The 576716-nt window shown below is 36.7% G+C and overlaps 3 protein-coding genes and 2 long non-coding RNA genes across 6 annotated transcripts; 2 read left to right on the top strand and 3 right to left on the bottom strand.

Moving 5' to 3' along the window:
• Positions 1-210: 210 nt before the first annotated feature.
• Positions 211-75790, bottom strand: NUP155 (nucleoporin 155). Of its 2 annotated transcripts, none has more exons than XM_001372459.5 (35): positions 75056-75790; positions 71695-71832; positions 68869-68965; positions 65604-65674; positions 64486-64578; positions 63706-63872; positions 49922-50027; positions 49198-49271; positions 48792-48883; positions 47225-47322; positions 46189-46341; positions 43364-43464; positions 41434-41604; positions 40561-40671; positions 39196-39290; positions 37797-37885; positions 37294-37356; positions 36609-36759; positions 35467-35533; positions 34408-34523; positions 31229-31329; positions 22827-22957; positions 21610-21801; positions 20718-20856; positions 17225-17360; positions 16411-16564; positions 16017-16121; positions 15075-15229; positions 10851-10980; positions 10067-10180; positions 9215-9335; positions 8675-8785; positions 5135-5271; positions 2754-2860; positions 211-1019 (listed from the first exon to the last, which is right to left on the bottom strand). In XM_001372459.5, the coding sequence occupies exons 1-35, from the start codon at positions 75216-75218 to the stop codon at positions 881-883; spliced, it is 4188 nt and encodes a 1395-aa protein (XP_001372496.2). In that variant the 5' UTR covers positions 75219-75790; the 3' UTR covers positions 211-880. The 2 variants fall into 2 exon arrangements, with proteins under 2 accessions (XP_001372496.2, XP_007487502.1); XM_007487440.3 differs by having other exon boundaries at positions 22827-22960; positions 75056-75734.
• Positions 75791-122559: 46769 nt separating this feature from the next.
• LOC130458499 (uncharacterized) lies at positions 122560-125521 on the bottom strand. Its single transcript, XR_008917860.1, has 2 exons — positions 125236-125521; positions 122560-124294 (listed from the first exon to the last, which is right to left on the bottom strand). It is a non-coding gene; the product is annotated as an uncharacterized LOC130458499 (long non-coding RNA).
• Positions 125522-125534: 13 nt separating this feature from the next.
• Positions 125535-482545, top strand: WDR70 (WD repeat domain 70). The gene is made up of 18 exons (XM_056824559.1): positions 125535-125686; positions 125780-125839; positions 127909-127992; positions 134093-134213; positions 153825-154029; positions 191538-191597; positions 196516-196649; positions 206779-206932; positions 227693-227769; positions 323410-323584; positions 412308-412407; positions 420166-420250; positions 421997-422135; positions 463356-463456; positions 465220-465299; positions 467177-467293; positions 474765-474927; positions 482262-482545. Exons 1-18 carry the CDS (start codon positions 125662-125664, stop codon positions 482347-482349), a joined length of 1968 nt encoding a protein of 655 aa, XP_056680537.1. The 5' UTR covers positions 125535-125661; the 3' UTR covers positions 482350-482545.
• Positions 482546-517672: 35127 nt separating this feature from the next.
• LOC130458020 (uncharacterized) lies at positions 517673-518925 on the top strand. Its single transcript, XR_008917221.1, has 2 exons — positions 517673-517856; positions 518456-518925. It is a non-coding gene; the product is annotated as an uncharacterized LOC130458020 (long non-coding RNA).
• Positions 518926-529410: 10485 nt separating this feature from the next.
• On the bottom strand, positions 529411-568299 carry GDNF (glial cell derived neurotrophic factor). Its single transcript, XM_001364807.5, has 3 exons — positions 568163-568299; positions 561492-561665; positions 529411-532643 (listed from the first exon to the last, which is right to left on the bottom strand). The coding sequence occupies exons 2-3, from the start codon at positions 561637-561639 to the stop codon at positions 532165-532167; spliced, it is 627 nt and encodes a 208-aa protein (XP_001364844.3). The 5' UTR covers positions 561640-561665; positions 568163-568299; the 3' UTR covers positions 529411-532164.
• Positions 568300-576716: the final 8417 nt, after the last annotated feature.

Genomic DNA, 576716 nt, shown 5'->3' on the forward strand with positions numbered 1-576716 from the left:
TCTCTTTTTAATTCCTTTTCTCTATATTAATTAAAATCTCCATAATTCCCAGCTGACTTGGGTATTTTATTATTTGGGAATTTTCCCTGGTGACCAATCATTTAGATTTAAGTCAAAACACTAAAATTATCCTTACATTATAATTTTCCAAAATATCTCACTTTCTCTGACATCTCACAGGACTTGGCCCAGCTGCATGCTCTACTAATATTTTTGAAACAATTTTTGTTTTTATTGATGTCTTGTTTTTTATTACATTTGTTTCCAAATATACCCCCCTCCCCCCGTAAGCCATCTGTTGTGACAAAGATTATAAAAAAAGAGAAAAAAAGCAGTTCAGCACCACTAACCAACACATTAACCACATCTTATACTAAATGTAATCCATAGCACAGTCTGTTCCCTGAAACAAAGGGAAGAAAGTCTGCAAATATCTCTTAAACATAAATATTCTTAGGATAACTCTGAATATTTAAACCATAATAATCACAAAGAAGGTCCATATATTTATATGTAAAATATATACAAATGCATATGTCCATCTTTAATTTGTGTATAATAGGATGTGAAAATAGAGGTTTCCAAACACGTTTTGGTTTGGCAAAACATGTTACTTCAACTACATAAAAATGATTTGTTTTAAAGCACCAGCAAAACATACTAGTAGTAAAAAAGAAATCAGTCTTTTGGCATATTTTCTACTACTCACAGATATCAGAAAGTTAAGAACACAGAAACCATATAATCCAACTCATTGTACAATACGCTTAATTTCCTAGGTCTCCTGGGCATTTATTCTTCTGGATTAGGGTACATATATCAGAACCTTTATTTTACAGTTAAAAGAACACATATTTAAAGTCCACTTCCATTATGTTAATCAGTGAAGTCGTTCTAATTTAGCCTGAAGAGATTTAAAATTCCCCGTACTGGCTTGTAATGCTAGTGTTGAACTCATAGATTGGAGTTCAACAAGATAACCACAAACAGCATCCATGCAGAGATTTGTGAATCGTCGTCTGTAAAAGAAATAAAACAAAATACAGTTTATATATTTTATATATAATTTTTATTATATATTTTTATTTTTAAATATAATTATATATTTTATATAATTTTATATAATTATATGTTTATATTTATAGAATTTATATATATTTATATAATTTTATATATAATTTAGTTTATATAATTATATAATTAAGAAATACATAATTTTATATACAAATATATATTTTATATATGTTTATATTTTATATATAATTATATATTTATATATATGTAAAATATATTTACATTATATATATTTATATAATTATTTTTTTAATATAAGTTTATATAATTAAGAAATATATGGGCCTTCTTTCTCTATAAGGGGGAGAGGAGAAAGGGACAGAAGGATTTGGGATTCAACATTTGAAAAGATGGTAAAAATTATTTTCATATGTAATTGGGGAAAAATATTTAAAGAAAAGAAAAGGAAACATTTCTCACATGCCCTTGTATTCTGGTACTTTATTTCTTAAACCAAAGGTAAGTGGAAATGGAACAAACACATGACAATCAGTAAAATTAGGGACATAATTAGTAAAATTGGGAAAATGTAAGTAAGTGCTGCTTTCTAGTTTTCAGGAATTGTTAGGTATATAATAATCATCATTTGGTGAAAAGGGAACCAGGATGAATGGCATATTAGATACTTTAATGCTTGCCTCTAACCCTAGGAACAAAAATGGGGAAAGAATGAGGAAAAACAAGTCAAGGGAATGAGGGGAAATGAATTTTAGAGATAACATCCGTGGCAACTTATATTAATAAATTTATCTATGATTTTTAAAATGGCAATTTGAGAATGAGAATAATGATTAGATGCCTAAAATCAGATGAAATCAGGTATATTACAGCAGTAAAAATGAAAAAGGAGCTTATTTTTAGAGTAGCAGGCCCTAATATGACTTTGCTGAGGGCCACTGTGATGATCTTCAGAAAACCAGATTTTTTCTTAAGCAGCTTTCAAAATTAAAATAGAATTGGATTACTTCATGTTTTTTTCTTTCTCTAGCTCTGCTTAGCATACAGTAAAATTAGAGACATAAATAAAAAAAAAAAACCAGGAGCAAATGAGAACTATAAAAACCTTTGCTATGCCAATCTGAAAGAATGAGAATGTCTAGAATTCATTATTAACCCCTGCTGACAGTTTTGTTAATCAGGGAATACATGGCCATAGCTCAAATATCTTAGGAGCTATATGAATAGAGGAATTTAATAAAGACTATGATATTAGGAAAAGACTAAGGGTCAGTTAGGAGGTTCAGTGGATAGGGAGCCAGACTGGAAGTCCTACATTCCAATTTGACCTTAAATACTTCCCAGCTGTGTGACCCTGGGCAAGTCACTTAACTCCAACTGCCTACCACTCACTGCTCTTCTGCCTTGGAACAGAGAGATACACAGTATCAATTCTAGGACAGAAGGTAAGAATAAAGAAGAAAAGGCTGAAAATGCAAAGATAAAAAAGTATTCCTTGTAAATTTTTAGGAACTGAAGAATATTAATAGCAAAGCATGAGGTCAACTACAACAACAGAAAGTAATTTTCAGTTGTTAGTTTGTATTGTGTCAAATTGATTAACTCAGTCAAAAGGCAAAAGATTTATAACTTTTCCCATTTCAAATTCTTACTGCAAGAGCTTTATCCTAAGTGTTTTCAGAACTTTTGGCACACCGCAACATTCAATCATTTCTGATTACCTCTCATAATGAGGTACTTGATTGGGATTCTCAACATATCTGGACAATAATACATGTATGCAATCCAAAAGGTGTAAGGGCTTCTTTATCCTAGTCCAGAATGGATCCTATAAAGAAAAGAGACATACCAAGAAATATGAACTAGATGCATTTTTATCATCTAAATCTGCTAAAGCAGTCATTTACCACTATTGCTAACAAACCCTCTGACTGTTTTGAGATGCTGTGGTCCTCTGGAGTATTGATTTGGGAGTTATGGCTCACATCGTAGCTCCACTTACTGTCTGTGTAACCTTGGGAAAACTGCAACTTCTTGGTTTCATTTTCCCTTACATAAAATGGCAGATATTCATGCAAAAATTTGCTAATATACATCATAGGGAAACTGAAGAAAAAATCTTTGAAAACAAGTTGCTGGGGGCCACTGGGTAGCTCAGTGGATTGAGAGCCAGGCCTAGAGATGGGAGGTTCTGGGTTCAAATCTGGCCTCAAACACTTCCCAGCTGTGTGACCCTGGGCAAGTCCCTTAACCCCCATTGCCTAGCCCTTACCACTCTTCTGCCTTGGAGCCAATACACAGTATTGACTCCAAGATGGAAGGTAAGGGTTTAAAAAAAAAATAGAGAATGTGTTTTATTTTAATGTGTTTTTTTTTTGCTTCTTATAGATTGTTCTTCACTTTTCTGTATTTTGTACATCCAATTAGTCATCCTCTCTTGAACTGTTAGGTAAGGGCTAAAAAATAAAGAAAATAAAGAAAACAAGTTGCTACTTATATATGTGCTAGCTATTATTACTACTCATGTGTGAGCACTGGCACTTTATGTGGCAATGATACAATGAATTATCATTTATGGATGCTTCTCTAATTTGTAGATTTTGTAATCCACATGCTCCTAGACATTTGCTTAAGATTTTTACATTCATGTTTTTTATGGAAGTTGTAGATCTAGCCTTTAACACTGGGTAGGCCACATCTTCTCTCCAGACAGTAATTTATTAATCTATAAAAAGAAGAGTCGTATTTGTCTTCCCTGTGTCACAATGTTATGAAGAACAAATGAGAATATATGTATCAATATGCTTTTAAAAAGTTAAATACCAATAGAAATTTAAGATATTCTGAAACCACTGCCTTTGATCATCAAGAAAATATGTATATTTATAGTGCTTATTCTCAGGAGTAAAGTTATGCAAAAACTGAGCAACAAAATACTCAAATGTAGTATTACACAATGAAAATAATTTAAAAGAATGAATAGCTATGAGGCAGGTAGCTGCATAGTGGATAGAGCACCAGGTTTGGGGTAGGGAGGATGTGAATTCAAATTAGGCCTGAGACAGTTGTTAGCCATGTGATCCTGGGCTAGTCACTTAACCCTGAGAAGATCCTTTACCACTCTTCTGTCTTAGAACTGATATTAAGACAGAAGGTAAGGGGTTTAAAAAAAAAAAGAACAGATTAAGTGACTAAACAGTGTAAATCTGACTCGAATTTTGTAGGGAGATAGATGTGTTGTGCTTTTTAGTCTATAATTTGTTCCAAAGATTTACTCTATTTGAATTAGAATGCATTTAATTTTTAAAAGATTATTAAACTGGGACCTGGCCATACCACTGCTGGGTTTGTACCCCAAAGAGATAATAAGGAAAAAGACTTGTACAAGAATATTCATGGCTGTGCTCTTTGTGGTGGCAAAAAAAAAATTGGAAAATGAGAGGATGCCCTTCAATTGGGGAATGGCTGAACAAATTGTGGTATATGTTGGTGATGGAACACTATTGTGCCGAAAGGAACGATGAACTGGAGGGATTCCATGTGACCTGGAACAACCTCCAGAAAGTGATGCAGAGTGAGAGGAGCAGAACTAGGAGAACAATGTACACAGAGACGGATACACTGTGGTACAATCTATTGTGGACTTCTCTATTAGCAGCAATGCAATGACCCAGGACAATTCAGAGGAACTTGTGAGAAAGAATGCTCTCCACATCCAGAGAAAGAACTGTGGGAGCAGAAATGCATTAGAAAAATATATGATCGATCATGTGGTATGTTAGGGATGTGATTAGAGTTTTGATGTTAAAAGATCACTCTACTGCAAATATGAATATGGAAATAGTTTTGAACAATGATACACATATAAACCAGTGGAATGGCTTGTCAGAAAAGAGTCGGGGAAAAGGGGAAAGGGAGCGGGCAAAGGGATCACGATATTCTAAATAAAAAAAGGAAAAAAATAATCAAACTGAGGGGACAGTGTTAATTCTGCCATTAAGTAAATCGTCTATGAAATGATTCTCTTCTCACATTTCTAATAGCACTTTGTACTAGAACTTGCTAAACAAAAGGCAATATATTCCAATTGTATTTTCCTTACCCTTGATTTGAACAAGTGATCATATACATCTAATAGTCTAGGCAGTGGCACTCCTATTTCATTCATTGTCTGTATCACAAATCCTACATCCCAGTTCAAGTTACATACTTGCTGTTCTAAGAACTGTACGATAAAATCTGAAATAGGAAAAAGAGAAACACAGTAAAAAATTAGGAAGAGCTTTGTTCATTTTGGAATAGATTTTAAAGGGAAATTTTTAGATTGGATTATACATTGCTTCAAAAATTGGTGTCATCTTATTAGAATTAGCAGGTATTTTCTTTATACCAGTAAATTAAAAAGCTTCAAATGGGGGGCAGCTGGGTGGCTCAGTGGTTTGAGAGCCAGACCTAGAGACGGGAGGTCCTAGGTTCAAATGTGACCTCAAGACATTTCCCAGCTGTGTGACCCTGGGCAAGTCACTTAATCCCCATTGCCTAGCCCTTACCATTCTTCTCCCTTGGAACCAATACACAGTACTGATTCCAAGACAGAAGGTAAGGGTTTAAAAAAAAAAAGGTTCAAATGATATTGGTTGCTTTTCAAAATTTCAAATTCAATTATTTGTTTCACTTCTGTTATTTTCTCCCTTTTCCCTCCCTGATTCACTGAAAAGGTAAGAAAAATAAAATCTATTACAAATATGTAGTTACACAGAACAAATTCCTGTGTTAGTCACATCTGGGGAAAAAAAGAGAGAAGAAAATACCCCTCATTCTGCACTCTGAGTCTATTTGGAGATAGAGAGTGTGTTTCATTATGAGTCCTTTGGAATTGTGGTTGGTCACTATATTGATTAGCAATTAATTGTTTCAAAATTGGTTTAAAAGATTACCTAATTGTTTTTTTCTCAAAAAACAAAACAAAACAAACAACCCACCTTCCCCAAAAAACACCAAACCTCAATTTGACCAAATGATTGAGAATTTAGCACACAAAAAGTAGATCAATTATTATCTGTATTAAGACAGGGCAATAGCACTCCCAAAAGATGGATAAGTACTGTGAATTAATCTTGTGGATTTGTTACTCTGAGTTATGAAATAACATTAAGACTTCTATGAACAAACACTTTCAAATACTTCTGTGCCTGGTTCTTTCAATTTGTTTGGGCACTGTGCTCCTAAAGTCAGGATAAAAATTTTATCTTTCTCCTTTGGTTAATCTGTTCCTCTGCTCCTAATACCTGGCAAGTTTTTTAAGTCACTGGTCATTCAGCCAAGAGACTTGGCAGAACATAAATCAGTGTAAATGGGTCACTCCTTGGAAAATAAAGAACTCAGACTTAGGCCAACAGTATTGTTTCTTTATATTCCTGTAGCCAAATTGAAATGAAAAGTGTTAAATGATTCCTCTCCAGAGAATGAGTTAAAAATGAGAATAAAAGAGGTATAGCTGCAGTTGGACTGGCACTTCACTTTAATGTAAGACCTTTCACTTTCTGTTCCTAAAATATATAGAGAAAATGAGAGTGAGAAAAAGAGTGTGACTGAATAAGAGTAAGAGAGTGAGTGAGAGAGAGAGAGAGAGAAAATAACTCTTTAGCTTCTCCAGAGTAAGTTTTTTATGGTATTGTAGAAAGAACCCCGGCCTTGAGAGTCATGACACAGGTCCAATATTTACTATCTGTAGGATCATGATCAAGCCGTTCCATCTCCCTGAAACTTAATTTCCTCACATGTAAACTATGAATAGTACTTATTTTACAGATGTTATAGGGGTTTAAGGAAGAAATTCCTCTATAAACTTTAAAAGTTATATTGAAGGGACATCTAGGTCACTCAATAGATTATATACTTTAAAAGCTTCTTCTAGGTCACATCTTAGCCCAGATTCAGCCTAACCTCTATACCTCCTGTGTTTACAGTTTAGTGTAATAATTATCTTCATTAAAATGTGCAAGTTCCTAATACAGCTCTGAATTCTCAATTAAACACTAGATTTTGTTCAGTAGTTTCTAGTTAAGTTTCTCATTATATTCCAATTCTCTGAAAATTAAAAAGCAAATCTATAAAATCTGTTTAAATTTGTTAGCCAAAAAAGAATAATAACAAACAAAACTCAATTCCTCTATTTCCTATGTAAACAGCTTGGTTTATTGACTTTTAACATCAAGAAGACCAAGCATGCAACTGACACAAATATCCTTTGGGCACTTGAAAAAATTTAATTATTTCTACTTTATAACTTTTTCTATAACTTCATTAAGAATGTTTTTTTAGGGGGCAGTTGGGTGGCTCGGTGGATCTAGAGACAGGAGGTCCTAGGTTCAACTCTGGACTCAGACACTTCCCAGCTGTGTGACCCTGGGCAAGTCCCTTAAACCCCCATTGCCTAGCCCTTACTGTTCTTTTGCCTTGGAACCAATACACAATATTGACTCCAAGACAGAAGGTGAGGGTTTAAAAAAAAAAAATAATTTCTTAGCATTCTAAAGACTTTTCAGGTCATTAAAGAAATAAAATATGTGGTTCTAGCTATAAGGACCTAAGTTTATTTCTACCAGGTTATTTCTTTACCCATATTATTAGTCTTTTCCTCTTGAAGCAATAGTTGAATTTGTCAAATATTTATAAAATCTTGTGAATGTATTTAAAGAGTAAAAAACTTTTTTTTATCATTCCATAAAGCTTCCACCTGTTTAATACTAATGTTTTATTTTTCAGGTTTTTTTTAAAAAGATTTTCAGTATTTATATTTTGTTATGCGATTTGCATGCATCCTTACTAATAAAATGCACCAGAAACTTTCTCATGAACAGATTTTAGAACTAATAAGAAATATTCCATCTGACTCATCTGAAGGTAAGCCATCAGATGGTTAGGACAAACGCAACTCCAGCCCGATGTTCAGTCCAACAGAGTACAACCCAAAAGCCAGATGTTCTATTTTTACACCACCATGGCAGACAAGTGAGAGATGGCCTAAGCACCTTTTCTACAACTTCTATAACATTTTAGAATATTTATGGTCCTTATAAACAGTTGGAAAATATATAAAAAGCTTGTAATTCAAACATTCACCATTGGAAATACATCTAAAAGGTGACTTTCCAAGTAGCAAACTGGAAGTTACAGCAATAATGCACCTCTAGCCTAAAGATGTCACATGTGCAACACTACAAAATATGAGAAGACCTTATTTGTGCAAATGTATGACAAGTGTACAAAATCCAATTTGTAAATATATGGTTAAAAGGAAATATATTTGTTAATATTTTTATTTCTCCTATCTAGGCAAATGCATTTTAAAAACAAATACTCATAAGTAGATATTGTGATTTTAGTTTGAAGTAAACATTTTTCTCCTGTTATCTCTATTTTCTTTAATTTACAGATAAAAAAAAATCACTGCAGAACAACTGATGCAGCACGGTCCTTTGAGTTTTCTGAAATCCCAGTCCTCAGAGCTATAACATTGATCACATCATAGATGTAGCAATTATAAGTCGAGTTCCCATGGAAGTAAAAAAAGAAAAAAAAATTCTTGTAGTAGTTGTATGCCAATTACATATAGATATTTCCAGTGTTCGCTGCTTACCTAAAGGAAAAAATCGAGGTGTGCCAGCATAAATTTTGCCAAGCAGGACAATTTTAAGACTCAGAGCATGCATTCTATCTGAGGGGCTCATTGCCACACTGTCATTCAACTCTGCAAGAAAGAAAGAAGCATGTATCATATTTACATTTCTTTCAAAAGCTAAATTTATAAAACTATCCTAAAAGAAGTCTACCACTGAAATTCTAACAAACATTAGTATATTCTGGTCTATTAATATTGCCATTCTTGCTATGCCTGCCCTTCCAGGGGTAGCAAACAAGAGTGAGGCTTAGGACAGGCACATGTTTCTCTCACCTGATGATTTTCAAAGATAAGATCTTTCACATAATAGAAATTCTTTGTGGTGAGAATACAGCAATTTTGAGGGTGGTAAATTACATTTGAAATTTTATCAAAGGATATGAACACAGTCATTCACTTAACATGATTTTTACTTGACCTTTCTGTTTGGGCAACTAGAAAATTTCTCATTTCTTCCAATTCATTTACAAATCTGTATCACCATTTGTAAGCACTTACCCTTCTCTATTATATCTTGCCAAAGTGTCTGTACCAAGATAGGATCTGAATAACCAGCACAATGAATGATTGCAAGTTTACATTCTGCAAGTTTGAATGGGTCAGCAAATTCTCCATAAAGCTGCAGGAAAAAAAAAATCACAAAACATAAATTAATTTGCAAGAGTTAAAAAAAAGTGAATAACAGTTTTACCAAAGAAAATTATACATGCAGTGAACCAATCCAATAAAACTAGATAATTCTATTTAAGTTCAATATAATGTATTAATTAGGTTTTTTCTACAAATTGGATCTGAAATGTGGGGTAAAAACCCCTTTAAAAAAACGGAAAGCTAGGGTAGGAAAGGAAACACCTTTAAAAAGTCATATAAAAAAAATGCTAGGGGTATATTTATTTCTTGTAGAATAAGGCACTTTTCCAGATGGGAGTCTGAGAAACCATGTTACAAAATATTACATAACAGAAATCCTCTAATCTAGAAAAAAGAATAATTCAAATTAGAAAGAATGTTCAGTCAAAAGTCTGAAAAAAATTTGAAAGTACATAAAAAAAGTGAATACTTCCAAAGGAAGGGGTAATTTTGTTTTAAGAGATCTTTATTTGGGGGTAGAGGGGGTGGAGACAACAAAATAAAACCTTTTCAGGATTAGTCTGTTTCTAAGAGTTATGAAGGCATTTTCCCATAAGGTTGGGAGAGCCATTAAAACTTTCCTGGACTTTATACTTTAGGGAATCTTTTTTTAACTGGATTCCCTGAAACTATGAAATATAAACCAAACCTATAACCTTATCTTGCATCTCAGGTAAAAAATTCTAAAAGCTCTAACAGTTTGGTTTTTCTTTTTATTACCTTAGTTATGTCCATTAGCTCAGAATCTAGCTGTGAAATTGCATCTTGTACAGAAGGATGATGGGAATACTGCCTTTGTAATGTATCTTGTATCTGAAGTTGGATCCTAGCAACCTAATTAAAAAAAATACATTTTTTAGTAAAATAATGAGGACTTAAAAGTTCTGAAAGGAAAATAATTAACAAAATCCTATAGTAAACCAATAACCCTTTATCATAAGACCTATTAAAATTTCCTGAAACCATAGTAAACAAATAAAAACCCTGCTGGATGCCTCATCATATAATTCGTATAGCCCCTTATAAAGGAAATATGTAAAATTACTAAACAGCAACATCTCTTTTGATGATTGTGATGTTATTTCATTAGTGTAGAGATTAACTGGTTTAGACTGAGGCAGCTAGGTGGTGCTGCTGGGTCCAGTCAGGAAGATTATAGAATTCAAATCCAGCTGTGGATACTTAATAGTTGTGAGATCCTGAAAAAAGTCACTTACCTTTTTTGCTTCCACAAAAAGCTTTCAATAAGGAGCTCTATTTATACAAGTCATCATCTTTCCAGAAATTTAGTCTTGAGACAGATATCTAGAGTGCTTAGAAATTAAGTCACTTGCCCAACATCATGCAGCCAGTATTTGTCAAAACTGGAACCCAGGACTTCCTGACAGGATGGCCAAATCATACCCATTATGCCACCTCATACATGTTCCAGGCTGGTCATATCTAAGCAACCCAAGTACGCAAGATAATGAACAGAGTGGTTTTTATGACTCATTTTCCTTACTTCCATCTTTTCTTCAAGTTCATGAAGGAATTCACCATCTGCAGCTATTGATGAAATGGCCGTGGAACTTTTAGCACTAAGAATGGCACGAGCAATATATTCCAGACGCTGCTGAAGTGAAATTTCAGTGCTGAAGGGGGGAAAAAAACCCAGATGCTTTTAATGAAGTAAAGTAATTTGCCTAAAATGGACATAAACCACATTTATTTGTAGAATCTATCTCTATGAATTTATTGGGTATTTACTGTGGCAAAGCAACAAGCTGGGTTCCATGGGGAATCTAAGAGATGCACCAAATATGACATACACTAGTCAGAAAGAGTATCAAGTATCAGTGGTAGACTGTGGTAAAAACCTCTATAAACTTTTCTTGAATTAATCACCATGGCTAATTTTAAATCCTTTATACGCATGTTTCCTCCTATTCTTTCAAAACATTATTATATTAATAGAACAGTTTTATTGCTGTTTTTTTTAATGGCACTTTAAGATTGCGGGGAAGATGCTTTAGACCTCACGCCTCGTGGCAGTACAAACCATGGGCTTGGGGGCCGACCATGAAGAAACATTATCAGATAGAAGATGAGCGATGTGCTGAAGTAATCCAGGAATCAAGAAACAAGCAGCTAGGATGAGTAAGAGACTATTATAGTAGTACAACAAACCACACTGGCACTGATCACATGTAGATTAAAAAAACAAAAAGCAAGTATGGCATACTAAGAAAATGAAACAATAAATACCAGATTTAAATGTTTTCTACTTCCTAATTTCACTTCAAACGTTTATTCATTTTTTGTTTCAGAACATACACCCCATGATTTCAGGTACCTTTCCATACATAAAAATCAATATCTAATGTGACACTAAGACAAAACAATTGTTGATAATGTCTGTTTCTCAGACTCTCTAACGAGAGTAGTCATTTTGGGAGGGAATGGAATTTCATGACCAACAAAACAATCGTCAGCTCTAATTTTTTACAGAAGTAGCACTTCTGGACTCAGTGAAGTTTATACTGTATACTCTCTAAGGAAGTACACTGGGTAGATGCTAGTCCTAAAGTCAGGAAGACTCAAATCCAAATCCTGTCTCAGACTAGTAAGTTGTTTTTTTTTTTACTGTCTGCTCATTTTATTTATTTTTAACTTTAAACATTATTTTATTTGGTAATTTTCAAACATTATTCATTGGGAAAAAAAAAGATCATTTCATTTTCCTCCCATAGCCGACGGGCGCGATTCCACTGGGTATCACATGTGTCCTTGATCCGAACCCATTTCCATGTTGTTGGTATTTGCATTAGGGTGTTCATTTAGAGTCTACATCCCCAGCCATATCTCCTCGACCCATGTAGTTAAGCAGTTGCCTTTTCTTGGTGTACTAGTAAGTTTGATGACCTTGGCCACTTAACTTTTCTCGGTCTCAATTTTTTCATCTGGATGATGGGGCTAATCATAGCACCAACCTCACAGGATTGTTGTGAAGATCAAATGAGGTAATAAATGTAATACTTAGCAAACATTAAAGCACGCTTTTCCCCATGCAGTGAATATCAATAATGTTTGCTCTTGAAGTCCATGTGTTAACCAGGTCCTTTGATTTATCTGTCTTAAGAGACTTTGAAGGTCATTTAATCCCCTCTGCATCCCATTTCCTTTTCTCCTTTCTCCTCAGTTCTGAAAATACCCAGAACACCAAGTGCAGGCTGCCCTCTGCACTCCTGGGAGGCTGGTTTTTGAGTTTCCACAAGGACCTGAGCTTCTGTGCATGTAGGAGGGAGGAAGGATAGACTCAAGTTTGAGGTTCCAAGTGCTCTTAAAAAAGTAAAGGGTGCAGCTGGGTAGCCCAGTGGATTGAGAGCCAGGCCTCAAACACTTCCTAGCTGTTGTAAAAATTAGACTCAAACACAGGACTACAATTCCCATGAGCCTTTGCTCCACTTCCCCAGAATGCCTTGTAATCTCACCTGGGCCAAGATTGAGAAGGTTTTTATGCTGATTGAAAGGCTTTTGAGGGGTCTTGACTCTTGGACTTCCGTTTTGGGGCAGACGTGGCCTTTTTTTCATGATGTAGGTGAGGTTGTGTCTAGGCCTCTCTATGGCCTGGACACGTGTCTCTTATCCTGTATTTTCTTTAATCCTTAATCTTCAATAAACCTCTAAAAAAATATAATACTCCTTGCAGAGAGAAACTAATTTCTACCTGCCTCAGTCTCCCCGTCTCCCCTAAATTTTAATCTTTACACTGTGTGACCCTGGGCAAGTCACTTGACCCCCATTGCCTAGCCCTTACCACTCTTCTGCCTTGGAGCCAATACAAAGCATTGACTCCAAGACAGAAGGTAAGGGTTTAAAAAAAAAAAGTAAAAACAAGATAACATGGAATTTCTTAAGGAAAGCGAATAAACTGAAGAAAATAGAGAGGAGATGCTCCTGTTACTTTTAGTAATGTCCTGAAGATCTTCCTTCAGTTTTCTAAAAGCCCTGGTCCTTAGGAAGCTTCTCTTCACTGACTCTCCTCAGTTTTAGCTCAGCTCTGCCATAAAGAAAAAAGATGCAGCTGCATTTCAAGGAAGTAAGCCCCAAAAGGAAAGTGTGCTGTTTCTTTCTCTTTTTGCATACTGGGTCTTCATACCTACTACACTATCATTTGCTATTCTTTCAGATGCCATGGTTAAGGATAATATCAAAATAGAAAAACAGATACCATAAGAATTCCAAACTACAAAATTTTAAAGTATAAAACTGTCTTGAAAAAAATTACATTATGTGCACAAAATGAAAGTTTGGTTTGGCAGGTTTCATCAGAAATAGGAGAAATCTTGAATAGGCAGCCCTAAGGGTCTTCCTAATGCTTTGTATATAAAAATTGCTTAATTGTTGAACTGAATTCCTTCCTCAAGAATCTATGGGATTCTGATTGCCTGTGATTTTATACAAGTCATTCATTTAACAATGAGGCATGGATTCATGCATGATTTGCCCAAGTCTCATTGACATCAACATAAGAAAAGCCTAGTTAACATGGCCCAAATTTATTTCAACATATCTTGCTATTATATTGCTCATTACATAGCCTAATTGAACCATATGAAATGGTCAGTTTGAATTACTAAACATTAAAATTACAGAATTAAAAGGAAATACAATTACTTTTAAACAAAGCCAGAACTTCTATTTAATAGCTACCAGCAAATCCTCAGATATAATCCTAAAAATAGGATGTTATCAACAGAATCGCAGATTCCCAAGGTTAGAAGGAGGCTCCAAAGGCTGGCTAGGGTGTCCTCTACCTGACCCAAAAGGCAGCAGCCCTGCACCTGCCTTAAGTGGAGCTCACTGCCTACAGAAGCAAAACTTAAAACTTGTCTTTAAATAACTACCACCTATTGCTCCTAGCTTGTTCTTCTGGGGCCAAGCAGAATAAATCTCAATCAATCCCTCCCACTTCCACAGGAAAATCTTTCAAATGCTTCAAGCCTCCCTGCCCCAAGTCTTCACACTTTTCAACATTACTATGCAACATTACTAATTCATTTCAGACAATCCTCATGATGGTATATTCATTCTCAAGCCCTCACAATCTCTCAGTGTTTCTCTTTTAGAAAGGTTCCAGATAAGGCCTGGGCTGGAAAGAGTAGAGTAAAACTTGTCTGTGGACCCAACACTAAGTTTAGACCCCATTAAAAATTCCAGATCTTTTCCAAAGACCTGTTGTCTAACTATGACTCTAACCAACAAGTCTGTGAAGTGGATATTTTGATTCAAGTATGAAACTTTACATTTGTACATATTAAGTTGTATCTAATTCAATTTAGTCCACTGTTCTGGCAAGCCAAAAAAATTTTGAATTGATTCTATCATTGAATATACAGGATTAGAAAGGAACATCTGTAAAGAGCACACAGCTTTACACGCTGATGGATACTGACAAAATCCTAAAATAGGCTATTCATTTAGGTACTATGTCAAACATTTCCCCTACAGTACTGTTTTCATTATTCATTGCAATATAATCCATATGTTGATAGGCATGTAGGAAAAAAGCAAATTTCAGTCCAAGCTACTCCAAGCAATCATGAATCCTAAAAGTAAGTAGTATTTGAATGACTAAAGTTTTAGTGTTTTATAAAACTTTAGTGTCATTTCAGATTTAACTATGTTTTCAAATATTTCTCAAACTGAAAAAAAAAAAACCCAAAAAACATGACCTTTTTCATACCTATGCATATCAGCTAGTTTAGCCAATACTCGAGCAGCATTACTAAAACTCCTATTCTTCTCAAAGTATCTCCAGAGTAAATCCATATAACGGACTTTGTTTTGATCAATCTTGGCCATACGGACCAGATGTGGCTCCAGAAATGGGGAAGCAATCTGGAAGATTTGAAAAGTCAGTTAAAAGCATTTACCAACAGCTGAATGTGTACACATCATTGAAATCACGCTGCAAAACACACATCTTTTGGGGGCAGCTACGTGGCTCAGAGGAATGAGAGTCAGGCCCAGAGATGGGAGGTCCTGGGTTAAATCTGACCTCAGACACTTCCTAGTTGTGTGACCCTGGGCAAGTCATTTAATCCCCTTTGCCTGGCCCTTACCACTCTTCTGCCTTAGAACCAATACACAGTATTGACTCCAAGATAGAAGGTAAGAGTTTAAAAACAAAACAAAACAAAAAAACATCTTTTCAAGTGCAATCGTATTTCATTAGGGAAATTGGGAGCATAAAAATAAAATCTTAAAGAACAAGTCAAAAAAGGAGGTAATCTTCATTAAAGAGCCATTTAAAAATTTTAAGTAAGTTTTGTGGCAGTTATTTTTAACAGGTTGCTCCCTAAAGTATTTAAAACAATGTTGGCTACAGGAGGGGGAAAGGAGGCGGGGAGGGAAAGAAAAATGAATTATGTAACCATGGAAAAATATTCTAAATTAATTAAATAAAAATTTTCAGATTAAAAAAAGATATTTAAAGCAAGTCAAACCACAACACTTTGACACAGTCAATGAATACATACACATATTATATATTTCTATCAACAATGAAGATGAGAACACTAATCTATGTTTCAGACTGAGAAAAGACACAAATTTGTTCATTCTTAGGTAGGCGTCATCCTAACACTAAGAAATGAAATAATATATGAAGAAAAACAACTCTTACTTGCAGCAGCTTGTCTGCGAGGTCTGCTTGTATTAACCAGTTGTAAAGAGCAATGCTAAAGAGTTCATCTTTAGACCGCTGAGCCAATTTTAGCATCTGTTCAAACTAAAGGATAGAAAATAAGCAGTATAAATATTGTGAAAATGTATTCATGATTCATATTATTTATATCTGTGTATCTATACAATAATTTGATTACAAAAATTATTTAGAAACAGAATGCAGTTTCTTCAGAGCCTGGAATGTACAGCAGTATAAAAAATTAATGGCTCTGATATAGTGCCCATCCATCATATGTTAGGAGCAGTTGAAGGGCAATTTCTAAGAGACATGAACTTTCCCCAAAGCTTCCTATACACCTCTACAAACTTCGTGTCAAAAACTGACTTCTTACATGATGTCCTGCTTCTTCATTACTCAACATATTGGGGTCAGATGACAAAACTGGAGGCCCTGGCTTTTTAGGCACACTTGGAGACTGAGGAGCAGCTTTACTCTGATTGACAAGTTCCTGAAGTGTATCTGTGATGCACTTATAGCTAGTCAACCTGCAAAAATTTACAAGATATAATGGACATTTAAACATAAGCCTAAATTTTACTCATATAGTTTTAAGTAAACATTTCAATTTGAGCAAAATTAATAGGGATATATGTATCAATTAAAATTATAGTTTACCTGAAAATTCCTTTTCAAACATTAAACACAATGATACAATAAAAACAAATAGCCGAAATGACTCAAGTTTTTAGCACAGCTTATAAAACCTCTAATGTGCTTCTCTTCAATAGCTATCCAGCCCTGTGGAGCTCTTTGGAAGCTCTTTTCTAAATATACAAAATAATGAGCTTTAGCAAGAACAGAAACTAATTGTTCAATTATCATTTAAATACAATTCATGATGAAATTAAAATTTTTTTCAATAAACACATCACAGAGAGTTAAAACCAAAACTGTTTCAAATGGAAAAAGAACAGGGGGCAGCTGGGTGGCTCAGTGGATTAAGAGTCAGATTCAGAGAGAGGAGGTTCTGGGTTTAAATATGACCTCAGACATGTCCTAGCTGTGTGACCCTGAGCAAGTCACTTGACCCCCATTGCCTACCCCTTACCAATACATAGTATTAATTCTAAGACAGAAGGTAAGGGCTAAAACAACAACAAAAGTGGAATGTCCAACCTTGATATACCATTAGGTTGCCAACTTGCCTTTCTTGGAAAGCCTGCAGTCCCACAGTATCATCTTCAGGCTCTCCATGTTTGTAGAAATGGAGACCAAGACCTTGAGGATCTTTTTTCTCAGCAGCCGTGAGAGAGAGTTCCACAATACCCTCATAAAAACGTACTAATGGAAAGGAAAAATGACAGTTTGAGGATTATATTTAGCAACAGGCTATGAATCATGGAAAACTACATCTAGAGAATCCAAATTCTTTGCCATCCAAAGGAAAATGGAGAGATGCACGGTAGGTGCAAATAGGTGGCAGCATAATGTCAAATGCTGGAGTTGAAAGCACACAAAAAGCAGAAGAGATATCATCAAAGAGATATTTAACTAGACAAAGGAGAAGGATAGCATAGTGGAAAGTGCTGGTAGGAATCAGGAAAACCCGAGCTGAAATCCTTTATCAGACATTTTACTAGATATGCAAACCTAGATAGCATCAATTTCCTCATCTACAAAACGGGGGAAACAGTATTTACTTTATAGGATTGGCATAACGATCAAATATGAAAACAGATATAAAGCACTTTGTACATCTTTAAACACTTAAATAAGTTATCTACCGCTAAAAAGAACAGGGTCATGACACAATGACCAACCATGATTTGAGAGAACCAATGATAAAGAATGCTACCCACTTCATGACAGAGAAGAGACGGACTAATATGCAGAAAATGAGATATTTTTTGGACGTAGTCAATAAAAGAATCTGCTTTGCTCCGACATTATTGTTTTAAGTGGGGAGAAGGGAGAAAGATGACAAAAGAAGATTGTTAATATATCCATCAAAATGCAATTAAAAGATTATCAAAATACATAAAATGTGTGTGTGTGTGTATAAAGTGGTAGATCATGAAGTGGAAGGCAAGATGGCCTGTGTATTGCATTGTATCACACAGGTTGGGAAAGTGAGGATTGTTTGTGAAGATAGCACCACTGAATGAGGCAACCAGATCCACTGCTAGTTAATACATCTCTCTTTTGGTTTTTAGTTTTAGTTTTGTTTCGTTTCTACAAGTAAATGTATAGCAAAATCATTAAGTGCAAAGATAATGCTCCAAACCAGTAGTTGTCAAAATGTGTTCCAGAGACCCCTTGATGGGGATCATGATATTAAAACAATTTTCATGATAATATTAAGACTTTAAAACTTCTAATAATTTAAAATTCTAATAATAATTATTGTTTTTTGCTTAATATTTTATTTCCCCTTATTACATGTAAAAAACAACTTTTTAACATTCGTTTGTAAAGTTTTGAGTTCAAAATTCTCTCCCTTCTTTTGGCCCTCCCTACTTTGTGAGTGTGAAATCCCCTACCCTCTTTTATGATTATAATAGTATTAGCCTTTATGATTATGACACAAATAATATAGCTTGCTTTATATGAATTATCAACATCAGCTAAGAAAAAATGCAGTTCAAGGGTAGTATCAAATCTTGCTGACAAATATTTTGACTTTAAGCCCATAACCCAAAAGTTCAAGCCAAGCCTGCCACACACTGTTGTAAAATCATGAGACAGGAGGTAGAGAGCAACTCTCAGGGACAGATGTATTTTGGGTGCAAATGTCAGTCATAAATGTCATCCACCTAATTGTTGTCAGCAGAAAAAAAAATTAGATCTTAGCCCATTACTGAAAAGGTTTTGGGAAGGTCAGTGATAATAATAGATATAAAGTTACCACCCATGGAAATTATTTTTTCATATACTTTCCTGGCTTATTTAAAACTTACGCTATTTGTCCATATGAAAATTCTGTATTCAGTCTGTGTCTTATGACAGGATGCCATTGGATATTTATTTAAAAAGGCTATCTCCTGAGGCTCGGGGTCTCTGATTATGATCTTGACCAGAGTCTAGCTTTATTATGAGACTGGTCTTCTCTCAATAAACCTATTTAGGTTGGAGTTTTGTACTGGTGTGATAAATTTCCATCACATCTTCATTCCTTCCCTGTCCGCCCCCCTCCTTGAGACAGAAAGCAATCCGATATAAATTTTACATGTGTAATCATGTAAAACATTTTTCCATATTAATCATTTTGTGGAAGTTTTCAATTGGAAAGAAAGATGACTGAAGAAAATGAAATACAGTATGTTCCGATCTGCATTCAAAGAAACACATCGCTTTCTCAGGAAGCACACAAGAGTAATTTATTATCTTCAAGTTTCACATCTAAGTATCTTGGTGTTATCACCATCATCAAATCTCAGTTCTTTTGTGTTTCACAGATGGCTTGGTTCAAGGTACCATAGCCAAGAAGGTTACATTTTAAAAATCTTTTCTTATTCCTTGGTGTCTTAAAATTTTAGTATACCTGTGGTTTTTATATCCATGTTGGGGTTGAAGAAATTAAAAAACACTCTCTACTCAACATTCTTCCTCCTAAATTGGTACGTACTTCTGATTTTGTTAGGAACACCATCAATTCTATTTTATCTTCCATGTGGTCTTTCACTCTTTCACTTACATTCCTCATATCTAGTAACTGATCAAATGCTACAAGTTTTGCTCTCTCAAAATCCACATTTGTTCTCTATTCTTTATTATTAATGTCAGCACCTTAGTATAGGTTCTCATTACCACTTACCTTTACTACTGATTAACCATTTTAAGATGGATTATTATTTATTCCCATATGTTGTCTGCATTGTCTGCACATTTCTGGGTCTCTGTTGAAGCTGGTTCCCAAGATAGAGAGGTCTGCTCTTTTCTTCTAACCTCACTAAATTCCTTTGTTTTTATATGAACTTCCCCCCTATTCTTCAACTGGTAATTATCCTCCCTCTTGAATTGCACATATCGACTTTGTGCTGCTCTTCTGTAAAGGGCTTATTGTGCATTATTTTACATTTAGCTATCTGCCTGCCTTTCCTACCCTCCTCTAGAAGCTGTCCAAGATTGTAAGTACCAGAAAAGAAAGGGCTTGTCTAATGTTTCCCCGTCTCTGTCAAACAACAGACACATTAATAAATGTTGGCTGAACGCAAGATAGACCTTACTAACTTTATTCCAAGTAAAATAAGGATGACTTTGAAGGAATTTTAAAATAATGTCACCTAATGTATAAAATTAATTTAAAAATGTTTTTAAAACCCAAGAAAATACATACATATAGAAAAAAGTATTTGTTTAGGTCAAGATAGAAAAAGGCTAAAGTACAGAGCATAAAGTTTCAAATGTCAAAACAGAAAAAGCACTGGACTGTGTGTAGAAAACATTGCTGATGTCACACAATCACTAGAATAGAGGGTGTACTTTGCTATCCCCATATTTAGTTCATTAACATGGGAGGGATTGATATAATATACCCATTATTAATAATTTAAAGGTACAATACCCCAAAATTAGGAAAGATTTAACTTTGTGAAGATACTATCCAGTTCTAACTTCCCTTACTTGCTATCTCTATTCTATTATCCAACCTTGATCCTGTATGTTAAAAAGACATTAAAAAACCACTCTATTTCTTACCTTGTCTATACTGAGCACAAACATTGCAAAGGTCCACTTGATTACTAATTTTCTGATACTCCTTCAATGATTCCCTTAACATTCTTTCCTTTTCAGGTTTGCTTTGAACTTGCCGGGAGCGCTGAAGAAGCTCATTTGCCTGAAAATAAATAATCACAGCATACAAAAATGTTAATGAAATCTTCGAATACATTCAATCTAAGTCAATTACCATTAGATTTTTACAATTTTCTTTTTTTGTAGTTGTAAGTCATTTGAGAAATGATCTTTAATAAAAGTTAAGAAATTAAGCTTTTGTTTGGTATTCCTAGTATACAAGTTTCAATGACAACTTTATAATGTTTTTCATCTAGAAGACAGAATATTGCTTTAATTTATTTAATTTTAATTAATTTTTATATAGTCTTATATTTTGAAAATGGAATTATTTTATTTGAATCGTATAGTAACCATTCAAGGTAGGCACCACGTATATTATTAATCTCAGTGTTTCATAGGAAAGCACTTTGTAAACCTTAAAGGACTATATAACTGTGAAATATTAATAAATATAATTTCATTATTATTAAGTAAACTTTCCCAATATTTAGTTAAACTAAATTTGTGTTACAACTCTACTTTGTACTTTTAAGAAATGTTTTATAATTTCATTTCAGGCACTCGTATATACAGAATTTTTTGTATAACACTAGATTTTAAAGATAAATCCATAAGTCCTCTTTATAATCTTGAGATCATCTAGTCTAATAAATTCATTATACAGTTAAGAAAAATGAAGCCCCAAGAAGTAATGCATATAGAATAATTAAGGTTACATAACTGAACTTGTGAGTAGTGGCCTATGAATCAGTAACACCTTTCTTAATTGGGGACCCTTTTTAGTAACACATACCTTGGAACAAATTGCATCATCTGTGCTGTATAGAAGAGGGCAAATGTCTTGTAAATGTGAACTGATACCATCAACTGCAGCATTATCTCTGATATAACAGTTGATAAGAGAGGCAATCAATGCTCCAGTCAGTTCTTTGTCTCTAATGACCAGGTCTTTGAAAGTAGTGATCTTCAATTGCTCTTGAAGTTCCTAATGGGAAGAAAAAAAAGAAACCCAACAACAAACCCCTCAGTATTGGAAAAGTCTAGAAACCACATTTCCACGCAAATGCACAAATTTCTCTCTGGTAGATAAAAAGCCCCAAACATAAACAAAAATCATGAGACAAAGAAAATGCTATCATTCTTAAATAAATAATGAAATCATAGCATTTCAACTAGAAGGAACGTTAGAGAATCAAGACACACCTCCCCCACTTCATGGATGAGAAAACAAAGGCTTGAAGAAAGTAACTTGTCCAAGCTTGTTTGCTAGGACTTTAGTCTAGGGTCCTAGGTGATAGTCAACAATCTTGAACACATTATAGCAGCTTGGTGGTTTTCTATCCTAATTAAATAACAGTGACCATGGGGGTCTAAAGCACAGAACAATTAAAATATTATTCACATTTATCTTTGTAATTCATTATGTGACTCCAGCGGTGGTAGGGAGCAACAAATTCATTATGTTCTATTTATATGCTACTATTTACTTTGAATTTTCAAAGCACATAACAGATGATGGTGGAGGAAGGAAACAAAGAAGATTGGGGACAGAGAAAGTGAGTGAGATAACCCTTGGACAAATCACAAAAATGAGTTGCTATGCTCAAATTACAGTATATAGTAAATAAAAGTAAAAACTGTTATTTAGGTTAGCACAAAGCATTTAATTGTTTTCATTAATAATCAGAGTATCTTTGATAAAACTCTACCCAAAATTTTCTAAATTTTAAAAAGAGTAAGAATTTATCCAGGAAAAGTTTTTTCCGATATAAATAATATCAATTATTCTTTCTAAAAACTCTTAGAAATCAGTCAATTTTTATAACCAGTAATCATGCTTCATGTTGTTTTTGGATGATCATTCTAAACATCATTTTAAAAAGTTATTGATTATAATTTTAATCAAATTCTATCCAAAACAACTGATTCCTCTGAACTGTAAATGAATGTCAAGCATATTTGAATAAATAATCTGAACTTTACTGTTAATGTTCCAAGAAAAAAAAATACCTTCTGAAGCTCTCCCACAATGACAGTGAATTGATGTTCACAGAGGAGTTTCCATAAAGCCAAAGCTTGGTAGGATTTGCGAACCAACTGTTGGATCCCCTGAAGTGAAATTTTTTCACTCACTTGAGCCTCTGCTAGAAAAAATAAAACAAAACTTAGGGAATTCCATAATAAAGGTCAATTTATTTTATTTTATTTTTTTGCTGTTTAAAGAACTTTGATTTCAAGTGCATTAATATAACAAACCTAGTTCATAATATTTTCTTTAGAAAAAAAATTTAGACCACTTAGGTTTTTTGTGGTTTATCTTTATTTTAATATTAAATTTATACTTAAGTTTTCAAAAGAAATAGAATTCATGTTGTTGTCCTTTCTTCTTCCCTCCCCGTTCCTGGAGTTAAAGAGCAATTAAATCCTGGTTATATATGTATTATAACACAAAACATATCCACATTATTCATTTTTGTAAGTGAATAAGCTAATAAAACCAAAATTCCAAGTTATATACCCACTAAACAGGTGATAAATAATATGTTTTCATCTGCATTTATACTCCAATGGTTCTATCTTGAGAGATGGGCAGCATTCTTTTTCAAAGGCCCTCAGAATTGTTCTGGATCATTGTAATGCTGTTAGTAGTAAAGTCTATCATATTTGACTATTCTACAATATTCATTAGTTTCGTATGTACAAACCTTTTTTAATTTAATATAATCAAAACTATTTTACATGTCCATAGATCAGACAGGTTAAGTATTACAAGTTCCCCTAATTTACTTATAATAATATTCATTATGTTTAAATCATATACCCATTTTGACTGTATCTTGGTATATGGTGTGAGATACTGATCTAAACCTAATTTTCCCCATACTGTTTTCCAATTTTCCCAGCAGTTTTTATCAAATATTGAGTTCTTATCCCAAAAGTTCATACCTTTGGGTTTATCAAACACTAGCTTGCTGAGGTGATTTACCCCTAGTCTATTCCATTGATCCACCCTTCTATCTCTTAGTACCAGATTGTTTTTGTTTTGCTTTGAATTTATTTAATTTAGAATATTTTTCCATGGTTACATGATTCATGTTCTTCCCTCCCCCTTCCTGTAGCCAATGAGTAATTCCACTAGTACCAGATTGTATTGATGATCACAGCTCTATAGTACAGTTTAAGATCAGGTACTACTAGGCCACCATGCTTCACATTTTTTTATTAGTTCCCTTGATATTCTTGACCTTTTGCTCTTCAAGATGAATTGCTATTATTTTTTCTAGTTCTACAATATAGTTTTTTGGTAGTTTCGTAGGTATGGCACTGAATAAGTAAATTAATTTAGGTAAGATTGTAATTTTTATTATATTAGCTTGGCCTACCCATGAGCAATTAATGTTTTTCCACTTATTTAGATCTAACTTTGTGTAAAAAGTGTTTTATAGTTATGTTCATATAATTCCTACATTTGTCTTGGCAAATAGATTCCCAAATATTTTATACTGTCTAGAATGATTTTATTTTATTTTATTTTAAAACCTTTACTTTTCACCTTAGAATCAATACTGTGTATTGGTTCCAAGGTAGAAAAAGGTAAGGGCTAGGCAATCGGGGTTAAATGACGTGCCCAGGGTCACACAACTAGGAAGTGTCTGAGGTTAGATTTGAACCTAGGAACTCTAATCTCTAGGCCTGGCTCTCAATCTGCTGAGCCACCCAGCTGTCCCCTCTAGAGTTACTGTATTTTTTTTTTAATTTCTAAAATTTATTTATTTAGAATATTTTTCCACTGTTACATGATACACATTCTTTCCCTCCCCTCTTCCCATCTCTCTCCTGTAGACAGTGAGCCATTCAACTGGGTTTTATATGTATCAAGACCTATTTCTATATTATTATTATTTGCAGTAGAGTGATAATTTGGCTTCCACATCTCCAGGCAGGTCCCCATCAAACCATGAGATCAAGGAAATATTTTCTTCTGTGTTTATACTCTCACAGTGCTTTCTCTGGATGTAGATAGTGTTCTTTCTCATAAGTCCTTCAGGGTCATTGAACTGCTGCTAGTAGAGAAGTTCATTACGTTTGATTGTACCACAGTGTTTCAGTCTCTGTGTGGAATGTTCTCCTCGTTCTGCTCCTTTCACTCTGCATCAATTCCTGGAGGTCATTCCAGTTCACATGGAATTCCTCTAGTTCATTACTAGTTTTAGCACAATAGTATTCCATCACCAACATATACCACAATTTGTTCAGCCATTCCCCAACCGATGGACATCCCCCTCATTTTCCAATTTTTTTGCCACCACAAGGAGCGCAATTATAAATATTTTTGTATAAGTCTTTTTTCTTATTATCTCTTTGTGGTACAAACCCAGCAGTGCTATGGCTGGATCAAAGGGCAGGGAGTCTTTTAAAGCCCTTTGGGCATAGTTCCAAAATACCTTCCACAATGGTTGGACCAATTCACAACTGTACCAGCAATGCATTAGTATCCCCATTTTGCCAAACCCTCTCCAACATTTATTACTTTCCTTTGCATTCATATTAGCTAATCTGCTAGGTGTGAGGTACATCACAGATGTTTTGATTTGCATTTCTCTAATTATGAGAGATTTAGAACACTTTTTCATGTGCTTATTGATAGTTTTGATTTCTTTATCTGAAAACTGCCTATTCAAATCCCTTGCCCATTTATCAATTGGGGAATGGCTTGATTTTTAATACAATTGATTTAGTTCCTTATATATTTGAGGAATTAGATCTTTGTCAGAGGTTTGGGTTATAAAGATTATTTCCCAATTTATTGCTTCCCTTCTAATTTTGTTTGTACTAGTTTTGTTTGTATAAAACCTTTTTAATTTCATGTAATCAAAATTATTCATTTTATATTTTGTGATATTCTCTATTTCTTGATTGGCTTTAAATTCTTTTCTATCCCATAGACCTGACAGGTATACTATTCTATGTTTACTTAATTTACTTATAGTTTTATTCTTTATATTTAGGTCATTTACCCATTCTGAATTTATCTTGGTGTGAGATGTTGATCTAGATCTAATCTCTCCCATACAGTTTTCCAATTTTCCCAGCAGTTTTTGTCAAAAAGTGGGTTCTTGTGCCAAAAGCTGGGATTTTTGGGTTTATCATAGACTATCTTCCTGAGGTCACTTACCTCAAATCTATTCCACTGATCCTCCCTTCTGTCTCTTAGCCAGTACCATATTGTTTTGATGACCACTGCTTTATAGTACAGATTAAGATCTGGTACTGCTAGAGTCCCATCCTTCACACTTTTTTCCCCTATCATTTCCCTTGATATTCTTACTTTTTTTCTTCCAAATGAACTTTAAAATAATTTTTTATAATTCTATAAAAAAAGTTTTTTGGTAGTTTGATAGGTGTGGCATTGAATAAGCAGATTAATTTGGGTAGGATTGTCATTTTTTTTTTAAAGATTATCTCATTCTACCCATTTTGTTTAGATCTAGTTTTACTTGTGTGAAAAGAGTTTTGTAGTTGTGTTCATATAATTCCTAAGTTTGTCTTGGCAGATAGATTCCCAAATATTTTATATGGTCTAGAGTGATTTTAAATGGAATTTGTAATTCAAACTCTTGCTGCTGAATTTTGTTGGAAACACATGGAAATGCTGATGATTTTTCTGGGTTATTTTGTATCCTGCAACTTTGCTAAAGTTATTATTTTGATTAGTTTTTTAGTTTATTTTCTAGAATTCTCTAAGTATATCATCACATCATCCGCAAAATGATAGTTTAGTGTCCTTATTGGCTACTTTAATTCCTTCAATTTCTTTTTCTTCTCTAATTGCTATAGCTAGCATTTCTAGTACAATCATTGCAGATGATTCTTGCTGATGTTTTAAAAATGAATATTACTTATTATTTTTTAAAAAGGTCCTTTTATTGCTGTTTTCAGTAGGAATGGGTATTGTATTTTGTAAAAGGCTTTTTCTTCATCTTTTGTGAGAATCATGTGATTTCTGTTAGATTACTGAATCGGTTAATTATGATGATGGTTTTCTTAATATAAAACCATTCCACCTCGTCAGAGTGAAAAATCCTGATGATTTATTGCAAGTCTCTTATTAGTATTTTATTTAAGATTTTTGCATCAATGTTCATTAACAAAATTGGTTGGTAATTTTCTTTTTCTGTTCTTGGTCTTTCTGGCTTACATATCAGCACCATATTTGTGTCATGAAAAGCGTCTGTTAAGACTTCTTCTTTGTCTCTCTATAAGGTAAGATAGGATTACCTATGCCAAAGAATCTGGAGGTCTTCCCTCTCTGAGCCAATTCCAATGAGAGTATAGATTATGTATTACCTGTCAGCACCCTTATCTACCTCACCTGTAATAGTTCCCTTTCCCATGTCTCTTCATGTGATATAATTTACCCCATTTTACTTTACTTCCTTTTTTTCTTAGTACAATCCTTTTTTTAGCCCTAGTTTTTTTTTTAAACATTCTGAATAACTTACTACCATACTCTCTTGTCTATATATACACCTCTTCTAACTACTATGATAATGATGACAATTTTTAAGAGTTACAGATACCATCTTTCCATATAGGAATATAAACAAGTTGACTTTATTGAAGCCCTTAAACTTATTCTTTTTCTTATTTACCTTTCTATACTATACTTTTATTTTGTATGTGGACAGCCTGTTTAAGTATGGTCTCTTCTCCAGGAATGCCTGGAAATATTCCATTTTATTAAATAGCCACATTTTCCCCTGAAAAAATATAGTCAGTTTTGATGGGTAGGTAAGCTCCCTTGAATTCCAGAGTATCATATTCCAAGCATTCAGGTCCTTCAATGTGAAAGCTGGCAGATTCTATGTAATCCTGAGTCTCCATGATATTTGAATTGTTTCTTCCTGGCTGCTTATATAGTATTTTCTCCTTGGCCTGTGAGCTCTTGAACTGGACTATGACATTCCTGGGAGTTGTCATTTGGGGATTTAATGCAGAGGTGACCTATGGGTTCTTTAAATTTCTATTTGACCCTCTTGTTCAGGAATATCAGGTCAGTTTTCTTGGCTTCTAATATGATGTCTAGCATTTTTTTTTTCTGATCATGACTTTCGAGTAGTTCAATAATTCTTAAATTGTCTCTCCTGGATCTAGTTGCCAGGCCAGTTTTTTTAAATGAGATATTTCATATTTTCTTTTGTTTTTAATTTTTAAAATTTTGTTTCACCATTTCTTGATATTGTGTGAAGACACTAGCTTCTATTTGCCCAGTTCTAATTTTTAAAGACTAAATTTCCCCCATGATCTTTTGATCCTCCTTTTCCATTTGGTTCATTCTTTTTTCATGGCACTCTGTTCTTCACTGGATTTTTTTTTCTTCCAATAGGTCAATTCTGTTTTTTTAAGAACTCTTTTCTTTATTGAATTTTTGTGCCTTTTTCCACTTGACTAATTTTGTTTTTTAAAATTTTCTTTTTCTGTATAACTTTCATTTCTTTTTCCCATCTTTCTTCAACCTGTCTTATTTGACTTTTGAATTCCTTTTTAAGTTCCTATGTCTTTTGAGGGAAAGTTTTACATGTGGTTACTTATATCTCACCATCCCGTTGGTTCCATGCTTTGCTGTTTGTCCCCTTAGAAATTTTTGAAGGTTAAATATTTCTTATGTTTGCTCATTTCCCCAGCCATTCTTTTCATTGTGGTCTGGAAATTCTGAAAGCTGCTTGCAGAATCTATCTTCTATGCTGCTGGCTGGCTGGGTAAAGCAGTGTGAATTATTTTGCCCAGGGTAGCAGCAGGGCAGACTTGAAAAGGCCCAGTGCTATGGCTTCCTAGGCCTCACTGTGGGTTGATGCCAGGACCTGGGACTTCAAGGGGTGGATCTGGGGTACTCTTTTGCTAGTATAGCCAGGGTCCCCGGATTCAGAAGTTATCCCAAATCACAGAACTTAATGCAATAGGTGTGGGATGGTCAGCCAGAACTCCTATGTGTGCCATTTTGATTTCAGTTCCTGTTATCCCGTGAAAATCAACTCTTTCTGACTACCTTTCAAGCTATGGTCAACAGGAGAATCTGCTCACATTTTATTGCTGTTCATTGTTGATTCTTATCGTTTTGAGGCACTTTCAATTTTTTCCCCCACTTTTTAATTAATTAATTAAGAATGTTTTCCCCATAGTTACATGACTCATGTTCTTTCCATCCCATCCTCCTCCCTCCCCCCTCCTGGAGCCAATGAACAATTCCACTAGATTTTACATGTATCATTGTTCAAAATCTATTTCCCTATTATTAATATTTGCAATAGAGTAATCATTTGAAGTCAACAACCCCAATCATATCCCCATCAAACCATGGGATCAATCATATGATTTTCTTCTGCGTTTTTTTTTTCCCCACAGTTCTTTCTCATATATCCCTCTGGATTGTCTTGGATCATTGCACTGCTGCTAGTAGAGAAGTCTACTATGTTTGATTGTGCCAAAATATATCAGTCTCTGTGTACAACATTATTCTGGTTCTGTTCCTTTTGCACTGCATCAATTCCCAGAGGTTGTTCCAGTTCACATGGAATTCCTCCAATTCATCATTCCTTTCAGCACAATAGTATTCCACCACCATCAGATACCACAATTTGTTCAGTTGTTCTCCAAATGAAGGGCATCCCCTCATTTTTTTTTGCCACCACAAAGAGTTTGGCTATAAATAATTTTGTACATGTCTTTTTCCTTATTATCTGTTTGGGTACAAACCCAGCAGTGGTATGGCTGGATCAAAGGGCAGGGAGTCTTTTAGCACCCTTTGGGCATAGTTCCAAATTGCCTTCCAGAATGGTTGGATCAATTCACAATTCTAGTAGCAATGAATTAATGTCCTGACTTTGCCACATCCCCTCCAGCATTCATTACTTTCCATAGCTGTCATGTTAGCCAATCTGCTAGGTGTGAAGTGGTACCTCAGAGTTGTTTTGATTTGCATTTCTTTCTAATTATAAGAGATTTAGAATACTTTCTAGGTGCTTTTTAAAGATTGGTTGTAAAGAAGTGTCAGTATGGTTTAGCCTTTTGCTGCTACTAAATTACTTTCCAGGCTCCAACCCTTCAATAAAGATTAATTTAAAAGTATAATGACAGAATGACATGGTTAGCACATGGGCAAGGAATTTCAATGAAGAACATTGTTGAGAAACAGCTCTTCATCTTTTCTGTGTCATGGATTTCTCTGTCAGTCTGTTGAAGTTCTTCTCAGAATGTTTCATTTTCATTTTGTTTTGTTCTTAATTATTACCTTGTCTTGGAAGAAATACTAATTATCAAATCCAAGGCAAAAGAGCAGTAAGGGCTAGGCAATGGGAGGGGAGGGGGGGAAGAAGACTTGCCCAAGTCACATAGCTAAGGAAGTGTCTGAGACCAAATTTGAACCCAGGACTTCCCATCTCCATCTTCCCATCTCCCTAACTCTTTATTGAATGAAGCATCTAACTGCCCCTCACACTATTTTTTAAAATGTACAAAATCAAATTAAAAAAATTACAAAAGGAAGCAATTATATCGAAACACATTTACTAAAATATTTTAAAAATTAGTTCAAGGACCCCAGTTTAAGAATGCTTATATTTTATAGTTGCTGACATTAGATTTCAAAAATATTTAATGAGTCACTATTAGAGCCTATGACAGGAACTAAGACAAAGTGAAAATTATGAGAGGAGAGACCATGTTCCTCCCCATGAAAACTCTTGAAATAAGATTATCTAACTAAAATGCATAGGATGTAGTGGCTGGTAAATGAGCTTTTAAGAAATCAAAGTACATTGTTACTCTTCAGAAGACATCATATATCCATCCTATGGTTGTCAGCATAAAGAAATTATCTTTGGTAGTTTTGTATTGCTCTTCTTTTGAATATTGCTTGTTAGAGCTATATTAGTGTTGGTTAAGTACTTCCACTAGCAAAGGAAAAGCAAAGAAATAGGATAAAAGGTGGAATTCAAAAACATATATTTTGTACTGACAAAAAGAGCCTGAGTATGATAAAAATTTTACTCAAAAAAAAAAAACCCTTTACTGTCAAAAAAATTATGATTTACATAAAAAAAAGGTTTCAGCTGAAAAGAATGCAAAAGCACATTGAAAAACACTTTATAGACATTGGATTATCATTAACTGAAGTTTATCCCAGTAACATGGGTAGTTTGATGATGTCACATGAACTAGTATGACTTAAATTCTCTCATTCCAATCTGTTAGATCATAAACTTTTATTAGAGACAATCAGGCCCTATTTTTTTCTTCCTATCCCTTAAAAGCAAGCACAGAACTTTGTATGCAACAGGGAATTAATATTTGATCAGCAAAACTAAGACCTTAGACTGAAAATATACATGTTTAATTTTGCAAGAATGACATACCATGGAACTTTCTCTGTAATTCCTGTTGCATTTGTTGAGAACTTCCATTTTCAGGACGCATGAATCCAATCAGCCTTTGTTGCACTCTGGCAGCAGTAGTACTGAAAAACCAATTCAAAAAATTAGGCCACTAAAATGAATGAGGAAATTTCATTTGAATGACATTAATTTTTTCTTTAATTATTTTCTTCACACCATGAAGAATAGTAGTAAAAAAGAAGGCATAAAAGACCATACTTTTGGGGTCATACACCATCTTTATCTAAAACAGAAATTATGAGAAAATGAGAAAAATATTAAGCATGCCAAACATTTGGGCATTAGTCCAAATTAAAAATATTTTTTTAAAAAAGACCATGTGACGATTGCATGACAATTTTGGTAAAATGTATAAATGAAGGAATATTCCTCCTTAATCTTTAGATGAAGTAAATAGAATAGGCCCTCTTTATCTGAGAATATATGGCACTGGAAAAAGATCATTTGATGTGAATTTGTTTAAGACATGGACCAATATCATATAATAACTACTGAAACTATATTTTAAAATGAAAGCTACTAAAATGTTAGCTTTTTTTAAACATTATTTAAGTTATAATTTTGATTATGATCTAATTCTTAAATCAAGTGTTGGTTTTTTTTGGGGGGGGGGGGATTTTTCTGACCAAACTGTGTAACAGTCATATGACAGTCATCCTTTCTTAGGACTTTTACAGTTTAATTATAAAGAAGCTTGACTACTATAAAAATATTCAGGCACTTCATTAATTTTCCAAAGGCCTCTCTTAATTCTTTGACATTCAAATCAGTCACTTTTGAATCATGCTAGAGATGATTGTATGAGCAGGAATGGGATAAAATGAATAGTTCAGGGATGAATAACTTTATATTATCACATTTTTTAAAAAAAATCTCTTCTTTTGCAGGCAGTTAGTGTTCGGAAAACATCTGTCTTCAGGGTCAGGAAGACCTGTATTCAAATTCAACCTCTGACACATACTGGGATATGACTGCACAAATAATTTAGCCTCTTGTTTCTTCAAGAAGCTCTAAAACTATAAATTGCAGAAGAGTAGATGATCTGTCTAGTATAGGGCATTTCTTAAAACAATGAAATCAGAGGTCTAGACCAAAATTGCTGGGAAATATTCCTCAGAATATTTCTCTTCTCCAATAAAAATGTCAGTATTTTCCAAATTAGTTCACAGGTTTGTAGCAGTAAGAATTAAGTTACTTCATAGAACTGAAATGAAAACCTAAGACACATGGAAAACCAGAGATGTAAGAATATAAAAAATTATATTTAAAAAATGGTGAGAAGGAAGAGTGTCACAGGGGAAGGAACATGGCTCTATGGCAGACAACCAGGTTTAAAATCCCAGTTGGATGAATACTACCTTTGTAAACTCATGCAAATCATTCAATCTCCAAGGGCCTCATTTTCCTCATATGTAAAACAGGTCTGGGGACCCTTCTAGCTCTAGATTTATGATTCTATAACTCTAAGGAGAACTCACTCAACCACCTTTCAAAATAAAACAGTAATAAAAGCCGAATGGTATTAGACAAGAACACAAAGATACATAAAAATGTGGAAACTATCTATTAATGTTTGATAAGTCCAATGCTAAAACAAATAAAACACTATAATCCTTATTCAATAAAAACTGTTGTCAAAGTTTGAAATCTATATGGCCAAAAAGGGTTTTAGACTGAGGTGTCATACCACATAAAACAAGAAAATACCCAGAACAGTTATCAGATAAGAGTTTAAATAAAGGATTTATTTAAATATAAATATACAAAAAATACAAATATAAAAGGATTTTTCATCCACAAATTTAATATCCTTCTAGCTCTAAAATAATGAAAGAAGCACATTTGAATATTTGTAGTAAACATATCAGATAAAAGCTTGATATTCACAGAAAAGCTACAAACCTATAAGAATTAATAGTGTATTAGCCAGTGAAGATTTCTAAAGAATTTTTCAAGTTTTTAAAATGAAAAATACAAATTGTTAATAATAACAATAAGATCTTTGAATTCCCTGATAATCAGAGAGATACCTTTAATATTTCAATAAATTGGCAACAGAAGCAAAAGGCAAAACTCAAATGTTTGACAAAATTGTAGAGGCAGCTAACTGATTACATTGTTGTTGAAACTATTGACTTAAGAAAATTTTAAGAACAATGTGGTAATATATAATAAGAATGACAAAAATGTCTATATACCAAAAAAAAGGAAAATGGCTGAATAATTAAGGATACATTAATGTAACTGAAGAACATAGAAACAAAAAAATTCTGAAGCCTGATATAAAGATTTATCAGGAAAATGTCATAAAGACTGCAAATATGGTTTTTAAAAAAGAAAACAAAGCTAAAAGTCATGGAGTTCAAGGATAAATAATTATGTTCCATGATAAATAATAAACTACAACTGAATATTACATAAGTACAATGACATATGAAAACAAGAATAAATGTACGTTCCTATTAAATGTTAAGGGATGGTAGGTTCTGGGTTTGGAATATGAACATGCTATCAAATACAGTTACAAATGAATACAATTTTGTTTGGTTTGGATCAACTGTGTTTTCTTTTTACACATCTTTATTATAGGGAAAGATTTGCCAGGAGTGGGGAAGGCAGAGGTATAGTTAGAAATAGATGCAATGTGAAAAAAAATGCAAAAATAAAACTGTTTTCAAATTTGATCATGCATCTTCTATTTGAGCAAATTGTAAGATGGCTCTAATTTTGTGGCTTAAGTTACAGACTAAGATTCCATAGTTTTTAAAATTCTGATTTATTGAGTTTTGTTATAAATGTAATTTAAATAGTGCTAATTTTTTTTTTAATCCCAATGCAATTTCAATAATATAAGAAAAAGAATAATGAACATCAACAGGAAACTTTAAGATAGATACTGTTAACTGATAAGGAAATATGAGAGATCATAATTTTAAGATATATGTAAAGTTGAAGTTATACACAAATAATAAATAATGAAAGCAAATTTAGCTTTTGTAAGTTTTTTAGCTACTGGGAATATTTAAGAAGATAAGCAATTATTATATTAACCTCCATGGTAAAGATGGCTTAATAAATCTCAAGTGATTAATTTAAAATAAAAAAATTATTCAAGAAATAAAGAAAAGTTTTGTTCTTACTGTGGATTCCCAATGGGTCCTCCTGCAAACTGTGAATTTCTGTCCAGAAATTCTTGTAAACCTTTTAGTTCCTGTATCACTGACTCTAACAGCTGAGGTGGTACGCTACTTTCAATCTACAAATAAGAGAAACATTTTTAAAAGCTGGAAAATTTTACATTGCAGAATAAAACATGTAGTATTAACTTTAACATTCAGCATAGAATAAAAATATCTTGATGGGTTCACTGTGATAAAGAGGATTTTTGGGAACAATGAAGGGACCTATTTACCAATTCATATATTGAGACAAGAACAGAGGAGTAACTAGGTAAATGAATACAAAAATAAAGTTCTTTGAGAGCTAAAATGTTGGCAGATAACTTTTGTGTTTAAAAAAAAGGCAATCAGAAGAGAAATATGACAGGTTTATATTTGTAATCAATCAATGAATAAACATGTATTAAGCATCCACAGTGTCAGGTACTGTGCTAATGTTAGAGAAACAAAAAGAAAATTCCAGGGCACATTAGCTGTTTGTCATTGTCTATAAAATATTTTGGCTTTGGTGACCTATAAGATCTCTGAGAATTTGATTCTAGTCTAAGTGCATAGATAAATAAGACCATTCATTCCAATTCTATAATCTTTAACTATAGATAAAATAGAATTTCTGAATGACCTGAAAATTATGCTTCCGTTATATATGATATATATGTATATGTGTATAAAATGCATACATTTTCTCAAAAAATTTAATCTTTTGCATTTAAATTATTTTATTTAAATTACTTGATAGAAATCACCAGGTACAAACACTCTCAAAAATGTTTCTTATTAAAAAGTCTAACATACATTTAAACATAGCTAGTGTATAGATTTAGTTTCCTTGATTATATTTATTACTTTGGGAGAATTTAAACAATCATTACAAGTCCCTTAATGTGATGATAATATTTAAAAAGAAAGCCCTAACAAAACATATAAATAAAAAGCCTAATAAGTACAAAGCAAAAAAGTCCCACAAAAAACCCCTAAAAACTGGCTCAGTTGAAGTTGGCACACCCGCCCAACACTTACTGTAATAATCTCCCTGCTGCCACTCCTGAATACCCTCTCTACAACTAGACTTGCATCCCAAATATTTCTGAAAAACAAAAGAACATTTTAATTAACTATTACGTTGACTCAATGAAAACAAGTGTAAACACTGTTAATGCCCTTCCTGTAGCTCAGCAATGTAAAATACACAATACAGAAGAATTTAGCATGTTTTTTTAAGTTTACATTATATCAAAATGTTGAATTTACTTCACATATTAAACTTCTCTTGAGAGGAAAATAATATAAAGTATAGTGTAAGTTTGGTTGCTAAAATTATCCTGATAAAATATATGAATAATCCAGAGATGCAGTTATATAAGCTGATGTCAGTTGAGATGAGGAGAACCAGGAAAAACAGATACAACTATGACAATTTTTACATAGGGGGTGGGCAGCTAGGTGGCTCACTGGATTGAGAGCCAGACCTAGAGATGGGAGGTCCTAGGTTCAAATCTGGCCTCAAACAATTCCCAGCTCTGTGACCCTGGGCAAGTCACAACCCCATTGCCTAGCCCTTACCAACTCTTCTGCCTTGGAACCAATACATAGTAATGATTCTAAAATGGAAAGTAAGGGTTTAAAATAAATAAATAAAATAAAATGAACCATGACAGAGCATAATTATAATAATCACATCTGGCCCTGAAAAAGAATTGCAAAAATGTATCTCATTCCTTTTTGCACTCTCTAGGTGCATACTGCATGTGGTGCCAGATTTAATTTATATATTGGAGGAGCTGACTTGTTTTTCCTATTTCTTTATTCTCTCTTTAAGGGATAGCTTGCTGAATATGTGGAAACAGATTATTTTATAGAAACAACATAAAAATATGTATCAGTAAGTACGTAAAAAAAAATAAAATGGATGGCAATGCTATCTTGTAGCACAAAATCTCCCTTTACTTGAACAATTAAAAAAAAAACCAAGAAAGCATGACAATGTATAAAATCACTTACAATTCCCACTTTTATTGTTGTTTTGCTTAACTATTTCTGTTTTAATTCAATGAGATTTATTAACAGCTAAAAAAGGAAAAAAATTATTTTGTATAAGTTATAACAAAAAGAAAATGTCACTCAGCTAGTTGAAAAAAATGTGTTTTCCTTACGTAACTCACCCCATGATTCGAGAGAAATAGATGCAGATACCATTGTGTTTGCCAGAATACACCATCTCTGGCCCAGTCATACAAGTAATATTTGCGGCAGACTGCGGCAACTGGCTTCCAGTAAGATACATTGGTGTTGACATGGCAGGAGATTGCAATCCTAGGACACACATAAATCTTTTAAAAAGTTTCCAAACCTTTAATGACAAATGCTTTTTCTCACATGCATTACACTATAAATAGATATGTGCTTTCATTTTCCTTAATACCTAATTCAAGTCCATATGTGGAACCCTAGGATATCTATGTTTTAAGAGAGGAACATTAGGTACAGTAAAGAAGTCTGACAATATCACTGTTTCTCTTGAAGGTGGAAGATGACTAGAAATTATTTCAGAATGTGTTTGCTCTAGATCCCAAGTAAGGTATTTCTAATGAATAGCACCAAGGGCATTCTATCAAACTGAGCACCATCTTTGCCCCATAGTAATGGCAATTATGATGTCCCTTTTGCTAACTAGTCTATTTTCACTCATTTCTTGATTGTCTCCAAATTAAGTTGAAGTAAAAAGAATTTTAAGGATAAGAACTTTCACTGCCAATTCTTACCACAGATAAAAATGTAAAATATTTACAAAAGAATCTTTATGATAGGTTTCAGCTTCTCAATGTTTTTAGGTCAAAAACAAAGTACCTGGAGGTGGTGTTCCCAAGAAGGATGGATTAGGATATGGACTACCAACAGGCACAGGGGAGCCTAAAAATAAAATCAGACCATATTTGTAAAGAAATACAAAAGCCTTTTGAAATAGATTCTATAGAGAAGAAAGTCTGAAGAGCCTGTGAGTCCCACATTGCCATAGAAAGGAAGGGTAGAGCCAAAGGAGGCTGAATACTCCCCATTTTGGGGTCAATTCAATAATCCTCACGGATTTCTCTGAATTCTCACTTGGAATATTGGCACAAAGTTTTAGTTGTCACAGAATCATGTTTCTGGAAATGTTGTCAGTATGTGATGAGAATTTTAAGATATAAGGTGATAAGACATGTATATTCTTTCTAAAAAACAGAAGTAATAAATCAAGACAGAATGAAATGCTTTCAACATTTTAAAAAAATGCATTATGGAAAAGAATACAGAATTAATAAAATTGAAAGAGAAACTGACATAGTTTTATTTCAATGTTTTGTACTCACTAGGATAGACGGGAGACCCCAAAATGGGTCCAACATTACTTGGAGGAGGAATTGCTGTTGGAAATCGCATTTGTGCCTCTCCACCATATCTATTTTAACAGAAAAAATCTGAATTACTTCAGAAATCATGTTAGTGGTGTTCAAAATATTTAAGAGGCAAAAGTTCTATACTGAAATACACTTCTTAAAATTTTAACAATCATATGCCCATTACAGATATCTTTCTATACAAAATGCACTTATGTTTACATAGTATTTATTATATTCACAAAGGCTATTCCTTCCTATTATTTCTAAAATCATAATGCACTTTCTAAAAATATTTTTTCATACAAAACATTTATAGGAAAGAACACATTTCTTTTGAACTATTCAAAATCCCTCAAATTCAAAAATTTTATATTCACTGTATAAATAGTACAAAACAGTAGACGCTTAAGAATTGAAAGGGAAGTCATTCATTCAAACTTCTACCTTAAGTATGGATCCACTCTATAATATAACTGAAAAGTGGTCTTAAGCATCCAATTAATGACTTTAGGGTAGATTCAAGAAACTTACTAACCTCCCTATTTCCAAAGCACCTTTTTATACTTTGGGATAGCTCTAATTTTTATATATACATTTTCTAATACTGAACTGAAATACATTTCTTTGTAATTTCAAGTTGCTGTTCTAGGTCCCACCTTCAGAAACCAAACAGAATCAATTGAATTCTTTCTCATCAATATTTCACTGAGGGCTTATATCTAGAGGCTAATTCCCCAAAAGAAATGTAGTAGGAATATCATTAGTCAGTCTAGCCTAGTGCTATTACAAATGAGGAAACCATGGCCCAGAGAAGTTAAATAATTAGTACACAGTCATTCTAGTGGCAAATGGAAGGGTATGGTTTCAAACTGGGTCCATTGGTTGTGAAGCTTATGAAGTTATTTATTGTAATAGAACCTGTATTTTGTAACAGATTTGTCAATGGACTCACAAAATGTTAAGTGAGAGTCAAGAAATGAAAGAGAGAAGGAAATAATGGAGAAATGAGGAAGAAGAAAGGCGAAAATACAGTTGCACTTGAGGTTTATGTAAGGAGCATATGAGAAAGGAGGTACACCTTACCATTTTTTGGTTTCAAAAGGGCTATGTTAATGTGATTTGTTCAATTTCAATGGTCCCTGATCAAAGACAATTTTATTCTCTTATCCCCTTAGCATCTCTGCAGAAGATAAATGGCTGACATTTCTTTCTGGATCAAGAGGTACTCATCATTAACAGACAATTTGAACCTGGGTCTAATCTTACTCTTTCCCCCAAAATACATTAATTTAAAAAGTTATAATTCTAGGATTTAGAGATGTAACTTAAACAAAAAAAGTACAGATGAAATCAACATTTATCTATATACCTGAAGAACGCACGAGTTGCCCAAGCAGATACCTCTCTATCACAGGCAGCAGTGGAGCAAGCCAGGATAAGGCAAGTTGCACAAGCCTGGTCCTCCTATAGGAAATACTACCATCCATTAATATTTCAAATATTAAAGTATTTAAATATATTTTAATGATGCAAAGTGAGAGGAGCAGAACAAGGAGAATATTATACACAGAGACTGATACACTGTGGTACAATTGAATGTAATGAACTTCTCCATTAGTAGCAACGAACAGCTCAGAGGGATTTACAAGAAAAACCACTATTCACATTCAGAGGAAAAACTGTGGGAATAGAAACATGGAAGAAAAACAACTGCTTGAATACATGGGTCAAGGGGGATATGGTTGGGGATGTAGACTCTAAATGATCATCCTAGTGCAAACATCAACAACATAGAAATAGATTCTGATCAAGGACACCTGTAAAACCCAGTGGAATTGCACATCGGCTGCGGGAAGGGGGCAGGGAGGGGAGGGAGGGAAAGAATATGATTCTTGTAACAAAGGAATAATGATTTAAATTGACTAAATAATATAAAAAAATAGTTATTTTAATGTGCCAACACACACACACAACACAAACCCTCTGCTAATACTGCCTTGTTTTAAAAACAGATATAACATTATAGCATGTAAATCTTACTTTATTCATATTACTACTTCTAATTTGCTCCCTGATTTAACCCCAATTTCTTAATTTCTGGGCATTTTTCACTTACTACCCTACTAAGAAAACAGTAATGTTTTGTGTTGTGAAAGCTTCTCTAGTATTTAACCTTAATGGTTATCTTGGTTTATTCTGAATTATAGTCTTTTTATTAAAGTAATCAATACCTCTGATTATGGGTTTTTTTCTCCATCAGTGATAGGAAAAAGTACATTTTGTGTTTTGTAAAGAAAAGTCAAATGAATAAAACAGAAAAAGTTGTATTTAAAACTTTAAACTAGGACTCTGGTTTGTAATAACATGAATTAAAGTATGTTCTAAATGTACATATAGGAAAAATCAGAACAGATCACAACAGATGAAAATACAGTTCTATTCTCAAGCATCAGTAAAGACAGACAAAATTGGAGCTACTAAACAAATAAAAATATAAAAAGAATAGGAGATCAAATTGGCTAACTGTATTATTCTTCAATACTATATTAATTTTCAATTTTTAAAAGACCAGCTTAAGCCAAAGTAACTCACCTGGGCCAACTTTAATCTAAAATTTTATGGCATATAATAAACACAAAACTTTTTTAAATTACCTATTGGCTACTTGGATTATATGAAAAAAATTAAACATTCTACTACAATTGGACAAGAACAAAGAGTTGCAAATATTCACCTGATGCAGTTTGAAGAATCTTTCAATCTCTTCTCCATCTCCCCCCAAATTACTAACTAGGAGATGTCTCAGTTGGTCCACAGGTCTAAGTTTGTGAAACATAAGACTTCCCTAAGGAAAAAACCAAGAAATTGATGAGCACAAATACTGCAATTACATAGTAACAAGAGACAAATCAGATACTGCATCCTCACCAAGAATATTCAAATGATGAACTCAATGCCTTTGTAAAAAATTAAAGAAAACAAACTTAAAAAACCCCAAACATTCCCAGAAGTCACTGAAATGTCAACATCAAGTATAATACTTGATCCATAGAACCACACAATACATTTCAAAAGAAAATACTAATAAAATGCTAATGCTAAAAGGAATAATTATTTTTTACTAACTTCTTAGAAACTGAGTACAAGTTGGTATGGGATCTTATTTTAAAATACTGAATAGCAAATGAAGGATATTATTTAGAAATTATTATTTATTCTTCTTCTATAATCTACAGTTATCAGATTATCTGATCTTCTGTTTTGTTTTTTTTTCCAGTAGTTGCCATCATGTCTGACTCTTCTTGAACCCATTTGGGGGTTTCTTAGCAAAGTTACTGGAATAGTGTGCCATTTCCTTCTCCACTGAGGCCAGATTTTAATTCATGAAGATGAATCTTCCTGACCTAACTATCCAGATATTTGATCTACATATAAATTATAATTCCATTAAGATATATAAAAATTACCATACTCCACTAAGACTTCACTAGAGAAAATATTTATGTACATAAGCCAAGATAGTGTTATTATGCTAAATATAGTATATTAAAATCTATTGTTTAACTTTTTTCCTTTTTTCTTTGTCTCCATTTTAATATATGCTTACCTGAGCAGAAAGCAAGACAAATTTCTTTGGGGGTAACATATGTTGTTGCACAACAACTGGTGAATCTGTTATTGGAATATGGTCCTTATTTAAAGGTGTTATGATCTTATCCATTTTCAACTCATCTATTGCAGAGAGAGCCCAAGAATGACCATCAACACGTGTTGTCATCTATTTGTTAAGAAAAAAAATCATTTTAAGTCATTAACTGAAGGTAAGAATTCTAAGAAAATCATTTTATTATTCAATGAAAGGAAAGATAATTTAATAAACACAATATGACTTAACCATATGATGGACTTTAATACACAATTCTTGATTTTTATGATCTTCAGCATTTCCCCCAACTCACACATATTCCTTGTGATCAATAAGGCAAAGGTATTAGTATTTTCAGAATTTAGAAATCACTTATAGTTTGTGACATAACTTATGATATGCTATGAAGAGTTAAGTTCTTACTGATATAATTTCTTAATTTCTTCTCTTTTCCTCCAAAAAATAGCCATAAAATAATATGGGATGCAATTGCATCTTTCTACTGCTAAAGCCTCCAGCTTAGATGGGGCCCTTATCACCTTTTCGCTAGATTATTACAATGGTTTCCCTGCCTTGGATCCTGCCCTCCTCTAGGCAATTCTTCACAGAATGACCAAAGTGATTTTCCTAACATGTAAATCTGACCATGTCACTTCTCTGTTCAATCAACTCCAAGAGGTTCATAGGATCAAATAGAAATTCTCTTAACTTTCAGAGTTCTTCACAGCCTTTGCCCACCCCACACACATGCACACACCCCAGAGTATGCTCTCTCCCCACCCTGGCCTCTTTCTTTGATGATGCTCAAGCATCATCTTTTCTAATGGCTAGTGCATTTCCTCTCTATCTATCCTATATTTACTTGTACTTCTTTTTAATTTATGTACACTTGAACTTGCTGTTTCCTTTAATACAATGTAAAGGGGAAAGAAGGAAATGTTTCATTCTTTGACTTAGTATTATCATTGTCCAGCTGCTTAACCAATGCTTGCTGACTAACAGGATCATAGAAGTAGGACTGGAAGAAGATTCTGTACATCATCTAGTATGAAACCCTAATGTCATAGATAAGGAAACTAAGATCTAGAGAGGTTACACAGGTAAGTCTATGCCCAAATTAAGTGGTATTTTCTTTTTGTCCAGAACTGTAATAACTGTAGTTATTCTTTTTCTTTTCTTTTTTAAATCCCTACCTTCTGTCTTAGAATCAATACTGTGTATTGGCTCTAAGGCAGAAGAGCAGTAAGGGCTAGGCAATGGGGATCAAGTAACTTGCCCAGGGTCACACAGCTGGGAAGTGTGAGCCCAGATTTGAACCTAGGACCTCCCGTCTCTGGGCCTGGTTCTCAATCCACTGAGTCACCCAGCTGCCCCCTATAGTTTTTCTAAATCAAGATGCTCTGTCCTTCAACTCTTCAATCACTATTCCCTGAACTCCAAAATTTTGGTAAAAAATTCTAGGTAATCCCAAAACAATCTAAAATGTAGGAACTGCCTAACGAAGGAAAGAAAGACCAGAAAGCAGTAAGTTTCCATAGAATTGAAAAAGAATATTCATTATGAAAGAAATGTATTTTGAGGAAATAGTAAGAGTAAGAGTAAATATAGATTATTCTGATAGTTTCCTGCAGATCAAATGAAACTTTCAAAAATTCTAATTATATGAAATCCACTGCAAACACAGTATTGATAATGATTTGCAATGAACAAACTACAACACAGTAAGTAATCATTGTTCTATTTCACTTAATTTTCTAATACAATTTCATATTACTAGATAATTAGAAGCACATACCCAAACTAAATCATAGTTCTCCCTTTTCTTTTCAGGAAGTTATTTACATTTTAAAATTATTTGTATCTAAAATCCAGAGTACTCAGGATGATTTACCTGTGTTTCCATCATTGGCTTTTGGAATGGAAAAGTGTCATGATTAACACACCACAAAATATCATTATCTTCATTTTCTGATGCTGCCATGAGTAGAACACCTAAAATGAATAAAAGTGACATAAATATGGCACACACACTAAGCCAAATTATATAGACAACCAATGTTATTTCATTAGTCTAAAAATTAATTAATCTAAAATTTGTTATTTGACAAGTGACTACTGTAATATTAATACAATAATTACTTCAATTTTAATTCATATTGTCCTAAAGGAAAAATGTTTAAAATTAGAGTTATTGCATTTTTTGTTCATTATTCAGTATTAAAATGTTAGCCAATCCCAAGACACAAAGTAATGGTAAACATAGCAAATTTTACATTATCTGTGTTGTGAATTTTAGATTTATTCCACCATGCTTAGTCTAACAAAACAGGAATGTCTACACCTCTACTTAAGGATTAAGTATTGAGAAGGACGGCCTATGACAGACATGTGCTAGCAAATACAAATCAGAAACAACTGACAGACCCTTGGGCTGTCTAAAGTCAAGCTTAAGCTACCATTGGTACACGTGATACACTGGAAAGTGGTGTAACAACGGTCTATATATTTGGCATCACTTCCTCTCTCCAGCCTCTTTTCGTGGAGAGGTGGCTGTGGCGGCAGCATGCTGAGTGTCTTGGCATGGTGGCAGCTATTGTCCGGGTTTGGCGGTGAGTGTCCTTGATACACTTCTGGGGGAAGCTTAGTAACCTAGTTCAGGTGAGGCATCTTCTCTGAGCTCTCTCGAAATTTAGGCTGATTCCTTTTGCCTTTATCTTCCAAACACTATCCTCTTAGGAAGCCTCTAATCTTCTGAAAAGACCTTATGGCGGAGGTCTTTGAAACTCCCCCTGGCACAGGCTAGGCTGAGAGAAATCCTATACCCTTTCCCTCTCTTTTCTTCTTAATTCTTTCCCTCTATATTAATTAAACCACCATAAAATTTCCAAACTGAGTTGGGTATTATTTGGGATTTCCCCTGGTGACCAATTAAATTTAGATTAAGTCATAATCCTAAAATTTCCCCTTACAGTGTGCAAAGGTGCAAAAGTTTTTAAAACCAGGTAAATGGAAAAAAAAAACAAAACAAAAAAACAACCAAACCCCCCCCCCCCCCCAACAATTTATCTTTAGAAAATCTTCAAAGACATACATGCAGTCAAATACATCTTTGTCCTCAATTCCCTTTCCTTCTTAACTAACTGTACTGCTGGTGGCTTAGTGCTCTCTTCCCACCCTGGCTGTTGGTATTAGTGGATGAGTTCATTATTATCCCCGAAAGCAAATGATTTCACATATGTACTACTGATGTGGTTAAGAAATTTTATCAAGGAAAAAAATTAGAACACCAACTGACAGTGGAAAGACAATGTAAATAATACTTATTCACAAAGTAGCTCTCATATTATATTAAAAAAAATCAAATGAATCTGGAGTTTAAACAAATTGAGATCTTAATTTTTTCATCTTTTAATTGTAAAAGTTGCTAAAGAAATGCTAAATATTTTTGTCAAACATATTAGAGTACACTGAACTTTATATGTCTAACAATAAGCAAAACTAATTTCAGCAACATTCATGCTATGACATCATAAGCAAAATTAAATTTTCATTTTTAATAATGTTTAAACTTGGAGAATAGTTAACATCAAAAATAAAATGTAAATTAGAAAAGCATAACTGAATTCTCATAGAGAAAATATTAAAATGATTGTAGCATTAAATAACAATATTGTAAATGTCTATAATGTGGAACAACTGAAATAACTCGGCTTAAGATCCACTTTTCTGTCTCAAAAGTTATACTGTGAATAGATATAACAAAAAGCATTAAATTAATAGAGAATGAAAGAAAAAACACTCAGGGAACATTTTGTGGCCTAAGTCTTAAACTAATGGGACAATAGAAAAATCTTATCAAGTTTGGACAGAGTTTGATAATTCACCTAAGGACTTCTGAGAAGCTATGCTGACTGTTTTTCCATTTCCTTCCTAGTCTTTAATTAGTAAAGGATTTGGCTACATTCTAAGGGCTGATGGTTGATAATGGTGACTAGTTGCCTGAGAGATCTGATGTACTAGAAAGGAGAGGGTAAAAAGAAAAAAACTGAAGAATCATAGCAATTTCTTTGAGGTAAAGAGCAATAGAAGTTAGATGTGTACCCAATAATGAACAGTATATGAATTGAAACAAAAAACTATTCATATCACAAGGCCTATACTGAGGCATAGTATTGATTTAAGATGGGTCCTCCATTAGGGCAAATAATGAATGCCATGAAATGGCTAAACTACAAATTCACATGGGAACCAATGACTACATTTTAAATATTGTAATTTCAAATTGCACAGATTCAAATACATATGCTCAGTTGAAGAGATTTGTGATTCACAATAATTGGGACATGGCTGCATATAACTAAGGAAAGATAGCAAGGACTGATTGAGGGGAGAGAAAGGGTGGTGGGAACAGTGTATATAGTCCTTAAGGAGAGTTGAGAAAACTTCTATTAACATCTAGCCAGATCAGTTCTAAAATGTCAATTCAAAATATTATCAATGTAGAATAATTAAAACTAAAAATACCATTTAAAAATATATAAGAACAATAAATTAAGGCTGTAACTCAAAATAATCAGTTATGAGTAAAAATATAAATATTCAAGAAACCATTTTCCTAAATGCTTAAATATGATTTGTCTTTGCTCTCATGTAGATACAGTACCTTATTCATTATTCCTGATTTTGTTAATTCTTTATTTTTCAAACTTTACTTACCTTTGCTATAAAGAGCTCTATGCACCTTTGATGGCTTTTCCACAGTTGAAGAAGCTGAAAATCCAGGAGGTAACCGGACATGAACTAGTATCAGAGAATTGGGCCTTGCAAATGGCTGTCTAAATGGGCATGAGCTGAAATATAATCTTACACCTAGGGATATGGGAAAATTAAAAAATCAGTAACTTAAAATGGAAAAACTAAAATGCTTGCTAGTGGCAAACATTCATGATCAATATTTTTATTCAGAAAGGAAGAACTCTGTTAAACTCATAAATGTTTAATTCACTTAAATTGTTCCATAGGAATACTGACTTGAGTTCAATAAACTATAGCTAACACAATCAACTAAAAATATTTTTTTTGTTTTTAATTGATAGTGAAGCAGTTATTCAACTTGTGGTAAGCACAGGGTTTCCAAAGTCATAACAGGGTTGGAGGATATAACCTCTAGCTCCAGCTCTGCTTCTAATACATCTTTAAACCTTATTTAATATTTATGACCTCTTGGCCTCCCCTGACTCTTTCCCAATGCTCAAATCAAGTACCACTTCCTAAAAGAAGGTTTTCCACCATTCTGCCCTTGCCTCCTTATTTATATCACCTTCCCCAAACCCCCGATAACCTTGTATGTTTTATATGAGTTTTGTATATAATTTTATACATATATGCTCTCATCCCTGACAGAAGTTCCTTGAGGGCAATTTGATTTTTGTCTTTGTATTCCCAGTGCTTAGCAGAATGCCTGGCACATAGCAGGAATTTAACAATTCTGTTGGTTAATTTCCTTATCCATTCAAAATAAGACTTAAAAAAAATTCTATAATGGAAATATGTGCATGTGCATATGCACACATCTGTGCATGCTCTATGTCTTCTTTTATTTTCTTTATCCAAATAAGAAGTTTGGACTAGAAGTCTTCAAGGTCTTTGCTGGCTTTACATTGGACTGTGGTATGATGTTTCATATAGTGAGTGACTGATACAAGAGAGAAACAAAAAATGTTTATTACTTTATTTGATGACTTAAACATACCTGCATGTGTGATAGCCAGTAACTGACAGTCTATGGATTCTGAGTTTTCAATTACTGCTATTTGGACAATTGGCTTAAAAACAGAACGGTCTATGGTCCTAAAAAGCAACAGAAAAGCATCTAAGTTCTTCAAACAAAATTTCATGATGTCAAAAAATGTGCAGTAAAACACAATTGGGGAGATTTTTACAAAAAATATTTTTACAATGATGAACATATTTTAATCAAATGTAAGATTAACTTTTTTTTTAAACCCTTACATTCTGTACAAGGAATCAATATTAAGTATTGGTTCCAAGGTAGAAGAGAGATAAGGGCTAGGCAAAGGGGGGGTTAAGTGACTTGCCCAGGGTCACACAGCTAGGAAGTGTCAGAGGCCAGATTTGAACCCAGAAACTTCCATTTCTAGGCTTGGCTCTCAATCCATTGAGCCACCTAGTTGCCCCAGATTAACTTCTTAAAAACTCAATAACCAGTATTATACACAGCAGAGAAACACTAGGAATATTCCCATTTGAAAAGAAAAATTATAGGAAAAATATATATGGGAATATATGGGGAAAATATTCATTGCAAGTTATTAGATAAGAACAACATATCAAGAACTTGATATGAAGGAATAGTCAAATATGGGCAAAATTAATTCCTAGTCTACAAAGGAAGTCAAAGAATATGAAAGGATTTTCCAAAGAGGAATCACAAATTGTTAATAATAATTTTGAAAAAAAAAATGACTATGTGACCTATCAGGGAGATACAAATTAAAACAATACTGAGGTGTAACTCATATGAACCTGGCAAAAATAAGTAAAAGCAATAAAATGCAATGCTGGCTGGGTTGCCTAGAAAAAGCTATACACATTACAAACTAGTAAAAATCTTTTTAGAAAGCAATCTGGAGGGAAAAATAGGTGGCTCGGTGGATAGGGAACCAGGCTTGGAGACAGGAAGTACTCTTTGGCCTTACATACTTCCTAGCTGTGTGCCCCTGGGCAAGTAACTGAACCTGCTGATTGGAACTGGTACTTATTATCAATTCTAAGATAGAAGGTAAGGGTTTTCTGAAAAGAAAAGAATCTGGGAAAAAGTTATACTAGATCAACTCTTTGACCTAAAAATGTCATTGGATATATCCTGAGAGTGGTATCAAGAACAAAATAAAATTCATCGGTATAGATTAACTTCCTTAAAAAAAAAAGGTAAAAGCAAGAAAGAACAAGTAACAAATTCATAAAATACAATCGTGGTCTGTCATGGTCAAGGGTCATTATTTGTATTACAATTTTTATTGCTGATTGAAGAATAAACAAAAATTTGCGTTTGGGGAGCAGGCCTAAATTTTACCAATCTTATATTTTAGAGCAGGGCCTCAGGCTTAGTTGATTCTTTTAAGAGATAAAATGTGTAGTCAAAATTCTTTTCAGAAATGAAAGTGTAATCCCCATTTTAATTCATAAAATTTTTAATTATAGAGACATGGTCAACCTCATTTATTGGTCTTAATAAATGAATGAGAAATATAGATGTATCTGGAATGGAAGTACTTAATATTCCTTTTTACATTTACCTTGCAATGTTTCCAGCAGCAGAAACAATAGCATTCTGTGAAACGGAAGCAACTCTGCTTATTCCTTTTCCATCTTGGCCCAAATCATAAACCTATAATTAAATAATGATGTTCAAATAGTACTCTCCTTTTAAAAAAATGAAAAAAAAAGGTACACAAAATGCATGTACACATTTCTTCAAATAAAACTTTTCCCAAGCTTATTTTATATATCTTCAATGCAACAATGAAAAAAGAAAGGTCAATGTTGGTAGTTACATTAAAGGACTTCTAATAAATACTTTGAGAATGGTTTTTTAAAGGATAAATAGCTCTAGAAATCCATCAATATCTTAATGAGGATCCAATCTTTTCCACTAATAAAGAGAATATTTCTTTTATTTTCATGTTAGATATTATTAGTTACCTGTATCACTCCTTTCTCTGAGCGGGTGTATAAGATGTTCCTGGAATTGTCGATTGCAATCTGTACAATGGGATCTAAGATTGAGGGGAGAAAAAAACACAGACCAAAATTGAACATAAGTCATTTAAAACAAGATAAGTTTGCTACCCAAACCACTATGCCTTAAGACATTCTTCCCAATTACTAGGTGTAAAGAGATGAAATAACTGGTGGAAAGTGTCTAGGAAAAAAAATTGCTCCCCCCCCCCCCATAAAACTGTGTATACTAAATTTTAAATCATTTGTATTTTTATTTTTTATACATTTCTTATTCATGAAGACAGCAAAAAATTTCCATGAATGTACATGATTTACTTCATAGAAGTGTTTCATTTAATTAACAGGTAGATACCTTATATTTCATGAAAATCCCATATCTAAACTAATAGTTCCCCCTAACAAGTCTTTGTAGACAAATAGGACCCCAAATTTTCAAGTTTATTTATAAGTATTTACTTAAGATGGCATATATTTTACTCTTTTTGCAATTTCTTCTGGTCTGCCTACATAGTTTTCAGTATCCCACAACATCTCTGTGTAAAGAATGTTAATAGCAGCAGCCATATGTTAATAATATCAATGCAAAATAAGTCTTTCATAAAAGGATGAAGACTTACCAATAAAACATTATCAATTTACTACAATAAGTATAGATATGATATCTGTGACTTTGATAGTTTCTTACCATCTTCTGAGAACGTGAATTGAAGCAATGATGGAACAAGGAAAGAAAGTGAACTCTTTGAGTGGTTTATCTTTCTGCACCTCTGGCTAAACCAGCCGGATTCTGCCTGGAGGAATATAAAAGATTGTAATGCTATGTTAATTCCTCCACAGTAATTATTCAATTTTCATTGTATATCTGTTGCATAAAATGTCAATGGCTTACAAAGGACTGTTAAAATCTAAAATTGTGGAATGTCATTAAACAGCTTCAAACCAGCTATTTGCTCATACATTTATCTTTATTTTTCCCCAAGAAATGTTGTGGAAATGCTATATACTGGTAAACCAATTTTTACATTTTCCTGAAAATTCTTAACCAAGCAGTAGGAATAAGAATACACATATTCTAAGCAGTTTATAAAAGACTCAATCATAGCAGTAACAGCAAACTTCTCCAGAGGACTATGCCTTGAAAATGAAGGTGGAGACATTTAGTATTATAATAAAAGTGTAGAACAAGGCATATGTTCATTATTGGTGATTTCAGGGAGATAAAAGCAGGGATGGAAGGAAAAAAACATGTACATATAAAAGAATAAACAGAATTAAATACAAGGTTGTTTTGAAGGGAAAACATTAACAAATGGAGTGGGAATCAGAAAGGCCTTAGATATTCAACTATTTTGGAAAATAATTTAGAATTATGGAAAAAACTTATAAAATTCTTTTTAGCATTTCGATTTTCTGATTTAGTAATTCTGTTGTTGGCTTTATACCCCGAAAGAAGTTATTATGACTTCTGGAAAATAAGCCAACAACAATAAAAAGTTAACATGAATAAGACACTTTAGGCAAGGCACAGTTCTTTCAAAGGGAGGGAGTATTGTGGGAAAAGTCACATATATGTTCTATAGTTTAAAAAAAATTTACTCAACCTAATTTATTAAGGATCAATATGCTGACTATCATAAAAAAAGATGTTACAATTCTAAGTAATTATATTCTGGGGTGTATGGGGTGCTCAGGGAGGAGTAATATCTTTGGTATGGAGGACTTGTCTTGCCCTCCTAGGACAGCTCTCCAGCCTCTGACCCCCACCTGACACCCAGCTCTCACTTGTGGTTCCCAGTATCTGCTAGCATGTGGCAGCGGCCACACCCTGGGCAACGGCTTCGACAGGCCGGCTAAACCTTGTGAGGGTAGCCATTGGGTCGTCAACCCCTGGTGAACCAGGGCTTTGCTCACCCAGCATGTGAAGACTGCTTCGGTGGAACAGGAGGAAGAAAGAATAAGAAGGTTCAAAGGCTGAGATGGCGACGCAGCAAAGCACTGTGGAGTGCTTAGGACATGTTGGAGCACAAAAGACAACACGGCCATCCAATGCAGCTGAGGAAGTCTCCAGGTGTAACAACTTTTCGTGCCACTGGACCTAGGCTTCCAATGCCAAGAGAGTGGGACTGTCTCTGTGCATTGACTTTTCCACTTAAATCTCCTTCACGCACAAGTATCTTTGTGCACACTCATCTATTCTAACCCCGTCCACCCTCTTCAAGACCTGCAGCAATGGGGGAGTGGCGACACAACAGGTGGAGGTGACCACTGGCAGTTGTAGTCACGATCCTGCACGTAGGCGGCCCATGGACCAGTGGTCGCTCGGCCCCGTAGGGCAGCAGGGACGTTCGGCAGCATCCTGGGCGACTGAGCAGCCCTCTCTAGGACAGCACTGCTCACCCTAATCAAGGGAGGGGACTAGAAAAGGTGTCCCAAACATTGCCTGCCCTACAAACACCCAGTCAGCACACCGCGGCTGGCGGGTCATCCCCTTTAAGCGGTCAAAATCAAAGAAAAAATACAAAGAAACTCCTACTAGGAGCATGGAACAGCAGAACATTACTTGATAGAGAGAATACCCCAAGACCTGAGAGAAGAACAGCTCTAATCGGTAAAGAACTGGTGCGATATAACATTGACATCGCAGCCTTACGTGAAACACGCTTACCAGAAGAGGGATCACTCAGCGAACCCACCACAGGATACACCTTCTTCTGGAAAGGTAGAGCCACAAATGAAGACAAAATCTACGGCGTTGGCCTGGCCATCAAGACCAGCTTGCTTAAACAGCTGCCAGACTTGCCTGTGGGCATCAGCGAGAGGCTCATAAAGATCCGTTTGCCTCTCAGCAAAGACCGGTATGCCACAATCATCAGCGCATATGCCCCAACACTGACCAGCACAGAGGAGACCATCGAACAGTTCTACTCTGACCTGAGTGCCATCCTGCACTCAGTGCCCACAAATGACAAGCTGATACTACTGGGAGAATTCAACGCCCGCGTTGGCCAGGACCATGAAAGATGGCTGTGTCCTTGCTCTAGGACTATTCAACCTATTCTTCACCCAAGTATTACGACATGCTGTGATGGATCTAGACCTGGGCGTCTACATCAAATACCGACTGGATGCCTCACTATTCGACCTTTGCCGCCTGACTGCAAAAACAAAGACAACAGAGAGACTCATCCTGGAAGCTCTCTTCACAGATGACTGTGCTCTCATGGCCCACAAAGAAAATCATCTCCAAACCATTGTGGACAGGTTCTCCACCACAACAAAACTGTTTGGCCTGACTATCAGCCTCAGCAAAACAGAGGAGCTGTTCCAACCTGCACCAGGGAGGCCAACGAACCAGCTGTGCATTACAATCGACAGCACACAGCTTTCTAACGTCAACATTTTCAAGTACCTGGGCAGCACCATCGCCAACGACGGGTCCCTAGACCATGAGATCAATGCCAGGATCCAAAAGGCCAGCCAGGCACTCGGGCGGCTGCGCTGCAAAGTCCTCCAACACAGCGGTGTAAGCACTGCAACAAAGCTCAAAGTGTATAACACAGTGGTCCTCAGCTCGCTCCTGTACGGTTGCGAGACATGGACACTGTACCGGAAGCACATGAAACAATTGGAGCAATTCCGGTCAATCATGAGGATCTGATGGCAGGACCGAATCACCAATCAGGAAGTCCTCGACAGAGCCAACTCCACCAGCATCGAAGTCATGGTCCTCAAAACCCAGCTACGATGGTCTGACACGTCATCCGCGTGGACCCACAGCGAATACCAAGACAGGTGTTCTATGGTGAACTGTCAGCTGGACTCAGGAAACAAGGCCGATCAAAGAAAAGATTCAAGGATCAGCTAAAGTCAAACTTGAAGTGGGCTGGCATTACACCAAAGCAACTAGAACTCGCTGCCTCTGACAGAAGCAGCTGGCGAACCCACATTCACTATGCCGCCGCCACCTTTGAAGATGAGCGACGTCAACGTCTTGCTGCTGCGCATGAACGCCGACACCAGGCCACAACCACACCTCCCGTAACAACTGGAGTCCCATGCCCCATGTGCCACAAACTTTGCACCTCAGTCTTTGGACTTCAAAGCCACATGAGGGTATATCAATAGATGATAATGCACAAAGACAATAGTCATTCTCGGACACCGAGAGACTACCACTACTACTACTATTTTCTGTAACTTCTCAGTGTGATTTTCTATGGGAAAATAATGCAATTTAGTAAGAAAAGCACTAGACAGAATTCTACTTTATTCTACCATCTTTTGGTGGTATTTTCTTCTCTGTAAAATGAAGTACTGGGGGCAGCTGGGTAGCTCAGTGGATTGAGAGCCAGGCCTAGAGATGGGAAGTCCTAGGTTCAAATCTGGCCTCAGGCACTTCCTAGCTGTGTGACTTTGGGAAAGTCACTTAACCCCCATTGCCTAGCCCTTACCACTCTTCTGCCTTGGAGCCACGGTACTGGCTCCAAGATGGAAGGGCTTAAAAAAAAAAAAAACACTTTTTCAGATATATGATTGGAGGAAGAATTCTTAAGAGAAGGGATCACAAAAGATGTAAGAGATAATTTAAATGACAAAACAAAAAAATTTTGATAAAACAAGATAAATTCAGTGAGTATGAGAAGCTGTCAAATGAGTAAAAATATGACATCAAAAATCTTTAATAAAAATTTGATACCCAAGATATATAGCAAGTTGATACAACTATACAAGGCTAAGATCTTTCCTTCAATAAGTAGTAAAGACAAGTAGTAAAAGGACATAAACCTCTAGTTTTAGAAGAAAGCTATGGAAAGATCAGCACTCTAATTCACTGTTGATGGAGTTGTGAATTAGCACACCCATTATGGAAAGCAATTTTTTTTTAAAAAAGTGGCTAAATTGTCCATTTACTCTGACCTAGAAATTCCACCAATAGGCATATATTCCAAGAAGGTCACTAATAAAAAGTTCCATATACAACTAGTTATAGCAATATTTTTTGTGATAGCAAAGACTTGCAAACAAAGTAGATGTCTATTCATTGAGGTATGACTGAACAAATTACAGTACATGAATGTAATAGAATTATTGTGTCATAAGAAATGACAAATATGAGACTTCTGGGTAAACCTGGCGGTAGATTAGATGTGGGTTGCTTCCCCTCCTCAGACCCAACGATACAGATGACCTAAAAAGACCCCCCAAAAACCATCCTCATTAGAATGGAGGGAATCTACAGCAGGGAGCAGCACTGAAGGTATGTGGGATATGGGCATTTCCACACTAAAAGGGAATGAAAAAACTCCCACCCAAACCTGAGTGGACCTACTCTCCCCCACCACACCTACGGAGCCAGAGTTAAAGTCAGTGCATGCCAGAACCAACAAGTGATGGAGGGGTTCACCATGAGTGAACAACGAGCACCTCCAGGTCTGGGAAGCTACTAAGACCACCAAGGACTTACCCCTGAGAAAAGTAACACCGGAAACCCCGGCAGGCGGGCAAAGGGAACTCAGACTTCGGGTGCTCAGAACCAATGCACCATAATCAACGAGTGTGCGAAGTGAGCAAGGGGCACCAATAGGTCTTGGGAGTTAAATAAGACCACCAAGGACTCACCCCTGAGAGTAGTAACACCCAAAACGCTGGCAGGCAGGGGAGGGCTGACCTTGGGTTCCCTGGGGAAGATAGCCAAGCTGCAGAGAATTGAGAGTTGGCCCGAGGCAAAAAGCCTTGAGCATTAGATTCATACACAGAGAGCTAGCCCTCCTCACTCAGATTCCTGACTGGAAAGGGAAGGGAAAACCATAGATATGGCAAACGGTGCCCAGGAACAACTTCCAAACACCAAGAAAAGCAATAAGAAGGTGTTTACTTTGGATGGTTTTTACGGAGGAAAAATATAGAAAACAGAGGAAATAGCAGAAGAGGATACCCAAGTAAATGTTCCAAAACCTTCCAAAAGAAATGGAAATTGTCCACAAGCTCTTGAAGAATTTAAATTGGAGGTTATCAAAAAGATGGAAGCCTTCTGGCAGGAAAAATGGGAAATAATGCAATGAGAATTTAACAATTGTAGGGACAAGAACTCTCAATTGGATAAACAGCTGGAAGCACCAAACGGAAAAGGAAAACCAGCCTTTAAAGACCAGAATTAGGCAACTGGAAGACAATGATCTTGCAAAACAGCAAGAATTAATAAAGCAAAGTCAAAAAAATTAACAGATTAGAAGACAAAATAAAATATCTCACTGACAAGTTAACAGATCAGGAAGTCAGCAGAAGGAGAAACAATCTGAGAATCATTGGTATACCTGAAAAGCCAGAAATAAACAGGAATCTTGACATCATAATACAAGATATTATCCAAGAAAACTGCCCTGAGATTCTAGAACAAGGGGACAAAATAGAAATCGAAAATGTTCAAAGAACACCCTCTATACTAAATCTCCAAAAGACAACTCCAAGGAATGTAATTGCCAAATTCCAAAGCTTTCAAGCTAAGGAGAGAATCTTACAAGAAGCCAGAAAGAAACAATTCAGATACCAAGGAGCTCCAATCAGGATCACACAAGACCTGGCAACTTCCACACTGAACGACCACAAGGCCTGGAACACGATATTCAGAAAGGCAAGAGTGCTGGGTCTTCAACCAAGAATCACCTATCCATCAAAACTGACTATATACTTTCAGGGGAAAGTATGGGCATTCAACAAAATAGAAGATTTCCAAATATTTGTAAAGAAAAGACTAGAACTCAGTGGAAAGTTTGATATCCAAACACAAAGAGCAAGAGAAACATGAAAAGGTAAATATGAAAGAAAGGGAAAAGGAGAAAAATGTTTTTTTTCCCCTTTTATTCAAACTCTTTTCTATAAGGTCTACATTTAAATCAAATTATATATATTAATATGTGGGGAAAATGTTATACGTAATTCTCAAAAACTGTATGCATTATTAGAGTAATTAGAAGACTCACTCATAGGGAAAGATCGGGGCATAAAGATGATATGGAGAAAGGGGGGAAAATAAAAAGAGAGGGGGGAATCCATGATGGTATCAAGACATACTTGAAGAAATAGAAATAAATTAAATAGAATAATCCTTGTCACACAAAGATACACATGGGAAGGGGAGGGGAAGAATTCTCTTATAAGAAGGAGAGGAAGATAATGATAATTGGTACTACTTAAACCTTACTCTCAGTGAAATCAAAGAGAGGGAAGAGCATCTAGATCCATTGGGATCTTGAATTCTATCTTATCCAACAGGGTAAGGGAGAAGGGAAAATTAAGGGGGGGTAGGAGGAAGGGAGTACAAAAAGGAAGGGAAGGAGAGGGGGGAGGGAAATTAACAGACCCTAAAAAAATAAATAAAATTAAATAAAAATTAATAAATAAAAGAAGGGAACAAAAAGGAAGGGGCTTAAAAGGGAAGCATATCAAGAGAGGAGACTAGGGGGACTGATTTAAAGTAAACCACCGGTTTAAAAGGTTATAGCAAAAGAAGAAAGGTCAGAATTAGGGGAAGAGACCAAAATGCCAGGGAAGTCACAAGTGACAATCATAACTTTGAATGTGAATGGAATGAACTCACCTATAAAACATAGACTAATAGCAGAGTGGATTAGAATCCAAAACCCTACCATATGTTGTCTTCAAGAAACACACATGAGGCGAGTGGATACTCACAAGGCCAGAATTAAAGATTGGAGTAAGATCTATTGGGCCTCAACTGATAGAAAGAAGGCAGGATTTACAATCATGCTATATGACAGAGCCAAAGTACAAATAGACCCGATTAAAAGGGATAGAGAAGGTAAATACATCCTGATAAAAGGGAGTATTGTGACAAGGAAATCACTTTAAAAGACTGATATATATTAATTTAAGGTCGCCAAGGAATTCAGCTATGTAATTCCTAAATGAAAACTCAAGTCAGCCGTCAGCCTTTTATAGAGTTTAATTACAAACAGGAGGAAGAAAGGAATTAGAGATAGAGATAGAGAGAGAGAGAGAGAGAGAGAGAAAGGGGAGAGAAGGGAATAGGGCTTAAATACCCCCTCTATCTTTAAGGAAACCATCCAAGTTCCCTCCCCTCAGTTCTCACATCTACCAATCACTGTCCATCATTTTCCCTGTGCCAATGGTGGCTCTAGCTTAACCCAGGACCGCCCAGAGGTCTGTGGCTTTGCACATGTCTGTTGAAGGTCATATTCTCAAATAATTAAATCTTGATCTTTTGCTACAGCCCTTCCTAAATCCTGTTACCCTGAGTAGAGTAGAGATTGGAATAATTAAATTTTGATCTATGCTGCAGCCCTTCCTAAATCCTGTTAGGACTGAGTAGGGTGGAAATTTTATTTTCCAAGACCTGGTTCTGTCATTCCAAGTATCTCTATTGTATCAATTCTAAAATCAATCATGACTCAAAGAAATTCCTGTTCTGTGCTTAAGCATAGGTCAAAGCCCTTTCCATTGTTCAGCAAAAGGTTTCTGTCCTAAAGTAATCTTAAGAAGGGAGGAGGAACCTCCCATGCCAATGGGGTTCACATTCCAATAGACTATCACTAAGAAATTTTCCAAGTATTAAATTTCCCAATGGTGAAATTTCCAACATTTATAAGTCTAAGAAATTTTAAGGTTTACAGTATAGACAATGAGGAAATATCACCAATCAACATGTATGCGCCAAATGGTATAGAACCCAAATTTCTAATGGAGAAACTAGGAGAATTGAAAGAGGAAATAGATGGCAAAATTATATAAGGGGGAGACCTGAACCAAACCACTATCAAATATAGATGAATCAAATCAAAAAATAAATAAGAAAAAGGTAAAAAATGTGAATGAAATATTAGAAAAATTAGAGTTAATAGATATATGGAGAAAAATAAATAGGGACAAAAATGAATATACCTTCTTTTCAGCAGAACATGGCACATTCACAAAGATTGATCATGTCATAAAAACATGGCAAACAAATGCAGAAAAGCAGAAATAATAAATGCAACCTTTTCAGATCATAAGGCAATAAAAATAATGATCAGTAAGGGTACATGGAGAGCCAAATTAAAAATCAACTGGAAATTAAATAATATGATACGCCAAAATCAGTTAGTTAGAGAACAAATCATAGAAACAATTAACAATTTCATTGAAGAAAATGACAATGGTGAGACATCCTTTCAAACCTTATGGGATGCAGCCAAAGCAGTACTCAGAGGAAAATTCATATCCCTGAGTGCATATATTAACAAATTAGGGAGGGCCGAGATCAATGAATTGGACATGCAAATCAAAAAACTTGAAAGCGAACAAATGAAAAACCCTCAGAAGAAAACCAAATTAGAGATCCTAAAAATGAAGGGAGAAATTAATAAAATTGAAAGCAATAGAACTATTGAACTAATAAATAAGACTAGAAGCTGGTACTTTGAAAAAACAAACAAAATAGACAAAGTATTGGTCAATCTAATTAAAAAAAGGAAAGAAGAAAAATCAAATTAACAGTATCATAGATGAAAAGGAGGACCTTACCTCCAATGAAGGCAATAAATTAAGGCAATCAATAAAAACTTCTTTGCCCAATTATATGGCAATAAATATGCCAATCTAGGAGATATGGACGAATAATTTTACAAAAATATAAATTGCCTAGACTAACAAAAGAAGAAATATAATTCTTAAATAATCCCATATCAGAAATAAAAATCCAACAGGCCATCAAAGAACTCCCTAAGAAAAAATCCCCAGGGCCAGATGGATTCATAAGTGAATTCTATCAAACATTCAAAGAACAACTAATCCCAATATTATACAAACTATTTGACATAATAAGCAAAGAGGGTGTGTTACCAAATTCCTTCTATAACACAAATATGGTACTGATTCCAAAGTCAGGCAGGTCAAAAATGGAGAAAGAAAACTACAGACCAATCTCCCTAATGAACATAGATGCAAAAATCTTAAATAGGATACTAGCAAAAAGACTCCAGCAAGTGATCAGGAGGGTCATTCACTATGATCAAGTAGGATTCATACTGTTAGATTTAAAATAGTTTTGAGTGTTAAATAGTTGTAGATAAGAGAGTGGGAGCCATAAACTGTGATAATTAAAATGTTTTGGGAGCAAGGGAAATATATAACAATTATGACCACTGAAATATGTTTTCTACTGTGTCTTGGTTTTATATAAATATAAGATGGTCGCCAGGGAATATATTCCCAATTTATGAATATGCCCAAGCCAACTGGGTTTTATAGAGAAATTTAATTTATAATACACTGATTAATCAATAGAAAAAGAGAGAAAGTAAGAAAGGAATAAGAATGAATAAATCAGTCAGTTGGTGCCAACCTCAGGCTCCACCTTCAAGAGAGCCTCCTTTCAAGAAATGTTTCCAGAGAATTCTCCTCCTGACTCCTCCTGAGTTCTCCTTGCACAGCCTCCTTCAAGACCTCTCCAGGAGCTCTCCTCCCAGGACCTCTCTCCTCTCAGACTCCTTCAGAGCATCCACCCCTCCTCAGTCCTCCTTCAGAGCAACCTCCTGAGTTCTCCTTCAGAGCAACCTCCTCAGAGCAAAACCTCTTCCCTCTTTCCTCAGACCCCGCTATCTTTAAGGAAACCATCTAAGTTCCCTCCCCTCAGTTCTCAGATCTACCAATCACTGTCGATGTCTCCCCTGTGCCAATGGTGGCTCTAGTTTAACCCAGGACCGCCCAGAGGTCTGTGGCTTTGCACATGTCTGTTGAAGGTCATATTCTCAAATAATTAAATCTTGATCTTACTGCAGTCCTTCCTAAATCCTGTTACTCTAAGTAGGGTACAGATTGTATTTTCCAAGACCTGGTTCTATCATTCCAAGTATCTCTATTGTATCAATTCTAAAATCAATCATGACTCAAAGAACTTCCTGTTCTATGCTTAAGCATAGGTCAAAGCCCTTTCCATTGTTTAGCAAAAGGTTTCTGTCCTAAAATAGTCTTAAGTAGGGAGGAGAAGAATCCTCCCATGCCAAGGGGGTTCACATTCCAATAGAGTTCTTACTATCAGTAGGAAATTTTTTCCAAGTATGAAATTTTCCAATGGTGAAATTTCCAACATTCATAAGTCTAAGAAATTTTAAGGTTTACAATACCAGGAATGCAAGGATGGTTCAATATTAGGAAAACCATCCACATAATTGAACATATCAACAAGCATTCCAACAAAAACCACATGATTATCTCAATAGATGCAGAAAAAGCCTTTGATAAAATACAACACCCATTTCTATTAAAATCACTAGAAAGCATAAGAATAGAAGGGTTTTTCCTAAAAATAATAAACAGTATGTATCTAAAACCATCAGCAAACATCATCTGCAAAGGAGATAAACTAGGTGCATTCCCAATAAGATTAGGAGTGAAACAAGGATGTCCATTATCACCTCTATTATTTAACATTGTACTAAAAACACTGGGAGTAGCAATTAGAGAAGAAAAAAAAATTGAAGGTATTAAAATTGGCAATGAAGACACCAAGCTGTCACTCTTTGCAGATGACATGATTATCTACTTAAAGAATCCTAGAGAATCAACCAAAAAGCTAGTGGAAATAATCAAAAACTTTAACAAAGTTGCAGGATACAAAATAAACCCACATAAGTCATCAGCATTACTATATATCTCCAACACATCTCAGCAGCAAGAATTAGAAAGAGAAATTCCATTCAAAATTACCTTAGACAATATAAAATACTTAGGAATCTATCTCCTGAGACAAACACAGGAACTATATGAACACAACTACAAAACACTCTCCACACAACTAAAACTTTACTTGAGTAATTGGAAAAATATTAACTGCTCATGGGTAGGATGAGCTAATATAATAAAAATGATCATCCTACCCAAACTTATCTATCTATTATCTACTTATCTATCTATTTAGTGCCATACCCATTGAACTTCCAAAAAACTTTTTTACTGAATTAGAAAAAACCATAACAAAGTTCATTTGGAAGAACAAAGGATCAAGGATATCCAGGGAAATAATGAAAAAAACAAACAAACAAAAAAACACAAAGGAAAGTGGCCTTGCAGTCTCAGATCTCAAACTATATTATAAAGCAGTGGTCATCAAAACAATTTGGTACTGGCTAAGACACAAAAGGGAGGATCAGTGGAATGGACTTGGGGTAAATGACCTCAGCAAGACAGTCTATGACAAACCCAAAGACCCCAGCTTCTGGGACAAAAACCTACTATTTGATAAAAACTGCTGGGAAAATTGGAAGACAGTGTGGAAGAGATTAGGTCTGGATCAACACCCTGCACACCCTACGCCAATATAAACTCAGAATGGGTGAATGACTTGAATATATAGAAAGAAACTATAAGTAAATTAGGGGAACACAGAATAGTATACATGTCAGACCTTTGGGAAGGGAAAGGTTTTAAAACCAAGCAAGACTTAGAAAGAGTCACAAAATGTAAAATAAATAATTTTGATTACATCAAATTAAAAAGTTTTTGTACCAACAAAACGAATGTAACCAAAATGAGAAGGGAAGCAACAAACTGGGAAACAATCTTCATAACAAAAACCTCTGACAAAGGTCTAATTACTCAAATTTACACAGAGCTAAATCAATTGTACAAAAAATCAAGCCATTCTCCAATTGATAAATGGGCAAGGGACATAAATAGGTAATTTTCAGATAAAGAAATAAAAAATTATTAATAAACACATGAAAAAGTGTTCTAAATCTCTTATAATCAGAGAAATGCAAATCAAAACAACTCTGAGGTATCACCTCACACCTAGCAGATTGGCTAACATGACAGCAAAGGAAAGTAATGAATGCTGGCGGGGATGTGGCAAAGTTGGGACATTAATGCATTGCTGGTGGAGCATTGTGAATTGATCCAACCATTCTGGAAGGCAATCTGGAACTATGCCCAAAGGGCGATAAAAGACTGTCTGCACTTTGATACAGCCATAGCACTGCTGGGTTTGTACCCCAAAGAGATTAAAAGGAAAAAGACTTGTACAACAATATTCATAGCTGTGCTCTTTGTGGTAGCAAAAAATTGGAAAATGAGGGGATGTCCTTCAATTGGAGAATGGCTGAACAAATTGTGGTATCTTTTGGTGATGGAATACTATTGTGCTCAAAGGAATAATAAAGTGGAGGAATTTCATAGAGACTGGAACAACCTCTAGGAGGTGATGCAGAACAAAAGGAGCAGAATCAGGAGAGCATTGTACACAGAGACTGATACACTGTGGTTCAATCGAACGTAATGGATTTCTCCATGTGTCAATGCAATATCCCTGAACAATTTGTAGGGATCTAGGAGAAAAAACACTACCCACAAGCAGAGGACAAAACGTGGGAGTAAAAACAAGGAGGAAAGGCAACTGCTTGACTATAGGGGTTGAGGGGATATGATTGAGGAGAGACTCTAAATGAACACCCTAATTCATATACCAACAACATGGAAATGGATTCAGATCAAGGACACATGTGATACCCAGAAGAATCATGAGCTGGCTATGGGAGGGGTGGCGGGAGGAAAAAAAAAAGATCTTTGTTTCCAATGAATAATGTTTGAAAATGACCGAATAAAATAATATTTAAAAGAAAAAAAAGAAATGAAAAATATACTGAATACAGAGAAACACACTTACATGAAATGAAACTAAGTGAAGGCAGAGCCAAGAAAAAAAAAGTACAAAAAGATATCAATGATTAAATGCAATGAACCACCACTAATTTTGTTAAAAATCCAAAATGAATGTTGCAAAATTAAAAAATTTAAACTTGGCTCCAAAGAAGAGATATGAAAAAATATTACATGTTTCTTTGGTAAAAAGGGAGGGAGGGAAGTAGTGAGAAGTGGATAAGTATGGAACACTACAAATAACATCTTATAGATTTTTTCAATATACTAACTAGTTTTCCTTTTTGTTTTTCTTCTTCATTAAAAAAAATTATTTGTTACAAGGGATTGTCCTCTGAGAGAAGGTAATGGGAAAGGAAACTTATAAAAACAACAGATGTAAGCTTAATAAATGTTTATGAATTGACTAAAAGAACAATTCAAATATCTGTTAAAAAAAAAACCAATTCTCCTGATATGTGTCTTAATTAGAGAGAATCATTTAAGATTCAAGAGAGCTAGAACTATGGAATTTGAAGAAAGTGGGGGAAATATGCAAGGGGGGGTAGATTTCTTTTGTTTAAAGATTTAATTTTTAAAAGTTTTTCTCTGTCCTCTTACGATTTTTTTTATCTTTTACTCTAGAAAAGAAAATTGAAACCCTCCAAAGCTCACCTTGTGTTATTTCTGTAATATAGATTCTCCTTTTCACATGACTACTACAATCTTCAAAATAAAACATCTCAAAAAATCCAACCATCTCCATTTTCATGAAGAGACTGATAGTCAAAATTAATTTCCTACAAATTGTATACTTACTTGGTATGCTACTTCATATAAACAGCCATCCTTTCCAGCCAAGAAAATTCTACCATTATCCGTGGAAGTTATTGTCAAAAGATAAGTATTGTCAGTGGGTAGTGAATACAGAGGATCTGGAAGTAACTGCATTCCACCAGACATGCTGTCATTAAGGACTCCAACACCTGGTTTAAGTCAAGAAACAATGAAATATTCTTTAATTCTAAGAGAAATACCCAATTTGCCTTTTTTTTTTAATATTTTAAATCATAAATTGCCATGAATAATGGATTTCCATAGAGACAGACTTAAAAGTTTTGTAATTCATCATATTTAAAATGTGCTAGGCAAGATAATATTTTCACAGTTTTGATTAAGAAATTCTTAAGTGAATTATCTGATACTCAAGTAAAGTAGCCTTTAAGATAAAAGGGCTAAGTTGATGGGAACATAGAAATACAATTCTGCTTTAAGTATAAACTATAGTAATTCAAAGAATTAGGCCGAAATTATCTAAAATATGCTTATAAAATTTTTTCTTTCAAAGAAGTGTCTGTATTTAGTTCATGAAATATTGCCTCTAATACAAGCATCAGGACCAGACCTCACCACTAAATTCCAAACAAATCGGCATGTTTACATATCAGGCGGCAAAGACAAGGATCAACCCAAACTTATGGAAAAAATGCTATACTCTTACCAATTAAATAGTTAATGAAATTAATACTGTCAAATAGATTAGTTTCAAACTAAAAAATGAAACCATTTACTTAAGAAACAATAAATCTATATACATACCTGGCTGAAAATTAGCATAGCTGAGTCCTAGAATCACTATATCTACAGGGGTAGCCAGAACCAGGAGGTGTCTTACATGAGGCTGAAAAATACCTTTCAAAAGGACAAATTCAGATAAAGAGATCTTTCTTAAGGAAGAACACCATGAGTTTATTAAAATAAAAAAATATTCCATACATAGTAAATCTTATAATATCTGTCTACATCTAGACCAATTAATCTTTATTATAAATATGCATTACTTCTAGCATGTTACTTAGATCACAAATAATCTTTCTTAGTTGAAAAGCAAACATTAAGAGAGAATCTTTGCAATGACATTCAGAATGGGAGTTGCACAGCAGTTTAAAGCTCACAGAAATATGGTATTTCCTGATAATTTTTAAACAATCTATTTTTTAAACCAAATTCACTTGGCAGGTATCTGTAGGGAAAACAGTTATTATAGAATAAACATACAGCATGATTTATCTTTAAAGATGACTTTCATTCCTAAAATACTGAATTCAGTTTTTGTTCTAATTCCTTTTAGGTTGTAATATGGTTATTTCAATGCTAATTCACAACTTGGACAGATGGAGGATATGAGATAAAATTCTCATTAATTTATTATTGTTATTTGTTTCCAACCTTAAAGGTCTTTGAGGAGACAGGTTGAAAATTTTCAGATAAAATGACTGGGGCTTTCTGAATTTCATTTAATAATCTCAAGACAAGGGACCACAACCCAAAACAACAATGTAAAACACTGGAAACAATGGTGTATTTAACAATTATTTTTTTTTAAATATCCTGGAGTACCATATCAAACAGAAATCTAAAATTGTTCTCCCTCCAATCAACATCAAATGTTAAATTTTTAGGTACCATAAAGAAGAAATTTAAAATATTTCACATAAAAATTTAAGAATTAATGTTTAAAATTAAAAATTCATTTTCACACTTATAATGAAGTCATCTCAAGTCTAAATTATTTTAATTTCAACTGGCATAATCTAAGAACAAGGATGTAAAAGAAAATTCAGTTCATTAAAAGTATCTACATAGGGTTTCTAAATATTTGGTGTCTTAATACAAATATTCCTTTTCTATCTGATCACTATATTATAATTTCTTACCAGCCTTTGGCTTCACAAGACCCACAGCAAGAATAGTTTCACTAAGTCCATCAAAGTAGGCAAGGTCCCCACTGGCAATAATTGAAAGAAAAGTTATATAAGCCTGAATAAGAGAATTCTTTTAATATTCAATTATTTACCGAGTAAATCTTACTATTACTTTCACTAACAAAAAAAAATAGAGTAATTACTATATAGCAACAGGACAATTATGTGGTACAGGTGGATAGAATTCCACCTCTGGAGTCAGTGAGATTCATTTTCCTGAGTTCAAAGATAGCCTCAGACTTTTACTAGCTGTGTGATCCTGGGCAAGACACAATCCTGTTTGCCACAATTTGCTCATCTATAAAATATATTGGAGAAGGAAATGGTAAAACTCTCCAGTATCTCTGCCAAGAAAACCCCAAATGGATTCAAGAAGAGTTGGACAGGATTGAAAAACAAACAAAAGTGGTACAAGTCTGATGAGGCTGTGCGGTAGTCAGCAGAATACAAGGTGAGCCCATGTCAATATTCATCCCAAAAATTAGCACTAGAGTGAAAAAGAAGACTAACATATTCATCTGACTCCATAGCTAAACATTAAGGACTAAAATGGATTGTGCTCAATCTACCAACAATGAAAGTGTGACAATCCAAGAAATCACTAATATATTACATAATATATTACATTCAATACACTAAACAGAAACTATTTCCTATGTGTTATACTTTACAACAATTCTGTATTTTACTTATATTTATTGTGTTTTGCTTGAAAGTAATGGGTCTTTTCCATTTCTTCAAGGTGGAACTATATTCAAATTATGCTTTCTCAATGCAGTGTAGCAAAGCATTGGACTGGAAGTTAGGAACCAAATATTCTAGTCACAGTCAAGCCACTAACAAAGTTGTATGATTCTGCTTCAATTTCCTTCGTTTTAATGAAGGAATTGAAATATAACATCATTAAGTCCTTGGAAGACATTTATTCTATCACCATACCAGAATTAACTAAAGGTAATCTCTATTTTTTAGTTACAATGTAATGTGATGTTATAACTGTATACTACATTCTTGAGCCAAGATTTTGCTTTTTGTGCCTAAGAATGACACGAAAGCAAGGATACAGTTAGGAAAGGTTATAGTAACTTTAAATTGTAAAGGTTTTCAGATTCTAAGGTGGGCAAAAAGCTACTGTTCACATATTGACTAAGCGAAAAGTTGTATTGTATGAGAAAATTTCATATAACACATAAAAAGTAAAATTCTAGGTTACCAGAAATTTTACATAATAATAAACATAATCTTGTTTGTCTTAGAATTTAAGAGCTTCAAGGAGGAAACCAAGTTATTGCTCTTTACGGATCATATGATGGTCTACTTAAAGAATCCTAGAGAATTAACCAAAAAGCTAGTAGAAATAATCAACAACTTTAGCAAAGATGCAGGATACAAAATAAACCCGCATAAGTCATCAGCATTTCTGTATATTTCCAACACAACTCAGAAGCAAGAATTAGAAAGAGAAATCCCATTCAAAATCACCTTACACAAAATAAAATACTTAGGAATCTATCTCCCAAGACAAACACAGGAACTATATGAACACAATTACAAAACACTCTCCACACAACTAAAACTAGACCTGAGCAATTAGAAAAACATTAACTACTCATGGGTAGGATGAGCTAACATAATAAAAATGACCATCCCACCCAAACTTATTTACTTATTTAGTGCCAGACCTATCAAACTACCAAAAAACTTTTTTACTGAATTAGAAAAAAACATAACAAAGTTCAGTTAGAAGAACAAAAGATCAAGGATATCCAGGGAAATCATGAAAAAAAAATGCAAAGGAAGGAGGACTTGCAGTCCCAGATCTCAAACTATATTAAAAAGCAGTGGTTATCAAAACAATTTGGTACTGACTAAGAGACAGAAAGGAGGATCAGTGCAATAGACTTGGGGTAAGTGACCTCAGCAAGACAGTCTATGACAAACCCAAAGATCCCAGCTTCTGTGACAAAAACCCACTATTTGACAAAAACTGCTGGGAAAACTGGAAGACAGTGTGGAAGAGATTAGCTTTGGATCAACACCTAACACCCTACACCAAGATAAACTCAGAATGGGTGAATGACTTGAACATAAAGAAGGAAACGATAAGTAAATTAGGTGAACACAGAATAGTATACATGTCAGACCTGTGGGAAGGGAAAGACTTTAAAACCAAGCAAGACATAGAGTCACAAAATGTGAAATAAATAATTCTGATTGCATCAAATTAAAAAGTTTTTGTACAAACAAAACAAATGTAACCAAAATGAGAAGGGAAGCAACAAATTGGGAAACAATCTTCATAACAAAAACCTCTGACAAAGGTCTAATTACTCAAATTTACAAAGAGCTAAATCAATTGTACAAAAAAATCAAGCCATTCTCCAATTGATAAATGGGCAAGGGACATGAATAGGCAGTTCTCAGCCAAAGAAATCAAAACTATTAATAAGCAGATGAAAAAGTGCTCTAAATCTCTTTTTTATATATATAAAGGATAATATATAATTCCTTTATAACATAAAGGAATATAAACCATAAAGTGGAGGAATTCCATGGAGACTGGAACAACCTCCAGGAAGTGATGCAGAGCAAAAGGAGCAGAACCAGGAAAACATTGTACAGAGACTGAAACACTGTGGTACAATCAAACGTAATGAACTTCTCCATTAGTGTCAATACAATGTCCCTGAACATTCTGCAGGGATCTAGAAGAAAAAAACACTATTCACAAGCAGAGGACAAATTGTGGGAGTAAAAACACTGAGGAAAAGCAACTGCTTGACTACAGGGTTGAGGGGACATGACTGAGGAGAGATTCTAAATGAACACCCTAATGCAAATACCAACAACATGGAAATGGGTTTGAATCAAGGACACACGTGATACCCAGTGGAATTGTGCGGCAGCTATGGGGGGTGGGAAGAAAATGATCTTTGTTTCCAAGGAATAATGTTTGAAAATGACCAAATAAAATAAAATAAAAAAACAATTTAAGAGCTTTTGGGGAAAGATCTGAGGAAGTATGAACTGATGACTGCCTGGAAAACCAAACCAACTTTTTCAAAAAGAGCTTTAAAATTTCTCTCACAGATTAGGACAAGTATAGCAAAAACTTCAATTAACAGACAGCAGAACTACTATCTTGTAGGTGTTGGGATTCTTTGTGGTTAAGGTCAGAAGATCCTCATTTTTTCTTACATAATAAAAAAATACATACCCATCTTCATAGTTCCACATAAATATGTCACTATCAATAGTAAGCCATGCCCTCCCAATTTCAGGGAAGACCCCCATCATGCAGTTACACTGCATATCTGAAGTATTATAGATGTAAGGTTTTAGCATTTTGATCTCATCCCATCCCTAAATCTGTTTCAGAAGTCTTAAAAAATTATTTAAATACAATGTATGCACAGTAAATAACCTACGAAACATTAGAAAATTCTATCTTCAATTAAGAGTCATAATTTTTAAAGCAGAAAAATTCTTGGTAATTCTTTTCAATAAGCAATAAATGGAACATGTAATTTGTGATACTCAATCTCTTTAACTATCTAATCAAAAATGTCAATTAAAAATGTATCATACACATGGGGCAGCTAGGAGGCTCAGGGGATTGAGAGCCAGGCCTAGAGATGGGAGGTCTTGGGTTCAAATGTGAACTGAAACACTTCCTAGCTGTGGGACACTAAGCAAGTTGCTTTAAATCCTACCGCCTAAGCCTGACTAATCTGCCCCAGAAACAATACACAGTATTGATACTAAGACAGAAAGTAAGGATTGTTTAAAAAATGTACCATACAGAATTTTAACATCAAAGCTTAATATAAGAAAAATTATTCAAGAAAAAAGACAAAATGACATATAACTAAGTCCTGATGAATGCAAATAATAAACCTCCTCACAGCTGTTATATTATTTAATTTGTACTGTTTATTTCCATTGGGCTATAACAAATTATCATATTTTAAATAACAGCTTTTAAAAATTAAAATACCTGTTATCGCTTCAAGAGGATTCATATTTTATTGGGATAAAACTGTGTATGGCACTTCTAACTCATGCATAGGAGTCAAATTCAGAGAGGTGGAACAGTTGAATAGACAAGATAAAACTTGTAGTCAGAAAGGACTATAAGTTCAAACTATGTTATTAGCTGTGTAAAGTTCAAGTTCTGAATTTTAGGATTCTTCTCTATAAAATGAGGAAAGTAATAAAAATGCTAAATGTTTTAATTCTTTATTAGTATGAACAAAATAAACTTTTTTTTGTTCTCTACTAAAAGGATCACTTATACAAATGAATAGGACTAAGAAATGTGAAAACGAGATATACTCGTTTTCACAAGTATTATAATTATGTCAAAGCAAATTTAAAGAATCTATATGGGCTGAAACACAAGATACAGAAAACTCTAATAAAATGTTATTTTTAAGCATTTCAGGAAGAACTGAGACTGGAGATTTTAGAAGAAATTACCCCCCCCCCCCAATTTTTTTTTAAACCCTTACCTTCCGTCTTGGAGTCAATACTGTGTATTGGCTACAAGGCAGAAGAGTGGTAAGGGTAGGCAATGGGGGTCAAGTGACTTGCCCAGAGTCACACAGCTGGGAAGTGTCTGAGGGCAGATTTGAACCTAGGACCTCCCATCTCTAGGCCTGGCTCTCAATCCACTGAGCTACCCAGCTGCCCACCCCCCCACATTTTTATATGTATGCTCTATTCTTAGTTCATTTATATTTTCTTTCCCATTATTTGACTGATACTGTCAATATTTCAAAAAACTAATTCATTTCTCTATAAATATCCAATTAAGTTTTAAGTTAAATTCATTTGTATAATGCCTTGAGCTCTTTATCAAGGACTATTATATGTCTATGTTAATGACTATTATAAGTCATTAAAATATTCAATCATCTTATAAGAAATAACTGCAAGCCAAATGGCGAATATACTTGCATTATAAGAAAAACAATACAAGTATACTCCACTACAGAAAATTTAAATTTAGGAGATCCTCTAAACATGTTCTTCATCATCCTACCTAAGATATAGTTATCCTTCAGAAATCAAATAGATACCCCTACTCTGGTATTTCCTGACAGGAAAGGTAGCCAGTCACTTTTTTTTTTTAAACCCTTACCTTCTGTCTTATAATCAATACTGTGTATTGGTACCAAGGCAGAAGAGAGGTAAGGGCTAGGCAATGGAGGTTAAGTGACTTGCTCAGGGTCACACAGCTGGGAAGTGTATGAGGCCAGATTTAAACCCTAGGACCTCCCATCTCTAGGCCTGGCTCTCAATTCACTGAGGTACTCAGCTGCCCCCCAGAGTCACTTTTTAAGAGATGAATCCATGAATGGGAGGGAAAAAAAAGACTACTTGAAGAGGAGCATAATACCTTTAAGAACAACTAAATTAGGGGGAAAATGCTTGTTATAATGCATTTTACAATAAATGATTCATGAAAGAATTCGTTTTTTTTTTAAATCTTCCATCTTAGAATTAATACTAGGTATTGGTTCCAACGCAGAACAATGGTTAAAGGCTAGACAATTGTGGTTAAGTGACTTGTTCAGGATCATACAACTAGGAAGTTTCTTGAGGCCAAATTTGAACCCAGGACCTCCAGGTCTGACACTTTATCTACTGAGCTACATAGCTGTCCCCTAGAGATTTCTTTAAATAGTGATCTATCACAAATGTCATTTACACATTTTAAATTCTATAATATACATTGTTATATGTTATATAATAATTTGCAACATTTTAATTTACACAAAATTTTTCAGGAATACATCTTCTGCACATGGCACAAGACACTGACTTTTGAGCATAACCAACACATTTCTACACCAACTAAACAGAAAAATAATTAATATAATCAAAATAACAAAGTTTTCAATTTAGTCTCTCTCTCTCTCTCTCCCTCTCCCCATCTCTCTCTCCCTCTCCCCATCTCTCTCTCTCTCTCTCTCTCACACACACACACACACACACACACACACACACACACACACACACACACACACACAGAGGATACGGCCAAACTGTTCAACAAGCTCAGGAGGAAGAGGAACTCGTCGAATGGAGCTGATCTCTGGAAGACTGGGTACTGAGAGTAAACCAGGTCCCTGTAGTGGATAATCCATGTCTGATATGCCAGAAACTGTAGGGTTATCTACAAAACAGAAAATAATTTTTTTCAAAATGAGCAATAAAAAGACTGTGGGGCATTAAAGATCTTTTTTTTTTTAAATGATAGTCCCCAGTGGATTTTGGCACTTGGTTAGAAGAGTTAGTGACTTAGAAGATTCTCCTCACTCTCCAAAAGATCAGATTTTCAACCTCCTAAAGATTAATGAATTCAAATAATTTTCCTAAAGCCCTGCTTGCTTTGTATCATAAGCCAATGATAGCAAATAAGACACCTGTATCTAAAATTAGGTAGATAAAAACATAAGAAGCCTTTAATGACAACACTCATTTACTTCCCTATGTTTATATTCTATAACTATTTTTGAAGTATCAAGTTTGGTTATATTTTCTAGCTATTATTATGTTTTTATTATCTCCCAAAGTTAATGATAAACTTTTCAATGGAAAGAACCATATGGTTTTGGGTGCTTTGGGATTTTCAAACAAAATATATTACATAAGTACATCTTCCTACTTTTTTTTAATTAACTTTATTTTTTCTCATGGAACATGCCATTCTTTTGCTATGGAGATATCTCAATAAAGCACATAAGCAAAAAAGATTAGAAGACAGAAGGAGAACGTCTATAAGCACAAAAACACAAATAATAGAATACTACTGTGCTGTAAGAAATGATGAAAATATGGTTTCTGAGCAAACTGGGAACACTTGTGTGAAATGATGCAGAGTGAAGTGAGCAGAACCAAGAGAACAATTATACAATAATAACGATATCATAAAGAAATCAACTGTAAAAGACTTCAACAGAAGAAGATTTTAGGGGACTGGTGATAAAGAATGCTACCGGATCCCTTGAGAGGTGATGGCCTAAGAGTATAGACTAAGACATATATTTTTTGGACATAGCTAAAGGGTTTTACTTGACTTTACTAATTTGATACAAAGTAGTTTTTTGGTTGTTTTCATTGGTTGTTTTTTTGAGAGGGAGAGAATTAGGAGTGTGGGATAATTACACTAATGTCAAAAAATGAGAAAAAAGCATCAATTAAGCATTTAAAAACCCAGAACAGAAGGTTATTCAGAAGGGGGTAAAGAAGGAGAGCAGTGCTGAAAGTATATTAAATAAAAAGTACATACACTTTGTATGTACACTTTTTTTTTTAGCCCTTACCTTCAGACAGAATCAATACTAAGTAACAGTTCTAAGGCAGAAGATGGGTACAGGCAAGAAAATGGAGTTAAATTACTTGCCCAGGGTTACATAGCTAGAAAGTATCCAAAGCCGGATCTGAACCCAGGACTTCCTATCTCCAGGTCTGGCTCTCTCTCATTATGTCACTTATCTACTCCTTAACATACACTTTAAAAAATGTACTGTGTAATTGATTTGTGGCATCACATAAAATCCTTTTTTTATGTTCTTTTTTTTTAATTCTCATATTTGGCCAATTGGTAATAATATTTTTAAAAATAAAAAATGTTGGAAATGATACCCCTACAAAACATTTTTACTACCACCTGTTAACTTAATGATAATTCCCATACAAGCTACTTGGTAAATGCTGAATAATAGGGTATAAACTGCTTTATAGTTCTGGAACCCAAAATAATGGAAGAGAATCTACAAAGGGGGTAATTTTTTTGTGGAAAAAATAGTACTAATTGTGGCACTCATCAAGTCTAATAGTTTAAATTTAAAATTCCCCAAAAAGGAAAGAATAGGAATGGCACACCAGAATTAAAAGGAGTAAAGATTTTAAATTCTTTTGCCATCTGACTTACAAAATGAATTAGCGCTCTCCTATAAGGTTGGTGCTGACCAGGAGAACAAAGGTGGAGATGAGAGGAAAGAGAAGTAATACTACCCAGGTAGCCAATGAATTACATATGGTCTACAAATACCATTCTGAATTCTTGACTGGAAATACTCATATTGATCAGTTCAGATCTTCAATACCTATCACCTAAACTACCTTAATAGGCTCTTAATTAGTTTCCTCCCTTCCAGTTTCTACCTCCAGCACCAATCTATCCTCTACAAAACTGCCAAGATAATCTTCTAAAGCACAGATCTAATTAAGACACTTCCCTGTTAACTTTCAGCTAGGATAAAACATCAACCTTATTCCCCATTTTACACTGTTCCCCCCCTACCCCCAGTCAAATTGGACTTGCCATTTCTCCCCTCTGTGAACTCCCACAAGTCATCATTCATGGGGGAATACAGTCCCTTACCATTTATTTTACCATCCTTCAGTGCTTGGGTCCTATCAGTTCCTTGAAGCTTTCCCCCAACTGTTCAGTTTCTACTGGTCTACTCCTCAAATTACTTATATATTTTTTTACTTTTCTGGGTATACAGTTACAGTTTCTCAGTAGAATATAATCTGATCCAAAGACTCTCATTTCTGTCTAGTATAGTACCCTGTATTTAGTAGATACCTTATAAGCATTTGCTGGATTTGATGATCAGATTTATGCTTTAGAAAAATAATTCTGGCAGAAATATAAGGGGCTAGCTTGTGAAATTTAAATGGAAGACTTTTTTTTTTTAAACCTGTACCTTCCAGTTTAGGACCAATACTGTATTTTGGTTCCAAGGCTTCTGTAGGAGCTAAACAATGTGGATTAAGTGACTTGCATAGGGTCATACTGCTAGGAGGCAAAACTTGAACCCAGGACCTACATATGTAGAACATAAGTAAGGCCTGGCTCTTTATCCTTTGAGTCACATAGCTACTCCCTAAATAAGAAGCCAGAACATTAAAATTGAGAAGAACTTCTGAGGTCATCTCTTGCAAACTGGGCCAGTTCAAGAATCTTCCCTCCAATGTAAAAACAGCAAAGACTACTAGCTCTTCCCCCAAGTCATGTCAACTCGATATGTGCAAAAGGTCAGATTATGCCTTTATTAACCTTTCTCTCCTCTCAAGGCTTAGCTAAGATGCTACTTCTTCAGTGTTGCCTTCTTTGATTGTCTTCTTTAGATGAAATGTCCTCCCTCTGCTCGAATTTCCTTATAGTAGGCAGCATTCCCTACACTGAATTTGCTCACCACAAGCAAGTTCCCTGAGGGTTAGGCTACGTCTTCGAGGCAGCAGCCCAGCCCAGCCAAGTGCCTGACACCCATAAAGGGCTTAATATTGAAAAGAATGTGCATCCTAAGCTTGTAGAGGTAGGAGCTGGAAGCGAGAGAGGCCTAGGACTAGGAGTCACGAAAGGAAGACGAGCGAAAGGATCTCACTTGGGGCTGGCACCATGAGGAGCTCCGACAGGTCGGGATAAAGGCGGTCGTCCTGCACTTGGCGGTCGATGAGCCTCCCAGCGTTCTCCAGAGCCTCCTGCATGGCCGCGACTGCAGCAGGCGTGATCGCTGCGGGCGCCGGGGACACATGCGAGGATGGCATCGTCTGCAACCTGTTCGGGATAAGCGTGGCCGCCGTCGCCACTGGAGAATGCCTGAAAAGAAAGAAAGCGGGGGAAAAGAGAGAGACACACACAGAGAGAGAAAGACAGGGACAGACAGAGAGACAAACCTAGAAGAAAAATACGCCCCAAAGGCGCCGGGCAAAAGCGCGCCCGGGCGCCAGGTAGTGATAATTTCCGGTTACGTAGTCCCGCTTCTTAGAGCTTCCGTTACGGAAGAAGGACTATTGGAAGAGATGGAAGCAGGAGAGGCCTAGGCCTGGGAGTTACGAGAGGAAGGCGAGCAAATGGATCTTACTTGAGCCTAGCGGGGAATGGGAGAGAGGCTCGACCCTGTATAAGTCAGGAAGAGGAAAGGAAGAGGGGGGAGGAGGACAAAAGAGAGGAAGGAGGAGGAAGTTAGGAAAGGGAAAAGGGAAGGGGAGGGGGAGAGGGAAATGAAAGAAGTAGGGGAAAGGGAGCGGATTTAGGGTCGGACCTCCGTAAACGTAGAGTCGATTGCAAAGTGAGCCTTGTTCCGGGTTACGCGCAGAGCCTGAACCAAGGTTCGAGTGTGAACTTGGCAGAGATCTCGGCTCCGCTAGAGGGCGCCTTATTGCTCAGAGCGCCGGCCTAGAGTCAGGAAGACCTGAGTGATTCTGGGTTTATCCTCTCTACCTGCTTCAGTTTCCTCACTGTAGAACAGAGATCATTAAATAATAGCTCCTCTTCCTCAGGGTAGTTGTAAAGATAAAATGAAATATTTGTAAGCACTTTGCAAATTTTAAAATTCATAATAAAATGCATTAAATGTGTTTTATATATAATTTTCATAAGTATAAAAATACAAGATATTTTTTCAAATAAAATTTATGTAAAAAATAAAATTTTATAATAAGGAAATTATAATCCCAGGCGAGTCAAGCTTTAGAGCGCTTCACTTACAAATAATATCAATCAACATTGTGGGAACGTACCAGCAGTTTTAAGGAAGGGCCTGTTGACTATAAGCTTAGGTAGGTCCTGTTGCTTGGAACCCAGGATACCAAAACACAAAGCTAGAAGTGGTGGACCCTGCCCTCATGATCTTTGTCCGTGGGGAAATGATAGGAGTACAGATCAATCAACTGTCTTTCCTAAAACTTCTTTTGTGCCCAGGCTAAGAAGAATGGAACAATTCCTGACCTCATGTTGCTTACGATATTATGGGGGAGTTTATATTCTATTGAATGAGAAAAGTATACAAAATAAGTGGTGTAAGTTGGTGTGTGTGTGTGTTGAAGAACTAGGGTGAATTTTCCTGTAGGAAACACCATCTGAGCTTTGAGGTAAACTAGGGAGCCTGAAGGGAGGGAGGAGTTCAAAGGAATAGAGATAGAAGATGGAATGTCATGTACAGGAAACAGCAACACTGAGTTATAGGATATAGTGAAAGGGAATAATGTGAAATAAGCATAGAAGGGTAGGCTAAAGTAAAGTGGTAAAGGACTTTATATCTTAAACATAGTTACTGGTACCTTTCTTTTCATTGTTCATTGACCCAGTTATTAGTTATGTAGTTCCATTCATTTTTATTCTTTGCTTTAAAGGCCCTTTATTGAATGTAATATTTATTGCATTATGGTAAAGGGTGCATTTAATATTTCTACTTTTCTGCATTTGTGAGGTTTGTATATCTTAATACATTTTTTGCCAATTTACAGCAGAGAAATAGACAAACTCCTTTCTAATTCTATTTAATATTCTTCAGAAGTCTAGCATATATAACTTTTCAAAAATTCTACTTAATTCTTTAACTTCTTCATTTTCTTTTAATCCTTACCTTCTATTTTAGAAGAAATATTGAGTATTGGTTCCAAGGCAGAAGAGTGGTAAGGACTGAGCACTTGGGGTTAAGTGATTTGCCTAGGGCCACACAACTAGGAAATATCTGAGACCAGATTTGAACCCAGAACTTCCCATTTCTAGGCCTGGCTCTCTATCCACTGAACCACCTAGCTGCCTGTTGCTTATTTTTTGTTTGATCTAGACCTGAGAAGAGTGAACTTTGAGATTCTCCATTATTATAATTTTATCATTTATTTCTTATAACTCATTTTCATTTTCCTTTAAGAATTTAGATGCTATGCCATTTGGTACATGTATATTTAATACTGATTTTCATTATCTATGGTATCTTTTGGCAAATATAGTTTCCTAGCCTTGAAACGCCCTACTTACCCACCCACAACAGCTAAGAAAGAGATTCAATCTTTCTTTTAACTTTTTGGCTACCAAAAGGAGTACATCTCACAGAGTTCATTACGAGACTCCTCTACATGTGATTTGCCATGTGACACAATCTGAATGGAGACTACAGTAATGTTATATTGGAATCTGCCATGCTAGAAGAACTAAAAGCTCTTTTACTTATACCCTTGTCATACACTGATGCCATTGAATGCCAAGAATCAACTATTCTAGTTGCAAGAGACTAGAGCCATCATGTGAACCTATGGTATGGGTGCTAAAAGGAGTATGCAGAGCCCTTTCTGTAGGGATGCCTGCAGTTTCCCACTAGAGTTCATTACTAGAAAGCCAAAGGGACTCAGGGTGGGAGCTGTTCCCCTCCCCCTCTCCATGTACCTGAGGACATTCCTCACTTCTCCAGTCTCTCAGCCCAGCAGCCCAATGGGAAGGAGCACTTCCTCTCTCACCTGTTTGGGATAAGAGGGGGAGGGGAGAAGCTGGAGACATAGGGGGCAGGACTGGACGCTTAGTCATGGGGTGTGGGTGGGGCACAGCACTGCCATCTCTAAAAGGTTTGCCATCATTGGACTAGAGAATGGGGCAGAAAAACTCCTTGGATATTGGATATAGATATCTAAGTGGACAGTGATTGATTATGCCTTCTTTAAGAAGTAATTATTAGTCTGCTACTGAGCCCTAACTGATATAGAGAGATTGAGAGAACATTTCAGTTACATTGAGACTCAAAATCCCCAATCTTCAATGGGTCTTGCCCAATACCAAATTGCTTAAGCTTAGGAGGGCTCAAGGGGTATCAATTATCATATGGAAATGGTACATTCAAAGAAAGCTCAAAGCCAGAAGAGTGAATAAGCTTCATGAGTTAGCAACTGATCAACTTATTATAGGAGATGTGCCTGAAATAATCTGTTGCCCACATCCCTAGCTACCAGGGGATCTCATCAGTCTTAGAGCTTATAGAGGCCTGCTTTGCTGATAGAACATCTTGCATCAAAAATGGAGCATAATAGTATCAAGATATCTGAAGTTAAGGTTCATATCACTCTTGCCAACATTCCAATGGGCAGAGCTATGAGTAGTGCTCATTTAGGTCAAGGCTATATAAACTCTAGGGCCTTTAAGAAAGGGGCTCATTATAGTCTCTTCCCCACCAGTTGATGAGGTTATAAAGAATTGGACATGACTGAACAATAAAAACTCATCAGTACCCTCTGTTCCTCATATTATACCCTCTGGCTAGACAGCAGGGCCATAAGCCCCAGGGCTTCTATTTAAGAAAGGCACAGTATTCTTCCCATTTCCCAAGAGCTATGCTACTGTTGAACTTCACTATTATATCCTTGCACTGGGTACTTCCACTCCCTTCATCCTTCCTACCCATATCAGCTTCCTTTTGTGTGTTATTCCATTAGATTGTAAAACTCCTTGAGGAATTACTTGTTTTTTAAATTTGTATGCCCAGTGCAGAGTATAGTGCCTGGCACTTAAGTAAGTACTGAATAAATATTTATTGACTGAATAATGATTGACTCTTCACTTTTAAACTGAATACACAAAATGAAATATTTATCTATACTGATTCATGGAATATGGCTGGCTCTGATCTGGTAAAGGGCAGCAAAGTAAGTGGAAGATCAAGTTCAACCCAGTATGGGGAAGGGGAAGGGGTAATCACTTTGAGTCCATATAGTAACTGAACTGAAGAATTGACTGCTATGTCTATCACTCATGTATCTGTCTACACAAGGAGATGCTTCCCATAGGAATCCAAATGGAGTGATGTGACTCATCAAAATTGTATGCAACAAACTGCTTCAGTAGCACAGTGGAGGTGTACCTGAACCAGCCATGGAAATGAAAACACTGCAGAACTATACTCCCAAATAAAATCTCTACCTTGCTTAGAAAGAACCTGAGGAGAAGAGGGCTGGTTGCATTTTCTGCCTACTCCATTGCCTCATAAAAAAGAGAATCCTAAGGAAGATCCTCTAAGGAGTACATCTGGCCAGATATTAGTAAATGGACTTGTAGGGCCTTTCCATGATACTGGGACCTGTGGTGTGTCTTGACAAGGCATGAGGTGGCTACACCTATGGCTGACTCTAATGGAAGGCTATAATGGCCCTTGAAAAAGTTGTTGGCTATCCTGATAATATTTCTAGTGCAATGAATGCTACTGTATCCTGGAACCAGCAATGGACCCCAAATAAGAACTTTAGATTGAAGATCTCCTACTACCCATCCCAAACTCAAGCAGTAAGCATTATGGAATGATGGTACACTTGAAAGAAGCCCTCTTCTCTAAAGTCCCTTTCTGACTAGATTTGCCACCTGGGTCAGACAGTCTACTCTTTGAATACCTCCATTCCCCAACAAGAGTAAGATGTTGGTTGATCCATTATCAGGGGTGAAGGGAAGGGGAACAGTAGGTCATGATTTGTGACCTATAATCCAATGGCTACGTATCCAGACTGACACTTTTTCCACTCAAGCCACATCCAGTAGTTAGTTGGATGATCGACTCCATAGGCCCTACCTGTCAGTGCCAGGCTGGTATCAGTTTGGATGATTTGATCCCTGCTGGCCATGGACTGATAGACAGGGCAGTGAATCAACCATCTATTATATTTACCTTCCCCAAGGTTCTACTTATCTTTCTTAGGACTGCAAATTTACATTCTATGAATTTTTACAATAAGCAAACCTTGAGCCCAATGGTATCTTGCATTTTCTGCATTGTTTTGTCAATTAAGTGATTAATCAATCAAATATTTATTAAGCTTCTATTAAATGCACCTAATCTATGTGCACCTAATCTATGTGCATAGTCTGAAAAATTCTCAGACCCTACTTCATAAGGTTGGATTGTGAACCTTAAAAATTCTCAGATCCTACTTCATAAGGTTTGGTTAAGACCATTCCCCATTTTAAACAATGAAGGAACTTAGATCAGGAATGTGAGACCTCTACTTAGATCAGGAATGTGAGATCTCTACTCCACCCCTACTTAAGCCTGCTTTTGGGGAAGAAACTCCTTGCTGAACAATGAAAAATACTTAAACCCATACTTATAGTAAGACAAAAGTTCTTAAGCTGTGCCTATTTTTAGATCTAATACAAAAGGGTGCTAAGTACCTATAAAGGTCAAGCAACTTGTGAATTTACGAGGAGCAAAGAGGTGAGAACTTACTCAGAGGTTTTCTGGTGTGAACTTAGTCAAAAATTTAAGCCTTCTTAGGTGTGAATTAAGAATGGTCTGTCCTTTGAAAAACTACTGTGATTGGTAGATGTGAGAACTTAGGGGAGGTGACTTAGGAGAAAATTCTCTTTAAAAGAAGATGAGAAACTGAGTCTGGGGATAGTCTCAGAAGGGCTCTCTCGCTGGAGCTCCCTCTGAGGAGACTCTATCCCTCTGGACTCTCTCTCTCTCTCTCTCTCTCTCTCTCTCTCTCTCTCTCTCTCTCTCTCTCTCGGGACTCTCTTGGGGACAGTCAGAAGAATCTCTCTCTGGAGATGGATAGCTAGCTGAACTGAACACTAGAATCCTTGCTTGGACAAATCGTGTGGTGAGTGATTAAAGACTGACTGATCTCTCTCTTAAGACTCAGGTCTAGGCCATGTTGGCTAAGGCCCTTCATACTTATTCCTCTCTTATTCTCTCTCACTTTCTTTAATTCCTCATTTGTATTAATTGGTAGTAGTCTCTCTGTAACCAAGGATGACGATTGTCTTTGTGCGTTTTTGTGCACAAAGACACTTGTGCATGAAGATTTAAGTGGAAAAGTCGATACACAGAGACAGTCCCACTCTCTCGGCATTGGAAGCCTGGGTCCAATGGCACGAAAAGTCGTTACACCTGGAGACTTCCTCAGCTGCATTGGATGGCCGTGTTGTCTTTTGTGCTCCAACACGCCCTGAGCACTCCACAGTGCTTTGCTGCATCGCCATCTCAGCCGTTGAATCTTCTTGTTGGTTTCTTCTGCCTGTTCTGCCAAAACAGTCTTCACATGCTGGGTGAGCAAAGCCCTGGTTCACCAGGGGTCTACGATGACCCGATGGCTACCCTCACAAGGTTTAGCCGGCCTGTCGAAGCCATTGCCCAGGGTGTGGCCGCTGCCGCATGCTAGCAGGTACTGGGAGCCACAAGTGAGAGCTGGGTGTCAGGTGAGGGTCAGAGGCTGGAGAGCTGCCCTAGGAGGGCACGACAAGCCCTCCATACCAAAGATATTACTCCTCCCTGAGCACCCCATACACCCCATTTGTATTAATTAAAATCTCTATAAAAACCCAGCTGACTTGGGTATATTTAATATTTGGGAATTTTTCCCTGGCGACCACCTTATATTTGATTTAAAATAAGACACTGTCTTGAAACCATAATTTCTGTGGTCACATATTTACTCATCCACTCTTTTATATGCCATCAATTTAAGATCTTTCACTATTTTAATTATCGCATCTATTAATAATAGCATTGTACTCAGTGCCTAGAATATAAATATAATGACTAAAACAGCTCTTATTCATTAAGAATTTACATTCTAATCAGGTGAGACAAGTACATATATAAGTATATACAGAATAAATATAAAGAAAATAAATAAACAATTAAATATAAGTGTTTTGGAAGGAGAATGCTAACTGTTTTGGAAGGAGGATACTAGCTGTTTTGGAGATCAATTAGGCCAAGCCAGGAAGCATTTATAAAACACCTATTGTGTATCAGACATTTTGCTAAATGCTAGATATAAAGAAAGCAAAAATAGTTCCTACTCTCAAGGAACTCACTCTAATGAAGGAGAGACAGCATACAAACAGTATTCATAAATGATATATAAACATGTTATATACAAATCATATATATGTATAGATATGTTAAATTGCAGATAACTTAAAGGGAAGGCACTAAGATTAAGGAGAAACAGAAAAGAGATCTTGTAGAAGTTAAGAATTTAACTGATATTTGAAGGAAGACAATGAAATGAGTTCCAGGTATGGGGGACAGTCAATGAAAATTCATGGAGCTAGAAAATGGAATGCCATTGGAAGAATAGTAATGAAGCAATGGATTAATTAATTGGAATGGGAATAAGGTGTGAGAATACTAGAAAAGAAGGAAAGGGCTCTGTTATAAAAGACTTTAAAAGCCAAATGGAAGAATTTGCATTTGACCTTATAGGTGATAGGGAACCTGGTCAGACCTGTCTTTTAGGAAGATCATTTTGACAGATAAATGGAGCCTAGATTGGGGTGGGGAGAAACTTGAAGTTTGGGAGAGGAACAGAAAGTTATTGCAATAGTCCAATTGTGAAAAGGTAAGGTCCTGTAGCAGGGTACTGGCAGTCAGAGAAGAGATCATAAAAAACAGGGGTTAAATAACTTGTGGAAGGGTGAGGGGGCAGGTGTCACACAGCTAGTAAGTATCTGAGATCTGAATTTGAACTCTGTTCTTCCTGATTCCAGGACCTGAGCTTTATCCAGTGTACCATCTAGCAGTTCTTATCTTTTTTGCTATCCCTGTTGTTACCTGTTCCAGGATGCTTTTATTTGCTAGACTTATTACATATAACTTAAGTCATTATTTTTTATCCACCAAAGGTTTCCAAAGATTATATTTTTCATTAAGTTTATCTTCATATCAACAAATTTGTTTTATTTGTGTTTTAAAAATTGTAAATGTCTTAATTATCCACACTGCTAAAAGTCATAAGCTTCATATTGCTTCAGTAGTACAATGGAGGTGTACCTGAACCAACCATGGTTTCAGAAGTCATAAGCATATACCATGCATATACATTATGGCAGCAAGCCAGGGAAGCTTTCAAGAAGCACAGCAAACACTTGGAGAAGACAGCCCAACAATTCACTTTCAATTCATCATCTCAGATGAATTAATCTATTTTTAAATGTGTGATTTCTTATTCTGTACAGCATTCAGAGCTCAGCAGATTGAGTAGTGGTGAAATTGTTGATCTGATTTGGAGGAAACCTGAAATAGTCAAGAAAAAGAGAACTTAATCTTTCTCTGCTCAATATCTTCTTCTCCAGGGGCATGGTCTTCTTTCTTCTCTTTGTCTTCAGATTCCTCACCTTCCTCTCCAGCTTCACTACCTTCTTCCTCACATTTCTTATCTTCTGACTCTTTTCCCCTCTTCTGCCTCCTCTTTCTCTTCCTCTTTCTCTCCTCCTTCAGAATGGATTCACCTTTGGCTTCTTCTGCCTTGGTTGCCTCAATGGTTTCTTCCAACTCAATTTGTTTCTCCTGGATGTGAGAGACCACTGTAGACAGAGCAGCCAAAGACCTGGGAGCTCTGGGAGTAAGCACTGCTTAGTGTAAAGATAATTTTAGTGTTGTGACTTAAATCTAAATTGAAATGGTCGCCAGAGAAAATCCCAAATAATAAAATACCCAAGTCAGCTGGAAATTAATAAGGAAGAAGGAAAAGGAGGAAGATTTTTTCTTCCACCTGGTTAGTACTGGGCGGGAAGATTAGAAGATCTAGAAAGTAAAGTTTTGGAGTGTGAAGGAGGAAGGAGTCAGCCTGAACTCCAAAAGGGGCTCAGTTAAGATGCCCAAACCTGAATCAGCTCAAGGCCAAACTCACCGCCAAACCCAGACAAATAACTGCCACCACTCCAAGATGTTGGAATGCCTAGCATGCTGCCAGCCAGAGTCGCCTCTCCAGGAAAAGAGGGTTAAGAGAGCCAGTGATGTGCCTTATATAGACAGTTTTACGTCACTTTCCTGCATCTCATCTGTACCAAGCTTAGCTTGACTTAGGACAGCTCAGGGGTCTGTCTACTTTTTCTGCACATGTCTGTTGAAGGCCATTTTTCTCAGATACTTAATCCTTGATTTTGGTGCAGACCTTCCTAATCTTGTTAAACTAAGGAGAGTGGAGAAATGTAGAGTTCCCAAGACCTGATTCTGTTAGTCCAAGTATCTCTATTGTTATTGATCAGGAAATAGCTAAATAAGATCTTCTAAAGTATGGTCTGATGAGAGTGGAATAGTTTTAAAATTCACATTAGGCTTTTAACACTGGTCTCTTTATCTTCCAATAATATCCTGTAGGCTGTAGTTTCAATATTCAGAGCCACCTTCCTGTTGAGAAGATCTCGGTATTCTTTCAAATATCAAGCCATCTGGTTCTTGGTGTTTCTCAATTCATTTTCTTATTTGTTAATTGGCTTACACAGGTGCTGATGATCATGCTCTGCTAGTCTTCTAGCTCCCACAGCTGCTTCTCCCAGATTTCTTTCTTCTGCTCACCTCCGTCTCCCTCCAAAGTTTTGCTTGGCATTGAGTAGGCAGAGGCTCTTGGAAACAACTTCAACAACATCTCTTCTTCCTCTACCGACTCCTCCTCCCTCACTCCCCCCACTTCTGTCTTAGAATAAATCCTGTGTATTGATTCCAAGGCAGAAGACTGGCTAGGGCAAATGGCCTAGGGGTTGTTGCTGAAGGCTGCTACTTGGCTCCCTCCCAGGCTCTCCAGGCTGGGCAGCAGTGATGTGGACCTGGAGGAGTAACTGCAGCAAACAGAAGAGCACCTGGGACAAGCGAGCAGGGCAATGGAATGTCTAGATTAGGCAGAGTATGTGGTGCTATTGTAGCCCCTGCTCCCACAGGTGTGTACCCACCGGGTCTCAGGGGCCATGCCAGCCTAACTCCCCAGGTACACTGTGGTGCAGTAAAGCTAGTTGTGGAAGAAGTTCTTGGCTATGGAAGTTGAGTCACCAGGAGGTCTCAGTGAGTGCAAGATGGAAGAAACAAAAAAGGGTTTAACTAGAAAGTCAATTTAGGTATTTTTAGAGCATTAGGCATTCTGTGTATAGTTGGAAAGCAGGAAAGAGAAGAGGAGATATCAACTAGAAAAGGCTTAAGCTTGTAATTGGTGGAAGGAATACCAGAATTTTGTGTTTTTTCCTCAGCAGGCCAAAGTAAGAGTCTGGTGCTTTGGTATGTCTCTCCTTTCTTGGGTAGCAGACTGGTGGAGGAAGCCCAGTACCATGGTGTGTTGCTCCTGCTTCTCAAACCCTCCTTTCTCCCAGGCCCAGGAATGATTTGGCAAATAATTAGATATATGGAGTATGGGAAAGTGAATAATGAAGGATAACATCAGCTTATGAACTTGAGAAACTGGAAGAATGGTGGTGCTTTTTAGCAGTGATAGAGAATTTCAGAAGAGGAATGGGTGTTGAGGGAAATATAAGGAATTCTGTTTTGAACATGTTGAGTTGGAGATGTCTCTGGGACATCCAGTCTGCAATGCTCAATCAGCAGCTGAAACTGAAGTTTAGTGGAAAGGGTGAGGATAGATATATACAAATGAGCCATTTATATAGAGATTATCAAACCCTAGGAGCTGAGGAGGTTGGTGAGGAAAAGTTAAGGGAAAGAGAAAAGGCCCAAAACAGAGCCTTGTGGCATATTCATAGTTAAGAGGTATCATATGGATGATGAACCAGAAAAGAAGACTGAGAAGGAGCCAGCAAACTTGTGAAAGAATCAGAATAATATATCAGAAAAGTGAATGAAAATGCATTTATTAAGCAAAGCACTGTGCTAAGTGTGGGGTATACAAATAAAAAACTTAAGACATCTTTGTTCTCAAGGTGCTCATATTCAGATGGAGGCCATAAGAATGACAGGAAGTTTCAGCTGCAAGACTGATGGGAAGGTCCTGGTGGTGTTTAGGATGAGGTAGCAAAGCAGATGGTAACAAATCATCTTTAATGTTACATCCATTAATAAAACCATTATCTGTTTCTGATGCCAAACTATTCAGTCATGCAAATGATTCTTATGATGAGTACTTCCTTCTCCAAGTTTTCAGGAGCTGTGGCTGCTGAGGTGGTGGTGATGGTTGGGGTGGGGATGTGTTTGTAGCACTTGCAGTAGCAGTTATCAACATGAATCTTTACAGGACTTAGGTCCTTAGGTGATGGTCTTGAAGTCTGGTCTGGAAGCAGGAAAAGTGGAGGACAAGATGGCATGGCTGAGGCTTTTGGGCTTATTTCTCAGTTGGTAGCAGTCATTGGTTGGTGAGGATATTGGGCCTTTGTCTGCAATAATTGATGGTTACTGTGAAAAGTGGGCTAGAAGACAGTATTTATTCTCGAGAAAAAAGAAAGTATGTAGGAGGAAGAGTGGTCAATAGTATTTAAGGCAATGGATAGGGCAAGCAGAGTTCTTGTTCATCCTTCATTTTTGAAAAGGACCAATGACATCACTGGATGTTATCTTGAATTACTCATGAATTGGATTTGAGTGAGACAAAATTGCACAGTCATCAACCTTATTCTCTCTTCCAGCCTCTTTGAGGTCTAGGAGTAAGGCAAGTCAGGATGACTTTTCTTTTTATTTTTTAGGTCAGTTTTTACATTTTAATTTAAAGTCAGCATTTTTAAATATTAATTTCTTGTGGAAGGGTAAAGGGGCCACACAAAGGGAAAGGGAGCCAGGAGGAAAAATGACCACTGGCTGCTCCAAGTTCAGACAAGCAGAGCAGCACCATGGGAAAGTAGGAACTACACACTTACCACCACCCCTGCATCCTGAAGCATTACCTCACTGTCCAGGGACAAGCACCATCCATGCTACTTGGGGGAGAAGGGGCCTTTTAAGGAAAACAGGGAAAGCACAAGGAGCAAAAGCCCCAGCTAGCTTTCAGTGGGGAAATGGGGTGTAATGATGACCTTGGTATCTTTTGATGTTTGATCAAGCTCTAAGTGCTCCATAGTACCTGCTTTAGCTGCCTAAAATGCCTTTGAAACAAATTGTTCTCACCTTCCCCTTCTAGGGGATTTATTCATAGGCTGGGGATGGATATTCCCTTAACTCATGGTTTGATGGTTTTGAGACCTGTGGATTACATTCAGTCTGTTTTAGCCCTTCTAGGGAGATGGTTTTACTGTAGTATGGCTATTTACACATGCAACAGTTCCATGGAGCCACAGGTGAGAGTTAGGTGGAAGGTGGACACCAACGGTGGATGAGCAGCCCTGAAAAGAAATCAGCAAGCCCTCATCCTGAAGTTTCTAGTCCTCCCTGACTCTAGTGAGAACTAAGAAAAGATAATAACAGTTGGCAAAGAAGACATCATTTATAGCTTTGGAAATTAGCAATTCAAGTTGAATGATGAGGTCATATTGCAAAGGACTGAGAAAAGTAGATGTGAGTATTGATAACTTTTTTCTAAGGGTTTGGCTGAGGAAAGAATGAGAATTATAGGATGATAGTTTGAAGGAATGTGAGTCCAGTGAAGGACATGTTGAAAGGGAAGGAATTAAGATTGTGAGCTTTTTTTTTTGCCTCTTTTGGTATCCATAGTACTTAGCACTTGTCTAGTATATAATACTTAATGAATTTCTGATTAATTGGGTAGATAGGAAATGTTCAGTTGTTTTGGGCCAGACTCTTAGTTTTCTTGTAAAAGATACTTACTGAAGTAGTTTGTTATTTCCTTTTCTAGTCCATTTTATAGATGCAAACAGGGACTTGCCCAGGGTCTTAGACCTCATGGATATTTTTATTTTTAGTTATCATATGATACTGCGCAGTTGTCCAAAAGAGGCCAGATTTGAACTCAGGAAGACAAGTCTTAACTGACTTTAGGCCAGATATTTGATCCACTATGCCACCTAGCTATCCCATGTTCTCCTGAGGAGTAGCATTTGTGAAAACTTGCCTATTCCCTAATGTATTATTAAGAAAGATGTTCTCAGTATAAATGTAGTATACTCACATAAGGAAATAAAGATGGGAAGGGGAGGCATATAGGTTAGTAGTAATTGATAGTCTCTGATTTCATTGTATTATTTCATTGGATACTCTGTGGATCAGTTGTGACAATTTTATCGTTTCTATTTTAGGTGTCGTGTGTGTCCACTTTGAATTGGAGTTCCCTTTTTTTTTCAATCTCTTTTCCCATGTTCTTTGTGTCTGTATCTGTGATATCAGAGCCCTAGTGTCATATTCCATTGTAAATGATGGTGAAAAAAAGTTATAAAAATCTTTGCATATTTTTCCCATTTTTTCTTTTTGTTTCTCTTCCATTTTGATCCTTAAATATTCTTGGAATGACTTTACTCGATTCCATTTGTGGGTATGTCTTTAAAACTGATTTTACATTTTGTTGTTCCTCTATTTTATGAGCTGATATTGCTTAAAATATTCTGCCATTCCCCATATGATTTTATAAGAGTTTATAACCTAAACTTGTGTTGGCGTTGGCTATCACATCTCTCTGGTTGGTAAGTAAGTTATGTTTGCTAACAAAGGTGCTTTTAAATCTCTTTTGGTTTTTCTTTTATTGCAATTGCCATACTAGTTTAACTTGGTATAGTATCATTGTAATCTGTGGACATGCCCTTTCTTTTGTACATTTTTTTGTACTATTTTTATTATCAGTAATAATCCTAGACAAAACTGTCTATGTATGATGCTTCCACTTCCTTTATCCTGACTTGCTTCTCAGTGTTTACATGCTGGTTAATTCCAAGTGTTATCACATGTAAAGATTGAAATTTAGGAATATGGGGAGACTGAGGCAGGTAGAAATTAGTTTCTCTCTGCAAGGAGTATTATATTTTTTAGAGGTTTATTAAGGATTAAGGATTAAAGAATATACAAGTAAGAAACATGTGCCTAGGCCAGAGGCCTAGACAAGACCTCACCTACATTATGGAAAGAGCCACGTCTGCCCCAAAACAGAAGTCCAAAAAAGAGAGACTCAAAAGTCTTTGCAATCAGCTTAAGTACCTTCTCGATCTCGCCCACCTCAGAATTCCGTGAGATTACAAAGCATTTTGGGGAAGTGGAGCAAGGACTTGTGGGAATTGAAGTCCAGAGTTCAAATCTCAATTTTACATTTCCCCATTTGATCCTCTGGGAGGAAGTCCTTCCCCAAAGGATCATAAAAACATAATCAATTTAAAGATTACAATAATTTGAGGATAAGAAAAAAAAACCAATAATTGCTGAACACATTGACAAAAAGCCAGTTGGGGGAAGTCCCCTTTGGCATGAAAGTATACATACAAATAAATGTTCAATCAACGACACTCAAAGTTCAATTTTGTGCAATTTGTGGTCTGGAGGCTTCTTCATGGTGGCTTCTCCAACAGTTCAGTTCTGGATTCAGAGAGGTAGCATCTTCTTTACCTAAAATTCTTCTCAAAAGGAATTTAAACTTTGCAATTTAAATAATGATATTTTTACATTCCCCCCGTTAAGAGGGTGATTGACAAATACAGGATCACTTAGGGATGCATGGCTGAGGTATGAGGTATATGAATCAATTGGTAAGAGATATTAAAAAGACATCAGAAAAATCCAAATAAAAAAGAAAAAACTCTGGATGAAAATATAGACTATCAAAGTCTTATGTGAAAAAATTCTAAGTAAAAAGAAAAATAAATCTACAACAGGTCCTTCAATCAGGGCCCAATTAAATGATCTAAGCAATGATGCATTTACCCAGTCAGTAGCAAGGACTACAGAAAGTTGCCACACTATGAGAGGCAGAAAAGGGACCAGATTATGAGCCAAGTAGGAGCCAAGTTTGAGGATACTCCTCTGTGAGTATCTTCAGAGTGAGTGTGGACACAAGGAAAGCCTATGTCTAGCAATGATAAACACAGTAACCTTGAGTCTTCACACTAGGTTCAAGACCTTTGTATTGGCCTAGAAGTACATCAATTCATCCTGGATTGGCTTTTCTTTGGCTCTGTGCAATGGCTCTTGTGTGTATATCTTGTCCTGGAATCAGATAGAATCATTAAGCAAAGTCCCAAAGTTTTTTAAATAATTAGTGGCATCATTTTTATAGTCACAAGCCATTTGGGCATTCTCTGATAAATGAATTTCAAACTTATAGTACTGCAAAGTCAAAAAGTTAAAGAAAATCTTAATACTGGTGACATGTGCTTCAAATATAAAAAAGAGAGAGAAAAAAACAAATAGAATATTGTACATGAAAGAAAAATATAATAATAAAAGAGCTTTAAAAAATTTAAAAATATAGTTTATAATCATTGACACTCTGTGTCAGCTAAGAAAATATAAAATGCAAGGCTTTCTCACCAAAAATGAGATCCATTTCCTCTTTGTATCTGGCCATGATCACTGTGAGTAGAAGGCAAATGAATTGAACAAGGTTAACAATTTTTTCATCTTTAAAAATACAGTAGTACAAATATGTAGTTATCAAAATCCCCAAAATTCTCAATAGCCCAATTAATTACAATAGCAAACAAACACACTTTCATATTTCATATAAGTTGCTGTATGACATTTTTTAAAGCCTATGAATTGATGGATATTTGTCACAATTTTTACAATCATAGCAAATCTTTCAACCTTGGTATTTAAACATATTTTTAAACAAAGTAAAACTCATCTTGGGTTAAGAACATAATCAAGAAATCTATATATCATTCTGGTGCAAGTAAAATAGTGAGCTGAAGAGTATAAATAAAGGAGTGCTCCTTTTTTTGGAGGCTTTTAGGGGTACAAATGCCCTGAGATTAACTGCCCAACTTCCATTCACATATTTAGAAATGCGGGAAGGTTGGGGGTTATAAAATAAATTTCACTTCAGCTGCTGTAATAAGCCTTACACCTCATGGTAGGGGCAGGCAAAAATAACCAGAGATTGTTAAAAAAAATTCCAAAAATCATATTTAAAAAACCCTTAAAATCATTTGAGATATTTAGCACATTAAATTTTCCAAAGGTTGTTATACAATTATAACCAGTTCTGATGAAGTCCAACTATCTCTATGACAATTTTACAAAGGCAAAAATAGAAAGGCTGTTTTTTCATATATGGGCTTAATCACTAATATTTTTTCAGCACAGTTATAGGGGAAAAACAACAGAATTTCAAAACTCAGTACATTCAAAATAAATTCAATCAACCTTCAGTGTAACATAATAATATTCAATCCAGTAATATATGAATTTAACATCACAAAGTTACATATTAAAACAATCAGGAAAAATGCAATAGAGTACAGAGATTTGTATAAACCATTGGAGTTTGAAATGCCTCAAAATTTCCAGTCTTTAAGTTCCTTGGGTTCTTATCTATTTAAATGTCTATTGTCTGAAGGCAGAGTGGTAAGGGCTAGGCAATGGGGTCTGAACAATCTTCTCGGGGCCCCACAGCTGGGAAGTATATGAGGCCAGATTTTAACCTAGGACCGCATGTCTGTAGGCCTAGCTCTTAGTTTGCTGAGCCACCCATTTGCCCCTTCAAAGTTAGTTGAATCTTCTCCCTGACACGCAGGTGAAGTCAATGTTATTACCAGAACAGTCAAAAGGTATCCTTTTAAATAGCCCATTGCTATTAAGGTTCCTGCTTGAAAAATCTGTTTCTTCTCCTCTCCCTTTTTTTCTCTCTCCCCTGCTACCATCCACCCACGTGGCCAAAAGTTACCAGCTGGTAGAAATGAGTCCTGAGCAATCTGCTCCAAGGATTTGGGTGATGAGCCGGCTGGGGTCATGATTGTGAGTCTGGGGTGCAGAAACAGGAAGGCAGGGCCTGGAGATGGGGTACCAGGTGATTGTGATCTTGGTTGAATCAGGTCTAGATCAGGGCTGAATTCCCGCAGGCAAAAGCGACTGAGCCGGGTGGGGTGGGTGGCAAATGCAACAGGTATTATGGAAAGAGCAGCAGCTTTGCGAGGGTAAAAAAATCACCTTGACCAGAGAGATGTGGCTCAAAAAAAATTTTTTCTAGGTACTAGATATTAAAGATTAAATCAGAAGATTGAGAGTTTTTTTTCCCCATTATTTTGCCAACTGTAAAGATTGAAATTTAGGAATATGGGGAGACTGAGGCGTAGAAATTAGTTTCTCTCTGCAAGGAGTGTTATATTTTTTAGAGGTTTATTAAGGATTAAGGATTAAAGAATATACGAGTAAGAAACATGTGCCTAGGCCAGAGGCCTAGACAAGACCTCACCTACATTATGGAAAGAGCCACGTCTTCCCCAAAACAGAAGTCCAAGAAAGAGAGACTCAAAAGCCTTTGCAATCAGCTTAAGTACCTTCTCGATCTCGCCCACCTTAGAATTCCGTGAGATTACGAAACATTTTGGGGAAGTGGATCAAGGACTTGTGGGGATTGAAGTCCAGAGTTCAAATCTCAATTTTACACACAAAAGATACTGATTTCTTTATTGCCAAGTCTGAAGGCTTTTTCCTCATTCTTCACTCTTCTTGTTCTCTATGAAGCATTTGACATTGTTGAAACCTCTCTCCCCCGGACTCTGAGTTTTTGTGATATTGCTCTCTTTTGGCTCTCCCTGTACCATTCTGACCAATCCTGTCTCCTTCACTGGATCTTTACTCATATCATGCCACAAAAATGTGTGAGTCCTAAGGTTTTATGTTGTGTTTTCTTCTCTTTTCTCTATATATTTTGACTTGATGATCTCAACAGTTCCCATGGGTTTAATGATCATCTTAATGCCTTTTATGTCTTAGTTTTATGCTTTGTAATTGGAATCTAAGGCAGGTAGGTGGGACAATGGCTAGAGTATTGGACTTGGGAGTTAGGAAGACCTGATTTCAAATCTTGCTTCAGATACTAATCAGTTGTGAATTGTTAGCAAGTGTGATCGATTTTTATTAACTGAGACACAAAAAAGTGAAACAAATTCTCCAAGCCAAAATGAAATAAGTTTATTGAGAGAGGGCTGGTTTCACAATACAGCTGGACTCCAGTTGGCAACCAAAGATCCCAAGCTTTGTGAGCAGCCTCCTTATATAGATCAAAAACTTGTTGCTAAAAATACACTTTCTCAGGTTGCTCCCAAGCATCAAGTATTCCTGTTATACGTAATTAGAGATTCTTTTTTTAAAACTTATTTAGTCAATTTAGAACATTATTCCTTGGTTACAAGAATCATATTCTTTCCCTCCCTCCCCTCCTCCCACCCTTACTGAAGCTGACACACAATTCCACTCTGTTTTACATGTGTCCTTGATCAAAACCTATTTCCATGTTGTTGGAGTTTGCATTAGGATGTTCATTTAGAGTCTACATCCACAACCATATCTCCCTTGACCCACGTATTCAAGCAGTTGTTTTTGTGCTCCCACAGTTTTTCCTCTGAATGTGGATAGTGTTTTTTTTCTCATAGATCCCTCCAGGTTGTTCAGGATCACTAATGGAAAAGTCTATTACATTTGATTGTACCACAGTGTATCAGTTTCTGTGTACAATGTTCTCCTGTTTCTGCTCCTTTTGCTCTGCATGAATTCCTGGAGGTTGTTCCAGTTCACATGGAATTCCTCCACTTTATTATTAATTTGAGTACAATAGTATTCCATCACCAACATATATCACATTTTGTTCAGCCATTCCCCAATTGAAGGGCATCCCCTCATTTTCCAATTTTTTGCCACCACAAAGAGCACAGCTATGAATATTCTTGTACAAGTCTATTTCCTTATTATCTCTTTGGGGTACAAACCCAGCAGTGCTATGGCTGGATCAAAGGGCAAGCAGTCTTTTAGCACCCTTTGGGCATAGTTCCAAATTGCCCTCCAGAATGGTTAGATCAATTCACAACTCCACCAGCAATGAATTAATGTCCCAACTTTGCCACATCCCCTCCAGCATTCATATTTTCCTTTCCTGTCATGTAGGCTAATTTTCTAGGTGTGAGGTGATACCTCAGAGTTGTTTTGATTTGCATTTCTCTGATTTCTTTAACTGAAAATTGCCTATTCATGTCCCTTGCCCATTTATCAATTGGAGAATGACTTGATTTTTTGTACAATTGACTTAGCTCTTTGTAAATTTGAGTAATTAGATATTTTGTCAGAGGTTTTTGTTATGAAGATTGTTTCCCAATTTGTTACTTCCCTTCTAATTTTGGTTGCATTGGTTTTGTTTATACAAACCCTTTTTAATTTGATGTAATAAAAATAATTGATTTTACATTTTGTGATTTTTTTCTAACTCTTGCTTGGTCTTAAAATCTTTCCTTTCCCAAAGATCTAACATGTATACTATTCTGCGTCCACCTAATTTACTTATAGTTTCCTTCTTTATATTCAGGTCAATCACCCATTCTGAATTTATCTTGGTGTAGGGAATGAGATGTTGATCCAAACCTAATCTCTCCCATACTGTCTTCCAATTTTCCCAGCAATTTTTGTCAAATAGTGGATTTTGGTCCCCAAAACTGGGATATTTGGGCTTATCATAGACAGTCTTGCTGAGGACACTTACTGCAAGTCTATTCCACTGATCCTCCTTTCTGTCTCTTAGCCAGTACCATATTGTTTTGATGACCACTGCTTTATAGTGTAGTTTGAGAACTGGGACTGCAAGGCCACTTTCCTTCTTTTTTTTTTCATGATTTCCCTGGATATTCTTGATCTTTTGTTCTTCCAAATGAACTTTCTTATGGTTTTTTCTAATTCAGTAAAAAAGTTTTTTGGTAGTTCAATGGTATGGCACTAAGTAAGTAAATTAATTTGGGTAGGATTATCATTTTTATTATGTTAGTTTGTCCTATCCAGGAGCAATTGATGCTTTTCCAATTGTTTAGATCTAGTTTTAAATGTGTGGAGAGTGTTTTGTAGTTGTGTTTATATAGTTCCTGTGTTTGTCTCAACAGATAGATTCCTAAGTATTTTATATTGTCTAGGGTGATTTTAAATGGAATTTCTCTTTCTAATTCTTGCTGCTGAGATGTGTTGGAAATATATAGAAAGCTGATGACTTATGTGTGTTTATTTTGTAATCTGCAACTTTACTAAAGTTGTTGATTATTTCCACTAACTTTTTGGTCGATTCTCTAGGATTCTTTAAGTAGACTATCATATCATCTGCAAAGTGATACCTTGGTCTCCTTGTTGCCTATTTTAATACCTTCAATTTCTTTTCCTTCTCTAATTGCTACTGCTAGTGTTTCTAGTACAGTGTTAAATAATAGAGGTGATAATGGGCATCCTTGTTTCACTCCTGATCTTATTGGGAAGGCTTCTAGTTTGTCCCCATTACAGATGATGTTTGCTGATGATTTTAGATATATACTCTTTGTATTTTAGGTAAGATCCTTCTATTCCTATGCTTTCTAGTGTTTTCAATAAGAATGAGTATTGTATTTTCTCAAAGGCTTTTTCTGCATCTAGTGAGATAATCATGTTATTTTTGTTAGATTGATTGTTAATATTGTCAGTTATTGGGAGGGGGCAGCTGGGTAGCTCAGTGGATTGAGAGCCAGGCCTAGAGATGGGAGGTCCTAGGCTCAAATCTGGCCTCAGTCACTTCCTAGCTGTGTGTTCCTGGGCAAGTCACTTGACCTCCATTGCCTAGCCCTTACCCACTCTTCAGCCTTGGAACCAATACACAGTATTGATTTCAAGATAGAAGGTAAGCATTTAAAAAATATGGTCAATTATTTGGATGGTTTTCCTATTATTGAACCATCCTTGCATTCCCGGTATAAATCCTACCTGGTCATAATGAATAACTCTCATGATCACTTGCTGGAATCTTTTTGCTAGTATTCTATTTAAAATTTTTGCATCTGTGTTCATTAAGGAGATTGGTCTGTAGTTTTCCTTCTCTGTTGTTGACCTGCCTGGCTATGGAATCAGTACCATATTTGTGTCACAAAAGGAATTTGGTAAGAGTACTTCTTTGCTTATTCTGTCAAATAGTTTATATAATATTGGGGTTAGTTGTTCTTTGAATGTTTGATAGAATTCATTTGTGAATCCATCTTGTCCTGGAGATTTTTTCTTAGGAGTTCTTTGATGGCTTGTTCAATTTGTTTTTCTGATATGGAGTTTTTTACGTAGTCAATTTCTTCCTCTGTTTGTCTAGGCAATTTATGTTTGTGTAAATATTTATCCATTTCCCCTAGATTGCCATATTTATTGCCATATAATTGGGCATAATAATTTTTAATGATTGCCTGTGACAAGGAAATCACTTTAAAAGACTGATATATATTAATTTAAGGTCGCCAAGGAATTCAGCTATGTAATTCCTAAATGAAAACTCAAGTCAGCAGTCAATCTTTTATGGAGTTTAATTACAACAGGAGGAAGAAAGGAATTAGAGATAGAGAGAGAGAAAAGGGAGAGAAGGGAATAGGGCTTAAATACCCCTTCTGTTTAGGCTGGGCCAAAAGGCCCAAGCCCTTAGATAGCTGGGGCAAAGAAAAGAGATCAGTCCCTATTACTCACGTGACCAAAATGGAGAAACAGTCTCAGAGGCCCCCACCTTCAGCTTCCTTCAGAGCAAGCTTCTCAGAGCACACTCCAACCACTCAGACAAACTCCTCAACCACCCCCCTGAGTCTTCAGAGCCCTCTATCTTTAAGGAAACCATCCAAGTTCCCTCCCCTCAGTTCTCACATCTACCAATCACTGTCCATCAATTTCCCTGTGCCAATGGAGGCTCTAGCTTAACCCAGGACCGCCCAGAGGTCTCTGGCTTTGCACATGTCTGTTGAAGGTCATATTTTCAAATAATTAAATCTTTGATCCTTTGATACAGCCCTTCCTAAATCCTGTTAACCTGAGTAGGGTAGAGATTGGAATAATTAAATTTTGATCTATGCTGCAGCCCTTACTCAATCCTGTTAGGACTGAGTAGGGTGGAGACTGATTCCAAGTATCTCCATTGTATCAATTCTAAAATCAATCATGACTCAAAGAAATTCCTCTTCTATGCTTAAGCACAGGTCAAAGTCCTTTCCATTGTTCAGCAAAAGGTTTCTGTCCTAAAGTAATCTTAAGAAGGGAGGAGGAGGAAACTCTCATGCCAATGGGGTTCACATTCCAATAGCCAAAATCCACTATCAATAGGAAATTTTTCAAGTATGAAATTTCCCAATGGTGAAATTTCCAACATTTATAAGTCTAAGAAATTTTGAGGTTTACATGCCTTAATATCGTCTTCATTAGAGGTGATGTCTCCCTTTTCATCTTGGATACTGTCAATTTGGTTTTCTTCTTTCATTTTTTTTAATTAGACTGACCAGTACTTTGTATATTTTATTTGTTTTTTCAAAGTATAAGCTTCTAGTCTTATTTATTAAATCAATAGTTCTTTGACTTTAAATTTTATTAATTTCTCCTTTGATTTTTAGGATCTTTAATTTAGTTGTCATCTGAGGGGTTTTAATTTGTTCACTTTCTATTTTTTTAATTTGCAAGCCGAATTCATTGACCTCTGCTCTCCCTAATTTGTTAATATATGAACTCAAGGATAAAAATTTCCCCCTGAGTACTGCTTTGGCTGTATCTCATAGATTTTGCAAGGATGTCTCATCATTGTCATTTTCTTCAATGAAATTATTAATTGCTTCTGTGATTTGTTCTTTAACTATTTAATTTTGGAGAATCATATTGTTTAATTTCCTATTAATTTTTCATTTGCCTCTCCATATACTCTCACTAATTATTATTTTTATTGCATTGTGATCTGAGAAGGTTCTATTTATTTCTGCTCCTCTGTACTTGTTTGCAATGTTTTTATGCCCTATTACATAGTCAATCTTTGTGAATGTACCATGTGCTGCTGAAAAGAAGGTGTATTCCTTTTTGCACTATTTCTTTTTCTCCACATATCTACTAACTCTAATTTTTCTAAGATTTCATTCACTTCTCTAATCTCTTTCTTATTTATTTTTTAGTTTGATTTATCTAGTTCAAACAGAGGAAGGTTCAGGTTTCCCACTAGTATATTTTTTCTATTTCATCCTTGAGCTTCACTAGTTTCTCCTTTAGAAATCTGGATGCTATGTCATTTGGTGCATACATGTTGAGTATTGATATTTCCTCATTGTCTATACTGCCTTTTATCAGGATGTAATTACTTTCCCTGTCTCTTTTTACTAGATCTCTTTTTACTTTGGCTTTGTCAGATATCATGACTGGGACTCCTGCCTTCTTTTTATCAGTTGATGCCCAATAGATTTGGCTCCATCCTCTTACTTTCACTCTATGCGTATCTACCTTCCTTATGTGTGTTTCTTGTAGACAGCATATGGTAGACTTTGGTTTCTAATCCACTCTGATATTTGCTTGCGTTTTATGGGTGAGTTCATTCCATTCACATTCATAGGTATGATTGCCAGCTGTGTATTTCCCAACATATTGATTCCCACTCCTAGTCCTGCCCTTTCTTCTTTCACTATTTCCTTCTACATCAGTGTTTTGTTTTTATTCAGTCCCCCTAATTTCCACCCTTATTTTACTTCCCTTTCTATCCCCCTCCCTTCTTATTCCCCTCTTATTTTCTTTATAGTCTTTTAAAATTACCCCACACCCACACCCTCCCTTGTATTGCTTCCCTCTCTACCAGTCATAATTAGAGATTCTAAAGATTAGAAATAGATGGTTGGCTGGGGAAATGGTCTTGAGGGGGTGCTGTGCCCCTTAACTCAGGGGAAGGAATGTTCAGGAGATGATGGGTATAAAATTCCTAGTGATCCTAAAGAGAGGAGAGTGGGAATAATTGCAACTCTCTCTGGTTACTGCCTTTCTGGAAAGGTGGTTGGTGTCTTTCTCTGGAGAAGATCAGATAGGAGTTTGGCTAAACTTAACTGGGAATCCTCACAGGAAGATCTTTGAAGGTAGAAAGAGAATTCTCCATCTCTCCAGCCAAACATCTATTTCTAATCTTAAGAATCTCTAATTACTTATAACAATTCCTAAGCATCAAATATGCCTAAGAATCAGCAAAAATCAACCAAAGAGGAGAAGTGCAGTAAATACATGGGTGTGTTTGAACATCAATTTCACATAATACAGCATGAGGAGGAGAAGATTTATACTAGCTGTATGATTTACTTAAAAAAAAGGATTATTTTCACATTACAGTTTAAGATTTATGCTATTAATGATTAAATCATAAAAGAGTATAGGGTATTTCACATTCACACAAGTCACTTGACCTCTCTATGCCTAAATTTCTTCTATAAATCTGTAAAATAGTTACTGCCTCCCAGGGTTGTTGTGAAAATCAAATGAGATAATATATGTAAAAGTACTAGATAAATGGCACTATATAATTGCTTAAGGTACCATATAAATGCTGTTATTATGGCTTATAGGGCCGCTAGGTAGAATAGTAGCTGTATATATAAGGAATATATATACATATAGAATATAAAGCACTGGGCTTAGATTCTGAAAGACTCATCTTCAAATCTGGATTTAGACACTTAATAACTGTGTGACCCTAGTCAAGTCACTTAAACCTGCTTGTTTCAGTTCCTTATCCATAAAATGATTTGGAAAAGGAATGGCAAACCACTCCAGGATCTTTACTATGAAAACTCCAAATAGTCATGAAGAGTTTGATGTGACTGAATAACAACATTATGGTTTACATGGTCCTTGTTGGGATTTCAACTGTGATTTGCATAAGTGATGATAAAACAACATCATGATCCTCGAAGTAGCAGAGCAGGTTGAGATTTCAGGGGATTCTTGTAATACCCATTCCTGAAAAACTCATTTCTCTCTTCACCTAATGAATTCCCAAACACTCTCAAATGTCATCCTCCATGATGTTTTCCTTGAATTTCCTTCCTTTTTAGACCTCATGGATACCTTTATTTTTAGGTATCATGTGATATTGTGCACTTCCAAAAGTAATCCAGCCTGCTCTCTTCTTTCTTTTTAATATGGTTTCCAATTCATTGTCCAACTGAAACATATATTCAAAATAAAATACACTGCTGCAAACATTTGTTCATCCACTTGCCTAGTGTAGTTTGGGCAACAGATGTTCTTGTTTTTTTCTTGATTATAACTTTTCTGAGGCACTATAAACTGTGGAACAAAAAACTGAATCAAGCTCTGGACTTTCTGCCACTGAGGTGGAGCAAACAGCAGTTGGAAGGTTAGAGTGAAATTGATGAACAGTAATGACAGTTGGTGGGGAGACAGGGGGACTTAGAGTGACAGTTGCTCTCAAAGACTGCCGCAGTCAGGGTCCAGCCTCACTCGCAACTTTAGTGTTCCTGCCTGGTGGGAAACAATCAGTCAAAATAAATAACAAACGAGAGACAGCTTATTCATTATGTCCATGGGACTGCTTTGCTTCTGACAGCTGCTCCTCCATTTCCAGGCTTGATTTTTAGTTTTATATCCATTTTCTTGGCATGCAGATTGCACTACCTAACACACATGTTCAAAGAGAGATAATTGGAAAAGTGATACGTTAACTTGTAACAAATCACTTGATTAACATTATTTATTCTTATATTGTGATTACAGACAGCATACAAGATAAATGATTTTCTCACAGGTGGCTTAATTTTCTCATTACCCTGTAAGAAGTTTTAACCTTACAAACAATCAAGGAAAATTACTTATTGCTTTTAATAAAATGGAATAATCAACAGTTGTTAAAAGACAATTGAACAATCATATCACAATTCAAATTTAGACTGGTCATTTCTCAGGGTTTTTACTAGGGAATTCCTGAGTTACTGATTTGTGTAATCAAGTCACTGAGGCATACTGAAGCTTGATGTACTTGTACTTATTGTATGGGCCTCTATAATTGATTTGTGTGCTGGCTTCATGAGAATAGGCTTCTGTGAGTGGGAAAGTTTTGGGCTTGGCCTGTAGCTGCAGTTTTGCTGGGAATTATGTACCTGAGTAAAAGTTAATCCATGATAGTCTTTTTGGGTTAGGGTTTGAGGGTCTAATCTTTTGGTGATGTTTTGGGGAATTAGGGTACAGGTATTTTGCTCTTGCATTATTTCTTTTGAGACTAGGGGGAATAATAATCATGTCAATTCATAGGTAAGGGTCATTTCCACATATGCTGGAGCATTATTCTCCTTAATCCAATTATACTATGCCATGAAAAAAAAAAGATGTGTAGATAATTTATGGGGAAAAAAGCAAAATACAATGAAATGGTAGTGATGATTTTAGGCATGAGAGAGGAGATGACACAACTAAAGCAAGTGATTAATCAACTAACTGAGGAGAAACAAAGCTGCAAAGATAATGACATACAACAAGATATACCTAAAAATAACAATGTAGCTGAGCAAGAAAAGACAGATGGGGCTGAAGAGGGAATACCAATATTGCCACTAAAAGATAAAACAAGCTTACAACCATACAGCAGCATAATTTAATTAAAATACATAAACCATTTACAGTAGCAGACCTTGAAAATCTGAAAAAAGGATGTCTTCCTGGTTTTCAGAGCCTGTGTGATGTCTGAAAGAATTAAAAAGAGAAATTAGGCTTTATGATCCAAATTTACAGGATGTTGAAATTCTTCTCTCAGAATTATTTTCAAAAAGAGAAAAGCAACAATTAATTGATGAAACTAGAAACAACGCAAATTTAACATCATGACCAGAAGGAGAAACAGACATAGAGTTATCTAATAATGCAAATCTGTGTTATTTTAAAAAGGCCAGAGAATATCTATTAGAGGCAATGAAAAGTTTTTCGAAAAGAGCAGATACCTGGGGACAATTTGAGAAATTGAGACAGGAGTGTGGGCAACTTCCATCAAACTGGGGTGATTGAAGTAGCAGAGGATGTGCTTGGATTTGAAAATTTAAATGAACAAAATCTCTAACACATAAGGAGACAATTTGTGAAAGGCAGCAACACACCTATTAGATCATATTTTAAACTGTGAAACACTAAGTCTGGAAGATTTAAGGAAAACTGCAACTTACATATTCACAGGTCATAAAGAAATCCTAAATGAAAAAGATGAGGAGGCAAATAGCACAATTAAGCAAAAATAAGTTGAGGAAATAAAAAATCTAGCCACTCTGCAATCATACAGAACCACAAGAAATTATACACAAAACAATCAAAGGAGATTTGTACTCAAATGTTTCCTATGTGGGAAATTGGGACACATGGTTCAAGACTGCTATTTAAAGCCACAATTAGTACAAGCTAACAATAAAAAGAGATCCTTGAAAAGCAAGGATCTTATAAAGTATAGCAGCAACAATATACAGAGAAATACAAAATGTTGCAATTGTAATTGCAAGAATTCATTGCAACACCAAATTTAGAAACCATGGAGAGATACATCCAACCAGAAGCAAAACCACCTTATTTACAAGTAGGTTCAGGAACTGCCAAACAGTGTCAGTTATGAAGCCAGGTGCATGGGATAACAATCAAAAAGGAAAAATTGGAAAGGAAATGGGGAAAATGAAAAGGAAGGAGATTGCATGCAAATAGGATTTGAGGGTCCAAATAGAAAAAGAAATCCAATTAGATAATGATGTAATAGATATTAGAGAGAAAATTTTTGGAACAGTGGAACAAGATACAAAGAAAAGGGAAGGAACAGATCTGGTAACAATCTGTAATACACAAACCTTATACCTATTAGGACATTATAACTTAAAAAGCAAAGTACACGAAAGATTAAATCCAAGCAACAGTGAATTGCAACATGTGTCAGCACAAGACAAAAGTAACTTAGCAGGAAGGAAAGAATATACTTTAGAAACAGAAAGTATAGAACAAATAGCAAAACTAAAAACAGAACCAGATGAGACACAAATAGTAATGGGTTCTAAAGATTCTAAACAAACTGAAAAGGAATTAATTGAATCACATGAGCAAACAACAGAACGGTCCAAGGGGGAAGAAAATGCAATAACAGAGAACATTCAAATTAGCAGATGTCTTGGAGGAAACGACACCAAAAGCAGTGATGATATTACAAAAGAACAATGTAGCATTTGTGATCAAAATCCTATTAAAAGAAATCATACCTAGATTTGGGATTCCCACAAAATTGGACTCAGACTGTGGGAGTCACTTTACTCAATCAACATTAAATGAAATTTATAAAAATCTAGGAATACAGCATACCACACACCGTATCATCCCCAAAGTTCAGTGCAAGTGGAGAGATTAAATAAAGACATCAAAACATTGATAGGAAAATTTTGTGAAGAAACATACCAAAAATGGACAGACATTCTACCATTAGTTCTGTTCCATCTTAGAACAAGACCCAGTGCACATCTCTCCATTTGAGATGCTAAATGGAAATGCAATTTGGCAAGTAAGGACTTGTCAACCAGTTTACATTGTGTAAGAATTAAATAATATTTCTACCCAGATATATATTTTATAAAGTTTATTGGAAGGGTAGACAAATGTTCCTAAGTAATATGACCATAATATTTATAAATAAATGGCAGGTTTCCATAGTTGAAAGTATTTGGTGTATGCATATTATTAGGGCCAATAGATACTATAAAATTATACTGTAAACTTTATCCTTCAAGTAAAAAAAAACATTAATACTGATTTCAGGTACTTCAAATATCACCAAGGTTAGGAAAAAAAGAACAGAAAAAAATCAAATATCATATTGGAAGCATAAAGAGAAAAAAATAATAAAAAAATCATAATTTCATAGATCACATTCCATGTGACAATGTGTTAGCCAAGGAGAGACACAACACAAAAGATGCTCACTCAAAAATGAAATTTATATCACTCTTTACTTAGCCAGGATCCACAGTGTAAGTGTACATAATTTTTTCACCAGGTAAAAACTTTATAAAAACAGTAGTACAACAACTAATACATATTCTTAGAAGAACCCAAATCCCCAAAATTATAAAAGTCCATTTAATGACAATAGCAAACAAACCAACTATAATTGGGATTCACATGAGTTGCTGTGTGACATCCAAAAAACCTATGAACACATGAATATTTGTCAGAAATTCTACAGATTTATCCAATCTTTCAACTTTGGCAAAGATATTTTTAACAAAGTCTAATATTACCATCATTCTGAAATTTGGTAGGAGAGAAACCCAGAAAAACCTCTGTACAGTTGATGAAGAATTACAAATATAAGAAATCCATTTCGAAGCTACAAGGCTTCATAGGAAAAAATCATTCCCACTTCCCAGATGAGATTATAACACATCATAGGTTAACTAAGCCACTTGGGCACCTTCCTCACTCTTGGTATGAGATTGTAACAGTGTAACAGAACTGTCTCCAATCTGTCCCAACAATTTTCACATAGAGCCAAGGACTAAAAAGTGAAAACCACTGCAGATATTTACAATAAATGCAGAGATGGGAAAATACAATAAATACCATTGCACTCTACTTTAACTACAAATAGATCCTTACCTCTTGTTACAAACAACTCAGAGGCAGGCAAATAAATGATCAGTCAGAGGTAGGGATGCTCCCAGATATCTAAAAATCACATCTGAATACCCATTAAAATAAAATTAAGTTATTATACAATTAAATTCCCCAAACTTGTATGCAGGTTGAAACCAGTGTGATGAAGTTCATCCATCAGTTCTGTGTGACAATTAACAAAGGCAAAAATAGAACAAAATGCTGTTCATGGATTTTCACAATGATATTCTTCAGTACAAGCACAGGAGAGGTACAAATAAAGACAATGCAACAGAAAATTTCAATTTTGATAACTCATGAAGTAGTTAACAGTAAATTACATACATTTTGTATTCAGAATTGAGTTACAGAGACTTTTTCATTCTGGGGAGGTGAACAAAGTAAAACAGTTAACATCAATAAAGCAATTTGGTCTGAAGAGGCTTAAAAAATCACCTTTAGACTCCTTGAGATTCCTTCCCCTCCCAAGTACCATCATTCATCACAATTTTTTTGTCCACATCTCTGGGGTCCCCCATACTGAAGGGAGTTCCCACATTGAGTACAGGTGTTTGGGTGTGAGCTTTGATTTTCTTCATTTGAATAACTATTCCTCCTATCAATATTACTATTCCTGAAACTTCTATTCCTATTTTCCTGATTTCTTTTCTTACAATTCAAATTACAATTCATAATAAGACCAACCTTTCCACAAAAATAACATGTTAGTGGTTGTTTTGTGTATTCTTGTAAGGGAACTATGATCTCTCCTTGCTTTACCTTTACAACTGTTTCAGTTAATTCCTTCATTTCCTTCCTCAATGTCTCTTCTAAAGTAGCATTCTCCTTATCCTTCTCACCCTATTTAGAAGTAAATGTCTTTATTTCTTTCCTTGATGCTACCACTAAATCAGGGTTCTCCTTCTCCTTTTCCTTATGATCCTCAAAAGCATAAACTGCCACTCTTTTCAATTCTTCAAGGTCCATAGTAGGCCAATTTGGAAAACTAGTCATAAAATAATTCCTAACTACCTTACAACTATTTTTGATAAATTGTATTCTGATTTGTCTAAGGTCCCATTCCCTATCAAGATCAAACTTAATATATCTTCCTCCCAGCTTTATAAGTCTCTCCATTAACTGGGTGGGATTTTCGCTATCTTCTTGCTTAAGCTTTTCAAATTTAGTCCATGTACCAGGTCTATCAAAATTGGCTCTCATAGATTTAGCAATGCATTTCTAGCCTGGCATAGTTGTAAGTAATCTTGCTCTGAATTTGAGTCCCATTTGAGATCTTCAGTTGGCCAATGAGCTGTTCCCTCTCCTTGGGCCTGATGAATAAGAGAAAGAATCTTATTCTTTCCCTTTCTGTTAGCAAGGCCTGGAGCAAATCTTCTACATTAAGCCATGAGGGATTATATGTGCAAAAAATGCTTTCAAACTTATTTATCACCACCACAGACTCAGCTTCATATGAAGGTGTTTTTTCTTTGAATCTCTCAGTGTCCTGTGGAGAAAAAGGTATACGATGTCTAATGTTTACTAAATCTCCACATCTGTTATATGTAGAGACAACTCTTAGAGGGAAAAGACCTTCATTTGAATCATCTGTGTCAACTGCTGCTTGACTTGTGTTCTGGAATTCAGTGGAGTGGGTTGTAGTGAGGCTGGTAGGGGAAGGGGGTGGGTTGGTGGAATGGAGCTGTTCAGCAGGTGGGGAGGCAGAGCAAAAGGATCAGGGACAGGGTTGGGGTGGGATGTAGAGGAATGGGGAAGGGGTTGTGGGTGGAGTGGAGAGGAGTAGGATGGGTGAGGTCTAGAGAAGTCATAGTAAGGTGGGTAGGAAGGAGGAAATGGATTGAAGTAGGGATGGATGGGTAGGGATAGGGGAGATGGGTGGGCACTGGATAGTTAGGGTAGAGAGGAGTTAAGGGTTTCAAGTCCTGGTTTGGGTTAGCATGAGGAGAAACCTCTTCACAGGCCAGGTGGAATGATAGAGTTTGTTTCTTGCTAGATTTTACTGAAGGAGTTAAGCTACAATGGTTTGGTTCCAAAGAAAGAAATGTTTCTTCACTGGAGGGAATGATTGATTTAACAACATGATATGCCCATAATTACCAGTATTTATAATCTTTGGAATCTTAGTTTTTAATGGCTAACTTCAAACCTTTTTAAGATCTTGTAGTCAAAAGAGCCATATTTTTACCAGGTAAAGGATATGTCCATCCATGCCTTACAAAGCTTTCTAGCTTCTTTCTTTGTCATCCGATTCTCCCTAAGCAAATTGGAATCACTCCAGGAATTTAGAAATTTATTCTGGGCTGAATCAGGAGGAATGGTTTCTGATTTCCCTTGACATGTTGCAGTATTTCCCATATTTTCTAGTCTGCATGTCCTATTGAAGCTAGTTTGAGTATTGCTAAATGGTCATCTTAAACAATGAAAAGTTCCTAAAACATAAAAAAATGGAGACATAATGTTCAACAATGTTATTGTGGAAGGCAATAAGAGGAGGTTTAAAACAAAAGGCTAATGTAAGTAAACAGTAATTTTAGCACAGCAATAGGATCAATAATGAATGTGTATTCAGTGTAATAATTGTTATTATCAAGAATTAATAATATGTATCATCATAATTGTTGGTGTTATTAATAATTAATAAGTATTTATTATAATTAGTGATGGTGTTATCAATAATTAATATAATGCATTTTTATAAATATCAATAATATTATGAATAATTAACAGCCATAAACAACTATCAATCATCAATAATAACCATTAGTAATTAACAAAAGTGACTAATAATCTTTATTGAAAGTTAATAATTATTGTTACTGTTATTGATAGTGTTATTAATACTAATGTGTTCTAAAATTATTTCTTAATATTGCATGTAATTTGATTTAATGTTGGCTTTGTTCAATTTTAGAAATTTGGAATAATATTTAAATTTAATATTATTAATATTTCTTATTAAAAATCCTTTTATTTAAATGTATTCAATTTAATAGCATTATTTTTTATCACTAGTAGCAATAGCAAAGGAATTCTTTTCATTTTCTTGGAGTCTTAATTCTCGACAGTAGGTTTTGCTATAAATGTATGATGAGTGGAAGGCATCTGTGGGAAGACCTATCTAAGAAAGCAGTCAGATAAAGGAAAGAAAAAAAATTGACTTTTAATATGGTAAAGAAAGAAGGCAATCTTTCAGGAAAGCTTTGAGAGGCTTTCAATATGCTAAAGAAGGCAAGCACTCTGCAAGGGAAGTTTGAAGGTGGGAGAGGGAGAGAAAAATTTAAAGAGAACTTCCATGTAAAATGCAATTTCCTATCCCTCTGGCAGTGGCCAGGTTTTTTCAAAGTTGGGGGAGAGGGGCAGGGAGCTCCCAACCCTAGCACAGCCTGGAAGGACCCCCAGGATTAATTTAATGTCCCTGCTGTTAAGCAGGTCCCTGCTGCAGCAGCCACACAGCAGGTGTGGCATGTGGGGAAAGTCAGGCAGACACTGGGATGGGAAAGATCTGTTGGGTTCTAGTGCACCCTGGTTTAAAAAAAGCAAAAAACTCGGTCCTATTTGGAATGGGGGGTGGTCCTATGTGCAGGGCTGTGCTAATCACAAGCCTGGGGAGAGTGAAGAGGCTGCGAAGAGACAGGAGTCTGTATTTTTTACACCTGGGAAAGTCAAACTGTCAGGGGGCACATGGGATCCTGCCCTGTCCTCTGCTGCCCCATTCTCATCCAAAATAGGTCTGGTCAGGTCAGGTGTGTGTGTGGGAAGCATGTGGGGAGTCCTTTACCCTACTCTACTGCCCCAGGGAGCCCCTAACAGCCTAGAAGGACCCCCAGGGTCTGTTCAAGGGATTCCCCCTGCCCTGCACTGTACTAGGTTGAAAGAAGGAACACTAGGACTTTGCATGCTGTGGAAAGTAAAAGAGCAGGAGTTCCTGTTGGGTTCTAAAACCCATCCGATTACATATAGGCAAAAAGGCCCCTTCACCCCATTCAATCCAAAAGAAAAAAAAAAGTTGGGTGAGGAGTGGGGGGGCAGATTCCAACAGGGAAGGAGCTTTTCTCACAAATCCAATGTGATATGATCTGGGAAAAACAGCAGCCTGTTCCATCTCTCTGCCAAGGTTCCTTTATGCATATGAAGGCAGGCCAGCAAATTGAAACCCCTTCTATCTTACCTAAGCTCTACCTACTCAAAACTTCTCTCAGAAGAAAATTAAGGTCCTAAAAAAAAGTCCCTGTCTGATGGTCGTCATCTGTAAGAATTAAATGATATTTCTACCCAGATATATATTTTATAAAGTTTATTGGAAGGGTAGACAAATGTTCCTAAGTAAACTGACCATGTGGCCCCTAGCCTGCATGTCTCTTCTTCATTCCTTCCCTCCTTATATGCCTGCTTTGTTCTCTGCTTGGTTCTCCCCCATTCTCTCTCGATTCTTCCGCTTGTTAAGAGTAAAAATTAGGGGTTATTGACTGAATATATTATACTAGTGGTTGCCAGGGATTAACTCAATCCCAATAAAATTCTCAAATCAGTTTGGGATTTTTTTTTATGGTAGTTTAATTTCAATAGTAGGAAGAAATTAACAAGAAAGAGGAAAAGGAATTGGACTGCTCTGACAAGCCAGATAGGAGTTCAGAGGCCTAGGTCAAGGGACCTTCTCAATCTAACTTGGCTTCCAGCCATGAGGCCTCCTCCAAGATGAGGGGCCTCCTAGGAGGATAGAATTTTAGGAGGTAAAGGAAAAAAGGAATCAGCCTAAACCACTCACCAAGCATGCTAAGTATGCTGCCACGAGCTCCCAAGGCTGAAAGAGCCCAACATCTCTGCAAGAGAGAGTAGAGGGGAAGTGATGTAAAATATATAGGCTCTTTTTTACATCACTTCCTATGTCTCACATGTACCAATGGTAGCTTAAGCTTGACTTAGGACACTTCAGGAGGTCTGTCAGTTGTACCTGATTTATCATGTGCTAGCACATGTCAGTCAGTCACAGACCATCCTCCTCAACACTTTATCCTTAAGTAGGAGTGTATAGATTCCTGGTTGCTAGAATTTCCAAAGACTAAGCAGGTTTAAGTAAAACTAAAATTCATACCTCAGAAGCCCCAAACCTTGACCTTTATTGACACACAAAATGTAAAGGCATGCAACCATGGATCAACTCTGCTGTGTCAGGAATGTTTGATAGACAGGTATAGCTACCCAGGAGCAGGAGGGGTAAACTTCCTTGACACAATTGCAATGATTGGAGGAGATTGTCAGCAAAATATATACAAGCTTTACAAACAAGAATAGCAGAGTTGCATGAAATGGGTTTGATACAACAATCAATACCCCTGGATTACAATTTGCACAACATCAAACCAGGAGACAAAGTATACTTAAAAAATTTCAATAGAAAATTGGCTACAGACATAAAATGGACTGGACCACATGAAGTATTGTTTACTACCCTGACAGCTATAAAAATTGCAGGGAAAGACTCATGGCTCATCTCTTCTCACAGAAAACCAGAAAAATACAACATCACTGTAATAGACATAGAAGAAGAGAGTTAAAAAAAGATAGTGCTGAGAAATGAAAACAAAAACTGATTAACATCAAAAAGTACACCACAAAGAAACAATAGTGACACATAATGTTCAAGATGAGATCCCAGCAGTCAAGCATACCACAGCGACAAGGAGAAGACAATTTTCCAACCCAGAGGAAAAGATTTTAAAGCATCCCAGTAGAAAAGCATTAAGAAAATCAGTTAGAGAGAAGAAACAAAGAGAAAAAGCTGAAATGGACAGCTAAAACTTTGAACTTCGTAAATTTGTTTATAAAAGAAGAGGGCAGATGGAAACCAGGAGTTATATGTAAGACAGTGTGGCAAAATCATAAACAAAATTAATTTCACGTATTAGGGAACTAACATGCAATACTATATAACTTGGAAGAAAGAAGAGATCCATCAGTCAACATGAAAAGTAGAAATCTGAAGAAACTTGATAAGTATTCATTCAACATAGCTATTAGACACAAAACACAAAATCACAAACTGACATATATTGGGAGACCTCATGTAAATAAATGAATGACTGAAATTGCATTTATGCAAAATGTAAATATGTATATAGTTAATTCCATAAGGTTTTAGCCAAATAGAAAGATCAATAGATATTTCTATTTGACTGACAGGATAAGAGAACAATGTATATTATCGTATCATGTGTGAATAATCTCTATAAGTAATGTATATGCTATAATTAGGTTAGTAAAATAGTGATATGGTCTGTAAATATGTAGCATAGCATGTATATATGTTGTACATGAGATTAGGTTATAGATTAGACTAAGGACTTAGAAAATAGTTATAAGTAGGGAATAGATTAGGAGTAAGTTAAGTATAGCATAGCCAGTTAGTTATACTTAGGAATAGACTTAAGCTACATTTTCTTATACTAAACTTTTAACTGTTTATTGTAAAGCTGATGCTGAAATTGTGTTTAATGGAAATATGTAGATAAAAATAGTTTACAAATGATTATAGATATATAAAATAGAAAAAAATGTTTGTATTAGTTTAACTTAGCAAGAGTAAGTAGTATTAGCATTAGGATTAAAATTTCTTTGTAATGCTTTTGTTCAAACATTTATTGTACTGAATTTATTGTAAACCCCTAAAACTACCATTACCCAAATTTCCTGCATAGAATTCCTTAGAGTAGATGAAGTTAGCATAGAATAGTGATAGAGTAATTGAGGGAAGTTTATTATTTTGGGGGGAATAGTTAGAAATTAGGTTTAGTAGCTTGGTAAGCATAATAAATATAAGTGACCTTGGGAAGGTCATAAAAAAGGGAACAATTGTGGAAAGGAAAAGTGAATCAAGCTCTAAGTATAAGTAAAAGTATTCTGCCACTGAGGTGGAACAAACAGCAGTTGGAAGGTTAGAGTGAAACTGATGAACAATGATGACAGTTGGTGGGAGGGAAAGGGAGACTTGGAGTAACTGGCCTTTGGACTGGAAGGAGCGCTCTCTCTCTGTCTCTGGATAGAAGTACCTCTATTCCTGGATCTTTCCCAACTGTGTGCTCTACCTGGATTCCTATGATTGTGTCATCAACCAAAAACATTTTCGGGGAGCGGTTTGAACTGTAAGGCTGGTCTTTAGGGGAATCAGCCTGAAGAGATAGACTCAACCAGCTCTGAAGATCAGAACTTTTTCTTCCTCTTGCTGTCTATTGCTAAAGGCTTTGAACTTAAGAAAATTAGCATAGATTAGCATAGACAGTAATAAAAGAAACCTTCCACCAGCCTGTGAGGCCTGGCCTCAGCTCAAAAACTGAGAGAGATTCAAACCCAATCTAGGGAAATCCTGATTCCCTCTTCCCTGATATCTTCCCAATCCAAACTTGTTATTAAATTCATGTTGAGTTAAATAACCTGCGGTCATATAAGAGGACTGTCATTTCAAGAGGACATAGAGGAAGCTGAACCTAAGGACAGTCATTGAACCATAAATAGTCCTTATTGGACCCCTGCTGGGTGACCTTGGTCTGGAGGGAGGCTTGTCCCTCGGGGGTTCTGTGCTTACTGGACCTGGGGTATCTTCAACATCAATCAATAGAGAAGACCTCTCCTCAGGCTATCATAGTTGGCCCATCTCTCAGGAACCCCAATTTTCAAAGAGAGCCTCTCAGCAGGGATATCTCTCTCCTTTTACCTCACTAGCATCCATTTTCCCTCTATCTCTTCAATTCTTTCATTCCCTGTTACAAAACCTTCCTTATCCCCTATACCTCTTCTGCCCTCTACAATCCCTTTAACTATTACAAAAGTAAACTGAGGACTTCAGCACTGTTTCAAAGCCTTGATGCAAAACAGGATTTGTGAAGGAAGTCATCATTTATAGGGCATCCACCATTGATTTGGACTCTGCACTAGGTACGCTTTATGATAATAATAAATACCTTTCATGAGCATATATCTCTTTCATATCTTGCTTCATATTAATAACCATATCAGTGAAAATTATCTCTGTTGTATCTTTTCAGAAATACTATATAATTTAAACATAATCATGAGAGTTCTCTTATTTGAAGGAAGGCTTTTGCAAATGCTTTTTCTGTAGTCAACAAACAGTGGGATCTCATAGTTTTTTTTAATCAGTTTAATTCTTGTAATGAAATGATATGATATAGAATGATTTATGAAAGCTTGTTTATTCTCGTTTCAAATTATTTTCACTTCATCAAATTTTTTTTTGTCAGTGTACCTAGTATGGATGTGCTTTGCTTCTCAAAGCTGATTAATAAATGATGAACATGGCAGTGACATCTCTCCCCTTCCCACTTTTAGATTTAATCAGCAGAAGTGTATACACCCCACTCACACTTGAGTGGGGGAGGTCTGTGACCCATGTGTGCCATAGTTGGTGACAAAACAGAATCGACTGACTGCCCTCTGGGCAGTCCTAAGCAAAGCTTTAGCTATAATTGGTACACATAAGTGGAAGGAAGTCACAAGAAGTGACAAAAATAAGTGATCTTTAAAAATGCTAAGCTCTTCCTGTGAGGGGACTCTTTGGTCTTCTACATGACTTTGGAGGAGCTTGGGCTTGAGATATCAGACTGCTTCCCTTTTGAACTAACACATGGTGAGAGAAAGGCTGACTCCCTTTCCTTAGATTTTCTGAAGGTACTAGCCTCAGAGAGACCTACCTTCTTGAGACAGGCTCCCTGCATCCCCAGGCTCTTGGCTCAAGGCCGAGGCCCCTCCAGCTAAGGACTAACTAGTCCTGCCTGGGTTGAACCAGGGCAGGAGCAAAATACTTAGTGTGTAGCCTAGATATCTTACCATATTCTCTCTCTGATTTTCTTACTTTCACTCTTTCTATATTTTATAAATAAATTATTAAAATTATTAAAATAAATCTCTTTGGAATGATAAATTCCTGAAGACCCTATTCTTTTTTTTATTTTTTTATTTTTATATATTCTTGATTTATTCCACTTCTGTTAAAAATCCCATTGTATTTTTGTTTTAATGCATGGTCCAGAAATTCAAAGCTTTTCTCTGACATCATCTTATGAACTGGCAGTTCACTTTTAAAATCTCCCTCTCAACCTAAAGGCCTTCTGTTCAATCGACTAGGATGATGAAAACATCACTTGTGCCCTTAGAGTCTTCAGTTTCATGCCCAAGACATCATAATCTTTATCAATGTTTTCTAGATTACTGCTAGATAGTATAATTTGTTCTGGCATGAATCATTAAGAATGGGTCTTATTTTCAGCTTTGACAAATCTCTGGAGGCTTTTCCCTTCACATTCCAGGCATATGTGCTTCGAAGATGGCAAACTTTTAAATTTTTTGTGTTAGTAGTGAATATATGTCAGAGTCCCTGTTCCCTGAAAGAAATCACGAGCTACCATATTAATCTCTTATTCCTCTGACCTAAAGACCTACCTCCTGGTGTCACTTGTGAATTCACACAATTTATTTTTGGAGTACAAGAAGCTGCTTCCTTCTTACAGAAACTAGGATACCCCTTTCTGGGTGAAGACACATTCCTATTAGCTTCAAATGTTCAATAGTCCTTCTTCTCTTCTTTTTTATTGCTTTTTAAAAAAAAATCTTTTAAGAGACACTTATTCTTTGAAGGATCACTTTGTTCTCCTTGATGACCTTTAATGAGAATGATAATCTGTTAAAAATAAAGATGTTACTTGTCACTGGCAGAAACACAAATAGAATATGTTCTTAGCCACTACCAAATATCCTATGTCCTCTATTTTTTGCTAGTCAAGATCTTCAGTTCTTTATCATTCTTATTTATAGCTCTTATAGTTAAATCTCATGGTAACATAACATGAAATTGTCTGTATGTCTTTTGATTTTTTCCTTTTTTCATTGATAGAATTTATGTTCAGGTATCTCAGTCCCTCTCTCCCCCCATACCATAGAAGGCATCATCCAGCTAACAGGTATGTATTTAAAGATTATGTCTTTTTTTTTCTTTCCACTTCCCAGTTCAGTCTCTGGAGGTGAAAAATCACAAGTTATTCTTGAAACATTAAATCTGTAGCTGTGTAAGTCTCTTGACTGAAGGTTTATTTATATCACTCTCCTTGCCCTTTGTCACAATATAATGCTAGTTTGTTCAACTACCTTTGATCAGTAATTGGTGGATTAATAACGCCTGTGTCTTAATGCAAACAGAAAAATGTCCTTAGCGATTGTCTGTAAGGAAGTCTCAAACAGAAATGCAACTAGCAACCACTGGCTGCTTCATACTATTTCTTCTCTTCTTGGTGAAGTTTTCAGAAACTTCGTTCCATCTTGCTATTCCATGACCACAAGTGAAAGGATAAAATCAATAATGATGATGATTCTACACATAATTTCTACAGATGAGGAAACTGAGGCTGGAAAAAGTTAAATGGTCACACAATGTGTCTAAGGTAGTATTAGAATTCAGGACTTCATAATTTCCATTTCAAAGTAGGGGTTAACAATATTGGTAATTGGGTAGATGGAAAGTAAGGGTTCAAGTTTGGGTAAAAAGTTTGTATCAATTTGTTATGCTGAGTGAGCCATGAGTAACTGGGCATTTTAAGATTGGATTCATGGAACTACCTCTACCTATATGATGTTTCTAATGTGTCAGCAATGTGGGAGACTCTAGCTTACTATCAAATCCTCCTAAATGGGAGCTGGTTATGTTAGTAATGTTTGCAGAGAGATGACAGGAGATATAAAACTGATGATTTAAGTGAGTGGTCCATGAAGTGAAATTTGATCAGTTTAATCCAATTGATTCTACCTTTTTAGGAATCATGTATTGCTGAGTTGAGTTTTTTCAGTACCCAGAAAGCCAATTGATTGCCCTAAGCAGGCAAGTTAGCAAGGAATAGCTCTTTTCTTAGTAGTACAAGACTCTTGAAGTATATATAGTTTTTTTTAATATTAAGTAATCACAAGAGGTAAACACATTTTCTTTTCCTTTCTGAATTAAAAGTTGTTCCATGTTATGATTCCTTAATTGATGGGTTTATATAAAGTACATTTGACTTGATAGTTGCTTTCTTTCTCAATGCCCCTATTGCCTTGCTATAATTATGTTTTTCTCTTTTAGTTCACTTTGCTATTCTTGAAATATTTTCAAAGTGGATATGTTCAGATAAACATTTAAAACATCATTCGTAAAAATGCAAAAAAAAAAAAGATCTGAGTAGTCAGTAGAGATTGAATGACCGAACTAGTTCATAGTTAGAATTTTTGTAGCATTGCCAAAATAATACATGTTTTCTTTATTTTTTCAATGGTGTTGGTAAAGAACTTGATTCATCAAGGAAATTAATCCTCAGTTACAATATAATACTCATATCCTTCTTTTGTATTAGGCAATTTATTGATATCAAAGAAGATTTCAGTTTAAATTTCACTTCTGAATTTATTAGTTGTATGACCATGGGCAATTATTTCTCTGAGCCTTGGTTTCCTCAGTCACAAAATCAGGATAATAAATAATAATATTAATGACAACAACTAGTGTTTATAGTGTTTCCGTAAGGTAGATGCTATTATTATTCCCATTTTGCAGAGGAAACTTGGGGTCAGAGAAGTTAAATGACTTGCCCAGGGTCACTCAGGTAGCTAATCATCAACTTACTCAGTGTCAGAGGTAAGAATCTAACTAGAGCTTCCTGACTCTGACTCTAGCACTCTGTCCACTAGTTAGTGGTAGTCTCTCGGTGACTGAGAATGACTATTGTCTTTGTGCATTATCAACTATTGATGTACCCTCATGTGGCTTTGAAGTCCAAAGGCTGAGGCGCAAAGTTTGTGGCACATGGGGCATGGGACTCCAGTTGTTACAGGAGGTACAGTTGTGGCCTGGGTGTCGGCGTTCACGCGCAGCGGCAAGACATTGACGTCGTTCATTTTCAAAGGTGGTGGCGGCATGGTTAATGTGGGTTTGCCAGCTGCTTCTGTCAGAGGCAGCAAGTTCTAGTTGCTTTGGTGCAATGCCAGCCCACTTCAAGTTTGACTTTAGCTGATCCTTGAATCTTTTCTTTGGTCGGCCTTGTTTCCTGAGTCCAGCTGACAGTTCACCATAGAATACCTGTCTTGGTATTCGCTGTGGGTCCATGCAGATGATGTGTCCAGACCATCGTAGCTGGGTTTTGAGGACCATGACTTTGATGCTGGTGGAGTTGGCTCTGTCGAGGACTTTCTGATTGGTGATTCGGTCCTGCCATCGGATCCTCATGATTGACCCGAGGGAGCATTGGTGGAATTGCTCCTGACGACCCTATTCTTTTTTTTTTTTTAATTTATTTTGGTCATTTCCAAACATTATTCATTAGAAACAAAGATCATTTTCTTTTCTTCCCTCCCCTCCTCCCACCACTTCTCCCACAGCCGATGCGCAATTCCACTGGGTATCACATGTGTTCTTGATTCAAACCCATTTCCATGTTGTTGGTATTTGCATTAGAGTGTTCATTTAGAGTCTCTCCTCAGTCATATCCCCTCCACCCCTGTAGTCAAACAGTTGCTTTTCATCGGTATTTTTACTCCCACAGTTTATCTTCTGCTTATGGATAGTGTTTTTTAGATCACTGCAGATTGTTCAGGGACACTGCATTGCCACTAATGGACAAATCCATTACCTTTGATTGTACCACAATGTATCAGTCTCTGTGTACAATGTTTTCCTGGTTCTGCTCCTTTTGCTCTGCATCACTTCCTGGAGATTGTTCCAGTCTCCATGAAATTCCTCCACTTTATTATTCCTTTGAGCACAATAGAATTCAATCACCAACATATACCACAATTTGTTCAGCTACTCCCCAATTGAAGGGCATCCCCTCATTTTCCAGTTTTTGGCCACCACAAAGAGTGTAGAAAAAATTAATAACTTCATTGAAGAAAATGACAATGGTGAGACATCCTTTCAAAACCTATGGGATGCAGCCAAAGCAGTACTCAGGGGGAAATTTATATCCTTGAGTTCATATATTAACAAATTAAGCAGGGCAGAGGACAATGAATTGGGCATGCAAATTAAAAAACTAGAAAGTGAACAAATAAAAAATCCTCAGATGAAGACTAAATTAGAGATCCTAAAAATCAAAGGAGAAATTAATAAAATTGAAAGTCAAAGAACTATTGATTTAATAAATAAGACTAGAAGCTGGTACTTTGAAAAAACAAATAAAATTGACAAAGTACTAGTCAGTCTAATTAAAAAAAGGAAAGAAAAAACCAAATGGACAGTATCCAAGATGACAAGGGAGACCTCATCTCTAATGAAGAGGAAATCAAGGCAATCATTAAAAACTACTATGCCCAATCATATGGCAAAAAATATGGCAATCTAAGTGATATGAATGAATACTTACAAAAATATAAATTTCCTAGACTAAAAGAAGAAGAAATAAATTACCTAAACAACCCCATATCAGAAAAAGAAATTGAACAAGCCATCAAAGAACTCCCTAAGAAAAAATCCCCGGGTCCAGATAGATTCACAAATGAATTCTATCAAACATTCAAAGAACAGCTAACCCCAATACTATACAAACTATTTGACAGAATAAGCCAAGAAGGGGTTCTACCAAATTCTTTTTACGACACAAACATGGTATTGATCCCAAAGCCAGGCAGGTTAAAAACAGAGAACACCCATTCCTATTGAAAACACTAGAAAGTATAGGAATAGAAGGGCCTTTCTTAAAAATAATAAACAGTATATACCTAAAACCATCAGCAAACATCATCTGCAATGGGGAAAAACTCAAAGCCTTCCCAATAAGATCAGGAGTCAAACAAGGAGGCCCATTATCACCTTTATCATTTAATATTGTATTAGAAACACTAGCAGTAGCAATTAGAGAAGAAAAAGAAATTGAAGGTATTAAAATTGGCAATGAGGAGACCAAGCTGTCACTCTTTGGGGATGATATGATGATTTACTTAAAGAATCCCAGGGAATCAAACAAAAAGCTAATCGAAATAATCAACAACTTTAGCAAAGTTGCAGGATATGAAATAAACCCACATAAGTCATCAGCATTTCTATATATCTCCAACCCAGTTCAGCAGCAAGAATTAGAAAGAGAAATTCCATTTAAAGTCACCCGAGACAATATAAAATACTTAGGAATCTATCTGCCAAGACAAACACAGGAACTATATGAACACAACTACAAAACACTCTCCACACAATTAAAACTAGATCTAAACAATTGGAAAAACATTGATTGCTTATGGGTGGGATGAGCTAACATAATAAAAATGACCATCCTACCCAAACTTATCTATCTATTTAGTGCCATACCCATTGAACTACCAAAAAAACTATTTTATTGAATTAGAGAAAACCATAACAAAGTTCATTTGGAAGAATAAAGGATCAAGGATATCCAGGGAAATAATGAAAAAAAATACAAAGGAAGGTGGCCTTGCAGTCCCAGATCTCAAACTATATTACAAAGCAGTGGTCATCAAAACAATTTGGTACTGGCTAAGAGACAGAAAGGAGGATCAGTGGAATAGACTTAGGGTAAATGACCTCAGTAAGACAGTCTTTGACAAACCCAAAGACCCCAGCTTTTGGGATAAAAACCCAGTATTTGATAAAAACTGCTGGGAAAATTGGAAGACAGTGTGGGAGAGATTATGTTTGGATCAACACCTCACACCCTACACCAAGATAAACTCAGAATGGGCGAATGACTTGAATATAAAGAAGGAAACTATAAGTAAATTAGGTGAACACAGAATAGTATACATGTCAGAACTTTGGGAAGGGAAAGATTTTAAAACCAAACAAGACTTAGAAAGAGTCACAAAATGTAAAATAAATAATTTTGACTAAATAAAATTAAAATGTTTTTGTACAAACAAAACCAATGTAACTAAAATTAGAAGGGTAGCAACAAATTGGGAAACAATCTTCATAACAAAAACCTCTGACAAAGGTCTAATTACTCAAATCTCTAAAGAGCTAAACCAGTTGTACAAAAAATTAAGCCATTCTCCAATTGAAAAAGTGTTCTAGATCTTTTATAATCAGAGAGATGCAAATCAAAACAACTTTGAAGTATCACCTCACACCTAGCAGATTGTTCAACATGACAGCAAAGGAAAGTAATGAATGCTGGAGGGGATGTGGCAAAGTAGGGACATTAATGCATTGCTGGTGGAGTTGTGAATTGATACAACCATTCTGGAGGGCAATTTGGAACTATGCCCAAAGGGCGATAAAAGACTATCTGCCCTTTGATCCAGCCATAGTACTGCTGGGTTTGTTCCCCAAAGAGATAATAAGGAAAAAGACTTGTACAAGAATATTCATAGCTGCGCTCTTTGTGGTAGCCAAAAATTGGAAAATGAGGGGATGCCCTTCAATTGGAGAATGGCTGAACAAATTGTGGTATCTGTTTGTGATGGAATACTATTGTGCTCAAAGGAATAATAAAGTGGAGGAATTCCATGGAGACTGGAACAACCTCCAGGAAATGATGCAGAGTGAGAGGATCAGAACCAGGAGAACATTGTACACAGAGACTGACACATTGTGGTACAAGAGAACGTAATGGATTTCTCCAGTAATGGCTTTAAAATGTCCCTGAACAACCTGCAACGAAAAAAAAAAACAAAAACTATCCTCAAGCAGAGGACAAACTGAGGGAGTAAAAACAATGAGGAAAAGCAACTGCTTGACTACAGAGGTTGAGGGGACATGATCGAGGAGAGACGCTAAATGAGCACCCTAATGCAAATACCAATAACAAGGAAATGGGTTCAGAGCAAGGACACATGTGATACGCAGACAAATCGTGCGTTGGCTAGGGAAGGGGTGGGGGTGGGGTTGGGGGAGGAGGAAAAGAAAATGATCTTTTCCAATGAACAATGTATGAAAATGACCAAATAAAATAATGTTTAAAAAATATATTTGCCAAATGATCCTGTAAGAAGCATTTTAAATCATCCAATTGGCTTTGCATGTTCTCCTATATTTTAGCTTCAAAATTTTTTATGTTTTCCTGTATTTTAGTTTCAGATTTTTTTATGTTTTTCTTTATTTTAGCTTAATTTTTGCATAATTTCCTGTATTTTGGTTTCAGATTTTTGCACAATTTCCTGTATTTCAGCTTCAGATTTTTGTATGGTTCCTTGCATTTTAGGTTCGGGTTTTTGCATGTTTTTCTGCATTTTAGCTTCAAATTTTTTTAAGTTAGCATTTCTTATCACAGTATTTAGGAGTATAAAAATGAAATGACCTAATAACAAAAGAAATTAGAGGTATTCTGAAATCTTTAATGTCCCTAATTGTTCAACCGCCCTATAAATGTCAGAGAATGTAGTATTCATTTATATATGTTTATATATATATATGTAATAACTACTATATATATATAGTAGCTATTTTCCTAGCGACCACCCAAGACATGTGGCAAGCAGGACAAGGCCAAAACTTTTTCCAGGTTCCTCTCAGTGCTATTTAAGAGTAATCTAGGCAGTATTGTCAGTGAGAGTTCCCTATTTGGATTGTTTTTTCCCTAAGGGAAAGGGGATTAGTCCATAAACAGCTTCCCCAGTCCTGCCACTTTTAGGTTAAAAAACAAACAAACAAAAAACAGCTATGTTCAATTCAAATTAAGGAGAAAAGAGAAAAAAAAATGTTTTATACTCACCTGATCTTACAGCTGTGTTTCAAACTGCTTAAAAAAACTGATTTGAAGAAGTAATAAAGAGAGAAAAGAGATTTCACAGAAATTTGAGGGTTCTGGTCACATCCCTTTTTGGTTGCCTGACTGTAAGGATAATTTTAGGTTTGTGACCTAATCTAAATTATTTTTGATTGCCAGGGAATATCCCAAATAATAATACCCAAGTTAGTTTTTTAATTCATGGTGGTTTAATTAATGTAGTGGGAAAGAATTAAGGAGAAGAAAGAGGGAAAAGGTGTAGGATTTCTCCTCCCTGGCCTGTTCCAGGGGGAGTTTAAAGTCCTCCACCAAGAGGTCCCTGAAGATTAGTGGCTTTTTTTTCTTTCTTTCTTTTTTTTTTCAAAAACCCTTACCTTCCGTATTGGAGTCAATGCTGTGTATTGGCTCCAAGGCAGAAGAGTGGTAAGGGCTAGGCAATGGGGGTCAAGTGACTTGCCCATGGTCACACAGCTGGGAAGTGTCTGAGGGCAGATTTGAACCTAGGACCTCCCATCTCTAGGCCTGACTCTCAATCCACTGAGACACCCAGCTGCCCCCTAGTGGCTTTTTATGAGGATAGTGTTTGGAAGGTAAAGGAGAAAGAATCAGGCTAAACTCCTATAGAGCTCAGTAAAGATGACTCACCTGAACTAGGCTACTCAGCTTCCTCCAGTATGGTATCAAGGAAACTTACCGCACTAAACAATAGTAGCCGCCACCCAAGATGCGAAACGTTTAACATGCTCCGGCAGCCACCTCTCCACTGCCAAAGAAGCCGGAGAGAGGAAGTGACATGAAATATATGGACGGTTTTTACATCACTTTCCTGCATCTTACACGTACCAATGGTAGCTTAAGCTTGACTTAGGACAGCCCAGGGGTCTGTCAGTTGTTTCAGATTTGTCATTTGCTAGCACATATCTGTCATAGGCCATCCTCCTAAATATTTAATCCTTAAGTATGTGTGTAGACATTCCTGTTTTTGTTAGACTAAGTAGGGTGGAGTAATCTAACGTTCACAAAAGCAGGAAGTTTTATTTGGGTGGAGTTATAACCCCTTAGAGTTAGAAATTCTTTTTAATCCTTATATTCTCAATAAATAATTTATTTTTATATAACAAGAGTCTCTTTAGCATTCTTGCACCTGGCCCTGAAGAGAAGTTTACTGATGAGCTTCACTTCACTGATATAAACTGAATATAATTTGTAAACACAGCAAGAGAGTATTTAATCAGTTTATAATCAATAATCAATTCATTGCCTATTATTTTTACAATACAACCAATCAGTTGTCAGATCTTGCCATTTATACCTTTTACAATATTTCCCAATCTGACCTCTTCTCACTATTCACAGTCATCATTTTCACTCATGTCCTTTTGACTTCTCCCTGGGCTATTGCAATGATGTCCTAATTCTTCTAGCTATAAATCTTCTCTCACTCCAATCCAGCCTCCATATAACTGAGAATGTCTGGTCAACTTCACTTCCTTACTTAAATAAGAGCATGGCTCCCTATTGTCTTTGGGATAATTGGCAATAAATATGAATTAAACACCTACTTTTCTCTAAGCATTGAGGCAGAGAACAAGAGATACAAATAAGAAATAGGAGCCTTGTGTAAAAATTAAATTTATATCTCTAATAATAAAATATTACATTTTATGAGGTTTATTAAGGATCATTAGAAATTAAGGAATAAAGAGAATTCAAAATAAAACCACGTGCCCATGGCTGATTAGCCCATTTAAAATCCCAGCACTTAGCTTACCACCATACTTGCTGCATCATGCAAGAAGAGAGGACTTGGGAGGTGTTACTCCCAGTTAAATACCAATAACATGATCTTGCCAAAGCAGATGCAGGACAGATTATAGGGAATTCTGGGAAATACCGAGGACTTCTGGGGAATGAAGTCAAAGGTTCAAAACCTCCATTTATACATATCCCCCTGAGACCCACAGAAGACTAGTCTCTATTAGGTCTTGTAAATATGCCAGCTAAGAAATTATAATAATTTGAGAATAAGAGGAAAAGAGAACAAAACCAGTAATTCGCTAGGCACATTGACAAAAAGCCAGTTAGGGGGCAGTCTCCTTCAGCATAAGAGTATACATACAAAACAAATGCATTTAAACCCCACACAGTTCAAATCACCACATCCCAAAGTTCATTCTGGAACTTCTGGTGCAGCTTGTGGTCTGTGCAGGCATCTTAATAGTGTCTTCTCCAAACAGTTCATTTTCTGGATTCAGAGAGGTTGCATGTTTCTTAACCTAAAATTACTCTCAAAAGGAACTTACCCTTTGCAATTTAAAATAATAATAATTATACATAACCCCCTGAAAAGGGTGATTGAAAAACACAGGGATCACTTAAGGATGCATGGCTGAGTTTTGAGGTGTATGAATCAATTGGCAAGAGAAATAAAAAAAATCCAAATTAAAAAAATAATTTTTGGATGAAATATATACTATCAAAGTCTTATGTGTAAAAATTCCAAGTAAAGGAAAAAAAATCTATAACAGGTCCTTGAATAACAGGTCCAATTAAAATGATTTAAACAATTAAGCATTTACCCAATCAGTAGCCAGGACTACAGAAAGTTGCCACATTATGAAAGACAGAATAGGGACTAGATTTTTATGTGATAGGGAAGTGTCATGCCCTGGTATGATTTTTCCTTCATTCTCAGGGAAAGGGGGAACTAGGATGATAGCCAAACTTCAGTACTTCTCTGGGAGTGATTCACAAAGAGTGTGGATACAAGGGAGTCCTCCATCTTAACATATGTCAAACGCAGCAATCTTGAGTCTCACAATAAATTCAAAGTCCTCTTGTATTGGCTTAGAAGTTCATCAATTCCACATGGATTGGTATGGTTCTTGTTGACCTTGTGCTCCTTGGCATTGTATAGTGGCTCTTTTCTTCCCTTCTCCTGGAATCAGACACGATCATTAATCACAGTCCCATAACATTTATCAATAACTGGCAGGTTTTCATAGTCTAAAGCTGTTTGGGTATGCATTAATATTATAGCAAGTATATATTTTAACTAAAATCACTGCAAAATAAAAAAAAATATTGATTGTATGTACCTTAAGTATAAGAAATGAGAAAAGGGGAAAAATTGAATATTCTAATGAAAATAAAAAAAGAGTAATAATAAAAGTTAGAAAAAAATTCAGGAATTCCATGTGTTCCCAAAGTGGACAAGCATCCACTTGTCAATGGATTATCTCCAATGCATGTGATACATGTCAATCAGTTTCAATAGAAGATGCTCTCTTTACATGTGAGCAATGAATCCAAGAGTCCTCTCCAATTTTTATAGATGTTGGAATAGTTAGCAATATTTGGAATGGCTCTTCCCAGGAAGACTGAGTTCCTCCAGTACGCTGGAAGTTCTTTATATATACCTTGTCTCCTGGATTCAGGTCATGAGGTGAAAAGTCTAGTGGTCCTACTTGTACTGCAGCTCCGGATTCATGGAGTTCATGCAGTTTGTGCTGTAATTCCTGTATATAGGAAGCAAAAGAAGCATCTCCCCCTAATAGTTATATATATGCAGGGGAGAAAGACTTAGACTTCATTTATACCCTTGTCCTTAAGGGGCTTACAATCTAATGGGGGTAGACAATATACAAAAGAAAGCTGAAAAAGCAGGGATTGCAAGTTTAATTGGTGGAATAATGTTGCTGGCGTAAAATACAAACACAAAGTTTTCTCTGGCTTTTAAAACCCTTAAAAATCTGATCCAAACCCATTTTTTTCCAGTCTCAATGTACCTGACTTTCTTTCTACCACACATCCCACCAAGTAGTCCTTCTTGCTATTCCTGAAGCCTCACGCAAGTCTCAGCATGATGGAGGATCTTACCGTCTTTCCCAATCCACTTCTATTTCTCACTCCCAGTACTATTTAAAATGTATTCTGTATATACGTGTACATGCAAGAACACATTGCCTCCAAGGAAAGAATGTCAGCTCCTCGAGCACAGGCGATGTTGCATTGCAGCTTCCTCAAAGACAGCGGCCAGCACACCACCCTGAAACCCTGTGTACGTTTTAGTATTCGAGGTTCTAGGCAGGGAAGTTCAGTGGCTAGAGTCGCGAGTCCCCACCTTCAGCCAGGCGAGCCTCTCGCTGTCAGTTGCGTCATTTCCTGGTCAGTGACTACGCTTCCGCCCGGTTGCGAAGAAGCTTCCGGTCGACTTCGCGGACGCTTCCGCCCGGCTGCACTGAGTGAAGGAACGTGTGGGGGTTTGGGTTGGTGCTGGTGCTGGTGCTGGTCCCTGGAGCTGGCATGGAAACCTCCGGAGGCAGTGATGGTGGGTGCATACTCCGGGCGGGCGCAGGGGTGGCCCAGGAAAGAATGACCGGCCCTAATGAGGCTCCCTTCTCTCTTCTTTCCCGTCTCACAGGCATCGACGCGCCGGCTGCAGATCCAGAGCTGGCCTCCACCATGGGCTTCACTGGCTTTGGTGAGTTCAGGGGCACCGAGGCCGGGGCGGAGCTGCAGGAGGTCTAGATCCACCTGGGGGACTTTGTCAACTAGATCTCCGGGTGTAGCCTAGGAGACTCCTACTCTTTGGGGTTCCCTTTAACCTGGCGCTGCTTAATTCCTCCCTCCCCCTTGTCGCCCAGTCCTACTGCCTCTCGGTCCACTCACCTTGTCACCCACTCACAGGGGTGCGGGGGGAGGAAAGAAGGGGAGGAAGAAAAGGAGATGAGGAAAATGGGGGAGGATTGGGAAGTGAAAGGCAGGAAGAGGGGGATGGAAGAAGAGGCATTTGGGAGAGAAGGAAGAAGAGGAGGAGGACCAAGAAGCCGGCGGTGGAAGGGGGCGGATCCGGGTATGGGGAACTACTCTGGAAGAGGAGGTAGTTTAAATTTTTTAGGTCTGAAAAGTTTCTGCAGATCGTGGTGATTTGAAAACCGTGTTGCTGACACTAGGGGAGACCCGTGCTAGAGGGTAAAGGAAAATCCTTTTGAATAGTTCTGTGAAAGTTTAGACACATGGCCAAAGCATCCCTGTGAGGAAAACCCCAACAAACACTAAACATGATGGATTGCTGCTATGGTCTCATCTCTTAATGGTCATAAAAGGAAATGCTTAATTACAGTGAGTGTATGTTTGACATAAATCAACAAATATTTATTATATCAAAAATTTTAAATTTATTTTTAATATTCATTTTTAAAACTTTGAGTTCCAATTTTTCTGCTTCCCTCTAGTCCACCTAGAAGGCAAGCAAAAAAAATATTTCTATGATAACCATCAACAAACATTTATAAAGTACCTATTTTATTCTAGGCACTTTGCTAGCTGTTGGGGATATATTTGATTCTAACAATATTGAAGACCTTGAGGTTCCATTTTCCATCTATCTTTTCTCTCTTTTTTTCCCCAATGCAACAGACATGGACTCTGCTTCAAGTTCTCATGAATATATGTACATTTTTATGCATGTATGCATGCTGTTGTTCATAAAGGTGACTAAAAGAAAAACTGAAAAAGCAAAACTCCTTTATGGTTTTGGTATTGTGTTTGGAGTAATATATTGGGTAAGAGGTTGTACTTGATGACTTAATGTCTGTGCAGTGTTAGTGGATCAATATTGACTACTTCAGTACAAAAGCATCATTTATTATTTATATTGGACTTGTGATTTCATTGGTATGAGGAACTAATAGTGAAGAAAATCCCTCCACCAGTAGAAATTAACACCTGCTCTACAAATTTACCTTCTTAGATATTGGCTCTAGGTACTGAGAGGTTAAGTGATCATGTTGCCTTGATTGTGTATTTCACAGGTGGGACTTGAATTTACTTCTTCCTGACTGTTTCATGCTACCTCTCGTTTACTTTTGGTACTTCTGCTACTGCCATCCTCATCAGTACTACATCTGTGTTTTCTGTCTTCTGAAAGTTGCAAAAATAATATTTACTAGCCCCTACACAAACCTGCAAAACAGAAATGGATATCCATAATATATCTTGCCCAAAGATTTTTTTTTCTTTTTAACTTGCCTCCTTTTCTCCCAATTTTTATTTATCTGTATGGATTATAAAACCTCTGAAGATATATATGTGCACAAAATATTAATAACTAACATAGAGTCCCTTAAAGTTGGCAGAATATTTTACCTATTTATCTTATTTGAGCCGTATAACTACTGTTTGAGGTTTGGTAATTATCCTCATTTTATATGTACTAAGGTTATTTTTTGACCTGGTCCATTGGAAGTGGTACATAGAAGAGTGGCTCTTAAGTTCTTTAATTCAGATGATTGCTCCTTTCCCTCATTACCCTCATTACTTAAAACTGACATAGTTATTTGCTTCTAGCTCCCTTCTCCCCTTTCAACAGTATGACCAAGATTTCTGGGTGATAATTGGAACCTAGATGGATATCTCTTGTACATTGATCACTTTCTTGTGATATGTTGTGGTGATCCTGTAGTATACTATAAATTAAACTAATAATCCAAAAATTTTGTTTATTGTGTAGTATCAGCCAGCTCTATCATTCATTTCTTTCTATTTTAGGAAAGAAAGCCAGGACATTTGACTTGGAAGCTATGTTTGAACAAACCCGAAGAACAGCTGTGGAAAGAAGTAGAAAAGTTTTGGGTAAGTTTAGATAACTTCATTTTCATTTATGTTAAATGCTATAGATTGCATAATAGTGCAAAGTTATAATTAAATACTTTAAAAAGTTTTGTAGTTTTAAAGTTGCATGTAATACCTTCTTTCTTGAACTAGTATTTATGATTTTTAAACTTCTATAATATTTCAATTGAATGGATGTGAACACTACTACCAACTCAGAGGACAAGCCAACTATAATTTCTCATCTTCTGTAATTCCCATCTATATCTTATCATAAGTCCTTTCTAGAGTACCCATTGTGCATATTAGAGACATTATTATTCTAGTTCTTTTGATATTTCCTGGTAATAGTTTTAAGCCTTGTGTCCTATCCCTCACTATTTATAGAGCGCAAGCTCAATTACAAACTATTGAGGAGATGCAGTGGATAGAGTGCTGGGCCTGGAGTAGGAAGGCTCTACTTTCTGAGTTCAAATCTAGCCTCAGACTCTTATTAACTGTGACTCTGAGTATGTCACTTAATTCTATTAGTTTCAATTTCCTCATCTGTAAAATGAGCTAGAGAAGAAAATGTCAAATTGTTTCAGTATCTTTGACAAAGAAACCTCTAAAAGGTCATGAAGAGTTGGATATGACTGAAAGAACTAAACAGCAACAAAGATGACAGAAAATTATTGGAACTCTCACCTGCAAAAAATGGTAAAAGATTATGGAAGCAACATGAACTTGAAAAAAGTTTGGCTTATGGTAAACTATTCCACTGTAATTGTTTTTGAATATGTTAAGAATTGCAACTAAATAAACAATGGTCTGACCAAATTTTCCATTATTGAATGCTCATAACTTACTGGCATTTTCAACTGTACTTTTATAGATTCTCCAGGACTTTTAATTTTTTTGATGAATTAATGGATCAGTTTCAGTGGGAAATATAAATCAATCATAGGGTATTAGTTTTATTCTTCCCTAAGATACAACTCTTTATGGACTCACCAAAAATGTAGTGCAAGTATTTATTTATTTGAAGCCCAAGCAACAATGAATTTTATTGTTTTATTTTTTGTTTGCCCATTTGCATGAATGTTAGTAACTTAACCTCTTCTTTTTTTTTTTAAACCTATACTTTCTGTCTTAGCAACAACTTTAAGACAGAGGGGGTAAAGGTTAGGCAAATAAGGTTAAGTGACTTGCATCTTTTATCATGAGTCCTCTGGAACCCTGGTTGGTCATTACACTCATCACAGCTTCTGAGTTGTTATTGTTTTTTAAATAAATCTTTATCTTCTTTCTTAGAATTAATAGACTCAACTATGAATTGTGATGAAGGGTAGGCAGTTGAGGTTAAGTGACTTGCCCAAGGTCACACAGCGAAGAAGTGTCTGCTTTGAACCCAGGACCTCCTGTTTCCAGGCCTGGTGCTCTATCCACCAAGTCACCTATATGCCCCCACAGTTCCTAAATTTTTCAGAATTGTTTTTCTTTACTATCACGTATAACCAATATCAAATTGTTTACTATCTCAGAGAGGGGAAAAGGGAGGGAGAGTGAGAATTTGGACCTCAAAATTTTCAGAAGTGAGTGTTAATTGTGTTTACATGTAATTGGGAAAAAATAAAATATTAAAAAATATATTGCCATCATTATATAAATTATTCTGATTTTGTTCATTTCACTTTATAACAGCTCATATAAGTCTCTTTTGGTTTTTCTAAAACCATTCCTTCCATCATTTCTTTTAGCACAGAATATCTCATCATATTTATATATCATAGCTTCTTTACTCTTTCCTTAATTGATGAGTCCCTCCTTACTTGGCAGTTTTTTGATACCACCAAAAAAGTAAAATATTTTTGTACATTCTTTTTTTTTTAAGAGTCTTGTTTAGGATTAATTGCTTCCTTAATCAAGCTTTCTAATTTCCCCTTTCAAATGAAATATGTATTACTGTATTCAACTCTTTGTGCATATATAATATACATATAGTATACTTCCCTTCTTTGACCAGTTCAGATAACAATGAGTTTCAATTGTCAACTACTCCTCTAACCTTTTCTCCTTGTTTATATTGACTTCTACTTGAGCACCCCAATCATATAAGATAATTTTTCCTAAATTTTTTCTCCCCCCTCCTCAATGTATTCCTCTTTCCCTCCTTTTCCATTTTTCTTTTAAGATTAAGAAGACATAATAGAACCTCTTCTATATCTTCTGTCTAATTAGGTTCCTATGATTCCTCATGATGATATGGTTCAGAGAAAACATATGTATCATTTTCCCATATTAGAATGTAAGCAGGTTTTCCTTGTTTATTGTTCAGTTGTATTCACCTTTTTATGTTTCTCTTAATTCTGCTCTCACTTCAACTTTTACAGAGCTCTCACCTTTCATCATGAATGCTTGAAGTCTTTTATTTCATTAAAGGTTCATTTTACTCCAGTAGAATTATGCTTAGTTTTGTTGGATATAACCTTCTTTTCTGTGATTCCTCCATCTGTTTTTGCCATGGTATTTTATTTACAATTTCTTCTATTTTTTTCTGATCTGACTTCATTTCTACGTTGCTTGCCTCATGGAGCTGTTACCTTCTATTTTTTCCTTTTTAGTTTTCAGGGAGCTGTTTGCTTGAGCAGTGTTTTGTATCTCTTGTGCAAATCTATGAATCCCTTTTCTGTTGTAATTGCATTGGCAGAATTTAGAGACTTGTAATCAAATTATGAGATTCCAGTCAAGGTTTAAGAAATTTTAATCTCTATATTCTTCCCTTTATTTTGATTCATCTGAAATTATAGTTGGCATTAAAAACCCAACTTAGCCAGGTATGCCTTTCTCATCATTTGCTGGTGTTCAGATAGTCCAGAGATCATGGGGCATCTCAGCAATAACAGTTCATGTAAAACCCCTGATGTCACCTCTTCCAGCTCCTCCAGTCCCTGTGACAACTTTAACTAGCCCCTCTTCCAGCCCTTTACTCACCTGAAGACTCACCTGCAGAGCTTCCATCAACTGAATGATGAAGATGAAGACTGGTATTCAAATTCCTATTTGAGATTATTGCAGAAAGCAACCCCAGTTGTTAAAGAGAATTGTTGAGTGCGTACTCACCACAAGGGAGGAACCCTTAGGATTGCCCTATCCTTGAATAGAGGGGCTGGCAAATCATAATCCCAGGCTCTGGAATTTGATCATTTACAATTATGCTTCCTATATTGCCATCATAGGAGAAGTAAAGAACCCTTTTGTAGACTCTTCTGGAAATTTGACTTCACTAGTGTACAGTGAGTGTCAAAATTAGTTAAGTATAGACCTGACTAATCAAGAGTGATACCTATATGAGGAAACCTTAGCCAGTGGAACCCTGGAAATGTTATGGGAAAATGTACTGAATAGATAGCCAGCCTTCTCACCTGATAGAAATTCTAGACAGGCTCTTTGACTCTTGGTCTGGCCTGGGTATGTAGGCATATGGCAGTGATTTACATTATTTCCCTTGAAGGGTAGACTCTGCTATTTGGGGAATAATTAATTATATCTGGCATTCACACATATCCTACACTTCTAAAGGAATAAATCTGGAACCTGAAGTTTCCTTGACACTTAGTTAAACTTAGTGATACCCAAGCGATGGGAGAATCTTTTTTTTTTTAAATAAAAACTCTTACCTTTTGTCTTAAAATTGATACCAAGTATCAGTTCCTGGTCAGAAGAGCTGTAAGGGCTAGGCAGTTGGGGTTTAGTGATTTGTCCAGGCTCATATAGCTAGGAAATGTCTGAGGCTAGATTTGCACCCAAGACCTTACACTTCCAGGTCTTGCCTGGCATGACTACTTAGCAGCACTGCTTATGGAGAATCATATCTCACAGAGGTTCATCCTGCATCATGAGATAGCAGTTAATCTCCTTGCCATTCTTAGATTTACTAATCCTTTGTTAAGATTCATAAATAAATACATCAGTAAAGCCCAATCATTACTAATGTAACTAAAGTTAGTATTGCTGAATTGAATAGCCCTTCATTATGCATTAGCTAGCCAAGAAGTAGTTTAGTGGGAGCCAAATAATACCTTAAATTAAGTCTGTATCTGATCAGACTTAACATTATTTGTCATCTGAACCGAATTGGAAATTTTGGATCAAAATTAGAACACATTAAAAGAGAAGCTCTATCTTAGTGGGACATTTGGGATTGCTTGCTAGGTTCAGGCTGAATTAATATAGCATTGAAAACCCTGTGCCTTATGATACTAGTAATAGTTATTGTATTAATTTTGCTTTGATATTTTATATAATGTTACCTAATGATTCTATCTGGCTTTGGAAATTCCTGCCAACAAACTCATAAGAATGTGTCTCAAGAGGAAATTGAAATATTGGATAGGAATATGATTTTAGATTAACTATGAGTGCCAGCGAGGACTAAATGTGGGGACTGGGAAAACAGAAAGACACTGATGGGAAAGAAACTTTGGTTTAGGGTTCTTTTTGTTACTGTGATAAGAAAACAATTGTGATGGGAAAGATACTGGCTTAGACACCTTGTAGCCACTACAAGAAGAAGAGGACCACTTGTCTCAGTGTGTGTTTTGAACTTCTGGACTTTATTACAGGAAGGTAGATCACACCACCTGCAGAAATCAAGTTTGGGATATAAGACAGTACTATTTTTGACCAGCTGTTTACTGAGGCTGTTGTCTTTATCTTCCTGTTCCATTACTTGTTTCAGATGTGTATGCCTGTATCTTTCCCTCCTGTTTTCTGTTATCTCTATTTTACTATTCTTTTTCTATATTCACATTCTACATAAGGCTTGGCTCATTGAGTCCTGTATACTGTTAGCATAGCCTGTGTTCTGAACAAACCAAAAAGTATAGTTGTTGCTATCTTTGTGTTGTTGATTTGATGACTTACTACAGAACCTAACTAATTCAACCCTTAGATAGTTTTATCTCATCTTTCATACAAATTATCAAAAAAGGATAAAATCCAGTTTTACCTGCCCCTAAGGTACATTAGTAAATTTGTGAAACTAGATACTGTTATAAATTTTACTGAGAATGGCATGCAATAACCATTACCTAACTGATCATACTATTTCATCTGGTAATCATGTTGCTTGGACTATATACTAAAGATGCCTTCTCCTCAAAATATTCATATGTATTTTACTTAGGAGAGGCAGTATTGCATTAGTTTTGTTAGCTGGTTGTGGATTAGCTGAATTAATTATTGTATATGCCAGGCAGCATAGTGGATAGAGTGCCAGATCTAGAGTCAGAAAGACTCATCTTTCTGAGTTCATGTCTGGCCTCAGACATTTGTTATTGAGGTGACCCTGGGCAAAGCACAACACTATTTGCTTCCATTTGATCATTTTTCTTAAATGAATTGAAGAAGGAAATAGCAAACCATTCCATTAGCTTTGCCAAGAAAACCCCAAATAAGAGTCACTAAGAGTTGGACACACCTGAAAATGACTGAATAGCAATAATGAAACAAAGGAAAGACAAGACAGTATTACTTCTATATTCCCTTTTAGAATTTAGAAAATCTCATGTGTGTAAAAGTTAAAATTAAATCTCAATGATGATATTATATTTTAAGAGATTTATTAATGATCATTAGAAATCAAGGAATAAAGAAGATACAAAATAAAGACCATGTGCCCATGGCTGGTTAGCCGTTTTTAGCCATCCTTACCACCATCGCTGCTGATTCTATATCAGAGAGGAAGTGTCTGGCCTCTTGGGATATGTAGTTCTTTTTTAGGGTAACAGATTTTCAATCATACATGTGATATGATAGCAAAGCAAGATCTGTAGAATCAGAATAACCTCAGAGTGACTACAAGTATACATGTGTATATTCAGAACTTTTATAATTGCACAATGGCCTTGGAGCAGGATGTATTGTTTTTCATTTTGTTAAAATACATGGTATGGATTTTTCTTTGTCATTATAATGTCAGAGCTTAATTGTTAGAACTTTTTTGGAAATTTACCTTATTTGTTTATTAGTATTTGGGATGCTTGCTAATTTCAATAAAAATACTGCATTTTCAGTTTTATTTTTCTTAAAATACTGAAATCTTTGAAGTATGAATCCTTTTTTTCCCTCCAATTTTCAGAAGCCAGAGAGAAAGAGGAAGAAATGCAGAAAGAGAAAGAATTAAGAAGGCAACATGAAGATAATGAATCAATCCCTTCAGGCTCAAGTTTGACCAAACATCCTTCTACATCAGTTTCCAGGTGCCTAGTTTTTTTTTTTAACCATTACTTTTCATCTTGGAATCAATACTATGTATTGGTTCCAAAGCAGAAGAATGGTAAGGGCTACACAATGGGGGTCAAGTGACTTGCCTAGGGTCACATAGCTGGGAAGTGTCTGAGGTCAAATTTGAACCTAGGACCTCCCATCAATTCAATGAGCCACCCAGCTGCCCCCTGGGTGCCTAGTTTTTTAAGAAGGAATTAAGAAGGAATTTTTAAGAAGGAGTAAAATAACATTAATTATCTGATTAATTAATTGTCATAATATTACCATTATTGTTTGGTGACCAAATGTCAGATTTAAACCTGCTTATGTATAAGAACAAAACCTTGAACATTTTTCTTTCTTTTAGACAAATTCAGAGTTTTTTTCTCTTAAATCTAAGGCTATGAGAAATTATGTCTTAACATTTTAAATCCATTGAATTTTCCTAATGTAGGCCAAATTTAGTATAATATGTTTATGCATTTTGACTACAGAGTACATGCTTACAAACTTAGCAAGATATTGTTTCACATTTTTTGTCTAGTTAAATTTTCTCAGCATATTTAAACTTTCAGAAAATTTACATTTATGGTAAACTTTTTGCTAGTTTGAAATGGGCAATGGAAAATAATCCAAAAATCTTAAAATCTATTGATTTAAGGAATAAAGAAGTTAGGAGGGAATCGCTGATAAGGCTGTGTATGTATAATTTAAGGATATGTAGCTGTAAAGAATAAAAATGCCTTTTTCAGTAGTTTAGTAAAGATTTAGATAAATTCTCTCTGATTGGATTATAATATTAAAAGGAAGATAAGAATGCTATTACATTCTAAATCACTGCATATAATTATCTTTTAAAGTAGCTACAATGCTCCTCCAGAAAATGGCCCTTTGATACCCAGAATATTGGATTAGGAGTAACATTAGGTTAGCATTTCTTTTGTTCTCTTTGATGGAATTTACTGTTGTGCATTAAATAAGACTGAATATATAAAATGCATGCATGCAAACATGCAGTTATTTTGAAGTAATATCCCTTTGTATGTATTAATTTGTATCTGTCTATAAACCACCTCCTTAGTAAGTCATTCTCCAGTTTGCATCATTCTGCTTTATCTGGCTCTTTTCTGTTTATGATCTCTGACCCATTTTCTTTCCATTCTTTCATTTCTCTGATTTTTATTGTGAACTTTTCTCCTCATTCATGTTGTATCTTTTTAATCCTTTGACTGCATTTGTCTTTAAGTCCTGTGTCAAATTCCCAGATTTGGCATCTGGGAAAGTGTGTGTGTTACACATATGTAAAGGTTTTAGGGAATTTATTAACTTATCAAAGGATGTGGCAAGATGTGAAACCAAGAGCATCAGGTACTAGAGGGAAGACTTACGGATCCACAGTGTGTCAAGGCAGGGTAGTCAATATCAGGAATATGCTAATAGGGACTTAGCAGGTATAGTAATTGAGAAGCCCTTGAAGTGCCTCTTCCTTTGGCTTAGGTTTGTAGTTTAGGGGCAGGTGTCAAGGAAACTGAATCGTAAACAACATTATTCATGGCATGTATATATGTGTCTGTATAAATGTGTGTGTATTAAACTGTGTGATGTTAGGCCATCAGGATTGTGTTTATTATGTTTTTTTCTTTGTACCACTTGTAAGGAGAATATATAAATTGAAACATTGATCTTATTTTATCCATCTTTTACTTTTTCGTCCTAGGACTTCTAGTGTTGGTGAGTTTTAAAATGGAAAAAAAGAGGGACTCTTTCTTCTGCCTTTTCTTCTACTGTCTCTCTTTTCCCATAGTTATATATTAGAAATGACATTTAAAAAAGATAGACAATAGAAAGAAAAAGCATTTTAAATTTGTAGTTGATTTGAACTTAATTGTTCAAGAGGTTTAATGGAGAAGAAATGAAAAAAAAAACACTCCCAAATTAGGTATTTTTAGTAAGTATTTTATTTCAGTCATTTATATTAGTAATTAGAGTTGGTGTTTATTAGCCTTAGAGTTTCCCTTTAGTGTTCGTGACTGCATATATTGATTCATTCCCTTGTTAACTTTTCTTATTTCCATAATTCATGCATATAGCCAGAAATCTAGCAAAAACTTGCAAAAAAAGATTCTTAACCTTTTTTTGTGTCATAGACTCTGGATCTTTTCTCAGAATAATGTTTGTTGTTCTCATTTATAATTGAAAGAATGCTAAATTTCATTTAGAGTTAAAGTAAAAATATAAATGAATCCCTTGTGGGTCTATGGAGTCCAATTTTAGAATCCTTGTATTAAAAGAAAAATTTATTCAAAGATATAAGTTGCTGCCCTGAAAAGGCCGTTAATTACTTCTTCTCTTCTTTTCCTCAATCTTCATCCATCTTTTTCCATAAAATATGTGCTGTAAAAATTAAAATTTAATCTCAAATGTAAAAATATTATATTTTAAGAGATTTATTAAAGATAATTAGAAATAAAGGAATAAAAGGGATACAAAATAAAACCATGTGCCCATGATAATTAGCCTGTTAAAACCCCTGATTTTACCACCACCATGCTTGGGACAGGAAGGAAAAAGAGGCCAGGACCCTCCATGTTACTTCCTAATATCCCCTGTCTACAAGAAGTATCTAACAACAGGGCTCCCGGGAAATGTCTTTTTTTAGGGTAACAGATTTTCAATTACACATTTCCCCTGATGATCATTTGGGTGGGCTAGTCTCCCCAATTTGATCATTTAACATAATTAACTTTTAAATTACAGTAATTTGGAGATTAAAGGGAAAAAGAACAAAACCAGAGATTGCTAGGTGCATTGACAAAAAGCCAGTTAGGGGGCAGTCCCCTTCGCCATAAGAATATACATAAAAACAAATTCATACAACCCCACACAGTACAAATCACCACATCCCAAAGTTCACTCTGGATTTTCTGGTGCAGCGTGTTCTCTGTGTAGCCATCTTCGTGGTGCCTTCTCCAAACAGTTCACTTTCTGGATTCAGAGAGGTAGCAAGTTTCTTATCCTAAAATTACTCTCAAAAAAAATTTAAACTTTGCCTTTTAAAATACTTATACATTTCTCCCTGAAGAGGGTGTTGAAAAACACAGGGATAACTTTGGGATGCATAGCTGAGTTATGAGGTATATAAATCAATTGGCAAGATAAATAAAAAACAAAAAAATTCAAATAAAAAAGAAAAGATAACTTCTGAATGAAATATAGACTATCAAAGTCTTATGTGCAAAAGTTTTAAGTAAAGGAAAAATAAACATATAACAGGTCCTTGAATCAGGGCCCAATTAAAGTGATTTAAGCAATTATGCACTTTCCCAATCAGTAGCCAGGACTCTAAAAAGTTTGCCTCACTATGAAAGACAGAAAAGGAACTAAATTTATGGCAGTCAATGGAAGCCGGAATAATTTATGTTATGTATTTGATATAGAGTGTGTAGTACAAGGAAGACCTGCATTTAACACATGTTAAACAGCTGCAACCTCGAGTCTCACGCATGATCAAGTCCTTGCACTCTTTGTGCAGAATGTCATCAATCCATGTAAGATTGGTTTGGTCTCTTTGACCTTGTGCTCGATTGGCACTATGCAAGTAGCTTTCTGCTTCTTTGGCACTGTGCAATGTCTTTTTCTGTATTTCCTTCTCCTGTGTAAAGATGAATTTAGAGTTGTGACTTAAAATCTAGATTTAATTGGTTGCCAAGGGAAATCCCAAATAAAATACCCAAGTCAGTTTGGAATTTTATGGTAATTTAAATAATATAGAGGGAAGGAATTAAGGAGAGGGAAGGAAGGGGACATAGGTTTTCTCCCACCTGGCCTGTGCCAGGGGGAATTAAAAAAATCCCTGCCTCTAGGTCTCTGAAGAAGATTAGAAGCTTCTAAGAGGATAAAGTTGGAAAGTAAAGGAGGAAAACTCAGCCAGAAACTCACCACCGAACCAGACAATAGCTTGTAGCCATGCTAAGATGCTGAAAGGCTCAACACGCTCTTCTCAGCTAACTCTCCACTGCCAATAAGGGAAAGAGAGTCCCTCCAATCAAGATCCTCTCGGAGACAGCAAGGGAGCCAAATATATAAACCTTTAACCCTTGTGTCTCCTCTAAATACCCATTCCTAGTTCTCATCTTCTTTTGATTAGATTATATCTTTAGAGTTGCTTCACACTTCTTTGTTAAGTTCACCTTTTGTTAGTTACTTGACCTTTTATGATTAATTTAACCTTTATAATTATCTCACACCTTTTTGTATTAGGATACTAAAAATAGACTTAGCTTAAAGTTCTAGCTTCATTATAAGGTGAGAACTAAGTACCTTCATTGTTCAATCAGGAGATTACAACTTTATATTCCCCTAAAGTAAGGTTTAAGTAGGGTGGAGTAATTTAAAGTTTACACCTGGAATCAGACAAAATCATTAAGCAAAGTCCCATAATTTTTTTTTAAACAATCAATGGCATTTTTATAGTCTAAAGCTTTTTGGGTATGCATTGACATTAGGGCAAATGTATTTTATGCAAAATCAAAAAAGTTAAAGGAAATCTTCTCAATATGTTGACATGTGCTTCAAATACAAAAAGTAGAGAAAAAATGGAACTGATATAGTATATTGCACATGCAAGCAAAAACAATAATAAAGAAGTTTTAAAAATCAAAAATATATAGGTTACGATCACTGACACACTGTGTCAGCTAAGGAAAGGTAGAATACAAAGGTTTCTCACCAAAAATGAGATCCATTTCCTTTTCAAACTTGGCCATGATCTACTATGGAGTACATTTTCACAATGTAACAGTTTTTTATAAAGAACAATAGTACAATAGGTAATGCACATTAAAAAAGTATTAAAATCCCCACAGTTATAATAGCCCATTTAATGACAGTAGCAAACAAACCCAGTATCATTACAATTCACATAAGTCTGCTGTATGTCATTTAAAGCTAATGGATACTTGTCACAAGTTTTTTAGGTGTAGTAATCTTTTAACCTTTACTGAGATATTAAAATATATATATATATCTATTACTGCCATCATTACAAAAATGTGGCAGAGGAATCTAAAAAAATCCAAAACTCTGTACTGTTGATGTTGGGTCTAAAAACATCACCAAGAATCAAGATCATTCTGGTGGAAGGGTAGAATAAGCAGAAGAGCTTCAAATGGGAGATGCCCTCTTGGGAGCCATCCAAGGGTATCACACACTGGGAACAACTTCCTAGCTCCTCTGGTATGAGGCTGTTATGTCTCACCCATTACATTTTACAAGTGTGGAGGTGGGGATATAATTGCACTTCATTTCAGCTACTAAAATGGACCCTTTAACTCAGAGGCAGGCAAAATGATCAGTCAGAGCTATTGAAAAAAAAAATAAAAAAATCATGTCTAAAATCTTAAGCCTTAAATCTTAAAATCGTTTTGAGATATTTAGCTCATTAAATTCTCCAAAGGTTGTTAACCAGGTTGATGGAGTCCATCCATCACCTATGTGGCAATTTAACAAAGCCAAAATGGAACCAAAACGCCTTTTTTTTAAGGGCTTATACAATAATATTTGTTCAGTAGTCATGGAGAAAGGTAACAGAATATATCTAATAATTAAAACACAGTAGATTAAATGATTCAGTGTAACAGAATAGTATTTAATACATTAATATATGAACTTAAAACAACGAAATTAAATCTTAAAGCAGACAATTAGCAAAATACAACAAAATACAGAGACTTTCATAAAACAATGGTTTCTGAAAAGGCTTAAAGATTTCACCTCCAGACTCTTAAGTTCCTTCTCTGGAATCTCCCATAATGAGGGAGAATTCCTTGCTGAACATGGTTTGGAGGAATTCCAAATTGGATGTATCTTAGAAACTCAGTAGGCTCAAATGGCAAGGGATTGTAGGGAGATGAATTTCTCTCCTAAATTTTAGTTAAGATAATTGAACGCACCAGTGCACCCAGGAATGGCAGAAAGAAAAAATATCCTAAAACTGGAAGCTGTTTGAAATAGGCACGATACTGCTCTTTCTTAGAGTGAACCATGCTTATAATTTTACTTCTTGTTTCTAAGAGTAACCTTCCTTCCCCTCACCCCATTAGGATAAAATGTGAGGGAGCAGTTTGTTTCCCCTGCCACATGGACAGGGAGTTAGGAGGCTAATTGTTGCTTAAGGAAAATGCACCCTTTTTTTTACTAGCTGCTTGGAGAGCGGCTCCAAAGACTCCTTGCTTCTCTGTGGCAACAATCAGCAGCCCAGCAGAATCAGCAACAGTGGTTGGAGTTGGGGTCGGAGTCAGGGGCCGGGGGCCAGAAGATCAGGAGATTAGGAGGAGGTTCAGGAGAAGGGACAGGCAGTATCAGGAACAGGCAGGATCGGCAGCAGCTCCAAAGAGAGGCAGTAGCAAGTAACACTGGCTCAAGTAGATGGGTGAGAGAAGTGGTTTATCCTTTCTCCACCAAGTCCCTCAAACTAAAATAGCTGGGCTGGTAGGGAGGGCAACTGGCAAAAGGTAGGGACCTCAGAAAGAAGGCAATAGCTCCAAAGAGAGTTTGAAGTTCTCTCTCGGAGTTTGTGAGGGTGGATGGGTGAGCGAAAAACCTTGGCTGGAGAAACATGGCTTAAAAAAATTTATCTAGGCTATCTTAAAAAAAATTGAGAAGTCATTCTCCAACTAGTGGTTGCCATCAAAGTAAAAATTAAAATTAATGTGCAATAATAAAAATATTATATGTTAAAAGATTTATTAAAGATCATTAGAAATAAAGGAATAAAAGGGATGCAAAATAAAACCCATGAGTAAACAGTCTGTTAAAACCCTCGTGCATATCACCACCAAGCTCAGGACAGGAAGGATAGAGAGTCTGGGACCCTCCATGTCACTGCCTAATATCCCCTGTTTATAGGAAGTACATAACAACAGGAAGTCAGTGGGCTCCTGGGAAATGTAGTTTTTTAGGGTAACAGATTTTCAATTACACAGTGCCTAACATCTGTAATAAGGTATATTGAACCTTATTATTTATTGGTATTTGTATCTACCAATGGTTGTTAGTGATATGGGATGACTCTTGAGTTTATGTAATACTGGGTTTGGCAGTTGGAAAAAGATGGTTGTTCTAAGCAGTTGAAAAAAAAAATCCTTCTCAGACTAGTTATATAAACTCTATTTATTATAACTTAAAAAAACTTTTTAAGGAAAAGGAAAAGGAAACAGGAAGATAATTATAGTAAAATATTCCCTAACACTAATAAAATCCAATCTATATTCCCCAAATCTGTCTCATGAGAGATGACTTTTTGATTACCAAAATGCAGTCCTCTTTATTCTACACTAAACTCCCCAGTTACCTATTCTTTCAATTCTAAATCTAAATATAATTTTATAAACAGTAATAGATTAAAACCGGATTTCTTCCTTCAGCTCAGATGTAACTCAGGCTGTCAGAATTTTCAGATACCACCACTCAACTGCTGTGCTCTCCTGCCATCTACTGGTGAAACAGAGGAACTTCAGCCACTCTCCTCTTGTCTGCTAGGATGTTTTCAAGAAATAATTTCTCCAGATTTTCTCTAACCCACAGAGCAAGCTCCTTGAACAGCCTTTCTTATTCAAGACAGTTCAAAGAGTGATCGTTGGTTCAACTGTCTTTCCCAAGACTCCTTGGGACAGTTCTTTTCCCATTATCCTTTTAAGATTTGTTAAAATTAATTGTGGTTGGACTCTGAATATATAACAGTTGGTCACCAGGGATTTAATTTCTAAATCCCAAAATGAATTGCTAAAGTAAATGGAATTTTTGGTGGTTTATTTACAATATTTACAATAGAAGGAAGATATTAAGAAATGAGAGAGAGAGAGAGGGAGACAGAGAGAGAGAGAGAGAGACAGAGAGACAGAGAGAGAGAGAGAGTGCAGTTAGAGGCTTCATGCCTCCAGGAAGATGGGGTCACTAAGTCAGCTTTTCACTCACCAAGGACGACAGTCTAAAAGAAGTATGGGTGTCTGCCTTCCTGTTACTCCTTAAGGTTCTGTCTTCCAGTCGCTCCTCCAAGTCAGTACCTGAAATAATGAATCCCCTTCTGCCTTTTGGTCCTCTTTTTAAAGATCTTTTTCTCTTGTGTCAACTCCCCTAAATTTTCATGTCTACCAATCACAGCAGATGCTTTTTCTCCAGGACTGTCCATTTTATAGTTCTCAACTTCTTTGGTTAGGTTTTCTCCAGGACTGCCCATTCTTTAGTTCTCACCTTCTCTGGTTAGGTTATATCTTTTTGGGTTACTTAACACCTCTTCTGGTAAGTTCACCTTTTGTAGTTACTTAACACCTTTTTGTGCTTAATTCGCCTTTTGTAAGTACTTAACACTTTTTTGTAGTTGAAATCAAAAAATAGATTGTAGCTTAGAATTCTAGCTTCACTATGAAGGAAGAGCTAAGTACCTTCATTGTTATAATCAGGAGATTATAATTTTATCATCACAATAAAGAAAGAGCTAAGTATCTTCATTGTTACAATCAGGAGATAGCTAAATCCAATCTTCACAATCTCCTCTGATGATCATTGGGAGACTAGTCTCCCCATTGATCATTTAACATAATCATCTTGTAGTCCTAAAGCACTTCTAACTACAGATATATACAATATTTCACCTTTTAAGAGGAAATTACAATAGTTAGGGAGAAATAGAAAAGAGAGAAGGTGCATTGACAAAAAGCCAAATTAGGGAGAAATCCCCTTTGGCATAAAAGTATGCATTTATAATAAATGTCCAGTCCCCTTTTGTTCAATCAATTGTACCCAAAAGTTCATTCTGGATCTTCTTGATGCAGGGTAGATTTCTACAAGCATCTTTTTTTCAAAGAGTTCATTCTTCTGGGTTCAAGAAGTTAGCAAACTTCTTTTCCTGAAATTCTTCTTAAACAAAATTTTAAATATTGGATTTTTAAAAAAATAAAAATACAATACAGATTCCACTCTGCCTTAAAGAAATCCAGCTCACTCAAACTCAGCTCTCCATATACCCATACCTAATCTTTCATTGCTTACTTAATTAACAAATACTGTTAACAAATAAAAAGCTGTTGCTTTTTTTTCTTCCCTTCGGGCAGGGGAACTAAGGGGAGGTGAGAAGAAGCAGGAGGTAGGGAGGCAGGTTAACTTTGAAACTCCTTTCAAGCATAGTGCCATTATTTTGTTGGAAGTATCATGAATTTCCAGAATATAAGGCTTGCCAATATACAAATTACCTAAAAAACTTATTCTAGGTGAATAAGTGAATAGTGATAACTATCTATTAGTGTTTATTTTTAGAGTTGCTTTGCTTATACCTTAGCATTGATAATCAAGACTTTATTTTGTTCTGAAAACTAAGTGAATTCCATAGAAATACATACATCTAAAAGCAGGAGATGTGTGACATGGCTTTTTGGAGGGAGATCTAGGCTTTAACTGGAGAGTGGGCAAGAGGAAGAAATCGTTGGTAGGAGAAAGACAGGCATTTTAAATTGGGATGCTGGTGGTGTCAGCCAGTACACTGACTTGGATCTTTGTATTACAAGCTCCAAGTTTTTAGCATTAAAGCCCTTTATTTTTAATAAACATTTTGATAACTATTTCAACATAATTAGTTTCCTTGATAATCTTTTCTTTTCATTTAATGCATTTCAAAATATTATTTAGAGGGGCAGCTAGTTGTCTCAGTGGTTAGAGAGCCAGGCCTGGAGATGAGAGATCCTTGTTCAAATCTGGCCTCAAATACTTACTAGCTATATGACCCTGGACAAGTCACTTAACCCCAATTACCTCAGCCTTGTATCTGCAGGCCTGGCTTTCTATCCTCTCAGCCACCTAGTTGCCTCAGCTCATGTGATTTTTGTAACATTTAATTTTGATCTTTTTTAGTCTTTCCATTTATGCTACTGTAGTCAATTGTTTATTCTTTTCTTTGGGTTGCTTGTTTTACTTTGCATTACTTCATGCAGGTGTTCTGTGCTTTTCCCTTTAACTTTTACTGACTGATCATGAATATATTTTTGGTGTTCTGGGCAGCTCTTTAAGAGTACAGATGAGTTAAGAATCTGCCTCATCAGAAAATTATTTCCACTATGGGAATTAACCTCCAGAACTCCAACTCTGACAAACCTCCCTACATTCGATAGAAAGGGTCAGAATATAGGATCTGTAACTGATGTACAAACTGTAGTTTTGACCTTTTGAATACTTTCTTTTTACTTCTTTGAAATGACAAAAAATATTAATGTTGGTTTTTCTGTTGGTCTTCCTATCTCCATTTGTCTGTATCTTTGGACATTTAAACAGTTTAGTTTAATGGATATGACACTGGATTCAGATAGAGATTTGAATTTTGAATGCTATTTTTTTCTTTGCTGAACCTGGGTTTCTTCTACAGCCTGTAGATACTGATAAATGACTATTTAAAAAAAAGTTTTTAAAATTTCTTCTCTAACCCAGTTATTTAAAAGTCATTTCTTTAACTTCTGTATGTTTTGTTGTGGTATTGTTATGTGTTTCTGACAATTACATTGCAATATAAAAATATAGTATGCATAATTTCAGCTATTTTGAGTTTACTCAGTGTTTCTTAATACCCAAGTATGTGAACAGTTTTTGTAGGAATTTTGCTATATTTGGGAAAAAAATGTATATCTTTTGCCTATTCTGTTTTGTTCTCTCATTCTAACTGGTACTTCCATCATATTCCTCTCTTTGGATTTCTGTATTGTTAATCCTTTTTATTAGAAGCAATACGAGATTGGATAGATAGAAAGTTGGCCTTCGAGTTAATAAAGCCTCAGTTCAAGGACTGCTTCTGCTGTTTACTGCTAGTGTGATTGTAGGAAAGTCATTTCATTTCTCACTGCCCCATTGAACTCTCAAGGTTATAAATGAGTTGCTTTGGAGTTAAGAGGTTGTTGCTATTGTTGTTCATTTGTTTCAGTTGTGTCCAACTCTTTGAGATCGCATTTAGGGTTTTCTTGACAAAGTTACAGGAATGGTTTGCTGTTTCCTTCTCTAGCTCTTTTACTGATGAGGAAACTAAAGCAAAAAGGGTTAAATGACTTTTCCAGGGTCACATAGCTAATAAGTGTCTGAGGTCAAATTGAACTCAGGTCCAGGTTCCTTACTCTGGATTCAGTATTCTTTCTACAGTGTTCAAATCTTGCCTCTGGTCCTTACTAACTAGGCATATCATTAAATCTCTTTGTGCCTTAGATTACTCCCTAGAATTTATCTACTAAATCTTAGATAAAGTTGTAGTCTGCCTTGGTGGAGAGTTCTCAGTGCTTATATAGTCTTTCTTCATCTGCACAATATTTTTACTAGAATTATCATATTCTGATAATTGTTCTTACAGCGTGTGTGTATATATGTATGTATATACCTTTATTCATGTTTCTTTTATGAATTTAGCTGTAAATAATTTTGTCAGTCAGCCAGCAAGCATTTTGTTAAGTGCTTGATTAGTGACAAGTGGCCTGGTAGCCTGCTAGGAACTATGGGACACAGCAAAGTGAGACATTTGAAACAATTTCAACTCTTAGGAACTTTTATTTTCTAAGGGAAATAGGTTTGAACTAATGTAGTAGAACATGTGCCAGGTAAGTTTATACAAAATAAGAAATAATTGCAAGGTATATTAGGAAGGGAGAGGATTAATGCTTAGGGAGTTCAGGAAAACCCTTATGTAGATGGCAGTACTTAAGCTGAGTCTTGGAATAACAGAGAAATTCAGTGAGGTTAGGAGGAGCATTCCAATTGTGGGGCTCTTTTGGATAGTGTGTTTGTTACATACAGATTAAATGTTATTCATTTTAAAATTCTTTTAATATTATATAAAACTATGAACTATCTTTCTTGATGTTTTCTGCTTTGTTAGATAATACTGATAGTGCTGTGCTTTTTGAGATTATAGTTGTGAGATATATTTTAGATCAATATGCTAGTTTCAGTTTGTGTATATCTTTTGAAACATTAAATGTTTCCTCCAAGTAGCATGTTAATGAATTTTGTTTTACAATTTTCAATTAATTCCTTAACTTATGTCTTTTAAATAGGAGAATTCTGCTATTCACATTTAATATGTATTAAATTTGACTTTTTCTACCTTTTCAATTTTTTCATTGTTATACATGTTCAGAAGCAGTGAAATACCTTGTTTTTCTAAAGTTTCTACTAAAAATTTGTTTAACTAAAATGTTTTGCCTTATAAATGAGTAACTGTCATTGTTCCTTTTGAAAATTAAATAAAGAATATTTGTTTTCAGAATAGCTGATTCCTTTATTTGGCCTCTTTTTTGTTGTCAAATTGAAATGCTTTTAACTTTATTAGTCCAAATATATGTAACTTATTTCTCTTTTTAAAATTATAATTCACATTTAAAAACAAACCTCAAGTCCTAATTTCCTTGTTTCTTTTACAGTCTTTTACATGCTTTAATTTGTAGAATTAGCTTCAGGTTTAAATTATCTAATTGTTTTCATTGAGTACTTTCACTGATAAGAAAATTTCCTGAGTGTAGGTATCCTTGAGTTGTGAATTTTCCCAACTATATTCCTTCAAAACTTTTTGTTTGGGAGGCAGCTGGGTGGCTCAGTAGATTGAGAGCCAGGCCTAGAGATGGGATGTCCTAGGTTCAAATCTGCCTCAGACACTTTCTAGCTGTGTGACCCTGGGCAAGTCACTTAACTCCCATTGCCTAACCCTTACCGCTCTTCTGTCTTAGTACCAATATATAATAGTGATTCTAAGACAGAAGATAAGGGTTTGAAAAAAAAAAAGAACTTTTATTTTTAAATTTTTTTTGTCTTAAAAAATGTTCAGTATTGCATGAAATGTAGTTTTTTGATACATTCCAATATTTTAATATACGTACTTTTTGACCAGTTTTGCTTTCTTCTGAAATTTATAGGAAAATTCTAATGAGCATTTTAGAATATGTGGTTTATTTTTTCTTTTCATATGTTCTAATAATTTTTTCATTATTTTGAAATTTAATAATTATTGATCTGGGAGGCTTGCATTATTTCTCCTGACTGTGTGCAAGTGAATTATTTCCATTTGGGAGGATGATGTGATGTCTATTCTGCAATATTTACTCAAGTTGTTTAGTTGTACTGTAATAGGGAACTGTCCTAGAGAGAAGTTAGATGGTACAACCCACCTAGGAACTCCCTAAGGCCAGTTAAGCCCAAAACCTTTGGCTTATGGGAAGTAAAGTTTATTTTATAAAGGGAATAAGGGAAACTGGTAGGTAAGACCCAAACACTCTTAATACTAACTCCACCCAACTTCTAAGGAGAGCCTTCTGTTTCCTCTTTGGTCCCCTCCTACAACTTCTTGTTCTACCTACTCCCTCCCTCCCCCATCTGACTTTATCCTAATCTTCCCAGTAGTGATTAGTAAAAGAAAGGGGGAAAAGCCTGAGTTTGACTGCACTAAGTAACCCAAAGTTACAGATGAAAATCTTTGGATTATCTTAGCCCAAGAGGAATTCTGGCAGATAATCTTTGGACTCAAGGAAATTGGTTTCCTCCAAATAAATTCTCTACCTAGAAGTCAAAGATTTCTCCATGAAATCTTGACTATCCAGGGAAAATCTCTCAGAGCAAAATCCTCTTTCAGCTTGATGGAAAAGCAAGGCAGAGAGTAAAACCATTCCAGCTTGGTGGAAATCCAAGAAGTTCAGTTATTTTGAGTTCAACCTCCCACAATTCCTTTTCCTCTTCCCAGAATCCTCTCCTAGGACTTATTTCAGAATTCCCTTCTTTCAACTAATCCTAGAAATCAGTCTATCCCTAACTATATTCCTACAGTATCATAGAGTATTAGGCCTTTTCCAGTTTAATAATATCTAGGATCTCAAATAATCTAAATTAATCATTTTGGTTTTTCCTTTTCCACCATTAGAATCTTACTTGAAGTCCCTTATTGTGCTTATTATCCACTAATTTTGAATTTTTAGATGCCTTCTGTTATTTCTGGTGCTTTACTTGCTTATTTTAATAGTTTTTTTCTTTTAAAAAATACCTTGAGAAGCAAATGACTGAATTTAAGAGGGAACATCTTTCATCCCTCCCCCCCTCCCCCTTCTGCGTTGGATAAGGTGGTGGAAGGGGAGTTTTCCTGCCTGTATTCTCTAGCCCCAATTAAGGGTATAGATAGGTGTAAGGGGGTAAATTAGTGTTTGTGACTGCATGCTTAATAAGCTGCTCTTTATTTCATTGCCTAGGACTACTGTTGCATTCTTTTTCTTGCTCTCTTAGCTTCTCTTTTCAGCTCTTTTTGCTCATCCTTTTGAAATGTAGAACATAGAGTTGCAGCTTTCTGGTTGAGTTGGCTCCAAGGTTTCCTTTTCTTCATCCTTAGTTGGGAATCGGAGGGATGCAGATGCAAAGAACACAGCAGTTACAGAGAAATCCCAGATACTTTCCCTAACTATCTTTCTACAGCCAAATCCTGGGCAAAATATGCTCAGTAGCTCATCATTCTCTTTCTGTTCCTCCCCACTTCCTTTCCAGGCACTTTATTACACTTCATCCTTGCCACATTACATCTGTTGGTAGTAGAGGGGGATTTTTTTTTTAAGGAGCTATTTTTCTCTTCCTTCCCAGTTTTTGTTAAGTGGAACTAGTATCTTGACATTGATCTACTTTTCTTTCATGTTGGGAGGCCCATCATAAATTAAAAAAAAAACAAAAAACCTTATTATTTGTTTTAATCAGCTAAGATCTACTTTCTCACCTTCCCACACTCTTCCCTAGTTGAGAATACAAGAAAAACAAAAACTTATGAATACGTAGTTAGTCAAAACAAACTTCCCCATTATCCATACCCGCCCTCCCCCCCCCCCCCCCCAGCAATTTGTCTCATTTTACATTAAGTGCTTCATCTCTCAATCAGGAACCAAGTGGCATGTTTCATCATTTGTCCTTTAGAATCCTGGTTGGTTATTTAAGAAAAAAATGTATATATATTTTTTCAGATTACTTGTTGCTTTAATTAAAAAAAAAACTTTTTTAAAATCTTATCTTCCATCTTAGAATCAATACTGTGTATTGGTTCCAAGGCAGAAGAGCCATAAAGTCTAGGCAATGGGGGTCAAGTGACTTGTCCAGGGTCACGCAGCTAGGAAGTGTCTGAGGTCAGATTTGAACCCAGTATCTCCTGACTCGGGGCCTGACTCTCAATCCAATGAGCCACTCACTTACCCCCTACCTTTAATTTTAATAATAATTTTCTGCCATTTTGGGATCTTTGTTCTCTCTTTCCTTTCCACTCCTGCTCCCTCCTCAAGAAGGCAGGAAATATGATAAAGGTTGTATATGTGTTATCATACAGTACAGTATTTCCGGGTTCATCATGTTGTAAAAGAAGACACATATCACTTATATTAGCAAAAGGAAATTAAAGTGAAGAATGACATGCTTCAATTTGCATTCAGACTCTTATCAGTTCTTTCTATGGCAGTGTATAGCCTTTTTTTTGTCATAAGTCCCTTGGAGTTGCTTTGGATCCTTGCAATCTCGATTGGTTAGAGTTCAATGCAGTAGTATTCCATCACATTTATATATTATAATTTGTTCATCCATTCTCCAAATTATGGATACCCTCTCTCCTATTATTTGCCACCTCAAAAAAAAAAAACCCAACCTAAATATTTTTGTACATCCTTAAAGTTTGTTTCCCTTAGGACTAATTCCTCCCTTAATCTTCCCTCCCATTTTTTTCTCTCTCCCATTTTCCTGTTATTTCCCTGTATATATGTGTGTATATTGTAAACCTCAAAATTTCTTAGACTTATAAATGTTGGAAATTTCACCATTGGGAAATTTCATACTTGAAAAATTTCCTATTGATAGTGGGGCTTGACTATTGGAATGTGAATCCCATTGGCATGGGAGGTTCCTTCTCCTTCCCTTCTTAAGATTACTTTAGGACAGAAACCCTTTGCTGAACAATGGAAAGGACTTTGACCTATGCTTAAGCATAGAACAGGAATTTCTTTGAGTCATGATTGATTTTAGAATTGATACAATGGAGATACTTGGAATCAATCTCCACCCTATTCAGTCCTAACAGGATTGAGTAAGGGCTGCAGCATAGATCAAAATTTAATTATTTCAATCTCTACCCTACTCAGGTTAACAGGATTTAGAAAGGGCTGTAGCAAAGGATCAAAGATTTAATTATTTGAAAATATGACCTTCAACAGACATGTGCAAAGCCAGAAGACCTCTGGGTGGTCCTGGGTTAAGCTAGAGCCTCCATTGGCACAGGGAAATTGATGGACAGTGATTGGTAGCTGTGAGAACTGAGGGAGGCAACTTGGATGGTTTCCTTAAGGATAGGGGGGTCTGAAGACTCGAGGTGGTGGTGGTTGAGGAGTTTGTCTGAGTGGTGGGAGTGTGCTCTGAGAAGCTTGCTCTGAAGGAAGCTGAAGGTGGGGGCTCTGAGACTGTTTCTCCATTTTGGTCACGTAATAGGGACTGATCTCCTTTCTTTGCCCCAGCTATCTAAGGGCTTGGGCCTTTTGGCCCAGCCTAAACAGAAGGGGTATTTAAGCCCTATTCCCTTCTCTCCCCTTTCTCTCTCCCTCTCCCTCTCTCTCTCTCTAATTCCTTTCTTCCTCCTATTGTAATTAAACTCCATAAAAGATTGACTGCTGTCTTAAGTTTTCATTTAGGAATTACATAGCTGAATTCCTTGGCGACCTTAAATTAATATATATCAGTCTTTTAAAAGTGATTTCCTTGTCACATTATATATATATATATATATTTATCTATACATATATATATATATATATATATATTTCTGTATCCTACTGTATATATGCATGTGTGTATTTTCTTCTTTTGTCCAGTTCAGATGAGAGTGAGTTCATATATCCACTGCTTTCTCCTCCCTATTTTATATAAAGGCCTATTTTTTAGCCTTATGAGAAGTCTTTACTAACCTTCCTTTCTGTCCTATTCCCTCCTTACCCCTTGTAGTAATATCAATTGTTAAAAGCTGTTGAATTAAAAACACCAGATAAGACAGCAAAAGGAATATGTATGGCATGAAATCTAGCACTCAACTGACAGAACTGACTAGGGAAAAAAAAGTGGGGAAAAAAAGCACAATTCTTTTTATCTGGACAAAGTCAGCCATTCTGTTAGTCTTTTCAGTAGAAGCTGGTACTCATATCTATTACTGCAGTCAGAAAATGAAACTAGATCAGCATTATGACTTTCCCTAAGTAATTTACCCACAACTTTATTTTATGTATATATGTTAAAATGAGCTATTTTCAGATTCATATGTATATTTTCTCATTCTTAGAACCAGCAGAGCATTTAAAGATTAAATGGATCTGATAAGCTATTTTAAAGTAGGAATTTTCAAATTGGATATTAAAAAGGTAATAGTAGAAAGGAATGACCTTTTCTTCTTTTAGGTCATCATTTTATATTTCTATTTTCCATTTGATATTTGTTGAAATCCTTAATGGTAGCAGTCTGGGGAAAAATGCATTTGAGAGTTAACTGTTTTCTAATCCAATCAAAATGTTTCCTGTTTCATGTCCTGGCATATTGAATCAAACATATTTGAAAACTGGAATACAACTCTTTTTGCAACAAAGAACAGTTTTGGATATTTTTTTTTCTCCTGAATACCAAAGACTTGAGCACAGTTTTAATTTTTGGTCTAAATATTCAATAGGCAGAAATGGAGCTACAAGTTAAGGAAATTTGCAACTACTTTTTTTTCTTGAAGAGTAGTTCCCATTTATCAGCCATGGAATCAGCTCTGATCATTTCAGTGGCTTGTGGATATTTAAGCAATAATAATCCCTATATCTGAGCAGAGCAGAATATTTCGGTTTGATTTCTTCATGGGCTAGTTAACTTTAAAAAAAATTTATTTTTTTTTTAGAATTTTTTTTTCATGTTTACATGACTCATTTTCTTTCCCTCCCCTTTCCCCTATACACTCCCAGAGCTGACAAGCAATTCCACTGGGTTGTACAAATGTTGTCACCTGAGAACTATTTCCACATTATTCATTTTTGCTATAGAGAGATTTTTTAAAAGCCTAGTCTCCAAATCACATAATGGACTAATTAACTTTGTTTAAGGAAAAAAAAAACAACCTGTTTTCTAACTACAGATTATCCCTCTAAATAACAGTCCTAGTAAAAATGAATGCAGTTTATAAAAGGTTCATTTAAGAAAGGGTATGAATTAAACCCTTATTTCACACTATGAGAAGAAAAAGCAAAGTAGAGTATTTATTAATGTTTTGTATAAGACCACACTGAGTTTATTCCTTAAAACATTGAATTGTCAGGAACCAAAAAAAATAAAATCCAAAATGATTCACACAAATGAAAGCAAGAACCTTAAAGTATTTTTGGACAAAAACATGACAATAGTTTAAAATATTAGATTGTAAATATACCAATTAACCAGCAAGCATTAATTAAACATCTGGTTGATGCCTGGCAATATGGTCAATACTGGGCTTATAAAGCCCAGAATGCAGGAGTTCTTGCTCTTACCTCATAACCAACTGGTAGAAATTTTAAGTATGAATATGTAAGATAAATATAGTCATTTTAGAGGTGTTGGGGGGGGGGTTAGGAAATTGGGAAACTGTTCTTATAGGAGGCATTGAACTCAGTTTTGAAGGAGACAAGTGATTCTAAGAGGCTGAGGTCAGAAGGTGGTTCATTTTAGGAATAAGGAGAGCCAACACTGCAGCCCAGAGATAGCAAGTGGAGTGGAGTGGGTGAGGAACAGCAACTATGAAATTCATATGTGGTCAAAGATGTTTAAAACATTTTGGGGATAATATTGAGTTTTCTTGCTACTGTTTAATGTACTCTGTTTTCAAAAAGGATTTGGCTCATTTTACAATGATATAGTGAAAATAAGGTGAAAAAACCTGAAGGTTATCCACATAAACAGTATGAGGGTTCTTTAGTCTAACATGTTCTGTTTTTATTTTCTAGTGTTAGAGTGGTGATGATATTTTTAGTACTCTTTCCCTAGCCTGTACCAATGCCTCTGATTTAAATCTGTCATTCTGTATCTAGTTTGAGTGAGAAAATTAGAAAATCCTAATTATTTGGATAGTTGAGATAAAATTTAAAAAAAAAGCAACCTCATAGGCATAATAACAGAACTATATATTTAACCATAAAGTAAAATAATTCCCATTTTTTATTGTTGTGTTAGAAGAGAGATTTTGCATGTCTTGTGAGTACTCTGTTAAATAATTGAATTGTTAAATAATAACTAAATAAATAGTCAATCAGTGAACATTTTGTAAGTTTTTATTATGTTTCAAGAACTAGGCTAAGCATTTGGAATGCAAATAAAGAAAAAAAAAACCATAGTCCCTGCTTTAAAGTGGCTCATATTTTAATGGGGTAGACAACATCCAAAAAACTAAGTGCATAAACGATACTTCAACTATCTGCGGGGTGGGGGGAATAGGAAAGAGGATTATAAAGTTAAATGTAGAAGAGTCAAGGATAAGAAGACTGAAAAGAGACAGGAATGAGTGTAAAAATAATCTTTTTCTCTATTTTTAGTGATACAGACAGCAGTGGAAGTGAAGATAGTTCTGATGAAGAATTAATTGGACCCCCTTTGCCACCCCAGACCACCCAAAGACAGTCTGAAGATACAGATGAACTCATAGGTCCCCCACTCCCGCCTGGATACCTGGATAGTGATGATGATGATGATGATGATGATGATGATGATGATGATGATGATGAAATACAAGATGAAGTTGTAAGTGTTACTATCTTTATATTATACATATACTATAAACTGTTTATATCACCTATTGGATCATTCCTATATGTGTTATGTACTTAGGGTGCTGTTCTAAAAACCTGGAATGAAAATGAAACCAAAACATAAAAAACAAACAAAAACTATTTCTGATTACTACATTACAGATTGCTATTTGTGATATTTCGACTTGGTTAGGCATTTTTGAAGATAAAAGGAATTTTTTTTTTAAATCCTTATCTTCCGTCTTGGAGTCAATACTGTGTATTGGCTCTAAGGCAGAAGAGTGGTAAGGGCTAGGCAATGGGGGTCAAGTGACTTGCCCAGGGTCACATAGCTGGGAAGTGTCTGAGGCCAGATTTGAACCCAGAACCTCCCATCTCTAGGCCTGGCTCTCAATTCACTGAGCTACCCAGCTGCCCCCTAAAAGGAATTTCTATACAACTTCCCACCTAAAACTAAAAGGACATAGTATAAGGCAGAGCTAGACAAATCTGTTTTAGATATAGAGTCCAGCCGCTAAATCTAGTCATTAAGTCTTCAAACATTTATTCTGTGTGCCAGTGGGACTATAGGACCAGTTCTATATCTACTATGGTACCAACTACCTAGTATGGCGATGGCTAAGGAATTACCAGCTACCTACACCAAGTGATACTGTACACTGTTATTATTTCTTTTTGAATGAATGTTCAAATAAGAATAAAGTGTTTTTCTGTGGTGTGGGGTAAAATTTCAATGAAAATGATAGACACTGTGATAAAATGAATGAGTACTTTGGGGACCTGGTTTGAAACATTTAAAAAAAAGTTTATATTGATAATTTCTGTTTCTTTTTTTTTTTAAACAATATTTTATTTGGTCATTTCTGAGCATTATTCATTGGAGACAAAGATCATTCCCCCTCCTCCATCCCCCCCACCTATCCCACAGCCGACTTGCAATTCCACTGAGTATCACAAGTGTCCTTCTTCCAAACCCATTTCCATGTTGTTGGTATTTGCATTAGAGTGTTCATTTAGAGTCTCTCCTCAGTCATTTCCCCTCCACCCCTGTAATCAAGCAGTTGCTTTTCCTTGGTGTTTTTACTCCCTTAGTTTGTCCTCTGCTTGAGGATAGTTTAGTTTTTTTTCTCGTAGATCGTTGCAGGTTGTTCAGGGACATTGTAAAGCCATTACTGGAGAAGTCCATTATGTTCTCTTGTACCACAATGTGTCAGTCTCTGTGTACAATGTTCTCCTGGTTCTGCTCCTCTCACTCTGCATCACTTCCTGGAGGTTGTTCCAGTCTCCATGGAATTCCTCCACTTTATTATTCCTTTGAGCACAATAGTATTCCATCACCAACATAGACCACAATTTGTTCAGCCATTCCCCAATTGAAGGGCATCCCCTCATTTTCCAATTTTTGGCCACCACAAAGAGCGCAGCTATGAATATTTTTGTACAAGTCTTTTTGTCCATTATCTCTTTGGGGTACAAGCCCAGCAGTGCTATGGCTGGATCAAAGGGTAGACATTCTTTTATCGCCCTTTGGGCATAGTTCCAAATTGCCCTCCAGAATGGTTGGATCAATTCACAACTCCACCAGCAATGAATTAGTGTCCCAACTTTGCCATATTCCCTCCAGCATTCATTACTTTCCATAGCTGTCATGTTAGCCAATCTGCTAGGTGTGAGGGGATACCTCAGGGTTGTTTTGATTTGCATCTCTCTGATGATAAGAAATCTAGAACACTTTTTCATGTGCTTATTAATAGTTTTGATTTCTTTATCTGAGAACTGCCTATCCATGTCCCTTGCCCATTTATCAATTGGTGAATGGCTTGATTTTTTGTACAATTGATTTAGCTCTTTGTAAATTTGAGTAATTAAACCTTTGTCTGAGGTTTTTATGAGGATTGTTTCCCAATTTGTTGCTTTCCTTCTGATTTTAGTTACATTGGTTTTATTTGTACAAAAGCTTTTTAATTTGATGTAGTCCAAATTATTTATTTTGCATTTTGTGACTCTTTCCAAGTCTTGCTTGGTTTTAAAATATTTCCCTTCCCAAAGGTCTATTCTGTGTTCGCCTGTTTCTCTTATCATTATTATTATTCCAAGTATTTCTCCTTTCTTTTCTGGAGAGCCATCCCACTAAATAATAGTATTTTTTAGAGAGAAAAAAAATTTACAGCACCTTTTATCTGAAAAATCTGAAAAAAATGTGCAATGTGTAACCCCTGTGAACCTCTTGCTTCCATGATGTGGTGAGTTGGGAGTGACCTCATATCTTTTCATTTGAGCCCTTATTGATGTTTATAATTTTATTACATTTAGTTTTGATTTTTGTGGTATATAGTTCTTTCCCTTTACATTGACATAGTTACTGTGTATATTTTTTTCTTGGCTCTAGTTACTTCCCTCTGCATTAGGGCATATAGATCTTCCCATGTGTTTGTGTATTTATCGTGCACATCATTTATTATAGCATAGTAACATTTTAAATCACATTCATATACCTCATTTTGTTTTAACTGTTCTTCAGTCTATGGGCATATGCTTTGTTTCCAATTCTTAGCTGTCACAAAAAAGACCATAATAAATATTTTGTATTATATGGGGACTCTCTTTTCATTGAATGACTTCCTTAGGGTATAAGTCTAGTAATAGACTCACTGACTCAGTCTGGACATTTTATTAACTCGATTTGCATCCTTCTAAATTGCTTTCTGAAATAATTGTACCATTTCACAATTCCACCAATTTTTACACACACACACACACACACACACACACACACACACAAATCCTTACTTTCTGTTTTAGTCACAACTCTAAGACAGAAAGATAAGGGCTAGGCAGGTGCCATTAAGTGACTTGTCTAGAGTCACACAGCCAGAAATTGTCTGAGGTCAGATTTGAACCCAGGTCTTCCTGACTCCAGTCCTGGGGTTCTATCCACTTTGTCACCAACTGCCCCTCAACAATAATTGAGATCATGAATTGATGTGCTTGGCTTTCCACAGCTTCTTCAACATTAATTATTGCCAATTTGCAGGGTATGAAGTTCAATTAAAGAGTTGTTTTAACTTAAATTTTTCTTGTTTTTAGTGGCCAAAAATAGATCTTCTACCCCTCTTCCCAAATCTGAGAAGTATATAATCTGATTCTTTTAATTGTCTGATTAATAATAAGGTTGTATATCCACTTAGAATGTATTGTGGAGTATGGCATAAGATATTCATCTAAGCCTAATTTTTGTCAGACTGTTTTCCAGTTTCCTTAGCAATTTTTATCAAATAAAGAGGTTTTTTTTAGGTGATTTATAGTCTTAATTTGATTAAACATTGGGTTACTGAGTTCTTTTTGTTTATGATTTTCCCTTGTCTAGTCTGTTCCATTTAACCAAATCTATATGGTTTTCCAGAAATTTATTCATTTCCATATTTTTCACTCCTATCTTTTTGTTAGACTTATCAAAAACGGATAGAGGGGATATTAAAGTCTCTTGTCACTTGTGTAGTTGTGTATGTCTTTTTGAAGCTCAGATAATGTTTCTATTCTGAATCTGGATGCTATGGCATTTGGAGCATTTCAGTTCATCATCAATATTGGTTTGTTGTCTATTAGTCCTTCCAGGATAGTATATAATTTCCTTTTTAATCCTTTTTTTTTGGTTGTTGTTGGTTTTTACTTTGTTTGATAGCTAGATGGATTCATTTGATATACAGTAAACATTTTCCCAGGGGCAGCTATGTGGCTCAGTGGATTGAGAGCCAGGTCTAGAGATGTGTAAAAATTAATATTAATGTGCAATAATAAAAATATTATATTTTAGGAGATTTACTAATGATCATTAGAAGTAAAGGAATAAACGTGTAACAAAATAAAAATCACATGCCCATGGCTAATCAGCATGTTTGAAATCCCTGAACTTACCACCACCATGCTTGAGACAGGAAGCCAAAAAGCAAAAAGAACACAAGGCCCAGAACTCCCACTGCCTAATATCTCCTATCTATAGGAAGTACATAATGATAGGAAGTCAGTAGGTTCTTGGGGAATGTGTGTTTTTTTTTTTTTAGGGTAACAGATTTTCAATTACACAGATGGGAGGCCCTAGGTTCACATCTGGCCTCAGATACTTCCTAGCTGTGTGACCCTGGGCAAGTCATTTAACCCCCATTACCTAGCCCTTACCCCTCTTCTGCACTCCAAGACAGAAGGTAAGGGTTTTAAAAAAACTTTTTTTCATCCTTTCTTTCAATTTTAATTTGTGTAAGTCTTTGTTTTTTCAAATGTGTTTTGTAAGCAACAGATTGCAGAGTTGTTGTTTTTTTTATCTAGTCTTTCAATCAAAATGATTATTTAATCTTTTCCCATTTAAAGTGATGTTAGGTTTATATTTTCCTCCATCTGTCTCTAAAATTGTTTTAAAAAAAATGATTATGATTTTTTCCCCTTCTACTTTTAACACAGTATTATATTCATTTATACTTTAATCTTTTTCTAATGTGGCCCTTTTCTCATTGGCTCTCTTCTCCTCCCTCAGATTCCCATTTCTCAGTGGTTACCCCTTTTAAATTAGGGTTTATTAGTTCCTCTCCTCTGCTTTTATCTACTTTTTTTTTCAGCCAAGAATATTCTCCTTCAATCTCTTCCCCTTCAGTTGTCTTATTCATTATTTTTTATTTCATTTTTTGCATCCATTTTTGAAAAGATTTTTCTCATTCTTTTCATTATCCATCTTCCGTTTGTGTTTACTCTAGACCCTCATTCTCTGACTCATGGTCCTTTTAATCATTTGGCTTCTATCTTTGAATTCTTCATGAAGTCAAAGCTTCCACAGTATCTATTCTAGGCTCTGCTTTCCAGGCACTTTCTGCCACTGCTTTGTAGGGTTTACCCAATAGATTCCTCTTTTCCATTGGACTTCATTCTCATTATATTGCCTGTATTGTAAGAGTCAGAGAGGACCCTAGCTCAGGGTAGGGGACTTCTCACTGCTGATCTGTCTCTCTTGTTTACTTTTCTTTTCCTACTTCCACCTGGAAATTTCCTTCCTGCATCCATGTTTTCCCAGACCTTCAAGTGCCAGTTGTCCCCAGGGATTCCTACTCCACACCCCTTTCTGGATAAATAGATTTTTCAGGCTCCTAATTCCCCAGGCATCATCCAGTATAAATCCTCATCAGCGTTAATCCCTAAGAGCATTCATCAGGCCCCCACATCAAGTAAGGCTTTCTTCCTTCCTCACATTTTCAATCTTTTCCCCATCCTCCTTACCTTGTAGACTTCACCTTCAACTTTTCCTTTTCCTCTGTAATTTCTTTGATTTTGGAGACTGCAAAGGACACCTTCCTCTCATTACTAGCTCTTGATTTGACCCTGCTACAACACTCTTTTCTGTCCCTCAGTTGTCCTCTCTTCTTTTTATATACAAAAGAAGCATTTACTTATATATACTTTTATATTACCAAGTTCTCTTCATAATGCCTCCTAATATAACTGTTTGTTCACTGATATAACTATCTGAGATAACTGGGTTAACCCTTTGGTTCAGTAATCTATTTTTGGAAGGCTAGCCAAGCCCAGGGCAGGCAGAGCCAATAAACACAGACCACTATATTAACACAGGACAGATTTGGATTTAATAATAAGGGAAAGTGAAAAGGGGATTTGGGATTATCTAAACTAATGTTAATCTATCTATATCACCAGATCTAATAATTCCTTCACAGGGATTTCTTCTTAGTGAACTTCCTACTCTAATTTTCCCTAACCCAAATCTCTAGCCCCTAATCTTAACTAAAACCCTCAACTAAATCCCCCCTTTGTTGAATTTAAGAAAAGGGTCTGTGTAAGGCTTTGCTAGGGCCAGGGAAGGTCTTAGATCCATAAAGGATTCAGACTTGATCTCACAGTTTCTGTAAATGGCTTAGATTCACCAGGAACTGCCTTGATGAAATACAGCAATCAGGAAATCAAGAAAGGATAGGATTTGCCACCAAGAAATCTGCAGTTAACCCCTCCAGAGATTCTCCAGAGAGACCCAACTAACCATCTTGGTCTCAGCCTAACTCCCTTCAAAGTTCCAGAATCTTCCATGCCACTTGTCTCTGCAAATGTCAACACTTTCTTTACAACACTCCTGGTTACCTCTTCACTGTTTCCTCTACTAGATTTCTGCCTTTGCTACTGTCTCCTTCTGTACATTTAGAAAGAAGTCTCTTACTGGTCTTTCTTTTACTCTTTCATTCTTTTGCTGTTGATATCCCCACTTATTCACTCTTGCATTTTTATTGGTTAGGGTGTTTGAAAAGCAATTAATCTCTTCAGTTTTGGTTTTCCCTCTAAATTTTTTTTCAAATTCTTTTTTATTACTGAATTTGCATATTTTGTCCTGTATGGTTAAACTATGATTTGCAAGATAGTCCATCTTGGGCTGCATTCTTGAGCTCCAGTGCTCTTTGAAACACATTATTCCATTCCTATGGGATTGTGGTCCTTGGCAGGCTTTTGCTCTTGAAGGGCTTTGACCATGTTGGCTGTCTTCCTTGGCCCAGGCAAACTTCTACATCTAGAGCCAGAGTCTCTAAGATCCTGAAAACATAGAAGGAGGACAGGCTTCTATTGTTTATTTATCAGTCTGTGTTGTGTCCTTCAGTCTACTAGTGTACTTGCTGCTGTAGGATGTAGATAATATTGATTTTTCATTTTTTTTTTAATTTTGGTCAATCCATTAATCAGAGTTAAGATTTTCAATGTGGTTTGTCATTAGTGTTGTTACTGAATAAATAGTTCTTCTGCTTCTGCTCACCTTACTCAGCTTCAGTTCATATAAGTCTTCCCAGGTTTCTCTGAATCCATCCTTTTTCATCATTTTTTATTTCATAGTATTATTCCTTTGTGTTCATATACAATACTTTGTTCAGCTGTTCCCAATTGAGGGCACTCTTATAGTTTCTAGTTCTTTTACTACTATAAAAAAGAACTATATGTATTTTGGTATACATTGGTCCTTTTTCTTTTTTCTTTGTTGACCCTGGTGAATAGTCCTCATCGTGGTTTTTCTCAGTCATAGGATAAGCCCAGTTTAATAGCTTTTTGAGCATAATTCCAAATTGTTTTCCAGAATGGATAGATCAGTTCACAGCTCCACCAATAGTGCATCATTGTGTCTCTTTTTCCAGAACCCCCTTCAACATTTATCATTTTTTTCAGCTTTACCAATCTGATGGATGTAAAGTGGAATCTCTTAAATTACTTTAAATTTATTTTATTTATTTTAAATTTATTTAAATTTATATTTCCCTAATTATTAGTGATTAGCATTTTTTATTTGGTTGTTAATAGCTTAGATTTCTTCCTTTGAAAATTGCCTTTCATATCTTTTGATAATTTATCTCATGGGTAATAGCTTTTAATCTTATAAATTAAAATAAATTAAATATATAGAAATGAGACCTTTATCAGAGAAACTTACTGCAAATATTTTTCCTAGTTAACTTTTGCCCTTCTAAGTTTGGGTACATTGGTTTTGTGCATTTTATGTAGTCAGAATTATCCATTTTTCTCTACGTACTTCATGTGATTGTGAACTCTCTTATCTGTGTCTTTTGTAAGAGGGAAAGGAGTTATTTTTTAAATTTTTAAAATTTAAAAATTTTTAATTTTTAAAAGGTTTGGACTGGGCTATTTAAGAGTGTGGTCGCCAGGAATTTATATTTTTTCCAAAGAGATTTATTTACAATTTATTTATAAAATGTAGAAAGAGTAAAATAAGAAAATCAGAGAGAGGATAGGGTAAGATATCTAGATTAAGTAGATTTACTCAGGCCTGGTTCAACCCGGACTGGGAGAGTTAGTCTTTAGACCTTGGCAAAGCTGAGGACCTGGGGAAGTCTTTCTCAAGAGGTAAGTCTCTCCTGAGGTTAGTTTTTTCAGAAAATCCAGCAGTTAAGAGTCAGCTTTTCATTTACCATATGTCAGTTCAAAGGAAGAGATTTTAGAACAGCCTCACCAGGAACAGGATCTTGGGTCCAGCCTCCACTCTGAAGATGAAGAATTGTCTCCAGTCTCCACTTCCAAAGAATGAATAACTGCCTTTCACTGGAAGTGACAGCTCCTTTTAAAGATGCTTCTTTTGTGTACCTTCCTGTGTCTTCCCCTAATTTTATGTCTAGCAATCACAGTTGAAGGTTTGTTTTAAGACTGCCCAGGGGAAGTTAATTTAATTCTGATTTGTCACACACTATTGCACATGTAGGTCACAGACCTCCCCCTTAATCCTTAAGTGGGATGTTTACACTTTTGGTGATTAGATCTAAAAATGGGCAGATCTCCATACTCAACTTTTAAGTAGGGTATTTACACTTTTGGTGATTAAATCTAAAAATAGTCAGGGGGTCACAATTTTAATCTTCACAATCATGGGAGAGTTAATTTTAATCTTCACATTTTGAAAGGCAATTTCTTCTATGCTGTTGTAAAACATGACCTTTCATAGGTAAGTCATATATCCATTTTGAACTTTTCTTGGTAAAAGGTGAGAAATGTTGGTCTATTTTTAGTTAGTTAAATTTAGAGAAGGTCAGAATTGAAAGGTTCACTATTCTATAAATATTATGGCTGTAGTATGCATGACATGTTTCTTGAGGTGTGGAAGAGTTGGGACTTGCATTGATAACAGCAAACATTTATTAAATCTTCACTGTTTTTGAGGAACTATGGAAGGCTCTGGGGTCCAAAATACAATTAATGAAACAGTATGAATTGGGCAAGGTAGTCGTAATATTCAAGCTCTTAAATGTAAGAACTATAGCACTACCTAAGACTTTTAAAATTTCTGTAATTTCCTGTATCTTGATTTTTGTGCATTCCTCCCAAATTTAAGAGAGATAAGTTAGTGGTTTTAGGAGCAGAAAAAATTCCTGGCGAGTGGCCATAGGTGTTCATAGGCCCTTACCTTTGTTCTCATAGCTTCAATGGAAAACCACATCTATGACCTAATAGTCAACATGATAAAAAACTAAATGGATAAAGATGTCCCATTGTCCATATAGTGACAAATAGTTGTGTAGGATTTAAATTAATGTTGAATATTTCAAGTATTATTTTTATAAAGTTTATTATCTGACTAAATAGAACCACATGACTAAGTTTTCTAATTGCTCAAAAATCCCCTCTCGACCAAAGCCGCCCCTGGAAGGAAAAAGAGCCCGAGAGATGGAACTCCACCAAATTTATGTCCTGTCTATGTTAGCACATATGGACAGGAAGTGTGCTGGGAATTGTAGTTTTGCTGGGGATCATAGTTTTTAGGGTAACATTCAAATTATACAATTGAATGAAGAATTTATTGAGCAGTCTTTTCTCTGTTGCTTTGTCAAGGATAAAGAGTGGGAAATGATGATGATTATATTTGGTCAGAAATGGAGGATAATCATTTTCTATTTTTCATTATGTCCTTATTTATAGTTCTTAGAAACATTTGCAAAGAATGTACAATTGGCATCTGTAGGTTTTCATTTTTGAGGCTGCTTGGTGGCGACTGCAGAAAGTGCAGGACTTGGAGTTGAGAAGACCAGAGTTCAAATCTAATCTCAGGAATTCCTTAACTGTAATGCTGGGCAAGTCACTTCACCTCTGCTAATGTTTTCTCAAGTGTAAAGGGCACAATAACAGCACATATCTCACAGGGCTGTTGGGAGAACTAAATGAAATATTATTTGTATCATCGTAGTACAGTGCCTGACAGGTAGTAGGCAATATATAAATTCTTAATCCCTTTCTCTTTATTGTAATTATTCTCAGCATAATTGAAATTAGAGTTTAAATATATAAATGAAGTTGCAAGTACATTTTTTTTAAAAACAAAAGTTTAGCTCCTAAGTTTGTGGTTTTCAGGTCTATTTGTCTACCTTGAAACTCTAGTTTGTATCATGCAGTATATCTTTACTAAATGTTGAATGGAGATTTTCCTTCTAAAATCTGTGTTATAAAGGAATTTGAAGAGAGGTGTCTCTAAAAAGTTTTATCCATGTTCTTGGGATTGAAGTGTAAATATTCTTAAATACCTAGAAGAACAATGCTGAAATTCTCAACCACTATGGAGAGTTGGGGAAATTTTGTAGTCATTTTCTTCATGTGTGCTGTTTGTCTTTTGCTACAGTTGAATACTCTTACCTGTTTTCTAATGTTTAGTTTTCCTTGTTCTTGGATGAAGTGAAAAGATTTCAAGAACATTTGAAGTCTTAGGTTAGTAGAGAAAATAAAAGGTTCATGTAGGAAGCAGAAATAAAGCTTTAATGGGGAGTGAGGGAAAGGAATCTGAGATGATGGAGAAGTAGAAAAATAGGTGACTTTTGTTAGGATAATGGAGAATGGAAGCATATTATAGTGTGGTGGAGAGAAGGGAGAGGGCAGTTGTATGATTATCATTTAAAAACAGATTTGTAGTTCTTTCTGAGGAGGAGAGAATTGAATGTTCCAAGGAGAAAGGAGCTGCTTGACCTCCCAGGAATTGTAAAGTTGAGTCAGAGAAAATTATAAGATGAGAAATCATCAGTTAAGGGGCAGAGGAAGAAGAATAGTGGCATTTGTTGATTTCTTGTTCAGATTTGTTACTGAGACAGCTCTTGATTGACCTGATAACAACTCTTTTCTTCCAGCACTGTGGATTTAAGATATAACATGTGAATGCCATATTAAAAGGAAACATACTCAGATCATAATTATTTGATATGCTAAGAGGGGAAAAATCCTCTTTGAGAGTTAATCCATATTTACTAGGACTCAGATATCACCTGGTGTCATTTCCTGTAGAGCATTAGCTAATATTATAAATGATTCACACTATGGTGGTGTCTAGTTTCCAGGAAGTTTCTTTTCCTCTGCTTAACTACTGATTTATTATAATTAAAATGTCTTTGAAATATTTGCTGTATTTTATGAGAATGTATCATTTTCTCAATGTAACCTCTAAGGAAGATAGATATTTTTAGCTGAATATTACAGTACCAGGACAATATCACAATTTTTTTTAAGGAAGCAAAAGACAGGTGTTGGATTATCAACTTTAGAGACAGTTCCTTATGTTTTGACATTTATTTTTTTAAGTTTTTATATATATGGAAGGAGGAAATTTTAATATTAAGTAACACTTTTAATTTGATCCAGATGTTTTCAGGGAGGTGTGACTCCTTAACAATGGTAGCACCATACCCTGAAGCAAGAGAAAACCACTATTCTTTGCTAAGTATTTAGAAGATTTATCTTAGATTTTTTTTCTTTTTAAAAATTTACAATGTTTTTCCATTACATGATTCATAATTCCTCCCTCCTCCTTCCCCCCTCCCAGACCTGACAAACAATTCCACTGGATTAAACATGTATCATTGTTCAAAAACCTATTTCCATGTTATTCATATCTGCAGTAGGACGATCCTTTGATGCCAAAACCGTAATCATATCCCTATCGAACCATGTGAATCATATGTTTTTCTTCTGTGTTTCTACTCCCATAGTTCTTTCTGTGGATGTGGATAGCATTCTTTCTCATAAATTCCTCTGGATTATTCTGGGTCATTACATTGCTGCTAGTAGAGAAGTCCATTACATTTAATTGTGCCACAGTGTATAATCAGTCTCTGTGTATAATATTCTCCTGGTTGTGCTCCTTTCACTCTGCATCAGTTCTTGGATGTCATTCGAGTTCACATTCCAGACATTTTAATTCCTCCAATTCATTAGTCCTTTGAGCACAATAGTATTCTATCACCAACATATACCACAATTTGTTCAGCCATTTCCCCAATCGATGGGCACCCCCTCATTTTCCAGTTTTTTTGCCACCACAAAGAGCCTGGCTAGAAATATTTTTGTACGTGTCTTTTTCCTTATTATCTCTCTTCAGGGTACAAACCCAGGAGTGGTATGGCTAGATCAAAGGATAAGCATTCTTTTAAAGTCCTTTGGGCACACCAACATTTCACACTGCTAGGTGTGAGGTGGTGATATCTCAGAGTTGTTTTAATTTGCATTTCTCTAATCAAGAGGGATTTAGAACACATTTTCATGTGCTTATTGATTGTTTTGATTTCATCATGTGAAAACTGCCTATTCATGTCCCTTGACCATTTGTCGATTGGGGAATTGCTTGATTTTTTGTAAATTTGACTTAGTTCCTTATATATTTGGGAAATCAAACCTTTGTCAGAGTTTTGTTATAAAAATATTCTCCCAGTTTTATTTTAGAGGTTTTTTTTTTACTTCAGAATCTGAGAACACCTCTGGTCAGGGGTCTATGACTTGTTACTTGAAACATTTGTAACATTATTTATTAAAAATATATATTTCTTTTGCAAGCTTGGGAAGTTTCTTTTGAATAAATTTTAATATTATTTTTGGTGATTTGGTTTTTTACATCATTAATATTTTTTCCATTAGAATCTCTCCCTTTTCCCACCTCCCAGAGAATCATCCTCTATATAACAAAACAATATTTTAAAAAGGGAGAAAAAAATGGACACAAATGATCAACATATAGTAAAAATATGACTATATTCAGTGTTACACACCCATGCAAAAGAGTGGGATGGAGGTGTCTTTTCATGTCATTTCTTTGGAGCTGTGCTTATTATTTGTAATTTCACAACATTCACTTTTGATTATTTTGTAGTTTTTTCTCTTTATGTTGTAATAGTCATTGTGTATATTGTTTTCTTGGCAGTTTACTTAATCCTCTATCACATTGTATATATTTTTCCATGCTTCTCTGTATTCATCACATTCATCATTTCTTCTAACACTAATATTCCATTACATTTATTATGTACCACAATTTGTTTAGCCATTCCTCAATCAGTAGGCACCTATTTTGTGTCCAATTCTTTAATGTCACAAAAAGTATACAAATGTGATGGTGTGTATGGGAACTTTCTTCTCAATGATCTCTTTGTGGTCCCCAGTATTGGAGTCTGTTTCAGAAGGCAAGGAATCAGAGTTAAAGAGTATAGACTTTTTAGTTGCTTTATTTGCATAATTTTAAATTGAAAAGGTTAGGAAATTTCAAACCATAATTACCAAAAAAAAGGGGAGGATAGTTGCAATCAGTTTGAGGTCAGTGCTTTTCTTAGAGTTAAAAATTGATTGATAATAAGCAGACAAATAAAAGATCTTTGAATCTCTATATCACCACTGAGAAAAACTTTTGCCAAAATATGTTAGAGAACTTGAAGGACTCCATGCTTCTTGAATCAGAAGTCAAAAATTAGTAATTTACCCTCTCTATCACTCCCTCAAAGTTATGTAACCATGAAAATGTGGGTTTCAAGACTGTGAATTGCCAAAACTGTAAAGATAATTTTTAGTGTCTTGATTTAAATAAAAAAATAAGTGGTTGCTATGGGAAAAATTCCCAAATATGAAAACACCCAAGTCAGTTGGGTTTTATGGAGATTTTAATTAATACAAATGAAGGAATTAAGGAAAGGAAGAGAGAGAATAAGAGAAAATAGTATGAAGGGCCTAGGCCAAATAGCCTAAGCCTGAGCCTTAAGAGAGACTAGTCAGTCTTTTATACCTCACCACAAAATTTGTCCCAAGTAAAACTCCAGTCCTTCACTGAAATCCTCAACTCCTGAACTGAGTTCAGAGACCCAGTTCCTCCAACTAACTCCAAACTCTCCTAAGTTCAGAGAGCTAGCTCCTCCAAACTAACTCCAAACTCCCCAACCTCCACAGTGAACTCCCAAACTGAACTCCAACTAGTCTGAACTCCAACTAACTCAATTTCGAACTCTCCTTCCTTTTAAAGAAATTTTCTCTTGTGTCACCTCCCCTAAATTTTCACATCTACCAATCACAGTAGACGTTTTCCCCAGGACTGACCATTCTTAGTTCACATCTTCTTTTGTTATCACCTTCTCTGAGTAGACTAAAACTTCACACCTCTTGCCTTTTGTAAGTTGCTTGACGTTTTTTTAGTGATTAATTTAACCTTTATAGGTACTTAGCACCCTTTTGTATTAGATCTAAAAGTAGACCTAGCTTAGGGTTTCTGCTTTACTATAAGTATGAGTTGGGGACTTTTCCTTGTTCAGTAAGGAGTTTACAACTTTATCTTCCCCTAAGGCACTGTCTAAGCAGGGTGGAGTAATTTTAAAGTTCTCAATACATTCTTGACTAAGTACCTCCATTGTTTAAAATGGGCAATAGCTTAACCAAATCTTCTAAGGTACAGTCTGAGGAATTTTAAGATTCACAGTTATGAGACTGGAAGCATGGATGGATCCTTATATTGAAAAATTGTTAGATTCCTAATGAGTTTTCATTGAGAATTCCTTGATATGGTATTTTCCTTGTTAAACACAGTTTAAGTTATGTTTCATATGTAAAGAAGTATTTTATATAAAATTTAAAAAAATTTTATATATAGTATGTGTGTGAATATATAGGTATATGTAAAAGATATGAGAATGCTTTATAATGTGTTCAAGCATATATGAAATTATACAAACTGAGAATGAGATTAGGGATTGTGGATTTTTTGTGGATTTTGTGGATTGTGGAATTAAGGATATGAGGGATTCACTACTGACATTGACTTATTGTGTGATCATGAGACATCCATATCTGTATCTCTTTTATTAAATGGGTGAGATTATTTCTGGAAGTTGTGGTTATATATAGAAACCACCACTTTTGCTCTTTCTTGGAATTCTCTAACAGAGAATTCTGTGGCCTACATTTCAGGTAATGACTTCTTCAAATTGCTTCTAAATTTCATGAGAGGAGGGGGCAGCTGGGTAGCTCAGTGGATTGAGAGCCAGGCCTAGAGATGGGAGGTCCTAGGATCAAATCTGGCCTCAGACACTTCCCAGCTGTGTGACCCTGGGCAAGTCACTTGACCCCCATTGCCTAGCCCTTACCACTCTTCTGCCTTGAGACAGAAGGTAAGGATTTAAAAAAAAATTCATGAGAGGAAAATAAGAGTGTGGCTAGGTAAAGGTGTGGAGACTGTGCTGAAGTTTAATGGTATTGAAGATTTTAAATTAATTACTTTTGTGATGAAGTAGAGCTAAAGCTCATTAAATTTGAGGCCAATGCTTAGCTTGAAGAGATAGCTATTCTTGCAACAGACTTCCAGATTAAGGAGTTTTTGGGGTCTCTGAAGGTAATTCATGTATATAAAAAGCACCGATGGAGGTTAACTTCAGTATTTTAACATCTAAAAGTGCCAAGTGCTTTTTTTTTTTAACTTGAAAAAAGCATATACTGTAGGCACCTCAATATTTTTCAGATTTTTAAAATTGAATTGCTGATACTGCAAACAGACCAGTTTTACTTTTGGGATATCATTTTGCAGATGGAAGAGAATGCTAATATCTTACAACTGTAGAATATTTCCAGGTGAGCATTTAGTGGTATATAGGGATTATAAATATAGGGATTATAAATCTTGATAGTCAACAGATCCTAGAATTATTATTCCTTGAATTTCTTTTTCATATTTCCTAGTTGTTGGGATTTAAAAAAAAATCTCAGAGTTTGTCTGTGCTACCATAACTTATTAAGAACTTTTATGTTAGAGTGTAGTATTATTCTGTATAGTATACATAAATCATTCTTTTACTTGCCTTTATTTCAAAATGGGAAGTATTTTTTCTTTTGTTTAATATAATTAAAGTTTTTGAAAAAAATATGATAGGGCACACACACATATATATATATATATATGTATATATATCTGTATATGTATACAGATATATATACATATATATATATATATATATAACTGCTTTTATTCCTTGAATTAATTGTGAGAATTAGCTGCTTTTTTCCTGAGCAACAAAGTACTCATAAAAGTCTTACAGCTTTTGAAATATGGCTAATCTATTAGAATGCACAGATTTCATTCAAATCCCCTAGTGTCCTTTTTAGTACAAGGTATAAAATTTCTATTCAATCATTCTCCTTTTTTGATCTCATCAAAAAAGAGGTGTAGCAATATCCTGATTTCTCTAAGTTTTGACAAGGGAAGATTTCAGAATTTAGACTTAAGTTCAAATTTTATTATTCCTGAAATATTTTCCTAATGCTGCTTGAAGAAAAAAGAACCTGCCTTTAAGTTCCATGTAATGAGAATGGTGGGAAAAATAAAATCTGAATGTATATAATCATTTACTTGAATTAAAAAAAAAGCTACTACAAACCTTATGTAAAGAAAAAAAACATTTTATGATTTTTCTGTTCAAATTCAGATTGTCACATCACAGTTGCTTAAACTATGTTTTGAAATCTGTCATCAGTGTTTACATTTTTTCTTTATTCTATTTATATCACTTTCCATCACTTTTTAAAAGTCTTTTTATGCTTCTCTATATTGATCAGGGTTATCATTCTCTATGTGATATTCTATCTTCTGCCTTTGTGCTTTTTTTGAGTTGCCTTCCATGTCTGGAATGTTTTCCCTCCACATATCCACCTCTTGGAACCCCTAGTTTCCATCAAAGCCCAGGTGTGATATTTATTGGGAAAGGAAATGGGATGATTGGAAAACAGGGGGATAATGGGAGGTTTGTATGGGGTAATGAGGAGTTAAGGGAAGAGAGGGTATATAGCTTGGTGAGGCAAAGGAGGGAGATGCCCCCTGCTGAGAGGAAACAGCAGGGGTCCAAATAAGGTCTGTCTTGATGACTGAACTGAAGTTCAGCTCCCTCTATGACCAGAAATGATAGTCCACTTATCTGACTGCGAATTCAAATAATATAAAGTTTAATAACTAGTTGGGATTGGAGTTTTTTCTCAGCTTCAGACCTGAGGCCAGGCCCCAGAGGCTGGCGGAGAGTTTGTCCCACTCCCGTCTTCTCTCATTGTTCTAATTCAGAATCTTAGCAGTACACAGAAAGCAACAAGGTCTGACCTTCAGAGATGAATGGGCCTGAATCTTCGGGCTGAACCAAGAAGAGATGCCACTCCAGACAGGCTGAACAAGCTCCTCTCTCCACCAACACCAGTCAGCAAGACCCCCATGGCAGGAAGGAAATGCTAGTCACAAGACCCAACTGCCACACCCAGCAGGAAGGAAGTGCTAGTCACAAGACCCAACTGCCACTCCCAATTGGCCCCTTCCCCCACAAACTGTCAGTCTTGTTTCCTTTCCACACAGATCAAATATATATTTATGTATACCTCTGAGGTTTACAAAGTGCTTTATATAAAATAACTCTTAGTTCTTAATAACCCTGTAAGGGAAGTAAATGTATTATGTATGGTTGTATGTATGATTCATTTGAAGCCATCAAGTGGATTATTTTTCCATATTTAGGAAGAGAGAGTTTGAAGGGTAATATTCAGGTTTGTGTCAGTGCTAGGTCAACATATATAGAAACACATTATATCTTCAGTATTTTTTTGAAAGGAGTTAAGTTTTCATTGATCTGAAGCTTTGAACTGTTGTTTGTACTCAGTTGGCAGGCAAAGCAACAATGAAAGCCAGAGAAAGGTGGGAAGAAGAGCTCATGAAAGGATCAACTCCGGAAAAACTATGTCAAAGAGGAGTCTGAGAAGAAGAGAGGATGTTGCTAAACAATAGTTCTGGGCTGTAAGAAATGAGGAGCAGGGTACTTTAAGAGAAACTTTGAAAGATTCTTGTAAACTAATGCAGTGAAGTAAGCAGGAGAACAAAGTTAATATCATCATAAAGGGGAAAGAATCCTAATCAAGGACTTTGTCCAGCATTCTTTTTTATTTTTTTTATTTCGGCAATTTCAAACATTATTCCTTGGTTACAAAAATCATATTCTATTCCCCGCCCCCCCCTTTCCGACACACAATTCCACTGGGTATTACATGTGTCCTTGATCAGAACCTATTTCCATGTTGTTGGTGTTTGCACTAGGATGATCATTTAGAGTCTACATCCCCAGCCATATCCCCTCGACCCATGTGATCAAGCAGTTGTTTTTCTTCTGTGTTTCTACTCCCACAGTTATTCCTCTGAATGTGGATAGTGTTCTTTCTCATAGATCCCTCTAGGTTGTTTATGATCACTGCATTGCCACTAATGGAGAAGTCTATTCCATTCCATTGTAGCACAGTGTATCAGTCTCTGTTTACAATGTTCTCCTGGTTCTGCTCCTCTCACTCTGCATCACTTCCTGGAGGTTGTTCCAGTTCACATGGAATTCCTCCACTTATTATTCCTTTGAGCACAATAGTATTCCATCACCAACATATACCACAATTTGTTCAGCCATTTCCCAATTGAAGGACATCCCCTCATTTTCTAATTTTTTGCCATCACAAATAGCGCAGGTATGAATATTGTTATACAAGTCTTTTTCCTTATTATCTCTTTGGGGTACAAACCCAGCAGTGCTATAGCTGGATCAAAGGGCAGACAGTCTTTTATTGCCCTTTGGGCATAGTTCCAAATTGCCCTCCAGAATAGTTGGATCAATTCACAACTCCACCAGCAATTCATTAATGTCTAATGACTTTGCCACACCCCCTCCAGCATTCATTACTTTCCTTTGCTATCTCATTAGCCAATCTGCTAGGTGTAAGGTGATACCTCAGAGGTGTTTTGATTTGCATTTCTCTGATTATAAGAGATTTAGAACACTTTTTCATTATTAATAGTTTTGATTTCTTTAACTGAAAATTGCCTATTCATGTCCCTTGCCCATTTGTCAATTGGAGAATGGCACGATTTTTTGTACAATTGGTTTAGCTCTTTATAAATTTGAGTAATTAGACCTTTGTCAGAGGTTTTTGTAATGAAGATTGTTTCCTAATTTGTTGCTTCCCTTCTAATTTTGGTTGTATTGGTTTTGTTTGTACAAGAACTTTTTAATTTGATGTAATCAAAATTATTGATTTTACATTTTGTGATTTTTTTTCCTAGCTCTTGCTTGGTTTTAAAGTCTTTCCTTTCCCAAAGATCTGACATGTATACTATTCTGGGTTCACCTAATTTGCTTATAGTTTCCTTCTTTATATTCAGGTCATTCACCCATTCTGAGTTTATCTTGGTGTAGGGTGTGAGTAAGAAGTTGATCCAGACCTAATCTCTCCCATACTGTCTTCCAATTTTCCCAGCAGTTTTTATTAATTAAAATCTCCATAAAACCCAGCTGACTTGGGTATTTTCATATTTGGGAATTTTTCCCATGGCGACCACTTATTTTTTATTTAAATCAAGACACTAAAAATTATCTTTATGGTTCTGGCAATTCACAATCTTGAAACCCACATTTTCGCGGTTACAGAGGCCAGATATGAACCAAGGAACTCCCATCTCTAGGCCTGCCTCTCAATCCACTGAGTCATCTAGGTGCCCAATTCTTCCCAATTCTTATTAAAAATTACTATATGGGGGGCAGCTGGGTAGCTCAATGGATTGAGAGGCAGGCCTAGGAATGGGAGGTGCTAGGTTCAAATCTGGCCTCAGAGACTTCCTAGCCATGTGAACCTGGGCAAATTACTTAACCCCCATTGCCTAGTCCTTACCACTCTTCTGCCTTGGAGCCAATACACAATATTGATTTTAAGATGGAAGGTAAGGATTTAAAAAAAAAAAGAATTGGGAATGGAAGAAGACAATGTTCTTGTTTAAGCTTAAGATGAAGTGATCATTCAACTAGCTGTTTATAAGGATGTAAAATCATGTAAGCCTTTTTTGGCTCCAGATCTTAGAGCCATATTTGTTTTTTATTTTTATTTTATTTTTCCTCCAATTATATGTAAAAATAGCTTTCAACATTTTTCAAAGAATTTTGAGTCTTGAATTCTCTCCCTCCCTTCCTTCCCCCAATTCCCTTTGCCCCTTTAGATGGTAAGCAATCTCATATAGATTTTACATGTGCCGTCATGTAAACCATTTTTCCAAATTAATCCTTTTTTGGAAAGAAACTCAGATAGAGAAACAATTTTTTTAAAGTGAAAAAAGTTTCATTTGGTCTGGATACAGTTTCAGTTCTTTTTCTCTGGAAGTAAATAACATTTTTTAAAATGTAAAAATGTAAGATGTAAAATGTAAAAAGGAGTCCTTTTGGGATAGTTTTGGATCATTGTATTGCTGAGAATAGCTCTTATTCATAGTTTGTTCATTGTAGATTATTCCTGCCATAGTATAATGTTTTTGTGGTTCTGCTTATTTCATTCTGCTTTAGTTTGTATAAGTCTTTCTAGGCTTTTCTGAGCTCCTCCTCTTTGTCATTTATTAAAACAATAATATTCCATACAATTATATATCCATATACAATTATACAATTACAATTAATCAGGCATTCCCCAGTTGATGGGTATCCCCTCAGTTTCCAAATCTTTGTCCCACTAAAAAGAGCTGCTTTATATATTTTTGTACATATAGATCCTTCCCCTTTTCATTCATTCATTCATTCATTCATTCATTCATTCATTCATCCATTTATTTATTTGTTTATTATCTCTTCAGAATATAATTCTAGTAGTGGTATTATTGGGTCAAAATGTATATTCTGTTTTATAGCCCTTTGGGCATAGTTCCAAATTGCTGCCCATAATGATTTAATCAGTTCACAACTTGGGCATCCATTTCCCAGCTTTCCGACATTCCTTCCAAGTTTTGTCATTTTCCTTTTCGGTCATAGTAGCCACTTTGCTAAGCATGGGGTGATACCTCAGAGTTGTTTTAATGTGCATTTCCATAATTAATAGTGATTTAGATTATTTTTTGCATGGCTATAAAGCTTTAAGTACGTTGAGAACTGCCTTTTCATATCCTTTGACCATTTATTTATCAGTTGGGGAATGGTTTGTATTCTTATATACTCAACTAATTTTTCCATGTCTTTAAGAAATGAGTCCTTTAAATATGGCAGCAAAAGAAAGTGATAAATGTTGGAGGGGAATGTGGGAAAATTGGGACACTAATACACTACTGGTGGAATTGTGAATTGGTTCAACCATTCTGGAGGGCAATTTGGAACTATGCGCAAAGGGCTTTAAAAGACTATCTACCCTTTGACTCAGCCATAAGTTTGTATCAGGAAAAAGATGTGTACAAAAATATTTATAGCCATGCTCTTTGTGGTAGCAAAAAACTGGAAAACGAGGGGATGTCCATCAATTGGGGAATGGTTGAATAAATTATGTTATCTGTTGGAAATGGAATACTATTGTGCTAAAAGGAATAAATGAACTGGAGGAATTCCATGCCAACTGGAATGACCTCTAGGAATTGATGCAGAGCAAAAGGAGCAGAACCAGGAGAAGATTGTACACAGAGACTGATATATTATGGCACAATCAAATGTAATGGACTTTTCCTCTAGTAGCAATGCAATGACACAGGACAATTCAGAGAAACTTGTGAGGAAGAATGTTGTCTACATCCAGAGAAAGAACTGTGGAAATGGAAATTCATTAGAAAAATATGTAATTAACCGTGTAATGTGATAGGGATATGATTGGGATTTTGATGTTAAAGGATCATGATACTGCAGAAATGAATAACACGGAAATAGATTTTAAACAATGATATAACCAGTGAACTGCTTGTTGGATTTGGGAGGGGAGAAGAAAGAATGAAGGGGCAATCATGAAACATGTAACCATGGAAAAATATTTCTAAAGAAAAAAAAGAAGAAAAATGAGGATTTTAAAAAAACTTGTAATTTCTTTTTGCACCATTATGATTACTATGCATTACTTTCCCTCCTATTTATCTCTGTTTAGTTTCTGACCCCCACCTCCCCCAATTTGCCTTCTTTTCTAACAGTCCCACTCCCTTCTCCTTATCCTCTTATCCCTCCTATTTTTTAGTAGGGCAAGATAACTTTCTATTCTGAATTGACTGTGTATGTTTTTCCTCATTGAGTCAATTCTGATCAATTCTGATGAGAGTAAGGTTCACACGTTCTTCCCACCTTTCCCTTCTCTCCTTCCACTGTGAATGCCCTTTTATGCCTCTTTTATTGAAATAATTTAGCCCATTTTATTTACCCCTTCCATCTTCTTTTAATGCATTCCTTTTTCTCATGCCTTAATTTTATTTTAATTTTTTTATCCTCCCATTATATTCAACCCATACCCTCACCCTCTGTCTATGTATACTCCTCTAACTGCCCTAATAATGGTAGAGCTCTTGGCATTATAAAAATCAGCTCCACATGTAGGGATGTACATAGTTTTACCTTACTGAATTTGTAAACTTTGCTTTCCTGTTTGCCTTTTTTTATCATTTTCTTGAGTCTTGTATTTGAGAGTCATATTTTCCATTCATCTCTCATCTTTTCATCCCTCTTTCATTAAATATGCATCCCCCCCCCCCAATGGATTATGCTTGGTTTTGTTGTGTTAGTGATTTTTGGTTCAAGTACTAGCATCTTTGCCCTTTAGAATATCATATTCCAGGCCCTCAGACCCTTTAATGTAGAAGCTGCTAAGACTTCTTATCCTGACTGTGGCATCGCAATATTTGAATCATTTCTTTTTGGCTGCTTGCAATATTTTCTCCTTGTCCTGGGAGTTTGGGAATTTGGCTATAATATATCTAGGAGTTATCCTTTTGGAATCTCTTCTAGGAGATGATTGGTGGATTCTTTCAACATCTTTTTTGTCTTCTGCTTACAGAATATCAGGAAGTTTTCCTTGATGATTTCTTGAAAGATGATGTTGAAGCCATTTTTTTTTTTGATCAAGACTTTTAGGTAGTCCAAGAATTATTAAATTATCTTTCCTGGATTTCTTTTCCAAATGAGTTTTTCCCCCTGAGATATTTCACATAGTCTATTTTTTCATCCTTTTTACTTTGATTGTTTCTTGATGTCTCCTGGAGTCATTGGCTTCTACTTGCCCAATTCTAATTTTTAAGACATGATTTTCTTTAGTGAGTTTTTGTACCTCCTTTTCAATTTGACCTATTCTATGTTGTGAAAAGTTCTTTTCTTCAGTGAATTTTCATACCTCTTTTTCCAAAGGGCCCATTTTGTTTTTCAAGAAAATTTTCTCTTTGGTATATTTTTGTATATCTTTTTCCATTTGGCCAATTCTACTTTTTATGGAATTCTTCTCTTCTTTGGATTTTTCTGCCTCTTTTACTAATTGACCTATTCTGGTTTTTTTTTTTTAAGATATTAATTTCTTCAGTATTTTCTTGTACCTCCTTTACCAAGCTATTGACTTTTTTCTGTGATTCTGTATCATTCTCATTTTTTCCCCTAGTTTTTCTTCTACCTCTCTTATCTTATTTTTAAACTCCTTTTTGAGATCCTCCATTAATTCTTTTTGGATTTGAGAGCAATTAATATTTTTCTTGGAGGATTTGGATTCATCAGTATTAACTTTGTTGCCTAATTCTGAATTTGAGTCTACCCTGTCACCAAAATAACTTTCTTTTTTGACTGCCTTTTTTTGTTGTTATTTGATCATTTTCCTGCCTTTTAATTTTCTTTTAGTTTATAAAACTGTTAAAGTTGGTGTCTTTAATTGTGGTGAAGGAAACACTCTTCGGTGCCTCAGGGTCTTTGTGCAGCTGCCTTTAGAGCTGGTTCTGGGGAATCTATATGCTTTCAGTTCTTCCAAGATGGTATGATATAAAGAGAAGTGTGTTTAATACTGAAAGCTTATGTGCTGCTCTGTGAGTAACTCCAAGCACTTTTACTCCTTGGAACTGTGACCAAGGTCCCCTGCTCCCTGTGACTGCAAGTACTGGTGTATACTCATACTTCTCATCTTTTGACTGCTCCCCAGGACTATTTCCTGATTCTTTGTACAGTCAATGTGACAAGAGGCTTCCAGAACCAGCAGATGGACCCCTGTAAATCTCCTGAGCAGTTGTCTTATCCCCCTTACCATCTGTGGCTGTGAGTCCTGAAGGCTTGGCTATTGCTTCAGTTATGCCAAAGGCCTATTGCCTTGGTGGCACCTGTCCTGGCCTGCTGTGCTTAGAGCCTTATTTGAATTATTCCTCTTCTTTATCATTTTAGCCATACAGTTACCCAAATCTTCTTTTGTGAAATATCTTTCATTTATCCCTCTCTCCATACACATAAAGTCATATCAATAAAACTTTATCAAAGATATTGTGTTCAGTAAAGGTCCTGTATTCAAAAGGTCTATATTCTCTTTCCTTCTGTAATAGTTCAAGCCCCCAAACCTCCTGACTGGTCTTCTTTGACACTAGGTTCTGCCTGATCTTGTAGCCTGAATACTCATAACAACTGTTCCTTCTTAGTAGTGCTCCTGTTGTTTTGTATTTGGCATCTACATTTCAGTGGTTCCTAATTTTCCAATATTACCATGTCAGTATTTCAAGGTCCCTCTTAATCTATTTCTATCTAACATTTCTTCCTACAAATTTTAAGCATAATTCTTTTTTCTTTTCAGGAGAATCTCCTTATCCCATAAACAGAAGAATCTCATTTGAATAAATGAATTAATGAAAAAAAATTTCTTAATTATTTATTATGTGAAAAATACTGTGCTAAGGGCTGGGAATGCAAATAAAAAATCAAGACAGTTTCTGCTAGGTGACAGTAGACAGAGCATTGGCCTTGAGTTAGAATGACCCAAAGTCCTATCCAGCCTTAGAACCAGACTAGCTGAGTGTCCCTGGATAAAGCACTTATATTTCTTTTTTTGTCTCAGTTTTCTTATATGTGTACCCCTCCCCCAAACACCCCCCCCCCCAACAATATAGTAGAACCTACCTCACAGGGTTGTCACAAGGATCAATTAAGATAGTAATTGTAAAGCACTTAGCATAGTGCTTGTCATATAGTTGGCCCTCAGTAAGTAGTGTTACCCCCTCCATTCTTCCCCCCACCCCCATAAACGACTAAAAGTTATATTTTTCAGTATCTAATAATGTCATGTGCTTCTCTAAGGGTACTCTTGTAATTGAGATCCATCTCTTAATAAATTCTCACTGAATGAAAGATATTATATAGATATGTTTGCCTCCTATTTACCAGGAAAATGAAAGTGTGTGTTTTAAGAGATTAAACTATTTGTCTGTCAGGTGCTAAAGAGCTGTAGGAGAACAGTAAGTTTCTTGGTGTTATGACCCATGTGTTTACTGGTTATATTGTCTGTGTTGAAATGGGGTAAGGTGTGGAACTGTTTCTCTCTTTCCTAGAGAGACTTTGGTAGGTAGCCTAGATGGTATGATGTTTAGATTTTATAAGATGAATGATAGGGTTTGGACTTAGCCAAAAAATTAGGGAGACTTTCTTTAGAGAGAGAGCATTTTTTTTTGTTAACCAACTCCTTTCAGGACCTCTCACAAGTCCAGGGATTCACAAGTAGTTGTTTGAGGGGCTGTTTTATTGAATAAAAATAGTAGGCTGAAGAAAAAGGCAAATTTGGTATTTCTAATCAAATTATTGAAGCTCAGCCAGCTTACTGTTGTTGAAACCTTTAGCTCATATTTATAAATCACTTAGCATAGTGGCTAGTACATAGTAAGCCCTTCCTTCCTCTCTTCCTCCCTTCCTCCTATTTCATAGTCTAATAGAGAGGGAAATGTTCAATGGCTCTTAAGAAGTCTGATAACATAACAGATGATAATTCATCATTAATGATGCTATTTCCAAGAGTAAAACTTCTATATCTTTTATTTCCCCTTTTAAACTCTTCATTTCTTCCATATATGAATGTAATTCTTGTAGAAAATAAGTTTTTTCTTTAGAGTGTCTGCTTGCAGTTGTTGTGATGTCATTCTTTCCTAGATTAGATTTTTGGATATCTCTGGTTTTACAGTAATTTTTATATTGTTTTCTGGTTTCTTCAGTTTCTTTATCTTAGCTTTAGTTCTGGAACTGGGACTTCATGCTATTGTTAGACTATGGCTTTTGCTGTACTTTTTGGTGGAAGAATAGGCCTTGCTTGTTCTTTACAAAATTTTTAAAAATGATTTTTTTTTCAAATGTGCATTCTGTTTCCCTCATCTTCTCTTGCCCCCTTTCCTCTTGAGAAGCTAAGAAAAAGAAAACTCCCTTTATAGATATTTAAAGTAAAAAACCCCAAATTTTCCCGTTGGCCATGGCTAAAAAAACTGAGCATACTTATACTCCATTATGAGTCTTCCAGAACTGTGGTTTGTTAATTGTGTTGATAAGAGTTCTTAACTCTTTCAAAGTTGTATATGTTTATGATGATGTTGTTATAGAAATTGTTTGCCAGCTTCTACCCATCTCACTTTTCATCAGCTCATGCAAGCCTTTCTGGTTTCCATTAAACCATTCCCTCATTATTTCTTACAGCACAATTAATATTATATCACATCCATAATACTACAACTTGTTCAACTGTTTCCCCAAATATAAAAATATATGTGTGTGTGTGTGTGTATATATATATATATATGTATATATATATACCTATGTGTTCTTTTCCTTTTTTTCTCTGATCTGTTTAGGAGATGATATAGTTCTTTTAGTGGTATTACTCTATCAAAGGATATACATAGTTATATACTTTTTTGACATAGCTCCAAATCACTTTTCAGAATGACTGGACCATTTCATAGTTATACCAATAATGCACCAATGTATGTACTTGTTTTCTCATAGCCCTTCCAACATTTGTCATTTTTTGAGTCACCTTTGCCAAAATGATAGATGTGAGGTCATATTTAAGAATTATTTTAATTTGCATTTCACTATTTATTAGTGACATAGAGCATTTTTTCATATGACTAGCAATAGCTTGGATTTCTTCCTTTGAAAACTGCCTCTTCATATCCTTTGATCATTTATCATTTTGGTGAATGTTTTTAATTCTTATAAATTTTTTTTTTTTTAATATATTTTATTTGATCATTTCCAAGCATTATTCGTTAAAGACATAGATCATTTTCTTTTCCTCCCCCCCCACCCCCCATAGCCGACGCGTAAGTCCACTGGGCATTAGATGTTTTCTTGATTTGAACCCATTGCTTTGTTGATAGTATTTGCACTAGAGTGTTCATTTAAAGTCTATCCTCTGTCATGTCCCCTCAACCTCTGTCTTCAGGCAGTTGCTTTTTCTCGGTGTTTCCACTCCCATAGTTTATCCTTTGCTTATGAATGGTGTTTTTTTTCTCCTGGATCCCTGAAAGTTGTTCAGGGACATTACACCGCCCCTAATGGAGAAGTCCATTACGTTCGATTATACCACAGTGTATTAGTCTCTGTGTACAATGTTCTCCTGGTTCTGCTCCTCTCGCTCTGCATCACTTCCTGGAGGTTGTTCCAGTCTCCATGGAACTTCTCCACTTTATTATTCCTTTGAGCACAATAGTATTCCATCACCAACATATACCACAGTTTGTTCAGCCATTCCCCAATTGATGGGCATCCCCTCGTTTTCCAGTTTTGGGCCACCACAAAGAGCGCAGCTACGAATATTTTTGTACAAGTCTTTGTGTCCATTATCTCTTTGGGGTACAGACCCAGCAGTGCTATGGCTGGGTCAAAGGGTAGATATTCTTTTGTCGCCCTTTGGGCATAGTTCCAAATTGCCCTCCAGAATGGTTGGATCAGTTCACAGCTCCACCAGCAATGAATTAATGTCCCTACTTTGCCACATCCCCTCCAGCATTCATTACTTTCCTTTGCTGTTATGTTAGCCATTCTGCTAGGTGTGAGGTGATACCTCAGAGTTGTTTTGATTTGCATCTCTCTGATTATAAGAGATGTAGAACACTTCTTCATGTGCTTGTTAATAGTTTTGATTTCTTTATCTGAGAACTGCCTATCCATTTCCCTTGCCCATTTATCAATTGGAGAATGGCTTGATTTTTTGTACAATTGATTTAGCTCATTATAAATATGAGTAATTAAACCTTTGTCAGAGGTTTCTATGAAGATTTTTTCCCAATTTGTTGTTTCCCTTCTGATTTTAGTTATATTGGTTTTGTTTGTACAAAAGCTTTTTAGTTTGATGTAGTCAAAATTATTTATTTTACATTTTGTGATTCTTTCTATATCTTGCTTGGTTTTAAAGCCTTTCCCCTCCCAAAGGTCTGACATGTATACTATTCTGTGTTTACCCAATTTACTTATGGTTTCCTTCTTTATGTTTAAGTCACTCACCCATTTTGAATTTATCTTGGTGTAGGGTGTGAGGTGTTGATCTATTCCTAGTCTCTCCCACACTGTCTTCCAATTTTCCCAGCAGTTTTTATCGAATAGTGGATTTTTGTCCCAAAAGCTGGGATCTTTGGGTTTATCGTATACTGTCTTGCTAAGGTCGTTTTCCCCCAGTCTATTCCACTGATCTTCCTTTCTGTTTCTTAGCCAGTACCAAATTGTTTTGATGACTGCTGCTTTGTAATATAGTTTGAGGTCTGGGACTGCAAGGCCCCCATCATATGTGTTTTTTTTCATTATTTCCCTGGATATCCTTGATCTTTTGTTCTTCCAAATGAACTTTGTTATGGTTTTTTCTAAATCAGTGAAGAAGTATTTTGGTAGTTCAATGGGTATGGCACTAAATAGATAAATAAGTTTGGGTAGGATGGTCATTTTTATTATATTGGCTCGTCCTATCCATGAGCAGTTAATGTTTTTCCAATTGTTCAAGTCTAGTTTTAGTTGTGTGGCGAGTGTTTTGTAGTTGTGTTCATATAGTTCCTGTGTTTGTCTTGGGAGATAGATTCCTAGGTATTTTATTTTGTCTAAGGTGATTTTGAATGGGATTTCTCTTTCTAGTTCTTGCTGCTGAGCTGTGTTGGAGATATATAGAAAAGCTGATGATTTATGTGGGTTTATTTTGTATCCTGCAACTTTGCTAAAGTTGTTGATTATTTCAATTAGCTTTTTGGTTGAATCTCTAGGATTCTTTAAGTAGACCATCATGTCATCCGCAAAGAGTGATAACTTGGTCTCCTCCTTGCCTATTCTGATACCTTCAATTTCTTTATCTTCTCTAATTGCTACTGCTAGTGTTTCTAGTACAATGTCAAATAGTAGAGGTGATAATGGGCATCCTTGTTTCACTCCTGATCTTATTGGGAATGCATCTAGTTTATCCCCATTGCAGATGATATTAGCTGTTGGTTTTAGATATATACTGTTTATTATTTTTAGGAATGACCCTTCTATTCCTATGCTTTCTAGTGTTTTTAATAGGAATGGGTGTTGTATTTTATCAAAGGCTTTTTCTGCATCTATTGAGATAATCATGTGGTTCTTGCTAGTTTGCTTGTTGATGTGGTCAATTATGTGGATGGTTTTCCTAATGTTGAACCAGCCCTGCATCCCTGGTATGAATCCTACTTGATCATGGTGAATGATCCTTCTGATCACTTGCTGGAGTCTTTTTGCTAGTATCCTATTTAAAATTTTTGCATCTATATTCATTAGGGAGATTGGTCTATAGTTTTCTTTCTCTGTTTTTGACCTGCCTGGTTTTGGAATCAGTACCATGTTTGTGTCGTAAAAGGAGTTTGGTAGAACTCCCTCTTTGCTTATTATGTCAAATAGTTTGTATAGTATTGGGGTTAACTGTTCTCTGAATGTTTGATAGAATTCACAGGTGAATCCATCAGGCCCTGGGGATTTTTTCTTAGGAAGTTCTTTGATGGCTTGATGGATTTCAATTTCTGATATGGGATTATTTAAGAATTCTATTTCCTCTTCTGTTAGTCTAGGCAGTTTGTATTTTTGTATATGTTCATCCATTTCTCCTAAATTGGTGTATTTATTGCCATATAATTGGGCAAAGTAATTTCTAATGATTGCCTTAATTTCCTCCTCATTGGAGGTGCTGTCCCCCTTTTCATCTTTAATGCTGTGAATTTGCTTTTCTTCCTTCCTTTTTTTAATTAGATTGACCAGTACTTTGTCTATTTTGTTTGTTTTTTCAAAGTACCAGCTTCTTGTCTTATTTATTAAATCAATAGTTCTATCACTTTCGATTTTATTAATTTCTCCCTTAATTTTTAGGATTTCTAATTTGGTTTTCTGCTGGGGGTTTTTAATAATTCTTATAAATTTTAATCAATTCCCCATATACACTGAATTTGAGACCTTTATCAGAGAAACTTGCTACATTTTCCCTTGGGGTTTTTTTTTTTGCTTCTTCTCTAATTTTAGTTGAGTTTAGTTGAATTAGTTTTGTGAGTGGAAATAAATATATGCATAAAAGATATATACAGAATAGGTAGAAAGTAATGAGAGAGAAAAGTATTTGCAGCTAGAGTTGTAGGTGGTGTGGGTGGCAAAATTGGGAAAGATCTTTTCCAGAGGGTGAGACTTTAGCTGAGTTTTGAAGGATGGCAGGAAAACAGAAGTGATTAATCAAGGATGCAGAGGGTACTAGGCATGGGAAGCAGTGCAAAGGCATGGCAATGGGAAATGACTTGCTTTATTTGAAACACTGTAAGGAGGCCAGTGTAGCTACAGGTTATAGAGTGAGTGGAGGAGAGTACAGTGAAAGAATCTTGGCAGGGTTTGGAAGGCTCCTGTTATAAAGAGCTTTAAATGCCCAAAAGAGGAGTTCATATTTGATTCTGATGGTATGAGGGAGCTACTGCAACTCAGCAGAGGATTGACATGTTTAGATCTGCACTGGGAAAATGGCCATTATTGCCAAGTGGAAGATGGATTGGAGAGGAGAGAGAGACATGAGGCAAAGTAACTAATTATTGGAACCATCCAGAAAAACAGTGATGATGTCCTGAACTTGGGTTATGGCTATGTGAATGGAGAGAACATGATGTAGACAGGAAATGTTATGAGGATAGATGTTACAAAATTTGACAATGCAATAGAAATGTGAGTTGAATTCTAACTGGGAGTTGAGGATGACACTGAAGTTGCAAGATTAGTTTACTGGGAGGATGGTGGAACCCTTGATGGTAATAGGAAAGGTTGGGAGAAAAGATTTTGGGAAAAGATGAATTCTGTTTAGACATGTTGAGTATAAGATGTCTAAATGATATCCAGTTTGAAATGTTCAGTAAATAGTTGGAGATGTGAGATTGGACTTTGAGAAAGAGTTTAGGGCTGGACAAAAAAATATGAAAATAATTTGCATAGAGATAGTAATTGAATCCATGCGGATGCTCATTAGATCATAAAGTAAGATATTGTATGGAAGAAAAATTAAGGGACCTAGGACAATGTATTGACTGATAGCTAATAGTTAGTGGGTATGAAATGAAGAGCCAGCAAAAGAGAGTAAGAAGTGACCAGGAAGATTGAGGAGAACCAGAACCACAGAAAGGAGAGAAAAAGAGTATTCACATCAAGAATAAGATTAGCAGTGCTAAATTGTTATTGTTATAATTGTATACCTGTTAGATAGGCCTATTCTTTTTTCAGATTTAAGATATTTTGGTTCATTTTGCAATTTAAAAAGTTTATTAAAATTACCAAAATAGAACAAGTTAACACTTATTTTCATAAATATTTGGTTGCTAACATACATCCTCTGCCAAAATATGCCCTTAAATAAGGTTGTTTAGTGGCTTTCTTTTGAGTAAACCAAGCGGTTAGCTTAGCACTAGGACCTTTGGAAACAATGCAATTAAAAATCTTTATCAGCATTCACGTTTACATTTTTATTGCTGAAAATCTTAAGATTTATCAATAAATTTGACTTTATTCATTTTATTATATGTGTTATTTGGCATTCTGAGGCATTTTCATATTTTCAAAGCTATGCGAGAAAAAGGAGGATGTGTTTCTGACAGTAACATCACAAAGATAATCATTAAGGCTTTTAGTACATTTGTTTTGGGATGTGATGATGTTTGTAACAAATACAAAATTTGGTTTGTACTAAATTTTTTTGGATCTGAAAGGAGAAAAATACTTAAGGAAATATAGTAAATATAAAAGCTTCTAATGTTTTTTACCTTCTAATTCTTTTTGAACATTGTAGCAATATCAGTTTTTTTCTAAATTGAGATAATTTTAAATGAAAAATTACCTTAGTCCTAAGTTTAGCTTTACAAGTGAAGGCATTAACATTTTCTAATAGGTTCTGTTTTAGGATGATAGAAGCAAACACTTAATTTTTTTTATGAGAGTATCTTTGCCTCTCTGATTATGTCATTCTGAAGTACTCTTAAGAAATTGTCTTTTTTTGCAGTTTGCAGTTCTTGGAATTATACAAATAACACAAAATAATATTTAATATATTTATAAAAGCTCCTATACTTGTCTTTTTCTACAATTCAGAAGTACTTGTTGAAGCACTGTGACATGATATGATAGAAAATTAAAAATTACAGTGAAGCCAACAGCAAGAAAAGTAGTTATATTTGAATTGACTTCCTGCATTGGTAATATTCTTAGATCTCTTTAGAATTGTAATTGTTTTGTTTCCAGTTTGTTTCCAGTACAAAATTGTTTCCAGTACAAAGATTAAAATGCCCAAGATTAAATTTATCGATTCCTTTGCAACAAAATAATTTATTTGCTAAGGAAATGTCTGACTGGGTCTGCTTTATTCCTTTTTTAAAAGTGATGATTTCTACCCAGTTTGTTTTTAAGGTGGTAAAAGGTTTTGGTGATTTGTTTGTATTTTGAATGACATGAAACAAATTTCTTGATGTGTATTTCAAAGAGAAAATAATACTTCATGGAAATAGGTCTGTTGAAGGAATGGATTTCTCTTATTTAGCATCAGATTAGATTGAAGAGTTTAAGAAAAGCAGATTTATGTCAAGTAGGACATTTCCTCAGTTTAATAACAAAACAGTGTGTATTCTCTTGTCAGATTGATATGATTAGTCAAACTCTTTGGTTCATTTAGTTGGGCTGACTGAGCAAACAGTGAGCTTATAGGTATGATGGTTTTGAAACTTTATAATCCTGACAAAACTTAGCTCTGTTTCTTTCCTTTTCTCCTACCATCCTTCTCCTAATTTAGTCTCTCATCACTGAATATGTAGATCAGTCATAATAATTTTCTACTAACTTGGTTCTCTGGTTCTTATCTTCCCCTGTTATCAGGTTAACACAAAATTTCTTCATTGCTTCTCTCTCAGCTCATGTAGTCCAAGTTCTTAATTTTGGCATTTGAGACTAGCTACTTATAATTATTTAATCATATCTTATACTACTTTTAAATATCAATCAATCAGACCTCTCCTTTTTTCTTAGTGGTTAGGTATGGCCAGTCTTCTGGTTTTGATCATGGAAAGGGTGGCTTTGATGGTCTCGAGTGAATAAAAAGGCTTCACCCCAGCCAACCTCTAACCTGAGTTTCTTAACCTAGGATCTATGATCCCAAAGATTTCAGGGGATCTGTGAACTTTAACAGGAAAAAAAGCACATCCTTATTTTGTACTCATCTCTAACTGAATTTTAGCATGTCCATTTATGAACACAGGCAATAAACATTATGCTGAGAACAGATTTCCAAGACTGCTAAAGAGGTCTTTCGTATAAAAAGCATTAGGAACTCTCAGTTTAACAGATTTGTTATTAGTGAGAATATGTGATAAAATCTGCATAAAATTTTTACCACTGCTAGAACATTACATACTGCATGTAGGGAATAGTTTAAGGTAAAGGATAGCAATTCAATGTTAAAGAATAAAATTTAATATTTTTAAGGTTGTTTGGCATAAAAAGAAGTAGGCAGATGGGATTTTTTTTCCAAATGGTAATTCTTAAAGCTTTATGCTTCAAATAATTTAACTATTAGTACAGTTTTAGTCTTTTAAGACTAGTGTGTAGTCATTGTGGAAGTTAAACAAATGTAAATTTCTCTTATTGTGTTAACTTTGTGCTGAGCAAACCATAGTGCAACAACATGTAACCAATGGGATTTTAAATTTAAGACCATCCATTCTGATGCTGAATTACCAGCTCTTGGCTATGGGAATTAGTCAGGCTAGTCACATCTTGGACCTGGGGTCTTTCTATATGCCATGTTTACCAAGGGCAATATAACATTCAGGTCACAGACAACAAGGGTTCTATTTTCATCTGTGGTGGATTTGGGTTAATTTCATTGTTTTTGCTTCAGAGTACTTGATTTAAGTACTGTCTAAATTTCCCATAACCCTTATGGGGCCAAATTGATGCTGGATGCCACTGTATTTCCCAAAGTTACTCTTTTAACCTGGTCCATTCTGCTACTCTATGTATGAAGACTAGATTATCAGCATGTAACTTCTCAGGAAGGGGAAGCAGCCCCTTTTAATATTTTTAGGCTTCTGGTTGATATGAGCATTCTTCTAGACATTTCCTTGGCAGAATTCTTACTGGGAACTCTTTCTGTCACAGTGCATATTTACTTTTCAATTTTTTTAGCTTTTGACCTTTATCCCAGAAAACAAGTTTCTGATTTTAAAATCTGAATTCCTTGGGAAGATTGACGTCAGATGATATCTTTCACAGGATTCCCAATATGATTGCTTTTTTTTTTGTTGTTGTTAGGGGCTGAGTTGAACCTGAGAAATGATCCTTTATTGACCCAGGAAACAGATACTTTCCCCCCCTTTTTCACTTTAAAGTTTCATATGCTTGTTATGAATTCTGGTAATAAAAAGATTCATTGAAGTCCTGTACTTTATGAAGTTATTGTGCCTGTTGGAATAGTTTATAAATTTCACAGCAAGGCATATTTCAAGAAGTCCTAAGTGAAAGTTCTAGAAAAAGAATAGTCACCACCAATTGAATGTGCAAATATAAAAAAAGATAGATTGCTACTATTTTAGGTAATTTAGTTATGCCAATTATATGTGCTTTTTATAAGTGTGCCTTACATTCTTTCCAATAAAACTGATGTCTAAACATAAACATTTATTTAAGCATTAACCCTTTTTAAACATAAATACTAACCTGATTTGTGTTATTCTATGGTTTTTTATTATAAAATGTTGAATTAAATATTTATACATAAACATGTTTAAGTACATATATATGCATGTTCTATATTTAAATGAAATATTCTTCAGTCGGACTTTTTGATGACAGTGTTTATATTATTTGTAGAGTTTTGAAAGAACAGTTGGCAGAGAAATAAATAAAATATAATAGTTCTAAGTAATGCTTTCACATATTGCTTACCAATTAACTACCTTAGTGAATGGCCCAGATAATTTAGAGTAGAGGATTTATATTTAGCTTGTGAAAGTATTCTTGAACTTGAAGATGAATATGGTTGTCTCTGATTTGGCTTTTATGATTCCAACAAAGCAATAAAAGGACATTGTAAATGTAAACATTTCTCCTGAGTAAATGGAAAAATGTCTAGTTTTCCATCTTTCCATTCTGTTTTGTTCTTACTCTGTTGCTCAAGTCCTTTTGTCTCTAGTTCTAAGGCCTGTGTTAGAAATAGACTGAATCATTTCTTAGATAGTAAATGCTCAGCAGTCTTTTCTCTCTAAACTTGTTGTTTCTTACCTCTCTTTAGGTAAAGGAATAATCATTTTCAATTCTTGTTACACTAAAACAAAAATCCACTACATCAGTAAAGCATAGCCAAAATTTACTAATTCAGTATCTTGTTACCTAAGTTCAACAATAGCAGAGACCAAAGTCTATCCTTCCAGTTTTAACTATACGCAGTGAAATAAGAACTGATATTCTCATATATACATATAAACCTCATAAAATCCATCTATAACAAGAGTCTTCATCAACGTGATCGTAAAGTCTTATCTAATCTATCAAGGGGTGATGCTTTTGTGCTCTAGCTCTTGAGACCCATGGATATTTTTAGGTATAGAGTGGTTGATAGAAACAAAAGACTACAATGTGTTGAATTGAATTTATTGAATCCTTATTATAAAGTTAAGGAAAGTCAGACTAACGGGAGACTGCTAGTAATAGTGGAGCCAGGAGTCTTCTAACTTATGCTGTTGTTTCACTATATAAATCTGCCTCTACCATCATATCAATCTTTATTCCATCAGCAGTTTATATTGAAAAAATAATTAATTTAAAACTATTATTGCTGATTTTCCTGTTCATCTTTGTGGTAGCATTAGTCATTTTGTGCAGTCATGGCACCAAGTTGATTTTGCCTCGGTTGTGTAGAAATAGAAAGACAATGAAAAGCTTTTTGTAGGGGTTTGTGACTGACATTGCATAGACGGGTGGCTCATGGGTGGAACCAGGCAGAGGAAAAGGATTCCAGGGAGTATGGGAAAAGGATTTAAGGGAGACTGAGAACAACAGTTAGAAGGGAGTGTTCCTTTTCTCTCTCAGAGTTTGGAGAGAGTACTTCCTGTTGTGGAGGACCTGTGGTAACTGGGAAAAAAGCCATTTTACCAGATCCTGAGATTCCTCCATCATCCAGCTCATCCCTGAGATATTTGTCCTACTCACTTAGATTTTCCTGTGCCTATCAACCTTTACATATCAATCCAGTTCCTGTGTTCCAGTTGATTTAGAGATTTCATATTGCTAAGGAAAGCCAACCAGAGCCAAGAGACCTGCTTGCCTGGAGGTGTGGTTGAAGCCATATTTGGCTGAAGCCTTCCATTTTTTCATTTTTTTTTATCAAATTTTATCAATTACTTCACCCATATCTATTCCTACCAGACTATTCCTCATCCACCATAAATATTTGGAGGGTCAGAAGGTTAGGAAGATAGATAGGGAATTTTGGGTAACAGACAGACAGAGAGTGTTTTTGTAAGTTAGCAGGAAGAACAGAAGGCAGATCTGTGAGTATCTCTTAGGTTTGGAGGGAGGAGATTTAGAGATCTAGAAGTAGGGAAATCTATTCCTTGGCTCTCCTTCCTTTCCCTGTTTGAAAGACTTTAATAAACCCAAAATGCTTTTCATAAAACACAGTCAGATCATGTTTCCTGTCAGTTGGGTGACTAGGCCTGACAGACCAGCCTGCAGCCTGATAGTTCCAGAGAAGAACCCTTGACCAATATACCATCAATAAAGTCAAGTAACTCACTTATTTCAGTTGAAAATAATCCAGAAAATGTGCTATTTTTTATATTTGATATTTCTTCATATTTTTGACTGGGGTTTATGAGTTTTTCTTCCTATTCTTTGTTATTCACTGGCCCTATCGATGATTTTTTTTCATATAAAATGTCATAAGAAGTTATTGATTAATTTTTCCTTTGGCAAATATTCCTGAAAATCATTGCCCCCTCGTTCTATGTTTGAAACTACTTTAACTTTGGTATAGTACAGTTAAGTCACAGTGATTTTATGTATTAAAAAAAGTTATTCTCAAATCTCTTTTGATTTCTCCTAAAAATAGGAAGATAATTAAATTTTATATGGAATTACTTAGATTAATTATAAAGAGAAACCTCTCCACAAATAATGAGTTTTTGAAGGGAGTTAAAGTCTTTAGAGACTGAAAAAAAGTATTCTTATCTGCCTATGATAAAGAAGCATCATTCAGCTTTATAGATAGGGAAGATCAGTCTTACAAATTTCTTGTATTTCCAAATCTACGAAGGTACTAAAAAAAATTCTTTGGGATTAAAGTTTTTGTTTTATTTTATTTGATACTATTGCTTTTAATAACATGCTTGGATTGAATGAAGTTATACTGTGTTTGGTTAGTGGTATTTCAATTCACTCATAGATTATAATTTTCTCATTTCAGAACCCTGTCAAAAAAATTCCTGATTCCCATGAAATCACTCTGCAGCATGGCAGTAAAACAGTAAGTGTTATACTGTAGGACTTTTCTTTCAAAGGTAGAAATATGATAAAATAATTCTAAAATTTAGTAAAGATGAATTGTTTGATGTTGCCAAAATGATGGATGTTAAAGGAGTTAGCTACTGTACTATAGTTCCATGTCATTCTGTCTAAATAATACAGTTATTACTTATTATTTAAAAACAGTAACACTTTCTAGTGTCATTGCTATTGCTGTCTTCAAAGCCTAGTTTGTATTTAGCAGTATTAAACACCAAGAATGGAAATTTAAAAATATATTCATTTTTAATGGGAAAATATCTTGATATTCTTGACTTTTAACTAATATCAAAAGATAACTGATTTCATATTTTTACAGAATTAGTATTTACGGTAAAGGACAAATCTTATTTCTGTCACTTTGATGGCACTATATATGAGGTCTATTTTTATTTTGTTAATGTATTGACATTAAATTTCATATAGTTATATGAAGCTAATTTTTAAAATTTATGATTATTTTATTGAAAAAATTAAATGTAAAAGAATAGTCAGAATAATGCATAAGGAAAAAATAAGCAATACATTTTTTCCTTATTTTTTCTGCATACCTATTAATTTTATTTGTTGATTTTCTTTTATGTTCTCATATTTTAAAAAGATACATGGGCATAATCAGTGTGCATAATTATTCTGTGTCTTCTTTCTTTCCTTTACACTACTCCTGGTATGTGTTTCAATATTTCTCTGTATGAAATATAAGGAGATACCTCACTGTATTGTTCAAGTGATCTGGGCTCTCAAATGCTATGTGAGTAGTGCACAAGTTGAATTTTTCAGTATGATTCCAGATCAGGTGATCTTTGTGGAAAAAAGGAGGCTAATCTCTAGAAAGTTTTCTATTGGTTGATGAAATGTTTTGGCCATTACAATCCATGAAACAGATACCTGAATGCAAAGGCCCTTAGCCTATGTGCTTTCTCCCTCCACTACCTTTGACTTCTGCTATGGTGTAAGAACATTTATAGAAAAGAGAGAATAGGTTGCTATTTAGACTTCCTAAAAACACTGATTCAAATGCCAATTTTAAATGTGCTATCTTTGTATGATAACACTAAAGGAGCACCTGAACTATATCCATATTGAGAGTCTTGCTACCAATAAAATTTGAGTATAGAAGTGAATTATAGCTAAATTGAAAGGGACAACACACCTTTAAAAATTTTTCTTTGAGATGTGAGTAAAGATGTGGTGCAGTTAGTTGTGAGAGAGTGTCTAGTGATGAGAAATAGCATTTCCTATAATATTTGCTTCTCTCCCATTGGTGTACTCACTATGAATAGAAGCAAAAAGATACTTTTTACTACTTGAAGGTATTTGCAATTTATCTACCAGTACAAAAATTTTGAACTTGATCAGGGCTTTTAAATTATGTGGTGTATAGTGTGCAATTTAGGATTAGTTATTGTTCCTCATTCAAAAAGGTTAAAATGAATAAGTTAAAGGAAAGAGAAAGACATGAAGAAGACACTGTTGATTAGAGCAGTTCCAATCTGATATTTTCATTAAGATCAGCTCAATAAATATCTGAATTTGGAAAGTAGGAGAGTAAAGTAGACATTGCTTCTATTGTTATTCCTTATTGAAATTACAAACTGATGAAAAATCATCATCACAACAAAGAGACAGCCTTTGCCCCAGAAACTTCCTTAGTCAACATATATTTGATCTCTTTGCCAAGTAAAGAGTCATAGAAAGCTAGAGGTATCAGCTAATTTGAAGGATTGTTTAGAAAAATCATGAGTCTCTCAAAAAAATGAAAAACAATAGAAGGAAAAATGAATTTGTAAAGGTTTTATCTGAAGCTTAACTGAGCAAAATGATTCATCGAACTGGTATCTATGTGAAATTAAAAGGAGTGCATGAAAATGACTTAGTGGATCAGCTTTACCATTGTTCTAAGGATCTGATATGTAGCTTCCTTAGGTGCTGTATTGGAACCACTTCATTCAGACACCAGCTTAGTTTCAGAATTCTGAAATCCCCTTACCCAACCATAACCTATTGGTTTTTCACCTTTCTCTCTACCTTCCTTTATAAAACCCTTCTCTTCATCTGTGACCTTTAGTCTATTTATCCCCCTCAATTCTTTTGATTCTCTACACCTCTTATGATATTGTTGATTGCTCCAAGACAAACTTCAGCTTTGGATCACTCCTACCTTTCATTGCCTTCATGTGCTGCTAAAAGAAGTTAGAGAAAATCATGCAAATGGATTCAGTTCAAATTTATGTTACATAATTTTAAATTGAACCCTCATTGCTGCTAGGCAGTACTACTATTATAGGTATTGCTCAAAAGCCAGCCTTCTCTTACTTCAGGTTCAATGTTGGGATGAAAGGAGTCATTTGTGAGGCCCTGCACATGTAAAGATGGGGAAGTTTACTTTGACCTAACAGCAAACATGTACAACAATGATACATAGCAAAGATACAGTGACATTTGTCTTTTCTGGCTGTAGCCTCCCTCACGTCCACTTGGAAACGTATCTGGTCAGTTAGACATTAGGGTATAGTGACTTGAATGTTATCAAGTACCCACCAAGTCTGAGAAGCATGGAGCCCATAAGACTTGGGCTTTTTTTTTTTTTAATAAGAAAGTATTTAAAAATATTTTTCCATGTTTCCATGATTCATTTTCTTTCCCTCCCCTCTTCCTTCCCCTCTCCTAGAGCTGACAATCAATTTCACAGGGTTGTACAAATTTGTCACTTATTACCTATTTCCATATTATTCATTTTTGCTATAGAGCGATTTTTTAAAGCCTGAACCCCAAATCACATACCCATATGTACACGCGTTAAGTGATGTCATATGTTTTGCTTTTGCATTTCTACTCCCATAGTTCTTTCTCTCAGTGTGGTTAATATTCTTTTCCATAAGTCCTTCAGGAGTGTCCTGGCTTGTTGCATTGCTACTAGTATCAAAGTCGATTACATTGGATTGTTCCACAGTGTTTTATTTTCTGTGTACAATGTTCCTCTGGTGCTGCTCATTTCACTATGCATCAGTTCCATTGAGGTTCTCCCAAGAACTTGAGCTTTTTAGTGTCTGAGAAAGGTATGTCAGAAAAGCTGGGGCCAATCTGGTTTTGATAGGGGAGGAAGAAAAGCCACTAGGGAAGCTAGGGCCAAAGGAAATTGTGTGTAGGATGTTTATGAATCGAATGTTGTGTCAGGATAAGGGGAATTGCATCAGGCGATTGTTATTCTACAAGGTGTCAAGGTTAGGATCACTCATGTTTTAGCAGCTACTATTATAAGGATTGGTGAGCTTGGAATATGATATTCCAAAAGGCAAAAGAATTAGGCTTAAAATGCAAGAAAAACTTATCTAGCAAAACTGAGTATAATCCTATAGGAAAAAAATGGAAATGATGAAAAGACTAGAGCTGAGAAGAAAATTAATAGACTGATATAGGTGTTAAGACAAAAATAAAAAGTTAAACATGAGCTTAAAAAATCTTTTATTTTATTTTAAAATTTATTTAGTTTAAAAATTTTATTTAATTGATTAATTAAGAAAAATGTTCTATGATTACATGATTCATGTTCTTTTCCTTCCTCCTCCTACTCCCCTGAGCCAATGCTCAACTCCACTGGGTTTTTCATGTGTCGTTGATCAAGACCTATTTCCATATTATTGATATTTGCACTAGGGTGATCATTTAGAGTCTATAACCCCAATCATATCTCCATTGACTCATGTGATCAACAGTTGTTTTTCTTCTCTCTTTCTACTCCCACAGTTCTTTCTCTGGATATGAGCAATAAATCTTAAGGAATGAAACAAAGATGAATTGTTTACATTCTAGTATGGGGAGAAGATACATGTATCTCTTTAGAATTCTATCATCATCTGTGGTCAGAGAGTCTCAATAATACATACAGTGGACCTAAAAGGATTGTTTTGATGATCTTAGAAGAGAAATGAGGGCAGCTAGATTGCTCAGTAGTTAGAGAAACAGGTCTGGAGATTGGAAGTCCTGGGATCAAATGTGACCTCAGACACTTTCTAGTTATATGATTTTAGATAAGTAATTTAAGCCCAATTTCTTCTGCCTTGAAAACAGTTCTTAGTATTGATTCTAAGATAAAAGATAAAGGTTAAAAAAAAAGAATGGAAAAGGAAGGGAAGAGAAATCTCACATTACGGGGTTGTGCTAGTAGAAGTCTGTGCAGCAAAAAAGTGGTTTTTGGATGAATAAAGGTACAGTTTCAGTCATCTGAATTAGTCAAAAGAGAGAACACACACACATATATACATATAGTGTTGTATACAGAAAAAATAAGAGGGAAAGGATTGGGGAAAACAGAGGAGATAAGAAGGAAGGTAGATTAAGGTAAGTATTAGTCAAAAGCAATATAAACTTAAAAAAAATTTTTTTTAAACCTTTACCGTCTGTCTTAGAACCAATAACTGTGTATTGGTTCCAAAGCAGAAGGGCAGTAAGGGATAGGCAATGGGGGTTAAGTGACTTGCCCAGGGTCACACAGCTAGGAAGTAACTGAAGCCAGATTTGAACCTAGGACCTCTTGTCTCTAGGCCTGGCTCTCAATCCACTGAGCTAGTTGCCCCTAATATAAACGTTTAAAGGGGGAATATTATTTCTTCTGGTTAAATTGTATTCACCTCTGTTTTTGGACATTTTTTTTCATCTTTGCTAATTTTCATATTGAGAACTCAATCAGCAGGTGTTTATAAAGTACCTATTATGTGCCAGGTGCTGGGAATATAGATGCAAAGATTGAAACGGCCTTTATTAGCAATGAATGAATATAGAACAAAGAAATTATTTTTATAAGAAACATACTACAATTTGTGAAGATAGACCATGAGCAACTTTTCTCTAATTATTTTTTGTGACTTTTTTCTCTCTAGGTTTCTGCCTTAGGTCTGGACCCTTCAGGTGCCCGTTTGGTAACAGGAGGATTTGATTATGATGTTAAATTTTGGGATTTTGCAGGGATGGATGCATCCCTTCAAGCTTTCCGATCTCTTCAACCCTGTGATTGGTATGTTATCAAATGACCACTTTTTCTTTAGATCTGCAGTCATAGTCTCTGATAACTCAAATTTCAATAATTCTAAATTGCTTACCAAGACTATATTTATTGCACAGTAACAGAACATAGTAAGTTGGCAGAACTCAAAATGCAAATTCTCAGTAGTTCCTATGGTTTTATGACTAAAGCAGTTAAAACATTTTTTAGTCACTATTCATTTCTGTCCAATTTTTAAAAATCCACTTTTCTAGTGAATCTTTTCTCTGTTCCTCAGAATTTTCATCTAGAATCTTTCAAACATGCCATCTTCTCTCTTCTGATATCGTCACCACCCTGATATTGTCCTCTGTACCTCATGCTTGAACTATTGCTGGTTGGTCTCCCTAACTCAGATTTCTCTCATTTGCTATCTATCTTCTACTCAACTGTTAACTGACCGTGTCACTTCCCCTATTCAGTAAACTCCAGTGGCTCCAAGATCAGATATAAAATTCCAATAGGCTTTTAAAGCTTCTCATAAGCTAGCTCTTTTCTAGTCTTCTTATATTTTATTCTAAATCTAAGAAGGGCTAAGTTTAGGGCCTACCCCTGATACATATTGACTGTGTGACCCTGGGCAAGTCACTTTATATCTGAGATGTTCTGGGGATCCTTTCAAAGACCATACATTGCAGAGAATGTGATGATCTTCACTGAGTGAATTTTTTCACCTATGAGTTCTTTGTACTCATGAAAGTACAAATCTGTACCTTCTCCCTTTCTCCAGGGGAGAAGAAAGTGCTTAAACTTGACTGAGATAGGTTGTTTATAGGGAAGGAAAATGAAATGATTACAAGAGTTTGGAGAATCTTGCTATAGGTGAGACATTCGCAAAAACTTAAAAATTCGGGCTATTATTACATATAATGAATGAGATTATTTTCTTCTTTTAAATTGATTCTTTGTTAGGCTGCTAATACAGAGTGATAAAAAGCTTTGACCTATGAAAATATTTCATTATCCAGGGACATATCATTATATTAAAATTATTTTGATTTTTCTGAAATTTGGCTATTTGTTACAGGTAATAATAAACTCTTCTTTTTAAGAGAACATGACAATTGCCTTAATCCACAGAGGGATGTTTAGTTTTAACTTTACAGTAGGTGTGCCTATTTTCTAGGCTGATGACTTTTATTAGTTTACACAGGACACAAATTTGTCATCAGGCTCATTTTCTAATTAACAGAAACTCTTGCTTTTTGAATCAAACAAAATATTTTTTCTCTCTTTACCACTATTGCCACTAATATGAGTGACTGAGAATAGAAAGTTTGGGAGTTTTGATCAGTAATGATGGAAACAAAGCTTTATATGTATAACTTCCTTTACAATGTTTTATAATTGGTAGTATTGGTTTTCTCCCACTATTGATTAATTCCTATGGTGAGGTCATAGTGACTGGAGTAAGATTCTGTGGCTCTTGAGCCTCAAGTGACATCCCTGAACAGCTGTATTTATCTCGAATGCATGTCCCAACTTGTTCTGCTAGCTGGGCAACACATGCTTTAAAAATGACTCCTCACTCTCCACCTTCCTCCTCCCCAGGAATAACTTAATAGAAAGAATTATGCAATGTCACTAATCCTTTGGATTGATATCAGTGTTACTGTCTGGGAGTACATTAATTTACTTCGATATGATATTTTCTGTCAGATTGGTGTTCTGTTTCTTCTCTTTGATCACAATATTAGTTGTTTAGTCAGGAATTTGAGAAGCTAATGTGATAGCTTTTAAGCAGGCTCTTTACTTCTCCTTAGCCTTGAGTTTAATGACTTCTGATCTCATCCTTTTCACTTTGTGGTCTGTGCAATTAAGGAGGTGGCAAAGGGATCCTTGTTGCCAACCCATTTTTTCTGTCGGCTTGAAGACCTTACAGAGAAAATGGGAAGTAACAAAATAGAGGGATAAGGTAAAATATATTCTAGTGTAATCATAATAATGATAATGATAATAACTACATTTACATAGTTCTTTAAGGTTTGCAGAGTGCATTAGAAGTGTTTTTTGATCCTCACAACAGTCCTAGGAGGCAGGCACTATTATATACTCATATTACAAATTTTTGAGACAGAGGTTAATTGACTTGCCTAGAGTCACACATCTAGTAAGTTTCTGAGGCTGGATTTGAACTCATTTTCTTGACCTGAAGAAAAAAAAATTAAGATATCTTGGATAGAATCTGTTTATATGCTTTGTAATCAATATATGATCAATAATCTCATGTGAGTTCTGTTACGTAGAATGCTCTGTAATCCGACTTGTCATTCCATTTTTTAGTTTTATCATTTCACATAATACATTTGATTCTGTGTGTTCATTTTTTTAACTCAGGGTCATAATGTTTGGGAACTTCAAATGAAATGTATTTATTTTGTTCAACTTTTTCAAGTGGTATTGATTAAAATTAGGGAACAAGATAAAAACTTTATCAAATAATATTCTTCCTACATCTCCTGGAGAAGTCTCTGTTGCATTTGGTAACTCCTAGCACTCATTCTAGACTCTGAGGTTAGCTCTGCCTTTGCTTTTCTGGGCTTCTCTTCCAAATGAAACAAATATTTAGGATCTTAGCTCTCTGAGCTGCTTTGATCTTTTACACCTTGATGACACCACTTTTTTCCATAATGTCTAATTACTGAGGGCACTAAGATCTTCCTTTGAGTTGTCATTGCCTTTGGAATTGGTGCAGTGAATCTTAACACTTTTGAAGAAGCTTTTTGAAGTGCCGATAATTTGAGAAGAGCCATCTAAAATTTCAGAATTTCACAAGTAATGGACAGTATATAATTCTTGAGTAGCATGTGTCTGGGTAATGAATGTTTAGGGATAAGCAGTGTGATAAGTATATATGAACATATATACTTTTGCATATATCATGTAAATTTACATACAGAAAGAGGTTGTCATAATGTGTAGAATGAGGAAAACTTCAGTTCATGCCTTTTTTTGACCATCTACTAGTTGTATGACCATGGGCAAGGCACTTAACTTTTAAGTGCCTTAGATGAGTCTTTAAGACTTACATTTTTGCAGGGGGCAGCTGAATAGCTCAGTGGATTGATAGCCAGGCCTAGAGATGAGAGGTCCTGAGTGGTTCAAATCTGGCCTCAGACACTTCCCAGCTGTGTGACCCTGGGCAAGTCACTTGACCCCCATTGCCTAGCCCTTACCACTCTTCTGCCTTAGAACTAATACATAGTATTGATTCTAAGGTGGAAGTAAGGGTTAAAAAACAACAACTTAAAGTTACAGACTAGTTGCTGCTCTATGTATGTGGAGAAAATTTCCACTTTGGAAGTTATTTACATTAAATTCTTTTGTCAGAGATCTGGACACCTCAAAAATATTTGGGGAGAGATACCCTAATCTGACTCAGGAACTGATAAGAATGCTAAATATAACTGGTTTTTAAAAATAATTGCTTTTCTACTTAAAAGTTTTATGATGACTAATGTTCCTTTGATCTCATCATTTGGCAATTTTGATTTATCATTGATTTAAAATAAAATATCTTTTTGGACATTTTCTATATCTCTAATATCTTATATATAATATATATGGATATTTATATATATTTGTTTTGTTTCTGGTGGCCATGTGATATTGGTATTTAATTATCAAGGACATCTCTAAAATAGAGGATCACTTTTGGAGCAGCTTTGTAATTAAAATTTAAGAAGTTCAATTGACTAAGGAATCTATTATTTGGGCAGAACGAGGCATCTATGATGTTTATATCATTTTGAGACCAATAAAGTTGGTCTGTTTGGATAAATTTTTTGTTAATTGGTTCACCTTTTGCCCACAGAGTTGCACACATGCTTGTATTTGGGAAAAAAATCCATATAGGCAAGTGATTTTAAAAATAATCACCATGTTTGGTGGTATACACCCACTTGGTGGTATTCTTTCTGCACCCAGGGAGTCTGAGGTTGCTTTGTTGATTAAGAGTTCTAAGTTCTAAAGAGTTCTAAGACTAAAATCTATTGGGTGTCTAAACTAAGTCTGGCACTAGTATGGTGAGCCTCTGGGAGCAAAGGGCCATTGGTCTGCCTAAGGAAGTGTGAACTAACTCAGGTTGGAAAAACAAGATTAACAAAACTTCTGTACCAGTATTGGGATTGTGCCCATTAGCAGTTAGAATACTTCCAATTTGGGTGACAAAGGGAGATTCAAAAGAATCAAAATTCAAAAGATTCAAAAGAATCAATTTTTAATTTGAGTAGGGAATGATCCCTTATGGCGTTTTGTTTGTTAGGTTCTCAAATTAGATTTTGATAATTTTTACCTTTAAATGGCTATCTGCTTTGGTACCATTTTCTTGCTTTTAAGTTATTAGAGAACTATATTTTGGTCTAGTGATTCTATGTTTTTATACACTTCTTGGGGAATTCTTTCTCACTTCCCTTACTATAAGGAAACATTCATCTATGGCTGTATTCCTGTAGAATTAGGTAGAGATGATAAGTATCTGGAAAGTAAGACTTTAATCTTTGAATAATTTAGAGATCAGACCAGGCATTTTTTACTTGATATGATTGCTTCTAGAATCCTTTCTGCTTTGTATTCATAGGTATAGAATTGCCAGTTCATTTTGTTTCTTGACTATTTACTTTTTTCTATCAAACTTTTTTAATGCTTGTTACACTTTTGTAGCTTTTATTGGAAATGTATTCCTTTTAAATTATTTTAGTTTTCTGGTGATGGTGTATAACTTTAAGTAGCAGAATAATCTTTGAAGATTTGGAGTTAGGAACTACCCCAGTGAATATAGGGGAAGCCCATAAAGGGGGCAAAAAAGCATATTACAAATATTTTGTGGGAAAAGTTGTGTAAAGAATAAAGAATATTATCAGGAAAATGCATGACTTCAGCCAGTAACAGTGAACGAGAGTGAGAACTAACTGATGGAAAGTTATATATTCTTTTGGTATCCATGAAATGTGAAATGGAAGAAGGTCATTAAAGCATATTCAGTGGACCCTTTGTGGCAAGTTTATGGACTGATGTGTCTGAAAGTCTTAGAAGATTGGCAGAGATGAATAGATTATGCTCTTCATTATGGGAGAGAATTCAAATCTTAGGAAATTAAGTTGAATAATCTGTTATTTGGGAAGAACTAGGCATCTGTAATGTTTTTATTGTGGTAGATAAAAATGATCTGTTAGGTTAAACTTTGTCATGTGGTTAAACTTTTACCTAAAGAGTTGTACCCATAAAAGGAGCTTCTATTTAGATAGAAATCTATAAAGCCATTGAGAGTCTTAAGAGTTTTATGAGAGGTTAATTAGATACATAGAATCTATTTTTTATACTAGATTATATTATACATCCTGATGATGATTGCTGTCTTATTTTTCTTATATATACATAATATAAAGTGGTAAGCATACTATAGTACAGGCTTAATGAATACTTGATTCTTGATAGTTTCCTTTGATCTATAGTTATTTATAATTAGAATCTGTTTCCAATTGCAGGAACAGTTCACTAGTAAGAGTTTTATAGTCTGTTATACTGACTTAAATACTTGTGGAGTGAAAACTAGATATTGCAAGCGCTAAGTAGAAACAAATTAAGATATAAAATACTTTGGTGAATCTCTGACTTTATTGATGTATGTACCCCTCTACTCATAAAATTCTAATCCCATCTACACTCTTTCATCCTGGGTGATGCTTCTCCATGTCTTTCCTCAAATTCTCCATAGAGGATCTATTCAACCCTCTGGAGCACTTCCTATGAATCTTTTAAAATTCCATGCATTCCAGTGCAGCATTTGGACAATCCATCTTTTATATCCTATTCTTATCATGTAGTAGTGACTGGCCCACCTCCTTTTTCAGTCTTACAAGTCCTTAAGATTGTCTTTTATGCTATTCCTTATATGCGGGCCATCACTGGTAACATGTTAATTGTATTTATAGTCACCATGCATCATTCTATTTACCTTTGGTTCAGTTATAAGTACTTTAACAATTTCCTAGAGATACACACACAGTGTCATGTGTCAGTCCAAAACACTGCCAGCACCTTCTTTTCAGACTTCAGTAGAGGTATCCCAAGACCCTGTACCCAAGAACCCTGGGAATAGCTTCTCTTAGTATGGTGTGTAAATGCTTACTATATGATTTAAAATTTGTTCATCATGGGCATTTCAGGATTTATCTTCATAAAATATCTATAGTAGAGTATAAAAAAGAATTGTTTGCATTAGCAAATGGCTTGGAACCATTGAAAAGAATGCAGTTTCTCAAATGTGATTCAATTGATTCTATTACCGAGTATTGTACCTTCTGTCAGGGCCTGACTGCCTTTCTAAAGGAGACACAACCCCTAGTCCAAGTGTTGTGCTATGCTATGACTACAGAATCCTTTTATTGAACTCCTATGCTGGGTCAAACAGTGCCCTTCTTTTTAGGGAGTGAGTGCTTTGGCAGAGGCTATGCCATAGATTCCTTCTCTCCTCCAAGGAGGAGTTGTGCTGTTCCCTGAGACACCCACCCTCCAACTGGTCTATATCTATGTTCTGGTAGCTGTTTGTCTGTAATCCTCCAAGACATTCCTGGGGTGCAATTTTTCTCTTCTTCCCAACTCCTACCTTCATTGTAGAGAATTCAGCATTCATATTGATATTCTTTCAAGCACCCTAACCTTCCCATTCCTCACCTTACTAATTTCCTATGACCTGCCCCTTTACCCTACTCCCACCACACCCAAAGATGATCATGGTATTATCCACAAGATGCTGTAACCACTCTCATATTAATGAGCTCTGAAATTCCCTTAGCTGACCAGTCCATTGATACAGCATCTCTTCCTCTGCCTCCAGGTGCCAAACCCTGTTCTTTGTTCACGCTGTATTATCCAGTACTTTTCTCCCTTGCTATCACTCCAGCATTAACTACACTCTCCTCCTTTTTTCCATCTTGACCACTTGGTGACCCAGTTTGATGCTGTCCCATCCTGTGTTCTTTTCATATCACCACTTGTATTGAATCAAGCCTTAATTTTGACTCACTCCCAGAATTGACCATTTTTCATTCCTATGCATGTATTGCTAATTGAAAGTAGAGAATCATGTAACTGTCCTGAGTCCACTCTAGATTCATATTATATAACTACAATGGCCCGCACTTCTGCCAGGCAATTCTTTTTCACCTTCCTCATGAACTCAACACAGAGGCTCTTCCAAATCTTTTCATCCTTCTTCAAACCTTCTGTGGTTCTCCCTTTCCCCACCTGAACCTTGCGTATTTTTTACTAAAATAATGGAGGCATTTGCTGAGAGTTTCCTCTTTTCCTTTGCTTTTCATCTAATATTTTTCAGACATCCCTTCTATCACTATCTCCCTCACCACTGTTTCACATGAAGAGGTGGCCCTTTCCTTTAGGTAACTCCTGTTGATGGGAAAATGGAGGGGGAAAGGAAGGGAAGGTAGCCTGGGGTCCATTTCTAATCCTGGTAGCCCAATAGTGAAATTGATCAGGCTTTTTCTTTTAGCCTATAATTATACTACGGATTTAAATTAAAATTGAGTCAGACTTTATGGCTCTTTAGATAGGTTTACTTTTGCTCTGAAAATGGTCTGGAAAGTTAAGGAAAATTAAGTCTCCCTCAGGTATGCGGGGACCAAAGGCTCTTACCTGGGGCAAGGCTCTTTTCTAGAAAAGGTGCCCAAACTCCTGCTTCTCCCTTCTTTTTATATCTTCTCAGACATAAAGGAAGTGGGATGTATCAGAGGAAGTTGGGGTAGAGGGTCCTGGGAGATAGTCTCCCAGGGTTCAGAGCCATTTAAAAATGCACACTCCTTTACCTGAATAAGCATTCCCATTCCATCTCCTCTCCTCCAACAGATTGCCCTCCTTGTTGTCCCCACTATCACTTATATTCAGTCTCTCCTTCTCTACTGGATTCTTCCTTAATGCCTATAAATGTGCCCATGCCTTCTTCATCCTCACAAAACTCTCACTTGATTTATCCATTCCCTCTAACTCTTGTCGTATATCTTTTCTGTCTGTCATGGCTAAATTTCATGAAAAGGTTGTTGTCTCCATTCACTCTCCTCTTTCTCTTTTCTTAACTCTACAGTCTGGCACCTGACTTTATCATTCAGATAAAATTATTCTCTCTAAAGTTACCAATGATATTTTATTTGCTTAATCCAGTGGCCTTTTCTTAATCCTCATCTTTCTCAACTGCTTTGAAGCCTTTGACACTGCCAGTCACTTTTTTTCTTGATACTGTGTACTCTAGATTTTCATGACAGTGTTCTTTTCTTGTTCCATTAGCTATCTAACTACTCCTTCTTAGTTCCATTTCCTGGATCTTTACCTTGGTTCTGCCCACTAACAGGATGTCCCACAGGACTCCTTCTAGGGCCCTCTTTTCCCTTGATACTATTTCATTTGGTGCTCCCATCAGCTCATGTAATTTGCAGATCTACTTATCTAGTCCTAACCTGTCTGTTGACCCCTTGCCTCAAATCTCCAACTATGTTTCAGACCTCTCAAACTGGCTGTCCTGTACTCATCTTATACTCAACATATCAAAAACTGGAATAATGATTTTAACCCCGAATTCTTCTTCCAAATTTTTATATTATAATTGAGGATACCACCTTCCTTCTGATTCCTCAGATTCCTCATTCTTTTAACTTTCATGTCTGTAATGTTGCCAAGGCCTAGCTATTTTAATTTTGTAAAATCCTTTGAATCCCTTCTCTCCTTTTTTTTTTAAACATCCTTCTCTCCTTTTTTTATTGTCATTGCACTAGTTCAGGGCCTCTTCTCCTCATGCTTAGACTATTGCAATAGTCCACTAGTTGGCCTCTTTGCCACAAATCTCTTTCCATTCCACTCCAAAGCCTTCATAATCTTTTATGTAACCTAATCCCCCTCCATCCTTTTAGTCTTTTGATGCTTTACAAATCTCTTCCCATGTAATAAGGGACTATTTTGATTGATAACTAAAGAACAGGCTGTTATCTTCTTTCTTCTTTCTCTCCTCCCTCTCTTCCTCCCTTCCTCCTTCTTCCTCTCTCTTGCCTCCCCCCTTCCTTGTGATTCTCCTTCTGGTTTCTCTAAATCAACTTGAGGGTGAGTTTATGATGTTTCAAATGAAATACTTTTTCTCTTCTCTATCTTAAATAAAGGGTTTATTGGGAAAGACAGGGAAGGATAAGGAAATGGAAGGAAAGAGGATTTTGGGGTTTCCCTATCACTAGGTTGAGTATTAGATTGGAGGATGGTGGAATATAGTTCAGTTGGAGAAATGGCTGATAGGTCTGGAAGTTCAGTCACTATCACAACAGAGCAAGTTAGAGAGAGAGATATCTGGACTTTTGACCTTCTTTCTTCTGCCTTCAAAGACCACCTTCCTTTCTTCAGTCTCCAAAACCAAAAGAGAAAAACATCCTTCTTCCGTCTTTCAAGCCAAAAAGGTCCAGCCAACAGTTGGTCTGGCTTCCAACTGTCTTTCCCGGTAACATTCCAAATAGAACACTCATTTGACTGACAGATCATCACTCAACTGCTCCAGACTCCTACTACAAAATCATTCTCAGTTTCTCTCTTCCACACCCACAGATATAAGCCACAGAGCTACTATTCAAACCGAGGACTTCTGGTTCCAGATTCACTGCCATTCATTGATTGGTAGGAGTTTCCTCATCAGGAATTGCCTTCATGAATGAAAGCTATATATCTAGACCCCTCTCCTCCCTCAGTTAGTTGATGTATATAGAAAAAAATTCTATATGTAAACAGAAAATTTACTTGCTTAACTGTAAAAATACCAAAAAAAAAAAGGTATCCCCATTGTGACCAAAGAAGCATTTATTTATCTTTTTTGTCTTCATTGAGGATATTTTCTGCTCATATATTTCATTTGAAGTTTTTTATCCTGAAAAGTTTCTCACAGTGACTGTGATTTTTGGTGTGTGATCATTTCCTCCTTCTCTTAAAGGCTTTAAAAAAATCTTCCTGGTGTGTTTTTTTTTTTTTTGGTGAATATTCTCCCCATTCCCAAGCACTGAAGAAGCTTAAGGTCTCTAGAAATAAATGGCTTCATCTGAGTGTTCTCTTTTCCTTACAGCCACCAAATTAAGTCACTACAGTACAGCAGCACAGGAGATGTGATTCTTGTTGTGTCTGGAAACTCTCAGGCCAAAGTGCTTGACAGAGATGGCTTCCTAGTGATGGAATGTGTGAAAGGCGACCAGTATATTGTGGACATGGCCAACACCAAGGTAAGCACCAACATATAATGAACTCTAAAATAGACTCATCACTCTATTAATTTATTTTTTCCCCTCCATTTCATATTTCATTTTTTGACAACAACTATGTGTAAAAACAATATTCAGCATTTAAGAAAAAATTTGAGTCTTGGATTTTCTCTCCCACACCTAAGAGATATTAAGCAATCTTATATAAATTTTGCATGTACAGTCATATAAAACATTTTTCCATATTGATCCTTCTGTGGAACTAAACTCAAACAAACAACAAAAAATTTTAAAGCACAAAAATTTTTCTCTGGTCTGGATTCAGAGAAAGAACATTAGTTCTTTCTCTGGAAACAGAGAAGATGTTTTATTATGAGTCCTTTGGGATTGTTTTGCATCATTGTTGAGAATAACTCAATTCACAGTTGTTCTGCATACAGTATTTCTGTCACAATGTTCAGTGGTTCTCTTGGTCTATTAATTTCTTAAAAAGTAAATCATGGCTGTATATACTTATTTGGCTTGTGTTCTTAATATTAAAGACCAAATAGTATCTTTACTTTCTTATTGCAATTGGAAGTGGTAGAATAATTAATAAAATCTTTTACTGCTCGTTCCTTTAATTTTCCAGAAGAGTAAAATCTTATTTAAAGTATTTTGTTGTAGGAAGATTTTATTAAAATGCAATGATAGAAATTCCTAGAACTTAGTCATTTAAGTGTGGATGCCCATTCTCTCTGTAGTGGACAAGCCAGTGATATTAGATTTTGAAAAAATCTACTAATATTTTTTCACACTCAACTGGGTTTTTTCTTCCAGGATGGTTTTTCTTCCAGAATAGATGTGGAGATGTGGAGAGGTTACGAAGCTGTTTTAGAGGTTTAAGTAGGTTTTCTCTGTTATGGTGGTTGATGTTTTGGAATGAAAGATGCTGGAATATGAGATATTCTCATGTATGGAAATGATAGAGGCTGCTTAGTAGAACAATAACAAAAAAGATCTTGATCCACAATGCTAATAGAAATATAAAAACAGAAACATCAAGATGATTCCTGCTCTCAAGGAGTTCATTCTCATTGAGGAAGAATAGTGGCAGGGATTCTGGTAAGTGCTAAGGTCTTTAGGTTACATCAGTAGGTCAGATGACAGCTGGAAATCTTGAGGCTATAGAAATGGGGCATATGGTAAGGATGATCCTCTATCTCACTCGAAGAAATAGAGATGGTGATTAGTATGGTGCAATAGATAGAGTACTGGGCCTCCAGTTGGGAAGACTTCTGAATTCAAATCTGGCCTCAGACCCTTACTAGATGCATGGCCCTGGTCAAGTCACTTAACCCTGTTTACCTCAGATTTCTTTTTTGTAAAATGAACTGGAGAAGGAAACAGCAAGACACTAGCATCTTTACCATGAAAATCCCAAATAGGGTCATGAAAAGTCATACATGTTTGAAAATTATTGGACACCAAAAATCTCATTCAAGTCGTGTGACCAAACTGCCTCTGTGTATTCTGGATACTCCAGACAAGAGGGAGTGGGAGAGGGGGATAAAGAAAGGGGGGGGGAATAAGGGTTTCTAGAGTTGGTAGAAAGAATTTCTGCTGCCCAGCCATTCTAGATGGGAAATATCTATCTATCTATCTATCTATCTATCTATCTATCTATCTATCTATCTATCTATCTATCTATCTATCCACACACATCATCTCTGTCTCTGCCTCTTTCTTTTTTTGCTCTTTTTCTCCTTCTTCCCTGCTCTCATATATATTTAAACCCTTACCTTCCACCTCAAAATTAATACTGTGTATTGGCTCCAAGGCAGAAGAGTGGTCTCTTGTCCACTCCAAAGAAGGATCTCCTGCCTTTAAGGCCTGGCTCTCAATCCACTGAGCCACGCATCTGCCCCCTCCTATTCCCATATATATATATATATATATTTTTTTTTTTTTTTTTTGTAAAACCCTTACCTTCCATCTTGGAGTCAATACTATGTATTGGCTCCAAGGCAGAAGAGTGGTAAGGGCTAGGCAATGGGGGTCAAGTGACTTGCCCAGGGTCACACAGCTGGGAAGTGTCTGAGACCAGATTTGAACCTAGGACCTCCCATCTCTAGACCTGGTTCTCAATTCACTGAGCTACCCAGATGTCCCCAAGGCTTGTGGATCTTAAAACCCACTTAAAGGACAACTGATATCTAAGAGGATACAATCCATCCACAGTACATTGCCCTCTACTAAAGAGTTGGACTGGAAGTACCATAAGTATCTATCCTTCATATAGTGGCCCAGAGTGAAAGGTATATGTCTAAAACCACCTCCCAAAGTCCAACTGTACAGCTTCTATATTATCTAAATACAGGTTTTCTAAATGAAAAAGAAAATTAATTACAACATTTTATCAGAAACTTTAGAATGAGGGTTGGAAATAATTCAGAAAGCACAGAAATGCATTATAGGGTGCTGGCTATTAAGAAAATGGAGGGGCTCTGTTGTGAGTTAGAAAATTTTTTGTCAGCTTGTTTGGCTCAGGATATTTTGCACAATTTAACAATTCTCATTTGCCAGATTGTAAGATTTATTATTATTGTTTTTTAAACATAGTGTAGAATTTTCTCTCCTGACAGTTCACTGCCCTGATATTTGATGGCATTTTATTTAGTATCATTGTGAGGTTAATTGATATCTTGTATACATTTCAGATATAATATTCCATGAACAAATATTATAAGAGAAGGGAATGTCATGAGGCATATGAAGTACAGGAATCCAAGGTTCTGTCTTGGAATGAATATTAAACTCATTTTAAGTCTTATAATTAATTCTCTTGAATATGAATACTACATTGAGAAACTGTGTGGCATTGTAGAGAGAGGGATGAGGCTTGGTGTCAGGAACACTAGGATTGTAATTTTGCCTTTGACATTGTTGCCTTTGTGGCTATGAATCAGATAAACTCCGAGTAACTGTCAGACCATAGTTGTAAATGAGATGCTGATGATTAGAGGAAGATGTTTACATAGTTCAAATTAAAAAAAATTATACTGAACATCAAATATCATGAACTTCCTATAGTAGTCCCATAGAGGATTTACACATGAAGGAACTGAAGTTGAAGGGTAACTTCACAAAATTCCCATAGTTTGTTTGCTGCAGTGCTGCTAGGGCTTCTATGTCTAGGCCGTTGGCTTTTGGTCACAGTCTTGGTGAGATTAGAAGAAATGAATTGTGATGGAGGACAAAACGAATTTAAAGGAAGTGCTAGGGTAATTATCAGGTTACAAAGTAATTATGATTATACTATAATTTTCTCTAGAATGTTATTTCTGTACTGATAGGAACCTTTTAACAGAAACAAAGGTTCCTGTTTTTCTTCTGTTTTGCCCGGAGGGAAATATAGTTAATAGGCCATTTTTATGGCTGAGAAATGTTACTCATATTTTGGTTGCAGTTCCTGGTTTGAGAGATTAGATTTGATAAGTAAAGAGTAATTTTTTTCAGGAGTAACTGCCTGAATGAGGCAAATCTTTACTTGTAATTTCTATTCTGAGTCCAAGAATCATTAACAACTTTTGGATTTACTGTAAAATTTAGGAAATAGAGCATTAAAAAAATGTATCCTATTATGATCTAAATAGCATATGTTTTGAGTAATTAGCTTCTAATTTTGCATTGATGAAATTGTTTATATTTCTCATGGTTTGCCTATTTGATTTGAAATGTTTGTGTGTGTATATATTATATATATTGTATATATAAATATATGTATACATATGTTGTGTATAATTGTATATTGTATGCCTGTGCATGTGTATGTATATATGTGTGTATTAGTATGGTACAGTTGGCCTTATGCCAACCCATTGTTCTAAATAAGAAATCATCCATTTACTAGAACCACAGGGTCAAAGAGTAAGAGATCTTCTTGTCCAGTCCTTTATGTACTGGAGGACAAAGCTGAGGCTAGACCAAGTTCACAAGGAATGAGTGGCTGAGCTTGATCTCAAGCCTGTGTTTTCAGACCTGGGCCCAGAGCTCTTTTTAATGCACCTCTAGATAATCTGTTGAGATTTTGGTAGGAAAGTCCATTGATTTATGACCCTCTCATGGGGTTCCTCACCTGACTGGTGCTTTATATTTTCAAGTTTGGAATCAGAAGTCTTTAAATAAAGCAAATTGCACTTGGGCCTTTTTATTCCTCAGTTGCACACTTGTGGTTTTGGGATGTTGCCACTAGGGGGCGGAGATGCATCAGTCAAATGGTCTCAACCAGTGGTCTCTTAAGATTGCATTTTTGTTTTAAGTTTCTTTCACTTACATTATAGTGTCGATATTGATTAAATCTTTGTGCTCACAAAACTTTATACATATGAACAAAGTCACAGATGACAAAAAGGATGTGTGTGTATATTCACATTTCTTGTAAATTTTAAGGTGATGTTTCTTCCTTGAGATTTAGATTGGTTTAGCTTTTCCTGCCTACACAGATTTGTAACCTTCATCTTCTTATATTGGTTGGTCTTAAAAGTATCTATTTGTTAAAACCAGTAAACTAATATTAACCAATATTATTATTTACATCTTCCAAAAATGACAAATTTGATAATAATTAACATAAAGCAATTATAAAGAACAAAATTCTGCATTAAAATATGTGCTTTTAGTTTATTTCTATTTTTAAAAGTTTTGTTGATGCATTTTACTATTACATAACATTTTTAGATCTTCCACTTAATGAGAAGTCTTTTGTAATAAAATAAAACCATTAAGTAATAAAACTGGTACATGTAATGAAGTATGAAAGTACATGTAACACTCTACCTTTGTAGCAGTCCCCACCACTCTAAAAAAAAATAAATGAACAAGAGGAAGCTGGGTGACTCAATAGATTGAGATGGAAGATCCTGGGTTCATCTTTGGCTTCAGACACTTCATAGCTGCATGACCCTGGGCAAGTCACTTAACCCTTATTGCCTAACCCTTATTTCCCTTCTGTCTGTTGGAACTGATACACGGTATTGATTCTAAGGTGGAAGGTAAGGGTTTTAAAAATAAGCAAATAAACAGAAATCTATTTTTTTCTCCCTATACTCCTTCTAATTGGGGGAAAAAAGAGAAAAAAAATTTCATTGTAATAAATATAGTGAAGCAAAACACATTTCTTCATTGGCTATGTTAAAAGAGGTATGTTTTGTACCATAAATCCATCATCTGTCAAGGATAGCATATTTCATCATCCATATTCATGAATATTCAATATATTGATAATAATTCTTCCATCTTTAAAAGCATTTTTTACTATTGAATGAATTGTTTTTCTTCTGCTCATTTCATTTTTTATAAGTTTACAAATGATATAAAAGCCCTTAACATTGTTCATTTTTATAATGTTAAAATATATGTTTTTTGGCGGGTTTATTTATTGTATTTTCCCACATCTTTTTGAAATCATCTATTCTTCATTTCTTACACTATAGTAAGTATTCTACATTCATATATCATACCTTATTTAACCATTCCTTAATTGATGGACATTCTGTTTCCTAGGGTTGAAGGAAAGATAAAATGAGATTATATTTGTAAAGTGAATTGCAAGTGTTAAAGTGCTTAATGTATACTAGTTGTTATTATCCCCTTTAATGTCTGTTTTAAGTTTTACTAATCTTTGTTTCCTTTAAAATTTTAGTAATTGTGATCAGGTTGTATATAATTTTAGTTCTACTGATCTTACTTTTGTTTATATATAGATTTTTCTGTTTTTTATTGTATTCCTTATAATAATAATTTTTGTGGTCCTCTAGTATTTCAGTGTATGATGTTAAATACCATCATGTATTTAGCCATTTTCTATTCATTGGATATATGGTTATATCCTTTTTTGGGGGGGACATTTCAAATAAAATAGCAGGGAATGTTTTTGTACAGATCAATCCTTTTTCTCCTTCTTATGATTTTATTTAGGATAAAATACTAATATTGGTACCTTAGCTTTAAAGGTATGATTGCTTTTTTGATTCATTTTACATGACCATATTACTCTCCAAAATGTTTATACCAGTCCCCATCTTTGCCAGTCACTCTAAGTTCAGTAATGTCATATTCTTATAAAAACGATGTTAAAATCTCCCATTATTATTGATATTTTGGCTGTTTATTTTGGTAAGATTCTGGGATTTTCATTAAAGCATATTAATTTAGGATAAGTAAATGCATATTTAAAATTTTTATCATTTTGTATAGATCTTTTTAATATAGTATAATAGTTTTGTTTCTCTCTAGTAGTATTTTTTGATTGTAGTTAAATTTTTTCTGATGTCTTTAGTCACACTATTTTTTGTGATTTGGTGATAGTATGGCAAATATAGGATCACCTTTGGATTTATAAATCTAAGTCTTTCTGGATTAAATGTTTCTTGTTAGCAGCATATTGTTTGATTTTGATTTTAATACAACCTGTGACTTGACCATTTATGTTTAGGTTTATATGAATATTAGGGTTGTCATTAATTCTGTCATTCTAATCATAAAGAAATGCTGTCTCATTCTTAATATTTTAAATGTTTTTGTTATTGCACTAAAACAAAACTCCTCTTTTAAAAACTGTGGAGTTTTTTTTAAACCTGGAACTCCTTTTTATTCATGACCAGTGGTAGGCTTTTCACTTTTCTTTATTTCTCTTGATTCTCTACCCCTTTATTTTTCTCTCATTCTCTGAAATAGCATTCTGAGACTTTTAGTGATTAAATGAATACATTACTTTGAGAGTTCTCACATCATCTCAGAAACTTGTTTATCTTGATTTCAGAAATGAAAATTTTTATATTTTCTGAATTTTTATATATTTTCTCTCTAGGTAGATAATTCTTGAGTCCCCATTCCCAATGAAATTACATAAGCCCCTTGAGGACCAGAACTTTTCTTATTTTTGTGCCCTTGGTGCCTAGCATAATACCCTGCATACTGTAGTTGCTTAATAAATGCTTGTTGAGATAAATTCAATTTATATGCCATGCTTCTTAATTTCTGTGCTTCAGCTTCTTTAATCCTCATTCATTTTCCTTGAATAATCTAACTGTGATCTTGGCTAAGGAATTTCTCTATTTCTTTGGACAGCTTTAAGTATTTTCCCCTCATTAAATTTTAAAGTTGAAGTTTAACCATACAATGTCCTACGGAGCTCACAAAGAATTTGGAGTAGAGAGTTGATATAATCAGATGTTCACATAAAGAAAATTAAATCTTAAGTTGTTCCTTTTCAAAGTCCTGTTACGTTTTGTTGTCTGTTTTTTTCTTTCTTGGAAATTTTCTTTGACAATTTCTTGGAATATAATGCTAAGTTTATTTTTTCCTTCTAAGTCTCCTGAGATGTCAGAAATCCTGAGATTGCTATTTCATGATCTCTCTTCCAGATCTGAATCTTTGTGTTTTCTAATTTTAAAGGTAATTCTGTGATTTGTAGAGCCTGTGTTTCCAATTGTTCTGTATTAAGTGCAGTTAATTTTTTGCTTAGTCAGTTGTTTGTTGTTTCTGTGCATTTTTGCAGTTCCTATTATATTGTCCAGAGTGGTAATTTAAAAAAATATTTCCCATAAACCTTCTCCTCTCTATTTCCTGCTTTTAATATCTTTAATATCAAATAAACCTAGATGAATAGATTGGTGGTAAAGGGAACTTACTCAGTTTGGAGTTCATTCAGAAGGCATCAGTGAGCTAACACAAGAATTTATAGGAAAAAGACTAATCTGTGCACAAAGAGAATCAAAAAGGTTAGAGACTGGAAATAGGGAGATTAATAAAGAAACAGTTGCTTTGGTCTAGGGAAATGGTCAAGAGCAGTTCAGAGGCATAATTAGGTTCATAGCCTTACAGAGAAAGCAAGGAGGTAGGGCTTTAATTAATTTTTTTTCCCATTTGAATTAGTTTATTTAGTCAATTTAGAACATTATTCCTTGGTTACAGTAATCACATTCTTTTCCTCCCTCCCCTCCACCCACCCTTCCCACAGCCCACGCCGCAATTTCATTGGGTATTACTTGTGTCCTTAATCAGAACGTATTTCCATATAGTTGTTTGCACTAGGATGTTCATTTAGAGTCTACATCCCCAACCATATCTCTTTGATCCATGTATTCAAGCAGTTGTTTTTCTTCGGTGCTTTTACTCCCATAGTGTTTTCTTTGGATGTGAGTACTGGTTTTTCTCATAGGTTCCTCCAAGTTGTTCAGGGTCATTGCATTGCCACTAATGGAGAAGTCCATTACATTCGATTGTACTACACTGTATTAGTCTCTGTGTACAGTGTTTTCCTGGTTCTGCTCCTCTCACTCTGCATCAATTCCTGGAGGTCTTTCCAGTTTCCATGGAATTCCTCCAGTTCATCATTCCTTTGAGCACAATAGTATTCCATCACCAGCATATATCACAATTTGTTCAGCCATCTCCCAATTGAAGAACATCCCCTCATTTTCCAATTTTTTGCCACCACAAAGTGAGCAGCTATGAATATTTTTGTACATGTCTTTTCCCTTATTATCTCTTTGGGATACAAAGCCAGCAGTACTATGGCTGGATCAAAGGGCAGATAGTCTTTTAGCGCCCTTTGGGCATAGTTCCAAATTGCCCTCCAGAATGGTTGGATCAATTCACAACTCCACCAGCAATGCATTAATGTCCTGACTTTGCCACATCCCCTCCAGCTTTCATTACTTTCCTTTGCTGTCATGCTAGCCAAAATGCTAGATATGAGGTGATACCTCAGAGTTGTTTTGATTTGCATTTCTCTGATTATAAGAGATTTAGAATACTTTTTCATGTGCTTATTAATAGTTTTGATTTCTTTAATTGAAAATTTCCTATTCATGTCCCTTGCCCATTTATCAATTGTAGAATGACTTGATTTTTTGTACATTTGGTTTAGCTCTTTATAAATTTGAGTAATTAGACCTTTGTCAGAGGTTTTTGTAATGAAGATTGTTTCCCAATTTGTTGCTTCCCTTCTAATTTTGGTTGTATTGGTTTTGTTTGTACAAGAACTTTTTAACTTGATGTAATCAAAATTATTGATTTTACATTTTGTGATTTTTTTTTCCCTAGCTCTTGCTTGGTTTTAAAGTCTTTCCTTTCCCAAAGATCTGACATGTATACTATTCTGTGTTCACCTAATTTGCTTATAGATTGCTTCTTTATATTCAGGTCATTCACCCATTCTGAGTTTATCTTGGTGTAGGGTGTGAGTAAGATGTTGGTCCAAACCTAATCTCTCCCATACTGTCTCCCAATTTTCCCAGCAGTTTTTATCAAATAGTGGATTTTGGTCCCCAAAGCTGGGATATTTGGGCTTATCATAGACTGTCTTGCTGAGGTCATTTACCCCAAGTCTATTCCACTGGTGCTCCTCTCTGTTTCTTAGCCAGGACCAAATTGTTTTGATGACCACTGCTTTGTAGTATAGTTTGAGATCTAGAACTGCAAGTCCTCCTTCCTTTGCATTTTTTTTCCATGATTTCCCTGGATATCGTTGATCTTTTGCTCTTCCAAATGAACTTTGTTATTTTTTTTCCTAATTCAATAAAAATGTTTTTTGGTAGTTCAATGGGTATGGCACTAAATAAGTAAATTAATTTGAGTAGGGTTGTCATTTTTATTATGTTAGCTTGTCCCACCCATGAGCAATCAATGTTTTTCTAATTGTTTAGATCTAGTTTTAATTGTGTGGAGAGTGTTTTGTAGTTGTGTTCATATAGTTCCTGTGTTTATCTCGGCAGATAGATTCCTAAGTATTTTATATTGTCTAGGGTGATTTTAAATGGAATTTCTCTTTCTAATTCTTGCTGCTGAAATGGGTTGGAGATATATAGAAATGCTGATGACTTATGCGGGTTTATTTTGTATCTTTCAACTTTGCTAAAATTGTTGATTGTTTTGACTAGCTTTTTAGTTGATTCTCTAGAATTCTTTAAGTAAACCATCATATCATCTGCAAAGAGTGATAACTTGGTCTCCTCATTGCCAATTTTAATATCTTCAAGTTCTTATTCTTCTCTAATTGCTATTGTTAGTGGTTCTAGTACAATGTTAAATAATAGAGGTGATAAGAGCATCCTTGTTTCACTTCTGATCTTATTTGGAATGCTTCTAGTTTATCCCCATTGTAGATGATGTTTGCTGATGGTTTTAGATATATACTGTTTTTATTTTTAGGAAAGACCCTTCAATTCCTATACTTTCTAGTGTTTTCAATAGGAATGGGTGTTGTATTTTATCAAAGGCTTTTTCTGCATCTTTTGAGATAATCATGTGATTTTTGTTGGTTTGCTTGTTAATATGGTCAATTATGTGAATAGTTTTCCTAATATTGAATCATCCTTGCTTTCCTGGTATGAATCCTACCTGGTCATAGTGAATAACCCTTGTGTTGACTTGCTAGAGTCTTTTTGCTAGTATCCTATTTAAGATTTTTGAATCTGTATTCATTAAGGAGATTGGTCTATAATTTTCTTTTCCTGTTTTTGACCTGCTTGGCTTTCAGATCAGTACCATGTTTGTGTTGTAAAATGAATTAGTAGAACTCCTTCTTTGCTTATTCTGTCAAATAGTTTGTATAATATTGGGATTAGTTGTTTTTTGAATGTTTGATAGAATTCATTTGTGAATCCATCTGGACCTGGGGATTTTTTCTTAGATAGTTCTTTGATGGTTTGTTCAATTTCTTTTTCTGATATGGGGTTTCTTAGGTAATTTATTTCTTCCTCTGTTAGTCTAGGCAATTTATATTTTTGTAAGTATTCATCCATATCACCTAGATTGCCATATTTGTTGCCATATAATTGGGCATTGTAGTTTTTAATGATTGCCTTAATTTCCTCTTCATTAGAGGTGAGGTCTCCCTTTTCATCTTGGATAATGTCAATTTGATTTTTGTCTTTCCTTTTATAAATTAGAATGACCAGTATTTTGTCTATTTTGCTTTTTCAAAGTTCTAGCTTCTAGTCTTATTTATTAAATCGATAGTTCTTTGACTTTCAATTTCATTAATTTCTCCTTTGATTTTTAGGATCTCTAATTTAGTCTTTATCTGAGGATTTTTAATTTGTTCACTTTCTAGTTTTTTAATTTGCATGCCCAATTCATTGACCTCTGCCCTCCTTAATTTGTTAATATATGAACTCAAGGATATAAATTTCCCCCTGAGTACTGCTTTGGCTGCATCCCATAGGTTTTGATAGGATGTCTCACCATTGTCATTTTCTTCAATGAAATTATTAATTGTTTCCATGATTTGTTCTTTAACTAACTGGTTTGGAGAATCGTATTGTGTAATTCCCAATTAATTTTTAATTTACCTCTCCATGTACCCTTACTAATTATTATTTTCATTGCATTGTGATCTGAGAAGGTTGCATTTATTATTTCTGTTCTTTTGCACTTGTTTGCAATGTTTTTATGCCCAAATACATGGTCAATTTTTGTGAATGTCCCATGTACTGCTGCAAAGAAGGTATATTCCTTTTTGGCCCTATTTATTTTTCTGCACATGTGTACTAACTGTAATTTTTCTAAGATTTCATTCACTTCTCTTACCTCTTTCTTATTTATTTTTTGGTTTGATTTATCTAGTTCTGATAAAGGAAGGTCCAGGTCTCCCACTAGTATAGTTTTTCTATCTATTTCATCCTTGAGCTCCACTTGTTTCTCCTTTAGAAATTTGGATGCTATGCCATTTGATGCATACATGTTGAGTACAGATATTTCCTCATTGTCTATACTGCCTTTTATCAGGATGTAATTACCTTCCCTATCTCTTTTAAGTAGATTTATTTTTACTTTGGCTTTGTCAGGTATCACGATTGCGACTCCTGCCTTCTTTTTATCATTTGATGCCCAATAGATTTGGCTCCATCCTCTTACTTTCACTTTATGCGTATCCACCTTCCTCATTTGTGTTTCTGGTAGACAGCATATGGTAGGGTTTTGGACTCTAATCTACTCTGTTATTCGCTTGCGTTTTATGGGTGAGTTCATTCTATTCACATTCAGAGTTATGATTACTAGCTGTGTATTTCCCAACATTTTGATTTCTACTCCTGGTCCTGCCTTTTCTTCTTTCAGTATTTCCTTTTATACCAATTTTTGTTTTTAATCAGTCCCCCTAGTTCTCACCCTTATTTTACTTCCCTTTCCATCCCCCTCCATTCTAATCCCCCCCCCACTTATTTTCCCAGTAGTCTTTCTAAAACTACTCTTCCCCCTCCCTTGTCCTGCTTCCCTCCCCACCAGTCCATTTGTTACCCTTCTATTCCCCTATAGGGAGCAAATCTATTCTCTGCCCCAATAGATTGGATTGTTCTTCCCTCTTTGGGTCAATTTCAAAGCACATAAGAGTTGAGTATTTCCTATCTCCAGCCTCATTACCCTTCCAGTGTATTGATGTTCTCCCTCCCTCCCACCATGAGCTTCTTTGTGACATATAAATTTACACCCTTTTGTTTCTTTTTCCATTTATTTTAGTATTAACTTCTTCTTTTAGCTCTAGTTGTGTATATATATATACACACACATGTATATGTATTTATGTATGTATATATCTGTATACCTATTTATGTCTCGTCCTTTCATCCTATACAGTTTATCACTGTTCCCTCTAAGAGTAATTCTTCTAGCTACCCAGGTGATAGCAACAGTTTGTAAGAGTTACCAATGACCTCTTTTCTTATACATAACATTTTAACTTATTGAGTCTCTTAAAAAAAAAAAAAAGGTTTTTTTGTTTGTTGGTTTTGTTTTGTTTTTCTTTTTTCCCCTGTTTTTTAATTACCTTTTGATTATTCTCTTGAGTTCTGTACTTGGGCATCGAATTTGGTCTTTTCTTTACAAATTCTTGGAATTCTTCTATTTTGTTGAATGATCATACTTTCCTCTGTAAGAATATAGTCAGTGTTGCTGGGTAGTTGATTCTTGGTTGTAGACCTAGTTCGCTTGCTTTTCAGAATATCATATTCCATGCCTTTCGGTCCTTCAGTGTGGATGCAGCCAGATCCTGCCTTATCCTCACTGTGGTTCCGTGGTATCTGAATAACTTCTTGGCAGCTTGTATTATCTTTTCTTTGGTCTGATAGTTCTTGAATTTGGCTATCACATTCCTGGGTGTTGTCAGTTGGGGATTAAGTACAGGATGTGATCTGTGGATTCTTTCAATCTCCACTTTTCCTCTTGTTCTAGAATATCAGGGCAGTTTTCTTGAATAATTTCCTGTAGTGTTATGTCCAGGCTTTTTCTTTTGTCATGGTCTTCTGGTAGACCAATGATTCTTAAATTGTCTCTACTCGAATGATTTTCTAAATTCTCTGTTTTGTGAATGAGATGCTTCATGTTTTCCTCAATTTTTTCATTCTTTTGGTTTTGTTTTATTGTGTCCTACTGCCTTATGAGGTCACTTAATTCTAGTTGTTGTATTGTGGTTCTTAAAAACTGGATTTCATGCCTGGCTTTTTGGTCATCCTTCTGCTTCTTGTCTGATTTTCTTTGGAGGCCATCTTTCATCCTCTTTACCTCATCTTTCATCTCCTTTGCCTCATTTTCCAGCTGGTTGATTTTGGCTTTCAAGACACTATTTTCTCATTTTAATTCAAGTGTCTCTGTTTTCAGATGACTTCTCTTAGTTTTTCAGTTCTTTTCCCAATTTTCTTCAGCCTCTCTGAATTGTATTTTGAATTGCATTTTGAGTTCTTCCAAAGTCTGTATCCAATTTGCTGGGATTTATGATTTTTCTTTTGTTGATCCCTCCCCCTCTGTTCTGTTTGCTCAATAGTAGCTGTGTATTATAATTTCTTTCTTCTTTTTCTGTTGTTTGCTCATATTTACCCCTTTTGTGCTCCCCATATTTGTCTGTGCTCTTGTTCCATTCATTTTTTTGGTTTTGGGGTCTTCCATCAGTCTCCCCTCTTGGAGCTTTGACAGAAGATCTCTCAGTGCAGTCTGTGGGGGAGGAGTATTAGAGTTTGAGCTTACCTGTCCTCTAAAGGTTTTTCATTGGAGTAAATCCCAGCAGTCCCTGAGGGAGGGGTGTTGGAGCCTGGAGGTCCCTGAGTTCTGAAGTCTTTTAATGGGATTAAGTTCAGCTGCATTGGGCTGGGTGTGCTCTGAGGCCAAAACCTCCTGGAATGCTGGAGCAATATGGAGGATCTCCACAGCTTTGACCAGGCTGCCAGCTCTATGCTCCCTCTCCAGCTCCTTCCCAGCCATCTGTGTTGGATGCTCTGAACTTGGCACAACCCTACCCACAAGGTACACCCTCCAGATCAGCCCCTTTGCCTGCCCAGAGGTTTCCATTGCCGCTGGGGGCTTATCGATCTAGGGGCTGGGGGTCCTGGGACTTTTCTTCTGCCTTCCCCTTAAACCCGAGTGTTCTTGGATTCTGGATTTTGGGGGAGGGGCATACCTTTTGAATTGAGTCCAGCAAGAGGGTTTCTTGGCTCTGTCTTATTGTTAGGTTTGATTTTCAGTCCCCTAGGATCATTCAGCTTGCGATCGGTAAAGAAGGGTATTCAGAGGTCTGACCTTCTGCTCTTTCTAGGCTGCCATCTTGACTCCTGCTTTAATTTAGTTTTTGAATAACTGAACAAATATTTGAATTAGGAGGTGGTTAGATAACATTTTTAAGGGGAGATAAAAGCCATCAATTCAATAACTACATATCCCGGTTGGTTTCAAAGAGGAATAAAAATTTTCTACAACTACTTATTTTCTTGCCAACTTAGTCTTGCAATCTTGAGAATCCATTCCATTTGCTGCAGTATAAAATGGTTTCATATAGAAATGATCTGCCCCTTCTGCTCAGAAAACAACTGAACACATGTCTTGTAGTGTATGTCTTTATTACCTGTTGCGTTTTTGTGTGACAGAACTTTCTTCCTCTAGTTCTTTTAAAGTGAGATTTTAATGGCTCAGATTAATCAACTTCCAGAACACAACTTTTAACATGTTTTGTTTGACCATTCTCAAGAGTGAATTTAGTGTGGATAACATATACAACTATTATGTACAGCTAGGTGGTGCAGTAGTTACTGTGCTAGACCTGGAGTCAGGAAGACTTCCTGAGTTCAAATATGGCCATAGGCACATAACTAGCTATATTACCCTGGTTAAGTCACTTATCCCTGTTTGCCTCAGTTTCTTAATCTATAAAATGAGATGGAAAAGGAAATAACAAGCCACTTTGTTGTCTTTGCCAATAAAACTCCAAATGTGATCTCATGGAGTCAGACAACAACTAAAGCAACTGAACAACAACAGATATGTACAACTATCCTGAAGACTAGACTGTTCATGGCTCTTGGTAGCATTGATGCAAGAATTGCTTTGGGAATAAAAAAAAAAATTCAGAGATGGACTGGTAAGATTAAATATCTTAAAATTATGTACTGACTGTTGCTTAACTCTTTTTATATTTTGCAAAAAAGAGTTCACTGGGTTGGTGGGGAAGGATTGATAGTATTGGGATTTTGAAAGCAAAAAGTTAAAGGGAAATGAATTGGTCTCAAAACAAATAAACAACATTAGGGGCTTAAAAAATTATGCATTGAGCTTCCATGAAGTGATTCTTTTTGAAATTGAGTACATTACTTTGAACATATTACTATTACTTTGAAGATAGAACATTTAATTTCTTATAAAATAAGATAAATGTTATGGAATACATATCTCACCAATGCTCTCTCACTGAGTAGGTACTTGGTTTCTGCAAAAAACTTTTAATTGAAGTCTTACTTTGGCTGCCTTAATTGTTTAAAGAAAAATTTTGAGATATATTTTTGACCACTTCTGATACTTTAAGATAGATTTAGTAGATTAAAAAAGTAGGAACAGAGCTTTATCTTTTTACCCACAGTTTCTTCTTATATTTAGTTATGAGAAAATCATGATTCTGGTTTCTGTAAACCTCAAATTTCCTTAGACTTATAATTGTTGAAAATTTCACCATTGGGATATTTCATACTTGGAAAATTTCTTACTGATAGTCTATTGGAATGGGAACTCCATTGGCATGGGAGGTTCCTTCTCTTCCCTTCTTAAGATTACTTTAGGACAGAAACCCTTTTGCTGAACAATGGAAAGGACTTTGACCTATGCTTGAGCATAGAACAGGAATTTCTTTGAGTCTTGATTGATTTTAGAATTGATACAATGGAGATACTCCACCCTATTCAGTCCTAATAGGATTGAGTAAGGGCTGCAGCCTAGATCAAAATTTAATTATTCCAATCTCTACCATACTCAAGTTAACAGGATTTAGAAAGGGCTGTAGCAAAGGAGTATAGATTTAATCATTTGAAAAATATGACCTTCAACAGACATGTGCAAAAGCAAGAAACCTCTGGGTGGTCCTGGGTTAAGCGAGAGCCTCCATTGACAGGGAAATTGATGAAGAGTGATTGGTAGATGTGAGGACTGAGGGGAGGCAACTTGGATGGTTTCCTTAAAGATAGGAGGGTCTGGAGACTCGTGGAGGAGGGTTGAGTTTTTGAGCGGTGTGGTTGCTGGGCTCTGAGGAAGCTTGCTCTGAAGGAAGCTGAAAGTGGGGGCCTCTGAGACTGTTTCTCCATTTTGGACACGTGAGTGAAAGGGACTGATCTCTTTTCTTTGCCCCAGCTATCTAAGGGCTTGGGCCTTTTGGCCCAGCCTAAACAGAGGGGGTATTTAAGCCCTATTCCCTTCTCTCCCCTTTCTCTCTCTCTATATATCTCTAATTCCTTTCTTGCTCCTATTGTAATTAAACTCCAAAAAGGCTGACGGCTGACTTGAGTTTTTCATTTAGGAATTACATAGCTGATTCCTTGGCGACCTTAAATTAATATATATCAGTCTTTTAAAGTGATTCCCTTGTAACATTTCAAAGGCTTCTGGAGCACAGCAAGATAATGCTCTTGTTGGTGTTGATTCAACTTGCCACCATCATCTCTAGCCTTGTCCAATCTACTGATTAGTATTACTTTTTGACTCTATCCAGGATCTGACTAGCTTTCTCAGAACATATTCTTTGCCTATGTGTAGGCTTTGCCTCCTGCTATTTTTGTTTGATTTATTTTTTTTGGAACTGGCAATGATTTTAAAACAAATTTTGTTCTCATTTGTTATTCCAAATAATAGAGAACTATATGTGGGTGAGCTTTTAACATTAGAATAGCAAACTGATGAGGCATAGTTGTGGATTCATTTCTTAGTTGTACCAGATAGCCTCATCCTGTTCAGTGGCTCTAGATAGCAGCCTGCTAAGTCAATTGTATTTTCCAAAAGTGACTCTAGTTGGATCAGCGCTAACCCATAATTACTTTTTGAGCAAAAACTAAAATCTCCTATCTTGGGAGTGAAAAAAGCCAGAATTGTATAGAAATAAAGTATTAGTCCCTTAGTGAGATGACTGTCAGATTAAGTCCTTGATACTGTGATATGGAAATCACTTTAAAAGTGATTTATTAAAATAATAATATATTATTTATATTATATTATATTTTTATTATGTAATATTATATAATATAAAATAATAATAAAAAATAAAAATATATTAATTTAAGGTCGCCAAGGAATTCAGTTATGTAATTCCTAAATGAAAACTCAAGTCAGCTGTCAACCTTTTTATGGTGTTTTAATTACAAACAGGAGGAAGAAAAGTATTAGAGGGAAAGAGAGAGAGGGGGAAAAGGGAGAGAAGGAAATAGGACTTAAATACCCACTCTGCTTAAGCTGAGCCAAAGGCCCAAGGCCCTGGATAGCTGAGGCAAAGAAAAGAGGTCAGTCCCTATCACTCACGTGACCAAAATGGAGAAACAGTCTCAGGGCTCCTCCACACCAAGCACCAGGCTCCAACCACCACCTTCTTCCCTCCACCCAGGAAGTCCCCAGACTTCTGAGCTGTCCTCTACCTCACTTCCTGTGTCTCCCTGTACCAATGGTGGCTCTAGCTTAACCTAGGACTCCCCAGAGGTCTGACCTTTTTGCACATGTCTGTTGAAGGCCATATTCTCAAATAATTAAATCTTGAGTTTTGCTGCAGCCCTTCCTAAATCTTGTTACCCTGAGTAGGGTGGAGATTGTAGTTTCCAAGACCTGATTCTGTCATTCCAAGTATCTCTATTGTTATTGATCAGGAAATAGCCAAATCCCATCCTCTAAAGAATGGCTTGAACAGGGTTGAGTAGTTTTGAAATTCACAATACTAAGAGGATATTTAGTAAGGAGAGAATCTTCCACTAGGACATCTATTAAGATTAAATGCAAAGATAGACAAGCCAATTAATTTGATCAATGAATGGATTTAGTTACTAAGTGTTCACCTTAAATTTTTTTTCACTAATGTGAACCATGCCTCTGTTTAGATCTTGTCTAGAATCTTTGAACTTGCTTTTCTTCATGACTCATTTTTAGTCACTGTTTTAACAAAAAGACACTTAATATTCCCATGTCCTAGTATCATTCTAGCTCCTACCTTTACAAACTGTAGTGGCATCATTCATAGCAGAAAGATTTCAGATTTCTCTTTCATAAGCACCTTGAGTACTGTATGGTTAGTTACAGTCAGTGACTAGGTGTATTTTTTTCTTAAAATATTTTCTTGTATTTTTCTTAAAATTTTGCTTTATTCTGCAATTAAATACCTAATAAGATAGGTTTTTCCATATATACAAAATAGAACAGAAAAAAAAGATTGTATATAAAGCTGTAAATCTGCATTATATATAGCTTGCTTTACTTTTTAAGTATATAATAAACTTATTATTTTCATAGCTGTCTTGCTCTGTGCTTGCTACTCACTTTCTTTCAGTTCCTTTCTGTGCATAAAAGAAAAATGCCTCAGTGACCTTCTCTTCTTACTTATCTTCTTTGTTTTTCAACATTATTGCTATTGGAAAAAAAAGGAAAGAAAAATCTTTGTAATAAATAGTTCACATGTTAACCATGTCTGAAAATGTTTTAGTGTGCCTGTTTCCTTGTAGTTTCCTTTAATGACTGTCATTTTTAAATTTGCCTAATTTTTGCTAATCTGATGTCTGTGAGGTAGTCATTTTAATGTATATTTCTCCATTTATTAATGTTTTGGTGACATTTTTCACGTTTGTTGATGTTTTAGATTTCTTTCTTTTTGAATTATCTGTTCATGTCCTTTGTCAATCCATCATTATATATTTAATTTTGCTTTTTAGGTAGCTTGGCTATTAAACCTTTATTGGTAAAGCTTGCTTCAAGATATTAATAATTATTTTCCTCTAATTTGAATAACTTTGAATTTTATTTTTGTGAATATTTTTCAGTTTTATGTATTTAAAATCATCCATTTAAAATTTTTTTAAATTTCATGACTCTTCTCATGTCCATAGTTTATTGTAGATATTTCCTTCCTTTTTTTGAAATTATGTTGTGAACTTTTATATCTAAGTCATTTATACATTTCGAGTGTATCCTGGTATATTTGTTTTAAGTTAGATTTTTTTCAAATCAAAGGTGCAAATATTCAGTTCCTTGTTATGAGCAAAGTTAAGTGTATGGTAGACATTATTCATTATTTCATTTTCTTAAATGTGGTGACTGAAATGAAAAGTATCTCTCTCTTTATTAGGCTGCTACATGAAATTTCTGATTTCACATTAATAAATAGTTTTGGAGTTTCAAGAATATGTAAACTATTTTCCTGAATAAATAGGACAGACTGATGGAGCGAGACTAAACTAAATTTCCCTGGGCCAAGCCTCATCTTTCCTCATTAATCTTAGAAGTTGGTAAAAGACTCCAGTTTTAATGTTGCTAATTTTAACCTGACTTTTCATATTCCTCTCAGTCCAATCAGCTATAAACATTGAATAGAAAGCAAAAAAAAAAATGCATTTCTTTTTAAGAACCTTAAACTTTTTTTTTGTTTGTTTCCTGTAGTGTCTGTGTTTGTTCAACTTTTTATTTTTTAGAATACCTAGTAAGAGTGTGGCACATATTTTTACTTGGGTATATATTTACGCATATTATTTTTCACCATTTATTTGAGTGTTGGAATGATGAGCATTTTTGAAGATTTGCTTTAAATTTTAATAGTCTATCTGACTGTTGTGACAAGTCTTTTTGAGACAATGTGGCATGGCAAATACAGAGAGGGCCTTAGTTGGGAAGTCTGGTTTTTTATGTACTGTATATGGGATCATGGGCCAATCTCAGGGGCCTGGACAACTCTCTTATGATTTTTAAGTTGAAAAACAGTGACTGCTTTTCATTGGTGGAGAGAATTAGTTCAATGGGAGTTCCTTCACCAATGAAATCAAGTCTGTTCCCCTTTTCTGCTTACTTGACTAGATGAGCTCATTTAGATCTTTCCATGCTTCACTATTTTCATAATGTCATTTCTTAAAACACAGTAATATTCTATTCATTCATGTACCACAGATCATTTAGCTGTTCTCCAAATGATGAGTATTTACCTTGTTTTCAATTCTTTGCTATTTCAAGAAGTGCTGCTTTTAATAATTTGGTGTATATGGGGACTTCTTTCTTGTCAGTGGTCTCTTTGTTGTATAAGCTTAGTAGTGAAATTAGAATGAAAGTGTATATAGATGTTTAAATCACTTTATATGTATAATTCCAAATTGTTTTCTGAAATTATTATATTAATTAACAGTGCCACAAATAGTATACAAATGTACCTATTATTTTACAACTCCTCCAACACTGACTATTCCTCTCTCCCTTGATATCTTTGTCATTTGGCTAATTTATATTTTTAACACAGATTTCCTTTCATGTGTTTAGGGTCACACAGCAATGCTTAACACTGGCTGCTGGCATCCCAAAATTAAGGAAGAATTTTTAACTTGTTCAAATGATGGGTGAGTATTCTTAGCATGAGGCATGCACCTTAATATTTGCAAGATTTTCTTTAACTTTTGTTTTTAGGTTAATATTTACCTTTTAAAAACCATGATAAATATAATTTATAGTTTTTGTATATAATAATTTATTTTTTATGTTTTTATTTATATTTATTATTATAATGTTTATGTTAAGTTTATGTTTATAATTGTTAATGCTAAAGCTCAAAATTTAAAAAATGCTTGGGTTTTTAATGTTAATATTTTAGTAGAGAGGACTGGAAACATTGGTAGCAATCAAGAAATCAGCCAAGCAAGCATTTTGTATGTGTGTAGACTCTGCTAAATACTATGCTAAAGGTGGAAGGTGCACAAGCAAAAGTGAAATAATCACTCCCTTCATGGAGCTTACATTAGCCATTGTGTTCTTTTGCTTTTTAGAATTTTGACAAATAAAAATAGGTGATTGTCCTTTGAATCATTTGGACTGATTAATTGAGTAAACTAATGAATGAAATAATAAGCATTTTATTGAGTGCTCACTATGAGCTGAGAACTAATCATGAAGATTAGAAATAGAATAGAAAAATAGAAAAGCAAACATAAGCCTTGCTTTCAAAGAGCTTACATTTTAGGAGTAGGGAATAGCCCCTATAGGGGAGTGGTAGCTAGGGAGGAATATTTTGGTTTAGAAAGTTTCAGGGATGAGGCAGAGGTATTGGGGAGTGCACTGACACATCCTTTCTAGCAGTAATGGCCAGCATCATTATGGTTTCAGAACTAGAAAGCAGGGATGAGAATAGGGTTGGTTTGTAGTTTATGTGATGCATAGGACATAAAGTGAAAAACATACCTGTAGGTAATTTAAACTTTGTGGACTGTAAGGCATTTACCCATCAGTGCAGCAGACCCCAGGGTAGGAGTTCCTAAGCTAAAAAGTCAGTTCTGGTTTGGGGGAGATGATGACAGGGGAGTAAATGCTTAGGGAACAATTGAAGATATTTTTTTATTAGAGTCACATCATCCAAGATTCACACTAGGACATTAATTTGACAGCATTGTTTAGGCAAGAGAAGAGACTGGCTAGTTGACTATTGCAATGATTTAAGGAAGAAATAATATGAATATTAATTACTTGGAGTGATGGCAATAGGAATTGACATAAGGATAGCAGAGTTAAAATTCACATTCGTTGTGACAAGATTAGATTCACATATCCAATAGTGTTGGAATTATAGTCCTGAAGCTCCAGAGAATTGTTGAGATTGGAGATAAGAGATTTGAGAGTCATTTAAGTAGCAGAGATATTTAATATGGGAATTGGAGAGATTACAGAGGGAGTGTAGAGGTTAAGAAAGAGCAGAAGAGGGTCAGTGATAGCATGGAGAAATGACTATGTTAAGGTGTCTGTGGAGAGGAGTAGGAATCAGAAAAGATACTGTCAGAGAACTATGATAATGAAAGTAAAGGGAGAATATCTTGAAGAGAGGTGAATGATCACCATTGTCATATGTTTCAGAGATGTCAAGGAGTATTAGAACTAAGAGCTATTGGATGTGTAGATTTTTTGGGTGATTGAAGTATTCATGTTCTTCAAGGCAGTATTTTCCTAGGTTTTTATTTAGAGTGTCTAACTTCTCAGAAGATATCTTTTTAACTGAGAGCTACATGAAAGCAGGCCATAAATGAATCTAAAGCAAAGGGTTTAGGAGATAATATTAATAGAAAAATGCTTTCAAAATCTAGTATTCCAGACACTTTTTCTTCTTTCTTTTCCTTAAAAGACCATAGGAAATAATCATAATAGTAATTCCTGTAGTAAAATGGTTATTGCAGTTTCCTGATTTGTATTTTGTGAAATTACTAGACAACCTTGTATGTTTAGATGGCAGATGAGAGCTGGATCATAAACTTTGAGCCCCGGTGGGTTGTATGCAGATAGCTATTTAATTTAGCCAACATTTATATAACGTCTACTATGTGCTAGGCACTGTGCCAAGTGCTTTATAATTATTGTCTATTTGAACCTCACAACACGTATGAAAAGTAGGTGGTATTATTCTAATTTTGCAGATGAGGAAACTGAGGAAAACAGAGTTTAAGTGCCTTGCCAGGTTATTCAACTTTCTGAGGCTGGATCTGAGCTCAGGTATCCCCCATTCCAGGCCAGGTTCTGTCTCCACTAGATGTCATATTTATTTATTTAGAACCCCAGGTAAAGGCTAAGTTCCTTCTAGTTTTTGTATTAGAAAAACAGATGATTTATCTTTCTTGTTATAAGTGATTAAGGTTTGATTCCAGGAATTGTGTAATAGAACTAGCTTATGACATGGCTAGTAAGCAGTTGGTTACTGTCTTGTATTTTGTTATAAATAAAAAAATAATATTTGAAGGAATAAAATTAAAATGGAAAAACTTTATAAATAAATGAGAAATTATTAGTAATTTTATTTCTGATCTGCTTTGCAGGTGGTCCTTGGATGGCACTTTGAAAACATAGAATCCCATCCTATTTATATAAATAATAGACATTTAAATGAAGTTTTCTGACAATTCCACTATATAGTGACTAATAGGAATGTAATGAATCTTTAAGTTATTTTTGGATGTCTGTATTTGGGAAGAATTATAATTTATTTTAAGCCCTTTTGTGTATGACTGCAAGGGCAGTATAACAAAAAGGAATGATAATATTATGCCAATTTTGCACACCAATTAAACATTTCTGTATATTTCTGTGCTGTAATTTTTTTCATCAACTACTGACAAACGAATTAGATATAGTAGTACTCACTAAACTTGGAAGAAGATAGGTTAGGCAGTGTGTTAGGCAAATATAGAAGAAAGTCCAGAGAAAAGATAAAGTACAAGCCAGCAGATAATTGTAGTAACCACCTACTTATTGGGAGACTGATGTTAACTTCAGCCCCTAACCTGAAACAAAGAGAGGAAAACTTCTTAGCACTGAAAATAGCAGCTACACAATTCCAGCACCAAAATAGTATATACATATGTATTTTTTTTTGCCTTTTTTTTTTAGGTCCTTTGGTGCTTTTAAAGAGTCCTGTTTATTCTAATCCCATATAAGTCTTGATCCCTCATCATAGACTGATTGCTACATAACTAATTAGGAAGATGGTGGGAGCAGTTTAAGCACAACTATTTAGCAGCAAGAAGTGACAACTAATAGTGCAATATCAAATGAGATAGACAAACTAAGAAGTTGATAAATTGATATTCAAGATCAATAGCATGTGAATTCCTCCAGGTAGGGGCACTTTTTATTTTTGTCCTTATATCCCCAGTTCTTAAGGACAGGGTATGAAGAACAAATTGAACACTTATCAAATAATTATTTAACTGAATAGAATTTTTATAAGTTTTAGGAAAATCTATTAAAAGGCAAAAATAAAAATTTGGCATTTAAAAGTGAGGTAAGCTTCATTTGCATGGAAAATCTCTTCATAGAATATACATTGACCTTTCTCTGATGATGCTAGACAAATGAAGTGTAAATAAATGGCCTTGCAGTTGTAATTAAGTTTGACCTTTTGAACTATAAAAGATTGAGGGTAGACTTGAAATAATTTTTTTAGAATGATTTTAGGGGATAAGTAGAAATTATCTTGATAAAGATTGTTTTGTACTTTGAGGGGTTAAAGGAAGAATGCTCAGAGTAAAAAAAAAGGAAACAATATTGAGAAAAAAGGCTTCTTCTGACTGTGAGGTCAGGAATAACAAGATAGCCTAGAAAGATGGACAAATGGTAGGTTCTCTTGAAGGTAAGAAAAAGTAGAGAAGTCAAGTGAAAAATGTAGTTCAGTATTGGGAAATATAGTCTTTATTTAATTGGAGCCTACTATGATGTAAGTTTGAATGAATAAAGCAGTTGAAACTCCTCAGGGCAACTGAGTTTCTCCATTTGTACTGCACATGGTTAAGATTAGCTTTTTATTTTTTGAATATCTGACCTATATAATAGATGTTTAACAATTTCTTGTTGAACAAATGAAGACATGATCAGTCTTTGGTAGTTTAAAATTAAGGTCCACTTAATATTTCATTGTTATTTTCACATTTGTTAAATTCTTGTTATCATGTTACCATTTTTTATTGTTTGTAATATATAGTGATATTTATTGTTAGTATTGCTACAAAAGGTTGATTGATCCTTATAAATTCAGAATATAAAAGGAATTATTCTAACCATCCATTATCTGGAAATTTTCTTACCACACCTAATGGTGGGTATTTCCATCTGAGAAAACAGAAGGTCTGAGTGATATTAAATTCTTCAGCAGCAGGTGTTCTATGTCCCTTGTCTCATTTTTTCTCTTTCTTAAACAGAATTACAGCCAGCCTTGAAATTTAGCAGTCCTTCACTTTGTGATTTGTCATTATGGCCAGGACCAACATTACTTTTTACATCTGGTTTACTGTTAAAAAAATTCCTTTCCTAATTCATACTTCTGACCCTTCCTCCAATAGCCTTCCTTTCCCAGTTCAACTTTAAAATGTATCTTGAGTCTAGTAACTACTCTCTACTGGGAATACCATAATAAATCATTTAGCATACACTTTGGTCCTGCTGGTGGTCAAATTATATTTGTGGTTCTTTTATTAGGTAATGGATCTGTGTTGGTTTTTCCAGTGTCAGGTTTATTTATTTACTTTTGAAGTTGCAGTTTCCAGTATTTTAGTAAGTCATTGTTTGCTTGAAGTGGAATAGTAACAAAATTGTATCTTACAAGTAACAATAACATGTGAGTTGTATTCAATTTAGATTTTTCATATGTCATTTATTTATAAATGTAAGGAAATGGGAGTAATAACAATACAAGTTAACTTCATTTACTACAGGTTTGATTTGCATGAATTTGTTTTAATGCACCAAATTAATTAAATACTATATGTAAAGTGTTTTGAAATGAATGGTTTTCAGTAGTCCTATTTTAATATTCATGATTTTCTGATGATCTTTCATCGCTGCTTTATTAGTATCATACAATTCTGTTCTCTTTGTGTTTTGCTTAATTTTTGTTACCTTTCCTATTGTTGAGTGTAAATAAATCTTTAAGCCGAAAAACACTACTAATCTTAAAATATAAATAATTAAAAATAAAAAGTATAAATAAAATTTTAAGCTAAAAAAATCACTCCTAATTTTTAAAAAGATAGTAAACCTTTCACTTAAGAATATTAGAAATGTAATGCAGTCATTTCACCTTTCCTTCTAAAATTTTCTATGAAAAGAGGTCAGTAGCTACAAAGCGAAGAATTGTTCACCCATGCATCTTTTAGTATATATTTTATTTCAAGAGGAGAAATAAAGACTTTTTTTCAAATGAGATAAAACTTCTCTTATATTGTATTGCAGTGGTAATAATTAGTTTATACACATGAATTAAGCATGTAGTATGTGTCAGGCAATGTGCTCAATGCCGAGAATACAAAGACAAAATGAAATAGCCTGTGACTTCAAGGTGCTTAAGTAATATAAGAATTTGATACAATTAAATGCCAACTATGTGCAGGATACTATGCTAGCTAGGTTAGAGAGAGAGAACAGTTAAGAAGCTCTTTGGTCTCAAGGACTTTATACTAGTAGGGGGTACAAGATAGCTATTTTATACAGTATTACATGATCAGTTGATCAGTGTTTCAGAGAGCTAGAAAACAAAGTACTATATAAGGCTTGAGGAAATAAAGTTCTTGTGGCCTAGAAGAGTAGTGGTGGGTCCAGGAAGGCTTTTTGGCTCTGGCATTTGAGTTGTTCTAAAAAAAGATGAGTAGGAATTTAATCGATAAAGGAGGCTGTTCAAGGGTTGGGAAGCATCTTGGTCAAAGATATAAGAACAGGGGTATATCTTGCAGCTCAAAGAGCCTTCTATAGAATATGTAGAGACAAGTAATTAATGTGAGGTTAGACTGGAAATGGCCAGTAATTAATGAACTAAATCTGGAGATACAGAATGGTGACAACTTGTGGATAGCCTGGAATTCCAAACAAAAAATTCTGAATTTTATTTGGTGAGCAGTAGAGTACCACTGCATAACCAGATAGATATAAAGAAAATGACATGCCTGGATGAGAAATTCATAGTTTTAGGATTAAAATTATCTTAGAAGTCATAAGTTATATGACCTCATTTTACAGCAGAGGAAATGGGTCCAGAGAATTTAAATGATTTGCCCAAAGTTGTACTGGTATTAATGGGATTCAAGCCTAGTCTTTTCTTTTTTTTTTTTTACTTCAAAGACATTGCTCTTTGTACTATGATTTCTTTAGAACTTTGAATTAAGAAAAATTATTCAGGAACTGGTATAAAGATATATACAAAGGGGAAGTCAGTAAAGTATAAGATTAAAATTAATATCCAATAACTCCAAGTATATTTTATAAGGTTTATTAATAATCACTTAAAGTAGAAGAATTAAAAAGAACAAAAGTAAAAACCTGAGTAAAGAGAAGTTTTCCCCAACTGTGTTAGTAGGAGAAGAGAACGAGAGGAAGGGTACAGAAACTTTATCTCTAAAACATAAGGACGAAAGTGGGATTCTGGAAAATGGAGTACTGGGGTAAAGAATTCTAATTACAAAAATCAGGAAGACTGTAAGGAAAGTATTGCAGAAATTGAATGCATGATAATGTGGGTCTCTATTAGGGCAGTAGCAGTATAAATATAAAGGAGAGGGGTTGTAGGGTCCTGAACTAGAACCAGTTTTCACTGGTGTGATGATATATTGACCCAGGAGACACATTGGCAATCCTTATTAAACTGAAGAGTGACCATCGTGTACTCTACATGCCACTTTACTAAATTCACATTCATTGTTATATTAAATTTATATTGTCTTTGTTTAGTGTTTTAAAAAATAAGTTTTTATTGAGATTTTCTTTCTTACATCATCATAGTTACCCCTAATATTGCTCCATCTCCCTGAATAGAAAGTTATTACTTTGAATGAATGATATATTTATAAAAGAGAAAAAAATCAACTCAATTAATCAATGTATTGAAAAAAATCCAAAAAAATGGGCAATGTTTAACATCTTTGAGTGACCTTTCTCCACAAAAGGGATATGTTGGGAATGTCTTCTCATATCTCTTTCTTTGAGTGATAGTTGGTCTTTATAATTTTGCTACATTTACTTTTGCTTTTTTGAGTATGTTGTTCATAGTCTGTTGGTTCCTTTAAAATCGGAATTAATGTCTTTTGATTTCTTTGTTGAAAAATAAAAAAAATAACCATCTTATAGCTTGAGGAATTCTGTGGCCAGATTGCCACAAAATTGTTATTAATATTTTCATACATTAATATTATTTTTAAAATGTGTATCATTGGCATTTAGTGTAGAATGTCATTGATGCTTTCTAGAAATTCTTCTCCTAAATGTGTGGGTTTTTTTATTTTAAAAATTTTTTTACTTTCTGTCTTAGAATAGATTCTGTGTAATGGTTCCAAGGCAAAGGAGTGGTAAGGGCTAGGCAATGGGTTTTAAGTAATTTGCTGGAGGTCACATAGGTATGAAGTTTCTGAGTCAGCTTTGAATCTAGGACATCTTATCTCTAGACTGAGCTAAATGTGGTTTTAAAAGTCTTTTGGGGGCCATGTAGGTGGCTCAGTGGGTAAGAGAGTGAGGCCTATAGATGGGAGGTTCTGGGTTCAAATTTGACCTCAGACACTAGTTGTGTGATGCTAGGACAGTCATAGTGAACCTTTTAGAAACAGAGTGCTGGACCCCATCCCCACCCCACCCCCCAGACCAAGTCCCTTGCCCATCTGTCCCCAGAGACTGTGTACCATACCCTTCCCCCCCCCCCCCGAGTGCCAGGTGTATCCTGCCCCACCCCTTATCCCATACAGGGAAGGGATAAAGTGTTCCCATTGGGTTGCTGGGCAGAGGGGCAGGTGATTTGAAAAAAAAAATGTCCTCAGGCATGGTGGAAAGGGGGAGAGGAGTAGCTCCATCTGAGTTCCTCTGCCTTTCTAGGAACAAACTGGGGGTGTGGGGTGTGGTTGCAAGCTCACAGAGAGTGCTGTGCATGCCATCTTTGGAACCTGTGCCATAGATTTGCCATCACTGCCCTAGAAAGTCACTTAGCCTCATCCTTACTGTTCTATTTTGGAACTAATACACAGTATTGATTCTAAGACAGGAGGTAATTGTTAAAAAAAATTATTCTTTTGCCTGAGAAATAGAATTTATTTGTATAAAATTAGCAAAATAAGCAGGAGGAGTTTTGGTTTGCTGCCCTTTGGACTTGATCCACACTTTCAGGTTCTTGGGTAATGGGCATCTCTTCTTCCATCAGCTTTTTTGCTCCTAAATAATATCCTCTGCTTTTTCTGGTTTTTCACTGCCTTCCTCTTTAGTGAATATGTATATTTTTATATATGTTCTCAAGAGAAACTTCATTACCCAGTTTCTTGAGCCTTTCATATCAATGAGGACCTCACAAAGATTGTCTGCAAACTGGAGAAGGCCTTTCTCCTTTGACTTGGTTCTTAGTTTCTTGGGAGGTTACTGATTCCAAAGTTCTTGAACAAGCTGGCCATTAATCGTTTTATAGGAACTCAGGGGAAACTAGTTATTATTTCCTTATTCTTAAGTGTAATTTCTTTAGAAATATAATTTCTGAAGTAGTGTCAGTAGTAAAATAGGATTAATTTTTACAACAATCTGATTTATATACATCTTTTTCATTAACATATTGATTGTATATACATGTATAAGTACACCAGAAATAGACAATTTCAACATATAGAAAGAGTGTGTGAAAGTTGGGAAGAGAGTAGTAGATAGAACAAAAAGAATATGATTTAACCAGGAATATGTAAATTGACTTCCTAATTGATTTTGAATAAAAAGTACTTAGAAATGTTTGAAAAAGAGAGAGAAAATCACTTGAATGAATAAATTGTTTAAGTGCTTTGTTATTGTTGTTCATTTGTGTCTTTGTGACCCTATGGACCATAGCATATCAGGCCCTTCTATTCTCCACAATCTCCAAAAGTCTGTCCAAGCTCACTTATTGTTTCCATGACACTATCTCATCCTCTTCTTTCCCCTTCTCTTTTTGCTTTCAGTCTTTCCCACCATCAGGGAAAGATAGAAAAGTAAGCTGAATACCTGCTCCTCAAGAGCTCACATTGTAATGGGGGAGACAACATATGCAGGAAGTTTCAATTCCAAGTCAGATGGAAGAGTCTTACAGTCTTTAGGCTGTAGGGCAAAGCAGATGGTGATGCCTCTTCTTTAATACCATTTTCCCTGATAAAATGATATTCTCTGATGCTGTGAGCCTTTTGACAAGCTGAGGACTTTGGTGAAAAGAACTTTCTTTTCTGAATTTTCTGTAACTGTGGCTACAGTACATGTAGGAGCAATTATTGGGCTGCCTCCCCATAGGATTTGCTTTCCAGGATAATGGCTGATGAGAATAGGTTGGACTAATTGCTATTATATAAGGCCTGGTGGGTTCCATCATTTTTTTTAAACCCTTACCTTCTGTCTTGGAATCAATACAGTGTATTGGTTCCAAGGCAGAAGAGTGGTAAGGACTAGGCAATGGGGGTTAAGTGACTTGCCCAGGGTCACACAACTGGGAAGTGTCTGAGGCCAGATTTGAGCCTAGGACCTCCCATCTCTAGGCCTGACTCTCAATCCACTGAGCTACCCAGCTGCCCTGGGTTCCAGCTTTCTGATGGAGATAGATCTGAGAGGAGATAATGGTCAAGATAGTGATGGTGGTTTGACTTGCTTGGCACATACTGCCTCCTGTCTCTTCCTTAAGGTATCTTAATGCTTCAACTAGTCCACATTATTACATTGAATGTGGCAGTTAATTGGCTGAAGGTAAGATGGTTGGCTCTTTCACAGGTTGTAAGAGCTGATCTGGAAGCAGGGCTGGTGTTCTCTCCCAGAGATCTTTTGCTTATTTGCCTATTGAGCAAATAAGCAAATATGATCTCAGACACTTCCTAGTTTTGTGACTCTGGTAAGTCATTTAACCCCAGGTGCTTAGCCCTTACTGCTCTTCTGCTTTGGAACCAATACTCAGCATTGATTCCAAGATAGAAGGTAAGGGTTAAAAAAAAAGTATGAGCAGGAGAAGAAAATGAAAAATCATCTTGTGGTAGTAAAATGTTAAGTTCAAAGATCTGGATAAAAAAATAATTCTAGCTGTGCCAAAATAGCCTTATTATTCTATATATAATGAGTAAAATAGAGTTAGATATCCTTCTTTTGATGAATAACTCTTGCACTTTTTTGGTATCATTCTGTGACAAGAGACTTAGAGGAAGAGCTGAGGTCTTTTTTTTCTTTTAAACCCTTACCTTTCATCTTAGAATCAATACTATGTATTGGTTCCAAGGCAGAAGAGTGGTAAGGGCTAGGCAATGGAAGTTAAGTGACTTGCCCAGGGCTGCATAGCTAGGAAGTGTCTGAATCAATCCACTAAGCGACACAGCTTACCCTTCCCCCCCCCCCCCCCCCCCCCCTGATGGAGTATATGGAGAGAAATCACAGAAGATGAAAAAGTAGATGGGTTTCAATCTTCTCCTTTTGAGTTAGTGTTCACATTAATGAGATTACTAATTCATCCAAGTTTGTCTTGTTTGACAGGTTAGTGATGAGATTTTTTTTTCTACTTAGGGATCCAGGACTTAAAATTTGCGTGTTTGGGAATAGGGCTTAAATACATGTAGGAGAGGATAAGGATCAAGAAATCAGGCTACTTTTGGCTTTCCTAGGTAATTATAAAGTTTATTCTGATGATTAGGTGAGATAATAAGGTGAGAATTAGAACTAAATTTATATTTCATTCTTTAAATAGGAATTTATTGAAATTACTCAGGATTTGCTAAACTTTTTCTTTTTAAATAATAGATTTTATTTTATTGATATCTTTTGTTTTAAATTCCTAGTATTTCCTTCCTCACCCATGGTCCATTATATTAATTATTAAGGTGAAAGTTGTGAAATTGATAATGGTGAAAATAAACTCATATTTAAATAAAATTATAGTCTGATGAGTATATTATGAGAAGTATAGAGTTTCTGGGAAGGAAAGTGAAGTGTGAAATATAATGTTTCACTTATGAAGAATGTTATATGCATATTTAGACATTACTGGCATTTTTTTTTCCTTGTCTGGACCTGTGATTTTAGCATTTAGTGGAAAGAAAATCAATGGTATACTCAGAGATACTGCTGATTTTTTCTGTCTGCATTTAGGAAATATGCTTCTGATTGAGCAAATTTCCTCCAGACCGAAGTTGGGGAAGGTTTGTAAGGAAGATTTGGCCTTGGTCTAATGATCCCTCACATTTTCTTGACTTTTTTTTTTCATCCTGCTCTCTTCTGCTCCTATACTTGTCTAAGAATTTAACATGTACTTTGAAGCCACCTCTGGAAATTTCTCTGTGATTCTGGTAGAATTTAGAGCAAGGATACTTCAGTAAGCTTTAGTTGTTTGCATCAAAACAAAAGTACCCATTCTTTGCACACATGGACAAACACATTTTTTTGCATAATATGATTGTATTGTAGAAAATCTGTGCATAAATGTTATTCTTCTGAACACCTCCTGCGCCATCACAATATTATGAATACACTTTTTGCTTAATAGAGTTAATTTTGCTAGGCTTTAGCTTTCACCACTATTAGGAGTATTGGGGATAGCCATGTCAAGGAAAATACCAGACTGTAATATAAACAGCACTTTTAGCTGGAAGATCTTTTTTTAATATTTGAGAATCAAAGTGTCAGAATACTTTGAAAAAAATGTTATCATTTGAGAAGTAAGATTTGGAAGCTTCTTAATTCAATTACTCATCCAACATTTACTGAGGACCTACTATGTGCCAGGCACTATTGTAAACACTGAGGATACATACATACAAATGTAAAAGACAGTCCTTTCTCTCAGGGAACACAGTCTAGTGAGGGAGACAATATGCAAATAGCTATGTACAACCAAGTTGTTTAAAAGATGAATTGGAGATAATTAACAAAGGGAAGTAACTAGCCTTAAGTTAGATTAGGAAAGACTTCTTACAGAAAGGCAGATTTTAGCTGAGACTTGAAGAAACCTAGGGAAGTGAGGAGGCAAAATGAGGAGGTAAAGAATTATAGACGTGGAGGGCAGCAAGTAAAAATGCTCAGGCACGACCCTGGAATATGCATTGAGAGGAACAGCAAGGAGGCTGGTGTCAGTGTGTGTGTGTGTGTGTATCTGTCTGATTTGAGTCAGACAGACAGACATGTGCTCAAACTTGCAGTTCAGGAAGATAAATTAGATAGCTGAGAGAGGATAATTTGGAGTGGAGAGACTTTAGACAGGAAAGTAATTAGCATGATATTGCAATGTTAGAGGAAAGAAGAGAACATATATGAGAAATATGGCAAAAGTAGAAAAGATGGTACATGGTAGGTATCTGATTGGATATTGCGAGTAAGAGCACCTACCTGCCAAAATTCTTGTGAGGATCAAAGGAGATAGTAGTTGAAAAGTGCTTACCACAGTGGCTGGCACATAAGTAAGCTGTGTAAATATTTGTTATTATTAGTGTTTATTATTATTATTATTAGTGACAGCCTTAGGGCTTGGCTTTAAAGGAAATTTGTTAAGGGTAAATTTTTAGTGTTGAGACTGAATAAAATTTTAGTGGTTGCCAGGGATTAAATTCTAAATCCCAATGAAATACTCAAGTCAGAATGGAATTTTATGGTGGTTTATTTACAAAAGAAGGAAGAAATTAAGAATGAGGGAGAGATTGAGGGAAAAGGGAAGAAAGGCTCCGGCCTGGTCTGAACCAGGGGGAGTTCAGAGGCCTCAGCCAACTGGTCTTCCCAGAACATTAAATCTAGCTTGGCTTCCAGCCATGAGGCCTCCTCCAAGATGAGGGACCTCCTTGGAGGCTGGTGCCTTCAGAAAGGTTGAGGGAAAAAGGAGTCAGCCTTAATACTCATGATGTGGTCCTCTAATGGAAGCAGTCGGAGGTCCCATGCACCACCAAGTCAAGTTCTACCGCCAAAGTGCGCAAAAAGTCCTCACAGGAAGTGATGCAAAATATAAAGGCAGTTCTTTACATCACTTCCTGTGTCTTACATGTACCAATGGTGGCTTAAACTTGGCTTAGTACAGCCCAGGAGGTCAGTTAGTTGTTTCTGATTTGTCACTTGCTAGCATGTGCAGGTCATAGACCATCCTGCCCAGTTAATCCTTAAGTGGGGTGTATACATTAATAGTTGCTAGAATTATAAAGACTAAGCAGGAGTAAATCTAAAATTCACAAATTCTAAGTTAGAAAGATGAAGAAATGTAGTTTAGGCATATGGAATAGCCTTTGCTAAAGTATGGAGTTGAGGTAGTGAAATGTCATGTGTAAAGATCAACAAGAATATTGGAGAGGTAGGTTGGAGTCAGCTTCTACCCAAGAATTCTGATTTGATCCTATAAGTCCTTAAGGAATCACTGAAATTTACTGTGAGTTACATAGTTAGTTCTGTTTCACTTTTAGAAATATCACTTGGGTGCCTGTATGTAGAGTGGATTGGAAAGGGAAAGACTTGAAGTAGGAAGACCATTTTAACCTTTCTCATGACCATTCTCCAGTCCTTTTTTACCAGTGTATTATTAAAAATGTGTTCCCAGTACCCTGTGGTTATGGAATCATCCTCTATCTCCCATTTTCTACCCCCATGTTTGATTAACCTTTAATTCTGTTTTGATTGCAGAATTTATATTTTATTTACCTCCCAACCCTTTTCTTTCTGTCCTCTGGATCAGAAATGTTAGGAGATGTCAAACTTGCTGCTTTATTTAGCCTGCAAGGCAAAACTCCCGAGTGTAGTCCAGCCAGATTAAAATGTAATTGGGAAATGCTTAAGAAAATAAATTAATATACAGTACAATATAGATAATGCTAGTTTGTGGTTTTCTAAGTGAATATTTGGCTCACAGGAATCCTTTCTATTTGAGTTGAGCTCCACTGCTTCAGATGATTTAGTTCTGTTTCTTTTTTTCAAGGAATTCTATCCCTAAATTATTATCCACTGTTTTTTTTAAACATTATTTTATTTGGTCATTTTCATACATTGTTCATTGGAAACAGATCATTTTCTTTTCCTCCTCCCCAAGCAACCCCCCCCAACGCCCCCCCCCCCCCAACCCTTCCCTAGTCGATGCGCGATTCGTCTGGATATCACATGTGTCCTTGCTCTGAACCCATTTCCTTCTTATTGGTATTTGCATTAGGGTGCTCATTTAGCGTCTCTCCTCGATCATGTCCCCTCAACCTCTGTAGTCAAGCAGTTGCTTTTCCTCAGTGTTTTTACTCCCTCAGTTTGACCTCTGCTTGAGGATAGTTTTTTTTTTTCCCTCGTAGATCGCTGCAGGTTGTTCAGGGACATTGTAAAGCCATTACTAGAGAAGTCCATTACGTTCTCTTGTACCACAGTGTATCTGTCTCTGTGTACAATGTTCTCCTGGTTCTGCTCCTCTCACTCTGCATCACTTCCTGGAGGTTATTCCAGTTTCCATGGAATTCCTCCACTTTATTATTCCTTTTATCACAATAGTATTCCATCACCAACATATACCACAGTTTGTTCAGCCATTCTCCAATTGAAGGGCATCCCCTCATTTTCCAATTTTTGGCTACCACAGAGAGCACAGCTATGAATATTCCTGCACAAGTCTTTTTCCTTATTATCTCTTTGGGGTACAAACACAGCAGTGCTATGGCTGGATCAAAGGGCAGACAGCCTTTTATCACCCTTTGGGCATAGTTCCAAATTGCCCTCCAGAATGGTTGTATCAATTCACAACTCCACCAGCAATGCATTAATGTCCCTACTTTGCCACATCTCCTACAGCTTTCATTACTTTCCTTTGCTGTCATGTTGAACAATCTGCTAGGTGTGAGGTGATACCTCAAAGTTGTTTTGATTTGCATCTCTCTGATGATAAGAGATCTAGAACACTTTTTCATGTGCTTATTAATAGTCTTGATTTCTTTAACTGAAAATTGCCTATTCATGTCCCTTGCCCATTTTTCAAGTAGAGAATGGCTTGATTTTTTTGTACAGCTGGTTTAGCTCTTTAGAGATTTGAGTAATTAGACCTTTGTCAGAGGTTTTTGTTATGAAGATTGTTTCCCAATTTGTTGCTTTCCTTCTAATTTTAGTTACATTGGTTTTGTTTGTACAAAAACTTTTTAATTTGATGTAGTCAAAATTATTTATTTTGCATTTTGTGACTCTTTCTAAGTCTTGCTTGGTTTTAAAATCTTTCCCTTCCCAAAGTTCTGATATGTATACTATTCTGTGTTCACCTAATTTGCTTATAGTTTCCTTTTTTATATTCAAGTCATTCGTCCATTCTGAGTTTATCTTGGTGTAGGGTGTGAGGTGTTGATCCAAACCTAATCTCTCCCACACTGTCTTCCAATTTTCCCAGCAGTTTTTATCAAATACTGGATTTTTCTCCAAAAAGCTGGGGTCTTTGGGTTTGTCAAAGACTGTCAAAGACTGAGGTCATTTACCCTAAGTATATTCCACTGATCCTCCTTTCTGTCTCTTAGTCAGTTCCAAATTGTTTTGATGACTGCTGCTTTGTAATATAGTTTGAGATCTGGGACTGCAAGGCCACCTTCCTTTGTATTTTTTTTTTCATTATTTCCCTGGATATCCTTGATCCTTTATTCTTCCAAATGAACTTTGTTATGGTTTTCTCTAATTCAGTAAAATAGTTTTTTGGTAGTTCAATGGGTATGGCACTAAATAGATAGATAAGTTTGGGTAGGATGGTCATTTTTATTATGTTAGCTCATCCCACCCATGAGCAATCAAATGTTTTTCCAATTGTTTAGATCTAGTTTTAATTGTGTGGAGAGTGTTTTGTAGTTGTGTTCATATAGTTCCTGTGTTTGTCTCGGCAGATAGATTCCTAAGTATTTTATATTGTCTCGGGTGACTTTAAATGGAATTTCTCTTTCTAATTCTTGCTGCTGAACTGGGTTGGAGATTTATAGAAATGCTGATGACTTATGTGGGTTTATTTTGTATCCTGCAACTTTGCTAAAGTTGTTGATTATTTCGATTAGTTTTTTGTTTGATTCCCTGGGATTCTTTAAGTAAATCATCATATCATCCGCAAAAAGTGGCAGCTTGGTCTCCTCATTGCCAATTTTAATACCTTCAATTTCTTTTTCTTCTCTAATTGCTACTGCTAGTGTTTCTAGTACAATATTAAATAATAAAGGTGATAATGGGCATCCTTGTTTGACTCCTGATCTTATTGGGAAGGCTTTGAGTTTTTCCCCATTGCAGATGATGTTTGCTGAAGGTTTTAGGTATATACTGTTTATTATTTTTAGGAAAGACCCCTCTATTCCTATATTTTCTAGTGTTTTTAATAGGTATGGGTGTTGTATTTTGTCAAAGGCTTTTTCTGCATCTATTGAAATAATCATGTGATTTTTGTCGGTTTGCTTGTTTATATGGTCAATTATGTGGATGATTTTCCTAATATTGAACCATTCTTGCATTCCTGGAATGAATGCTACCTGATCGTAGTGGATAACCCTTGTGATGACTTGCTAGAGTCTTTTTGCTAGTATCCTATTTAAGATTTTTGCATCTATATTCATTAGGGCGATTGGCCTATAGTTTTCTTTCTCTGTTTTTAACCTCCCTGGCTTTGGGATCAGTACCATGTTTGTGTCGTAAAAAGAATTTGGTAGAACCTCTTCTTGGCTTATTATGTCAAATAGTTTGTATAGTATTGGGGTTAGCTGTTCTTTGAATGTTTGATAGAATTCACTAGTGAATCCATCAGGCCCTGGGGATTTTTTCTTATGGAGTTCTTTGATGGCTTGTTGGATTTCATTTTCTGATATGGGATTATTTAAGAATTCTATTTCTTCTTCTATTAGTCTAGGCAGTTTGTATTTTTGTATATATTCATCAATATCACCTAAATTGGTGTATTTATTGCCATATCATTGGGCATAGTAGTTTTTAATGATTGCCTTGATTTCCTCTTCATTTGAGGTGAGGTCTACTTTTTCATCTTGGATATGTCAATTTGGTTTTTTTCTTTCCTTTTTTTAATTATACTGACTAGTACTTTGTCAATTTTATTTGTTTTTTCAAAGTACCAGCTTCTAGTCTTATTTATTAAATCAATAGCTCTTTGACTTTCAGTTTTATTAATTTCTCCTTTTAGGATCTCTAATTTAGTCTTCATCCGAGGATTTTTAATTTGTTCACTTTTTAGTTTTTTAATTTGCATGCCCAATTCATTGACCTCTGCCCTGCTTAATTTGTTAATATATGAACTCAAGGATATAAATTTCCCCCTGAGTACTTCTTTGGCTGCATCCCATAGGTTTTGAAAGGATGTCTCACCATTGTAATTTTCTTCACTGAAGTTATTAATTGTTTCTATGATTTGTTCTTTAACTAGCTAGTTTTGGAGAATCATATTGCTTAATTTCCAATTAATTTTTGATTTATCTCTCCATGTACCCTTACTAATTATTATTTTTATTGCATTGTGATCTGAGAAGGTTGCATTTATTATTTCTGCCTTTTTGCACTTGTTTGCAATGATTTTGTTCCCTAGTACATGGTCGATTTTTGTGAATGTGCCATGTACTGCTGAAAAGAAGGTGTATTCCTTTTTGTCCCTATTTATTTTTCTCTATATGTCTACGAACTCTAATTTTTCTAAGATTTCATTCACTTCTCTTACCTCTTTTTTATTTATTTTTTGATTTGATTTATCTAGTTTGGATAGGGGAAGGTTCAGATCCCCCACTAGTATAGTTTTTCTGTCTATTTCATTCTTGAGCTCCTCTAGTTTCTCCTTTAAAAATTTGGATGCTCTGCCATTTGGTGCATACATATTGAGTACAGATATTTCCTCGTTGTCTATACTGCCTTTTATCAGGATGTAATTACCTTCCCTATCTCTTTTAACTAGATTTATTTTTACTTTGGCTTTGTCTGATATCATGATTGCTACTCCTGCCTTCTTTTTATCATTTGATGCCCAATAGGTTTGGCTCCTTCCTCTTACTTTCACCCTATGCGTATCTACCTTCCTCATGTGTGTTTCTTGCAGACAGCATATGGTAGGGTTTTGGACTCTAATCCACTCTGCTATTTGCTTGCGTTTTATGGGAGAGTTCATTCCATTCACATTCAGAGTTGTGATTACTAGCTGTGTATTTCTCAGCATTTTGATTTCTACTCCTGGTCCTGCCTTTTCTTCTTTCACTATTTCCTTCTATACCAATGTTTGTTTATAGTCATCCCCCCCCCCCACTCCCTCCCTTATTTTACTTCCCTTTCTACCCTCCTCCCTTCTTATTCCCTCCCTTATTTTCCCCTGTAGTCTTTTTAACCCTCCCCCCCCTCTTGTACTGCTTCCCTCCCCACCAGTCTGTTTTTTACCCTTCTACTCCCCTATAGGGCGCAAATCTATTCTCTTCCCCAATGGATTGGGTTGTTCTTCCCTCTTTGGGTCAGTTTCAAAGTAGGAGTTGAGTATTTCCTGTCTCCAATCTCTTTACCCTTCCAGTGTATTGATGTTCTCACCCCTCCCGCCATGAGATACTTTGTGACATATAAATTTAACCCCATTTGTTTCTTTTCCCATTTCTTTTAGTCATAACCTCTTTTCATTTTTAGCTCTAGTCATGTATATCTATCTATCTATCTATATATATACATACACATGTATATGTATTTATGTATGCATATATCTATATACCTATTTATGTCTTGTCCTTTCATCCTATACAGTTTGTCACTGTTCCCTCTGAGTGTAATTCTTCTAGCTGCTCAGGTGATAGCAACAGTTTTTAAGAGTTACCAATGACCTCTTTTCTTATAGGGATACATATCATTTTTAACTTATTGAGTCTCTTATAAAATTTTTGTTGTTGTTTTGTTTGTTTTTTTCCCCTCTTTTTAAATTACCTTTTGATGATTCTCTTGAGTTCTGTGGTTGGACATCAAATTTTCTGTTCAGGTCTGGTCTTTTATTTATGAATGCTTGGATCTCTTCTGTTGTGTTGAATGACCATACTTTCCCCTGTAAGAATATAGTCAGTTTTGATGGGTATTTTATTCTTGGGTTTAGACTTAGTTCCCTTGCTTTCAGGAATATCGTATTCTATGCCTTTCAGTCCTTCAGTGTGGATGTAGCCAGATCCTGTGTTAACCTCACCTTGTTTCCATGGTATCTGAATGTCTTCTTCTTGGCAGCTTGTAATATCTTTTCTTTCATTTGATTGAATTTGGCTATAACGTTTCTTGGTGTTGTCAGTTGGGGATTAAATATAGGGGGTGATCTGTGGATTCTTTCAATCTCCACTTTCCCCTCTTGTTCTAGGATCTGGGGACAGTTTTCCTGGATAATTTCCTCTAGTATTATGTCCAGGCTTTTTCTTTTGTCATGGTCCTCTGGTAGTCCAATTATTCTTAAATTGTCTCTTCTTGAACGATTTTCTATATCGTCTGTTTTGTGAATGAGATGCTTCACATTTTCCTCAATTTTTTCATTCTTTTTGTTTTGTTTTATAGTGTCCTGCTGCCTTGTGAGGTCACTTGATTCTACTTGTTGTATTCTGGTTCTTAAAGATTGGATTTCATCTCTGGCTTTTTGGTCGTCTTTTTCCTTCTGGTCTGATTTTCTTTGAAGATCGTCTTTCATCCTCTTTACCTCATCTTTCATCTACTTTGCCTCATCTGTCATCTCCTTTGCCTCATTTTCCAGTTGGTTGATTTTGTCTTTCAAGACACTATTTTCTTGTTTTAGTTCAAGTGCCTCTGTTAACAGATGACTTATCTTAATTTTTAAGTTCTTTTCCCAATTGTCTTCAGCCTCTCTTAGTTGTGTTTTGAGTTCTTCCACAGCCTGTATCCAATTTGCTGGGATTTCTGGTTGATCGTTTGCTGATCTTTCCCCCTCTGTTCCATTTGCTGAGTAGTAGCTGTCTATTGTAGTTTCTTTCTTCTTTTTCTGTTGTTTGCTCAAATTCACCCCTTCTTTCCTCCCTGTATTTGTCTGTGCTCTTGTTCCTCTCATTTTTTTGTTTTTTGGGGACTTCTATCAGTCTCCCCTCTTGGAGCTTTAACAGAAGATCTCTTGGTGTAGTCCCTGGGGGAGGGTTGTTGGGGGTTTGAGCTTTCCTGTCCTCTGGAGGCTTTTGATTGGCTTAAAGTCCAGCAGTCAATGAGGATGGGTGGGGAGCCTGGGCTTCCCTGTGTTCTGGAGACTTTTGATGGGATTAGATTCAGCTGGTTCTTTCAGAAGACTCTGTTCTCTAAGGGGGGAGGGGTTGTGACCTCCCTGGGCTCTGAGGGCTCCTGATGGGATTAGGTTCAGCTTGTTTGTACTGAATGAGCTCTAAAGCAAAAAATCTCCTCCTCCTCCACAATCTGTGTTGAATGCCTGGAGACTGGCCCAGGTTACTTTCAAGGTAAGCTCTTTGGAGCAACCCCTTTCTGGTCCTAAGATTTCTCTCCTTTCAGTAGCTCTGAGGGCTCCTGATGGGATTGGGTTCAGCTGGTGCTCTAAAGCTGGGACCTCCCTTGAGACTCAGTTGCAAGGACCCAGCCAGGGGTCTACAGGCTTCCCCCTTTTCTGTATGTTTCCCTTACGTCTGTGTTGGGCATCTTGAAACTGGCTCAGGTTGCTTTCAAGGTGAGTCCTTCAAAATAGCCAGCCCTGGGGCCCTTTTTCTGACCCTGAAGTTCCCGCTGCTTAGCACTCTGGGTTTGGGGGGATGGGTCCTGGGACCATCCTTCTGCCTGCCCCTTAGATCCGAGTGATCTAGGGTTTTGGCTTTTGGGGGCCGTACCTTTTGATCCAGGTCCAGGAGGAGGGTTCCCCGGGTCTGTCCTGTTGTTCAGCTTGAATTTCGGTGTCCTAGGAGCTCTCAGTTTGTGATCAGTAAGGAAGGGTTTCTGAGCCTGAACTTTCGCAGCTTCTAAGCCGCCATCTTGACCGGAAGTCTCCTTTCTCCACTGTTTTTTCAATGACCTACTTGAGATGATTTGAAAATTACAGTAGATTTATCACTGTAAAAGCATGTTAGCACCAACTCATTTTTTTAAATGCTTCCCATCAATCTTAATTTTTTATTGTTTATGTTTCAGTTGATTGGTCAGTTTGCACTTCAAAGACCCTTTTCAGGTCTGAGTCAAGAAAAAAATTAAATTTTTGGGTCTGAATTAAGAACCATCTTTTCTCAGTGGAATATTACTAGTTTTTCAAGATAGGCAGGCCAACCTCCTTTACTTTTTAATATATTGCATTCTAGCTGCCTTTCATTTCTTTTCCTTTTTCAGTATTATGGCACAATTTGATTTGGTCTTTGTTGATCTAGAAAATATTTCCTCTTTGACTCTTTGAAAGATTTTGTCCAAAGTTTGGGATTTTAACAGCTGTATTTCTGGGTGAGTTTCTTTTCCGTTAGCATCTCAGAGCACTGATGGTGAACTTTTTAGAGACTGAGTGCCCAAACTACAACCGTCATGCTGCATACTAGCCCCCTGCACTTAGACAAAGGAGGGAAGAAGAGCTCCCATTGAACTGCTGGGAAGAGTGGGCAGGTGATGGGAGAAATGCCTTTAGGTGTGTGTGGAGAGGGTGAAGGGAGTGGCCCCCTCCATCATGCATGCCATAAGTTCACCTGCACAGCTATAGATTATCAATTGCCCTTTTCCTTGTTTGTAATACTTCTTGTAATTTTCTTGGGTGATTTACTGGATTGTGGTATTCAGATTTCTTATGGTAGGGACCATTGTATTTTTTTTCTGAGAGACCATGAATTCTCAGATTTTTTTATTTAACTCTGAAAACTTTGTATTGGGAGAGATCAACTGATTGATCCTTTTTATTTGGTTTGGCTATTTTGATTTGTAGAATAATCAGTCTCCTATAGGTTTCTTGTTGTATGCTTCCTCCTATCTAACTCTTGATATAATTTTTCCTTATACTAAGTATTTGTATTAAATTATATTACAATATGTGGTAGAGGCATGGAGAGAGAGAGAGGACATGTAAGCCAAGATGCAAGAAACAAGCTGGGGACCTAACATGCCTGTCAATCAAGAGGAAGGTTCCAAACGGAATGTTCCCAGTAGTGGTAGTTGGGGGTTTCTGGCCACAGAGAGGAGAAGAAGGAAAAACTTGGCTTTGACTTGGTCTCAGTCTCTCAGGCTCTGGATAATTGAAGCCGACCAGGGGAGAAACTTTGGACTTTGTTTCCTTCTCTGGCAATTGAGGCTGGCTGAGGACCCTTGTAGGGCTGACTTAGTTTTTGGGGGGCTCTCTGACCAAGGGAGAAACCTCTGAGATTTGACTGACCAACAGTTGGAGGAAAGCCAAGTTGAAGGAGAGATTTTGAACTTTGTTTCTCTCTGGGGTTAAGCTGAGAGACCTTGCTGACTTTGTGAAGAAGAAAGATTTTAAACAGCTGTTGTCCTCCATCTCCCTAACTGTCTTAGAGTCACAGTTTGTGACTGGACTACTTCCTCCAACCCTCAAATTCTCTCTCATTTTTGATTAGGGACATCCTCATCCCTCTTACCTCAGTTTCCTATCCTGTTATCTCAATAAACCCCTTGACTTGAAAAAAGGAAAAGAAAAGAGTATCTTTATAGTTTACTCAAGGGGGGAGGGAAGAAGCCAAAGGCTTCAAGAAGAACTGGGAGGTGAGGGAGGCAGAAAGGAGAGGGTTGGAGAAGGGAGGGAGTGAAGGGGGAGGAGGTTAGAAAGATAAATTGATCCATCAACCTCAGTAGGGATCAGTAGACAAACCCCAAAGCATCCCCCAGTGTGGCAGCATCCCTGTACTAGCATCCCTCAACATTTCTCATTCCTACTTCCATTACAAATAAGCAGTTTCAGGTTCCTGTAGCAGATCTCTCTAGTCACAGCCAGCCGGAGCATAGTCATTTACAGCAAGAATAAACAGTTTCCTCAGTTTACCTTTTCTATTTCAAATATCTTCCCTTAAATATGTCTTAAAGGGTACATAGCATGCTTAAATGAGGTTGGACCTAAAGTCTGACAACAGATACTCAATAATAATTGATATTTATTTCATTTTTTAAGGTTTTTTATGTGTTTTTCATGTGAGATTTCATTTAACAGCCATTGTAATCCTTTGTAGTAGGTATTTCAGCCTTAGGGCTGTTATTTCCATGTTTGTACAGCTATTTAGTACTAGAGTCTGGATTCAGATTTTTCTTTTTAGATTCTAAGGCAACAGTGTACTGCCTTATTTCAGGTTTAGAATGGATAGCAATTTGAAAATAAGATTTAAGATGCATTTTTCAAATGTTCAGAAATGTCATTCTAAAATACCATAGTTTTTTATGAATAGTTTTGCTATCTTTTAGAAATGACTGGAAAGATAGTATATCATTAGTTCTTCCTACTGTGAAGATAAATATATTTTACTTACTGTTTTGTATCTTAGTTGTTCTCTACAGGATCTTTCCTTCCCTTATTAACAATTTCTCATCTAAGTCACTACTTAGTGCCATCTAAAATGATAATTTTTTAATGTTTGCTATCATACTGATTCTTATCATTCTGATTTGTATATGGCTCTTCTTTTTTCCTATTTACATGTAATAAGGGTATTTAATATCTTCTTCAGTAGCTTTTTTTTTTGTCTGTGTGTACATATCCTTTCTAGTGAAATCAAATTGAAACATGCATAATATCTGTCCCGATGGATTAGTTGTATTTCAAGATCTCATTGCCATTTATTTTGCCTTTCAGGTGATGCTAATCCATAGAGCAGCTAGGTGGCTCAGTGAATAGGAGTGTTGGGCTTAGAGTCAGAAAGACTCATACTCCTGTGTTCAAATGTGATCTCAGATACTAACCGGCCATATGACTTTGGGCAAGTCATGTAACTGTTTGCCTCAGTTTCTTCATCTGTAAAATGAACTGGGGAAGGAAATGACAAACCACTTCAGGATCTTTGCAAAGAAAGCCCCAAATAGGGTCATAAAAAGTTGGATATGACTGAACTAGTTTGTTAATCCATGCAGAACATTTTTTTGATCTCTGCAATATTTTCTAGTATCAAATAAAACATTATAAAACACTTCACACAGGCCTAACATGTAATAGATAATGCTCATACACTTCCTTTCCCCCTCTTTTTTTGCACTTTAACTTGATGCTACTTTGTTATATTGTTCGTAAAAACATGAAGTTCACTATATGGTTCATAAGCTGGGTACAACTCTTACAATTTGATTGTTGATCTGAAAAGACTGCAAGCCTCACTGTCAAACAGCCATATCAGCAATTTGGAAGCTCTTGTTTATATGGAATGGCTTTCTTTTTCTTGGTTTGAGCTTTAGAAATGAACTGCCATGATATGTGAACAGGAAAAAAAGAATAGGGCCACACACATTTTCTTTCAATCACTCAACAACATATATATTTATTTTGTGTTGCAAGTCACTAAAACACTATGATGTTTTATTCCAAGACTGTTCTTTATAACCAAACATCAATTATTTGCTGAATGTAAAGCTCAGGGATTTCTTGTAGACTTGTGTCTAAATTTAAATGGCCAAGAGAAAATAGAATAATTTTGAGCTGTTGTGATCTACTTAATCTGCCAACACCTTCACATAAACCAGTCAAGAAAGCAAAGGATTAACAGCTCTTATTGTCTGAATTTTCACAGTAACACACTGATTAGATCAAGGGTCCCAAACTTAGTAACAAATCTTTTGAACTAATGTCTAAAAAAACCAACATCATTTGAAATACCTCATTGGATTATCTTTTTCTTTATATGCCTTGTACATGAGAATTTGGATCTTAGAAGAGGGGTGAATGATTTTGTAAAGATAGATATCTTCTATATTCTGATATTTGGCCATGTTTGGAAAGAGATTAAGTATTTATGAAGAATGTGCTAGTTTCAGTGGCTGTTGAATTGTCTAGTGAGATGACTTAAGGGAAAAAAAAATCCATGTTTTGTAATGTATGACCAGAAAGAGGTCACACACACTAGGGAATTGAAGAGAGGGGGTGAAAGAACTGAAGAAATGGAGAGAGGAAAGAGATTGAACTTCCCCTCTGTTCCCATTGGGGAAGATAGCAAAATTTGTCTTCCAGAGGGACAGAATTTGTCCCCTCAGAGATTGGGTTTAGGAGGTGGAGGTTAAGGACTGGAGGAGAAGGTTTTAGAGAAATGACCTGTGGCCTCCCATCTTGATATTAGCTGTTGTTGAGAGGCAGGGTAAATTTCTTGTCTCTGGATGCTCCCAATATCCGAACTGCCACTTTTCCCCTTTGAGACCTGAGTTTAGTCCTCAGCCCTGGCCTTGAGCTAGTTCTCCTCTTTGGGGAAAGGTATGGTTCTCCCCAAATCTTCAGTCCCCTTCTTTGGTGTTAGAAAGCAGGCAGACCTGATCTAAATGGTAACACTCTATTTTTTAGGACACCCAAGGCAGGGAAAGTGAGGGTTTTGGGTGAGGAAAGTGGGAAACAAGAATCCCTATAGATTTTCAACTGACCTTCTCCACCCCCCCCCCCCCCAAATCCTGAGGGTTCAGGCTATCAGCCTGACTTTCCTTTTGATCAGTTGCTGGGTGTCCTTCCTCTTAAGCTAATCTGGCTATAAATTGAAGTTCAGGACAATTTGCAGAAAGAGAGATCTTCTCAGTAGATGACTTCTTATAAAGTCCCAGTCTACTTTTGTCTTCAGCTGGAACCAGAGATATTTAGGAATTCACTAGAAGGTAGTCAGTGTCCAGAGGGATCAGAGGTCCTTCTCTCAGACCATCCACTCCAGCAGAGAGCTGATCAGAAGTAAGTTGGCAGTTTTGAATTCTCTCAGCTCCTTCCTAGAATCTTGAATCTTCCTTGCCCTTCCCCTGCTTGGGCTGTTCCTTTGCATTGCTGGATATGATTTTTTTTCCTCTCCTTTATAACTTCTCTCTTGTAGGAATAATTTTCTTAAATGTGGTAGGTGTTTTATAATTTTTTAAATTGTAAAATGTTAAATGACATATTTTTGGAATTTTATCTTTCTACATTGCTGTTTCTTTAGCCTCAACCTTTCATTCCCCCTCCCCCCCACCCCTTTTGTAAATTCAGATGTTTAAGTGGGAAAAAAAAATCCTGAAAGAATCCTTGAATGAAAGATTCTGATTTCTTATTTTACAGTTGAAGACTACTAATGTTATAGTTATTCTTGAATTAATCCTAGTTTCTCTGAAATAGATTTCTCAGAAATTGGCATGTCTTCACGAATATAGTTGCCTCCTGTATATATTCAGTTTATCCTTGTACTGCCTGGACTTTAACATGCTAGAACTGATATTCCTCTCTCTCTTTGAAATCTTTTCCTTCTTCTGACTCTTATTTGTTTTCTAATAGTTTTATTAATTCTTTTTGTAGTAATACATTTGTCATTCGTGATAGCCTTTTTCATATTCTTATATTAACCTTTCTTTTGTCTTCATCTTTCTTGTATTCCATGCATGAGCATTGATAACCCTCTCTCTTTGAATCACTTCTATTCTCTGCATTTTCATGATATTTCTCTTTTTCCCTTCCCAGTCAGAGTGTCCCATCTCAATCTCTTTTGTTGAATTGTCATTCATACCACATTTCAGATGATGTTTCTTAAGGCTCTGTTTTTTTTTTAAATTCTAAAATTTATTTATTTATTTAAAACATTATTTTATTTGGTCATTTTCAAACATTATTCATTAGAAACAAAGATCACCTTTTTTTCCACCCCCCTTTCCCCACCCGTCCCATTGGCGATGTGTGATTCCTCTGGGTATCACATGCGTCCTCAACCCAAGCCAATTTCCATGCACTTGGTTTCCATATTAGGGTGTTCATTCAGAGTCTCTTCTCGATCATATCCCCTCCACCCTGTAGTCAAGCTGTTGTCCTTCCTCGGTGTTTTTACTCTCACCTTTTGTCCTCTGCTTGTGGTAGTGTTTTTTTTCTCCTTGATACTTGCAGGTTATTCAGGGACATTGCATTGAGACTAATGGAGAAGTCCATTACTTTCAATTGTTCGATACTGTATCAGTCTCTGTGCACAATGTTCTCCTGGCTCTGCTCCTTTCACTCTGTATCACTTCCTAGAGGTCGTTCCAGTTTCCATGGAATTCCTCCACTTTATTATTCCTTTTAGCACAATAGTATTCCATTACCAACACATACCAAATTTGTTCAGCCATTCCCCAATTGAAGGACATCCCCTCATTTCCCAGTTTTTTGCCACCACAAAGAGGGCAGCTATGAATATTCTTGTACAAGTCTTTTTTCTTATTGTCTCTTTGGGGTACAAAGCCAGCAGTACTCTGGCTGGATCAAAGAGCAGGCAGTCTTTTAGCATTGGGCACAGTTCCAAATTGTCCTCCAGAATATTTGGATCAATTCACAACTCCACCAGCAATGAATTAATGTCCCCTCTTTGCCACATCCCCTCCAACGTTCATTACTTTCCTTTGCTGTCATGTTAGCCAATCTGCTAGGTGTGAGGTGATACCTCAGAGTTGTTTTACTTTGCATCTTTTTGATTATCAGAGATTTAGAACACTTTTTCTTGTGCTTATTAATAGTTTTGATTTCTTTGACTGAAAACTGCCTATTCATGTCCCTTGCCCATTTATCAATTGGAGAATGGCTTGATTTTTTGTACAATTGATTTAGCTAAATATGAGTAATTAGACCTTTGTCAGAGGTTTTTCTTATGAAGATTGTTTCCCAATTTGTTGCATTCCATCTCATTTTGGTTACATTGGTTTTGTTTGTACAAAAACTTTTTAATTTGATGTGATAAAAATTATTGATTTTACATTTACATGACTCTTTCTATGTCTTGCTTGGTTTTAAAGTCTTTCCCTTCCCAAAGGTCTAACATGTATATTATTCTGTGTTTACCTAATTTACTTATAGTTTCCTTCTTTATGTTCAAGTCATTCACTCATTCTGAGTTTATCTTGGTGTAGGGTGTGAGGTGTTGATCCAAACCTAATCTCTCCCACACTGTCTTCCAGTTTTCCTAGCAGTTTTTGTCAATAGTGGATTTTAGTCCCCAAATCTGGGGTCTTTGGGTTTGTCATAGACTGTCTTCCTGAGGCCACTTACCCCAAGTCTATTGCACTGATCCTCCTTTCTGTCTCTTAGCCAGTACCAAATTGTTTTGATGACCACAGCTTTATATTATAGTTTGAGATCTGGGAATTCAAGGCCACCTTCCTTTGTTTTTTTTTTTTCATTATTTCCCTGGATATCCTTGATCCTTTGTCCTTCCAAATGAACTTTGTTATGTTTTTTTCTAATTCAGTAAAAAATTTTTTTTGGAAGATCAATGGGTATGGCACTAAATAGATAGATAATTTTGGGTAGGATGGTCATTTTTATTATATTGGCTCGTCCTACCCATGAGCAGTTAATGTTTTTCCAATTGCTCAAGTCCAGTTTTAATTGTGTGGAGTGTGTTTTGTAGTTGTGTTCATATAGTTCCTATGTTTGTCTCAGGAGATAGATTCCTAAGTATTTTATTTTGTCTAAGGAGATTTTGAATGGGATTTCTCTTTCTAATTCTTGCTCCTGAGATGTGTTGGAAATATATAGAAATGCTGATGACTTATGTGGGTTTATTTTGTATCCTGCTCCTTTGCTAAAGTTGATTATATTGATTAACTTTTTTGTTGATTCTCTAGGGTTCTTTAAGTAGACCATCATATCATCTGCAAAGAGTGATAACTTGGTCTCCTCATTGCCTGTTTTAATGCCTTCAATTTCTTTTTCTTCTCTAATTGCTACTGCTAGTGTTTCTAGAACAATGTTAAATAATAGAGGTGATAATGGGCATCCTTGTTTCACTCCTGATCTTATTGGGAATGCATCTAGTTTATCACCATTGCAGATGCTGTTAGCTGATGGCTTTAGTTATATACTGTTTATTATTTTTAGGAAAGACCCTTCTATTTCTATGCTTTCTAGTGTTTTTAATAGGAATGGGTGTTGTATTTTGTCAAAGGCTTTTTCTGCGTCTATTGAGATAATCATGCGATTTTTGTTGGTTTGCTTGTTGATATGGTCAGTTATGTGAATGGTTTTCCTAGTATTGAACCAGCCCTGTATTCCTAATATAAATCCTACTTGATCACAGTGAATGACCCTCCTGATCACTTGCTGAAGTCTTTTTGCTTGTATGCTGTTTAAGATTTTTGCATCTATGTTTATTAGGGAGAATTGATCTGTAGTTTTCTTTCTCTGTTTTTAATCTACCTGGCTTTGGAATCAGTACCATGTTTGTATCATAAAAGGAATTTGGTAGAACTCTCTCTTTGCTTATTATGTCAAATGGTTTGTATAGTATTGGGGTTAGCTGTTCTTTGAATGTTTGATAGAATTCACTAGTGAATCCATCAGGCCCTGGGGATTTTTTCTTATGGAGTTCTTTGATGGCCTGTTGGATTTCTTTTTCTGATATGGGATTATTTAAGAATTCTATTTCTTCTTTTGTTAGTCTAGGCAATTTATATTTTTGTATATATTTGTCCATATCGCCTAGATTGGCATATTTATTGCCATATAATTGGAAAAAGAAGTTTTTAATGATTGCCTTAATTTCCTCTTCATTGGAGGTAAGGTCTCCTTTTTCATCTATGATACTGTTAATTTGCTTTTCTTCTCTCCTTTTTTAAATTAGATGGACCAGTACTTTGTCTATTTTGTTTGTTTTTTTCAAAGTACCAGCTTCTATACTTATTTATTAGTTCAATAGTTCTATCACTTTCAATTTTATTAATTTCTCCCTTAATTTTTAGGATTTCCAATTTGGTTTTCCTTGGGGTTTTTTAATTTATTCGCTTTCAAGTTTTTTGATTTTCATGTCCAATTCATTGATCTGTGCCCTCCCTAATTTGTTAATATATGTACTCAGGGATATGAATTTTCCTCTGAGTACTGCTTTGGCTGCATCCCATAAGGTTTGAAAGGATGTCTCACCATTGTCATTTTCTTCAATGAAATTATTAATTGTTTCTAACTAACTAACTGATTTTAGAGGATCGTATTATTTAATTTCCAATAGATTTTTGATTTTGCTGTCCATGTACCCTTAGTTATCATTATTTTTATTGCCTTATGATCTGAAAAGTTTGCATTAATAATTTCTGCTTTTCTACATTTGTATACCATGTTGTTATGACCTAGTGTATGGTCAATCTTTGTGAATATGCCATGTGCTTCTGAAAAGAAGGTGTATTCCTTTTTGGCCCTATTTATTTTTCTCCATATATCTGTCAACTCTAATTTTTCTAAGATTTCATTTACCTCTTTTATCTCTTTTTATTTATTTTTTTGATTTAATTTATCTAAATTTTATAGTGGTAGTTTCAGATCTCCCACTAGTATAGTTTTATTATTTATTTCCTCCTTTAATTCTCCTAGTTTCTCCATTAGAAATTTAGGTGCTCTACCATTTGGTGCATACATGTTCATTAGTGATTTTTCCTCATTTTATATACTCCTTTTTATCAGGATGTATTTACCTTCCCTATCCCTTTTAATTCGGTCTATTTTTGCTTTGGCTTTGTCAGATATCATGATTGCTACTCCTGCCTTCTTTCTGTCAGTTGAGGCCTTATAGGTCTTACTCCAACCTTTAATTCTGACCTTGTGAGTTTCTATCTGCCTCATGTGTGTTTCCTGATGACAACATATGGTAGGGGTTTGGATTCTAATCCATTCTGCCTTTTGTCTATGTTTTATGGGTGAGTTCATCCCATTCACGTTCAGTGTTATGATTGTCATTTGTGAATTCCCCAGCATTTTGATATCCTCCCCTAATTCTGACCTTTCTTCTTTTGCTATTACCTTTTAATACAGTAATTTATTTTAAATCAGTCCCCCTAGTCCCCTCCCTTGTTATTCTTTCTTTTCTAGCCCCTCCCTTTTTGTTCCCTTCCCCTCTGCCCTCTTCTTCCCTCCCTTTTTGTGTTCCGACCCTCCCTTCCCCCCTTGGTTTTCCCTTCTCCCTTACCCTGTTGGATAAGATACAATTCACGATTCCAATGGATCTACATGCTCTTCCCTCTCAGAGTTGGTTTCACTGAGAGTGAGGTTTAAGTAATACCAATTAGCACTCTTTTCCTCCCCTTCTTATAAGAGACTTCCTCCCCTCCCCTTCCCATGGGTATCTTTGTGTGACAAAGATTGTTCTGTTTAATTTATTTATATTTCTTCAAGTATAGTTTAGTACCATCATTGATTCCTCCCTTCCTTTTGCTTTCTTTTTGTCCCCCCCATCATGTTAATGCCCCGATCTTTCCCGATGAGTGATTCTTCTGATTACTCTATTGAGTACAATTTTTGAAAGTTGCACATGACATTTCCCCCATATATTAGTATATATAATTTAATCTAATTGTGGCTCTTATAGAAGAGAGTTCTTTCATATTTACCTTTTCATGTTTCTCCTGCTCTTTGTGTTTGGATGTCAAACTTTCCACTGAGGTCTGGTCTTTTCTTTACTAATATTTGGAAATCTTCTATTTTGTTGAATGCCCATACTTTCCCCTGGAAGTTTATAGTGAGTTTTGATGGGTAGCTGATTCTTGAGTTAAGATCCAGTTCTCTTGCCTTTCTGAATATCGTGTTCCAGGTTTTACGGTCTCTTAACATGGCCACTGCTTTGTCTTGTGTGATCCTTATTGATGCTTCTCTGTATCTGACGTTTCTCTTCCTAGCTTCTTGTAATATTTTCTTCTTAGCTTGGAAGCTCTTAAATTTGGCTATTACATTCCTGGGGATTGTTTTTTTGGGGATTTAGTATAGAGGGTGTTCTATGAACTCTTGATTTGTATTTTGCTCCCTTGTTTGAGAACATCAGGGCAATTCTCTTCGATGATTTCTTGTAGTATTGTAGTATGGCATCGATGTTTTTGTTAGTATCTGGTTTTTCAGGTAGATCAGTGATTCTCAGATTGTCTCTCCTTCCTCTGTTTTCCTGGTTTGTCACCTTGTCAGTGAGATATTTTATGTTTTCTTCTAATTTATTAATTTTTTTTACTTTATTAATTCTTGCTCTTTTGCAAGTTCATCGTCTTCCAGTTGCTTAATTCTGGTCTTTAAGGACTAGTTTTGCTTTTCAGTTTGGTCTTCCCTTCTGTTTGAGGCTTCCAGCTATTTCTCAAGTTGGGAGTTTTTTTTCCTTCAGGCTGATGACCTCTTTTTGAATGTGTTCCCATTTTTCTTGCCAGAAGGTTTCCATCTTTTGCATAAGCTCCATTTTGAGTTCTTCCAGAGCTTGTGGATAATTTACATTTTTTGGGCGTGTTTTGATTTTGTTTGTATTTCATCCTCATTTTCCTCTGTAGCCTGTGTTTTCTCCCTGTAAAATTTTTCAATAGTCACTTTTTACCTTTTCTTCTTGGATGGTTGATCTTGGGCATTCTGAGCCATCCCTTTGGTGGTTTCCCCTTTCCTTTTTAGTCAGAAATCTGATTGAGATGGATGGATTTTGATGTTTTTGCCTCAGGCTGGTTCTTCCCAGCCTCTGAAGTTTCTTAGTGCACCCTCCCACGTGGTCTGTGCTTTTTTCACTCCTGTGCATGCAGGCTTCCCCTGTAAAACCACTCTGAGGGGTGGTTCTCTGGTAGACCTTGTTGGTTCCAGAGGACCCTGGCGTGCCCCCCCTTCACTACACCGAGGAGCAGAGGAGATTTTGCCTCAGACCATTTCTAGAGTTCGAAGTTTGCAAGAGCCCCCACGGTGTTCGAGCTCTCCAGTGAAACTGCTCTGAGGGGTAGTTCCCTGGGAGTCCTCGTTAGATCCCAAGAAAGCTGGAGTGCTCCCCACTCAATGCAGAGACTTTCCTCACTCACTCGCTGTCTCTGGTGAGCGCACTGGTCTCTACTCCGGTTCTGTAGGTGAGGTGGGTGAGGGCAGCTCAGCTCACACTTGACTGCAAGCTTTCTCTCCCTCTTATAGTGTGGAAATATTCGAACCCCACATACCTTCATTGCTGTGGGCTGCTGGATAGTCCCTCCCATCTTTCAAAGATGATTTTTATGCTCTTTTGAGGTAGTCTATTTTGTTTGGTTTGGGGGAGAGGAAGCAATTCGTGTCTAGATTGCCTCCATGTTTACCCATATGTCCAAGGCTCTGTTCTTAAGGCTATTTCTTTCTCTTAGTTTCTTCCCCCTTCCCTTTCCCTTTCTCCTTTTACCTCCCCTTCCCTATGGTGTTGGTATTAGAAATATTAGTATCATTCTCTTTTAAAAATAAGGTAACCTGAGAGTGGCTCAGAGATATTAAGTAGTTTTCCTATGGTCACATATCTTTTAAATGTTAGAGGTGGAATTTGAATAGAGGTTTCTCCCTATTTTTATTCCAACATTCTTTCTATTATACTATGCTACCTATGAAGGCCACATTGATATGCCATCCTTTTCATGAAGTATTCCCTAGTGCCCCTAGCCTCAGGCACTCTCACTGGTTCTTTGAACTTTTTTATTGCCTATTTATATTATTTTATTATATATATTATATTACATTTCATAATAATTTTTTTCAGAGTTATATATATGTATATCATCACCCTTTCCAGTCTGGTCAAGGAGGGAAGGGAATTTTTATCTTCTTTAGTGCATTTCAAATGTATATTCTTAGTTAATATTTGCTGCATTTCACATTTACTGATCAGTAATTTATTTCATGTCTTATTCTATTGGGTTCTATAGCATAGAACCATGTTGTTGTTTAGTTATTTATATGACTAATATGTGACAAATCTTTGTGACCCCATTTGGGGTTGTCTGGTCAAAGATACTAGAGTGGTTTTTCATTTCCTTCTCCCACTCACTTTACAGATTAAGAAACTGAAACAAACAGGATTAAGGGAATTGTAAATATGTAAAAAAGATTAACTTTCCTGACTTCAGACCCAGCACTCTATCCACTCTGCCATCATACAGGATGTATATCTTATATCTTTGATTTCTTACCATTGCCATTTACTTGATAGTCATTGTTAGTGGTGTCATTGACCTAGATGGAGTCTCATGAAGAAGATACTCATGAGAAGAGTATGATGAACAATGCTAAGGAAGAAGATCTTATTGATTGGCTGTTTGCTGCAATGTCTAAGCTACTTTACTTTAGTTACTTTTATTTTGGGGTATGGAGATTCCTTGCTTCCTTGCTTCCTTGCTTCCTTGCTTCCTTGCTTCCTTGCTTCCTTGCTTCCCTCCTTCCATCCCTCCCTCCCTCCCTCCTTCCCTTCTGTAGTAGATATTGATACTAGGGGAATTATGGTAATGGGCAAATGTTAAAAGGTAACTCCAGGAAGGAAGCCAGCGAAAAGACTGGATCTTGAGTCCCTCCCCCTACACGACTTCTGTTCCCTTTCAACTATCTTAGAAATATTCTCCTTCACTGATGGTAAGCTTGAAGATTTCCCCTAATAACCAAATCCCACACTCAAATCCTTCAACTAAGAGGTCTTTTATTATTTTGGGTAGAGGAGGTAAGGAGAGGGGAGGGGTGAGAGGAAAATAGGTCTCCCTAAATTTTCTAAGTTATCCTATTGATTGAAGATTTCAAGATATATTCCAATTCAGGAAACAAAGTTATTTTTCCCTAAGGGAAGGTATTGACAGCAATGCTGACAGGTTCCTTCTGGGCTGAAACCCAAAAGTCTTTCCAACACACAGTCTTATGGATAATACAATGGCTGAGAGAGAGAATCTATTTTCCACCTTCTGGTCCAACAGCCAGAGAAAGAATCCCTTTCAGCCAGCTCAAGCTGCTTAACTGCTTTTTCCCCAAGGTTCCATGGAACTGTCTCCCCATCTCAGTTGATTGGCTTTTCACAAAGTTCTAAGCTCCTTTTCTTTTGCAGATGCATTTGTCACTTCTCAAAATCTTTATCTACAGTTCCTCCTTCCCTTCTTCCTTGTCTCCCTCCCTCTCTCCCTCCCTTACCTTCTGGCTTAGAATCAAAACAGGGTATTGGTTCTAAGGCAGAAGAGTGGTAAGGGCCAGGCAATAGGGGTTAAGGGATTTGCCCAAGTCACACAGCTAGGAAGTTTCTGAAACCAGATATGAACCCGGGACTTCTTGTCTCTGGAAATGACTCCCAATCCACTGAGCTACTTCTCATCTCTGGAAATGACTATTGAGTCCACTGAGCTACTGAGCTGCCCCTGGTATGGAGATTTCTAGGTCAATCAAGGTAGCATTAGTACAATTAGTACAATTTCAATGTATGACTAAATAAATCTGTATGTGTGACTAATATACCAGTGCACTTGTGGTGTGTGGTCGGCCTGTTGGCCGTTTATGGAAAGTGATTGTAGGAAGAATGTCTTCCATGTGAAAATCAAGAATTGGCCTCACTTAAAGTAGAGAATAAAATAAAATGATCCATGACATAGTTTGTGTGGACTGTTAGAACTCATAATTTGAAACAGAAATCTTCCTTTTTGTTTGGCCTTTCAACTTTTACCCAAAGTATATCTTTTCAGACTTCTTTTTATTCTTTCTTTGGTGGACTTATGACATTATTGACAGAGAAATATTAATTTACCTTCTCACTCTCTTACCTTCATATGCCCTTTCTAGTAGAGAAGAATTTTTTCTCTCCTCGTTCTTTTTACTTATTGACCAAAGTAGATTAATTTTCACTTTTCACCCCCTCTTAAATGTATTATAATTATATAGGTTTTAGAAAAGCCATTTTTGTTTTATAAACTATGTCCCTGTATATGAATATTTTCTAAAGTTTCTCAATTAAATTTTGCTCTTCTTGCTGCTTGAAAAAACTACAATAAGTCACCTTTTATAAGTGTCTTTATGTATTTTTAGAATCATAAAATCACAGGTATCATAGAAAGGAACAATTACTTGGTCATTAAACCCCTGTTTCTAATTAGTGTGTATGTTGTTTTGTAATGGATTGATGTCTTCTTGGCCAGAAGAGAGCCAGTGACATTTTTTTGGAAGGCATACTAACCTAGTAGGACATATTATTATACCTAATATGCTTGGAGTGGTCATGTAAATGCTACAATGTTGGTTTAACAACATAATTCTCAATGATTCACTCAGAATTATATATTCAGTTCTACAATTGTCAAAATAAATATTATTTTTAAACTTTAAAAAATTACGTAGAAACAATTTTTAATTATTGTTATCTGACATTTAAAACAGATATTTATTAAAATTTTACTGTGTCCAAGATTCTGTACTAGTCACTAGGGATATAGAACCAAAAAATAAGTAGTCCCTGACCTTAGGGAGCTTATTTTACCATAGAGATAAGGAATAAAATTGCAGTTAGTGAGAATAACACTAATGTTTAGAAAGGTGGAAGTCGTGGGTAAGAAATCAAGGAAAAGTTCACTTAGGGAGTGATACCTGAGCTAAGTTTTTAAGGAAATAAGAATTCCCAAAGGCACAGAAGAGGAAAGAATACATTCAGGCCATAGAGATCACTTGAGTGAATGTTCAAGGCAGCTGGCCGTCTAGTTTAGATGTTATGTAGGATATGTGAGGGACAGTGATATGAAAGAAAGCTGGAAAGATTAGTTAAGACCAGATTGTGGAGTGTTTTAAAGGCTGGGTTGAGTAGCATGTATCTTTTGTTAGAGACAAAAAATGCGGGAGAGGGGAAGCCACATCAGGCTTTTCATCAGAGAGGGATGTGGTCACACATGGTCCGTAGAAATGTTATTTTGGCAGTGTGTGGAAAGCTGAATGTCTCCACTGGCTCTTCTCAAAGGGCCTCAAGGATTGGTGAGGGTATAGTCTCTAAAACTGACTTACTGAGCATCTCTGGGCACTGAAGGCCAGGGCACTGAAATAGAGTTGAGAGAGATTAGTACTGAATAAAGATTTTGGATCTTGTAAAAATAAATTTGTGAGCTAAAAAAAGAAAATATTTAGATGGCAAAACTGTTCCAATATAGGTTCAAAACTATTTAACTTGCCAATCAGGTTCAAACTGTTTGGATACTTTCGTATACTTTTGATAGAGGTAATCAAAAGTATCCTCAGTGATGAAGTGAAGCTCAAATGTGAACTTCTCTTAGGGGCCAGGTGCAAGGATGCTAACGAGACTCTTATTATAAACATAAAATATTTATTGAAATTTATAAGGATAAATAAAGGATTTCTAATTCTAAGGGATTCTAAATCCACCCAAATAAACTCCCAGGTTCCATAAGGAACTACTAAGTCTTCTATGTTTCACAGGCAACACTCCCTGATCTGACTAATCCAAATTTATACTATCTAAATAAAACTACCACTAATATCCTTATAAATCTTAACTTCACCTTCAAATTATAAAATAGCAAAGTCTAGCTGTTTGAGTCTGAAGAAGAATCAAGTTAGGTAACAGACTCAGAGTCCAAACCAAAGACCAGGTTTTTCTTTGGCCTTCTCAGATATAAACCAATGTATAAAAACCACAATAGATATTCAATAGTGTTTTCCATGTTGGGAAAGGAAGACACTGAGCTCCTTCAGGTCTTTCCCTCAGAGAGACAAAGGTGTTACCTCCTCCAGCCCTGAGTGAGACTCTGAGAGAATGTCTCTGCTCACTGCCAGAGAGCAACTCCCAACTGCCAGAGAGAGTAATTGACATAGAAAAGCGGTTATAACGGTCACAAGTTGAAATTAACGTGCTCTTTCAGCTCTGCTTCAAACTTCAGTTCTTTTCTCAAGCCAGTCACTTTACTCCTTATCTCAACTAATGAAACAATACTTCTTTTCTAATATTATCCTTACAATCTGCTTAATTTCTTTTTTTAAAAATTTTAAACATTATTTTATTTGGTCATTTCCACACATTATTCACTGGAGACAAAGATCATTTTCTTTTCCTCCCCGCCCCCCCTTCCACCACCTTTCCCTCTCCCATAGCCGACGCACGATTCCACTGGTTATCACATGTGTTCTTGACTTGAACCCATTTCCCTGTTGTTGGTATTTGCATTAGAGTGTTCATTTAGAGTCTCTCCTCAGTCATAGCCCCTCCACCCCTGTAGTCAAGCAGTTGCTTTTTCCTCAGTGTTTTTACTCCCACAGTTTATCTTCTGCTTGTGGATAGTATTTTTTTAGATCCCTGCTCAATCTGCTTAATATCTTAAAGATGACAGTGAACACAAGGGAGTTGAATGAAATTGTTAAAGGAGATAGTTTAGTGATAGAAGAGAGTCTGGGCAAGAGCCTTGAGGGACACCCCAGCTTAGGAGATAGGGAACTATTATATGAACCCTTTAAAGAGACTGAAAATGAGTGAGGGTTGGGGGGAAGATAAGTTAAAGGAAAACTGGAAGATAGTATCATAGAACCTAAGGGAGAATAATTGAATGAAACATATTTATTATTCTGTTTGTCAAGCACTGTGTTAAGTACTGGGGATACAAATTCAAAAGAGAAACATTTCCTTTTATAAAGTTGTTACTTTCTACTAAGGATAAATGACACAAAGGGAGTTGTGATTAGTGAAGGATTTTCTGGTTTGAAAAGTCACAGAGGTGGTAAGTAGAATGATTGATGATCCTTTTGGTTTGCCTCCTATTGTGTGTGACTACTCATTTTCATTCTTCTTTGATGGATTAGCATCCATTTGACACCTCCTAATGCAATAATGGGGCAACGTTTTGAGCTTGGTGTGTCAAAATTTGCCACAAAACTGAGCATAACTAAGGTGGTGTGTCACTTCGAGGAAAAAAAATAATTTTGTGATATTTATGGTTTAAGGAACAAAAATGTATAATTATAACATATAACTATTTAATAAACCAAAAACTAATTATTTAATTTACCTGCTTAGTGACTTCTTTGTACACTTTAAGCCCAAGCAAACACTACTAACTTCAATCTGTTTCTTTTGTTGGTTCTGTTATTATTTAATGCTGAGAATAAGGTCTCACAAAAGTACGTAGAGGGGAAAATTATGAGTAAAGCCATTGCTGTATTATTCAGGGTGCTAAAAGTGTGTGGTAATTGGTTCCAGGCACTCCTCCTTTGCATGTGGGCTGAAGCCCTGCCCAGTCTTCCACAGGTCAGCCCCTTCACTGCCCAGCTGGCTGGCTCAGGAGTGCTGCGAGAGCAGAGGCTGCCACCCACCAGCCTGCCTGCCCACACATGTGCTCCTTTCGTGTGTGCTCATCCTCCCAGCTACTGTGGGAGCCCCACACGCCCATGCCACCTGGTGAGGGGCGTCTGCTGCTTACCCCCCACCCCTGTGGCCAGCTCATTGAGCAGCCCTCTCTTCCAGCCTGGACCAGGGTATGGCCACAGCTGCAGGCACGTTGCTCCCTGGGTGGCTCCCCACCCTGAGGCGCACTGAGCATGCATGTCAGCATGTGTTATCAAAAATCACTGCATGTGTCACTGCTGACATGCATATCATAGGTTCGTCATCACTGTCCTAATGGCTCACATTCACCTAGGCCTAGGCTCTCGCCTCCTGCTACACTGTCTTGGTAACCTCATTTGTTCCTGTAGGTTTACTTTTCATCTTGTGCAGATGACTCCAATATTTCTTCTTCATGCCATGCATTATGTAAGTTGCCAAATCATGATTCTCAATGTTTCATATTCAACCCTTTTTTCCTACTCACTTAGATACCTAACTTTAGTTAAGGCTCTTATCATCTCTTGCTTAGTTTATTGCAATGTGTTCCTAATTACTTGGCCATCCTCAATTCTCACTTGCCTACAGTTCATTGTACATAACTATATGTTTCTGTCAAAGTAATTTACCTTAAGTATAGTTCTAATGCTATGAATCCTATACCCAACTCCAGTAGCTTCCTGTTTCATGGCCGTAAACCTCTAGACTGACTCCAGCACTTTGCAATCCAACCATACTAGCCTTCTCTATGCTCCTCACACACTATCTCCTGTCTGTGTGTCTTTGTAGTGGCCATTCTCCTATCCCTGGAATGCAGTTCTTTCCTTCTGTTTTGTGGAATCCCTCTCTTCCTTTAAGACTTAGCTCAAATTTCATCTTCTGCTTCAAGAGTAATGAAAAATTTTAAATAGCCACTGTTGTGAGAATGGTAGGAAATTAATTAGGGAAGTATAACAGGGTGATGCTGCGAATCATCACTTGAGATCATATAACATAAGTTTATACTAGACTCATTCATCCATCATGGTTTCCAGATTTTGCTAATCTTCATTCCATAGCATGAGTATAGGAAAGAAGATAGCAGAGTGACAGTAACTCAAGGTTGGATTTAGCAAGGTATAATCAACAGCAAGATAAGTTGGTAGGATACTTGAGTGCAGATGATAGTGTAGAATTGAACTATTGCACTAAGGAGTTGAGATGGCAGGGGGAGCAAAGTTCATCCACTGGAGGTAGAGAAAACTGAGAAGTGAAAGGATTGGCAGCTACAATGAGGCTTAAGAACAGGATTAATAGTGAGAAGGCAGAGGGAAAGATGGAATGTTAAAAGATTATGATGGTACTCTTCATGGCATAGAATTCTGTTTAGGTTCTTAAAGGCTATGCCAGCTGTGCACAGGGTTTGGCATGTTTTGCCAACCCAGAAAGGGCATCGTGATGAAATGTCTCTTTCCTGAAGACCAGTTTAACAGTGAACAGGTTGATCACTAGGTGATACATTTTTAGATATTAACACTTTGTGTAGGGATCAGAGGAATATAAATAAGCCTACATAGTGAGAGAGGAGTACTAAAGGTTTTTTCCATTGAAGCTAGCTCTGTTGTCATGGTTGTTTAACATCTTTCCCCACTTTCTATTCTCTCATTTGCTCCCCCCCCCCCCCACATACATTGGAAGTCAATTGAAGCCTGTGGACCCTTACTTAAAATACTTTTAAATTAATAAAATACATAGAAATGTAAAGAAAAACAGTTTTGAGATAATTATCAGAATATATGTTTAAACATTGTCTCAGGCCATGAATCCACAATTTAGACAATAGTGACCATTTTGGTGATTAGTAAATAAAGTGCAACATTTATTCAAGGTCAAGGAATTTCAATTTGGGGCAATGTTCACTACCCATTTCCATCTGGGATACCCAGAGAGGAAGGAGAGAAGATTCTTATAAGACAAAGTTATGGGAAATAGCCTGGAGGGCATACAGAACACAGAACAGCTGAGTTACTGCTGGAAGAGAGTGCTGAGGAGTTACAGAAACAAGGCTGTGGAAATATCTCTGGGTTAGCTTTGCCTTTTGTTCCAGGAATGGGGGCAGTTAGAAACTGGTGCTTTATGTGTGGGTTTTCTTTGGTGGGGGTGCAGTTAGAAACTGCTGACCAGAGCAGGGTAGGGATCCTAAGAGTTTTCCAGAGAGCTTGACACTCCACTTTTTGGTCAGGGTGGACGATGACTCTGCCCTAGATCAAGAAGGTTTTGGGTCAGTTTTAGGTGCTGCTGAACCGTGACAATATTAGTAACATGAACCCCAGTATGAGAAGTGACATGTAGGCAATATTTAATTCTAAAAAAGAGGATCAAGGCACATATAAGAACAGCTTGGAGTCCCTGAAAAAAGAGAGGGTGGACAACATCTCCAAGGCCAAAGGGGACTAAAAAGGTCAGCAATGCATGAAAAATGGGAGGGATCACACTCAGTCTTGCCATGTGAAGAAAGTAGGAATGCCTGAAGCCATAACTTTCCACTAAGGAGTAATTATAGGTTGGGAGTGACTAGTCCCTACTATTTTATCAGCACATTTCATCTTGCATCTTAGATGTCCTCTCTAGTCTAGATGTACCTCTCTAGTCTTCAAGAATTATCTCTTCTTGGACATTCTGGGATAGGTCTCAGTCTTAGGGAGACTCTTCTTTAGTAGAGTTGTTTTTCTGGTTCCATATAACTTGTAGAATTTTAGATGTTCTGTTAAAATCTTTTACAAAACAGGTCTCAATACACTTTAGTACAGCTTCTTAAATTTTACTTCTTCAATAATTAGCTAACATAGTAAAAATGAACCTAAATCTTGTGATTCTAATTTTATTAACAATATAGTTAAAAGAAGAACATTAAATTAGGAACCTATAGTTTATCTGAATTTTAAAAGAATAAAGTTCTTAAATATCCCTTGCTGTTTCTATCATCATCTAGACCTTATACCTGATATAAATACTGTCAATAACAGACTAAAGAATCTTTTAAAAAATCATTTTATTTTCCCCAATTACATGTAAAAACAATTTTTAACATTCATTAAAATATTTTTTAGTTCCAAATTCTCATCCTTTCTTAGTCCCTTTTCCCCTTCCTGAGATGGCAAGCAATCTAATATAGGTTATACATGTGCAGTCATGTAACACATTTACATATTAGTTGTTTTGTGGAAGAAAATTTGAACCAAAAAAAATAAGGAAAGTGAAAAATATTATGATTCAGTATGCATTCAGACTCTTATCAGTACTTTCTCTGGAGGCAGATGGTATTTTTCATCATGAGTCTTTGGAATTATCTTGTATCATATTGCTGAGAATACAGGTTGAAGAATCTTAAAAAAATCTTTGAAAAAAAATCTATGAGGATCTGACTTGTAAAATGAACCTTAGTTAAAAATTTAATATTTACCAAAGTAGACTTGTAAGCTAGGGTTACGAGTGCTTATCTAAGTTGGAATTGACTCTATTATCATTTAATTTCCTATGATATGTTAGCAAATTGTTGTGTTGATATATTTAAGAAATTGCAATACTAATTGAGAAATCAAAACTTTATCCTATTATACCTGTGTCGAAACATTCTGTGCCCTTCAGTTTAGGCTTTGAGGACTAGAAATGATGCTGTTATGATCATGTTCCTGCTTCTTTCTCTCATAGCAATTCTTTCTAACCCTAGAAGGTATAATGTCATTGTTTTACTATATTCTCTTTTTTTAAGTACTTTTGCCTGATCTTACTGTTTCCATCCGAGATTATAGTCATTTCTATATCTTAAACAACTGAAAAACCGAGTATTTCAGCTTGTCAGTTTACTTGTTAATAATTGTACATTCATATATAAAATATGGTTCTTGAAATATCTCACAGTGTTATGGGAACAATTGGACAATGATGTACAAGTTTGTGGGACAAAGCTATAAATATCTTAATGAGGTGGAAATCTTAAACATCTTTTTTTAGGCTGAAGAATTTTGGTTGTTCCCTTTTGCACGCAAACTTTTCTCTTTTTAATAAACCAGGGGTGAGTTAATAATAGTCAGGCAGTTCCTGAGTGCCAGATCTATTTAAAATGTAAAAGTGCAATCTTTTTTTCCTTTACTTTGAAGACTTCACTGATAATACTTTCAAACTTGCTTCTCTCTTGTCAGTAAAATTACCTTCCTTTCTTAGTTGTAAAATAATAACTCTCATTCTGAGTGGTGCTCTTAATTCCCTTAAAACAAAGTCTTAAGAATGTTAACTCTAAAATATTTGCTAGATTGTTTATCTATAGATAGAAATATTGCTAGAATATTTCAACATTTATAAAACCATTCAAATCACAACTTGGAAATTCGCAGAAGAGGACTTACCTTTATGTCCTAAACTCAATTTCTAATTAGTTTGTGATGTTATGAATTTCTTTAAATTGGGGGTGGGGGGAGGAAGAGGAATGCCACCTTACCCCACCTCTGTGTTCTTTGTTTGTCTTCTAATTTGGTTAGAGTTTTTAAAAAAAAGGGAATTTTTTTTTTGAAGAAAGAGTTTTCTCTTTATTTTTGCTCTTCAGAAAATAAAAAGCTAGTTTCACTTTTAAATATAGATGACATGACAAAAGAGACACAGAAGTCGTTACTGGTAAAGTCTTCCTCCTTATCCCTCACAAGAGATTTATTAGGGTTAAGTCCCTGCTAACAGGTTGAGCTGTTTTAAGATTCCATCCTTCTAGGCTTTTTGCCAAAGCATGTATTTGAAAGTTACACAGAAGCACATTCTAACAACCACAGGATTCTATTCCCATTTGGTTTCTGACTTAGACCATTTATGATTAACTCTAATCTGATTGACATTTTCCTGCAGGGAGGCTAATTTAGATTCAGATTCTCATTTACAGTTTTCTAGATATCAGAGATAAAATGCATTCCCTGAAAGGACCCTTCCTTGTCTAAAAGTGGTCTCATATGCAAAATTTTGTTTTGATCAAAGGAGAGCCACAGATGAGCAACTTATGTTGGAGATTATATTTTGTTATCTCTTGCAATTTCTGCAGGTATTTGCATCTTCAGGGCCCATAATTTTTCACCAAATAGCTGGCGGCTATCCTGGAGGGCAGCTGTGGCTATTGCCATGCCTAGAGACTGAATTACTCATGGGCAAACCTTAATACTTTTAACAAAAATCTTTGAATAAATCCTCAGAGAATTCAACCAAGGCAGGAGTTTAGACATCTGAACAGGGATTTGCTGAATGACAGTCTAGGTCTTGGACGTAGACTTGGACCATGGATATATTTGGTCTACATCAATACCAAACGTACAGGGCCAAGTCCAGGGGCTGTTTAGGAAATCCTCCTTCAAATCACATTTTGGATACCAAAAAAGTCAACCTGGAAAAATCCAGCCTTAATCAGTGATCAGTAAACAAAGCGAGGCATTTTTTCAGTGTTCAGAAATTGCATTTTGACACAGTGTACTCCCCTATTTAGAAAGGGATGCCTGGGGATAAAAGGGAGAAGGGAGTTCTTATAAGGCATAGTCATAGATAGGAAATAACACGGTGGTCATATAGCCTGAGTGTACAGAACAGCTAGGTGGCTGTAGGTTACAGAATCAAGGTTGCAGAAATGTCCTTGGGTTAACTTTGGCAGATGTTCCAGGAACAGAGGTAGTATGAAACTCTTTGGATATGTGAGTTTTCTTAGAGGTGTCAGAATCTGCTGGTCAAAGCAGGGTGGGGGCCCCAGAATTAATGTCAAACTCTTAATTTTACAGATTTGCAAATGATTTGCTCCTAAATATACAGGTAAAGTGGTAGAACTGACATTTTAATTCAATCCTTCTAACTTAAAAACTGGTGCTCTATTCCCTATACAACTGAATAAGAGCCAAACATTTTTGTCCCTCCCCCCTGTAACAACAGAAACATCACAAAGAAGCAAAAATGTTATTTTTTAAATGAAAATTAAAACTCACTAAAGAATCTCATAGCAAATGACATTAGAAAATATGGAAAAAGGAAGATTGTAGATAAAGCACCAAAAGAAATATTGAAAAAGAATCAGAAGCAGCAAAAACAATGTGAGAAATCCCTGGAGATACTCTCAAATGGATAACAAACATACTAAATGACTTAAAGGAAGGATTAGAGTCAAATTGAAAAATCATGAAAGGAATTTATAGAACTAGTGATGAATTCAGATTTAAATGAATAGAATGTGTCTAATGAAGTCTTGGCAAATTTCACCCACAATGAAATGAAAATAAAGAATTCAAAAATATTTAAAAAATAGAATTAGTAAATTAGAGACTGGAATGGTAGATAATGCAGTTGTAGTAGAAAATTTAAAAAAATCAGCTCTACTAGAATACACATTTGGAAGTAATAAAGGTGAAAGTTACTCATTTGTAAGAGGCAAAACCTTGGAATTATTGATATCCTTGAAAACATTGAAGCAGAAAAAAACCAATTGCTATATTTAAGGACTTTTTGGGAGAAAATTTCCCAGGATTATAGGAAAAAGGCCCCACTATCGCAGGAATCTATAAAAAATTAGCAAAGGAGAAGAAAAGAAAATTTAATTCATCCAGGTACATTGTCATACTTAAATAAAATAAAATCATAAATAGGGGGAAACAAGCAAAATAAATAAATAATAAGGGGGAAAAGTCAAAGCTGCAAAATAAAGAGATGATGTATTTCTTTAAAAGTCCATTTCTGAAAACATGTCTTTTTTTTCTTTTTCTTTTTTTAAAGTTCTTTTTATTTTTTAAATAGGCTTCTGGATGTGTTTGCCTTGGAAAATCCAAGCAGTTTTTGCCCTCCTAATAATCTTTCATGAATGTTCTAATCTATCCTTATGTGGATCCAAGTGCCACACTTAGATTGTCACAATTAGCCCATATATTTTCAGAGATTTTCTAAATCATATCTTTTATACCTTTCCTTATTTTCAAGTTATCACACTGTCTTTTATTCTAATTCTGTGACTTTCCTTTTCACTTTGGGTCATCTTCATTTGTAATTTGTCAAATTTAGGTATTCAGTGATTTATAGTCATACCATAAATGTCATCTGAGAAATTTTGATGTTAAAGATTTTTATTTCTTTAGTAGCTTTAGTAACTTTTTCTTTAGTAGTAGATCACAATTTCCCCAAATACAATATCTTTCTTTCTGATTCTCACTCATTGGCTATTTGGACTCTCTGCCCAAGCGATATATATATATATATATATATATATATATATATATATATATATAGCTTCAGTTAGCTCATACATATATATATATATATATATATATATATATATATGTATGAGCTAACTGAATATTCTCTTCATCCAATCCATATATGTTAGTAGAGTCATCAGGCAATTGTCTTTCTTTTTCCCTGCTATTGATATATCTGGTAGTGAATCAGTAGTCAGCTTCTAACAAACACCCAATAATTTGAGCCCTCTTTCCCAAGTACATTCTGAACACATAGTTAAAGCAAAATAAAAAACACTAAGGAAAAACAAAAAATAAGTTGTGTTAATTATTTCTTGTGTCACTTATTCAGCTGAATAATTTTGAGTAGCTATGGATCTTATTAAGATCACTCTATTCCATTTTGTCATTATCACAAAACTAGAGTGTCTAGAGGACATCATTGCCCAAAGGAAATTCCTTTTCTATTTATACTTTCTTCAATTTATATCATGTAATCCTCCATGGTAGTGCCAGGAACTTTTATTGGATATGTCTGTTTTCTTGATATTAGTAATTAGTGTATCATTCTACCTTATTTTAAAAACTTACTTTCTGTCTTAGAATCAATAGACAGTGTTCATTCTAAGGCAGAAGAAGGGTAAGGGTTAGGTTAATTGTAGTTAAGTGACTTGTCAAGGGTCACAGATGCAGGCAGTATTTGAAACCAGATTAGAACCTAGGACCTCCTATCTCCAGGCCTGGTGTACTTGAGCCACCTGGCTGCTCCCTTCCATTATCCAAAATTTTCTCTATATGGGAAATATTTTAGCCTTGGAGAGCCTTACAGTAATATTTTACAACATAGAGTTAAATACTTTTATAATCAATAAATACAGTGAAATATTTTATTCCTTCTACCTTTCATTTAGTTGTATGACTAAACATGTGAGCTTCTATAGAAAAATCATTTGGAAAAACGTTACCTTTTTTAAAATTTTTATTAACATGATTCTTGATTACATATGTAGACTTTTTTACTATTTCTTAGAAATGATGATATAAGATTAGGTGCCAGTAGTTTTTGATATCTTCTTTATTACCCTTTTTATACTACTGTCCACAATATTTTCGAATTTTTCAGTAATATTTCCTCATTCAGATTTCCCTTGGACTCCCTAATTTATTTGTATTTGTATTTGTATTTGTATTTGTATTTGTATTTGTATTTGTATTTGTATTTGTATTTGTATTTGTATTGCTTCTAACTTCATATATTTGGTCTGGTTTGCTTCCTTGTATAGCTAATTGAGAACCTCTTTGACTATTATTGGGCAATTTCCTTGGCTGAGTAGTCTTTTATTCCTTATCTCCAACTTTGGATGTACCAGCTAGTTTCTGTTCCATGTCCAAGTGTCTCTGCTGAATTTTATTCTATGTTCTATGTTCTCTATTTCTATATGAGATATCACCATTCTTTTAATAAAAAAGTTTCACAAATTCAGAGTTATCTTCAATTGCTGTTCCTTATTGATTCTACCTCTACAACAGCTCATGCATCCATTCCTTTCTTTGCATTCATATTCCCACCATTGTGGTTCAGATCCACTTTATATCTTTCCTGGTGTATTTATATAATAACTTTATAAATGGTCTCTCTAATTTTTTTCTCTCTTCCTCAAATATTTCTTTACACTGTGGTTAAAGTTATAAATATTTTTTTAATTAATTTGTTTGATATCTTTTTAATCTTCCTTTTCTAATGTATCTATTTTTTCTAATGTATAATGTATCCATCCATTTCTTATAACAAAGAAATAAAAAGCAGTTTAGCAAAATTAATCTATATCACAACAAAATCTGACATATGCAGTATTCCACATTCATATTTCCCCTAGTTCTACAAAGAAAGGAGGGAGATAAATTCTCATATCCTTTCTATTTTGGGATCTAACTAGATCATTATAATATTTCAGATTTCAGATTTTTATAGCCATTCTATATGTTGTTTTTCTGATTTTGCCTATTTTATTCAATATGTATCAGTCCATATAAGTCTTTTTATGCTTCTCTATAGTCATCATATCCATAGTTTTATACGATTGAGTAACATTTTGCTATATTCATGAATTACTTTTTAAACTATTCCTCAATTGATGGACCTCTACTTCATTTCCAGTTCCATTCTTTTACAATAAAGGTGGCTACAAATATTTTCTTATAAATGGGATCTTTTACTTTGCTATTTTCTTGGCATCAATGCTTCACAGTGGCTCAGGGAGTATGGACCCAGGAACTATCAACTGGAGATACTGGGAGTTGATTTTTTAAAAATATAGGAATACCATTGGAATTTTATGATTTAGATGAATGGAAATGTTTGAGTCATGGCTTTTGAAAAATAAAATTTTTAATTATCCACTTTATGTAAGACCATGTATATGCTAGGTACTTGCTAGATGTGGAATCAGAGAATTCAGAATTAGAAGAAAACTGAAAGATCATTCTTCCCAACTCCCTTTAAACAAGGTCAGTGAGACCAAGAAAGTTAAGTGAATTGCCCAAGGTCACATAGGGAGTAATTATCAATTAACCAACATTTGTTAAGTCTCTGCTTTGTGTTAGAGGCAGGGATACAAAGCAAAAACAAAACAGTCTTTGTTCTCACTTCTATTCTGTAATGTATAGATGCTATAGGTATCATTATTTTCAGTTTGTTGATAATGAAATTTAATACTAGAAATTAAATGATTGGCCTATGGAAGTGATGGTGAAACTTTTAGAGGCTGTGTTCCATGCTCCACAATACCCCAGAGACCAAGTGCAGCCCCCTTTTCCCCAACAGGAGAGTGTTCAGAAAGGGAGGGGAGTGGCCTGAGTGCTCCACTCAGCAGAGTGGGTAAGCGCTTCCACTGTGCTCCTGGACAGAGAGGCAGGTGATGAGAGTTGTGTATGGAGAGGGTGGAGGGGAGTGGCCCAGATGCTCAGCTCAAGGTGAGGGAGGAAGCAATTTCTATTGGGCTACTGGATAGATGGGCAGGTGTGCTGGAGATGGGGAAGGGAGTAGCTCTGCTCCTGTCCCTCTGCCTTTCTAGTAATTAACTACAGGGAATGGCACAGGCCCACAAGAAGTCTCTGTGTGTTCTCTTTGGCATGTGTACCATAAGTTCATCATCACAGGCCTATGGTCATATAGCCAGTAAATGGCAAAACTAGTATTTGAACCTAGGTTTCATCATTCCAGAGTCACTCCATCATTTACTAGTTGTGTCACTTTGGGCAAGTAATTTCATCCCCATGAATTTCAGGTACCTCCCATATAAGAGAGGGAGACTAGTACTTGAAAGTATCTTTTTCAGAGGATAGTTGTGAGGCTCAAGTGAGATAATGTATATATAAAGTATTTTGTTAGCCTTACAGTGCCATGCAACTTTAAGCTGTTTTTAATATGAAGTACAAAAAGTAGCATTTTTTTTTCTCTGAGGAATTTGTAAACTATTGAAAAGTCAAGACATGAATAGAAATGACTAATTAGATGCTATTTTTTAAATGAGTTGGTATGGATATTAAGTGCTATATGAGTTTGAAGAGGAAAGAAATCATTGTGAGTTGAATTGGCCATTGAAGATATGGAGAATGAAAACTGAGCTGAACCTTGGAGAATGAGTTGAAATTAGATAGACTAATCAGGGAGGAAAGGCATATAAATGTATCAAGTGAATTTGGGGAAGAGCTAGAAAGTATCTAAGCTCAGATTTAAACCCTGGACCTCCCTTCTCCAGGCCTGACTTTCTATCTACTGAGCCACCTAACTGCCTCCCTTTGCTATTACTTTATATGCAAGAGTTGGCTTACATTGCCAAAGTCTGACCAAAATCAGAATCAATTCTTCCTTTAAGTTCAGTTTATATTTTCCTGTTTAGTTCATCCAGTTTTGGTCATTGTAGGCATTCTTGATTTCTTTTTCTTTTCCATTGTTCTTTCCTAATTTGTTATTGTCTCATCATCCAGAAATAATGTAGTGCCTAGCTTTCCATCATTCCCTTAGTATGGAGGGGAAAGGAAGGAAATGGAGGGTAGCCTCACAGAGAGAAGCAGTTCTTAAACTTTTGAAGTTGTCTTCCAAACTGTCACCATTTTGTTTTCGAGGATAGTTACTCTGGCACAGTGAGAGACTATTGCCACATGTTTCTCTTCAGTGTCATTTTATTGGTCTTGTTTCTGTTTCAGATTTCTTAAAACCTCTCCCCTTCCTGAATTTGATTTAGCTTTGAGCAGTAGCTTGCCTTTCCTGCCTGTATCTCCAGGGTTTATTTATATCATTCTTTTCTTACTGGTGTCAGAGGTAGATTGGATTAAACCAGTTTCATGTCATCAAAGTATATAGTGAAGGATCATAAATATACTTTTTTTTGGTAAAATTTGTGCAAACATAGGAGAACAAGGAGAGTCTTTAATGGTTTGGATGTACAAATGAAAAGTGTAGGAGCAGATTGATTTCACTTCAGTCTTAGTCAATTTGCCTTAAGGGGAAAAAATATATGCAGTAAGATATTAGAATGATTCATTCCAGTTTGCATTGATCTTATTGGTACCATAAACTATTTCCAGGCAAATTTGTCTTAGGATTTTATTTAAATTGTCCTTTACCTTTCCCGAAGTAGTAAATTTCTTTTCTAGTTCATAATAGCTGTTATGGGACTTTGATGGGACTTCACAAAGAGTCAGGTACATAGTAGGAACTCAATAATAAATATTGATTGATTGATAAGGAAAAAAATATCTTCAGTATTTACCACTCTCCTGTCTTCTGTGATGGTTATCCTTATATCTCTTCTTCTAATAAGGTGCCTATTTATCAGCATGAAGCACTGTTGCTGTACTTAGCAACATGAATAGCTAACTGAGAGAATGGCAAAAAGATTGCTCAAGAATTTTTGCTAATGGATCTATGATTTCATTCATTCCTTCATTCAATAAACATTTGTTGCAGTGTAAGGGCAGAGTGAAAGGAGGAGGTTTGGAATATTGAGAGTGGTTTGATGGACAGAGGTGGACCATTGGAACCAGGATCAGAGGAGCCTGGGAAAGAACCCAGGAGGAGGAGGGGCTTTTTGTTCTGGGACCTGGAGGAGAGAGGTGACTCTCTTTGGACTTCTTAGGATTGACCAAAGCCAGCCTGAAAGGATTACCCTGGAAGACTTCATCTTGAACCCTGGTGTTCCCTGTCAGCCCATGTCAACCTTAAAAGAGGGAAAACTCTGATCCCTTTGGACCTGAGGGGTCAAGGACTCAGATGGCCTCTGAGCTGATCCCAACAGACCTGTACTTATACCTGCCTCTATCCAATCCCAGTCACAACTTGATACCATAGTTAGGTTAAGAATTAGGGTAAGGGGAGGTGAATCCCTGACTTGGCCTTTGGGCCATCCAGAGAGAAGGACCTTGAGCTTCCCGATTCCTAATACCTCACCAACATTAAACTACTTCATAATCCCCAGTCAGATAAAGGAAGACTATTATTTCAGGGGGACATAGAGGGAGCAGGACCAAAGGACAGCCCATCAGCCATATTCTTTCTATCAGACCCCTGCTGTGCAGTCTGATTCAGAGGGGAAGCTTGTACCTTGAGGGGATCCGTGCTTACTTATCCTGGGGTATCTTTAACATTAATCAATAGAGAAGACCTCCCCCTAAGGTACCATTGCTGGCCCATTCTCGGGAACCCCATCTTTCTTGAGAATTACCCTCTTGTTCCAGCTCTAGTGAGGTGCAGGAGGAGAGATCCTGGCAGTCATATACCGCCCAGACCTCTCACTTACATTCTCTCACTAGGGCAGAAATAGTCACTTAATGTCATTAATAGTCATTAGAAGTGAAGGAGTTAACAATAAACTTCCAAATCAACCAGTACAACAGGTTCCTGTATATGTGCCAGATGCTGTATGAGGAATAGACAAAGTCTCTACCCTCACGAGGCTTAAATTCCATTAAAGGGAAACAATATATACACAGTGAAGTAAACAAAGAGTATGATTTATTTAAAGTAAATACAAAAAAATTTTTGAAGGTCATGGTTCTAAATTGTTCTGACTCAGTTCACAGCTCCACCAACAGTGCTTTAGTGACCCAGTTTTCCAATATCTCCTCCAACATTTATCATTTTCCTTTTTTTTTGGTCATATAACCAATCTGGTAGGTATGAGGTGGTTCCTCAGAGTTGTTTTAATGTGAGTTTCTCTAATTAATAGTGTTTTAGAGCATTTTTTCATATGAATAAAGATAGTTTTAATTTCTTTTTTTGAGAATTGCCCTTTTGTATCCTTTGTCCATTTATCAATTGGGGAACAACCTGTATTGTTATAAATTTGACTCAGTTGTCTATACATTTGAAAAATGAGACCCTTGTCAGACACTTACTACAAAACTTTTTCCCCCAGTTTGTTGTTTCCCTTCTAATTTTGGTTGCATTGATTTTGTTTTAATTCATATTGTCAAAGTTACCTGTTTTACATCTTGTAATTTTCTCTGTGTCTTGTTTGGTCATAATTCTTCCTTTATTTTTAGGTATTTTGTGGTCCCCTAATTTGTTTATGATATTACCTTTTATTTCTATATCTGGTATCCATTTTGACTTTATTCTGGTAGGTGCCGTGTTAAGTTAGCTGAAAGACCAGAAGGCTGCCTCTTGCAAGGGACATCGAGGATTGTGGGAAATTACCTAGATCCCTTAGAGTTAGTGACCCCTTGTTCTGATCCTCAGTTTGTATCCCCTCTTAAAATAAAAGAGATACTGGGTTTTTTGTTTTGTTTTGTTTTGTTTTCAATTGTCTTCAAGGTGTTTGTTGCAACTGACCCAGTGAAAGAAAGCGATTCAGTTTCAATCTCACTAAGGGGAGGTTAGAAAACCTGGCTGGGTATTCAAGGGGATACCTGAGTGGATCTACCACTATCTACATCTGGTGAGTTCCTCCCCCATCCCTGCCATATTCTTTTTTTAGTTCTGAAACAATTATCCTGTTCCTAGGTAGTTTGATTCTGTTTATCATTAATGTGGCCTGATGGATGGTGCAGTGGCCCTGGGATTAGGAAGACCTGGGCTGAAGGCCTGCCTCAGACTTTTAAGAGCCATTTGATTTTAGGGCAAGTTATTTAAGTGCCTCAGTTTTCTTATTTGTAAAATGAGAGAACTTTAATCAGTGACCTTTAAAAGTCCCTTTAAGCTCTAAATATTCCTTTGTGATAATTTAAAGCATTAGAATGAAGGTACCTGATTTCATCAGCCTGAGAATTCTCTCCATTGATGCAGAGTACAACTTTTGCTATCCTTATAAAGTGATCTTCAAAATGGAAAACCTGTTTGTACAAAAATATTTATAGCTGGGCTTTTTGTGGTGACAAAGAATTGGAAATTAAAGGGATATCCCTCAATTGGAGAATGGCTAAACAAATTGTGATACATAATGGATATGGAATACTATTGTGCTGTAAGGAATGATGAACAGGATGATTTCAGAAAGAGCCGGAAAGACCTCCATGAACTGATGCAGAGTGAAATAAGCAGAACCAGGAGAAGATTATACACAGTAACAGCAAAATTGTGGGACAATTAAATGTGATAGACTTTGCTACTAACAACAATGTAATGATCTAGTACAGTTTCGAGGACTTATGAGAAAGAATGCTATCCACCTCTAGAAACAGAACTGTTGGAGTATAAAGACAGCTGAAATCATGTGATCTATCACTTGTTTATCTGAGTATATGGTTTGCGGATTTGGTTTGTTAATTATTCACTTACAAAATTGAATAAAATAGAAATATTTGCATAAATATTCATGTATAACTCAGAAAAAAATAAAGTGATTTTCATTTGGACTAATTCCCTAATTTGACATTCACATGTTTGTCAGTTAGGTGTGTGCAGAGAGATGGAGGTATCCCCGGGTTCCAGGGTGATCTGTGGTTTCATAGCCCTAAAACAAGCCTTTGTTCCTCTGGTTCAGGCTGGAGGTACAACAGGCAAGGCACTTCCTTAGAAGGCAGAGTAAGGATATATGCTACCAGGTATTTCCTCATAGCTGAAGGTGTATTCTCCACAAAATGTCACATCACTCTGAAGAGCAGGCACATTCACAGCACATGGGGGAGGGGGGAGGCACACGTGGGCAAGGCAGTCCCTCCAGGGCCTGATAGCCTTCTCTTTTGATGGTGTCCCTGTGCTGTGCCCAATGTCTCCTGGAGAATAGGGCAGCATCCTTCTCTTCCCATGGCCCAGCATCCTGCTCTATCTTGAAGCTGATTGCAGACTGACTCTTTCTCCCCAGCTCCAGAGCTGGGTCTGATATCTCCCCCTGGGCTAGCAGTTCTGCTAGAAGGGACTCCTTTCTCTGCCTTGGCCTCTGATAGAAGCATAGGGCTCATACTCCTCAAAACTTCCTCCATATTGAGCAGGTTTAGCTTTTTAAAGGCCCATGGGATATGGCTAGTCTTTATTAAATTGCCCCTGTAAATTCCATTGTACAAACTTCTTTATTTCTTATAAAGGGATAGCAGGTCATAGACATGTCATAGCCCAAGTTTAACACAATATTAACACTTCATCACCTCTGTTATCTACATTTTAGTTTCTGTAATTACATCTTTTGGGCTGGGTGGAAGGGGGGACATACATGACAAATTCTCCTGTTTTATTCATAATAGTTGTTGCTTATAGGCTCATAAGATTATAAACTTAGAGATGGGATGAACGGATAAAAAAACGCTTATTAAGCATTTACTTTGGGCAAAACTGTGCTAAATAAACACTGTTAGTTAGCAAGCATTTAATTAGCACCTGCAATGTTCCAGACACTGTGCTAAATGCTGGGGACATAAAGAAAGGTTCCTCTGTCCTTAAGGAGCTTACAGTTTAATGAAGGAGACAGCACACAAACTTTATGCAGAGAAGCTATATACTGGATAAATTGGGGATGATCCAAAAAAACAACCAAATGTATACACAGGATGAATAATAACTCATATTTTATGTAGCATTGTAAGCTAAATAAAATACTTTTACAACAACCCTATGAAAGAGATAGCATATCATACTATCTTATAGTTGAAATAACTGAAGCTCAAAAATATGAAATAACTCAAACATAAAAGTGAGACAATCCCTGCATTAAGAATCTTCTAGTAAATGGAGATTATGTATATATCGTGGCCAGGGAAAGGCCTGGTCTGGAAAGTCTTGAAGAAGGTGAATGTACTAGCACATCAGTACATTCACCTGTGTTTTACAGTGGTTTCCACAGTAAAGATGGGAGTGTGGGAGTGATGGGAGAAAAGTGGAGAATGATTCTAAAGTTGTGAAAATGGGTGACTGAAAGGTTGGTTGGTGCCCTTGACAAATATAGAGAAGTTGGGAAGTTTGGAGTTCTTTTTCAGACATGATGTTTTTGAGATATCTATAGGACAACCTGGGGCAGTAAACAGAGGATACAACCAAGTCCGTTGCCAAAACCTTACGTGTGTTGGTCTTCAGACCATAGCTGGCAGACGAAGGGGACTCAGAATGGCCTGTCAGAAAAAGAGACCTTTGGAATCAGCACACTCTGTTCCTTCAAATTCTTAGTGGACTTCTAGTCAGTTTACAGGATTCCTGAGTTGCAGTCTTTTCTACATTAGGTTCTTGTTGGTTTCCTGTTTCTAATGTCAGAGATGGGGAATGCTAGCTATTTGGCAAGAGGTGCTTTGTAAGCAAATGAATCATATAAGTAGAGAGTATGGAAATTTCCAGAAAAAGACAGGGCAGTGTCATTAGTCAAAAAATAAGGATATGTCCATTTTCCAGAGTAGAGACAAACAGGTACAAATAAACTTGAGTCTAGAGAAACCCATAGGTTCAAGGTCTTATGTACTGTTTTAATGAAATCTCAAATGAAAAACTTAACTTTGTGTGTGTATTTCTCTCTCTCTCTCTCTCCTTTCCCTTCCTCTTTTTCCCCTTCTTCCCGGTCTCCTCCCATTCCCTCTTTTTTCCCTTCCCTCCCTCTCTGTGTTATTCTTGTGCTATCAAGTATTGCCTTGTCTTTCATTAATCAGCAGAACAAGTTAGACAATCTGTGTTTTGAAATAATGGTTTTCTGTTCATCTAATTGTAGTAAATTGGCTGATAAGTGAAATTGCTAATGTCTGTGTTTACAAAAATTAATTTTTGGGAAAAACATGTCTCTTAGTACTTAAGTAAAGCCATTAAGAAAAAATACTAAGCTTTTGAGCTCGCCAAGAAAACATATTCATTATTTGCTTATTTACTGAGCTTGTTTGTATAGCATTTGGAATTGATGAAAACCAATAGATTTGAACTTTTTCAAATAGATAAAGAACTTTTGTTCTTTAAGTGATTTGTATACTTTTGTAATTTTACAGAGAATGTTAGTCAAAATACTTGATGGAGTATGATAAGGAAATTCAATAAATTTCTACAGAATCTATAATTTCATTTTAATTTTGAAAATTGAAAGTTTGTGCAAATATAAATAATACTAAATAGTTTAGAGGTAAAGTTCTAGTTAGCCAATAAAATTATAATAGATGTTTAGGTGTTAATAAGCAGTCCATTTTTATAGATTGTTTCTCTTGCAAACAATTATTACTCTGCATACTGTTATAAAAGCAAATTTTATTGATATTTGTTTTTTATCAACTACCATTATTCGGTGTATTTTCTTTCTCACTCTTTGACTTATTTAGAGAACCATTTCTTATAATAAAGAATAAAAGTTAGGAGGAGGTGGGAGGAAAACTAAGTAAAACTAATTAATTACATAAATGAAAAAAAGTTGACCCACAGACTCCACATCCCTCTTCATTAAAATAGAGGGAGGTGCTGCCTTCTTGTCTTTCTTCCTTGGAGCCAAGCTGGGTCATTATAATTTCTCAACATTCTGTTTTTATTATTTTTCCTTGTTCTTTCCATCATTTTATTGCAGAGTTTCTATATTTTTCTTGTTCTATTTGTTTCACTTTTCATCAGTTCATATGAATCTTCTCTGACTTTTCTATGTCCATCAGTATATACTGCTAAAAAAAGCACAACATTCCATTCTGTGTAATTGTATTTTTAAATATAGTGTGTGTTGGATTTCAAAATGAATTTTTTGGGAAAATAGTGTTCAGTTTACAAAATTTCACTTTTTATAAACCTTTATGGTAATAGATCTATTTTGCTAATGAAGTGCTAACTTATTTGAAAACTGGGGAAAATTTTCCAGGTGGCCAAGTTTTAATTTCATGTTCTTGAGATTATTTTTAAAGCATCATGGCCACTATGACTTTATATCCCAGAACACATTTTGTTAACTATGCATAACTTAATATGTATAGTAGTATAGCATGTCCACCTGTAGAAAGTCACCTTTTTATTGTTCTTAACTTTCATGTTTGGTTTGTAGAATTTATCTATAGTCAAGAGAGAAAGGAGGGCGGGAGTGGTGGTGCTTTTTTTGACCTTTGAAAGTGATATCCTGTTTAATTCTGGCAGCTTTCAGTGTTCTATCTTTGTCTCTGCAATCCACATCGGAAATGCTAAGAGTTCCCAAGCTGGATTTTGGATGAGTTAGATGTCAGGAGGCACTTTTTAAAAATTACAGGGTCACCCAACAGAATCAGGTCTCACAGTTCAGGAATCATGTATATCTTATAATATCATGTCAGTCTGAGAATGCTTCTCAGTGCTTTTACTTGTCTCTGATTTAGTCAGGTTTCTGTTTGACTTTTCAAATTTGACACAGTCATTACAGCTGATGAAAAGATCCATTTGGGTCATCTCTTTGGACACACAAACATGACTCTCTCCCTTAAAAGATGAAAAAAAAATCATTCTTCATGATATTTCCCTCTCGTTTTTTTTTTTTGTAGTCACTCTCTAGGTTTATATGTTACTCCTATATGTTTATATGTTACTCCTATATGCTCCTCCTTCAGCTCCCTCTGACCTTTGGACTTACCCCTTGCCATCAAACGTGCATATGTTTATACTGTTATTCAGAAGATGAGACCAAGGTACATAGCATTAAACTATTTGCTCTCATTTTAGTATCATAGAGAAAATATTTTTCTCTACAAATCTATAAGCCAATGGCTGCTGCCTATTTTTAACTTGAAAAAAACCACACTATTTATAATTTTCAATGGTGATTTTTTTTGTGTGAATATAATTTATAGTATTTCTGGAGTAGTCATTCTGGATAACTGATTTGTGTAGATAACATGGAACATTTTTACATAATGCTCATATTTTTATAATGTCATTCATTACTTTATAAAGTAATTCATTCCTTTTTTTAAAACACCCTCACCTTTTATCTTAGAATCAAAACTATGTATTGATTCCAAGGCAGAAGCATTAGGGGTTGGGCAGTGAGGGTTAAGTGATATGCTCAGGAGTTACAAGGCTAGGAAGTCTCAGGCTGGATTTGAATCTAGGATCTCCCATGTCTAGGCCTGGCTCTCAATCCACTGAACCATTCAGCTGTCCCCTAATTCCATTCATTCTTAAACAATTTATTGAACACAATTTAATCTTGTTTGTAGTGGTCCGGGATCATTTCTGTTAACATTATCTACTCTGCTTCACGAGGAGTTGGGCTAAATGGGTATTAACCATAAAAGTTGCTCTAAAACTTGAAAAAGTTTTAGCTTGGTTTTTAGTTATTTGCAGCATGACAGAGTGGAAAAGAGCACAGAATTTAGTATGAGAAGCTCTGGGATTTAATCTTGGGAGTACTAGCCTTTACAATTTGGCCAAGTCATTTCCTTGCCTTGTGTTAAAAGAGATTCTATAAAATGATCTGGCCCTAAACCCTTTAATTCTCAACTCTAGCTACATATGCTCAAATGTCTGTGTGGTATACTAGGGTTAACTTTTTGCAAAATTAATTTACATATGAAAAGCGGAAGTTAATCTTCCTCATAGTGATTTTTCTCAACTCCAGAATATGAATTTTTTCTTATGAATGTTACTTGCATTGTTGACATAGGAACAGCAGTAAATGTTACTGTTAAACTGGTATTTATACTTCCTTGTTAGCTTGCATCAATCACCTTATTTCTGTATTAAGATACTTAAATACTCTATTTGGAAATTCACTCTAGCACTGTAAATTATACCCCATAATACCTGCCAGCCCAAGCCTTTTTCAATCATGCCTTCATGCATATGATTATGAAGTCCACTGAATGTGTTAGAGACCTTTCTTATTTTCTCCTTACATTCTGTGGGTATCAGTGGATTCTGGCTATCCATGTAACTTTCCTTACCCTCCCCACATGACTAGCCCATCTTCTCTTCTTATTGAGCATTTCCTTGATAATATCTTTTGCTCTTGTTCTTTTTCTGTTTTTATAATGTTTTTTTAAATTATGAATTTGAACATTACCAACAAATACAAATACTTCAGTTTACAAAGACAGGTTTATATTTGGAACCACATACAGTCTGCTTTATAAAATTAAATGCCAACTTTATTTTTTTGAAACAACTTAAAAAAAATTAATTAATTTAGAATATTTTTCCATGGTTACATGATTCATGTTCTTTCCCTCTCCTCCTCCCTCCCCCTTCCCGGAGCTGACAAGCAATTAATTCCACAGGGTTTTACATGTACCACTGTTAAAATTTTTCCATTCCATTTATTTCCTTTTTTGATTTTACATCAATTACTATTTTATTTATTAATATCATTAATATTTCATAATTTAAACATTCTATTTTAATTATTATTGCCTTAAATTTATTTACATTATATATTAATACCTAATATTAATATATGTTCTTGTTTATTATCATGATTATTTTTATTAATTAATGCTTGCAATAGAGTGATCATTTAAAGTCAACACCCCCAATCATATCCCCATCGAACGACATGATCGATCATATGTTTTTTTCTGTGTTTCAGTTCTTTCTCTGGATGTGCATAGCATTCTTTCTCATAAGTCCCCTCAGAATTGTCCTCATTACATTGCTGCTAGTAGAGAAGTTCATTACATTTGATTGTGTCACACTGTATCAGTCTCTATGTACAATGTTCTCCTGGTTCTGGTTGGATCAATTCACAACTCCACTAGCAATGCATTCATGTTCTGACTTTGCCATATTCCCTCCAGCATTCATTACTTTCCTTTGCTGCCATGTTAGCCAATCTGCTAGGTGTGAGGTGATACCTCAGAGTTGTTTTGATTTGCATTTCTCTGATTATAAGAGATTTAGAACACTTTTTCATGTGCTTATTAATAGTTTTGATTTCTTTAACTGAAAACTGCCTATTCATGTCCCTAGCCCATTTACCAATTGGAGAATGGCTTGATTTTTTGTACAATTGGTTTAGCTCTTTATAAATTTGAGTAATCAGACTTTTGTCAGAGATTTTTGTAATGAAGATTGTTTCCCAATTTGTTGCTTCCCTTCTAATTTTGGATGCATTAGTTTTGTTTGTACAATACCTTTTTAATTTGATGTAATCAAAATGATTGATTTTACATTTTGTGATTTTTACTAAGTCTTGCTTGGTTTTAAAGCCTTTCCTTTCCCAAAGATCTGACCTGTATACTATTCTGTGTTCACATAATTTACTTATAGTTTCCTTCTTTATGTTCAAGTCATTCACCCATTCTGAGTTTATCTTGGTGTAGGGTGTGAGGTGTTAATCCAAACCTAATCGCTCCCACACTGTCTTCCAGTTTTCCCAGCAGTTTTTGTCAAATAGTGGATTTTTGTCCCAAAAGCTGGGGTCTTTGGGTTTGTCATAGACTGTCTTGCTGAGGTCTCTTACCCCAAGTCTATTCCACTGATCCTTCTTTCTGTCTCTTACCCAGTACCAAATTGTTTTGATGACTACTGCTTTATAGTATAGTTTGAGACCTGGGACTGCAAGGCCACCTTACTTTGTGTGTTTTTTTTTTTCATGATTTCCCTAGATATCCTTGATGCTTTGTTCTTCCAAAATGAACTTTGTTATGTATTTTTCTAATTCAATAAAAAAATTTTTTGGAAGTTCAATGGGTATGGCACTAAATAGATAGTTAAGTTTGGGTAAGATGGTCATTTTTATTATATTGGCTCGTCCTACCCATGAGCAGTTAATGTTTTTCCAATTGCTCACATCTAGTTTTAGTTGTGTGGAGGGTGTTTTGTAGTTGTGTTCACATAGTTCCTGTCTTTGTTGCAGGAGATAGATTCCTAAGTATTTTATTTTGTCTAAGGTGATTTTGAATGGGATTTCTCTTTCTAATTCTTGCTGCTGAGCTGTGTTGGAAATATATAGAAATGCTGATGACTTATGTGGGTTTATTTTGTATCCTGCTCCTTTGCTAAAGTTGTTGATTATTTTGACTAGCTTTTTTGTTGATTCTCTAGGGTTCTTTAAGTAGACCATCATATCATCTGCAAAGAGTGATAGCTTGGTCTCCTCATTGCCTATTTTAATGCCTTCAATTTCTTTTTCTTCTCTAATTGCTACTGCTAGTGTTTCTAGAACAATGTTAAATAATAGAGGTGATAATGGGCATCCTTGTTTCACTCCTGATCTTATTGGGAATGCATCTAGTTTATCCCCATTGCAGATGCTGTTAGCTGATGGCTTTAGATATATACTGTTTATTATTTTTAGGAAAGACCCTTCTATTCCTATGCTTTCTAGTGTTTTTAATAGGAATGGGTGTTGTTATTTTATCAAAGGCTTTTTCTGCATCTATTGAGATAATGATGTGATTTTTGTTGGTTTTCTTGTTGATATGTTCAATTATGTGGATGGTTTTCCTAATATTGAACCAGTCCTGCATTCCTGGTATGAATCCTACTTGATCATAGTGAATGACCCTCCTGATCACTTGCTGAAGTCTTTTTGCTAGTATGCTGTTTAAGATTTTTACATCTATGTTCATTAGGGAGATTGATCTGTAGTTTTCTTTCTCAGTTTTTGACCTGCCTGGCTTTGGAATCAGTACCATGTTTGTGTCATAAAAGGAATTTGCTAGAACTCTGTCTTTGCTTATTCTGTCAAATAGTTTGTATTGCATTGGGATTAGTTGTTCTTTGAATGTTTGATAGAATTCACTTGTGAATCCATCAGGCCCTGGGGATTTTTTCTTAGGGAGTTCTTTGATGGCCTGTTGGATTTCTTTTTCTGATATGGGATTATTTAAGAATTCTATTTCTTCTTTTGTTAGTCTAGGCAATTTATCTTTTTGTATATATTCGTCCATATCGCCTAGATTGGCATGTTTATTGCCATATAATTGGGCAAGAAGTTTTTAATGATTGCCTTGATTTCCTCTTCATTGGAGGTAAGATCGCCCTTTTCATCTATGATACTGTTAATTTGCTTTTCTTCTCTCCTTTTTTAAATTAGATTGACCAGTACTTTGTCTATTTTGTTTGTTTTTTCAAAGTACCAGCTTCTTGTCTTATTTATTAGTTCAATAGTTCTATCATTTTAATTTTATTAATTTCTCCCTTAATTTTTAGGAATTCTAATTTGGTTTTCTTCTGGGGATTTTTAATTTGTTCGCTTTCAAGTTTTTTGATTTTCATGTCCAATTCATTGATCTCTGCCCTCCCTAATTTGTTGATATATGCACTCAGGGATATGAATTTTCCTCTGTGTACTGCTTTGGCTGCATCCCATAAGGTTTGAAAGGATGTCTCACCATTGTCATTTTCTTCAATGAAATTATTAATTGTTTCTAACTAACTAACTGATTTTAGAGGATCGTATTATTAAATTTCCAATCGATTTTTGATTTTGCTGTCCATGTACCCTTAGTTATCATTATTTTTATTGACTTATGATCTGAAAAGGTTGCATTAATTATTTCTGCTTTTCTGCATTTGTATGCCATGTTTTTATGACCTAGTACATGGTCAGTCTTTGTGAATGTGCCATGTGCTTCTGAAAAGAGAGTGTATTCCTTTTTGGCCCTATTTATTTTACTCCATATATCTGTCAACTCTAATTTTTCTAAGATTCATTCACTTCTTTTACCTCTTTTTAAATTTATTTTTTGATTTGATTTGTCTAAATTTCATAGTGGTTGGTTGAGATCTCCCACTAGTTTGGTTTGATTATCTATTTCCTCCTTCAGTTCTCCTAGTTTCTCCATTAGAAATTTGGGTGCTCTACCATTTTCGGGCATACATGTTGATTAGTGATATTTCCTCGTCTATACTCCCTTTTATCAGGATGTATTTACCTTCCCTATCCCTTTTAATTTGGTCTATTTTTGCTTTGGCTTTGTCAGATATCATGATTGCTACTCCTGCCTTCTTTCTGTCAGTTGAGGCCCTATAGGTCTTACTCCAACCTTTAATTTTGGCCTCGTGAGTTTCTACCCTCCTCATGTGTTTTTTGATGACAACATATGGTAGGGTTTTGGATTCTAATCCATTCTGCCTTTTGTCTATGTTTTATGGGTGAGTTCATTCCATTCACGTTCAATGTTTTGATTGTCATTTGTGAATTCTCCAGCATTTTGATATTGTGACAAGGAAATCACTTTAAAAGACTGATATATATTAATTTAAGGTCGCCAAGGAATTCAGCTATGTAATTCCTAAATGAAAACTCAAGTCAGCCGTCAGCCTTTTATAGAGTTTAATTACAAACAGGAGGAAGTAAGGAATTAGAGGGAGAGAGAGAGAGAGAGAGAGAGAGAGAGAGAGAGAGAGAGAGAGAGAGAGAGAGAGAGAGAGAGAGAGAGAGAGAGAGAGAGAGAGAGAGAGAGAGAGAGAGAGAGAGAGGGGAGAGAAGGGAATAGGGCTTAAATACCCCCTCTGTTTAGGCTGGGCCAAAAGGCCCAAGCCCTTAGATAGCTGGGGCAAAGAAAGGAGATCAGTCCCCATTACTCACGTGACCAAAATGGAGAAACAGTCTCAGAGGCCCCCACCTTCAGCTTCCTTCAGAGCAAGCTTCTCAGAGCACCTCTCCAACCACTCAGAGCCAAAACTCTCCAACCAACCTCCTCAGTCCTCAGACCCCTCTATCTTTAAGGAAACCATCCAAGTTCCCTTCCCTCAGTTCTCACATCTACCAATCACTGTCCATCATTTTCCCTGTGCCAGTGGTGGCTCTAGCTTAACCCAGGACCGCCCAGAGGTCTGTGGCTTTGCACATGTCTGTTGGAGGTCATATTCTCAAATAATTAAATCTTGATCTTTTGCTACAGCCCTTCCTAAATCCTGTTACCCTGAGTAGGGTAGAGATTGGAATAATTAAATTTTGATCTATGCTGCAGCCCTTCCTAAATCCTGTTAGGACTGAGTAGGGTGGAGATTGCAATTTCCAAGACTTGGTTCTGTCATTCCAAGTATCTCCATTGTATCAATTCTAAAATCAATCATGACTCAAAGAAATTCCTGTTCTATGCTTAAGCATAGGTCAAAGTCCTTTCCATTGTTCAGCAAAAGGTTTCTGTCCTAAAGTAATCTTAAGAAGGGAGGAGGAGGAACCTCCCATGCCAATGGGGTTCACATTCCAATAGCCAAGACCCACTATCAATAGGAAATTTTTTAAGTATGAAATTTCCCAATGGTGAAATTTCCAACATTTATAAGTCTAAGAAATTTTAAGGTTTACAATATCCTCCCCTTATTCTGACCTTTATTCTTTTGCTATAAACTTTTACCCCAGTGGTTTACTTTAAATCAATTCCCCCAGTCCCCTTCCTTGTTGAGCTTCCCTTTTTGGCTCCTCCCTTTTTGTTCCCTTCCCCTCGGCCCTCTCCTTCCCTCCCTTTTTGTGTTCCCTCCTCTCCATCCCCCCTTAGTTTTCCCTTCTCCCTTACCCTGTTGGATAAGATAGAATTCACGATCCCAATGGATCTACATGCTCTTCCCTCTCAGAGTTTATTTCACTGAGAGTAAGGTTTAAGTAATACCAATTAGCACTCTTTTCCTCCCCTTCTTATAAGAGACTTCCTCCCCTCCCCTTCCCATGGATATCTTTGTGTGACAAAGATTGTTCTGTTTAATTTATTTATATTTCTTCAAGTATATTTTAGTACCATCATTGATTCCTTCCTTTTTTTCTTTCTTTTTGTTTCCTCCCCCTCTAAATTATGTTAATGCCCCGATCTTTCCCTATGAGTGATTCTTCTGATTACTCTATTACTGCACACAATTTTTGAAAGTTACACATAACATTTCCCCAATGTGTTAGTATATATAATTTAATCTAATTGTAGCCCTTATAGAAGAGAGTTTGAATAAAAGAAAAAACAAACAAACACTTTTCTCCTTTTCCCTTTCTTTCATATTTACCTTTTCATGTTTCTCTTTCTCTTTGTGTTTGGATGTCAAACTTTCCACTGAGTTCTGGTCTTTTCTTTACTAATATTTGGAAATCTTCTATTTTGTTAAATGCCTATACTTTCCCCTGGAAGTTTATAGTGAGTTTTGATGGGTAGCTGATTCTTGGGTTAAGATCCAGTTCTCTTGCCTTTCTGAATATCGTGTTGCAGGCTTTCTGGTCTCTTAGTGTGGCTGCTGCTAGGTCTTTCCTCTGTATCTGAAGTTTCTCTTCTTAGCTTCCTGTAAGATTTTCTCCTTAGCGTGGAAGCTCCTGAATTTGACAGTTACATTCCTGTGGGTTGTCTTTTGGGGATTTAGTATAGAGCGTGTTCTGTGAACTCTTTCAATTTCTGTTTTGCCCCCTTGTTTGAGAATATCAGGGCAATTTCTTCGATGATTTCTTGTAGAATGGCATCGATGTTTTTGTTAATCTCTGGTTTTTCAGGTAGACCAGTGATTCTCAGATTGTCTCTCCTTCCTCTGTTTTCCTGCTCTGTCACCTTGTCAGTGAGATATTTTATGTTTTCTAATTCATTAATTTTTTGACTTTTGCTTTATTAATTCTTGCTGTTTTGCAAGATTACTGTCTTCCAGTTGCTTAATTCTGGTCTTTAAGGACTGTTTTGCTTTTCAGTTTGGTCTGCCCTTCTGTTTGAGGCTTCCAGCTCTTTTTCCAATTGGGAGTTCTTGCCTTTCAGGCTGCTGACCTCTTTCTGAATTTTTCCCCATTTTTCTTGCCAGAATGTTTCCATCTTTTGGATAAACTCCATTTTGAGTTCTTCCAGAGCTTGTGGATAATTTCCATTTTGGGGGGCATGTTTTGATTTTGTTTGCATTTCATCGTCTTTTTTTTCTGCAGCCTGGGTTTTCCCTCTGTAAAATTTTTCAATAGTCACTTTTTTTCCCCTTTCTTCTTGTTGGGTTGATCTTGGGCAGTATGAGGCATTCCTTTGGTGGTTTTCCCTTTCCTTTTTATTCAGAGGTCTGAGTGAGATGGGCGGGTTTTCTGTTGATGTATGTGGTGTTGTTTTTTGCCTCAGGCTCTTTCCTCCCCGCCTCCCCAGTTTGTTAGTGCACCCGCCCACGTAGTCTGAGGTCTTTTCTCTCCCTTGTGAGGGCTTCTTCTGTGAAACCACTCTGAGGGGTAGTTCCCCGGTTGACCGTTTCAGTTCCCAAGGACCCTGGCATGGCCCCCTTTACTACAGCGATGAGCGGAGCTTTGGCCTCAGGCAGTTTCTTGTGTCTCTGTGTCCACAGTTTGCAGGAGAGCCCATGGTCTGCACACTCTCCAGTGTGCAGGAGTTTCCTGTGAAACCTCTCTGAGGGGTAGTTTCCTGGCAGTCCTTGTTAGATCCCAAGGACCCTGGTGTGCCACCCAACCCCCAGACAGAGATGTTTCTCGCTCACTCGCTTTCTCCAGTGAGCGAGCTGGCCCCTACCCTGGTTCCGTAGGTGGGGTGGGGGAGGGGTAACTCAGCTCACATTTGTGTGCAATCTTTGTCTCCTTGTTATCATTTGGAAATGTTCAAACCCCACGTACCTTCGTTGCTGTGGCGTACTGGAGAGTCCCTCCGTTCTTCCAGAGACGATTTTCATGCTCTTTTAAGATAGTCTATTCTGTTTGGTGCTGGTGGAGAGGAAGCAGTTCATGTCTAGATTGCAGCCATGTTTACCCAGAAGCTCTGACCAATGATTCTTAAATTGTCTCTCCTTGAACGAGTTTCTAAATGCTCTGTTTTGTGAATGAGATGCTTCATATTTTCCTCAATTTTTTCATTCTTTTGGTTTTGTTTTATAGTGTCCTGCTGCCTTGTGAGGTCACTTAATTCTAGATGTTGTATTCTGGTTCTTAAAGACTGGATTTCATTCCTGGATATTTGGTCGTCCCCCTTTTGGTCTGATTTTCTTTGGAGGTCATCTTTCATTCTCTTTCCCTCATCTCTCATCTCCTTTGCCTCGTCTTTTATCTTCTTTGCCTCATCTTTATTTTCCTTTGCCTCATTTTCAAGTTGGTTGATTTTTGCTTTCAAGACACTATTTTCTGTTTCCAGATGACTTATCTTAGTTTTAAAATTCTTTTCCCAATTGTTGTAAGCCTCTCTTAATTGTTATTTTAAATTGCATTTTGAGTTCTTCCAAGGCCTGTATCCAATTTGCTGGGATTTCTCTTTTATTGCTTGCCTCCTCCTCTGTTCCATTTGCTCTTAGATCATTGCCTGTACAGAAGCTATTTATTGTAATTCTTTCTTCTTTTTCTGTTGTTTGCTCATATTTCCCCCTTCTTTGCTCCCCGTATTTGTCTGTGCTCTTGCTCCTCTCATTTTTTTTTGTTTTGTTTTGGGGCTTTCTTTCTTTTTTGGCTCTGAGGCCAAAGCCTCCTGGAAGCCTGGAGCAATACGGAAGGTCTCCGCCACTCTGACCAGGCTGGCCACTGTATGCTTCCTCTCCAGCTCCTTCCTATCTTTCTGTGTTCTGTGCTCTGAGCCTGGCACAGCCCTGTCTGCAAGGTACACCCTCCAGACCAGTGCGTTTGCCCACCCAGAGGTTCCTGCTGCCTCTGGAGGCTTAGAGTTCTAGGTGTGTGGGAAATGGTCCTGTGACCTTCCTTCTGCCTCCCTCTAAAAATGGGGTGTTCTTGGATTTCGGTTTTTGCCGGGGGGTGGGAGGCATACCCTTTGAATTGAGTCTAGCAGGAGGGTTCTTTGGCTTTGTCTTGTTGGTAGGTTTGATTTTTAGTCCCCTAGGAGCTTTCAGTTTGTGGTTGGTAAGGAAGGGTATTCAGAGGTCTGAACTTCTGCTCCTTCCAGGCCACCATCTTGACTCTGCCTCCAAAAAGACTTATTGATAGTATATGTCTAACAAATATTCATTAAATTATATTAGTGTACAGTATATGTAGAGAGGAGTAATATGGTTTTAAATAAAGATGGATACTGTATTAGCAGGGCACTTTGAAGGAAGGAACCAAAATTCATCTAATTGGGGAATCAATATAAGGTGATACTTCCTTAGTTCCTCCCCTTTCCCCAAGTTGAGCTGTTGACCAATGGAGTCAGTCTGACTAGACTAAAAGGGTTAGTAAGATTTTCCCTCAGTATCCTTTTTTTTTTGAAATGATGTTTGAAGTTCCCCTCCCAATACATTTGAATCTGATTCAAGTTTCTATTGAAACCTAGATGTTTATTTTATTTATATATAAAGTGTTGAAGGATAAACAGAGCAGGGGACGGGGTGGGGGGAGAAGAATGGAAATGCCTAGGTATTTTCCCTATACAGATCTTGAGGGTTTGAACCAGGGAGTCTTCTTTAGAAATATGGTCTCGGGGGCGGGGGGGGGGGGGGACAGCTGGGTTGCTCAGTGGATTGAGAGCCAGGCCTAGAGATGGGAGGTCCTGGATTCAAATCTGACCTCAGACACTTCCCAGCTGTGTGACCCTGGGCAAGTCACTTAACCCCCATTGCCTAGCCCTTACCACTCTTCTGCCTTGGAGCCAATACACAGTATTGACTCCAAGACGGAAGGTAAGGGTTAAAAAAAAAAAGAAATATGGTCTGGGTTCCCCTAAGGGAAAAAGGAGTCTTTCACCTAAGGATTTGCCACCAGTTGAGTGATAAGATATGCTGCTCAGGTAAAAGAATTGGGAGATTTTGTGTATCTTCACAGCCAAAGGTAGTTTTCCTTCCCTGCTCCAAGGAGCCCAAGACAGGAAGAAATCTTATTTTTTTTCCCCAACTGCCTTTTGAGGCTAGCTGGAATTCTATCCCATCCCCGAGGTCCTCTGGGTTTCCATATGCTCTTCTTCTGAGGCATTTCTTTAAAATTCAGTTTTTCATTGCTTCTGGTCATTCCCTTATGAGTACACAGTTCCAGTTTATCTACTGCTAATCTAAGAAGTTTGAACTTTCCCCCTTGATCATAGGGAACTGAAAGGTTTTTAGGAGAAATGTGACATGGTCACATTTGTTCATTAAGAAGGTGCTTGTGTTTTTGTTGTGTTTATTGTTTTCATTTTTCTGGGGAAGTAGTTTCTAATTTGAGCTGCTGGATAATTCAGTGGATAGGCAGGAAGACTCATTTTTCTGAGTCCAAATATGATCATCGGTACTTACTAGCTGTGTGATTCTGAGCAAGTCACTTCACCCCATTTGCCTTAGTTTCTTTATCTGTAAAATGAGCTGGAGAAAGAAATGGCAAATCACTCTTAATATCTTTGCCAAGAAAACCCAAAATGGGATCATGTAGAGTCAGACACAACTGCAAAACAACTCAGGTTTCAAAATTTAGAGCCATTTTGTATGTTTAAGATTGCCATCATTGACTAGTCTCTGCATCACAGAGGCGTTATTTCTAAAGAAACTATTTTTTTCTAGAGAACCACATAGATTTCAATTTTAAACTTTTTACCATTTTTGTTATTTCTCTCTAGATATTTCCTTAGTATCATTCTATACATCAATCTTATGTCAGGAATACTGTGAAAATAATTACATCATATTTTTTAGTAAAAGAAACCCCCAGTAATTTGTTATTAGTACTAAAATAATTAATGCATCTCTATAGTAACTTATTTAAGGAGAAAGATTTTTGCCCCCACCCTCCATAATTCTGGTGTCATCTTTGACTCTCACTTTCTCACTCCCAGCTTTTCCCCCTAAAATCATCATTTGCTCAGTCCTTTCTGACATCTTTAACCCTGCTCCACCTTCTGACTTCACTAGACTTTTCAATCTAACTAAACAAGATAGGCAAGAATTATTTTTTATCTATTAAAAAAAGCACAACAACCCTTACTTTCTGTCTTAGAATCCATACTAAGTATTGACAAAGATAAGAGTAATAAGGTAAGGAAGGCATTGGGGGTTAAATGACTTGCCTACAGTCATATAGCTAGGAAGTATCTGAGAACAGATTTGAACCCAGGTCCACCTGTCTCCAGGCCTCACTTTCTATCCATTGAGTCGCCTAGACACCCCAAGAGCCTTTTTTTCCCCATGAAAAGAGTAATATTGATCATTATTTGAATTAAAACAGTTGCCATTACATTCCCTTGGATCCAGAAAATACAGATAGCACTGGATTTGCAGACCTGGTTTTGAAATCTATTCTGCCCCTTTGCGACACTTGGTATGTCACTTCACTTTCTCATCCTCAGGTTCATTCATAAAATGAGGGAGTTAAACTAGATTTCCAAATCTAAGTTTGTTAATAGTGGTGATGGACTCTTCTTCCTTGCAGAAATTAAAGAAACAATATGTTAGGTTTCATGGAACTTCTCTTCCTTTGAAAACAGAAACAGACCCAAATTTTCCTGCTCATCCTTCATAAGGACTATTCTAGAGAGAACCAGGTCTTATGTCTCTCATTACTTCTTGTTCCATAACTGCATAGATTGAAAGATTAGTACTGCCAACAAGACAAGACTATGCACTCACTTCTATATACCATGATAAACAGTGAAGAGTGATCAATGGGAAGTTTTACAGTTTCTGTACTTAACCATTCTTATACTTCTGATCCTAAATCATACATTCCAACTCATACCTTTACTACCCTGTTTCCCTAATCATATTACTCAGGCCAGCATCTGACTAATATCACTCATATAAGCATTCTCCTTCCTCGCTTATAGCTTGAGGTACTCATTATAGAATAACTTTCCCCATTCCAGTCATAGCTGACATTCATAGTGGTTGTTTGATAATGTTTCTTGTGCACAGGAGAATACTTTGTCTATTTCTAGCCCCAGTTTTCCCAATCTTCAGACACTATGGCTACTTTTCAGTAGGAGGTTTTAGGTATATTCTTACTTGAAGTAGGAGATGACTTCTGGAGGAATCATTCTGGGTAAATTCATCATGCCATGTTCTGCTTTGAAAGTAAATTAATTCCTGTCTTGAGTTTAATGAATCAGCAAATATTTAAAATTTTTTATTTTGATGTTCTATTTTAATATTATAAACATTTATAGATTATTCTCACTTCTTGAAAAGACCCTCATGACAAAGCAAAACAATTAAAGTGAATCTAATAGTATATAGTGACTTCATATGAAAGTGCATTCAAAATTTTATGTATCCCCATACATTCTTTTTTTTTAATCTACAGAAATCTAGTTTTATTTCATTTGTACTTTATTGAAGGGGAAAGAAAAAAGAAAAATTACTTGTAACAACTATGTATAGTCAAAGAAACCCCCAACAAATTCAGTAGCTGTATACAAAAATATATTCTGTATCCCAAATCTCTACCTTTCTGTAATGTAAAATCTATTTCACCAGTGGTCCTCTGGAATTATGAAAGACCATTGTATTATACTTTAAAATGTTTTTAAGATTGTTTTTTGGGTGATATTCTTGTATAAATTGTTTTGGTTCTGCTCATTCATTGTTCACTTTGTAGAAGTTCTCAGAATTGTCCCTTTTTATTATTATTATTATTATTATTATTATGTTATAGTGTAAGTTGCCCTTCTGGTTCTCTTTACTTCAGTTACATTAACTTTATATATCCATATCTACCTATCTATATCTATCTTTCCAGGAATTAAAAAAAAATCCATATCTTGTCTTAATATCAGTTCTAAGACAGAGAAGCAGTAACATAGGTCCACACTGGGGAACATTTGCTAGAGGGGACTGCTCTGCTCCCTCTCCATTGCACCTGAGGACATTTCTCACATCACCCTCCCCTCTGTCCAGGAGCCCAGTGGGACTTTTCCTCCCTCTCCTGTTTGGGGTAAGGTGGGGGGGGGGAAGGTTACATGTGGCATGAGGGTTGCAGTTTGGGCACTTAGTCTCCAAAAAGGTTTGCTAGCACTGGGCTAGGCAGTGGAGGTTAAGTGACATACCCAGAATCACACAGCTAGGAAGTGTCTGAGGTCAGATTTGTTTCCCAAGACTTTTGGAAATCATCTGTTTCCTCATTTCTTAATATCCATCTAATGCATATACCACTTTTTATTTAGTCATTTCTCAATTGATGGGCATCTCCTTAATTTTCAGGTTTTATGCCATTCCCATATAATATTGTTGCTTATTAAGGACAGTTTCCTCTTTCTTTGATCTATTTTAGATATAGGCTTAGAATTGCTGGGTCTAGGGGCCTGCACTATTTAGTAACTTTTTGTGTATAATTCCAAATTGCTTGTCACAGTAGTTTTACCCACTTATAGATTCACCCGCAATGCATCAACATGCCTTTGAACCCATAGGAATATGCCTCAACTGGACACAGAAAAGCAGAGGGAACAATTAATTTTAGATAGACCAACAGAAAAAATAGATTTAATTAAAATGGACAAAGAGGTAAACTTAATTTTTTTAAAGGTAACAGGCAATAAATTGAGTTTAATACTAAATGTATATTCAGCCTTTTGCATAGTTTCTAAATACTTAAAGGAAATAATGAATAACTTATAAGGAATGCTAGATAGTAAAATTATAATAGTTGAGATCTCTTTATCTCTGTTAGCCCTAGATAAACAATGAAAAAATAAACAAGAAATAGAAATCTAAGAAAATGGAGTATAAAATATTTCTTGCAAAAACCCAAATCACTTAGATAACTTAAAAGTCTGCATATCATATTTCAAGAAAGGAGCAAAATAGCAGACATTTAGAGCAAGAAGATCAGTGTGAAAATAGAATTCATCAGAATGCCAGCAGTGAGGTTGCAAGCATTAACTTGGTGACTGGAAGAAAATCAGTAGGAATAGGATTGCCTTAAATTAAGTTAAACAAAAATTGCTAAAGAAAATTTTTTAAAGAAGAGAAATGAAAAGCTAAAAATAAAGAAATATAACATGAATGGAGAAAAATAGAAACCTAACTCCTAATTTTAAATGTAAATAAATCAAATAAATCAAACTATAATAAAAGAAAGCAAAAGAGAGATGGATTAAGAAAACAAAATCCCATAGTGTGAGGATATACACTAAGTAAAAGCAAAGATGTACATAGAATAAAAGTGAGGGATTGAAACAAACTTTACTATGTATCAGATGAATCCAGAAAAGCAGGCATTTGTAATCATGTCATTAGACAAAACAAAAACAAAAAATCACAATCTATAGAGAGATAAACTATATTATGATGAAAGAAAGCATAGAATAATAAAATAGGCAACAAATCAACATCAATATTCAATTCATGTGTTGAAATTCCTTTGTATCTTAATTTATAAAGGAAAAATTAACTGAATCAAGAATAAGGAGACCACAATGAAATAATAGATGAAGATTTCAACAAGCCCCTTTCAGTTTTGGACAAATCTAAAGAGAAAAGAGAAAATACAGAACTGAACAAATTGTGGAGAAAAGGAATGAAAGAAGCACTTTTAAAGTGTCTCCTTAGTGCCAGATGCTTTACAAATATCTCATTTGATTCTCACAACAATGCTGTAATATAGGTTTGGCTTTTATTCCCACTTTAGATAAATGGAATTTAAATGATTTGTCCAGTTACTGAGTTTCTGAGACTGGATTTGAAATTAGATCCTCCTGACTCCAGGCCTACTGCACCATCTGCTTTCATAGATATTAAGCTAAAATCTATATAGCTGTATAGAAACTATCACTAAAAAGCATATGGTATGTTTTAAATGGAATTGCTAAATAATATACTTTTTTTTTTCAGTACCACATAGAACTTTTGAAAAAACTGGCACTGTATTAAGGCATAGAAATACAATAATGTAAAAAAAAATGTAAAGACATCTTTTATAGGCCATATAGTAATCAGTTTAGGGATCATAAACAAAAGACCAACTCAAATGGAGACTTAACAATGAAATCCTAAATAATAATGGGTTAAGGAATAATGAGTAATAATGTGAAAGAAAACAATAATGTTGAAATAACATATCAGATGCAGCTAAAACAATCCCCCAAGGGAAGAAATCATATCCTTAAAAACTATACAATAACAAAATAGAAAAAAAAATAAATTTTTAATGAATTTAATTTAATTTAATGAACTGAATATTTATTTTACAAAATTAGAAAGTCAACAAATAAGCCATCTCAAAATGAGTGAGAGATAATAGATTTTGGAAAGAAGAGGTATATTAAAAATTAGAGAAGAAATTGGGAAAAGAAACCAAAAATACTACAGAAAAGGTCATCATGAATAAAACTTTGTGAAAACCAAATTGATCAATCTTTAGCTAACCCAGTTGAAAAGACCAGAAAACAAAATCAATGAAATAGTAAATGAACAAAGTGAAAGTACAATGGCAGAATAAAAGGAATTATCAGAAATTGCAATGCATTTAAATGCTAAATAACTGATAAAACAAAAGACATAGAGGAATACTTTTAAAATATAAATATTCAAACTCACAAAGGACCAAATAGAAATATTAAACAATACCATTCTCAGTAGAGAAAAATAGAACTAAGGAATTAAAGGAATTACCAAATCAGGATAGGGGGAGGAACTGATTCTGGTTTGTAGGATTTTCTCAAATAGTTAAAGAACAATTGATAACTATACTAAATGAATCATACTCAAATCATTTTAACTACCATATTTGACAAGTGCTAATTTCTTAATTTACTTACACCTGTTGTTGGGAATATGAATCCCTTCTGTTAAAATCTTTAATGACAACATACTAATTTCTACAAAATGCGAATTTTACTATATAAAAATATTATTTTCTGTGTTGAATAAAATAGACCATTTGTATTTGAAATGCATTTTTCTGCTTTCTTCTGTGGTTCTGGGAATCTAGCTAATCAACAGACACACCCTGAAAACCTTATTAACAGATTAATGCAACCTCCTTTTTTCTCCCCTCCTTTTTGCTCATCTTCTCACTGTAATCTATTCTAAGGAAGGCATATATACAAGCCAATATATTATTTTATAAATTATAATAGTCAGACTTTATGATCTATTTAATATCTTAATGTTTACTATATGGTAATCAACTCCCATGGAATATATATTTTAATTTCTATTAGGCTTTTAAAAATCCTATGAATAAGACAAATGACTTAGACAGTTGTAAACATCGATATCTTCATATATTTTTTTCTTAGTCATGTGAAATGAATACTATGCTTCATTTATCTTTGTATCCTCCATGATGTCAAGGGCAATGTCTTATACATGATGAATAGGCAAGAAATATTTGCTGACTGAATTGTCATATCTTTTTAAAAGGCAGACATAAGGGAGAAAAAAATGAGGTAAAACTTATATCTGTTAACTTTTCAACAATTTTGGCAAGAATTTTTGGTTATTGTGAAGTGATTTTCCTTATTTTTCAATGGGCAAAAATTGTCTATTCTATTCTCTACCCTGTTGACATGAATAATTAAAATATATATTAAGACTTAAGAACATGGGCAAACCATTAGATAATTATTTTTTCTATAAATATTAACATAAAATAAAAAAGAATAAAACCACCAATCTGTCTCAACCAGAATAAAAACTAATATAAATTTATTTTGGGAAGACATGACAGAACATGTTTTTCCTACCTTAATATGTTTATTTCACTAATTCTAGCCTCATTCAATTTAGTATATTTTTTCTTTCTTCAGAACATTTTAAATTGCATTTATTTTGTAATATTTCCAATAATACATAACGTCTTCATTTCTTCTTAGAATGTGGGTTCTCAAAATTTGTGTTTGCATCAACACACTATATGAATAGAATGCATGACCTTGTTTTGTGTATGGAATTATTTCATATGAATAGAGCAGTTGTTGTAAATGTCCTGGAAACTGCTTTTCAAAACCTCTATCTACAATGGCAATTGGGTCCCCAGAGCTTGGCTGCTAATCTCTCTCCCTGTGTTCTTGAGGGATTTCTAATGTTCACAAAACTTCACAGGTAACCTTTCCTCCATGATTTTCAGTTGATATCAATTAATCTGACAGAATTATTTAGTAGGGCATTTACTAAAGAGGCATAATCAAAATAAGTGGGATAAAACAACTCTCTCCCCCAAGTCTGTGCCATATTCTCCCACAGCCACAAACATGGTTCAGGGGACAGTAGGTTCAGGTTTAAAGACCATGTGTTGAAAAAAGGTAATATCACCCTGGTTGCTTAAAGTCTTTTTGTCTGCTTTGCTCTGAGTTCTTAATGAATTATCCTTTACTTATAGTTCAGCTCTTTTCCTGAGCTCCTTTATAGAGCCTTCAATATGCCTTTTGTCACTTAAGTCCCATCTGCCCTCTAGAACACTGTTAGGTGTTATAGGGCTACTGCTTGAATGCTGGGAGAATTCCACCAATCTCTTGACCTTTGAAGTTCAGGAAGACCTTCTTTAGCTAAGATGTGTGAGGAAGGAGGAAGCCTGAACTTTATAAGACTGAACTTAAGATTTCCCCCATCCCCTGTCCCAAGAGATTCCTTCTCCTGGCCCACAACTCACTGGAACCATTTTAAATTCCCAAATGGGTCAAGAAATTCTGACCTAAAATTGGAGACAGTCACAGAGCTACACTTCAGGAAGATCAGCTTGACAAGTAACTGTAGTATAGACTGGAATAGAGAAGTTCAGGCCTGAGGTGATGAGATCCTGCACCAGAGTAGTGCCAGTTTTAGAGGAGAGAAAGGGATATATACAATAGATACTATGATAGAATCAATTGGATTTGATAACTGAGGATGAGAGAGTAAAAATCAAGAGTGAGACCTGGGTTGTGAACTTTTTTGATTGTGAGGATGGTGATGTCCTGACAGTAATTGGAAAAGGGCTTGAGAACAGGATAATGAATTTATTTCTGAATATGCCACAGGATTATAACCAAGTTTTCTCAACCAATCCAAACAACCTTCCTGGGCAACATCAGTCTCATTAATCCAGTGGCTTTCAAAGACATCTAAATTGATCAAGAATTTTTTTTTTTGCACTTACTGTAAAGCAGAGATTCTTAACCTAGAGTTTATGAATTTAAAATATTTTGAAAATTATATTTTTGTATAATTGATTTCCTTTATAATCCTAAGCATTTTATTTTGTGTATTTAAAAATATTATTTTGAGGAGTCCATAGGCTTTACCTGACTTTCAAAAGTTTCCATGATCTCAAAGCTATTGAAGAATGTCTGGCCTGAAGATTATGATTAAAATTATTTTATTTGAGAAGTATTCGAACGTGGTCGGGGTATGCTATGTTATTGGAATAGCATCTTGTCATTTACTATAAGTGGGATGTGATAATTCATTAATTCATACCCCTCCTGTTTATATAATAATAAAAAAATCACATTTATATGATGACTTAAGGATTGGAAAGTGATTTCCCCACAGTCATCCTATCTGTACTATCAGACTGATAAAGTATTTTTACCTCATTTTATAGATGAAGAATATGAGGCTAGCATAGGTTGTTAGGCTCATGATTACATATAAGGCTGCTGAAGCTTTTAGAATATCATCTTTTGATTTCAGATTTTGTGCTCATCATCTATTATATCATACTGCTGCTGCTTCTTTTTTAAAACTGTACCTTCTGTTTTAAAATCAATATTTAGTATAGGTTCCAATGCAGAAGAGTGGTAAGAGTTAGGCAAGTGAATTTAAGTGACCTGCCCAAGGTCACACAGTTAGGAAGTGTCTGAGGTCAAATTTGAACCTAGGACCTCTTGTTTCCAGACTTGTCTGTCTATTCACTGAGCCACTGAGTTGCCACATATACTGCTTATTCTTGATAACTATGTTTGTGTGATTCCCTCACTCTCCCACTCCACTAGGTACTGGTTTATGCTTTTTATTTACCTAATGAATTGGCTTAATGTTTTTTCTTAAACACATCCTGCTTTAAATTATCCACCCTTATACATGTGTATTGAATTAAGATAGTTTATTTAGAAGCTGTATTGCCAGACAACTATGGAAAGCTTCTTTGGCTTTCGTTAAATTTTTTTTTTCTTTCTGAATTTGGCAAACAGTACAACCTCTTTGGTGTCCCATGTGCTGAACACACGACAGCTACAACATATTTCCATTCAGCTAGATCTGAACATATTGTGGTCTTAAAGCTATCTTTCAGATTTTCAATGCTACCAGTGAAGGATAAATCCATTTAGAAGTAATAGATTCTTTGCATTCCTCAGGAATGATAAGAATTATCAATATAACATATTGCATTTATTTAGTATTTAAATATTTATAAGACATTGCATATGCTTTATCTCATATCTCATTTGATCTTTACAACAGTGTTTTAAGGCAAATAATGACTGTATTAATCTTATTCTACAAAGGAGGAAATGGATTCAGAATGGTTAAGGAACTTGTCCATCTCCTAGTAGCAAGTAGAAATTAACTGCCATCTATCACAATATAGCTATGATTATGAATTTGTAGTTTTGTCCTTTTTAAAATATCTATAACTGAAATCCAGAAGTTAAATTATTAAACACCCATACATGTACACATTCTTCTGAAAGACCTAAGATGCTGGGCCGTTTCCATAATGTTCTGTTTACAAGTACTTTGTTTTACAAATACTGTGTTTTAATGAACTGTGATTTTTATTGGTAGGGATATTCCTCCATAGTCTCAGATAAGAACTCTTCTCTGATTTTACAGACAATATTCCTCCCCCCCCTTTTAAATGTAGAATATTTTTCCATGGTTACATAAGTTATGATCCCCCCACCCCTTGCTTTTTTCTCCCTCCCCCCTCCCCCCCCCCAGCTGACAATTAGTTCCGCTGGGTTATGCATGTATCATTGTTCTAAACCTAGTTCCACGTTATTCATATTTGCAGTAGAGTAATCTTTTAACATCAAAACCCCAATCATATCCCTATTGCACTACATGATTGATTACATATTTTTTCATCTTTTTGAAAAAATTTATTAAATTAATTAATTTAGAATATTTTTCTATGCTTACATGATTCATGTTCTTTCCCTCTCCTCCTCCCTAGCCAATGAGCAATTCCACTGGGTTTTACATGTGCCATTGATCAAGACCTATTTCCATATTTGTATTAAGGTGATTTTTTAGATCACATATATTTCTAATGCATTTCTGCAGACAATATTCTAGAACTGCTGTGACCTCAAAACTTATTATCCTGCAGTGAACCTGCAAATAAATTCTTGAACTTAGCTAGACTGGCTCTTGGGGAGTAGCCATGATACGTCTGCTGTTTGCTCAACACACAAAGTCTTTCCAAAGAACTTCCAGAGTTTGTACTTTATTGGCATAATTACCTTCTGGCTATAATCAAACAACAAAGGAAGATGTTTAGAAGAGTTTTGAGCATCAATTTTTTTTTTAATTCTAAAACTTAAGAAATGTCTTTCTTTTGACTCAGTAAACAAATAAATTACTCAAAGACCAAAAATTTAGATCCTATCCCTTAATACTAATTCAAATTCATTATGTCTAAGTTAGCCAGTTAATAAAGTTTCTTTTGCTAAAATGATACCTTCTATAATATGGTGGCAAAAATGTATGCTACAACCTATTGTTTTCAGTTGTGTATGATTCTTCATGACAGAAATTGGAATTTTCTTGTCAAAGAGTATTGGAGCAGTTTGCCAAACCTTTCTCCAGCTCATTTTTAAAAGATGAGGAAACTGAGACCAATATGGTTAAGTGATTTGCCAAAGGTCACACAGCTAATAGGTGTTTGAGGTCAGATTTGAACTGTGATCTTCCTGACTCCAGGCTCAGCACTTTATCCACTGTTCCACCTATCTTGTAAGATTGTAAATATCATATTTCACTCAACTGCAATTATATACATCTACTACCTTGGTGAAAACATTTAAATTATATTATTTGGATGAAAATTGGCTACTTTATATGGATATTGGATATTTTAGGGAATTTATGTGATGCTTGATCATCTTTAGCAGACATAAATTTTGGTTCTTTTCGTGAATGAATTCTAAAATTTACCTATTTGTTATTCTTACTTAAATATGAAAATATTGGAAATAGGTAAAAGCTAAGCCTGTGTCCTTTTTTTTCTTAATTACTCTTTTTATACCATTGATATTTCCTGATGTCAATCTTTCTCCCTCTACCTCCAACCAATAAAACCCCCCTTTGTCAAAAAGAAAAAAAGAGTTAAAATGCAATACTCTACAGCAATGTTGTCTTATAGCTTAAGTCCCATTTGTGAAGGGAGATGTGTTTTCTTACTTATCTTTGAAAACTGATGTTGGGAAAGGGATTTATTCTCAGTTCATTTGCTTTTAAAACTGTTTCTTTTACATTATTATTCCCCCCCCCCCCCCTTTCTCTCTCTTTCTCTCTCTCTCTCTCTCTCCCTCCTTGTTCTTATTTCTTTGCCCCACATCACCACACACAGGTCTCCTATTGTTTCTCTGAATTTTTTATATTCACTGCTTCTTACTGTACAATGATATTGCACTACTTACTATTATAAGGACAGCTATAGGTGGTACACTGGATAGAGATCTGGGCCTGGAATCATGAAGCCTCCGTTTATATATAGACTCTGAAACTTACTAGTTCTTTGACCTTGGGCAGATCATTTAACTTTGCTTCAGTTTATTCATCTGCAAAATTAGAATAGTAATAGCATCTACCTCTAAGGGATTTTGTGAGAATCAACTGAGATAAAAATTATGAAGTACTTACTGCAGTGTAAGCTAAAATATTAGCTGCTATTATTATTGTTACTAAAGTTTATTAATAATAACATTAAATAGTCCTTTAAGTATTACAAAGCATTTTACAATTTTCATTTTATCCTATAAACAACCCAGAGAAGTAGGTGCTATTATTATCCTAATTTTTCAGATGAGAAAACTAAAGCAGACTTAAGTGACTTGTTCCAAGGCCATAGTGCTGGTAAGTTTCTGAACTTAGGTCTTCCTAAGTCTAGGTTCATTGAGTTATCCTCTGTTTCATTAAACTACTATTAAAACAGTCAATAATCACCCACTTTCTTTTACAAAAACTGCTACTTAGTTTATTTTTGATACATAAGAAAATTTTCTATCATTTCTATCCTTGCAGTTATTCTTCTGGGTACCTTCATATGAATTATAGGGGGCTGTAGATATATGACAGCTGCTCCCTATTAACTTGTTATCTGTGTACCTGGCAGTATAGCCAGAGATGGTTTACTCAATAATAATGTAATCTTTTTTATTGAATGGTGTAAAATATTGGACATAAATATACACAGATAGTATTATTCTAGTAGTTCTATATATTTTGACATTTGTATTGCTGATTTTCCATACCTATGGATTTTCCTCCTGGGTAATCTCTCCTCTATAGGTGTTTATCTCCTCTCTCATCTTATTTTAATGACTCCTATATCTTTAGATGAACAACCTTAGTCTTCTGCACTCTAGTCTCACATCACCAGTAACATTTCGGACATCTCAAACTGTAATAGTTACTTGTGTAACCCTGGACAAATTACTTAACTTCACTAAGTCTCAGATTCTTCATTTGTAAAAAATAAATTTAGAGGGAGAGGGTCCAACTAGATGTCCTATTAGATGCTTTTTCTAGCTCTAGATCATTGAAATTATGAAAAGTAGTTCAAGGGTAGATGTGATGTGGAATAATGATGATACAACATACTTTTAAAATGTGTTTTTCCAGAAATTTGGAATAAAATGTCCAGTCTCTTTGACTCAGAAATCTTATTGCTAGTCATATTTTCCAAAGGATCAAAGACATAATGAAAGGTCCTTTAGATGTCAAAACATTCATAATAACATTTCTTGTGGGAGCACAGACTAGGAATCAAAGTAAATGTTTTTTAAGCTAATTGACATGGTTGCAGAAATTATGGCACATGAATTTAATGGGGTATTAATATACTATTTGACATAAAAAGTATGAAGTATTTAAAGAGAACAAGGAAAACTATATAAAGAGTAATTCTAGTAGTGTTAAGTGGAAGGAACCTTTGAAGGAAGAAATTTATAGGAACATGCAAACAAAATGAAGTTGCAAAAAGCAAAGGAGAAGAGCTTTAGAATGTTGGTGAGAGAGAATTCTGAGAGCCAACTGAATCTGTCAGGAAATGATTGGAGCTGGAGGATCTTTTGGGCTTGAACTCTGGACCTTGCTTCTGAAATATATTAGCAAATCCTGAACTAAAAGTGAATACTGTGAAAGAATCCTGCATCTACCTCCTAAACCCTTGAAGATCTAACTGTGGGGACCCAATAAAATCATCCTACCCAAAGGGTTTTCACCTGAGGGTGGACAGAACTAAGTCAGCAATAAACCTCTAACCCAAATCTGTTAATATCCTAGTGACTTGATTGATTTTTTTAGCCTAGGGACTACCTTAGTTATTAAACCATTTAGATTAGCGATAATCTTCATGTTGCCTCTACTGTGGCTGAGGGCAGAAGACTGTTGGCCATTGGGATGGTAGTTAGGGACCCCTATTACCTGCTTTCCTGATCCAATTTACTCTTCATCATTTTGATAAACCAATTTTTTTTTCAGGATTTAAAAAAATTTTTTATTTGGTCATTTCCAAACATTATTCATTGGAAACAAAGATCATTTTCTTTTCTTCCCTCCCCCCTCCCTCTCCCACCACCTCTCCCATAGCCCACGCACAATTCCACTGGGTATCACATGTGTTCTTGATTCAAACCCATTTCCATGTTGTTGGTATTTGCACTAGAGTGTTCATTTAGAGTCTCTCCTCAGTCATATCCCCTCCACCCCTGTAGTCAAGCAGTTGCTTTTCATCAGTGTTTTTACTCCCACAGTTTATCTTCTGTTTGTGGATAGTGTTTTTTAGATCCCTGCAGATTGTTCAGGAACATTGCATTGCCACTAATGGAGAAGTCCATTACTTTCGATTGTACCACAATGTATCAGTCTCTGTGTACAATGTTTTCCTGGTTCTGCTCCTCTCACTCTGCATCACTTCCTGGAGGTTGTTCCAGTCTCCATGGAATTCCCCCACTTTATTATTCCTTTTAGCACAATAGTATTCCATCACCAACATATACCACAATTTGTTCAGCCATTCCCCAATTGAAAGGCATCCCCTCATTTTCCAATTTTTTGCCACCACAAAGAATGCAGCTATGGATATTCTTGTACAAGTCTTTTTCCTTATTATCTCTTTGGGGTACAAACCCAGCAGTGCTATGGCTGGATCAAAGGGCAGGCAGTCTTTTATCACCCTTTGGGCATAGTTCCAAATTGCCCTCCAGAATGGTTGGATCAATTCACAACTCCCTCCACCAGCAATGAATTAGTGTCCCTACTTTGCTGCATCCCCTCCAGCATTCACTACTTTCCATAGCTGTTATGTTAGCCAATCTACTAGGTGTGAGGTGATAACTCAGAGTTGTTTTTATTTGCATCTCTCTGATTATAAGAGATGTAGAACACTTTTTCATTTGCTTATTAATAGTTTTGATTTCTTTGGCTGAGAACTGCCTATTCATGTCCCTTGCTCATTTATCAATTGGAGAATGGCTTGATTTTTTGTACAATTGATTTAGCTCTTTGTAAATTTGAGTAATTAAACCTTTGTCAGAGGTTATGAAGATTGTTTCCCAGTTTGTTGCTACCCTTCTGATTTTAGTTACATTCGTTTTGTTTGTACAAAAACTTTTTAGTTTGATATAGTCAAAATGATTGATTTTACATTTTGTGACTCTTTCTAAGTCTTGCTTGGTTTTAAAATCTTTCCCTTCCCAAAGGTCTGACATGTATACTATTCTGTGTTCACCTAATTTACTTATAGTTTCCTTCTTTATGTTCAAGTCATTCACCCATTCTGAATTTATCTTGGTGTGGGGTGTGAGGTATTGATCCAAACCTAATCTCTCCCACACTGTCTTCCAATTTTGCCAGCAGTTTTTATCAAATAGTGGATCTTGGTCCCATAAGCTGGGACCTTTGGGCTTATCATAGACTGTCTTGCTGAGGTCACTTACCCCAAGTCTATTCCACTGATCCTCCTTTCTGTCTCTTAGCCAGTTCCAAATTGTTTTGATGACCACTGCTTTATAGTATAGTTTGAGATCTGGGACTGCAAGTCCTCCTTGCTTTGCATTTTTTTTTTCATGATTTCCCTGGATATCCTTGATCTTTTGTTCTTGCAAATGAACTTAGTTATGATTTTTTCTAATTCAGTAAAGAAGTTTTTTGGAAGTTCAATGGGTATGGCACTAAATAAGTAAATTAATTTGGGTAGGATTGTCATTTTTATTATGTTAGCTCATCCTACCCATGAGCAATCAATGTTTTTCCAATTGTTTAGATCTAGTTTTTGCTGTGCGGAAAGTGTTTTGTAGTTGAGTTCATATAGTTCCTGAGTTTGTCTCGGCAGAAAGATTCCTAAGTATTTTATATTGTCTAGGGTGATTTTGAATGGTATTTCACTTTCTAATTCTTGCTGCTGAAATGGGTTGGAGATATACAGAAACGCTGATGAGTTATGCGGGTTTATTTTGTATCCTGCAACTCTGCTAAAGTTGTTGATTATTTCGAGTAACTTTTTGGTTGATTCTCTAGGATTCCTTAAGTAAACCATCATATCATCTGCAAAGAGTGATAGCTTGGTCTCCTCATTGCCAATTTTAATACCTTCAATTTCTTTTTCTTCTCTAATTGCTACTGCTAGTGTTTCTAGTACAATGTTAAATAATAGAGGTGGTAATAATGGGCATCCTTGTTTTACTCCTGATATTATTGGAAAGGCTTCTAGTTTATCCCCATTGCAGATGATGTTTGCTGATGGTTTTAGATATATACTGTTTATTATTTTTAGGAAAGACCCTTCTATTCCTATACTTTCTAGTGTTTTCAATAGGAATGGGTGTTGTATTTTATCAAAGGCTTTTTCTGCATCTATTGAGATAATCATGTGATTTTTGTCAGTTTGCTTGTTAATATGGTCAATTATGTGGATGGTTTTCCTAATATTGAACCATCCTTGCATTCCTGGTATGAATCCTGCCTGGTCATAGTGGATGACCCTTGTGATGACTTGCTGGAGCCTTTTTGCTAGTATCCTATTTAGGATTTTTGCTTCTATATTCATTAGGGAGATTGGTCTATAGTTTTCTTTCTCTGTTTTTGACCTGCCTGGCTTTGGGATCAGTACCATGTTTGTGTCGTAGAATAAATTTGGCAGAACTCCTACTTGGCCTATTCTGTCAAATAGTTTGTTTAATATTGGGATTAGTTGTTCTTTGAATGTTTGGTAGAATTCATTTGTGAATCCATCTGGACCTGGGGATTTTTTCTTAGGGAGTTCTTTGATGGCTTGTTCAATTTCCTTTTTCTGAAATGGGGTTGTTAAGGTAATTTATTTCTTCCTCTTTTAGTCTAGGCAATTTATATTTTTGTAAGTATTCATCTATATCACCTAGATTGCCATATAATTGGGCATAGTAGTTTTTAATGATTGCCTTAATTTCCTCTTCCTTAGAGGTGAGGTCTCCTTTTTCATCTTGGATACTGTCAATTTGGTTTATTTCTTTCCTTTTTTTAATTAGACTGACTAGTACTTTGTCTATTTGTTTTTTCTGAGTACCAGCTTCTAGTCTTATTTATTAAATCAATAGTTCCTTGACTTTCAATTTTATTAATTTCTCCTTTGAATCTTAGCATCTCTAATTTAGTCTTCATCTGAGGATTTTTAATTTGTTCACTTTCTAATTTTTTAATTTGCATGCCCAATTCATTGACCTTTGCCCTTCTTAATTTGTTAACATATGAACTCAAGGATATAAATTTCCCCCTGAGTACTGCTTTGGCTGCATCCCATAGAGTTTGAAAGGATGTCTCATCATTGTCATTTTCTTCAATGAAATTATTAATTGTTTCTATGATTTGTTCTTTAACTAACTGGTTTTGGAGAATCGTATTGTTTAATTTCCAATTAATTTTTGATTTACCTCTGCATGTTCCCTTAATAATTATTATTTTCATTGCATTGTGATCTGAGAAAGTTGCATTTATCATTTCTGCTCTTTTGCACTTGTTTGCAATGTTTTTATGCCCTAATACATGGTCAATTTTTGTGAATGTACCATGTGCTGCAGAAAAGAAGGTATATTCCTTTTTGGCCCTATTTATTTTTCTCCACATGTCTACTAACTCTAATTTTTCTAAGATTTCATTCACTTCTCTTACCTCTTTCTTATTTATTTTTTGGTTTGATTTATCTAGTTCGGAAAGAGGAAGGTTCAGGTCTCCCACTAGTATAGCTTTTCTATCTATTTCGTCCTTGAGTTCCTCTAGTTTCTCCTTTAGAAATCTGGATGCTATGCCATTTGGTGCATACATGTTGAGTACAGATATTTCCTCACTGTCTATACTGCCTTTTATCAGGATGTAATTACCTTCCCTATCTCTTTTAACTAGATTTATTTTTACTTTGGCTTTGTCGGATATCATGATTGTGACTCCTGCCTTCTTTTCGTCAGTTGATGCCCAATAGATTTGGCTCCACCCTCATACTTTCACCCTATGTGTATCTACCTTTCTCATATGTGTTTCTTATAGACAGCATATGGTAGGGTTTTGGACTCTAATCTACTCTGCTATTCGCTTGCGTTTTATGGGTGAGTTCATTCTATTCACATTCAGAGTTATGATTACTAGCTGTGTATTTCCCAGCATTTTGATTTCTGCTCCTTTACCTGCCTTTTCTTCTTTCACTATTTCCTTCTACACCAATGTTTGCTTTTGAACAGTCCCCCTTGTTCCCACCCTTATTTTACTTCCCTTTCTACCCCCCTCCCTATTTATCCCCCCCTTATTTTCCCTGTAGTCTTTCTAAAATTAACCCCCCCCCCCCGCTCCCTCCCTCTCTTGTACTGCTTCCCTCCCCACCAGACCGTTTGTTACCCTTCTACTCCCCTATAAGGTGCAAATCTATTCTCTGCCCCCAATGGATTGGATTGTTTTTCCCTCTTTGAGTCATTTTCAAAGCACGTAAAAGTTGAGTATTTCCTGTCTCTGACCTCTTTACCCTTCCAGTGTACTGATGTTCTCCCCCCTCCCACCATAAGCTTCTTTATGACATATAAATTTACCCCCAATTTTTTCTTTCCCATTTCTTTTAATGATAACCTATTTTTAAGCTCTAGTTATATATATATATATATATATATATATATATATATATATATATATATATACATATATATATGCATACTCATGCGTATGTATTTTTGCATGCATATATCTATATACCTATTTATGTCTTGTCCTTTCATCCTATACAGTTTGTTGCCATTCCCTCTAAGTATACTTCTTTTTTCTGCCCAGGTAATAACAACAGTTTTTAAGAGTTACCAATGACCTCTTTTCTTATAGGGATACATATCATTTTAACTTATTGAGTCTCTCTTAAAATTTTTTTTTGTTTTTGTTTTTCTTTTTTCCCCTGTTTTTTAATTACCTTTTGATGACTCTCTTCAGTTCTGTGCTTGGACATCAAATTTTCTGTTCAGGTCTTGTCTTTTCTTTATGAATTCTTGAAATTCTTCTATTTTGTTAAATGACCATACTTTCTCCTGTAAGAATATAGTCAGTTTTGCTGGGTAGTTGATTTTTGGTTTTAGACCTAGTTCCCTTGCTTTCCGGAATATCGTATTCCATTCCTTTCTTTTTTTCAGTGTAGGTGCAGCCAGATTCTGAGTTATCCTCACTGTGGTTCCTTGGTATCTGAATGTCTTCTTCTTGGCAGCTTGTATTATCTTTTCTTTGGTCTGATAGTTCTTGAATTTGGTTATAACATTCCTGGGTGTTGTCAGTTGGGGATTAAGTACAGGAGGTGATCTGTGGATTCTATCAATCTCCACTTTTCCCTGTTGTTCAAGGATTTCAGGGCAGTTTTCTTTAATAATTTCCTGTAATATAATGTCCAGGCTTTTTCTTTTGTCATGGTATTCTGGTAGGCCAATAATTCTTAAATTGTCTCTCCTTGAACGATTTTATAGATCCTCTGTTTTGTGAATGAGATGCTTCATATTTTCCTCAATTTTTTCATTCTTTTGGTTTTGTTTTATAGTGTCCTGCTGCCTTGTGAGGTCGGTCAATTCTAGTTGTTGTATTCTGGTTCTTAAAGACTGGATTTCATCCTTAGATTTTTGGTTTTCCTTTTCCTTTTGGTCAGATTTTCTTTGTAGATCATCTTTCATCTTCTTCATCTCATCTTTCATCTGCTTTGCCTCATTTTCCAGCTGGTTGATTTTGGCTTTCAAGACACTATTTTCTGTTTCCAGATGACTTATCTTAGTTTTTAAGTTCTTTCCCCAATTGTCTTCAGCCTCTCTTAATTGTGTTTTGAATTGCATTTTGAGTTCTTCCAAAGCCTGTATCCAATTTGCTGGGATTTCTGATTTTTCCTTTGCTGGGTCCTCCCCCTCTGTTTAATTCCCTTTTTGCTCATTACCTGTGCAGAAGCTGTCTATTGTAATTTCTTTCTTCTTTTTCTGTTGTTTGCTCGAGTTTACCCCTTCTTTGCTCCCCGTATTTGGCTGTGCTATTTTTCCTCTCATTTTGTTTTGGTTTTGGGGCTGTCAGTCTCCTCTCTTGGAGCTTTGTCAGTTCTCTTGGTACAGTCTCTAGGGGAGGAATGTTAGCTTCCCTGTCCTCTGGAGGCTTTTGATTGGATTGAGTTCAGCTGGGCTGGGCTGTATGTGGTATGAAGCTCTGAGGCTCTGAAGACTCCTGGAAGGCTGGGTCACTCAGGCTCTCTCCAGTTCCCTCCAGCTGCTTCTCTGCTGTCTGCAAGTGCCTTTACGGGCCTCCCTAAACTCTGAGGAGTTCTGATGGGATTAGATTTAACTGGATTGGTCTGGATGTGCCCCGAGGCAATGGTGAGACTGGAGCCTGATGGGGGGACCCAGCTATGGCCCTTTTCTCCCTGTTTTCCTCCCCGCTTTCCAAACTGGAAGCTCTGAGCCCGTAGCCCAGCTGCTCACAAGGTAGACCCTGCAAACCAGCACCTTTGCCCGCTCAGAGGTTCCAGCTGCTGCTGGGAGCTCAGCCCTCTGGGTTGTGGGGGAGGGGTCTTGGGACCTACCCTTTGCCTTCCCCTTAGCCCTGAGTATTCTTGGATTCCGGCTTTTGGGGGGCGTAACTTTTGATGTGTGTCCAGAAGGAGGGTTCCCCGCTTCTGTCCTGTTGTTCAGATTGAATTTCGGTGCCCTAGGAGCATTCAGTCTGTATCGGTTAAGGAAGGGTCTTCCACAAGGTCTGAACTTTTGCTGCTTGCTAAGCTGCCATCTTGACTCTGCCCCTGATAAACCAATTTATAAAGAAGTGATAGCAGTAATATCTAACTTAGGGTACAAGAAGGGGGACATTTAGAAAGTTTGGGGAAAGAGGATCTATTTCCAGTTGAGCCAAGTCAAGTCTCAATCATCCTCCATGACATTCACCATGTCATTCCCAGTAAGTCTGTGTCAGAGGATATTCACCTTAAGGAGCTAAGTAAAGCCAAATTCCTAGCAAAATGCAAATCTTCTCTCCTTGAGTTGTTTCATCCTTCCTGATATAGCTGCTGTATCATATCAACCTGAATTCACTATCCTCAAACAGAGAACGTCCATCTTTAATATCTGTCCCATAGGGAGATACCCTGTAGGCCTGGTAAAGCCAAACCCAGGTCACCAGTTCCATCCATCCCCATTATCTTTTTACACATTAAAAATGAGACTGAACATTGTTTGGAACAACCAAGTTCCCCCCAAGATGAATATTGGGAAAAGATACCTCCCCCTCATTGTAGATTTGGGGAATAATGGGAATGGGATATTACATATACTTATCAGACCTATTGAGTGTATTGGTTGGTTCTGCTGAACTACTTTTTTTTCTGTTTCTTTTAAAACCTTTGTAACAAAGGTTTGTTCACCTAGGTTTGTTAGGTAGGAGGATAGTTAGGAATACATTTAGAAATGTATGTGATATAAAAATATATGTCATCTATAAAAATAAAACTGAATATTTAAAAAAATTCTTCCTTCTCTGAAATTTTAATGAGTCAGTGATGGGCAGCACTTGGGCTTAGAATAAGACTTGGGTTAAGATTCCTTCCCACCCTCCCCTCATTTATGTAAACCTTTCTTGGCTTGAGTTTCTCCATCTGTAAAGTAGGGTTCATAACATATACTACATACTTCATAACTTTAAATGAGTTATATATAATAAGACTATATAATGAAACAGGGAGACTTAGGAACAAAAATTAATTTTTGAACAATTATTACTATTTTGTTCTTTTTGTTCTACATGTTTGTAGTCTGATGCAAAATGATATATCACTAGAAAGTATTTAAAATATGAGTAATTTTTAACTTTACTTTCTATTAATTTTAAAGATAACCTATAACATAAGAATAGTCCTTTCCTAGGGAAAGTATTATTGTTGTTTTTTAATCTAGTATTTCATAGGTTTCAAAAAATTTAATTCTTTTTGTCAAAAGTTGTCTATGAGTTCAGTTTTCTGAGTTCATTCTGAAGTCAGTGGATTTCAGTATAATTTAATTTTTATGTATGATCTTTTGAATAGAGATAGCATATCATTCATTATGCATAGAATTTTGATTATCATATTGGGAGATAATTTTTTCTTGTCTTGGCCCTACTATTAATTTATTGTATGACAGTGGTTAAGCTACTTTATATTCTGGGCCTCAGTTTCCCCATCTATATATTGATGGAATTGACCTACATGATTTATGATTCATATATGTTCTAACTAGCATTCTTTAATTCTGCTTTCAATAGTTTTTAATGAGAAATATTGGAAAATGCTACTTTTCTGGTATACTTTGAATTTAATACTGACCTCATTACTTTGTTTGACTAATCACTAACTTTATAAAACCTTCACATACTTTTTTCTAAAAGAGTATCTCATTTTCAACTTGATTTTGAATCATTCTTTGGCACTTTAAAAGAAAAAAATCTGCTTTGCAGATGTGGAATGTACTGTTTAAAAGTTGTTTGAATTTTATTAGAGATTCAGTTAATATTTACATACTCTGATCCTATGATCTTTCAATATAGTAATTTTTTGGGAAACTTGATTATAACTTCCAATGTCCAGTGAGAAATTTTTCCTAAAAGGCCCAAATGAGCCCTTGTGAGATAAGACAAAGTTATCAGGTCCTGATTTATTGAAGATTTCATCATCCTTATCCTGTGCTCCCTGTCTGTAATAAACTTATTAGACAGTCTAACTCATGCATGAATTGGGTTATAAATTGGTCAAAAGAGTCATTTATGAGCAAATTGCATTTCTTTTACATTTTTATTTTCTTTCAATAGTCAAATTCCCTTGTTTCTTTTTTTTTGCTTCTGTGTGTAATAATTATATGATGGCTGTCTGCGTAGATTGTAGATTTAAGTGGTTGAATTGTAGAAACAAAGTACTTCTAGGCAGTATTTTATCATTGAAAGGAATCTTAAATGTAATCCATTTCAAATCTGTTTTGAAAGCATAAATTTCTTCTGCAGGATTATCAGTGTGTGCTTTCTTAGTCTTGGACTCTCTTGTCTTTCCCTCTGTTTGTTCTGTATTGATGATTTCATTAATTCCCATGAATTCACCTATCATCTCTTTCCACATGACTCCCTCATCTGGCCTCAGTCCCCTGATTTCAAATGATGTTACAAATTTATTGTAAATATATTATATTTATAATACAAAATTATTAAGTCAGTCTTCTGAAGAAATATAGCAAGTGACTAGTGGCTGGCGCTCTCTCTCTCTTTCTCTCTCTCTCTCTCTCTCTCTCTCTCTCTCTCTCTCTCTCTCTCTCTCTATATATATATATATATATATATATATATCACAGACTTCGACTCTAATTCTTAACAAAGAATCATATGTATTTTGATATTTTTTGGGGAAAGTCAGGATAGTAATATGCCACAGTGATTCCTTTGTTTAATTCAGATCACCAGACCTAGAGGTACTGAATCATTGGGTATGGAAGGAACTGGCAAATGTGATTACTGATAAAATGTCAGTGATTTTTGAAAAATTGTGGAGAGTCGGAAAAGTACTATAAAACTGGTGAAGGGGAGTCTTTCCCCTGTTTTCAAGAAAGGGAAGCTAGTGAAAAATCTGTAGAGTATTTGAAAATGTGCTTGCTTTTTTATTCCTAGCAATATATGAGAAGATATGATTAAAAGGAAGGTTAGTGAGAAACTAGTAAAGGAAGTATACTGAGTTATCTCATTTCCTTTTTTTATTGGTCAGGGTTACTAGATTAGCAGATTAGGGGAATACCATAGTTGTTTCTTTGTAGTATTAACTTAGACAAAGTCTTTCATGTCTTTTTTTATGGGTTTAATAATGTGGATTCAATGATATGGTTCAGAGATATGGATCATAGAAGATTCACTTTTTTACAAATAGAACTTTGATGTCCTTTCACACTCTGAGATCATGTGATTTTTGTGAGATAGGAAAATTGATAGACTTTCATGAACTCAATTTTATGTCTCTTGTGGCATAGAGGTGACCTTGGATTCTTGATAACTCTTTTGACCATTCATGAGCAACTCCACCCAGGCTGAATTAATTTTGAATACTAGCCCAGCAAAAGAATGCCATTGCCAGAATAGTTTAAGTAAATTTGGAGAGGTTTAACACCAGATTGGTTGTCAGGAGATGAATTTCTTTAATGGCAGCAACTCATGAGAAGTTTCTATGTGCCTATAGAGGACTGTTCCTATGTAGTAAAACTAGAGATCCTTGGAAAGAAAAAGGGGAAATGAGTATATAAATTTGAAACTAGATCATTTTTCATTGTAATTGACTTTTAAATCAATATCCTTTATCTATTTCTTTGATAAACTCTTTCCCAGGGTCTGTTTAAATTATTAATCTTTTAAAAGGATTTAATAGATGTCTAGATCCTTCATTAAGTTCTAATTTTTTATCATGACTCTCTTTAGATTTTTATAAGACTTGAATGATCTTGATTGAATATTTTAATATCTTTGTGCCAAAATCAGAACATAAGCAGTTTTCTAAACATTAGAATGGAATTCCCTATTATGGAGAATTGAGGCAACAGTGAGTTTAATTTTTTTTTTTTGGGGTGGTGATTGCGTATTGAACTCCTTGCCATCTTGGTGAGGTATGAGTGGCATGCAAATATAAAGGAACTTCAGAAGAGTTTGACTTTACTAGCATTTCTTTGTATGGACTATGATAGAAACTTGAATTATTTTCTCTCTTTAGAACTAGTCATATACCCTAGAGATGGAAAGGCCTTTAGATAACATCCAGTTTAACTCTCTTATTTTATAAATGAGGAAACTGGGGGAAAAAAGGGTGACTTTCTTGAGGTCTTATTAATAGTAAGTACCTACTTGATTTGAATCCAGGTCCTCTGACTCCAAATGGGGTTTTCATTTGGTCATCAGTATTTAAGTCCTTTTTGTGGGCTTTTAGTTGCATTTGTTATACTAGGGGAAGCAATGAATTTTAGTTTTTTACATCACCAAAATTATTTGTGTAGCCTTTGGAGAAAAATTAAACTCGCTAGCTTGTAAGTAATTTCCACACAAAATTAATGCTTTCCTTGACTTCTGCCAAAAACTGAGATACTTTTAGGCAATAGATGCTGCCAAAAGTTTTTTGAATTTTTTTCTGGAAAAAAGTCAAAACTTTAAGACAGAAAACATTTGTGCTTGGAGTAGTGTAATGATTCCACCTGTATCTTGTTCTTGTCTTTTCCATGTTTTCATTTTGTGGCCAGAAAGGCCTAGGCAGATCATACTTCTATTTTTAAATCTTTGTTTATGAAAGTTTTAATTTTATAAGACCAGATTTCATTCCAGCTTTCAAAATATGTGCACTTCAATGTAAAATGTTTTGACAGACACCTAATGGCCTCACACTTTACCATCCGTTTTTTGGGCACTGATTCAGGGATTCATAGCAGTAAAATCACACTGCAGTTAGTCACCAGCAAACACTACACAAATTTCTTTCACACATGGATTTGCAAGGCTAGCAGTTCATCCTTCTGTTCTCAACCTCAGTTATAATAGCCTGCCCACTTAGTGCCCACTTAATTTGTATGCCAGTAACATAGATGGGCTGTAGAGATTCTGGGGTTATTGAAGGTTGGTTCTGATATTTCAATGTTCTTTTAGCTTTTCAGGAATCCAAATAATGATACTTGTGAGGGACCATCAAGCTAAAGACTTCAAAGAAAGCATCTCATGATTGTTATTGGCCCAGTTTGTAGATAAGAAAGATTGATCTAGGTAGTTAGGTGACATGGTAGATTGAGCACTGGGCATGGAGTCAGAAAGAACTGAGTTCAAATGTGACCTCCAACATTTACTAGCTGTGTGACCTGGGGCAAACCACTTAATCTCCACTTACCTCAGTTTCCTTCTCTCTAAAATGGGGATTGTAATAACCTACCTTCCAGGGTTGTTTTAAGGATATAAGTATAAAGTGCTTCATGAGTCTTTAAGTGCTATATAAATGCAAGTGACTATTATTATTAATATTGTTATCTCCTTCCTCCTCTGCTGTATGGCCATATGAGGAAGGAAGAAAGCAGCACAGGCTACTTCAACTTTCTTTGCATGTGATACCTGTGATGGAGTTAATATACAGGAGATAAAAGACAAGTGAAAAAGATTAGAATTTCATCTTTTGTCCATCAGAAAGGCAATGAACTTTATGTTAAGGAATCAGATAAATACACTGTGAAACACTTTGGAACCACAAGGGAGTTGCAGTCATTTTCAAGCTGTTTGTCAGTGGACCGAACAACATAATGATATTCATACAGTCTTCCTTTCTAAACAGTGTAACTCTTCTCCACCTTTGCACATTTAATTTTAGTTTTTAAATAAGATGTATGATTCATTGTTTAAAAAATTTTCTGAGTAGTATATGTGAACTTTTCCTTTTTCTATGCTTCTTTTGTAAATGAAACTTTCTCTCTTTTTCAGGACTGTGCGAACATGGGATGTGGACAATGATAAAAAGCACAAAAGTGTATTTAAACCAAGAACAGTTCAGGGGAAAAAAGTAATTCCAACCACTTGTACATACAGTAGAGATGGGAAACTCATTGCAGCTGGTTGCCAGGATGGAAGCATCCAGATCTGGGACAGAAATATGACTGTAAGTTAAGGATATTTAAATCTTTTTTTTTTTAAAAGGCCACAACCTTTAAAAGACAAACACAGTATTAAATGTTATGAAGGTGAATTTCCTGAGTTTAGTTTAAATTGAAACCTGTGTTAACTTGATCAAACATTGGACTTTTTGCAGTAAACAGCATTTTTACCAACTTTCCAACCCTCTATTTATAAACAATAAACATTTAAAAATTTTTAGAAAAGCCCTTTGAAGTCCTTGGTTTCAATTAGATTTTGAAAGAGAGAAATATGGCAAAATTTAAGGCATGACTAAACAGAGCATTAGAAAGTATACTTGAAAACATTCCTGTTTTCATTGGTGGAATACCCAAAATTATTTGAGTTATTTTTCCCATTTTTAAAATTATGTGAATAATTTTGACCACCACTGCCCCCTCCTCTCACCTTTCCCCAACTTGGACTTTTAAGAGATAGAACTAAAGGTGACCGAAAGTAGGCCATCTCCCCAAGAGAACTGAGAGCCATCATTGATAGCTGTGGGTTCATGTTGGGAGCAGCATATAGCCATAAAAAGAGAAAATTCTGCAATTAGTAAATGGTTTGGGGACAATCCTTTCCCTTGTATGTAGTCAGTCAAGCTTGAGGAGGGTATTGCTAATTTCAATCCCAGAGCGACAAATTGAGGTCCATGTTCTGTCCCTTCTTTGCTATATGTGACATATCCTCTCTCAATCATAATAGTAGTAGGGCTTGAAGAGGAAGGGGCAAGTCTTTAAAAGGATAGAATTTGTATCATAGGAACTGAGTGAGCAAAGAATTAGAAGTGAAATAGGGATATAGATTTAGGAGTGACATGGCATGGATATACATGGGTCATGTAGGGAAAATGGGATGAAATAAGAAAAGATAACAAGAAATGGGAGTTAGGGTTTAGGAGTATCACAGAGAATGAGAGAATTTGGTGGAGAGCCAGAAGACAAAACGAAGAGTAGGATTATCTGTCATAGTATTAATTTTTGTTCAAGGATATTGTAAAAATGAAGTATATCACAATAAGTGAGAGACAAGAAAATGAAAAGTATTTGCAACTGATTAATTTCATTCTTAAAACATGACAAAATATTTAGTTTTTGGAGGGAGAAATCAGTGCAACTGACATGCGACATTTCAGAGGACTTTTTTTCCAATTGAATTAGTTTATTTAGTTAATTTAGAACATTATTCCTTGGTTATAATAATCACATTATTTCCCTCCCTCCCTTCCATCCACCCTTCCAAAAGCCAACGGACAATTTCATTGGGTATTACTTGTGTCCTTGATCAGAAGCCATTTCCATGTTGTTGATGTTTGCACTGGGATGTTAATTTTGAGTCTACATCCACAACCCTATTCCTTCAACCCATGTATTCAAGCAGTTGATTTCCTTCAGTGTTTTTACTCCCACAGTGTTTCCTCTGAATGTGGATAGATTTTTCTCGTAGATTCCTCCAAATTGTTCAGGATCACTGCATTGCCACTAATGGAGAAGTCCATTACCTTCGAATTGTACCACAGTGTATCAGTCTCTGTGTATAATGTTCTCCTGGTTCTACTCCTCTCACTCTGTATCACTTCCTGGAGGTTGTTCCATTTCCCATGGAATTCCTCCACTTTATTATTCCTTTGAACAAAATAATATTCCATCACCAACATTTACCACAATTTGTTCAGCCATTCCCCAATTGAAGGGCATCCCCTCATTTTCCAATTTTTTTTTGCCACCACAAAGAGCGCAGCTATGAATATTCTTGTACATGTATTTTTCCTTATTATCCGTGAACTAGAGGGTTCATTTAGAGTCTCTCCTCAGTCATATCCCCTCCACCCCTGTAGTCAAGCAGTTGCTTTTCTTCGGTGTTTTTACTCTCACAGTTTATCCTCTGCTTGTGGATAGTGTTTTTTAGATCCCTGCAGATTGTTCAGGGACATTGCATTGTCCCTAATGGAGAAGTCCATTACCTTCGAATTGTACCACAATGTATCAGTTTCTGTGTATAATGATTTCCTGATTCTGCTCCTTTCCCTCTGCATCACTTCCTGGAGGTTGTTCCAGACTCCATGGAATTCCTCCACTTTATTATTCCTCTTAGCACAATAGTATTCCATCACCAACATATACCACAATTTGTTCAGCCATTCCCCAATTAAAGGGCATCCCCTCATTTTCCAATTTTTTGCCACCACAAAGAGCGCAGCTATGAATATTCTTGTTAAATACTTTTTTTCTTATTATCTCTTTGGGGTACAAGCCCAGTAGTGCTATGGCTGGATCAAAGGGCAGACAATCTTTTATCACCCTTTGGGCATAGTTCCAAATTGCCCTCCAGAATGGTTGGATCAATTCACAACTCCACCAGCAATGAATTAGTGTCCCTACTTTGCTGCATCCCCTCCAGCATTCATTACTTTCCATAGCTGTCATGTTAGCCAATCTACTAGGTGTGAGGTGATACCTCAGTGTTGTTTTGATTTGCATCTCTCTGATTATAAGAGATGTAGAGCACTTTTTTTATGTGCTTATTAATAGTTTTGATTTCTTTGGCTGAAAACTGCCTGTTCATGTCCCTTGCCCATTTATCAATTGGAGAATGGCTTGATTTTTTGTACAATTGATTTAGCTCTTTGTAAATTTGAGTAATTAAACCTTTGTCAGAGGTTTTTATGAAGATTGTTTCCCAATTTGTTGCTACCCTTCTGATTTTAGTTACATTGGTTTTGTTTGTACAAAAACTTTTTAATTTGATGTATTCCAAATGATTGATTTTACATTTTTTTCTAAGTCTTGCTTGGTTTTAAAATCTTTCCCTTCCCAAAGGTCTGACATGTATACTATTCTGTGTTTGACTTGAACATAAAGAAGGAAACTATAAGAAAATTAGGCATTCACCCATTTTGAATTTATCTTGGTGTAGGGTGTGAGGTGTTGATCTAAACCTAATCTTTCCCACACTGTCCTCCAATTTTCCCAGCAGCTTTTATGAAATAGTGTATTTTTATCCCAAAAGCTGGATTCTCTGGGTTTGTCGTATACTGTCCTGCTGAGATCATTTATGCCAAGTCTATTCCACTGATCCCCCTTTCTGTCTCTTAGCCAGTACCAAATTGTTTTGATGACCGCTGCTTTATAATATAGTCTGAGATCTGGGACTGCAAGACCCCCTTCCTTTGTATTTTTTTCATTGTTTTCCTGGATATCCTTGATCCTTTGTTCTTCCAAATGAACTTTGGTATGGTTTTTTCTAAATCAGTAAAAAATTTTTTTGGAAGTTCAATGGGTATGGCACTAAATAGATAAATGAGTTTGGGTAGGATGGTCATTTTTATTGTATTGTATCTCCCATACTGTCTTCCAATTTTCCCAGCTGTTTTTGTCAAATAGTGGGTTTTGGTCCCCAAAACTGGTATCTTTGGGCTTATAACAGACTGTCTTGCTGAGGTCATTTACTCCAAGTCTATTCCAGTGATCCTCCTTTCTGTCTCTTAGCCAGTACCAAATTGTTTTGATGACCACAGCTTTATAGTATAGTTTGAGATCTGGGACTGCAAGTCCTCTTTACTTTGCATTTTTTTTTTTATGATCTCCCTGGATATCCTTGATCTTTTGTTCTTCCAAATGCACTTGGTTGTGCTTTTTTTTTTCTAATTCAGTAAAATAGTTTTTGGTAGTTCAATGAGTATGGCACTAAATAAGTAAATTAATTTGGGTAGGATTATCATTTTTATTATTTTAGTCCCACCCATGAGCAATCAATGTTTTCCCAATTGTTTAGATCTAGTTTTAATTGTGTGGAGAGTGTTTTGTAGTTGAGTTCATATAGTTCCTCTGTTTGTCTCAGCAGATAGATTCCCAAGTATTTTATTTTGTCTACGGTGATTTTGAATGGGATTTCTCTTTCTAGTTCTTGCTGCTGAGCTGTGTTGGAATTATATAGAAATGCTGATGACTTATGTGGGTTTATTTTGTATCCTGCAACTTTGCTAAAGTTGTTGATTATTTCAATTAGCTTTTTGGTTGAATATCTAGGATTCTTTAAGTAGACCATCATGTCATCTGCAAAGAGTGATAATTTGGTCTCCTCCTTGCCTATTTTGATGCCTTCAATTCCTTTATCTTCTCTAATTGCTACTGCTAGTGTTTCTAGTACAATGTCAAATAGTAGAGGTGATAATGGGCATACTTGTTTCACTCCTGAGATTATTGGGAAGGCTTCTAGTTTATCCCCATTTCAGATGATATGTGCTGATGGTTTTAGATATATACTGCTCATTATTTTTAGGAAAGACCCTTCTTTTTCTATACTTTCTAGTGCTTTTAATAGGAATGGGAGTTGTATTTTATCAATGGCTTTTTCAGCATCTATTGAGGTAATCATCTGATTTTTGTTGGTTTGCTTGTTAATATGGTCAATTATGTGGATGGTTTTCCTAATATTGAACCATCCTTGCATTTCTGGTATGAATGCTACCTGGTCGTAGTGAATAACCCTTGTGATGACTTGCTGGAGTCTTTTTGCTAGTATCCCATTTAAGATTTTTGCGTCTATATTCATTAAGGAGATTGGTCTATAATTTTCTTTCTCTGTTTTTGATCTGCTTGGCTTTGGGATCAGTACCATATTTGTATCAGAAAATAAATTTGGTAGAACTCCTTCTTTGCTTATTCTGTTAAATGGTTTGTATAATATTGGGATTAGTTGTTCTTTGAATGTTTGATAGAATTCATTTGTGAATCCATCTGGACCTGAGGATTTTTTCTTAGGTAGTTCTTTGATGTATTATTCAATTTCTTTTTCTGATATGGGGTTGTTTAGGTAATCTATTCCTTCTTCTGTTAGTCTAGGCAGTTTATAGATTTGTAAATATTCATGCATATCACCTAGATTGCCATATTTGTTGTCATATAATTGGGCATAATAATTTTTAATGATTGCCTTAATTTCCTCTTTCTTAGAGGTGAGGTTTCCCTTTTCATCTTAGATACTGTCAATTTGCTTTTCTTCTTTCCTGTTTTTAATTAGACTGACCAGTACTTTGTCTATTTCATTTGTTTTTTCAAAGTACCAACTTCTAGTCTTATTTATTAAATCGATAGTTCTTTGAATTTAAATTTTATTAATTTCTCTTTTGATTTTTAGGATCTCTAATTTAGTCTTCATCTGAGCATTTTTAATTTGTTCACTTTCTGGTTTTTTAATTTGCATGCCCAATTCATTGACCTCTTCCCTCCCTAATTTGTTAATATATGAACTCAGTGATATAAATTTCTCCCTGAGTACTGCTTTGGCTACATCCCATAGGTTTTGAAAGGATGTCTCATCATTGTCATTTTCTTCAATGAAGTTACTAATTGTTTCTATGATTTGTTCTTTAACTAACTGGTTTTGGGGAATCGTATTGTTTAATTTCCAATTAATTTTTAATTTATCTCTCTATGTACCCTTAGTAATTATTATTTTCATTGCATTGTGATCTGAGAAAGTTGCATTTATTATTTCTGCTCTTTTGCACTTGTTTGCAATGTTTTTATGCCCTAATACATGCTCAATTTTTGTGAATGTCCCATGTGCTGCTGCAAAGAAGGTGTATTCCTTTTTGGCCCTATTTATTTTTCTCCACATGTGTACTAACTGTAATTTTTCTAAGATATCATTCACTTCTTTTACGTCTTTTATTATTTATATTTTGGTTTGATTTATCTAGTTCAGATATGGGAAGGTTCAGGTCTCCCACTAGTATAGTTTTTCTATCTATTTCATCCTTGATCTATAATAGTTTCTCCTTTAGAAATTTGGATGCTCTGCCATTTGGTGCATACATGTTGATTACTGATATTTCCTCATTGTCTATACTGCCTTTTATCAGGATGTAATTACCTTCCCTATCTCTTTTAAATAGATTTATTTTTACTTTGGCTTTGTCGGATATCATGATTGTGACTCCTGCCTTCTTTTTATCTGTTGATGCCCAATGGATTTGGCTCCATCCTCTTACTTTCACCCTTTGTGTATCTACCTTCCTCATGTGTGTTTCTTGTAGACAGCATATTGTAGGGTTTTGCATTCTAATCTACTCTGCTATTTGCTTGTGTTTTATGGGTGAGTTCATTCCATTCACATTCAGAGTTATGATTACTAGCTGTGTATTTCCCAGCATTTTGATTTCTACTCCTGGTCCTACCTTTTCTTCTTTAACTATTTCCTTCTATAGCAATGTTTGTTTTTAATCAGTCACCCTAGTTACCACCCTTATTTTACTTCCCTTTCTATCCCCCTCCCTTCTTATTCCCTCCCTTATTTTCCCTGTAGTCTTTCTAACACCCCCCCCCCCCCCCCCCATCCCTTGTACTGCTTTTCTCCTCACCAGTCTGTTTGTTACCCTTCTACTATAGGGCTTGAATCTATTCTCTGCCCCAATGGATTGGATTGTTCTTCCCTCTTTGGGCCAATTTCAATGCATGTAAGAATTGAATATTGTGATTTTTAAATTTCCTCCATCTTGCTTGGTCAAGAATCCAAGAATGCACACACCCAGACTATAAGGGCATGTGTTAACTAATGACGAATCGGAAACAAGTATATGCCCCCCTGGGCTGTCATAAGCCAAGGTTGAGCCACCATTGGCACTTGTGAGACACAGGAAGTGAGGTAGAGAACAACCTCTGGATTTTGCTCACTTTCTGTGGACAGGCCTAGACACCAGTTCAATCTTGGAACTTGAGCTGGGAGGTGGCCCACAGACAGTTTTCCTTCAGATCGGTCCAGTGAGTGATAAGGACTCCTTCTCTGCCTTGGCTCTCTAAGGCCTTGAGCTCCCGCTTGGCTCAGCCTGAGCCACAGTGGTTGAGCTAATCTCTTTTCTTCTCTCCCTCTTTTGTTCTCTCCCTCTAATAATCTCTCCCTCCTGCTGTAATTAAATCACCATAAAACTCCATACTGACTTGAGTGTTTTATTTAGGATTTTACAAGTGAAATCCCTGGAGACCTTTAAGTAATATATTTAGTCTTGAATTCTAAAATTAATATCAATAGTATTTTCTATCTCCAACCTCTTTACCCTTCCAGTGTATTGATATTTCTCCCCCCTCCCACCCTGAGCTTCTTTGTGATATATAAATTTACCCACTTTTCCCATTTCTTTTAGTATTAACCTCTTTTTTATCTCTAGTTGTGAATATATATATATGTATATGTATTTACGAATATATCTATATACCTATTTATGTCTTGTCATTTCATGCTATACAGTTTGTCACTGTTCCCTCTAAGTGTAATTCTTCTAGCTGCCCAGGTGATAACAACAGTTTTTAAGAATTACCAATGACCTTTTTTCTTATAGGGATACATTTCATTTTAACATATTGAGTCTCTTAAAAGGTTTTTTTGTTTTTATTTTTTCTCTCTTTTCCAAATACCTTTTGATGATTCTCTTGAGTTCTGTGCCTGGGCATCAAATTTTCTGCTCAGATCTGGCCTTTTCTTTACAAATTTTTGGACTTCTTCTATTTTGTTGAATGGTCATACTTTACCCTGTGACAATATAGTCAGCTTTTCTGGGTAGTTGTTTCTTGGATGTAGACCTAGTTCCCTTGCTTTCCGGAATATCATATTCCATGCCTTTTGGTCCTTTCATGTGGATGCAGCCAGATCCTGAGTTATCCTCACTGTGGTTCCGTGGTATCTGAATGACTTCTTCTTGGCAGCTTGTATTATCTTTTCTTTGGTCTGATAGTTCTTGAATTTGGGTACAATATTCCTGTGTGTTGTCAGTTGGGGATTAAGTATCGGAGGTGATCTGTGGATTCTTTCAATTTCTGTTTTTCCCTCTTGTTATAGAATATTGGGGCAGTTTTCTTGGATGATTTCCTGTAGTTTTATGTCCAGGCTTTTTCTTTTGTCATGGTCTTCTGGTAGAGCAATGATTCTTAAATTGTCTCTTCTCGAACGATTTTTTAAATTCTCTATTTTGTGAATGAAATGCTTCATGTTTTCCTCAATTTTTTCATTCTTTTCGTTTTGTTTTATAGTGTCCTGCTGCCTTGTGAGGTCACTTAATTGTAGTTGTTGTATTGTGGTTCTTAAAGACTGGATTTCATCCCTGGCTTTTTGGTCATCCTTCTCCTTCTTGTCTGATTTTCTTTGGAGGTCATCTTTCATTCTTTTTATCTCATCTCTCATCTCCTTTGCCTCATCTTTTATCTCCTTTGCCTCATTTTCAATCTGTTTGATTTTGGGTTTCGAGACACTATTTTCTGTTTCCAAGTGACTTATATTAGTTTTTAAGTTCTTTTCCCAATTGTCTTCAGCCTCTATTAATTGTGTTTTGAATTGCATTTTTGAGTTCTTCCAAAGCCTGTATACAATTTGCTGGGATTTCTGTTTTTTTTTGCTTGTCTCCTCCTCTGTTCTGTTTGCTTTTTGTTCTTTGCCTATACAGAAGCTGTAGATTGTAATTTCTTTCTTCCTTTTCTTTTGTTTGCTCATATTTACCCCTTCTTTACTCCCTGTATTTGTCTGTACTCTTGCTCCTCTAATTTTTTTTTTTGTTTTGGGGGGTTTCTGTCAGTTTCCCTTCTTGGAGCTTTGTCAGATTTCTCAGCGTAGTCTATGAGGAAGGGGTATTGGATTTTGAGCTTCCCTGTCCTCTGGAGGCTTTTGATTGGATTAAAATCCCATAGTCTGTGAAGGAGAGGTGTTGGAGCTTGGGGTTCCCTGACCTCTGAAGACTTTTGACAAGATTAAATTCACCTTAGTTGTTCTGGGTATTCTCTGAGGCCAAAACCTCCTGGAGGGCTGGAGCAATATGGAGGGCCTCTGTCGCTCTGACCAGGCTTCCTGCTTTGCGCTCCCTATTCTGCTCCTTCTCCATCACCTGTGTTCCATGATTTGAGTCTGGCACAGCCCTACCTGTAAGGTGCACGCACCATAACAGCATCTTTTTCCAGAGGTTCCCAGTGGCACTGGAGGCTTAGCTCTCTAGGTGGGGGAGGGGTCCTAGGACCTTCCTTCTGCCTTCCCCTTAAACCAGAATGTTCTTACATTTCGTCTTGGGGTAGGGGGGAGTGTATGTTTTGAGTTGAGTCCAGCAGGAGGGTTCCTTGACTCTGTCTGGTTGTTAGGCTTGTTTTTCAGTCCCCAGGAGGATTCAGTTTGTGATCAATAAGGAACGATTTTCAGAGGTCTGATATTTTGTTCCTTCTATGCCGTCATCTTGACTCCCATACAGAGGTTTTGTCATTTAAACGTAAAACTCTGAAAGCTAACAATGTTGTCCATTGCTGAAATTTTTGTGTTATTTCCTGCACCAGATCAAATTTATTAAGATCTAAAATGCCTGTTAAGTCATAAAGAATAGAGCCATCCCTTTTGACTAAGACTTATATGAATATAATAACAACAGTATACATTAATATGGCATTTTATGGTTGCAAGACAGTTTTATATTTATTATCTTATTGTACTCTCACAGCAAGTTTGTGACTTAAACAAAATAAGCATTATTATCTCTATTTTTAAAGATGAGAAGTAAGCCTCAGAAAAGTTAAGGAATTTTCCCAGCATCACTTAGCTTATCATTGTTGAAGAATTAAAACTCCCATCATCTTTCATTGCTTTTCTAATGATACCTGCTGCCCATCTACCCTTTTACCTGCAGATGGTTACTTCAGTACAATAGATACTTATCAAAAGACTTCCATCATTTCTATAGCTATTTATGAATAGGACAAGCATCTACTTGTGTCATTTAAAAACTGCTGATATTTTATTCATCTTTTTGGTCACATATATACACAAACCTTAATTTATCTTATTTAAAGACAGCATCATCTAGGATAGAAGATATTTTATACAAGTTCACCCATGTGAAGGACAAAAGATCATGCCTTGTACATCCTTTATACAGGATTTCCGCCTTTGTTTGTTATCATTAACATGAGCTAACAATGGAATATTAGAGAAAAATGGATTATAGTTTTCTTTTGGATTCAAATATTCAGAGTGCTGATTACTGAAATTTAAAAGGTTATCATTAAAATGAGATGCCATCCATGCTAAAATCTGATGGATTAAAAGTGCTATATAGGCATTCATTTAAAAGTGATTTTAAACTTTAATTAAAAATTAGCATTACTTCTTGCTTTTACTGATCCATTAGCTACCAGTACTTTCTCCTTATTACTTTATATTTAATTATCTTCATGATACATGTATCCTATCTGGAAGCAGATGGACTAAGTGACATCAGAAGGTTCCTATTCATTCTATTATAAAGCTTGCTTCTTCTATGTGACTATATATTAGTAAAGTAAATTTGTCAGAATCATGCTGTGCACTGATTTCTATATACAGTGATGGAAGTGCTTTATTTTTGCTATATTGATAATATGTAGATGAATAATTTAATTTCATATGATATATCATAGGCTAATAAGCCTAACGTAGGAATTATGGATGACACCAACAGTATGAGGTAATGTAGACATATTTTAGGATAATTATTAATCATCTCTTTGTATTCTTATAAACACCTGTTAGTATGATAATCAGGTATATTTTCAGGTTAAGAGGGAAATGCAGATAGGTGTATCACATGTCCAAATGCATTAAATTATTCTTAAATCTAACACAAGAAAGATTAATATTTTAGTACTATGTTTGAATGAACAGTACATACAAGCGATGAAATCCAGTCACTGAAAAATTTATTGTTCTGTTAAAACAAAGTTTATACTTCATAGGAGTTCTCAAATCTCTGTGCTGTTAAGTAGTTTTATGAGGTTTATGGTAGAGAGAAAAACAGAAATAAAAATAGCTGACAAACAGAAAATACCAAACATATTTTGAACATGCTCGTTGTGCTTTCCCCCCTCTTTATGTCTTTTCTCACACTAGAAAATTTGTCTAATCTTCCTGAAGAACTTCTGGGTTGTTTGTTTTCTTTTTCCAAATTCAGAGTTTGATGAAATTCAAAGTCATTCACTTAAATACTTTTATTGAATAAAGCTATCCTAGTTTAAATGAACCAAGTTGTAGCTTTCATGTCAGGAGGGATTTACCATCTTTGCACTGGTTCTCAGAAGCTCTATACCTCTTATTATACATTCTATTTCATATGCTCTTAGGTTTACAAAAAATTTAGAGCTAGAATAGACCTTAGAGTTCATCTCATCCAAACTACTCATTTTGCAGATAAGAAAAATTCAGGCCCAGAGCAGTTAGATGTAAGGCCACATAGGCAATAAGTGGCAAATCAGAATAGCAGTCCTAATTCCAGATTGAGTGTCATTTTAGTAGTTTCATGCTGCCTCATGCCCTTAATCTTTTTTGGTGTTTACATGTATGAATTTAACTATAAAAATAGAATACCGAGTCTTATAACTGTGATAGCTAAGGTTCCTTCCAGCTATAAAATCCCATTATTCTAATATTGTGTGATTAGGAGGACTTTTCATGTCTGTCATTTCATGTCTGTCAGTTTTGTTTTCTTCAATGTTTCTATATTTAAATAAAGCACATATTAATTTCATTATTATTATTTTTTTCATTTGGCTTGCATGTATGCATGAAGAAAAAAAGTAAAACTTGGAGCAGAAATTTTTAGCAGGAAATCCAATTTGATTTAAAAACAGATTCCTGAAAAACCAAAGAACTACACCACTAGCTCACTACTCTGACAATAATAAATCTTCAGGGAAGCACTGACTAAAAATAAAACATAAAAGACTTATGGGAATTAACCTAGTAGTTTTTTTTACCCATGCATCAGCCAAGGAAACACTTTATACTGCTAGGGGATAATTCACTTTTGTGTTGATTAGATATAAGTATTTAAAACCAGTATGTAACTATAGTACTCATGTTGGATTCAGTCCTACAATATAGTTAGGCAAATAGAATACAGTTCATCTAAGAAATAGGGCTTTGGCTACTGCTGATAAACTTTTAAAAGAATTCTAAAAGAACATTTTAAAAAGGTGGTTTGCCTGATGTCATTGTGTTTTGGTGGCAAAAGTCCAACAATTAGATATAATTACTTTTTTAAAAAGTCAGATAATGTGCTTATCAAGGCTAATAATCTATGTCAAAGTTAGCATTTTGTTTTTGAGGATAAGCTTTAAAACACAATCATGCTATTAGCATTTTGACAATTGGATGTGGCCAAACGAGTAACAATCCTTCAGTATTTATTAAGTATCTGCCATATGCTACTCCCTAGGTATACAAATGTAAAAATGACACACGCTTTGCTCTCAGGGAACATTTATTTTATTATAGTATGGTATTATCTGACTTAAAAAAACTGCTTTTGTGTTTTTGATATGGAAGAGAGGGAGTCAATTTCTAAAGTATGCAAACAAAATAATTACTATAAAACTAGTAATAATAGATGTTCAGAAATAGTCATGCAGTTATTTTATAATGCATACATTTTACCAAGTAAACATTATAAAAGACCCTGTGCTACTACTGCAAACAGATACTAAGCCCATACTGTGCAAAATGTTGCTTTAAACAGTCAAGCTGTCAGTAAACATTTATTAAGCAGCCATTATGTGCTGGACAGTGTGCTAAGTGCTGGGAATACAAATAAAACAAAGACAGTTTCTTCCCTGAAGGCACTCAACTAATGGGGAGTATTATATAAAAGGAGGCTGAAAAAGGATGGGGTGGGGATTGAAGAGGAGAGGGAAGGAGAGATAGAGAAGTCCAAAGGTCTGAAGCTGAGAAGAAGAAAAAATGCTGCCTACCCTATATACCCGCCCTGAATGGAGATTTTAGAAGTTCTTTACTCCAATGTCCAATTAAAAGGAGTCTCAAGGGCAGAGAATACTGATTAAGTGTGAATACCAAAGCTAATACATTCTTTCAGAATCATGAAGTTTCTGAGACAATGTTGGAAAAGTCCAAAGAAGTACAGGCAGGTAGGAAATGAAGAAGGGGGGGGGGAAGGATAAGCATAATTTATTTTTATATATGTGTGCAACACACATGTATAATATATACATATATATACATTCATGTTATACATGCATATACATGCATTATGTGCTTATCTATATTTTTAAAATATGGCTTCAGCCTCATAAGAATAGGCATTGGAAGTGAACCTGAGAAATCACTGATAGAGAACTGCTGGAGAAGGAAGCTCCCACTGCTAATGCAGATTAGAACTTTCTCTGTAACTGAATTTGACTTTAGTTGATGTTAAATATAGTAAGGATGACATGGGAGCAGATAAATAATACAGTCAAATGTGGTAAAAAATAATTTTTGTGTTTGCTGTTGATAAGTTGTTTTGTTGGTGGGGAGGTATGTGAAACTTGCCCTCTCTACATAACATGATTACTTAAGATGAGAAAAAACAATTTATGATATAATTTTATTCCATTTTAATAATGAATGCATTGTGAGTTACTAAAAATATGCGTTGTCTTCAAATTTCGTTTATTTTACTTGCTGATTAGTAATTAGCTCTCCAAAGTTGTTTTCCCAAAATAAAATAGTGAAATTATTTTTGAAAATAAAGAACCATTTCTTTGTCTTCGTACTAGAAGCAGTGTTTACTTTTTGACATTTATTAAGTATTCTCATAATTTGTAAAGGGAGCTATTTATATTTGCGTCATAATACTTTGTTGGAGGCCAAACCTGTAGCTGACAAATTGTTTAGCCTTACTAGTTAGGCAATTTTCCCTTCCTCTAGGCTTTGACCATACTGTAGTAGGGGCTTTTGGGGTATTCTGGGGCAGAAAAGGAAAGTAAATAATTTACCAGCATATGGACACCAGCTGCTTTTGACCTAATGTGGCTTCTTGTTGTTGCTCCTCTGGCCTGCCAGTTCTGCCTAAACATAGAGGATATCTGTGTAAAAAGGTGACAAGAACAGTGCCATAACTTCAGTTGTTCACCTGACTCAATGGCAGGAAGATTTTCATCAGAGATAGGCTGGCTTCTTGGCTGCTTTGGGCCAGTGGCACCACGAACTAGTTGCTACAAATAGAGCTAATCAGATGAAAATAGCTCTGGATGAAGGATAGTTTACATTGAATAGAAGATGAAGTAGAAATAAAATTGTCCTAATTTTTTGCTTCAGTCAATTCCTGCATCATCATGGCATGGAGTTAACTTTTGTTTCTTAAAACCTGTGTCTTTGGAGCACAAATTCTTCATCTAGATGGAAAGGCTTCAAGTAGAAGCTCTTATTGGATTGCATGTATTACAAAAAAGAACCTGGCTCTCTTAGTTTGCCACGAAAACCCTAATTGGAATCATAAAGAGTCAAACATTTTTGAAACATCTGAACAACAAAAGCTAATTTATGAGATTATAAATTTTGGGGCACTAGCAATTTATGAACAAAGTCTACTAGGATGTGATGGGATTTATCAGTAAAAGTACAATTTTCATTTATGCAAAGTCTCACATACTTAAAATGTTCATATATTATTCTAACACAAAAAACTTTTGTGATCATTCTCTATATCTTCTTAACTTGATTCTTTTGTCCTCCTAATTTGGAGTTTGATTTTTACTTAACAAGTTTGATTGCAAATAGACAGCTGATTCAGCAATCACTCTCCCATCAATAATTAGCTAGTGTAACTATGCCCAAAGGGTGATAAAAGACTGTCTGCCCTTTAATCCAGCCATAGCACTGCTGGGTTTGCACCCCAAAGAGATAATAAGGAAAAAGACTTGTGCAAGAATATTCATAGCTGCACTCTTTGTGGTGGCAAAAAATTGGAAAATGAGGGGATGCCCATCAATTGGGGAATGGCTGAGCAAATTGTGGTATATGTTGGTGATGGAATACTATTGTGCTAAAAGGAATAATAATAAAGTGGAGGAATTCCATGGAGACTGGAACGACCTCCAGGAAGGAGCAGAACCAGGAAAACATTGTACACAGAGACTGACACATTGTGGTACAAGAGAACATAATGGACTTCTCCAGTAATAGCTTTACAATGTCCCTGAACAACCTGCAGCGATCTACGAGAAAAAAAAAAAAACTAAACTAAACTAAACTATCCTGAAGCAGAGGACAAACTGAGGGAGTAAAAACACCGAGGAAAAGCAACTGCTTGACTACAGAGGTTGAGGAGAGACACCAAATGAGCGCCCTAATGCAAATACCAACAATAAGGAAATGGGTTCAGAGCAAGGACACATGTGATACCCAGAGGAAACGCAAGTTGGCTAGGGAAGGGGTGGGGGTGGGGGTTGGGGGGAAGGAAAAGAAAATGATCTGTTTCCAATGAACAATGTATGAAAATGACCAAATAAAATAATGTTTAAAAAGATAATTAGCTAGTGTAATAGTTGATATTCTAGAGGGTATATTTGATGGATACTAGATAACTAATGGATCTTATTTTTACCTAGCTTCCTCCCTTTTGTACCTCCCTCTTCAGAAGCCTTTCAGCCTCCCCTCCCCCCTTCTTCAGTCTCCTTCAAGCCACTCAGTGTGATCTGTGAGGTTTCAATGAAATAGTTCTTAATCTTCTTTGTCAAGCAAGGGGTTTATTTGGGGAAGACAAGTCAAGGGTGGAGGATAGAGGTAAGAATGGTGGGATATCCCTATTCTCTACAGTGAGTCTAGGTTGGAGGATATTGAGAGAAATGGCAATTCAGTCACTAGCATGAAACAGAGTGAGCCAGAGAGAGATATATGGACTATTGTCCTTCTTCTGCCTTCCAATCAGCCAGGCCACCTCCAACTTGATTATCCCAAGTCCCAAAGATAAACCCAGCTTCTTCCTTCACATCAGCCAGAAAATCCAAAAACCTTCAAATTCAGTCATGCAGTTGGCTCTTGACTCCAACTGTTTCCCAGTCACATTCCAAATGGAATCTTCATTTGACTGACAGATAATCCATCTCCAGCTTCTTGTCTTGCTGAATTTTCTTGTAATTTCTCTCTTCTCCACACTTTTTTTAAACCATCATTTATTTCAGTTTCATATTTTGATTTGCTTGGTATTTACTATAATGTATGATTGGAATTGGAAATAGAGTTTTGTCTTAATGGAGTATTGTAGTAATGTACAGATGAAGTGTTTCAGGCTTGGTTTTGTGAACTTGTGGGACTACCATAGTCATAAAGCCTTAGTATCTGAGTGTTCAGAAACTGGCCTTCGGAGTATTTGGACTCTATTGAATTCATTGGAAGCAGTAATTTATCACATATATGACCTCAAATAATTCAAATGAATCTGTGATTACACAGATTCAGGCATCTCCTTAAAAAATTTCATGACTTGTCCTTGTATAAGCTAGAATAGTACTTTATTTTTTAAAATGTATGAGCTTCATTGATATGAAATAAAATGAGTGTTTCCGTATACAGTGTAAATAGAAGGGGAAAAGAGGATTGTACAAGAAATTGAATCTTTTATTTTGTTTCTTTTACTTTTCAGTAAAGTTCAATATATCATTTTCAAAACTATACCATTTACCTATATTTCTTTCTGATCCTCCTCCCATCTGTTGTCTCCTGTGGTATTCTTTTTAAAAAATGCTTCAATGACCCACCTTTTTTGGTTTTTATTAGAACACTAGTTTATCATTTTTTAAATGAAAGAGATGGTTTTGTCATAAAAATCATATATAGTCAGGAACATGAAATTAGAACAAAGGAAGTTAGATGTTCTTATTTCTCACCAAACAATTGTAATATGTTTAGTTGCATTTTTCTATGAAAAGGATATTACTCTCTAAGAAACTAGAGTTTGTTATCTTGAATTGGGATACCTCCTATCTACTATGCTGACAGAACTCTCACAAATTTTTTCTCTCATTCGGCTTTTTCAGTATTTTTTATGGGTTCATCAGATCTTTCTATTATTTAAATAGGATATAATATTTACCTTATATTTGTTACAAAGTTTAGGATAGCTACTTCTGATTATCTTATGGTAGGTTATTTATGGGAATGAATCATCTAGGAGACCAGTCCTATCCATTATGTATTGATTCTTATTACTAATTACTGACAATAAATATACTTTGTGCATAGGAGTGGTGCCTGCCAACATTGACCTTAGGTTTAGGGTATATAGTTCTGGGGCCTCTAGCACTCCATCTACTGATTGTGTATACTGTTTTAAATTTTTTCCCCCGGTGGATCTGGAAAATGTGATGTAGAAACTCTTTCTTAAACATTGTCCTTTCCTACTTGACAGTTTTTCTCTTTCATATACAATTATTATTTCTAAAATTTTATTACACAGAATATATCTTAGCAATACCATGATTAAATAATAAAATTGATATCTACTTTGAATCCTGTGAACTTGGTGCTATTTTTAAAATCAATAAACACTCCTCTTTTTATTGTCAGTAAGAATAATATTAATAGCTACTCTACATGATCAAAGCAATGTACTCAAATAAATTTTTCCTTTTTTTGGTAGAAAGATGATGAAGTATATTTTCCCCATTCTTCTTTGGTGGTATGATTCTGTGCCTGTTTTAATTTAGAGCAACACTACTGTACAACAGTAAACTGTGGTGAAATAAATGATATAGCATATTATCCTTTGTTTTAAAAACAAAACAAAACAAAACAAAACAATCTGCCCTTTCCACTGTTTCCTCAACTCCCAAGTAAGCAAATAAAAAAAAACAACAAATCTTAAAAATAAAGTCCCAAATATATAGCTTCATATATATGTATATATACACATACATATACATATATGCATATACATATATAATATATAGTATGGCAAAACGAACCTCTACATTGGCCATATCCACAAACCTCCATTTTAAGTTCATCATCTCTCAGGAGAAGGTGAGTGGCATGTTTCATCTTTGGACTTGTGGTTTATCAATTGTGTTGATCAAAAGTTCCAAGTTGATTTAAAAGATCATTTTTTTTCATAATGTTATTATCATTGTATATTCTATTCTAGATCTGCTCACTTTGCTTTATAGCAGTTCATAGAGCTCTTCCCAAATTTAATAATTTCTAATGGCACAGCATTCTATTATGTTCATAAGCCACAACTTATTTAAACATTCCTCAATAGGACATCTACATAAAGACTATTTAAATAGTTTTCTGTCTTCTCAATGTCACCAGAATAAGGACAAAATAAATGAGCATGCAGTAATCTAGAGTAGTGTGCAATTGTTCTTGATGTATGTGAATACATTTTTTTCATTCATTGACCTGACTGCCTTTTCACTTTCTTCATGATCTACTGCTTTTCAAACTTTATATCTTTCTTTGTTTATGATGTACTAAATGTATTCCAGCTTCACCAGATTAGCTTTTCTCACATTTTGCTCTGTGGACTCCCTTTGGACCATGGAGGATTTCCAAGTCAGAAACACAGTCAAGAAACTGATCTTATGAGCTTCTTTTTTTCTCTATGCTTCTTTTTTTCACTGTTTTGCATGGCCACCTCTATCTTCCTTCTGTAACTTTTAATTCTTTCCATTCTTTTCTCCCTCCGTGATTTCCCAAAACTGCATCATCTTCTATGAAACCTCCTTTTCTTCTTTTCTCTGAAACTTGTGCCCATTTACTACCATTTTCTGTTTTTTTATTTCCATGTTCTTTTCCATCTATTTGTTCCTTCTTATTAGGGATTCCATGGATTTGATGACAATACATTCTGATTATTCTAGTGCAAACTTGATTTAGAATATTTGTTTTTTTTACTCACAAGTAGAAAAATCACATTATGGATCCTTTGTCTTGATATGGAATTTAAAAAATGTGGTCACCATACTCATGGGTTCATCTCAGAGTGATAGAATGAATGGAAACAGAACAGTGGAAATAACTCTCACAATTACTTCAGCCAGGCTGAAAAAGAGCACCAGCCTGAGAAATGATCAAGAAATTCAAGGAAAATAATATTAAAGGGAAATTTAAAAACTTGTAGGCCAGAACAGCCTGGCCTTGGGTGGTCAGAAGCCTGAAATATTGGGAACCAGGGGCAAGTCAGGGAAGCTTGAAGCATGTTGCTGTATACCTGGGGCAGGGAGACAGGAGTGTAGACCAGGGACTAGCTAGTAACACTTGGAGCCTGTAGCTGTGACTTTGTGATCTCCAAGTGGGGCTCAGTAGCTCCTTAAGAGCTTAGACCAGTATGCAATCAGAGATTTCCCTGGATCAGGCCATCATAATACAGACCACCATTGCCTAGCTTACTGGCTGAAGCCACCCCTGAAGTCCTTGAAGAGACCAGAGACTCAGACCACAGATACTACATATCAGTACCAAACAAAATTTCTCTTCCCCTTCCCTATTCTGTCCAAAAATGCTGAGCCTGGATCAGATACAAAGGCTAAATTTAGTAAGTAAGCCTGGAAAAATTCATAAACAGAATGATAATATAAAAATACTATGGGGTCAGGGACTCTCAACATGCAAATTTACATGGAGAAAGTAACTACATTATTTACAAGCAAAGCCTCAAAGAGCCCTACTGACTTGTCACAAGCTCTACTAGAGTTACTGGAAGAAATGAAGCAAGAGTTAAGTAAAAGAAATGGGAGCTCAGGAGAAAGAATTGGAAAGAGAATAGCTACATCAGTGTAGGAGACATAAAATCATATGAAAGTAACAGAGGCTTTGAAAGTTAGATTGGACTAGATAGAGAATTTCCTAGAAAAACAATAAATACTAGAACAAAAAAGACTGAAAATATACCAGAAAACATAAAATATCTCCTAGATAACTTGAAAGCTTTTACCATAAGGACAGCCTACATATATGTGTGTGTGTGTGTGTGTGTGTGTAAATATGCATACACACATAACATATATTTAAACATGTGGAGTCATAATAATGCATAAGATTTGATAGCTATTAGTTTTCAGGAAGGGAAGACTTGGATTATAATATTCCAAAAGGCCAAAGATGTAGGCAGGTAGGTGGCTCAGTGGATAGAGTGTGAGGTTTATAGTCAGAAAGACTTGATTTCAAATCCATCCTTACACACTACCCATGTGACCTTGGGCAAGTCATTTAATCTGTTTGCCTTAGTCTATTGGGGAAGGAAATGACAAATCTATTGGGGAAGGAAATGACAAACCATTCCAGTACTCCTTGCCAAGAAAACCCCGTAGGTAATATTGGTGTGATACGGTGTAAGATTTAAATTAGGTTTGACTCAATATGAGAGTTAAAAAAATAATATTGTGGTTATCATTTATAAAATATTAGCCCTTACATCAAAAAATGACTGTTAGCAGCTTTTATTTACAAGGTAGAGAAAGTGAAAGTGGGAAATATAGGAAGGAGACAAAGCCTGGTCTAGCCTACCAGCCCTAAGCACTGCTCAGGTGAAGTCTGGCTCAGCCCCTGGCAGGGAATTCTTCAGAGCCTGATCTCCACATGGATTTCCTGGTAGTCCTCAGCCAGAAGTCCCCATGGTGTCTTTAGCCAGAGTTCCACCAATGTGGAATAACTCCAAGGAAAAGCCTATCTCTTCAGTTCTGCTCACCAACACAGAATCCAAAGGAAGAGTCTCTCCAAGAAACCAGCCTCTCCCAAACCAAGGAAGCAAATAGCCCAAACCATGTTGATCTCTTCTTTTATACCCCCTTTCCCACATCATTTCCTGTCTCTCTCCCTCTTTACAGAAACCAATTGCAGTCTTTTAATTTGCCTAGTACTGCCTAGGGCTGGGCAGTGCCCTTTGGAGGCGAGAGTTTTCTCTAGTAAGTGACTTGTGAACTCTCTTAGTGTTAAGTAGGGGTACTTTAAGTTCTTGATTGATTAACTCAAAATAGACAAAGGGAATAAAGAATTCCCTTTCACAGTGGTCTAATCAGACAGTACTGAATGACTGAACAACAAAATCAGCATACAATAAGCAATAATTTACCCAACAAAACTGCTTTTAATATATAGGACTTCTAAGCATTTATTGTTGAAGAGACCAGCGCTACTTATGTATTTCCTTTACTATAGTCTTATCTTTAATATGATTTCTTTTGCCTGGTTAAGCAAATTTTAATGTTTAATCTATAAATGATTCATTATTGTGAATGGTTGGTTACATAAAATAGCAGCCAGTTGTACAAGGAGAAGACTCATTGAATGGGGCTCAAGAGATAGAATGATTTTTTGGTGAAGAGTATTCCCCCTCAGTGGGGTAACCCTGAGGACACTGAACACATTTGACTATAATTGTGCAGTGGTGGCATGTTACTGGGAACAGATATGCTTGTATGAGAATAGGTTGGAATGAGACTTGAGAAGTTACAAAGATATATATTCATTTACATGACTGAACACCTCATGGTAGTAATGCTACACTTTTTTTTTTTTTTGGTTGCTGCTTTTCACTGACATTGGCAAAACAGGAGGAGAGAGAGAGACAAAAAAAAGGAATTCTTTTTTTCACTTAACTGCTTTTTTGTTAGTAGGCTTTCTTAAATTGTTGCTCTAGTCACAATTTTACAAAGAGTATGTAAAGTTGAGAGTAGAGCAGACAGTGCAGGGGCTTTGCTAATTGCTGTGAAGTGGTGTGCCACCAAAAACCAATCTTGAATGTAAAATTTGGGTAGTATGCATTGAATATGTCCTACAGTGTTAAATGATAATGTAGGAAAATGTGATCTATACCATTGAGTTGCTTGATAACAGAAGACATCTTTTTAGTAAAGTTCATTAGTTGAAACTCCAACTGTAGAGATTTTGCCAAATTTATTTCTGTACAGTACCAGTCACTGTTCCAAGCATGGAGGATACAACAAGAGACAAAATACAGGCCCTGCAGTCAAGGAACTAATAAACTGGTGGAGGAGACAACATGTAAACAAATATAAACAAAGCAAGCCATACACAGAATACATAGCACATAGTTAACAGAGGGAAAGCACTAGAAGTAAGAGGGGTTGGGGAGGCTTCCTGTAAAAGGTGGAATTTTATTATATTTTCATTTTTTGTTTAATTGATTAATTTAGAATATTTTTCCAAGGTTACATGATTCATGTTCTTTCACTCTCCCTTCTTGGATCCAACAAGCAATTCCATTGGCTTTTACATGTATTGTTGTTCAAAACCTATTTCCCTATTTGTGATATTTGCAATAGAATGATCATTTAAAGTCAACATCCCCAATCATATCCCCATTGAACCATATAATCAATCATGTTTTTCTTCGGTTTTTCTACTCAAAAGGTGCAATTTTAGTTGGGACTCCAAAAAGCCAGGGAATTCAGTAGTCAGTGAGGACGAACAACTTTCTGAGCATGGGGGACAGCCAGAGAAAATGCTTGAAACTGAGAAATGGAATGTTTTCTTGTGGCCAGGAAGCCGGTGTCACTGAATCCAAGAAAATGTGTCAGGGAATAGAATGTAAGAAGCTTGGGAAGGTGGGAGGGGACTAGATTTTGAATGAATTTGAATACCCCGTAGAGCATTTTGTATTTGTTCTTAGAGGCAGGAAGAAGTCAGAGGAATTTATTGTATAAAATCTCATTTTAGTGACTAGAGAGTAGATTGGAGTAGGGGAGAGACTTGGGGCAGGCAGACCCACCAGCAGACTGTTGCAGTAGTCCATGAGGTGATAAGGCCCTTGTACCAGGCTGGTGGCAATGTCAGAGGAGAGAAAGGGCTTATTTGGGAGATATTGCAGAAGTGAAATCCATAGGCCTTAGCAGTAGCTGGGATGACTCCTTGGTTGGAAGCCTGAGGGACTGAGAAGATGATGTTGCTCCCTACAATAATAGGAAAGATAGGAGTCAGAACAGGCTGGGAGGGAGACTATAGGGAAAAAGATAATTGAGTTCTGTTTTGGACATAGTTTGAATGTCCTTGAAGGAACTGCTTGGCTAGCAATGTTAATAACTTTTCTTAGATTATATTTAAATGCTTAAGAAGCTAAATTATATAAACTCCCTTGAGTTCAATTATAGTCTCTTTGGAAATGACAGGTCTATGTGTATCTAACCGTAATCTCTAAGATGATTTCCAGTCTCATATCACCAATGGCCATTTGAATATCTACAGCTATATATCTTATTGACAACTCAAACTAAATAGGTGCAAAATGGAACTCATTATCGTCTTCCCCTCCTGTCCCCAAAGCAGCTGTCAACAGCAGGGCCTAACACAGTCTAGTCCTTTGATAGTTCAGAATCGGCAGGAAATAGTTTGGAAATTGGAACAAAATGCAATATTCACCATCTTTTTAAAATTGAACAAAAAAAGATTACTTTCACTGTAACATGGAAGTGGTATTTGTCCAAGATATCTTTGATTTGACTGAATATAGATCTCCTTTCTAGCTTAGCCAAATGTCCTCAGTGGCCTAGGTGTTCTCTATGTTTTGTACCTCTAAGATAAAGGAAAACTGTGTTACTGACTCAAGCCTTTCTCTCCTGAGCCACTTATATCTCAAGTATTATTTCAATGCCTTTTAAGCAAAAACTAGCCTAACTTGAGAGGGAAAGTAATGAAATGAGGCCTTTGCTCCCACTATACCATCCTTTACCCAAACTCCTTTTTTTCTATTTATGCTGCTAAGCATTCTTCCTGTTAATCACGTTCAGTACCTCAAAAGCATTCTTGACTGTTTCCCTCATTCCTCACATCCAATAAACTGTGTGGTCTTTGTTGGATCTACCTGTATAACAACTTTCACATTTGTTCCCTCCTTTCTCATCATGGCCATCATCCTAATTTGGACCTTCACTGTCTTTTATTTGTATCATAGCAGCATTCTCTAAATTCAACTTCCAATTTCTCTAATCTCTTCTTTCTCCTGTCCTTCACAATTCTGCCAAAATAATTGTCCCAAAGACGTCACAAAGGATCGCCGAAAGGATCGTCTAACCCAGATCAGGAATCTTTAGTGACTGACTCTAAGATAAAATAACAATAGTAGTCAGTGACATTTATATAGTACATAGTGCTTTAAAATTTGCATGCATACATATACATATATGTATGCATATAGTAACTCTCTTTTGAATCTTGTAGTAATCATGTGAGGAAATAACTAAGAATAAAATTTTCCCAATTTTAGAGATCAGTAAAATTGAAGGTGAGAGGTTTTTAAACAAATTATATTTTATTTCTTTCAATTTACAAAAATCTGCTTTCTCCTTCCCCTTTTAGTATACCCTCCTCTTTCCCCTTTTGAGAAAAACATGTGTATAGTCAAGCAAAACAAATTTATATGTTGTCCATGTCCAAAAAAATATGTCTCATTCTGCACTCTGAGTCCTCTACCTCTCTGCAAGAGACAGGACATCATTAATCTTCTGGAATTTTGGTTGGTCATTACATTGATCAGAATCACTAATTTGTGTGTGTGTGTGTGTGTGTTTTTAACCATGTTGTTATTACATAAAGTTGTATTCCTGGTCCTGTGACCTTCACTTGGCTTCAGTTCATAAGAGATTTCCCAGGTTTTTCTGAAAACATTCCCTTTGTCATTTTGTATAGCACAATAGTATTCTATCACATCCATATATCATAATTTGTTCAGCCATTCCCCAGTAAATGGGCACTATTTAGATTCCTATTCTTTGTCCCTAAATCCCCGCTCCCAGCCCCAAATTATAAACATTTTTGTACATCCTTAATTAGAATTTATTCTACCTAGGACTAATTTCTCTCTTAATCTACCCCACCCCCAAATTACCCATTCTACCCTTTATCTTCTATTTTCCTATTAATCAAAATAAATCATAGTAAACATTTATATGCCTCCTATGTGCCAGACACTGTGCAAGGTGGGAGGTACAAAAAGAGGTAAAGGACAGTTCCCCGCCCTCAAGCAACTTTCAGTCTAATGGCAGAGATAGCATGCATGTATACTCAAAATAAATATATGGAAAGGATAAATAGGAAATAATTAATAGAAGGAAGATACTAGAATTAAGAGGTATTGGGAAAGACTTCTAGTAAAAGATGGGATTTTAATTGGGAAGCTTAGAGAGGTCAGTAGACAGAGCAAAGGAGGAAGAATGTTCCAGACATGGAGGACAGACAGGATGTCTGGAGCTGAGAGATGGAATGTCTTGTTTGTGGAACAGCCAAGAAAACAGTGTTACCGAATATAAGAGTAAGTTTTTGAAAGTAAGGTGTAAGAAAAGGTGTGTGTGGGGGTCTAGGTTATGAAGGACTTTAACATTTTGCATTTGCTTTACCAGAAGAGTTTTTTGGGGTGGGTAAGGGGAATGGTGACATAATTAATCCTGTGTGTGTGTGTGTGTGTGTGTGTGTGTGTTTGTGTGTGTGTGTTTCTTTTCTTCACCAGTTCAGATTAGATTTAGTATAAGTGTTGGATAATCTCATTGACCCTTGTTTATATGGATGCCTATTTGTGTTCCCTGGTTATTTGAGATAATTTCCCCTCTTGTACTTTTCTTTGACCTTTTCAGATGTAGATTATAGATACAGTTGGAATTAATATGTTTTAATTCTACCATATTCTTAGGTTAGTTTTTTTAAAAAAATTCTTAAATATATATTAGGAGAGATATATTGAGGGAGTGAGCAATTGTACCATGGTTAGACAGCTGACCAGGGAATTAGGAAGACTTGGTTTTAAGTATTATTTTGAACAGTGCCACAGGGAACTCTTTATAAGTTATAGAAATAGTGCTGATCTGCATTGGGAAAAATTTCTAACTGAGAGTTTAGTTCCCTTTATCAGTCATGTCATGGCTTCAGTTCTTCCTTCTACCTCCAACCCCCATAACATTCTTCCTGACCTACTTGGTTCTCTATTACTTCTTTTAAATATATATGATTCTGGGAAAAATTTTAAATTAACTGTTGATTTCTAGTACTTTGTTCATAGTGTACTGTGCAGTTATTAAGCACTACTATGTGTAAAGCACTATCCTAGGTCCTGGGAATAAAGAGAAAACATGGAACAGTTGGCTCATTCAGTGGAATAGCTTGCATTCTATTATACAGGTGACTTATGAGTTATTATACTGGATTATAATATACTTTTCCAGGAACACTATAAAATCACATTAGGTCAGATAACAACCAGTTTGTTCAGTTTTCTGTCTCTTGTAGTTATGTGTTGGCCTTTTTTATTCCTGTGATATTTATGAAGTTCACAGAAGCTACACACATACTCTGAAGGATCTGTGATCTCATTCACATGCATATTTCCTCCAAAAATTGTAGGTGCTGCCTACCATAGATTCCCCTTGTCCAGCCCTCCCTGCTGCCAAGCTGTGTGGTGAGGAACCTTCCCAAAGTGTGGATGCTTTCCTGCCCACCCAGCAGGCCAGCAGGTGGTGTGGCAGATGCCTTTTTCTTTCTTCACATAACCAGCAGATCTTTTTAATATGATCATCATATGTTTCTTTCAAGATTCCTTCCTTCCTTCCTTCCTTCCTTCCTTCCTTCCTTCCTTCCTTCCTTCCTTCCTTCCTTCCTTCCTTCCTTCCTTCCTTCCTTCCTTCCTTCCTTCCTTCCTTCCTTCCTTCCTTCCTTCCTTCCTTCCTTCCTTCCTTCCTTCCTTCCTTCCTTCCTTCCTTCCTTCCTTCCTTCCTTCCTTCCTTCCTTCCTTCCCTCCCTCCCTCCCTCCCTCCCTCCCTCCCTCCCTCCCTCCCTTCTTTCCTTCTTCCCTTCTTCCCTTCCTCCCTCCCTTCCTTCCAACCTCCCAACCTCCCTCCCTCCCTCCCTCCCTCCCTCCCTCCCTCCCTCCCTCCCTCCCTCCCTCCCTCCCTCCCTTTTGTTTTATGTCATCTTTTACTTCCACAGTAGCCATTAATCTCAGAGTATCCTTATTTGAGAGCTTCCTGAAATCTAAATGCTCAAGATTCTTTGAATTCCCCTTATTTGCCATGGTAGTAATTTCATCTAATAGCTTTAATTTGTTAAGCATGACCTCCAATGGCTAAAACTGTGTTTGCAATCCTTACTCTGATATGCTTTTCCAATTGTCATTTCCCTTTTCTCCTTCAACACTTACATTAATTTTCAACCTTTGACCAACAAAAAGTATTAACTTTGCTAAAATTCATGATGTGGGTGAGGAAAAGGACATTTCATAGAAGATAAATACATAAAAGTAAAAATAAATTTGCTTTGTAGAGTACAAATGTTGAAAAATTAATATTTCCCTTGTGAAAATCCCAATTTAATTGCAGAAACTATGAAGAATCTTTATTTGACACAATTATGAAACTGGTTTGAGCTTTCAAAAAATATATTGAGGACCAAGGAGCTTCCTTTTTAGAAATATTGATGAACATTTAAATTTGTTTTGTACTTTTTGATAAAGAAATGTGAAATAATGTGCCACTTGTCTTAAGTAAGACTAAAAAACAGGCATAGAAAAATGAAGCTTTTATTTGTACTATTACTGGTAGAACTATAGAATTTTGAATTTTTTTCCACCTAACCGTTGTCAGGGTTGGTAAATGATGTTTCTCTGACAGCCAAAGAAAATTCTCAAATCATGTGTCTGAATTATAAATAAATATCCTAAACTTAGTTATCTGGATACAGTTTTAAGATTTAAGATAATACTGTAACTATTTTCCATTTGGTAAATCTTTTGAAATGATTTATAGGTATACAGTAGCAATAAATATTTTACTTAGTATGTTTTGCTTCTAATTTGGGAAGAAAAGCCAACTGGTATCAAAACTCATGTAAATTAAAGAGTTGGTGTCTGACAGATACACTATTATAAGTCTTCATAAATTTTAAAAAATCTTTAAGTTTCTGAAATAATAGTAGGGTAGAGTTGAATTATATATTTGTAGGATCTAAAATTGGTTTAGATAACTGTGAATCTGAAAAAAATTAAAAAAATATTTAGCAGCATTGTCTGTTTTGGAGATATTACACCAGTTAGATGAATTTTTTAAAATAATAAAAATAGACATTTAGATTGGTATAGATCGGAGAATATCAAATTCTGAAGTCTGTCACTGAATCATTTGTGAAAAAAAAAACTTAAATATAAAATGGATTTATTATTCTGAGCAAAACACCTGGCTCAATCCTCAGTGCCAGATGGATACTTGATAAAGGTCTGACTTATGAATAAAAGATCCAGTTATTGGGCAGTGTGATGCATGACCACTGTATCTGCCCAGTATCTGTCCTTTGAAGAAATTCAGCAAATCTTTAAATGAAGGCTTGCTGTATAATTATGGTAATTATCAATTATTTTAATAAAAGCCTACACTACTAAGTACTTATTTTTGCAAAGTATAGCATATTAAAATTTTAAATATTTACTTTAAAAAAGTTGAGGTATAATTTCAAAGAGCTTTTTGTATTGTTGATTATCTGTTATTCTTATTCAATGAAGCCATATCTGTTACTTGCAGAGAATTTACTTTAGCAACAGATTGCAGTCTTCTCTCTTGCCCTGTCAAGTATTCCTTCTCAATCTCCCTTGCTTGATCTTTGTATAATGTCATGTCCACTAACTGTGAATGTCCAGATAGGCTTTATATTTTTTCTCCTCCACCCCTTTCATTTCTTATTATTTTCTATGAACTCACTTAGTGATCTCAGCACCCTTGGATTTGCTTATTATCTCTTTGCAGATGATTCCCAGGTCTGTACTGTACAGTTTTAATCTTTCTTCTGAACTCCAGGCCTATGTCACTTACTTTCTTTTGGATATCTAAAACTGATTGTCTTAGAGACATCTCAAATTCAACACATCCAAAATAGAACTCATTATATTTCTCCCTAAATCCCACCCCTATTCAAAGTTTCCTTTTCTCTCAAGTATTCCACTATCCCAGGTCCCAGACACCCAGGTGTAGAACTTTAGTATCATCTGTGATACCTCACTCATCCTTCATATACAGTTTGTTGTCAAACCTTGACATTTCTATTTTTACAATTTTTCTCTTACTTATCTCCTACTTCCTTCTTATGTAGCAACAACCATAGTTCGGATCTCAGTTGCCTCTTTGCTTATTATTGTAGTAGACTTCAAGGGAGTGTTTGTCTCCCCATTTAATTTCATCTTTTACTTTACTACCAACATTTAATAAATTTTCCTAAAACTTAGGTCTGCCTGTGTCAGCTTCCTTTTCATTAAACTCCAGTGGCTCATTGTTATCTCTTGAGATCAAATACAAGGTTCTCCATTAGTTAAAAACTTAAGCTTTACCGCACTTTTCCAGTCTTTTTATATTACTCTTTAATGCACACATATGGTTTTGCTAAACTGGCCTACTTGGTGTTCCTTAGACAGGATCCTCTATCCTCAAACTCTGTGCCTTTGTTCAGAGATATCCCTTTTGGATTAGAATGCTTTCCTTCATCGCTTCCACCTTAGTTTTCCCTGGCTTCCTTCAAGAGTTAGCTGAAATCCCATCTTTTGCAGGGGACCTTTCCAAGTCCCTCTCAGCTGCCGGTGTTGTCTTGTCTGAAATTATCTTCTCTCTGCTCTGTGTAATATCTGGTATGTAACTCATTACTTACATGTTTCTTGCATTAGAATTTGAACTTTTTGAGGGCTAGGATTGTTTCTCTTTTCTTTGTAGTTTTAGTGTTTAACAGAATGACTTGCTTTTAGTGTTTAATTAATGATGTTGATTGATGATGGCAACACTATAAACAGAAACTGAATGCTGGGTAATTATAGTGACCAGTCTTTGGAGAAGAGGCAAGAAAATGTACCTCGCTCCTTGAGAGAGGTGTACAACTTTGAATATGAAGTTTTACATATTCTTCGTGTTGGTTTATTTTGCTAAACTTAAAAAAATTGTTTTAGCCTCTAAGTGAAGACAGCCAGGTGGCTTAGTGGATAGAGGACTGGACCGGGAGTCAGGAAGACCTCTTAAATAAATAAATAAATAAACAAACAAACAAACAAACAAACAAACAAACAAATAAATAAATAAATAAACAAACAAACAAATAAATAAATAAATAAATCTAACCTCAGGTGCTTACTAGTTGTGTGACCCTGGGTGAGATACTTAATCTCTGCTTGCCTTAATCCACAAGAGAAGGAAATGGTAAATCACTCTAGTTTATTCCATAAACAGCTCATGGGTAGTCTTGGCAGGTTATGGTCCACAGGGTCCTGAAGAGTTGGACCAGACTGAACAACCACATAACAAATAAGTGAAGGCTTTCTCTTTTAATAGATGTTGTCAAAGGACATCAACAAAGATTTCTTAAGATAATTACAAACTATGATCAATGTGAAAATTATCTCCAAATCACTAATAATAAGAGAAATGTAAAAAAATTCTGAATTTTCATTTCTGACACAGCAAATTGGCAAATATGATAAAATATGGAAATAATATTGGAGACGCTGAAGAATGAAAGGCACACAAATACGATTTAGATGAAATTGTGAATTTGCATGGTCATTCTGGAAAATAGTTTTTAATAAACCCAAAGAATTGATTATAGTTTTTTTTCTTGGGGCTTTGGGGAAGGCAGAGGTTGCTGTATTTATCAACTAATATAATATAAAAGCATGGCATGAATTAAGCTAAAAAATGAGTCACAAAGATGATTCTATACATTTTCAGCTCATTCAAAAAAGAATCATAGATCTTAAACTGGATAGGGCTTTAGGGGTCTTGTGGTTCAACTCCCTCATTTTGCAAATGAAGAAACAGTGTTATAGGAGATTATATGACTTGACAAAGGTCATTTGGGGATTGAGTAGCAGAACAAATATATTTACATTTTTGTCATGTGACTCCAGCTTTAACACTTAAAAGTTAATTTCATTAAAAAACTCATTTGTGCTTCAATATATCATTTTGAATGAATAACTCTATGTTTAATTATTATTTGACACCTTAGAAAGTGCTTGTCAATATATTATTTAATTTTGTTGCCAGGGTACTTTGCACACAACCCAGAAAGATCTGTTCTCATATTGTCATCAAACTGTAGTTTTCCTTCAGTATTTTATTTGTATAGTATTGATTAAGTGTTCATTATTGTCAGGCACTGTGCTAAGCGATGAGAGTACAAAGAAGGGTAGATAGCATGTAAACAATTATATTCAGACAAGATATGCACAGAATAAATAGAGGAAAATCACTAAGATTGAGAAAGGGTTCTTGCAGAAGGTGAGACTTTGGGTGCATCTTGAAGGAAGCCAAGGAAGCAAGTAGGCAGAGCGAAGGAGGAGGAGGGAGAAGGAGGTATTGGTGAGAATGATCAGAATTGAGATGCAGTGCCATGTAGGAGGAACAGCAAGGTCTGCTATCTATCCCTCTCTGGCTGTACATGGAGGGGAGGGGAGTAAGGGTTAAGAAGTCTAGAAAGGGAAGAAGAGCTTATAAAAGGCTTTAGAGCCCAACCCAGGATTTTACACTTTATCTTGGAGGTAACAGGTGGCCACTGGAGTATCTGGGGTGGGGATATGGTGGTGGTGGTGGACAAAGGGTCAGGCCTGAACTTTAGGAAAATCAGTTTGACAGCTAAGTAGAGGATAGATTAGAGTGGCAAGAGACCTGAGGCAGAGAGACCAACCAGCAGGCCATTGTGGTAGTCCAAGAGTGAGGTGATGAGACCCATAGCTGGGAGGTGTCAGTGTCAAAGGTGAGAAATTTTATGATGGTAGAAACAATATTTGTCCCTTGATTGGATAGGGGTAAAGAGCGTGAAGGAAGAGTTAGAGATGACATCTAGGGTTTTTAGCTTGAGTGACTGAGAGGATGGTGAGACTCTGTAAGAGGGAAAGGCGTGCAATCTTAGAGTGATTTTAAGATGTCTGTAAGACATCCCATTTGAGATGTTTAATAAGGAGCTGGGGATGGGAGACTGGAGTGCATGGTTTAGATTAGGGCTGGATAGATAGTCCTGAGAATCACTTATGTGTAGAGATCATAATTGAAATGGGACCAGATGAGAAAACCAAGTGAAATAAGAAGGAAAGGAGAAATAAAGGGCTATGGAACACCCATGGTGAGTGGGACTCATTGTGGTTAATGACTCAACAGGGGAGACAGAGAAGTCAGACAAGAGGGAGAACGAGGTGAGAGAAATGTTCTGAAAACTGAGAAAGAAGAGTGTTAATCTGACTGATAGGGGTCCAGCTATGAAACAAATGAGACCAGAGCGAGGTGATATAGCAAAGATTTATTAGAGGAAAGGGGGGATCCTGGTGCCAGTAGAGGTGTCTGTGGGGTCCCAGGGTGGGGGAAGGGAAGGAGAAGCAAGGGGGAGCAAGGGGGAGATCGACACCAGTTAAGGTGGCTGCCAAATTTCCTTAGAGGAGATGAGTGGCAGAGGGGGAATCTGACACTAGTAGTGATGGCTGCTGAATCCCCACCTGAGTAGATATGGATTTAATCTTTTATAAGGTAGGAGGAATTGGGGGTTGTCAGGAATGAAGTAACCTGGATTGTCTCTATTGGCTGTCTCTGGGCAAGGGTGAGCTACTTGGGTTCATTTCATTGGATGGTCCTGAGAAGAGTGGGGAGTCTTGGTCTCTGGGGGTGGGCTGCTTCTCAGGCATAGAGTTCAGCCTGTGCAGGAGGGACAGGCTGAGGAACAGAGTCTTGGGTGTCCTGCCAGGCAGGTGTTGCTGGGTTGGCAGATGTTGGGGGCGAGGGCAGGATGAGGCCCATCAAAGAGAACATCACATGAAGAGGGTGACTGACAGTGTCTAAGAATGCAGAAAAGTTAGGAAGAATGAGGATTGAGAAGGACCATTAGAATCTTCAACCATGCATTATGTTAGTTACTTAGAAGGCAGTTTTTGTTTAATGATGAGATTAGAACTTCCATCTATGTTGTAAAATTGGGTAATTTAATGCCTTTTTTTGGTGCCTTAGTATTTTCTCCCCAACAAATAATATTTTAGGAAGAGTATTGTATGTTGTGGAAAACACTGATAAAGTCTGAACTCATCTTTTGAAGTAGTCTGTGTCTATCAACATACAGCAAAGAAAATATTAATTAATGGTATTGATTTTGGAAAAAGTTCTCAGACAGGTGACTAATGGATCCTAAACCATTGAGAAGATGCCAAGAAAAGCAAGATTGATATAGAGTGAATTTAACTCCATTTATTTGGGAAGTTAGTACAATCTGTGTCATAATAATGAAAAAAAAAGTATTCTAAAGCAAACAACATTTTTATACTTATGAAATACAGTTGGGAAATTTGAAACTTTCCCCAAAACATGGAACAAGTAAAAATATTGAATGAAGTATTCATGGTGTGTATGTTAGTGGCAATTAATAAAATGATGAAAGAAATTGACTGTGAACCTACTACAATTCAGAAAATGTCAATAAGAGCAGTTATCAAGGAGACAAGTGGGTTGTGTATATTTGACAAGGAATAGCAACTGTGTATCAATGAGTATATAAAAGGATCTTTAAAAAAAATTCTGATCTCAATCACCAAATTAAATTCTGTCATATATTAATAGAACAGAAAAAGAGGATTGGAGGACTGGGCATTTAAATGTGGATCTGTTTTTAAAAAATTATATATGTGTGTATATATATATGTATATTTATTTTCATATATGAAATTGTAAAATTTTACTTTCAAAGCTATCTTGCTTATTTGTAATTCTTACTGGCTTTTTCTACATTTCAAAAGATGCTTTAATAACCTTTATTCTTTTTTTTTCCTTAATTTTTTTTGAATAGGGAAAGGCAAAATGATAGGCATTTATTAAGCTCCTATTATGTGCCAGGCACTGTAAAAAGCACTTTATAAATATCTCATTTGCTTGTCACAACCTGTGAGGTAGGTGCTTTCTCCATTGTACAATTGAAAAAACTCATAAATGTAGGCATACATATGTTAAATGACTTGTCCAGGATCACATAGTGAGTAAGTGTCTGAAGCTGTATTTAGACTCAGGTCTTCTTGATTCCAGGCCTGGCACTCCATCCAATGAGTCACCAGCTATTTCTATAGACATACTATGTCCTGGACACATATTCTCCCTAGTTTGCCTTTCCCTTTCACTCTCTCTCACCTAATCCCCACTGAAAAAAAATAAAACAAAGCCTTTGTAGCAAAATGCAAAGTCAAGCAAAATAGGTGCTTTTTGGGCTATGTCTGAAAACATGTACTTTATTTGGTATCTTTAGTTAATTGCCTCTCAGGATATTGGTAACATATTTAATCATCATTCCTTTGGAATTATGTTTGGTTACTGGATTCTCAAGTTTTTAAAAATTCTTTTTCTTTATAATGTTGCCATTATATAAATAATCCTCTTTGTTCTGCTTACTTTATTATGTATCATTTCATCTAAATATTCCTTTTTCTCAGAACCATCTCATTTTGTCATGCAATAACATTACACTACATTCACTTACTGGGTGAAGTGAAAAATTAGTGTGTTATTCTCAAATATATTAGCAGTATTGATATCTCCAAACTGAATATATTTAGGACCCCAGTAAGAGTTATTAGTAAAGGGGGCAGCTGGGTAGCTCAGTGGATTGAAAGCCAGGCCTAGAGATGGGAGGCCCTAGGTTCAAATCTGACCTCAGAAACTTCTTAGTTGTGTGACCCTGGGCAGGTCACGTCACTTAACCTCCATTGCCTAGCCCTTACCACTCTTCTTCCTTTGAACCAATACACAGTGTTGATTCCAAGATGGAAGGTATGGGTTTAAAAAAAAAATAAAAGAGTTAGTAAAGCTGGTCTCTCTAAGACAGCATCCCTTGCAGATTGCTCCACCCCATTCAGAATACAAAGGCCCTTTAACAACTCCTTTGTGAGAAAGACAGAAACAATTTATGTCTTTACTATCAGATGCAACCAATGTCTTTACTATACAAAGTATTTTTGGGATTTGGGGATGTGCCTTTTGAGGTGGTACTTTAAAAATGTTTAAAAGTGTTTTAGGAATAAGTTTTATGAATTAGAGGCAAAGCTAATAGCCTCTTCCTTGTTCTACAGCTTCCTTCCTCAGTTCCTTTCACAAGCAACTTTGGGCTGCTTTAATTTGTATTCTTAGTCCCCTCAGCTCTTACTAGCCCAGTCTGTTTAATTTGCATTCAAAGGTGTGTCTGCCTGAGAGACCAGGTGGCTAGAAGCTCTGGAAAACTAGTGCAGTGATGGCAAACCAATGGCCATGGTGCCAAATATGGCACACAGAGCCCTCTCTGTGGGAACATGGCTGCGCCCCTGTACCCCCATTAGTTTGTTACTAGAAAGGCAGAGGGACTCTGGTGGAACTGCCCCCCTCCATCTTGCCTGACAACATTGTTTCACATCCCTTGGCCCTCTGCTAAGCAGCCCAGTGGGAGCACACAGAAGGTAAGGTAGGTAAGTCACAGATAGTAGAACTAGAGGAGAGCAGAATGCTTGGGCCATTCCCCTTCCCCCCTCTATACATGCTGAGGACATTCCATACTTCATCTGTCCCTCCACCCAGCAGCCCAGTGGGAATGCTTCTTCCCTCCCCTGTGTGGGTTAAGGGGGAAGGAGCTCAGCACATGATCTCAGGGTGAGGGTGGGGCCCGGCACTTCATCTCTAAAAGGTTCACTATCATTGCTATAGTGGCTTGTCATAGGTAGCAATCTCCCAATCAGCCCTGTACCCAAAATGTATCATAAACTGTTGAGGGTTTGTATGTAGTTCAAAACCTGATTTAGACCCTTGACCATTTTCTAAAAAGGTTAATTTGGAGGATACCCCCTTCAGGAAGGTTGGAAAGTGAGTGGAGTGAATGTGTTAGGATGATGTAATTTAACCTGAGGGTTATATTTTCCTGTAAATAAGGGATTTTTCTGTAGGCTAGAGCTTTTTTGGGCAGCTTTTTTCCTCCTTCATAAATCAGTGCATTTGAATTGATGGCTTTCTGGCTCTTTGAATCGTGGCTAAAAAAGGGTACATCTTGTTATTTCAAGATACCCTTAAACTTCCACTTCACAAGTGTACTGTAATTTACACAACCATTTCCCAGTTGATGAGCAATTTCTTACTTTTTATTTCTTTGAAATATTAAGAAGAGCTATTATAAACAGTCTTGCACATATGAATCCTTTTCCTTTTCTTTGATGTTATAAACCCAATAATGGTATGTATCACTGAGTCAAAGGATATGCAGAGTTTAGTGAGATTTGGGGCATAGTTCTGAGTGGAATAAGATGTAGGTGTTTTTCTCAACATAAACATTTTTCCTGTACCCCAATATCCCCCAAACAAAAGCTTCAGTTAAAAATACCCAAATAGATCCAATTAAGAATGTAACAGCAACTTGGTTTAAATTTCAGTGACCATTTATTGGATATTTATCTAAAGACTCCAGGACAAGCCTGGTAGTAGTAGTCTCTCGGTGACCGAGAATGACAATTGTCTTTGTGCGTTTTCATCTATGGTGTACCCTCATATGGCTTTGAAGTCCAAAGGCTGAGGCGCAGAGTTTGTGGCACATGGGGCATGGGGAGTGGCCCGGTGTCCGCGTTCATGCGCAGCAGCAAAACGTCGACATCGCTCATCTTCAAAGGTGGCGGCAGCATGGTGAATGTGGGTTCGCCAGCTGCTTCTGTCAGAGGCAGCGAGTTCTAGTTGCTTTGGTGTCATGCCAGCCCACTTCAAGTTGGACTTTAGCTGATCCTTGAATCTTTTCTTTGGTCGGCCTTGTTTCCTGAGTCCAGCTGACAGTTCACCATAGAATACCTGTCTTGGTATTCGCTGTGGGTCCATGCGGATGACGTGTCCAGACCATCGTAGCTGGGTTTTGAGGACCAGGACTTCGATGCTGGTGGAGTTGGCTCTGTTGAGGACTTCCTAGTTGGTGACATGGTCCTGCCATCGAATCCTCATGACTGACCAGAGAGAGCGTTGGTGGAATTGCTCCAGCTGTTTCATGTGCTTCCGGTACAGTGTCCATGTCTCACAACCGTACAGGAGCGAGCTCAGGACCACTGCGTTGTACACTTTGAGCTTCGTTGCAGTGCTTACACCTCTGTGTTGGAGGACTTTGGAGCATAGCCGCCCGAGTGCCTGGCTGGCCTTTTGGATCCTGGCATTGATCTCATGGTCTAGGGACCCATCGTTGGCGATGGTGCTGCCCAGATACTTGAAAGTGTTGACATTAGAAAGCTGCGTGCTGTCGATTGTAATGCACGGCTGGTTCGTTGGCCTCCCTGGTGCAGGTTGGAACAGCACCTCTGTTTTGCTGAGGCTGATAGTCAGGCCAAGCAGTTTTGTTGCAGTGGAGAACCTGTCCACAATGGTTTGGAGATGATTTTCTTTGTGGGCCATGAGAGCACAGTCATCTGCGAAGAGAGCTTCCAGGATGAGTCTCTCTGTTGTCTTTGTTTTTGCAGTCAGGCGGCGAAGGTCAAACAGTGAGCCATCCAGTCGGTATTTGATGTAGACACCCAGGTCTAGATCCATCACAGCATGTCGTAATACTTGGGTGAAAAATAGGTTGAATAGTACCGGAGTGAGGACACAGCCTTGTTTCACGCCATTGGAGATGTTGAAGCGATCAGAAGTCTCTCTACCAGATAGGACTTCCCCTGTCATGTGGACATGAAAGAGCTGGATCAGTTTGATGAATTTTGCTGGGCAGCCGAGGTTGCTAAGGATCACCCACAATGCATCCCTGTTCACTGTGTCGAACGCCTTTGTCAGGTCTATGAAGACAATGTAGAGACTCAGGTTCTGCTCAAGGCATTTTCCCTGCATTTGCCTCACTGTGAAGACCCTGTCGATGGTGCTGCGATCTGGTTGGAAGCCACATTGTGATTCAGGCAGGTTCTGCTCTGAGACAGATGATAGGAGTCTGTTGAGTATAACACGGGTGAGGATCTTTCCAGCAGTGGAGAGTAGTGAGATGCCTCTGTAGTTGTCACAGGCTGCTCGTGAGCCTTTGTTCTTGTATAGGGCTATGATGGAGGCACCTCTGAGTTCTGGGGGCATGTCTTCCTCTTCCCATATGCTGGTCAGCATTGTAGAATGCCTGGAGCGCCTTTCTATTTAAGACCATGTACACCTCGGTTGGGATCTGGTCTTGCCTGCACTCATTTGTTGAATGGCTTTTTGGACTTCCTCTATTGAAGGAGGGAAACTGATAAAAGACAAAAACCCCTGATTCTAGGGCAATAAACAAATTAGTTGCTTCTTTATCTCTTAAGAATGTTAAAGGAATATTAATATAAGTACCTCACCATACCCTGAACCCAGCCCAGGCATTTAAATTGTAAGTAAAGGCTCAAGGAGGAAACCTGAGAGCAGTGGGGGGAAGAGGGGGAGTGAGGGTCTTATGTTAGTGACCTATTTATTGCCTGTTTGTGCCTAATCAATTTGCACTTCTGTAGGCAGTGAGGTGCCCCTTTTCTGAAAGGAATAAACAACTGAAAGTTTTTACTCTTCTTTTCTGACTCTGGTTTGGTTTCATAATTGAAATAAGAGGTGGTGGTCATTTTTATTCCAGTCAGTTCCAAATTGCTTTCTAGAATGGCTGTACCAAGTCATTCATATCTCTACTAATAGTGCATTAATGTGCCTGTTTTCCCATGGACTTCCAGCAGCTGTTATTTACTGCCACTCCCCCCATTTGTTAGATTTTTCCCATTTGTTAGATATTGGCTCAATCCATCTCAGTTTTGCTTTTAAGTTGCATTTCTTTATTATTGACAGTATTGAGTTGTATCAGTTTTTCATATTGTTGTTGACAGCTTGGATTTTTTCCTTGAAAACCGCCCATTTGTATGCTTTGAATTTGATTGAATCTTAAATAATGTGGCAAATGTAACTTTTTTTGTGAGAAATTGTTATCAGTAAGGGAAAAATTAGCAAATTAAAATAAAATAATAAATAAATTTTCATAAATATTGGCATATATTTTAAAAATTAGAACTTATTTAAGAAAATAAACCATGCAATTAATTTTCCTGGAATGCCCTGTGCTACACTCAGTTAACAGGTATGCTTTCAGAATTGTTATAATCTCAAATAAAATTTCTTTTTTCTGCACTTAAATTTTAGAAAATGACAGATCCAGACAGTATGAGTGATTCATTTTTAAAAATAACCTCAAAGGACATGATACAAGGTCAATATAAATTCAATCTAGTATTCTTTATTTTCCAACATTTACATTATGAGGTGAAAAAGTAATTTTCAGAATAATGACACTGGAGACAGTGCAAATATTTGGTCAAATAGATTATGATTTTTTATACTATATTTACTAAATTAGTTTTCTAAATTAGTCCCACTTAAGAAAGGCATTTTAATAACTAAGGTAAAAACTAAATGGTGTTTGATAAGCCTATACCAAATGAGTAAATTCAGTTAGCCAGCATCAATGAACAAAAAGCCTTTTTAATGTTTGACGTTGAACTAAGCACTCTTAATAATAGTTCTCTGAGATAAGTTCATCAAAGATTTTGCCCTCTCAATTCTTGTGCCTTTTGTCTTTTAGTTATTTCCTATTTGTCTTGTTAAAATTAAGAGACTGGCCATAAATTAATAGCTTATTAGAATTATGGATAGGTAAAGGGTGAGAAATAGAGAGATTTAAAGTAGCCCAATTTAGCTCCCATGTGGGTGCTTCCAGCAGCCACCCCAGCAGCAAGTTTCTTCTTTGGAAACCAGAGTCAGAGAGAGCAAACACTTCCCTGTATGCCCCTTTTAATTTCCTCTTTTACATCCAGTTCAAACTCAAGAGTTGTGTCCAGTTCAAGTTTAGAGTCATGTAGCCTATACTTGGGAGTAGGGATGCAGAAACAGCAACATCCCATGAGAAAAATCTCTTCACACAACATATTTGCTTTCTGGTACCCCCAATTAGCTTATGAGCTCCAAGAAGGCAGGGGATGTCTTGTCTTTTTTTGTAACCCTGGTGCTTAGCACAGTGCCTTGCTCATAGCAGGTATTCAATAAATGCTTAATGTTTGACTAAACAACCAAAACACAAGCATCATATAGATATTCCTCTGATATTTACTACTGATTTGTAAGTATAGTGAACAATAGTTTAACAAGTTTTCCCATCACTCAAATTGAACTATAAATTTAAAAGTTCCACACCTTACCTAATATTTTCCAGGCAAATATGGTAATAAACTGATCAATTATATAGTTTATAATACACATTTCTGAGAATGTAAACTTTCTGCATATGGGGATTTTAATTGGAAGATGAAGGAACACAGGGAAATGGGAAAGGGGGGAGAAAGGGATAGAAGGATGGTAAAGGAGAACATTCCAGGAATGGGAAACAGTCAGAGAAAATGCCCCAAACCAAGAAACTTAGTTTTGTTTGTGAAACAGCCAATTTGTGTCATTGGAGTGAAGAATACATTTCATGTTTTTGTCTCCCATTTTCCTTAAATGATGTCATCATCTAGCTACTTATGTCTTATTCCTTTTCAGAGGAGTCGTTTTAATTTTTCTTTGGTCTTTTGTGATATTTAGAATTAGGACATTTTACTTACATTACCTCTTTTTCAGTTATTATTATAGACTTCATGCTGCTGAACCCCTAAAATACTTAACCTTATTTTTCTTAATGCTTGATTTAGTCTTCTACCTTTCTTTATAAATGACCAGACCCTTTGGGGCTACCATTAAACCCTTTAAAGTGTATATAAGCAATGTCTCAGTGTAGAAGGTGAACATCTCAATTCTGTTTTTGAATTTTAAGACAGCATAATTTATTTTCTAAGCCCACAGGGCCAAACATTAACATTTTAACCACCATAAACAAAATAGTAAATATTTAATGTTCATTAGATATAGTCACTAATAATGCTTTTATATACAGAAAGGAAAATGTGAGCCAAAAATGTGAAACATTTTGTTGTTCTGCAAGCAGACTTCTTTCTTCTTTGAATCTACTTCTAATTCATTGTAGCTAGAGAAGTAGTATTTCTAGTGATGATTTGAGATTATTTGAACCTTATGTGTATATAATATTGTTGGTAGGCTATTGAATCCTGTCAGTCTATTCTGCCATTCACTCCTCCTCTCACCTTCCATTATCTATATATCATGGCTGGATATTCTATTACGTAGTGACTTAATACTTATTAAAAGACTTCAGTGTTGTATTTTTTTTTCTTTTCATGTTTCAGGCCTAAATGAATTTAATTCAACAAATATTTGTTAATAAGAACCTCCTATGAGTAAACATTGAGCTAAAATGGAGGAAATAAAAAGAGATGGTTATAGCCTAGTAAGGAAGGAGCTTATAGCCTAGTAGGGAAAAAGATGTTTACACAAATAACTTATACTTTCATATTTAAGGTTACTGTGTGGTTTTAGAATTTTCTTCCTTCTGTAATCTAGATTATAACATTTATTTGACGTAGATAATCTTTGAGAGTGCTGTGGCCAAAAACTACACCATCCTTTGACTAATTTGTTTATTAGCCTTTCCAAACTGATCTAGATTGGTGGGTTTTGGACAAGAGATATATTATTGGATCCATATTCAAATCCTTTCCAGCTTGGTATAGTCTGGCTTCTTGCAGTTTATATCTTTTCTTAAATTTTAACAAGTCCACCTCTATTTCCCCTTCCATGTGTGAGCCCCATACCTACTAGAAGATGGCTTTTATGGGATCATATAATTCAACCTAGAAGGGACCTTAAGGGTTATCTCATTGTATTTTATCTTTGTATGAATGAGGGACCTGCTTCCCAGAGAGGTTCAATAACTTGTTCAGTCTCGGAGGTAATGAGTGGCACAGCCACAATCTTAATATAGATCTGATGTCTTCAAGTTGACCACCTTTACCCTTGTACTGTATTGTCTCCTAATTGGCTCTCTAAACTGTGTCTTTTGTAGACCAACAAATCCTAGTTTCTTCATCTGAACTTCAACTGATATATATGATTTTTTTTTAACCCTTACCTTCCATCTTGGAATCAATACTGTGTATTGGTTCAAAGGAAGAAGAGTGGTAAGGGTTAGGCAATGGGGTGACTTGCCCAGGGTCACACATCTGGGAAGTGTCTGAGGCCAGATTTGAACCTAGGACCTCCCATCTCTATGTCTGGCTCTCAATCCACTGAGCTACCCAGCTGCCTCCTGATATATAGGATCTTGAAGCCATTTAATATCCTGGTTGTCCTTATTAGAATCTTCATATACTGAACTGCAACAAGTACTCCAGTGGTCTTCTGTGTAGGGCAGAAAATAGCCAGACTATAAATTCAAATTCTAGACACTTGGTATCTCTTCATGTTTGGAGCAGAATTATCTCTCACTTTGGGAGATCCCAGAGGTGTGACAAAAGGAACCTAAATGGATAATGATCCTCAGGAGGGGAAGGAACCTTAAAGAGTCTAGAGGTGACTTTTTAAGCCTTTTCAGACCCCATTGCTTTATTGATTGCTAACTGTTCCAATTTTGTTCCCCTCCAAAATAAATAGTGAAGTCTATAATTTAGCTATTGGAATTGGAAAAAAAGGACTCTTGAATTCAGTGCCTATATCCTGTATTGTATTTGCTGATTATTTGCTTTAAGGTTTAATTTTGTTTTGTTAATCTAATCTAGTAGTAGTAGTAGTGGTAGTCTCTCGGTGATCGAGAATGACTATTGTCTTTGTGCAGTTTCATCTATGGTGTACCCTCATATGGCTTTGGAGTCCAAAGGCTGAGGCGCAGAGTCTGTGGCACATGGGACATGGGGCGCCAGTTGTTACGGGAGGTGCGGTTGTGGCCTGGTGTCGGCGTTCATGCGCAGCAGCAAGACGTCGACGTCGTTCATCTTCAAAGTTCCATTCTACTAAGTCATTTTTAAGCTACTGTGTTTTGACCATTAGCTATATGTCCTGTACTTTCCCCTATGACTGGACTGGAGAAAATACCATTGTAAAAGTCCATAAACAACTTACACAAACCCTTTGGCAAAACCATAAGCCCTTATAGATACTAGGCTTGTCACCAAGTCCATTGAGGTCACATGTGGCCAAAAGGCCTTTTGTTCCTTTTTGCATTTGTTGATTGTCACATAGATAAAGATGGATGGACTCCATCAAACTGGTTACAATTTTTGGAGAATTTAATGGCCTAATAATTTAAATTCATTTTAAGGGGTCTTCAGGCTAATAGCATCCAATACCTCTGTTTGATCATTTGCCTGCCTCTGAGTTTTTTTGTAACAAGAGGTAAGGATCCACTTAGTATTTGAAGAGAAGTGCAATAGCACTATTGTATTTCCCCATTTCCACATTTATTAAAAATGTAATGGATGAGACATCTGAAGTGATTTTCACTATTTAGTCCTTGGTTCCATAGGAAATGGGTGGGGCATATTGGAGATAGGTCTATTAAGTGTTACAGTCTCATATCAGAGGGAGCGAGGTGCCTATGTGGCTTAGTTGCCCTGTAATGGGTTATAATCTCATCAGGGAGGTGTAAAATATTTTTTCCTGTGAGGTCTAGTATATTTGCAACTCTTCAACTTACTCCGTTCCACCAGAATGATCTAAATTCTTGGTGACATTTTTAGACCCAAAAGGTTTTCATCAGTAGTATGGAGCTTTCCGTTTTTTCTGGACTCTGCCAAATTTTGGAATGATGGCAATAATACACTTTGTTAAAAATATCTTGGCCAAGGTTGAAAGATTTGCTACATCTGTAGAACTTAAGACAAGTATCCATGAGTTCATAGTTTTAAAAAACTGTTACACAGGAACTCATGTGAATCCTATATGATAGGGGCTTTGTTTGCTATTGTCATTTAAATGTGCTCTTATGATTTGGGGGATTTTTTGTACTTCTTGAATTAGCTGTTATACTACTGTTTTGCAAAGCTGTTACTTGGTAAAATTATGTACACTCACACTGTGGATCATAGCTAAGTTAAAAAAGGAAATGAATCTCATTTTTGAATGAGAAGTTTTGTATTCTGCCTCTCCTTGGGCAAATACAGTGTTGTCACTGATTGTGAACTACATATTTTTGATTAAAAATTTTTTATCATTTTTTATATGTGAGAGTATTTGAATTTTATTTTTTCTTATATCTTATACTTAAAGTACATATAATCAATGTTAATCTTTTTTTATTTTGCAGTAATATAAGTTTAAAATATATTTGTTCTAATATTAATGCACACCCAAAAGCTTTAGACTATGGAAACCTGCCATTTATTGATAAATGTTATGGGGCTGTGATTAATGTTTGGGTCTGATTCCTGGAGAAGGGAACAAAAAAGCCATTATACAATGCAAAGGAAGCACAAGGTCAAGGAAACCAGTTAATCCCAATGGGATTGATGAGAGTATGCACAGTGCCAAGAACCAAAAGGTCAAAAAAGACTAAACCAATCCTGGTAGGACTGATAAGAATCTGCGCCAAGACAGAGAACTTGTTTGAGTTTGAGTTCCGAGTTTGAGTTTGAGTTTGAGGTTGCAGTTGTTTGACATATGTCAGACACAGGCCTTCCCTGTCCCACATTCAGACAAGTACCAAAGTTTAGCTATCATCCTGGCTCCCCTATTCCTGAGAGTGAAGGTAGTAAATCAGACCAGGGAATGACACTTTCCTTTTACATGAAAAATCCAGTCCTTTTTTCTCTCTTATAGTATTGCAACTTCCTGTAGTCCTGGCTACAAATGGGTAAGTACAATATTACTGCACTTTGTCCTATACTTGTGGGACAGAAATTTATTATATTGGACCCTAATACATGGACCTGTTATGAACTTATTCTTATTTGCTCAGAAATTTTTATATACATAGATTTTTGATATTTTGATTCTGATTTTGAATTTTTTCTTTCTCCCAAAGTTTAATTTTTTCTTCTATTTGTTTTTCTTTTTAAGTTTTTGGTTTTTCCTTTGACAATTAGGTCACATACCACATAACTCATCCATGTTCCCTGAGCTGATCTGGGTGTTGCCAATACCCTCCTCCGGGAGAATTGTATATATTTTCATAAAAATCCATGATTTAAAATTTTGTTTCAGAAAAATTTCAGAAAAATGTAAGGGGTAAAGAAATTGAGGGTTTTTTTTTTTTTATAAAAGGTTGAACTGGATTATTTAAGAATAGAGTCACCAGGAATTTAATTAATTCCAAAGAGATTTATTTTAATAATTTATTTTAAAATATAGAAAGTGAAAGTAAGAAAATCAGAGAAAGGATAGGGTAAGATATCTAGTGTAAGGACTAAGTATTTTGCTCTGGTCCCCAGCTTAACCCAGGCAGGGCTAATTAGTCCTTAGCCAGAGGGGCCTCAGCCTTGAGCCTGGGGATGCAGGGAGACTCTCTCAAGAGACTATGTCTCTCCTGAGGCTAGTCCCTTCAGAAAATTCAGGAAAGGGATCAGCCTTTTACTCACCATGTGCCAATCCAAAGGGAATCACTCTGAGATCTCAAGCCTGAGCTCCTCCAAGTCTAGTCAAAGACAGAAAGAAAAATGGGCAGGAAGAGTTAATTTAATTTTCACAAAAAGAAGCTTACTGACTTCTTGAATTCAGAAAATGAACTGTTTGGAAAAAGAATCCTACAGAAACCTACACTATATCAGAAGATTCAGAATGAATTTTGGGGTGCAATTGATTGAATTGAAGGGGGTTGAACACATTTATTTTAAATGTAAAATTTTATGCTAAAGGGGACTGCCCCCTAATCAATAATAATAATAATTACTAATGGTAGTCTCTCAGTGACCGAGAATGACGATTGTCTTTGTGTAGTTTCATCTATTGATGTACCCTCATGTGGCTTTGAAGTCCAAAGACTGAGGCGCAGAGTTTGTGGCACATGGGGCCTGGGATGCCAGTTGTTATGGGAGGTGTGGTTGCAGCGGCAAGACGACGTCGCTCTTCTTCAAAGGTGGTGGCGGTGTGGTTAATGTGGGTTCGCCAGCTGCTTCTGTCAGAGGCAGCGAGTTCTAGTTGCTTTGGTGTCATGCCAGCCCACTTCAAGTTGGACTTTAGCTGATCCTTGAATCTTCTTTGGTTGGCCTTGTTTCCTGAGTCCAGCTGACAGTTCACCATAGAATACCTGTCTTGGTATTCGCTGTGGGTCATGGGCTTAGCAAAACATTGGTTCTGCTTTATCTCTTTTCTATTTCCCTCTTATCTTTATCGTAGTTTCCTTTTAGAAGGTGCAATATTGTATATACCTGTAGTTAGAAGATGTTTAGGTATATAAGAAGATTATATCAAATGATCATTTGGGGAGACTAGTCTCTCAAATGATCACAGGGGAAATTGTGAAGATGGGATTAACTCTCCACTGCCCGTTTTTAGATTTAATCACCAGAAGCATATACACCCCACTTATCCTTAAGTGGGGGAGGTCTGTGAACCCACGTGTGTGAAAATGGGTGGTGAAATCAGAACCCGCTGACTGCCCTCTGGGCAGTCCTAAGCAAAGCTTTAGCTGTAATTGGTTCATGTAAAAAAGTAGAGGAAGGCACAGGAAGTGACACAAAGAGGCATCTTTAAAAAGGAATTACAACTTCCTGTGAAGCGAGTTCTTCGTTCTTTGGAGTTCTGAGTTCGAATTGGAGGCTGGTAAAGAATCTTCTTACTGGATCTGAGACCTTGGACTTGGTGAGACTGTTCTTAAATCTCTCCCTTTGAACTACCATGTAGGTGAATGAAAAAGGCTGACTCCTTTTCTGGATTTTCTGAAGGTAGCCTCAGGAGAGGATCCCCTTCTTGAAAGAGGCTTTGTGACAAAGAGGGCTTTGCTTTTATTCATCCCAAGGATCTTGGCTCAAGACTGAGGGCCCTCCAACTGAGGACTAATTAGCCCTGCCTGGTTTGAGCCTGGGGCTTGAGCAAAATACTTAAGTATGTTAGGTTAGATATCTTACCCTAGTCTCTCTCTGATTTTCTTTCTTTCACCCTTTCTCCTTTTTAAAATAAATTACCATAAATTGCTAAAAAATCACTTGGAATTGATTAAATTCCTGGTGACCATACTCTTAAATAATCTAGTCCAACCCCTTACATTTCTGCCCCTTACACAGTCAAAAACTGTTTACCTGCCATAACCTGCTGCTGAATCATGCTGAACTTGCAGTTTGAAAGAATTCTAGCCCCCCCTTTTAAATGCAAATATAAGACTTAATTATTAAATTTCATCTTCTTATGTTTGTCTCAACATTATAACTTGTAAAGATATTTTTGAATGCTGACTATAGTGTATCAGCTTAACTCTTCCTCCTAACTTTGAGTCATCATTTACAAATTTGATAAGCATGCCTGTGCTTATCATTGGTAGAAAATGTTAAGTAGCACAAGGCCAAGGACCTTCCTCCTTCCTTGAAAGACTGACTACTTTGGGTCTAAACAGTTTAACCAGTTCTGAACTCACTTAACTGTGTCATCATCTAGCATTCATATGTATCTTTTCTACAGTAGTGGCATGGATAGTCAAATGCTTTGCTAATATCGAAGTAACTAAATGGTATAGTAGATGAAGTATTGGGTTTGGGAGTCAGGAAGGCTTGAGTTCTGATATTACCTCAGATACTTTTCTGTGTGGTCTTAGGCTAGTTACTTAGTTTTTTTGCCTCAGTTTTTTCATCTGTAAAATGGAGCTAATAATAGCATCCATCTCAAAGGATTTTTAGAATAAATTATGGTGAAATAAGTAAATTATGGTAAAATATGTAAAGTGTTTAATAAACTTTAAAGTACTGTTTATAAATACTACTATTGATGATGATGATAGTGATAGTGATGGTAATGCTGTAGAATATACCTACAACATTTCCCTGTCTACCAATTTAGTAACCTTGTCCAAAAAAGAATGAGGTTAATCTGATATATCCAGTTCTTTTTGAAGTCATGCAGTTCAGAGTTGTCCCAAACTAGTCAAAAGGTAACAGAACACTCCACATTCTTTATTGGTCAAGAATATGTTTTAATTCAGAGGTCATAGTGCTAGAGTTGGAAAGGATCTCACGGATACCATCTAGATCAGCTTCCTCATTGTACAACTAAGAAAACGAAGTTAATGGAGTCCTACTAAAATACTTATTTTCTTAGGGAAGGTCAGCCAGTTTGTTAGTTATTTTAATCAGATCTTTTCAGGGCTTGAGAAATGGAAGCTTTGTTTAAGATAAAAGAAGAGTTGCTTTAAAGAGCAGGCTTAACATGAAAAAGTGTTCTAAATGTCTTATAATTAGAGAAATGCCAATCAAAACAACTCTGAGGTACCACCTCACACTTAGCAGATTGGCTAATATGACAGCAAAAGAAAGTAATGAATGCTGGAGACGATGTGGCAAAGTTGGGACATTAATGCATTGCTATTGCAGTTGTGAATTGATCTAACCATTCTGGAGGGCAATTTGGAACTATATCCAAACGGCACTAAAAGACTGTCTGCCCTTTGATCCAGCCATACCACTGCTGGGTTTATACTCCAAAGAGATCATTAGGAAAAAGACTTGTACAAAAATATTTATAGCTATACTCTTTGTGGTGGCAAAAATATTGGAAAATGAGGGGCTGCCCTTCGATTGGGGAATGGCTGAATAAATTGTGGTATATGTTGGTGATGGAATACTATTGTGCTGAAAGGAATGATGATCTGGAGGAATTTTATGTGAACTGGAACCACCTCCAGGAATTGCTGCAGAATGAAAGGGGCAGAACCAGGAGAACATTGTACACAGAGACTGATACACTGTGATACAATCGAATATAATGGACTTCTCTACTAGCAGCAATGCAGTGATCTAGGACAATTCTGAGGGACTTGTGATAAAGATCATTATCCACATCCAGGGAAAGAACTGTGGGAGCAGAAACAAAGAAGAAAAACAACTTCTTGATCACATGTTTTGATGGGGATATGATCAAGGATGTAGACTCTAAATGATTATCATAATGCAAATATGAATAACATGGAAATAGATTTTGAACAATGACACATGTAAAACCCAGTGGATTTGCACATTGGCTTTGGGAGCGGGGTGAGAGGAGGGGAGAGAAAAGACATGAATCATGTAACCTTGGAAAAATATTCTAAATTAATTCATTAAATAAAATTTGTTTAGGACTGAAAAAAAATAAAGAGCAGGCTTAGGTTGCACAGGGAATCAGTTTTGATCAGTGTATAGTATTTGTGATGCAAAGGAAAAGAGGAAGTCATTAGGAAGAGAATTTTGAAGAGAAAGTGAAAGATGTTTCAAAATGTTGAATATCATGTGGTTTTCCCTAAGTTCTTAACTCTTTAGGGTTGTTTCATTTCCCTTTTCCTACTCTCCAGTCTTCCATTTTTATTTCGCCTTTGGGAGGTGCCAGAGTAAATAAACAAAAAAGTAATAGGAAAAAACACTATAGTAATCACCTTTTTCATTTATATATGTTTTACACATTGCATTATCTCTTTTTCTTGCCATGGTTATTCCTTTTTAGATTAAAAAAAAAAGTCATTTGTAAAACTTAAGCACAGGGGTATTTGGCCATGGTTACCTCAATAACCATTATCACAGCAAGAAGTAGAACCTAGGGCTTCTTATCCAAGATGATGTTCTTCTTACTGTGTGCATACATGGGCCTGTCCCCATCGTTCATCTTCCCCTTTTCCTTCTCTCTTTTCCTGTGTCTGGAAAACCTCATACCTTTTCGTCTCTTAGGAAGTTCTAACCATTCTTCGAAATTTAGTTATAATGTCTCCTCTTTATTGCAAAGCCTTTTCCATTCCCTTCCCCTGACCAAGAAATTAATTTAGATAATTGCATTGACATAGCATACATCTATATTTTCCTATTTTTAGTTTTAAATATTAGAGGATAGGGGGAGAACTTACACATGATCTATGTAGCAGACCAGACTTTTCAAATGTCATATGAGGTAAAATATATGGGAATAATATTGCTTTATAGATACTTTCATGGGAATTGTACATTTTCCCACACATTATATTTATACCTCAAAGAGGGAATAATATTTTAGGCCAGCTTCACTGTAACATTTGTTTCAAATAAAATTTATGATAATTATTTTAAGTTGAATTGAGAAGTATTCTGTTAGAGCAATTATGATATACCAAAGATTCTCCCTTTAACATTAAATCAACTTGCTGGTAGTCTTCCTACCTGAATTCAGAATGCATTTTTTTAAGTGCAAAGAAACAAATACCTTCTCCCTTCCTTCCCCTAAATAATCATCTTTTATTTTCTTCATGACCTCCAGTGTCATTTTGTCATTAAATCATATAGCAAAAGGAAATCTAAAAGATCAATTAAAAATTCATAATGTCCAAAAATAATTTCTTTAGCTTTCATACATACTTCATTGAGCATCTTTAGAAAAGTTTTATGGCCGTAATTCCATTTGGGTATTTAGTATAATAACATATAAATACCACAATATATATGTGTATTACTTATACTTCCTATTGCATTAAAATATAACAAACAGTTCCTTAGAGTTCCAGCTTTTGAAGGTTTTGTTATTATTAATTTTGTGAGTTATCTTGAGTGCCTCTCTCTGCTCTGTTTTTCTCTGATCCATGGTGTGTACATATATTTGCTCTTACCTTTTGGCTGAGTCACAGTTTGCATTGTGCAACAAGTTTTAGCTTTCAGAATTTTTTTGAGGAGCTCCCAGTAGTTGTCATAATTTATTTTTACCAGCTGTGCCCCATGCCAGTAAATTGTTTTTCCTTGCCTGTCTCCTAAAGATTGTTGTAAAAAGCTTCTGCTTTTTACTCTCTGCCTCAATGTATAACAATCTTTTTCTCTTGATTCCCAGTCCATCATAACTGATGTTCCCATGCGTGGTTTTTCCTGTATTTGGAGTACTTGTCTATCCCTACACTTTCCTGTTGGCTGTCTTTCCTGTTAGCTGCCATCACTGACTTATTTTATACTATTCACCTATTCTTAAGACTGTCCTAGTTCAGATCAGATTTGCAGATATCCCGAGAAGAAAAAACCCATAAACCTTAGCCACTTCTATCTCAACACGAATCAGTTATTATGAGTAGGGTCTGTTAGCCTCTGCTCTTGCATGTTATTCTTCCTGTTGACTACTCTTGGAATATCCTGACTTCATAATTCCTCGATTCTAGTAAGCTCCCATTCCAGGTTATTTTAATTGTCCACTAATGTGCAATCAAAATCTTGGATTCTATCATTTTCTGTTTTGTTCCTCATGTTATCTTAGTTCACTTATTGCAGCTTTACTGGTTGTGTGTGTGTGTGTGTGTGTGTGTGTGTGTGTGTGTGTGTGTGTGTGTGTGTGTGTAAGAAACCACCAGTTTATTGAATGAAAAATCCAACAGCAAATCCCCCCTACTCATAGCCCAACCAGTAGAACAGCTGAGCCTAGGTGAGGCACTTTGTACATCAGGACTGAGTAACAGTACCTGGGGCACAGGAAGGCTAAGAAGGGAGAATGTCTTTCTGTCTAAACCTCTGGGCTAGGGATGAGTTTGGGGGCAGGAAGGGGGTCTTAGTGGACAGAACACTGACTGGAGGACTGAAATCTATTAGCCCTAGCACCTATAGTTCAATCCCTCCCCATCTTTGGGGTGGGAGAGAAGGAAGCTAGGGCTCAGACATGCTTTTGCCATGAGAAGGAATGAAACCTATGGACACACAGCCAGGCTGGGGCAAGAACAAAGGCTGGAGGGATTCTAGCAAGGGTTTGCTGATCTGGGAGGCTGCCCACAGAGGGAGAAGAGGGAAAAGGAACAGGTGCTGGGGTGGGAGCCTGGGGGAGGCAGGACTAGGCTAGAATGTGGGTGGTGTAGCAATGGAAGGTAAAATTGAATTTATTAACAGGTAAGGGAAAGGTTTTGGGAATGGAATAGGGAAAGGGTTTAGCATCTGACTTTTACCCACTATATTTACTTATCTAATTAAGCTTACTCTGACTAACTCTCTAACTAAAGACTATCAAGACTAAATTCCCCAGCAAAACCCAATATCTCACACACAGAGACTATGGTTGGTCAGATGTCAGGAATGCTAGTTGTGATCTTCTCAGATTGTCTCAGCAAAGTAGAGGTCAGCTCTCCAGTAACAATCCACCAGAAGACTGGAGATTTTCTCTCACCCACAGCCAGTTGATCCTCAAAAGCCAGTTGCTTGATGGATGGATTATCAGAATGTCTCAGCTACACACATTTCTCCTCCTTTCAGCTCCAGAGTGTCAGTTGGCAAGCTGCTCCTTGGAACTATGACTCAACCAGCTCAGGAAAGATTCTGTGTCTCAAGACCTGTCAATCATTCTCTTGCTACTTTTTCCTTACCTTGCTACAGTGGGCAGGAGTGTTGGAAGGAGAGAAGTTGGAAGAGGCACGATGGGGCGCACAGGGGAGTCACATGAAATGAAGAGGAGAGAGCAGGCCAGAGTAGGTGGGAAGGAGCAGAAGCCAATGAGCTCTCGAGGACACATGTACAACATCGACAAGACACTTCTGAGGACACAGGAACCCCTAGAGGTGGGACCCAGGGACAGAGGTGCCCTTCCCTCTTGTTCCCAGCTAGCTAGGAGATGGGAGGCTGGGCCGCTCTGACTGCCCCTTTCATGCCAGGTGTCCAGCCAGCTCTGTCCCTTTGGCCTCAGGCCACCCCTTCTGTCCCCTTTGGGAAAGCTGAGGTGAATTGAGACAGAGATGATTTCCTGGAGTATGGGCAGGATGGGGTTGAACTAACTCCTAACCATCAGCTGGGGACCCATGGGTGCCCGTCACCGGTGCTTTGTCCTATATCCTGGTTGCTGATTGGCTCAGTGACTGTAGCATCCATCTGTTTGCTGCCTCTCTACTTCACGGATTTTCACCTATTGCAGGGGTGTCTGGAACATAATTCTTGGGATAGTTGAAGGATCACTGTACATGAGACATTCATTATGGGAATGTGTGAATTACCTGAAAATTCTGCTATGATTTATAGAATATCATAGAAATGTGGAAGAGAGTGATACCTGAGATTGTAGAGTTATTAAGCTTATCAGACAGAACCCATATGTATTAAAGTCTAGCATTCTCAGATTGCCTAGTGAGCTGAATTCCATGTAATGAACACAAGCACTTTTACTCTAGATTTAGGTAGGGGAAATTTCTAGTTCGTTAGAATCATTAAAATCTATCAAAAATAAGTTATATTGAATATAAATTTTTTAACAGTAATCCCAAATCTGTGAGACATACTAAAGAAGATCGCAGACTTTGCTGAGCCAGGGTCTGGCCCCCTGAGCTTCAAAGCAGAAGAACCAAATAGTACTGCTTGGTTGACCAGGAAAAATGAGAGAATGTGATTTTGAGAGAAAAATAGCTGAAGTCCTATATTTTTAAGTCTCACTTCATATATGATATGGTGTTTCTTAGGTAATTTATTTCTTCCTCTTTTAGTCTAGGCAATTTATATTTTTGTAAGTATTCATCCATATCACCTAGATTGCCATATTTGTTGCCATATAATTGGGCATAGTAGTTTTTAATGATTGCCTTAATTTCCTCTTCATTAGAGGTGAGGTCTCCTTTTTCATCTTGGATACTGTCAATTTGGTTTATTTCTTTACTTTTTTTAATTAGACTGACTAGTACTTTGTCTATTTTATTTGTTTTTTCAAAGTACCAGCTTCTAGTCTTATTTATTAAATCAATAGTTTTTTGACTTTCAATTTTATTAATTTCTCCTTTGAGTTTTAGGATCTCTAATTTAGTCTTCATCTGAGGATTTTTAATTTGTTCACTTTCTAATTTTTAACAGTAATCCCAAATCTGTGAGACATACTAAAGAAGATCGCAGACCTTGCTGAGCCAGGGCCTGACCCCCTGAGCTTCAAAGCAGAAGAACCAAATAGTACTGCTTGGTTGACCAGGAAAAATGAGAGAATGTGATTTTGAGAGAAAAATAGCTGAAGTCCTATATTTTTAAGTCTCACTTCATATTTTTAATTTGCATGCCCAATTCATTGACCTCTGCCCTTCTTAATTTGTTAATATATAAACTCAAGGATATAAATTTCCCCCTGAGTACTGCTTTGGCTGCATGCCATAGGTTTTGAAAGGATGTCTCATCATTGTCATTTTCTTCTATTAAGTTACTAATTGTTTCTATGATTTGTTCTTTAACTAACTGGTTTTGGAGAATCATATTGTTTAATTTCCAATTAATTTTCGATTTACCTTTCCATGTTCCCTTACTAATTATTATTTTCATTGCATTGTGATCTGAAAAAGTTGCATTTATTATTTCTGCTCTTTTGCACTTTTGCAATGTTTTTATGCCCTAATACATGCTCAATACATGTACCATGTGCTGCAGAAAAGAAGGTATATTCCTTTTTGGCCCTATTTATTTTTCTCCACATGTCTACTAACTCTAATTTTGCTAAGATTTCATTCACTTCTCTTACCTCTTTCTTATTTATTTTTTGGTTTGATTTATCTAGTTCAGATAGAGGAAGGTTCAGGTCTCCCACTAGTTTTTCTATCTATTTCGTCCTTGAGTTCCTCTAGTTTCTCCTTTAGAAATTTGGATGCTATGCCATTTGGTGCATACATGTTGAGTACAGATATTTCCTCACTGTCTATACTGCCTTTTATCAGGATATAATTACCTTCCCTATCTCTTTTAACTAGATTTATTTTTACTTTGGCTTTGTCAGATATCATGATTGTGACTCCTGCCTTCTTTTTGTCAGTTGATGCCCAATAGATTTGGCTCCACCCTCTTACTTTCACCCTATGTGTATCTACCTTTTTCATATGTGTTTCTTGTAGACAGCATATGGTAAGGTTTTGGACTCTAATCCACTCTGCTATTCACTTGCATTTTATGGGTGGGTTCATTCCATTCACATTCAGAGTTATGTGTATTTCCCAGCATTTTGATTTCTGCTCCTTTACCTGCCTTTTCTTCTTTCACTATTTCCTTCTACACCAATGTTTGCTTTTGAACAGTCCCCCTTGTTCCCACCCTTATTTTACTTCCCTTTCTACCCCCCTCCCTATTTACCCCCCTCTTATTTTCCCTGTAGTCTTTCTAAAATTAACCCCCCTGCCCCCGCCCCCGCTCCCTCCCTCTCTTGTACTGCTTCCCTCCCCACCAGACCGTTTGTTACCATTCTACTCCCCTATAGGGTGCAAATCTATTCTCTGCCCCCAATGGGTTGGATTGTTTTCCCCTCTTTGAGTCACTTTCAAAGCAGATAAAAGTTGAGTATTTCCTGTCTCTGACCTCTTTATCCTTCCAGTGTATTGATGTTCTCCCCCCTCCCACCATGAGCTTCTTTATGACATATAAATTTACCCCCATTTGTTTCTTTTCCCATTTCTTTTAATATTAACCTATTTTATAAAACCAGTTTTAAATGAAAGAGAGAAGTAGGAAACTTTCCAACTCCTACTCCCTGTACCGCTTGGCCCAAATATATATATGTTCATGTATTTGTTTTCTCCTCTCTGAATCTTTGGCCATAATTCTGTAGGCTACTTGTACTGTTCAATTAGCTTGTGTCTTTTATCAGTTATCTCTCCTAATATCATTTGTTTTAAATTTCAAGTGCCTTGAGGGCTTTGACTTTGTTTTTTAGCTTGAGCTACTTCCTGACTCTTGATTGATGATGATGATTTAAGTGCTTCAGTCCTTCAATTCCTAATTTACTCTGACTCCAATGTAGCCTAACAAAATACAAATTGGTAATTTCAATAGCAACTGTGGTCTCTTACCTTTTTGTGTAATCTAAGTGGAATACCTGTGGTTATATTGGTAATCATTATGATTATTTCCATGTGTCTAAACAGGCAGTGAAGTGGTGCAGTAGGAAGAGCACTGGGCCTGTGATCAGGAAGATCTGAATTTAAATGTGACCTTAAGACACTTCTATGTGACACTAGGCAAGTCACTTAACCTTGGTTGTTTCAGTTTCCTCATCTGTAAAAAATGCTGGAGAAGGAAATTACAAATCACTCCAGGATCTTTGCCAACAAAACACCTAAAAATGGGGTCACAAAGAGTCAGACACAATAGAAATGACTGAATAAAAACAAACATGCAAATGTAGTGAAATGTTTTTTGTGGAAGCTATTTAGAAAATGATTATGAAAAAATATTACATTTGAAAAACAAGAAAAGGAACTTCATTTACATGAACTGCTATCAAAAAAATTTAATAACTTTCAAATATTTTGTTATTTATAACATGTAAAACATGGCTTTAAAAATGATTCTATAACAGAATTTAACTTTCCCAACTACACTATTTTTATGCTAGCTTTGGCCACTGATGAGTTTCAGGTTTTAACAAGAGTGCTTCTATAGATGTTTCTTGTTCTCTCTAATACAGAATTCAACAATTCTTTTAAAATAGAAGATATTGTGTGGTTTTCTTTTTTACCAAGAGAATGATGTAGTTAAAAATAATCACAATAATTTTTTTAAATGGTGACATTTAGATCTAAAGGTTCTCCCCCTTTAGGCTATAAAGTCATACTTTGGGTTTAAACCATGAACAGATATTTGCTATCTTTATTACTTCCCCTTTTGATCTTAAAGTGGTGTTCTTGTCGACCTCAGAAAATCACAAGTTGCCTTTTAAAATTTCTAAGTTCTTTACAAAATAAAAGACCAACTGTCTTTATTGTGAAAGAAAAAAGTAAGTATAATTTTAACACTTTTTTCTTTTTGACTCTTGTCAGTGACCTGACGTACAAGTTAGGCATCTAGAACACTGAAATCTTTCATTCATTCATCAGTTCATCAAACATCAAGTGCCTATTCTGTGTACCGCACTCTAATAGGTCAGTGGCAGGGGAAACAATTATGGAGATAAATCTGGGAAAAGTTTGTTGTGTACATGAGTCAAGCTGAAAAGAGCACAGGAAGAGAAATAGGAAATGATCTTCCCTCTGTACTCTGCTCAGCTGTCTACAACCTTTAGCACAAAACTGTGAACCCTAATCTGTAAACCCTATGTATGGAGATAAGCATAAAAAAAAAAGAATATAGGAAGAGAAGTATTTTTTTTTTCTGATTGTGTGCCAAATCCTTTGTTAGGTGCTAACCATCTATTCCCCAGTTTGATTTGTTTCCTTCTTTAATATAGCATCTACTTTTCTGCCCCTTCATGTCTTAATCTCTTCCCTTTCTATTGTCAACCTAATTTAGATTGTATTTAGGATTATAGAACATAGTTTTAGCACTGGAATCCATCTCAAAAGTAATCTGTTTAACTCCTTCATATTATGGCTGAGGAAATTTAGGCAAAGAAAAATTCATTTTTCAAATGGTGACTTTAAGGGATAGAATCAGAAATTGACCCCAGGTTCTTGGTCTTGAAATCCTCAGTTCTTTTCATGATACTGTTCTTTACTTGAGTGACGATTCTATTCTATTCTTAATATAGACAAATATTCTGAAGTTTTTTGGAGGATTGGGTGAGGGTTATCACCAAGTTTGATTTAATTGGACAATTATTAGTGATATAAAGCTTCATCATCTAATGAAATTGCCTCAACATGGTGGGGCATGATGTTTCAGAACAGTATAAGATTACTGCAACCTTACACTCTTAGGTTATCTGGGATTGTTGCTTCTGGTCAGAATTTGATTTCTAGCGGTGATGTCCAAGAGTGGAGCTTGTCAGCAATAGAAATGGTAAGAATAATAATGGGGATTGACTATGATTTCACTGGCATTTGGAACTCATGAATGTGAAAAACTCCTCTACCCTTGTAGCTTGATATCTTTTCTGGAACTTGGGCCTTGAGAGAGTTGTGTTGAGGACAGAGGGTTTAAATGACTTGTCCCCAGAATCACTTAGCAAATGTGTTCCAGAGGCTGGACCTGAACCTGGTTTTCCTGTTTCTCTATTCCCTATACCAGCATTTGCAAATCTTTTCCTAGTTCCAGTGCCCAGAGGGCAAAATCAAGCTGTCTGTGAGCCTCCAACTGAGAAAGCTGAGGGAGGAAGTGCTTGCTGTAGGTGGCTGGATAGAGGGGTTAGACCTGCAAGAAATGTCCTCAGGATCTGGGGGTGGGGGGAAGGGAGCAGCTCCCCAAGTGCCAGCTCTGCACATGTGCCACGTCTTTGCCAATGCTGCCCTATATTATACTGCTTCTCAAGAATAATAATAGCTCAGGAGTGAGGCTAGGATGCTACAGAGAGGCCTCCCAAATCAGGTTCTGTGTAATAAGAACAGCAGAGATGGGGTTCTCCATACTTATCTTCCATCACATAACATCCCTAAGGAGAGAAGGATGCCGGGACAAATTCAGAACAGGACTGTAGAGGAGGAGGGGGAAACAAGTTGCAAGGCTGACAATTATATGAAGATCTTTCTGCTTATTTGCTTTCAGCCCAGGTTTGCCTCCAAACTAATGGTAAAACTAAATTGTAGATAACCTAATGATCCTTGGTAGATAGTAGATAATATTAGGCAGTAAGGCATAGGTGAGGGCCATCCTCAATCAGGATTACCTGGGTTTAAATTTCACCTCTGATCCATATTGACTGTGTTATCTCAGTCAGCTTTGGAGGACGAGATAAATTGAAGAATAGTTGCTTCCCTGCTATAGTAAATGGAATTTCTCCATTAGAAGGTTCCTATACAGATGTAATTCTTCAAATAATATTTAGAAAAAATTGTTGTCAACCCACTTTGAAAAGAACCTAATCCTCTAAGTACTTCTCATCATAGTACATTTAACTTTATAAACTGAGTTTTTCCACTTCAGTCACATATAATAGTCCCCTTCTTCTAATGATATCCAGGCTCCACACCAGCTTCTAAGAGCTCTTACCACCTCCTCTATTTGAGTTCCTCCCCACTTCTGTATGCTTTTTTTCACATCCAATGAGGGGATCTTGAAAAGGGGGAGCTGGAATTTTGAAATGAAGTGTAACCTACAAGGCCAACTTTTCTTGACTGCCCTTTCCATATCTCTATATATGTGCATACATTCAACATTTAGTTGAAAAAAAGTAATAGTTTTTTGTTTGTCTTTGGGTTTGCATGTTCATTTTTGGCCATGGATCCTTAAGATCATATCAGCAGTAGATTATTTAGCTTCCAATACACATCTCTTAATCCTGGGCTATTTGTTAGGAATTATTTGAACTAATTGTTCTCACCACTAACTACTGAAGAACTTAACCTTCAGACAGTTCTTTTATCTATCCAAATTCATAAGGTGCTTCCTTTTGTACATAAAATTCTTTGATGATGTTCTTTCTCCTCTGCCTAATTCTGATTAACTGCAGTGCTGTTCAGGGCTTGGTGCTAGTAACATTTTCTTTCATCTAGTTGCCCTCCTTTTGAAATCTGAGCTTTAAGAGATGACACTGGTAACCAGCAAAGCTTATTTTTGCAGACAGAGATTAAAGGAAACCTGATCTAAATGTCTCAGAAACTAGGAACTGAAAATCTTTACCTGTAGAATGGCTGCTAAGATGGTAGCTACTGAAATCAGTATCACTTTATTAACACAATATTATTCTTACAACTATGGTACATCAATATTAGTAATGTGTGCTGACTATATGTTCCTCATTTTGACCTTGATCTTTTTCCTTCTTGCCATTACCAGTTGTTTTACTATTCCTAAAATAGTTTAGATTATATGATCATATATTTATATATGGAAGAAATCTTAGAGTTCCTTTACAGATGAAATAACAGTTCCAGATCACCCTTCCTCAAAGTTGTAATAATAACTCAGATTGGGTAGTACTTCAGGTTTCTGATACTTTCTTCATAATAGTCATATGGGAGTATAGTACAAGTGACCAATTCCTTCTTTTTCTGGATGAAGAAATTGAGAATCAGAGACCCTAGCCAAAAATAGCAATCACAAAGTTTCTGGGCCATATGCATTTAATAATACTCCCAAGTATGGCTGAACTGGATTGAAATGTAGTTCCTATTTTATTTTAATGTGTTGATATATTAATGAAAAAGAAATATATAAATCTATGATTTTCTAAGTCAATATGCAGTCTGTAAGGATTCTTATGTTTTTTGTGGTTCTTATTTCTATTTGAATTTAACACTGCAGCTCTAAGTAACTTTCATGAAATCACAGAGATACTAAAAAACAGAGCCAAAAATTGAATGTATATTTCTCTGATCCCAAATCCAGAGCACTTTCCATAATCTTCACATTTTAAAAAAATGCTTAATATGGTAGTTAAATGGATGCCAGAGGACTTTTTAGGTTGTTATTAGGAAAGTTTGAGACTCATCATGTTAGTGTAAAGTCCTTCATTTATATGCTTTATGTGAATTTCAAAAGTTTTCTATTAAGTCTTGAAATTATTGTTATGACCATAAAAATCCGACGAAAGTGATAAACCTGTATAGCAGCTGCATAGTTGAACTAATTCAGCAGATTTGAACAAAAGTCTAATGATTGAAAACTGCTGTGGTTTAGAAATAATCACATTTCTACCAGTGGCTCCTAGAAAATAAGAAATAACTATCAGAATATACATCAAATTAATGGTCTGTTAAATATGTATACACATATATATGTATGTATATGTATGTGTGTGTGTGTGTGTGTGTGTGTGTGTGTGTGTGTGTGATTTTTTTGTCTGACTGGCAACAAGGAATTTTTCACATACTAACATAATTGCTCTTTGCAACAACTTTAAAAAATTGTGGATATTCCCCTATTGTGGATTCAAATAACCATTCCTCAGCTTTTATATTCCTTCTCTGAATTCCTTCTATTCACAAAGTGTTGACATCAATATTGATTCTATCCCCCCCCCATCTTCTCTATAATTAAAAAGAAAGAAAATAAAGTGGAACGTGACAACAGTAAACTCTCATTAAGTGCCTGCTATGCAGCACTATACTGCGCTGTTCAGTAGACAAGATGAGATTCTTGCCCTCCCAGAACTTATAGTAGAGTAGGAGGATAGAGTATAAATGCAGATAGATATGATATGTTAAAGATTTAGAGTTGGAAGAAATATTAATTGGAAGTCATTTTTTCCAACTTGATCTCTACCTCCCCCAATTTGCCCTTCCTTTAATTACCCCCTCTCCCATAAATCTCTCCCATCCTGCTTCCCTATAGAGTAAGATATTAAGTGTTTGTGTTATTCCATTTGAGCCAATTTCAATGAAAGTAAGGTCCAAGTATTGCTCACTGCTCTTCCTCTCCCCTCCGCAACTTCCTCTTCATTATAAAAGCTCTTTCTTTTGTGCATCTTTTATGTGAGATAATTTACTCCATTCTACTTCTCTCTTCCTCGTTTCTGCTTTATCACCCTTTCATTTTTTTGGAGATCATTCCAACATAATCAACATACCTGTTCCTTTTGTCTATGTATACCCCTAACTTCCCTAATGATAATAAAGTTCTTAGGTGTCATGTGTCATTTTTCCATGTAGAAATGCAAGGAATTTAATCTTGTTGAATCCCTTATGATTTATCTTTCCTGGTTGTCTTTTTAGGATTTCCTTGAGTCTTGTATTCTAAAGGCAGATTTTCTGTTTAGTTCAGGTCTTTTCATTGGGAATGCTTGAAAGTTTAATTAAATATCAATTCTTTTCCCCAGAAATATTATGCTCAGTTTTGCTGGGTAGTTTATTCTTGCTTTTTATAATATGTAAATATATGTATGTATAAATATGTAATCTTAGCTTCTTTATCCTCTCAAATTTCACATTCTAAGCCCTCTGATCCTTTAATGTAGAAGCTGCTAAACTTTGTATTACCCTGACTGAAACTTTACAATATTTGAATTGTTTCTTTCTGACTGTTTGCAAATACATTATCTCCTTGATCATGGCTTTCCGGTAGTCTAATAATTCTTAAATATTTTCTCTCCTAGATCCATTTTTTAAGTCAGTTGTTTTTCCCAATGAGATGTTCCAGATTTTCTCATATTTTAAAAATTCTTTTTATTTTTATTGTTTCTTGATGCCTCATGTAGTCATTACTCATTTAATTTCCAATTAAGTTTTGATTTTCCTCTGCATGTACCCTTACTAATTATTATTTTTATTGCATTATGATCTGAAAAGGTTGCATTTATTATTTCTGCTCTTTTGCACTTATTTGCCATGTTTTTATGCCCTAGTACATGGCCAGTCTTTGTGAATATACCATGTGCTGCTGAAACGAAAGTATTCCTTTTTGTCCCTATTTACTTTTCTCCACATATCTATTAACTAGATTTTTTTAAGATTTCATTCACATCTCTTACTTCTTTTTATTTGTTGGTTGGATTTATCTAGATCTGATAGAGGAAGGTTCAGGTCTCCCACTAGTACAGTTTTACTATCTATTTCATCCTTGAGCTCCACTAGTTTCTCCTTTAGAAATTTGGATGCTATACCATTTGGTGCATACATGTTGAGTACTGATATTTCCTCATTGTCTATTGTGGAGAAGAGAAAAATTAAAAGAAAATGCAGCAAGACAGAAGCTGGAGATGGGTCAGCTGTCAGTCAAATGAAGATTCCTTTTGGAATGTGACTGGGAAAAGCAGTTTGGGGCCAAGCCAACTGCTGGACTTTTAATGGGTCTTTGGGCTTTCTGGCTGACCTGAAGGAAGAAGCTGGTTTTATCTCTGGGACTTGGGATAATCAAGTTGGAGGTGATCTGACTGATTTGAAGGCAGAAGAAGTAGGACAATAGTCCTTATATCTCTCTCTGACTGGCTCTGTTTCATGCTAGTGACTGAATTGCCATTTCTCTCAATATCCTTCAACATAAGACTCACTGCAGATAATAGGGATATCCCACCCCTTACCTCCATCAGAGCTCCACCCTTGTCCTATCTTCACCAAATAAACCCCTTGTTTGACAAAGAAGATTAAGAACTATTTCATTGAAACCTCACAGATCACACTGAGTGACTTGAGGGAGACTGAAGAAGGGGGTAGGGGAGGCTGAAATGCTTCTGAAGAGGGAGGTACAAAAGGGAGGAGGTTAGGCAAAAAGAAGATAACTACTTGATTTATTCGTTATCATTTACCCATCTAATAACCCCCCAAATATCATCTATTACACTATACTGCCTTTTATTAGAATGTAATTGCTTTCCCTATCTCTTTTAACTAGATCTATTTTTACTTTGGCTTTGTCAGATATCATGATCGTGATTCCTGCCTTCTCTTTCTCAGTTGATGGCCAATAGAGTTTGCTCCAGCCTTTTACCTTTAACCTGTGTATGTCTACCTGCCTCATGTGTGTTTCTTGTAGACAACATATGGTAGGATTTTGGTTTCTAATCCACTCTGCTATTTGCTTGTGTTTTATGGATAAGTTCATACCATTCACATTCAGAGTTATGATTACCAGCTGTGTATTTCCCAACATTTTGATTTCCACTCCTAGACCTACCCTTTCTTCTTTCACTATTTCCTTCTATACCAGTGTTTTGTTTTTAATTAGTCCCCCTAATTCCCACCCTAATTTTGCTTCCTTGCCCTCTCCCCTTCCTTCTTATTCCCCTCTTATTTTTCTTTAGGGTCTTTTAAGACTACCACTCACACTTTCCCTCCCTTGTATTGCTTCCCTCCCCACCAATTCATTTGTCTACTTCTCTATAGGGCGAGAATCAATTTTCTGCACCAATGAATCTGATTATTCTTCATTCTTTGAGTCAATTTCAATGTGCATAAGAATTAGGTATTTCCTGTCTCCATCCTCTTTACCTTTCCAGTGTATTGGTGTTCTCCCCCACTCCCGCTATGCACTTCTTTATGAAATATAAATTTACCCCATTTTGTCTCTTTTCCTATTTTTCTTATGTTTAGCCTTTTTTTTTTACCTCTGGTTTTATATATATTTATGCATACACTTTTATGACCGTGTGTGTGTCTTGACATTTTGTCATATTCATTTTGTCACTGTTCCCTCTAAATATAATTCTTCTAGCTACCCAGGTTATAATAACAATGTTTAAGAGTTACCAATATCATTTTTTCTTATAGGAATTCAAATCATTTTAACTTATTGGGTCCCTTAAAAAAAGTTTTTTTTCCCCTCCTTTCTTAATCATTTTTTGGTGATTCTCTCGAGCTTTGTTTAGGCATCAAGTGTTCTGTTTAAGTCTGGTCTTTTCTTTGTGAATGCTTGGATGTCTTCTATTTTATTAAATGACCATACTTTCCCCTGCAATAATATAGTCAGTTTTTCTGATAGTTGATTTTTGGTTGTAGACCTAGTTCCCTAGCTTTCTGGAATATCATATTCCATGCCTTTCTGTCCCTCAGTGTAGATGCAGCCAGATCCTGAGTTATCCTCACTGTGGTTCCTTGGTATCTGAATGACTTCTTCTTAGTAGTTTGTTATATTTTTTTCCTTGGTCTGGTAGTTCTTGAATTTGGCTATAACATTTTTGGGAGTTATCAATTGAGGATTAAGTACAGGAGGTGATCTGTGTATTCTTTCAATCTCCACTTTTCCCTCTTGCTCTAGAATGTCAGGGCAGTTTTCTTGGATCATTTCCTGTAGAATGATGTCCCGACTTTTTTTTTTTTGTCATGATCTTCTGGTAGTCCAACAATTCTCTCCTTGATCTGTTTTCCAGGTCTTATGTCATTTTGTGAATGAGGTGTTTCATATTTTCCTCAATTTTTTCATTCTTTTGATTTTGTTTTATAGATTCTTGTTGCCTTTTGAAGTAATTTGCCTCTAGTTATTGGATTCTGGTTTTTAAAGACTGAATTTCATCCCTTGCTTTTTGTTCATCCTTTTCCTTCTGGCCTGATTTTCTTTGTAAGTCATCTTTCATGTCTTTTGCCTAATTTTCAAGGTGGTTAATTTTGGCTTTCAAGACACTATTTTCTCATTCATGTGCCTCTGTTTCCAGATGACTTGTTTTGCTTTTTTAGTTCTTTTCCCAGTTGTCTTCAGCCTCTCTTAATTGTTTTTTGAATATTTTGAGTTCTTCCAAAGTCTGTGTCCCATTCACTGGAGTTTCTGTGTTTTTGCTTGTTCCTTGGTCCTCCTATTTTCCATTTGCTCTCTGGTCATTACCTGGATATAAGCTGTTGATTGTAATTTCTTTTTCCTTTTTCTGTTGTTTACTCATATTTTTTCCTTCTTTCCTACCTGTGGTTGCCTGTAATCTTGCTTCTCTCATTATGTGCAGGATCTGTGGGTTTGGGCTATTCTATCCTGAAGGAGTTTCTTCTCTGCTCTACTGATTAACTAGGTTAGGCTGATGGTATTGATGAGCCCTCAGGTTAGATCTGCTGCTGGCAGCAGAAGCTGAAAAGGAGCTGAGCTTCCCATCCTGTTATCAAGGTTGTAGCCTGTAGTGGTTACAGCCTTTGTACTTGTAGCTAAGTTAGCAAGGCTCTCAGAACAGTCTGTGGGGGAGGCATATTGGAGCTTGAGCTTCCCTGCCCTCTGAAGGCTTCTTATCTGCCATTATTGATAAGGTTGAGCCAGGGTGGAGTTCATCTTCAAAGCTGGTTGTCTCTTGATGCCAAAAATCTCCCGAAAATGTGAGGGTGGAGGAGATCAGGATGGAGCGTTTTGGCTGAGACTGGATTGTGTGCTCTGCACTTCTCCTTCATCTGCCTCTACACTGCCTGTGTTCTAAGCCCTGAGCCTGGCACAGCTTTGCCAGCAAGGTTCTTCCTCCAGATTAGTAACTTTGCTTGCCCAGAGATTCCAGCCACTTCTGGAGGCTCATCACTGTAGGTGGGGAAAGGGGTCTTGGGACCTTCCTTCTTCCCTTTCCTTAAACCCAAGAGTTGAAGAATTCAGGCCTTTTGTGGGGTGTACCTTTTAAGTTGAGTCCAGCAGGAGGGTTCCCTAGCTCTGTCCCGTGTTACATTTGGTTTTCTGTCCCCTTGAAACATTGGGTTTTTGATGGGTGTGGAAGGATTTTTCAGAGGTCTGGATTTTTGTTGAGTTTAAGCAGCCATATGAGAATTATTTGTTGATATCCTTGGACCACTTGAGGAATGACTTTGGTGTTATATATTTTTGTTAGTTCCCAGTATATTCTGGTATATGGAGACAACATTTTGAAAGCAGATGATTCAAAATGATTTGCTTGTTTTTATTTTGTTGTCAAAAATGTTCCTTCACACTTAAAAAATTAGAAAAAAAATTTCTAACCAGTTTTAAAAATGTCCCAAATTGAGTTTGAATGAGTTTTGAACTCACTGGTTAAAAAAATATAAGGAATACAGTACAATGTGTTAAGAAACCTGAGTTATGCCATGGAAGATAGACATTTACTAGTTCAATTTAAACAAAATATTTGAATAATTCAATAGATTGAAACATAGATAACATGATTTAATAATTATAATCAATGATATATTTATTCCATTTGGAACTACATTTTTTAAAGGTTTCTTTTTCCATCTCCGATAGACATTAATACTAAATATCTAAATAAATTGAACTTTGAAGTGTGTGCATGCACAACTTATAAGTAAACACATTCATATACTTTGTATATATATAGGAGGTGCACAGTTTTAAGTATTTGGGGACAACTGAGTCAGAGGATCAGATTCTGATGAACTATTTCTAGGTAGCTCTGTAATTTAATTCCATCGGCAAAGACCTAGAACTGATTTAATATGAAAATCCAGGCTGCTAAGAAGAATTGTTTGCCAAAGGGATTTAGAGAACTAGGATTAAAATTCAAGAACCTTTTTAGATTAATCACAATTTTCATGTGTTATTGACTGTAAGGGGTAAATTTAGGGGTTTTTGACTGAATATATATATATATCACTAGTAAGTGATCACCATGGATTAATTCCAATCCCAATAAAAACACTCGTCAGTTGGGAATTTTATGATAGTTTAATTAACATAGAGGGAAGAAATTAAGAAGAAGAGAGAGAGAAAAGGGTATAAAATTTCTCTGGCCTAGCCTAAGCCAAGGGAAGTTCAGAGAACTCAGCCACGAGGCTTCCTCAGAAGATTAAAACTAGCTCAGCTTCCAGCCACGAGGTCTACTTCGAGATGAGGGGCCTCCTAAGAGGATAGTGCTTTTAGGAGGTAAAGGAAAAAGGAATTAGCCTAAATTACGCACCTAGGTAGCTCAGGGAAGATGCCTCACCTAACCCACGCTACAGAGCTTCTCCCAATTACCTCACCGGCAAGCCACAACCTGCCAAAACGCCAGGATACCCAGCATGCTGCCATGAGCCACACCAGCCAGAGTGAGAGCCATGTCTCCTCAAAAGAGCCAGAGCCATCTCTCTGTGAAAAGAGGCCAGAGAGAGGAAGTGATGTGAAATATATAGACCATTTTTTACATCACTTCCTGCGTCTCACATGTACCAATGGTAGTTTAGGCTTGACTTAGGACAGCCCAGGGGGTCTGTCAGTTGTTTCTTATTTGTTACTTTCCAGGGTGTAGAAAATCAAAAGTTCACATATCACTTCTTTCTTTATCACATTTTGTTTATTTTTCTGTATTACTCCAAAGTGTTTCACCTTTAAACAATGAAGATTAGTTAATAATTAAGTTTAATTAATAAGAAACAAGAGATAAATATCATGTTGTTTGAGAATGAGAAAGGGCTGAGGTTAATAAAACACTATTGACATCTTTCTACAAGGAATTGAGGACTTGGTAACCTAGTAACTTGCCAAAATGGTGGTAGTTTATTACTTCTAGGGATTCTAGTGATCTAGATCTGAGCAGACTGCTAGTTAAAAAAAAAAAGTGTGGGGGAGGATAATACTGGGTAGTATAAATCATTTGCACTTAGTTACAGTACAGCTTCCATGTCTTCCTTTATGTTTGTGAAAGTCATTCCCAAATCTAGATTCTAGACTCTAGTCTCATATTTCAAACTGCTTATATATCCCCCTTCATGTCTTGCCAGCAGCTTCTCAATTCAGGGAAAGTTTCTTAAGTGTCTTTTATGTCTAAGGCACTGTACTAGGACACTAGCTAAAAACAATGAAGTCATTACTGTCCTCGGTAAGCTTCCATTTGGGATGGAGATGGTAGTAGTAAATGTAACATATACACAGGTAACTCAATCCAAGATGATTTGGTTGGGGAGTACTGATGACTAGGAAACATTAAAGCCTTTCTAATCAATGGAATATTCCAGTTGAGCCTAGACTTAAACTAGGGATTCTGAGGGGCAGAGGGAAGGAGGAAGTGCACTGCAGTCTGGGAAACAACCTGTACAGAAGCAGAGACAGGAAGTGGAATCTTCAGGAATCAGCTAGTAGGACAGCTAGGCTGGAATTAAAGGGCATGGAAGATTATCAGGTGAAATAAATCTTGAAAGATAAGCTCAGGCCAGGTTTTGAAACACTAGGGAATTTGTATTTTGTCCTAGAGTGCAATAGGGTACTGATGAATGCTTTTGATCAGGAGAGCGGCACAAAGCTCATGAGGATATTTTGGCAGGAAGAACAATTAGAAAGTTGTTGCAACAGGGGAGGCAAGACACAAAAAGGCAGCTTGAAGGAAATCAAATGATAGCTGCATTCATAGAAAAGGGGATAGATGCAAAATATATTGTAGAAGGCAAAGGAGAAGGAACACAGAAGGATGACTCTGAAGGCTGCAATCCTGGAGGGCTAGAATATTGATATCCTCAGTTAAAAGAGAAAAATGTAGAAGAGGTACTGCTTTTGTATTTGATGATTAATGAAATGCTTATTGGACATCAGTTAAAGATGTCTAGCAGGCATTTAGTAAAATTGGGCTAGATTTCAGGTGAGGGGTCAGGCCTGGATATATAGCTTTGTTAAGTTCAAAATTGAACCCATTATCTTTTTTCCTAAACCTCTTCCTATCCTCCCTCCCACCATCTTCTAACTTTTTTTTTTTAATCTTTTACTCTGCCTTTTTTCTCCTTCATTCCTCCGCATCTAGTTGGTTGCTTACCTCTATAATATGTCTCATTTGTCACCTTTTTTTTTACATCCACTGTATCCATTTCAGTTCAAAGACTTGTCACTTCACTCCCTACACTATGTTTCCTAACTAATCTTGTTTCTAACCTGTTGTGATGGTGATATTGGTGATGATTATGATATCATTTATATATGGCTTTAAAATGAGCAAACTGCTTTACATATTTTTTACTCCCTTTTCACTCCATCCTTTGCATTGCTATACATGTGATTTAGATACTCCTTTGGTTATAGTACTTTTGTATTCAGAAATCTTCATCAGTTCAACATTGCTTATCCAACAAATTTTCAGTCATTTGGGGGCATGTTCCAGTTTGCTCTACAGAATGGTTAGACCAATTCATAGCCCCACCAAAGAAGCATTAGTGTGTGTGTTTTCACAAAATTTCTTTAATATTTGTTATTTTTGTCATCTTTGTCAGTCTGATAGGTATGAAATAGAAACCTAGAATTGGTTTAATTGCATTTCTCTGGTTCTTAATGATTTGGAACATTTTTTTTTTCATATGACAATCAGTAGCTAGTTTATTACTTTGAAAACCAACTTTTCATATCCTTTGACCATTTATCTTTTGGGAATAGAGATTTCTTAGTTCTTATAAATTTGAATTAATTTCTTTTATATCTTGGTTATGAGACCTTTTTCAAAGAAATTTGTTTTTAAAGTTGTTATTGAGGGTTGGTTTTTGGCCAATTACCTGTTTCTGCTCTAATTTTAGTTAATTTAGATTTATGCAAAATCTTTTCAAATTTACATAATCAAAATTATCCAGAACCAAAATTATTTCCTGCTTTAGAGCATTATTCACAGATCTGAAGGTACTTATATAATTCACAAATAAATATAGATTATAGGTGGAATCATTAAGTACTAACATTTTCCAGTGTTGGGCAAATATGTGTATACCTGTAGAACCATTGCATTTCCCTCAACCTGTTCTTAGAGAAGTTTTTAGAAATTTTAACTTTATTTTCATTTTGTGAAAAAAGTTGTATGTTTATTTCTCAGTGGAATATGGGTAGACTTTAATATTAGATGCTTCTATAGGAAGAAAACATGTAGTTAATACTACTTAGATCTCTGTGACATACTACATTCAGTCATGCCAAAGCACTGAAATTTTTATGCCTTGATTAATCTTTCTCTGTTTGGGTGATAATAGTCTCATTTTTGTGTGCATTTCTGCTTAATTTCATATGGAAATATTTGCCAATATGATTTATGCCAGGACAGTTTTGTAATTTGGGATTTTTAAAAAATGGAATGGCTGGTGTTAGAACCTAATTTGAAGTACCACAGGCTATTTGTGCAGTGACAGTTCTGAAAGTCTTCATTTCCTTATAGTTGTCTCTCCCCTTTTCCAAGTATTTGTATGTATCCTACCATATCCATATAGACAGTAATGCAATTGTTCAGCTGACTGAGGATATGTTACTTAGAAGAGTTAGAGAGCTTTAAATTTAGAAAGTGAAGTGTGTTAACTGCATCTGAAAATGTATTACTTAGAAATTAGACTGTCAGGATCAGAAAAGCATCATTTTGAAAAAAGATGGCCCTTGTAAATTTGAGAATAGGATTTTTAGCTTAATTCTATCATTAATTCCTATTAATTTAAATAATTTAAATATTTTGAGTTTTATCACATAAAATGAATAAGAAAGATACATTTTAGCTTGATGTGATTTTTGTTCCATGATATTTTACATAACTGTAGGAATACAAGTATTGGCATTTAGACATCACTTCAAAGTTTTTAAAGCACATTACAAACATTATTTCATTTGAGTCTCACAACGTTCCTGCTAGGTAACTACTGTGATATTTTTGTTCCCATTTTACAGTTGTAGAAACTGAACCTCAGAGAAGTGTAACTCCCCTTGGCCAGACATGGGATAAACAGCTGAGGCAGAATCAGAACTTGGAGTTTCCAAAATCTGAAGCTAGCTTGCTAGATACCACACCATGTTGCCTTTTCAGTGAACTTACACTCATTTCTTATGTTTATTCTATGCCATAAATGTAAATAGTAAAGATGAAAATAAATTGCACATTATCTAGGAATGTGACTTTTCAAAGATATTTGTCATTTTTATTGGACAAACAATATGCATGTAAGTTGCTTGTTATACATACATATAATATACATATTTAATATATAATACTATATATTATTATATAATATTAAAGATGATTAAAGTTCCTATCAAATCCAAAAAAGAACACTTTCTATTCTATTCTGTTCTATTCTTATTCTTATTCTTATTCTATTAGATATTTTGTTGAAATACATTACTTACCAAATAACTTTTTAAAAGCTCTTTGGGAGCAGCACAGTCCCATGGAAAGAACACTAGCTTTGTTGTCTTAATTGGGATTGAGTCTTGACTTGACTCAGTTTTTTTCTGCCTTTGACATTTTGGTAAGGCATTAACCTCTCACTTTCTTCATTGGCAATATGAGGGGTTGGACTAGATGATCACCATGTAAGTCCCTTCCAACTATATACCTGTGATTGTGTCATTGCTGTTAAATAGGCTGCTTTTTTTGTGTTATATTTTACCCTTCAGATAGTCCAAATTTGTTAAAGTGTAGAAAATATACAAATTATAATATGAAGAGGTAGAAAATAAATTCATAGTGCCTTTTTAGAAACTGCAAAGAATATGTTGTGAAAAAGATTTATATAATAATAATATTTATATTATAATTTAATATAGCAGTATTTATATGATAATTTACATATTAGTATAATATCTTTGGCACATATATAACTGAAGACTGGCTCCTGATCTACCCACACTGGCAGTGTAGGGCAGGGGTGTTGTCTAGTGTGGCTTTTGAACCATTTGTCAATCACTTTGGACTAGCTTCCTTACCCATACCCTAGCTTGCATTTATACTTGTGGATTCTAAAGAGGGACCTGGCTGTCACCAGTCCTAGCCACAATCAAACTTAATATAAGGTAAAATAAGGGTTAATCAGAATATCACAGCCTATCCATACATCTGGGTCACATTCACCAAATAGCATGGTGCCTTTTTGTGGGGTGGGGGAATACAGAAACCCAGTGATGAATTATATGAATAGAAAAACACATATATGTAAAGCAACTTCTAATCCTTTTCTGTGGGCCTAGATACTAGTGATATCTTTAGGAAACAGTTTACACCTCTTCTTCTCAACCTCCCTCCCCTCCTGCTAGTTGAAACTGCTCCTTTACTATTCTCGGGACACTAAAGCATATTATGCTTTTTCTTTTATCAGAGTTTCAGCATTACTCTTTTTCAGTGAAAGAGGTTGCCTCCCTTCAATGGGCACTGATGCAATATAAAGCAGTTATCTAACCCAGAAAATGGCAAAGTTCCTCAGATCTGCTTTCTGAGTACTGAAGGTAGTTGAGTGAATAGAATGTTAGACGTGTAGTCAGAAAGACATGATTTCAGATACGACTTCAGATGTTCAAACTACATGACCCTGGGCACGTCACTTAAGATCTTCTGCCTCAGTTTCCTCAGCTGGAACATGGGGATAATAATAGCACCTATATCCCTGAGTTGTTTTCAGGATCAGATGGGATAATGTTTTTAAAACACTTAGCACAGTGCTTGGCATATAACATGATAGATGCTTAATAAATGCTCATTCCAATCTTTCAGCCTGAAAGGGACAGCACAGGGCAATATAGTAAAGCCCTTGTTGGGTTTCCTCTCAGGCTAGAGATGACTCTGGAAGGCAGTAATGACAGATCCATCTAACTTCTTCAGCAAGAGGGCTCTCCTTTCTCCAGCAGCTTTGGAACTCTGAGAACAAAAGCTACCTCTGTCAGCCCAAAGCACCAGCTCTCATAGCCTGCTTCTCTTCTGCTCTGCTCAGGGGACAGTCTCTGCTGTCATCTTCTGGCAGCTGCTGTGCCTTCTCATTCTTCTGATTTGTCATTTCTCATTCATCTTCATTGGACATCTAATGCCTCAAACCAAAACCTTCTCCTGAGCAGTGACCCATCTATTACCCAGGTTTTAAAAAGCCCCAACTCTCATAGTTCTGTCAGTTATGTCACAGACAGACAACATAAGAATTTCCCCTACTTCCATAATGTGATGTAGTTTCTAGGCTATATCCTTCACAACCCTGAAAATCATCATATGTAAATGAGTTGATGGACAACAGTGCACATTATAGCCCCTTCCTCATACCTTCAGCTAGTACTTTTGTACAGTCTTTGTGTTGTGTTCAAACAGATCCTCTCACTACATTTATCTGTGCTGGAACTTTCTCAGGTGTTCAGAATAATCTCAAACTACTTTCTCCCATGGATGTTCTTTTTCTGCTTCTTTTAGTAAATAAAATATTCACATTCCAAAGAGGCAGTACTTTTAGAGAACATTTTAATTCTTGGACATTTAAATTTTGATTAAATTATTTAAAAATTTTGATCTTTGTTTTCCCATATTATATACATTACTACATTGAATATCTTATCACTTTAAACTTTCTTTACATGACTAAACACTTGCATTTTAGCTTAGAACTTGATCTAATTTATGGTAGTGTGACTTCGCAAAGATAACAAAAAGAGACTTTTAGTTACTATGGGAGATATGTTATCTAATAGCTTGTTGAGAAAATAATTGTATTATGAAGAGACAGCTTGGTGTAGTACATAGAGAGCTGGCCTCAAATCAGAATTTTTGGGTCCAAGTCCTATCTAACACATACTGGTTGTGTGACTTTAGAAAAGTCAGTGTTCTAGATAGTTTTGTAAGACTTTACATTATAGAGAAGGCATGTGCCTGAATTGATAGAGTTTTCTCAACCAGCAAATTCACTGTCAGTGATATTGCAGGATTTTATCCTATATCATGAACTACTTAACCAATTTCACTTTTGAAAATAACAAAACTCATTTGCTTTTAGATGAATTTGGTTTTTCATTTAAGATTGACTCAAAACTATAACCTATTTTAGTTGAGGCCCCTTTATGTTGATTTTATAGCATGTGGAACAACTTCATAGTTCCACCTGATTTGAACCTATATCTAACAAAGGAAAATTTTATTTCTAATTGTTATCATATACATAAAGCTATATTTTGATTATGTAAGAATAGCTGAGTTCTTTTCATTTTCTACACATTAAATTCCATACATTAAATTTCTAACTGGGGCAGACTTTTAACCATTTATTGCAATTAATAGAATTGTTCTATGTCAATTTTGCATATGGAGACAATTCCATAAACTAAATTCCATCCACAGAATATTGTCAATGAAAATGAACATAATACATTTGAAATATTTATGTGCTTCTCAAAGCATCTGTTGCACAGACTCAAAAAGCAAAGAAACCGTTTCAGTTTGAGGGGTAGGGTGAAGGGGTGGAAATGGAAAGAAGGGTTGCCACAACAGTCAGCAAATACAAACCACCAAAAGTCTCCATGAAGAATAAACTTATGCTTCTGGAAAAATACAAAAATAAATAAATAACTGTAGATCTCTTGCCTATTGTCCCTAGACTCATGACCTGGGTAGTCACCTCATTTATCCCAGGAGACTGTTACTCACTGCTTAGATGTATGCTGTTCATCCAGCCACTGAAGCAAAGTTGGTTGTCTGTTGTTTAATATTTGCATCCTAGTTTGAAAGTTGCTATAACATATAACTGATCATCATCTTCTTTCAAAGCTTATTCTTTCTAATGAACATTGGAGAATTTGTGTTTAAAGAAACCCAACATGGTTCTTCTCGTTCTGCCTTCATTGTTCCCCTCCTTTCTCCAATCTCCATCATTCTCTCCTCTTCCCCCACCCCCTCCACCTCCTGCTTGGCCCAGCTGCCAAAGTTCACAGACAGCTGGGCAGAAAGTGGGTAAATGTACCCAGCTGCTTGGGAAGCTTGGCGGCCAGGCTGAGGGAAGGAAGCAGCGGCTCTCTTTGAAGATTGGCTGCCAATCTTTCTTGGGCAGCTGGACTTCAAAGACAAACCGTCAAGTGTTTCTTCTAGCCTGGGCAGGTCATTTAGCAACAGTGCATTTCCGGTGTAATTGGGTTACTTTCAATTTAACCTTTAATTAAAAAGCTGAATTAGAGGTTACTAAAGTTAAATTTCATATTTTTATATGAGCCACAAAATTTGCATCCCCTTTTCCCTAAGCTTCTGGGATAGTTTAGAGATCCATCTAATTATATGACATCATATAAATGACATCAACAAATTGAAATGCCCTTTAGAGTCTCCTTACTACCTGTTCACTATCTGTGTCTTTAGTCCACGGTGAACAAAGTTTGAATTGCTTATAATTTCTCTTAGTCTAATATCATAGGATTAAGGGAGAGAAGCCTTTGAAATTAATTAGATTATGCCATGAACTTGGTGATTAAAGTGGAGTCATCCATGTTCAGGTTTTGGCTCAAGACCCATGGTGTATTCATAATCTTGAGCTCCTTGATACCTGAATTATTTAAACTTTTTATTTAATTTGGCTTCACAGGATATCAACTTCTGTTTCCTTTGACAATTGGTAGGAGTCAGGCTTCCTACTGAACTGGAAAAGAGGGATAAATTTGGACCTGGGATCAGGGAAAAATTGTAAACTCAGAGTTAGAACGATCATTCTTTTTTTATTGCCTCTGATTTACTAAGTGTTGATAGAGTGAGGAAGAGCTTATTTGTGAGTTTTGCTAATCTTTTGCAAAAATTTATTTATATCTGCTACATATAACATGTTTACTTTGAAAAATTTAAAAATCAGTCTATGCTGTTAAATCACACTACCATCACTACCACTATCTGAATTCTGCCAACTAAGTGTCCTTTTATACCTTGCTAACACTTGAAATCTTGATTTTTATTAAATGAGGAAAAAAAAAGTGGTAGCTCCTCCAAAAGTTGTCAGAAGGGAGTTGTGGCATGATTTCTAAAAATGCAGAATTTTAAGAATGATGGTTTAACTTACATATTTGAATGATTTTTAGATATGCTTATGATACTATTTCCATATATATATATATATATATATTTGATACTTTCCCCCCATTCATATGTTGTTCATATGCACATACATATGTCAATATATATGCATTTAAATTGGAGCTTTCTGTAGTCTTTAGGCCTTTCTCAAGGCAAAATGACATTTTGGAAAGAACACTAGATTTGAAATTTGTAACCCAGGTTCAAACCTTAATTCTATTACCACCATCATCAAATTCGACAGATCACTTTATATCTCTGGGTCTCCATTTCATCATCTACAAAAGGAAAGTGTTGGACTAGATGATCTTTAAGAAACTTTTCTCCTCAAAACTATGATCCTTAGAAATGAAGAACAATTTGGTTTCAGAAAATCCTAGGAAGATATATTCACTGATGCAAAGTGAAGTGAGTAGAACCAGGAGAACATTGTTTACAGTATCAGCAACTATGTAAGGACAGTTAGCTGTAAAGGATTTACCTACTCTGCTCAAGACAATGATCCAAGACAAGTCTGAAGGACCTATGATGACAAATGCTATCCACCTCCAAAGAGAAGACTGATGAACTCTTAATGCAGATTGAAGTATATATTAACTTTATTTTTTGCTTTTTAATCTGTGTTTGCTTTTGCAACGTAGTTAATATGGAAACATGTTTTGTACAATCAGTATCAAATTACTTTTCTTCTCAAGGAGAGGGGAAGAAAGGGAAGGAAGGAAAGAATTTGGAACTCAAATTTAAAAAATTATTGTTTCAAATATTAATATACTTGGAAAAAACTCCAGGAATTGATGCAGACTGAGAGGAGCAGAACCAGAACATTATACACAGAGACTGATACACTGTTGTACAATTGAAAGTAATGGACTTCTCCATTAGTGGCAATGCAGTCATCCTGAACAACCCTGAGGGATCTATGAGAAAGAACACTATCCACATTCAGAGGAAAAACTGTGTGAGTAAAAACACAGAAGAAAAACAATTGCTTGAATACACAGGTCGAGGGGATATGCCTGGGGAGGTAGACTCTAAATGAACATCCAAATGCAAACACCAACAACATGGAAATAGGTTCTGATCAAGGACACAAGTCCTTGAAGTCAATGAAATTGTGCATTGGCTGTGGGAAAGGAGGGTGGAGGGGAGGGAGGGGGAATAATGTAATTATTGTAACCAAGGAATAATGTTCTAAAGTGACTAAATTAATTCAGATCCTTTAAAATATTAATATACTATGAAGAAATATTTAATGCAATTTTAAAAAACCCCTATGATCTTTAGGTGGAAAAAGTGGCACAGTGGGATAGGATCCTAGGCCTGGAGAGAGGAAGACCTGAATTCAAATCTTACCTTATACACCTTATACAAGAGTTTTGTGAATCTGGATAAGTCACTGCCCTTTTCTCAGGCTGTTTCCTCATATCTAAGATGTGGGAGTAATAATAACTCCTACATTATGGGGTTGTGATGATCAAATGAGATAATATACCTAAAAGACTTTGCAAATATTGAGTTGTTATAGAAATAGAAATATTAGCCTATTAATATTATAATTTAATTTTTTCTATATTCTTTAAAATTCATGGTATAAGAATAATAAAATATGCCAGAAACAAAGATATTCTAAACAGAAATAATTACAGAAGTTACCCCAACTTCAAATGATCTTTTATAATGCTTCTATATTGCTCTATTTGGGGCTTACTTTAATGAAGGGATTGTAGGGTATCTTCATGAATTTCCAGAACCAGGAGCCCTTCACAAACCATTCCCCTTACTGCTTCCCATTTTCTAAAGCATAAACTGTTACACCAACTTAACTCTGCTAATGATTTTTATGAAGAGAGATTAATTTGAAGGAGACTGGTACCCAAGCCATAAAGAGTTTTACAGACTAAAGTAAACACCTTGAATTGCTATTGCAAGCAAAGGGAGAGCTAGTTCAGATTCCAAAGCCAGGGTGTCAGATTCTCCCTGTGATTCTTACTCATAAGGCAGCTAGCTGCCTACTGATCTCAGTCTATTCTGTATTTCCAGGTGGCCTTCAAGTGTACCAGCTAAATCAGTGCATACTGTAGAACTCAGTATAGAGATTACATAGATGTCACTATAGCTACAGTCCATATCTAACTGGATTGATCTTTTTTTTTTTTTAATAAACATGGAGAAAAGTCTCTAAAATACTATCAGCCCTCAAAAATATTACAATCCCATACCTAGAATATTCCTAGGGTGAAGAACTTCAGTCACATAAATCATTACCTCTTTGTGGGATGTCTGTAACTACAGACTTTCTGCCCTGCAACATTCTTAAACTGAACTTGGACCAGTTCATTATCATCTCGACCTCAGATTTGGCTAAGTCTAGGGACCGTAGAAAAAAGCACATTGTCAGGATAGCATAAAGCCAACATAAATCTGATATAGTTTACAACCAGGCATGGTCCTTTTCGACAAGTGAAATAATGAGATTATTCATATTCCCATGGGAAAAAAAGAGAAAAATATCTCCCAAATCATGCCTGCTCCATTATTTGGGAACATAGAAATTGTTCTAGAAGTATATTTTAAAATGAGTTGAAAGGTGGGAGGTCTCATAGTATTGCTTAATTGTTTTGAGAATGTTTAACACTTTCCCAGTGTCCTTTATATTTTATCTTCATAAATACTTGTATTCATTTTTGTCCCTGAAGTAGAAATAAGAAAATACTCCTCTTTCCATTCCTTTGAAGAGTGAGAGACTGTAGAGATGGAGTAGTGAACATACTTTCAGACTCAGTTGATGTGCTTGGTTACTTTTCCTGAATTACTTTTTTTCTCTCTTATTTTTGTTACAAGGATTAGCTGATTGAGTAGGGAAGAGGAAGGATATATTTGAAAATGACGGTGACGTAAAAACAAAATATAACAATAAAAAGTACAATATTTAATTTTTGTTTGTTCATTTATGTTGATTTGGGGATGAATTTTTAAAAGTTTTATTAATGTGTCTTATTTTGGCATTAGAAACGTTTACAAATTACAACCACTCATTGTGTGGTCTCTTGGATAAGGTAATTTTGTAATTTAAAGATCCTTATGACTTCTGGTTCTCTACTTGTCTGTTCCTGGAAGGGAGGGGCCATGCCTTCTTTAACACTTAGTACAGTGTTTTGTACATGGTGAGTGTTCAGTAAATGTTGTTGATTGGTCAGACTATTGAATATATGTATGGAACTTAATAAAGCACTCTTTCCCTCCTTGCACAACTCAAAAATCACATTGTCAGAAATTTGAAGGAAAGGAGGTGCAGACTTCTTACTGAGTCTTATGTTGACCATGCTTTCTTCCATGCCTTTGAGCAATTCTCCCTTTTATTTCAAGGGGGGGGGGTGGTTATAAAACATAAATGACAGAAAGGAAGAAAAACAACTTGGCTGAGACATGACTTTTTTAAAGCATTATAAACTTGGAAAACTGTCAGCTTACTATGAAACATACTGTTTCCTTGAAACTTGGTCAAAAGTTCAGAAGTTTCATTTGTTATATTTATTGTTAAGTGAGTTCTTCTTGAAGGTACCCAATGTCTGTGATGTATAACATATGATACATCAAACCCCAAAGAGGTGTTCCTGGGGTTCAGATGGTGTGTGTGGGAAAGGAATTGCTTGATGGAACATGACTGTTTTACTTTAAGGAAAGGATTAGAAATGTGGAAAAATTCACCTAGGGATCATAAGGAAAATCAGTTTAAATGTAATGCCTTCTGTTTCCTCTGAGGGCTAGTCCTTCTCTAGCTCTCCCTAACTATCTATTAGAGCCATAATATCTTATTCAGTATCAAAACAGAGGAAATGATTGTTAGTGGTTGAAAATATACCACAGTCTCCTAAGGAAAGTGTTCTATTCTAAACCAACAATTACAAATAGAATGGAATGAAAAAAGAGCTGGTGCTGAAAAAATATTCTTGTTCTTTCAAGTAGGTACCAAAAAAAAAAGTAAGATACTGAAATCGAATTTACTTTTATTAGGTAAAATAATATTGGTCTGTGTTTGTAGTAAAAGGTCCAATGCCCTTAAATACAAGCTTAGGTCTTAGTAGAATGCTATATTGTGTTAGGGGAAATTGGATTTTTCTTGAAAAGATGAAACTACATATTGGAATTGTTAAGTACTTGTTTTCAGAAAGGACAAGAAATATTTACATCTATCACTCTCAGGTAGGAGAAAAAGGGAAATGGGAATCAGATTAATTCTAGGCTTATGCTTTATTATATGTTTCCGTTGGGAAAAAAAAAAACCAACTACCTTGTAACTGAAACTCTGTAATAGAATTGAGTGAATCAAATTCTTTTCTTCATTTATTGGTTACTTGTTAATTGTTGGTATATACTTAATCTTACATATTGTTAGTGTGTACTGAAAGAAGATTAATATTATATTCAAATATGTTACTCATGAATCAATAACCATATTTATCAATTAATGTGACTTTTTTTCCCTGCTCTTACTGTATAGTCTGGAAAATACATTACTCTTCAGGACATATCTAGAGAGAAGACAGGCAGGAAAATGAGACAGGTCCTGTTGCATCCATTTGCCAAAGGAGTTAAAGTTATTATTATATAAAATGATTCACCTTCTCCCTTGTCTTTGCCTACATACCAGAAATGAATAGAGGGACTAGAAATATATAGCCAGTGGCCCTTACTAATAACCCTCTGAATTTGTTTTAATCCTAAAATACCTGTTAAGCTAATGTTTTTTGAGAGACAGTTGAAACAAATAGTGTTCTAAAATTTAATTTGTAAATATTTTTATTGTTTTCCATTATTATGAAGACTTGATGATATTAGAGTTGAATTAGGAGACAAATTCTTTACATATATAAGCCTAATGCTGAGGGCAGAGCATTGACCTAAGCAGATATGCAATCTAATCTCTTTAATTTACGTGGAAAAAATAACAATTTGTCATTAGATAAACTAAGATATACCCCAATCAATTCCTTAAGACCATAAATTACTTAGTCAAAGGTAATCTCCACTTCACAAATCCAGTTAAGAAAAACAAACAAGTGAAAAAGAGACAAAGGAGAAGCAAATTTCAAATTCCTTCTGTGGTGCTAGTATTTCTCAGCCTGTTTGAACTACTTAATTTTTTCTTGAAATTGATTTTAAAGCTAAAAATAATTCAATGGACACAAACTACTGAAACTTATCTGTGGTAATGGTTTACATAAGATAGAAATATGTTCTTGGAACATTTCAGACTTACATTGCCACTATTATAAGATGTAAATGAAGTTTGGGACTAGGCCTATGACTTTTACAGTTCCATGTTTCTAGATCATATTCAGAAGTTTTGCCAGAGTGGCCTCTTCAAAATCTTATCAAATTTAATTTTGAGTTCATGTCATTTTGCTACTTTATAAGGATACTGTTTTCTCTTGAGTCATAAAACTATATCATAATATGTATTACTTTTGAGAGTGGGAGTGGAAGCCAGGAGATAGGCTGTCTAGAATGTACTTTTTTGCTCATTCTCAGTAAAGAACTGGGGACTAATCCTTTTTTTAATGGAATAACCTTTTAAAATTAATTCATAGTTAATTCTGGACATTTTATGGACACATAGTTGGCATTTCACATCTTTGACATTAGGTTTTTACTAATTTTTTCTTTGCATGTATTCATATAGTTCTTTGAAAGGTATATTTTCTAACTTATGAATAATGACATTTACCATTTATCTATAATGTAGTAAGTAACTCTACCTTTAAACTCTAAATTAGTTGCTGATTTTTATTTCTTTAATTTTAATTCAGAAAATGATATTCAGATGCTAATTTTCCCCCAAAAAAATTCTTTAAAAATACGTAGAGTTAAGTTTTGAAAAAGTCTTATGCACAGATAGGACTTTACTTAAAAAATAAATTGCTATAGCTGTTTTCACTCTCTGTCAAAAGTTTTTTATAGCAGTTTAACAGTCCTTAATTTGATGAGGGTCTAAGACAAAATGATAGATTTTTCTTTCTGGTGCTGGCAGCAGGATTATATTACTCTGTAGAACAATATATTCATGAGGCACTGCCAGTTTCTTTAGTAAATGAGAGTAAAGAAAATAAACACACATTTTGCTTTTCAGTAGAGTCATAAAAACATTTAAACTTTGTTAGCTTGAACTAAATTTATAATCTGTATTTTAAGTCTCTTTTTTTCCTAAAAACATAAAAACAACATACTATGTGAAAGTGAAATTATCCACTTTGTCCTTGAATCTTTCAGGACTGTAAAAGCAAAACAAACACCTGGAGAAATGAAAAACGTTAGAGTCTCTGCTCCAGAGGGATAATAAGACAATTGCTACATTTTTATCTCCATGTCCTCTCTCATTGAGATTTTGGATAAAGAAACAAAACTACTTACATTCGTAATTCCTCTTTTTTGTAAAAAGATGAAAGTTACAATTGCAACCTGTTTATAGAATGGTAAGATTAGAGGTTAGGGACTGAGGAATAAGATTGAATAATGAATGCTAGCTACTTTTCTAGGGAAAAATGACATTATTACTATTGCTAATTGAATATTATTACTCAAATGATGGTATTTATTTTTGCCAAAATATGGGAAAATAAAAATACTAATTTTTTTTGTAATAAAAATGAATTCAGAAGAGAGGATTAATGAATTGAACAGGCTTTTAAAAATTAGAAAACAAGCAAATAAGCAAACTAAAATGAGGAGAGAAAACAATTAGAGGAAAAATGGATAAACTGGAAACCAAATGAAAACTATAGAAATGATAAAACAAAGAACTAGTGCTTTGAAAAGACTTGATAAAACTTGAGCCAATTGGATTTAAAAAAAGAGAAATCCCAACAACAAAATATCAAAAAAACAGATGCAATTACAACAAAATCAGAATAGATAAAGAGTTTAGCACAGAAAAATAAAGAACATAAAAGAAAATTAAGGATGCCTCCAAAAATAAAAAAATACTAAAACTAACAGAAGACCAAATAGACACCTTAAATAATCCAATCTCAGAAAAAAAATAGAACTGGCTAAAATGGAACTATAAGGTAGAGTGTGTGTGTGTGTGTGTGTGTGTGTGTGTGTGTGTGTGTGTGTGTGTGTGTGTGTGTGTTTTAAGCCTTCCTAGTCATGCAGAGGAGAATTCTGCCATACTTTTGAAGAATGATTATTACTAATTCTAATCAAAATATTCGCAAAAGTTGAAGGGAAAAAGAAGCACACTATCAGATTTCTTTTATGAAAGTAATAGTTTTACAGCCTAAATCCAGGAATAGAAAAACCCAAACTGCAGACATATAGTTAATGAAATAGAGTCAAATACACTACAGTGTTTCCTCCAAGAAAGAATTTATTATGACTATTAAAGTTATACCATGTATATAGGGATGGTTCAACATTAAATAAGATATGTAAAACATTAACATTCAAAAACACATGGTCATCTCAATAGATGCAGAAAAAGTCTTTGAGTAAAAACATAAGGAAATATTTTATTATCATTATAACTTTCAAAAATAGCTATCTAAAACCACCAGGAAGCAACCTATGCATAGGCTAGAAGTTTCTCCATTACAGACAGGAATAAAACAAAGGTGTCTTTTCTCACCACTTTTATTTAATATAATTCAAGGAATGTTACCAATAAGACAAGATAAAGAAATATAAGGCATAAATATAGGTAAAGAGGAGATAAGAAACTATCTTTTTGCTTACTATATGAGGTTTTCATTTTGGGGTTTCTTTCAGGAAGTGACTGTTGGATTCTTATTATTTCTACTCTGCCCTCTGGTTCTGAGATAGTTGAACAGTTTTATTTGAATATTTCTTGAAATAGGATGTGTAAGTTCTTTTTTGGTTATGATGTCTAGGTAGTCTAATGATTCTTAATTTTTTCCCCCCTTGATCTGTTTTTCAGGTCACTTATTTTTGCTGTCATATATCTTTTATTTTCTTCATTTTTTACGTCTTTGTTTTTACTATTTCTAGCTGACCCCTGGAGTTATTTGATTCTATTTTAATTTTCGTGAGTGCTTTGTACCTCTTGCACCAAGTTGTTCAATCCCTTTCCAATTCACCTATAGCTTTCATTTCTTTCCCAGGCTTTTTGTCTAGCCCTCTCATTTCATTGACAAAACCCCAGACATCATTCTCTTCTGGGTTTGCATCTTAAACTGCCTTGTCACCATTTTTATTTTTAGAATCTTCTATTTGTCATTTTTCTAGCACATTAAACCTTTTCTTATTGCCTTCCTTAATAACATTGAAGAACTTTGTGTCTCCATTTTTTTTTTTATGTTTTAGGAACTTTTCATTGTTTAAGCTGACCATTTAGCAATATTCAAACTAGCTTAAATAGGACATACAGACTAGACAATTTGGAAAATATTGCAACACATCAAGGGAAATCAGGAACTATTCCTCCTGATTCACCCCTGCATAAATTTCTAAATTCCTGGGTTGATCCTAATTTGCCTAAGGAGAATTGAATGACAAAGAAAGAAGTTAGAAAGCTTTGTAAGGCATGGATGGACATATCTTTTACCTGGCCAAAATATGGCTCTTTTGACTTCAAGATCTTAAAAGATTTGAAGTTAGCCATTAAAAACAAAGATACCAGATACTAGTACTTATGGGCATATCATGTTGATAAATCGACCATTCCATCCAGTGAGGAAACCTTTCTTTCTTTGGAACTAAACCATTCTAGCATAACTCCTTCAGTGAAATCTAGCAAGAAATATACTCTATCATCCCACCTGGCCTGTGAGGTTTCTCCTCATACTGACACTAGGACTTGAACCCTTCAACTCCTCTCCCCGTCAGATCTCACTCATCCACTACTCCTCCTATCCCCCTTTTCCTCCATTCTACCCTCCTTAACCTACCCATCTCCCCTATTCCCACCTGTACCATCCCTACTTCATTCCTTTTCCATATCCCTCTTCCCATCCACCTTACTATGACTCCTCTAGACTTCACTCATACTACTCCTCTCCACCCTATCTCCAGCCCCGCCCATGATCTTTTTGCTCTGCCTCCTCACCTGCTGACCAGCTCCAGTCCACCTCCACCACTCCACTCCCTTCCCCTACCAGCCTCATTGCAACCCACTCCATTGAACCCCAGTATTAATTATCAATTAAGTATCAATTAATCAATTGAATCAGTATTAATGTATTTTTTTTGAAGGATGAAGTTTATAGTATCTATTGGCCCTAGTAATATGCATACCCAAAAGCTTTCAACTATGGAAACCTGCCATTTATTGATAAATGTTATGGGACTTTGTTGTATGTCTGACTCCAGGAGAAGGGAACAAAGGAGCCATTATACAGTGCCAAGTAGCATGAGGTCTAAAAGGACCAAAAACCCAATCCTGGGAAGATTGTTGAACTTCTATGCCAATATGAATGGACTTGAACCTAGTGTACGAATCGAGGTTGCAGCGCTTGACATATGTTAAGATGCAGGACTTCCTTGAACCACATTCCATGGGCAATATTCTGTCAAGTACCTCAGGTTGGCTTTCATCCTGGCTCCCCCTATCTCTGACAGTGATGGTACAATCAGACAAGGGAATGATTTTTCCCATTTGCTGCTGAAACTTAGTCCTTTCTCTCTTATAGTTTGGCAATTTTCTGTAGTCTTGACTGCAAATGGGTAAAGTGCTCTATTGCTGCTATTGTCCTACAGGCTTGTGGGACATAAGTCACTTTATTTGGGCTTTGCTGTGATTGAAGGACCTGTTACAAGTTTATTTTTTTCTCAGAATTTTATACATTTAAGATTTTTATTTTATTTTTCATCTTGTCTGTACTTATTATTTTTATATAGAATTTAATTTTTACTCTTTTATTTGGGATTTTTTTTTGGGGTTGTATGTTTTGGTTTTGTTTTGACAATTATTTCATATACCTCATTACTCAGTCATGCATCCTGAGGGGGTGGTTGTGTAATTATCCTAAAATTCGTGGTTTAAAATTTTTTGGAGAAATTTCAGGAAAAGAAACTTGCCAACACCCAGAATCAAGAAAGCAGATCCTTTTGTAGAAGGTGCTTTAAAGATGCCTGAAGAAGCCACATTCTGCATCAAAAGATCCAGAATGAACTTTGGGATATAATGAACTGAATTGAAGGGGATTGAACATACTTATTCTGAATGTAAACTCTTATGCCAAAGGGGACTGCCCCTTAATTGGCATTTTGTCAATGTGTCTATCAATCAGTTTTTTTATTTTACTCTCATCTCTAACTATTGTAATTCCCTCTTAGAAAAATTCAATATTGTATGTAGTTTTAGCTAGGAGGTATTTAGAATCATAAGGTAGTTATATTTATCCATTGGGGGAGAGGGGTCTCCCAAAGGATCACAGGGAGATTTGGTCATGTACATCACCTCCCCCTCCTGAGTAGCCTGCCTATCAATCATTCCTGACACACCACAGTTGTGCCAGGTTTTGTGTAGGTCAATGTGCTATGCATCAAGAAAAGAACAGAGCAGGCATGTGAGGGGGAAAGAGGAAAGAGACTGGCAGGCTAGGGATCATGATGTTAAGTTACTTAGGAATGATTGTCTACCCTTCCTAATAACCTTTATAAAATCTATATCTGGGTAGAAATATTATTCCACTTCTTATATTACTTTCCTTCCTAGACCCATGCCCTTCCATGTGCCTTATTTAAGGCACTAGCTGCCCCTAGGAGTTTTAGCTCCATTCTCCCAAGGCAGGATATGTAATGTTTTCAAGCACTAAATCTGAACACTTAGCACATGATCTCCATCTCCTTTCACAGAATATCTCTCTTTACCCATAGGATTATTCATCAGAATAAACCTCTTTATACCACCAAAAGGAGGTTCCTCTCCCTCTTCTATCTCTCTTCCCCCCCTCCTCACTCACTATCCCATAGACTTTTTTTTCTCTTCCCGAGAGAACACAGGGATCACCTACTCAATTTGGCTCACATATATCATACCATCTCCTCTATCTTCCTTTCCCTTTCCATACCCAGTCTCATCTTGTAAAGTAGTCCCACAATATAATCGAACGTAATGGACTTCTCCATTAGTAGCGGTGTAATGTCCTTGAACAATCTGCAGGGATCTAGGAGAAAAAACACTATTCATAAGCAGAGGACAAACTGTGGGAGTAGAAACACCGAGGAAAAGCAACTGCCTGACTACAGGTGTTGAGGGGACATGACAGAGGAGAGACTAAAGGAACACTCAAATGCAAATACTAACAACATGGCAATGGGTTTGAATCAAGAACACATGTGATACCCAGTGGAATCACGTGTCGGCTATGGGGGCGGGGGGAGGAAAAGAAAATGATCTTTGTCTTTAATGAATAATGCTTGGAAATGATCAAATAAAATATTAAAAAATTAAAAAAATAAGTAGTCCCACAAAAGATATTGGCTTTGGGAGCAGCTAGGTGGGATTGAAAGCCAGATCTAGAGATGGGAGGTGCTAGGTTCAAATTTGGCCTCAGACACTTCTTCGTTGTGTGACCCTGGGCAAGTCACTTAACCCCCTTTGCCTAGCCCTTACTGCTCTTCTGCCTTGGAACCAATACATAACATTGATTCTAAGACAGAAGGTAAGGGTTTTAAAAAAAAATATTGGTTGTTTTGGTGAAGTGTCATGAAGATCCATCCAGTTGGGTGGTTCCAGACTTGTCTCCCCTTCATTACCTCCACCTATCTTCTACCTTAGGTCCTGTCTCCTTTTATATATTTAGAAAGTATTTCTTGTCTTTGATGCTCTTGCTTTCCTAGGCTGTTATTCATTTATACAGCCTGCATTTCTTTTGTTTAGGGTAGTCAAGAAGTAAATAATGTCTTTAGGTCTAATTTTCATTTTAGAATATTTTGAATACTTTTTAATTATTGAATCTTCATCTTTTTTCATTTATAGATTTGCAGGGCATGCCATCCAGGACTCCTTGCAAATTCCCATTGCTACATCATTCCATTTTATGCTATGTTTTCTGGTGTGTGCAGTATAGTCTTATGTTATTTGAATTTCCTTTCCTTTGTATTTGAAAATCTTTCTCTTGGTCATTTGCAGAATTTATTGTTTCTTGTTATAATTGTTAAATGTAACCACTGCATATCTTAGAGTTGACAGCTTTTCTTTCCTTATTTTTGTAGGCAATCTATGCATTCTTTCAATTGATATTTCTTTTTCTGTGTTCAGAAGCCCTTGGTCATTTTCTTGTATTATGCCATTCATGTTTCTTTATTTGTTTTATTCTGGTACAACTATAGTTGTTAACAGGTTTCTCTACATACTGCTATCAAAATCAGTTTATTTTGTTTTAATTAAGAGTCTGTTGTTCCTATTTAAAGTTTTTTTCTTTTTGTTTCTAGATTTTCTTTATTCTTGTGTTTTTGCATTCCCAACAGTTTTGTTTCTGTAATGAGGTTTGCCAACTCAAATTCAAATTTTATTATTCTCCCAGTTATTTCTGAGGTTCAGGCTATACATTCTGCTCTCATAATTATCATTTTTCTCTTTAATACACTCAGGAATGGTTTTATGTTCTTCTCAAATACCACAGGGCCCCTTGACTCACCAAGTCTTCGAATATTTTCCTTTGTTTTGCATTTTTGCATATGTATTTACTGCCTGAACTCATTTGCTAGATCTGTAGGCCATATTTCTCTGTACTATTTTCAAGAATCAAGAAAAGCTAGGTTTAAATTCTCCTTAAGTACTTACTACATGACCCTGGGCAGGTCAATTATTTTAGCCTTTTTTCCCCCTAAAAATGGGAATAATTATAACACTTAACTTCACAGTCTTGCTAAATGGGCAAATATAGGTAAAATATTTTGCAAACCTTTAAGTACATGTCACCAGTTGTTTATTAATGTTATTTCACGTATTTTTGTATGTCAGTGTCATTTTTTATGTTATAAAACACTTTTGAGAAATAGTTCCATTATTTAAAATGCATGAAAATTGTTTAATTATGTTGCATACCTGCCCCAGCAATGATCTTATTTGAATTAATAACCTTAATTTTTTTTCCCCACATACAGGTTCATACCAAATTCCACTGTAGGCAAGCACATGATCCGGGCACAGATACTTCCTGTGTGACATTTTCCTATGATGGCACTGTTCTTGCTTCTCGAGGAGGTAAGGTAAAAAAAATTCTTCAAAATGTATTGTTCAAGGTACTACATTCAAAACAAAATGAACATTTAAAAAAATTTTATCTTTATTTTAGTTCAATAACATAAGTTTTGTAAAGTACACGATTCGTGGCATTTCCTTCCCCTTCTCTCTCTTGGTTCTGACAAGGAATTCAACTGTGTTTTACAAAATGTTATACATCCACCCTCTCCCCCAGAGAAAGAACTGTTGGAGTTGGAATGCAAATGAAAACATTTGATTTTTTACTTGTTTATTCGGGTATAGAATTTCAGATTTTGATTTTATAAAATTACTTATTTGCAAAAATGAACAATATGAAAATGTTTCTCATGATAATACATATTTAGACCAGGAAAAAATTTTTAAGAAAAATGTAACCTCAAAGAAAAGACCAAAATTAGCAGTGTTTTTATATTTACTGTTATGTTCATCTAATTTTTCATTAAAATGACTATCATTGTGCTACCATTGGTATTAAAAAAAAACAGGAAAAATATTGTGGGTGTTAAATTGATTTACCTAAATCACAATTTTAGTTTCTTTTTTTCATAAAAGTTCTGAATTCTTCAAGGATCCAATTTAAGGATGAATTATAGTTCTGCTTTTTATTTGCTAATATTCTAATTATATTGTCCATTGATGCTACAGTATAGTCTGTTCTCGACAATATGTAGCATTGCATAATTTTCAACCAGTGGACCCATAAAATAAAGAAAATATACATAATGTAACTTTCTTTGCAGAAGTAGTATATTCTCATTTTTTCTATATCATGTCTTTGACCAGGGAGCCCTAGGTTATTCAACTATATAGTTTTACTTTGTTTTCCAGGAGACATTTATAACAATATTCATTATATTCTTATTCTGTATCTTGAGTCTATCATCTCTGTTAAGAGCAGGATAAAATAATCAATTAGTAAACCTCTGGAATTATGATCAATTAAGTCAAAATTACTTATCTTTACAATTGTTATTTTGTAAGTTGTTCTCATTCTTCTCAATTCACTCTGTATCATTTTATACAAATCTTCCCAAGTTTCTTGAACTGATCCCATGATTTGTTTAATCATTCCTTAGTTGATGGACACCCCTTAATTTATGGGTCTTTACCACTAGAAAAAGAGATGTTATAAATATTTTTATACCTATGAGTCCTTTTCTTTTACTCTTTGGGGTGTGGATGTAGTAGTTCCTGGCACATGCTAGGCACTTAATAAATGCTAGTTGACTAGGACTAGTGGTGAGTCAGAGGATATTCAAGTAAGTGACTTTTGGTGGCAGGGTTCTGAATTGCTTTCTAGAATAGTTAGGACCATTCATAAGCTATACCAGTAGTACATTAATGTTCCTGTTTTCCCACAGCCCATCAAACATTTGTCACTTTCCTTTTTTTGTCACCCTAATTTGTGTGAGGAGGAATGTCCGAATTGCTTTTTTCACTTTTAATTGGTCATTAGTGATTTGAAGCATTTCGCTTTCATATGGCTATTAATAATTGTTTTTTTTTAACTTTTGAAAACTGCCTGTTCTTATACCATTTATCAAATGTAGAATGCTCCCTTTGGCCTTTAAAGCCTTTGATCTGGCTCCTAACCCCCTTTCCAGTTGTCTACCTCTTCTAATGCTTTTTTTAAGGCTTCTTCTTTTAGCATTTGTTCTTTGACCACTGTAAACTTTGGAGACTTCTTGTCGGTATTCTCTTTCTTCAGAATAATCTGGAGTGATTTGATTGATCACATTGCCAAGCTCTTCAAGACCTTCCATTGTTTAAAAGTTGAATTTTAGATCATATTAAGATTGCTGTCTTTAGACTTTAAATCACTCAATGAGTTTGTTCCATTCTTCAGCTCTCTGTTCCTAATACACTTTGATCATTAGATTTGGAGCTATAAGAGTTTAGAGATAAATTAGTCCAAGTTCCTTATGTTGTAGAAGAGTAAACCAAGATCCAGAAAAGTGAAGTGATTGCGTCAAGTCACAGAACTGCATGTATTAGTGTACTTTTTCTAAAGCTTGAGCTAGTCCTATTTTCATTACAACATGTTGCCCTTGGGGAGTATTGGACAGGTTGGCCTGCTAAATAGGGAAGTTGCCCAACTCTTATGTACCTATTCTAGCAAGACTGTTAATTTTTGCACCAGACTGAATAATTTTCAAGAAATCCAATGAGAAACTATAGTAAAAGGCACTTATTCTTTTACAGAATTTTATAAAAGTCAGCCAAAAACCCAAAAGCATTAAGCCTTTTCCAGCAAAGTGAGTGCTAGCTTAACCAAAGATGGGACATTTGTAGCCTTTTAGGCTCTGTGCCTGGAGGCAGCATGAGCAAAATCATCTGCAGAAGAAGCAATAGGATTATCAGAACACTTTAGGGTAGGTATCCTGCCAGTGTAGGGGAAGGAGAAGCAATGTGAAAAACCCAGTATCAACCCATTCGTTGCCACAGTATTCAATAACACAGTGCTCAGAATGGGAAAGCCCAGACCTTGGGAATCTAAGGTCTTAGGGTACCAAAGAGGGCTCTACAAATCTAGCACTCTGAATCTTAACTCAGTTAGGAACTAACTCCATCAGATGAATTTCAGCAAAAGAACTTGGGGAGCCTAGTGAGAGATCTAGTAGGGCTGGCTATCCTAGCCCAAAAGCTGGTTCAGACAGGTTGTTTTTTTTTTTTCAGTTATATCAACTCTCCATGACTCCATTGGGGTTTTCTTGGCAAAAATTCTCTAGTAGTTTGGCATTTCCTTCTCCAGTTCATTTTATAAATGTGGAAACTGAGGCAAACAGGGTTGAGTAAGTTACTTGCCCAGAGTCATATAGCTAGTAAGTGTCTGAGACCATATTTGAATTCAAGAAGAGAACTGGTACTTTGTCCACTGTGACACCTATCAGTCTGGTACCACCCAACTGCTTAAAATGGAGAGATGAGTAAATCAAAGAAAAGACCAACCAGTGTCAAAAATTATTGCAAATCTAACATCTTCAAGGGAGGTTCCAAGGGAAAAAATTGATTTTTGATAAGGACTAAAATTCAAACTAGAAAAATATGAAGCAAGACATAAAAAATAAAATAAAAGCTCTGGAGAAAAGAATTGGAAGAAGAATAGTTTTAAACAGAAAATAATCCAAGAAATGTAATATCTGAAAATTAAAACTGACCAAATAGGAATCAGTGACTCTGAAGCAGCAAGAAATATTAGAACAAAAATCAAAAGATTGAGAAACTGTAAAAAATGGAAGATGAATTTCCTCTCTCTCTCCATACTTACTATGTATGCCTGTGTATTATGTGTTGTGTATCTCAGTGAATTCCCTGAAAACTATGATAAAAAATAAGTCTGAACACTATATTTCAGGAAATCATAAATGAAAATTGTCTAGGTCTATGAGAAATGGGAGATTGCTAAAGAGAGAACTTAATTCTGGAGATGGAATAATCACATGAAAAATGAACTTCCTAATGTTTGAAGGGGAGAAAGAAGAAGGAAAAAAATAACTTTAATTGAAGGGAGTTCTTGGGCAGTCTGAATGGATAGAGAATGAAGTGAGCTGATTAACAGAACAAATTAGAATAACAATTTTGGAAGACTTAAGGAACCCTGATCAACAACGGAAAGAACTGATGTAGTCTCAGTGAAGATTGAAGCAGACCATTTCACTTTATTATCTTGGGATTTTTTTTTTTAGTGATATGTACTTTCTTCTATAATATGACAAATGTTGTAATATGTATTACATGATAGCACATGTATAACCTATATCAAATAGTTTACTTTCTCAGGGAGGTGGGAGGGAAGAAAAGAACTTAGAACTCAAAATGTGAGAAAATGAATGTTTTAATATAAGAAATATGAACAGAGTGGACACATTTTAGATATTGACTACATCTAAGTACATAAACTTTTATTTGAAACTATTATGTATGCTAAATATAAAGGAAAGTAAATCACAGTGCCTGCATCAGAAAGAAAAAAAAAACGATCAAAGGAATCAATGAATAGAGGACCTAGGTTGAATCATGTTACCCATCTCCTGACAGAGAGGGAATAGATACAAAGATATATGTTTTTGATGACTGTTCTTATTTGTTACAAGGGTATTTTTTTCTTTCTTCCTTTCAGCTAATTTGGTGGACAGAATCAGTGAAGGGAGTTTAGAAATAATGATGCCCCAAAAGGGGCTATTGAAACATTTTTTCAAAAATGTTTTCAAAAAAGAACAGTAGCAATTTCAGAAGAAAGTGCAGTCAGAATTAAAATTAATATATAGGTTGTAACCATGGAAAAATATTCCAAATTAATACATTTTTTTAAAAAAGAGTAATATATAGGAGGACAACTAGATGGCTTAGTGGATTGAGAGCCAGACCCAGAGATGAGAGGTCTTGGGTTCAAATGTGACCTCAGACACTTTCTAGCTGTGTGTCCCTGAGCAAGTCACTTAGCCTCCATCACCTAGCCATCACTGGTCTGACTTAGAATATTGATTCTAAGATGAAAGTGAGGATTAAAAAAAAAAAGATTGTAACAAATTTATTATATCCTTTTTTTTTTGAAAGTTTGAGTTATGAAATGCACATTTATGGTTCCAGGTAGGATCTTTTTTTTTTCCCCTGTGGTGTGGATAGAAATGCTCTTTTTTATGGTGTATAAGAATTTTTTTAAAAGTTGCCCTAATATCTTTCTCCTGTGATTCATCTTATTCATGTCAAACCCTTAACCAAGTTTTCGTTCTTACATTGAATGGGTAAAGACAATGTAGTTCACTCCACATATCTAATTTGTGTTCTCAAATCTTGCCATTTTTCCCTTCATAGTCTTCTATGTTTTATTCTCAGACACATAACACCTCATGCTGGAGCTATTGTAATAGCCTATTGATCAGTCTTCCTGACTTGAATCTCTCTCCACCACAGTGTGTCCTCCCCATTGCTGCTGTAGTGATCTTCCTAAAGCACCTGTTTGGCCATGTCACCCACCATGCAGTAAATTCCTCTAGCTTCCATTACCTGCAGATCAAATAATGCATGTTCTCTTTGGCATTGAAAACTCTCCTAATACCTTTCCTTTCTTTTGAGTCGCCTTAATACTCCTTCCTTCCAGGCACTCCCAGGATCCAGGCACACTGATTTCCTTGTTGTTCCTCCCACAAAAGCAGTCCCTTTCTGACCTGGTGCTTTTTCCATGGCTCTCTATGCCCAGAATACTCTCCTCTTTTTCCCCTTGCCCCGTCTTTATGAGTTAGTTTTGCTTCTTACTAAACCTTCCTTTTTTTATACCTTTTCCCTTAACCCCTTTAATTTCTATTTTTATGTTGGGTAAGATAGATTTCTGTATCCAACTGTTTGTATGTGGGGTATATATTCTATCCTTGGACCAGATCATATAAGAGTGAGGTTCAAGTGTTACCTCCTTCCCACCACTCGCTCCTCTTTGATGTAGTCTTCTTAGACTTCTACTTGTACACCCCACTTATATGAGACAGTTTCCCTGTTTTTCTTCTCTCTTCTTCCTTATTCCTTTCTCTCTTCCTCTTATTCCCTACCCTTTCCATTCTGCTTCTGAGAGCATTAAAACAAGTCCTCTGTTTAATTAAGATTCCTTCTGTGACCCCTAAGTTCTACAGGGGTCTGCATATCATCTCCTCATATAAGAATGTAAATGGTTTAATCTTGTTTAGTTCCTTATGATTGCTCACTCAGGTTTACCTCTTTATGCATCTTTTGAGTCTTTGGCTTAATGACAATATTTCTGTTCACCTCTGTTCAGCTCGTAGGAATGCTTGAAAGTCCTCTGCTTTATTAAATGTCCATTTTTTCCCACTGTATGATTCCTGATCCTAATTCTGTCTGGTGCATTTCCCAGGTCCCTATGGAAGAGGTTAGATAGAGAACTGGGCTGGGCTGATGCATCAGAAATATTTTCCCTTCTCCCTTCTCCCTTCTTGTTAAGCTCAAACTCTACATTGTGGTAGAATCTTACCCTTCCCTCCCTATTGCTGGTACCCATCTTCTAAGATTCCATTCGCTTGAGCATATCTTGTGTGTTCATGGTTATTTAAGTATGTTATCTCCCTCACATTATCTTTTTGAGGAAGGGCTGTATATTTGCCTTTGTTTTCATTCCCAGAACTTAGCATAGTCTTTTTCACATTGTGGATACTTAATCACTGCTTATTGGAGATCTGAAAAAGTGATGGAGTCGAGGAACTAGAATCTAGACTTTGCCAGTTACTAGCAGGGTCATAGTGAGCAAATCACTTAATCATTCTGCACTTACTGACTTCATCTATAAAATGAGAGGGGCTAAAGCTGTTGATCTCTAAGAGTTCTAAGATTTCTTCCAAGTCTAATTCTATGATATTATGAACAGTTTGATTCTTATGTATAGCTAATCCATATCTCTTTCATCTTCCATTAAAACTGAGATCAAAATCTACTTCTACCAAAAATACTTCCTTACCCTAATTGAATGATTAAATCTTAATTCACCCAAACTATTCTTGCTTTCTTTTATTCTGCAGAATCTTGAACTTTTTATATAGAATGTCATATCGTATATTTTCTTTTCCATCCCTTCTTTCCATCAGATTGTAAGTGCCTTATGGTAAGAGACTACATTTTAACAAGTCTTTAGAAACCCCAGGGAAACTAGTATGGTGCTATGTTGATTTTTTTGGTAAAAGTTTAATGATAATTCTTAGAATGGTAACTGTAATAATAATAATGATGAACTTTATTCCTGTTGTTCATCCTAAAAATAGATATTTTGGTGGTTTGATAAGTAAACATTTGTATTACTTGCATAACATTGCAATGTAAGTCCACTCAGCCAGTAGCCTTCAGAATATTATAAATCACTCCTCTGGCTCTAGAACTTGCCTGGCCAGCTGAACTTTTTAATGCAGATTAATGTTTTGCTATAGATTGCAGATTGTGGTCTTTTGGGTAACTTTTTGTTAGTAGGTTAATATTCCATTGTGAATATTTTTTTGGATCTAGCCCAATAAAAGCAGATGGATATCCAACAAGTTGTAAATCAGCATACCTGCCAAATTTTTGAACTTCAAAGAAAAGATCACTGTTGAGGAAATGGAGATTTTTATTGAAATCTCAATTCACTTCACTTGCATCTGATGCAAATTCCATGTTGTACACGAGGGAGATGAGGCAGGTCTCAGCTGTGGGCACTAGGGAACATGACCAGCAAAGACATTGCTTGTGTAAGTTCCGGCTGTCATTCTGGTTGGGAATTAGTAGCCTGATAGAAATATAAGAAAGTGGTGCTTGGAAAATATTCATTACTCTTAAAATGCCTAGGAAAAGGTGCAGTACACAGGAGAGCAATAAGTTGAAGCTATTGTTACATTGTGGGGGAGGGATTGACAAGGATCATTCTTATTAATGTTAATGAATGGATATCTTTACCAACACATTGCTGGAGAAAAAGAGCCTACGAGGACCTGAACTGCCTTTTAGTCCTGATGGTTAGTAAATTAAGAGCTTTTGAAGAAAGCAGGATGTCCTGCAGAAATGCCCTATGGGAAAATACCATCTGCTTGAAAATCAGACTTGAGAGCATTTGCTGGAAAGTTTCTTTTTATCTTACAGATGCTATTAAAAATGGGGAAGTAATATCTGGAAGCCTTCTTAATAAAGAGATACTTGCCTCACTTTTAAAGTCTTGAAATCAACAGCATTCTTTCCTCTTCCCCAACCCCCCTCTTATTTCTTTACCAGGAGATGATACTTTAAAACTGTGGGACATCCGACAATTTAAGAAACCACTTTTTTCAGCTTCAAACCTTCCTACCTTCTTTTCAATGTAAGTGACTATTCTTTGTACTCGATATACTTAAGGTTGGCAAAGATAAAATTTCATCTAGTTAGGGATAACTTATATTATTTATCTTTTAGGTCATCCAGAAGAAGGCCTTGTGAATTTGGCTTAACCCATCCCATTCCCACTCACCCTCGACCCCTTTTTATTACCTATATTACTTTTCCTCTTTTATGTTTATCCTCCAGGCAGTAATGAAAGTCAGGATAAGAGGTTTCTGTGGTCAGGTTAGAATATGAAGTGGTTTTGAATTTTAAAAATTAGATTGTTTCTTTTAATAGGTCATATACTAAAATAAATAGGTGAATACATATGGATATATGCATATAAATATAAATGTAAGAGCCATCTTGGCACAATAAAGATCCAGCTTTGGAATGAGAAAGACTTCAATGTGGGTTCTTCCTGAGCAGACAAGGCACTAAACCTCAAAATGCATATTCAGTCATGCCCACTCTTCTTTACCCCATGGACCATACTGCCCATATTGAAGTGGTTTTCCATTTCCATATCTAGTGGATTAAGGCAAATAGAAGTTAAGTGACTTGGCCTGGGCCACAAAGCTGGTATCTAAGGCCAGATTTGAATTCAAGTCTTCTGACTTGGGCCTAGTGCTCAATATAGGCAGTCCTGGTATAGAATAATATTTAACACCTTCTTATAAACATTGTAAGGAAGTGTTTTTTATATATTTACATATGTGTGTATATATATGTATACACACATGCCGCCACCACCTTTGAAGATGAGCGACGTCGATGTCTTGCCCCTGCGCGTGAACGCCGACACCAGGCCACAACCGCACCTCCTGTAACAACTGGCGCCCCATGCCCCATGTGCCACAAACTCTGCACCTCAGCCTTTGGACTCCAAAGCCACATGAGGGCACACCGTAGATGAAACTGCACAAAGACAATAGTCATTCTTGATCACGAGAGACTACCACTGACTGACACAAATATACAGAAATGCTTACATATTTTATTATATAGGATATATTTAACCTCCTTACAATAGATTTAATTCCAATATTTATTATAGAATTTAGCATAATTTACTTATTCACATCACATGCTGTTTAATTAGTTGAATATTATATCAATTTTAATAGTTAACCAAAGAAGTTTTGTAGATTGTAACTGTGAATCGACAGCAATACTGGCATTTGAACCCCCAGCCCTGTGATTAGATCACTTGACAAATCACTCTAGAAGTAATCACATTTGATACTAACTTTAGAAAACTGAAGGATAAAAAAATCTTAGAAACTTACCATTTTTATCTTTTAAAAATACTATAATTTTTAAACATAAATGATTCATAAGTTTTACTACTAGTAACACTTTGTACAACTTTTCAGTATGCAGTGAATTACCAGAAGTCAGATTTGTGTGTGTTGAAAATTATTTAAACAATCAGACTTCTAATAACAAGGTCTATTAATAATAAGCATATATAGCAGTTCAGCTGGTACTTCATTTAATAGCAACTGACAAGACCTAATTCAAAGCTTTGCTGATGGAGGGAATAGGTCTAAAAAAATAATTCCATCATCATAGATTCTAGTCCTAAAAGTTATCTTTCTTTTTCTTTTACTCTTTTTATTTCTAGCCCAAATTCAGAAGTAAAGATGAAAAGCTTTAGGAATTAACTTCTAATATTTTGTTTTATTTAAGATAATTGTACTGTTACCTTTTCAAAAACTTGTGATAGTTGCTTGTTTCTCCACAGGACTGATTGCTGCTTCAGTCCAGATGACAAACTTTTGGTCACTGGAACATCTGTTAAGAAGGGAGGTGGCAGCGGCAGACTAGTGTTTTTTGAGCGCCAGACGTTCCATAAAGTATATGAAATTGATGTCACCAATGCAGTATGTATAATTTACTTTATTTGGGTTATGGAAATGTTTGCATTGTAGTTAGGATTGTAGACCACTGTTAGTTGTTAAACAATGGCTCTCCAGTCATTTGGGCCACTGGGCAGGGAGGGATTGCTCCAGAATTAGGGCCTTGTTGAATGTGAAATAGGTCGACCCACTCCTCATGGCTATTGCTGTCCTTTCCTCCTTTTTAGCCTGCTCTAGGAAGGAATTTCACCAGAGAGCAGAGGAGAAAGGGAATCTCCCAGGATCTGACCATATGTGCACAAATTTAGGGAAATAGTGAATCAGAACAAGGAATGAAAATTTTTTATGTATACAAGTGATAACAAAGTTTGGGACAGTTGTTCTAGATTGACAGAACTTGTCTTTCTTCCTCCTCTTCTTTTTTTTTTTTAACTCTTCCCTTCCCTCTTAGAATCAATGCTAAGTATTGGTTCCAAGGCAGAAGAGTGGTAAGAGCTAGGCAATGGAAGTTAAGTGACTTGCCCAGGGTCACACAGCTAGGAAGTGTCTGAAGCCACATTTGAACCCAGGACCTCATGGAGTCTCTGGCCTTGGATCTCAATCCACCAAGCCACCTAGCTGCCCCTGACAGAACGTTTCTGTGCATCCTTGATTGTTAGTTTTATTTTAGAATAAGGCTCTACATTGTTTTTATTTGTTTAATTGTATCCAATCCTTTGTGACCCCATGGACTATAATGCTGTGGGCTTTTCTTAGCAAAGATACTGGAATGGTTTGCCATTCCTTCTCCATTGGAGAAAGCAAGCAGGTTTTAGTAACTTGCCCAGGGTCACACCATTAGGATCTGAGGTCACATTTGAACTCAGGTCTTCCTGAGTCCAGGCCTAGTGCTTCATTCACTGAGCCACTATCTGCTTCCTAAAACTTGCTAGGGATGCACTCAACTTTTGCTTAGTTGGCAATTTACTTATATTAGAAATAATTTCAATGACTTGAAAGCTTCAGGTTTATTCTCAAGCCTTCCTATAAGAACTAGACTATATCATGAGACTAGAACTACATCAAGAATAGCTAGAATACAGTAAGAGAAGCAATTCTCAGAAATAGAAACACTCTTTATAGTTCTTTTATTGTATATTATTAGTTAGTTACCAAAACAAACCATAATACTTTTCTGAGAGAGTATAAAATGAGCCAATTAAGGGCTTTTCATGTATATTTTTTTGATATAGTATGCAGCCCTTTAGTAAATTCCTCTACCATAAATTCTGCTCATATGGATTAATCTAGCTTGTTTCAGTTCTTTGTAAATAGTTGTGACATATTACATGTCTTGGTAGTGAAGACAACTAAACAAATGTTTTTAGACTGCTGTTAATAAAACTGGTCTGCTAGTCTTATATAATTAAATATTCTTAGTATTATCTATATGTATTTGTAGCTACTGAGTTTGAAACCACATTTTTGTTTTTACCTATATAGGAAATAAACAAAAAGTAGAATAATTCTAGATGGGTACTTCAGTTTTATAAATCCTAATCTTGTGACATAATATGCAATGTTCCAACACTAATAATATTTTAGTGAAGTTGGTGTATCCAGGAGCCAACTGTAACACTGGACATCTGAGAAAAACACTTGAGTACATTAACTTAAATCTCCAAACATAAAATTATTGTAATTGGTTGAAGTTAACCGTTTTTTCCACTATGGCTTTCACTTATTTGTACATTTCAACATTGTTTAATGTTATGTTTTTCTCAAATTACAACCCAAGAGGCAATATAAACAAATTAAGGAATGTTGAAAAATAAATGGATTTTAAAAGCACTGAGATTTCAGTTTGCAGAAAACACATCCTGTTTGTGGGAATGATTTGGGCTTTATAATTGTCACAAATTTATATCCTGTTTCTTTTGTTTTTAAAAAATAAAATTTTATTGAGTGACATAATTTCTCTCAGTCTCCATTCCCCTGTTATTTCCCAAAGAGCAATCCTATGTAACAAATAATATGTTTAAAGTAGACAAAAAAGGAAAAAGAGAAAAATCCAGCAAAATTGATGAATCTATCCAATATATGAAAATATATGTCATGTATCACTTCTCTGAACCTCCTGCCATGAGTAAGATGGGGTGGAAGGAGGGTCTTTTCATATCTTTTCTTTGGAGCCATTCTTGTTCTTAATAATTTTGCAACATCCACTTTTGATTATTTTGTGGTATTTCTTTCCATTCACATTGTTGTAGTCATTTTGTATATTATTTTTTGACACTACTTAATTCGGTCATGTAAATCTTTTCTTGCTTTTCTTTATTCATCATTTGTTTTTTATTAGAGCACAGTGACATTCCTTTGCATTCATGTATTATAATTTAGCCATTCCCCAATTGAGGGGTATCTAATTACTTTTCTAATCAGGTATTTTGGGTGGCTCAGTGAATTGAGAGCCAGGCTTAGAGTCTTGAGGTCCTGGGTTCAAGTTTAGCCCCAGACACTTCCTAGCTGTATGACCCTGGGCAAGTCACTTAATAGCTCTTACTCCTCTTCTGCATTGGAACCAATACATACCTCTAAGATAGAAGGTAAGGATTTAAAAAAAAAAACAAACATTTGCCATTAAGTTGAAATTTTTGTCCTCCCCTGAAAATGCAATCACAACTATAAATTTATTTAATGACAGTAGATGCTAAGCTTCACTTAAAGTAAATAAGAAGACTAAGCCATAATTAATAAATTATTACCTGCCTTACATTTTCCTTTATGATACTTTACCTGTCTTTTTTTCCCCCATGAGTTGTGCCTCCTTGTGTTTTTTTACCTTGGCTCCTTTTTCGCTCCCATCTCTCTCTCTTTTTTTAACTTCTCTTAGGATGAGGAGTTTTTCTTATCATGGGCTAAATATTAAGATATCCAGTGATCCTATTGATAACCCAAAAGAGACAAAACAAAACATAGCCATTAGGTCTAGCTACACCTGTGCCTTGTCAAGAGGTGATTGATCTCATATGTGGAGTGTAGTAGGCCTGAAGCCTAGAGACCAGTCTCTGGCTTTTAGCCCACAGTTCATTTCCAGGAACCATAACAGAAGACATCTTGGAAACATTTTTTTTCCATTGCATCAGGCATCTTTTGATTTTTCTAAGGTCTCTAATGTTAAACATTATAATGTATTCAGTAGCTCCCCAGAAAGCTTTCCTTTGATGTAAGTTTTTTTTTTCCTTTTCTAAATAACCTGCTATTCAGGAGCGTCTATCTTCAGGATAACCTACACTATATGTAGTCTTTGTTTCTTATAGTATTGTATATGTCATGGTAAAGATTAAATATGCATATCAGAAAATGAACATGAATTCGAGGCAGAATGCTTTTAATTTATAGTGTTGAAACAAATATATGTAAACAATTTATTTCACCACCATGAAGCTACTTGCCATGAAAAGGTCGTTAAAAACCAGGCTTGTTAATAGAGTAGATAATGAATAGAGGGAAAGAAATTGTTGCACAATTCAGAATTTTTACTCAGTATTATATGTGTGAATGTTTATTTCTATATTTTTATATCTATTTAGTTTTTCAGTTATTAGGACCTTTCTAGAGTTATAGGAGTTAATGTAGAAAACTTAAAATTGCCAAGTAATTGGACAGTGCTCATAGATTTTGAATTTCTTTGGTAAAAATGTCATTTTGACATTTACAGATATTTTGCAGAAAAAAAATTACTGTATCTTGGCCTATAAATGAACCTAGTATGAAATTGAAGTAGAAACTAGACTTTCGTTTAAACTATCATATACAATGCCTTTTTTTGTATCATTTAACCTTTTTTGCCACTTGTAAAGTTACTAGAACAAAATTTGCACTGTTCTGCACTTTAGCTAATAATCTTGTTGTAGGGATTTCTTACATATCCTGCCTCTATTTAAAAATAAAATATTTCCTTAACATATTTCTCAAACACTAGGATGGTCACATAATTATCAAAGATTGTTTGACTGTATTTCTTACACAATTACTGTTTAATAACTTCTGTTTCTATTGTTTCTATCTAATGTAGTAGTAGAAAATAAGCTCAAAGATCAAAATGCACTACTAAATAATAGGGTCATAGCAATATCACAGCTTAAAAATAATCCAGAAAGTGTAATTGCCTAGATTGTCCAAAATGGAAGTGACAGAATTATGAGCAGAGCCTCAGACTGTCAGCCAGTCAATTGTATTAGATAGATAACTAATCAGAATGATTAGCAACAACTGGAAGCAGAATGGAACTTTTCATTCACCAAAATTTGATCTTCATGTAAAAACCAAATGAAGGCAGCCACTTAACTATCCCTAGACCATCTTGGGGGAATCATTTATGTGTATCAAAGGAAACAGGTCCTGTGGATTTGCATTTTTCTTAAGCATATTGCACATAACATTTTCAGAATATGCAACCTTTCCTCTAGGAATTAACACACTCTGATTTTCCATATATAAAACTGATGTGATAGACCCACCATCAATAGAGAATATGCTAGAAATATTATGGTCGTCATAGTAGATTCACTTTCCTTTGTCTATTTTGTTCTACTTGGTCTCTGTTAGGACTAAAAGTATAAATTTATGTGATAGCTGGCTAGCATGAAGTCTCTGACTAAAACTCCCATCAATTTAGATTGAACCTGTGATCCTGGCCTAATTAATATAATTATCTGTGCGAATAAGCTGCCTTTTCACACATACATGGGGAATGACATGTAAATCATACAGATATGCATCACTTTTGTTTATTAGTTTTGTATCTTGTTATGATCTTTGTTAGTAATTTTCTGGTTTAAGTGAGATAGAGTTTTGAGGACTGACTGCTAGACCCTTATGAGATTTATTCACATAAAAGAATAGATATTGTTGGGCATTTCAAGACAGTTTAAGAAGAGATTATAAGATTTTTTTTTAGCAAATGAATCAACATGTTGCTTTCATATGAGCAAAGAAAACTTACCTTAAAGCAACTTTTTTTCATCACTGATGAGGTTTTTTCTCCTCACCATCAGACAGCATCAGTTTCTGTTTATCTAGCAGAATGGTATGTGAAAGGAGCTTTAAACTGCTCCTTTGACCCATTGTCTCAAGTTTTAAATCTTCTTGGAATGTAAGAAAACAAACAGATGCATTCCTTGGAATGTAATAAGGATGGATAAATTGTTGGATGGGCCAAGAATCACCTTTTTTTTTTGTAGTATGTATTTTCATCCTCAAGAGAGTAAAATAGTCTTCATACTTTTAAGAAAAGACCACAGCCCACAGTAATAGTTTAGTATATAACATTTTGATTTATATTTTTAAAAAAAGTACTTGCTTATTTTGCTGTTGCTAAAATTTGGTGCTGTATGTGACTGTATGTGTAAACGGAATGATGGCCCTCCTAAAGCTGTCCAGCTGAATTAATACAGTATAGTTCTAGTTGTCTTCTCCACTTTGGTCCCTTTCCCAGTACAAAGCATTGTGTTCAGCACTGGAGATAAAAAGATATATACAAGACCTTGTGTTAGCCTCTGGGAATTTAAAGACAAAAACAAGGAGCATCTTAGGTGGAAGACAGCTAAACTTTGAAAATATATTTCCTATTTATATGGAATAACATCTGCATGTATAGGAGAGGGAGAGTGGTTTTAAGGAGGGACAGGATCTTCAATCTCACTGATGGAGAGAACTTCTAGTGAGGAAGCCACATTGGTGACCCAATGGGCAACTCATAATCTTAGGGAGTTGCCTGGTGCTTAGATTTAAGTGATTTACCCAGGTCACATAATCCCTGGCATTTGCATACATTATACAATTATATTAAAATTCCTTTGGATGTTTTCTACATCTTTCAAATGGGTTTCCTCAAATCAAAAAATATTGCTTCCTCTACGGCTTAATCCTCTGGAGTGTGTTAAATCAAATAGTATTGTGACGACTATAGTTTAGCTACTCCCCAACTCCCACCTTATTTATTGTTCTTGGCTTCTTTTCTAGGATGAGCTCCAAAATATAACTTCACTGCTGAATTTCCAGGCTTTCTTTCTTTTTTTTTTAAGACTATCCTCTTAGTTTTAGTTTGCTTTGTTCGACTAAGCTTCTATTACTCTGTTTTGACTACTAAGTCTTAAAATATATTTATTATAAATAATTAATAAAATAGTAAATAGTAAAATTTGTTAAATAATAAATTTAGAAATAAAGTATTTGGTTTTATAAATTATCACATTTTATAATATTTCAATTATCATTTTATATCAGTTATTTTAAAAACAATATTATGGAAATGTTCATAGAAAGCATAATCTTTTTATAACATTACAAAATATTTATGAAAGTTTCCTTTATATGCTTTTTAAACTAGAAAAATGGTTCATGTAGTTTTATCCTTATTTTGGAATTCCTAAGGAAATCTCTAGCCACATTTTAAGTACATGTGGTTCAAGTTGATTGACTTTTTAAGCTCATTTCCTTTCAATAACTATCAGGGAGATTTTTGAGGTTTCTTTGGGCTAAAAAGAGAAAGGTTGACTATTTTACACTTGTATCTACAGAATTGAGACATTTCAAAATGGCAAGATTTGAATGAGAAATGCAGAGAAAATAACTGGAGTGAAAAATATATAAGTTGCTTTTGGAAAACTTTGTTTGGGATTATGTTAGGTACCTTCTTGGTCAGTGGTCTTATATTATGAAATATCAGAATTAATATATTTCTTTGGAAGCCATAGTTAATATATTTTTTAGAGATTCAATATTCCATTTATGAATTATTAATAGAATCAAGGCTAAGTATTGATTCCAAGTCAGAAGAGCAGTAAGGGCTAGGCAATGGGAATTAAGTGATTTGCCCAAGGTCACACAGTTAAGAAGTATCTGAGGCCAGGTTTGAACCCAGGACCTTCTGAGTCTAGGCCCGGCTTTCAACTTTTTGAGCCACCTAACTGCCCCCTAAATGTAAGTTTCTTGTCTAATGATGATAATATACTCCAGGAGTAATTGAATTATTTAAACTCTGCAAACATTTATAGAGTATCTGCTATGTACAGGATATTATGTTAAATGCTGGGAATACAAAGATGTATGCGAAATAGCAAATAAGGAAAAGGAGCTTACATTCTTTTGAGAGGCAGAAGAAGTTATCAGTATTGACCATGAGATGGTGTAGTGACTAGAGTAGGCTTGACTCAGAAAGACCAAAGTTCATATACAGCCTTAGATATTTGCTAACCATATGACCCAAGGCAACTTCCACCTGCCTTACTTTTCTCAGCTGTAAAAAGAGAATAATAATAGCACCTGCCTCCCTGGGTCTTTGTGAGGATCTAATGAGATGCTAATAATAAAGTGCTTAGCACTATGAATGGCACACAGCAAGTACTTATTTCCTTCTTCTTCCTCCCTCCTATTTTACTATAAATATTCTTATCCCTCTCCTTTCAGCCCCATTAGAAATTAAGGGAGTTGATCTAAGGAAGTTGCAGTTAAATACAAGGGTGCTATCTCCTTTGGGAGACCCTGCCTTATTGCCCCAAGTACTTAGTAAGTTTCACTCTCCTAGAGTACTTTCTATTCATTCATTTATTTATTTGTTCATTCATTTATTCATTCATTTCTACATTTATTCATTTATCTACTTATTTATTTGCTTGTTTACTTGCTTCATTCCTTTGCTTGTTTGCTTGCTTATTTATTTCTTTGCTTGTTTATTTCCATATTTGCATGATTCATTTTCTTTCCCTCCCCCCTCCCTGAGCAGACAATCAATTCCACAGGGTTGTACAAATGTTATTCCTTGATACCTATTTCCATATTATTCTTCTTTAGTATAGAGTGATATTTTAAAGCCCAAACCCCAAATCACATACTGTGAATCTTAAAAATTCTCAGACCCTACTTCATTAGGTTTGGTTAAGACCATTCCCCATTTAAACAATGAAGGAACTTAGATCAGGAATGTGAGACCTCTACTCCACCCCTACTTAAGCCTGCTTTAGGGGAAGAAACTCCTTGCTGAACAATGAAAAATACTTAAACCCATACTTATAGTGAGGCAAAAGTTCTTAAGCTGTGCCTATTTTTAGATCTAATACAAAAGGGTGCTAAGTACCTATAAAGGTCAGGCAACTTGTGAACTTGCAAAAGGCAAAGAGGTGAGAACTTACTCAGGCATGAATTATTCAAAAGTTTAGCCTTCTTAGGTGTGAATTAAGAATGGTCTGTCCTTTGGAAAATGTCTACTGTGATTGGTAGATGTGAGAATTTAGGGGAGGTGACATAGGAGAAAATTCCCTTTAAAAGGAGAGGAAAAGCTGCCTTGAAGGAAAATCTCAGAGGAACTCTCTCTGGAGATGGCAGCTGGCCAATGCTGAACTGGTGTCTCTCTGAACACTAGAATCCTTGCTTGGACAAATCTTGTGGTGAGTGGATAAAAGACTGACTGATTTCTCTCTTAGGGCTTGGGTCTGGGCTGGCCAGGGCTGGCCTGGGCCGGCCTATCTTTTTCTCATTATTTCTTTTTTCTCTCTCTCTCCTTTTCTTTAATTCCTCATTTGTATTAATTAAAATCTGTATAAAACCCAGCTGACTTGGGTATATTTAATATTTGGGAATTTTCCCCTGGCGACCACCTTATATTTCATTTAAAACAAGACACTGTCTTGAAACCATATTTTCTGCGGTCACAATTTAAGCCAATCCACTCTTTTAACTGCCACAGTTTATGTCTTCCACTATTTTACTTCTTACAATACCCATATATACATGTGATAAGTGATGTCATATGTTTTTCTTTTGCATTTCTACTCCCTTAGTTCTTTTTCTCAATGTGGTTAGCATTCTTTTCCATAAGTCCTTCAGGAGTGTCCTGGCTTAGTACTTTTTGTTTGCTTATGTGTTTATGTTATTATCTACAGAATATGAACCCCCTGAGAGTAGAGGCTATTTCATTTTTGTCTCTGTATCCCCAGAATTTAGTATAAGACTTCTTATATATGTTGATTGATTGCTTTTAAAACAAAATGATCGCTCTTAATTTCTCATATTTTGACCTTATGAGTTCCTGTAAATTCAATTGTCATCATTGTGCTGATGATTATTAGATCTGTATATACAGTTCTTGTCTTTCTCCCAAGATTTACTCCCATCACCATCTAACTGTTAGATATTTCAAACTCTTATGTCCCAAAGATATCTCAAATTCAATATATTCAAAACAGAACTCTTGTCTTTCCCTCAAGCGCTCTTCCAAACTTCCCTGTTTCTGTTGGGGATACCACCACCCTTATAGCCTCTCAGGTTTGCTATCTAGCCATTATTTTAAGTCTCTCTCCCACCACATATCCAAACTTTTCCGTTTTGTCATTTCTACCTGATTAACATCTCTTGATTTTGTCCAGTTTTCACTACTCTAATCATAATCACCACTTTGATTTTGACTTAGGCCTTCATCATTTCTCACCTCAGTTACTATAAGTGCCTTTCAATTTAACTCTCCAAGTAAAATCTCTCTCCATCCTAATCCATTCTCCACACATGCCAAAATGGTTTTCTTTAAGCACAAGTTTGATCATGTCACTCTCCTACTCTGTAAACCCCAGTGACTCCTTACTGCTGTTAGAATAAAATATAAGTTCTGTTTGACATTTATTACCTTTCCCAAGCTGGCCCCCACTTACCTTTGAGCCTCATTATCCATGACTACTCTTCTTACCCTCAAAAGTCCAACCAAACTACTCTTTTTTGCTGTTCCTCCTAGATGGTTCTTTACCTCTCATCTTCATGCCTTCTCATTGACCATACACCATTTCTGGAATTCATTCTCTCATTCCCTCCATCTTCCATAAAGACACAATTCAAACACTTATCTTTGACACCAAGCTTTTCTTCATCCTTCCAAACTATTTTCCTTCTAAATTACCTCATACTTATTTTATAACTAATCTATACTTATGTCTGTAGATATTGGCTACCCCTTTAGAAGGGCAGCACCTTCAGTGTAGGGACTCTTCATTTTTGTCTTTGCATCCCCCATATGCATGTAGTTACTGGTATTTAATAACTTGCTTCCCTGATTGACTAATGGACAGCAAATTGGAAGAAACATATACATGCAAATACAACAGCTCTAGTTATTTGCAGCTGTTTTTTTTTAAACCACTGAATCTAAGAAATAAAAAATGGGTAAAAGACAGTTGATCACACCATGGATTCCCTGAAATATTGAGGTTCTGAAGAGAACTTGAATCATCATTTTTTTCCTTCCTCATGAAATAGGACTTTCAAAAGGTACATCAATGAAAAATAGCCAAAATGAATTCTTTCAAGTTGTAAGTCATTACCTTTGAGAAAACTTCTCTATATCAAAAGTGTTACATATGTCAAACCCTCCAGAATAGCTGCCCCAACCAGATTAAAGTGTAAATAAAAGGGGGTAGCTGGGTGGTTCAGTAGTTGGAGAGTGGATTGAGCTTCATTCAAATGTGACCTTCAGATACTTCCTAGCTGTGGGGTCCTGTGCAAATCAGTTAACCCCAATTGCTCAGCCCTTATTGCTCTTCTGTCTTGGAATGGATGGATATTTAACAAAATATAAATACAATAGAACATAGTCCATGTTAGTATGTATTTTTTCTAAGTCACTATGTAGCTGGCAGGGATCCTTATGTATAGATTAGTGCCTCTGTTTCCATTTGAATTTGACACCATTGTTTTCATATGATTTACTGGTATTTGTTGACTACTTTATTCTGAAATTTTCTGACTTAGAGATGGACAAGGAGAAATAAATATGGAACATTGACTAGGCACATTATTGATCTTAATTTACAAATTTGTTAAGGGTACATCTTATTAGCCATTCAGCTTTTGATTGTCTTGATGACTTTTGATATAGGAAAGCAGAAGTTTGCATAATTTAAGTCGATTTTTTCAGTCTTCAGAAATCATTGATAATTTTATTTGCATTGTATTTTTATTCTTATTTTTAAAAATAGCTTCATATTATGATCTGGAAATTGACTTGAAATAAAATAGTGAATCCACAGAGAGAAAACTTGACTCAAGAAAATCTGGGCAGCCACTACACAGTTCCTTATTCTGCCCTCTTGATTCTTCTCCTTGCAGCCCATTTTTTAGTGGAATTAGATGATGACTTTCAAATTGATGTAAAACATTAGCTTAATTAGAATGACCCAGTTTTAGAGTCCTCTTGGAAAGGGGGGAGATAATAAAGTGACAGCTTCTCTGCCAGCTTCAAGCTATCTGCAGAGTGAGGGGAAATCAAAGGAACCTGAGATGTGGGCAGAGTAAGCACTTAGGCACAGTAACTGCTGGCTTAAAATGAGACTATATTTGGCAATTTATCTGCCTTCTAGAATAGTGAAACCTTGTTAATATGGAACACAAGGCATGGAAAAATTGACTTTGAATTAACTAGATTTCAGTTATCTGATTTTTATTAAAGAGCAAGCTAGCATATGGTTGACTAGGGAATAGCAGTTGCTCTGAATTATGGACTATTTTGAATAAAATGATATCAGCTTAATGAGGTTTCCCTGTAATTCACTTTCCAGAGTAAGTTAAATATGCAAACTCCTGATGGGGCTCATTTAGCATGCTTAATTTAATAAGCTTTCAAATGTTTACCCAAAACTGGGTTGGAGATGTATAAACTGTATGGAGCATTCACAAGCTAATTTCAAATGAATAGTTAAATCTAGAGCAAATTTTTGGTGACCCTTTCAATCAAGCAGCATTTATTAAGTGTCTTTTATGTAACAGGCACTGTACTAAGCACTGGGTATATGAAAGGAAGCAGAAAATAATCCCTGCCCTCAAAGAGCTCATAATCTGATAGAGGAGACAGATATGTGCAAACAAGCTGTATAAATGAGATGAATAAGAAATAATTAAAAGAAGGAAGGCACTAGAATTGAGAGAGGTTGGGAAAGGCTTCCTGTAAAAAATGGGATTTTGATTGAGAGTTAAAGGAACATCAGATAGTGGAGTTGAGGAGGGAGAGCATTCCAGACAAGGGGGACAGCTAGAGAAAATGTCTAGATCCAAGAGATGGAGTTACTGGATTGAATAGTAATTTGTAAGAAGATTATAGAGGGCTAGGTTATGAAGGGTTTTGAATGCCAAGCAGTATTTAGTATTTGATCCTAGAGGTAGTAGGGAACTGTGGGACTTTATTAAATAGCTGAGTGATATAGTTGGACTTGTATTTTAGGAAAATCACTTTGGTAGCTGAATTGGAGTGGGAAGAAGCTTGAGGCAGGCCAGCCTGCCAACAGGCATGAGGTGACAAGGTCCTGCAGAAGAGTAGTGACAGTGTCATTGAAGGAGATAGTCTCACAAGATGTTGCAAATATGGAATGAACAGGCTTTGACAAGAATTGGTTATGGGGGTAAGTGATGGTAAGTGGAGGATATCTCCCAAATTATGAGCCTGAAAGACTGGGAGTTGTTCTCTACAATAATAAGGAAGGTAAGAGGGTTTAGAGAGAAAGATAATGAGCTGTCTTTTAGATGTGTATAGTTTATGTTGTCTACTGAACATCTAGTTAGAGATATCTGAAAGGCTGCATAAAGGTGGACTTGGATAGATGTAAGAATTGTCAGCATCATAGAGATGGATAATTAAATACATTGGAACTAATGAGATCATCAAAAGAAGAACTATAGCAGGAAAAAAGAGAAGAAGGCCTAAGAGAGGATCCTGAGGGACTTCTGGTTAGAGGTCATGATCTGGATTAAGATCTGACAGAGGAAGGGTAGGTTATATGGGCAGGATGAGAGCCTGGAGAGAATAGTGTCCTGAAAACCTAAAGGGGAAACAGTAGGATAGGATGATCCACAATTTTAAAGACTAGATATAGAACATTAAAAAATATAAAATAAATAGTTTTGATTATATTAAATTAAAAAGGTTTTGTACAAACATAACCAATGCAACCAAAATTAGAAGGGAAGAAACAAACTGGAAAAAATGTTTAAAACAAAATTCTCTGACAAAGGTCTAATTTCCTAAATATATAAGGAACTAAGTCAAATGTACAAGAAACCAAGTCATTCCCCAATTGACAAATGGTCAAGGGATATGAATAGGCAATTTTCAGATGAAGAAATCAAAACTATCAATAAGGACATGAAAAAGTGTTGTGAATCCCACCTGATTAGAGACATGCAAATCAAAACAATGCTGAAGTACCACCTCACACTTAGCAGACTGGCCAATATGACAGTAAGGGAAAATAAGAAATGTTGGAGGGGATGTGGCAAAATCAGGACACTAATGCATTGTTGGTGGAGTTGTGAATTGATCCAACCATTCTGAAAGGTAATTTGGAACTATGCCCAAAGGGCTTTAAAAAACTGCATACCCTTTGATCCAGCAATACTACTACTACTAGGTTTGTACCCTAAAGAGATAATAAGGAAAAAGACTTGTCTACAAACATTTATAGCCCCACTCTTTGTGGTGGCAAAGAATTGGAAAATGATGGGGCGTCCCTCAATTGGGGAATGGCTGAACGAATTGTGGTATCTCATGGTGATGGAATATTATTGGGTTATAAGGAATGATGAACAGGAGGATTTCTATATGAACTGGAAAAACCTCAGTGAACTGATGCAGAATGAAATGAGCAAAACCAAGAGAACATTAATCATAGAAAGTGATACATTGTAGAACTATCCAATGTAATGGACTTTGCTACTAGTAGCAATACAATTATCCAAGACATTCCTGAGGGATTTATGAGAAAGAATGCTACCATGTTGAGAGAAAGAACTGTGAGAATAGAAATGCAAAAGAAAAACATATGACTTCTCACTTGTTTATATGGGTATAGGATTTGGGGTTTTGGCTTTAAAAGATTGCTTTATTGCAAAAATGAATAATATGGAAATGAATGTTAACTGATAACATTTATACAACCCAGGGGAATTACTTGTTGGCTGGGGTGGGGGGGAGGGAAGAGGGGAGGGAAAGAAAATGAATCATGTAAACATGGAAAATATTAAAAAATAAAACATTTTCAATGGTGGGGGAGGGGAGGAAGGAAATACACAGTGAGGGGGAAAAAATTATTGAATGGGAAGAAACTAGTATCTAGGGGGAAGGTTTCACATAGAAGGTGGCGCTTGAACATCTGGGCCGTGAAGGAAACTAGAGATTCTGAGAGTCAGAGGTGGGAAGAAAGTGCATGCTAGACCTGCAGTCCAGCTGTGCAGAAGCATGAAGATGGGAAATGAAGAGCTATGTATGAACTTGGCAAAAGAGAAATAATCTGACAAACTACTACCCAAATATCCTATTTAATGAGCTTTTCTGATAGTGATACTCCTCTCCAGAGCCTCCACTGCTCACTGTGCTTATTGAATAAAGCAAAACTCCTAATGTCAGTAGTGAAGATTGTCCCCAGTATCACCCCAACCTTTTTCTAGCTCTCTCTTATACTGCTTCAATCTCCATTGTTTTACTTCTTCCATCCTCCATGTCAGATTATATGTGTGTTTCTCCATCTTATTAGATTGTAAGCTCTGTGAGAACAAACTCTGTATCCTCTTGTTTTCATCTTCCTATGATACCTTGCACAAAGTAGACTTTTAAAAAATATTTATTAGATTGCATGGATTTGAGTCTAGCTATCTAAAGACCTGATATAGCATGTCATTTATATTTTGGTCTTCATTCAAGGGAATTTAGTTTCTAGTGTAGTTCATTGAAATTCATTGTTAACTAATTTATTTGTTTATTTAAAATACCTAGGCTACTCTCTTTCTCCCTTTCCCCCTTAGAGGAGGCATCTTTTGACAAAAAAGATGTATGTGTGTGTTTATAAACTATAAATTACTTATTTTTATTTATTAGTTCTTTTTCTGATGAACATATACAAACCATTCTTCAAAGAATATTTTGTTGCTATATATAATGTTCTCTTGATTTCCTCTCATTTTACTCTATCATTTTACATAGGTCTTTCCATATTTTTTAAAAAATTAATCTTCTTATCATTTCTATGGAGTACAATAGTATGCCATCACAGTCATATGCTGCTGCTTATTTAGCCATTCCCCAATTGATGGGCATCCCTTCAATTTCCGGTTCTTTGTCACCATAAAGAGGACTGCTAAAAATATTTCAGAACATATGGGTTCTTTTCCTTTTACCCCATATCACCTTAGGAAATAAATTTTAATAATGGTATTGCTGAGTCTAAAGGTATCCACAGTTTTATAACTCTTTAGATCATTGACTTTTAAAGCTTCAGTTTTTCTTTATGTAAATGAAATTAATATTTATAGTCAAGACAACCTCACAGGGTTGTTATAAAGATAAAATTAAATATGTGAAAGTGCTTTATAGCAATAAAACTTTCTCAAAATGTGAATTATTTATATTTTTACATCCGGTGTCCCAAGTGTGCCATTTTTAGAGATTCCAGTGTAATTTTGTGGCATGGCAAGAAAGACAGTCATTTCAACACTATGTTGGTCTCTAAGAGCAGATCAAGAGTGATTGTTACACATAGTTGGATGGCAACCCACATACACATATTAACAAGGGAATATTTAGAGTACATAATGCTTTTCATATTCTATCAATGTTTAATATCTTGCCTTATCAAGTTTTATTATGTTCTAGGTAAGCAGCATAGTGAGAACTAATTTGAAACTTTTCAATAGTTAGAAAAATAATTGGTAGCTGCTATCTACCTATATGAATTGGACAAATCAAACTTCCCTGGAATTCCTGGTCTATAACAATGAGGAAGTTGGAATAGATATTCTCAAAGGCTTCTTCTAGTCCTAATTCCCTACAATATTGTATGTTGTTTTGCTACCTATTATTCCTTCCTCCCCCCCCCCCCCCCGCACTGCCCTTTTATTTCCCTTTCTTCCACACTTTAGAAATGATGGCCATCAAAGAAAGAGCTGGACACAACCAAAATGACTGAACATCAGCACTTTATGTCAATCATGTCTTGCCAAGCCCCAAACCTGGATTACTCTTACCATTCTCCCTTCTTTGTCCCGATTCACTTTATGCTGAACAGAGTTAGATGAAATCAATGAAACTATTAGACTAGTCCCACTACAAATTTATGTTATTTTAGCTGAGCCTTCACAGCTTTCCCACACACCACAGTCTTCTCATCTCTCCCCTTTGTCACCTTTTCCCTCACCATTTCAGCCAAACACTTCACCCTAGACTAAAATCCTGCCAAAAGTTGAGATCATGCACTGAGATCCCTCTTCTCCCCTCCTCCTCATATCACCTCCCTCAAACACTTTTTTTCCTTTACTGCCTTCTTTTTTTCATTCTAGCCATTTGAAATGGCCCTTCTCTTTTCTAAGGCAAATCCCTCCACATACATCCATGATTCCATCTCCTCCTGGGTTCTCCAACAAATTGTCCTCAGTCACTTATATCCTATATTACTTCTACTTTGTGGCTAAATTCCTTGAAAACTTCATTTACAATCAGTGCCTTCATTTTTTTTCACTTCCCTCTTCTAAACTTTTTGTAATCTAGCTTCCAACTTCATCATTAAGTGAAAACTTCCCTCTCAAAAAAAAAAAAGAAAGAAATGAAATGATGGCCATGGTTAAGAGGTAACACTGAACTGGAGAATCTCTGTCATTAGCCACTGCATTCAGTATACAGAAGTCAAATAATATAGGAACAGAAGTTTTTTGATAAAGATTGTTTTAGAACGGGTAAAATCATTTCTTCAAAACTCAATTTAAATGTCATTTCTGCATGAGATTCTTTTTCTAGTTTCTGTTGCCCCCAACTTCTAGTGCTTTTCCCCACAAAAATCATCTTGCATTTGTTTTGTGTTCCTTGGATCACAGTACTAAAGCTGGAAGGGACCTTACAGCTCATCTAATCCATCCCTTTCATTATATTAGAGGAGAAAATTGGGGCAAGAAAGGTTATGCAACTTGCCCAAGATCTTTTGGTCAGTGACAGGGGCATGATTTATGCCCAGGACCTCTGGTCCCAGATTTAGTGCCCATTCCATTTTACCTCTTGTTGCCTACTCCAGTAGAACACAAGCTTCATAAGGGTGGTAGGCACTTGCATTCTTAACTTTGTATCTCTAATGCCTCACACGATACCAGGTACATAGAAGGTGCTTAAGACATGGTTGTTAATTAATCTTGAATGAGGTATCTCTCTGTCTTGCTATTTCAGTGATCTAAAATATGCTACTTGCCAGAAATTGTCCTTTTCTAGACAACTAATAATTAGTGTTATAGTAGTTATCAGGCCACACACATAATGAATTTTTCATTATTATTTACTATGACTTTAGAAGTCATTTAGAATGAAGAACTGTAGAAGTGGGAGCACCTTCTGGAGCATATAAAACTCATTTCCATATTTCTCTGAATGACAATGTCTTAATCATCTAAAACAAGTAAGAATACCTCTCCTCCAACCCCCCCCCCCCTTTTTAAACTCTTTCTTGCTTACTAGCAATTCTAAGACAGAAAAACAAGGGCTAGGCAAATGAAGTTTAATGACTTGCTCAGGATCACACAGCGTGGAAGTGTCTGAGACCAGATTCGAACCCTGTTATTCTCTACTCCAAGCCTGATGCTCTATCCACTGTGCCACTTTGCTGCCCAGAATCTGTCATATTTTTAAAGAAAAGAGGCCATTCCATTATAAAAACATCATGAAGAAATTATTTTTCTTACACCTAACCTAAATATTTCATGCTTTCATGTGCTTTGGACTTAGAGTCAGGATGATTTAATTTCTCATCCATCCTTACACATTTATGAACCATGTAATTCTTGGAAAGTCTTTTCATCTCTTAGTCTTAGGTTCATCACCTGTAAAATGGGGATAATCAGTGTCTACTTAAGGATTGTTATTAGGATCAAATGACATAATACAGGGAATCTCAAAAGTTTTAAAGAGCTATATAGGAGTTATTTTATGTTATCCCTTTCTTTTGTTTCTGTCTTCCTGGAGATAGAGAAAAACTGAGCAATGAATGCCCCTTACAAAGTTATTACTCAGTCCTTTCTAGGAAAACAATAATGCTAATTATTTATGACTTTCCTTCATTTTCCACTGAGCTTTTACTAAGTTGTCTGTATCTAAATTTGAAATCAAGAAGGAAACATGGTAAGAATCTTAGAAATACTGAATGTAATCAAGGATCAAAATAGGGATTTGATTATTTCTTCATTTTCTTTAATGTCAGACTTTTTGACCAGCCACATCAAGGGTTTCTAACCTGAGTTTTAAAAATTTACTTGTAGCACAATATTTTTCCTGGTCCTTTGATTACTTGTGATTTCATGTGTTTGTTCTTTTGGAATTTCTCTTTTTATATATGTGATTGCTTATGCAGTTTACCTTATGAAGTTTCTTTTTCACTAGGTTTCTTGCTAAAGAAAAGCTAGCAACTATTTTTTCTTATTGTTTTTCAAATTACAGAAACATAATTACTTAAGATTTAACACTTGTAAGGACCTTTAATCAGTGATATTAAAGTATTAGGAACTGTAAATTTACAGTGGTAATGGTTAAAATGTTTTAATTGTGTCTATGAACAAATGTGATTTATTTTATATAGGAAAAAATTTACAGTGTAGAATATTGTTTCTTTGATATTGTAATCTCATTAATATAAATACTAATACTAGCACAAATTCCTCTATGACTTCTAAAAATTACAGTTCTCATCTTTCTCTGTTTATAAATCAACTAGAAATGAATCTACCAAATGCAGTGTGTGGAGATAATTGTAGGGTTGTGACTTAAAATCTAAATTAATTGGTCGCCAGGGAAAAAATCCCAAATAAAATACTAAAGTCAGTCTGGAAATTTATGGTAATTTTAATTAATATAGAGGGAAAGATTTTAAGGAGAAAGAGGGAAGAGGGTATAGGATTTCTCCCACCTGGCCTGTGCCAGGGGGAGTTCGAGATCTCTGCTGCTAGGTCTCTGAAGGAGATTAGAGGCTTCTAAGAGGATAAGTTTGGAAAGTAAAGGAGAAAAACTCAGCCAGAAACTCACCATGGAACCAGACAATAGCTGTAGCCACGCTGTAGCCCTCCCTCCCTCCCTCCTTCCTTCCTTCCTTCCTTCCTTCCTTCCTTCCTTCCTTCCTTCCTTCCTTCCTTCCTTCCTTCCTTCCTTCCTTCCTTCCTTCCTTCCTTCCTTCCTTCCTTCCTTCCTTCCTTCCTTCCTTCCTTCCTTCCTTCCTTCCTTCCTTCCTTCCTTCCTTCCTTCCTTCCTTCCTTCTTTCCTTCCTTCCTTATTTCCTTCCTTCCTTCCTTCCTTCCTTCCTTCCTTCCTTCCTTCCTTCCTTCCTTCCTTCCTTCCTTCCTTCCTTCCTTCCTTCCTTCCTTCCTTCCTTCCTTCCTTCCTTCCTTCCTTCCTTCCTTCCTTCCTTCCTTCCTTCCTTCCTTCCTTCCTTCCTTTCCTTCCTTCCTCCCTTCCTCCCTTCTTCTTAAAATTCCATTTTATTATTTTTCATTTTAGTTTTTTTATTATTCTAAATTTTACAAAACCATCCAAAACATGCATTTCAAAATTTCCTAATTACAAAGGAAAAGGTCATAGTCCACAAATGAATCTCAAGTCTCAGATATGTTTGGCTTATTTTTCTTCATATCTACATAATAAATCCCATCCATAAGTATCCCAGCTCCTCCCTACCTTAACTGAATCACAAAAGATTACTTCTGGGAAGCCAAAATCTACATTAAGTCTTTAATGTTTTACCTTTCTATTCACTTTCTGGAGGTAACATTCACAGTTTATCCTTCTAGCATTAATTCTGTGGCTGGGTATAATGTTCTCCTGGTTCTACTCATTTCACTGTTCATTATCATATAGTTCTTTCCAACTTTTTTTTTAAACAGTCTGTTAATTGTTTCTTATGGTGTGATAGTATTCCATTACAATCATATACCATAATTTGTTCAGCCATTCTCCAGTTGATGGGCATCCCCTCAGTTTCCATTTATTTGCCACCACAAAGGGAACTTTTATGAATATTTTTGAAATTATTAATTAGTTCTTTTCCTCTTTCACTGATATCCTTTAAGGGTATACACAGTTTTGTAATTCTCTAGGGGTAATTCCGAATTCTTCTTCAAAATGGTTGGATCAGTTCACAGTTTCATCAAAAGTACATTAGTGTCACCATTTTTCCACATCCCCTCTATCATTTGTCACTTTGCCCTTGGCAAACTGGCAGTTTGATGCCTATAAAGTGATATTTCAGAGTTGTTTTGGTTTGCAATTCTGTAACCAGTGTAAATTAGTGATTTATAGGTTTTTGTCATGTACATGGCTTTTGTCATATATATGGCTTTGATTTCTTCATCTGAAAATTGTTCATATCTTTTGCCTATCTATCATTTGGGTATTGGCTTTAATTCTTATAAATCTGACAAATTTCTATATATTATAGCTATAAAACCTTTATCTGAGAGATCGTCTATAAAATTTCCCCTCCCCAATTTTCTGCTTTCCTTTCAAATTTGGTAGCATTTATTTCAGTTGTACAAAATCATTTCAATTTAATGTATTCAAAATGATCCATTTTGCATTTCGCAATGCTTTCCAACTCTTGTTAACTCACAAATTCCTCTCTTATCCATAAATTTGATAAGTGTATGTTCCCTGTTCTAACTTACATAGGTTATCTCTTTTTATGTCGAGATTATGTATCCATTTTTATCTTATTTTAGTGAATGCTGTAAGATACTGGCCTATTCTGCCAGACTGCTTTACAGTTATCCCAGCAGTTTTTACCAAACAATGATTTCTTATCCTCAAAACTTGATCTATGATTTTTATCAAATACAAGATTGTGGTATTCTTTTACTGCTGTTTGTTGTACCTCTGTTCTGTTCCATTGATCTACCTTTGCATTTCTTAACCAGTACCTAATAGTTTTGATAATTACTGCTTTATAATATAATTTAAAATCTAATACTGCTAGACCTCTTTTATGTTTTTAAACTAATTTCTTTGATAGTCTTCATCTTTTATTCTTCCAAATGAATTTTGTTATTATTTTTTCCAACTAAATAAAATAAATTTTTTGGTAATTTAATTGGGATTGCATTGAATAAGTAGATTAATTTAGGTAGGATTGTCATTTTAATTCTTTTGGCTCTGCCCATCTATGAACAATGAATATTTCTCCAATTATTTAGGTCTGGCTCTGTAAAAAATGTTTTATAATTATATTCATGTAATTCTTGGGTTTGTTTTGTCAGGTATACTCCCAATTATTTTATTCTATCTGTGGTTATTTTAAATGGAGTGTCTCTATCTCTTCTTACAGGACTTTGTTGGTAATATATAAAATACTGATGATTTGTGTGGATTTATTTTACATATTGATACTTTGCTAAAATTAATAGTTTTAACTAGTTTTTTAATTGTATTCTAGAATTTTCCATATATACCATCATGTCATCAGCAAACAGAGATACCTTGTTACCTCTTTGCCCATTCTGATTCCTTCAATTTCTTTCTATTATTGCTATTGCTGGCATTTCTAATACCATGTTAAATAATATTGGTGTTAATGGGCATCCTTGTTTTACTCCTGATCTTATTGGGAAGACTTCTAGCTTCTCCCCATTATAGATAATGCTGCTGATGTTTTTTAGGTAGATTCTTCATATCATTTAAAGAAAAGATCCATTTATATCTATGCTTTCCTGTGATTTTAATAGGAATGAGTGTTGTATTTTGTCAAAGACTTTTTCTGCATCTTTTGGTATAATTATTTTTATTACTTTTGTTACTGACATTATCAATATGTGTTGATAGTTTTCCTTATATTAAGCCACCCCTGTATTCCTGGTGTGAATCCTGTTTGGTAACAATGCATTATCTTTGTGATATGTTGTTGCAGTCTCCCAGCTAGTATTTTGTTGAGGATTTTTGCATTCATATTCATTAATTAGATTGGTCTATAATTTTCTTTCACCACTTTTGCTCATCCTGGCTTAGGTATCAGGACTTTCTTTATTTCACAAAAGGAATTTAGTAAAACTCCTTCTTTAACTGTTATTCCAAATAATTATAATATTAGAATTAAGTTTATCCTTAAGTGTTTGGTAGAAATCACTTGGTATGTAAATCTACCTGGTCCTGATGCTTTTTTCTTAGGAAGTTCATTTATGGCTTGTTCAATTTCTTTTCCCAAAATAGGTTTATGTAGGCATTTTACTTCTTGCTCTGATAGTCTAGGCAATTTATTATTTTTTATAAGTATTCTATTTCTCTTTCATTGTTAAATTTGTTTTCATATAATATAACTCCTAATAATTGCTTTAATTTCATCTTTTTTTACCCTTTTAAATCTTTAATTCTAATTATTTGGTTTTCTTCTTTTTTAATTTGATTAACCAATGGTTTGTCAATTTTGCTGATTTTTTCATAATACCAACTCCCAGATTTATTTATTCAATGCTTTTCTTATATTCAGTTTAGTTGATCCCACCTTTAATTTTTAAGATTCCTAATTTGGTGTTTAATTGGGGATTTTAAATTTGTTCTTTTTCTAGTTTTTAAATTGCATTCCAAATTCATTGATCTTTTCTTTCTCTATAAGTATTTAGAGATATAAATGTTTCTCTACTGCTTATGTTGTTTCATTGTTATTTTAATGAAATATTTGTTTCAATAATTTATTCTTTAACCCTTTCATCCTTTAAAATTAATTTAACTTAATTTAACTTTTAGTTCTGAATGACCTATCTCAAAACCTGTTACAAATATGTATAGGCATACAAAACAAATCCCCACATCAAGTGTTCTTTCAACTTGCTCTTACTACCTCTCATTATTCTCTTTTCTTCATAATTTCAGCTCTGTTAGGAGGATTATTCTTCTAATTTTATTGAATGATTAGAACTTTAAATTATCTGAACTCTTATAGTTCAAGTTATAGTTTTGGTTTTTATATAATTATTTTTTCTATTCACAGCCAAACAGTGAACAACTGACTCAAAATCAGTAGTGTTGTGACTTTATCTCTTACTTTCATCTACTGAGAGTTATTCTTCTTTCTGAGTTGCATGAACATGTAGGGCCATCCAGAAAAGAGCTCTTAGACCCAATAAATGAACTGATTGTTTTAACTGAAAGAATGGCAAATTCTATGAATTTGTCACCCTTTTGGGTGGCATTTCTGTTTCCTTGTGTTTGTTTTACTCTATTAATAATGAATTATCCTTAAAGACATTCATTAAAACTGGAACATATAGAATTTCAGATTTATCAATTCCATTACCCATGACTTCTTTTCCTTAGAATCCGTATATAAATTACTACTTCTTCATATAACACAATAGGAAGCATACGTCTTTGTTCCCTGGCTTCAAGTTTTATCTCATCGATATATGAAGTAGTTCCTGTGTACAAACAAGGGATTTGTGAATTACAGAATTGTCTGGAGATTATGCTAGTCAGTACTGTTATGTGTGAGAATCACATTTGATTTCCCCTACAAAATTCTGAAAAAAAGTAAAACTGTTTCTGAAATGAGATCTATATAGCATGAGCATAAAGATTCTATAATATCCAGTTACTGTTCATATTGCCAAATTGTCCAAGGCCAAAATCATATCATTTTGTACTCATGGGGATCATGTTGAAATATATTATACCACTCTGTTTTTCTCTGACACCCTTTCTTACTATACCTGGATCTAATGAATAATTGTTGGGTAATAAACTTTCCAGCTGTTCTGTCAGAACTATGGCCAAAATTTCACAATCATGGTTTGTGAGACATAGACCTATAATTAGCACATAACCAAAGGTCTTTTGCCTTTCTTAGAATGATAGACATTAATATTTCAGGTACTAAGAGAGGGCGTGGGAGCCTGCAGGACTAAATAAAAGTTTTACAGGTTTTTGTCTTTACTAGAAAGATGTTAAGATTGGTAACATCTCAGATACCAATCCATTTCATCATGAAGGGCCTTGCTTTTCCTGAATTACATTCAGTTTTGCATTCTTAATGTCTTCCCACATCTCACTTAAGGAATACATTTCCATTATATCAGGTATCAATTTAGGAACAGGTAAGTGGCACAGTGAGAGCATTGGATCTGGAATCAGGAGGACCTGGGTTCAATTCTGGCCTCAGACACTTCCTAGCTGTGTGACTCTGGGCAAATCACTTAACCCCATTTGCCTAGCCCCTTGCCCTTCTGCCTTAGAATTATTACTAAAACAAAAAAGTAAGGGCTAAAAAAAATTAATAACATCTCTAAATGGCTTTCATCCTCTCAAGGGGGAAGAGGAACGATTATTTGGAGATAAAAATCTAGCTAGGGTTGAAAGAGGAGGCAGATGATGGTGATTTAGTCCAAATAGAATTGGGGCTAATGGCATGGCTGAGGAATTAGGATAATTGTATGGTAATAGATTCTGTGACTATATTTTGCTCTGTCTAGATTCAACAGTGTCATATGCTTCATGTTTATTTAAATCTACTCCTTGATTATTTCATTAGATATGAATTTTAAAGGAAAAAAACAGACAACTTTTAAAAAATTGGGAAATAAATTCTTTTGGGTCTAAATAACATTTCTCATTTTGGATGAAATGAAGAAAATAATTTGATTCTCTTACTTTTAGGGATCTTTTTTCTATTTTCAGAGGGAACTTTTTTCTACTGTAATTCCTTAGGCAAGTGATCAGACATTGATGCAATTCATTTAGTGCCCAGGACAGCTGTGAGGGTCCACATGTATTGCTGTGAAGATTACCTTAATTCTAGACCACAGAGATATAATATAAGTAGATGTCTAATGGAGGGTTTTTTTTATGCTTTGTGTGAGAACTTATTTAATAATTTTAAGTGAATCTTTTGCATTTAACCCTAGTTAAAGTTTCAGGCTACCACTTCTAACTCTGAAATATTAGACCAGGCAACTTGAAAACAGTCTAAACAAACAACTGTGCTCCACAGATGGTGAGAATCATTTGATCATTGAGATTAGATCCACAGATGTCTGGGGAAATTGCCATGTATAACTGTATTTTAGCCCATGTATCTCCAAAATCAATATTTATCTCTCATTAAAGTTAAACTCAGAAGGCTCTAAGCAAAATTATCAAGACAGCAAAGATTTCAGTTTTAATATCAACTTCTTTATGTCTTTCCTGCCTCTCCAGGGTGATGACTTTCCTCAGAAATTGGCAGGGGAATTTAAGAGGAGGAAGAAGAAAAATCTAGAGATAGTTGATAAGTCTAGAAAAAAGCATGGAGTTCTAGAAAGCTATGATGATAGTGGTGATGGCGGGGTGGGAGTGTGTGTGTGATGTATGTATGTGTATGCACATACACTGAAAGATAAAAAGGAGACTAGGGTTTTTTCCCAAACAAGGATTGCTTCATATAGCAATGTTGTATAGTAGTAGTCTCTCGGTAATCGAGGATGACGATTGTCTTTGTGCATTTTCATCTATGATAGATGAGTGTGCACAAAGACACTTGTGCGTGAAAGAGATTTAAGTGGAAAAGTCAATGCACAGAGGCAGTCCCACTCTCTTGGCGTTGGAAGCCTGGGTCCAGTGGCACGAAAAGTCGTTACACCTGGAGACTTCCTCAGCTGCATTGGATGGCCGTGTTGTCTTTTGTGCTCCATCACGCCCTAAACACTCCACAGTCCAAGACAGACGGTGGGTTTTATTTTTAAAAAAAATAAAGAAAGAAGCAACATATCACGAATCTCACTCTGAGATGATCCAGGGAGATAGGAGTGTTGGGGAATGGAAATGCATTTAATTGTACTGGGAAATCAGGAACTAGAGGAATGAAGAGAATGACAATTTAAGGAGAAAAACAATCCAAGGAGGAAATAATCCCAATTCTAATGATAAAAATAGACACTATTTGCATATGGCCCCTAGTATGTGTCATACACTTCATAAATATTATCTCATTAGATTCTCATAGGAACCCTAGAAGTCACTTGATAATATTACGTCCATGTTATAGTTTAGGAGACTGAGACCAACAGAGCTCCTATGACTCGTCCATCTCAGCTGTTGAACCTTCTTGTTGGTTTCTTCCGCTTGTTCTGCCGAAACAGTCTTCACATGCTGGGTGAGCAAAGCCCTGGTTCACCAGGGGTCGACGATGACCCGATGGCTACCTTCACAAGGTTTAGCCGGCTTGTCTAAGCCGTTGCCTGGGGTGTGGCTGCTGCCGCATGCTAGCAGCTACTGGGAGCCACAAGGGAGAGCTGGGTGTCAGGTGAGGGTCAGAGGCTGGAGAGCTGCCCTAAGAGGGCACGACAAACCCTCCATACCAGAGATACTACCCCTCCCTGAGCACCCCATACACCCCGTTAGACTAAGTACGGTGGAGTAATCCAAAGTTCACAATAAGTCTAAATACACAATAATCTAAAGTTCACAAAAGAAGATATTCCAGCAAAAGTAATTCAACAACAAGGACACTCCAAGTCCTAGCAAATTTCTGAGGTACAATGAGAATGCACCACCACTTGTATTAGTATTTTTAAGAAGAATTTCATGAAAATAGCAATATCTATATAAGGTAGGAAATAGGAAGACAATTGTACAATCTTTTTTGCCCATTTACTTATAAAAGGATCACTCAATTTACTATATGAGACATATTTTTAGACATGGGAAATGCCATGTTTTTGTTTAAATTGTATTTAGTAGAAGGGTTTTATTTTAGTGAAAAGAGTCATTTAAAGAAAAATAATGGCTGCTCTCAAGGAGTCAGGAACAGTCATGGAATCTTTTATGCCTTGGATAAATGTGGAAAGAGTGCTGAAGTCATCTGATCTCAGATATTGGAACAAAAAATAAAGTCAAAAGCAATCACAAAGGGAATTACATAATGCTTGCAGAGAAGCTAGACGATTTAATATCTAGACAATGAAAATGAAAGCAAAAAGATTTAACATGAATTGTCTTGTACTGTGGACAGAGAATGCCCAGTGACAAGATTTGTTCTCAGCTACTGGGATTTCGGGTCCAGTCAATCATCCCGCCTTTCTGTAGTCATGGTCTGAGTTAGGAATATAATAAAGCTAGCCTGTCCCAAATCCCAGATTTCTTATGAAGAGCCAATGAGATCAAATGGGAGGCTCTTTGTTTTTTAAATTGTTCTTCAGCTTTGAAGTAATGGCATTTTCTTTGTTTGTTTCTTTGTTTCTTTGTTTTTTGTTTCTTTCTTTCTTTGTTTCTTTGTTTCTTTGTTTCTTTGTTTCTTTGTTTCTTTGTTTCTTTCTTTGCTTCTTTCTTTGTTTCTTTGTTTCTTTGTTTCTTTGTTTCTTTCTTTCTTTCTTTCTTTCTTTCTTTCTTTCTTTCTTTCTCTCTCTCTCTCTCTCTCTCTCTCTCTCTCTCTCTCTCTCTCTCTCTCTCTCTCTCTCTCTCTCTCTCTCTTTCTCTCTCTCTTTCTTTCTTTCTTTCTTTCATTATTTTATTTGGTCATCTTCAAACACTATTCACTTGAAACAAAGATCATTTTCTTTTCCTCCCCCTCCTCCCATCACCCCTCCCATAGCCGATCCGTGATTCCACTGGGTATCACATGTGTCCTTGATCTGAATTCATTTCCATGTTGTTGGTATTTGCATTAGGGTGTTCATTTAGAGTCTCTCCTCAGTCATATCCCCTCAACCGCTGTAGTTGGGTAGTTGCTTTTCCTCAGCGTTTTTACTCCCACTGTTTGTCTTTTGCTTGTGGGCAATGTTTATTCTCCTAGATCCCGGCAGATTGTTCAGGGACATTGCATTGACACTAATGGAGAAGTCCATTACGTTCTATTATACCACAGTGTATTAGTCTCTGTGTACAATGTTCTGGCTCTGCTCCTCTCACTCTGCATCACTTCCCGGAGGTTGTTCCAGTCTCCATGGAATTCCTCCACTTTATTATTCCTTTGAGCACAATAGTATTCTATCACCAACATGTAGCAATGTTGAAGGTCAAGGTATACCAACCCAAAGTCATATTGTAATTGTTGGCTTCATCCTATCAAGACTCAATTGATTCTAAGACAGAAGATAGAGATTTTTATAGAGAAGGGGGAAAAAAGCCTATACAAACATACTCAAAGTATAGGTAACAAACAAGGAATTAGAAACCCAAATGCAAGATAGAAAATTTGACCTCATTCAAAAGAAACAAATGGTTAAAATAAATGAATGAATGAATAATACTTTTTTTTTATAAAGAGGGAAGAATATAGTGGCATTGTATATATTTTATAAAAAGCATTCCAAGAACCAGATGATGGGAGAATAGTGCAGAACACTTGAATTACGATAGTAATTCTACTATTCGTAAGAGGGAAAAGCAGAAGAGATTTTGCTATTAGAGCATATTACATCCCCCACCCCACCCCAAGCAGAAAGAGGAGATAAATGAGGAGTTTGGGAAGCAAATCCTAAGTGTGACATAAAAGGATGATAGAATAATGATTGTGGATTTCAGTCTTACAGAAGTCTGCTGGAGTTTTCTGTCTACCCAAAGCAAAGCAGCTAATAATTTTTTGACTGACCTCAGTGATCATTGTATCCTTCAAAAATAGTAAAACCAAAAAAGAGTAGTTCTTTTCTAGTTCTGATTTTCCCTAACATAGAGGAACTTGAATGTTAGGGTAGAAAAGATGGGAGTTCTTGAGCTAAGTGACTTCTCCAAAAAACTAGAGTTTCATGATAGAGAAGCTGAAGAAATCCAATAATAGTATGACAAGCACTCTAGATTTTGTGAGACCAGCTTTCTAAGAGTTCGGTGAAAAAGAAGATTCTAGAGATTAAAATTCTACAGGTCAGCCCAGAAGCATAGATGCTTAAAAATCAAATTGTGAAAATATGAAAGGGAAATAATTCAAGTGAGGAGAAAATAATGAGATCTGATCAAAGGAAAGGTACAGAAAGTGGGGAGCAAGGCCATGTAACAGAGGATGAATATAAGAGTATGGCAAGCATCTATAAAAATAGTGTCAAAAATGCTAGTGCTTGAGATGATTTGAGGCTGATAGGAGAAGCTAAAGACATCAAGAGAATTTTTTAAAATCTATAATGGGGAGAAAAATGAGAACCTCCCCCCCAAAACATAGGACCTTTGTTTGGAGTGGCTGGGACAGTGATAACAATAAGAAAGGAAGAACTTTGGTGTGTTTTGTTGTTTGGTTTCTTTTGTATCTTTTTACCAGTGAAAATGACCTTTGTACTGGAAGTGACAAGAGAAAAAATGACTAACAGGGAATTGATACCCAAAGTAAGTAAGGAAAGAGTAAGAAAGACCCTGCTTGCCCTTGATGAGTACAAGCCATCTGGCCCAGATGAACTATACCTTTAGGTCCTGAAAGAACTGGAAAATTGGTTTGCTGAACCACTATCAGTAATATTTGAAATATCTTTAAAAACAGGAAAAACCTGAAGAAGGGCAGTTGTCATTTTAAAAAACAAAGGCAGAATCTACAAACTATTGACCAGTGAATTTGAATTTTATTCCTAGGGAAATTCTACTGAACCTCTAGACAAAGAAGTAATGATTTGCAGAAGCAGCATTGCTTCATTAAGAGCAAGTCATTCCTTTTTTGATAAGATGATTGAACAATAGATAAAGGCATGCTCTAGACAAGGCTTGCCTAGATTTTAGCAAAGTTTTTGATAAACTATCTCATAATATTACTGTGAAAAAGATAGAGTGGTTTTGATGCCAATACAGTTAGATGGATTCAGAACTGGTTGGCTGGCTGGACTCAGCAATTTGTTATTAGTAATTCATTGTGAGTGTGGCAGGAGATTTGTATCATGATACCTTGGGGATCTGTGCTTGGCCCAGCCCTCTTTAACAGTTTTATTAATAACTTTGATAAAGGCATAGATGCAATCTTCATCATATTTTGCAGATTGCCCAAAGCTAGGAAGCATATCTAATACTAGATGATAGAATCTATCAAGAACATTTGGTCTGAATCTAGTAAGTTGAGATTCAATTGAGATGGATGTAATGTCTTTCATCTGGATACAAAAAAATAAAATAAAATTACTTATACAAGTAGAAGATGGGGGATGCCCATTTGTCTGAAAAAGGCCTGAGGGTTTTATGGACTACAAACTACAGTATTTGTCAGACAAGTGGTATGGTAGCCAAAAATGCTAATGCAGTTTTGAGCTTCATTTAAAGAGGCATAGCTTTCAGGAATAAGGAGGTGATAGTTCCTCTGTATTCTGCTGTGGTCAGATCATGTTTGAAAAATTGTGTTTTGTTTGTCACATTGGTGGGGACATTAGTAAGAGACCATCTAGAGGATAGCAGCTTATACGGTAAAAAGGCCTTGAGCTGATGTCAAATGCCGAGCTGTTGAAAGAATAGAAAATGTTATTCTGGAGGAGAGATCTGTGGCAAAGAGGAATGGGATGGTAACAGTCTTAAGGACTTAGAGAACTTTGATATGGTGGTGAGATTGGGCTTCTTTTTGACTGTAAAAGACAGAGATTAGAAGTTGCGAAGAGACACGTTTAGACTTTATTTCAGAAATAAAACTTTAGAATAATTAGAGCTATTCAAAAATGAAATGGGCTGCTTTGAGAGTTGGTGACCAGGAGAAGCTAGGTGACCAAGTGGATATAGAGTCAGGTCTGGAGTTGGGAGGACTTGGGTTCAAATTTGACCTCAGACACTTCCTAGTTGTATAACCTTGGACCAGTTACTTAATCCCAATTGCCTAGCCCTTACCTCTCTTTTGCCTTATAACTGATTTGTAGTATTGATTCTAAAATAGAAGCTAAGGGGCTTTTTTTTTTTAAGAGAGTTTTGGGCTTCAAGCAGTCTGCATGACCACTTGTTAGGTATGTTATTATAGCAATTCTTTTCTTATATGGTTTGATCTAATGATTCCTCTACATATTTATGTACTCTCCTCACTTTTCACTTACATTATTTCCTAAGCCAAAAATAATGCCCTTTTCTCCTATTTGCAAAATTCCTATATAAAACTTAACTCAAATGTGGCCTTCTGCAGGGAGCCTTCCCTGATGCTCTTGTGGCCATGACATCAGATGGCCATTGAGATCCCTTCTAGTTCTCAAAAGTGTGAGTCTGTGAAAAAGACTCCCTCCCATTTCCTTTTTCACTATTACCATATAGGAAATGATGATTTATAAATGAGGAAACTTTTGTACACAGAGAACTTGGGTAAGATTTATCCATATTTCAAAGGAAATGAAGAGTAATCTGATTACTGGGGGAGATGAAGAGTTCAGATAAGATTTAGCCTCTGGCTCATTGGAGCTTAAAGTCTCATAGGGATTGTAATAGCATACATTTATATAGGGCTTGTAGGTTTATAAAGCACTTTCTGAAATTCAAAATAATACAGGATAAGTGCACCAAAGATGTGCAAGCAAAGTACAGTGGGAAGTTTGAGAGGGAAAGATTATTTTTACAACAGAGTACAGGGAAGACATTATAGAAGGCCAAATTTGTGTTGGACTTTTAAAAAATAGGAATTCAGCAGATGGGAGGAAGAACATGCTTGGTTTAGGAAACACTTTGTTCATAAATTCATTGATCTGTCAATGGAAGCCATCTCAAAGACCAATCCTCTCATTTTACAGATGAGGAAACTAAGATCAAAGGGAGATTATGTCTTGTTTGTGGTCATATGAGTATTAAGCATCAAATTCAAGACTAAATCCCAGGTCCTCTTAGTACAGAGTGGCATGGTAGTGACAAATTATGGAATATTTTGAATTCTAAAAAGGAAGCGTGAATTTCACTTGGTAGGCAGTAGGATGCTGGTGACAAGTTCTCAGCACTGGAGTGACTGAGTGATGGGACCAAATAGATGGATAAGGAAGGTAAATCTAATAGGAGAACTGTTAAGACCTGTTGGAGGCTATTGAGGTGGTAATAAGGGCCAAAACTAGTGTATTAATAGTGAAAATAGAGATGAGAGAACAAAATTGGGAACCATTGAGGACCTGGGGAGAAAGTTTAGGAATAGATACAAATTTGGAAGTTATCATTGAGATAATAGCTAATAGCATAGGAATAGATACAAATTTGGAAGTAAGGAAATGAGATCCATGGGAGGATCCCAGAATCAGAATCACAGAAGCTCAGAGATCTCTCAGAGGTCATCAGGTCTGACCCATACCTAAGTAAGAATCCCATCAACTACTACATAATCAACAAAATGTCATCTTGCCTTTGCTTGAAAACATCTAGTAAGAGGGGACACACTACTTTGCAAAGTCTTACATTACTCTTTTCACTCATCATTTTTAGTTCCTTTGGGGTCAAGCAGAAATCTAATTCTTTTCCACTTGACAACCATGCAGAAACTTAATGATAATGCTCACATCTTCTAGGTCTTCTCTTTTTCTGAGCTAACTATGTTAGATCCTTTCAAATCATCCTCATTTGAAATGTTATTGCAGAGAGCAAAGAGAAGAGAGCCAGAAACATCACAAGATGAAATATTCACCTTACAGAGGCAAGGTAGAATGAGAATCTCGAGAGATAGGAAGAATACTAGAATATCCCTGATATAGAGACCATCAGGGAGAAATAGACTTTTTGTTTTGATTGTTATTGCTTAAAGAAAAGTAGATTTAATTGAAGTATAATGAGGAAATAAAAACTTATTTATGTTCTGAAGAGTTTTCGGAACCTTTTCTAGTAATATATTTCTTAGACTATTAGGGTTGAAAGAAACCCTCAAGATTATTTAGTTTATTTCCTGATTTCCTAATTGAGGAGACTGAGCAAAAATGAGAGATGTAGTGATTTGGTAATGGTCTTGTAGTGGTAGAAACAACATTGAAATTTGTGATTTTTCCTTAATTGCTACATCTCTAATATTTTTCATGGCTTATCAGACATATTTAGAGTTGTTTTTTGGCTCACAAATAGAAATAAAAAGCAAGTTTCACAGGATAACAGAAGAGGTGGAAAGAGATAGTAATAATAAAAATCCATACAATAAAAAGAAATGTGCATGAAGACATGCAGAAGAGGTCATCTGGGACAGAATTAATCTGAACTGTGAGATTTAGGAAAATGACCCCTGAGGGGGAAGAAAGGAGAGTGGTAGGAAGCAATCTAGGCAATTATATTCTTGGGCTCCCAGATAAGATTCAGGATAATATATGGAGTGAGCTGAGCAATGGTAGGAGGCACTGCCTGATTTGTTCCTTTATATGGGACATTCATCAGAAATGCATAACTTGTGGACTTTAAACCACCAGTCAGCTAGCTTTTAAGTCCCTATTATCTGCCAGACTCTGTGCTAGGAGGTTGGGATACAGATAAAAAAAACCAAACAGCTCCTGCCTTCAGGAAATTTAGAAAGGGGTGATAGCATGGAAAGCACATGCAAAATAGATACAAAGTAATCTAGTGAAAGAAAAGTTGGAGAGATCAGGAAAGACCTTCTATAGAATGTGGCATCAATTTGAACTCTACCTTGAAGAGCAAAGGAAAGCTGAGAAGTGACAGCGAGGAGACAATATGTTCCAGGAAAGGAGTGCAAAAGCAGTGCAAAGGCTTAGAGACTGGAGATTTGCATGAGTATTGCATGAGGCTCCACAAGATGCTTGATTGGGCTAGACTATAGAGTACTCACATGCAAAGGAAGTAATGTGTCATGAGGCAGGAAAGCTAGGATGGGGCAAGGTTATGAACAGATTTAAATAGCAAACTAGTGGTGTTTCTATTGGACATAAGGAGCCCTTGGAGTTTTTGAGTAGAGGATATGTTGTATTCAGCTCTGTGATATGAGAAAATCACTATAAGACTTTAAAATAGAACATTTTCCTTCACCTGTAGAGGTAAGGATTTGATCTGAAAACCCTGGAAAACTGTCCCAAATAATCTGTTAGTTTGAAGATATAGATTTTTATATCCCTACACAGGATAATGAAAACAAAACATATTTAAAACCAGATGGGTTTTGGTTTATAGTATGGTCTAGCAGCTGGAAAGTGTCAGGAAACAGAGTTTCAACATAGTAATGTGTAAAATAGAATATTTTGAAGGGTCTTGGGCTTCCTCTCTTTCAGTATGTATAGAAAGGTAGTGATGGTGTTTGGATGTGTGCTATACTGACTTATAAGATATTGCACAGGCATTAATTTTTTTTTTTAGTAATACTCATGAAGTGGGTACAAGTGGGCTTTTTTTTTCTTTGTGATTTTAATAGCACTACAAGTCTATAAGCAAGTTTATAAACTTACCAATTTCCACTTTAAGATTAGGCAGGTTGGTTAATCTAATTAAAAAAAGGAAAGAAGAAAGGCAAATTAACAGCATCAAGGATGAAAAGGGGGATCTCACCTCCAATGAAGAGGAAATTAAAGCAATCATTAAAAACTACTTTGCCCAACTATATGGCAATAAATATACCAACCTAGGTGATATGGATGAATATTTACAAAAATATAAATTGCCTAGACTAACAGAAGAAGAAATAGTTTTCTTAAATAATCCCATATCAGAAAAAGAAATCCAACAGGCCATCAAAGAACTTCCTAAGAAAAAATCCCCAGGGCCTGATGGATTCACCAGTGAATTCTATCAAACATTCAGAGAACAGTTAATCCCAATACTATACAAACTATTTGACATAATAAGCAAAGAGGGAGTTCTACCAAACTCCTTTTATGACACAAGCATGGTACTGATTCCAAAACCAGGCAGGCCAAAAACAGAGAAAGAAAATTATAGACCAATCTCCCTAATGAATATAGATGCAAAAATCTTAAATAGGATACTAGCAAAAAGACTCCAGCAAGTGATTAGAAGGGTCATCCACCATGATCAAGTAGGATTTATACCAGGGATGCAGGGCTGGTTCAACATTAGGAAAACTATCCACATAATTGACCACATCAACAAGCAAACCAACAAGAACCACATGATTATCTCAATAGATGCAGAAAAAGCCTTTGATAAAATACAACACCCATTCCTACTAAAAACACTAGAAAGCATAGGAATAGAAGGGTCATTCCTAAAAATAATAAACAGTATATATCTAAAACCATCAGCTAATATCATCTGCAATGGGGATAAACTAAATCCATTCCCATTAAGATCAAGAGTGAAACAAGGATGCCCATTATCACCTCTATTATTTGACATTGTATTAGAAACACTAGCAGTAGCAATTAGAGAAGAAAAAGAAATTGAAGGCATTAAAATAGGCAAGGAGGAGACCAAATTATCGCTCTTTGCAGATGACATGATGGTCTACTTAAAGAATCCTAGAGATTCAACCAAAAAGCTAATCGAAATAATCAACAACTTTAGCAAAGTTGCAGGATACAAAATAAACCCACATAAGTCATCAGCATTTCTATATAATTCCAACACAGCTCAGCAGCAAGAACTAGAAAGAGAAATCCCATTCAAAATTACCCTAGACAAAATAAAATACTTAGGAATCTATCTCCCGAGACAAACACAGGAACTATATGAACACAACTACAAAACACTTTCCACACAACTAAAACTAGACTTGAACAATTGGAAGAACATTAACTGCTCATGGGTAGGACGAGCCAATATAATAAAAATGACCATCCTACCCAAACTCATCTATCTATTTAGTGCCATACCCATGGAACTTCCAAAAAATTTTTTTACTGATTTAGAAAAAACCATAACAAAGTTCATTTGGAAGAACAAAAGATCAAGGATATCTAGGGAAATAATGAAAAAAAATACAAAGGAAGGGGGTCTTGCAGTCCCAGATCTCAGACTATATTACAAAGCAGCAGTCATCAAAACAATTTGGTACTGGCTAAGAGACAGAAAGGAGGATCAGTGGAATAGACTGGGGGCAAGCAACCTCAGCAAGACAGTATATGACAAACCCAAAGATCCCAGCTTTTGGGACAAAAATCCACTATTTCATAAAAACTGCTGGGAAAATTGGAGGACAGTGTGGGAAAGACTAGGCTTAGATCAACACCTCACACCCTACACCAAGATAAATTCAAAATGGGTGAATGACTTGAACATAAAGAAGGAAACTATAAGAAAATTAGGCTAACACAGAATAGTATACATGTCAGACCTTTGGGAAGGGAAATACTTCAAAACCAAGCAAGAATTAGAAAGAGTTACAAAATGCAAAATAAATAATCTGGATTACATCAAATTAAAAAGTTTTTGTACAAACAAAACCAATGTAACCAAAATCAGAAGGGTAGCAACAAATTGGGAAACAATCTTCATAAAAACCTCTGACAAAGGTTTAATTACTCAAATTTATAAAGAACTAAATCAATTGTACAAAAAATCAAGCCATTCTCCAATTGACAAATGGGCAAGGGACATGAACAGGCAGTTCTCAGCTAAAGAAATCAAAACTATTAATAAGCACATGAAAAAGTGCTCTACATCTCTTATAATCAGAGAGATGCAAATCAAAACAACTTTGAGATATCACCTCACACCTAGCAGATTGGCTAACATGACAGCTATGGAAAGTAATGAATGCTGGAGGGGATGTGGCAAAGTGGGGACATTAATTCATTGCTGGTGGAGTTGTGAATTGATCCAACCATTCTGGAGGGCAATTTGGAACTATGCCCAAAGGGCGATAAAAGAATGTCTGCCCTTTGATCCAGCCATAGCACTGCTGGGCTTGTACCCCAAAGAGATAATGGACAAAAACACTTGTACAAAAATATTCATAGCTGTGCTCTTTGTGGTGGCCAAAAATTGGAAAATGAGGGGATGCCCTTCAATTGGAGAATGGCTGGTATATGTTGGTGATGGTATACTATTGTGCTAGAAGGAATAATAAAGTGGAGGAATTCCATGGAGACTGGAACAACCTCCAGGAAGTGATGCAGAGCGAAAGGAGCAGAACCAGAAAAACATTGTACACAGAGACGGATACATTGTGGTACAATCGAAGGTGATGGACTTCTCCATTAGTATCAATGCAATTTCCCTGAACAATCTGCAGGGATCTAAAAAAAAATACTACCCACAAGCAGAGGATAAACTGTGGGAGTAAAAACACCGATGAAAAGCAACTGCTTGACTACAGGGTTGGAGGAGATAAGATTGAGGAGAGACTCTAAATGAACACTATAATGCAAATTCCAACAACAGGGAAATGGGTTTGAGTCAAGAACACATGTGATAACCAGTGGACTCATGTGTCGGCTATGGGAGAGGGAAAGGCTGGGGGGGGGGGGAGGAAAAGAAAATGATCTTTGTTTCCAGTGAATAATGTATGAAAACGACCAAATAAAATAATGTTTAAAAAAAATAAATAAAGAAAAAGAAAAAAAAGATATTTTTTAAAAAAAAAAAGATTAGGCAGGTTGGGAGATGACAATAAATTTACTATATATGTTAATCACTATTTATGCCATTGCTTTAACTTCTCTGTCTCTCTCTGTCTCTGTCTCTGTCTCTGTCTCTGTCTCTGTCTCTGTCTCTGTCTCTGTCTCTGTCTCCTCTGTCTCTTTCTCTCCCCCCTTCCCCCTTCTCCCCAGGGCAAACTAAAATCCAGTATATAGTCCAGTATATCTTTACAGCTACTTTCCTTTGCTCTGGTGAAGAGTTAATGCAACAAACCTAAAATATTTTAGAATTTAGAGGCAGGCTGCTGGTTGTGCTTTTTTTATCCCCGCCCTTGGTTCTGCCTTATTTTCTTCTCTGCAGGAAAGGAAAATCCTTTTGTTTAAGTGCTTTAAAATCCTCCTGGTACTTATTTTGCTGATCAGCTTCAACTCCAGTTCCTTGTGGCTGCTAGAACTGAGTATTTACTGGCTAGGTTGTGGTTCTATTGCACTGCCACATTATAATCCTAAAAGGAAAGCTGGTTTGGGTTTAAAAGACCAAAGCTAATTTTATGCTGAAATGGAATTTAACTTGGATAGCTAATGGAAGCCATGAATGGATTTGCATGTTTTGTAGGATTAACTGGATTACCATAAAGAATAAAACACCTTATTAACCAAATTTGGAAATTCAGCAGATTACAATATACAGACTAATTGCAGAAACTATTTTTAACTCTAAAATGTGATCCTTGAGACAGACAGCCTATCTCATTTAAATGTGAAGCACCTGCAATACTATATCTACAGTATCTTTGGATTAAGATATATTTTAGACTCTTCACTGGAAGTATCACTGTAAATCTGCAGTTCAGAATACCACCGTCTTAACCTGCCCACATGCACGCGCGTGTGCATACACACACACACACACACACACACACACACACACACACACACAGGCACAGACACACCCACACATAATCTCACCCCCCACCCCCCACCCCTTCCATCACTTCTTATTCAAGGAAGCAACTTCTGAAGGGAGGAGGCAGAAGGAAATATTTGTTGATTGATCAATTTAATACACCTTTTTCTAGGGATTTATGGCTTGCCTGTCTTATATAGTGCCTCCTTTAGCTTTCTGGGAGGCACGTGTGCTGTTGTTAAGTATGGTCGGGGATTCATGTTTGACAAGTTAGCAATGTGGCAGCTCTACTTGCTCGTAGCCATGCCGTCTCAGGGTTTGTTTGGGTTGGCTGATGTCCAATACCCTGCTATAAGATACATTTCCTTGACAGTACAAAGTGTGGAACCACATTAGCTGCAGAGTTTAGAAAGGTTAGCTAAACACATACAATAAACATTAACAAACGAAAAGGCCCACCCACCTTTGACCTTGAGTTCTGTTTTGCCATTCCATGTTTTGGAATCACTATAGTATTTGATTAATAACCACCTTAGAGTAATTGAGTCTTAAGTGTCCTTTCCCTCAGTCAGACCACTCACATACCTCCCATTGGCTGCTTTGCTGACTTATTATAGCAATGGTCAGGGTACTGGAGAGGTTGTTTATTTCAAGTAGCCTTCATTTGCCTTCTCCTTTTCCAGTGCTAGAGGAGAGTGAATGATATTTCCCGCCCTCATATGTCTATGTGCTAACTCATTTGTTTATCTACCCAATTGGTCTAGAAGGAAGGGTATGTGAATAGGGCTAGAGGAATACTTTACTAATGTTGGACTTTTCTGGGAGGCGATCAAGAATACAGGTAATCAAGAATTCGTGGTTGGCTTGTGTGGACATGCTGCCTCTGGAAGTTGCCTGCTAGCTTGGTTTCTTGGAATTTGTCCACCTTGATTTGTGGAGGGTGGCCAGTTCTAAAACTCCCTCACTTGAACTAATATTTGAGAACCAGCAGGTCTAGAATCTGTTTGCCCAGGCTTTAGCTCACTGAGCAAGACATCTCTTTATCCATTAGGTAGTGCGACAAAATTATCTTTAAGGTACTTTGAGTTCTAACATTCTGTAATTCTATTAAATCAATTGCTGGGTCAGAGCCCATTTGGGATACTAGCAGTGATTTCTCTTCCTTGCTTCCTTCCTTGCTTCCTTCCTTGCTTCCTTGCTTCCTTCCTTGCTTCCTTGCTTCCTTCCTTGCTTCCTTCCTTGCTTCCTTGCTTCCTTCCTTGCTTCCTTGCTTCCTTCCTTGCTTCCTTCCTTGCTTCCTTGCTTCCTTCCTTGCTTCCTTGCTTCCTTGCTTCCTTCCTTCCTTGCTTCCTTCCTTCCTTCCTTCCTTCCTTCCTTCCTTCCTTCCTTCCTTCCTTCCTTCCTTCCTTCCTTCCTTCCTTCCTTCCTTCCTTCCTTCCTTCCTTCCTTCCTTCCTTCCTTCCTTCCTTCCTTCCTTCCTTCCTTCCTTCCTTCCTTCCTTCCTTCCTTCCTTCCTTCCTTCCTTCCTTCCTTCCTTCCTTCCTTCCTTCCTTCCTTCCCTCCCCATACCAAATATTTATATTTCGTCTTTTTCTGTGTTCTATTTTTCTATCACCAGAGTAAAAACAAATACTATGAGAAAAAATCAAGACATTATTTGTGCTCTCTCACGTAGAATAACAATGAAATTTTCCCTTGAAGAGCATGTAAAGCATTGCACAACAAATGTATTGGTAGTTCCTAGCTTTTTTATCTATTTGCATGTGGCCTTTAGGAAATTCCTAGTATTCTAGTATGTCATAAAATCACAATGAGATAGGTCAGACCAATGAGCTCTTTATCACTAATCTCTCTGTCAGAGAGAGTCTGATATGAAAAGAAGAAGCTGGATTTGTGGAGAATGAGTTCCATTCCAAGTTCCATTCCAAAACTCCAGTGTTTTCTTTTTACTACTACAACTCCAAAGGGTAGATCCCTAATTTTGCTCCCCACGTTCTGTGTTTCTCTATCCAAGGGCATCTTTTCTAGCCTCACACTCCATATGGTATCTGCTGTGTCCAAGAAAATTTAAAAGAGTGGAGGAAGTAGGGCCACCAAGGAATCAATGCTTTTTCCCCCTATTGACTTTATCTTCTTTTCTTTATATTCTTTTCTTTCCTCCCCTTATCTATACCACCTACCCCTACCATTTGTCTCCTTGAAAACCAAAAATGCAAATTGTAGTTTCATCTGAGCCCTTTAGGAAATGGATTAGGAAGAGGTAATGAACAGTTTAGAACCCACTGGATCCAAAAGTGCTGTAAATTTTCCCCACTGTCAATAAAAATCATGTTGACCCACTTAAATTAAAATGTGTTAATAAGCCTTTTGATTCTACTATGCATATTTTTCTATTGCATTTTTTTTTTATCTAGGAGATGAATGAAGTATAGATGAATGACTTTAAATAGGCAGTGTTGTTCCCGAACTCATTACAAAATTATGATCTCTATGATTAAAACAATAAATAAATCAAAGAGCTGGGCCTTAATCTGTCATCCAGAGGGACATATTGTGTGTGTAGAAGCATGAAACATTGAGATCCTAGTCTGCTTCAGTGGTGAGCATAACTTACTTTTGTGGGCCCAGCATTCCAGGATGCCAGCAACATATGCCAAAGGAGCTGGAAAAGGCTAACTCTGTGGTTTCAAGGTTGTCAGGAAAGGGGGGGAAAACATCAAGAAAGGAACATCTTTTTTATTTTTTAAAGAGTGTCATTCAGACACGTGATGAGCTAAGAACTAAACAATATGAATATAATTATGATTCAAAAGAAAGTGACCTGAAAATTTATCCAATTAATCAATTTATTTATGAGGAGGAAAAAAATAAAGATGTGTGTTTCTCTTAATAAACTGGTATTCAGCTGAAATTCTAACTAATATATTAAAATATATTAACAACAAAGAGAGCAAGTTATCTAATATTCAGTCCTCTTTCAGAGTGTGGTACGCTGCTTGTGGCATCCCAAGTTAAACCAGATCATGGTTGGAACCGGAAATGGATTGGCTAAAGTTTATTATGATCCCAACAAGAGTCAGAGGTATTTTATAAATATAACTCATTGAAGATGAATAGCAACAACTGGGAGGAGATTTTTTTCTTTAACTTTACTTTCTTTTCCTTTTTATGGGGATATATGTCTTTTGGGAAGATGCAGCTGGCATGAGTAAGGTTTCTTAGCACTAAATTGCTGAGCTGATAGTACTGGCCTTCAGAGAGAGTTTTGGTATCCTCATTGATCCATACAGAATTCCAAGTGTTTGAGATTTTCCAGGGAATTTATAATTCCTTAGCTGGAATGTTGAGTGCAAAAAAAAAAGAAAAATCCTGTCTACTTTTCCACATCCACCTAGTCCATGGCATTTAGGAGGGATGAAAGCAAGGGATTCACAAAGTTGAGAATTAGAAATAGAAACAGCTTATTCTTTCTACAGATTTATAGTTCAGATGTTAGGTAAAGTTGTCCTCTGCCAGCAGATGGAGACAGCACAACTTTTATACACAAGTACACACACACGCGCGCGCACACACACACACACACACACACACACATCCATACATCCACATTGATTTTTATTTTCCCAAGCATCAGGCCCAGAACATAGGTGTTCCAAAAATACACCTCTCTAAAAGTACATCTTACTTTGATCCTTCAGCTATTTCCATTTTCCTCACCTATGGCAATTGGTAGTAGATTGCAAGTGTATCATTGCTCCAAGGTTTAAAGTTGTTCCTTTCCAAAAGATTGTTCTGTTCTCTTTTATGAAGATAACTGATTTATAACTGTGGAGAGATTGAGTTGCCATTGTTCTGGCAGTTTATCAATAAATTCTTCTCATTTTCAAAACAGGCTTCTCATTAAGCCTGTTTTGACTGGTTTGTCTTTATTTTTTAAAAGAATAGAATAAGATAGGATAGAATGACAGTTTTAATCTTGCCTAATTAGTGAGTATTCGTTGTTGGGAGTGGCTGCCAGTCCTTTCCTACAGAGTACTTTAATCTCTCATATTTAGAAAAATAAGTCTACTGTGCTACATGAAACTAGTTGGTATTTTGTTGTTTTCAAGGAGCCCAAAAGCAAGGGATATAACTGACACAAGCAGCCCATTTCTTTTGAGAAGTTTATTAACTCTGATGTAACATTCAGCAAATTCCAAATCTGATTTTTTGAAAAAAATTATTTTTCCTTGTTGATTCTAAAGAAGACATCCAAACATTCTTTGCAATAATACTTGTAGAAGAGTGGGGTTCCTTGCAGAGCCAGGCATTTCAGCTCAATCTTGGGCAGCAGACCCATAGCTCTTTCCAATATTGCCTGTCATACTGAATTCCAGACAGTTATGTGGGTTGTATTTGAGATGTGGACAGATGCCCTTTAGAATGTAGACCACCCAGCTTGCTTTTTTCTGTGTCCCAAGCTAGAATTGAACTCCATGTTCTTTGGGGCAAAAAAGGACAGATACTTAACTATTGCTACATGGTTGTCTTTATATCCTTCTTTTAAAAAAATTATTACAAAAAAGTTTTTTAAAAATAGTGTCCAAATTCTGTCCACTTGTCTTATTTTCTCACCAATCCCATCGATTGACAATAACCACTAAGTAGTATATTTCCTATTTCCTAAGTTCAATTCCGTCATCTTGGAAGTTCCATTTATCACTCTAGCTTGGCTAGTTTTCGGCTTTGGCTGGCAAGATGGCAAATATAAAGTGAACTCCTAAGCAAGAGTATCTGTTTTTTTTTCAACATATGTTTCCAGGATCAAACCAAATGGCTTATGCTTTCTTTTGGTTTTCCTCTCAGGGGAGCAAAATTGTGTGTAGTTAAAAACAAACGGAAGACTCGACAAGCTGAGACACTAACCCAGGACTACATCATAACTCGTAAGTGATTGGAATGATCTTTAAAAGTTGCATCCCTCATCTGCCTTCATGTGGTGCTGATTTCATGGATTTTGAGGAGGAAAAAATCCTCAGTTCAGGCATATATTGAAAAATTATCTCATTCATGTGGAAGGTACTACTAGTCATGCAATAGCTTACTCATTTAACTTGTGTGACTCACCGGAGAGACAGACAGGACTGTTGGATTTTTCACGTTATTATTACAACCACAAGAAAAAATCCCTGCCAGTGTAACCTGTCATCATGAGGGTTGTGAGTCTCTGAAAAACTCACAACCTAGCCTAAGAACATGGGAGGAGGATCCTGATCTCTCTATGTGAAGTGAAATTATGTACAAAAAGCTATGAAATCTCCATAAAGGCAAATTGTCTCCTCCAAGATTTATCAGATGCCTTTCTGATAGGGAATGTAATCTGACTGACTTGACAAAACCAACTTTTTACAGAGTTGTGCTGATTGTTTTCCACTAATGGATGTCCTTCAAGTGACTGAAAACAACTGTTCAGAAAGAAAATTGAGTTCCTTTTGAAGAGGCTCAGCAAGCCCTACATTGCCCATTAACCTGACCAGTGCCTTAATGCTGTGCCCAGGGGGCAGTGTGTGGCTGAGGGTTCTGCCTGGCAGATCAGACATAAAACTAACCTCCTTAGAACCTGGGATCATTAAAGATATCCCATGACATTTTTTGCAAGAGTAGAAGTGTTAAACTTGGTGTCATGACCAAATTCCAGCTCATGTAATTACATGCCGCTTGCTTAAATTCCCCCCTACCCTCACCCCACCCCTAAAGTCGTTTGAAGTAGAAAAGCTATTTTTCACTTGCCCTCCTAAAAATACTGTTGTGCACAGAGGCTGTCTTCCCCTCTGCCCCCTCCCTCCCCCCCAGGTGGCTGCATTTCATTGGTGAGTGATGTGGTCTTGGTTCCTGGGGATGAAAAAGTACTTACAGATTCTTTGCTGTGAATGACTATATAAATTTTAGGTGTTAGTATTTACTATAGCAAACATCTCTACATCCTTCAAGCCCCTGACTCCTGGGGGGACAAAAAAAAATTTTCTTCTTGAAAGAACCCATTTCTATGGGAGTTTTAAATGGAATTATGCTGACTGTTTTGCTTCAAAGACAAATATTTAACATTCCCCTGTCCTCACCCCAACCCCAAAATAAAACTGTCATCTGACCCTCAGTATGTAGAGAAGTGTTACTTTGAGTTTTTTTATTTTGTGGGGTCATTTTCATATGCAGGCCTATAGCACCAGTCACCACTTAATTGCCAGACCCAAAGGTTCAGGCACCCCACTACATCCAGGGCAACCTTTATCCTAGTTTCATTGGCATACGATGTTTCTCTCTTCCGGCCTTCTACTGTTGCTCAGTGTTGTCACACTCCTCCTTGGACTTGGTCAAAGTTCAGTGATGTGTGAAGTGATTCCAGTGGTATGAAGCATCTGGGGAAAATTGTGGGTTGGAAGGCCGGCTATATATAATATAACTGTTAGCATTATTCATATTTGATTTGTGATGGAGAATCTTAGGAAGTCTCATTGAACTTTTCTCTTCAAAACTATGGAAACTGAGCTTTAGCTTCTGACCAAGTTTTATTAGCTTACACATGGTTTTGACGTGGATTTAACCATGTTTCCTGTGTGTAGTTCCATGCCAAGAGAGGTGAACAAATGACTCTCAAAATCTCAAAACTAAATGGGCTAATTGGTTACAGTAAGACTGTCTGCTATTATAAATGGAGGCTGTCATTATGCCTTCCATTTCATGTTTTAGTTATTCATTCTTCAGCTATGTTTTTGGATGGAAGAATTATTATTAAAATGAATTTTTTTTAATGTGACTCTTCCAGCTCATGCACTGCCTATGTTCCGTGAACCACGCCAGCGAAGTACAAGGAAACAGTTGGAAAAAGATAGATTGGATCCTCTGAAGTCTCACAAACCTGAACCCCCTGTGGCAGGCCCAGGTAAGTATAGTATAGTCTATTGGTTTTAGAGGTTCATTAAACAGTAAGGGGAAAATACTGCAAATTTATCATTAAATTTTCCATTTCTATAAGATTTCCTCAGATTATTATTTTAATATGGTATAATAATAATTTTTTACCATAATTTCCATCATCTATATGTTATATTGAACTTTGGACAAGTAGGAAGGTGACTTGATTTTCTCTGTTTACAAAATAAGAGTACCTTTCCTTTTTGACTTTATAGGAATAATAAGAACTAGGCCTATAACTTCACTGGGACAAGGAAAGTCTCCATATACCAATGCAGGGTAGCATTTTTTCTGCCACATATAGTCTCAGAGAGTTATGTAGATCACTGAGGGGTTAATTCACTTGCTCAAGGTCACCCAGTTTGTCAGAGGCAGGACATGAACCCAGTAGCTGTTCCTAGGTTCAAGCCTGGTTCCCTTTCTTTATTGTGCCTTTCATTTGCTTCACAAGAAGATAGAACTCCTTGGGATATTCTGGAAATTTAATTCAACAACATATATTACTCTAGAAATGTAAAGATGAAACAAAATAGGACCTACCCTCAGGAGTTTACATTTTATTAGAGGGAAACAACATGAGTGAATGAATTTTTTTTTAATTTCAGTTACATGTAGAAACTATTTTTGACAATTGTTTTCTGATGTTTTAGAATTCAGATTTCCTCCCCTCCTCCCTTTCACCAAGGCAGTAAATAGTCTTATATAGGTTTATACACCTACTTTCATGCAACACATATTTTCATATTGCTCATGTTGTGATAGAAGACACATATCATGGGCATATAAAATTAAATATGAACTCGCTCTATGCAAAGTAATTTCCTGGGGAAAGATTCTTGTCAGGATAGACTTCTGGTAGGTGCTTTAAGAAATGGAAAGTGGATTTGAGTGAACAAGTCTAGTGTATAATCTACTGCACATTACAATCCTTTTAACTTCATCTGTCATCTCACAAGTGCCCTTTGCTCTCAGTGTATAGAGCTGACTTCTTACCTGAGTTTTAGCTCTATATCACTTTCTGACCTCAGTGATTTCTCCTTATATATCACTAAACTCAGCAAAGCAAAACTGAACTACTCATTTTTCCTCTAACCAAAGTCTTCAACTAAGGTTCTCCTTGTATCAGTGATGAATCTTAGCCTTATATTTGACTGCTCCTTTAATTTGATCACCAGACCATACCTTCGAAGCCCCTCTAATGTCTTTCTCTTTCAGTTATCACTACTACTGTCTTAGTCTAGGTTCTTAGGCCTTCTCACCTAAATTATTACAATACTATGCTTACATTTCTCACCTTATCAGTCCATCTTGAACATTATAACCAAGTTAATTTTGTTAAATTATCCCATTCATCATGTTTCCCTAGCTCAAAACTTTTAAACAATTCTCTAATGACATAAAAGTGCTGAATTTCAAGTAAAAAGACTGGTTCAAATTCTGTTTACTAACTATATCCTTGTACAGCTCACTTAAATGAAGTGTCAGTTTCCTTAGCCGCAAAGTGGGGATAACAATATTTAGACAATAAACCACATTATACCAACTAATGCTCTAGGAATAGTTTGCCCTCAAGACCATTAGCCCAGATTCCAGCTCAGGCCCCCAAACCATTCTCCAGGGAAGCACAGCCTGTTGAGAGTTTGCCTGTCATCTCCACTATCACTACCATTAACTTCTACCAGAAGGCAAGCAGGCAGGGTCCATTGAAACAGTATTTTTCCTTGAGCAACAGCATGTACCTGAAGGTCAAATCCCTGCCATCGACCCCTTGACCACCATCTCCCATCAGATGTGGGTGAAGATAAACCAAAACCCTGTATCCCAGCAACCCCCACTTACTACTAGCCCAAATTTCAGCCCAGAATTCTATAGCCATAACCAAAAGAAACCCTCCTTGTGGAGATGGGACCTCTAGAGATGCAGTATCTCTTGCCTCCTTCCAAGCAACAGCTATTGAAAAGAAAGAGAAAGCTTTACCTCTAAAGTCCAAGGAGTCCAATGGTTTGACATCAGAAAAGAATATGGTTTTATCTATGGAAATTATAGTAAAAAAGATGACTTGCCACTGATCTTGCTACTGGATCTGAGGACCAGTTACTTTTCCATCTGTGTTGCAACTGAAGCCTGTTTTACCTTAGAATGTCTTAAACCTCCTTGAGTAAAGCAGGGATGTTTCTTTCTTTTTAAAAAATGTTTTATTATTTCTCTCAATTACATGAAAGATTTTTTTTTTAATTTGAGCCAAATCTTCACCTTCTCTCCTTCTTCTCCCTCCTCCCCAAGACAGCAAACAACCAGATATAGATCCTATGTTTATAATAGTATATAAAACATCTTTCCTTATTAGTCAGTCTGTGAAAGAGAACTCGGAACAAACAAAAGAACAGTGAAGAAATAAAGTGAAATGTAGTTTGTCTCAATCTGCATTCAGACCTCATCACTTCTGTCTCTGGAGACAGTTGGCATTTTTCATCATGAGCCTTTGATTTTCTTGAATCACTGTATAAATCAAGGACTTTTCTTGCTTTTCTATTTGTATTTTTATCACTTAATACAAATGTTTTGCACATGGTAAGCATTTAATGAATCTTCTATTCTTTCATGAATTTTGATAATACAATAAGGATTCTTGGTAAAGGTTTGATATCTATGAAATTATATTTCAGTTCTAAAAGGTTCACTATAATCTGAACTTCACCTACTTAATAATCACTTTTTGCCCCCTGCTAAAAATTTTGCTTGGATCAAATTGATCTATTAATTTCTGTCTCCACAAACATTACCCTTTCCTCCCTCTATGGTTCTTCTAAAACCATTCTGTCCATTTTGTAATACTCAGAGGAGCACCAGAACTCCTTTCCATCTGCCTATGCAAGTCCTATCCTAAAACCAAGTTTTAAGACTTGGTTCATATCTCACCTTTTATGTAAAACTTGTCCAGTTCAATTCATGAAATAGTTATTAGGGTCCTCATATGTTCATGGTTCTGTGCTAGGTCCTGGGAATACAAAATGAAAAGCAACTCAGTTCTTGTGCTCCAGGAGCACATAGCCTAAAAGGAGTGTGTATATACATTCATGAAGAAGAATGAAATCGAATAAAAATGAGAGATACAAAGAAGAGCCTGGCGAAATACTATGAAAATTTTGAGGAGAGGGGCAGCTAACTAGCACAGTGGATAGAATGCCAGCCTTGGAGTTGAGAGGACCTGGCTTCAGACACTTTCCTAGCTATGTGACCCTGGGCAAGTCACTTAACCTTGATTGCCTAGCCCTTGCTACTCTTCTGCTTTAGAACTGATACTATAACAAAAGGTAAGGGTTATAGGGGAAAAAATAGTTTTTGAGGAGAGATCACTTTCATCTGGTATCATCCAGAGAAAGGTTTATGAAGAAAGGGGAACATAGAAACCTTACAAAACATTAGCAACTTCTACAGATGGAGAGGTGGATGAAGATAGGGTATGGGAAGACATCCTTTCTAAGCCCAGAAGATAATGCAACAAAGACAGAAGAATGGCCAGAGAGTAGTCTAGTTTGACCTGGTATAGAATATATTAATGGGTGTAGTACCAGATAAGACTAGACAGGTAAAATGGAGTCAAATTTTGGAGGACTTTGAGTCCTAGGATAAGGAGTTTATACCAATTTGATTATGTAACTTCTTTTTACATATTATTTAACTTCTTTTTTATGTATGTCTTGACTTTCCTGACTAGGTTTTACTTCTTAAAGTCATTTGGCCAACTTCATATACTGCCCTATGACATCGTCTCTGGAATTGCCTTAAATTATTATTTCAATGTTTATTATTTAACTTCTTTTTTATGTATGTCTTGACTTCTCTGACTAGGTTGTAAGCTAATTGAGGGCAGACACCATATCTTGTGCTTCTTTGCATCTTCCCCAGCCCCCCTCCCCCCCAAAAAAAACAAACAAACACGCTAATCCAGTCTTATAGGAAATTAGTGTCCATGGTTAAGGGAATGGTATTGCCACTAAACTCTGCCTTGGCTAAAACAAATATGTAACATTGTGTTCATTTAGGGGGCACATATTTTATTAAGAACATTAAAAAAATTCTAGAATGGCCATAGGTGGGCAATCAGAATAATGAAAGCCTCAGTGTCACACCATTAGAACATTAGTTGAAGGAAGAAGGAATATTTAGCCTAGAAAAGAGATGACTTAGGGAGGGACATGATAGATATATTCAGGTATTTGAATGTTAGTCATGTGAAAACTGGATTAGACTTGTACTTCTTAACTTTGGAGGGCACAACTAGGCACAAAGAGCGGAAATTGTAGAGAGGCAGATTTAGGCTAGATAAAAGGAAAATTTGACTGAATGGTCTGTCTTGGGAAGTATTCCATACCGTCTAACTTTTGTCTCCCAGAATCTTAAAACAAAAGCCGGATAGCCAGTTGTCTCAAGTGGTGTAGAAAGGATTCTTGTATATGTTGTATAAGTTGTTTCAGAAAGTTCCTGAAATGCTTTCCAACGCCTAGTTGTTTTGATTTTTGCCACAGCACCTTGCACATATTAATTCTCAGAAATGTAGTGATGAGTGTTGCTTTGTACTGAGGTTTTTTAATTTTAATTTAATTTGATTTTTATTAAATTTCATTTTATCAACCATCTGGAACATGCTAGGACATATACTTAGAAACCAATGTTTTCCCTAACAACATTGACCACATAATGTACATTTAATAACTGTGAAATAAAAACATTCTTATTTTTTAAACCCTTACCTTCCATCTTAGAGGCAATACTGTGTATTGGCTCCAAGGCAGAAGAGCGGTAAGGGCTAGGCAATGAGGGTTAAGTGACTTGCCCAGGGTCACACAGCTGGGAAGTGTCTGAGGCCAGATTTGAGCCTAGGACCTCCCATCTCTAGGCCTGGCTATCAATGTCCACCCAGCTGCCCCTGAAATAAAGATATTCTAACCTTGGATATATCAACTTGAAATAAAAGTTCAAATGAAAATACTATGTTTTTTAAAAAACTAGTGAATAGGGATAATTAAGGAGACTTATGGAAATTATGTCTGTCATGAGGAACTTGAAATTTTGTTGCCTTTTATTTTCATGATAACCATAAATTAAAGCTAAGAGGTACACAGTAAAATAGTATATACAACTTTTCCATATGAAACAAAACCAGTATGACTTAGTACTAATCCACATAATATTGAAACTTATAATATTTGAAAATAGTCCATGTGATAGAAACTTCATTTCAGGAGCAGCTAGATGGCTCAGTAGATAGAGTAGCAGACCTGGAGTTGAGAGAACCTGAGTTCAAATCTGATTTCAGACACTTCTTAACTGTGTGACTTCAGGCAAGTCACTTAACCCCAGTTGCCTAGCTCTTGCCACTCTTCTGTCTTAGAACTGACACTATGATAGAAGGTAAGGGCTGTTTTTTTTTTTTTTTAATTTAAGGAAGAAAAAAAGAATGTTCATTTCACTGAGTTATTTGGAAGTCAGGTTACCATGGACTTCACAGGCCAACTCAGCCTTTTTCAGCATGTCATAATTCATTCAACAGGCCACTTATGTGGTAGCAGCTGGGTGGCTTAGTGTATTGAGAGTCAGGCCTAGCAACTGGAGGTCCTGGGTTCAAATCTGGCCTCAGACACTTCCCAGCTGTGTGACTCTGCGCAAGTTACTTAACCCCCATTGCCTAGCCCTTACCACTCTTCTGCCTTGGAGCCAATACACAGTATTGACAGAAGGTAAGGGTTTTAAAAAAAACAAACAAACAAAAAAACCAGACCACTTGTGGAACCTACTCTTTATTTAGTTTTTATTTTAATAACAAATTTCCATATAAGTTTTCTGAAGTTATATGATTCATATTATCTCCATCACTTCCTCCCTCCCTGACAGCAATTCAATCTGGGTTATACATATATATTATCACATAAAACATTTTCATATTATTGATTTTTGTAAGTGAATAATCTTATGAAACCAAAACCCCAAAACATATTCCAAATAAGCAGGTGGTAAATCATATGCTTTCATCTGCATTCCTACTCCAACAGTTCTTTCTCTGGAGGTGGATAGCATTCTTTGTCCCTCAAAATTGTCCTGGATCATCATATTACTCTTAGTAGCCAAATCTATCACATTTGATTGTTCCACAATATTATTGTTACTATATACAGTGTTTTCTGGTTCTGCTTATTTCACTCTGTATCAGTTCATGGAGGTCTTTCCAGCTCTTTCTGAAATCATTCTGTTCATCATTCCTTACAGCAAAATAGTATTCTGTTACCATCATACCACAATTTATTCAGCCATTCTCCAATTGGGGAACATCCCTTTAGTTTCCAATTCTTTGCCATCACAAAAAGAGCAGCTATAAATATTTTTGTATAAACAGATCCTTTACCATTTTCTTTTTTTATCTCTTTGGGATATGACCTAGTAGTAGTATTACTGGATCAAAGGATATGCATTGTTTTTTAGCCCACTGTTCATAATTCAGAATTGCCCTCTAGAATGGTTGGATCAGTTCACAACCCTATCAGCAATGCATTTTGCCACATCCCCTCTAACATTTGTCATTTTCTTTTACTAGTCATATTGGTAAATCTGATAGTTTTGAAGTGATACCTCAGAGTTGTTATAATTTGCATTATTCAATCAAGAATGATTTAGAACATTTTTATATGATTACTGATAGCTTTGATTTATTTATCTGAAAACTGCCTATTCGTAATCCTTTTGTCCTTTATCAATTGGGGAATGACTTGGATTCTTATAAATTTGACTTAGTTCTTTAAATATTTGAGAAATGAGACCTTTATCAGAGACATTTGTTTTAGAATTTTCCCCCAGTTTGTTGTTTCCCTTCTAATCTTGGTTGCATTGGTTTTGTTTGTATAAAATATTATTAATTCAATATAATCAAGATTATTAATTTTATATATTATAATATTCTTTGTCTTTTGTTTGGTCATAAATTCTTCCCTTCTCCATAGAACTGACAGGTAAACTAGTCTATGTTCCCCTAATTTACTTATAAAATCACTCTTTATGTTTAAATCACATACCCATTTTGACCATACTTGGTTTAGAGTTTGAGATATTGATCTAAACCTAATTTTTGCCATACTGTTTTCCAATTTTCTCAGCAGTTTTTATCTCAGAGTTATTATCCCCAAAGCTGGGATTTTGGGGTTTATCAACACTAGATTACTGAGATCATCATTTACCCCATATCTATTCCATTGCTATACTCTTCTATTTCTTAGCCAGGGCCAGATTGTTGGGATGATTACTGCTTTATTGTATGGTGAAACCTACTTTTAAGCATTTTTCAGTTTTGTCAAACAATACTGGATAAATATATTGCTAAAAGCACAGAATGTACTGGGGTTGCCTGTGTGTTCTCATCTCTGATTTTGTTCTTTGTTCTGAAACAGGTCGTGGCGGTAGAGTTGGAACCCATGGAGGAACCTTGTCATCATACATAGTGAAAAATATTGCTCTGGATAAAACTGATGACAGCAACCCCCGGGAAGCCATTTTACGACATGCAAAGGAAGCTGAGGATAACCCATATTGGGTTGCTCCCGCATATTCCAAGTAAGGACTGGTTTATTGTAGTCATTTTTGTTTGTTTGTTTTTAAAAATAAGTTGGGAAGATTTGGGCATTTTGCAAATAGATTTTGGGGAACTGTTATTCCCCCTTTCTTTATCATAATGTTAGTGTGGAAAATAAGAAAGGTACCTATCCCCATGACTCATTAGCTTGACCTGTTTGATTCAGGAGATGCAAGAAGTGCTTTTTATGAATGATGGGATGAATATAAGGCATAAAAAAGCTGGGAAAGTGGGTAGGGGATGTATGGTTTTGAAGGACTTTGAACACTAAGCAAGATTTTATATTTGGTCCTGGGAATGATAGGGAGTCACAAAATTTTACTAAGTAAGGGAGATGACATGGTCAGACCTACCCTTGAAGAAGACCATGTTGACAGCTGAATTGAGGACAAAGTGGAGACTTTGAGCAGGGTGACAAGATTTCTCCAGTGACTTCTTTATGCCACTTCTAACATGTAACTCTTCATTTATAATGTGTTGCAACCTGCTCACCTCTCTTCAGTGCTTTCTGGTTCTTCTAGCCTATTTCCCCTGCTTTGATTCCACTTCCCTTTTTCAGTAATTTCCCTTATTGACCAATTCAGCCATATGTCATCATCTGTTTATTCCTGAATCACTCACCCCCATGTCCTCTTGATAGTCACACTTTGCCAGATCTCAACCATGGATTACCCACACTGCTTTATTACCCACACCTTCTTTATGCTGAATGTTTCTGGCAAAAGCTGTGCAACTATGCCAATTGAGCACAATTTAATTTAATTCGACAGACACTTATCAAGCAGCTGGGTGGAGGCTAGTTTGGACAGGAGATGGATAGGAAGAAGAGAGACTCATTAGGAGGACTTTGCAGTCAAAAAACCAGATGAGGAAGGATGAGGACCAATATCAGATGGCTATATATAACTAGAGAGAAAAGGACTGCATTGAAATATATTGTGGATGTGGAATTGAAAAGACTTGAAAACTTGAGTGTTTAGGAAGAGGGAAGAGTCAAGAACTGGAAGAATAATGATACTCTCAACAGAAATAAGACATTAAGGAAGAGGAAATGGCTGAAGAGGTGAGGTGAGGAATAGAAATAATGTCTTTGGATATATTGAGTTTGAAACATCTCTAGAAAATATAGTTGGAAATCAATAGGCAGTAGGTAATCCAGAACTGAAGAGTGGGCTAGTTGAACCAATTGGAACTGAGATTAACCAAAAGATATTTAAGAGAGAGAATAGAAGAGGTCGGATCCCTGGTTCACTACAAATTTATTATCTAATCTAAACCAAGCCCTTCCCCAGGCTGCTGCTGCTGCTGCTGCTGCTGCTGCTGCTGCTTCTTCTCTCTCTCTCTCTCTCTCTCTCTCTCTCTCTCTCTCTCTCTCTCTCTCTCTCTCTCTCTCTCTCTCTCTCTCTCTCTCTCTCTCTCTCTCTCTCTCTCTCTCCCTCTCCCTCTCTCCCTCTCTCCCTCTCTCCCTCTCCTCCCTCTCTCTCTCCCTCTCCTTCTCCCTCTCCCTCTTTCCCTCTCCCTCTCCCTCTCTCTCTCAGCAAAGGACCTCATTTTCTACTATACTGAAAAAATATTGACTATCCATCATGAATTCTCTATTTTCTCTCATTTTCTCCTTCTTTGCTTTTGTTTCTGATGAAGAGACTAGTCTGTCCTTGGCTCCAGGATAAAAAATACAAACTTTGCCTTTTGGTGTTTAAAGCCTTTCATAATCAGGCTTTAGCCTGTTGGCCTAAACTTATTTTCTCTTGTTCACTCTAAATATACTGTACATTCTAGCCAAGCTGGCCTACAGGATTCACTCTTTTCCATATATTTTTGCCTCCCACTCACAGTTTTTGCCTCTATTTCTAAGTGTCTGGTATTTGAGTTGATTTGACTCTATGGTTTTTGAGTCTAGGTGACTAGGATGGGTGGTTCCATCAAGAAAAATCAGGAACCAGGAAGAGTGGGCAGGTTTTGAAGGGAAGATGATGAGTGCCCTTTGGCCATGGAGAATTTGAAGTGTTTGCAGGATACGTGTCTGTAAATTATGCCAAAACATGTTTCTGTGTATTTCTTTTGCTTAGAGCACTTTCAGAGGCTCTAAATCTATTCCTCAATATTTATTGAGCTCTTCTTCCTAAAGGTTGTCAGTTATCCAGCCTTCCTAGGCTCTTTCTTTTCTGTTCACCTGCTAGAGTATACGGTTTACTGCCAAGTGGCAAAGTGTTTGAAGGGAAGCTAGTATTTAAAAGGATCTTTTTTAAAGGTCACTGTAATTGAGAATGTGTCCCTGGTTGTTTTTCTTCACTGCAATTGACTTTTAATGGTGATGAAATGTAGATCTAATAGGGAGTGCTTTTTCATAAAAGTGGCATAATTATGTTTTATGCAACTATACATGCCTAAATATGGCACATGCTTTGATACTTCAAGTTCGTTAATGCTGATGATAACTCAGTGTGTTTGGGCCCTTTAATTTCATTGATTGGATATTAGATTTCATTCCTGACACTGGCAATGTAATAGCCATGAAAGTTTTAAAACACAGCAGGATCACAGAAGGCTCTCATTCAACCACACGTGGGCAGATTTAGTTACAGTTTCTTGTTAAAAGATGTTGCTGGAGGGAGAAAAAAAAAAGGAGCTGGCCGAGGAGTGGGCAGGATGTAGGTCCAGAATGTGATTAGCTTACACACCAGACAGGGATAGATGTGTGTGGGAGCTTGGAAGATTGCCAGCAGCCTGCCAAGCTTGACAGCTTTGTCAGTAGATGGTGAGTCTTCTTGCCAAATACACTGCCATTATTGCTGGATCAGTAAATTTAATTTTCAATATGCGTATCATTTCTGACACAGTATCTGTAAATATGTATGCATGAAAATATCATTATTACTTTCAGGGCACCCAATGGAAAGCCACATTGGGTAAGAGCAAGATTTAAATCCATATTGTGTATGTATATATGTGTGAATAAGATAAACACAGTGGAGAAAGAATAATTGCTTTAGCTATGTTGATTTTCATTACCCAGAGCTTTCCTTTACTCTTTCTTTCTTAAAATACACTCCAAATACAGGCAACGTTTCACTGATAGTCTTAAGTATACCTCACTTTAAGAAAATATAAACTTAAAATATGTTTGCAGAAACACCTTTGATTGGACAAAATGATTCACCACAGGCTTTTTTCAAATAGTAATCCCACCTCCTCTCCCCTAGTATTTTACGTAGCAGTCATTTTTAAAAAATTCAGTCTGTGCAGAGCTTCAAAAAAATACCTATTATGTAAAAGGCATGTACACTTGATTAATAAGGCTATGCGTGTTTCCAAATGCACAATACTAGCTGTTATGAAAGTTTTATAATACATGATTGTGCCTTTCATAAATGGACATTTAATATTTCTAAAAATGTATATTGGTTACTCTTCAAATCTAATTTCATGTTTAGTTCATTTTCACTTTGATGATAAAGTGGCTGCTTATTTGGGAGCTTATTCCTGCACCTTGCTTCTTCACAGGTCTCTTGGATTCATTTTCCCTTTCCTTAGTCTCCATCTCTTCTACTTCATTTTATTCTTCTCTTACCTTGCTTTTCATTTTTCACTTGTACAGTTCTGGAGGGAAAAATCTCTTCTTTGTCTAACTAGGACTTATTTGTTTTCCACATTTTATATTTTTCCTAAAGAAAATGGAAAATTCTTTATCCAGAAAAATCTTTTTGCCTTTTTATTTTTCTCAACTCTTTCTTATATTAACAGTAGTTACCTTTGATTTAATGTTGAATGGAAAGAACAATTGAAACTACAGGTTTTTTTGTCAAGCTCTTTCATTTGAATAATTCTGTGATTGTAATGACTAGGTTAGAGTTCATCTGGGTCCTATTTAGCCTAATAGGGTTAACAAGTGTGTCAGATTATCAAGTCATGGCTATAATTGACTTTGTACTTTGAGGTTTTTCTTTATAATAAACAATGGGCCCTAGGCCAAGAAAGCTTGTGGTTTCTACTCATAGGCTTGTGAATAATACAAGAGATTCCCCCTCATATTCATGTCATTAGCCCGAAGCTAGCTTTATACTTTGTGAATGAATCATATCAAATGAGTAATGATTAAAAAGAATTTGATCTGTGAACCTTGAATGTTGAAAACATTTTGACTTTCACTGTATACTGAATGCTAAAGGAAAGTGAACATAGAAGACCCAAGTTAAAGCTCTATCACTCAATAGATAAGGGGATGTATTGATGTTTTAATTTTAAATGCCTCTACAGGAACAGTGGAGTGCTTTTTAAAAAAAGTAAGAATAGGAGGGTGGGTAGTTGGGGGTATATTTTATTGCTTGTTCCTTATAGAGTAAATATTTTGGGTAGGACATGGTAGTTGTGATTTGGTAATTTTTTTGTTAGACTTTTTTGCAAGAATGCTTGTTAGAGGGGCTCTCATTTTGTCTAAACAAGCCTGAGGAATAAGAGCAAATTGAATTTCAAAATGAATAGTAATTCAGAGCATATTAAATAATTGATAGAATTGATACATCCAAAAGTAACCTGCATATGGCAGCATCTAAGAATAATCATGACCGACATTTATGTACTAACTTAAATTTTATAAAGTGTTTTCCACATATTTAGTTCAGTTGATCCTCTCAACCCTGAGATATAGGTACTGTATATGTTATTGTATATATTTAACAGATGAGAAAACCAAGGGATTAAGCAAGTCAGTTTAAATTTATCAGGTACCAGACTCAGGATTTGAACACCGATACTCTTCTGACCAGTATTTTGTAGCTACTTCTTATAACTGTTGAGACCTGTGAAATCATATCAACTATTAATGGAAGCAAAGATTTCTATGTTAAAAACAAAACCTCTCTAGCCTTATTATAAGAATACTGAATGGTATAATTTAGCGATTAGTGACTAGCCAATAGTATAACAAGGCCAGATGTCTAACCTGCTCTTACTGTTCCTTGGTAACCGTAGTAAACAGCTTAGCATACGTAGTTGACTTCAAAATATTTACTCTTCTTTAAATCAGTTCATCAAGCAGGATTGCTTTGAGTTGATGTGAGCATTCTATCCCCCCCAGACCCCTGGGATTTCAGCTTTATATGAAGTCATAAAGAGAGGAAGATATTTAGGGGAAGGAGGTCTGTTCCTCCTTGAAGAAAAAGCAGGCCAGCTTCACAGACTAGACTCCTGCCCCAGGTCTAATGAAATAGGTCTGTCAGGGGCCCCAGATGGGACATTCTCTGAATAATCTCAACCCAGATTATATTCCAAAGAGAAAAAGAGCCATAATTTATGGATCTTTCACTTTTTATTGGTTATTTTGTGTTGTTTTTAAATAATCCAATTTGTTTTGCAAATTACAGTTTTTAAATAATACAATTTGTTTTGTGAATTAAGTGTTGCAGATTGGGGAACTTCATGTCATTATCATGGTATAGGGCTGTAACAGGGTAGCAAAGTGGCACAGTGGATAGAGAGTGCCAGGTCTGGAATCAGGAAGACTTGTCTTCCCCAGTTCAAATCTGGCCGTAGACACTTAGTAACTGTGATCCTGGGTTAGTCACTTAACTCTATTTGCCTCAGTTTCCTCATCTGTAAACTGAACTAGAGAAGGAAATGGCAAACCATTTCAATATCTCTGCCAAGAAAACTCCAAATAGGATCATGACACAACTGAGACAATAACAAGAAAGGGGTTTAATGGTTAGCTTAAGTCACCTTTTCACCTTCAGGTTTACCTTCATTTCCCTTTGCTGTTTAATTATGTTACCCACAAAAGCAACATTTCAGTTACAATATAGTTTCAATAACCTAATGTATTTAAACCTAGCCTCTAGAGACCTCCTCTGCCCCCTTTGGGAAAATTGTCATTCTCCCCCCCTCCCCCATTAGAAATTAAATAATTATTTTAAAAGTATATTTTAAACTGGACGTGACCCAGAATTTTTGGTTTGCCCAGAATTCAGTGTTCCATATCCTTGTGTACTTTGCCTGCCTCACTGTTTTGTGGAAGGAAGCTAACCTAACCAGTTATCTGGTAGTGTCCATCATATGAAATTCTGCAACTGTTTTTTGAAATTTTAGTCCTTTGATCTGCTTTCAAATGCCACATAGCAACGTCTCAAGGTATCAGCACAACCAACTGGATGTACAAGGGGGTTCCTTAGATTTTAGGCAGCTATATATGAATGGAGCCAGGAGCCAGGGCTACTGTATACCTCAGGGTATACAACTCATGCCAAGTAGCATCAGCACGAGTTGTGGGCGGATTTTGATTCTCCAGAAGTAATAAAGTAACAGTAAAGAGTCTTCTGGAATTGGAATCTTATTTTCTCCCCTCTTCTCAAACTATACATGAAAATGTGCTTATATGTATATATTTATAAAACACATTTACTTATATAAAACCAAAAGTTTTGCCATGTATGTGAGCACAAACACATGCACACACACAAGCAGGTAATTTTTTTTTTTTAGAACTCTTGAAACATCTTAAAGAAATTAAACCATGATATAATATTTTAAAAATTAAACTCTAAAAAATTATTACTTCCCTCAAAAACTGTTTCCTTCAAGTTCCAAAATGGCTTTTTAAAGAAATTAACTGTCAGAAATACCGAAGTATGTAGTATTTAATATGTAAATAGCCAGCATTTTTCCAGTTTTAATTACCATAATAATTTTTTATATCAGTTAATTTAAATCTTCTATCACACAGTAAAATTTCATATGACAGAGTCATTCAGGGCTAGAAAAGAACAGGTGTAGAGATACACAAATGATTTGGGTAGAGTTTCTTTTGCTTAGGCCTTTTTACGACTGTAGCTCTTCATTTCTATATATCTCACTATTAACTCCAGTTTCTTTCCGTCCCCAAGATGGAACTGATTTACCTGGAGTCCAAATGGTTCAGAAGTTGGGTGATTGAAGTTTTGTGCCAAGGGTCAGGGTCCAGCCCCACTTGACTAACCCTAGCCCGAACCTTAACCCTAAACCCTAAACCCTAACCCTAACCCTAAGAGTGGTGCCCAGCACCACTGTACTTAAATTATATTTTTATTTTATACCAGGAGATCACAAATTGCATGGTTTACCGTGAAGTGTGAATCCATGTCTCTGTACTTAATAGATTTTTCCTCCCATTTCTGTTGGTTAGAAACCTAAGGATTAATATTTAATCATCCAGAGGAATGATGGCTTTTAATAATAATAATAATAATAATTTCCCTACCACATAACCAAAAAAAAGTCACACCTTGTTGAAAACTCAGTAAATGCTCATTAACTAAACTACTTTTCTTCTCTTTTGTTTTAGGACTCAGCCTAAAACTGTTTTCGCAGATGTAGAATCTGATGATGAAGAAACAAAGAATGAACCAGAGTGGAAAAAACGTAAAATCTGAGAATCTATTTTGAAGTCAGAAGAGTGAAGAGAGTAACAACCAATTTTTTCTTAATTCTTTTCAAATAAACAAGTATATTGATTTCTAACACCAATAGTGACTATTTTAAAGTTGTGCTAAATATGTGTACAATATTTTGTTGTTGCATTGACGAAACCAGTTTATTTTCATTAAAGATTAAGCAACAGATTCTTAATCTATGCCTGGTACTTCTTGTTATCTAGAAGTTATATTGAACCATGATAAATGTTTCTCTAGCCTCAGAGAAAATTTTTACATATTTCACAGGTGCATCTGTTTGGGACAAATTGAAGTAAAAAAGATGTAAAATGGAAATTAAGATCAAAAGGTCTTTTTTGGTACAATTTCACAGAATATCTTTATATACCTGAGCTTAGATTGAGTTAATTAATTTGAAAGACATTTATATCCTGTCTTTTGAGTCATTTTAATTGCCCTATTTTCATTTTACTGTACCATAAAGAGTAAGAGGGCCTCTTTCTAGTCTCTCAAGTTAAAGGTCAAACTAATCTAGAGTCAATGAAAGTAATCTCCTCATTTACCAATTTATCAATGTTGGTATCATCTGAGAAGTGTGAGAGTGAAATAAGTATTCCTTTTTCCAGTGCAACTGAAATAAAAAGCCTCCTTGTCTCTAGCCTCTCCCAGGTTGGATTGATAGATACCTGGCCTGTCGTGTCTCTTTGCTTTCATTCCTTGCCTAAGTGGCTGAAGCTGTAATGCATCATTTTGTCTCGGAGACAGTCTGACAAAATTGGATACAGTGCAGAACTTGAAATCAGGAAGTTCTGAGTTCAAATCCTGCTTGGAAAACTTACTTAGCTGTTTATCCAGGGTCAAGCCATTTAACCTCTCAGAGTCTCAGTTTCCTCATTTATAAAATATGGATCTTAATTCTAGTAATATCTGCCTTTCAGGGTTGTTGTAAGGGTCAAAAGAGATAATGTATATAAAGTGTTTTGTACACCTCAAAATGCTTTATAAATGTCAGTTGTTACTTTGGATTGTTTCCGTTATTTTTATTACTTCATTATAGCCTTACAAACATTATTATATCCTTCTTTGTGACTGATCCATTCCAATTTACCACTGGGCAGCTAACTGTCTGGTGACTTGGTTTCATAGTCATTTAATAGATTTTTATTGACTGCCTGCTCTCTGTAAGAATGAAGAGGAATTCAGACAGATAAACTATGAACTCTGCCCTCAGGGAGCTTACCTTGGATCCGGGGAGATGATGAAGACATAACTAATTGCAGGTACATTATAATAGCCTCGAGGCAGGACTGGGAAACTAGTTCCTTCCTAGAGTCTTGTGGTAACATTTAGTGATAGTGATTGTATTACTTCCAGGTGGCACACGTAAAGCTGCTCCCAGATGTGGAGATTTGTCCTGGATCCAGTATTTACTCATCACAGAAAAGACTGAAAATCATTCCCCAGTTTAGTTCATTAAAAGGGGTCATTAGGTGGCCCAGTGAAGAGAGAGCCAGGCTTTGGAGGAGAGTAGTCCTCGGTTCAAATGTGGCCCCAGCCACTTCCTAGTTGTATGATCATGGGCAAGTCACTTAATCCCCATAGCCTAGACCTTGCTGCTCTTTGGCCTTAGAATCAATTGATTCTGGGGTGGAGTCAAGATGATGGTGTAGAAGTAGCAAAAGTTCAGACCTCTGAAAACCATTCCTTACCAATCACAAACTGAATGCTCCTACGGGACTGAAAATCAAACCTAACAACAAGACAGAGCCAAGGAACCCTCCTGCTGGACTCAATTCAAAAGGTATCCCCCCACCCCAGCCGGAATCCAAGAACACTCAGGTTTAAGGGGAAGGCAGAAGGATGGTCCCAGGATCCCCCCCCCCATACACCCCCAGAGCTCTAAGCCTCCAGCAGCAGCAGAAACCTCTGGGTGGGCAAAGGCAGTGGTTTGGAGGTGTATACCTTGCGGGCAGGGCTGTGCCAGTCTCAGAGCATTGAACATAAGCAGTGGGGAAGGAATTGGGCAGGGAGTGCAGAGCAGACAGCCTGGTCAGAGCAGAGGTAACCCTCCATATTGCTCCAGGAGGTTTTGGCCTCAGAGCACATCCAGCCTAAGGCAGCTGAACTTAATCCCATCAAAAGTCTTCAGAGGTCAGGGATCCCAAGGTCCAACACCCCTCCCTCACAGACTGCTGGACTTTAATCCAATCAAAAGCCTTCAGAGGACAGGAAAGCTCAAACCCCAACACCCCTCCCCCCACAGACTGCACTGAGAGATCTAACAAAGCTTCAAGAGGGGAGACAGACAGAAAGCCCCAAAACCAAAAAAATGAGAGGATCAAGAGCACAGATAAATACGGGGAGCTAAGAAGGGGTAAATATGAGCAAACAACAGAAAAAGAAGAAAGAAATTGCAATCTACAGCAACGAACAAAGAACAAATGGAACAGAGGAGGAGGCAAGCAATAAAACAAGCCCCAGAGAATTGGATACAGGCTTTGGAAGAACTAAAAATGCAATTCAAAACACAATTAAGAGAGGCCAAAGACAATTGGGAAAAGAACTTAAAAACTACAATAAGTCATCTGGAAACAGAAAATAGTGTCTTAAAAGCCCAAATCAACCAGCTTGAAAACGAGGCAAAGGAGATGAAAGATGAGGCAAAGAAGATGAAAGATGAAGCAAAGGAAATGAAAGATGAGGCAAAGGAGATGAGAGATGACCTCCAAAGAAAATCAGGCCAGAAGGAGAAGGATGACCAAAAAGCCAGGGATGAAATCCAGTCTTTAAGAACCACAATACAACAACTAGAATTAAGTGACCTTACAAGGCAGTAGGACACCATAAAACAAAACCAAAAGAATGAAAATATTGAGGTAAATATGAAGCATCTCATTCACAAAACAGAGTATTTAGAAAATCATTCGAGGAGAGACAATTTAAGAATCATTGGTCTACCAGAAGACCATGACAAAAGAAAAAGCCTGGACATAACACTACAGGAAATTATTCAAGAAAACTGCCCTGATATTCTAGAACAAGAGGAAAAGTGGAGATTGAAAGAATCCACAGATCACATCCTGTACTTAATCCCCAACTGACAACACCCAGGAATGTGATAGCCAAATTCAAGAACTATCAGACCAAAGAAAAGATAATACAAGCTGCCAAGAAATTATTTAGATACCACGGAACCACAGTGAGGATAAGGCAGGATCTGGCTGCATCCACACTGAAGGACTGAAAGGCATGGAATATGATATTCCAGAAAGCAAGGGAACTAGGTCTACAACCAAGAATCATCTACCCAGATAAACTGACTATATTCTTACTGGGGAAAGTATGGTCATTCAACAAAATAGAAGAATTCCAAGAATTTGTAAAGAAAAGACCAGACCTGAACAGAAAATGTGATGCCCAAGCACAAAACTCAAGAGAATCATCAAAAGGTAATTAAAAAAGGGGGAAAAAAGAAAAACAAAGCAAACCCCCCCCTTTTTTAAAGAGACTCAATAAGTTAAAATGATATGTATCCCTATAAGAAAAGAGGTCATTAGTAACTCTTAAAAATTGTTATTATCACCTGGGCAGCTAGAATAATTACACTTAGAGGGAACAGTGACAAACTGTATAGGATAAAAGGACAAGACATAATTAGGTATATAGATATATGTTTGCATAAATACATATACATGTGTATGTGTGTATACACACACACACACACACACACACACACATATATATATATATATGAAACTAGATCTAAAAAAAGAGGTTAATACTAAAAGAAATGGGAAAAGAAACTAAAGGGGGTGAATTTATATATCACAAAGAAGCTCATGATGGGAGGGGAGACAACATCAATACACTGGAAGGGTACAGAAGTTGGAGATAGGAAATACTTAATGCTTACATGCATTGAAATTGACACAAAGAGGGAAGAACAATCCAATCCATTGGGGCAGAGAATAGATTTGCGCCCTATAGGGGAGTAGAAGGGTAACAAATGGACTGGTGGGGAGGGAAGCAGTACAAGGGAGGGAGAGGGTGGGGGCATAATTTTAGAAAGACTACAGGGAAAATAAGGGGGGGAATAATAAGGGAGGGGGGTAGGAAGGGAAGTAAAATAAGGGTGTAAACTAGGGGGACTGATTGAAAACAAACATTGGTGTAGAAGGAAATAAAGAAGAAAAGGTAGGACTAGGAGTAGAAATCAAAATGCTGGGAAATACACAGCTGATAATCATAACTCTGAATGTGAATGGAATGAACTTGCACATAAAATGCGAGCAAATAGCAGACTGGATTAGAATCCAACCCCCTACCATATGCTGTCTACAAGAAACACACATGAAGAAGGTAGGTCCACATGGGGTGTAAGTAAGAAGATGGAGCCAAATCTATTGGGCATCAACTGATAAAAAGAAGGCAGGAGTCACAATCATGATATCTGACAAAGCCAAAGTAAGAATGAATCTAATTAAAAGTGATAGGGAAGGTAATTACATCCTGATAAAAGGCAGTATAGACAATGAGGATGTATCAGTACTCAACATGTATGCACCAAATGGCATAGCATCCAAATTTTTAAAGGAGAAACTAGTGGAGCTCAAGGATGAAATAGATAGAAAAACTATACTAATGGGAGACCTGAACCTTCCTCTATCTGAACTAGATAAATCAAACCAAAATATAAATAAGAAAGAGGTAAGAGAAGTGAATGAAATCTTAGAAAAATAAGAGTTAGTATATATGTGGAGAAAAATAAATAGGGACAAAAAGGAATATACCTTTTCAGCAGCACATGGTACATTCACAAAAATTGACCATGTATTAGGGCATAAAACATTGCAAACACGTGCAAAAAGGGCAGAAATAATAAATGCAACCTTCTCAGATCACAATGCAATGAAAATAATTAGTAAGGGTACATGGAGAGGTAAATAAAAAATTAATTGGAAATTAAACTATGATTCTCCAAAACCAGTTAGTTAAAGAACATAGAAACAATAACTTCATTGAAGAAAATGGCAATAATGAGACATCCTTTCAAAACCTATGGGATGCAGCCAAAGCAGTACTCGGGGAAATTTATATCCTTGAGTTCATATATTAACAAATTAGGGACAGCAGAGGTCAATGAATTGGGCATGCAAATTAAAAAACTAGAAAGTGAACAAATTAAAAATCCTCAGATGAAAACTAAATTAGAGATCCTAAAAATCAAAGGAGAAATTAATAAAATTGAAAGTCAAAGAACTATTGAATTGATAAATAAGACTAGAAGCTGATACTTTGAAAAAACAAATAAAATAGACAAAGTACTAGTCAGTCTAATTAAAAAAAAGGAATGAAGAAAATCAAATTTACAGTATCCAAGATGAAAAGGGAGACCTCACCTCTAAGGAAGAGGAAATTAAGGCAATCATTAAAAACTATTATGCCCAATTATATGGCAATCTAGGTGATATGGATGAATACTTACAAAAATATAAATTACCTAGACTAACAGGAAGAAGTAGATTACCTAAACAACCCCATATCAGAAAAAGAAATTAAACAAGCTATCAAAGAACTCCCTAAGGAAAAATCCCCAGTTCCAGATGGATTCACAAATGAATTCTATCAACTAACCCTAATATTATACAAACTATTTGACAGAATAAGCAAAGAAGGAGTTTTACCAAATTCATTTTACGACACAAATATGGTACTGATCCCAAAGCCAGGCAGGTCAAAAACAGAGAAAGAAAACTATAGACCAATCTCCTTAATGAATATAGATGCAAAAATCTTAACTAGGATATTAGAAAAACGACTCCAGCAAGTCATCACAAGGGTTATTCACTATGATCAGGTAGGATTCATCCCAGGAATGCAAGGATGGTTCAATATTAGGATAACCATCCACATAATTGACCATATTAACAAGAAAACCCACAAAAGTCACATGGTTATCTCAGTAGATGCAGAAAAAGCCTTTGATAAAATACAATGCTCATTCCTATTGAAAACACTAAAAAGTATAGGAAAAGAAGGGCCTTTCCTAACAATAATAAACAGTATCTATCTAAAACCATCAGTACAATGGGGATAAACTAGAATCCTTCCCAATAAGATCAGGAGTGAAACAAGGATGCCCATTATCACCTCTATTATTCAACATGGTACTAGAAACACTAGCAGTAGCAATTAGAGAAGAAAAAGAAATTGAATGTATTAAAATTGGCAGTGAGGAGACCAAGCTGTCACTCTTTGCAGATGATATGATGGTCTATTTAAAGAATCCTAGAAAATCAACCAAAAAGCTAGTCGAAGTAATCAACACCTTTAGCAAAGTTGCAAGATACAAAATAAACCCACCTAAGTCATCAGCATTTCTATATATCTCCAACCCATTTCAGCAGATTCTAATTCAGAATTAGAAAGAGAAATTACATTTAAAATCACCCTAGACAATGTAAAATACTTAGGAATCTATCTGCTGAGACAAACACAGGAACTATATGAACACAACTACAAAACACTCCACACAATTATAACTAGATCTAAATAATTGGAAAAACATTGATTGCTCATGAGTGGGATGAGCTAACATAATAAAAATGACAATCCTACACAAATTAATTTACTTATTTAGTGCCATATAAATTGAACTGCCAAAAAACTTTTTTACTGAATTAGAAAAAACATAACAAAGTTCATTTGGAAGAACAAAAGATCAAGGATATCCAGGGAAATCATGGGGAAAAAAATACAAAAGAAGGTGGCCTTGCAGTCGCAGATCTCAAACTATACTATAAAGCAGTGGTCATCAAAGCAATTTGGTACTGGCTAGGAAACAGAAAGGAGGATCAGTGGAATAGACTTGGGGTAAATGACCTCAACAAGACAGTCTATGATAAGCCCAAAGATCCCAGTTTTGGGTACCAAAACCCACTATTTGATAAAAACTGCTGGGAAAATTGGAAGACAGTATGGGAGAGATTAGGTTTGGATCAACATCTCACACCCTACACCAAGATAAACTCAGAATGGGTGAATGACCTGAATATAAAGAAGGAAACTATAAGCAAATCAGGCAAACATAGAATAGTATACTTGTCAGATCTTTGAGAAAGAAAAGACTTTAAAACCAAGCAAGAGCTCAAAAAAAAAATCACAAAATGCAAAATTAATAATTTTGATTACATCAAATTAAAAAAAATTTGTACAAACAAAACTAATGCATCCAAAATTAGAAGGGAAACAACAAATTGGGAAGCAATCTTTATTACAAAAACCTCTGAGAAAGGTCTAATTACTCACATTTATAAAGAGCTAAACCAATTGTACAAAAAATCAAACCATTCTCCAATTGATAAATGGATAAGGGACATGAATAAGCAATTTTCAGTTAAAGAAATCAAAACTATTAATAAGCACATGAAAAAGTGCTCTAAATGTCTTGTAATCAGAGAAATGCAAATAAAAACAACTCTGAGGTATCACCTCTCACCTTGCAGATTGTCTATCATGACAGCAAAGGAAAGTAATGAATGCTGGAGGGGATTTGGCAAAGTCAGGACATTAATGCAGTTGTGAATTGATCCAACCATTCTAGAGGGCAATTTGGAACTATGCCCAAAGGGTGCTAAAAGACTGTCTGCCCTTTGATCCAGCCATAGCACTGTTCGGTTTGTACGCCAAAGAGATAATAAGGAAAAAGACATGTACAAGAATATTCATAGCTGCTCTTTTTGTGGTGGTCAAAAATTGGAAAATGAGGGGATGCCCTTCAATTGGGGAATGGCTGAACAAATTGTGGTATATGTTGGTGATGGAATACTATTGTGCTCAATGGAATAATAAAGTGGAGGAATTCCATGGGAACTGGAACAACCTCCAAGAATTGATGCAGAGTGAGAGGAGCAGAACCAGGAAAACATTGTACACAGAGACTGATACACTGTGGTACAATCGAACTTAATGGACTTCTCCATTAGTAGCAATGCAGTGATCCTGAACAACTTGGAGGAATCTATGAGAAAAACATTATCCACATTGAGAGGGAAAACTGTAGGAGTAGAAACACAGAAGAAAAACAACTGCTTGATTACATGGGTGGAGGAGATATGGTTGGGGATGTAGACTCTAAATGAACATCCTAATGCAAATACCAACAATATGGAAATGGGTTCTGATCAAGGACACAAGTAATACCCAATGAAATTGTGAGTTGGCTGCAGGGAAGGTTAGGTGGAGGGGAGGGAGGGAAACAATGTGATTATTGTAACCAAGGAATAATGCTCTAAATTTACTAAATAAACTAATTTAAATGGAAAAAAAGAAAGAATCAATTGATTCTAAAGCAGAAGATAAGGGTTAAACAAAAGCAGCATTAAGTACCTATTATATGCTAAGCACTGTGCTAGAAGTTAGAGATATAAAGATGAAACCTAAATGGCCTTACTCTCAAAAAATTAGTATTCTCCTTGGGAGAACATGGTGAGGTTCTTGACCTCCAGCATCTGTTGAGATCCTAGATGCCTCTCAATCCTTACAGTTTTCTGATCCACTATGGCACAGGCTCAGAGATCTTCTTTGGTTTGAGCAGCACACCTCACACCTCAGCCTTCCCTTCCTCATCCTTTCCATTAATTCCTTTGTTCTTTAGGGGGAGACAGCAATTCTCAGACTATACTAACTATACTGGGATCTTGCCCAAGGACTAGATTCCCTTAGCCACTGGCCCTTAAATTACTGCAGGAAATACTCCTTATCCAAAGCAAACAAACAATCCCTTCCTTCCCCACTCCCATCTCTTAAAGCTTCCTTCCTAGTTACCACTCCTTTGGAAACCATAAAACACTCGTGCATTTTTTTATTATAAGCTCCATCCATACTTTGTTCTTTTTCTTAAAAAAACAACAACACCATATACTTTCAAATATTTACATCATTACTTGTCTTACTTTTCTTTTACATTTGAATTAAGTACATTAGATAGTTTTGACCATGACTCCTTTTACCTTGCTGTTGGCTTTTCTTGGGATCTTTCCTCTTTTGCTTTCCCCAAAATACTGGATGGTCTCATGAACTTACTGAAGTAGTTACAAAGCCAAGGAGTTATTGTTGTTTTTGATAAGTAAACAGAAAACTCCAAAGCCTCCCTGTGGAATAAAGTGTCTCTTGGGTGCCTGAGTGGAACACAGGTTCAGGAAAGATTTACCAAGTTGGAAGGACTTTAGCTAAGGTCCCAATGATAAATTTTGAGTCTCTTACCCAAGGACTAACTTAGCAAAGTTTTCAGGGGCTTTTTACCAAGTTGGCTTCACAGCAGTGAAACCTTTAGTCACAGGAACTCTGGAAGCACCCATCTCTTCAGTCCTGCAGAATTTTTGATGACCTTCAATTGAAACAGCACCCTTATTGGTCAAATCACAGAGCCATCAAATCAGAAGGACACATCTATTTGGTACAGTCAGAATATGGTAAGGAACTCAACTTGATTACATTCACCCACAGTGTAGAAAAAAAGAGAAGACAGAGTGTCATACAATTATTTTATTGCTATCCCAACAAACAAATGAGTTTGTTAGTATAGTTTGATTTCTACCTTACCTTAGTTTCTGAGAATCCTCAAACATGAAAAAAGCATGAAATTACTACAATAAGCAAAGGCATCTTTGGGAGGCTTCATAAGAGAAAAGGCAGGTGACTCAGTGGATAGTCAGGCCTGGAATCAGGAGGTTCTGGGTTCAAATGTTGTCTCAGATACTGCCTAGCTATGTAACCCTGGGCAAGACATTTAACCTCAGTTGCCTAGCCCTTATTGCTCTTCTGTTTTGGAACCAATGCTTAGTATAGATGCTAAGATCAAAGGTAAAGATTTTTGAGAGAGAGCATTAGTCTAGATTGGATAATGTAAGTTGGAAGCCCAAATCTTAATAAATTAGCTAACTTTAGACAAATCACAAGCTCCTTGATTCTTGGTTTCTTCATCTGTAAAATAGATATAATACTATTTATAATAACTTCTTTTTAACCCTTACTTTCCATCTTACAATCAATATGGTGCATTGGTTCTAAGGCAGAAAAGCAGTAAGGGATAGGAATGGAGGTCAAGTCACTTGCCCAGGGTCACACATCTAGGAAGTGCCTGAAGCCAGATTTAAATCCAAGACCTCTCATCTTTCTGGGCCTCATTCTCAATCCACTGAGTCACCTAGCTAACCCCTATTATAAACCTCTTTAACAGAGTTGTTGTGAAACAGAGGTTTCACCTTATACCTGTAAAATTGGGGGGAAGTGATAAAAAATGAAAATAAATAGTGATTCTGTATTACCATGGGCACAGTTTCATCATCTATAAAATGCAGATAATAATAGCACCTACCTTATAGGGTCACTTTAAAGATAAAATGAGATTGTGTACATCAAGCACTTTCTAAATTTTAAAATGCTACATAAGTAATAATTATCAAAGAGAGCATGGGAAGTTAAGCATGCCAATATACTATTGGATGAGCTGCAATGTAGTTTAAATATTCTGGAAAACAATTTGAGATAATATGAGAAAAGCCATTAAACTTTCAATCATTTGACACAGCAATCCCACCACCAGGTATATGCCCCCCAAAAAAGAAAAATTAAAGAAAAAGATCCCAAATATTCACATAGCAACCCCTTGTTGGGGATAGAAAAAAAAAGGAAACAAAATGAGTTATTATCAGTTGGGGAATGACTGAAGAAATTGTGATATTTTAATGTAATTGAATATTATTGAACCACAAATATGAGGAATTCTGAGAAATGTAAAAAGACATATAGATTGTTGCATAGCAATGTAAGTAGATAACATTCATGATGGCTATAATAATGTAAATGAAAATAACATAGAGACAACTGATTTTAGATTGAATGAATAACCAATCTTGGTACTGGAAGATGAATGGTAAACATTTTTCCTTTTGCTAAAAGACTGGGGGACTATAGGCATAGACTATACCAAATATTCTAAAATATCAGCATTCTGTCAGTCTTTTTTTACTAAACTATTTTTCATTGTTATTTTGCATTCCCTCTGAGGCCAGTGCTCCAGCCAGGCACTCAGAACTCATCAGTTGGGTTCCCCTGAGGGTGGCTTACTACTACTGATCTGTGGATGCCAAAGACTTAGGTTTCTATAAGGTCACTTCTGAGTTGCCACTTGTGTGTTCCACATTAACAATCAACCAATTGAACTCTATTAGCTTTTAGAAATGGATTTACTGAGAAATTATAACAAAAATAGCTGGTATAAAACATATCCCTTTGCAAACCAAGGGCTCACTCTTCCCTGGAATACATATGGTCCCTGGGAAGAGTAACTCAAACCAAAAAGAAACCTCATAGCACTTTATGAGGACTAGTTATTATTATTGGTCATGACTTTCAGGTAGTCTAATAATTCTTAAATTGTCTCTTCTGGATCTATTTTCCATGTCTGTTTTTTTAATGATATATTTCATATTTTCTCGTCTTTTAAAAATTTTTTTGATTTTGTTTTATTGTTTCTTGATGTCTCATAAAGTTGTTAAGCTTCTATTTCTCCCATTTTAATTTGTTAAAGACTGAATTTTTACCTTGATTTTTTGATTCTCCTTTTCCATTTGGTCCATTCTACTTTTCATGGCACTTTTCTTCATTGAATTTTTTTTTGCCTCTTTTTCTAGTAGGCCAATTCTATTTAAAAAACAAAACAAAACACTTCTTCATTGGATTTTTGTGTCTCTTTTTCTAGTTGACTAATTTTGCTTTTTAAACTGTTTTCTTTTTTTCATTATGTTCATTTGTTTTCCTCTTTTTCTTTGACCTGTCTTATTTGATTTTTAATTTCTTTTTAAGTTCTTCAAGACCTTGAAACCAAGTCTCATTTTTTTTTTAGTTTTGCATGTGGTTGCTTGGATTTTACTATTTCCTGTTGGTTCTGTGCTTTGCTCTTTGCCCCCATAGATATTTTGGAGGGTTTAGTGTTTTTTTTTTCTGCTGTTTGTTCATTTTCCCAGTCTCTTTTTTTGTTGTTTGTCTGTGGGCTGGGAATTTGGAAAGCTGCTTGCTGATTCTGTCTCCTCTACTGTTTTGCACGGTTTTGGACTTCTGAGCCTTACTGTGGGCTGGTGCCATCGTCTGAGACTTCAAGGGGGTAGGTCTGAGTTGCTCTTTTGATCATGTAGCCCCTTTCCAAGTATCCCAAAGTTAGCCTACACCCAATTGTAGAACCTAGGGCAGTAGGTGAGGGGGGGGGGTGACCACCACTTCTCTCAGTTCAGTTTTGTTCCACTTCCCCCTTATCCTGTGAAAATTGACTCTCTCTCTCTCTCTCTCTCTCTCTCTCTCTCTCTCTCTCTGTCTGTCTCTTTCTCTCTCTCTGCCTACCTTTCAAATTGTGTTCAATAGGAGAGCCCCCTCATACCTTCTTGTTGTTTGTGTTTGAGTCCTGTTGGTTTGAGATGGTTTTTAAAGATTGGTTTGGAAAGATTGTCAGAGCAGTTTAGACTTTTCTTGCTTCTAGGCCACCATCTTGGTTTCACCCCCCCCCCCACTAGTTATTATTATGACTAATATAAGTGCATGTTCCAAGGACTGGGCTCTCATTGACCAATCTCCCTCATAATAAATATAAAGGGGGTATATATGTGTTGGAGATGGTTCAGTAATCTGAAAATTACTACCATGTATAAAACAAAACAAAATGAAAATAACTGGGCTGGTGTGAGAATTAAAATAAGCTAATGTAAATTAAGCATTTGGGATGCAAAATGCTCTATAAATATATGGTAATATTGCTAAACCTCAAACTTGGAAGGTACTGCAGAAGCAATGTGATACTTTAATAGAAAGCACTCAGGATTTATATAATCTGGATTCAAATCCTGGTTCTGTCATTTGGCCTCCCTGACCCTAAGATGCCTCATTTATAAAATGTGGATGCTAACATTTGTACTCTCTGCCTTACAAGGTATTAGAAAAGCACTAAGTAACTTGTTGCTCTTCTTTCATATTTGAAGAGAACCAGAGACATTATGGGGTGATGTCTTCACTTGAGAATGAATTGGATTTTAGTGAGGCAAAGTTGCTCAAAGTCATGAGCCTAACTCTCTCTTCCAGAATCATCTAAGTCCAGAAGTAAGACAAAAGTCAGAACCACTAGTGATGGCCCCATTGATGGCCTTGTGTAAAAATTAAATTTATATCTCTAATAATAAAAATAATTATATTTTATGAGGTTTATTAAAGATCATTAGAAATCGAGGAATAAAGAGGATACAAAATAAAAACCATGTGCCCATGGCTGGTTAGCCATTTTTCAAAATTTCCCCACCTTACCACCATCATTCTACCTCATCCCAAGAGAGCTCATGGGTGGAGTTACTGCCAGTTAGATACCAATAATGTGATCTCACCAATGTGGAGACACAGGAGAGATTATAGGGAATCTGGGAAGTACCAAGGACTTCTGAGGAATGAAATCAAAGTTTCAAAATCTCCATTTATACACTTTTCTTCGATGTCTGACCAAGTTCTAAACCCTGTAAGAGGAGATTTTGGGAAGGCAAAAGGATTACAAGGAGAGTGTGATAGAATGCCATGAAGCAAGACTGACAGATTCTAAACCTGTTAGAATCTTGGAAGGATAGGGGGAGGCTGGGATTTCAAACAGCCAGACTGGGAGTTGTTTCTTGACTCTGGAAGGACAACCAGCTCCTGCACCCCTGATCTGACCCTTTGGAAAGTGGAAACCATTCCAGAAAGAGTTTTAACAAGAACCTGAAACCCACTGAGACTTATAACTCTCCTGTGACTCTGTGAAGAACGAGATCTGAGAAGGAGCTGATCAGACTCCTTAGTTTGCTTTTGGGGGTCATCCCCAGAGGGAGACTTGATCATTCCTGAAGCCTGTCTTCATTTCTATTCAATCTACCATCTAGAGACTTGTTCCTAAATGGATTTAGCCTAGGTTTAGTTAATAATGGAAGGAATTTATCAGGCAGAGAGCATAGTCAGCATAGCCTCAAATGTGGTTGAGGACAGAAGAGACTTGCCATTTAAGTCAGTTGGTGGGAAAATAAATTAAGTTTTATCAGAGTTATAGAATAATCCTCAACCCACTTCTCTCATCCCATACCTAGTTATCAACCTTATTAAACCATGTTATCTCAGAGAAGCAGTCAGATTGATTACTCACTGTCCTGAGGCAGAGAGGGCAGCCATTCTTACTCGCTATCCTTGAGGACCAGGTCTGACCAGATTCTGTGAAATCCTGGTTGCCCATTTACCATTGTAACAGGGGCTCTCTTCCCCCTTACACCCTCAGCCCTGACCATGCTCAGTTGCCTCCATAGCCATAGGAATACATTGTTCTCATCTGCTCCTTCTGCCAGGTTAAGACTTGGCATGCTTGGCGTAGACATCCCCCTCCCCAAACTCATCAGCAGGCTTGAGCCCCATCTATTACTCTCTACCTGATTTAGCTAGGGTGTGTGGCCGCTGTGCATGTCACAGCTTCCTGGAACCACAGGTGAGAGTTGGGTAAGAGATGGACACCAAAGGTAGATGAGCAGTGGCTTGACAAGCTTTCACACCAGAAGAATGCCAGCCCTTCTTTAACACCCCATGCACTCCTTTGTAACTTAAAAGCGCTATGGAAAGGTGAGTTACCATAATAACCTGAATGTGACTTTCCGACCGGGTTTCTATCTTCCTTCTCTGTCTCCCACTGCCATCATCAGCTTTATGTTTTCTGAAAGAATTTCAGCATCTACACTGGATTTTCTGGTTGGGTGTCGGCAATTCTTTGTTCGCTTAATTCGATTTTATTTGGGTTAAAAAGCATTATAAAGAGTAGGCCAAGATGGTGGACTAGTAGGAAGCGGTACAATAAGATAGGAGGGAGGGAGGGGAAAAAAGTCCTCCAAACACATCTAGAAAATGCGCCAGACTGAATCCTGATGGGGAAATCCAAGAAAAAGGCACAGTGAGTCATTTTTCTTTTTTTTTTTAATTTAAACATTATTTTATTTGGTCAATTTCAAACATTATTCATTGAATACAAAAATCATTTTCTCTTCCTCCCTCCCCTCCCACCACCCCTCCCATAGCTGACCTGCAATTCCATTGGGTATCACATGGTGAGTCATTTTTCTAACACAGGTTTATGGGAGGGACACAGACAGCAAGGTCTGTGGATATTCGGAACAAGGCAGAACGTCCTGTGGAACATTCTAGCATCCCGGGAGAGGTTGGGATCTCAGACCATACTGGGGTTCTATAATGAGGATGAATGCAAATGGCAGCTTTGTGACTTGTTATCCACACTTGAGTCACAGATCTAGGACACACTGGACCAGGATGGCCTACCTAAACCCTCCTCAGGGGTCTCAAGGCCTGGGTGGGATACTGAGAGAGAATTAAATGCAGAATGCGCCTCAGACCACAGGGACAAAACAGGGCATCAGTTGCAGATTCCAACCCAGGCCGTAACCTGCAAAGGGATAACCAGGGCAGGAATCTCCGATCAAAGGGAAGCCTATAGTTCTGCCCCTCTGAACCAGCAGTGCTCCCTAGTTGGTGGAGAATGGTAGAGTCCAACAGCAGTCTACTGTTCCCAATCTTTTGGTGTGTCACAGACCCCCTTTGAAAGTCTGGTGAAGTTTATGGATCCCTTCTGAGAATAATATTTTTAACTGCAAGAAATAAGATTACAAAGAATTATTGAAATAGTAATGAAAAAGTATTTTTAAAAAGACATACTCTGGGTTAAAACCCCCTGATCTGGGCAAAGTTCATCTTTCTGTTGTCTCAGTAGTTCCTAACCAGATTTAGTCCATGCTGCTATAAAAGGGTGAGCCATTTTAGAGCTCAGGAGCCCGAATCTCGCCTGGTTCCCCTGCCAACCTTCTGGTTGCTTTTCCCCCCCTTTGGTGACAAAAATGGCATCCCCTCCCCCTTACACTTCCTTTTAACATCTGGCCTCCAGTTGCCCATAAATAGGACTGATGATACTAGATGATCCAGCTGATATTTCACACCAACTCAACTGCTGGTGCCTTGATCTACTTCCCAGTGCTGTCAAGGGCTTTGGGAGGTGGTGCCCATCCCAAGGCCTTTCTCACCCTTTTGCATGATCAGTCGTGACTTGAGAATACAGTTGGAATAGAATGAGTTTCCGCTCCTAAGAAGAAAGGGAAGATCGTTTCATCGCATCCTCCGCCGTGGCTGGCTTTGAGCTCGACTCCTTTGCTGTGGCTACTTCCCAAGAGCCTGTGACTGTGCTGATTGCTTCAAAGGGCTCTGCAAACACTGTCTGCCCGCCTGCTTTGGGAGAGGTCGCTCCGCTTCCCCAAGGAGCGCTGTGTCGGCCAGCAATCGGCATGCTACACTGCTATCCACTTTGCGGAAGGTGCCGCTGACTTGACTCCAACCCAGGGTAGCTCTTGGGTACTATGCGGTTCTGGAGCGATCCTTGGGGATCTGTTCAGCCAGAAGTGAAGGGAAGCCCAGCCGGCGCTCGATTTCTTCAAAGAAGCAATTTAAAGGAAGGGCCACTCGCTAGTTATTGTTCATCGTTTGCTTTGGGAGAAGACCCATAACCGGGATGGATTTCAGTGAGGCAGAGTGGCACGGAGTCATCAGCCTCACTCTGTCTTCCAGAGTCCATGATGGGACAAAAGTCAGGACGGCTGCCGATGGATTGGGATGCACTGGGAAGCCCTTGGTGTCTTCGATGGATGTCTGGCTAAACTCCAAGCACTCCACACACAGCGCCTGCTTCAGCTACCTTGGTGGCCACTGGAACAAACCGTGTTAATCTGACCCTTCTTCAGAGAGAGGTTTTCATGCGCTTGGGGTAGGCATTTCCCCAACTCAAGTTGACCGAGATGGGTTTATTGCGGTGTGGCCGCTGCCTGTGCTTTGGTGGCAGCCACAGGTGAGAGCGGAGTGGAAGGTGGATGCCCTGAAAAGGGCTCACACGAGAGATGCTCCAACTCTGCCCAGTGGAGAGTGCTGAATCTGGAGTCAGGAAGACACGTTTCAAGTTCAAATCTGGCCTCAGGCATGTTAAGATTAAAATTTGGTTTTTATGCTAAAAGTATTATATTTTTAGAGGTTTATTAAAGGTTAAGAAATAAAGAAAATACAAAATAAGGAAAAGCACGTGCCTAGGAGGGCTGAAAGGCCCATTCAATTTCATTTACACTACATCTTGGGTGTGTCCCTAGAAGGGGATGCCAAGAGGCTGGAAGTAGGCAGAGAGGCAGCTTAAATACAATTTCTGTTCTTGGCCCAGGTGGGAATTCAGGTGAGGTTACAAAGCATTCTGGGAAGTGGCCAAGGACTTCTGGGAATTGAAGTCTGGGGTTCAAATCTCCATTTTTACAGGCACTAGCTGTGTGAGCCTAGGCAAATTATTTAACCCTGTTTGCCTTAGGCTCCTCATCTGTAAAATGAGCTGGGGAAGGAAATAATTTAATAACTAATATTTCACCATGAAAACCCCTAATGGCATTATAAATAGAAAGACATGACTGAACAACAAAAAAGATTTTCAGTCCTGACTGTCTTTCTAAGGGAAGATAAAGGAATAAGCATTGTGCTAAATGCTTTAAAAAAATGCCTCATCTTATATTCACAAGAGCCCTGGGACACAGATGCTATTATTATCATCATTTTACAGTTAAGGAAGTTGAGGCAACAGAGGTTAAAGTGGCTTGCCAAGGCTCTCACACACACAGTTTTGTTTTTAAACCCTTACCTTCCATCTTAGAATCAATATCGTATATTAGTCCCAAGGCAGAAGGGCTAGGCAATGGGGGTTAAGTGACTTGTCCAAGGACACACAGCTAGGAAGTATCAGAGGTCAGATTTGAAACCGACCTCTCACCTTCAGGCTTGGCTCCCAATCCACTGAGACACTTGGCCACCCCCAGCTAGTAAGTTTTCAACTCGGGTGTTCCCCACTCCAGACCCCAATACTTGATTCACTACCACCAGCTGCCTCTGATCACAGCTATGGTTTATAATAAACCTTTAGCAACAATCAAAATAATTTTTTAAGTTTATGTATGGTCAGATCTTCATTTTCCACATCAGTCAAGTAGATGGATGGACCATCCAAAAACAAATGTTATTTCTGGGCTCTGGAGATGCCTCGTGAACCCCCACCCCACCTCTTACCTCAAGTTCTAAGAAACGTTAGATGTTGCCATCATCATGGTAAGAGATCATATTTCTGTAAGGCTCTAAGCTTTGCAAATTGCTTTTTTCCCTTGTAACATTCTGTGAAGTAGATAAAACGTTATTTATCCCCATTTTATAATTTGTTGGAAAAGAGATGATTTTGAAGCTCATATACCCTTATGGGAATAGTATAATTATGGGGTTACATTTCTGACTGAGGACTCAGCATAATAAGCCTGGATACAACCAACAATTTTCATTAAAAGCAAAGGCTCAGTAGTAAACCCTTCTGATCATTTATAATTGTAAAATTAGAATGAAAGACTTAGAAGTATTCTGGGAGACCATTTAGTCCAATCCACACAACTGATATATATAAAAAAAAAAACAATCTTGTCACAGTTACATAACCAACGAATGACATAGTTGGGAACAGAAACACCATGAAATACCAGTGTATTATGATCTATGCAAATACTCAAGTCGATTTGTGATTTCCACATTAGTCTTCCTTTCCGTTGCAAACATCTATGCATGTGTATCTAGCGGAATTCATTCATGTCTTCCCATAAATTCACCAAAGGGACCCCATCCAACATGCTGATGGTTTTCTTTGAGTGCTCTTCACGGGGAGAGTGGAACATGATGACTTTAAATTTTTTTGTTCCAATAACAAATTTATTCATAAGTTTTCCCTGGTTACATGATTCATATTCTCTCGCTTCCCTCTTCCATCCTCAAAAAAAAAGAATCCCTCACTTTAGTTTATTCCCTCTTGCTTATTATCCTATTATGACTAAACTCCTACAACAGGTGCTTCCATGTCCTTTCCTCCCTTCTTAACTCTTGGCAGTCTAGCTTCTGACTTTATCATTCCACAGAGAGCGTCCTCTCCAGAGTCACTAAGCCTCTCTTGACTGCCCAGTCTAATGGCTTCTTCTCAATTCTTACTCTTGACCTCTCTTCAGCCTTTAACGCCATTGATGGCCCTTTTCTCTTTGCTATTGCTTTCTCTCTAGTTTTCATAGGTTCTTGGGAGATGGAACTTAATTTGATTAAGCTAAATAACTTAAGTGGGAAGATGAAACTTCCCCTTCAGGAAGATTTAGCCCCCCTAAAAAGGAACATGCAAGTTACCCTTGTTTTATTTTGCATTTGTCCACTCTGATTGCCATGAGTACTTCATTTCCTGTTGCCTTTGCCCAGTCATTGAACAGTTTCCTTAATGAGGTCCTATTATGCTGGCATTGGGCAATGACTCAGGGAGCCAAAAGGAGAAGGAAATGGCTCTGTGTAGCTATCTAATGGATGGTGAAAAAACCTTGAGGGTCATAAGTGACAAGGGCATGCCACTTCATTTTGTGGGGAGTCTTAGTTTCTTCCTCAAATGCTAGATAACCCAGTAGATAGAGTATTGGGCCTGGAGGCAGGAAGATTCTTCTCCCCAAGTTCAAATCTGGCCTCAGACACTTCTAGATGTGTGATCCTGGGCAAGTCACTTAACCCTGTTAACCTTGGTTTCCTCATCTATAAAATGAGCTGGAGAAGAATACGGAAAACTACTCTTCTATCTTTGCCAAGAAAACACCAAATGGGGTCACAAAAAGTTGAGTACAACTGAAGAGTAACAGAATCAAAGTTTTCTTGCCTGCAAAATGAGGGAGTTGAACTACATGCTTCCTCTGCATTCAATCTAACAAGGATTTATTAAATTCTTGCTTGGAGTGTTACAATCTATGAATTAACTAAGTATGTACTTCACTTATTTTCACTAAGTAAACCAGGAAGGCTTCTCACAGGAGGTGGCATATAAGCTAAATCATGAAGAAAGATAGGAATTCTAAGAGACCAAAATCAGGAGAGTGTTCTAGGCATGAGAGGTTGGAGGCTGAAAGTTACAGTGATGGGAGAGAGAACGGGTAGTTCAGAAAACTTTCAGGACAGCTTGGCTGAAATATGGAAAGGGTACAGAAGAGTAGCATGAAATAATTCTAGGAAAGTAGGCTATTGCAAATTTGTGGAAGACTTTTAATACTCAGCATAAATATTTTATTTTTTGTTTTGTTTTTAAATAATATTCTATTCCCCCCTCAGTACAGGTAAAAACAATTTTTAACATTTTTTAAAATCTTGAGTTCCAAATTCTCTCCTTCCCCTCCACCCCATACCCTTTCTGAGACAGCAATCAGAGATAAGTTATAGGGGCAGCTGGGTGGCTCAGTGTATTGAGAGCCAGGCCTAGAGATAGGAGGTCCTAGGTTCAAATCTGACTTCAGACTTCCTAGCTATGTGACCCTGGACAAGTCACTTAACCCCCATTGCCTAGCCCTTACAGCTCTTCTGCCTTGGGGCCAATACACAGTATTGATTCCAAAATGGAAGGTGAGGGTTTACAAAAAAAAAAAGGTACAGGTTATATATGTACCATCATTTTAAACATTTCCACATTAGTCATTTTGTGGAAGAAAACTTTTAAAAATGAAGCGAGAAAGTGAAAGATAGTATGCTTTGGTCTGCATTCAGACTCCATCAGTTCTTTCTCTGGAGGTGGATGGCATTTTCCCTCATGAGTCCTTTGGGATTGTTAACTTGGAAATAACACAAAACTACCAAAGTAGTCAGAAAAACCGAAGTCTTTAATCAGGAAAAGAGATAGGGTCCAACATTGGCCACCACTCAGAGTCCAGCGCCACATACCACACAGAGCCTGTACCCTGGGGACTCTGGGAACCGTATCCCTGGGAGAAGGCACCACACTAAATGCCAGCTCTGATGCCAACTCTGCTCTGGGAGAAAATACTGTACTAATTGCCAACTCCAAAGACAAATGGAACTTGAGGGGTCTCTTAAACCCTCTAGAGAGAATTTGCTATGGTAAGCCTGCAGAGACAAACCATAAACAGGGTGCAAACCTCTTTGCAGTCAGCCTCAGGGGTATCACCTAGAGGTCAGCTATATTACATCAAAGGCAAGGGTCAAACTCAGGAGCCTCACATTAAGGGAAGCCTCCAAAACAAATAAAAGGCACTTAACATTAGCTATGTCCACAAATCTCACCCAAACAGGGATGTTTGGTGTGAGGTTTCTCAAAGGGCAGAGGTAAACTGAGTCATCCAAATTTCCTATCGACAGGATTGTCTTCAATCATACTACTGAGAGTACCTAAGTCATTCACAGTTGTTCATCATACAATATTTAAACATGTGTATCTATCCTTGGAGAAACTGTATCACTCAGTGGTTGCACTAATGTTAGGATGGATCACAGCAGAAGCTTGACATAGTTGATACTTGAGTCACAGGTGCCTTATTTAACCCTCAAATAGAGAATGTGATTCTTTTTTGGGGAGAAAACCACCTCAAAGGGAAAACCACTCTCGAGGTGGAAGTCATGGCCACAGGTCATACATACATCTCTGGGTGGCACATATTTGTGGGCACTTCTGTATCACTAGTCATCCTTTCAGTCACTGTTTGTTACAACAATGATTCTTTGGAAATGGGGCTGCCTTGCCTGTGCCAAAAATGGCATCAGTGTCCCTTTTCCCTTTTGGTTCTATTTCTGGTACCTTACTAACTGCTAAAAGAATGCTGCCAAATAGAGGTGATCTGAGGGGAGGCTTCTGAGCCCTCTGTGAAGTAAGCTTTAGAGAAAAGATGCTTTCCAAACAAAAAATAGTTTAGGGATCCCATCTGAACCTGGTTTCCCTAATCTACTCATCTACACAAATATCTAGCACCCACTCCTCATTTATTTCTCATATTCTAACACGTACATCTTGTGGATCAGCATACATGTCTTTTATTCTTTGGAGGCTGAAGCCACATTTTGATGTCATTTAGCAGACCTTTTTCACATGGAGTATGTTACCAATGATGACTTGTAAACAACAAAGAATGTCAATGATATTATAACCAAGAAAGCCTGACTTGTAACAAGAATAAAAGACAATAGATGGAAGGCTGAGTTGATAGGGGAAAATAGGGGGAACAGTAGAGGAGTATACAGGGATGGAACCCTGGGAATGGTGGTATGGGGCAATTGTCCCACGTGACATCTGAAGACCACAGATCAAACATGAGGAAAGACCACAGAAGGTGCTCTGCCTTGTACAAGAAGCAAGTTCCTTTTCTCCCCTGACTCCCAATCCCACCCATTTCCCCCATGCTGGTTATTACTGACTGTAATCAATGCCCCATCAAACCTTTCTAATTATTTTTTTGTCACCACTATTCCCTTAATCCTGGGATTTCACAACAATAAGAACCACAAAAAACAGTAACAAAAATCTCTTTATCTTAAGAGTCACACAGGAGCACTTAAAATCATGGGGTTGAAAGAGACCTTAGATATCCTTTAGTCCAGAGACTTTTCATGGGATCTGTGAACTTGTGATTTAAAATATATAGATATGTGATATTTTAATACAACTAGTTTCCTTTTGCAGTCCTATTTATTTAAAAACATGATTGTGAAAAGAGTTTCATAGGCTTCACTAGATTGCTGTAAAAATAAAAGGCAAGTGAAAAAACTAACACAGGCAATTGATTTGATTGTTGATTATAAACTTATTTCAGATACTCTACTTGCTGCGCTCACACAGTATTTTCAGTTTATATCAGTGAAGTGAAGCTCATAAATGAACTCTTCAGGGCCAGGCACAAGGGCACTAAAGAGACTCTGGTTATAAAAATGAAAATATTTATTGAAATATATAAGAATAAAAGGACTTCTAACTCTAAGGGATTCTAACTCCACCCAAATAAAACTCCCTGGTTCTACAAAGAACTGCTTCTCTTGTGTTTCACCGGCTACACTAATTCCTGATCTGACTAACCCAAATTTTTGCTATCCTAAATAAAACTAACAACAATATCCTTATAATTATATCCTTATAAATATAACCTTAAAAAATAAGCCTCCAAGTTATAAAAATAACAAAGGGTAGCTGGTTGAGTCTTAATAAGAATCAAGTTAGGACTCTGAGCCTTAGCAGATTCAGAGTCCAAACCAAAGACTAGGTCTTTCTTTGATCTTCTCAAAGTTAAACAATCTATAAAGACACTAATAGATAGTCAATAGTGTTACCCAAGTTGGAAAAAGAAAACACTTAACTCCTTCAGGTCTTTACCTCAGAATGAGAGAGAGAAAGAAGCAAAGATGTTACCTCCTCAAAGCCCTCAGAGAAGAATCTGTGTGTGAGTCTGCCAACTGCCAGAGACCAACAGCTACAGAGAAAAACCATTACAACTGTCAACATTTGAAATTGACACTGTCTCAGCTCTGCTCGAAACTCCAATTCTTTCTCAAGCCATCTTCTCTACTTCTTATCTCTAAACGACTATAATAAGACTCATTTTCTAATATCATCCTTATATTGCTAAAAAGTAAGAGATGTCGCTGCTCTAGTCTAACCCCTCCAGTATCTGATGAAGATCCTGAGCCCCAAAGAGGTGAAACTCTTTGCTGAAAGTCACACCTTTAGGAGGTAGTAGAACAAGGATCCTAATGCAGGTCGTCCAGGTTCAAACCCATTTATCTTCCCACTACATGAAAATGGCTAGATTTAAAACAAAAGGTTCTAATCTAAGAGAATCTTGACTTCCTAAAAACTGAACAGGCATTCTACATGATAATCAGGATACCAGAACTCTAGTTGCAGCTTTAACACTATCTTTGTGATTTTTTTAAATCCTTACCTTCCATCTTAGAATCAATATGGTGTATTGGTTCCAAGGAAGAAGAAAGGCAATGGGGGCTAAGTGACTTGCCCAGGGTCACATTCATAGAAAGTGTCTGAGGCCAGATTTAAGTTAGGGACCTCTAGACTTCAGACTTGGCTGTCAATTTGCTGAGACTCCTTACTACCCCCATCTACTTGATCTTAAGCAATTTACTTCCCTCCTACTTTCCCAGGCACTCCCCCCACCCTCCACTCCAGGCTTTAGTTTGCTCATCTATAAAATTGGTTGGACCAGATGGACTGTCCCCAGCTATCTTCTGGCTTCAAGATTCTGTTTCTGTGTTTTCTGTGTTGATTTTTATGTGCTAGGCAGGCTGCTGAACTCATAGAGTCTGGTCATAAAGTACACCACTAAGGGGTTAATTGTGCCAGTAATGGGTGAGATTGCAACTGGAGGTCAGGAATGGCAGAGTCCCTGATTAACGCTTTCTAGTATCATTTTCTTCTCACCTCTTACTTCCACAGGGCAAGCTTGAAAAGACTGAAGTCTTATTGTAAGGGTCAGTGATTGACATTGGAGATGAACATATTATCCAGGGGTTAAAGCCAGAGCAAGGAGGCAGTGATTAGACCTCGTATCTGAAGTTAGTAAACCAGTATATGCTAAATTTAGAATCCCAATGGGTCAGAGCTGTTTGATATTGCTCGTACATTGTCAACCCCTTTAAAAATAAACTATGGATGTGTTTTAATTGAGTCCAATGGCCATCTCCCAACAAACACCCAAACAAACCCTTTCCAAAGAATTTTCTCTAAACTATTAGATTATCCATTGTGTATCTAATGTGTTCTCTTTATCCTTCACACGTTTTGATAGCACCTTAAATGACAGCGTAGCCAACTGTGATTGACCAAAGTTTTGTTGTTACTTTGTTTTTAGCTTTAGTTTCATTTTATTTTAACAACAAATTTACACATAAATCTTCCAAATTTATATGATTCATGTTGTTTCACTCCCTTTTTCCTTCCCCCCTCCTGAAGTTGACAAGGAATTCAATCTAGGTTGTACATATATTTTCACTCAAATCACACTTTCCTATTATTCATTTTGTTGTTTTTAAAACATGGTTGCACATTATGTCTTTCATTTTGGGGGCTTTGCTTTCTTTATAGCACTTTGTTCACATTTTACATTTTTCTCTGATTCTTCCTATTTGCCATTCCAAAGAGCATAATAATATTCCATTTATTCATTGCTTTTCCAATCATTGGGCACATATTTTGCTCCCAATTTGTTATCCTACGCAATGCTGCTATGAACATTTATAGACATATGGGAGCTTTTCTCGATGTTAAGAACATTTTAGGATAAAATCTCTGAAGTGGGACCTCTGGGTCAAAGGGACTGAAAATTGAACCTTTTCCTCTTTTTTTGAAGCAGTAACATGACCCCATTGACTATGTATGACCAAGATTTAAAAGCTTCTTCTTTATTCAGAAATTATACTGCTTCTCAAATAAGATAGCTTCAAGATTAATTTCTATAGTTTGTATTCTATTTTCTAATTAGCTTCATTTACTCCTTTAAAGCATCCTCCTCATGGAAAATGTCCTCAGGAGAAAGAACTGCCTCCATTCACATCTTACTCCAATGCCTCATGCTCACTTAATGATAGCAGAATTCCAACTTCTTACTTTTCTTTCTTAAAAGAATGTTTTTCTGGGTTATACATGTATTGTCATGCAAAGCATATTTCTATATTTTTTCTTTTTTGTAAGTGAATAATCTTATAAAACCAAAACCCCAAAACATAAACCCAAATGAAAAAGTGATAAATCATCTGCATTCTGACTCTAACAGTTCTTTCCCTGAGGGTGGATAGCAGTTTTTGCCATGATTTCCTCAGAATTGTCCTGGATCGTTGTATTATGGAGAGTAGCTAAGTCTATCACAGTGGATCATTCCTCAATGTTTCAGTTACTGTGTATAATGTTCTCCTGGTTCTGCTTATTTCATTCTGCATCAGTTCATGTAAGTCTTTCAAGCTCTTTCTGAATCATCCTGTTCATTCTTTACAGCACAATAATATTTCTTCACCATCATATACCACATTTTGTTTAGTCATTCCCCAATTGAGGAACATCCCTTTAGTTTCCAATTCTTTGTCACCACAAAAAGAGCAGCTATAAATATTTTTGTACAAGCTAGTCCTTTCCCATTTTTAAAATCTGTCTGGGATACGAACTAGTAGTGGTATTACAGGATCAAAGGGTATGCATTGATTTATAGCCCTTTGGGCATAATTCTAAATTGCCCTCCAGAATGGTTGGATCAAGACCGCCAACTTTAACAGATTCTATTGAACTAATAAGAAGCATGGCTCAGACATCTAGGTCTGTCACCTAAAGACCACCCCTCTCCAAAAAAGAGTTCAGAGGTTCATTATCCTAGAAGGGTTGACATCAGGCAATGAATTGCTTGGTTAGAGAACTTTTAAAGCAGTCTACTAAGACCTAGAAGGGGTACTAGAAGGATCATTCATGTGGGTGAATCCTTAGATCCTTGAGGCTTTGCTGTAAGAACCAGAAACATCTGAGGCAAGCCACCTTCTTTCTCTGGGTCTGTTTCTTCATCTGTAAAATGAGGAAGTTTGGCTTAATGATCTTAATCTGTCACACTTCTCTTGAATTGACAGCTGTTGATTAAAGATTATGAGGGTAGCCAGGCCATTACAATTTGCCTATTGTAATACTGGGTGTATTTTTTTCAACTTTCACAACTTTGTGGGACTTTCATCAGGTGTCGCTTCCTTAACATAGTCTTCCCCTCCTTCAGGTCACCTCTTTCCCATTTTATTTTATTATGTGTCATGATGGGTATTGCTGAACTTGTAGTCAAGAAATTGTTTAGTCCTTTTCAGTCAAGTCTGAGTCTCTGTGGTTTCTTTGGCAAAGATATTGGAGTTATTTGCTGTTTCCTTCTCCAGATCATTTTTATAGATGAAGAAACTGAGGCAAACAGGGTTAAAGTGATTTGTGTAGGATCACACAGCTAGTAAATGTTTGAGGCTAGATCTGAACTCAAATCTTCCTGACTCCAGGTTTGGTGCTCAATCCACTGTGCCACATGGCTGCCCCAGGGTTAAAAAAGAACTGATTTTAAATCCTTTCTCTGATTCTTGGAAGCTGTGTGACTATGGGCAGGTCACAACCATTTTGAGCCTCAGGTCCTGGAAGTTGAGGATAATTTAACTAATATTTCCATTGTACCTACTGTATGCCAGGTGCTGTGCTAAGTGTCTTTTGCAAATATTATTTCCCTTGATCCTCACAACAACCCTTGAAGGTAGGTACTATTATTATTTTCATTTTATAGATATAAGCTGGGAGGCTTAACTGATGCAAGATGGAAAACAATTTGTAAAATTTAGAAAGTTATGGAAATGTCAGTAGGGGTGGTGGTTATGGGAAGAATGTTGGCTTTGGAACCCAGGAACCTGGGTTCAGATATCAGGCTTCCTTGCCAATGAGACCATGGCAATTCTTCTAACCTCTTTGGGCCTCACTTTCTTCTATTGTCAAAGGAGAAGGTTGGGTTAGATGACCTCTAAGATAGCTTCCAACTCTATTTCAATGATCTTGGTGTTGTCCATTTCTTCTCCTATTGAATGGGTCTGGTTGTTAGCATTAAAGTTTACTATCAGGTCTAAGGATGGCTGAAAATCCTTTGGGATTTGACATGATTTTCTTTAATTCTGCAAAAAGAACTTTGAAGTGCTAACACTATTGTCCTTCATGATAGTTGGTCCTGCTGGTACATCTCTGGGAATGGAGCATGCTTGCCTTTAGAGGCTCAATGACAATTACAATCACTGATGAACTTGGGGAGGGTCTGGTAACTTCTGATTCTCTGGGAGATTTTATTTTCAGGGAATGAAAGTTTGCCTTTCAAAGGAGGCTGAGCGTGATCAAGCTGGAGAATGTTAGGTGCATACAGATGGGGGGAGAACAAGGAACTACTTACTTTTTATTTTATATCACTCTCACGTTAAAAATGTGAATATTTTCCATCTGTTTAATGGCATCCTGAATGGAATCGTTCCACCCTTTGTCGTCAGAGCCAGATATTAATGCAGTTAAGAGGTACCATATTTAAAAGTCACAGAATGGTGTTTATACTCAAGAAGGCACATTTGCCTTTGCCACAAAAAAAAAAAAAAAAAAACCAAACCACCTCTCTGTGGGCTAACTCCCCGAACACAAGACTTGTGGCATCGGGCCTTTCTACTCCCAGAAACCATTCTCAGTCTAGAGCAGCACTTGTTTTGTTTTCATTAGAAACTCGTGGGAATCTGGACGGGTTGTGGGATCATTCACTGCACATTGTAAGTTGGGAGAGCTGATGTTGAGCCAGCAAGTCTGAACACATCTTTGGGGTAAGATATTTGATTACATGAGGGAGTGGGGCTGATTGCCAGCTCTCTCATTGGGCGGCAGGAGCTAAGGATAGGGGGAAAGAAAGTGATATGCTGGTGAAGGGGGATGATGAGGAGAGGAGTCAGAGAGAAGGGAGGGTTGTGTCAGCTGGGGCAATGGAAATGCCTTTTGCTAGTGTTTACCCAAAATGTGACTAAAGGGTTTGAGTGTCCTGTGGAAGCTTTATTTTTTTTACCTACTTGTCTATCTCCATTTTTCTCCACACCCTCCACAAGCCACACGAGGATCTTTTTCTTCTCCTAGAACTTCACTCTGACTATTCGCTATAGACATGCAAGCATGTCAAGAACATGGAGACTATACCTTGCTGATCATGTCAGGGTGCCGATTAAGCACCCACGGGGCATAGGTGCTTGTTCCTCAGAACATCATAAAAGTACGAAGCCCCAAATCCTGATGCAGTTTGATCCTAAAAGCAACATCTGCAGACAAGAGGCTGATGAGAGGATGGACTAGATCCAGGGTTCTTCACCTGAAGGTTGGTGAACTTTTTTTTTTTATATTTTGATAGCTATATTTTATATTGTTTCTTTTATAATCCTAATATATATAATAATTATTATATAGCTATATATATTACATGTGACAATATATAATAATAAATATTTAATGATAATAAATTTTATTTAATGCATTTAAAATATTATTCTGACACAGGATCCAGAGGCTTTATTAGACTGCCAGAAGAGTCCATAACACAAAAAGGTAAGAAATCCTGGTGGAGATGCTCTCCAAGGTCCTACCAACTCTTAGAGTTTATGGCTTTATAATTATCTCAGGAAGAAGGGAGCTGGGCCAAATGATCCCGGAAGCCTGATAGGGAACATAAGGCCATTGAATGCCCGGCTATGGAGCGTGTAGTCTGCCCACTAACACTTCATGGAGAGGGCTGAGAAATCCTGGCTCTACCGATTCTCCATTAAAGATGACTGGTTAAATCTCAGCATTTGGAAGATGATTTGTTTGGTTTGAGCTATTGTGGTCAGAGTTGCCCCTTTGAATTATAAAAGGAGGCAAGCGCATCTACTAGTAGGAGTTGGAGAGATCCAGAGAGAGCTGGATGTATTTGGGGCTCACTCAGCCCATCAGACCTAGTCCATACAAACCCCCAGCTTGGAGGTGGTGGTAGTTTACAACACCATGTCCTAATAGAGTGAATATCTGTTGAGTGCCATGACTTGAATTGAGTTGAGTTGAACTGAATTGTAAGCCTTGCATCAAACTCCAAAGACAGGAAGGATCTGGGTAGCACTTTTCAACACTTTTAGGCTTCTCTTGTCTCAGGCTCTCATTCTATTTTTTTTAAACCCTTCCATCTCTGAATCAATAATGAGTCCACAGCAGAAGAGCAGTAAGGGCTGGACTATGTGGGTTAAGTGACTTGCCCAGAGTTATACAACTAGGAAATGTCTGAGACTAGATTTGAACCCAGGATCTCCTGGTTATAGGTCTGACTGTCAATCTACTGAACCACCTAAGCTGCCTAGGAACCATTTGCTTTTAAAAAAATATGTAAAATAAAGTCAAATGTGAACTTCAGAGCTAGACTGCTTGTCTCTACAACCCTGATTTCTTGAAAGCTGTGCCATGTGGAAAGTAGAGCCAATATGGAAATGCCCCCAGTATGGGCTTAGTGATGGCTTGTATGCATTTTGCCTGATCATAAATACAGAGATGATTGTTTCTAGGTTGGCTGAAGATGGACTTTTAAAAATGCTGACATGTTTTGGCTTGACATGACAACTTTCTGGTCTTTCCCCTTACTATTTCTGCCTAGAAAGTAACAAAATGTGTTTTTCAAATTTAATTTAATTTTGATGAACAGATATTTTATTTTTCCAATGATATGTAATAACAATTTTCAACATATGAGTTCTGAAATTATAAGAGCCAAATTGTCTCCCTCCTTCTCTTCCTGAAGCTGGTAAGCAATTTGATCCATGTTATATATGTATTATCATGTAAAACATACTTCCACTGGTTATAGGAAATGTGTCTTAACAAGAGGGATGGTTTTCTGTCACAGAAAGTCTTAAAGACCTACCAGTAAGTCTTCAAGGGGGCAATGTTCTGGTGTGGCCCTAAAACAGGCTAGACCATGTCTGATCTGGAGCTAAATTGAGACACTTGTAGGTCATCCAACAATTCACAAAAGGAAATTTACTTAATTTAGCTGGAGAATGCTATTCAGAGATAATTGGTATTTGGGACACCCTCAGTTTATTAAACCAAGTGAGCTACTTTGCTTGAGCTATTCATCCTTTTCCACATCCTTTTCCAGCACCAGGGAGTTCCTGGACCTCCTTAAACTCAGGCATCCAGGAAGCCATGGCAACATTTTGAGCTATGAGTCAGTCCTCTTTTGAAGATGCTTTCAAAAGGGTTTTTTAAACCCTTACCTTCCATCTTAGAATCAATACTGTGTATTGGCTCCAAGGCGGAAGAGCTATAAGGGCTAGGCAATGGGGGTCAAGTGACTTGCTCAGGGTCACACAGCTGGGAAGTGTCTGAGACCAGATTTGAACCCAGGACCTCCCATCTCTGGGCTTGGCTCTCAATCCACTGAGCCACCCAGCTGCCCCCCTCAATCTTTTAAAGAAAAATTAGACTCAGTTGCATGGAAGCAAATTAGTAGAGTATTTCTCAAAATATGTTCCAAAGACTTCTGAGCATACAACTATTTTCATAATTATACCAAGACATTGCTTGCCCACTAAAATATTCCTTTTCTAACTCTATGTCTGAAGTTGTATTTTCTTTATGTGCTTCAACATACAGCAATAAATCGAAGGCAGAAGCAGATATAAGAACCCAGCTGCCTTTTATTAAGTCAGACATGAAAGAGATTTATAAAAATATGTGAAACAATGTCACTCTCCTCACTAAATCTTAAGAAAATATTATATTAATATATAACATTAATTATTAAAAAGTATATTAAAAGTGACCTAATGAATTAAGAAACAAAAAAGTCATCTGTTTTAATTCCTCATAAGGTAAATGTTGCTAAATATAAATAAAAACTACAAAATATATATTTTATATGTGATTTATTTTCTATATATTATACATATTTATAAATAATATAGATATATATTTTAAAAATAATTTTTAAGAGCATAAAGGGTCTTGAGATTGAAAGATTTGAGAAGCTCTACGTTGGTCTATCAGGTAATCTGTGTCTCTGACATGGAGGGAGAGCTGTCATCTATGAAATTAGAAATATGGGGGAAAGGGGTGACCAAGTTCGTCAACATATATCCTTCACCACAGTGGGTCATTCTAAGTAATCCTGGCAAAGCTAACGTTTCTTAGTGAATTTGGCTGAAAATGAGCCTTGCAGTGTTTTGCATTTCAGGTATAACTTTTTTCTATTCTGGTTACTAGCGGTGGAAAACAATGCTGAAATACATCTGAATTGAGATTTTCCGAATAAGAGAGTGGATGGGATGAGTAAATTGAGGTCTGTTTGTTCCTCTTCTTGCCACATGCACATATATTTGTGTGAACTTCATGGCCTCTTTGGCACTCTTCTTTTGACCGAGGTACAGAAAACCAGAAGGTCAGATATACTTCTAATTGTCCTCATTTTCCAGCTCGGACGGGTCCTGCTGGTTTCAGAGGGCTGGGCAGGACTTTCTAGCAAAAGGAAAAATTGATGACCTGTTTGGGCAGAAATCCCCACAAAACCTCCATTGAATTTGGTCTCCTTTATCTTCCCAATATCAAATAAGACTAAAAGGGCTATCTGGCTATTTGACAGTCATTCATTGGCCTCATGACACAGTGTATTATTGTATGATGCTCACCCAGTGGCTATAATTAGGTAATTATGTAAGGAGTCCACACACATTTGAATAGCTACTGTATTTGGCTAATGATGTCACTCAAGCTCACTTATTATGTGGCCTTAGCTGTGGGGCAGTCAGAATTCAATGAACATGAAATCAGACCTTAATTAAGCTTTCCATGAAATAAACAGATTGTAAAGGTTAGTAATGAGATTATGCTATTTAGGCCACACCTTGATGGATTATGGGAAATAGCTTGGGGTACTAGGCAAAGAATATTAGATGAAGAAGGCTGAAGACCAGGGTTCTAGTTTCTGCTACTTACTCGATGGATCAGCAAATCTCTTTGTTTCTGTTTCCTCATCTGTAAAAGGGTGATAATACCAATAACCCCCCAAGGATTGTGGGGGAATCACGTGCTATACAACAGTAAGATTTGATCTCTCTCATTTAATGTCAGTAAATTGCTGTTCTCTATAAGGGAATAGAATCGATGATTTCTAAGACACAACATGGCAGAGTGGATGGAGAGCTGATCCTCCAGTTAAGAAATTCTGGATGAAGTCCTGCCTCTGACACAGACTGGCTGTGTGACTCTGGAAAAGTCATTTCATTTATCTAGGCAGTCCTACAAGAGCAGTTGAAGATCTATCTGGGTTTCCATACAACAATGAAAGAAATTGGTCAAAAATAAAAAAAAAGATGTCTGATTTCTTTATTGGGAGAACTCCTGCCACCAATGCAGATTACCTATTTCACTGGACTCCAAAGTTGAGACCAGGGCCAATCAGTCAATTCAAGGGTGGAAAGATGGGTCCCATCTCATCTTCTCTACAACAGCTTGGGGCTTATCCCCATCCCTGACACTCCTCATCTCTGCCCCCTCCTTCATTGATGTGAATTCCCAACCTTCTTTCTTTAGAGTCCAGTATTTGTTGTTGCTGTCCAGTCATTTCAGTCATGTCTGACTCTCCATGACTCTATTTTGGGGTTTTCATGGCAAAGCTACTGGGGTGGTTTACCATTTCCTTCTCCAGCTTATTTGACAAATAATGAAACTGAGGAAAGCAGGTTTAAGTGATGAATCCAGAGCCACACAGTTTGTAAATGTGCACTCAGGAAGATGAGTCTTCCTGAGTCTTGACCCATTGCTCTAGCCCTTGTTCCATCTAGCTGCTCAGTTGCCATAATAGAAAATACATTCAAATAGATTTTAGTTCCCTAACAGATTCCCTGCAGCTGCAATTCTAAACCTTTCCCCATCACCTCCAACCTCTGACTCACAGAAGACAACCATGAAATGGAGGCATTTTACAGGATCAGAAGATCATAGATTTAGAGCTCTAAGAAGGGGAAGGAGAAAGAGCACCCACTATGGGCCAGGCACTGGGCTAAGTAAGCACTTTATAAATATTGTCTCCTTTGATTTGGAAAAGACCTCAGAGGTCATCTAGTCCAACCCTGTCATTTTACACATGAAAGAACAGAGGCCCAGGGAAGTTAAGTGATGGAGCCAGCATCAAAGAAGGGGTAAACTGTCAGAGGCAGGATCTAAATCGAGAGAAAGAGGTCTTTCTACTGTATTGCTACTCTTCGGAGTTGACTTTGCCATTTCCTTTTAAAAATTATATACATATATTAATATATATGTAAATTTAATGTTTCAAAAGGAATAATTATTATAACAATATTACAATGTGATATAATTTTATTAAATTGTTAATAATTAACTCTCCTTCCCTTTGAAAAGAAAAAAGAAGACCCCTTCAAACAAATACTCATGGCCAAACTATACTAATTCCCTCATAGACCTTGTCCAAAATGTGATGTCTCAACCTGTGCCCTGGGTTCAGCTTCTTATTAATCCTTTGAAGCCACTATTGGACTTTGCCATTTCAAAGAACATTTGTTAAGCGCTTACTGTGTGCAGCAGACTGTGCTAACACTGGGGGAAGATAACAAATTTTAGCTTTGAGCCATTTTCACAACTTTTAAGGTATAGCTAAAGTCCATGCTACTGTCTCTCAGTAGCCCATCATCAACATAACCTTCCAGTTTGGGAACCCATCAGTTGTTCTGCCCTCCCAGCAAAACTCGTGCTTCTCAGTCAGAGCCCAGGGCCAGTTTCATGGAAGGTGAAAGGCCAGTCCTGCAAGTTTAGGGTTCTCCCAAACACCCCTCCTACAGGGTGCCTTCCTTGGCACTCTCTGTTAAAGCTGATCTCTTCCCACAGTGGCGGCCAGGACTTTCCCATCATGCTAACAATCGAGATCATCACAGCCCCTGAGTGATGTGGGCAACCTGGGGGGAAAGTCCAAGTTATCTCATGCTGATTCCAGCTGTTTTTCAGATTAAAATGAACTTCTCAGACTGCTAAACCAAACTCCTGTGACCTTACAGGCTAGTGAGCATTCAACTTGCCTAAGATCAAAGCTATATTCACATAAACTCCTTCAACTGATTTCCTTCTTCTGTGCCTCAGTTCTCCTCTAGGTCCAAACACCAGGCATCTCTACAAGGCAGGACCTGAGTGTGGCTGCAGTTGTTCAGTCTGAAAGCATAAATCTATGGGCATCCAGTGTACAATTCCTTTGACATCCTAGAGCAGTTTCACTAGGATGGACCCGCCAGACCTGGGGGACAACAGTAACGACGAGTTCATGAAAGGAGGCACATGTGTCTGCATAGGCAAGCCTGAGAAATCGAGGGGCATCTCCATCTACCCCTAGGGGAAAACTCATGTTTTACCTGCTGTCTAGAGCCCCCCTGCCATGGGCAGCACATCTGCAGGATATACTAATATATACAAATAAGGACATAAAGACCAGGACTGAGATAATGGCCGGCAAGCTGCCCAGACACAGCCCAAGACCTGCCTGTCTTTTCTCTGACACCTTACACTTAATTACACTGATCTCAGACTAGTGAAAAACCACTTTATAATCACCAGTGGAAGAAGTCCTGCTTGTCTGTACTTAGGCAGCTCCAACATGGAAGAGTGACATATACCCTGTGATAAAGCATGAAAGGTTTGCAAAAACTGTTGCAAAAACCGAGAGATGCAAACCTTAGAGAATGATTGACAGGAGCGTGTGACTAAGGGTCACATGGGAGCCTGAGCCTTGGGATCTGGGAAGATTCTATGCCCAACAGTTGCTTCATCTTAGAGCCTGCCCTCCTGGAAGGACCTAAGGCTTGAAGAGGGTTTTCCCTGTGATCAACAGAGGAAAAAGGTTTTTCTGAATTTGGCTGCTGGCAGCATCAGTGAGAAGATCTCTGAACCTACTTGGACATCTACCAACTGAAGATCCTGGCCCTATTTGATTGGACTCCTGGTGTGAGACTTGGATATTAGAAAGTTAATGCTTAGCTTAGTAATATAGTTTAGATAATTAATAGATATTAGCTTTTAAATTAAGTATAAATTTACTCCTAAACTCATTTTCCTTCCTACCCTTCCCAAACAATAAATCTGAATTTTTCTATGTTCCCTCTTGTTCTTTCCTCACCCCAAATCTTACCACAGCAACCCTGACAAGGAGAGTAGGGCTCCCATGAACCTAGATTCATCTTGGAAGGGCCTGGCATCAAAGAAGAAGGGTCAGGTTCTCGTTCATTACTTCTCTCTCTCTCTCTCTCTCTCTCTCTCTCTCTCTCTCTCTCTCTCTCTCTCTCTCTCGATGTGTGTGTGTGTCTGTCTCTATCTCTTTGTTTCTGTCTCTGTCTCTCTCTCTGACAGTCTCTCTGTCTTTCTGTTTGTCTCATTCTTTCATTCTCTTTGTCACTGTCTCTCCACATGCTAGAGTAATCAAGCTTGTGTCTGTCGTTCAGTTGTTTTTCAGTAGTATCTGACTCTTTGTGACCTCATTTGGGTATTTTTTGGGGAAAAGATACTGGAATGGTTTGCCATTTACTTTTGTATCTCATTTTACAGATGAGGAAACTGAGGCAAACAGGATTAAATGACTTGCCTAGAGTCACACAGCTGGACAAGAACTTCCCGGTTATGTCAACTGCTTAGGGGCAAAGAAACTTCTAAAAGACAGTACCATGTAGCAGATGGCAGCTACAGGAACAGGGATATGAAGCAGCTGAGATAGAGACAGATGGCAGCTGTGGAAGAGGTAGTGGCAGCATCAGCAGCAAAGAGATGGAGCAGCCAGCAAACTGATTCACAGAACTGGTACTTTCCATTGGAGCAGCAATCACAGGACACACACACAGGATTTGCCTAATGATGAATTTATTTCTTGCTGGACTGAGTCCCCTTTATCTGTTTTTATGTTAACTTGTATTTGTCCTTATCTGCCTTTTGTACTATAAAAGTACATTTTATATTCAATGTTTATGTTCAAAATACTTAGGGGTTTCCTATCTGATTGCTATTAAAGGAGCTGACCTGAATACCCCAGAAGTGAGTCAGGTTTTGGTATTCCCAAAGAAAGCTCAGGGTGGGGTCCTAAGCCACATAGGAATGTTATTATTGATAACCTCAAACACTAACCTTAGTCTGTCTGTACTCAAACAGAACTTTAAAAAAAGGTTTTTTTTAAAGTTTTATTTTGCAAAATATTCCCAATCACTTAAATTTTTTAATATTCATTTTTCAAAATTTTGAATTCCAAATTCTTCCCTTCCCTTCTATCTCTATCTCTCCCCACTCCTTGAGAAGGCAAGCAATTTGGTATTGATTATACATGTGAACTCATGCAAAACATTTTTCTGTTTTAGTCACGTGGCAAAAGAAAACCCAGTCAACCCTCTCCTACCTTCAAGGAAAAAAAAAAGTATGCTTCAAACTCTACTCAGAGTTCATCAATTCTCCGGAGAGGTAGATGGCATTTTTCAGCGTGGATTCTTTGGAATTGCCTTGGATCACTGTCCGGATTAGAATAGCTAGTTGATCATCCCTAGAATATTGCTATTCCTGTGTACTGTGTTTCTCCTGGTTCTGCTCACTTCACTTTGAATGAGTTCATGGAAGTCTTCCCAAGTTTTTCTGAAACCATCCCCTTCATCATTTCTTAGAGCACAAGAGTATTCCATCACAATCACATACCATTCTTTTTCCACCAATTGATGGGCATCCCCATGATTTCCAATTCTTTGTTGCCACAAAAAGAGTGCTATAGATACTTTTGTATGCACGGGTCCTTTGTCAATTGAGACTTCTTTTATAGGTACCTTTCCTTGAAGAAAAGCAGTGGAAGATAAGCAAAAAAAAAATGTCTTTCTACCTCCCCTAGAGAGAAGGCCTGGGGGATGGATGTGGCCCATTAGCTCCAGGGGTCTCAGATCAGCATCTTGTTGATGACATTCTAGCCAGCACAATGAATGAACAAAGCTCCCTGTCAACATTGAACCCTGAAGGGCAGAAGCTTGCAAGGAGATTAATGGGTTTGGATGGATTTTTTTTTTTCTGTTTGTTTAATTGTGGCTGTGGTCCAGAGCACACATCAAATAGTGTGCAATTCCTTCACAGGAAAAAAAAATGGAGTGTTTAGTATGATGGCCTTCAAGAAGAAAGAAACTACTTGGAGTGAAAGCAGTTGTCAGGAAAAGATCCAGCAAGAGGGAATGATCAAGACATGATACTGTGGGTGGTGGAAAGGAGCTAGCTCCACAGAGTCCTGGGAACACATAATGACAACTGATGAGAGGGACACTCATGGTCCCCAGGGCTGGCGGCCAGCTGGAGACAGTTGCCATTTTGTCCTATTCCATCCTGCCCTTCGTTTGTTTCCTCTCCCCGTGTGACTTGGTCAAGAGCAGAAAACAGAGAAGTCTGACAGTGTGGAAAGTTGGACTGGAAGTCAAGACCACGTGATGGAAAATGACCTGACCACCTCGTTCTGGGCTGGTCCCTTGGTTCTCTAGTAAGAGCTGAATCTCAAGCTCAGTTTCTCCCTTCCCTTCCCCCCTCCCTGAGGCTATGATTGGAGATGTTTACACCAACGCCAAGAGTGGGGAGTGTGTGGGGTAAAAAACAGAGAAACTGCCCCACTTTCAGATACACAGATTGGAGATGAATGCTTGGCACTGCTTGATTTCTGTCTTTAAATCTGATTCTGAGAGCAGAGCTCTTCTTAAGGAATGATGTTTTGACAGAACTGATAGGAAACCTAGATTAAATTAGAACTCAACAGATGTGGTGGCTTGGTTAAAAAACAAAAGCAAATGCCCAACCAGTGCTTCTTAGTTAGCTTTATCCCCTCTGGAGAACCAACACCATGAAGACAAAATCCCATGATGACAGTCTCCAATGGACCTCCAAATTTTGTAATTGTGATATTTTGCTAGTATGAATACTTTACTAAAAATCGTCTTTCTGGTCTATGATGCCTGGAGAGGAAACAATGCTGATCCAAAGAATCCATGATGACATAGTAATGGAAACCTTCAGGTGTGGCAGCCTGGGTAGGGGTGGGACAATAGGGGGTGGTTAAACCAATGGCAGAAGAGTGCCAGAGAGGTGGGAGCATATCTCCCGTACCTCAAAACATTGGCTCCTGGGGACAAAACCCTAAGCTCCCATGACATTTGCGTAGTTGCTGTAAAATGGAGATTTTGAACCCCAGTCTTCAATCCCCAGAAGTCCTTGGTATTTCCCAGAATTCCCTATAATCTCACCTGAGTCTTCACCTGAGTGAGATCACAAGTATTTAACTGGCAATAACGCCTTTCTCTTCTCTTCCATTGCAATGATGTAGTAAGCAAGCTAAGTGTGGGGATTATGAATGGGCTAATCAGCCATGGGCACAAATGTGGTTATTATTTTGTATCCTTGATTTTCTAATAATCCTTAATAAACCTCTTTTAAAATATAATATTTTTATTATTAGAGATATACTTTTAAATTTAACATTGCTATAAACTATACTTACAGAAACTAGAATCCTAGGATCTTAGAGTTGGGAAGAATCTTAAAGGTTTTTTTTTTTTTAATACTGGCTTTATTTTCTGTCTTAGAATCAATACTGTGTATAGCTTCTTAGGCAGAAGAGCACTCAGGGCTAGGCAATGGGGGTTAAAGTGACTCGCCTAGAATCAGTATTGATTCTAAAATGGAAGGTTTTTTTAAAAGTTCTAGAATTTTGTCAGAAATTTGAAGTGAAGCTCACCAGCACTTGAGCCAGCTAACTTTATTTCCCACAAGACTTCCCTTCTTTGGACCTCTCTATCACACTCTAGAAACCTCTTCACCTTGTGTCTGACTCTTCATGACACCTTTTGGGATTTTCTTGGCAGAGATGCTGGAGTGGTTTGCCATTTCCTTCTCCAGCTTATTTTATAGATGAGGAAACTGAGGCAAAAAGAGTTACACGACTTACCCATGGTCATACAGCTCACAAATGTTTGAGGTTGGATTGGAACTCATAAAGATCAGTCTTCCTGACTGCAGGCCCATGTACCACAGGGGCCAGATTATGGAAGGCATTAAATTGGACAGAGGAGATTGGGTTTTATTTAATGGATTTCATGGGAGCCAGTAAAAGTCTTTGAGTCGAGGCGTGATACTCTCAGCAATTCTGTAGGAAGATTATTACTCTACCAATCAAAGTAGTTGAACAATGGAGACTCTGAAGACAGAGGTTCCTGGTTAGGGAGCAGTCTAGGGATGAGATAAATGACTGTTGCCTATTAGGGTGAGGGAGGCAAAAGTTGAAGTATAGTAGGGACTCTGCCAATGCCCAGTTCCCCTAACAGTGGGCATGTTCTGAAGGCCCCATTACAGACAGGAAAGGACAAAATGGAGCTGAAAATGGGAAAGATTAAAGGCAAAAGAGGAAGGAGACAGCAGAGGATGGGATGATTCAAGAGGTAGTGGAGGATGAGCTGTGGTCCATGAGGGCACAAAGAGTCTGACATGACTGAATAACTCAACCACAGCAACATTTGCTCAACAAACTTCCTTCTGATATAATTGGAGCACTCTACATTGTTTGGTTTTGCATTTGAGTGGCTATGAAAGATGGAACAAGAAAATGGAACCAACTTAAAAAAATAATTTAGTGTATTTTTAAATTTTTTAACAATTACATGTAATGACATTTTTCTATATAAAATGTCCAAAGTTATATAATCTGGATTGCCTCCCTCCCTTTCCTCCTATCCTTGGAGCTGGCAAGTGACTTGATCTGGATTATACATGTATTATCACGCAAAACATATTTCCTTATTATTCATTTTGTAAGGGAATAATTATACAAAACCCCCAAATTAACCCCCCCAAAAACTAAAGTGAAAACTAGTCTGCTTTGATGTACATTTGACTCCTACAGTTCTTCCTCTGGAGGTGGATGGCATTCTTTGTCATAAGTCCCTCAGAACTGTCCTGGATCATCGCATTGCTGAGAGTAGCTAAGTATCACCGTGGATCATTCTACAATATTGCTGATACTGTGAACAATATCAGGTAGATGTTTCCCTTTAAACTCCCCAAAGCTTCCCTTGCCTTGATCATGTAACTTTTCCTCCCAACCTTCTTCCTTCCAGAAACTGCAGGATGGATGTCCAGGGACTGCTCTACTGAAGGTCATATTTCTAAAGTCCTTGGCACAGTTCCTGGTACCCAGTAGGTGCTTAATAAATGCTAGTCCCAGGATAATGTCAGAAAGAGCTAGAAAGAACACTACGGACGGAGGCAGAGTGAAATAAGCAGAAGAAGGAGAACACTGGACACAGAGCAGCAATATTGTGGAATGATCAAGGCTACTCTCAGCCGTACAATGACCCAGGACAATTCTGAGGGACTTGTGACAAAGAAAGCTATCCACCTCCAGAGAAAGAACTGCTGGACAAGGAATGCAGATGAAAGCCTATGATTTTCACTTTAGTTTATTTGTGCTTTTATTTGAGGTTTTGGTTTTATATGGGCATTCTCTTGTGACAATGTTTTGCATGATAATACATGTATGACCCAGATCAAATTGCTTACCATCTTCAGGAAGGGAGAGGGAAGGAAGGGAGGGAGACAATTTGGACAAGAAGTCCTGGGTTCAAATTTGGTCTCAGATACTTTCTAGCTGTGAGACCCTGGGCAAGTCACTTTACCCCAAGTCTTCTGCCTTGGAACTGATATTTAGTATGGATTCTAGGATGGAAGGTAAGGGTTTATTAAAAAAGGATAATAATAAACATTTGTTCCCTTCACCCCTTTTGGGCTCAAGGTAGAGTGTGTCCTATTGCTGTAAAGCTTTCGTACTTTCCCTCCCTATGCTTCCAAGCGTTGCTGGCTCCGGTTACCCATCAGGAAGGCCACTCAAGGGACAGAGATGAGTAGTTTCCTCTTCTGATTAGGCTGAGAGGCCATCTGGCATAGACCATACAGTGTTGGGCTTAGCTGGCATTTATAGAACATTCTAAGGTTTGCAAAGTGCTTGACATATGTTGTATGGCCTTTGATCCTCCCAACAACCTTATGAGGTAGGCGCTATTTTTTACCTCCAACTTATTCATTGCCAGCCAGTGATCATTTTCTCCAGAGCCTGGGCAATGCTTTATTTTCACTGTAGGGTTTTTTTTTTTTTGTGAGTCACTGGTCTGGATGGAAGACTGGAGGTCTGGAGGAAACCCAGCCTGAGAGGTTCCAAGGGTTAACTAGCTAGTGAGTTGTCTGAGTCAGGATTTGAATGCAGATCTTCCTGACTCTGAGCTCACTGCTCTGCCCACTATGCCTGAGAATTCAAGTACTATTGTTGATATGTACTAGTTGCATGACTGTGGATAAATCACTCAAACTCTAAATCTTTGGTGATGGGGGGCAGCTGGGTGACTCAGTGGATTGAGAGCCAGGCCTAGAGATGGGAGGTCCTGGGTTCCAATTTGGCCTCAAACACTTCCCAGCTATGTGACCCTGGGCAAGTCACTTAACCCCCATTGCCTAGCCCTTACCACTCTTCTGCCTTGGAACCAATATGCAGTATTGACTCCAAGATGGAAGGTAAGAGTTTAAAAAAGAAATAAATCTTGGGTGATTCTCAAAGACTGTCATAGATGAATTATATGTACCAGTGATGGAATCATCTTCTAGACCAAGGTAATGTGAAAAAAAAAAGATGAAAATATGCTATGACCAGTTTTCACCCAGAAACTGTAGTAGTCCAGATAAAGAAAAATCACAGTAGCCATTTGGTCCAGTAATGGTGAACCTTTTAGAGATCGAGTGCCCAAATTACAACCCTCACAGCCCATGTGAACCCCCCACCTACCCCAGACAGGGGAGGGAGGAATCGTTCCCATTGGGCTGGTAGAGAGGGGGAGGTGAGCAGCTGACTCCAGCAGGGGTGCCATAGGTCTGTCAACATAGGTCTAGACTATTCCAATACTGTCAGGTAGAAACTGCCTTTAGGCAGATTGATCATAATGATTGGCAGAAGAGTTTCAAAAGTTATATTTTATGAAAAAAAAAAAAACCTCCCCTGCTCAAATCCATTCAATAGTCATTTATTTATCTCTTAAAGGCTTTTTGGCCTTGCTGTAAGGGTACAGACTTAAGTGCTTGACATTGGGGAGGGGTTTCCTGAAGCTGGGGTAAAAGGCTATAAAAAGATTAATTGTATACTAGGCACTTAAAGAGGGACGCCTCCTAGAAAGAGCTCTCACTCCTGAGGGATTGTGGGGAAGCAACCTTGTTTTCCTTCCTTCTTGTAACCCCAGTGAGGAGGGGAGGAGGGAAGGGAAGAGAAAAGGCATTTATTAAATACCTACTATGTGCCAGGCACCAGGCTCAGTCCTGTGCTTCTCAGATATTATCTCATTTGATCCTCACAACAACCCTGGGAGGCAGGTGATATTATCTCCCCCCCCCCCAATTTTACAGATGAGGAAACCAAGGCAAGCAGAGGTTGAATGATTTACCCAGCTAGTAAAGTCTCTGGGGTTAGATTTGAATTCAGGTCCTTCTGAGGTAGGAGCATAGCATCTAAAAGGGTTAAAAACTGCTCTCATCAGAAAGAAAAAAAAAGTTTCCTGAGTAACATAATCTTTTCCAAATGTTTCAGATCTCATCCCTGTTTGCCATCACTTAGCTCTGCTGAAGCCCAAGGTCTTTCTTACCTGTCTTCCCTTCTTGAGGCTTCCTGACTCCAGGACTGGCACTCACCAAGAGGGGATGAGACACTGCTTTGTAAAAGCCTTTTGGTGACTTCTTTTTCAGTTTTGCTTTTAATATTCATTGAAACATGACCTCCTCTCTTTTGAAATGCTCCGCTGGGAAGGTAAGGCTTGGAACAAGGGAGTTAAGAAATGGATTAGGAGCAGCTGAGTGGCTCAGTGGATAGAACCAGAACTATAGATTTGAGGTTCTGGGTTCAAATCTAGCCTCAGACACTTCCTAGCTGTGTTACCCTGGACAAGTCACATATCCCTCATTGCTTAGCCCTTATTGCTCTTCTGTCTTAGAACCAATACATAATATTAATTCTAAGATGGAAGACAGGTGTTTAAAAATATATTATGTGCCTCGGGGACCCCAATCCCTACCTGGAGCCTGGGATCTCGTCATTGCTTCTCTTTCCTTAGTGGCCCCCTGGCCTCCCCACCTCTCTTCCAGGAATGTGTCTCTTTAATCCCTCCCTTTGAATTTGCTTCTTAAATGACTGGTTCTCTATTACAATGGAAGCAGTAGGAAAATAAAGTGGTTTTTTTTAAGTCTACACTTGTGATTTTATTGGTATTTACGAACTGTATTGAACAGGAATTTCCAAAAAGGAAACTCCTTCCACAATAGAGATCTGTACCTGTTCCCCTAATTATGGTCCTAGAGAGTTGCTCCCAGTGCCTTGGGGAGGGGGGGCGGGGAATAACTAGTAGGGATATTTGAATTCACATCTTCCTGACTCCCAGTCCAGTGCTTTCTGCCTGGTGCCCAGGGTGTGTTGGCCAGGAAAGCATAACCAGGAGGTGCCAGCAGGGGCACAGACCCCAGATCTTCCTAACCAAAGCCAATTCTTTCTTCAGCACATCATACTTCCTCTTGAGGAAGGCCAAGCCACAGTAAATAGTGCTTTGTTTTGCTTTTCGGTCTTTGCTATCTTTTTAAACATCCATCCATCTTCCAGCATCTCTGTTTAGAAAAGGCAAGGATGGCTAGATAAAGTCTGGCTCTAGCTTCCTTCTATCTCACCCTTTGAAAAAGGCTCACCATCTCCTCTGCTTCTCTGTCAGTCCTAACTTGGGATTCTTGGGCTGGGGGCAGGTGGTTTGGAGTGGCAGGTAGTGGCGGGAGGTGGGGGGGTGGGGGTGGGGGGGAGAGACTATACAAAGCAAACCCCAGCTGGGCTCAGCCTCCCACAGAATGTGCCTTGAAAAGAATCCCAACAGTATGTTATTGAACTCTAACAAAAACACTGGATAAAAGACTTGGCCCTAATGGGGCCACAGTGAAAACGTTCAGCTATTGGGGAGCAGGTGAGAAATAAAATTATTTTGCTACTGCTCTTGACAACATCTCAGCCCCCCTAATTTTAGATGTGGTGCCTAGGGGGGCACGTCCCAACTTGCCTCACCCTACTAAAAGCCTTGTTCTTCAATGAGAATTGGGGGGAGAGGGCTCTAAAGAAAAGGCCACTCATTTTAGGAAAGGTTAGGGCAGCTAAAGCAAAATATCACACTGCCCAGAATACTTCTTGTTTAGTCTTTTCAGTAATGTCTGACTCTTTATTATCCTGTTTGGGGCTTTCTTGGCAGTGATACCAGAGTGGTTTGCCATTCTCTTCTCCAGCTCATTTGACAGATAGGGAAACTGAGACAAACAGCGTTAAATGACTTATCCAGAGTCACATAGCTAGTAAGTGTCTAAGGTTGGATTTGAACTCAGGAGGATGAGTCTTCTGGACTCTTGACCCAGCATACTATCTACTGCTCAAAATACAATTCATATGAAAACCCAAGTTAGGGAACAGGTTGTTGAGGGCAATAATAACTTCTCTCTTTTTGTTGTTGATACTTAAAAAAAAAAACACTATATATGTAAGAATGGCTCAATGAAGTTGCCTATGAATTAACAATGGATCACTGAGGTTGTGAATAATCTGTTGCTCTTCATTCACGTCTGACTCTTTGGGATCCCATTTGGGGTTTTCTTGGCAAAGATACTGGGATGGTTTGCCAGTTCCTTCTCCAGCTCATTTGACAGATGAGGAAACTGAGGCAGATAGGGTTAAATGACTTACCCAGGGTCACCCAGCTATATCAGAGGCTAGATTTGAACTCAGGAAGGTGAATCTACCAGATTCCAGGACTGGCACTATACAACCTAAATTAAAGTGCTTTATTAAATTATTTTAGGTGTTTGGGTTTCATAGTTTTAGATGGGGGAGGAAGGATGGAAGGGGGATGTAAACAGCAGAAAAAAATTCTTTTTTTCCCTTTAAAATTTCCTTTCATTACATGGGTCGAGGGGATATGGCTGGGGAGGTAGACTCTAAATGCAACACCAACAACATGGAAATGGGTTCTGATCAAGGACACAAGTAATACCCAATGAAGTAGGGAGTCGCTGCGGGAAGGGTGGGTGGGGCGGAGGGAGGGAAACAATGATTCTTGTAACCAAGGAGTAAGGTTCTAAATTGACTAAATAAATTAATTAAAAACAAAAAAAATTCCTTTTATATCCCATGGAGTAAGTAAATGAGATGGACTCCCCCCCCCCCCCCCCAGAGGGTATCATTAGAAGCAACGAAGATAATGAAAAGGAGGTTTGTATGTTGTATAATGTGAAAAAAATCATCTAGCCTGTACTAATTCAATTTAAAAAATCCTTCCTTTGTCTTGTAACAACTCAACAAAACAACTTTGTAACAGGACAGAAAGGCAAAGGCCAGGCAAGCAGAGTTGCCTGGGAAGTGCCTGAGACCACATTTGAACCCAATTCCTTCTGCCCCATCCATGGCACCTCCTAGTTGCCCCACTAGTTCCATTTCTTACCCAGCTAAGATTCATTGCGTGGGGAGGGGGGAAGATTAACTTACAGAATTTGAAAGTCTCCATTTGGTCCCGATTTCCTATTTTATGTAAAAATGATTGTAAAAAAGAAAGCCTAGCACTCTGTCCACTGCACCTAAAAGACCCAGATTAGAAACTAGAGGGGTCCTTAGAGATGGTTTGGTCTAACTCCCCCATTTTACAGAGGAGCAAACTGAGAATCAGGGAAGATGGTGGAGAGAGCTAATTTCCCCCAAAAGACTTGGGTTCAACTCTTGCCTCTGACACATATTAGTATTTTGACCTTGGGCAATACACTTGACCTTCTGGTGCTCTAGACAACTCTCTAAGCCTGTCATTTTCAGGGAACAGATTCTCCTCTTTGGGGTGTTCTCTAAACTAATGAAATCACAGGTCCAGCCCCAGCTCTAATGCTACTCCTTTCTAGCATGCTATTTGCCAAAGGAAGGAGTGATGTCATAGGTTCTCCCAAGAAAACTGTGTCAGAGATTTATCTATCCAAACAGGACTTGCTTTCCCCATTGTGGCCCTCCTGCACTGTGGAATTACTCTAGCATCATCCCTTTGGGGGGCACAGTAGCAGGAATCCAAGGGAGGATCAGAGAGCAGTAATTCCTGGTAGGGGAGATATTTAATTTTTTTAAGCCCTTACCTTCCATCTTGGAATCAATACTGTGTATTGGCTCCAAGGCAGAAGAGTGGTAAGGGCTAGGCAATGGGGGTCAAGTGACTTGTCCAGAGTCACACAACTGGGAAGTATCTGAGGCCAGATTTGAACCCAGGACCTCCTGTATCTAGGCCTGGCTCTCAATGAACTGAGCTACCCAGCTGCCCCTGGGCGAGCTATTTAAACATCTGTTGCATACTCAACTGAGGTGGGGGGAACATGGGGCAGAGCCCCCACAGAGGAGGCAGCACCATAAGGAAGTACAGAATACAGAGAACGATAGAAATGAGCTTTTATTTGTAAAAAGTTACAAAATGATATTGTACAAAAATAAAGTTTGTAGAGAACTTTGGTTGTATAACACAAATGACTGAGACATAGATCAGAGGTGAAATCAGAACTTCCAAAAGAAGTGCACTCCTATTTTAGATGGTAATACTACTACTAATAATAATTAGAATAATAATGATGAAAAATCACAAACTTTACCCTTTTGTATATCAGTTATATTGAGATCTGCAAAAGTTGAAACCTGCTTATGGTGTGGAGGGCACCCACAGAATCTGCCCGTAGCACCCCCTGAAATGTTGCAAGGGCTCCGATTCTAAGGCTGCAAGCTAATTTCGGCTGAAACTTTAAAAAAGAAATCAGCCGTTTACTCTGCACCCAGTTGATCATTTAGCAAGATGGGTGACTCTGGGGGTACACTTCTGAAACCTTACAGAGAATTAACAAACAGGTTTGTCTCCTCGAAGAGTTCCATGGCTTGGCTTTCCCATCCCGCTGGGAGGGATGGGTCCATCCTATCCTGGGCTTCCAATCTAGAGGTGCAGAAAGGGCCAAGCTCGGGTGGGGAGGAGGAGAATTCGGGGCTCACAAGGTTTATCGTTGGTAGCTCTTGGGCTGATTTGCAAAGGAGCATGGCTAATTAATTGGCAGCCAATTTGAATGCCCAACTCTCATCAAACCATTGTTATTAATAGCCACGTGTCTTTTCTTGATTAAAAAAATAAAACCTCTCTTCTGAAGAAATGAAAACAAGTATGAAAGCGACAACATAGGGGGCCCGACGCTGATTTTCTCTGGGAAAACACATCCTAATTAGCTTGTCAGAAAACCCACTTTAGGGACACTGGCAAAGATGGCCATCCCCATCCTTTCTTCCACTCCATCTCCCAGAATCTTAGAGGGAACTTTAATCCAGCCACATATGTGCTTTTTTCTGACTTCCTCAGTCGTGTTGTGTTACCCTAAAGGAATTTTACACAAAAGGAACAACTTATTGGTTGAGGTTGAGGTTCTTACTGGTCTGAGGTTGTAGTCAAAAAGCTTTTGGGGGGAAACAGGGCAATCTACTTTTGGGAAGGTGACCATTTGTCAGCACCTGGCTCCTAGCTCAGAATATTTCCTTCTTAAATCAGATGTTTGGTTTGGTGGAGAGATTGGAACGTCGTGTGAATGACTCTTGGTGGATCGTAGCAGAACTCTGGCTGTTACTGACCATGAACTGTTTACCTTTTAGTCGACATTAAAATCCAGGACTAACTACTAAAAGGTGTTATGCCTTTTATATATATATTTAGGCATATTGTAGATAAATATATGTAGAAGGAAAAAAAAAGCTTACGTACATGTAACACAGAGTGGAAATGATGGCATGTATGTTCTGAGTTGGAGCAACAGAGAATACAGCCAAGTGCCACTGGGCTCTGCTCACTGATTGCGGAAATCATCTGAGAAAGGGGGTGTGTGTGGAGGGGTCCCTCAGAAACATTGCTTCTCTGCTCGTTTTTAGGTAAATGGACAGCAAACAGGTAGACTTACAGAATTTAACCAGGAAGTTTTGTGGAAAAAGGTAAAGTAAGTGATTTTTTTTTTTGGCTACCCAAAAACTGTTAACATTTTTAAAAGCATGGACCCTTGTTCCCAATTTGATTCTTTTTCTTTCTTTCTTTGTATTTTGCAATCACGTTACACTTTGGCACCTTTGAAAAAGAAATTTTAATAAATAAGGGGAAAAAAGAAACTCATTAGTGAACTGTAATAAATAACAATAACTTAAATCTCAATAAATATCTTCTATATATTTCTGTATCTGAAATGGATGCATTGCATCAAGTAGTCTATCTGGCCACTGGCGACCAAGTATAAATGTAGTGATGATGTGATATCTGTCCAACTGAAAGAGACCTGTCCGTCTCTTTGGACACCATGGTGCATCTGGGCTTGTTTTCCCCCTCACTCTCCTAGAAATATATGCTGCTTAAAACCACAACTCCTTTCCTTTTCCAAGAGTATATATTTAAAAAAAATACTTTCAGGTTTTCTTTAGTCAGTGAAAACAGCCTGTTAGTTTCTGTCCAATTTCTTCCCACCCAACACACTATGTTCAAAATCATTGAACCATTAGATTCCTGTCCAAGTATACCTTAGGCTTCAATTGCAAAGTGAAAAGGCTGTCTCTAGTGTCTGTTTGTTTTGTATATATATATATTTTTTGAGGGGGGGGGAAGGGAGAAGGGAACATGGGAGGAGGGGATAAGTATGCCCTAACTGAGTGACAGAAAAAAAAATATAAAATTCCTGACTTTCAGTAATGACTCTTAATGCCACGCGAGTTTACACCAGCATCTTCTGACTGGTGTAACTAAACATGTGAAAACGAACCACAGGAGACTAAGTGATTGTGTCCTTTCGGCACATTCCGAGCTGATGCTAGGTGATAGTGGATTGTACCAAATGAAATGCCAGTGGCAACACCCATCCAGGAACACCAGCCCTGTGCTTGTGATGCCTTTAAGTTGCTTTCCTGTAGAAATGAGAGGGCCGTTCTCTCTCCTATCCAGCCATCTGTAGCTGGATCTCCCTCCACCAGGCTCCCATGACGGCTGACTTCTGCCTGTTTCTCCTCCTTCATCTTCATCCTTGGTCCTCATTCTCCATTCTGGGCAAACATTTCCTGGGAACCTTGGTCCCTTTCTTTGCACTGTAGCAGGAATGCAATACATAGCCGTCTCCCGGAAACAGAGTCAGATACATCCACACCTTTTAGCGGAATGTTTTCTCAGTATATGGTAAATCAAATTATCGTCTAAAAATGACAGGTCATCGTCAAAAGCGGTGGGCCGGCAACAGGCCTGCCCAACTTTGTCACTCATCAGCCTTTTCTTTTTGGTTAAGTTTTTTAATATTTTGTCATATGTGGTCTCAGCTGCATCACAAGATCCGCTGCAATATCGAAAAATCAGTTCTTCTTTGGTTTCATAACCCAAACCCAAGTCTGTCACGTTTAAATGTATAGCGGTCAAGACACAGCCCCGGTTTCTGCCCCTCTGTCCCCTCTGCCTCTTCCTATCGGCGTTGGTTGCTCCAGCTTGTCTGTTCCTCTCCCGCCGAGGAAATAATTCCGCTTGTTTGTCCGGTGGTGACCTTTTCAGTCTTTTGATTGTGTTGTGAATAAAATCCACAACATCATCCAACTGGTCAGGATAATATTCTGGCATATTTGCTGTTTTAAAAAAGAAAAGACATGGAGTCATGCTCAGGAAGCAATAAATAATCACTACCTGCCTTGGAACTGACCTCAAAAGAACTCCCTTTCCCAAGAAGTCTGCCCCCCCCCCAAAAAAAGAAGACTCTCCACCTGTAAGCCTGTGAAGCTGATGGAAGACTCATTGGAGAACTTAGCTGTAAAGTTTGTTCACACCCTTAAATGGGAGGTAAATTTCACTAAATGAAACTGCTGGAGAGCCAGGAATAAATGTCCTGAAATGATGGCTAACTGCTTCCCTGTGGAGAACTAGACCATCAGTAGCTTAGGTTGTTTTCTGCTAGTGTGAGAGTCACCATGTGCAAAAGGGTGAAAGAGGACGTTAGTCTCTGAAGACTCATTTTCCTGGTAGGTGTGTGGTGGAGGCGTTGGGGCAAGCCATGCTCATGATGGCCAACTCTACTGAAGGTTTGCTTTAGGCTGGTGCACTTGTGTGACTGAAAAAGCCAAGATCGAATGCCTCAGAAAAGATGTTTTGGCAGAATATTCCTAAGCACAACTAAGGTTTTTGTTTTTATTTTTGTAGCAGATCTCCAATGTCATAAGCAGAGAGAATTCCAAGGGAGGAAATCCCCTCTGCCAACATAAAATGGCGCCCTCATGACAACTTCTAGTCAGAAGGAGATGCATGGGGCACAGAGAAGTTAGCATGGGTCAGAGGTGGGTGCCTGAACATCCTCTTTCTACCTTGTACGGTAGTTCCCTGTTCATTATTCCACCAGAGAAGCCCTTACCTAAAAAGGCGGAAGGAAAAAGCCAGAGAGGGGGAAATAAGCTGAGGTCTCCAGCATACAAGCAGATAGAGGTAGAACCAGATGACATTATGCATGCAAGCAGCAATAAAATAGAGAAATCCTTAGGTGATTTGGTAGGTAGGTGCAGAAGAACTGGGGTGGTATTTTGCTTCTCCTCAGTTTCCGGGTGACTAATGGATACAGCCAAGGACCGAGAGCCAGGGATTCTGGCTTCTGTTTATAGCAGTCTCGCTGACTTCCTGTGCAACCCGAGGTGAGTAACGTAGCTCTCAGCCCTGGCTTCTCCAGCTACACAACCAGAACACAGGCAGACTACCGAGTGGTCTTACATGAAATGAGGAAATGATCTCTTGAAGAGACTTTAGGAAGGTCTACTATTAAAATCTATAATTTAAAATAATTAATTATTTAAAAATAATTTAAAACATTACTTGCTCTAAGCAGACATAGATAAGCTAGAGAACATCAAAAGGGGGGGGGGCAGACAGGATGGTGAATGGGACCAAGGATTAATAAAGGGGAATTAATAATAATAATAATATATAATGCATACTATGTGCCTGGCAGTGTGCTATAAGAGTGCTTTACAGTTATCTCATTTGATCCTCGTAACAACCCTGTGGGAGGTGGATGCTGTAGATTTTCATTTCCAGTTGAGGAAACTGAGACAAAAAAGGTTAAATGATTTGCAAGTATTTGAGGTCAAATTTGAATTCAGGGGCAGTTGAATGGTCGGTACAATGGATAAAGTGTTGGGCCTGGAGTCAGGGAGACCCATATTCCTGAGCTCAAGCCCACTCTCAGACACTTGCTAACTGCATGACTCTGGGCAAGTCACTTAACCATGCTGGCCTCAGTTTCTTCATCTGTCAAATGAGCTGTTTTGCTTTGCTAGTATCTTTTTGCTAGTATATCTATCAAAAACAAACAAACAAACCCAAATAGGGTCACAAAGACTCAGACACGATTAAGCAACAAACTTCCCGGATCCAGGTCTGGAGCTCTATCCGCTGTGCCTCCTAACTCCCCTGATATAGGTGTCTGTCCTGGAGAAGATTCAGGGAGAAACCTTAGAGCTTATCTTCAGGTAACTGAAAGGCTGCTGTATGAAAGAGGGATTAAATGTTCCCCTTGACCCAACAGGGCACAAAGAGCATCAAGGAGAGGAAGATGCTGAAACATAGATTTAAGCTTGGTGTAAGGACTAATTTCCTAATCCTTAGAGCTGTCCAAAGGTTAATCTGGATGACCAATGGCTGAAGATGTTGTAAAGGGGATTCCTATTCAGTTATGGGTTGGAGTAGATGAGCACTTCCAACCTTTAAGTTAAGAGTGACTTGAATTTTCCTTGAGTTGGCCAGATTGAACTAAGTAAAAGAAATACAAATAAGTCAAATACGTAAATGGACACATATAAAGTACTTTGAGATCTATGAAGTGCTTTACCAGCTTTATTCTCTTTGTTTCTGTGAGTTAGTATCACAGGTATTATCATTCCCATTTTACAGGTGAGGAAAGTTAGGTTCAGAGAGAATGACTGGCTTATTCTTGGTCATGAAGTTAATGTGTATTAGAGGGAGGATTTGAATTTGCTGATAATGGGCGCCATCATAGTTGTGGGTGAGGTCCTTTTTGGTTCTTTGGTTTTTCCTTTTATTGTAATGTTTGATTTGGGGCACTAGATGGTGCAATGGATAGATCCCTCCAGTATCTCAGCCAAGAAAACCTCATGGGGTCAGTCAACAACAATGATGTTCCAGTTTGCTCTTAGATTATATATTGTTATATGTAATATATGTAATTATATAATAATTATATATTGTTATATATTAGAACATTAAAGGGCCTGAATTAATCTCAGTCAATCAAAACTCTAATCAAGGTCATTGCTTCTTTGTGTGATGGATCTGTGGTGACTAGCAATAATTGTAAGCATATAATAGGATTCATTTCCACACAAACCATTATTACATATACTGACTTTTTTATTAGTATAAAGTGGTGGGATATGGTAGTTGATTTTGGTTTGTAAAATGGTGATGATAACTTCACAGGGTTGTGATAAAAGCTCTTTGTAAATTCTAACAAACTCTGCGTATTATGTAATAATAATAGTCATAATTTCCTTCCTTCCTTCCTTCCTTCCTTCCTTCCTTCCTTCCTTCCTTCCTTCCTTCCTTCCTTCCTTCCTTCCTTCCTTCCTTCCTTCTTTCCTTCCTTCCTTCCTTCCTTCCTTCCTTCCTTCCTTCCTTCCTTCCTTCCTTCCTTCCTTCCTTCCTTCCTTCCTTCCTTCCTTCCTTCCTTCCTTCCTTCCTTCCTTCCTTCCTTCCTTCCTTCTTTCTCCCCCTCTCTTTCTCTTTCCCTCCCTTTTCCCCTCTCCCTTTCTCTTTCTCCCCCCTTTCTATGTCCCTCTCTTTCTTTTCCCTTCTCCCCCCCTCTTTATTTGTTAACGTCTTAAACATTGGTTGTAGCATCCATTCTGAAATGGACAGGGGTTCGGGTCTTGAGCTTCTTTCTACACCAGAAGGCGGCACCCCCCTCCCCCCCCCCCCCCCCCCCCCCCCCCCCCGCTCCCAGGGTCCTTTGAGTCCTTGAAAGCTGGTGGGGATGGGGAGAGAAGGAACAAGGAACTGCTAGGACAGGAGGTCTTTAACAATTGCTGTGAAGTCTCGGGTTGGTTGGCATGGATCTAGTATTTACTGTTTTATGGATGCAATATTTATTGATTTAGCAGGCTCACCCAGTCTGTAATATAAAACAAAATCCTGCTAAGCTTCTCTAGTCTCCCGGGCACAGTATACAAAGGGCAGACATTGTGAGATCTCTCTAATATACCATGCTCATTTGGGTTCTGAAGATTAGCATTAGACTGAATCTACTAGGCTAGATTCTAGAAGAAAGCTTTAGTGCTTTTGCTTTATTTATTTATTTTTTTTAGGAGTGGAAAAATCCTATGGAAAAATCTTTCTTTTCATAGGATTTTAGACTTGGAAGAAGGGACCTCAGAAGCCATCTGGTCCCACTCCTTCATTTTGCAGATGAAGAATTACTTCCTTGAGTGACATGTGCTGAAGGTCACACATTTGATAAGTGGCAGCCCTGAGTCTTGAACCCAGAACTCATGTTTCCAAAATCAGTGCTATTCCTGAATATAGAAATACTGCTTATCCCTCCTCCCCCCAATCACCCCCCCCCCCACTTCAGTCTAGGCTTACATGTGGTATCTTCCTAGAGAAGGACCTCTCCTCCCTGTGGAAACTCAGATTCATTTCTTTAAAACAACAACAACAAAATCCCTTTTCTTTCTGTCTTAGTAGCAACTCTAAGACAGAAGGGTAAAGGCTATGCAAAAGGGGTTATTAAGTGACTTGCCCAGATTCACACAGCTAAGATATATCTGAGGTCAAATTTCAACCCAAGTCCTCTTGCCTGTAGACCTGGCTCTCTATCTACTGAGCCACCTTGGTGCCCTCCCTCCCCCATTGATGAATTCTTAACCATGCCTTCCCCATACCTTTTCTAGTCTATGAGTCATTCTTCTTAATAGAGTATTGGGTATTTCCCCTTTTCCCTTTTTCATTTGTCAGTGTTACATCATTTCCCCCTAGGCACACAGTGTGGTTCTACTTTGCGCATAGTCAGTCCTTTTCTTCTGATGGTCCTACTATTTTGTGGCAAGCCTCAGCTTCTTTTGGGCTTGGGGGTGCACATCTTTTGTTTTCTTGCTTTTTTCCTGCTTCTATATTTTCTAAATGTCCATTTACCTTTGGAGCTTATCAGCCGTGGCCTCTTTAGCTACCACTGCCATCTTATGTGACCAGATTGTTTAAATTTCCTTTTAAAGAGCCTCCTAAGTTAGATTCACTTTTAGGATCACTAATGATGAGATTATGCATATCACGTCACTGAACTTTCTGAAATAAACTTTCCCCAAATCAGTTCACATCCCCTAAAAAGGATTCTGGCTTTAGGCACTGGCTTTAAATTTTTGATGAGATCAAATTTCCAGTTTATTAAGCACTTTGTGATGCACAACTGGGAATGACAGAACGGAACAAATCAGCAGGGGAAACAATATTCCTTAGCCATTCCCCTGAACCCCCACCCTCACAATGAAAAGTTATTTCAAAGAGCTACATCCTGGGATAGGTCCCTTATCACCCCATGCCTGGATTCCTTTTTAGTTGCTCTCCTTCCTTCAAGTCTCTTCCAATTTCATTCCTCCATGTAGTTGCCAAAATGATCCTCCTATAGAGAGATCTGCCCATCGTCAGCCCCCTACTCAATAATTGCAGTGGCTCCCTATTACCTCCAGGACCAAATAGAAAATCTTGCTTGACCCTTCAGACCTTTCTAGACTTCAACTTTACTCCTATCTCTACTTAATAATCCAGGAAAACTGTGCTGCTTCCAACTCTGAACTCACCTTCCATTTGCACTGTATATGTTCTGTATAGACACAGCTGTTTGTACAATGTCTGTTCCATCAGACTGTGACTTCCTTGAAAGCAGGGAATGTATTTTAGATCTTCGTATCCCCTTTGCTTAGCGCCTTGCCTGGTCTAATGTTAGCACTTAATAAATGCTTCTTGGCTGTCTTTATTCTTGGGATTTACCACATGAAGAAGGGGGCAAAACAGGGCTTGCACCCACAGAGTAATCTACTTTTCATACTTGTTATTTTGGGTGTTTCTTTCTTACCAAATCCATTTCTAAATAGATCTGTTCCCTGCTCAGTTGTCCATCTTTTGTCACAACAAGGATTTTTAAAAAGAGAGAAAGAAAAAAGGAATTTGGTAAAATGAACATAGGAGAGCTAGGTAGCACAATGGATAGAGTACATGGCTTGGAGCCAGGAAAACTCTTCTTCCTGAGTTCAAATCTACCCCAGACACCTGCTGGGTGATCCTGAGCAAGTCACTTAACCCTGCTGGCTTCAGTTTTCTCATCTGTAAATTGAGTTAGAGAAGAAAATGGCAAACCACTCCAGTATCTTTGCCGAGAAAACTCCAAATAGGGTTACAGAGTCAGACATGACTAAAACAACTGAACAACAACAAAAATGAACTTCCATATCCACCAAGTCTAACAGTATTTGTGACATTCTACACCCAGGGCCACAATCTTGAGAAGATCAATATGGAATAGTGGGGCCAAGTAGATGTCACTATAAACCTCTTTAGAAGACTTTTTTGGCTCAGCCGCTTACACACTTTGATTTTTACAGAGCAAAACCTACTGTACCAGGTCGTGAAAGGACATAGATGAGGTATTTTCTGGGAAGACTTGTGCTCTGAAATATGTTTAATAATTAGCTACCAAAGAGGAAACAAATATAAGTGTTCCCTGCATAAAACAAAGCAACAGCTTCCTCATTTGTACAATGAGAGGGCTGGACCAGATGACCTCTGTCTAAGGTTTTGGCCAGACTTAAGTCCTGGGATCCTATGGAAACTTCATGGATAAAAATAGGAAACCAGAAAAAGGCTGGTGGGTAGTCTTTAATCACGTTTAAAGAAGGAGTCTCCACAAAAGAACTCACAAGCCATTCCCATAGTGAAGTGGTGTCTTGCAGGTCCAAGAGAAGTTTGCATTAACATGTGGAGGTACTTACAACGGATTCATGAGAAAGGAAGAAAACAGCATTTCTGAATTGTGATTGGCAGGGGTTGATTGAATTGTAAAAGTTCAAATGAAAACAGATTAGGAAACATCTGTGAACCTTAATGGGGGAAAATTAAGTCTGCCAAAGGTGGCAATATGAATCAGCTTTTATTCAGTCCCTAAAGCATGCGCAGAACTACACAAGGTATTCCAGGAACTTGCAGACTGTTTTATTTTAATTTTTGATTTGGAAGGATAATTCTGCTTAAAAATGTACTGAGAGACTCTAACAGGGCTGGTCTCCAAATGGTTCAAAATATCACCCAGTGATCTGAATATAACATGTGTAGGCTTTAATAATAACATCTCTGTAACTACGGTTCTGAAGTGACCCTTTGGCCCCCAGAACACCTGTTCGAAGAAGAGATATCAAAGTGGATGTCTGCAATGTGTGAATAATGGAGCCAACTATGGGTAAGATGGCTAGAAAACCTCTGCCTGATTTTTTGGATTTGGGTTTAGGGGCTTCATTCATTATTAGCAAATAAGAGTCAATTTCTCCTCTCTTCTCTCCCTTCTCTCCCTGACCTAGAATTTGCCAGCTAAAGACATCCGCCATATTTTTATCAGGGTTGAGATCCATTAATGTGAAGGTCCAAACCATTCCTAGGGCTATCTGTCATTCCGGTGGTCTGACAAGAAAATATCAATGTTGAATTAGATACATGTTCTTTACTCTCTAAGGAAAGACTTGAATGACACCAACCTCATTGATTTTTATTAATGTGGCCATTTAAAAGGATGTTGATCAAGTTCAAGATATGATTGCTCTTGTGAAACTTAGGGTTTATTGTATTCATTGCTGAAAAATGTAATCAATAGTTAGTCTGTATACTCAAGGATCTGCATGAATATTAACTCTGGAAAAGAGATAAAGAAAAAAGATTTATAAAAACCTCTTTTTTCCATTTTCACTCCTGAAAATATAAGGCCTGGAGCTGTGATCACTTCTGAACTCATTGAGGGAAGCCTTGAGGTATTGATGTTAGTTGAAGGGATAGGGAAGGGGTAGGGTTAATTAGTCACCCACTTCCACAGAGGTTTGTTAAATGAACTTAAAATATTTTTAAAATTTAACTTTTTTGTTGTTGTTGTTAAATGAACTTTTAAGACTACCACAATGAATTTTGCAGAGGGAATTTGGACTCAGAATTAGGCTTCTTTGGAGCAGAGATCTTTAAATTTTTTTTTAGTTTTTATATCTTTGGGGCCCAGGAAATGGTCTTGTCTAGACAGGTGTTTAAATCTTTTTTCTTGAGTTAAGTCTAGGAGAAAAACTCTGTAGGCTAAAATGAGAAGCCCAGAGATGTGCATTCTTCTAAGCCAGGGGTTCTTTACCTTTTCTGTGTCACAAACCCTTTGGGAAGTTTAGTGAAACCTTTGGACCCCTTCTCAGAATTGTGTTTTTTTAAATGCACAAAATAAACTACATTCAATTTCAGAGGAAATCAACTATATTAAAATACAGTAACCAAAATATGTCTTAAAAAACCCCAACCATGTTCAGAAACCATAGATTTAAGTACTCCTGGGCAGAAGGAAGGGAATTTAATTTAGATTCGTTCTTTAAAGTAACTAAGTTACTTAAGATAGCAAATGCTTTCTGTCCAGGTCCTGGCATGTCATCTAGACACAGAATGACGCTTATTGGTATTAAATAATGCCAATGGTTAGATGTTTGCAAACTTAAAAAAAAAGTCTAATTTTTTTTTAAAGGCCCAATACCTGCTCATTTCTCAAATCCACTAGGATAGAAGTCACTGGAAAATGTGGCCTTTGAGATGGAATGGAGGCTTATAAGCACCAAAATAATGCACTTCAAGCCATGATTCAGAGAGCATCCAAATATTTGGGCATTTTTCTATTTTCAAGTGTTTTCACTTTGATGCATTGATAATATAAACATAAAGTTACTTTAACAAATGAAACCTTTTGGCAGGAGAGGATTTGGGGGGCACTCTGCCCTTGACTGATGAGGGAAAAATGGAAACTCTTTCCCTCCATAACAAAGGCTTGAAGAGTGGATTCTTTTGTAAAGACAATGCTGTTTTACAGGAACAGCTTAAGGCTTCAGTGAACTTCCTGAAATGGTCGTGATAAAAAACCCATATATTTAAAATTAGAGTAGTCATTCTCAAGGGTTGAGATTGGGCCATATCTGCCAACTTCAGACAAAGCGAGTTCTTCAGATATTCATTTTCTCTTGAAAAAAGTGGAGCTTAGGTTTGGCCTGATATAAGAAGATTCTTCAAGGTCAAAGATATAATTTTCTCATTGTTTACTAGTCATAGCATCCATAACAATGAGGCTTTAGTCATTGGAGTTGCTTTATGTTCATATCCTGTCGCTCCATATTCTCCAAATTCTGACCCCATTAGTCATAAACTATTGTAATCTGATGGAGGGAAACCCTTAAAGTTGGAGACAAGACTCCTTCAATGGACTTCCTGAGAATGGAAGAGACACGTGACTGGTTTCTTCCCAGGGTTCAAGGCAAATAAGGAAGAGGATATAATGACTTGCCTTTGGATTTTCCATGAGTTAAACCTAGAACCACCTAAAATTCCATTACCCCAGTGCTAGGAACAGGCCAATGATTCTCCCCGTGGGTGCGGGAGAATTAGGGAAAAGGAGATTCCTCCCTTTTCCGGTCTATTTTCACCACTGTTTTGTTAATGTGCACTGCATACTTATGAGGCAGCTAAGTGGCACAGTGGATGAAGTTCTGGGTCTGGAGTCAGGATGACTTCTCTTTCTGGGTTTAAATCTGACCTTAGACACTCACTAGCTGTGGGACTCTGGGCAAATTACTTTACTCTGCCTCAATTTCTCCAACTGTCAAATAAGCTGGAGGAGGAAATGGCAAACTACTCCAGTATCTTTGCCAAGAAAATCCCAAATGTGGGGTTGTGAAGAATCAGACATGGCTACAATGACTGAAAGTGTCCTTATGAGGTAAGTAAGGGTAAGCATTTGGCTATCTTAGGCATATGCTGAAGCCTTAAGGTCTCACAGAGTTGGCTGCAGCCTATCCTGAAATATTCCCCATGTTTCCTCACTTGTGGTTGGTGTCCAACTTAATGTAGCCACACTCTTGCATTTCGAGTGAGGGCAAATTGGATATGGGGCCATTCCAATTTGGTCCATCTGATTCGCCTGCGGTTGCTTTCCTGGTGTATATAAGTGTGTAACATGGAGATTAGCATTTCCACGTTCTTCTTAAACAAAGCCAAGAGAGAGGAGAGCAGCAGCAAACTGGAAACACCAGATGTTTGGGCTCAGTCTGATTTAGCTGCTTTTAAAAAAAATAGACCCAACCTGCTTCCCTAGTAAAGTAAACAGCGCTCTTTAAACAGCATATACAAAGAAGGCAGGTATTGACTATGTATAGAAACGGACATGTAAGCCATCCGTGCAGTCATTAGTACTCTAAATCTCTGTTCACATGCCTGGAAGGCAATTCCCTAGCTGAGAAGCCCCAACTAATGACACTCTTTTGCACAGTTCTTTCTTCTTCAAAATATTTACTAGGGATAAATAATGCTTGTCTTCCCATTCACAATTATTTCATTCCAAAACTCGTATTCAATCCAAAAATTGCATCCCATTAAAGGTGCATCCCAGGTACTCTATGCATGAATGCTGTTTTCTTCATTAGAATGGAAGTTCCTTAAGGACAGGGAATATTATTTTTGTCTTTGTAGTCCTAGCACCTAGCAGAGTGCCTTGCATGGAGCAGGGGCTTAATAAATGTCTGCAGAATTGAATTAGGCAAAAGTTATACATTAGGTGGGTTTATGCAAAAGATAAATAAGTGGACTCTCTCCCTTATAAAATTCACTATTTGAGTCTTCCAAATAGCAAAAGTCCACCATGCACTTAAAACTGGTATGTTTTATATGAATATAATGGATATCCGACCTTTTGGGACCCATGCCTTGATACTTATGCAGGTGTGTTAGATTTAATTACATGAATTTGTTGGCAGAATTCCAGGCAGAAAATGATAACGCCCACTCTCTATCTACCATCTTCCTGGATAACTTCGAAAAAACCTTCTGGTAGGAAAAATAGATAAAAATAACCAAAGCAGAAGCAATGGTGTGTTCGTAAAATTTTAACAACTGACTCTCTAAAACAAAAACAAATAACAACAACAATAAAAAGAATTTACCAGGATACCTTTGAATTTAAACTGTATAACTGGCATTTTCTTCCTCAGTTTCTTTAAATCTACAAATCAATAAAACAATAAACCAATCCCTGATTTTTAGTATTTGCTGATGTCTGAGGTGAAAATTTAGTAATGTGCTCTTGTGTGCCATTGATGTTTGAACTATCTGGAGCACTCCTCTGAATGGGTCAATGAAATATCATTAAAAGAAAAAAAGCCTCTCTGTTTCTAAGGGAAAAGAGGAAAATGATGCAGACTCAGAGGACCTAGGTTAAAATCTCATCTCTGATGCTTGCTCTCTGTGTGACCTTGGGAAAGTCACTTAATCTCTTTGAGTCTTAGTTTTCTCATCCTCAAAATTATGGAGTTGGACAAGAGGGTTTCTGAGGTTCCATCTCACTTCTGAGCTACAAAGTCCCTGCAGGACTTTCTTAACCCTGTGCTCTCATTTTCCAGTGCCTCTGAACATAGCTTTTCCAGTTCCATATAGAGTAACTGTGATACACTTCCAGGGATATCTGGAGGCCTTGCTAGGAGCTGAAATGCCTCAAAGACTGGCTGGAATCTCAGGACAAAGCTATGGGGTAGAATGTAGTGATGCCCAGTTTTATATTGGTGGGTTTTATAGTTTCTCTCAGTAGGAGAGAGACTGCCACCTGCTGCTTCTCCCATGGTAGGCCCTAGAATCAGTTGCTATAGCTACTCTGTGCAGGCAACAAGTGTCTTTAAACTTTTATGTAGTGACTTCTTTGGCTACTCTTTTGAAATGAATACAACACATCTTCATCATTCTAAGCCATCTTTTTTTGAATGCCTTTACTGAAACGAGAGGCAGCATTGCATAGTGAGAAATATAAGCCATGTGAGATGAATTCTCATCCTAGTTCTACTTGGGCAGGCTACTTATCCAACCTGAGCCTCAGTTTCCCCAACTGTAAAATGAGGGATTTGGATCAGATGCTCTTTAACACAGTTTGAACAATCTATGACTCGTTAGTTTTCTCTTTAAAAAATTACAAATGTAAAACTTCCCTTTTTCTAAAAATGTTGAATTATTTTTCCTTGTTCTCCTGCTTTAAGAATTTCATGATGTATTCAGCTGGCTGTTGGATGTGAAACCATGGCTAGGAATCACCAACTGTGGTCAACATGGGGATTAAACTGTAATCTGAATAAAATGAATTATGCCTTGCCATTGTTTGACTTCCAGGAATTTCTCAAACTCTCAGCATTCTGAAGAGGACAGCACATACTCCAGCTCACAGAATTACCCATCCTGAACTAGAAGGGATCTTAGGAAACATTTAATCTGAACTCTCTTCCCCCCAATTTTTAGGTGGGGGGAAAGAGAATGAACATTTATCAATCAATCATTTACTATATACTGAGTGCTGTGCTAAGTGATTTATAAATATTATCTCATTTGATCTTCACAATAACACTGTCAATGTTATTGTGGTCCCCATTTTACAGTTGAGGAAACTGAGGCAGATGCTAAGTGACTTGCCCAGGTTAACACAGGGCTGAATTTGAACTCGGGGATTTCTGACTCTAGGTTCATAATTCTATCCACTGGGTCATCCTGCTGCCTTTTCCTCATTTTACAGAGGAGGAAACTGAGACTCAGAGAGCCTAACTGATTTCTCTAAGATTACACAGGTATTTAGGTTATATAGGTACCAAACATCAGAATAAGCATATCCAAGTCTTTTGACTCCTGGACACTGGCCTTCCCTCTATATTAGCCTTCTTTGGCTTAATCAATGACTTCACTATGGTAGTGTTCCCTCTCTCAGAAAGAATTCTGGGAACTTTTTGGGTTTGCTACCATTTCAAAATTTTAATTTTGTTTGCCAACTTAATTGACTTAACTTTTAAAGATCTATATGATGGCAGCCAACAATGTATTTTGGTGAACCAAAGAGGAACCCTGCCAGAGAAAAACAGTGCTAGAGATTTTTCATTTAACACTTAACTAGAGACTCCTGGTGCTAGGAGGATCTGATGTTAACTGAGAGGCTCAGGAACGAATACATCTTCCTGTGGACTGCTATTAGTTGCTACAATTTACTAATTTATTGTGACCATTTAGAAAGCTACCAGCACTCTTTCTACATGACCAGTGGTTTGTTGACAATGAGGCATGACATTGGTTTATTTGAAAAGTATTTGCTTTGTAAAAACATCAGTGTTTTGTTGGTTTAAAAGCATTTCTGGATTCTCTCAAGTGCAGAGAACAAAAGCAGCTAGAATGCAAATAATCTAACAGTATAGTAATATGGCCTTGGAAAAAGTCTTCAGAAGTCACTGAAATGGCATTTATTTGATTTACATTAGTCCCACCCCACTTTCGCTAACACCAGCTCAGCCTCTAGGCCATAGTCATACATCTTCCTGCTCTTTTTCTATAACCAAGCTAAGAGGAAGCAAGTATCTCCTTAAAAAGTGAAACAAAAAACCCAAAATCTAAATTTCCAAGTTGGAAGAGCCCTTAGAGTCTACCCAGTTCAAGATGTATCCAAACATAAATTCCATCTACAAACAACATCCTGAACAGGTGATATAGTAGATAGAGTACCAGAATTGGAGTCAGCAATTCTAATCTGCCTGAGTTCAAATTTTGCCTCAGACACTTACTAGCTGTGTGACTCTGAGCCAGTCACTTAACCCTGTTTGCCTCAGTTTCCTCATCTGTAAAATGAGCTGGAGAAGGAAAAGCAAACCATGTCAGTGGCTTTGCCAAGAAAACCCCTAATGGGATCATGAAGAGTCAGACATGACTGAAAATGACTGAACAACAACAGGTTGCCATCCATTTGGTTTGATGACTTCTAGTTAAGAAGACACATGACTTTCCTTCCTGAAGTAGCTCTGATCTGCTTTTGGATAGTGTGGATGACTAGAACATTTTTTTTCTTATATTGAGACCAAATCTGCCTTTCTGATCTCCTGGAATGCTTCCCCGGAAGCATAGGTCACCACAAACCCCCAAACTGGGGGGAGTGAAGTTGCATTAATTCATAGGAGCTAAGGTCTGGTTGTAATTTGGCCTGCTCTGATTTCTGAATTTGCCACCAATTCTTCATTTCCTAGCTTCCCTAATAACAATGCAGGAGCAAGGCAGCAGGGTTCCTCTGGGCAAATGATCCTTGTTTTCCTGTTTAAAAATGAGCACAACAAGCAACAGGGTGTGTACCTGTTGGCCTCTGTCTATCGCTCTGTCTATCTTCATCAACATTAGCATCTATATTGGCATCGTTATCATCATTATTATTAACCTGTCTATACCTGGTGTATTCTAATAGGACCTGAGTCTAAGGTTTTCAACACATTCAAGTATATAATAAACACCTAACATTAATAAGTGTACATATGGGGGGAGCAGCAGGGTGACTCAGTGGGCTGAGAGCCAGACCTAGAGACGGGAGGTCCTGGGTTCAGAGCTGGCCTCAGACACTTCCCAGCTGTGTGACCCTGGGCAAGTCACTTAACCCCCATTGTCTAGCCCTTATCGCTCTTCTGCCTTGGAACCAATATACAATATTGATTCAAAGATGGAAAGTAACAGTTTTTTTAAAATAAGCATACACACTATGAACTGCCCTTGTAAAATATGGTGCTTTGGAAGGAAGAAAAAGTTTCACTGGAAAGTTTATAGAATGATCTTGCAAAGAATTAACCCCCTGAGGTTTTATTTAAATCAACTGAGCAGAGTGGAGAACATGGCAAAGCCTTGTATGCCACAGCTGAGCTCCTCCTTACACTCTGACCATTTATTTCCCTTTCCTCCCTCCCTGACCCTTCCAAGGCTTTTTCCAGCTTACTCCAGACCTAGTGAGTGGCTGAATTAGACAGAAGGGAAAGGGGGTCCTCGAGGGGCTGAGCAAACCAGGAAGGTAGAAGGACAAAGAGAGGGAGGATCAGAGGTTTGGAAGGGGATATGTGGAAATGCCCTTCATAATGGGCACAGTTTGATGGGCATATCCTTGTCTGAGGAGGGAACTTTTGGAAAGTGAGCCCAGGAGTCTCTGGGTAATCAGATCATAAGTTACATCCAAACCTTGCCATCGACATGACAGAAGTTAAATACACCCACCAAAGAGCCTCAGAAGCCTCTGCGTTCTAATGTTACAGCAAATTGCACAACCTCTCTGCCTCGGTTTTCTTTTTTTAAAATTGGAAGAATTGTCTCATTGGTATTTTCACCATCCTGGCTCCTTCCCTAGGCTTTAAATTTGTAAGCTGTGAGGAGCACGTCTCAGTATTATGTAAGTGCAAAATTCTCACAGTCAGGATTTAAGGAATGATGTTTCGTCTTCTGCACACTGGTGGTTCAGGGACCTAATAATCCCTCAAACAATTCTTTTTTGGCTAGGGGAGAAATATTTTGGAAAAAAGTCTCTTTATTGCCGTAGACAAAGTAGGATTGCCCCAGTATCTCTCACTGATATTCTTGTCCTTCCTTGCCCTTTACCATTATCCTAGCTTAATGACCTTGTTACTTTCAAACTGGAACACTATATCTCTCTTGCCTCTAGTCTCTCTTCTTTACAAATTATGCCTTGGAAAGCGGTAAAGGCTAGGCAACTGGGAGTAAGTGACTTGCCCAGGGTCACACAGCTAGGAAGGGTTTGAGGCCACATTTGAACCCAGGACCTCCTAAATCCAGGCCTGGTGCTCTGTCCACTGAGCTCCCTAGCTGCCCCTACACCTAGCCCTTTCTCCTGATGTTCAGCCCCTCTACATTGCCTAGAAGACATAATATAAACTTCTTAAGGCTAGCCTTTAATGCCATCCATAAACTGACTCCAACTTATCTAATAAACCTCCAATGAACCTCCTAATAGTCTCCTTCCACACCTTTGTCTTACCGGACTACAAGGTCCATGTGGGAAAGAGCCACCTCATACCCAAACTTTGCACCAGCTCCATTCCTTAGCATGGTAGTCTGGATGTAACAGACACTTGAAATATATGGTGGTTAAATGAGTGAATAAACAAAGGAACAAATCGTGGGATTCTCCTCTATCGATCACTTTGCCAGACAGTGTTTACCCCTGAACCGTTAAAGCACCCCCTTTCACGAGCCCTTCATTGTGAGGATGCTCAATGATGCAAATATCACCTCATGATGTAGGGAGGATGTCAAACCATTTGCCATTGTTCTCCCTCCTCAGATCTCTGCTAGAAAGTGAAGAGTTGAGGCGAGGGATTGGATTATCTTTTTAGAATGGTCCATGTCTACTCTACATTAATTAAATTAAGAGTGGGTTTCTATCGGAAATGAATTGATGCCATTTATCCCACAACGTAAAGCTAACTTCTTTATTTTTTGTAACCCTTACCTTTTGTTTGAGAAGCAATACTGGGTATTGGTTCCAAGGCAGAAGAGCGGTAAGGGCTAGGTAATGGGGGTTAAGTGATTTACTCGGGATCTGAGACCAGATTTGAACCCAGGACCTCCAAACTCTGGGCTTGGCACTCAAGCCACTGAGTCACCTGCCCACATGACTAACTTCTAAATCTTCTTTTCTCTTCTGATCACAGATGAAGTTTTGCCTTCTCCATTAGCCTCTCTTCTGACTACTCTATCCTACACTGACCTCTCTTTCCCTTCACTGGCCTCCTATAGTACTTGGTGTCTGTACCAAATGGACTGAAAGCTCAGCATTTACCTTCTCCTCATGAAACAGCACGCTCTCCCAGGGCAAAGACTATTTCTTTAGAACCCTGGCACTGTGCTAGGTGTGCTAGGTGATAGGTTTAGAGCTGGAAGAAATCTTAGCAGTAATTCAGGCCAACTTTCTCATTTCACAGGTGAGAATACGCCTTAGGGAGGTTAAGTCACCTGCCAAAGGCCCCTAAGGAGGGGTAGATAGGTAGCACAATGGCTAGAGCACCAGACATGGATTTGAAAGGAGGTAGCTGAGTGACCCTAGGCAAGTCACTGAAACCCATTTGCCTAGCTCTTGTCCTGCTGTCCTAGAGCTGTCACTAGTATAAAAAATAAACATTTAAGAAAAAATAAAGGTTACAAAGGGAATGAAGGGGTGGAACCTGGATTTGAACATATATCCTTGGACTCTGAATCTTTTCATCAAAGCAAGCTGCCTTCTTGACTTTCTGCTCTTTTGCTGGAAAAATCCAGATCATTATCCTCATGACTCATGTTAGCTTCATCCGTGAGACTATTTAACTCTCTCACCAGGAAAGACAATAGTCCTGCAAGATGACCTAGATCAATTCATGTTTCTCAGAACCACGTTTCCTGACTTGTACTTTGGAACAAGCAGTTTAATAATCATTGGATGTCGTGTCCTGAATGACCCAAATAGAAATCATGTCCGGAACCTAAAAGAGGGTCAATACTCCCAGCCCCTCCTTTCTGTTTACTCTCCGTTTGTTTTTTCTGGAAACCGTGTTTTGGGGAGAACTTGAATATCCTTTCAGAAAGCAGATGTTTGTGTTTTCTTTTTCTCTTGATAAAGGAAGAAGTGGAAAGAGCTGCCATATTGGTTAGAGGTGGGTAATGATGTTACTGGCAAATGTCTGGGGTTATTATAGATTTTGAAGATCCAAAGTTCTTTTTGGAAAATTACCTGTAAGATTTGGCAAGTTGGGTGGTTCAGTGAATAGAGTAAGAATTAGGGAAGCCTGGAGTCTCAGACACTTTCCTAGCTGTGTGACCCTGGGCAAATCCCTTAAGCTCAGCCTCAGTTTCCTCATCTATAAAGTCATTATTATCATAATTAGTTATTATAGTTAACTATAATAATAATTATTAATTATTATAAGGATTATACCTTACAAGATTGTTGTGAATATCAAACGAGTTGAAGCATATATAAAGCCCTCTGCAAACCTTAAAGGGCTGTGTAAATCCTAGTTATTATTATCAATGATTATTCTTCAGAGGCAGGGAATTCTGGGGAATCCTAATAGTAGGGATGGGGAATCATTTCTGTGGAACTTCTTTCTTGTCTGATCCAAAAGAGTTCATTCAGTCTTAGAGCAAAACCTACCTTCTGAAAACTGGTTTAGGTAGGCTGAACGATGGAGTCAGATCCCAGCTTGGTAAATTGAGGGCATTAACTGATCTCTAAGTTTCCTTCCAGCTCAAAATCTAGAACAGCATGACACTGACCTTTCTGGGTCTCGTCTGAAAAATGAGGAAGGTTGGATTATGTGATTTCTATGGTCCCTTCCAGTTTAATTTGGCCTTATGCCAGCAGGTTGCATTTTAATTTCACTTATTTAAGTATTTTAGTAAGCTGATTCACCAGAGACTTATTAAAAGATAGGAACATAATTCATTAAAAATAACCTTAAAGACACCCTGACCATATATAGATTAGAGCATCTCTAGCTACACTCTGATACTGAACAGCCCCTGTTTCTGCATGATCTTCTCAGTTTCCTTTGCTGGGTCACCATCCATTCAAAGCTTCCTAACTCTGGGGGTTCCCAAGGTTCTATCTTAGTCCTTCTCCTCCACTCCTTCTACATTCTCTCTTTTGGTAATCTCATCAGATTCTCTAGCTTTAATTATTATCTCTATGCTGTCAGGGGCAACTAGGTGGCTTAGTGGATAGAGCACTCGCCTTAGAGTCATGAAGACTTCATCTTCTCGAGTTCAAGGCTGGCTTCAGACACTTCCTAGCTTTGTGACCCTAGGCAAGTCATTTAACCCTGCTGGCCTCAGGTAAAATGAGCCAAACAAGGAAATGACAAACCACTTCAGTATCTTTGCCAAGGAAACCCCAAAAGGGGTCACCAAGAGTCGGACATGCCTAAAAACAACCAAACAATAACAACATGCAGATGATTCACAGATCCATGTATTCAGCCATAATCTCTCTCCTGAATGCCAGTTCCTACACCACCATCTGCCTATCAGGCATTTCAAATTAAACATCCCATAGGCATATCAAACTCAATATGTCCAAAGCAGAATTCAACATCTTTTATTCCAAACCCAGCTCTTTCCCCCTATTTTTTGTCAAAGGCACCGCCATCTTTTAATCACTCATATTCACAGTCTTGGAGTCAAGACTCCTTAGTCTCCCTTCACCTCATATGTCAAGTCAGTTGCCAAATGGCGTCAATTCTACCCAGGAAGCTTTTCCTATCTGTTTCCTGCTCCCTAACCAGATGGTCACCACTCTAGTTTATGCATTCCTCACTTCTTGCTGGAATAATGGTAGCAGCTCACTATGTGTCCTTCCCTCAAATAGTGTGTCTGCAAACTATTCTCCACAAAACAATATTCCCAAAGCACATATCTGTCTGTTCAGTCATATCTGACTCTCTGTAGCCCCATTTGGGGTTTTCTTGGCAAAGATACTGGAGTCCTTTATCATTTCCTTCTTTGTCTCATTTTACAGATGAGGAAACTGAGCCAGACAAGGTTAAGTGCCTAACCCAAGCTCATACACCTCATAAATGTCTGAGGCCAGATTTGAACTCAGGAAAATGAGTCTTCCTGACTACAACCTGTGCACTCTAGCCACTGATCTACCTAGTTGCCCATGGCTCAACTCTAGTGGCTCCCTATTATCTCTAGGGCCATTTTTTTTGTTTGGTATCTAAAATTTCCTGTGCTGATTCCCATCTATCTTTCCAAGGCGATTACATATTATTCTCCTTCATATAATTGACATTTCAGACAAATTGGCCTTCTAACTGTTCCTCACGCACAACATTCAATCTCCTTTACTTAGACAGACTTCTATCCTTCGAATGTGCTCCCTCTGCACTTCCTCCTCTTGGAATCTATCAGCTTCCTCCTCTATGAAGCCTTTCCTGGTTTCCCCAGGAATCTGTCTCCTGCATAAATTACTTTGTATTAAATCTGTATGGATTTGTATATATACATGCTGTCTCTCCCAACACAAGACAAGGTTTCTGAGGCCAGGGACTATTTCATTTTTGTCTAGTACATAGTAATGCTTAATAAATGCCGTAGTGATTAGGCATAGGGTAAGTGACTGACTGATCTGGCAATTGAGGAGCATACTTTAAATTTCTTTGTATCTGTGATTTGGTTTCCTATTACTTTTCTCAAGAACTAACCATAGCTCCCCAGTATCCCCATCAAATCAGGGCTAAGTTCCTCCGCTCACTTTTAAAGTCCTCTTTGTAGTTCCCCTTGTCCTTCCCCAGTCCTTCCCCTACTTGCCCTTCTCCCCCAAATATATTAACCCTCTGCTGCAATTGACAGAGTCTACACTGTCTCTCTCTCCTTCTCCTGCAAGTTCATTCCCAGTTCTCCACCTTTCTTTATGCTCTTCCCTCTCAGCTAAAATTTATGCTCTTCCCTCCCAGCTAAAATGCCTCTCTCTCTCCCTTCACCCATCCACAGGGTGGATGAGTGACCACAGGGTCCCCATAGATGAGGACCATAGGGTCCTCAGCAGGTTACTACTTTATTCCTACTTAAATACTGTTTACTCTGTTCTAGTTTCATACTCAGGAAGCTAGGTGGCACAGTGGATAGAGCACCAGGCTTAGAATCAGGAAGGTTTATCTTTGGGAATTCAAATTCAGTCTCAGATACTCACTAGCTGTGTGACCCTAGACAAGTCACTTAATTCTGCTTGTGTCAGTTTCTTCATCTGGAAAATGAACTGGAGAAGGAAATGACAAACCACTCCAGTGTCTCTGCCAAGAATCATAAAGAGTCAGACATGTCTGAGATGACCGAACAAGTCGATGCTCAGTTTGATTGTCAGCTCCTTACGGATCAGACTCTTGCCTGTTTCTCTGGGAAGACCCCAGGACAACTTGGAGCTCAGGGTGGCTGGCCAGCAACTGCTTGTTCATAGACTGGACTCATGCATTTTGGAAAAACAAGGGAAGTTTGCGGCATTTTGCCGAAACAAAGTGCACGGAGTCAATTAGTGATTAGCCTAATTTGATTTCTAGATTAGCTAAAGGAAATCCTTTAGGCTCAGGGTCCCAATTTCCTAAATAAAATAGATGCTGGAGAGCCAGATCAGTTTGGGAGCTAATTTGAGTATTAAATATTTATATGAAGAGGCTACATAACTAGTTATTCTTATCCTAAGGGTATGCTCCAAGAACTGAGCCCCTGAAAGGGGTCCAGAGCCAGAAGTTAGGTTCAGGGGGTACAGAGTCCGGAACAAGCCCCTTCCAACCTGCAACCTGACCTGCGTCTGTGGTCTGGGACCTGCCTTCCTTTGATCCCCAGCTTCATCTTTACACCAGTCCTTTCTGGGCGAATGTGCTTGTATAACTGTGATTATGCAACCTATGACCAACCAAGAATTGTGCAAGGAAAGAGGCTTGTAAGGGATACCATCAGGGAGACGTGTGACCGGAAAGGGAGGCGGGCCAGCCAGGCATGGAGGGAGAGCAAGGGGGAGCCCATGGCTAGTTCAGGTGCTCCGCCAGTATCATCTACCCAATGTCAGGAAGTCTGGAGTCGCGGGGCTCAAACTTTTTGGTCTCAGGACCCTTTTACTCTCTCAAAAATTACTGAGCATCCTTCAAAGTGCTTTTGCTTATGTGGGTTATATTGATCAATCTATACTCACCATGTTATACATTAAAACACCTTAGTATTATGATGAAAACAGTTTTAACTCATAAATGCCCTGAAATGGTCTCTAGGGATTGCTAGAGTACACTCTGAGAACCGCTGATCTAGGAGGACACCCCAGGACACTGGGTCCACTGCTGTAAGAGGGCACGGACAAGCGTTACTGCAAAGGAGGAAGAGAATATGGTTGGGATAGGAGATGCATTAATTAAGGGAGGACCTGCCTAGGTGGGATCCCAGATCCAGTGAAATATCAGAGTAAGGTACAAACCTAAACAACATGGACCAGTAGAGACTATCTTAGTTGATCCTGGACTTGACATTATACAACATTTTTTTTAACCCTTACTCCCCGTCTGAGAATCAATTGTGTATTAATTCCAAGGCAGAAGAGAAGTAAGGGCTAGGCAATAGGGGTTAAGTAATTTGCCCAGGGTCACATAGCTAGAAAATGTCTGAGGTCACATTTGAACCCAGGACCTCCTGTCTCCACATCTGGTTCTCCATCCCCTGAGACACCCAGCTGCCTCTATGTGCCATCTTAATAGTAACATTTAGCTGATATAGGGACATAGGCAGATAGGGTATAGCAGATAGAACACTGAACCTGGGGTCAGGATGATCCTAATTCAAATCTGGCTTCAGATTTGTGACTCTGATCATCTTTTAATCTCTGCCTCATTTCCCAATCATCTCTTAATCTCTGTTTGCCTCAGTTTCCTCATCTACAAAAGGAAGATAATAATAGCACTTATATCCCAAGGTTGTTGGGAAGATCAAGTGAGATAACATTTGTAAAGTGGAAAAAAATTTGCCAATCTTAAAGTGATAAATGAAAGATAGCTTTTATTATTAAATAGATTAAACCTCAATTTCCTCACCTGTAAAATGAGGGAGTCAAATCAGGTGACATTCTTTCACGGTTTTATTTTTCATGAAACTAGTTATTGTTGCTTTAAAAAAAGTACAAAATAGCTAGATGGAAAGATATAAGAAATGAAACCACAAAATGACTCAGTGAATTGGGGTCTTAAAAGCAGAAGAAGGGAAGAACTGTGAAAAACATGAACAATTCACAGAATCATAGACCTTGGCCCAAAGGGACCTCAGGTGCCACTGAGCCTTTCCATTAAAAAAAGGCATCATCCCTTGCACAATTTTAGGTTGGTCATATATTGCATTATCACAATTTTATAAGCATATTTGCCCAGAAAGAGTTGGTGCAAAAATGAAGCTGGGGATCAAAGGACACAGGTTTGCTGGTTGGAAGGGGTCTGTTCCAGGCTCTGTGCCCCTGTACCTAACTTCTGGAACCCTTTCAGGAACTTTTCAGGAGCTCAGTTCTTGAAGCATCTTCCAGGGATAAGAATAGCTAGTTGTGGGGTCTTCATAGAAATATTTAAGATACAAATTAGCTCTCAAATTGGGGATCAATTTTTTCATGTTGAAAATGAAGGGGCTAGATGACAGGATTGCTAAACCATCCCTATGAACCTGCAACTTCCTCCTTCCATCAAGATTTTCCCCTATGTATCAAAATTGAATAATTTGAGGGTCACCCATGATTCTTCCTCTTTTAAAGATATTGGTGAGTAGAGCTCAGGAATAAAGGGAGTTTCTCATAACTCACAAGTAGATCTTAAATCTCAAATGAGGAAATATGGAAACTGTGAGGTACAAGTACCTCTCATTTAGGGAACAAAAAATTGTAAAATAAGTTAGGTTTATATATGGCAATGAGGGAGTTAGAAATATTTTCCATAACAGACCCTACCTAGATCAATAACCCACCCATCTGAGTTGCTTTAATGACCTCATTTGCATCAGAACCAAGAGACCATCTCGCATCTCAAACTTGAGAGTGAACTGGGCACAATGTACACGGATTTCTTTCTTTATAAACTTCACTACTATTATTGTTTAGTCCTTTCGGCTGTGTCTGACTCTTTGTGACCCTATTTGGGATTTTCTTGGCAAAGATACTGGAGTGGTTTGCCATTTCTTTCTCCAGCAAACTTTATTACTACTACTACTATTATTATTAGTCTTGACTTGTTATTTTGCTGATGTATTGAACTCCCAGTGAAGAAACTCTCTCTTCCAACACAGATGAGCAACTACTTTGCAATCTGTAGTCTTAGAGAGTTACTTGGCCCCGAGAAGTTGGGATCTACCCAGCATCACAAAGCTAGTTTGGGTTAAAGGCATGCCTAGAACCCAGATCTTTCTGACTTTGTTGGTAGTATGTCTCTACTACAGTGTATTCCCTCTCTTCTTGAAAAACCTAGGGTTTTAAAAAAACGTTGCAACCACTAAATTGCCAGCCTTTGAGAAATCAGAAGGATTCAACTAGGGGTGTGCTAGAGCCAGTTCCAACTAACTCCTGAGAGATGATTAATTTTTATTACAAGCATATATATCTCTGAAAATGGTCAACATTACAAATTGGGGCACGCTTTATAGTTTTGTTGACTATCTAGATTTGGAGAAAGTATTAACAGGGGACAGCCGGGTGGCTCAGTGGATAGAGAACCAGGTCTGGAGAAAAGAGGTCCTGGGTTCAAATCTGGCCTCAGGCACTTTCTAGCTGTGTGAACCTGGGCAAGTCATTTAACCCCAGCTGCCTAGCCCTTTACTGCTCGTCTGTCTTGGAACTGATACTCAGTATTGCAGACAGAGGGTAAAGATTTTTAAAGATGTGTTAATTGTGAAAACTAAATTGAAAAGTGTGTTACAGGTCCTTTCCCCCCTTTTTTCCTTTATAGAGAGTTATTTGTTAAACATTTACCATCATACCCATGGATTCAGCCATGGGCATCCTTCCTACTTTCCAATGGAATTCAGTGTTTAGAAACATGTGTGATGGGTTACTACAGAAGTCTTTGTGCATCATGAACAAAGAAAAGCATGGACCTCAGCGATAAACTGTAATGGTACTGGTGGTGTTATTGCCAACTGCTTGCACTGGCTGAGTGTTCAAAGTGGACCCACTGCCATTTATCTTGTAGGCTGACAGACCTGGAGCGGAGTCAAAGTGTCTAAGAATGCCTTGCAGTTTTTTCATTCAAGATCCCTTTATTCTATCTATACAATACTACTGTGCATCATTACTACATTATACACGAGAATGATACAGATACATTCATAATATATGCCATCTAACAAGAGTGTATAATATATAAAAAGTCAATAATGATATATTATAAAGATATAGGCTATTAATTAAGTAATCTAATATGGGGGGCACACTGTCATAAGGCAATTTCTTATAGTTGTTTTTTAGTCCTTTTTACAGTCATGCCAGGATCTTTGGGATCCCATTTGGGGTTTTCTTGGCAAAGATAATTGAGTAGTTTGCCATTTCCTTCTCCAGCTGATTTTACAGTTAAGGAAACGGAGGCAACCAGGATTAAGTGTTGTACCCCAGGTCACACAGCTAGTAAGTGTCTGAGGTCAAATTTGAACTCAGATCTTCCTGATTCCAGGCCTGGCACTTTATCCACTGTGCCAATTTGCTGCCCAATGAATAACAACATATCGTACATGTATGTATATTATATATGTGTGAATAGTTCATGTTTACGTAGCAATTTAAGATTTGTAAAGCATCTTTTTCTTGATGATTTCCTGGTGACTGTGAGATGGGCCATTTAAGTAGGTAGCATGCCCATTCTATAGATGAGGAAAGGGATTAATTTACATAGTTTACTTATGATCTCACAGTGACTGAATGCTCTGCAGAAGCTGGGTTCAAATTCGAGCTTCTGAATCCAAGCCCACATCCTTTTCACTCTATCAGGCTTCTTTTCCTAACTGCTCACATTTAGAAATCTATTTAAGGTTGTCAAAGAGTTTCCATCGTGATGGTCTCTGGATGTAAGCAGCATCCTTCCACAGAGAAGGAAAATGAAGCTCAGAGGTGGGACTGTTGTGCCCAGGATCCCCTCGCTGCTCCATTGGGGAGCTGGGGCTCCAACGTGTCTCCCTCTGATTCCAAGCCATCTACAGAGACCCCATGATTCTAAGATCAATACTAAGACACTTCCCTGTCCGCTGAGGCTATAGCTGGTGAAGCCCACCATCGCTTTAGCCAGTCTGGGCACCGGTTCTCTTCCATGTTGTTCTTTTCCTTCCCAACCTCTGCTGATCTGATGGGTGGTATGAAGGGCTCTTAATGCCCTTCTTGTGTGTATTGCTCTGGATATGGGCTTTGAAGGGAGCTTGGGTGAGTAGGTTTGCTATTGCTTTTAATATTAATTATTATTAATTATATTATAAAATAACATAATCACATTATATATATTTTATATCATTAATTATATTATTAAATAATATTAACCAGTCATATAATATAGAAAATATTAATATTCTTAATTATACAATTATAGTGTTTAATAACATAACTATATTAATGAATATTAATTATTATATATTATACAATATACTAATATTAATTATATATAATTATAGTATTTAATAATATAATCATATTAATTAACATCAATCATTATATAACATACAATATATTAATATTATTAAAGATATAAAATATAATTATATTATCTAATAATAGAATTAATAATAATTAATATTAAAATTGGCCAAAGGTTCTGGCCAATGGCTAGAGAGTTTACATCTACTTAGAGGTGAGCTAGTGGCTCTAATCGATGGCTCTAGCTAGCACGTTTAAAAAGAGGCTCCCAACAAAACTATTTTTGGCAGGCAGGAGTTCTCAGAACAGGTACTTTAATTTCAGGTGTCAACAGTATTTCCTCCTTCAGTCCTTGAGAAATCACTCTTCCATCCTCACTTTACCTATCTGTGTTCAGAGCCCGCACCTCTTTCCTGGGGCCCTTGGAAAGGAGAAGGTTCTGCTGCTGTAATTAAGCCCATAATGTGCCCGTCACATTCCATAAGCTGTTTCCTAGCCTTAAGGCCTCTTGGTCTAAGCTGACTATTAATCTCCACCTCCAACCATATGGCCAGAGCGTTCTGGCTGCCTCTTTTAGGATTATGATCAAAGTATGTTTCACAGGATAAGATTGGATGGTGGGCCATGCCTCCATGGAGAATGACTTTGGGAAAAGAGAAGGAAGAATTTATCAGGTTGTTTCCTTGGATGGGAATTTTCTATGACTAACTAGACTATAAATCGTCTATTTCTGGGGGCAGCTGGGTAGCTCAGTGGATTGAGAGTCAGGCCCAGAGATGGGAGGTCCTAGGTTCCAATCTGGCCTCAGACACTTCCTAGTTGTGTGACCCTGGGCAAGTCACTTGACCCCCATTGCCTAGCCCTTACCACTCTTCTGCCTTGGAACCAAGACACAGTATTGATTCCAAGAAGGAAGGTAAGGGCTTAAAAAAATAATAAATTGTCTGTTTCTGTTTTCTCTGGAACCTTGAAAAGAAAGGAGCCAAGGGCAGCTGGGTGGTACAGTGGATAGAGAGTCAGGCTGGAGATGAGAGGACTTGGGTTCAAATCTGCCGTCAGATACTTCCTAGCTCTGTAATCCTGAGCAACCACTTAACACCTTTTGCCCAGCCCTTGCCCTTCTATTTTAGAGTTGTTCTAAGACAGAAATGAGTTGTTTGTTTTTTTTTTTAAAGAACAGAAAAGAGTCATCAGGTCAGTTCCTTGGATGGGAGCTTTTTAATCATTAACCATTATAACATAGATGTATATTAATTCATTCAAGCTGTGCTTTTGAAAGTTTTTGAGTGGAGCACATTTCACTTAGTCAAATCTCCTTTTAAAAGAAACACTATGCAGTTTGCTATTTATAGGATCTCTGCAATGAATATTTTTGTGAAATAAAAAAATAAACTAAAGACTCCTTTTGAAATGTGAGTAATCATCTAATTTATTTGTTGTAGGCAAATGTAAGTATAGTGGATAAAGGCCAGCACTGGGATCAAATAGACTTTTTTTTTTTAAACCCTTACCTTCTGTCCTAGAATCAATACTATGCATTGGTTCCAAGACAGAAGAGTGGTAAGGGCTAGGCAATGGGGGTTAAATGACTTGCCCAAGGTCACACAGCTAAGAAGTACCCAAGGCTAGAGCTGAACCCAAGATCTCCCATCTCTAGACCTGGTTCTCTATCCACTGAGCCATCTAGCATCACATAAACTTTTTCTCAAGTCCTGCCTCTGATACATATTGACTTCAGGCAAGGTGAATAACCTTAGGGACTAAGACACTTTCCTTTTCTAACCCTTTCCGGCACCAATATTAGCAGAAGTTCTCCATGCTGATGAAATCATAGGTCAGGACTTCAAACTTAAGTGTTGCCATAAAATTCAAATCTGGGTTTTCTGAAAGGGGTACAAGATGTTGGGATGGAGTAGCACATCTATGTCAGAAATAAGTCTAGGAATGACATAGTCATTTCACTCCAGCCTACTCTAACTTCAGATCCCCAAAGGTAAGTATGATGGGGAAGAAAAGTGGGGATCTACTTTAAGAAGTGCTTTAGAAGCTCCTTTGGCAATAATTTTACCTATGATCGGAATGCAGACTTTTTTCTAGATGAGACCCTGCCTGGTAGGTGCCCTCTCTATAAGACATTCTGTGTGTGGCTGGGCATCTGTGAAATCAGGGCATTTCCTTTTGGAGAAGATAGACTAAAATGGTAAACTGTATGGCAGATGAGGGATTCTGCATGGTAAGCCCCAGTCAGTGAACACGCATTTATTAAAAAAGAAAATGAAACAGTACCTGCCCTCAAGGGGCTTACACACTAAGCAGTCATTTCCCTGCTTCTAAACAGCTAAGCGTAGGAAAAGGGTTCTCGAATTTTTGTGTGTGTCGTCTCCCTTTGGGAGTCTGCGGCAGCTCATGGACCTACCTCAGAATATTTTAAAATAACTGGAGAAAATACTAACTTTCAATTACAGGTTAATGCAAACAAGAAAACAATGTTCCCATCCAAGATCACAGACCTGAAATCTATCTCCTTTCTTCTAGTTTTTAGCAGCTAGCACTTTAAAAATAATCCCGTAACCCTGAACCTCGTAGGGATCATGGGATTTAGAGCTGGAAGGAACATTAGAGCTTATCTTGTCACAGGATCATAGCTTTAGAGAGGTAAGGGACAAGCTGAAAAGTCATCTAGTCCAAATTTCTCATTTTACATAGGAGGACACTAAGGCCCTGAGCAATGAAGGAATTTGCCCCTAAACCACCCAGGCAGGCAATAGGGGAATCTGATTCTGAACCCAGGTCCTGTAATTCCAAGTCCAGTGCTCTTTTCAGACTACATAGATAGGCCAAACACACACACCTCTGTACTCACGCCCCCTTTCCCTGAACATCCCATTTTACAGCAGAGAAAACAGGGTCCAGAAAAAGTGATGGAATGTGTTCCAAAGTGGCAGAGTTGGGATCCCAACCCAAAACACCTCATGCTAAAAGCATTGGTCTTTTCCCTGGACCTTTCTACCTTATTACGTAGCTTCAGGGGAAAAGCTCACCCTTCCATCTTCGTTATGAGTGTCCACACTTGCTAGCCCTCCCCTGGTCCCCAAAAGAGCTAAAGCAAGGGGCCTCGCTACCCCCGGGGCGCAGTTTGTAGATTTTTCCTAAGCTCTTACGGTATTTGCATGATTAGTAGGTCAGAAAGGGTGGCTATGAATTGGGGAACGTTTCTTACAGTCACTTCTCACAGCATAGGGAGCCAGTCGGTTGGGGGAGTACTCTTCTTCTGGCCCTCCGGGATGCTTCTTACCAGCAGGCAGAGGGAAGGCGGACACAGTGTGGAGCAGTACCAGGCAGAGAGCCACAATATCCCATAACTTCATCTTAGATTCCCGTCCAGCGGCGGCTCCTGGGGGTGGGGGTGGAGGTGGGGGTAAGGGTCAGGAGAGAGAGAGAGAGAGATAGGTCAACGTTCCAGGGGTCTGGACATCCGCAGAATCCCTTCTCCCTCCCACAGCAAAGTCAGACCTCTCCTCCAACTTTCACATTCATGCCACCTCATGCACCTTCGAACTCCCAGGTGATTGCTTCCTTAAAAATCCCCCCCCCCCCCAATGATGATTACTATTCCCTTTGGCAGCAGACTTTCCAGTTAGGTCTCTGTTGGAAATGCAGGCTGCCGATGCAACCGTTTCAACTTTGTAAAGGGGGGAGAGGTCCCCCAGACGACACCTTCCAACCCTGGGGCAAGGAGCTCAGTCCCTAACCCCTGCAGTCACATAGTTGTTGTCAGGGGCTCCTTCTTCTCATGTTTTCCTGGGGACTGGACAGCTAGTGCCGATCTCTTTTCAAATTCAGCGCCCCTTCCCTTTCTCCGACTCGACCCCACCTCTGGGGTAGGGGAGCTTTGGAACTGGGTTGCTGCTCCTGCCCTGCCCCTCATCTGCAGCACAGGCTGCAGCCTCCAAGCCCAAGCTCCTACTTCTCCACCCCACCCCGTCACTTGATTCAGCTTTAACATCTCCTCCCATTCCCCCCAAATCAGCTCAGGGAAACCAAACTTCCCAGAGAAAACCTCCCTCGTTCTGTGGGGAGCCCCGCGGTGAAAGCGGCTCTTTCTCCCCACCCCTCGGCTCACCCACGCTAATAGATAGAACTAGAATAAAAGTTCTCTCAAGGGTTTCCTGATCCATCACTTGCAATAAGTGGCTACAGCCAGTTTCGCTTTATGCACTTGCATCTTGATCTATTGGAAGCCCGTTTTTCTTTCTTTCTTTCATTACCCTTCCTTACCTCCCACCAAAGGAGCCCCCCACCCAACTTTTATTGGGGAAAGGAAAGAGATGTTAGTAGGCATCTGGCAGCTTTAATCTGTGTAAGTGTAAGGCAGCGATGGCACTTGTCTTAACATCTGATCAGCATCAGCACCCCCCCCCCCCCCATTTGTTCCCCCACCTCTACTGGGAAATTCTCCCCGAGTCCTCTCCTTTCCAGAGAGACCAGACCAACTGAAGTCTCCCGCGCTCTCTCACACCCAGCCCCAGCCAAGTCTCTCAAGGCACAAAGCAATGCAATTTGCTCACAGCTCCAGGGGAGGGATCGCCCGGGATGCGCGACAGGGAGCAAGCAGAAAAGGACGTGCCCGCGGCGCCTCCGGGGCGTTGCTCGCTCTCGGCAGGGGACTTAGGCACTGGGAAGCCCGGGCTGGCGCTTCACATGGAGCTCTGGCTCCAGTTTGGGGCGGGGTGGGGGTTTAGGGCAGGAGGAGCGTGATACAATAAATATGAGCCTCCCTCAGCCAGGGGGCACCATTTGGACTTTTCACACTCCCCCCCATCCTCCCCCCCCCCCGAAAAAAGGCATAGTCAAGGCGGAAAGAAAAATGTGCTGTCCAACATCTAGCAAACCTTAACCTTTCACTCGCGCCCCCCTCTTCCGTCACCGCGAGAACTTGGGGTGACCTGGAGAGAGGAGAGAGAAGAGGAAAGGCAGGCATGTGCGTGTGAGTGTGCGTGTCTGCCAATTCTCCCAGGCGGGGACCTCTAATTCAGTCAAGGTCTTTACCAGACGCCCACTGACTACAGCTTTCCAAAGTCACTTTCCCCCTTCCAACTCTGCTGGCTTTTTGGTGGCGGACCCTGCAGCTGTAACGCCACATGGTTAATGCCACAACTCTGTCTTTTTTGCCTATTAAATGACATACCCGTTGGAAAAGAACAAGTTTGCCCCCATTGGAAAGGGAAAAGAGATGGGATGGACTAAGAAGGAGAGATGGGGCAAGGAGAGTTATCAGCAAACAATGGAAGAAAAGTTGGTGGCTGCCTTTGGCCGGTGTCATCTAGGCAACATCTTTCCTGCCCCCTCCCCTTCTGGTTCCTAGGCACTCCAGACCTTCCTCTTGTCTCCTCACCCATACTCTCTGTGCCAGTCTAGGGCCAACTAGAGAAGCGTTTAATTGGGCCGCCACCTCCCACGGTGCCCATTTTCCGCCCTGGGGCTAGATCGGCGGAGATGGATGCGTTTTCCATTCTCCTGGCGTTTGTTTGCTAGCTAAGCAGCTGTTTGGCCGCACTAGCAAGGAGGAAAAAGAAACTCCGAGAGACCCGCGGCTCCAGCCTCCCAATCCAGTCTGGGCTTGTTTGCTGGGCGGTGGCGACGGACAGGGTTGGGGGTGGGGGTGGGCTGCGACGAGCGACTCCCGGGGGTGGGGGCAAGGTCTTGGTTCCATCGCCTTCAAATAAACAAAACTACACCGAACTCCCTGCAGAATGGCGGGGGAGGAAGGGGGGGGGTACATTTAGGGAAAGTAAGGGCCTTCTCTCTCCCCATCCTGCTTACAAGCCTGCAGCCTTCCAAAAGCTCTCGGGCACGAGGTTAATGCATCCTTCAAAATCCAGGTGCCCGCCAGAGTGCCCCTCCCGCCCACAAACAGGAAAAGAAGGAGCCAGCAGATTTCCCTTCCGTATTAAAAGGGCTTTCCCCTGTTTTCCCCCTGCTGTGGGTGGATGGGAGATTTCGAAAATTGGACGTGGAGCTTCTCAATTAGGAGTGTGGCGAAGCTGGCAAGGGAGGGAAATGGAAAACTCTATGCTCCGCCAAAGAGGAGGCTCCCCGATCCCTGGTTGTCTTCCCGCTCTCGGCCTGACTCTTTCCTGTCCCCGAAACAGGCCCCCTGGGCTGGGGAAAGCGCATTCTTCTCTTCCGAGGAAGCCCTCACTGAAGAAGGCTCCAGCTAGAATGCCAATTTAGTGCCTCGTCCATGCTCTGGGGAGGAAACCAAATGCAGGCTCTTTTTATGCAAACCGCCTGGCTCCAGAGGGGTACAAAAAAGTAGATCCAGTTTTGCCTGGCTGTGTTTCTCAGAGGCTTAGATCTGCTTTTCTTTTTAACCCTCTGAGCTTTGTCCCTCTCACCCCAGCCTTCTTCTCTCTGCTTTTCTTCACTCTTCCTGTTTAGTTGCCCCCAAAGAAATGTGCCTCTTGCTTCTTTCCCCACTTCTTTTCAGAATAGTCTGCTTAACTGCAAACCAAGACTAATAGTGTCTTGCATTTGCAAAGGTGCCTTTATGATATTCTCCAAGGTGTTTTCTGATAGATATAGCTTTATTATTATTATATTTTTAAAACCCTTACCTTCCATCTTAGAATCAATCATGTATATTGGTTCTAAGGCAGAAGAATGGAAAGGACTAGCCAATGGGGGTTAAGTGACTTGCCCAGGGTCACACAACTGGGAAGTGTCTGAGGCCAGATTTGAACTTAGGACCTCCCATCTCTAGACCTGTCTCTCAATCCACTGAACCACCCACCTGCCCCCTATTATTATTATTTTTTAAAGAAAATAATCCTCACAAAGAAAGTGACAGCCATTGAGTGGTAAATTATTAGAGAAATACAGGAACTTTAGAGATTAAGCAGTCCCAAACCACCTCATTTTATTAAGGCACTCAGACATTAGCTAAATGATTCTTCACAAATCACTTGGCCATTAAAGCCTCAGTTTCCTCATCATAAAATTGAGAATAATAGAACTTTGCAGGGTTGTTGTAAAGATTTACTGAGATAAGTTAAACTACTCTCCAAAAACTAAGTAAAACGTTAAAAAATATAGCGTTGTAATATAGTGCTTAATGATGATGTAGTAATATCAATTGAGGACCAGAGGCTTGTCTAAGGTCAACACAGGAGTAACAAGGTTAGTGTCAGAACTAAGAAAAGAAATCAGATTTCCCTGGTCTTTTTTTTTTTTTGCTAATGAGCTATTTTATGTACAAGATCCACGTGCTGGTAGCACCTAAATCTGAGGAGCACTGCGCAATACAGGTCCCAGAGAGGAATTGCATCAGTGGCATTGGAAAGAGGGCCACTTTGCACTACAAGACCACTTTCCTCCCAATCCAATGTTTGAATAACTTTTCATCATTCTGGGCACTAGGGGGCACTAAAAACCACCATAGTGCATTAAGACGGCCTTACATAGCTGGGAAGTTTGGTCATTTGTCATTTTAAGTATAACAGAAAGGGGGAAATGCTCACCTTAAAATCTTACTGACTTTTCCCTACAACTCTTTGATATACTTCAACACTGTAGTGTTTTTTAGTTTCTTAGGGGGCTTTTTCTCTCTCTTCCCCATTCCACCTCCCTCCTCATCTGAGTTAGTTTTTTTTTTTTTGCAACTTGGCTTTGGAAGTTGAAGTCCCTCCTCACACTTCACCTAACAAAACCTAGTCAATCAGACATCCAGGTGAACACCGGTATCACTAGAACTCTTTTCTCCTTAATTCTTAAGTCTGAGAAAGTTATGTTTGGCTTTAGTCTCAAGATTGACATAAAAAAAGAGTTTGAGAAGAAAATAGATGTGTTAGCTTTAAACCAGTCTCTATGGGGAGGAGGACTGGAAAGGAATTTAAAAAGTATTCACAACAGTGAGATTTGTAAATAAAACACCCACAGCCAGCAATGGGCCTTTAAACAGCATACACACATGAGAAATGTGTGTATGGAGTGGCCAGTAAGAAGGAGACCAGGAAAGGAGTAACTAACTGCTATTTACTCAGGAGATCTAGTACAAGTCACTTAACATCTCTGGTCTCTGAGGTTCCTTCTAATTCTAAATTTATGATACTGTGAACTGTTTATCTTAACTCTATGAGCTTCCATCCAGTGAATACTCCACTCTCCTCTTAAGAACTGAGCAAGTTGGTTTTCATCCCAGGCTTTTCAAGTTTATCAGTTTGGTTTCTTGCTAGGTTATGGCTACTATCCTAAGACACAGGGTGGGAAGTGTCTATGAAAAACTTGGAAGAAAATAGAAAGTCCAGAACAAGCTAGAGCAGTGAGGTGTTAAATACTGAAAGTCTGTCCTGGACTGAATAAGTTGGTGGGAGCTTTGCTCTACCACAGAAATTGTTTAGTCTCACCCTGCAGTTTCCCCCTCACTGGACACTTGTTACATTGATAGCCTTAACTCCTACTTTCATAAAAGTGGAAGCATAGCAGATCAGGGCCCAGGTTTATGGGCTGAAGTTGAGATTATTTAGCTAGGACCTAAGCAGCTAATATTTTGTGGGGTTTGCATGGATGGATAATTTTCTTAGGCTCCTCAGCTTGGAATTTATATATATATATATATATATATATATATATATATATATATATATATAATTTATACAGAGCCAAGACTAGAGAAAAAGTAGACACATTGGTGTGGCCATCCTTTTGAATGAAGACATATCCACAGAGATATGGGGTAGCTTTTTTGAAGACCCTATCTGTGAAAGGGGGGATATTATGGGCGCTACATTTAAAATAAAAGTCCCAAATCAAAGCATTAATAAAAGATTCATGTCATAGCTGGATTTTAGTTGTTTAAACTAATTTTTCATATACCATTTACAACTATAGAAAGTTGGTTAGTTATTGATCAGAGTCTCTTGGACCAGGGGCACATCAATCACATGCTATGCCTAAGTTAGCCTTACATTTGACAGTTTGTCTACAGAAAAGGAAAATAGCTGCAGAATGCCCCCCCCCCCCACCAGTTTTAGTGAGGGTGGGGAGGGAGTGGAGAGGGTTTGAGAGACATCAATGAGAAAAAAATATGTCACTCAGAAGAAACTTGGAAAGTCCCCAGGGAGAAGAATGTAACCATACAGGTGTACATGATCAGTAAAGGGACAATCATTTTTCCATAATTTCCTAGATGAGGAGGACAAGATTGATGAAGTGGATTAAACTTATTTTGATGAGTTTAACAATTTAGATCGCGTTAACATGCCAGCCAAAAGTCACCAGGAGAATCTTCTTTACTTTCCACTTTTACACATCTTTGCCCCACGCTCCCAGGTATCTGCATTTCTTTTCAACCCAGGGGAAATCGAGCAAGCTCACTAATAGTCGCTTCCTTCTAGATTCACGGTAGACGCGAGCACAGAGGGACAGACAGACAGCCGGGGCACTTTAAGTTGTGGAGAAGAGGAAGATTTCACTTTCCCTTGCGCTCTGCTCCAAGACAGAAAAGATTAAATGGCACAGCCATGACTCCATAGCGGGGCAACCTGGACTGTGGAAGGGGGAGGTTTGGAGGGGTTGCACTCTAAGTGAAGACAACCTTCTCCTGAAGCTTAACTAAGTTCCCTTTTAAGTAAGGCCCTCCTCATTTTCAACTTCTCCCTTTCCACTCTCGCGTCCTAGTTTCCAACCCTATCTATCCTCTTCTATCTATCCTCTTGTCCGTCGCATGTCCTCCTGTCCTCTCTCCTTTGCTCCCTGGTCCCCACGCCTGGTGCTCCTGGGCCAGCTAGGGAGACCCAGGTCCTCTACATCCCTGCCTCTCCCTACCCTCATTCTACTGGGGTGGGTGCTGGGCAGAGACCTACGCCTTCCGTCCGCTACAGCACTGCTTACCTCTGATCCGGTCTCGGCAGACCCCCAGTTGGACATTAACCCGAGGAAGCCCGAGTATCAGCCAAGAAACACATCGGGGCGGAGGTCAGGACCACGGAGACCCGCGGAGCAGGTCTGGGTACAAAGTTCGCAATCTCTGCTGGAAGCGGTGCCGAAAAGAGCCAAGCCAGGGGAGGACAGAGGTGTCGGCGGCGGCTGCGGCAGCGGAGGCTGTTGCTTGCTGCCGCTGCTGCTGGGATCCTCACGGCCGACAGCTCCCCTGCTGCTCCCCCCCACCCCCAGAGTACCAAGTCCGTGCAGCCGCTGCTGCCTTGGGTGGGGGGAGACACGGCCCCACTGCGCTGCGCTTGGCCGCGATGCGCTCTCCGCGCTCCGCTCTCCGGGCTTCTCTGGCTAGAGTCTCAGCCGCTCAGTAGCTCAGCCGCGGCAGCGCTCTGAGCCGCGGGGAGCGCCGCCTGGGAGCACTAGATGGGGCTGAAGGATGCTGCCGCTGCCGCCACCGCTGCTGCTCCTGCTGCTGTTCCTGACGCCGAAGCCGAGATCCTCTTGCTTGGAAAGCTGAGCGAGACACCCCATCAACCCCTGCGGGGAGTCCAATGAAGACATCAGGGCTCCCGGATCAGTGGCTGGTCCAGGAGAGCCCGGGTTTGGGCTCGGGGGCGGGGGAGGGGGACGGGAGGGGATATTGGGGATGGGGTGGGGGGGAGGGGAAGAGAGAAGAGAGTGGGGATGGGAGACGGGGGAGGAGGGAGCCCACAGTCACACACTTACCACCCGGGCTTGAGGTGGAAGGGGGTGGGGGTGGGAACTAGGGAAGAGAGAAGAAAAAGAAAAGAAAAAGGAGGCAACCGTGCGTGAGACTTCCGAGATGGGGGTGGGGGGGTGGGTGGGAGTGGATGTCAGGAGTAGACAACTAAGCGAGGTCGAAGGAGAGAGGGGCGCTGCGGAGGTGCGGATCAGCAGTGCATGGAGACGCTGCAGGATCCCCAGAAAGCAGGCGAGGTCTTGAATCACATTGCCAGACTTAGATCCGAATGAAACGTGGGAAGAGCTTAGTGGGTCGATCCACTAGGGCAATCCAAACTTGACCGAAGGGTTCCGGGCTTCTGGATCCGCTTCTCTAGTCCCAGGGGTCAGAGAGAAGGAGAACGACCTGATGGTGGGTTTTTTTTTGGTGGTGGTGGGGGGAATGCTTCCTTTTCTTCTTTCCTGTTCTTTGTCCTTTCTCCTGGTCTCCTTTTATTCCTCTTAGTCACTCACTCTTTTTTTCTCCTGGGGGAGGAAAGAGGAGTGAGAGCTGCCAGCTGGAGGTGTATCACAGAGGACAGATGTGCAGCCGTCCAATATGAGCAGTCGGTTTGCCAGGGGAAGCTGCAAGTGGTGATGAATTTATAGGGCTCTTATTCTGTGACGTGCCCTCGAGTGCTTTTTCTGATTCGCTTTCAGACCTAAACACACGCTAGATTAGACCCTCTGCTAGGGCCAACACGGTCTCCAAATGTCTGTTGGCTGAAGTCAGAGGCTCTACATATCATGTATTACATGGCAAGCAATGAAGAAGGCTTCTGAAGTTGGCCGGCTCCGTAGGCCTGGGCTAATTTTCATGCTGATGTAATATAATACCAGACACTGGGGTAGGCACATACATTCGAAATCGCAATTCCAGAATCATAAGATCATTTCTGCGAGAACAGGTCACAGGAGGTTGACTAAGCCTGATTTTGTCCAAGCTTTCAGAAATGCAAAGGGGAAAAACACTCCAATTCTCTGGGAGTGGTCTTTGGAATTTCTAGGTGGCAGGAATCGCACCTGCTTGGGAGAGCCTAGAAAAGTCGGCAGGACCCTTTTCCATCTAAATAGAGGAAACCAGAGTCTTCCTTTCCTTATAGAGGAAGGAAGGTTAGCAAACTTCGATGGCCAATTCCAATAGCCCTCTCCAGCGGTTCAGAGAGAACTTTTCTTCCTGTGAGATGTGAAATTGGTTTTATCTGAAGGTTACTGTTTCTTTGATAAGAAGTAACCTGCATTGCCAGAGGCAACACAATCAAGTTCAGTGGACTAGCTGGGGGCCAAGGAAAGTGTAAACAGTATCAGTTTACATCCCTATACCTCTAATATTTGTGACTCGTGCCTTGGTGGGGAGCATGTGGGTCTTCACTAGCTAATACAGACAATAGACCCGGGAAGTGTGTGTGGGGTAGTGTGGGAGAGAGGGAAAGAAGATCATGTATTATTAAACTCTGTAAAAGTCAAAAAGATCAGCTACTCTGGAGGCTTGTTAGTTGAAACTAGTGTGGGAGGAAAATTGTTCCTACTAACATTACTGGGATTTCAGTTGGTGAGGAAGCAAAGGTCTGATGATCTGGGCTCATCTTCACTTGAGCTAACACAGGATCCCTCCTGTGGTTTTTGGTAGCCCTGCGAAATGTTGGCACCCTGATTGTCTTTGAGAGGTCTATGGCATACCTTTAGAAAATGAAAAAATGGGAACTTGGCCTCTTTTGGTACATTCTCCCAGTGCTGTAGGCTGATGGGTCAGATTTTAGGATCTGAGGAGGTGAAGACATTAACACTTCTTAACAGGTGTGTCTTTTTATACCTCCAGAAAACTTTACTTGGGTAATAATTCGGTCATTTGGTGAGAAGACTATGCCAATAAGGTCCGTGCTCAGCATGGATTTAATTCCCACCGTCTGTGAGCTTTGCATGGAGAGATACTGCCCAGTGGTCCCAGACTGAACACTGGGCCACAACCTGCCATTTTGCAGAAATGTAAATCCTTGGTTAATAGGAAATCCAGGCCAGCTCAGCTCATCATATCCCTTCCTTGAAACAAGCCTCTCAAAGCTCAGAGAGCTTTTCATCATCATGATTGTCAACCGCAAAGTATGTTTGTAGAGTATCTACTTTTTGATGCATGCTAGGTGAGGGAGTTACAAAGGAGTGGAAGATATGGCAACCTGGTTCCTGCCCAGAGAGGCTTACAATCTAGTTGGGAGGTAGGGGGCAACATAGAACAGTAAAGAGGCAAAGAACAATCCCCAGACAGGGCTTTAAAGCTTGTTAAGTGAATATTTGTTGATGACTAAAAGCCGATTGGGGCAGCTAGGTGGTGCAGTAGATAGAACACTGGGTTTAGAATCAGGGAGACGCATCTCCTTGAGTTAAAATCTGGCCTCAAACACTTACTAGCTGTATAATTCTGGGCAATTTAACTCCATTTGCCTCAGTGTCCTCATTTGTAAAATGAACTAGAAAAGGGAAAATGGCACACCATTCCAGGTAACTTTGTTAAGAAAACTGCAAATGGGGTCAGGAAGAGTCAAACATGAATGAACAACAATAACAAAAAGCCAAATCAATGGGATGTTTAAATGGAAAGAGCAATGAATTTGGTCTGAGAACACCCAGGTTCCAATCTCAGCTCTGCCACTTTTTGGTTGTGGGTGATCTCAGGCAAATCCTTACCTCTCAGAGTCTCAGTTTTTTCATCTGTAAAATTAATAGGGTCTGGACTAGTCATCCCTGAGGTCCCTTCCGATGCTAGAATCTGTGGCCCTGCAATAATGTAACTGCTGTGGGAGCCTAGAGGAGAGTGTGATCTAGGAGAATTGAGGTGGGTCAGGGAAGGCCTTTGGAAGAGGAGGTGGGGCTTGAACTGGGTCTCAGAGGAAGGATAGGACTCAGACTAGGGGAGGGAGGGAGGACATTCCAGACAGGGGGAATAATATCTCTGTATTGGAAAGACCTTACTGTTTATAGCTGCGATGGTTTACAACACACAACTCACTCCTCACACTTTCATACCCAGACTCCTTTGATTCCTGTGGGCTGCCAAGTGCAGGGTGGTGGTGGCAGGGATTATGGCTCCGTCCTTGTCTATATACAGAGCCCTCCATGTGCTCTTGCCCAGGGTGCAGCTGCTTTTCTTGTAAGAGCCAGGACCTGTGTCCCTGGGCTCCATTATAACACTGGTCATCACAACGCTCATAGCAATAATAACCAACTCATAGTTCTACAAGATCATAAAAACATAGATGGACCCCAGAAGCCATCTAGTCTAATCCCTTTCATTTTACAGATAAGAAAACTAAGCCAAGGGAGCTTAAGTGACTTGTTTAGGGTCACATAGATAATTGGCATCAGATATAAATACTGGTTCCCTGACTCCAGAGCCAAGTGGTCTTTCCACTCCACTGAGAGGGTTATAGAGCACTTTGCATCCATTATCTCATTTAATCCTCCCAACTGCCCTATGAAGTGGGCATTGCGAGTCTTAGTCTTCTTCACCTTTTACAGATGGTAGCATGCCAATGTTCATATGACCAGGAAGCCTGAGAGGCAGAATCCAAATCCAGGCTCTTGACTAAATCAAGACTGCTTTTCTCTGCCTCACAGGAGCTTGTCTTGTTAAAGTCACAAGTTGATTTGATAGGAGTCTGGGCTACATGAATTCTCCTGCCTCTTTGAGCCTGGAGTGGTTGCTCTCTCTCTTACTGTTTCCACCTGGTGAGAGCCTTTCCTTCCTTCTAGGGTGTCTTGGGTGAAACCTCCTCCTTTGCTTTTTATGATGTAATCAGGTTAAAATAATGTCCCCTTCATATTCCTCATGGGGCTTTCAATCAACTGATCAATCAATAAGTATTTGTCACATGTCTACTGCATGCCAGGCACAGTGATGGTGACTTACTAGATGTGAAATCATCATCAAATGACAATTTCTGCTCCATCTGTAAAATAAGGAAATAATACTTTTGCTTCCTATTTTGGCAGCAGGCTAATTTATAAAATTTAAGATGCAATATGAGGCAGCCATTATTTACCAGTGATACTGCTGCTTAAAAATAAAAAAAACCTAAGTCTGCCATCATTCTTCAAGTCCATTTAAAAGACTATAAGGAGCAATCCCTTTGAAGGTTGATAATGGGAGAGATTTATTGGAGAAAATTATTCTTTATTATAAAATATAAAATAGAAATATAAAAATATTCTTTAGCTAAACTATTTTTGATAACAAAAAAATGGAAATGCCCTGTGTCCAACAACTGGAAAATAGCTGAATAAGTTTTGGCATATTATTATAATGAAATGTTATGGCATTGTGAAAATGACAAATATGAAATATGGAAACAAATATGGAAAGACCTATAGGAGGTAATATAAAATGAAATGCAGCAGAATAAAAAATGTATATATTCTAAATAAAAAAATATATACACACATCATAACACATCATACATACATACTGATACATCTGTATCTATAGCTATATTGATCTATCTGGAAAGAAGGAAGGAAAACAGGTTGAAAGTTGGAGAGTCCTGGAAGGGGAGAGAGCAAACTAAAGGATCTTATTTCCTCTCTTATTTCTTTTTTGTTCCAACGGTCATGAAGGCAGCTGAAGCAGGAGCTGTGGAGTGCTTAGAGCTTGGTCAGATGTTGAAGACATCAAAGTCATCCACTGCATCTGGGTAATGGCCAATTGTCTTGGCTTTTGTCCTGCCATTGGACTTTGATGACTGCAAGACACAGAGAGAGGCCAGTGACTGTGCTACTCTGCCTCACTTAAATCCAATTCATGACCAAGTCAAGACTTCACTCATGATGTGACTGGTCCTCTTTGAAAATGAAAAACAACAACAAGAACAAAGCTAAAAGGTGGGGTGTGGTAAGGAGAGGTTAGGGATGAGACTCTTCTTCTGGTTTTGTTGAGCATTATTATATGGCTATTGATGGGGACTGGGGTCTGGATCTGTGATTTTATTTGTCTCAGGAACTCCTAGATGAGGAAACCCTCCACTACCAGAACAGGTGTGTATCTTTCCCATAACATATTTAAGAGACTTGTTAAGAGACTTGTCCAAGTTCATTTAGTCAGTTTGTGGCAGAGGCAGTTTTCCTGGTTTTCCAGTCCCTGAAGTCATTTCTCTATCCATTATGCCACATTGTTTCTTATTACATTTCTAATACCAATTTAAAATAACCACAACACCAATAATAGTAACAGCTACCATTTAAATAGCACTTCAGCATTTTTGAATCACTTTATAAACATTGTCTCATTTGTCTACCCAAATAGGAGAATCTCTTCCAATGATCACATCAATTTTTCACTAAGGACCAGGAATTTCATTCATTGATTTCATTCATTCTTTTTTTTGACATGATTGTGAAAAAATCAGAAATATTAAAAGAAAAATATTGGAAGAGAATTTATAAGCTAATGGATACTAATAATAAATATTATAAAACAATTACAATTATGATGCTTAATGGTAGAATTATGGGGCTAGAAGTGACTTTAGAGATCATACAGTCACTAAATGAATCAAGAAAATAAGAGGATTAAGTGAGACTCTGTATACTTGAGCCACAGGCCTACAGGATAGAGTTGTAGCCTCCTCTGAGGCCATTTTATAGATGAAGAAAATGAAGCCCAGAGTGGCCAAGTGATTGTCCAATGACCCTGAACAGACAGGGAATGTGGCATAGTAAATGGTTGTGTTGCCTTCCTAGTAAATGAAAAACTAAGGAAGACGGTGGCCCTGAAAGATAATTACCACAAGTAAAGATGATGATGATGATGATAACAACAACTTATTTCACATTTACAAAGTGCCTTCCTCACAAAAACTGGGTGAATTAGGGAGGCCATGTCTAATGACCTCATTTTGCAGATGAAGACAAATAGGTGAGAAGAAGGAAGCCAGGGAAGTAAAGCAAGTTGCCCAGGTTAATAGAGATAATAAGTGAACCCAAAACAACCTTTAAACCCCCAAATTCTTTCCATTACGTTATATCTTGACTACTAGTGTGTGGATTCTTTCATGGATTTTCTTTCAGGAAAGTCAATGGTGGACCTAGATATTTTAGGATTCTAAGCAAAAATATTTTAAAAACCACTCTTGTCTTCTATGTGAATTATAAAATGAGACTCCAGATTTTCTCTTTTTCTGTAATCAATAGAGGATAAGGTACTTTGTAGTTTCATTTTTGGAAGGAGATAAAAAAGGTAGCTGTGAGGGTCTTTCTTTTTTATCCTGACTCTTACTTTCTCTTGATTGTCTTTTCTACTTCCTCCACAGTGGGAAGATTGAGGAGGAATGCTACACATATACTTTATAATAATAAATAAGCTCTCCTCCATGATTCCCATATATATACTTTACTATGACACTGTAGAGGTATGGAAGTCATTCTACAAATATGACACTCCCCAGACTCATTTTGGTTCTATTCCTGACTGTTTTTTGGTTGTCTATTATTTGTCTTTGGAAAGGATAATAATGATCTACCTCCCCAAACTGTTAAGAGAAAATACCAAGATGGACCCCTTGAAGCAAGTCTTCTAATGTGCTGAACATAATGCTAATTCTTTGAGTTTCTCTAGCTAGCTTTCTTCCAAAGAACTCAAAGCACTTCCCATATGGTTTGCCAAATCCTTTCAGAGTACAAATTATGCCCCAGGAGTAAGTTAATCATTTGGAAAGGAGGAGTTAACTCTTTCAGGTCACTTGGGTACCATTTAGTACACTGCAGGAGTACAGCAATTTACAAAATGGTACCCCAGTGGCATGGAAGAGTTAATGCAATGTAAATTATTCCCAAGGAGTCATTTATGAACTTAGAAAGTCTGGCTGATTATCTTATTTATTCTCTTGCTGTTCTTGTAAGGAGGAAGGAGGGAGAAGGGAAAGGGGGAGCAAAAAGAAAAACAGAGGCAGGTACACCAAGGCTGAGTTGCTCAAGGTCATAAAGTTAATCAGTAGCAGAAACAGATCTAGGCCAGTGTCTCTTGATCTTGTGAGACCCATCTCAAACAGGCCCAGCAAGGATTGGGAGCAGAATCCAAGGAAACAACAATATCAAGAAATCAGGGCAAAAGGGTTGATATTTATTTTTAAGACATTCTACTCTTTTAAAGGGGATTGGTAAAGTGTTATCAGAAGCCTCTGAAGGCCCATACCACGTACGTTCAGTAAAGATAGGAGATACCCATTTGTGGAGCTTGTTGAGTCAATCAGGGGTTCTTTACTTTTTGTGTGTCAGGGACCCTTTAGTTAGTTTGGTGAAGCTTATTGATCGTTCTCAGAATAGTGTTTTAAAATGTAAAAAAAAAAAATTACATGGGATTAAAAAGGAAACTAATTACACTGAAATACAGTTAATAAAATACATTAAAAATAATTTCGCGAACCTTAGGATATTGTGGCTTTGACTTCATGGAGAAAATGTGGATGCATTCAGGACTTTTAATCATTAATCTTAATAGATTGAACCTGAACCAGGGTTTAAAAGCTTGGCAGTAGCTGGGGAAGGACCGAGGGAAGTGATAATTGCAAATAGCTGCAACTATTATTTTGAGTACATAAAAATGCAACTTTTTTTTAGTAGCTAATATTTATGTAATGCTTTAAAGTTAGCAAAGCAATTTATATGCATCATCTCCTTTGAACTTCAAAACAACCCTGAGAATTAGGTACAACAAGTATTATCATCTCCATTTTACAGAACATAGTAGGACATATTCAAAGAACCTTGATGCACCAGGATT

The sequence above is a fragment of the Monodelphis domestica genome, chromosome 3, assembly GCF_027887165.1.
Source record: "Monodelphis domestica isolate mMonDom1 chromosome 3, mMonDom1.pri, whole genome shotgun sequence".
Lineage (NCBI taxonomy): Eukaryota > Metazoa > Chordata > Mammalia > Didelphimorphia > Didelphidae > Monodelphis > Monodelphis domestica.

Coding starts and splice junctions, on each gene's coding strand:
- NUP155 (XM_007487440.3), bottom strand. CDS start 75,218: ATGCCATCCTCGCATGTGTCCCCGGCGCCCGCAGCGATCACGCCTGCT. Junction 40,672..41,433: donor TTGTCTTGCTTTCTGCTCAG/GTAAGCATATAT, acceptor TTTTTTCCTTAG/GGAAGTCTTATGTTTCACAA. Junction 36,760..37,293: donor CTTGGGAACACCACCTCCAG/GTACTTTGTTTT, acceptor TGTGTGTCCTAG/GATTGCAATCTCCTGCCATG.
- WDR70 (XM_056824559.1), top strand. CDS start 125,662: ATGGAAACCTCCGGAGGCAGTGATG. Junction 127,993..134,092: donor AAGAAGTAGAAAAGTTTTGG/GTAAGTTTAGAT, acceptor TCCAATTTTCAG/AAGCCAGAGAGAAAGAGGAA. Junction 463,457..465,219: donor GATCCCAACAAGAGTCAGAG/GTATTTTATAAA, acceptor TTTTCCTCTCAG/GGGAGCAAAATTGTGTGTAG.
- GDNF (XM_001364807.5), bottom strand. CDS start 561,639: ATGAAGTTATGGGATATTGTGGCTCTCTGCCTGGTACTGCTCCACACT. Junction 532,644..561,491: donor CTATGCTGTGAGAAGTGACT/GTAAGAAACGTT, acceptor TTTTTAAAACAG/CAAATATGCCAGAATATTAT.